General features: G+C 42.0%; 5 protein-coding genes and 1 pseudogene across 32 annotated transcripts in view; 2 read left to right on the forward strand and 4 right to left on the reverse strand.

The window, feature by feature from the left end:
- The window catches only part of Nmi (N-myc and STAT interactor), a 20,668-nt gene extending 14,640 nt beyond the window's left edge, over positions 1-6,028 (reverse strand). The window contains exon 1 of the mRNA XM_028878370.2: positions 5,754-6,028. The gene's annotated coding sequence lies outside the window, so the exon portion shown is untranslated. The remainder of the gene's footprint in view (positions 1-5,753) is intronic.
- A 72,825-nt stretch (positions 6,029-78,853) lies between these two features.
- On the forward strand, positions 78,854-97,642 carry Tnfaip6 (TNF alpha induced protein 6). Its single transcript, XM_028885944.2, has 6 exons — positions 78,854-79,038; positions 84,781-84,918; positions 88,955-89,116; positions 90,535-90,763; positions 94,301-94,341; positions 97,264-97,642. Exons 1-6 carry the CDS (start codon positions 78,945-78,947, stop codon positions 97,425-97,427), a joined length of 828 nt encoding a protein of 275 aa, XP_028741777.1. The 5' UTR covers positions 78,854-78,944; the 3' UTR covers positions 97,428-97,642.
- A 29,534-nt stretch (positions 97,643-127,176) lies between these two features.
- Positions 127,177-188,787, forward strand: Rif1 (replication timing regulatory factor 1). Of its 5 annotated transcripts, none has more exons than XM_028877982.2 (36): positions 127,177-127,252; positions 127,553-127,666; positions 128,796-128,874; positions 130,743-130,839; positions 132,126-132,253; positions 132,341-132,435; positions 133,706-133,895; positions 142,809-142,901; positions 144,019-144,157; positions 146,414-146,565; positions 149,967-150,084; positions 150,880-151,044; positions 151,260-151,370; positions 153,023-153,085; positions 153,309-153,409; positions 154,751-154,837; positions 156,087-156,160; positions 157,163-157,343; positions 159,451-159,558; positions 159,863-160,012; positions 165,044-165,143; positions 167,273-167,537; positions 169,076-169,118; positions 170,171-170,373; positions 171,902-172,001; positions 172,641-172,760; positions 173,423-173,577; positions 174,112-174,195; positions 174,274-174,325; positions 174,773-178,300; positions 181,987-182,133; positions 182,409-182,486; positions 182,576-182,694; positions 184,334-184,487; positions 186,677-186,785; positions 187,393-188,787. In XM_028877982.2, the coding sequence occupies exons 2-36, from the start codon at positions 127,563-127,565 to the stop codon at positions 187,602-187,604; spliced, it is 7,704 nt and encodes a 2,567-aa protein (XP_028733815.1). In that variant the 5' UTR covers positions 127,177-127,252; positions 127,553-127,562; the 3' UTR covers positions 187,605-188,787. The 5 variants fall into 5 exon arrangements, with proteins under 5 accessions (XP_028733815.1, XP_028734017.1, XP_028734099.1 ...); XM_028878184.2 differs by having other exon boundaries at positions 154,751-154,813; XM_028878035.2 differs by lacking the exon at positions 127,177-127,252 and adding an exon at positions 127,281-127,334.
- A 6,657-nt stretch (positions 188,788-195,444) lies between these two features.
- On the reverse strand, positions 195,445-391,925 carry Neb (nebulin). Of its 24 annotated transcripts, XM_028877884.2 has the most exons (165): positions 391,850-391,925; positions 391,202-391,283; positions 390,653-390,717; positions 386,982-387,023; positions 384,936-385,136; positions 383,093-383,200; positions 382,555-382,659; positions 381,800-381,904; positions 381,166-381,270; positions 377,492-377,596; positions 371,452-371,556; positions 370,776-370,883; positions 367,837-367,953; positions 365,848-365,952; positions 365,646-365,753; positions 365,438-365,542; positions 364,865-364,963; positions 363,711-363,815; positions 362,701-362,808; positions 362,511-362,624; positions 361,257-361,358; positions 361,056-361,163; positions 360,863-360,967; positions 359,705-359,803; positions 357,402-357,506; positions 356,569-356,676; positions 356,379-356,492; positions 353,512-353,709; positions 351,265-351,372; positions 349,087-349,185; positions 348,264-348,368; positions 348,071-348,178; positions 346,394-346,705; positions 346,105-346,311; positions 344,660-344,764; positions 343,796-343,903; positions 341,595-341,906; positions 340,456-340,662; positions 338,705-338,809; positions 336,921-337,028; positions 335,747-336,058; positions 334,912-335,118; positions 334,341-334,445; positions 334,080-334,187; positions 333,219-333,530; positions 332,584-332,790; positions 329,589-329,693; positions 327,922-328,029; positions 326,378-326,689; positions 326,047-326,253; positions 325,306-325,410; positions 324,266-324,373; positions 320,374-320,685; positions 319,983-320,186; positions 316,302-316,406; positions 315,013-315,120; positions 314,358-314,669; positions 313,767-313,970; positions 313,428-313,532; positions 313,236-313,343; positions 311,881-312,192; positions 311,389-311,592; positions 310,818-310,922; positions 307,977-308,084; positions 305,484-305,795; positions 302,971-303,174; positions 302,347-302,451; positions 300,689-300,796; positions 299,232-299,543; positions 298,596-298,799; positions 297,644-297,748; positions 293,912-294,019; positions 292,527-292,838; positions 291,134-291,337; positions 289,504-289,608; positions 288,163-288,270; positions 286,154-286,465; positions 284,481-284,684; positions 283,197-283,301; positions 282,947-283,054; positions 282,127-282,438; positions 281,300-281,503; positions 280,412-280,516; positions 279,369-279,476; positions 277,874-278,185; positions 276,944-277,147; positions 276,217-276,321; positions 275,481-275,588; positions 274,260-274,571; positions 272,073-272,276; positions 271,552-271,656; positions 270,628-270,732; positions 270,212-270,523; positions 269,298-269,402; positions 268,652-268,750; positions 268,372-268,473; positions 268,134-268,241; positions 267,151-267,462; positions 266,022-266,126; positions 265,804-265,908; positions 265,398-265,502; positions 264,830-264,937; positions 264,613-264,726; positions 264,018-264,215; positions 263,571-263,675; positions 262,765-262,869; positions 262,562-262,666; positions 262,175-262,282; positions 260,217-260,330; positions 259,514-259,711; positions 259,083-259,187; positions 258,378-258,482; positions 257,199-257,306; positions 255,694-255,798; positions 253,932-254,039; positions 253,233-253,337; positions 252,596-252,700; positions 251,571-251,669; positions 251,059-251,169; positions 250,134-250,238; positions 249,425-249,529; positions 248,890-248,994; positions 246,143-246,247; positions 245,888-245,992; positions 244,999-245,103; positions 243,495-243,599; positions 242,055-242,159; positions 241,338-241,442; positions 239,932-240,036; positions 239,410-239,517; positions 235,877-235,981; positions 234,042-234,146; positions 233,562-233,666; positions 232,832-232,936; positions 232,633-232,743; positions 231,901-232,011; positions 231,065-231,166; positions 230,852-230,956; positions 225,344-225,454; positions 224,679-224,783; positions 223,883-223,987; positions 222,335-222,439; positions 219,835-219,945; positions 219,267-219,377; positions 218,603-218,716; positions 217,297-217,401; positions 216,405-216,509; positions 215,728-215,832; positions 214,975-215,067; positions 213,695-213,787; positions 212,176-212,268; positions 211,636-211,728; positions 210,662-210,754; positions 208,874-208,966; positions 207,913-208,005; positions 207,308-207,400; positions 205,609-205,701; positions 205,215-205,307; positions 204,788-204,880; positions 203,829-203,936; positions 203,329-203,512; positions 202,970-203,062; positions 201,857-202,003; positions 201,339-201,445; positions 195,445-196,164 (listed from the first exon to the last, which is right to left on the reverse strand). In XM_028877884.2, exons 3-165 carry the CDS (start codon positions 390,686-390,688, stop codon positions 195,991-195,993), a joined length of 22,566 nt encoding a protein of 7,521 aa, XP_028733717.2. In that variant the 5' UTR covers positions 390,689-390,717; positions 391,202-391,283; positions 391,850-391,925; the 3' UTR covers positions 195,445-195,990. The 24 variants fall into 24 exon arrangements, with proteins under 24 accessions (XP_028733717.2, XP_037060657.1, XP_037060656.1 ...); XM_037204762.1 differs by lacking the exon at positions 242,055-242,159; XM_037204761.1 differs by lacking the exon at positions 241,338-241,442.
- Positions 391,926-415,328: 23,403 nt separating this feature from the next.
- LOC114702608 lies at positions 415,329-420,079 on the reverse strand (annotated as a pseudogene).
- Positions 420,080-457,904: 37,825 nt separating this feature from the next.
- Arl5a (ADP ribosylation factor like GTPase 5A) overlaps positions 457,905-465,000 on the reverse strand; it is a 27,652-nt gene continuing 20,556 nt past the window's right edge. The window contains exon 6 of the mRNA XM_028877650.2: positions 457,905-462,480. Coding sequence (XP_028733483.1) covers positions 462,432-462,480 — 49 coding nt within the window. The 3' untranslated portion in view covers positions 457,905-462,431. The remainder of the gene's footprint in view (positions 462,481-465,000) is intronic.

Consider the following 465,000-nt stretch of genomic DNA (forward strand, 5'->3'; position numbering starts at 1 on the left):
TTTCAAAGACTTTGAGAGGTTAAAGTCTCAGCATTCTTGTAAGAGAAACAAACAAAAACATCTATTTTCAACTAAAAATAAAAGACTGGGGAAAAGATTAGCCATGCCTTGGTTTACCCAAAAGGATGTCAGACAAACAGGGTCATGGCATATCCAGAGGATTCTAACTCTGTTCTCCAATAAAAAGAACGAAGAAGCAATGGCTGATTCTAAGTGTGGGACAGGAAATACATAAGATGAGCCTGGAATATCTTGAGGTGACCGGCAATTTTAAGCATCTTTAAAAATAGGACAAGGAAAAAAAAAAAAGCCCCAAGTGAAGAGCTCCTGGTTCCCGAAGCCCCATACAGGAAAATGATGAAGCAAGTATAATACATGGGGGATGCAAACAGGGATTTCCCCAAAACTGTGCTGCAGAAAAAGAAAAGGGGGGGCTAGGAATTACCAACTCATTCCATGAAGCCAGCATCACCCTGATACCAAAACTGGATAGGGGAACACAAAAATAAAAGAAAGAAATCTACAGATCAATGACTAATATCCCTAGTGAACATATATGCTAAAATTCTCAAAAAAGTACTTGCAAAGCAAATTCAAGAGCACATTAACATCCCATATCATGACAAGTTAGTTTCATTAGTTCAACATACATAAACCAATGAACGTGATACAGCATGTAAGTATGTACAGTCAGAAATCACATGACCATTTAATTCAATGTTAGCATAAAGGCCTAAAGAATCTGGTAACAGAAGGAACATGCCTCAGCATATAAAGGTTTTATGCAATAAACCTACAGCCAATGTTACATTAATTGGAGAAGAACTGAAGGTGTTTCCTCAAAAATCTGGAACAAAACAAGGATGCCCACTCTCTCTGTTCCTATTTGTGCTGGAACGTGCTACAGACGAAAGGGATGCAGATATGAAAGGCAGAAGTCAGAGTATCCTTAGCTGCACATAACATGATTCCTTATTAAACACACCCAGAAGACTCCACCGGAAAGCTCCTCCATCTGACTTTAGCAAAATCTCAGGATACAAACTTCAGTAGCTTGCCAGGAGTGTGTACCTTTAATCCCAGCACTCCAGAAGGAGAGGCAAGGAGGATCTCCGTGAGTTAGAGGCCAGCCTACTCTATATAGTAGGTTCTAGATTAGCCAGGGCTACACAGTAAGACCCTATCTTAAAACACACATTTTTTAAAATTCAGCTTTTCTGTATACCAATGACAAATTTGCTAAAGGGAGGAGGAGACAGCAGTTAAAAAATAAATACAAAATACCTAGAAATAAATCCAATTAAGTACAATGAAAACTTTGAAATACTGAATAAAAAGATGAGTGAGATATTTGAATATTGGAAAGACATCTCATGCTCATAGACTGGCAGAGCTAATATTGTGGAAATGATTATGCTATCCCCAGATTCAATGCAAATTTTTACCAGAATTCCACTGACATTCTTCACAGACCAAAAACAAAACAAAATTCCTAGCATTTATGCAAGCGTTAAAGGCCCCAAATAGCCAATGCAATGAAAGGAAAAAGCAGGAGACATCACGAGGCATGTGTGTGGTGGACAGACATGCACACAGGAGATGATTTTTAAAAAAATAGTCAAGGGACCATGAGAGAAGGAAGTGGTCTAAAGGGAGGGCAGATGAGGGCACAGAAAGAGGGCATGGAATATGTTTATATATAAAGAGAACATGTATGCGTGTGTGTGTGTGTGTGTGTGTGTGTGTGTGTGTGTGTGTGTGTTGTTATGAAATCAGAAGGGGGGAGTATTTGAGGAAGGGAGGAATCGGCAAGAGGGACCATGAGGACAGCCAAGGCAGTGAGAGAGCAAATAAAGATAAAGTTCAGTAGCAATGTACAGAAATGTCATCGGGAAACCCTTTTCTTTGCATGTGAAGCAAAAATACATTCAAAATAAATTTTAAAAAAGAGAAGTTTCACGGTGGAGAAACCTGGCAGAAGTGACCAAAATGATAATCAAAATAAATTATAGGCTAAATCAAAATCCTGTAGCTCCTGATAGGATAGGCCAAAAACCCAGCATGACCAAAACTACACAATCTGAATCTAAGCGAGAGGACGCAACAGACGAACTCAATGCCAGACGCAGTCTAGGCTATAATTTCCCTGTTTTCTTCTTCTCCTCCTCCTCCTCCTTCTTCTCCTTCTTCCATCTTCCTCTTCCTCTTCTTCTTCCATCTTCCTCTTCTTCTTCTTCTTCTTTTTTTTTTTTTTTTTTTTTTGGTTTTATGGAGACAGGGTTTCTCTGTGTAGGTTTGCGCCTTTCCTGGAACTCACTTGGTAGCCCAGGCTGGCCTCGAACTCACAAAGATCCGCCTGCTTCTGCCTCCCGAGTGCTGGGATTAAAGGCGTGGGCCACCACCGCCCGGCTCTTCTTCTTTTTTAAGTGAGTTTTTTTTTTTTTTCAAGAAAGATGGGGAAATTTCCAAATTAAAGGAAACTACAGAAACATAACTAAATGCAGTCTATGATTCTCATATTCAGATAAAAGTTAAAATGATTAGAAGGTAGTGAATATTACAATTAATTTCTTGGTTTTTCAGACTGTGCCGTGGTCAAACAGGAACTCCCACCCACCACCCTTTTAGTAAGAACTAGCCACGCAAGCATTCCAGGGTCACAGGTCATCAGGTTGAAGTTTTACTCTCAAATAATCCAGAGAAGGAAGATCATTTTATATTACTTACAACTTTTCTATAAATTTGAGTTTGTTTGAGATACACTGTGTAAAATTATACAGACATATACATGCATCCAAGATGTAGCAGTCTAACTAAAACTTGACACTGACCCTTATTTAAGCAGATCCTTAACTCAGTTCAAGGATCTCTTGAAGGGGCCTTCAGTGCCTCAAACTCCACCAAATGAAATCCTTCAGTTCTTCAAGAGTCACAGCAAACATCCCCAAGGTTCTTGAAGCTTTTTCTGACCTCCCCAGAGGACATTAGTTCTTTATCGCTTATGGGGCATTTTAATAATATGTGTCATTTTCTATGAGAAATCAGTTAATAACTGTATAAAGACTGGGTGCATGGGCATTCCTCCTTGTATCCATCCCAGAAACCTGTATAACCCAGAACTGTGCATGGTGCATTAGGTGTTTTATAGTGGGTGTTTTTTCCTCCCAGGCATATATATATATATATATTCCTCTTACTACATTTCTTAAGAGAGAAATTAACTACAGTTGTTTTTAATACTATTGTTAAAACAATATTCTTTTTTGAAAGATTTATTTATTTATTATGTATACAGTGTTCTGTCTGCATGTGTGCCTGCAGGCCAGAAGAGGGCACCAGATCTCATTACAGATGGTTGTGAGCCATCCTGTGCTTGCTGGGAATTGAACTCAGGACCTCTGAAGAACAGCCAGTGCCCTGAACTGCTGAACCATCTCTCCAGCCCCCAAAACAATATTCTTAAAGGCTCCGGCTGTAGGTGGTCTATTGTAAAACACCCCCAGAATATCTTTATCATCTGAATTTTTTTTCCCTTTCACGCTGTGAGGATCGTATGGTAATTTTTCCCTTTCAAGCAATCTTACAGTAAGCAGAAAAGTGACCCTCTCAAAGAAGTCCATGTTCTGGTTTCCTAAGGATTTGTGAAAACATTACATTATACTTCAGGGGAGACTTAAGGCTGAAAACTGAATTCAGGATGCTGATTATCTGTCTTTAAAATATAGAGAGGGGGAAAGTGCCTGCTGGATAAGCACTTGTACTTCCCATCTTCAGCTCCCACATAGAAAACAAGGTGTGATGTTGTCCTAAAACTCGCTGCTCAGTCAATCTGGCCAATCAGTGAGCTGCAGGTCCAGTGAGGGACCCTGACTCAGAAATTAAGGTGGAGTTAGCCGGGCGGTGGTGGCGCACGCCTTTAATCCCAGCACTCGGGAGGCAGAGGCAGGCGGATCTCTGTGAGTTCGAGGCCAGCCTGGTCTCCAAAGAGAGTTCCAGGAAAGGCGCAAAGCTACACAGAGAAACCCTGTCTCGAGAAAAAAAAAAATAGAAATTAAGGTGGAGCAAGGCAGAAGATGATACCAGACTACCACCTCCCACCTCCACAGGCACATGCTCAGGTATGTATACACACGCACACACACAAAAATTAATAAATAAATAAAATATGGACATCGTCCTGCATTGTGCATGAATACCCCACATAACCCAGAAGGTCCTTTAGAGTTACAGAGGGGACACCACAAGAGCTAGACTGAGATATGAGGCAGAAACATAATCAGAGGAACAGTGCTGGCGCTGACTTTGAAGATGAGGAAGGAATACTGAGCCAAGTAAAGGGGGCAGAGTCCAGAGATCAGTAGCGGGGTCCATCCCAAGAGCTTCCAGAAGACTGGCCATGAAGCTGGGAAAGCTGTTTCCTGGGTTGGTTTCTATGACCTTGTCCCTTGACAAGAAGACAGCGCTCTGCCAGCACCTCTGCTTTACCCAGAGAGACCTGCAGACTCCTATACCTGAAAAGTGTGGGGCTGGAGAGGCGGCTCTGTACTTAACTCTGTTCATCTAGCAGAAGACCCAGGCTCAGTTCCTAGCACCCAAATCAGGCAGCTCACGGGGGACCAGTCCCGACACACACAAGCTCATTGAATTTTTAAATGACACTAAAAATAAGTATTTTTAAACTGAAAAGTGTGTGCATGCATTCATGTGTGTATGAGCCACGGAGGTCATGTAATTTATTATGGCAGTAAATTAAAAAAAAAAAAAAAAAACTCTATTATCTCATCTTCCTAACTGTAGTTACATCACCATGGTGGGCCACACAGAGTGCCTGGCAGCATAAAGAAAGCAAGAAACATAATGTATCCGTGTTGTATAGACCAGAAACATGTCAAAAGCTGAGTAAAATTTCAAGAATTAAAAGATCTAAATTGCGTTTTTTTACAATTTTACAATCAGGTGACACTTTTGAATAAAATAGAATAAGTAGTCTATTTGGGTATAGTGGGACAGGCCTGTGACAGCACAATGTAAACCAAAAGCTGTGTGTGTATGTGTGTGTATGTGTATACATGAATATATGTATACGAATATGAATACACACACACACACACACACACACACACACACACACACACACACATTTTCATTGCTGGCAGCAGTTAAGAGTTTACAGACAGAAGAAAGCTGGGAAACAAGTCAGAACAGAACAGAAAGTGGACTGGTTCAAGGTTACATTCTTCGCAAAACGGCGCCAGGGAGATAGAAACAAACTGGCTGGTGACCGTCTAGGTGCTTTTTGTAGGGATTAAAGCAGAGGTGATTTCATTCTCTTGCCCAGTGGAACTGCTTTCCCTCCCTCTGGGTTGGTCAGGACACATGAAAAGTTCCCTTCAGGAGCACACAAGTTAGCCTGGTCACCTCCGGTGCAGGAGTCATCTTAGCTCAAACCAGTGGCTCCTATAATTTTTTTTTTTTTTAATATCCTTCCATTAACGTCTCCTTTCAAAACAAAAATCTTACATATTCTGAAAAAGTGAGGCATGACTACAGAGCTCAACGTCCACCAGGGAAAATAATCTTCTTAAGAAATCCATTTTCCTAAGAACACTCATTTTAAGTTTCCTTTTCCCGGGAGGGCAAAGCACTGCCAGGCCCGCGCAGCGCCCCCGGATCCGGAGCTCCGCGATGATGACGCCGCCCACCACGAGTGGAGCGTCCTGGACTGCGGGGTACCAAACAGGCTGAGCACTCACCTGCTCCACCGCGCAGCTCCGGGAAACCGGCGTTTAGAACCGAACCCCAACACGACCACACAACCCTGTCCTCTGCGCCCAGCAGCGCTCAGTCGCCGGCAGCTTTCGCTTTCGATTATTTTAAAAACAGGATGCTTCAGTTTCGAGTCCTGCGGACTTTGTTCCGGTCGCCATTGCTGATGTTGCTATATCGGCACGAATTCCAAGACATGCTTTGAAAAGCGTATTTCGGTGTGCATTACGCGGAACACACTGGTGAAAAACTGGATAGCAACTAAAGTCGAGACAGAGCTCTCTATCCAAAACCTAAAGCTCACCGTAATTTCCTAGAAGGCTGCAAAGTTTGACGCCAGCAGAAGACTGGCCATGAAGCTGGGAAAGCTGTTTCCTGGGTTGGTTTCTATGACCTTGTCCCTTGAAAGTTTTCTGCTAATCTTTGTTTATGTTGTCAAAATTTTGTAAACAAACCCTTCACTAGATGTGAACTTTCCCTTTGCCGGAAAAATATCTGGCTTCTATCAAGAACGGTAGTGTTTCCTGATCCTACACCAAGAATCAAACACTCTACAGCTGACCCGCTCATAAGTACAGAGTCGTGGAGGGCAGCAAAAAGATCTCATTGTCTTCTAGGCTGTGGCGTCCTATAGCTGTGCAGAGTAACCAATAACTCGGTCTAAAATAACACATTGGCAGAATGAAAATCCTTTCCATCAAGAGCTCTGATGGGACCCTGTTTACGGTGACACCAGAGCTACATAGTGAGACCCTGTCTTTAAGAAAGAAAGAAAAAATGAGGGATCAGGGTTTCTTTTATGTTGTCAGTCCAGTTAGGAGTTACAAAAGGTCTGTGTACTGCTTAGGTAATTTTAATTTCCCGCTGAATTTTAGCTGGAGCATGAATTTGTTCATGAGAACTTGTAAGAGGCCGTTGGATTGGACTGAGTTTGTGCATTAGGCCAACAAATCAGGGCAAAAGGGAAGTCACTCATGCTGAAATCCCAGGTCGTGGAGAAGAAAGTTATCCTTCCAATAAGTCAGATGAGAAATTATGCAAATCCCTAAACAAGCCAGTTTTACACGGCAGAATAATAGCTGTAACCTTTACAACACAAGAACTTCCAAATAGCCTTTTGGAGGCTGGAGAGATGGCTCAGTGGTTAAGGGCATTTATTTCTTTTACAGGGAAACTGGGTTCAAGTCACAGCCCCTACATGGCTGGTCCTGTACAACCTGCTGTCCCTCCAGTTCCAGAGGATGAACGCCCTCTTCTGGCCTCTGTGGACACACAAGTGATGCGGATACACACAGACAAAACACTCATACACATTAAATAAAAATAAACATAAAAGTGTGTTTTTTAACAGCCTACTTGTTTGTGTGTGAGGTTTACATTCTTCAGCTCCCCCCTCGTTTTTGACCTATAAAACTATTATCTACCCAATTCATCAGATTCTGATTCTAGAGTTACAATTAAAGAGTCAACTTGGTTATTTTTTTTTTTTTTTTTTTTTTCGACACAGGGTTTCTCTGTGTAGCTTTGCGCCTTTCCTGGGACTCACTTGGTAGCCCAGGCTGGCCTCGAACTCACAGAGATCCGCCTGGCTCTGCCTCCCGAGTGCTGGGATTAAAGGCGTGCGCCACCACCGCCCGGCTTCAACTTGGTTATTTTAAATTGGAATTTTCATCTTTTGCCAACCATGGGTTATTAGTTCAATACAATTTTCTTCTTGTTTAATTTTATTTTATTTTTGGAAGGAGATACTAGGAGACCTAACAATGACTGGAGATGAGCTGGTGTAGTATAGACTTAGAGAGAAGCAAAGGGAGGGGTAGAGAGGAAGGCTTTTCAGATACCAGCATCCTCTGTTGTAGTTGTTGTGGGGGGGGCGGGGCAGGTGCCCCTAGAGCTTCTGGATGATTCCCCTGTCATCCCTCCCATCTCACAGTAGGAGTACCAGAAGTACAGGTGTAAGTGGGTTACTGAATGGGGCTTTTCTATGTGGCTATTTTCTGGAAGGGAACTGGTCATCAAGCTTACCAGACAAACACTTTTACCTGCTTAGGGATCTCTCTGGCCTCCTAACATCCTTTGGTTATTGTTTTGTTTTCTTTTTATTAATTTTTAATGACATACAAAGAAATGGATTTCATTGTGACATTTTATATCTATATATAAAGGTAAATGTACACCTGTGCATTATGCTTTGATCTTATCCTCCCCCTTTCCTCGTCTCTATCCCCATCCCTCTTCCCCTCTTGCTGATCTCTTTCTTCTCCTGTAATAACTCCCCAACTGCTCTCATGATGCATATATTCTATTTTTCTATTTTGTTTTTGTTTAAGCTGGTCTAGAACTCACAACCTTCCTGCCTTGGCATCTCTAGTCCTGGGATTACAAGCCCACCACCAGGCCCACCTGGGATCCTGTCATTCTAAAACTGAATCATATGCTAGCACTTTGAATTCAGCTTGACATTTAGGCAGGCACTCTGCAAAGCACGGTCTATAAAGACAAATATTCAACCCTTGCACATTAATATTAGTTACTGTAATTGCTAAAATTACATTTTTTTTTTTTTTTTTGGTTTTTCGAGACAGGGTTTCTCTGTGTAGCTTTGCGCCTTTCCTGGAGCTCACTTGGTAGCCCAGGCTGGCCTCGAACTCACAGAGATCCGCCTGGCTCTGCCTCCCGAGTGCTGGGATTAAAGGCGTGCGCCACCAACGCCCGGCCTAAAATTACATATTTTAGCATTACCTATTTGTCTTAGTTAGGGTTACTATTGCTGTGAAGAGACACCACGACCACAGCAATTTTTAGAAAATATTTAATTGAGGTGGTGGCTTAAGGTTTAGCTCATTATCATCATGGCAGGGAGCATGGAGGCATGCAGGCAGACATGGTGCTGGAGAAGGAACTAAGAGTCCTACATCTTGCAGGTAACAGAAAGTCAACTGTGACACTGGGCTTGAGCCTCCCACAATGTCACACTCCTTCCAACAAAGCCACACCTCCTTATAGTGCCACTCCTTATGAGCTTATGGGGGCCAATTACATTCAAACTACCACAGTATTACATATTATAAAAATTCCTTGGAATTCCATGAATCTCTTTATTTTGCCAACAACTGTATAAGACTTAAGTCTTATCCCTACAGGTAAAGAAACCAAAGTATAAAGAGATGCTCTGAAATCAAGCGGCCACACAAAGTACCTCTGATAGCATGCTCTTCTCTCAACCACAGAACTATTGTCTACAAGTTGTATTCTCTGTTTAAAGGAGATTCTTTCTTTATATATGATTAGGAAATGCTACATGTTGGGTGGGCTTATAGACAGTCATTATGTCCACCAGCACAATGAGAATCTGAGAGGCACTACAGGGAAAAATTAAGTACATATTAAATTTTTTAACTTTAAGCTGGACATGGTGGTGCATACCTTTAACCCCAGGAAGCAGAAGCCGGCAGATCTCTGTAAGTTTTAGGCTAACCTGGTCTGCATAGTAAATTCTAGGGCAGCCAGGGATACTCGGTGAGACACTGTCTCAAAGATAATTATAACAATAAGTTTACTTTATTCAACCTGAAATTTGGCAGACTAATATAGTCAATCATTATTATCAAAAACCAGGCATTAAAAACTTAGATAACTTTTTATCAATTTCTTTTTGCAGTGCCAGAGATCAAACCCAGGGCCTTACAAGCACCAAACAAATTCTCTGCCACTGAACTACATCCATAGCCCCAAAATCTTGGGGGAATTTGTAATGGAGGATTTGAATAAGCCTTATCACATTCCACCAGCTAATGTACAAAGCTGTTGGTTTCTACCATGCACTCATTGAATACAATGGCTGTAGCTTGAGTATCACAGGAAAATCTCACAGACATAAGATGAACATTCTGCAACACCCTTTTGTCCCTCACCAAATAGAATAAACTCTATGTTACAGTCCTAGAGAAGTCCCACAAAAGACCACCAGACATGTATGCAATCAACAAGAGCATTTATTATCTCAAGAGTAAGAGTTCCAGCATGCTGGTGCCACACATCTGACACAAAGGCAAAGTGATGACCCTGAGAGAAGCTAGCAGGCTCCTTTTATACACAGCTTAAGGAATTCTAGAACCAGTTAGGTCTACGATTGGCTTAAGCAAGTGACAACTATGTTAATACATTTCTAATTGGCTAGTACTATAGATTTACCATCTTTGGGCAAGTTTGGTCAAGTTCCAAGGTAGGATAGAGGATTTGTCCATATTTGGTCATTGCCTTGAGATATTGTAGGGGATGACCCAGGCTTGGTACATGCTATCTCCCTCATCTCTGCTGTCAGGGGCATTGAAGATTAATTGTCCATTGTTGATGATTCTTTCAGAAATTGCTTGCTGCTCAATCTCAGGAAACTGAAACTGGGGCCTGATCTCTGACAGAAGACTGAGCATCTATTTTGCTTTCTCAGTCTCCCCATAACTACAGAGAGGGAGCGGGGTCCATACAGTGTAATGTGTGCTATGCAGAGGTGAGAGACCAGGAAGAGTAGAAGACAAGGCAGCAAGGAGGTCAGAGAGTTTCCCTTTCAGAAGAGATAAAAACCATATTGGACTGAAATAAATGATCAAGAGAAAAATCCTAAAAGCACATACAACGAACGGACTGAATATTTGCATAACCTGAAATTCATATCTTGAAATTCTAACTCCCAAGGTGGTAGGATTAGGTGTTAGGGTCCGAAGAACATCCTACAAAAGACCACCACTCACATATGCAAAAGCAAGAGCATTATTTCTCAAGAGAAGAATTCCTGCATGCAAGGGTCAGCCATAAAACAAAATGGCAATGACCCCCAGAGAAGCTTGCAGGCTCCTTTTATAGACAGCCAGGAAAGGATTAGGTCATCCTAAACATGATTGGCCAAGCAAGCAGCAGCCACACTAATATGTTTCTGATTGGCTGGGGCTGGAAATGCTGAATCATGCCTGGTGTGCAATAAATCACAGAAGTATAGAGAGAAATATTTATTTAATAATAATAATAAAGAAATGACAAGTTTCATCTTATTAAGTCCTTCCTGAGCCATGGATATATACTCACAAGCAGTCAGTCAGAAAATTCTCTGTTGTTAAAGTATATGGAGGATGAAGTATCGTTGTTGACTGTAAAGGGGAACAACTGAGTCTCACAAACTCAAGGCTCAAAATAAACAGCAGCTAATATCCAAGCTCATGTGATATCGGGTACTGTCTTAGAGTTTCTATTGCTGTGAAAAGACACCATGTCCATGGCAAATTATAGCAAGAATGCTAATTGGTCTTAATAATAAAAACCTGGAGTCAGATTGCAGGGTAAATGCTGAAAGATCAGAGAAGTAAAGCAGCAGCCGCCATCACCTCTTACCTCCCTGACTCCTCAGACCAAAAGGGGGCAAGCTTCTGTCTCTGCCCTCCTTATAGTCCTCTCTCCACCTAGCCATATCACTTCCTGTCTGTCTGTACAGACCTCCAGACCTCTTTGGTTAACTAATGGCTTAGAACACAAACAAAATATCACCACAGCAACTCTTAAAAAGAAAAACACTTAACTGAGGCTGGCTTACAGTTTCAGAGGTTTAGTCCATTATACTATCTTCATGGCAGGAGGCATGGCAACGTACAGGCAGACATGGCGCTGGAGAAGGAGCAGAGAGTTCTACATCTTAATCCATAGGCAACAGAAAATGAACTGTCTCACTGAATGTGGCTTGAACATATTATGAGACCTTAAAGCCCACCTCCGCAGTGACACATTTCCTCCAATAAAGCCACACCTACTCTAAGGAGGCCACTCCCCAATAGTGCTTGAGCATTCAAACACATGAGTCCATTGGGGCCGTTCCTATTCAGACCACCTCAGGTACTAAGCTTCATGTGATATCAAGTGCTAAGCCTCATATTATGTTTTTAAAACAACTCTAGGCTGGAAACTCAGCTTAGATGTAGAGTACTTTCCTAGTACATATAAGGTTTGATTCCCATGCCTGAAAAAAAACAAAACAAAAAACACCTATAAGAAGAAATCAAGGAGCCGGGCGGTGGTGGCACAAGCCTTTAATCCCAGCACTCAAGAGGCAGAGGCAGGCCAATCTCTATGAGTTTGAGGCCAGCCTGGGCTACAGAATGAGTTGCAGAAAAGGCACCAAAGCTACACAGAGAAACCCTGTCTTGAAAAACCAAAAAGAAAAAGAAAGAAAGAAATCAAGGGCATCTGTTGCTGAAGTTGTCCTGCTCTGCCGAGCATGCCCAGTGCCCTGAGTTTGATACACACACACCTACAATCTTAGCACTCAAAAGGTAGAAGCAAGAAGGTCTGAAGTTGGAGGTTCAGCCTGGGCTAACTGACACACTGGCTCCAAGAAACAGGGGAAAAATAAAAAGTATTAAGTTCTTATTTTTTTACTGCCAAAAAATCCCAAGTGAGAAACAATCAAATAAAACATTCAAATTAATCATTGCAGCTTTTCAATGAGTTGAAAAAAATAATGGTGATGGCGGCTAAAGAAATATTAGAGGAACTTGTTCTGTTGGACAGTCTTCAGTTTTCTTTTCTTTCTTTCTTTCTTTCTTTTTTTTTTTAAGATTTTGTCATTTGTTTTTGCCTAAGGGGCTGTATGAGGCATTCTAGAAATTGTCAAGAGACCTTATTTGGGTTGGTGTTAGAAAAATTGTTTCTGATTATTTCCCCATCTTGAACAGTACTTGCAAGAGATATTAAATGGTTTCAGCCAAGAAAGTCACTCATCAGTTCAGACTGTTAAAAACAGAAGAAAGAAATACCTCAACTTTATCACCTGAATTGGATTTGTTTTCTAGTTGGTCTCCATAAGCCTTCTTTGTATGTAAAAATGTTGTTTTTAATAATTCATACTTTAATATACTTATGTTTGTTTTCTTTCAAGTGTGTGTCGTGGTTTCAAGAAAAGGAAACAATGTATCTGTTTGCAAGAAGACATCTATCTGTACAGCATTCTTCTCTGACTTCAGTATCCAGACAACTGGAGACACTTGGTAAAGTATATATTGGGATCTTGGAGAGTCTTCAAGTCCAAGGTTCCCAGATAGTCTGGATAGTGCTGGATTTTGGACTGCCCGGAAACTGGCTATGTCTCACTGAAGCAAAGAACTAGAGGAAATAGCCCTTCCATGGGACAAGCGTAAGCTAGTGCTACAGCCTTGGAGGGAAAGGTATCCTGACTTATCTGAAGCCAGGCTATACCTAGAGCCACAATAGGACAGCTCTGGAGGCTGGAGCTGCAATAGAACAGCTCAACCCTGGAGGGAGAGGGATCCTGACTTGTCTGGAAGCCAGGCTATACCTGAAGCTGGGGTGTAGTGGGGGATGATCTCCCCACAAGATATAACAATCTTGCTCCTCTCCTAGGAGAAAGCCCTTACATCTGAGCTGTGCTCCACCTTCCTCCCCTTAAGGGGGCTTCCCAGCAGAGCTCTGCTTCTTCTCTCCAGCCCAAGATGTTGCTCACTCTGCTAAAGGGGAAATCCCTGCAGAAATGCAGCAATCTCCTCTGGCTTTGAGTAAAAGTTGTTACTTTTTTCTGCTCCATCTTGCTCAGGCCCCTAAGGAAACATGTCTGCAAGGTTTTTTCCTGCAGAGTTTCATAAGGGACATCTCAGCAAGATTCTCCTGTTCTGTGCCTGTGAATGAAGATCTTCACCCAAGACTCTTGAGAAAGAGATTTATTTGGGAAGGAGGAGCCCAGAAGAGTGGCTTCCTCTACCAGGGTGAGAAAGGATAGCCCACAACTGAACAGGCAAAGTGGTTTATATAGGGCTTCTTAGAGGCGGGGTTTCTCTAGGAAGATTTTCCGCTCAGGGATTCCTTAGTTTTCCTGCTCAGGGATTGGTTAGTTTTGTTGGTCAGGGAAAGAGATGGCTCTGATTTCAGCGCCAAACTGTGTTTCTTTCACTGGTCCTTTTTAGTCTTTTGGCTCTAATTTTAGTGCCAGGGCGTATTTCTTTTACTGGCTCTGATTTTAGGGACAAAATATGTGTCTTTGGCACTGGTTTCAGGGTCAGAGTACAGTTTCTTGGGTTCTGAGTTCAGAGATAAAACGATTATTTCCCTGGCTCAGGTCTCAGATGCAGGGTGGGTTTCTTTCACTAGCTCTGGTTTCAGGGCCAGGGTGGGTTTCTTTGGCTGGCTCCTTTTCCTTACAAAGAGTTTGTTTGAAGTCTGCCTTGTTTTGGTCAGGAAGCCCAGGGCTTTCTTCCTGTTGACCAGCCTGGAAGGTGGTGGATCCATCAGGGGGAAGTGGGGAATTTCTAGGAGCCTGTGATGCCCTTTTCCTGAGGAAAGAACAGCATCTACCCTCATTTCCTGTGGCCTCTCCTGCAGAGCACACCGGCTCCTTGACTGTGTTTGGGCTGACATTATGGCTACTCTGTGCCAGAAAGGAAGGAATAAACTATGGGGGTGAATGGGTCACAATGACAAAAGAGTTGAAAGAGGAAGTAGGGAGAAGCCAGGGAAAAATAGAACATGACTATGTGTCTTAGAACTTAAAAAGAATATTCTTTTCTCTTTGATTAATTATTCATTCCCATTGATTCTGAGCAGCTTGCCCTAGTGTGCAGTGTGACAGAATGAAATGATCTCACACACAGGGCTCGTTTTAATAACATGATATCTGCATGGGGCAGTTTGATGATGTTTGATATTAAAAACCAGTGTTAATTTATCCCTCTCGGGGCTTAAACTCCTCCAGGGAAATTATAAATAAAAACAAACTTCATCCCCAATGAAAATAAAACACAAAGGTACTCTTTCAGATATTATCTCTTGCTGACCGTATAAACTGAAATGAAAACAATATTGCCTTTGGGGACGTTTGACCTCCACTGTTTTTCAACCTTTTGAAGAATAAGAGCTCAGACTCTGGTGCCAGTACTTCGAGTTTTCTCAGGTGGATGACCAAACACACCCAGGAAGTTGGCTTGGCACAGAAATTGTGTCACCTTCAAATGCCAGGTGAACTGAGGTGGGTGAACTTGAACATGTGAAATGAGTTTGACATCCCACTGAAGCTCAACAGAGCTTGCACTGGCCACTGTATCCTTGCATCTTTCCGAAAGTCGGTTTTTCTGTGTCCTCAAACAGGAATGTCTTCATTTTATCACTGTGACAAAATACCTGAGAAAATCAGCTTCAGCAGGGACATGAGGTTGACGTTTCCTCATAGTTCAGAGGCTTCAGTCCACGGTCAATTGATCACATTGCCTTTTGGCCTCCTGCAAGGCAAGACTTCCTGGTGGAGAGCATGCAGCAAAGGGGACCACTTCCTCCAAGCTGATACTCACAGAGAAAGGAAGGGTCCTGGGTCCCAATGTAATAATGTTCATCTAACAAACATAGGGTGTTATGAAGACTTTATCTTATTTTATTATTTTCATCGTGTGTGTGTGTGTGTGTGTGTGTGTGTGTGTGTGTGTGTGTGTGTGTAGGAAGTGCAGGCGTGTGCCATGGCACTCATGTAGAAGTCAGAGGAGAACCATCAGGAATGGGTTCTTTCCAACCCTTAAACTGAGGGTTCTGGAGACTGAATTTGGGGCTCTAGTTTTGCAAGGCAAGCTCTTTTAGCCACAGAGCTGGCTCTGTTTCCTTAGGATTTGTGACCTAACATGGGGGCTGAAGAAGTCCCTCCATGAGGCAGCATCTGCCTGAGGGGCGGGTGCAGGGCAGTGAATCTGCACCCCAGCACAGCACAAAGCAGACACCCTGTGAACAGTGCAGAATTAGACACTCGCATGCTGTCTCTCCAGGTTGAAGCTGTGATTGGAAGAGCTGAAATGGGTGGATGGTGTCCCTGAGAAAATAACTAGATGACCTAATGTAGTTGGGGATCTGAGTCAGCTCCCACGGTGCACTGCACAGGCCTCCTGGTGTGCACTGTCCTTGTGCAATGTGGCTCGGGAAGGCTTCTCGGCTGCCAAGACCTGACTTGGTTAGCTGCTGGTCGGGAATTGAGTAAGCCAAATAACACATCTGAGATCCACTCCCTCCCCCACCGTGGATCACTGGAGCAGGTATTTTTCCAGTCTTGTCCATACATCCTGCCACCTTGTCATCACCTGGATCAGCAGTGCTATTTCCCTGCTTTCCGTGGAGCCTCTGCATGGCCACTAACCCAATCTGCCCTCCTCCCAAGAGCAATGTGACCTGATGGCCCAGCTTTCTTAAGAAACAGCCGGGGAGTCTCGCTCAATGTCATTTCATTGCTGGTGTCACAGGCAGCGCCCTTTGTCCCCACACCCTCTGACATCAAAATCCGTGGCTGATGGTTTCATCCCCACAGAGCTTTCCACGGTGGCTAATTTACATCTGGCATCTACCCTGCCGATGAGTCCCTTTTTCCCTTCATCCTGCCCACCCTGCCCCATTATTCTTGTACAAACGCTGCTTTCACCATGTCATTCCACATGCTAACCACTTACAGATGGCACCCAGTGTATGAAGTCCAAACCACAGAGTGTTCAGCATGTGCTTTCCCCAGTCCCAAGTACCTCTGTCACCATGGCTGGCTGGCTACATTTGTCCTTCTTGTATCATCCATCACTCCCTTTCTCCACATCCAACTGAGGTGGCTAGCTCCCAGCTCCAGAACGAACAAGGCCCCTTCTTCCTCACACCTTGTTTGAGGCACTCCCTCTGCCCTTTATGAACCTCAGCAAACACTCTCGGGCAAGTGAGCTCTCAACAGACATCCATAAAATGCTTTGTTTATAGTGGTGATGACCCAGCATCCCGTCAGCCCAGCAGGATGGTGCTATCTGGCCAGGCATGGTGGCTCATGCCTAGAATTTCTGATATAAGCAGGCAGAGGCAGGAGAATTTCTATGAGTTTGAAGCCCTCTTATGCTGCATCGTGACTTCTAGGCCTACCCAAACAATGCCTCAGTCAGTGAGCTAGAGCATGGCCTCAGAGAACACTTTCCAGACACTGGGCATGAGCCCATGTCAGACAATACACATTCACTTCACTCACTCCCTACACTATGTATTTTGCTTCCCCACCCCCCACCTTGGTTTTGGAAGGTGGTAGTGGTGGTGAGATCTCATTCTGTAATCGGTCTGACCTGAAACTCACCCTGTAGCCTATGCTTGCCTCAAGCTTGTAGTGATCCTCCTGCTTCAGCCTCCCAATGCTAGGATTAGAGGGGTGAACCACTACAGGAAGCCCTTATTCTTTACTTCTTAACCAAGATTAAGTAAATAACTAAAAGCTACAGCTGTCCCAGTGAGGTCATCCAGAATCACTGAGGAGATGCATGGATCACATCACTCATCGCTGAGACAAAACAGCAGAGCCCAGCAGCTTTCAGAGCAGAGGGCTTGTTATGACTTAGAGTTCAAGGACACGGTCCATTGTGAAGGGGAAGTCAGGGTGGCAAAGCATGACAGGTGGTGCCGGTGGTGGGTGGCCTCTGGATACCAAAGTCAGGAAGCAGAGAGTGATGAGGGCAGGCATCCTCCACACTTTCTCCTTTTCATTCACCTCAGGACTGCAGCCCATAGGGTGGGTTTTCCATGTTGAATTGCACCCTTGCTGACACACCAAGCCATGTGTTGCCATGGTGACTCTAAATCCTGTCAAGTGCACAATGAAGGTTTCCTATCCACAGAAGACAAGAATGTGGCATTCTTGAGACTCTGAAGCAAGCCATGGATTCCCTTCCTAGAAATAAGCCACAAATACACAAAACTGCCTGAAATACCAGATATCTTGCTTATCCCTGTGCCATCCACAGACTTTTGGAACCTAAGCTAAGAACCCTGGCTTGAGTAGCGTTTTGCAACACTAAAACACTTACTGGAGCTGACTTTAATATTAGTGTGGTTGCAGTAAGGGGACACTGTAGGAGAACGACCCCTCGGAGCAACTACTACATCTAAGTAGTTGTCTCTTGGCTTCACTTTAGAGACAGAAAAGCAGCAAGATCCAGGCACTGGCCATGGCCACTCTCTCCCCTAGAATGCCATGTTGCTATCTGAGGGTTCCAGCTCAGCAACTATTACCAGCTCTCCTCACAGATGCCAAATGACAAATGCCAGTAATGACCCAGAGCCAGCCCACCTTGGTCTGGTTGACCTAACTCATTTACACAGTAAAGTGCGGAGTGGTTGATGTCTAGGGGGAGGATTTATTAAAATGCAACAACAATTTTGTCTCAGACAGGAGGTGTTTCATCAGAGAAGGCAGCCTTACTATGTAAACTCAAGTTTTAGACCTCATACATAAAATAGTGAGATCATCACCACCGAAGTCTGTAGAATCGACTCACACTGAGTTACTCGGATGAGTCACAGAAATGGGACCTCCATCCACTCCCAGAGGCAGTCAAAAGGCTTCTTTGTAATTGACTTTGTTCTGGAAAAAAGGAGAGAACTTATTTACAGGGAAATTTCTCTTCCATGGTGCAAACATGAAAGAATAGAAAAATGACACTTTCTCAGATTTCATTCTGATTGGCTTCACTACTTGAGAAAATGGTTTATGTTTTTAATCTTTGGATTGGCATCCACGGTTTGAAACTTTTTGGAGCCTGCTACTATGATGAAGATGTTATTGAGGAGAACTCCAGAAGAAAACAAGAAAAATTAGCTCAATGTGTGCTTATGAAGATTACAGCCTATTTATGCTTTGGGGGGTATAAATCAAAGTAATATTACAAGGAGGCACACAAAAACGTCACTGTCTTCCAGAAAATCACCGAAGAGATTGCATCAGTCTGCTGACACGTAGGAGAGGGTGTATAAGTTGGGGCTGTGACTCAGAGGCAATCCCATTGTATCTATTGTGACAACAGTGATAACATACCCAAGTGTCTGGAAGGGAGAAAGTTCTCTCTACGTCACTATGCATGCTGTAGTGCCCATTCTTACACAAAGACAGATCTCACCAAAAATACTGTCATGGCTCAGGGGGCTCAGGTACAACAGGAAAAGAAGAAAGCTAAGAGAAGCATCTTCTCTGAGTCTTCCCTGCAGCTAATTGACACCATGCCCTCAGAAACAAGGTGCTGGCTGCAGAGATGGGCGAAGAAGGAAGGACAAGAAGGAGAGTTGAGGCACCATCTCTACCCATCACTGACTGTTTCCGGATGTGTAGTCACAGCTGTATGGGAGTGAAAAGCATAGCCTTCTCCAAGCCTCTGTCTTGGTTGTTGGGCACAGAATGTAAGCAGTGTCAAGCCCACTGTTCAGGCACTTACGTCTTCTCCCTCCACAAAACACAATCTGAGTAGCATGGATGGAGTGTTATCAGAGCCACCTTAAGGAGGTGTGCTCCTCACAGACTTGACCTCCAAATACCTGTTGAATGTGGTAACAGGAACTCATGTATAGCCTTAACTTCCCCCTTTTCCTGACTAACACTTGCTCTAGCCCTAAGATGTCTTACTCCTTGGGAGAATGAAAGCCATATCTGAGAATCAAAAATCTCTAAGAGCCAGAAGGATTGAGCATGCCTTTAATCCCAGCACTTGGGAGGCAGAAGCGAGCAGATCTCTGAGTTCAAGGCCAGCTTGGTTTACAAAGTGAGTTCCAGGACAACCAAGAGTATTACACAGAGAAACTCTGCTGTCTCAGAAAAAAAAAAATCTCTAAGAACTGTAGGCCACCAGATAAAATTTTTAAATGTTGGATAACTTTCAAGTTGAAAGGACTATTGGCTATAAGATTATGACGCAGGCAGATTCAGCTCAATGAATGATGCAGTCATGTGCTAGAGACTTACTCAGTGTTTATAGTATTCCAGAGAAGTAACCTTGGACAAAGGCTTTAAGATAACAGTGTACTGAGTGAATAAGTCATTCCCAAAAAGTTAGATATGCTATGTCTCTGTTTACAGGTGGTCCCTAGGGAAGTCAATTCTCAGATATGGAAAGCTCAGCTGTGGCTGCCAGGAGCTTGAGAAAGAGGTGAATGAACAGTTGCTTACTTCAGAGTTTCCATGTACAAAACAGAGTCCAGAGATGAACTGCGTAACCGTGAGGGTGTGTTGGGTACCACTGGACCGTTTTAAATGGTGGATGGTAGGGTGGAAGTCTAGCCCAGTGGCAGAACATTTGCCTGGTAGGCAGAAAGTGTGGGGTTCAAACTGCAGCACTCAACAGCCAAAAGTTGACAGTAAACTTGACTCTGTGTGTGTGTGTGTGTGTGTGTGTGTGTGTGTGTGTGTGTCCAGCTGATCAGTTCTTGTAGATGTAAAAGAAGAGCAGAAGGTGGAGGGGTCTGAGAGGAGATGGAAGGAAAGGAGGGAGAGAAAGGACTCCACCCACAGCTCATCACTCACAGAAATCAACTCCTTCTAGTTTCCCCAGAGCACACTTAACCCAGTTCCCAATCAAGGGCAGAAGCAACCAGGCTGCAGCTTTGACTTTTGAACGCAGCTCTTTGGCCTGCTTGGCATTCGTGACGGACCAGATTTGACTTTCTACTCTAATTTCTGAGAATTCCCTGTTAGTCATTTCAGTCCAATTAGTCTAATGCATTCCTATCTCCTGTCTTCATTCACAGAACCTCAGTACTAAAGAAATCAGAGCCCATCTTTTGCAACTGTCTATCAAGTGCCTCAGTCGACTTTTACAGTTGTTTGTTAAGATAGCCTGACTTTTTTAAAATAAGGTCTCACCTTGTAGCTCAGGCTAGCCTGAAACTCACTATGTAGCCCATGCTGGCCCGGTCAAACTTTTAGCAATCCCACTGCCTCGCCTCCCAAGAGCTAGAATCACCAGCACGAACCACTATGCCCAAGTTTAGACTCGATTTCTCTCTTAGGTGAACTTCCACTCATTTCCCTGTTAGAGTCAAAGAACTATTTCCTTAAATTTTTCTTTTCAAAGAGCTGAGCCATCTCAGCTTTTACACAAGCCTAATGACCTGAGTTCCATCCACAGGATCCACATGGCAAAAGAAGAGAACTCACCATAGAGTTGTCCTCTGACCTCCACATGCATACCATACCATGGCATACACACACACACACACACACACACACACACAAACAAAAAAAAAAAAAAAAAAAAAAAAAAAAACTTCAAGAATATTTTTTGCATATTAAAAATATGAATTTCTCTCTCTGTGTGTATGTGTGTGTGTGTATATGTGTTTGTGTGTGTGTGAGAGAGAGAGAGAGGAGAGAGAGAGGAGAGAGAGTACTCCCCTGGAAATGTGGCTCAGAGGTAGAATGCTTGCTTTGTGTGCATAATGAATAGCACACAATGAATAGCATTGCTGAAAAAAAAACTCTCAGAGGAAAAAAGTAAAAAGAAGAAATAAATCATACTAATTTAAACTCAAAATTAAGGTTCCTCAGTTATTAATTATATTAATTATACTTTAAAACAATATTTAAGTATAGTTACAAAACATTAAGTCCAGAGCAATTCCACCTTTGTTCCTGGTTCTGATATACCTATATACACAGGAAAGTTCCCAACATGAATATATATGGTTTAGTTGGAAGTAAAGTTGGGAAGTGACTTATTTTCTACCTTTATTTATGTTTTTCTAGTTTTCAGTCAATTAAGTTTCAGTGTTCCTTAATGAGGAAATAGAGGATAAAGTATGTTTATTTATACAAGTGAATAGACAGACTTAAGTTACTAAATAATTACCAAATTGATGTAGAATAATCCTCTTGTACATTGTAAAGATTTGTCACTTGAATTGGTTTAATAAAATGTTGGTTGGCCAGTAACCAGACTAGTAGTATAGGTTGGGTGACCAGACTAAGGATGATGGGAAGGAGCAGGGCAGAGTCAGGAGATGCCAGCCAGCCACCCAGGAAGCAAGACATGCCAGCGGACAAGCAAAGCCACGAGCCATGTGGCAATACACAGATTAATAGAAATGGGTAAATTTAAGTTGTAAGAGCCTGAGCTATCTGCCAAGCATTTATAATTAATATAAGCCCATGTGTAGTAATTTGGGAAGCAGTTGCCAGGTATTTGGGAACAGGCAGTTGGGACAGGAAATGTCCATTTACATATGGCGTTCCAACGTGTGGCCAAAATTTCCACATTAAACCTGACAAAGCTTTAAAAAGGATTCCAGACACACAAGTACAGAATCAAGGATGGCTTCTTGGCAACTGCCTTTTCTTTGGTGGGCTCTGTGTGCTGGCAGTGAGGAGAGGTGCAGCTCCTTTAAGAGACAGCTTTCTGGCTCGGTGCTAGGGCAAAAACTGTCAGCTCTTTTAAGAGATCCTACTACCAAACACTTATATGGTGTTTATGAACAGCAGGTGGCAAGGTGCTCCATGGCAGCATGGACCTAGAAACTTCCCAGAGTTGGGGTGATAACGTGGTTCCCAGAGCTGGCAGTAAACGTACCTACCTCTGCCATGAGACTAGACTCTCAGGGAACATGGGGGAGGAGCCAGCACCAGCACACCATGATCTAAGTTACACAGCAGGTTTTTGTTCACACAAACAGAAAAGGTTACAGATGCACGGTAAAGACCAATGGAGACCAAAAGGGCCTCTAAAGGGTAACAGTGTGTTTAAAAAATATGCATAGGCTTGAGAGAGAGCAGAAAAAAAAATATATCAATGATAACTTCTAAGAGACATTTGATTGTGAAAGCTGCTAGGTTAAAACAACCTATATATTCTAAAGATATCTTGATTTCAAAATTTAAGTCAAAAGATATGATACTTTGGGGGCAAAGTTATGCTTTCATTTCCACAGGAAATGAGAGGCTGTGGATTCATTCTGGGTTAAAGAAAATCAGGTTTGATCAATGAAGACCCCCTGAAATCCTGAATACAGACACACACACAAAAAAAAGAAAGAAAAAGAAAGAAAGGAAGGAAGGAAGGAAGAAAGAAAGAAAGAAAGAAAGAAAGAAAGAAAGAAAGAAAGAGAGAAAGAAAGACTATAAGACACATAACATATATTTTTACCTGCTCAAACATAAAACAAAAAAAAAATCATCTTTAGCTGATTTACTTAGAATGCACAGTCTATACTTGTATTAATGCAGATATATACGGTACCTTTAAAAGTTTGTGTATTTTCAGAACAAGGAGACCAGACATCAATCAAAAAGAACACATGATCCAACATTTCAGAATACCTTTGTTGCAGTTTCCTCAAAATTCTACATCCAAAATAGCTTTAAGACTGCTGGCTGAGATGATCCAGCCTCACAGAATACTCCAGTCAGGACTTCACCATAATCCTAAATGTTCACAGGGTCCCCCAAAGATTACCAGCATCCACAATCAGTAGTCTAGAAAACTATGCCCACATTCCTAAAAATAAATTGTGAATGTTTGTCATTGTTTGGGGGGTTGGTTACAAGTTGTTATGGATAATGGTCAGGAAAAAAGCTAAACAAAGGAGATTAGATTCAGGGATCTTGTTCTGAAAAGAAAAAAGGGGGATATAGAAATGATAGGATAAAAGGATAGATTATTTAATCTACTTTAATTTAAAAAACCAACTATTAATCTTAAATATTTTATATTAGTATGGATTTTGGTTTATTGATACAAATTTAAAGTTAAATTTTTATACTGTATGTCTATTTTTACTTTTGTTTAAGGTACTATGTTTATGCAACTCATTTAAAAATGTAATGTATAACTAAGAAATACAGATTAATAGTCATCTGTAACAGTCAAACTTATAATCATGTTAGGTAAGTTTTCAATGTCATACACAGATATATTTAGATACATGGTTTTCAAATACTTCAAGGACCTACAGAATATAGCATTTAATATGTTTAATAACCTGAGGCTTTTCATGACAGTGAGACATGTCTGCTCCTGGCAGTACCAATCTACTTCAGAGAAGATGATGGATAGCAAAGAAACTCTGTATGGAGTTAGTTTGCTTTATGGCAAAAGCTAGCCATATGGGCAAAAAAAAAAAAAAAAAAAAAAAACCAAAAAACTTCCATGGACACAGTTGCTGACAGTTATTGTCCAAACTGGACCAGCAGAACATAAAAAAAAAATAAAATAAAAAACTTTGCTAAGATGAGATAGGAACAGTCTTTCAGAATTCCCTGCGTCACAGGAGGAAAGTCTGTCAGACATGCTAGGCCTGTAGGCCAGAGTTGGATGCTTCAACATTGCAGAGGAACTTTGGTGACTGTCCATACAGCTTGAGGTCCCTGTCATTAGGTAACATTTCACCCTTCTGAAGTCTTTGATGGAGTTGAAGACTAGATAGTTATAGTTTTCTTAGTTATGATAAAAGATAAATTAGGTACAAAACTTTGGACTCACAAAGATAATATATTTTCTCTAATCTTACCAAATATAAATAAACTGGATATTGTAACTGTAATTCTTACTTGATAACTGTTTTGTTGTATATAATCTTACTAAGTTAAAATTAAAAACCTTCCTTTTTAATTAAACAAAAGGAGAAAATGCCATGGAATAATCCTCTTGTACACTGTAAAGATTTTTCACTCAAATTGGTTTAATACAACATTGAATGACCAGTAGCCAGGCAGGAATATAGGTGGGGCAACCAAACTAAGGATGATGGGAAGGATAAGGGAAGAGTCAGGAGTCACCAGTCAGATGCAGAGGAAGCAGGAGATGAACATGCCATGCTAGTAAAAGTACTGCCACATGGCAGAGCATAAATAAGGAATATGGACTAACTTAAAATGTAAGAGTTAGCTAGTAACAAATCTGAGCTATCAGTCAAGCATTTATAATTCATATTCAACCTCTAAGTGGTTATTTGGGAACTGGCAGGTGGGGAGAAACATCCATTTAAACCAAGTCACACACACAAACACACATACATATTCTAAAAGGAAATTCTGAGAGTTATATTAACAACATACAAAGGAGATTAGTGATGGAATGGGATACTTCACCTGTAATTTTTTTCTTTTCTATGGGTTTGGGTTTTTGAAATTATATATATATATATATAGCTGGTCTGGACTCACGATCCCCCATCTCTTTGTTGGGATTTCAGGTGTGTACCACCATACCTGGCCTTCACCTGCATGAACTCATCAAGTGTTTTAGAGAAGTGAGAAGAAAATAGTGTTGGAAAAGAATACAACCTTTCCAGACAAGGTAGAAAATATAGACTGATATTAACTCATGAAGTTTAAAACCTAATTCTGAAGGATTTTCAGAAAGTAGATGCCCAGGCACATGGGCATCTGAGAACCTGAGGGAAGAGGATCTACATTCAAGGACAGCCTAGGCTTCATAGAGAGGCCGTGTCGAAGGGAAGAAGGGAAGAGCAGGAGGAGGAGCTTCTGTTGTTGGTTGTTTTCACTCTTTTGGGGGCCCGCCACCCAGCTCCCAAATAAATCACACATATAGAGGCTTATTCTTACTTATAAATGTCCATCCTTAGTTTGGCTTATTTCTAGCCAGCTTGTCTTAACTTATTCTACCTTTTGCTTCTGGCCTTTTACCTTTCTCTTACTTCTATGTATCTTACTTTGTTTCTTACTCTGTGGCTTGCAGTGTAGCTGGGTGGCTGGCCCCTGATGTCCTCCTCCTTCCTCTCTCATTCTTTCTACCATCTTCTCCCAGGTTTCTCCTTCTATTAATTCTCTCTGCCTGCCAACCCTGCCTATCCTTTCTCCTGCCTCACTGTTGGCCGTTCAGCTCTTTGTTAGACCATCAGGTGTTTTAGACTAGCACAGTAACACAGCTTCACAGAGTTAAACAAATGCAACATAAACAAAAGTAACACACCTTAAAATAATATTCCCCAAGAAGCTTCATGTTGCTGAAAGATTTTAACAAGGAGCAGTACTCTCTGGCTTACATGGAGGAAGAACACCCTTATTGCAGAGTAATAAATGAAAGGAAGAAATGTTGTCATCAGAGGATGACAACGGGGCTGAGGGATCTGAGAAGGGAGGGTAGAGTCCAAGGATGGGTAGAGTAGGCTTGAGAGTTGATTCTGAAAGAATAGAGAACTGGTAGGTTGTCAGAGCATAAAGTACTTGAGCTAACGATTACTTGATGGATAAACGAATGAAAAAGAAGTGTCTAAGGCAGTTGATTGGCTTGATCAGTTTGGGAGGCAACTAGGCAGTGGGACCAAGTCCTTTGCTCATTGCATGAGTTGGCTGTTTGAAACCTGGAGCTTATGCAGGGACACTTGGCTCAGTCTGGGAGAAAGGGACTGGACCTGCCTGGACTGAGTCTACCAGGTTGATCGCAGTCCTCGGGGGAGGACTTGCCCTGGAGGAGGTGGGAATGGGGGGTAGGCTGGGGGGGAGGTAAGGGAGGGGGTGGGAGGGGGGAGAATAGGGGAACCCATGGCTGATATGTAGAACTGAATGGTATTGTAAAATTATATATATATATATATATATATATATATATATATATATATATATATATATAAAGAAGAAGTGTCTAAGGTCACTCTCAGTTCCTGGTGTTACTGGTACTACCAGTCATTGCATGCTGTTATAGAATATTATTTTAAGGTGTGTTACTTTTGTTTATGCTCTGGGACATTTGTTTAATGATGCAAAGATGTGTTTGATTAAATAAAATTCACCTGCGGTCAGGAGGCTGAGTTAGCAACCAGCTGACAGGAAGTGGTAGGGAGGAGCCAGGTGGAGAAGGATTTATAAGGAGGGCAAGGACTGGAGCAAGGAAAGGAGAGTAGGTACTTGCTATTCAGCCTCTCTGAAGAGCAGAGTTCCACCTTAACCTTCGAATCTTGAGTTGTTTAGAGGAACAGAGGTTTAGTTAAGTTCACTTCCTAGCTTTGCAAGAGTTGGAGCGGAGGGACCAGAATTCCCTCCAGCTGTGACCCTTGCAGCCTAACTGTTGGTAGCGGCAAAGTTGCAGTTGCAGACTGGGACAGCCGTGGCTTAAAAGGCAGCAGCAATTAAATAAAAAGGACAACAGAATGGGCTTAAGAAGAGAAGCAGGTTTGGGAAGAATGGATGTAGGGCTTGTGCTGGATAAACAAGTGAATGTGTCTAACAGGAAAGAATTAGGTGTCCAAGAACATGGAAAGAACTGCATACGGCTGAGCAGTAGCAGAGATGCAGTCGAAATAAAGACCAGAAACTGAGCTATTGCACGCTCACGAGTTAGTGAAAACAAGGAGAATAAGAACCTGGAACAGAGATGACTTTAAACCCAGCACCCAGGGAAGGAACCATCTCCATGAGACGTGACCAGAAAGGATAAGAGTACTCAGTCTGAGGCCAACCCAGGGCCTAGCTGCCGATCCTGCAAAACCCAACAACTTGGAAGTGTTGGTGAGATTACCCTACTAAATAATCTACACAGCTAAGATATATTCGGGAGAGGATTCAAAATCCTACAGTCTGCAGTCTGAGGAAACAAAATCAGCTGAGGAGTTGACAAATGAGCAAAACATGACCTGAGAACACAAAAGAAGGCGCTGACCAGTCACTGAACCAGATCACTAGAATCATAAGGCTACACTACACCGACTGGGAACAGCTGCTCCCAAAGAAACAGAGCCCAACAGCACTGATTTAACCAAGAACTCCTAGTGGACCAAGACTAACAATTAGAACAAGAGAGGCACCTTCAGACACAGACACCGCCTATACCAAGCAGAAGAAGAGATGAGTAGACGCCAGTGCAAACATACAGGCAACAACATAAAGACCTAAATGACAACATCAGAACCTCCCAATTCTACACCTGCAAGACCTGAACATACCAAGGCAGAAGAAACAGAAGAAATCAATCCTAAAAATGACTTTAAGAAGATGATAGAGATCCTTAAAGAGGAAATGAAAAACTCCATTAAAGAGGAAATAATAAATTCCCTTAAAGAAATGGAAGAAAAAACAAACAAAAATTTGGAAGAAATCAAAGAAAGCCAAGAAAAAGTAATTAAACAGATGAAGGAAACAATTCAAGATTTGAAAATTGAAACTGAGACAATAAAGAAAACACAAACTGAGGGAATGCTGAAAATAGAAATCCTGACTAAATGAACAGGAACTACAGATACAAGCATAACCAACCAAATACAAGAGATGGAACAGAGAATCTCTGACACTGAAGACACAATAGAGAAAATAGATTCATCAGTCAAAGAAAACACTAAAGCCAAGAAAGTCATAACATAAAACATCCAGGAAATTTGGGACACCATGAAAAGACCAAACCTGAGAATAATAGGGATATAAGGAGTAAAAGATTACCAACTCAAAGGCACAGAAAATATATTCAACAAAATCATAGAAGAAAACTTTCCTAAACTAAAGAAAGAAATACCGATGAAGATACAAGAAGCTTACAGACCACCAAATAGGCTGGATCCAAAAAAAAAAGTCCCCTTGCCATATAATAATCATAACGATAAACATACAGAACACAGAAAAAATATTAATAGCCACAAAGGAAAAAGACCAAGTAACATATAAAGGCAACCCATCAGAATAACACCAGACTTCTCAATAGAGACTATGAAAGCTAGAAGGTCCTGGACAAATGTTATGCAGACACTAAGAGACCACAGATGCCAACCCAGACTATTATACCCAGCAAAACTCTCAATCACCATAGGCGAAGTAAACAAAATATTCCAGGATAAAACCAGATTTAAACAATACCTATCCATAAATCCAGCCCTACAGAAAGCACTAGAAGGAAAAGTCCAACCTAAAGAAGTTAAACACACCCATGAAAACTCAGGCAATAGATAATCCCACACCAACAAACACCAAAAAAGAAAAATGCAACATGACCAGAAAAAAATAACAGGAATTAACAACCACTGGTCATTAATATCCATCAATATCAATGGTCTCAGTTCACCTATAAAAAGACACAGACTAACAGAATGGATAAGAAAACAGTATCCATCCTTCTGCTGCATACAAGAAACACACCTTAACTTCAAAGACAGACACTACACTACTCAGAGTAAAGGGCTGGGAAAAGGCTTTCCAAGGAAATGGACATAAGAAGCAAGCTGGTGTAGCTATCCTATTATCTAATAAAATGGACTTCAAACTAAAATCAATCGAAAAAGATCAGGATGGACATTACATGTTTATCACAGGAAAAATCCACCAAGATGAAGTCTCAATTCTGAACATTTATGCCCCAAATACAAAAGCACCCACATTCATAAAAGAAACACTACTAAAGCTTAAAATGCACATCAAGCCTCACACATTAGTAGTGGGAGATTTCAACACACCACTCTCACCAAAAGACAGATCTAACAGACTGAAATTTAACAAAGAAATAAAGAACCTAACAGATGTTATGACTCAAATGGACTTAATAGATACCTACAAAACATTCCATCCTAACACAAAAGAATATACTTTCTTCTCAGCACCCCATGGAACCTTCTCAAAATATGATCACATGCTTGGTCACAAAACAAATCTCAACAGATACAAAAACATTGTAATAACCTCCTGTATCTTATCAGACCACTGCTGTGGGATGGTCTGTATGTCAAATCTGTTGCTCTGATTGGTCAATAAATAAAACACTGATTGGCCAGTGGCCAGGCAGGAAGTAGGTGGGACAAGGAGAGAGGAGAATTCTGGGAAGCAGAGGCTGAGGCAGGGAGACACTGCAGCCACCGCCAGGACAAGCAGCATGTAAAGACTCTGGTAAGCCACCAGCCACGTGGCAAGGTATAGATTTATAAAAATGGGTTAATTTAAGATAAAAGAATAGTTAGCAAGAAGCCTGCCACAGCCATACAGTTTATAAGTGATATAAGCATCTGAGTGATTATTTTATAAGTGGATTGTGGGACTGCGGGGCTTGGGGAACCTGGAGAGAAGTCCTCCAGCAACAGACCACCATGCATTAAAGTTAGACTTCAACAACAACAAAAATTATAGAAAGCCTACAATCTCATGGAAACTGAATAATGCCCACCTGAAACATCAATGGGTCAAGGAAGAAATAAAGAAATTAAAGATTTCCTAGAATTCAATGAAAATGAAAGTACAACATACTCAAACTTATGGGACACTATGAAAGCAGTGCTAAGAGGAAAATTCATGGCCCTAAATGCACACATAAAGAAGATGGAGAACGCCGGGCGGTGGTGGCGCACGCCTTTAATCCCAGCACTCGGGAGGCAGAGCCAGGCGGATCTCTGTGAGTTCGAGGCCAGCCTTGGTTACCAAGTGAGTTCCAGGAAAGGTGCAAAGCTACACAGAGAAACCCTGTCTCGAAAAACCAAAAAAAAAGAAGAAGAAGAAGAAGGAGAAGAAGAAGAAGAAGAAGAAGAAGAAGAAGAAGAAGAAGAAGAAGAAGAAGAAGAAGAAGAAGAAGAAGGAGAAATCTCATACCAATGAATTAAAAGCACAACTGAAAGCTCTAGAACAAAAAGAAACAAACTCACCCAGGAGAAATAGACACCAGGAAATAATCAAATTGAGGGCTGAAATCAACAAAATAGAAATCAAGAGAACAATACAAAAAAAAAAAATGTAAGAGTTGGTTCTTTGAAAAAATCAACAAGATAGACAAATTCCTAGTCAAATTAACCAAAAGGCAAAGAGAAAGCACCCAAATTAACAAAATCAGAAATGAAAAGGGAGATATAACAACAGACAACAAGGAAATCCAGAGAATCATCATCAGGTCATACTTCAAAAAACCTATACTCCACAAAATTGGAAAATCTGGAAGAAATGGACAATTTTCTGGATAGATACCACATACCAAAGTTAAATCAAGACCAGATAAACTATTTAAATAGACCAATAACCCCTAAAGAAATAGAAACAGTCATCAAAAGTCTCCCAACCAAAAAAAGTCCAGGACCAAATGGTTTCAGTGCAGAATTCTACCAGATTTTCAAAGAAGAACTAATTCCAATACTCTTCAAATTGTTCCACACAATAGAAACAGAAGGAACATTACTAAACTCTTTCTATCAGGCTACAATTACCCTGATACCCAAACCACACAAAGACGCAACAAAGAAAGATAATTACAGACCAATCTCCCTCATGAACATTGATGCAAAAATACTCAACAAAATATTGGCAAACCGAATCCAAGAATACATCAAAAAAATTATCCACCGTGACCAAGTAGGTTTCATCCCAGGGGTGCAAGGATGGTTCAACATACAAAAATCTGTCAGTGTAATACACCATATGAACAAACTGAAAGAAAAAAACCACATGATTATCTCATTGGATACTGAAAAAGCCTTTGACAAAATCTAACACCCCTTCATGAAAAAAGTCTTAGAGAGATCAGGAATACAAAGAACATTCTTAAACAAAATAAAGGCAATTTACAGCAAGCCAACAGCCACCATCAAATTAAAGGGAGAGAAACTCAAAGCCATTCCACTAAAATCAGGAACAAGACAAGGCTGTCCACTCTCCCCATATTTATTCAATATAGAACTTGAAGTTCTAGCTAGAGCAGTAAGACAACAAAAGGAGATCAAAAGGATACAAATTGGAAAAGAAGAAGTCAAACTTTCACTATTTGCAGATGATATGATAGTATACATAACTGACGCCAAAAATTTTACCAGGGAACTCCTACACTTGATAAACTCCTTCAGTAAAATGGCAGGATACAAGATCAACTCAAAAAAATCAGTAGTCCTCCTATACACAGATGATAAAAGGGCTGAGAAAGAAGTCAGAGAAACATCACCCTTTACAATAGCCACAAATAATATAAAATACCTACAAATAACACTAACTAAACCAGTGAAGGACCTTTCTGATAAGAACTTTAAATCTCTAAAGAAAGAAATTGAAGAAGATATCAGAAAATGGAAGGATCTCCCATGCTCATGGATAGGTAGGATTAACATAGTAAAAATGGCAATCTTACCAAAAGCAATCTACAGATTCAATGCAATCCACATCAAAATCCCAACACAATTCTTCACAGACTTGGAAAGAAAAATACTCAACTTCATATGGAAAAACAAAAGACCCAGGATAGCTAAAAGAATCCTGTATAATAAAGCAACCTTTGGAGGCATCATTATCCCTGACCTAAAGCTCTACTATAAAGCTATAGTAATAAAAACAGCTTGGTACTGGTATAAAAACCGACATACAGACCAATGGAATCGAACTGAAGTCCCTGACATTAATCCACACACATATGAACACCTGGTATTTGACAAAGAAGCCAAAACTATACAATGGAAAAAAAGAAAGTATCTTCAACAAATGGTGCTGGCATAACTGGATGTCAATATGTAAAAGATTACAAATAGATCCATATCTGTCACTATGCACAAAACTCAAATCCAAGTGGATCAAAGACCTGAACATAAATCCAGTTACACTAAACTTAATAGAAAAGAAAATAGGAAGCACACTTAAACACATTGGCACAGGAGATCACTTCCTAAATATAACACCAGCAGCACAAACACTGAGAGCAACAATTAATAAACAGGACCTCTTCAAACTGAGAAGCTTTTGTAGGGCAAAAGACATGGTCAATAAGATCAAAAGACAGCCTACAGAATGGGAAAAGACCTTTACCAACCCCACATCTGACAGAGGACTGATCTCCAAAGTGTATAAAGAACTCAAGAAACTAGACATCAAAATACTGAACAATCCAATTAAAAAATAGGCTAGAGAGCTAAACAGAGAATTCACAAAACAAGAATCACAAATGGCTGAAAGACATTTAAAGAAATGCTCAACATCCTTAATCATCAGAGAAATGCAAATCAAAACAACTCTGAGATACCACCTTACACCTGTCAGAATGGCAAGGATCAAAAACACTAATGACAGTCTATGTTGGAGAGGATGTGGAGCAAAGGGAACACTCCTCCACTGTTGGTGGGAATGCAAACTTGTACAACCTCTGTGGAAATCAATATGGCAGTTTCTCAGAAAATTGGGAATCAATCTACCTCAAGACCCAGCCATCCCACTCTTGGGCATATACCCAAGGAATGCTGATTCATACCATAAAGATACATGCTCAGCTATGTTCATAGCAGCACTATTTGTAATAGCCAGAACCTGGAAACAACCTAGATGTCTGTCAACCAAAGAATGGATTAAGAAAATGTGGTACATATACACAATGGAGTACTACTCAGCAGAGAAAAACAATGACAGCATGAAATTTGCAGGCAAATGGATGGAACTAGAAAATATCATCCTGAGTGAGGTAACCCAAACCCAGAAGGACAAACATGGTATGTACTCACTCATAAGTGGAGTCTAGATATAAAGCAAAGAATAATCAGACTGCAACCCACAGAACCAGGGAGGCTACATGGCAGGGGTGACCCTAGGATGACTGTGGCTTAGGACAAGTTTTGGTTTTACTCAAAAATAAATAAATAAACAAACAAACAAAAAACAAAAAAGTAAAAATAAAAGAACTGCATACAAGTGGCGCTCAACATTCCACAGAAGAATGAGATTACAGAGAGCAAAGAAGCAAGAAAAGTTGGTCTGGACAAACACTCAGAGAATCTGAGTTCATTGTGTGACTAGAAAAGGCCTAAGAGGAAACTATGAAAAATTAAACAGGCAGAGAGAGAATCAGAGGCTACCACAGGAGTAGGCATGGCAGCAACTATAAAAATAGCAAAAACAGCCACCGTGACTGTAGCCACAATTCACCATGAATAACTACATGCCAGACAGGCATGATCAGCATTTGACCTCAAAGCCACTTAGATTAGATTTTCTTATCTTCATCTCATTTCGCAGAAGATAAATACGTGGCGTTGGGTCAGCCAGTGAATGGCGGAGCGGAGAATCCAGACCACCACTGCCAGTGACTACCCCATTACTGTGTCATTTACTGCTAAGGAACAGTGAATCATGGTTTGCCTTTCTTTCACAGAAGAAGTAGTATGAGCTATCTCTGAGTACTTTGAAGGTGAGAAGCCTGGATAAAAAATGGTAGTAAGCATTTTCACCCCTGGATAATTGGCTCATTTTCCTATTAGAAGATAAATCAAATATTAATGAAAATAGGGAATCTAACTTTCTGTGTTTTTATCAGAGCAAGTAGAGATAAAGTTTTAAGTAGGAAGAATATAAGGTGTTGTGACTTGCTGAAGTAAAATTAAAATGCAGAGAGTGGTCAGCAGACTTCAGATTCCTGTGGCAGATGCTGTGACCAGCAAAGAAGGGAGATACTTGGCTGTCTATCATTACACAGTGAGGAACTAGGAACTAGACACCAGCGGAAGGGAGTCAAGCAAGGAAGGGAAAGCTTTTTAGAGTTGAAGCCGCTTAGATGCATTTGTGAAGGAGATAAGGTAGCCAAGGATGATGGGCTCTCTCTCTGGAGCAAAGATGAAAGGTTAATTAGCCTTGGAGAAAAAGAGGAATAGATGAAAAGCACACACCCACACATGTGCTTATAAAATCAAAGACAAACTGGAAAATTGAAATCCACGTCAAATAGGCATCTCCAAATCCCCACAGTGTCCATCTGAGGTAGGTAGCAATGCATGGGAGCTAAGAGCTCTGCACAAGGTGGGGGCCTGCTGTCAAACTTGACTGTGCATCCATCACCTAGAGCCATCCATATAAAAAAATGTGTTTGTTTAAGATCAGTTGTGGCCCAGCACTTGGGAAGTAGAGGCAGGCCGATCTCTGAGAGTTCGAGGCCAGCCTCGTCTACAAAGTGAGTTCCAGAACAGCCAAGGCTACACAGAGAAACCCTGTCTCAAAAAACAAACAAACAAAAAAGACCAGTGGAGGCTGGTCTTAATCTTCAAGTGATTCTCCTGCCTCATCCTGCTGAATGGCTGAGATGAGAAATGCATACTATTGTGTCCGTTGTACCCATGATTCTCTTCTTCTTTTTCTTCTCCTCCTCCTCTCTGTCTGCTTCTTGGGCCCCTCATCTTCAAGTCTACTTTTGAAAGACCCTAACCCTTCAGGCTTACACCCCCTAAGTCCCAGGAAATGAGAAACTAAAAATCTAGTTCCAAGGGCAAGCTCACTCAGCCATTGTTCAACCACCCCTGCCACAATGTAACAATGGAAAAAGATTTCTGTTAAGAGATGTGCTCAACTGTGACTGGGATAGTTGCAGGTGTTCCAGGAAGGACCACCGTGACCTATTTGTAAACTCCACTCCCGCCCTGATACCCGCCTTGAGGTTTCAAGAAAAATGTGCACACTGACATGTAACTGTACTCCCCTCTGTGATCACTCTGTAACCAGACAATGATCTTATGAAATTAGCTTCTAGACATAAATCAATCGAAATGACATTATATGGAAATTGTAATCTTGTGGGTTTTGTGGGTTTTTCCTTTAAACAGCACTCATGGGGCTGCAGCAAGTTGCAGCTCTTGCTCTTAGGAGCAGAGTTTGCCCTTCTGTACAGAAGAAGCTTCAATAATAAATCCTCGTGCTGTTGCATCAACTGGACTGGAGTCTGGGTTCTTGGGGTGCCCACTTGAGACCCTAAACTTTGGGGTCCAACACTTTAAGCAAATATGTCACATTGTCAGGCATCAGTACTTGGCAGAATGAGTGCTTTAACTTTGAGACATGTACTCTGTGTGACTGAGATTAAGCGGCACAGCTGGCCATGGGATTGTGCTCAGTGGGAGCACTGAGCTATGATGCTAAACTCTTAAGCCTTCATGTATACACTCCCCAGACTTAGAGTTGAAGTGTGAGCAAGAACGTTTTAAGATTTTAGAAAGAGGGGGAATTGGTCAGAAGAGCATTGAAATTCACTTCTGAATAGTTTGATTTCATTTACTAGGATTTTTTAAATCTATTTTTCTTATGTAGGGGATCAGGAATTCTGCAAAATAGAAAGCTTGAGAGAAGGTTTGGAAAGCGCTGTGGAAATTTTAGTAAATGCAACTCAACAGTTGTGCTGCAGAATGCAGAACCAGAGTGTGATATTCTGAACAAATAAAATTTGCCTGAAGATCAGAGGACAGAACAAGCCACAGGATTAAACATAGAGGCCAGGCTGTGGTGGCACACACCTTTAATCCTAGCACTTGGGAAGCAGAGGCAGAGATCCATCTGGATTTCTGTGAGCAAGACCACACTGGGCTACAGAAAATTAATCCAGTCTAAAAGAGAAAGAGCCAGGCAGTGGTGGCACACACCTTTAATTCCAGCACTTGGGATCACACACCTTTAATCCCAGCACTAGGAAAGATTGAGACAGGAAGTGATATGGCTGAGCAGAGAAAGAAATAAAAGGGAGGAGGAGACAGGAATTCTGGCTTTCAGGCTGAGGAGTTGGTGAGGTAAGAGGTGGTGGCTGTGGCTTGCTCTGCTTCTCTGAACTTTCAGTTTTCACCCTGACATCTGACTCTGGGTTTTTAATAAGACCATAGAGGATTCGTGCAACACCAGAGGAAGGTCAGAAGTCCCAAATGTCTGGCTTTGGTTTCAGTTTGGTTTGGTTTGGGTTTTGGTGTTTTGAGACATGGTCTCACTCATGTACTTTAGGTTTCCGGAAAGCACTAGATAGCCCAAGCAGGTCTCAAACTGTGATGCTCCAGCTTTAGCCTCTTATATGCTAGAATGAAAGGTATCTGTGCCTAGCTCAGACACTTCTAATGGACCAAATATCATTCTGGTTTGTTTTGTTCAATAATGTTCAGGACCAAAGAAGGAATCTGTGCTTATATGGAGTTTTGGGTGTGGGCATAATGAAAGACTAAGAACTAACAGTCCAACCGTAAGTCAACTAGGATGGATAAAAGCAGCCATGGTGGCACGTGCCTGTAGTCCTAGTACTGGAACGATGGGGAGTTCAAGGCCAGTGTTCCTCTGTATTGAGTTTGAAGCCTGCCTGGGCTATAAGCCTTAAAATGTTTGAACAAACAAGCAGGGAGTCCATGAGGTAACTCTTGGGTAAAGTGCTTGCTGCCAGGCCTGATGAAGTGGATGCTAGCCTGAGGACTCACGTGGTGGAAGGTGGGGACGGACCCCCACAAGCTGTCCTCTCACCTTCACACGTGCACTGTGCTGCGGGCTTAGCACCCACACGCACACACAAGCGCACACACGCGCGCGCGCGCGCACACACACACGCACACGCACATACCTTGTTTGTTTGTTTGTTTGTTTGTTTTTAAAGACAGGGTCTCACTATGTGACCTTGATTGGCCTAGAACTAGCTATGTACCCCAGGCTGACCTCAATACACATAGATCCACCCATCTCTGTCCCCCAAATACTGGCATTAAAGGTATGTACCAACACACCTGACCAACACGATAAATACAATTTAAAAGTTTTAAATAAAGTTATTTATTTATTTATTAAGACAAATTAACAGAAAAGTAGATGAACGTTACTAAAACAAACAAAAAACAAATCACACAATGATACCCTCCTCTGGGTATTCCCACATAAGGGCAGGTTTGGTCTGTGAGATCAGCAGCAGCAGTGAGCAGATGTTACTTCTCAGATTACATCATAAAAGACTGACCTCCTTCTTGGTCTGTGTGTGTGTGTGTGTGTGTGTGTGTGTGTGTGTGTGTGTGTGTGTGTGTGTTTCACTGCATCTCCTCTGTCTCTGTCTGTCTGTCTGTCTCTCTCTCTGTGTCTCTCTCTGTGTCTCTGTCTCTGTCTGTCTCTGTCTGCCTCTCTCTCTTTCTCTCTCTCTCTCTCTCTCTCTCTCTCTCTCTCTCTCTCTCTCTCTCTCTCTCTCTCTCTCTCTCTCTCTCTCCCCTCATTCTAGGCAAGCCAGCTGTCTTGTGAGGATACTCAAGAATCCAAGGGAAAGTCCCACTGGCAAAGAACAGAGCCTCCTAAGCCATGGCCTATGAGGAATCCATGCCAGTCACTCACCATGTGCGTAAGCTTGGAAGTGGGTTGTCCAGGCCAACTTCTGCTCTGCGATGACTCCTACAATGTCATCAGAGACTGTGAGCCAGAACCACCCATTTTTACCACCCCTGCATTTCTGGCCTTCAAAATTGCATGAAATAATAAGCGTGTGTTGCTGAAAGCTATTATGTTTCAGAGAATGATTTTAAGATCTTGATAAATAACTAATGGAATTCCATTATCCAAAAATTGTACAAAAATTTTACAAGTCTTAATTTCCAAGATTCAATTGAATAGTTACAAGTATTTAAAATGTTATATGTGATTCAAAAAAAAAAAAAGAGGAAATACTTCTTATTGCAAAAATTGTTAGCCTAGGTTCCATAGAGAGAACAGAGTAGCTCCACATGAACTATCACTCACCCTGTCCATTACCTTTCCCAACTCACTGAAGGAACAGCCCTGCATATTATGAGAGGCAGGCAGGAAGATGATTTGTGTTCATGTCTGCTATGAGGCTACATACAGTACAAGGCTTAACAAACACAAGCACCTTCGAAATCATTTTGTCAGGCTATGGTTCTACCAGACACCACGTTCAAGTTCCGAGGGTCTTGATGTGGTTTTTACTGTTTGTTGCCTTGTTTTTTGTTTTGTTTTGTTTTTTCTTCTAGAGAACTGTCTTAGTTTTATGATTGCTGGTATAAAATGTCCAACAGACAACTAAAAGGAGAAAGGGTTCCTTTTGGCTCCCACATTCAGAATGTCAACCCATGGTGGCTTGGCCCCATGTACCCCAACAGGGATGCTGGCTGTGGGAGCATGTGTAGAAAGAGGCTCTCCACCTCAGGGCAGACCGGAAGCAAAGACAGGAAGGATCAGACATAAGGTGCCCCAAGGACCACCCCCCACACACACCAGACACTTCCAGCAGCTAAGCCACACCCCCTAAAGTTTCCACCTCCTCCCAAAATAGCACCCCCACAACCCCACTCCCTACCTCCCACCCCGCCCCCTCTTGTTCCCACAGCCCCAACCCCACTGGAGACCAAAGTTGACCATGAGCCTGGGGGACATTTCACCCTGAAACTTTAACAGGAGTCTAGGGATCAAAAACAAGAGTTCAGACTGGATGCTGGTGGCGCACGCCTTTAATCTCAGCACTCAGGAGGCAGAGGCAGGCAGATCTCTGGTTCGAGGCCATTCTGGCCTACAGAGAGAGTTCCAGGGCAGCCAGGATTACACAGAGAAATCTTGTCTCGAAGAAAAAGAAAAGGAAGAAAAAAAAGCCTTCACTGCTCTTGCAGAGAACCTGGATTCAGTTCCCAGTACCCATATGATGGCTCACAACTGTAACTCCACTTTCAGGAGCTCTAACTCCATCTTCTGACCTCCACAGGTACCAGGCACACATGTGGTACACCTACATGCATGCAGGCAAAACACTCTTAGACATAAATAAGTCTAAAATTTTAAATGTATGTATGTGTATTTATATATTAATATTTAATTTTAATATATGTTTACATATACATGTCTTTACATACCAATTTGGGCCAGCAAGGTGGTTGGCTCATCAGGTAACAGTGTTTGCTGCCAAGCCTGAGACCTATATGGTAACAGGAGAGCTACACAAATTTTCCTCTGATCTCTGCATGCACACTGTGGCACACACACACACACACACACACACACACACACAAATAAATAAATAAATAAGTTTTTAAAATACAAGATAAATCACTTCGATGGGTTTAACAGCAGTCCAAAACAAAGGAAAGGATCAATGAACTTGAATACAAGTCAAAATTCAAGATCACCCAGCACATGTAAGACCCTTAGTTCTATCCCAGTACCATAAAGGGAAAAAAAATAATAAACAAAACAGAACAGAGAATCCAAAAGTGGGTCTAATAAGTATGCACTTGGATCCTTGTCATTTCCTAGGAGAGAGGATGGAATAAAAGAAAATTATGAGATTAGTAGTCAGTAGTTGCCTAAAATTTACTGTAAAACCCTACATGTCCAGGGAGTTCAGTAAAGCTCAACAGAAAAAAAACATAAAGAAAATACACATAGCTGGGCATAATGACACACACGTATAATCTCAGCATTTTGGAAGCAGAGGCAGGAAGGTCAGGGTTTCAAGGCTAGACTGCACAAGTTTGAGGCCACCCTGTGCTGCATCAGACAGTCTCAAAAAAAAAAAACCTAAATAAATAAATACAAGCCTGGCTTAATGGCTCACACCAAAATTCCAGTGCCTCAGAGACAGAGGCAGGATGATTGTCCTAAGTCTAATGCCAACCTGGTCTACATATCCAGTTCTGCTTCCAGGCCAGCCACAGGTAGATGGAGACTGTCTCAAAAGCAAGCAAACAACACGAATCCCACATCCTAAGAACAGTACAGGCCAGCTACTGAAAACAAAATCTTCAAGCAAACTAGAAAACAATATAAAGAGGGGAACAAGAACTTGAATTACAACTGATTTTTTTTAATCCAAATAATACTACTACTAAAGGCTAAAAGCTAATGGAGTTGTCTTAGTTACGGTTTCTATTGCTGTGACAAAACACCATGACCAAAGGGAAAGTTCACGGGGGAAAGAGTTTATCTGGTTTACACTTCCATATCACCGTTCATCACTGAAGGCAGTCAGGACAGGAGCTCAGACAGGGAAGGATCCTGGACACAGGAGCTGATGCAGAGGCTGTGGATGGGCACTGCTTCCTGGCTTGATTCTCATGGCTTGCTCAACCTACCTTTTATAGAACCCAGGACCAGCAGTCCAGGGAAGGCACCACCCACCATGAGCTGGGCCCTCCCCTATTGATCACTGAATGAGAAAATGCCTCACACTGAATCTCAAGGAGGCATTTTTTCAGCTGAGGCTCCTTCCTCTGAGGACTCTTGACTTATGTCACGTTGACACACAAGAGCAGCCAGTTCAGGAGTAATATCTTTAAAGTGCAGGGGAACATTGCTCCAGGGAACATGACTCCCTGAGATATTGGCTGTACTTTCTTCAGTGGTGTGGCCACTGTTATGTCCACACTCCAGGAACTGATTCCCTACTCATGCGCATACAAGCAACCCTAACTCAATGGATCCTACACACAAGACATGAAAATCGGAGGGGCCTTGCTAGGGTTGAGAAGGGGTCATTGTGAGTGGGAGGAGATGAGAAAGACTGTGGAGGAGGGGTGAAAATAATAAGTTGTTTTAATACAAGGGGAAGGGTAACTTTCAGAAATGGGGAATTAAAAACACACATTGAATATGCATTTTGAAGGCAAAATGAAGATGTTTAAAAATACTTCCTATTTAATTGTGTGAGGGTGTGTGTGTGTGTGTGTGTGTGTGTGTGTGTGTATGTACATGATTGCAGGGGTCTCTGGAAACCAGAGGTGCAGGATCCCTGGAAACTGGAGCTACAGGAGGATGTTAGTAGCCTAACATAGGTACTGGAACTAAGTTTGGGACCTCTGTAAGAGCCATCTCTTAAGTTATGGGCCCTCTTAACTGCTGAGTATCTCTCCAGCCCCCAAACGAAGACATTTTTCAAGAAAACATAAAGAATGTGTCTCCAACATCCAAGAGAAATTCTTTAAGTTAAAAGCTGAGGAAATGCCAGGTGGTGGTGGCACATGCCTTTAGTCTCAGCACTCACAGAAGGCAGAAGCAGCAGAATCTCTGTGAGTTCAAGGCCAGCCTGGTCTACAGAGTAAATTTTAGGATAGCCAGGGCTACACAGAGAAACCCTGTCTCCAAAAAACAAAAACAAACAAACAAAGAGCTGAGGAAAACGTTACAACATGAAACAAGATAAACTGTAGAACACCTGAAAGTGAAAATAATTAGATAAATAAAATGTACATTGGTATTCTAAATCAACACATTACTTTTATATTTACTATAAATTTATATGCACCTCACAACGCATTATTATTTTTATTTAGATGTAATAATAGCAAACAAGAAATTAGCAATGTATTATAGAAGTAACATACATGTCAACCAGAGCACTAAAAACGAAAGTGATAACAGAGCTGTTGCCCAGTTACAAGATTGTAATATTGTTTTTATTTATTTATTTATTTATTTATTTATTATGTATACAGCATATATGACTGCAGACCAGAAGAGAGCACCAGATCTCATTACAGATGGTTGTGAGCCACCATGTGGTTGCTGGGAATTGAACTCAGGACCTCTGGAAGAGCAGTCAGTGCTCTTAACCTCTGAGCCATCTCTCCAGCCCTATAAAATTGTTTTAAAGAGCAAAATAGTATTTGTAGTCAGTGACAAATTAGAGATGGCTCTTATGGTCTCAGCAAGACTAAAAATTAGCACTTAAAAGGGATAGGTTAAAAAAATATGTCAGTAGAGAAACAGAAATGAAACTTTTTTCTTTTGTTTTCTTGTTTTTCAAGACAGAGTTTCTCTGTGTAGCCCTGGCTGTCCTGGATCTCACTCTGTAGACCAGGCTGGACTCAAAATCTGTCTCCTGAGTGCTGGGATCACAGGTGTGTGCCACCACTGAGCAGAGGAATGAAACATTTTAAGTTAGTTGATACCATCCAAGAGAAAGCAAGAAAAGAGAAACAGAGAGCAGGAAAAGACAATGACACTGTTGATTAAAACCTTACATATCAGAAAAGACATTTAACAGGAGTGGACTGAACAAGTGATTGACAGACAAAATAGACTTCAAGGCTGGCAGACGAGGGAAGATCCAACTAGGTGATATTTGCAAGATGGCAACTTGTGCCTGTGGGAGACTGAGTCAGGAGGACGGCTGCCTGTGAGGACAGAATGCACTGCAGAGGGAGACCATGTCTCAGAACAAAACACAACTTTCTTAAAGGACGCTTTGCCTGCAAGGATAGTGCTCTTTACCCCTGAGCCATCTCTCCAGCCCCAAATAGAACATCTGAAATAGCACATGTTCACTAAAGGACACAGAATGTTCCTAACAGTCCCACGTCTGGTAGCTGAGACTGCAAATGACCCACTGTGTACTGAAAGTTATCCACCCTTGCAGCACAAATCAGGCAAAACACTTAGTGAGCTAAGATATTTGTGATCTCACAATTTCTCTGCTTTAAGAATCATTTAAGCACCTCTTGTAGGTCACACTTCCTTTTTTGATGTATTTATGTATTAGTTCATGTTTATACTTAATGTATATTAAGTACACATATAAGTAATATATTTATATTATTAAAACTTGTTTTTGAAATTTTAGTATTATTTTAGGTATAGGTATTTCACCTCTGTGCACCACATGTATGCAGTGCCTTCAGAGGCCAGAAGAGGGCATCAGGTCTCCGGGAACTATTGTGAATCACCTGACATGGGTGCTGGGAACAAATGTAGGTCCTCTAGAAAAGCAGCCAGTGCTCTCAACTGCTCAGCCATTTCTTTAGCCCCATGAGCCTACTTCTTGACACATGACATTATTCATAATTCTTTTTTTTCTTTTTTTGAGACAGGGTTTCTCTGTGTAGCTTTGGAGCCTTTCCTGAAACTCTGTAGCCCAGGCTGGCCTCAAACTCACAGAGATCCTCCTGCCTCTGCCTCCCGAATGCTGGGATTAAAGGCGTGCACCACCACTGCCCAGCCATAATTAATACTTTTAATACTCACTACTATTGCAAGGGCAGCAAATTTCCATGTGGCTTTTGCAGAACAGACATTGAACCCACAGCAGAGTATATGCTGTCCAGGTCTGTGAGGAGGAAATCTCTCAGGTGGTAGAAATAGTGTCTTGATTTGTCAAAACTCATTGAACTGAGGTCCCGTTAGATGCTCAGCCAGTAAAGTTGTTCACTGCCAAGCCAGGCTGTGGACCAGGCTGCCCTCCAACTCACAGAGAGCTGCCTGCCTCTGTGTCCCAAGTGCTGGGATTAAAGGTGTGCACTACCACCGCCTGGAACTGATTGGATTTCTTAAAAATGGAAGTTGGACTTTCAGCGCTGAATTGCTTTCAGTCAATGTTAAAGAAGTAAGACATATTGGTCCTCCCCAGACACGGTGGGGAAAAAGTGAGGAGGAGGCTGAACCACAGAGAAAAGCTGTTCAAACTGTGGTGTACTGGATCTCTCCTTATAGGGCTCTTCCTGTGCTGGCACAGAGTGGGAACACCTCATAGTGTAGCTGTGGATCAGTGTTACTCACAGCGTGTTTTGTCAGATCTCTGGGAAGGAACCAGAAGACAACGTTAATAAAAGTATGAGAAACCTAATAATAATTTTTTACCTCAGAAGAAAATATAACAGATTCATATGACATCATGTCTGGCTAAAATATAGGAATGGGAAAAAGGAGACAGATTTTTTTACAAATGATGAATGGCACCAGTCAACTACCAAGTAGAATAAAATGTTATTTTCCTCCACCTTCTCGCTGTTATAAATAGAAAAGTCACGTGGGCACAGAAGCCTACCTGTACAGAAAGGATTGCAATGAGGACGGGTTCTGTTCCGTACATCTTAAAGGCATGGTATCTTATTTCACCAAAGTATAAGATCACTTCCAGAAATAAAATTCTTCTTAACAATTTTCCCTTTCCTTCCTCTTTGTCCCAATTCTCAACTTCCCCACTATTAAAGCATTGTTTTTTCCATATTCAAAATGGTAGTTTATTGTGGATAAAAATGAGGCTTTCTCTGTGTTAACATATAAATAACACATAACTAGAAAAAATCAATAAAATGCAATTCCAGTTTTGCTCAAGATAAAATCTAAAGTTAATTTCTGTCCTCAGTAACATCCAAGCATCAGGCTGAGATGATTCCAGACTCCGATTTCTGGCTGTGTTGCTCCCTAGTTCCCCGACTGTTGCTCTGCCATCTTCATCTAAACTGTCCATGTCTATACTCTAGACAGCAAGGTTGGCGCTCATCAGCGCCTTTTGTTCCATTGTGTAATATATATATTACATATATTACACCTTTTGTTCCATGTGTGTAATATATGTATATGTAATATATGTATATATATACATATATGCCCCTATATTGGCTCATGAAGTCTACCACCCACTAAGCCCTGCAACAGAAATCCAGCTTAATACCCACTTGAGAATCCCATTACTGACAAGGATGGCAGAATGGACAGTGAAGAGCAGTGAGCAGAGCTGTCTGCTGACCACTGAAAACACAGTCAACAGGGTCAGCTGACCTCCGTGAGCACAGCGATGTCATGACACTAATCCATGGATGGCACATGGCAAGAAGTCTGCACCGCCCTACCAATTGGCAAGGGAAAACTCCTGCTCGCTCTTGCTGTCACTCAGAATCTCACTGAAATGATGGGAAAGAAATGGAAAGCAAATCATCGAAACGGCCCACGCACAGAGAGGAAGAAGAGTCATGCATAACACGCAATGGGTGGCACAAACAGGCTGTGACTACCGACTCCCCACGAGAGAGGAAGCAGAAAGTCAATGTTGGCATGGAGCTGAGCGTCAAGATGCCAAGAAGCAGGCAGAAATGGTTGCCAAACCCTTCAAACACCCAGAAATTAGAGACACAAATTGTCTCTGAATGTGAGAAGCAGACGATGGTGACAACATGACTGGCTGGTGGCTTGACCTAAAAGTAAACTGTGCTCTTATGATTCATATTTTGATTTTTGTTGCTAGTTCCTGAATCGTGACTCTGACCAACTTGTCTCTCAGGTCATGTGACCCTCCTCATTCCTGGTGCTGTAGAGAGGAAAGGAAGACTCTCCATACACAGGCTTTGTTGTGCTTCTCTGCCAAGTCTTCCAGCAAAGTCCTTCACAGTAAAGTCCCCATAAAACCCCCAGAGACAGAGTTCAGGGAGCTTCCAGGCAGCCAAACTCACAGGAGATCTTAGAGGTTGGAAGGCAAGGGAGTTCTGAGCTCCTTTTCCCATACTCACCCTCTGCATCTCTCCATGAGTGTATTAGTGTCCTCGGGTGTCTCCTTTCCAATAAAACAGTAATCCTGATTCCCCTGTGTTCTGTGAGCCACTCATGCAAATTAGTTCAGTGCAGAGGGTGGTTCAACACTGCCCATCAGTGCCACTGTGTACAGGAATGCTTGTTCTGTGTGTCTTGAGATGCTTTTAAAAGATAAATACCTTGCTAAGATTGTAGATGTAGCTTGTATATTTAATTAATTTAAGAATTAGGAGCCGGGCGGTGGTGGCGCACGCCTTTAATCCCAGCACTCGGGAGGCAGAGCCAGGCGGATCTCTGTGAGTTCGAGGCCAGCCTGGGCTACCAAGTGAGTCCCAGGAAAGGCGCAAAGCTACACAGAGAAACCCTGTCTCGAAAAACCAAAAAAAAAAAAAGAATTAGGGTATTGTAGGCCTACACAAATTAGTTCTAAAATTGACATGAGCTGGCACTGATAGATTCCTTAGCAAGCAATGTAAAAGTCAAGTAAATGAAGCGTTTAACTAACTATTCATCATCAATAAAAAATCAGTAATCAGATATAGGGGTAAGAACCTGAAAGATCAGAGAAGCAGAGGAACAGCCACCAGTGACTTCCTACCTCTTCCTCCTTCCTCCACCTTACTCAGCCCCGCCTTACTACTTCCTGTCTCCTATCTGTCCACAGTCCTCAAAACCTCTATGGTTAATTTTGGTCAGCTAGTGGCTAGCTCCACCCTCTGACTCAAAATAAGCTTTATTTTCAGAATGAAATCAAAATATAACACAACAAGTAAACACTGCCTTTTTGTTATTTGGGGGTTTTGTTGGTTTGGTTTTTGTTGGATGGTTGGTTTTAGAAAGGATCTCACTTTATAAACTATTCTAGCCTCAGATCTATGATCCTTCTGCCTCAGTCTCCTGAGCACTAGATTATAAGCATCACTATCACATCCAGCCTGGCCATTCTATTCATATTCATTCTTCAAATGAATGGGGGTCAGGAAGTGAAATTGCTGTTTGTTCTACTGCATACCATGAAAGTGCTTTCCCTGAATACACTGTTCAAACAATAAGATGTGTTCTGCCTGATAATACAGGACAGGTGTCAGATCTGAACAAAGACACTCAGGCTCTCTAGTAAGGGAGGCTGGGAAGACAGGATCTTCAACATATTAAACATTCACAAACATTAGCCAACAATTCCACTTCTGAGAACAATTTTCCACTTAAGTAAGTGCATTTGACAATAGACAACATAGCATAGACATGTTTGCAGAGATAGGTTGTTTGTGGTTTGTTTGTTTGTTTGTTTGTTTCAAGACAAGAGTTCTCTGTGCAGCCCTGGCTTGCTGTGGAACAATCTTTTTCTACATTGTAAATATGTATTACTCACATTGGTTAATAAAGAGCTGACTGGCCAATAGCTAGGCAAGAGTTTAAGGACAAAGAGAACACTGGGAGGAAGAAGGGCGGAGTCATGGGAATCTGGGGAGTGGCCAAGAGAAGCAAGAGATGAACATGCCACACTGAAAGAAGGTACTGCCTCATGGCAAAGGGTGGATAAGAAATATGGGCTAATTTAAGTTGCAAGAGCAAGTTAGCAATAAGCATAAGCTATTGACTGATCATTTATAATTAATAAGTCTCTGTGTGGTTATTTGGGAGCTGGCTGGTGAGACAGAGCTGACTGATGATCCTGACAAAAAACTCCACCTATACTGGCTTTCCTGGAAACCATGCTGTCCTCAAACTCAGAGATCCTCCTGCCTCTGCCTCTGGCATGCTGGAATTAAAGGCATGTGCCACCACAGCCTGGCTGCTAGAGAAAAAAAAATGCCAACAACCTGAATTCTGTGTCCACTCTTTAAAATTGAAGGAGGTATTGATATGTATTGATATGAGAAGGTCCCCCAGCTATGGTAAATAAGTGAAAAGAGCATGTCACAGAATGTCCTGGATAAGACGAGTATGTAAAAATGCATGTTGATCAGTGTGTGAATAGCTACGTAGGAATAAAAAGTCACCACCAGATGTGAAAGGAAACACATCTAACCACAGGTGAGGTTAACTATGGAGAAGAAATGGGATGTGGGAGAGGGAGATTAGACAAGATCCCTGTCAGCTTTCACCTCATGTATGGCTATATTGTTGTTTAATTTTTTATTCCAATGCTGAGTGAGAAGCCAGGACTCTTCTCAAGCTAGGCAAGCACTCCACTACTGGACCTAACCTACAGCCCTTTCTGTTCTACTTTCTTGCTCTGTAGCCCAGGCTGGCCTCATACTGCAATACTCCTGTCTCAGATCCCCGAGTGCTAAAATTAAAAGCATGTGCCACTGTGCCCAGCTATGAAATTAGTTTTAAAAATAAGATCTGGGGTGTGGGAGGTTGTCGTCACAGAGTCTCACGTAGCCCAGACTGTCCTCACACTTGCTTGGTGGCTGATAATGACCTTACATTTCTGATTATCCTGCCTCCACCTCTCAGGCTGGGAGTACAGGTGTGCACCACCACACCTGGCTTATGTAGTGCTGGGGTCGAACCCAGGGCCTCCCGCATGCTAGACTAGTACTCCATCAACTGAACTACTCCAGCCCTCCTCATGCATTTCTTTAGTATAAATTCTCTTTTTTCCCGTGTGTGTGTGTGTGTGTGTGTGTGTGTGTGTGTGTGTGTGTGTGTGATGTACGGATATGTGTATACAAGTTCATATGTGTGCACACACCTGTAGGGGAGTGAACAAGCACATGTATGGGTGTGCCTGTGGGGTCATGAAAATGATGATGGGTGTCCTCTTTGATGGCTCTCCGCTGTTACCTTTTGAGGCAAGGTCTTTTCATTGAAACTAGAGCTCCCCGATCCCAACTAGTGTTGGACATCTTTTGTCTCCACCCCCAAGGGCCAGGATTACAGGCAACTACCACCCCTGCCTAGCTTTTATGTGGGCCCTGGGACTCTAGACTCAAGTCCTCATACTTGCACGGGAAAAATAAGCGCTCCACCCACTGAACCATCCCCAAGTCCTAGTACTTATATTTGAAGATCTTGAACCTACATATACTCTTGAGCATGGTGGGTATCTTTGCGTGTTATATTAGAATGCTGCCAACGTGCAATAACTCTTAATGTTCTCCATGTAAAACAGGGTCCTTGCTTCAAAGGGAACAAGAGTTTATTCTTGAGCCAAATATGTGTGACCACAGACCCCCTGGGAATACAGATTCAGTTTGCTCCAAATAACATGTTCCAGTGTAGAAATCATTTCATGGAGTTTGTATAGTTACAAAATAAAAGAAAGTCACAAACCAACGTGTTTTCCAAAGCATTGCAGGGGGTATCAGGTAGGCAGCTTACAGTAAAATGGAGACATCTCTACTACAGGTTTCAGACACTATCTGATGATGATCTTAGGTTGTGGGTTCATGGAAACCAGTGGTTTGTTAAAACATTGCAAAGGGTTCACCTGATAGTCACGAGGGTGTTAGAGGTAAGCAATGAATGCCTCTTAAGGGGACTAAACATAGCCAGAGAATTTTAGCTCTGGATCTGCAACATTCTGATACTCTACAATCACAAAGCTCCAAGCAGGCATTGGCCCTGTAGGATCTTTAACAAAGCCGTGGCTTTAAAAAAAAAAAAAAAAAAAGGAACGTCAGGTCACACTGTAAACCTAACTGAATTGTTTTGTTTAACTGATTCTATAGGAATGGTATAATATTGTTAGTCTGAAATCTGTATTTCTTGGCTAATTTATTGGACACTTTAGATTTGTGCTATGTTTTAGGGTTTGCTCTCAAATATTGCTAAACAATGGCCTTGGCATGTCAGACCAAGGGAAATCTGGGCCTCATTAGTGAGTCATTCCCTTTGGCCCTGGTAAGACAAATATGAGCTTCAGAGGAAGAGCAACGGGCCTTTGCCCTGCTCTTAGATTGTGAGTAGGAGTGGCTGTAAAGGCCACTATTATTTTCATAAGCAGAGAATGCTGGTGCTAATCTGCCCAAAATGGGGCATATGTTTTAGCTTTGTTTTTTAAAGAGTTGCTGGCTCTCCTCCTGATCCCAGGCTCCAGCCTCCTGTGTCACTTGCTAACTGCCTTACTAGTCTGCCAGGGCGATCTGTCTGGGACTTTGGCGGAGAGCAAAAGCAGGGCTATCCACAGCATGAGGGGGAAATTATTATTATTATTATTATTATTATTATTTGGTTACATTATGTCGTGGGAAGGGGGTCATTTCTCTCCTTCCACCCCACGGGACCCAGGTTGCCAGGCTTGGTGGCAGATACCTTTGCCCACTAAGGCATCCCGCTGACCCAAGTTGTTAGGTCATTAGAGCTGACTAAATCAATGAAGTCAGATGGACAGGCTTGAGATATGGGAAAATCTCAGGAAGAGCAGGTCACACAGCAGAAACCCAGGCATGGTGGTCCATCAAGGCAACAGGGGCTCTGTCTCTGATAAATTGACCTCCATCTGTTTTCTCCTTTCAACTCTTACAGGACAAGGTACCGAAGAAAGTGTCGAATAAATGAGTGCTCCAAGGCCGTCTGCAAGATGAATCTGAGATGTTAAGAGCCCGTGTTTTAGACATTCTTCAAGAGTCTGAGAGTAGGGAAACAAAATGCTGGTCTGCCTGATGGCGGTGGTCAAGGGCAACCCTTATGGGGATACAGTATTGATACTGACTTGGTGGGAGCATCGTTCTAAGTCACCCTCGCTTTTTTCATAAGATTCCTCATTCCTTTGTAAGAATCCTGTATCTTTCACAGCTCAGCAAGTTATCAAACGCTCCTGTTTTGTTAGCAACCAACAACCAAGCACTGGAGATGAGGGAGCATGCAAGTGTACGGGAGACCAGGAGACCGTGGGGCGGATGCCGGGTGCTCCGCCCAACCTGTGAAGTTAACGGCAGCTGTAAACCAGTGAAGGCCTTGGGTTTCCAAGCCCGTTAACATCCTCCCCCTGAAACCCACTCATGTCTCACAAGCTGCTTGTAGTTTTTAAAGCTCTGATAGGAAACTTCTGGAAGCTAGAAAGAAGACATGGATGGCAACCACCTTAGGAGAAAAGAAAGCAGAATGCTATCTCTGTAGCGAGTCTGAGAGAAATGCGTAGTTTCTTCCTGGAGAGAACAAAGAGGCTCAAGAGCAGACACTGAGGACCCAACAGCTCAAAGTTCCACGTGACCGCCAAAGATCCACGTGACCTCCCTGAACAGCGAGTCTCTCTTTTGTAAATTGAAGGGAGGATCACCACAAAACAGCTCTGAAACTGTTTCCCAGAGTGCAATGGGGGATGTTAGGTTCCAGTAAGCAGCAGTCTGCCTCAGTCACCAAAGCAATTATGTCATCCCTGTCGCCAGGCCAGGTGCTCTGCGACATGTGCACCTCTTAAAAGTGCCCGCCAGGCACAGCTCGCTGTCTTTGCCTCTTTCCTCTCTTACCCCTCTTGCTCCTCTCTTGCCTCTTCTTTCCTCTCTTGCTTCTCTTCTTCCTCTTGTTTCTTCTCTGTCTCTCTGTCTGTCTGTCCGTCTGCCTCTCTCATGTCGCCACTCCAACATGGCCTCTTTCACTCTCCCCCTCCTCCAGTAAATCTCTTGCACTAACTCTGTTGTGCACTTTTTGCTTAGTGACAGACCTTGGCCACTTGGTACCCACTTCGCCTTTCTTTTTAATTTACCACTGGGGGAGGGGGAGAGCAGGAAGCAGGAGGGATGCCTAATTCCAGCTGCTACCAGCTCCAGCAAAGAAAACTTGATTCCTGTGGGGGTGGGGGTGGGGGAGAGAAGCAAGATGGACAGTCCCTGGGCCCAGTTAGCCAACAGAAAGAGGAGACTCAATAAACAGGATCAGAGATGAACAGGTAAACAGTATGACGCCAGAGAAATTCAGACCATCGTGAGAGAATGTGACCATGCAAGAGGTCACACATGCAAGAACATGTGGGCTGCACAAATTGGGCTTGGTGGGTTTTAATGCAGGGGGAGCACAAACTTGGATGGGCAGGGAAAGCAGTGGATCTGGGTGGAGCTGGGGAGGGGTGAATATGATCAAGATAGAAGTCAACAACCTGAACAGACCCATAATAAATAAGGAGATGGAAACTGTAATAAAAACCCTCTGACTAGAAAAAGCGTAGGCCCAGTTGGATGCACAGCAGACTGCCAGAAGACCCAAATTCCACTTTCAAAGAACTACAACCAACACTTCTTAACTTATTGAAAGAAAGAAAGAAAAAGAAAGAAAGAAGGAAGGAAGGAAGGAAGGAAAGAAAGAAAGAAAGAAAGAAAGAAAGAAAGAAAGAAAGAAAGAAAGAAAGAAAGGAAGAAAGGAAGAAGGAAAGAAAGAAAGAGAAGGAGCACTCCCTAACTCCTCCTATGAAGCCAGTACTACTGTAATGCTAAAACCAGGTGAAGGCACAACACCAAAAAAAAAAAAAAGAAAAAGAAAAAGAAAAAGAAGGAAAGAAAGAAAGAAAGAAAGTGACAGGCCAATATCCCTACTGGATGCAGATGCAAATATTCTCCATTAAATACTTGCAAACTGAATACAAGCAAATATCAAAACTATCATCCATCATGATCAAGTTGGCTTTACCCCAGAGATGGTTCAATAGACACATATCAATAAGTACAATAAATCATATAGATGGGCTTAAAGACAAAAGTCACATCATCTCCTTAGATGTAGAAAAGGCCTTTGACAAAGTTCATTAAACCTTTTTGATAAAAGTCCTAGAGAGAGAAAATTGGAGGGAACATACTTAGGCAGAATCAAGGCTATGTATGAAAAACCCACAGTCGCCGGGCGGTGGTGGTTCACGCCTTTAATCCCAGCACTCGGGAGGCAGAGGCAGGAGGATCTCTGTGAGTTCAAGACCAGCCTGGTCTACAAAGTGAGTTCCAGGAAAGGCTCAAAGCTACAGAGAAACCCTGTCTCGAAAAACCAAAAGAGAGAGAGAGAGAGAGAGAGAGAGAGAGAGAGAGAGAGAGAGAGAGAGAGAAATCCACAGTCAACATCCCCTAAATGGAAAAACTTTGAAACAATCTCATTAGAATCAGGAATGAGACAGGGCTGTCTGCCAACACCACACCTTCTCAATATAGTGCTCAGGGCATTAGCTGGAGCATTTCGGAAAGAGAAGACATTTAAGGAACATGAGTAAGACAAGAAGAAATTAAACAATCCCTAGTTGCAGATGATATTATATGTAAGAATTCCACACTCCACCATGAAAAGTTATAGAAATGATCAACACTTTCAGTAAAGTGGCAGGATACAGAATCAGAAAAAAAAGAAAAAGAAAGAAATAGTAGCCTTTCTACATAGCAATAACAAGCATGTTAAGAAAGAAATCACAGAAACATTCCCATGCACAATAGCCTCAAAATAAAAATATAGGAATAAATCTAATCAAGGAGATGGAAGACCTCAACAATGAAAACTTTTAATCTCTGAAGAAAGAGATTGAGAAAAACACTAGAAAATGGGAAGAACTCCCATGCTCATAGATTGGTTCATTAATATTGTGAAAATTACTAAAAGCAATTTACAGTTTTATTGTAATCCCAATAAGAATCCCCATGACATTGTTCATAGAAATAAAAAAATATTCTATAAGTCATACAGAATTACAAAAGATCCCAGATAGCTTAAGCATTTCTGAGCAAAAAGCACAATGCTGGAGGATTGCCATTCAGATTTCAAGCTATATTACAGAGGTACCGTAGTAAACAGCATGGTTCTGCAGGCATGTGGATCAATGAAACAAAACAGAAGACCGAACCATGAGTTCACATAATTACAGCCTTGTCTCATATTTGACCAAATCATGGCAGAGTCAGGAATGGTGGTACATCTATAATCTGACCACTCAGCCAATTTCTTCCTTGATTACCTAGAAAATTCAAAGCCAGCCTAGGACTACAGGAGACCCTGATACAACTTGGAGAAGTTTCAGAACTCTATCAACAAAAAGAATATTTTAGAAGATTCTAGTGCTGACAGAGCAGAAATTCATGAATGGAACTATCAGAAGTCGCGGCAGCCAACAAGGCAGTGGCATTAGAGCTCTGAGGAAGACTATCTAATCTGAGGGTTCTGTCTTCATCCAAGTTAATAAGTACTTTAGCCGGGATACTGCTAGAAAAGGGACAATGCATTCCAGCAGGGTGATGTGGGCAGTTCCATAAAGGGACTCGATATGAAGGTTTGGGCAGAACCCTAAAACCACCTGCAGGCAGGGAGGCTTCTTCTGGGCTATGAGCACCCAGAGGGGAACTGCAAACAATGTCACAGCACCAGGTTCCACACTGTGAGAGAGGTAATTGACCATTGTCTCAAGCTGCGCAAGAAATTAACACCAGCACTCTTGCTGGTAGCACCCATAGGCCATTCATACCTGAAGATCAGACAACTGACCCTGGTGTTGCTGCAGAAGCCTTGGTCTCTCCAGAATTCAAGTCAGGTAGAGAGGATAGAGGAAGTCATAGAAACTAAAATCTTTAAAATGTTTGAGTATTTACAGTATGGTTTGTGACCTTTTAAACACCCAATGCACCTTAGCTGTTGCTGTGGTTTCAGCATTTATTGTTATTAATGAGGAATTGTATTAACAGTTCCATGAAACCAAACATTGCCAAACTTTCTAACCCTGCTTCTACCACTTTTCCCAGTAGTATCCTATAACGCAAATGTAGGAAAAATATTATACATTTGGATCAATGTATAAACAACTTTCCACTGACTCTCGGGGAGTTTTGAGATGTTCTCCAGATTTATTAGCAATATGTCATTTGGAATAAATTCGTTATGGGACTTCCTCGTGGTAATGTGTAATTCAGAAGTAGTAAGTAAGGCTGGGCAGACATAACCATTGGGAGCTGATTCAGTATTACCATTTTCCAGGAACATGTTATGACCGTAATAGTGTCTTCCCCTGAAATAACTTAACCAGATCAGCATAGTGCAATGCTTTCCAAAAGAGTCCCCAGAGATGCTGATCGGGCTTGAGTAATGGGTTGGAGTAGGTGTGGCAGAATGAAATAATAGAATGACACTGAAACACAAAAAAATAATTAATTCAAGGCACGAGTAGCCACTGCTATACAAATATAAGTTTAACAATTCCATCTCAAAATTAGTCTAACTTGATATCAAGGCCATGGCTACATACTGAATTCAAGGTTAGCCTGGGCTACCTGAGACCCTGTCTCAAAAAAAAAAAGAAAAAGAAAAAGAAAAGTAGGGACTGAAGAGAAGGCTCAGGGGTTAAAAGTATGTGCTGTTCTTGCAGAGGATGTGGATGTAGTTTTCAGAATCCTCATGGCAGCTCACAATCATCTGTAACCCTAGTTCTGGAGAATTCAGTACCTTTTTCTGGTCTCTTTGAGAACCAGGCACTCACATGGTCCACATGCATACCATACATACATACAAAATAAAAATAAATAATTTTTAAATGATGGAGGCTTAAAAAGAAGCTATCAAGCCGGGTGTCGGTGGTGCATGCCTTTAATCTCAGCACTCAGGAGGCAGAGCCAGGTGGATCTCTGTGAGTTTGAGGCCAGCCTGGTCTACAGAGTGAGTTTCAGAACAGCCAGAGCTACACAGAGGAAACCCTGTCTTGAAAAAAAAAAAAAAAAAAAAAAAAAGAAGCCATCAAATCACTACAAACTAAAATGGTGGAGATGGAGAGATAGGTCAGCAGGTAAGAGCACTGGCTGTTATTCCAGAGGACTTGGGTTGATTCCCAGCATCCACTGTACATAACGGAGACATATTCTGTGTGCTGAGGGAACATAGAGGACATTGCCTGAGTTATTGTCTTAGTTACTGTTCTGTTGCTGTGATGAGACACCATGCCCAAGGCAACTTATAAAAGAAAGCATGGAATTGGGGGCTTACTTACAGTTTCAGAGGTCTACTCTATTATGATCATGTTAGGGAGCTTGACCGCAGGCAAGCAGACAGGCATGGTGCTGGAGAAGTAGCTAAGAGTTTATATCTGATCTACAAGCATGTGGCAAAAAGAGGGGGTCGAGGAACTAAGTGGGAATGGTGTGGGCTTTTGAACTTCAAAACCCACTCACCCTCAGTGATACACCTAGTCCAACAAGGCTGCGCTTAATTCCTCCAAACAGTTCCATTAGTAGGGAACCAACATTCAAACATGTGAACCTATGGGAGCTGTTCTCGTTCAAACCAGCTCAACTTCTCAGAGGAGATGAGCTCCAGTAGGATTTGAGAGTAGTTCACCTGTCATAGGCATGTTCCTCCTAGGTAGCACCTTTACCAAAAAAGATCCAGAGGCACGAAGATGTTGGAGACAGTGCTTGAAGACAGAGACTTCATCTAAGAAAGGGCTGGACTGCTTTCTGTTGTTGTTGTTGCTGCTGCTGCTGGGCTAATCCTACTTTTAAAAATCATATTGTAGGTCTGGATCATTGTTGCAGTGGCTAAGAGCACTGGCTACTCTTCCTGAGGACCTGAGTTTGAGTCCCAGCACCTACATGGCAGCTCACAACCATCTAACTCCATTCCAGGGGATCTGATGCCTTCATGGGCACTGTATGCATGTGGTGCACAGAAACACTCAGACAAAACAGTAAAAGTAAAATAAAATAAAAATTGCTTAATCTAAAAATCATATTGTAGAGAAAAACTAAGCAATGCTCATTTGCAGCACTGTTTCCTCTAAATACCAAAAACCCTACTACAGCAAAGAAGATAAAACAATCCTGATATTCAGACAGAAGAATTAGGAAGGTCAAGAGGACTCTGTTCCATGAAAAAGGACAGTCAGTTTAGCAGGGAATGGCAAGAGTTGGCCATTGACAAGTAGATAGCAATGCCGCACCTGAATTTATCATTGTTGCCTGGTATATTAGTTAGGGTTTCTATTGTTGTGAGAGACACCATTACCATGGCAACTCTTATAAAGCAAAACATTTAACTGGGGCCTGGCTTACAGTTCAGAGGTTTCGTCAACTATCATCATGGTGGGACATGGAAGCCTGCAGGCAGACATGGTGCTGGAGAGGTAGCTGAGAGTTCTACATCTGGATCCACAGGCAGCAGGAAGTGACTGTCACACTAGACCTGACTTGAGCATTTGAGACCTCAAAGTCTGCCCCCTAGTTACACACTTCTACCAACAAAGCCACACCTACTCCAACAAGGCCACACCTCCTAATAGTGCCACTCCCCATGAGCCTATGGGGATCATTTTTATTCAAACCACCACACCTGGTATGTACAAAGATCTGGTTATGAGTCCCAGAATGTTATAAACCAGGTGTGGTGGCACACCCAGGTAGGGAGACAAGAGGCTCAGAAGTTCAAGGTCATTTTTCCCCACAAAGGCCAGTGTGGGGTACAAGAGACCCTATGTTTAAAAATAGACTATAGGAGTTTTATCGACAATATTGAGAAAAAATCAAATCTGACATAAAAGGTAGCATTTTCTACTTTTAAAGTAAACAGTCAGGCTGGAGAAATGGCTTAGTGGTTAAGAGCACTGACTGCTCTTCCAGAGATCCTGAGTTCAATTCCCAGCAACCACATGGTGGCTCACAACCACCCATAATGAAATCTGGTACTGTCTTCTGGCCTGCGAGAACACATGTAGGCAGAACACTGTATACATAATAAATAAATCTAAAAAAAAAATTTAAATGTTAAAATAAATAAATAAATAAACAGTCATTCACCCACAAGAACACCAAAGTGACAGATGACAGGACTCTGAGGGTGGGGTCTGTTTGTAAGGGTGAACTTTCTTTTTTTGGTGCTAGAGATTGAAGCCAGGACCTTGGTCTTGCCAGACAAGCATGCTACGGCTGTACTGTGCCCAGCCTGGGACGGTTCCTAATAAACAAGCAAACCAGCAGAAGGCATCTGTGCTCTGGCCCCTCTTGTTCCCTGGACTAGAGCAGCTCTCTGTCTCTCTCAGGCTCTTTCTCCATCTGGCCGCTTCTGCTTTGGGAAATCTCCTGGCAGAGAGCACACAGCACACCCCCACACTCTTGCATCCTGTCGGCAGGGTTTCCATCCGACGGAAGGGGAAAGTCAAGCACGAAAGAGAGACAGAGAGGAAATTCCCTTTGGAAAACCCTGAAGGTCTCCTTATGGCTTGGGTATTTTTCTTCTCTTTGTTTCCTAGCAGTGTGTGTGTGTGTGTGTGTGTGTGTGTGTGTACGAGAGAGAGAGAGAGAGAGAGAGAGAGAGAGAGAGAGAGAGAGAGAGAGAGAGAGAGCCCGCCCAATGGGCAGAAGAGGGAAGAGAGGCTGTTCTGCTGAAAATTATTCCTCTGCCCTTTGCTTTGCAATCTGCTGCCCAGCCCTGTTCTTTTGGAGAGATGGAAATGAATGAACATAATGACACCTTCAGTAGAAGCCCTCCTTTAAAAAAATGTTTTATTCTAAATCCTAAGTGAAAAAGAGCCAGCCAGTTACACTGTATTCATAACTGAATCTCCCAAACTAAGAATGTTATCTAGGAGCCAGGCAGTGGTGACGCACACCTTTAATCCCAGCACTCAGTGACAGAGGTGGGCAGGTCTCTGTGAGTTTGAGGCTAGCCTGGTCTACAAAGCAAGTTCCAGGGCAACCAGGGCTATATACAACACAAAGAAACCCTGTCTTGAGAAACAACAACAAAAACAAAGAATGCTATCTAGGTACTGGAGAGATGTTTCAGTGGTTAAGAGCTCTACTCATTCTTGCAGAGGATCTTGGTTCGATTCCCTACAGCCATGTGGTAGACTACAACTGTCCACAACTCCAGGTCCAGGGCATTTGATAACTTCTGAGCTCCGAGGGCATCAAACATGAATGTGGTGCACAGACATGCATGCAAGAAAAATACTCATGCACATAAATAAATCTCTTTTAAGAGGTGTTATCTACCGAAGTGTCTTAACCCACACCCGTAATCCCACCACTTAGAAATGGAAAGGGAAGATGGTGAGTTCAAGGCCAGCTTGGACCAAATGGCAAGACACTGTATCAAAACAAAGAAAAGGGAGTTCTCTGGCTTATGCTCCTGTGCCTTGGGTCTTTAGAAGTGCACTGTGGTGCCAAGGGAGTCAGTGCTCCTGAGTGTCTGCTGCTACTCCACCTTAACTCTCAAAGGAGCCCTGCAGGAGACGTTGATCCACATTTTAGAGACAAGTGAGGTGAAGTCCAGTGTAGGACAACAACACGATTAAGGTCAGAGCCTCGTCATTGTCGTCGTGGGAACTCAGACCCATGCGCCCACCACTGTCACTCTGCTTTCCTTTCCTAAGTGTGGTTCTCAGCGTGATTAGGGCTTCTGGGGCAGGAGGTGTTCACTGTTTTACACGAGAGTGTCGGCAGCTGGGTTTTCCCAGGATTGTTTCCACGCGTACATTTATTTACTCACTCAACAAATCATACTGCGCTAGGGAGTCTTTGTTGCTGTGACAGATGCGTCTGAGGCAAAGGAAGGAACAGTTTATGATTTCAGGGGGATTTGATCCCTTCAGCCCCATCCATTGCTGTGGGCTGGAGTGAGACCTGAGGACATCACAGGAAGACCATGTGGCAGAAATAAAATGCTCAACTCTTGGCAGCCAGGAAACAAAGCACGAGACAGGAGGGGGCCAGGTCAAACCTCTCCCTTCAAAGACCTGCCTGCAGTGAGCCGCTCCCTCCTCTGGGCCCCACAGACAGGAATGAAATTAGCACCCTAGCAATTACATCACCCATCCAGGGCACCACCAGCTGGGAAACAAGCCTTCAAGAGGTGAGACTTTAAAACACTTTATATCTAAATTACCACAGGCCAGGGACATGTTTTGAACTCTTTGTGATTCAGAAAGTATTATTATCTTAAGAATGAACTTTGCAGCCTGCAGTGGTGGCACACACCTTTAATCCCAGCACCCTGGAGGCAGAGGCAGGCAGGTCTGTAAATTCCAGGCCAGTATGGTCAACAGAGTGAGATCCAGGACAGCAGGGCTGTTTAGTAATAATAACAACAACAACAACACTTTTCTAACTTTTATTTTTTATTATTCTTGTGTGTACTTGGCGGGGGGAGGGGAGAGAGCCACAACTTGGGCATGGGAACAAAGGACAGCTCTGTAGGCTTGTTTCTCTTCATTCCCTCTTCATGTGCATTCCCAGGATTGAACTCAAATTGCCAGACTGGAGCAGCAAACACCTTTGCCCACCAAGACAGCTAGAAGCCCAAGAACAAACTTTTCTGAATAAAGGCGGAAATAAATTGGTTTTCCTTAGGGAGCATAAAAGAAAGTTTCTGAGTGGATCCAACAGAACAATCCAGTATCGTGGCCTTAAACAGCGCTTTCTTAGCATGGGGTAGAACAGTGGATACTGACGCCCTCACCCTTCATTCCCCTCCCTAAACCAAATTCCTGAAGACCTAGGCTTCTCTGACTACATTAGTAATGGCAGCCGAGATACCAAACGTTCCATGATTAAGACAAGAGGCATTTTTTTAATGGTTTTATAGTCAGTCAGATCTGCCCTTCCCAAAGTCGGCTAGCTTTAGTGGTTAATTACAGCATTAAGAAGTTCCATGCTGGGCTGGAGAGATGGCTCAGTGCTCTTGCAGAGAAACTGGTTCTTCCCAGCACCACATGGTGGTTCACAACCATTCATAACTCCAATTTCAGGGGGTCTGACTCCCTCTTCTGGACATCAGGCATACACATGGTGTACATACATACATGTAGGCAAAACACTCCCAAGTAAAATTAAATGAATAAACCTAGTTTAAAATTATTGTTGTTGTCACTATTATTATTATTATTATTATTATTATTATTATTATTATTATTATTATTTAGTTGTTCAAGACAAGGTCTCTCTGAGTAGCTCTGGCTGCCCTAAAACACAGTTTGTAGACCAGACTGGCCTCAAACTCAGAGATTTACCTGCCTCTGCCTCCCAAGTACTGGGATTCAAGGCACATGCCACCAAGGCCCAGCTTAAAATTAATTTTTAAAAAGAAGAAACTACAGGCCTGGCAAGATGGCTCAGCAGGTAGAGGCATGGCACACAGGGTGATGACCTGAGCAAGGTCCCCAGATCCCACAAAGTGACAGGAAAGAAAAATTCAAAGGATTGGGGATTTAGCTCAGTGGTAGAGCGCTTGCCTAGCAAGCGCAAGGCCCTGGGTTCAGTCCTCAGCTCCGCAAAAAAAAAAAAAAATTCCCGATAGTCATCCTACATATACCATCACACACACACACACACACACACACACACACACACACACACACACACACGCAAATAAATATTTTTTTAAGTAAAATAAATTCCAGAGTGGGAAAACAAGTGAACAGTAAACATTAGAAGACACATGAACTTGAGATCACGGCACCTCTGCCTGAATAAACGTGAAAGCTGCAGTATCATGAGCCTTCTGTCACACTTATCTGTCTCTCCTTCTGCTCTGAGGGTATCCTCCGCTTTAAATAGCTCAGCTGGTCTCACTATCCTAGTCATACGTAATAACAGGTTTCACTGTATCTTCATACACGTATGTAATGCATTTGGTTATAGCTCTCCTGTCCCACTCCTGCTGATCCTCTTCCCCTTCCCAACTAGTTCCCCTTCTGCTTTTGAGTAGTGTGTATGATGTTTGTGTGTGTACAGTATGTGTACCTGAGTGTCGGGTGTGTGTGTGTGTGTGTGTGTGTGTAGTGTGTGTGGTGTTTGTGTGTGTGTGATGTGTGTGTAACATGTGTGTAACCCAATATATTTTATTAGAATTGCTTACAGGAGAATGGGTAGAAAGTTACACATTTTGCCATCTTACCAGTAGTACACCACTAAAGAAAATGTCTCTCCATGGGCAATATTGTTTTGCAGGGCTGGAGAGTGAATCCTGGGCCTTCCATTTGGTAGCACTTTAGCCACATATAGCACACACAACCCTTTTGAGTCAGGGTCTCACTGTATGTCCCTGGCTGCCCTGAAACTCGCTATGTAGACTAAGCCGGCCTTGGATTCACAGAGATCCACCTGCCTCTGCCTCCCATGTGTTGGGCTTAAACCAGTCCCTGCTAATAACAGCTTTTCATTCTAGTTTTTAGTACTTTATAACTGTCCTTAAAATTGTTTTATCTATCATGGTTGTCTAAGCTCGTAAAATGGCACACTTTATAAAGGGTGAATTACTACATATATCCTTTTAAATTTTTTCATTATATAACCCATATATATATATGATCTTTCATCTGTCAGAGCTGTATCTATTATATCTATGTTATTCAGTATTTCCACATGGCAACTTCTATTGATAGAATTTCTATCAAAGCAGAGTTTTAAGGGCTACAATCTGTTTCAAAGGAAGAGATCTTTAAATCTAATAGTATGTGTGGGATGGTATTTAAAACACACAAAAATAACACTTAAATATATATGTATGCATTTGTATATATTTAGTTTACATATTTATTTTTATTTTAGTCTCAGCATGACACCTGATAGCAAGGAATACCAAATATACAGATATAACTATCAATTATTTGCCACTGAGTAAAAAAAAAAACAAAAACAAAAAACATTCCTTAAAACAAGCACTTATGGGCTAGAGAGATGGCTCAGGGGTTAAGAGCACTGGCTGCTCTTCCGAGGTCCTGAGTTCAATTCCCAGCAATCACATGGTGGCTCACAACCATCTATGATGAGATCTGGTGCCCTCTTCTGGCCTGCAAGCAGAACACTGAATACATAATAAATAAATAAATCCTTAAAAAAAAAAAAGTGTTTGCCATGATGAGTGGTCAGTCTTTTAAAAAAAAAGCACTTAAACTTGATAAATAAGTACATGCAGGTTGAGACGCCACTCAGTGATGCAGAGTATTCCCAGCACACTTGAGGGCCTGGGTTTGGTTCCTAACACAGTAGGTAATAAATAAATAACGCATTTAACTGCACACAGAGACAGAAAGACTCATGCGCAGGAGGACTTCTGAGAAGCGGGAGTGCAGGCAACTCAGGAAAGAAGCACGTCCAAGAACTGTGTGGGTCTTGGCAGGTGTCCTCCCCTTCAGTGCTTCCTGTCCGGCTGCCCCTTGTCCCCAGCTGTACTTGTGAAGACCGGCATTCACAGGAGATCTGTTTGGGTCTTCCAACTTCAGTGAGTATGTTTCCCTTTGCAGGGAACATTTTGGACCTGGCAGGTTTATCTCGCCAAGATACTAACTAATTCTTTGCTTAAAGATTACACTTCTTGCTGGCAGCTACCACATCTCAGTGTGGGCAACATTATCTCCTTCTCAAGGTTGCCTGCCAGCCACAGCAGTACTTTTCCTTCCAGCTAACCCTACTCCCCATCGGAAGGCCAGGGATCTCCCAGAACCTTGGCTATGCAGAGGCTCAGTGAGGATAAAGACGTCTTTCAGAAAACACCCAGTTTCTCCCTCAAGAAGACAACATTGCAACCTCATTAACGATGAGTGGACGCCAGTCAGCACGCTCTGCATCTTGGTCTAGTCTGATAAACATGACCTTGACTAGTCAGTTTAATGTCTCGAGACCCTCATTTTTATGTCTACCAAATGAGAATGTCAGAAAGACATGCCTTCTCCCAGATCTCAAATTATGTAACAAATCAAAACAATTTTTCACTTCAAAATTTAACCAATTATTCAATAACTACATTGCCACTTTCAATACTTAAATAATGTTGATAAACAAATGCTCTCTCATAAATTTTGGAATTCTTATTTTGTTTTTGAGACAGGGTTTCTCTGTGTATCTCTTGCTGTCCTGGAACTTGACCTATGGACCAGGCTGGCCTTGAACTCAGAGATCCAACTGCCTCTTCCTCTTGAGTGCTGGAATTAAAGGCATGCACCACCATGCCTTCGATCTTGGAATTCTTACCTCTTATTCACAGTGTTCATGATCTGGCCAAAGCTAACGTTTAATGGTTTCCCCGTCAGCTGGCACCATCAGGCTTCTGGTCTGTTTGAGTGGAACCATATCAGATCGACCGGCCTTCCATGTTGTCTATCTTCTAAGGTCAGTCTGCTCTAAGTACATCAGGAACTTTGTGTTATTGTCCTCACGATAGTTAGCTAAAAAGAAGGAAAAGAAGTCCCCAGTGGGTGCCAACATTCAGAAGTCCCCTTGAGATAAAGAATGCTGATGGTGTTAAATGTCACAGGAAATCAGAAACTTGCAGTCCATCGAAGTGAGCATCACCTGTGTAAGACACAGTCTCTCTGGAAAGGACACCAGGGCGGACAATACATGTGGGATGTCAATGTCTTTCAGGTTCAGATCAAGGGTTGGAAGGGAGTAAATCCTTGAGAATCAGGACTGTTGTGGAAAGATAAACTTTTCAGTTCCCTGAATCATCGAGGGCATAAAGACATGAAACAACATAGAAGCTCCCCTCTTGCTCCCTAACTTATGAGGTCACTGTCCACAGCAAGAAGGAGCCTGGAAATTTCTCTCTCTAAAGACTAAGGAAGCTACTGAGAGAGGTTAGTGACTACCCTGACTTAAAGAGTTGACACCAGTGAGAGAGAAGCCTTGGCCCAAGGAATGTAGATTTGTGGAATAAAATAGCAAAAGGAAAAATAAAACAAGTGGACTTAGGCTTGGGGTGTGGATCAGTCAATACTGTGCTTGCCTATCATGCTCAAAATCCTGCATTTGATCCTCGATACTGAATAAACCAGTTCTAGGCATATGCCAGAGATCCCAGCCCTGGAGCAGTGGAGACAGGAAGATCCAGAGCTACTGTTCTAGTTTCATGTCTGTGACTGTGATAAAGTTCCCTGATAAAATTATATTGGCTCACAATTCCAGGTTACAGTCCATCATAGCAGGGAAGTCAAGACAGTGGGGACTTAAAACAGCTAGTCATATCACATCCAGTCAAGAGTAGAGAGAATGAGTATAGCTTACTTGCTTGCCTGCTCAGGATTAGCTCAATTCCTCCCCTCTTAAAGAGTTCGTGACCCCCAGATAGGGAATGGCTCCACCCACAGTGGGCTGGGTATTCTCTTATCAGTTAACTTAAGACCGTCTCTCACAAGACACACCCTCAGGCCAACCCAAATCTCTCACTGAGATTCTCTTCCCAGGTGATTGTAAATTGTATCAAATTGATAAACAATGCTGACCATTACAGCTACACAGTATGTTCAAACTAGAATGAGAAAAAGCAGTCCTATAGAAAGTGGGTCCCGGAAGACTGATGAAGTGATGTCAGAAGCAACTACAGCTACATGAACCACACACTACTACATGCCAGGCATGATGCTAAGGGCTGCACTTCAGTGGCCTCACCAGCCTCTAAAGTGGGTTTTGTTACATATCCCCTTTGGGCAGATGAAGACAGAAAGCCCTTCCTTCCTCCTCCCTATGGCCCCTTTCCTTCTTTCTTTCCTTCTGTGGATTTTTTTTTTTTCTGAGACAGGATTTCTCTGTGTAGCCCTGGCTGTCCTGGAACTTGACTTGTAGACCAGGTTGGCCTTAAACTCAGAGATCCACCTGCCTCTGCCTCCTGTGAATTTTTGACAGTCTGGGATATAACAGACATATTCTTGACAATGTGGAATCACAGGTTAACCAGGGTAAACAAAACCCCTGCTTTTCTAGAAGTGGAACAGACATTTAGAAATTGTTGTTCTGAAAACCACCAAGTCTTGGGCCCTTAAGGTGAGTAAAAATGGGGTAACAGCCCGCCTTCCCTGCCTGCATTTTTATCTGTCTCCTTTAGGCATTGTACTGGCAGCTTCTGCACTGTCCTTCTTCCAAAACTCCAAACTGGACCTAAAGGTTTGTTGTCATTTTCCCAAAACCCACAATCCCCTTGTGTTCCAGGAAGAAATAATTGATCCATAAACATCTTGATGACAAAGAACCAAAGCTACCCTGGTGATATCAAGCCTCCAGATCTCCCTCCCAATGAGGCATTTATCTGTGTTGGAAAAGCTGAACCCTGGAGCAGCTAGGATCATCTTATGGGAACCAGACTGTCCAGTGACAATAGTCTTACAGCCTTGAGGAACTTTGTAGAACCCAAACTGAGATGACCATGATGGCCAGAGCATCTCTCACAATGTTTCTCGATTCTTCCCCTGTTTAAACACTAAGTTCATACCAATGCCCCAAATATGGGCTTGGGCTATCACTGACCCGCTTAACCTGTGTCTCTCCCCAATTTGTGCCACATTGCTTAACTCTCCTCTCTTTGCCTCTCACTACCAATTTTAATTGCTATTAGTCATTTAGTATTAGTATTAGTAATTGTAATTAGCTACCTCTGAATGGAGTTGTCTGAGATTATAAAATGCTACACCTTATAAAGGGTGATTCCTGCATGTAAATTTTGCTTCCATAAATTTGATGTTAAAAATAATAAAATCAGGGCTGGGCAGTGGTGGCACACTCAGGAAGCAGAAACATGTAGATCTCTGTGAGTTTGAAGCCAGCCTGGTCTACAAAGTGAGTTCCAGGACAGGCTCCAGAGCTGCACAGTGAAACCCTGTCTCGAAAAACCAAAAATATTAATATTAGTGTTAATATTAATAATAAAATCAAAATCCAGGGACAGTGTCACACACCTATAATCTCAGCACTTAGGAAACAGAGGCAGGAGTCAAGAATGCAGTCATCCTTAACTAAAGAATGAGTTTGAGACCAGCCTCCATTACATGAGATCCTGTCTATGAATAAATAAATAAATAAATTCCTATAGGAAAAAAATGACCCTGTTGTCAATTTATCTTCTGAATAGTCATGTTTAAATCCATAGATTAATGCCATGCTTATCCTTGGTCAGAGACGCTTCTTGTTGTAACTGGTATGGTTAATACAAATAGTCAAATATTGAGCATGGGCATCACTGTACTGCTTGGCCTTAAATGGGACAGCCATAACACCCTTTCCCAGGCTTTGGGAACATTGTGGAAGGGAGGTAGAAAGAATATAGACATCTTCTGGTCATGACATAGCTGCTGTGATCATGAAGTCACGGCAGCTGTGGTGAGTTGCACAAGATCTGAACAAGACTGGACTAGTCAACATTTCATCATGGACGAGGGAGAGGCCATGAGGTCCTACCCCTCCTGAAAGACAATGGCAGTTAATGGTTGCTGGGGAAGGAAGTGTCATTTTCCTTAGTGGTAAAGTCAATGATAAACTGCTCATGTTCCAGGAACTTCCCACACATGCTCAGGCAAGAAGTGCTAATCAAACTCAGTGGGCCACATGCAAGAAGACATGAAAATGGGAAAGGATCTTGTTAGCAAGAAGAGGAATTCAGTAGAAGAGGGTAGGGGGACCAGAGAGGGGAAGAGAGAACATGATAAAAATTCATTATGTATGTGTATGAAACATTAGAGAATTTTAAATTTGAAAGAGGAAAAATAAGGAAAAAATAACCAAAGGCTACATTTGATTGGACAAGGGCTTCCCTCACGAGATGAAATGAAGCTGAGATGGAATACAAGGAGGATGATGAAGGCATGATCATTTTGGTGCTTGAAAAATCTCTAAGGTGGGGATGAGCTTGTTGTGTGCAAGGTAATATTGGAGAAGTAAGAGCTGGAGAGGAGCTGGAAGCCAGCATCAAGAAATGGTATCCTGGAGCTGGAAAGATGGCTCAGTGGTTAAGAGCACTGGCTGTACTTCCAAGGACTGGGTTCAGTTCCCATCACCCACATGACAGCTCATGACTGTCTGGAAATCCAGTTCCAGGAGTCCTGATGCCCTCACATGGACATACATGAAGGCAAAACTCCAAAGCATATGAAATAAAATCATTTAAAAAAAAGAAAGAAAGAAGAAGAAATGATATCCTTGTTGCTATAAGAAAACTTGAGCTCTTAATCAGGAGACCTAGAGGGTTTGATTTGTGCTTTGGGGGGGGTGCAGTTGTTGGGGGGTCAAATCCAAGGCATGCACTCCACCACTGATGTACACCCCCAACCCCTATGTTTTCAAAGGAGCACCCAGGTTGCTCTACGAAGGAGTCTTAGGACCAAAGGGCAGTTGCCAGGAGATAGGAAGCTGTTGGAACAGTTATGATTTATTACAAGTGCAGGGAAACGTGCTGGGCAGATACAGCAGCAAGGTGGGCAGATGCATGCCATGCAGATGTGGCAGCAGCAGCGGCCAGTAATACACAATCCAGTCGCTGCACCCACGTGGAGATTTTGTTCTAATAGAGAGATAAAGAGGCAGAGAGACAGAAAGAGGGAGACAGAGAAAGAGTGGGGGAAGAAAGGGGGTGCACACCTCATGGGAGGAAAAGTGTAAGGATAGAGAGGAAGGGCTGGAGTTTTTCCTTAAAAAGGGACTTTTACGTCAGGACACGGCGGCACCAAGGGGCAGGTCAGAATATTAGCAACAGTGGACATATAAGACACAGTGTCACGGTAGCATAGAGACAGAAGACCAAGCTAGCTGGTGGCACTGTATTAGTCAGGGTACAGTAAATCTCCATCTCAGAGATTTAGTACACTAGAACGTTGTTGGAGGTTCCTGATTGGTGGGTTCCTCCATCTGTCCACAAACTTTCAACATTTGAATCTACTGTCTAGAGTTTCCAAAGTCCTCCTGGTTCAGCTACCAGCTAGATCTCAGCAGCCACCTAGTGCAGTTCCTAGAAGTCACAAAACATAGAAATAGATTCGATAGGACTGCTGGGAGAAAAAGGAGTCTCAAACGAAACTTAGGACTTCTCATACTGGTGATGCTTCTTAGAGATGAAGAAGAAAAGCCACAAAACATGCCTGATTCTTCTCCTCCTTGGCTCTGCCTGTTGTAACAAAAGAAGGCATGACGAGGCCATGCCTGGAGACACAGGCCTGTGATCTCAGCACTCAGGAGCCTGAGGCAATCACCAGTTCCAGGCCAGCCAGTCAGGGTCACATAGTGGACCTCTACTGCCAAACGTAAGGAAAAGGGGAGCATTACTCGTGTGTTGAAGAAGATACAAAGATCCTGCCCATAGCAACCAAGTTCCATCCGTTTTTCCTGCCGATGACATAATTTCATTCCTTTATGGCTGAAGAAAAGTCCATTGTGCATATATGCCACATTTTTTCCATTCATCTGACAATGGGCATCTAGGCTGATCCTGTAACTCAGCTATTATGAGCAGTGCTGAAAAAATCACAGGCAGACAAGTGACTCTGTGGCGTGCTGGCTTGGACCCACCTACCAATAGGACAGCTGGATCATACGGTAGTTCTATCTTCAGGTTTTGGAGGACCCATTATATTGATTTCAGTAGTATATATGTAATGTTTGATGGACATAGTGATTGGTTCTGGAGGCAGGAGATAAAAATTATTCTGCCATGGGCCAGGGGGGTGGGTCAGTGGGTAAAGGCTTTTGCTGAGGAAGCCTGATAACAAGAGCTCAGTTCCCAGAGTTCACATAAAGAAGGAGAGAATGTATTCCACAGAGTTGTCCTCGACCCCCACATGTGCCCCATGGCACACACACCTACCCCCAAATACGCTCGTACACATGCTATACACGTATATACAGAATTTACTTATTTGTTTGTTTGTTTATTTATTTTGGTTTTTCAAGTCAAGGTTTCTCTGTGTAGCTCTGGCTGTCCTGGACCTCACTCTGCAGACCAGGCTGGGCTCGAACTCACAGAGCTCCACCTGCCTCTGCCTCCCAAGTGCTGGGATTAAAGGCGTGTGCCACCACTGACAGACAATAACAAATTTTTATAGTATGTTTTAAAAGAAAGACATGCCCCTATCAGTGTTTTTAGTATGAAAAATGCTGAGACCCAGAAGCTTCCTAGAAGAGCATCCCTTCTCTATGGCAGCCATTCGATGAGCATTACAGTTAGTTACACTTCTTTCCAAACCTTCTACTAAAGAATCAAATCAACTTAGTAACTGGCCTGGTAGGAAAGAGTAAGCTATTTGAAATTGTAACCATAGTGTTAGGGTCAGAGCCTAGGTTGCGGTAGTCTCCCAAACCAAGCTGAGCCATCTATCATTAATAGACCAATTAAAAAGAGAAACTACTAGGGGAAAGAAGAAAAGTTGAATTTATTCAATGTGACTGAAGAACAAAGAGGTACACCACACACACACACACACACACACAGTCCACCATTGGGATTCCGTTGGGTTTTGATTTAAATAAAGGACGAGCAGTAAGCATAACTGTAAAGCCATGTGTTCCTGCCCACCATCATCTAGGCTCCACTCTCCCGTGCAAGGTTGCCTGACAAGTCATCCGAACTGTGTGAGATCTCTGGGGGAGGGGAGGGGACAGGTTCCTCCTCTGGCTGGCAGCTCAAAATCTGCCTCCTCCTTCTCCCAGCGTGAGACTTCTGGGAAATTTCAATGTCTGAGGGCTCATTGTTTAACAGTCTCCAGTGTCTTCTTTAGAATAGCTCGATTCTTTCCAGATGGGTACAAGATCGTACTTTATTGGCTTTTATATACAGCAAACTGCTGGATAGAAACTACTCTCAGAAAACATTTGCAAAGGAATCAGATCTCTGTGGAGAGCTGGAGTCATGCTTTCCAGCACCTTTCTTTCTGTTTTTAATAAACTTCAACTCTGCTAAAAATAAATAAATATTATTGTATTGATTGATTGATTTTTGGTTTTTTGAAACAGGGTTTCTCAGTGTAGTCCTGGCTGCCTAATAGCTCTGTAGATCAAGTTGGCCTTGAACTCAGAGATCTACCTGCCTCTGCCTCCTGAGTGCTGGGATTTAAGGTGTGCACCACCACTGCCTGGCTAAATAAATAATTTAAGGGGCTGGAGAAATGGTTCGGTGGTTAAGAGTTCTTGCGCCGGGCAGTGTTGGTGGTCGCCTTTAATCCCAGCACTCTGGAGGCAGAGGAAGGTGGATCTCTGTGAGTTCAAGGCCAGCCTGGTCTACAGAGCAAGATCCAGGACAGGCATCAAAACTACACGGAGAAACCCTGTCTCGAAAAACCAGAAAAAAAAAAAAAAAGAGTTCTTGCTGCTCTTGCAGAGGACCAGGGTTCAATTCTCAATTCTCAGCACCACATCAGACAACTCATAAGTGCCTATAACTCCAGTTCCAGGGGATCTGAGACCCTCTGATCTCCTTGGGTACCTACACAGATGTGGTCCTCATAAACTCACATAGACAGATACGCATACACATAAATAGTAACTAAATAAGTCTTAGGGGAATAAAAGGTATGCTTTTCAAATGCCATCTTAAAAGTGATTCAGAATTGCCATCTGTGCCGAGTGACTGCAGCACAGATTTGTGAATTATGATCTGGTTTTGATGCCATAATGATGAATCTCTCTTCCTTAGAAAAACTGTTAATCCTTTCCCGGACCACCCCGCTTAATTACTCATTTCATTAAGAGCTTACAAAACATGAATGATCTGTCTGGTCATCATGATTGTTAGATCACCATTGTCATGGAATTAAGTCAGTACCTTTAGACATATATATGTCAACAATAAGCTTATTCAGTCACTACACACATGACAGTGTGTGTTTATAACAAGGGTTCCCTGAAAGTTTTTCTTTGTTCTGTTCCTCTACTGTTTCCCCGCTTAATCCCTTTGCTGAGAAGCCCCACTCAGATGGAATCTTTAGGGACACATTGTCCTCCCCGCCGCACCCTTCACCAGAGTTGGGAAGGAGCTCAGTCGGAGGAAGGCTTGTCTGGCATGCACAAAGCTCTGTTTTCTAGTTCTAGCCTTACATTACCTAAAGCAGGTGAGATGGCCCATACCCGTAATCCCAGCACCGGAGAAGTTGGAAGCAAGAGGATCAGTTCAGGGTCATCCTTGTCTCCATAGCAAGTTCCAGGCCATCCTGAGCAGCAGAGTGAGAGTCTGTCTCCAAAAAACAAAACGGAAAGAAGGAAGAAAGCAGAAAGGAACAGCAAGAGACCAGAGAGATGTTCTCCCAGAGAACCCAAGTTCAGTGCCAGCAGCCACATGGCAGCTCACAATCAGTCCATGACACCAGTTCCAGGGATCTACTGCTCTCTTCTGGTCTCATAGGCATTAGGCATGCATACAATAAACTTACATACAAGCAAGCAAAATGTTGATACACATAAAATAAAATAAATATTTTTTTAAGAAAGGAAGAAAAATCCAAAATTTAACCTAAAGTAGTCCATAGCCTAACAGAGATTCATAACACAGCCAGCCAGGTAGCACATGCCTTTAATCTTAGCACTTAGGAGGCAGAGGCAAGAGGATCTCTGTGTGTTTGAGCCCAGCCTAATCTATACAGCAAGTCCAGGGCCAGCCAAGGCTATGTAGTGAGACTGTCTCAAAATGGAAGACAACACCAAAATCACAACACAGTCAGCATTTGAATCAATTAGTTCAAGTTCCCCAAATTGCAAGACAGAGTTGGGGAAAGGAAGGCAGGAGTTCTCAAGACTTCTCAGGTGACAGGTTGGAGAGACGGCTCAGTGGTTCAGAGTGCTGGCTGCTCTTTCGGGGGGCAGGGGTTCTATTCCCAGCACCCACACGCAAGTGCACAACTGTCTGTAACTCCAGTCCAAGGGGACCTGATACCCTCTTCTGGTCTCTATGGGTATTACACAAACATGGTGCACAGACAGGCAAACGGCTTAACAATAAAATGTAAAACAGAAAGACTTATCAGGTGATATAGAGAGCCATTGGGCTAAAGAATGCATAAAGAAGAGCACTGGTTAGTTATTGTGGAGAAACAAGCCACTTGGTTGAAGGTCTGTGTGTGAAGGCAGCTGGGAATTTGGGCAGATAGTAAATCTCTCAATCACAGTCTCATTTCCTTGTTCTCAGCTCTTCCCCTTTCTTCTTGAATTGATCTTTTTAGTAGGATGTCAGTAAGGTCCCATCCCCACCTTTCCTTCAGCACTAACACTGGCTCATTTCTTACAGGAACAACAGATTATGCTGATAGTAAAGAAAGACCCTGAAGTCCTGACGGCACACACCTTTAATCCCAGCACTCTGAAGGCAGAGGCAGGCTGATCTCTGTGAGTTTGAGGTCAGTCTGCTCTACAGAGTGAGTTTCAGGACAGCCAACACTACACACAGAGAAACTAAAAAGGAAGGAAGGAAGGAAGGAAGGAAGGAAGGAAGGAAGGAAGGAAGGAAGGAAGGAAGGAAGGAAGGAAAGAAGGAAGGAAAGAAGGAAGGAAGGGGAGAGGGAGAGGGAGAAAGAGAGAGAGAGAGAGAGAGAGAGAGAGAGAGAGAGAGAGAGAGAGAGAGAGAGATTAAATGCAAGGGCTGGAGACATGGCTCATAGGTTAGGAGCACTTTCTGCTCTTGCAGAGGATCCAAGTTCTGTTTCCAGCACCCACCCTGGATAAATCACAATCACTTTTAACTCCAGCCCCACAGGAATGTGATGTCTCTAGCCATTTGGGGCACCTGCACACAAGTATGCACACCTATACACAGACAATTAAAAATATTTTAATATAATTTAGAATATACTAAATAATTTTAAAAAACTACTTAATAACTTCACATATTTAGCCCATCTGTTAGCAGCCAAGCTCTAAAAACAGGAGCCCTTTGGGAAACATTTCAGATCCAAATCGTAAGTGTCCGTGACATTCTGCCCCACCCCTCAGGAATGACTACCGACTTGTTGAGTACTAAGCAATAGGATGGAACGTAAACCAGACCAAAAAGAAATCCTTGAGGAACTAAAATATTGAGTAATTCTATCTCCTAAAGCTTTTGGACAGCAAGTACGGAACTATGCACAACACTGAACAGAATAATGTGCTTTCAAGTTAATGGGAAAGCAGATGTTTGAATGAGATCTGAAGCAGATATTGGACTTCCCATAGTTCCGTGGTGTGCCATTAGTAACCTACAAACTTGCCATTTCTCAGCCTCATATGTGGCAATGTTGTACTCATGGCCAGGTTTGATGGGACTGCACAATTATTTCTGGCCAACGAGATGCACATGTCATCTCAGAATGAAGAATAAATTATTAGTGATCCAGAATGTTTTCTCCTTCTGGCATGACAGGAAACATCTGAGATAGTGGTTGTTCTGTTCCCATGGATTTGGATCCCTTGGATGTTATGGTACCAAAGACTACAGTATATCATGTCACTTATAGTAACATATGAACTATAAATCTTTGTTGTTTTAAGTCATTGAGACTTAGAGGTCTTTCTCTCCTCTCTTTCTTTTTCTTTTCTTTTCTCTCTTTTTTTCAGAGACAGGGTGTCTTAGAGTTTCTATTGTTGTGAAGAAACACCAAGACCATGGCAACTCTCATAAAGGAAAACATTTAATTGAGGCTGGCTTACAGGCTCAGAGGTTTAGTCCATTATCATCATGACAGGAAACATGCAGGCAGACATGGTGCTGGAGAAGGAGCTGAAAGTTCTACATCCACATCAGCCAGCAGCAGGAAGTGAACTGGTCTGAGCTTCTGAGATCTCAAAGTCTACCCTCTAGCTTCACACCTCCTCCAACAAGCCTAGACCTCCTAGTAGTGCCACTCCCTGTGGGCCACGTATTAAAACACATGAGTCTGTCAGCCATCCCTGTTCAAACCCCACACAGGGTTTCACCGCATAGCCCTGGCTGTCCTGGAACTCACTGTGTAGATCAGGCTGGTCTTGAACTCACAGAGATCAGCCTGCCTCGGCCTCCTGAGTGCTGTAACTAAAGGCATGCAATACTATGTCTGGCTTTTGGTTTTGCTGTTATTGTTTTGTTGTTTTGTTTTGTTTTTTAGCGTTTTTTTAACGTGGTCTCATGTAGCCTAGACTACGGTCTGGAACTTGCTGCATAGCCAAAGATAACCTTGAGCTCTTGAGACTCCAGTCTCTACTTCCCAAGTGAAGAGGGACAAGGTTGTCAAATGTGTTCAGAGGTAGGAGAGATAACTGTTCTATAGGCAAGCACTGCCGTGCCTGCTGCAATGGGATTTTTATATGCAAAGGATGCATCTGGCCAATGGGGGAGCTGTGTCAAAGTTAACCTGGTAGCTAAGTACAGAATGCTCAAGACACTGCCCAGCTGAGACTAACCAGGTGGGAAAAGGATTCAAAATATCTCCTTCTCACTTTCCAGTGACTGTCTGGATTCTGCCTTAGCATTATTATTATTATTATTATTATTATTATTATTATTATTACTTTCTCCTTCGGCTTTTTACAAGAATGATATCGTTAGGCCACTGCACCTGCTAGGAGATCTTGAGTGTTTGCTCCTCCCCAATTCAAATGTGTAGTGCTCCTCACTACCCTCTAGGCCTTTAAGTATCCAGTAACTACATGGGCTTATGAGTGTTGGACTCTTATAGAATAAAAGCCAGAAGAAGACAGTTTCTTATACAAAAGGCAGCCTTGCTGGGTTTTGCCGGTCTGTGGTAGGTGGAGAAGGGCGTGACTGGTAACATCTCTTGGCCTTGAGAGGGCCTTTTGCTATTGTGTTTTCTCTTAGCTCCCCCAAAGGCATCTCTGGGTAGTGTGTCCTGGGAGCTGAGCATTCCTTCGGCAGCTTCCATATTAAGTTCGTTGACAACACTCCTCCTCTACTCCCCTCCCTAGCCCCAATTATCCACCTACAGCTCTTCCATATATAACCGTATTCATCATTTCTTCCACTGTGGAACCGAGCACACTCTCAAAACCAGAGCCCACATCCTTAGGCATTGCTTGTCTGGTTGCTTGTTACAGAGTCTAGATACATTGCTCATGCTTGCCTTGAACTTGGGATCTCCCCGCCTCTTGCCTTCCAAATACTGGGATTCTATGTGTTACCATCATGCCAAACTTAGTTATTGTTTCCTATTTCCTTAATGACAGAAGAGGGACAAGGTTGTCAAATACTGTTCAGAAGTAAGAAAATATTTCTATCCTGTACGGCTGTTAGGAGAGGGAGGAAAGAAATCCTCTGTCTTAGATTGGGTTTATCCTTCAGAAAAATGTATGAAGTATTCATGTTAGAACACATGGTGTTCTTGAAGCATCTTGGAAACTCAGGCAGAGGGTTTGTGTTGCTAGTTACTTGCAGATGCTTTCCCGAGAGGAATTTTAGTAAATGGGAAGGTGAGATATTTGAGATGCTGAAACGGTGACCAGAGAAAGTGACAGTACGAAGGCAGAAGGCTGTGACACCCTGCTGCTGTACAGAAGTCAGGCTGTATTTGCTTCCTAAGCCACAGACTAAAAATACTCACGTAATTTCACCTTCCACAGACATCCAATCCTACTTATCCAGTTCTCATGGACCGTCTTTGCTCTCCATAGCTTCTCCTACACGGCCACCAAATTTAAACTCTAATCGGTGAACTTTTTCTCCATCTCTTATTAGCCACGGCAGAAAGTCCAGATTTTCAAAACTTGACCAGGTATAGAGTGCAGCAAATTCTATACCCCAGGACACCTTTGGAGGAAAGGATAAGCCTGTGATGCTCATTAAAAAAGATGTCTACAGGCTGGGTGTGGTGGCGCACGCCTTTAATCCCAGCACTCGGGAGGCAGAAGTAGGCAGCTCTCTGTGAGTTCCAGGACAGCCAGGGCTACACAGAGAAACCCTATCTTAAAAAAAAAAAAGTCTCCAGAATTTAAAGCTAACTTCAGACCAAAGCAAATCTAGAAAGTTACCCCACCCAAAAAAAGTCATTGAAGAGGCTAGAAAAAAGTCTGGTAGGAATGAGGACTGTGATACAGCAAATGAAAGCAGATTGGTTGGTACTAAGAATAGTAGGGAAGCTGGGATTGGAGAGGTGGAGCAGCCCGCTTGTGGCTCTTTTTTTTTTTTTTTTTTTTTTTTTTTTTTTTTCTTTTTTTCCTTGTTTGGTTTGGTTTGGTTTCATTTGGTTTGGTTTGATTTTTTGAGACAAGGTTTCTTTGTGTAACTGCGCTGACTGTCCTGAAACTTGCTCTGTAGACCAGGCTGGTCTTGAACTCACAGAGATCCACCTGCCTCTGCTTCTTAAGTGCTGGGATTAAAGGTGTGTGCCACCACAGTGGGTATCTTGTTGCTCTTGCAGAGACTGGAGTTCGGTTCCCAGCACCTACATGGTGGCTCACATCCATTTGTTATCCAAGTTCCAGGGGATCCGACACTCTCTTCTGACTTCTTCAGGCACTGCATATACATGGTGCACAGGAATCTATGAGTCAAAATACCCACATATATAAAATAAAGTAAATATAATCTAAAAATAATTTTTAAAAAATAGAGAATCTAAGTAACAAAGAATGGCCAACAATCGAGAACAAGAAAAACTACATAAACTGCCTATCAACCAACAGCAGGAATTGCCTTTAACAACAGCAGCAGTGAGAATGTTACCACACATGTCACCTAAATGTCTTGCATTTTGTGGGCAAGGAGAGTTTGAGAAGCTGGAAGGCATGGTGACTTTCCCAGATCATCACCTATTATTTTGACCATTTTCATCCAAGTTAGATTGATCTTGGGAAGTTGGGCCATATTTTGTTAACTTTATTATCATCTGCCTGCTACCAGGATCTTTTTCTGGTCTCCTCTGGTCCTTGTGAGTTCTGTCAAAAGAATTCAGGCAAAGCATCAGCATGTAGACAAAAGGGCAGGGTGCATTGGAGAATACAGAACACTCTCAAGAGTGAGAGGGAGCCTGCCATATGGCACACCAGCCATTGTGACACACCTTGAATCCCAGCACTTGGGAGGCAGAGGCAGGTGGATCTCTGTGAGTTTGCAGCAAACTTGGTTTACATAGCAAGTTCCAGGACAGCCAGGGGGACTTAGAGACCCTGTCTCAAACAAATGAACAACAACAACAAAAAGAAACAACAGACTGGGCTGGGCGGCGGTGGTGTATATCTTTAATCCCAGCACTTGAGAGGCCAAGGCAGGCGGATCTCCGTGAGTTTGAGGCCAGCCTGGTCTACAAAGCCAGGGCTGTTATACAGGGAAACCCTGTCTGGAAACCTCCCTGCCCCCCCCAAAAAGAGAGAGAGAGAGAGAGAGAGAGAGAGAGAGAGAGAGAGAGAGAGAGAGAGAAAAGAAGAAGAAGAAGAAGAAGAAGAAGAAGAAGAAGAAGAAGAAGAAGAAGAAGAAGAAGAAGAAGAAGAAGAAGAAGAAAATAAAAGGAAAGGAAAGAAAATAAAAGAAAAAGAAGTAGTGGACAGTAACCAGAGGGTCCAAACAGACTACTACCCCAGTCTACATGGTTTTGTCGTTGTTGTTTGTTTTGTTTTTACAGGCTTTATAGTGTTTTCTAAAATCTCTAGACAATAGTTCTTTTTCTGAAAGGCTTTATCCTACTCAAATGATTGACAAGCCTTTTGTGTTGATTCAGACTTGAAGGAGAGTGGTGCACCTTTGTGTCTGTACGGGGCTGCTGGTTGGACCTAGGATCTCACATGCTAGGCCAGCACTGTATCACTGGGTCTCTCTCTCTCTCTCTCACTCACTTTGACATAGGGTCTTCACTACATTGGCCAGGGTGACAGGCATGAGAACAGGTTGAGTGGGTAGGTGTATAAACATCTCTGATGAATGGATAGGTACAGATGCATCTCTGGAAGGAGAGACTTTATGGTCCAAGCATGCTGAGGTGACAACCTTTTGCCATCCGGCCTGACTGGTCCTTATCAGAAATCCTCTTGTTATATTGTAATCTTGTCAGGTTTAAGGTTCCCAGAATTAGGCTTAGACAGTTATCCATCAATGACTTTCTAAGTTCAGGATGCCAGGTCTCCTCCCAGGACCAGAAATATGACTCAGGTTCTATTCTTCTGACCAGTTGTGAAGCATTCCAGCTCACTGCATGGCAGGCTGTGGACTATAAGGGGGGGGGGGGGGGAGTGTCCAGCCCCAAAGTCCTCCAAGCCTGCTCTTATCTGCTTAAAATACTCCTTGTTAGAATATTCCAAGGCTACCTGAATATCCTAAGACTCTCTGAAATTGGACTCTTTTTCTCAAAGCTGAGGGAGTGGGCGAGGAAGGGAGGGAGGGAGAGAGAGAATGTTCTTCCGTGCTGGATTTGCCAAACTACATACACTTTTGTTTTAAATTTTCTACACAGACTGACTTGGCCACATTTAGGAAAAACTGTATGGTACTATCACAATCAAGTTAAAGACTAATGTTAAACTACAAGCCCCCAAATTAACAATGCAAACAAGGACCTTCAGGATTTCTCTGAGAATTCCTGCTGGAGTGCGGGTTTTTCTTTAATCGCTTCTGAATCGGCCCCAAACGACACAAACTTTCTAACAGAAAAGTGGTGGTGACCGACAGAATCAACGAACTTGTTTCTGAGAAAGTGAATTTAAAATGTGGATGCTCATCCTGCGCCCTCCGGTCTGGTTGCCAATGCAAATGAGTCAGAGGGCTTGCCTCAGACACAGACCCAATTGTGTAACTCTGCAACGGAAAGTGCCATTGGAGAGTGCGTGCTGACCTCACAGCCGAAAAAAACTATTTAAAAGATGTGGAAACCAGATGTTTCAGCCGCATTCCAGCCGCTACTCAGAGAATTTCTCGTGGGCAGCCCCGACACTGTAAAACTGCTGCAACTGAAGACATGGTCGTGCTCCTTTGCTTATGGGTCCTGCTGTGGGAAGAGGTTCACGGATGGGGATTCAAGAATGGAATCTTTCATAACTCCATATGGCTTGGTAAGAAACTTAACTCACGAGCTTTTTGTTGTGGATAACAATCCTTTGACATTGCAGAGGACTGACCCAAACGAGTAAAAATTTCTAGCATGTTCAAGGCTGATGTTTTCACAGAAAGTTCTTTAAAAAGAGAGACACTGACTGACATACCATTAAACAAAGGATGTTTGTGTTTAAAACTTAAGGCTATCCTTAAGTTTTGTTCAACAAAAAGCAGGGGTTGAGATGTGTCATTGTGAAACTATATTTTAGGATTTTCAAAGCAGACATGGTAGCTCACCGGTGAGTATTTCTTTATGAAACTAAACCACCAGTATAATAGATTTGGTTTATTATCATTATCATCATCATCATTATTATTCCAACTGTTTCCGCAGTAAGTGTTCAGGTAAGATGGGAGACGCAGAACTTCGACAGTAGTTCTGAACTTCATGTACTCTGAGCTGTAGGGTACATCTTAATTTTTCTAACCATCTTTCAACTATTTTAACAAAACTAGAATGTGACACAGGAAAGAAAATTACAATGCTCTGTACTTTCTGATGCATTCATCGGGCTTTGGTTCTTTTTGTCATGTAAGTACTTTTCTAGACCTTTGGTTAAATGAGGAAAGTTCTCTTTGTTGTCTTATTAAACATAAGGGATGATTTAGGTTAAACACGAAAGAGGAACAATAGACCATTAAAAAAATGAGTATCAACCAATTATAGCACTCAAAACAGTACGAGAACCCTTCTTATTCAAGTGGATGTTGTATTTTGTCCATTATTGTATTTAGTAGAGAAAAAATTTTTGGATTGCTTGCTAGAGGATCATCTTATTCTTGCACAGAATAAAGAAAGAAAGAAAAAGCAAAATTAACCTAGATCTTGGTTTTATGCTTGCTAGGCAACACGTAATTGTAGACTAGTTTTCCCTTTCAGCAGAGTTCTCCTTGATGGTAATCATAACCATGAGGATTTCATTAAAAAGCTGGATTTGAACAGCACAGCCTTGCCGCCTCTTTTTCCAGCCTGAGCCAGTAACTAGTTGCAGTGTGACCGTTTGGCCAAGATGGGCTCTGAAATGAATGTAGATGGGTGCACACAATCCAGCTGAGGAAATGCATACCCGATTGTCGGAGGTGGGGAAACACCATAGAGCTAGGCAGAATTAAAGGCGTGTGGGGATATTTTGAAACACTATCAAATTCTCCTGGGATCGAGTAACTTGAAGTCATTGTTTTTGTAATGAGTGTGGATGCTACAAAATTGTAAATGTGGATAAAAAGCGGTTCTGCCCCAGTGGTGGAGACGAGCAAGCCAAAGCTTTGTTAAGGGCACACTGTGGATCAGGAGCTTGAGACGCCATCAACTGCTTCAATCAGGCCAGCATAAATTGTTTACAGTTGGTTAGGTCAATATAATATTAGTAACTGTTTAGGGAGAAAAGAGAGTTTGATTTGAAGGGAGGGATCTGGTAGCAACTCTGAAGAACAGACATTTGAACTCTGTGACTTCTAATTTCTTAACAGCAACTTAACAAGAAAGAAATTGACAGACAAGAAATGTCAGTCAGTCAACATGGATCTTGAACACTGAAAACACAGAGAACAATTATTTTTAATCTTCCGTACTGAATCTGCCAAAGATGGGCAGGTTGCGTACCACGAGCTCCTAGTAGGGTGCAACAGCTATCATTATTCCCATTTTCTAGATGGGAAAACTAAGGCTCAAGTAGTGATGTCTACAAGCTTGCCTAACTCCTCCCAGAAGAACCAGCAGATACCAGAGCCCACAGGCCACTGCTGTCATTTGCCAAAAGGAGAAAAAAAAAATCAGTTTTACAAAGAAGTGGTAGAGTAGGAAAATTAATAAAATATCATTCTTTAGACATATGCTTCTTTTAGAAGCTAGAGTTTCATTGTACTAGTTTTTGTCTTAATAGCTTAAAATTCTAAACCCAGAAATATTTTAAGTAACAAATAGTACTTTAAAACAATAATGGTCCTGCTTTTGTATTCCAAGTACTTGGGGGACTGAGGTAGGAAGATTGGAAGTTCCAGGATAGCCTGGGATCCGTAGCAAAACTTTGCCTCAAAAACTGAATAAATAAACAAACAAATACACACACAAAATGCTTTGTTTATAATCATCCCTAGGCAGGATCAGGTGTAAGGGTGCATGCCTTTAATCCTGGAACTCGGGAGGCAGGCAGATCTCTATGAGTTTGAGACCAATCTGATCTACATAGTGAGTTCCAGGCCAGTCAGAGCTAGAAAATGACATTGTCTCAAAAAACGAGCAAACAAACAAGAAACCAAAATAACTTCATATAGAATTGTTACTGAGCAAGAAGTTCTGTAATCACCAAGACTCAAGAGGCTAAAGCAGGACAATAGAGATTCCAAGGGAAGCATAGGTTACATAGTGAGACCTTGTCATAATTGTTTCTTGACTTCCTTAGTTAAATAGTCAAATATCTACATCAAGAATTCTCAGTGTGTTTGCTCATAAGACAAAATGGAATAGAAATATTTAAGAAACTGAAATTATGTCACATGAAGTTTGTTGTTTCAGTTATAATAATCTTATTACCCAGACACATGCCATCAGTTACCAATAGTTTTTTGTTGTTGTTGTTTGTTTTTTTAATTACTGGTAAGAAAGTTTAAAATTCTTTTCTAAAAGTCTTTGTTGATCTCTCCCCAGACATGTACTTCATGTTAGGAGTAAAATATTTAAAAAAAAAAAAAAAACAGATTAGGGACCGGAGAGATGGCTCAGAGGTTAAGAGCACTGACTGCTCTTCCAGAGGTCCTGAGTTCAATTCCCAGCACCCACATGGTGGCTCACAACCATCTGTAATGAGATCTGGCACCCTCTTCTGTATACATAATAAATAAATCTTAAAAAATATTTTTAAAAAAGTGGGGGGCTGGAGAAATGGCTTAATGGCTTAGAGGTTAAGAGCACTGACTGCTCTTCCAGAGGTCCTGAGTTCAATTCCCAGCAACCACATGGTGGCTCACAACCATCTGTAATAAGGTCTGGTGCCCTCTTCTGGTCATACATGCTGTATACATAATAAATAAATAAATCTTAAAAAAAAAAAAAAACAGATTAGGAAGAGTTGTCATACATTAAAATAATTTATATAATTTTTTTCTAATTTTTATTTTACTCTATATTCTTGCAGTACAGATGGATTTTTCAATGTTTGAATTAACAATTTATTTATTTATTTTAATCTTATGTGCTTTGTTGTTCTGCCTGTGTGCATGTCTGTGTGAGGATGCTGGATCCCCTGGAACTGGAGTTACAGACGGCTGGGAGCTGCCATGTGGGTGCTGGGAATTGAACCTGGGCCCTGTGGAAGAGCAGCCAGTGCTCTTAACCACTGAGCCATCTCTCCAACCCCACCAACAATATTTATAATAATTTAATTAAACATGAATCTTTTTTCTCTACCAAAGGGCATAGTGTCTAAGATGAAGATACTTAGTTCAGTGTGATGGCACACATTTTAATTTTCACACTTAAATGACGGGGACAGGAGAATCACAAGTTCTGGGCCAGCCTGGGCTACATACCAAGACCCTATGTAAAAAACAAAAACCAAATAAAAAAAATAGGGCTGGAGAGATGGCTCAGTGGTTAACAACCAGATGATAGCTTACAACTATCTGTAACTCCAGTCCCAGGGGATTCAGTACCCACTTTTGGACTTCTCAAACACTAGGTACACATGTGGTGCACAGACATACATGCAGAAAATAACATATGTGTACATACAAATTTAAAAATTAATTTAAAAAATGATAAATAGACTTTAGTTGCCCATGCATGCATGTCAAAGTCCCTTGAGGGAACAGGGCTTGATCCACACGACCTGGGAAAATTCATCAAACTACATGCTTAAAAGAATAAAACTGAAATTTATTATAAGCCACAGTCGTCCTAGGGACCTCCATGGTATATATATAGCCTCCATGGTTCTATGGGTTGTGGTCTGAGACAGTTGATTGGCTTGATCAGTTTGGGAGGCAACTAGGCAGTGGGACCAAGTCCTGTGCTCATTGCATGAGTTGGCTGTTTGAAACCTGGAGCTTATGCAGGGACACTTGGCTCAGTCTGGGAGGAAGGGACTGGACCTGCCTGGACTGAGTCTACCAGGTTGATCGCAGTTCTCGGGGGAGGATTTGCCCTGGAGGAGGTGGGAATGGGGGGTGGGCTGGGAGTAAAGGGAGGGGGTGGGAGGGGGGAGAATAGGGGAACCCGTGGCTGATATGTAGAACTGAATGGTATTGTAAAATAAAATAAGAAAAAAAAAAAAAGAATAAAACTGGAAATTAATGAGTGTATTAGGGCTTTGGCACATGAAGGACACCTAAGTGGCAGGTATTTACAAAGCAAAAATCATCTCCACTGGTGACAATCTGATGTTGCTAGTATTTTCTGCTCCGTAATTGTGGAATATAAGCTCGGTTAGTAGAGTTCTTGCCTAGCACGCAAAAAACCCTGGCTGGATTACCCAGTACAACATAAAACCAAGAGTTACATGCCTGTAATCTCAGCAAACAGGAGGTAAAGGAAGGAAGATCAGAATTCAAGATCTTCCTCAACTGTATAGCTAGTTAGAGATCAGCCTGGGGCACATGAGAACTTGCATCAAAATAAACAAATAAATAAAACTATCCGATTGGCTGTTGTCTTCTCTAAGCGATGGGTCTTTACCATATAATTTATAAGAACAGGATCCTTGGAGTCTAGAAAAACATGAAGCACAATCAGCATCATTTCCCATCAAACTGTGGCAGAGTCAGTTTTAGCTTGGGGAAGAGAAATAGGAGTTGAATCAGGACATGTTTCTGGATTTGTGTCTTGGTGTGTGTGGAAGCATTCAAGAATTCACTGGGAACATCCCCACAGTGGTCGACTGGGCAGATCAGTATACAAAAGCTCAATAGTAATCTAGACAATGGGGAGGCACTACTACCGCTATCGGAGAGAGATAAACTTGTGACTATTGTCTGGGGAACCTCTTCACATTGTTTCTATGGAGACATCACTACAGTCCCCAAACAATTCATTGAAACAGAGGCGTACTGGAAGACAGTGCTTTGTCACGGCCTAAAATATGTTGGGGACAACATGTGAACAAACAAATCAGAAAAAGTGGTTAGAGACGTGCCAGTTCTCTCTCTGCTGCCTTCAAATCCCTTTTCTTTGGTGCTCAACTTGCTTGCTGAGGTATCCATCAGATTTCCCCACTGTTTTAAAGTTCTCCACGGAATTCTCAGTTATAACATCGTAATCATTCCCTCAATGGATATGTCTGCCTTCCTTGTGGGCTTCCGTAATGAAGTCATTTTCACTGATTTCTTTTGCCTTCTAAGTTTCCTTCATCTACTTCCTTCAGCTACCTTTCCAAGCTTTTATGACTTAAAGCCAAAAGATCATCAGAACTTTATTACTTGTATTTAATCTAGAAATATAATGTATTAAAAAAACTTTCTTTCATGCTATCAGAAGCAATCTAAACTCCAGTCTTTACATGGCCTCTGTTCCCCCCAAAAAATTCCCCCTTATTCTTTTTCTCCCCAAAGCTTTCTAACAATAAAAACTTAACTACCATGGCAGCTGACCTAGAAATTTTTTTGGCAAGAACATATATCTGATGCAATCTTCCTGCTGGGGGAAATTTTCCTTTGTTCTACAAGAATAGGGAATAGTGCACTGATGACATTTTGTCAATTCACAGAACAAGCAGCGGGTGTGTACCATCGAGAAGCTCGGGCTGGCAGATACAAGCTCACCTATGCAGAAGCCAAGACCGTATGTGAATTTGAAGGTGGCCGCCTTGCCACCTACAAGCAGCTAGAAGCAGCCAGAAAAATTGGTAACTAACTTGACTACAGTTTTTCTTCTTATTCATCCTTAGTGGGGAGATTCCACCTCTCCTATAACCCTTATTAAGACTTTTCTCTCTAGCCCTTTGGGATTGTTCTCTCTGTTGTGGGAATATCTTTGCTTTCTGGGATTCTCTCATTCCTTCTGCCCAGAGTCAGAATTTCCTGGTAACAACGACTCATGGGGGTGGGTACCATCCAGTGAGAACTAAGGAAATAAAAGTCATGGCAGAGATACAGAGAGTTTGGGTAAGGAACAGACATGAAATTACCACAACGAGCTTTATTAGGAGAGAGAGTCTCCCGACAACATCAGGGGTTACAGGGAGACATGACTGGGACTTGGAAAGTTGGGGAACAAGAAGAAGAGACAGAGCATCATGCCAGAGAGAGTAAGATGAGGCCTTAGAGGGAGAGAGAGAGAGAGAGAGAGAGAGAGAGAGAGAGAGAGAGAGAGAGAGAGAGAGAGAGAGAGAGAGAGAGAGAGAACCTTCCTTTAGAAGACCTGAAGAGAGCTTCAAGCAGAGAGTAGGCAAGATAGGCGCCATGGACACCTAGACAAGGATCTCAATGGAAAAGGCCTTCGAGTCCTCCAAATAGAGAGAGGTTTCAGATTTCCCTGGATTTCTAGGGGGACTCGGGAAGCTCCACTCCAGTGATTTAGCCTGCCTTAGTGTCTGTGACTCCGGGCACAGCAGGGAGCCGAGTGCTAGACAGGACCACAGCCTTACCTTGCAGCTGTGAGGGGGCGGGGCTACAAGGCCACAGCACGGCGCGGCTCCTCAGTTCTCTGTCCCCAAGATTTCTAGGAAAGAGAAAGAGGCAAGTCGAGGTTCTGCGGTCTATAAATAAGCCCCGAAGGAAACCTCTTTACCTTGGTCTCTTTGAAACACTGTGTATTAATGTTACTGTAATTGATATTCACTTAAAATATTGTTCTGTCTATCTTGACATGTGAATGTTGGTTTCCTCAGTCGTTAAATTATGCAATTTTACAAATATTTACCTAGTAGGGGCCTCTGTGACCACTACGGCCATTAGAGTAACGATCAGAGGGATGAGAAAAGGTAGTTCAGTTCAGCATGACTCAGTAGCTGGTGTTGGTTCAAATTTTGGGAGTCTGACCCTCAGTAGTTTATTTTAGGCATATTTAAGCACAGCACAATTGGTGATAATTAACCCATGTGCACAACAAAGCTTAAGATGTGACTACATGGAAACCCTCTGTAAAGCACATGTGACATCTTCCGTAAAGACAGGGTCTATAGATTGACAAGTTCACAATAAGGGTCTGGGGGAGGATCCACTGTGGTCTCAACCACATAGAGAGCACAAAAGTCACCAGGCTGTTAACCACTTCTGTTCCCAGCCTTCCCGCTGGAAAACAGCTTGTATATTGTTCTCTCTTTAAAGAGACAGCCCTGTGTGTTTAACATTCCTGGTTCCCCTAGTGTTTATCTGTGAGCACAAGGACCTCTGTAACCCTCACAATAGTAGAAATGTTATAATTTAAGGAACTTTTCTCTTAGTTTCGTTGTTTTGTTTTCAAGATAAGAATACCACAATATAGCCCAGGCTGGCCCCAAACTTGTAATCTTCCTCGTTCCTCTGCTAATCTCATGCTGGGATTATAGGTATATACCCCCATGCCCAGGTGTTTGTAAAAATATGTTTTGACAGGAAGCGAATGCATCTGTACTACTGTACCATAGGATTAAAAACTGTAAGGCAAGCCAGGCTATGGTGGTTCACATATTCAATCTCAGCACTCAGGAGGCAGAGGCAGGTAAATCACGAGTTCGAGGACAGCCTGGTCTACAAAGTAAGTTCCAGGACAGCCCCACACTGAGAAGCCCTGTCTTGAAAAAAAAAAAAAAAACTATAATCCTAGTAGCACTTCAGAGATAAAAGCAGGAGCATTAGATGTTCAAAGCTAATAAACTTTATTGTGCACACAGGTTAATTATCACGAATTGTGTGTGCTGTGCTTAAGATTTTTTTACAGTGGTAGGGGGAAAAAAAAACTTGGAGGATGATGCCAAAAGACCTCCTGAAAACTCCAGCAACTAATTGCTGCTATTATTTGGGTGTTTGGTCAGTTGGTTGGGATGTTTTGTTTTTTTTTTTGTTTTTGTGAATTTTGTTTGTTTGCTTTGAGACAGAATCCCACGTAGCCCGCATTGGTCTCAATTTCACTGCATAACTGAGGCTGGTGCGGAGCTAATCCTTCCTCAGCCCCCCAAATCTTGGGACTACAAGTGTAGTCTCACTCTATAGCCCCAGCCTGAAACTTGCTTGTAGACCAGGATAGCCTTGAACTCACAGTTATCCCATCGTTCTCTGCCTCCCAAGTGGGATTAAAGATGTGTACCACTGTGCCTGGCTACTACTACTTGCTTCTTCTACAAGAAAGCTGGCTCCCCTCTCCCTTGAGTCCCCCCTACAGGACTCTTTTCCTTATAGGCAAATACCTGGCAAAGCCCGTGCTGTTATTATACTTTATCCCAGACAAGCACACAGCTGTAAGTTATCCCACAGCATCAGTAAGCAAGTGCTTCCAAGATCCCCACTGCTAACCACAATCCAAGGATGCTCAAGTCCTGTGGCTCAAGCCCAGGGCCAGGCCCTGCTGCACAGGCTCAGGCACACCACCGCCAACCTACACCCACATCTCCTTTTTGTTTTAGTTGCTTGCTTGCTTGACATTTATTAGTGTAATTTTTTTTAAAGATTTATTTATTTATTATGTATACAGTATGTATGAATGCAGGCCAGAAGAGGGCACCAGATCTCGTTACAGATGGTTGTGAGCCACCATGTGGTTGCTGGGAATTGAACTCAGGACCTCTGGAAGAGTAGTCAGTGCTCTTAACCGCTTAGCCCTAGTGTGTTTTTTTTTTTTTTTTTTTTTTTTTTTTTTTTTTTGAGACAAGGTCTTGCTGATCTCAAACTTGTGATCCTCCTGCCTCAGCCTCCTAAATACTGATATTACAGACACGAATAACCTGTATATTTTAAATCAGAGATTATTTATAATATCTACCATACTGTAAGCACTGTGTAAATATAGTTCTGAGGAAATAATGACAAGAAAAATATTTTTACAAGTTTCAATGTGTTTTTTGTGGTTTTTTTCTGGTAGGGATTGAATTTAGGGCCTGATGCATGGGAAGCATGTGCTCTACCACTGAACCACAGCCCATCTCAGATGCAGATCTGTCAGGAAGTCATTTTGATTCCTAGTTGGTTGAATTCACAGATGGGTGCCTAAGGGATTTTGCTCACAGGCTCCCTCAGTGTCCTCAGAGGACAGCTCAATGATTGAAATCAGATGGTTCTCATACTCCCCATGGACTGAATCCTAGTCTACTGGCATTTGTTTCTGTTTTCAAATAGGACCACTAGCTAGTCGCAGTCAGAATTGACATTTTATAGCCAGGCATGGTGGTGCTGCACACCTTGTAATCCTAGCAGCAGTTCAGAGGTGAAGGTAGAAGCCTTGGGAGTTCGAGGTCAGCTTCAGCTACATAGAGAGTTTGAGGCCTGCCTGGGTTAGATGAGATCATGTCTTAAGAAGAAAAAAAAAAAAAAGTAAGCCAAACAGTGGCACATGCCTTTAATCCCAGCACTTGGGAGGCAGAGGCAGGTAGATCTCTGTGAGTTCGAGGACAGCCTGGTCTACAGAGTGAATTCCAGGACAGCCAGGCCTGTTACACAGAGAAACCCTGTCTCAAAAAACAAAACACAAAAATGAAGGGAAAAAAGGGTGTGTGTTTTATTTGTATTCAAACTTTGGTTTGGTTTGGTGTTTTGTTTGTTTGTGGTGCTAGGAACTTAGTCTAAGGCCCAATGCTTGGTACTCATGATGTAGCTTAGGCTGGCCTTGAACTGAAAATCCTTCTAATCTGTCTCCAGAGCACTACAACGCCAGGGGTTTCCCCATTCTACACAAAGTGGGTGGCTGCCTCCTCCTACCAGGTTGGGGACTTTTTTGGGTGAATCTATCAGCTTCTCTCCCTCTTTCAGGATTTCATGTCTGTGCTGCTGGATGGATGGCCAAGGGCAGAGTTGGATACCCCATTGTGAAACCCGGGCCCAACTGTGGATTTGGGAAAACTGGTATTATTGATTATGGAATCCGGCTGAACAGGAGTGAGCGGTGGGATGCCTATTGCTACAACCCACATGGTTTGTTCTTTGAAATGATAATTCTGGTTTTGCAAAAGCAGTTACACAAACAACAGCAACAAAGCAGTTACCTGCCAAGAGATTACTAACAGGAAACAGCTTTTCCTTCTAAAATTGAGTGAATGTGGTGAGGAGGAGGATAAAATTCTACCTGCCGTTCATAGGTCCTTCCTTGCTGTTCAGGGCCTTGAATTGTGTTCCCTCATTCATATTCTCACTAAAGGAGAGTTACTCTTCATTCATGCTCCTGGAGAAAAGAGCAGACTCTTCTTTTCAGGTCTGTTCTCCCAGACAACAGAACAAAGTGTCATTTATTATGTTCCAGAGCCCTTCCAGCATTTGGTAACACACTGATGTGATGAAGTGTTGGATCTACCTTAGGAGGAGTTCCGTATCACAGTAGGAGAGTGATAGCAACATTCTAGGCTCCTGTCACAGCATTGCTTAACGGTCCTGACCATCAGAGAACAGCCGTGCGTGCCCATGAGCAACTTATAGCTCAAAATGAAGTAGATTCCAAGCTGAAAACATTTTTCTTAGAGCTGGATACTACACTCATTCAAAACAAGTATGGGCATTTAGCACAGGGCTATGACCAACAAGTCACTTTGGTTCCTTGGTTTGTTTGTTTGGATGTTGTTTTTAATTACTGCTGTTGCTATTTGGGGGTTTTTGTTTATTGTTTGTTTGTTTTGCTTTGTTGTGTTTTTTTTTTTCTTTGCTTTTTTAGACAGGGTCTCATTGTTCGCCCCTGGCTGTTCTGAAACTCACTACATAGACCAGGCTGACCTCAGTCTCAGAGTGCTGACATTAAAGGTGTGTGCCACCACACCGGTCCCAAATCAACTTGTACATACTTTAAGCTTTTGGTTCTAGCCTGTGCTATACTACCATATATTTAGTCATTGTTAATAATCATTGCCAGAGTCTAGAATAAAGCCAAGTATGGTGGAGGCATAAGCAGGCAAATCTCTGGGAGTTCGAGGCCAACCTGGTCTGCATAGTGAGTCTCAGGCCAGCCAAAGCTACATAGTGAGACCCTGCCTCAGAAAAACACAAACAAATAACAAAGTCAAAGTATCGGAGAAATGAAGAGGTGTTAATGAAAGGGATCATTGTCCCCTGATAAGGATGCCATCTTAATTCATAAGTCTTTATAAATTGCTGCCTTTTCTCATGGCAGCTAAGTACTTCCTACTCTGGGAATATGTGCACAGGATCCTGGGAGAGTTGCTCTTTCCTACTTCTCAGGGCACTCAGCTTACTTTTTTAAATTTTTTAAGTTTAAAGAAAAATTTAGAAATTACTGTTAGCTATAAGCATACACACTATACTATGCATAATGTATTGTCATTTCTTTAGTATTTTATGTAAAAATAATAAATAATATCTAAGTAAACCTTCTTTTCCTATTTCAGCAAAGGAGTGTGGCGGTGTCTTTACAGATCCAAAGCGAATTTTTAAATCGCCAGGCTTCCCAAATGAGTATGACGACAACCAGGTTTGTTACTGGCACATCCGACTCAAGTACGGTCAGCGAATTCACCTGAGCTTTTTGAACTTTGACCTTGAACACGATCCAGGCTGCCTGGCTGACTATGTAGAAATATATGACAGCTACGATGATGTCCATGGCTTTGTAGGAAGGTGGGTAATGCTTCCCTGCCCAGGATGATCGGAGAACTTCCAATGTTTATCTGATGCTTCTTTAGTTTTCTCTCCCCTGTTCCTATGATATTGTTGATACTCAGTATTTCTACTCTCTCCAGCAGAAAGTAATGCTTTTCCTCTTCCTCCTCTTCTTCTTCCTTCTCCTCTTCTTTCTTTCCAACCTTCTTCATCTCTTCTTTATCAGGGGAGCTGGGATTGCAGGCTGGCCTTGAACTCCTGATCCTCCAGCCTCTACCTCCCAAGTGCTGGGATTACAGGCATGCTTCATCCCCCCCCCCATCCCCATCCCCCACTCCCCTGTTTCCATATAACTCACCTACAGAGATTTTTCTGAGTTGGCTGTGCCTATACCGATTACAATAGCCGTGAAGCTGCCTTTGATTGTTGACTTATAAAACCTCGTTGTCTAGTTAATCAAAACCTCACGTGACTAAAGACATGGGAAATGAAATTTCTGTTAAAATGTTCAAGTCAGCCTCTCCCTCTCTCACTCTCATTTTGTGTACATAGTGAGTTTTCTGTAGTCCAGGCTAGCCTCAAACTCACTATGTAAAAGAGAATGACTTTGAACCTGGTTCTTCTGCGCCCACCTCCCAAGTATTGGGGCCACAAGCATGTAATACCATGCCTGGTTTAATAGACGCTGGGGATGGAACCCAGGACCTTGGACATGCAAGATAACCACTCTACCAACTGAAATACATCCCCTGCCAACTTCCCTTATTTTTTAACATGCTTGGACATAGTCTTTTCGTGTTCCCACCCCAATTTGGGCAGGTGGGAAAGTAGGGATGTTGTGCTATAGCAGGCCGAATGAGTGCAGTGATATTCAGATCTGCCACTGGCACAGTATACTCAGTGTGGTCTGTGTATTCATCTGAGAGTTAAGGATTTTGACATTAAAGATGATCCAGATGCACTGGCTAACTTTAAACTCATGGAAATCTTCCTGTCTCAGCCTCCTGAGTGCTGAGATTACTGGTGTGATCCAAGATGCCCTGTGTCAATCCTGAGATTCGCTGGAGAAAAATCAGTTCCAACATTGTAGGCCAAATTTGAAACAAGCTTTACTAAAATATTAAGTACTGACCAAGATGGCCTTTGACCAGGACGACTCTTGGAAATACCCCAGCTGAGTGGCCCTAGACACGTGTTGTCGGGGCTTTTATGAACAAAGTTCAGAGGACACCGCACTTTACTATGAAGCTTTAGTGTGCTTTTTCCCAAGAACTACAACTCCCAGCAGCCCAGGAAGTTAGTTACCTGGTCCTTGGCAATGTGGAGTTTACAACTACAACTCCCAGCATTCCAGAAAGTTACCTGGTTCTTGGGCAGTTGGGGCTTACAGGTTAATTTTGGATCTTACACCTGATCCAATATCTTCATAGAGTTTAAAATTTGAATGCCTTACAAAACATTTCTAAACTGACGTATATAATCAGGTGTTTTATAATGCAAGTCCTATTTAATAACTTGTATTATTACTTATCAATGGATTATCACTTGCCAATTTCCTACCGTACGTGGCAGGAACTTAGTAGAACCCAGAAGAGGGAGCAGTTTAATATGGCAGGCTCATTTGTTTCACTCTGTCTATGATAGGGTCTCTGTATGGAGCCCAGGCTGACCAGGAGTTCACTGGGTAAGTCCAGGTCACCCTGAACCCTCAGTTCTCCTGCCAACTGGGATTGAGGTGTGCACACATACTCCACCCAGGCACAATCCCTTTTTATGTTATGTTGAAATGTGTAACTTAAAAACAATTAAAAATGGGGATTTCTTGCATAAACTATGGGAATTTTTGACTGAAAGTATGCATAACAAAAAATATAGGAGGCTGAGAGGTGAGAACTTTTTGGATCAGGAAATGCGGCCAACTTCATTTTTTTTTTTTTTAAGTATTCCTAGTATTCATGAAGCCCTGAATTTGATCCTTGGTACCCCAGCATGCAATTGAGCACATATACATAGACACACATAAAGCATCCCTTGAGCTTGGAATTAGATGATGTTTTTAATTCTAAAATCAATTACAGACCTAAATAAAATCATATCGTACTATTTTCAGGTTTTTTATAAGGCTTTTATTATTATTTATTGCATTTATACATGTAATTTTCCATTATAGTATACTCATCCTTTCTCTAGAATTGTCGTTTTAGAAAGCTATAAAACCTATATATTTTTAAATAATTCATAAAGGAATTATTTCAAGTCATGATTCAGAATAAAAACAAAATCTCATACCTATAGGGTCTATAGTTAGATATTTCATACCTATTATTTTTCTGCATTTTAATGGTTATCCTATAGCTTATAATAATATCATCAACTAAATACCCCCACCTCCCATCACTACCCAAATGCAGTGAGTAAAGACTGGGACCAAGAACAGGGTACCAGGCAAGTGCTCTGCCACTGACTCCACGCCTCTCCTTCACAAAATGCAGTGTTAAGAAGAAACTAGTGCTAGGGTTGGGATCCCATTGGTAGAGTGTCAAGTGCAGGAATCCCTGGGTTTGAGTCCCAGCACCCCACAAAACTGGACCCGGCAGTGCATGCCTGTGATCCCAGTATTTAGAAAGTAAAGGGCAGAGGCAGAAGTTCAAGGCTGTCCTCAGGTAGCACGGGAGTTTCTGTTTGTTTATTGAGACAGGTTCTCACTATTTAGCCCTGGCTGGCCAGAAACTCTGTGTAGACCAAGCTGGGCTGAACTCACAGGGATCTGTCTGCCCCTGCCTACTACCTATGGCTGGGCTTAAAGGTGTGCGCCATCATTCCTGGCACTAATTTGACTTTTCAAGCCAACCTGGATACGTGAGACCTTGCCTCAGATAAATAAATAAAACATGAAAAAAACTGCTAACCAGAAACAACTTTCTTTATCTTCCAAGTGAATTCACATTCTCTCCTGAGCAAGTAGTTTTACAACTTCTTAAAGGAGAAAGGTTACAAACATCTTACAAATCTAATTAAGACCGTGAGACTGGGTATTGTAACACACACGTTAAGTCCAGTACTCAAGTGGCAAAGGCAGGCAGATCCCTATGAGTCCAAGGCTGGTCTGGTCTACATAGTGAATCCCAGGGTGCCAGTATTATGTAGAGTGACCCTGTCTCAGAGGGAAAAAAAAGGAAAAAAAAGATTGTAAGATTAATTAAAACTACATCCTTTTCTATCCTTACACATCTATGCTTTAAAAAAAAAAAAAAAAAAAAAAAAAAAAAGAGTATCCCAACATTAGGAGGCAGCGACAAGCAGTCCTCTGTGAGTTCTAGGCCAGCCCAACCAGCCTTGTCTACATAATGAGTTAGTTCTAGGCCAGCCAGGGCTACATAAATGAGACCCTATCTCAAAAAAAAAAACAACAACAACAAAAAAAAAAAAAACATTTTTTTATTAGAGAAAATTTGTGGGGAATAAGTATTTTGTCATAAATAAGAGTCATATCAATAGTTGTGTGCTTCTTGTGTGAGTGTGTGTGACTTCTCTTTTCTAAAAATTCCCTTTCAGATACTGTGGTGATGAACTTCCAGAAGACATCATTAGCACAGGTAAAACCCAAACTGCAGCAAAATGTTCCTTTGCTTTTTCATAGTGCCCTCAAAGTCACTATCATACACCTTTTAAACCTGAAAGGGCTAAGCATAGAGCCAGGCCAGTTTTTATTCTAAAGATTTTGAGCAACTCTGTGATCAAAATGGTGTGTGTGTGTGTGTGTGTGTGTGTGTGTGTGTGTGTATGTGTGTGTGCGTATGCACAGTTCACATCAGCAGGCATCAGCTGGAAGCCACGAGTCCCTGAGAACTGCTGTTGGCATCCCCAGGGGTCTGGAGTGGTAATAAATGAGTGGGAACTGGCACTGAGCTCAATAGTAGAGTCCTCGTTTTTTTGCACATGCAGTGGCCCTAGATTTGATTCCCAGCACAGTAAATAATAATGATAACAATAACAACAACAACAATCATAGTAGCTGGAAATATTCACTGATAAAAGACTTAATGAATTATCAAGTAGTTAAACACAACGCCCACCATAGTAAACGACTGCATTGTTTGTATCCCATTTCTATCTCCGTACAACAGTCCTTACAGCTCCTTGTGGTACTTTCAGCAGCCATTGCATAAGAAAAGGAAAGTGCTGGGCTAGACGGCCTTAAGGTTTCTTTATTGGCAACCACAGGGAACTTTTAGTATTCTAATTTAATGTAAATCTCAAAAGGCTGGATATAATAGGCAATGCTTGCTAAATCACACACACACCCAGAGTTATTTTGTATGCTTATGTTCTAAGAAGTAACGCCAGTTAAAAATGTCCTCTTAGTAACATAAATTGATCACAATTGACAATATCACTCTTTAAGTAATTTTAAACTGCTTTTTAAAATTTTTGTTTTTGTTTCTTTGTTTTTGTTTTTTTTTTTTTTTTTTTTTTTCGAGACAGGATTTCTCTGTGTAGTTTTGGTGCCTGTCCTGGAACTCGCTTTGGAGACCAGGCCGGCCTCGAACTCCCAGAGATCCACCTGCCTCTGCCTCCCGAGTGCTGGGATTAAAGGCGTGCACCACCACCGCCTGGCTAAAATTTTTATTTTTAGCTAAAACCTTTGTTTTCTCGGAAGTCTCTGTTTTCTTTCTCTTTCCAGCGCCAGGACTTGGCATTCTGATAGGTTCTGTTTTCTCTCCAAGTCATAAAATTATCACGACGCTTCGCACCTAAGAACAGCAGTACTCCAGAGACTGGCGGTGCTGAGTCCTTTTTAATAGCCTTCCACACCCTGCCTCTCAGTTCTGAGGTGTCATTTTTACAAGCTGCGAAGCTCTCTACTCCATCCTTGAATGATGACTGTCTAAACCTTATTAATTTGTTATTGTTACAATCTTCCCAAGAAAGGAAACTCACTATAAAACTCTTATTTCTCTTATCTCAAGGACATATTTTATGTGAACAGAAAATTGGAACAAGGTTGGCTTTAGAGCTTTACAAGGGAGTTGGCGCATAAAAATTCTTCTTAAAAAAAAAAAAAAAAAAAAAAAAAAAAACAGCATTGGCCGGGCAGTGGTGGTGCACGCCTTTAATCCCAGCCCTCAGGAGGCAGAAGCAGGCAGATCTCTGTGAGTTCGAGGCCCTCCTGGGCTACAGAGTGAGTTCCAGGAAAGGCTCAAAACAACACAGAGAAACCCTGTCTTGAAAAACCAAGGGGAAAAAAAAAAAAAAAAAAAAACATAAAAAAAAAAAAAACCAACAGCAAAGCTGGGTGTGGAAGCAGAGGCAGGAGGATCACCCAAGCATTTGAGGCTAGCCTGGGGTACATAATGACTCGCAGGGGGCTACCTACTGAGATTCTGTCTCAAAAATAATGACAAAAAGCATGCATGGGAAGACAGTCTATTTGTCCCAAACAATTAACTTACAGCAAGGGCAATCAAACCGGCACTGGGGTTTTTAGAATACTTTATCTCCAGCAACTCTTTATTAGATTATTTGTATTTTGTTTATAAGATTGTTCTTTGTACATTAGAGACACTGTTTTCTCTTGTTTTGGCTTCCTCTACCACCTAGTAATTTTAAAACAGGTTCCCAAACTAGACTGGCCTTGAAATCCATGGTGGAGGCATGGGCCAGCACACCTGGCCCTAAGTTTACTTCTTAATAATGCAAGGCTTATTGCTCCCCATCAGTTAGTAAACAGCCCATCCACACTCATGGGCTTGAACGACTGTCATGCTCTTATGAGTCTGTGGATCAGCCCATAAGGAGAATTTATTTTTCCTGTGGTGCTAGGGATCAAATCCAGAGCCTCAGCATGCTAGGCAAGCACCCTATTTTAAAATTTTATTTATTTGTTTCATTTCTTTTTGTTTCAAGAGTCAGAACAGTGCAGGAGCACTGAGTCCTGGAGAATCTTCTAAAACAGAAAAGACATTTCCCACATGAGATTAGAGGCCCAGAGTCAAATATGAAAGTCACTCCATAGGCATTGGTGGCACACATCTTTAATCCCAGCACTCAGGAGGCAGAAGCAGGCGAATCTCTGTGAGTTCAAGGCCAGCCTGGGAGTTCCAGGACAGCCAGGACTACACAGAGAAACCTTGTCTCAAAAACCAAGTCCCCAAAGTGGCTTCACTGGACTGGGCAGCTACAGACTACAAAACTTGAGCATCGCCATCTAACTCTGTAGTCTTATTCACATCTTTTATGTATTCTTTTTTGTTGTTGTTTTGGTTCTGGTTTTTCCAGACAGGGTTTCTCTGTGTAGCTTTGCGCCTTTCTTGGAACTACTCTGTAGCCCAGACTGGCCTCGAACTCCCAGAGATCCACCTGCCTCAGCCTCCCGAGTGCTGGGATTAAAGGCGTGGGCCACCATCGCCCAGCTCTTTTATGTATTCTTTTGTGAGATGATAAGTCATTGAATTGTCAGACAAATCAAACCGGAGTAACCTCTTTGTTCCTATGTGTGCCTCTCCCCACCCCCACAGGAAATGTCATGACCTTGAAGTTTCTGAGCGATGCATCCGTCACTGCGGGAGGTTTCCAGATTAAATATGTCACCGTGGAGCCTGCATCCAAATTCAGCCAAGCCAAAAATACAAGTACTACTGGAAATAAAAAGTTCTTACCTGGAAGATTCAGCCACCTATAAAAATTTTTTAAGGAGCTGTTCAAAACATACAATATTTATGTTTGTAGCTTTTGGATCTCCTTTGTTCTCACTTTTGTATTTTTATTATTAACATGTATTTATTATTTTTCCAAATGTGAAAGCAATATGTAATTGTGGGGAAAATTTGAAAAATACAGAAAACAGGATCGAGAGATGACTCAGCAGTTAAGAGCACTGACTGCTCTTCCAGAGGACCTGGAGCTCAATTTCCAGTACCCACATGGGCAGCTTACAATTGTCTGCAATTCCAAGATCTGACACCCTCACACAGACATATATGCAGGCAAAACACCAGTGCATATAAAATAAAAATAAATAAATTATTTTTAAAGAAGAAAAATACAGAAAACTTCAAATGAGTAAAAAAAAAACCTCATAATTCTAGTATTAAGAAATAACTAGTATTAAGATTTTTCAATGTTTGTCTTTCATTTGTTTTTCTACTTGTAGCATATGTATATATGTAACTATATATATTTGTATTTGAATTTTGTCATTCTGCATTATGTACAATTTTATAACCTGATATTTTTAATGTTAACATTTATAGCTTGAGCAATTGCCAAGATCACTGAGTTTTCTACAAACTGGGACTTTGAGCAGCTGTAAATATCCCCTACTATGATTGTTTCCTGCTTTATTTAAGCCAAATCCATATTGGGATTTTAGATTGTTTTCATAAAAATTGCTGTAATAAATACTCTTGGACATAAATACCTTGCAGTTCTTTGATTTTATGGGGACATAGGTCTACATGTAGAAATATTAATCAGAAGCTAATAAAATAGAATCTTTCCTTTTTAAAGTTTAATTATTGAGTGGTGTGTGAATGTGTGTGTGTGTGCACATGCTCGAGCACATCATGTGCATGCAGGAGCCTGTGGAAGTCAGAAGAGGATATCAGATCCTATGAAACTAGAATTACAGTTAGTTGTGAGCTGCCATGTGGATTCTGGGACCTGAACACAGGTCCTCCAGAAGTGCAGCAAGTGCTCTTAACCACTGAGCCACCTCTCCAGGCCCAGAACTTCTCTCTTTTGATTAGGAAAAAAAAAAAAAAAAAAAGACACAACAGTGTAGTTTGGTTGGTAATTTGGCTTTTAGCTCTCTCTGGGTTCCTTGGAAGGTCGGACAAACAAGGCAGTCAGCCTGAGTGACTCATGTGGCCTGGTGTGCTAGGCCTAGCACAGGAGCTCAAGCCAAGCAGTAGCCTCCCGTGAGTCTCATTTAACATGCGACCATGCCCAGTAAGAGGTTAGATATTCCAGGGCTGGAGAGGTAGTTCAGAAGTTAGAGGCAGAGACTCCTCTTGCTGAGGACCCACGTTCGGTTCCCAGCATCTATGTTAGATGGCTCAGAACCACTTTGTAACTCCAGTTCCAGGGTATCCAGAGCTTCTGTAGGCACCCACACTTATGTGCATCTATCTACTTATAGACACAGGCATAATTTAAAACAATAAATATTTTTAAAAGTGATTAGGAGCTGGAAATATGGTTCAACAGTTAAGAACCCTGGCTGCTTCTCCAGAGGACCTGGCTTCAATTCCCTGTAACCACATGGCAGCTCACAATCATCTGCAGCCTTAGTCCCAGAGGGTCTGATGTCCTCCTTTGGCCTCTGAGGGCACCAGGTATACACAGACACCTGCAGGGATAAAAACTAACAAATATCACATAAGCAAAATAGAAGCCAGGTGTGGTGGCACACACCTTTAATCCCAGCATGCAGGAGGCAGAGGCAGGCAGATCTCAGAGTTCAAAGGACAGCCTGGTCTACAGAATGAGTTCCAGGACATCCAGGGCTACACAGAGAAACTCTGTCTTTAAAAAAAGAGAGGAATGAAGGAAGGAAGGAAAAAAGAAAGGAAGGAAGGAAGGAAGAAAGGAAGGAAGGAAGGGAGGGAGGGAGGAAGGAAGAGAAAAGAAAAGAAAAGAAAAGAGAAAAGAGAAAGAGACCATAACTCTAGTTCCAGGATGCACATGGGATACAGACGTACATGGGGGCAAAACTCTCATACACATAAAAAATAATTTATTTTTATTTTATGTGCATTGGTGTTTTGCCTGCATATATGTAAAGGTGTCAAATTCCCTGGAACTGGAGTTATAGACAGTTGTGAGCTGCCATGTGGGTTCTGGGAATTGAGCCTGGGTCCTCTGGAAGAGCAGTCAGTGCTCTTAACTACTTCAGCCCCAAATTTTAAAAAATTTTGAAGAGGACCGTGGAGTTGCTCAGTGGTTAAGAGGTTCCAGGTTCAATCCCCAGCAGCCACATGGTGTTTCACAACTGTCCGTCACTCCAGTCCCAAGATATACATGATACGTAGATATACAAGTGAGCAAAACATGCACATGCACACACAATAAATGAAATGAACCTAAAAACTGTTTTTAAAAGCTGGATGTAGTTGTGCATTCCTTTAATCTCAGCACCCAGTGGGCAGAGAGGCAAAGGAAAAAATGATCTCTATGACTTTGAGGCCAGCCTGGTCTACATAGTATGCACCAGGATATCTAGGGTTACATAGTGAGACCCTGTCCAACGGGGGTTAGGGTGGGGGACTGAGAGAGACAGAGACAGAGAGGAGATAAGTTCAGCTGGAAAGAAAGCTCTTTTTTTGTGACACCTGCTAGGCAACTAGTTGTGTCAAGATGAAGTTGGGTGTCTCCTTCCCAGCCGCCATCTGTGTGCACGGCCACAGAAGCAGCTGCTGATGCTCTGGCTGAGGAGTGGAAGGGCTGTGTGGCCTGAACCAATGGTGGGAACAACAAACAAAGTCTTCCCATGAAGCAGGGTGGCCGGAGGCCAGGAGAGCGCACCTGCCCTTGAGTAAAGGACATTCTTATAGATCAAGAGAGAGGAATCACAAGGGTATTGGAGGGTGCGGATGCCAATCAGAGTGTTCAGAACTTGGTTATTGTAAAAAAAAAAAAAAAAAAAAAAAAAAAAAAAAAAGGAAAGAAGATTCCTACTATGCTGACCTGACAGATGCTACTCTGCCTCTGCAGCTGGGTCCCCAGAGAGCTAACAGCGTCTGACAACTTCTCCATCTCTCTACAGACGAGGCCCAGCAGCATGTTATCAGGAAGCCCTTAAACAAGGAAGGTAAGAAGCTCAGGACCAAAGCCACAAAGATTCAGTATCTTGTTACCCAACGTGTCCTGCAACACAAATGCCCACGTATTGCTCTGGAGAAACAAATAACTAAGAAAAGTTTGGATGAGGCTGCAGAATTTGCTAAATTTGTGGCCAAGAAAATGAAGGGAGCCAAAGAAAAACACCAGGAAAAGATTGTCTAGAGACATAGGCTGTCCTTGTGAGAGCTTCTGTTGCTAAGTCTAAGTCTAGTCAAAAATAAGTCTTTAAGAGTAAAAAATAAATGATCATAGCTTGGGGGATGAAAGGAAAAAAAAATGATTAAATTTACAAATAAATGGTTGGCATTGGAAACAATCATTGTAAGTGAAGTAACCCAAACCCAGAAAGACAAATTGCCTGTGTTCTCTCTTATATGTGGATATTAGCTTTATATCTTTGGATATGTGTATTTAAATTGAAATACCCCATAGATGGCAATACACTAGTAAGGGGCCTTGGGCAGGGACGGGGGTCTTCAAGGGAAGGGTCATGCAATGTTGGTAATATAAAGGGTATGGAATGGAATGCCAGTGGCACACTAGTAAAGGGCCATGGTGGCAGGGGTGGCATTCAAGAGAAGGGGTGTAAAATGTTGGCAATATAGAGGGGTATGGAGTGCCGTGGTATCAAAGGGAGAAGGAGAATAATGGCACAGGGAGGGTTAAAGACAGTGGGGGGTAGGAGGGCAGGGTAGAAGAGGGGGTATGGGGGGAACAATCAACAGGAAAGGCATAGATTAGAAACTAGTCATGTAGCGTGGGGTTGAGAAAGGGAATGAATCAAAAGCCTACAAAACAAGTATAACAAGTTGGGAGAGAGTGGAAGAAGAGACCATGATTCATGACTATTTCCGTGATCAGAAGTAACACACGATCACCCTTCCAGCTGGGCAGAAAGGCTCGCAGGGTGTGCTGGTCACTTACTGCCTCTGCTGCAATTCACTTGAGGTGACCAATCCCGAGATTACTACAGTCCCCACTTGTTTTCCATCACAAGTCCCATAAAAGTCCTTCGTTTCAACACTTTCCCTGCAAAAGTGTATATCCCCTCCCCTACTTTCTTTAACCCTAGAACTGATCCCCATTTATCACTCAACACTTTTTTTTTCTTTCTCTCCCTCACTACAATGAAAGCTTCATTAAAAACAGTGACTTTCTTGCATGACTGCACCCACACACTGTCTCCATAAGAGCCTGCCATACAGAGGGTCAATGAAATGAAGCAAAGAATTAGCATTGTTCCCATGCCCCCAAATGAAGTATAATCAGCTTACAAATCGGTACAGTATGACAATGAAGGTCTGCCTTATTATAAGCAATCACAATCTATATTCCGAACACTGAGGACTGGAGCACACATGTTTTATGTCAAAGACAGCACAGTAACATGAATAGAAAAATATTCAGTATGGACCGTTATACAACCAACACGGAATAGTACTAATACAAGCAGAGTAGCAAGGAGCAGCCAAGATACAAGCAAGCCCAGTGAGATGGTGCCCATAATCCCAGCACTTTGGGGGCTCCAGTAGCAGCTCCCTCCCACACTGGCCTGCTTTCAGATTCTCAGGCAACTTCGGAAACCTCTTGAAGTCTGCTGCGGCTTCTTCAACTTATATTCATTTGTAAGGCACAGAAGCACATCCAGATATATACATAGATGTGCTGAGGGGTGTGCTCTGTGTGGTGTGAAAGTCATTGTCAGTGATTAAAACTGGAATCGAAGAGCCTACATTCCCCTCTGCCAGAACAGCAAGGAAGGCAGTGTTAGATGGCAAACTGCTGCCTCTGAAAGCAGTGATCCTTGGGACTTTACTGTTATCCAGTGAATTCTGACAGTATGGGAACATGCAGGTATACAGGTGTCCCACGTTTCTAGCATAACCTGCTTACATCAGGAGGCCTGCCTTGATGATCGAGCGGAAGACTGTCAGAAGCTCAAGTGTTACCAGGGGCTGCTATGGCTGCTGCCAGAGAGCCCAAGGAAGACAGATGCCAAAAGAGCAGTTTGGAGAGTACTTGGCTCCGTGTTGGAAGCCTAGAGACAGAGGCTCGTCTCTAAAGTAGGAATCCACTTCATGAATTGTAATAGCCACAAGTTGTCCATTACTATGAATGACTGACCTGTCTTGGCTACTTTTCTATTGCTGTAAAGCGACACCGTGAACTAGGCAGCTCCTAAAGAAAAGCATTTACCTGGGGACTTGCTTACAGTCTTGGAGAGTTAGCTCATTAATTGTCAAGGCAGGGACTATAGCAGCAGGCGGGCAGGCATGGCACTGGGGCAGCATGATAGTTTACATCCTGATCCACAAGTTAGAGGCAGAGAGAGAGAGAGGGGGGGGGGAGAGAGAGAGAGAGAGAGAGAGAGAGAGAGAGAGAGAGAGAGAGAGACTGAGAATGCTGTGGACTTTTGAAAGCCCACTCCCAATGACACACTTTCTCCAACAAGGCCACACCTCCGAATTCTTCCCAAACAGTTCCACCAACTGGGGACCAAGCATTCATATATATGACCCTATGGAGCTAGTCTCATTCAAACCATCACATGACACAGTTGACACAGCCCTGCACATTACTCCATTGACAATGGTGCTGAAAGAACCTCACAGACAAAAGATGTTGATCATACCATAGTTCATGGGACTCTGAAGCCAGACACTATCTTCCACAATGGCAAGCAGAAGAGCAAGCGAGAGTAGTAGACCACTATATGAGTTTTGGAAAACACATTTGTTGGCTCACCTTATTGTCCCCTGGACAAATGAGCTGTGTGTCCCACAATGAGAAACCAGACGTCTGATTGCTGTTATTTAATGTATGACTGTGTGTTTTATGGAACTAGATGGAAAAATCAAGACACAAATTCTGTCAAATTTCATACCACCACTCTGATGAATTGAAGGTCATTATGACAATGAAGTTAGTTTGAAGAAATCACCCACCTCAGTTGAAGAAATTCTTTTCTTAAATTTTTTTTTTGGGCTGAGCGGTGGTGGCACACGTCTTTAATCCCAGCACTCGGGAGGCAGAGGCAGGTGGATCTCTGTGAGTTCAAGGCCAGCCTGGTCTACAGAGCGAGATCCAGGACAGGCATCAAAACTACACAGAGAAACCCTGTCTCAAAAAAACAAAAACAACAAAATTTTTTTTTTAATTTTTTTATTTTATTTTATGTGTGTGTAAACCATACAGATGCCCAGTCCTGGAACTGGAGTTACAGATAGTTGTGAGCCATTGTGTGGGTGCTGGGAATGGAACCCAGATCCTCTTAGCTACTGAGTCATCTCTCCAGCCCTGAAGAAACTCTTGCGAACCCTGTTTTGCAGAAGAGTACATCTTGAGAGAGTAATGCTTATGAGTGCTTCCAGCGGTGAGTAAGCTGAAGCAGAAGGACATACAGTTGGAGGAGGAAGAAGGACAGTCCTCAGAGGTTATCCAGAAAGACTGCAGCAGAAGGAACTGAGCTCCATGTGGGAGGAAGACCAGCAATGACAGACAAACTGGGACAGAGAGGCTGGTGACAAACTTCCCAAAGGAGCGGAAATTCCTACCTCTGGAAAGTCACGGAACTTCCTGATCCGTCCTCAGTCATTAGGAGTAAGTTCATGCCGGTGGAGAAAGTAGAGAATAATAAAGAAGGAAAATGTGGCGTCAGCTCCCCTTCACATGCAAGGGCCTGAAGCAGAGGATCCATGCCACCTGGCTGTGGGTTCAATCCCTGTCTGACACTGAAGAAAACCGTCAACTGAAGAGCTGGCAGACAGACCCCGGACATGTGCTCGGCTAGGACAGACAGGGGCTGGTACAGTATTTGATACTGACACCACCACTGTTTGGTTTGCTTGTTTGAGACAGAATTTCAAGCTACCTCACACTTGCTAAGTGGCCGAGGAGAACCTTGAGTTCCTGATTCTCCTTCCTCTCTCTACCTCCCAAGTGCTGGGATTACAGGTGAGCACCACCATGCCTGGTTTTCTGTGGTGCTGGGAATGGAACCCAGAACTTCCTGTACACTAGGCAAGCTATCAGCCAACCTACACCCCCAGCCCTAAAGATGGGTATTCAGCTGCTGTAGCCTTATACACATGCTTCCATGAGCCACATCTTATTGGATAGTAAGTATATTTTGGAATTGTTTTTGCTGGGTTTTTTTTAAAGCAACATTTGTACAAGATGACCAAATATTTCATTTCTTTCTTCTAAGAAGGATTTATGAAAAAAAATGACACTCTCGGGGAGGGAAAAAAATGACTCTCTCCTAGTTGGTTGAGCCTTTAATCCTAAGTCTTATTACTACAGGGAAGCTCAGATGTGGCATTCTAGATCTCAAGAGAAAATAATGTTAGGGAAAGAGCATTTACTCAGAAGGAGTACAGTCTAAAGGTTTACATGACAGTGTGCTCTGCCTGTATTTGTAATCATGAAAGTAGCAAGCAGAGGAGCCATGGGCCCTGGCACCGAGGGACCATATTATGTCTATCCAAATGCAGCAGCGTCAGCAACACAGATGTTGTCTATCATGCTTCTTGCTACAGAGGTTGCAGCTGGTATGTGACTTCACTGTTGGTATAGAGTTTATGTGTAAATGATAGTAATGAATGGGCAAGTGTAAATTCCAGACAGAGGAGAAGCCATGGCAGGGGCCCTTTCATCCCGTCATAGGTCATAAAACAAAGGTGCAGTAGTTTTTACAGCATGTGCTATTTAAGGAGAGACAGGGTCCCCTTCTTGGCAACCCTATTAAAAGATTCCCAGTAGCATTCCAACTCCAATGTGGTCAGCCCTTACATTGGAAATATGGATAAAAGTGACTTACTTCAACTTCAGAACTGGACAAAGAAGTTGATTTAGAATCTGGTGGAGAGGTAAAAACGGGAGGTGAAGCTTTTGAATGAGATGTGGACTTACCTTCTGCCAAGACCTCTTCCAAGGTAGAAAAGGCATTCATTAACACAACTAAAGAAATTTATTTTAAAAAAAATCCAAGAAAGCTTGTAACATATTCATAACAAGAAATGTGGGGTTAAAACCGGCTCTCAGTGAGGGACTACTTACAAACGCCACAGGGGGAATCACAGGCCAGGGCAGACTGCCCTGGGGAGCTACTCAATCTGTTGCCCTTCCATCATGTTCAACTGGGGTATGAAGCTATTCAAAATGGACTTACATCACAGGAGACCTCAATCCTTCAAATTCTTGCATAACTTTTAGTAAGTGGTTACTAAAAGTTACATAAAGAGATAGGATTTGGAGATTATATTTATTTCCATCCTTGGTTGATTTCTAGGTAAAATGGTGGGATTATTTTTGTTAGACCTCGTCTAGTGTCCGCAATCTCCAAATGAATGGTTTGGATGGTTCTGTTGAGGCAGTGTCTCCTGTAGCCCAAGGTGGCCTCAAGGTTACTTTGTAGCCAAGCCTAACCTTCAATTCTTGATCTTGCTGCTCAGCTTTCCAAGTGCTAGAAGTATACGAATGCACCATATGCTTGAGAAGCCATCCTGGGTACTAAACCCAGGGCTTTGAGCATGCTGGGCAAGCTTGCTACTTGCCCACAATTTCCTTAAGACTTCCTCAGTAAAGGTTTTTATCAGCCTCAGTGAGTACTATTGGTAAAAACACCATGTAATGAGTGGGAAGAGCAGAAGCAATTTTAAAGCCATTTACTCATTGCTAATGTGAAGGATGTCTTGGACTTTTATATCCTGCATTATTGGCATTCTGTATATCTAATTTAATATCCTGTTTAGGTATACTTTGCCAAGCTTGAGTTCTTTAATGTATTTGCTTAAATTCTATACTATTAAAGCTTAAAGCTAGCCAGGTGGTGACTCATGCTTTTAATCCCAGAGGCAGACAGACAGACTTCTGACTTCAAGGCCAAACTGGTCTACAAAGTGAGTTCCAGGCCAGCCAAGACTACACAGAGAAGCCCCATTTCAAAAGACGAAAAAAATTTAATTCTTTTTTAAAAGCTTGAAGTTACAGAGTAATTATTAGGAATTGGTTGGACACTGAATTTTAAGCCTTCTGACATTGTTATGGAGCACGTTCATCTTTTCTTGCCAAAAGTCCAATAAAATATGCTTAAATGTCATTATAGGCCATATATGCGTAGTACGATAAATGCACAGGAGTTTTTTTAAGAAGTATTTTGAAAATTTATGAAGGTAAACTGAGGAAATACACTCATGAATACAGAATGGAGTAGACAGCTGAGATCGTTCTCTGATCTGACTGGAAGCAAATCCACCTTGCAGGCAGAAGCAGTGAGAAGGGGCACTGCCTCCTTTGGGCCACATTAACACAACTAAAGAACATATACCACTACATTTCCCCTTTTTGTCTAAATAAGAAGGCTCTAAACTTAATGCAAACTATATACAATAAGAATGATTATCAGGGGTTGGGGATTTAGCTCAGTGGTAGAGTGCTTGCCTAGCAAGTGCAAGGCCCTGGGTTCGGTCCTCAGCTCGGGAGTGGGGGTGGGAAAGATTATCAAGTTTTGACCAGGAAAAACAAAGGGTAACAACATGAACAAAAATGGAACTACAACCAACAAGAGTAACATCAAACAAGAAAGATATGCTAAATGTCCAGAAATGTCCAGAACATAGGTAAATGGCAAATTACCAAGATTACTCCAATAGCTGTCCTATCCTGAAGAATCTAACTTTAGTATCTAAAATTTTCTGAGCTAAGATGTGAGAGAATTATAATTGTAACTATCTAGTCTTCAACACAATCAAAGATCTGAATAGGAAAATAATAATACCTAAGAAAAACAGAAAATCCAAGCAAGCAATTTCCAAAATTTTTTTTGAGAATAGACAGAGACAGCTGGCAGTCTGGATAGTCACCTAAAGTTTCTCATCATCGTTGAGGCATTCAATTTGGCTACAGGTCTAGAATATCTGATGGGCCATTTTCAGAAGCAGGAATTTTGAAAGACCATCTTACCCTGTCTTGGTAGAGTTCAGTAGTTGCTTTTTTTTGTGTCCCACTCATCCAGAAAGGACAGCATTCATACTGTCAGCAGTCAAGGCAAGGGCAGTTCTTTGCCCAGCAGGCCATTTTGTGCAAAGAAGAAGAAAAATTTCCAAACAGAAATGTCTTAGAAGCCCAACATTCTCTCGGGATCAGATCAGTGCTGCCAGGAGCAATCATGTCTCATGTCAACAGAATTCTAAGTTATCAAAACATTTAAATGCCATATTCTCTAGGTCTATGAAGTGTTTGAAGATTACCTATCCATCTGACATATGTTTCTGTAAATATGGAGAACCTAACTAATATAACTATAGAAATGACAAGCATGGGTGACTATAAATCTGTAAGTCTTATCTATGTAAATAAGCTAAAAACTAAGGCTTCACATTAACAGGTAAACAGTCTGTAAACTGATGTACCATCTAAGGACAATGACCTCAAAATTGTGACAATACACAAAATATCTTGAAAGACCCTAGACCTTCAGGCTTACATCCCCAAGCCTCAGGAAAATAGAAACTTCAAGTACCAGGAAATAAGAAACTAAAAATCTAGTTCCAAGGGCAACCTGACTTAGCCATTGTTCAATCTCCCCTGCAACCATATAACAATGTAAATAGATTTCTGTTAAGAGATGTGCTCAACTGTGACTGGGATAGTTGCAGGTGTTCCAGGAAGGACCACTGTGACCTTTGTGTACCCCCTCTGTGATCACTCTGTACCCAGACCATGATCTTGTGAAACGAAATTGTATGGGAATTGTAATCTTATGACTTTTGTGGGTTTTTCCTTTAAAAACCTCCATGTGGCTGCAGTAAGATGTGGCTCTTGCTCTTAGGAGCAGAGTTTGCCCTTCTATATAGAAGCTTAATAAATCCTCCTGCTATTGCATCAACTGGACTGGAGTCTGGGTTCTTGGGGCGCCCACTTGAGACCCTAAATTTTGGGGTCCAATATTAGGATACACAATATTTTGGAGAATACAATACCACCACACTGTGATGTCCTGTAAGAAAGCTTAGATAGTTAGGTATCAATAGGGCTAGCTGTAGAGTCTGTAGCAAGTCTCAGAGTAATGGATAAGATTGTCTGAGATTCTGGCTAGAAATGTAGTATAATGGACCATCTCATCTCAGAACTGTCCTGAACAGTTTTCAGTCCAAAGTTGATCACTGAGTAATGTTCTTAGGTACCATGACATCTTTCTGACAGACCCATATAGGATCTGATGTGTGTTATATATATAGGATGTTCCCTATTTCTGATGATTTCCTGTAATTGTATAAATAGTGAAGTTTATTCTGTATTATCAGGAATAAACTCAGCAGTTTCAATATGTAAAACAACTTTCTCTGCATATTGAGAGTCAGTAATAATATTGAAAAGTTCCATGAAGTTCATTAGGACCATAAGAATGGCACACAGTTCTGCCTTTTGTACAGACCTGTAGGGGCTTTGAGCCACTTTACTTAAATCTTCTGATTTATATCCTGCCTTTCTTGATTTATTTGTATCAGTATAGAATGTGGGGACTCCAGAGATTGGTTTTTGCCATACAATGTGAGGAATGTCCCATTCAGTTCTCTTTATGAATTCTATTCTCTTGCTTTTGAGATAACAGTCATTAATTTCTTCCAAAAAGTTACTGCAGGCTCTTTGCCAGTATTCATTACCTTTCTATAAAGAGGAAATCTCCTCATTAGTTAAAGGTACTACAATTTCTGCTGGGTCCATTCCTGTCAACTGACAAAGTCTTAATTTTCCTTTTAGAATCAAATCAGAGATCTTTTCTATGTAAGTCTTAAACTTCTTACTTGGTTTACATGGTAGAAATATGCATTCCAATATGATATCTTCCCTCTGCATTAAAATCCCTGTGTGGGAGTGTCTGGAGGGGGTATGACTAGAATGCAGTTAAGTTCTAGATTTACCCAATCCACATGGGCCTCTCATATTTTCTTTTCTACTAGATCCAATTCCTTCTCAGCTTCAGCTGATAATTCTCTTGGACTATTTAAGTCCTAAAAAGTTAGGGTATTGGCCAAATTTACTAGTCCATTATAACACAAATCTTAAAAGGTTTTATTAATAAAAAACCCTGAGCCAGAGATTGAGGTAAATTCTGAAAGATCAGAGGAATAAAATAAGCCAAAGCAAACCTTACCTTATCAACCCTCAGTTTCCAAAGAGACCTACATCCTGTATACTCATGCCTATATTCCTTACTGTTGAGCTAACTCATTTCCTCTCTCCACCCAGCTACATTACTTCCTGACAGTCTGTACGGACCTCCAGACCTTTATGGTTAGTTAGTGGTGGAATTTAAGACGTGTACTACCACATCTGTATGTGTTCCCAGTGTAGTCTTGAATTCACAGAGATCCAGATGGATCTGTGCCTCCTGGGTGATAGGATTGAAGGCGTGTGCTACCATTGCCTGACTTCTATGTTTACTATAGTGGTTGGCTTTTTCCTCTTATCCTCAGATAAACTTTATTAGGGGACACAGATAAAATATCACCACAGTCCATCTTTAGGTATTCCAATGATGGTCTGTAAATTAGAAATGCTTCCTAACAATTTTTGAAGATCATTAAGAGTCTGCAATCAATCTCTCCTGAGATGTAGCTTTTGGGATCTAATTTTCTGTAGATCTATCTTATATACTAAGTAATTAATAGAATTTCCTCTTTGTATTTTTTCAGGAGCAATTTGTATTCCCTAGCAAAGCAAAACTTTACTTCTTCAAACATGCTTTCTAAGGCACCTAACTTTGGATTGGCTAATAAGGTATCATCCATATAATGGTAGATTATAGATTGTGGAAATTTTGCACAAATTATTCCCAACTGTTTTTGCACCAAATATTGGCACAGGGTAGGGCTATTTAACATTGCCTGTGGGAGGACCTTCCATTGATATCTCTATACTGGCTGGGAATTACTATAAGTAAGTAGTGTGAAGGCAAATTTTCCTCTATCCTTTTCTTGTAGAGGTATGGTAAAGAAACAGTCTTTTAAGTCAATAACTATAATAGGCCATTCTTATATAACAGAGAGGGCAAGGGCATCCCGTTCTGTAGGAAGCCCATAGGATGAATTACTTTATTTATGGCTCTCAGATCTGTCAGCATTTTCCATTTACCAGATTTCTTTTTAATGACAAATACAGGAGAATTCCAAGGGCTGGTAGAGTCTTCAATTTGTTGAGCATTTAACTACTCCTGGACCAGCTGTTCTAAAGCTTATAGTTTCTCTTATGTCATAGGCCATTGTCCAACTGAGACAAGTTTATACATTTGCCATTTTAATGGTAGGGACATTGTGTTTTATTTATGTACAGCCTGAATGGTTGGTGACTGTTTTTCATAGTATCTTTTTTTTAAGAAAAAATTTCCATTCATTTTACACACCAACAAAGATTCCCCTCTTCCCTCCTCCCAACGCCCCACCCCCAGCATCTCCCTCCCAACTCACCTCCCACTCCCCCTCACAAGAAAGCAAGCCTCCCATAAGGAGACACATCCAGTAGAGGCAAGTCCAGCCCCAACCCCCCGCCTCAATGAGGTGTCCTATCATAGGTAGTGGGCTCCAAAGAGCCCACTCATGCACCAGGGATTGATTCTGATTCTACCACCAGGTGGCTCCCCAAGCAGATCGAGCTACACAACTGTCTCACCATGCAGAGGGCCCAGCCCAGTCCCATGCAGGCTCCACAGCCATTGATCCAACTTTCATGAATTCCCACTACTTTGGTTTGGTCATCTCTGCAGATTTCCCCATCATGATCTTGATGCACTTGCTCATAGAATCCCTCTTCTCTCTCTTTGACTGGACTCCTGGAGCTCTGCCTGGTGCCTGGCTATAAATCTCTGCATCTGCTTCCATCCATCATTGGAGAAAAGCTCTGTGATGACAGTTACAGTATTCACTGGTCTGATCTCTGGGGCAAGCCAGTTCAGTTCAGACACCCTCTCCACTATTTCTAGTAGTCCAAGTTGGGGTCATCCCTGGGCATTCCTGGGAACTTCCCTAGCACCCAGTTTCTCTCTATCCCCATGATGTCCCCTTCTGTCATGGTATCTATTTCACTGCTTTCTCACTCCATCCCTGTTCCAGCTCAACCATCCAATTCCTTTATGTTTTCCTCCTCCATCCCCTACACTCCATTGCCTATCACTCATTCCCAGTTTTCTCATGGAGATCTCATCTATTTCCCCTTCCCAGGGTAAGCCATGCATTCCACTTTGGGTTTTCCTTGTTAGCTTGCTTCTCTGGAGCTGTAGGTTGTAGTCTGGTTATCCTTTGCTTTACATCTTGTATTCACTTATGAGTGAGTACATACCATGTTTGTCCTTATGAGTCTGGGTTACCTCACTCAGGATGATATTTTCTAGTTCCATCCACTTGCCTGCAAATTTCATGATGTTATTGTTTTTCTCTGCTGAGTAGCACTCCATTGTGTATATGTGCTACATTTTCTTAATCCATTCTTCAGTTGAGGGGCATCTAGGTTGTTTCTAGGTTCTGGCTATTACTAACAATGCTGCTATGAACATAGTTGAGCATGTGTCCCTGTGGTATGATTGAGCATTCCTTGGGTATATGCCCAAGAGTGGTATAGCTGGGTCTTGAGGAAGATAGATTCCCAATTTTCTGAGAAACCGCCACACTGATTTCCTAAGTGGCTGTATAAGTTTGTACTCCCACCAACAATGGAGGAGTATTCCCCTTGCTCCACATCCTCTCCAACATAAGCTGTCTTCAGTGTTTTTGATCTTAGCCATTTTGACAGGTGTAAGATGGTATCTAAGAGTCGTTTTGATTTATATTTCCCTGATGACTAAGGATGTTGAGCAATTCCTTAGATGTCTTTCAGCCATTTGAGATTCTTCCTTTGAGAATTCTTTGTTTAGCTCTGTAGCCCATTTTTTAATTGGATTGTTAGGTATTTTGATGTCTAGTTTCTTGAGTTTTTTTTTTATATATTTTGGAGATCAATCCTCTGTCAGATGCGGGGCTGGTGAAAATCTTTTCCAATTTTGTAGGCTGTCATTTTGTCTTATTTACTGTGTCCTTTGCCTTACAGAAGCTTCTCTGTTTCAAGAGGTCCCATTTATTCATTGTTGCTCTCAGTGCCTGTGCTACTGGTGTTATGTTTAGGAAGTAGTCTCCTGTGCCAATGTGTTCAAGACTACTTCCTACTTTCTCTTCTATCAGGTTCACTGTAACTAGATTTATGTTGAGGTCTTTGACCCACTTGGACTTGAGTTTTGTACATAATGATAGATATGGATCTATCTGTAATTTTCTACATGTTGACGTCCAGTTATGCCAGCACCATTTGTTGAAAATGCTTTCTTTTCTCCGTTGTATAGTTTTGGCTTCTTTGTCAAAAATCAGTGTTCATAGGTGTCTTTGTTAATTTCAGGGTCTTCAATTAGATTCCATTGGTCCACATGTCACTTTTTATTCCAATACCAAGCTATTTTTATTACTATAGCTCTATAGTAGAGCTTGAGGTCAGGGATGGTGATGCCTCCAGAGGTGGCTTTATTGTATAGGATTCTTTTAGCTACCCTGGGTTTTTTGTTTTTTCCAAATGAAGTTGAGTATTATTCTTTCCAAGTCTGTGAAGAATTGTGTTGGGATTTTTTTTGATGGGGATTGCATTGAATCTGTAGATTGCTTTTGGTAAGATTGCCATTTTTACTATGTTAGTCCTACCTATCCATGAGCATGGGAGATCTTTCCATTTTCTGATATCTTCCTCTATTTCTTTCTTCAGACACTTAAAGGTTCTTGTCATACAGGTCTTTCATTTGCTTAGTTAGAGTTACACCAAGGTATTTTATATTATTTTTGTCTACTGTAAAGGGTGATATTTCTCTGATTTCCTCAGCCCATTTATCATTTGTATATACAAGGGCTACTGATTTTTTTGAGTTAATCTTGTATCATGCCACATTACTGAAGGTGTTTATCAGCTGTAGGAGTTCCCTAGTAGAATTTTTGGGGTCACTTATCATATCATCTGCAAATAGTGAAAGTTTGACTTCTTTCTTTCCAATTTGTATCCCCTTGATCTCCTTTTGTTGTCTTATTGCTCTAGCTAGAACTTCAAGTACTATATTGAATAAATATGGGGAGAGTAGACAGCCTTGTCTTGTTCCTGGTTTTAGTGGAATTGCTTTGAGTTTCTCTCCATTTAATTTGATGGTGGCTGTTGGCTTGCTGTAAATTGTCTTTATTATGTTTAGGTATGTTCCTTGTATTCCTGATCTCCCCAAGACTTTTATCATGAAGGGGTGTTGGATTTTGTCAAAGGCCTTTTCAGCATCTAATGAAATGATCATGTGGTTTTTTTCTTTCAGTTTGTTTATATGATAGATTACATTGACAGATTTTCGTATGTTAAACCATCCTTGCATCTTTGAGAAAAAGCCTACTTGATCATGGTGGATAATTTTTTGATGTGTTCTTGGAGTGAGTTTGCCAATATTTTGTTGAGTATTTTTGCATCAATGTTCATGAGGGAGACTGGTCTGTAATTATCTTTCTTTGTTGCATTTCTGTGTGGTTTGAGAATCAGAGTAACTGTAGCCTCATAAAAGGAGTTTAGTAACATTTCTTCTGTTTCTATTGTCTGGAACAATTTGAAGAGTATTTGGTATTAGCTCTTCTTTGAAAATCTGGTAGAATTCTGTGTTGAAACCATCTGGTATTGGGCTTTTTTTTTTTTTTTTGGTTGGGATGCTTTTAATGACTGTTTCTATTTCCTTAGGGGTTATTGGTCTATTTAAATAGTTTATCTGGTCTTGATTTAACTTTGGTATGTGGTACCTATCCAGAAAATTGTCCATTTCTTTAGGATTTTCCAATTTTGTGGAGTACAGATTTTTGAAGTATGACCTGATGATTCTCTGGATTTCCTCATTATCTGTTGTTATGTCTTCCTTTTCATTTCTGATTTTGTTAATGTGGATGCTCTCTCTTTGCCTTTTGGTTAATTTGGATAAGGGCTTGTCTATCTTGTTGATTTTCTCAAAGAACCAGCTCTTTGTTTCATTGATTCTTTGTGTTGTTCTCTTTGTTTCTGTTTTATTGATTTCAGCTCTCAATTTGATTATTTCCTGGTGTCTATTCCTCCTGGGTGAGTTTGCTTCTTTCTGTTCTAGAGCTTTTAGGTGTGCTGTTAAGTCACTAGTGTGAGATTTCTCCAACCTCTTTATGTGGGCATTTAGTGCTGTGAATTTTCCTCTTAGAACCACTTTCATAGTGTCCCATAAGTTTGGGTATGTAGTACATCATTTTCATTGAATTCTAGGAAATCTTTAATTTCTTCATTTCTTCCTTGACCCATTAGTGATTCAGTTGAGCATTATTCAGTTTCCATGAGATTGTTGGCTTTCTGTAATTTTTGTTGTTGTTGAAATCTAACTTTAAGCCATGATGGTCCGATAGAATACGATAGTTATTCCAATTTTTTGTATATGTTGAGATTTGCTTTGTAACTAAGTATACAGTCAATTTTAGAGAAGGTTCCATGGGGTGCTAAGAAGAAGGTATATTCTTTTTTGTTAGGGTGTAATGTTCTGTAGATATCCATTAAGTCCATTTGAGTCATAACATCTGTTAGGTCCCTTATTTCTCTGTTAAGTTTCATCTGGCTGATCTGTCCAGTGATGGGAGTGGCATCACATCTGCACCTGTGTCCACTAATTCTTCAAGGACAATGCTATTAATTTGTACTTTAGGGTTTGTTCTTTGTTCACTTATGGAAGTCTGCCGATATATTCATTTTATGGTCTATTTTGGAATTTTTTATTCATCTATCAAAGTTGTTCTATCACCCAGTGCAATATGGTTCTTAACATTAGGCACTGAGTTATTTAATTGTCCTGAAAAGGAATTTCCTTTAAAGTGTATGGAAATGTTTGGACCAAGTTTGATTTGGGGGCCTGAGAGAGGTTCCCTGAGGCATTTTCCACTGGTAAAGGGTTGCCTCCTATGTCCCTTGTTGATCTGAATTCATTGGTCCAATGTCAGTCTTTTCCATACCTTCTGCATAATTCAGAATGTTGGGGTCTCCTGTTTTGGTTATTTCTAGAAGAAGCATTGCTTCTAGGAGCACCCCATGTACAGTTTCTTCTTATATGACCTGGTGTACTACCGTTAAAACATTTGTTACCTTAATACCTCCTTCTACCTTTGAAAATTGCCTCTCCTATCCGAGGCTCATTATCATAGTTAACCGACACAACACCGTTTATATATTGAATCCATTTTTCCAAAGGTGCTGACCTGACCTTTAAAGGTATAAGTATTCTTTTGCATTCTGTATTAGCATTATCAAAAGCCAAAGACTGACTTAATACTTGTTTTAATTATGGATCTGATATTGCCTTGTTTACAGTCATGATCAGCCTTTGTTAAAAAAAAAATCAGGCTGGGTGATGGTGGCAGCAGGCGGCGGAGGCGGAGGCGGTAGCAGAGGTAGTGGTGGCACACGCCTTTAATCCCAGCACTTGGGGGGCAGAGGCAGGCAGATCTCTGTGAATTCCAGGCCAGCCTGGTCTACAAAGCAAGTTCCAGGAAAGATGCAAAGCTACACAGAGAAACCCTGTCTCAAAAAATTTAAAAAAAAAAGTCAGTAAATGGTTCTTTTGACCCTTGGAAATCCTTCATATATATATCTCAGTTGGTTTCCCTGGTTCTGGAATCCCCCCCCCCCAACTATTTAAAGCTGCCATATGGCATAGAAATAATGTATGCTCATCCACAGTAGTTTGTACATTTAAATCAGCAAAATGACCCTCACCAAGAATTTGATCTTGGGAGGTCTCAAAATCTCTGATTTTACCTTGCTGTTCAAGGGCCTTAGCCTCTTCTCTAAACCAGCTTTTCCACTGTAACCTCTGGCTATATTCTAACACAGCTGAGATGAACTGATTCCAGTCATCTGGTATAATTCTATTTCTAAATGATCACATATTTAACATCTGTTTTATATATGTTGAATGTGTTCCATAGGTGACTACCACATCCTTAATATCTTTTAAATCTCTAATGTGAATAGGTTGCCAGATATATTCTATATGTTCTTCAGGATGTGTATAATCTGCTGGCTTCTCATGGATGGTAACAGAATAAGCCATTTTATAAGTGCTACCTGGCAATGTTATTACTTGTATGGCTCTGCCATTCTGCTTATTAGTTCCTTTATTATTCCTACTAAGAGACTCCTCCAGAGCTTGAAATTGAATAACTATCACTTTCTGTAGTGTTTGAACCTCCTCTGTTGTAGAGGATTCTAGAGATTTCATAGAATCATACAATTTTTTATATTCATCAGAAACATATGATTCCACAGACTTTAATCTATTAATTAGCAGTGATCTTTCCTCCTTAGAAATAATCTGAATGGCATTAATGAGCTGGAAGTATTCAGGCATGGTCATGCGACTGTGTAGCGGTAACGCCCGCATTACCCGATACCCGTTCACCATGTCCGAGCGAAGGGCTGCGGATTAAAAATAGAGACAAGAGACAGCAAGTCATTCATCACGACTGAATGCCGAATGCCGTTTATTGAAAGAGGGAAGAAGCCTTAAATACAGGCTTACAACACAAATGGAGGATCCCCGGAGGGCAGAAGTTCGCTACCAATGGTCTACATTCTAGACCCAATGTTCTACATTCTTGTATCTAAGTTTTTTACACCAAATACAGGATGCACCTAAGTTGTTTACACCAAACATGGGATGTAGGAACAAAGAACCTCCGGTAAGCTCTCCGGTGATCCTCAGGTGAGAAGGAGACCGGCAGGGAATCTGAATAGGGAGGAAATCTGTTCAAGGTCAGCAAGCAAGGCGGCAGCCGCTCACAGTCGGGGGCCAGGGCCCATGGCGCCCACACGACTGGCAGGAGCTTCTGCCTGGTTGGTGCTATTGGGCTAGTGGTGGTGGTCATGGGAAGGGACATGGCACCAGGACTGGGACTCAGCTGGAGTAGGGGGTCGTGCATGCTCTCAAGGGCTGCTGCTCAGGGTGTCCCAGAATTGACAGCAGCTACATTGAACAATTTCAAAAGTAAAGGAACAGTCTGCTGATAATCTATAACCAGGCAGGGAACTGTGACCTGATCTGGCTGCTAAAAGCGTGGAACTAGAGCTGGACAGTGGTGGCGCATGCCTTTAATCCCAGCACTCGGGAGGCAGAGGCAGGAGGATCTCTGTGAGTTAGAGGCCAGACTGATCTACAGAGCGAGCTCCAGGACAGGCACCAAAACTACCCTGTCTCTAAAAACAAACAAACAAACAAACAAACAAACAAACAAAACAAACAAACAACAACAACAAAAAAGCATGGAACTAGAAAGGCACCTAGTGTGGACACCTTTCTCTCTGAAGGGTGCTCTATCTGCTGCAGAATACACACGCTTCTGGCAGTGGTTACAAGAACCACTCCCTCATGAGCTGCCTGGTCTGGGAATTCCTGGCTCACATGCCTGGTGAGCTGCCTGGCCTATAGTCTCCCTGCAGGGCTGCATGGCTGCAGGGCTGCATGGCTGCAGGGCTCAGGCACTCCCTAGGTGTTTGCACTTCTCAAGGCCTCCGCAGTGTAGAGACACTCACCAGCCTGCTGCCAGTAGCCCTAGAAGGGGTGTGTGGGGTTCAGATCCATGTGGTTGGGTTCCAGATAATGCGATTAATCCATGAGAGTCTTTTAAAGAAGTATTAGGGAAATTTATTAAGGTAAACTCATGAGGAAATACACTCATGAATACAGAACAGAGTAGATAGCTGAAGTTTTCCTCTGATCTGACTGGGAACAAATTCACCTCGCAGGCAGGAGCAGGGAGAAGGGGCATGTGACCCTTCTCCCTCTCCTTATAAGAGGTCCTGGCTATCAGATTAACCATATCATATATTGGATGCTGATTCAAAGCATGTATTGACTTCTGGAGAACCCGGTCCCTGCCTTCCAGGATGCTGCCACCTAATTGGAACTGTAACTGTGTCTTCGAAAGGCCATTTTGTCTTTCTATCAGGTCAGCTGCTTCAGGATGATGGGGAACATGGTAGGACCAGTGGATTCCATGATTGTGGGCCCACTGTTGTATTTCTCTGGTTGTGAAATGAATTCCTTGGTTAGAAGCAATGCTTTGTCGAATACCATGATTGTGGATAAGGCATTCTATAAGTCCATGGATGGTGATGTTGGCAGAAGCATTATGTGCAGAAAATGCAAATCCATATCCAGAATAAATAATCTACTCCAGTATGGACAAAGTGTTGTCTTTTCCATGGAGGAAGTAGTCCAATGTAGTCAACCTGCCACCAGGTCATTGGCTGGTCACCCTGGGGAATAGTGCCATATCTGGGCCTCAGAGTTGGTCTCTGCTGTTGACAGATCTGACACTCAGCAGTAGCTATAGCCAGGTCAGTTTTGGTGAGTGGAAGTCCATGCATAACCCCCATCTCTGCCACCATGGCCACTTTGCTCGTGTGCCCATTGAGCAATGACAGGTATATCAAGGAAAGAGGTGGACTGTCCACAGAATGGGTCATCCTATTTACTTGATTATTGAACTTCTCCTCAGATGATGTCATCTTTTGGTGAACATTTACAGGGAACACAAGAATCTTCACATCCTTTGCCCATTTGCAGAGATCTCTCTACATACTTCTTCGCCAGGTGTCTTTCTCAACCATTTTCCAATTATGCTCTCTCCAAGTTCCTGACCACCAGCCAATCCATCGGCTACAGCCCATGAGTCATTGAACAACCATACTTCTGGCCATTCCTCTTTCCAAAAAAACTGTAATTCCATGTGTACTGCCAGAAGTTCTACCCACTGTGAAGACTTCCTTTTGCCAGTATCTTTCAGGGTTGCCCCAGAAAGGCACTGTAATACTGCAGCTGTCTATTTCTAGGTGGTACCTGCATAATGTGCAGAACTATCAATAAACCAGGTCCTAGTCTTTTCCTCAGTCAACAAATGTTGCTTGAATTTTGCTGTGTCCACCTGGCTCCTGCAGCTGCTCAGATCCAAGTAAACACACAGAGACTTATATTACTTATAAACTGTATGGCCATGGCAGGCTTCTTGCTATCTAGTTTGTAGATGTAACCAACTGTCTTATTAAATAAGAAACACAGAAACAATGTAAAAGCGAAAGCCAAGAGGTCAGAGCTCAGAGCTAAAACCTTACCCTTCCTGCAGTGCTCCTAGCTCTCCAAAAGAGACCTACTTCCTGTGTGTATGTCTTTACATAGTCTTTCTGTTCTGCCTTCTCATTGGTTGTAAATCCAAACACATGACTGCCTCGTCACTGCCTGTAAGTACAGCCCTCCAGGTCTTAAAGGCGTATGTCACCAATGCTGGCTGTATCCCTGAACACACAGAGATCTATGGGATTAAAGGCGTGTGCCACCACTGCCACTCTCTTTCTATGGCTCTAATAGCTCTGACCCCCGGGCAACTTTATTTATTAACATACAATCAAAATCACATTTCAGTACAATTAGAATACTACCACACTAGTTCTTATATCTTAAATTAACCCATTTCTATTAATCTGTAAGTTGTCACTGGCTTGTGGCTTACCGGTACTTTACATCTTGCTTCTCATGGCAGCAGCGGCTGGCAGCATCTCCTGACTCAGCCTTCCACTTCCCAGATTTCTCCTCTCTGCTTATCCTGCCTGTACTATACTTTCTGCCTAGCTACTAGGCAATCAGTGTTTTATTTATCAGTCAATCAGAACAACACATTCACAGCATATAGAAAGATATCCCCAGCAAACCAATCAATCATAGGTCACACACCATGAGACTACAGTTGCATGATTGGCAGCAGATGGCATTGGTTTTTGTTTGTTTTTTCAGTACTTAATTTTTCAATTTCCTATTCTTTTTTTAAACAAAAAATAAAATAACATGTAATAAGATAAAACAAAAACCATGACATTGAAGTTGGACAAGGAAAACCAAGAGAAGGAATAGCCCTTGGAGAAGGCACAAAAATCAGATACCCACTCATTCATACATTCATAAGTCCCATAAAATTACTAAACTGAAAGCTATAATATATACAGAGAGGACCTGGTGCAGACCCGAGGAGGCCCTGTGCTTGCTGCTTCAGTCTCTGTGAGTTCATATGAGCCTTGCTCAGTTGATTTAGAGGCCCTCTCCATTCCCTCTAGCTCTCACATTCCTTCTGTCTCCTCTTCTGCAGGGTTCTCTGAGCTATGAGTGGAGGAATTTGATGGAGACATCTCACTTAGAGCTGAGTGTTCCAAAGTCTATCTCTCTTCACAATGTCTGGCTATGGGTCTCTCTATTTGTTCCCATCTGCTGTAGGAGGAAGCCTCTGATGATGGCTGAATAAGGCTTTAGTCTATGAGTGTAGCAGAATACCTAATCAGGCGGTAATTTTATTGTTTTTTTTTTCCTGGTTCTTGATCATCCACCAGTGTCTGGTGTGAGTTCCATTTCATGGAGTAGGCCTTAAGTCAAATGTAGATATAACCAACCGTCTTATTAAATAAGAAACACAGAAACAATGTAAAAGAGAAAGCCGAGAGGTCAGAGCTCAGAGCTAAAATCTCACCCTTCCTCCTGCTGTCCCAGCTTCCCGAAAGAGAGCTATTTCCTGTCTGTAAGTCGATTTTCCAGTCATTCTGCCTTCTCATTGGTTGTAAACCCAAACACGTGACTGCCTCGTCACTGTCTGAATGTAAAGCCCCCTAGGTCTTAAAGGCATATGTCTCCAATGCTGGCTGCATCCCTGAACACACAGAGATCTGTGGGATTAAAGGCGTGTGCCACCACCGCCACACTCTGTCTATGGCTCTAATAGCTCTGACCCCTGGGCAACTTTATTTATTAACATACAATCAAAATCACATTTCAGTACAATTAGAATACCACCACAGTCAAATCAGACATTGGTCGGCTACTCCCCCAAGCTTTGTGTCGCCATTGTTCCAGCATATTTTACAGGCAAGACAGATTGTAGATCAAAGGTTTTGTGACTGGATTGATGTTTATGTTTCTCTTTTGGTAGCCTGCAGAGTACCTTCCTGTACCAAAAACACTAGAACATGGTGGTGGTGGGGGGGACATTCAATGCAGGCATTAGCATTAACTCTCCATGTTCAGTGAGTTGTGTGGGTGTTGTCTTTAGCAATGACAACTTGCTGTCATTGTGTGGAGAGCAACCTATTGTCTTGGCAACAGCCTGGTGTTCTTGGGGATTTCCATGGGACCCCTTTGGCCAACAACTCAATTGATTGTAACCCAGTCCTAGTACTAGGCTAATTTGTTGACAGGAAAGGGGCAGTTGGGGTTTCATCTCCCTCATTATTTGGCGATTTCATTAGGATTGTCTTCATATATTTTAGGAAGTTTCTACTGTACTACACTACGTTTCCTTACCATCCCTCAGATGCCCCTCAATTCTATCTCTCCAAATTCTGTCCCGCATCCCCATCTTTACCTGATCTTCCCATCCCCCACCCCACCCCATTCCCAGTCCACCCCATTCCCAGTCCACCCATAAAATCTATTCTATTTCTCCCTGATAGTGATATTATGTATTCCCTCTAGTCCCTTCCTCTATGCTTAACCTCTTTGGATTTATAGATTATAACTTGGTTATCATTTATTTAACAGCTAATATCTACATATAAGTGAATACATACCATATTTATCTTTCTGGGTCTGGGTTACTTCAATCAGGATGATTTTCTCTAGTTCCATCCATTTGCCTGCAAATTTCACGATGTCAATTTTTTTTAACAGCTGAGTAATACTCCATTGTGTAAATGCACCACATATTCTTTATCCATTCTTCTGTTGACAGAGCTAGGTTGATTCCAGTTTCTGGCTATTATGACTAAAGCAGCAATAAACATGGCTGAGCAAGTGTCCTAGTGGTGTGATGAATCGTACTTTGGGTATATTTCCAGGAGTGGTATAGCTGGGTCTTGAGGTAGGTTGAGTCCCAATTTTCTGAGGAACCACCATATTGATGTTCACAGTGGCTGTACAAGTTTGCATTCCCATCATCAATGGAGGAGTGTTCCCCTTGCTCCATAGTCTCATCAGCATGAGCTGTCACTTATTTTACTGATCTTTTTTTTCGGTTTTTTGAGACAGGGTTTCTCTGTGTAGCTTTGTGCCTTTCCTGGATCTTGCTCTGTAGACCAGGCTGGCCTCAAACTCACAGAGATCCATCTGCCTCTGCCTCCTAAGTGCTGCGATTAAAGGCATGTGCCACTACTGCCCGGTTATTTTACTGATCTTAGTGACACGTGTAACATGAAATCACTAGGCAAACACTATCATTGAGCTATGTCCTTAGCCCCCATAATTTAGCCATAAAGAAGAATGAAAGTATGTTTGCAGGAATATGTGCAGAACTAGAGACCTTCATGTTACATGAAGCCAGATTCAGAAAAACAAGTATCTTTTTCTTTTTCTTTCTTTCTTTCTTTCTTTTTTTTTTAATGAACAGAATCTAGATTTAAGGAGAGGAGAAACATTCATGAAACTAGAAAGGTACCTCTTCGGGAATAGTGGAAAGCAGGAAAGGGATAGGAAGAGGTAATGGGGCCTGGATATGATCAAAGTATATTACACACATGTATAAAATGACATGCTATTTTATATAATTACTATATACCAATAAACTTAAAACAATTACTCCGGGCCTGATTGCTCAAGTCTGGGATCTCAGCTGCTCAGGAGGCTGAGGTGGGAGGATCACAAGTTTAAGATCAGCTTGGGTTACCTACTGAGCAAAACCCTGCCTCAAAATAAAAAACGTTTAAACGAGAAGCATCAGGTCAGGTGGTGGCGGCGGCGGCGGCGGCGGCGGCGGCGGCGGCGGCGGCGGCGGCGGCGGCGCACACCTTTAATCCCAGCACTTGGGAGGTAGAGGAACGCAGATTATGTGAGTTTGAGGCCAGCCTGATCTACAAAATGAGTTCCAGGAAAGGTGCAAAGCTACACAGAGAAACCCTGTCTTGAAAAATCAAAAAAAAAAAAAAAAAGAGAGAGAGAGAGAGAAGCATCAAACACCTGCAATCCCAACAGCTTTTAGTTTGAGGAAGGAAAACTGATAGGAGTTCAAGGTCAGCCTGGGCTGCATAGTGAGTATGAGCCAGTCAGGGCTACATAGCAAGATCTGTGTCAAAAAACAAGCAAATGCAATACCATATGATGTTTATACTAACATGTGTTTGGCCTTTTCTTTCTGTGTATGTGTAGGGGGGCAGGGCAGACAGACAGAGAGACTGAGAGAAGGTCTCATGTGGCTCAGGCTGTTCTAGAACCAAGTGTGTACTCAAGGATGGCCTTGAACACTTGATTCTTCTGCCTTCACTTCCAACCACTAGAATGACAGACACAGATCATTCCTACCTCCACCCCACTGTGGTAATGCATATGTGCCACTACACCCAGATTTTGAATGATGCTGAGGATCTGAACTCAGGTCCTTAAGATTATAGAGAAAGCACTTTACCCATGGAGCTATCTGCCAGCCCAAGAAAAATACTCTTACTCTGACAATCTAAAAAGATCCATCCTCGACACCATGGCACAGCCCTGTAATTCTAGCACTCAGGAGATGGAGGCAAGAGTGTCAGGAGTCGGAGGCTAGCCCAGGATACATGATGAGACACTATCAAATCAATGTTTGATTGTGCACTCATCTCCTTAGTAATGAGAACTTTAGCTCATTCTCTTGTTTGTCATTCCTTCAGAAGAAGGCCCCACATGTAATGAAACACCATTTTCCCTCTTCTTAAGATAGCCAGTTTTAGGCTGGGCGGTGGTGGTTTTTTGAGACAAGGTTTCTCTGTGTAGATTTGCGCCTTTCTTGGAACTTGCTTTGGAGACCAGGCTGGCCTCAATCTCACAGAGATCCTCCTGCTTTTGCCTCCCAGTGCTGGGATTAAAGGTGTGCCCTACCACTGCCCAGCTCAGTTTTGATTATTTTTGTAGCTCTCGAGAATCTGAAAATTCCCCCCATGATATATTTAGGATACAGAAAAAGGGGCTGGTGAGTTGGCTCATCAAGTAAAAGTGTTTATTAGCAAGCCTAGCAATCTGGGTTTGAGCCCTGGAGCCCGCATGGTGGAGAGAAGTAACTCCCTCAAACTGTCCTCTGACTTCCGTTTCTTTTTAAACACACACACACACACACACACACACACACACACACACACACACGTTAAAAAGTTAAGAAAAGCTGAGTGTAGAGACACATGCTTTTAATCCCTGCATTTAGGAGGCAGAAGTAAACATATTGCTGAGTTTGGGGCCAGCCTGGTCTACACAGTGAACTCTAGGCCAGCCAAAGCTATACTGTGAAACCCAGTCTTAACTCTGCCTGCCACTGATAAAAGGCAAAAAAAAAAAAAGAAGAAGAAGAAGAAGAAGAAGAAGAAGAAGAAGAAGAAGAAGAAGAAAATAGATTTCTGCTATGCATAGGTGAATTCTTTCAGAGCAGACTGTGTAGCTGAGGAGGAATTCCTGATCCTTTTACCTCTACCTCCCAAGTGCTGGTACTCCAGGCAAGGCACTCCACTAGGCCTGACTCTTCCTGATATAAATATATCAGAGAAAAATATATTCTAATTTATATATATATACATATATATATATGTATATATATATATAAAATCTTTAGTTTTTTAACAGGGTCTTTCTATGTAGCTCTGGCTATGCTGGAACTTGCTATGTATATCAGGCTGGCCTTGAACTCAGAGATCCACCTGCCTCTGCCTCTCAAGTGCTAAGATTAAGACTGGCCTGGTATTCATTATGGAGCTCAGGTTGGTCTGGAACACACAGCAGTCCTAGTGCCTCAGATTTGCAAAGTATTAGGATTACAGATTTGTGTTTACTAGATTTTTCTAAAGAGATGCTTGAGGTAGCCAGCAGCTCTGAAGATGTGTGGAAGAGTCTGCGTTCGGAAGGGGGTTGGTTTTGTCTTTAATCGGTCAGCTTTTTAGATGAGACCAAAAATCAGAGTAGGTAACTCAAAAGACTGTAGCGGGATCTAACTCCATTCATACACTCAACACTTGTGCTGCAAGTGCCTGAGACCAAACAGCAGAAAATGAAGTCAATTTAGGAGGTCAAGAGCCAGGTGTGAAGGTCCCCGCCTTTAATCCCACCCAAAGCTGGGGAGGCAGAGGCTGGCGGATCTCTTGAGTTTAAGCTTGGGGCAGGAGAATTTAAATCTCTATGGAAGGAATGTGGGTGGTACAAGTGTAAATGAGGGAAGATTCCATCTGAGGGGTGGATTTCAAATCCTTCATTGGTTGAGGACTCGTCAATATTGTTTTTCCCTGTTGTGACAGGGTCCTGCAATCTAAGTCAGTTTGAGCTGGAAGTGGGGATCCTTCATACTTCAGCCTTCTGAGTGCCGGGATACAGGTGTGTGCCACTATGCTTAACTGACCATAATTCTTGAAAAGGGAATGCTTCTAAAAAATAAGGGATCTTCATAGGGAAAAGTCAGAGGTTCTGGTGGATTGTTCAGAAGCAGCAGCCATGTCGAGCTTGGAATCCCTGGTTTCAAGTGTGCTAGGCAAGCACGCTTACTGAACCTGGCACTGGGCCGACTTATTATTCTTTGTTGTTTTAACGGTTTTTTTGAGACTGGGTTTCATTATGTAGCTATAGTTGGCCTGGAACTCATCTGCCTGCCTCTGCATACTCCGGGTTGGGAGTAAAGGTGTGGGCCAAGGTCTTGCTTCCTGGACCTTGTGTGCTTAAAGTTGAGACAACTCCGCCGGCTGTGGAGCATGCTTAGAGGCACACGGAATGACTAATGAGACCCATTAGCTTCTTTAAGGGTTTACTGTCCTTTCCCCTCACCTGTGACACCCAGGACCACGCTCACTCTCAACACCTGGGGTCTAAGGAAAGAAAGCAGACTCTAGGCAGTGGCCGGAATCGGTGGAATCACAAGGCCAAAGGGCGGTATTTTAAAATCTGCACATCAATACCGCCCATTTCCAGGCCGTTGTTATGCACGCCTTTGGCCCTCTTCGAACTAACACTTTTTTCTTTGCAGCGCAATGTGCTGCAACTAGTCCTCATCTCAGAGGAAAACTGAGAGGGAATAAATTCGCTCAGGTCACAGACCAACGCTTCCAAGTAGGCATGCTGGAGATGCGCCCCTGACTTAACCACTGGGCTGGGGCATGTGGTGTTTTAGAGATAGAAAGCTCGGCTCGCAAGGCTCAAGGACCTCCAGGAAACAAAAACCCAGCAACAAAACCCAAGCCTTAACAGCCTGCCATTGACGCTCCGTCCAATGGCTTAGCTCATTTTAGAAGCCCTGGACTTGGGAGTTTGCAAACTTGGTCGGAGGAGCGCAGGCTTGAGTCAGGTGGAGTCGGGCGCCCCTCTACAAGCCCCCCAGTGTCTAGTCCCCGCCCGCGGCGACAGCCCCCCACCTGAAGGTGACCCGGGGGGCGGGGGCGGGGGCGGGGGCGGGGGCGGGCAGCAGGCCATCGAGCCGCCCGGCGCGCCGCCGCCCGTTGGATTGGCTCGAGCCTCTCCCGCCAGGCCTGCCCGGCTCCCGCGCGCCGCTGGGCCCCGCCCCCGCCGCCATCTTGGTCGTGGAGGAGCGGGCGGCACGCGTGAGTAAATAGCGCGAGCCGGGAGCGGACGGCGGGCCCCGGGGCGGAGAGCGGCGGAGCGGGCTTCCCGCGCGCGCGTGGGGTGAGGAGCGGGAGTCGGCGGCCGGCCGGCGCTGCCTCTGCCCCCTCGCGGCCGGCGCTGCCTGGGAAGCGGCGGCGGGAACCGGGTGGGCGAGCGGGCGAGCTGGGGAGCGGGCGGGCGGGCGGGCGGCCTGCGAGCGGGCGCGCGGCCCGGCGTGCAGGTGAGGGCGCCGCGCGGGCCGTGCCACCGGTCACCGGTGTCTTCCGGCCTCACCCCAGGGTGGCCGACATGACGGCCGCAGGTCGCAGCCCCCTGGAGCCGCTTCTGGAGACTTGGGAAGACCCCTCGGTCGCTCCCGGAGAGCAGACGGACGCCTACCTAACTCTGACCAGGTGAGGCCGCCCGGGGACGAGCCGGGGCGGGGTGGGGTGGGGGGGAGCGGTGGGGCCGCGGCGGCCGCGGGCAGCTTGGGGCGCACCGGGCTATGCCTGCAAAGTGACGTTGCGAGGCGCCGCGCCGGCGTCCGAAGGCTTCTTCGGGGAGGAGCGGCTTTTTTTTTTGTGTTTTGTGTTGTGTCTTTGCCGTGCAAACGGGAGCTTTGTCGAAAAGTTTCGAGCTGGAAGTAGTTGGGAGAGCAGCGGTTCTCACTGCAAACCTCCGACGTGGTGAGAAAGTTGGCGGCCCGGGATTGTTTGGTTTAGTTAGGGTCAAGTGGTCCCTGCTGGCCTCGAACTTAGGATCCTGGGGGAAGCCTTCTCGTGCTTGAGATTATAGATTACAGGTGCGCGAGCCATCACATCAGCCCTAGAATTGGCGCTCTCCCTCCCTCCGCCCCCCCCCCCACGAGACAGGGTTCTCTGTATAATAGCCTTGGCTCTCCCAGAATTCACGCCGCTGACCAGGCTGGTCTCGAACTCACAGAGATCCGCCTGCCTCTACCTCCTGAGTGCTGAGATTAAAGGCGTGCGCCACCACCGCCCGGCATTTTTTCCCCCTCCCTTTAAATAGAGACAGCAACTTGTTTTTTACATTATTTGAAAGATTTAATAAATTTTCTAAATTTTTGCAAATGACCATACAATTAATAACTATATGACTAGGGAAAGGGATTCCCATTTCCTTTTCTCAACTAAAAATTCAGAAATTGAATGCATTGTAGAGACAAAAAAGATTTTGTGCAAGTTATCGCTATTTCTGATGTTGTTTACAATATGTTTTCGATATACTCACGTATTTTTAAGGAATGGATTGATTTTTCAAGGGCTTGAAAGTAAGCTTTAGAAACTTGAAGCTCTGAGTATTGGGTACTAGTGTTTGATGGTTCTGGAACTTGAGCTGCAGGTGGTTGTGAGCCACCTGACAGGGGTACTGAGAATTGAACTCAGGTCCTCCGCCAGAGTGGTATGTGTTCTTAACCCCTGAATTGTCCCTTCAACCCTGAAAATAATCCTTAAAGAAAGTGATTACAGTACTTTCTTGTTTCTGCTTTTTGCCTAAGCTTATGTTCTATTCCTTTTAAAGTCGTATGACTGGACAAGAAGGAAAAGAAGTCATTACAGAAATTGAGAAAAATCTTCCTCGGCTGTACACAGTTTTAAAGGTCTGTGTGTGTTTTTTTTAATGACTCTAGACAGGGCCTCCTTCTGAAGCTATGGCTGGATCTCACTAGATTGAGTCCCTTGGAATCTTTACTTAGCCTCCCAAATGCTGAGAGGTTCCAGGTGCAACTCCTGACTAGCTGTCTAGTAAATGATTCTTTACTTTGTCTATAGCATTACCCAGTGCATTGTTAACACCCTGAATAACACAGTATTAGCAGTTATGTTGACAAGGTTGCTATATCTTTTCTTGATTACTATGGTTCATCAGGTACTCTTTAATTACCTTATGTGTTCTCTCACTTTAATTGTCTATACTCTAGGCCTCTGGCATGCTAGTAAAGTGCTCTGTATGTACCATGAAGCTATATCCACAGCCTGAGTTTGCTCTTTAAGCCCCACTTTTCAGGTTAGGAAATTGGTGTGTTTGCTAAAATGTTCAGGGCTTTCTGAATTCAAAGCAAAAAAACAATTGTCACAGATAAAATCTGTTTGCTTTTGGAAGTATACGAGTATGTTATCCTAAAATGGCAATTATTTTTGGTCTACTCTTGAGATAGATAGCATTCATATACTCATATACATACATATTTTTGTGGGGCAAGGGAGTTGGAGGCAGTTTCCCGTAAAGCCGTGGCTGGGAACCAGATAGCTAGCTATATGACGATCCTCCTGCCTCTGCCTCCCAGATGTTGGGACTACAGGCTGGCACTGGCAAACTCCACAGTACATGTTATTTGTTTTTATTCATATTCAATTTTTGATAATTATGCCTGGTTGGAAAATTTCTAACACTTTAGAAGAATAGAGTTGACTTGTTTTCTTTGTTTAGTGGTGATAGTTAATATCAGACAGTCTGTAGTCTTAGCCTCACTTGACCACTTAATGACTTCATGACATGCCATCGTTTTTTAATATTCTTGTTTTTAAAATGAAAAGATTGAACTCATATCCCAACCTTATTGAAATTATTACTATTTTTTTTGACAGGGTCTCTAGTCCAGGCTTGCCTTGGACTTCTATATAGCTGAGGATGACCTTGAACTTCTGATCCTCCTGCCTCCCAAGTGCTGGGATTACAGGCATGTGCCACCACTTTGCAATTATGCAGTGCTGGGGATTGAACCCAGGGCTTCATGCATGCTAGACAAGTACTATACCAACTGAAAAGTACATCCCCAGCCCCAAATTTCTTGAACATTTTTTTTAACTTTAAGATTGAGTTAAAATGCTTAATATGTAGTAGATACTTGGGAATTGCTCCATTGCAACTGCTTCCCTTTCTTAGTCCTCGAGGAAGAAGGCATTACTCATTCTAAAGCTAGGATGTCAACTTGCATTCGAGACTTCGATTGTTTATTGTAGAAGAACCATGCTCACGTTTGTTTCCTGTCTAATAACATCTTTCATTTGTTGGCCTTTTCTTTGTTTTTGCATGGATATGTGGGAGATGTCACTTATCTTTTCTTAAAAATGTTCTTTCAGTTGATTTAAATTTTTTTAAGTGTATGGATATTTACCTGCATGTATGTCTATGTACCACAAGTATGCAGTGACCATAGAAGCCAGAAGAGGGTGTCAGAGCCCCAGGAATTGGAGTTATAGACAGGTTGTGAGCTGCCATGTGGGTACTTGGAACCAAATGTAGATATTCTACAAGAGTAACTGCTGATCTTTCTTTCTAACTCCTGTCAATCTTTTTCTGGTTCCCTTCTCTTTTGCCAAACTTCCCTATCTGTTTTCATTTACTCCCAGAAAGTTGGCTGATTGATTGGATTAAAATGTATTGAATTTGGGTTGTAACTGGCTCTGATTCTAGAAATTGTTTCTCTGCTGTGAATGTGATTTTGATTTTTTTTTTTTTTTGTAGGCTCACATTTCCAGTCAGAACTCAGAATTGAGTAGTGCTGCTCTACAAGCCTTGGGATTTTGCTTATATAATCCCAAAATTACCTCGGGATTATCAGGTAGGTAAAATGATTAAAGCTATTAATATCTGTTGAGTTTAAAGTATAGTTTAATACAGTTAAAGTACTGTTTATGGATTAATTTCATAATTTGTAGTTTAGGACTTTCCCACTTCCTCCCATTTAGGAAAACATTTACTTAGTACATGTGCACCTACACCCAAGGTCAGAGGGCAACTTGCCGGTATCCTAGCTTCTAAGTGGGTTCTGGGATTGAATTTATCATAAGGCTTAATGGCAAGGGCCTTTGCTGGTTCAGTCTCTTATTGGTCCCAGGCCTTATTTAGTAGGACACACACACACACACACACACACACACACACACACCCTACTAAAAATTATATGTATAAAATTATATATCCTATAAAAATTGTACATATGTAATTTTATTTCCCTTCTGGTTTTTCTTTTTTTTTGGTTTTTCGAGACAGGGTTTCTCTGCATAGCTTTGCGCCTTTCCTGGGACTCACTTGGTAGCCCAGGCTGGCCTTGAACTCACAGAGATCTGCCTGCCTCTGCCTCCCAAGTGCTGGGATTAAAGGCGTGCGCCACCACCGCCCCGGCTTCCCTTCTGGTTTTTTAAGACAAGGTCTCCCTATGTACCTCTGGCTGTCCTACAACTTGCTTTGTAGACCAGGCTGTCTTCAAACTTAGAGATCCACCTGCCTCCACCTCCTGAGTGCTGGGATCAAAGTTGTGTGCCACTACCACCAGGCTAGAATGTATTTTTTAAATCTGAAGTTAACACTAATTTATCTGACAGGCATATTTTCTAAGGAACTTAATGAGATGATGAGGTCTTAGCAGTAGTCAATGTTAGTTTGGAAGTGGTATTTATTGAAAGTATAGAGCCCGATATTTTCCAAGTGTTAAGTAAATACTATTGCTTTATAGTTAGTAGTTTGCGATTGTAAAGGAAACCTACAAGATGACTATTAGGAACTGAGAGGTGGGTAATAAGGATATCTTAAAGTTGTTAAAGAGGTGCAGTGTTTTTTCTTTTGTGTAAGACTTGTTAGCATCCTAAGATGACAATAGTTAACTGAGTTATGTAAGATAAAAGGTTTGCAGTCTGCTATTGTCTGTTTTCTTTACTGGCTTTTGCTTTAGTCAGGATTTTGTATTTTGGCAAGAAGTGTGTGATACCAGTCAGCATCTCTACAGATTGATCATCTTCAATTTCTGACTCCCCCACCTGCCTTTATTTTTATTTTACTTTTATGTTTGAGATTTTAAAGATTTTAATTATGCTACATAATTGAAATTAAAACTTGCTTGTTTTTCAGAGGCAAATATTCAAGAACTGCTTTTAACCTTGAATGGTATCATTAAGAGTTCAGACAAAAATGTGTGTACCAGGGCACTGTGGGTAATATCCAAACAGACGTTTCCCACTGAACTTGTTAGCAAAATGGTGAGTATAATTCTGGGGTGTCTGAATTATGTGCCAATAAAACAGTTCTGGTTCATTTGATTTGTATGTGTGTGTTTTGTCATTTAGGTTTCCAGTATTATTGATTCATTGGAAGTGATACTAAGTAAAGGAGAGGTACATTCTGCTGTTGTTGATTTTGAAGCATTAAATGTTATTATAAGGTATGCAGTTGGTTCTTGTATAAATTAGAATAATTATGCTTTGGAGTTTGGGGTTTGTATATATGAAGATGAGATAGATACTAAACTGTGGGGCTGGCAATTTGCTACCAAGCCTGACAACCTGAGTTCAGTCTCTAGAACCCATGTGAAAGGAGAGACCATATTCCTGCAAGTTCTCTGACCTCCACACACTCTGGATGTGTAGACACATGAGCTGGTACATGCAGTACGTGTACATGCACACACAAAAAAACTAAAACGGAGTTTAAAAAAACAAGTGTATATCCTTTAGACCAAGTTAAGCAAGAGAAAGGTAACAAGATTTAAAAAAATCTGTAAGTTGGCTGTTTTATTTTTAGTGAAACACTTGGCTACATTCCTGTTGGTAATATATTTTGGTTCTGAAAATTTTATGTTAAGGCTTTCAGAATCCTTGTAAATGAGCTAGCCAGGAGCATACTTGTACCTTCCTCTTAGACATGCTGGCACATTTAGTAATGTTCAGTTTGATAGTATAGCTATTGTAATTACAATTGTTGGTTTGTGCATACTACTGTGCCTTTGTGGAGGTTAGAGGACAAATTGAGGGATTAAGTTCTTTTCCCCCACAGTGTGGGTTCCAGGGATCAAAACTCAGGTCATCAAGCTTACCAGCAAGCACTTACACCCACTGAATCATCTCATCAGCTTAGACTTGGAGAAAAAAGTTCAAATCTAAGATCAAGATTGTGCTTGCTTTAAACACTTTGTGGAAAGTTGAGGAGTGGAACTCCTGAGAGTCAGTGATCGAGTGCTTTTCAAGTGGAGGTGCTAGCTTTAACTGCTGGTGCTGCAAAAAATAAACCACATGTGCACTACAGATGTGTACAGGTACAATTTCATCTGTTTACTGTACATACAGTGATGTCTTTGTACAAATGCATACATTGGAGGATGTACACATTCTCAAATAATTGGCTCTGTCATGCATATTGCTGTGTGGTGCTCACTTGTCTGGTAATTTCTTTTGGAGTGTGAGGGAGCGATTTGAGCATACTAGGCAAATATTCTACCATTTAAGTTGCACCACAAACCAAATGTCTTTTTCTTTTCTTCCTTTTTTTTTTAATTCAAGACAGAGTCTCACCAAGTTGCCTAAGGCCTTGAACCTTGTGATCATAGCCACTTGAAAAGTTGGATTTATAGGCCTGCATCCCCTGGTCTTGCTTCTTGATAATTTAACTTGGCCTCACTTCTTAGTTTAAATTAGTTATCTGTTTCTCTGTTGTAGGCTAATTGAACAAACCCCAGTTCAAATGGGAGAAGAGTCTGTGAGGTGGGCTAAATTGGTCATACCATTAGTTGTTCACTCAGCTCAAAAGGTACATTTGCGGGGAGCCACTGCTCTGGAGATGGGGATGCCATTGCTGCTTCAGAAACAGCAAGAAATAGCCCTGATTACAGAGCACCTTATGACTACTGTAAGTATTACCCTTTGCTGAATTCCGCGTATAGTGGTTTCTACCTTGAGCTTACAATTTATCCTTAATTCGTTGGTACAGTTATACCATGACTGAGGAGTTTTGTTTTGAATCAAAAACAAAGATTTGAGCTCAATGAAGAGTGCTAGCTTAGCATGCACAATGCCTGTGAACAATCTTAGCCATCAGAAACAAAAGAAACAAATGTAGAAAAGTTGTTAGTTTATACAAATTACTCCTATAATAACAAGTGAATTGTTTTAGTTTTTACAAAAGTTTAAATATTTTAATCCCTTCTCTAGTGAATGATGAATAAAGCGGGATTATATTTCTGAAAAAGAGAGATTGTAATGGATTCAGTTAGTATAGCATCTCAGTAGATACACATCTAATGCTTATGAGGTCATGTACATGTAGTTTCCTAGTTACTGCTTCAGGTCTTAAGTTTACCAACGACTCTCTACTAGCAACATTTATTGAACATCTTTTTTTAAGTGAATTGTTTCTAAAGTCATTGTTACTGTGTAAACTGTGAGGTTTATTTTCTAGTATAAGAAAAAAGATGAGGCATAATAGTATAAAGAAAAGGTTAAAATTATTAAGATTATTGATTTTAAAAATCCAGTATAAGAATTGGCCATGTGTATAATAATAATAATAATAATAATAATAATAATAATAATAATAATAATAGTGTCAGCTCATTTTAGGTGAGAAAGTCGTGACTGCCAAGGGCACCTTTATATTTGTACACCCAGTTGGTTTTTAGGGAATGTTGTTTTGGGATGCTTTTCTTCAGTGGAAAGGAATGACAGATAAAGAGCAGGTAATCACATAGGAATAGGACTTGGAGACTATTGTATGTTGGTTTCTGTTGTTCTGAGATAGGTCTCATTCTTTAGTCCTGAGTGGCCTGGAGCTCTTTGCATTGAATTCAGAATTTCTGCCTCCTGAGTCTGATATTAAAGGCATGTGCCACCAAGCCTGGGTCATTATCAGGTCTTGATTTTTTAGTGGATGTGTGTGTTTGTGTGTGCATAGATACATGCATATAGAGAGGCCTGAGGACAATCTCTGATGTTCTTCAGGCACGCCCCCCCCCCCCCCATTTCACTGGCCTAGAACTTGATGACCAATGAGATCGAGGGGTCCCCTTTTCTCCATCTTTCCAGCTTTGAGATTTCAAACATGTACAGATTACTTTTAAACATAGGATCTGGGGATCAAGTCTGGGTCCTCATGCTTGCATAGCAAGCCCTTTACCAGCACATGAAGGGGTTTTTTGTTTTTTTGATATTTTTATTTCTCATAATGCTTTGTTTGGGCATTTTTTTTAAACTTTATTGCCTTTTTGCTTATATTTTATGGTTTCCGATTTTGTGTTTTTTTTTTATTTGAAACTGGAAAATTTCTCAGTAGAAAATAGTAAAAATGATAACATTTCCCAGTTAGCCCTTTTAAGCCAAATAATAGCTGAATTGTACATATTGATTAGATTTTGGGACACAGAAGAAACCTATTTTCATTTGTTCAGAGAGCTATGCTTTACTTAAATTGTGTAAGTGAGATTCCTATTCATCTTCCCCTTCACTGTTTCAATTTACATCAGACATTTTTCTATAGGCTAATCCATAATTAAAAAAGATTTTAGCCTCCCCTCCTGAAAGTACAGCCAGCATTTTCTTTCATCAGCTTGGTATGGTACAGATTCTTATCCTAATAGTGAAATGTTTCATTAAAGCTTGTCCAGTGATTGGACAAAATCAAAACTTATAGGCCACAGTCATCCCAGGGTCCTCCCTGCTAGGTAGCCTCCCTGCATCTGTGAGTTGCAGTCTGATTTGTCCTTTACTTTATATCTAGTATCCACTTTATGAATGAATTCATGCCATGTTTGTCCTTCTGAGTCTGGGTACCTCATTCAGGATTATATTTTCTAGTTCCATCCATTTGCCTGCAAATTTCATGCTGTCATTGTTTTTCTCTGCTGAGTAGTACTCCATTATGTATATGTAACACATTTTCTTTATCCATTCTTCAGTTGAAGGGCATCTAGGTTGTTTCCAGGTTTTGGCTATTACAAATAATGCTGCTATGAACATAGTTGATCATGTGTCCTTGTGGTATGATTGAACATTCCTTGGGTATATGTCCAAGAATAGTATAGCTGGGTCTTGAGGTCGTTCGATTCCTAATTTTCTGAGAAACCTCCATACTGATTTCCACAGTGGTTGTACAAGTTTACATTCCCACCAACAGTGGAGGAGTGTTCCCCTTGCTCCGCATCCTCTCCAACATAGACTGTCATTTGTGTTTCTGATCTTAGCCATTCTAACAGGTGTAAGGTGGTATCTCAGAGTCGTTTTGATTTGCATTTCTCTGATGACTAAGGATTGAGCATTTCCTTAAGTATCTTTCAGCCATTTGAGAGTCGTCTTTTGAGAATTCTCTGTTTAGCTTTATAGCCCATTTTTTAATTGGATTGTTGAGTATTTTGATGTCTAGTTTCTTGAGTTCTTTATATACTTTATAGATCAGTCCTCTGTCAGATGTGGGATCGTTGAAGATCTTTTCCCATTCTGTGGGCTCTTTTTGTCTTATTGACTGTGTCTTTTGCCCTACAAAAGCTTCTCAGTTTCAAGGTCCCATTTATTCATTGTTGCTCTCAGTGCCTGTGCTACTGGTGTTATATTTAAGAAGTGATCTCCTGTGCCAATGTGTTGAAGAGTACTCCTACTTTCTTTTCTGTCAGGTTCAGTGTAACGGGGTTTATGTTGAGGTCTTTGGTTGCTCCCAATGCTTTTAATGACTGTTTCTATTTCCTTAAGGGTTATATTTGTGTATTTAAATAGTTTATCTGGTCTTGATTTAACTTTGGTATGTGGTACCTATCCAGAAAATTGTCCATTTCTTTTAGATTTTCCAATTTTGTGGAGTACAGGTTTTTAAAGTATGGCCTCACGATTCTCTGAATTTCCTCATTGTCTGTTGTTATGTCTCCCTTTTCATTTCTGATTTTGTTAATTTGGGTGTTCTCTCTTTGTCTTTGTCTTTTGGTTAATTTGGCTAGGGGTTTGTCTATCTTGTTGATTTTTTTTTTTTTTTCAAAGAACCAACTCATTTGTTTCATTGATAATTTTTTTTTTTTGTATTCTCTCAATTTGATTATTTCCTGGTGTCTATTTCTCCTGGGTGAGTTTGTTTCTTTTTGTGCTAGAACTTTCGGTTGTGCTTTTAATTAATTGGTGTGAGATTTCTCCATCTTCTTTTTTTTTTTGGTTTTTGGAGACAGGGTTTCTTTGTGTAGCTTTGCACCTTTCTTGGATCTAGCTCTGTAGACCAGGCTGGCCTTGAACTCACAAAGAACTGCCTGGCTCTGCCTCCCAAGTGCTGGGATTAAAGGTGTTCGCCACCACTGCCCAGCAAAAAAAAAAAAAATTTAAGGAAAATTCTCCATCTTTTTCATGTGTGCATTTAGAGCCATGAATTTTCCTCTTAGTACTGCTTTCATAGTGTCCCATAAGTTTGGGTATATTGTACTTTCATTTTCATTGAATTCTAGGAAAATTTTAATTTTTCTTTATTTCTTCCTTGACCCATTGATGTTTCAGGTGGGCATTATTCAGTTTCCATGAGATTATAGGCTTTCTGTAATTTTTGTTGTTGTTGAAGTCTTAACTTTAATGCATGGTGGTCTGATAAGATACAGGAGGTTATTCCAATGTTGTATCTGTTGAGATTTGTTTTGTGACCAAGCATGTAGTCAATTTTTGAGAAGGTTCCATGGGGTGCTGAGAAGAAGGTATATTCTTTTGTGTTGGGGTGGAATGTTCTGTAGATATCTATTAAGTCCATTTGAGTCATAACATCTGTTAGGTCCTTACTTCTCTGTTAAGTTTCAGTCTGGTAGATCTGTCCTTTGGTGAGAGTGGTGTGTTAATCTCCCACTTCTAGTGTGTGGGGTTTGATGTGCGATTTCAGCTTTAGTAATGTTTCTTTTACAAATGTGGGTGCCTTTGTATTTGGGGCATAAATGTTCAGAATTAAGACTTCATCTTTCATCTTGGTGGATTTTCCCTGTGATAAATATGTAATGTCCTTCCCGACCTCTTTTTTATTTGTTTATTTATTTTGTTTTTTTTTTTTCAAGACAGGGTCCTCTCTCTCTCTCTCTCTCTCTCTCTCTCTCTCTCTCTCTCTCTCTCTCTCTCTCTCTCCCCTCTCTCCCCCTCCCCCCTCCCCCCTCTCTCCCCCCTCCCCCCCTCTCTCCCCCCCCTCCCCCCTCTCTCCCCCCCCTCCCCCCCTCTCTCCCCCCCTCCCCCCTCTCTCCCCCCCTCCCCCCCTCTCTCCCCCCTCTCTCCCCCCTCTCCCCCCCTCTCTCCTTTCCTGGATCTCACTCTGTAGACCAGGATGGCCTCGAACTCAGAGAGATCAGCCTGGCTCCACCTCCCGTGTGCCACCACTGCCTGCCCTATCTCTTTCGATTGATTTTAGTTTGAAGTCTATTTTATTAGATATTAGGATAGCTATACCAGCTTGCTTTTTAAGTCCATTTGATTGGAAAGCCTTTCCCAGCCTTTTACTCTGAGGTAGTATCTGTCTTGGAAGTTGAGGTGTGTTTCTTGTATGAAGAAGGATGGATTCTATTTTCGTATCCATTCTGTTAGCCTGTCTTTTTATAGGTGAGTTGAGACCATTGATATTGATGGATATTAATGACCAGTGATTGTTAATTCCTGTTATTTTTTGGTGGTAGCATTGTGTTTCCCTTCTTTGGTATTTGTTGGTGTGGGATTATCTATTGCCTAAGTTTTTATGGGTGTGTTTAATTCCTTTAGGTTGAATTTTTCCTTCTAGTGCTTTCTGCAGTGCTGGGTTTGTGGATAGGTATTGTTTAAATCTGGTTTTATCATGGAATATTTTGTTTATTCCATCTGTGGTGATTGAGAATTTTGCTGAGTATAATAGTCTGGGTTGGCATCTGTGGTCTCTTAGTGTCTGCATAACATTTGTCCAGGACCTTCTAGCTTTTATAGTCTCTATTGAGAAGTCTGGTGTTAACTTTGATGGGTCTGCCTTTATATGTTACTTGGTTTTTGTCCTTTGCAGCTCTTAATATTTTTCTTTGTTCTGTATGTTTAGTATTTTGATTATCATGTGGCAAGGGGACTTTTTTTTTTGGATCCAGCCTATTTGGTGTTCTGTTAGCTTCCTGTATCTTCATAGGTATTTCTTTCTTTAGGTTAGGAAAGTTTTCTTCTATGATTTTGTTGAATATATTTTCTGTGCCTTTGAGTTGGTAATCTTTTACTCCTTTTATCCCTATTATTCTTAGGTTTGGTCTTTTCATGGTATCCCAAATTTCCTGGATGTTTTGTGTTATGACTTTCTTGGCTTTAGTGTTTTCTTTGATTGAATCTATTTTCTCTATTGTGTCTTCAACGTCAGAGATTCTCTGTTCCATCTCTTGCATTCTGTAGGTTATGCTTCTATCTGTAGTTCCTGTTCGTTTAGTCAGATTTTCTATTTTCAGCATTCCGTCAGTTTGAGTCTTCTTTATTGTCTCAATTTCAATTTTCAAATCTTGAACTGTTTTCCTTCATCTGTTTAATTACTTTTTCTTGGCTTTCTTTGATTTTTTTTTTCCAATTTTTTGTTCTTTTTTTTTTTCCTTCCATTTCTTTAAAGGATATTTTTTATTTCTTCTTTAAGAGAGTTTTTCATTTCCTCTTTTAGGGACTCTATCATCTTCTTAAAGTCATTTTTAGGATTGATTCCTTCTGCTTCGTGTGTGTTGGTATGTTCAGGTCTTGCAGGTGTAGAATTACTAGGTTCTGATGGTGTCATATAGGTCTTTATGTTGTTGCTTATATTTTTGCACTGGCGTCTACTTAATCTCTTCCTCTGCTCGGTGCAGGCGGTGTCTGTGTGAGGGTGCTTCTTCTTGTTCTAATTGATAGTCTTCGTCCACTGGGAGTTCTTGGTCGAATCGGTGCTGTTGGGCTCTGTTTCTACGGGAACAGCTTAATCCAATCAGTGTTAGTGAGTTCTGTCTCAGGTAGCAGTTGTTCCCAATCTGTGCAGGGTGGGCTTATGGCTCCAGTGGTTGTTGGTGTCCCGTGGGATGATTTTTTTGGCCAGGGGGCAGTAAAAGAGGCCGCTGTCTGGTCCCTGGGGCTCCAGTGGTTGTTCCTGGTTGGTGTAGGGTGGCTTATGACTCTGGTGGTTGTTGAGCTCGCAGGGACTTTTTTTTGGCGAGGGAGCAGAGAAAGGTAGCTGCCTGGTCCCTGGGGCCTAGGGGCTAGAGACTTGGTCTGCTGGTCCGGAGATGGGGCCTTACCTCTTCCCAGTTTGTGTATGGGCTTATGACTCCGGTGATCTGGTTTGGTGGCTGGATGGCTCCTTCTCTTGCATTCTCGGGTCACGTTTTGCTGGCTCTCCAACTCCTCAGCTGATCTTGTTTCCTCAGACTGCAGGCTGTAGGCTTCTGAATCCCCTCTCAATGGATCTCAGCTAACAGGTTGATCAGCAGAGTAATCTCACCAACACCTCCAAGTTGTTGGGCTTCGCAGGATGGGCAGCTGGGCCTGGAGTTGGCTTCGGGCAGAATGTTTGGGTCTGTTATTTATGGTCATGTCCCACTGAGACAGCTCCTTCCCGGAGTGCTGGGATTAAAGGCGCTTGGTTTGTTTTTTAGATAGGGTCTCTCATGTATCCCAAGTTAGCCTCAAACATTCTCTCCCATGAAGTTTTTATTGGTACCATGATTTATATGGAAAGCCACATGTTAGTTACTTGTTGCTGTGATATAATACTTAGAAGAATAAGCATAGACTCTCTCCAAACACCAAGAAAAAGAATAAGCCTGAGGGATGGAGATTCTTTAGGGTGCACATTTAGTTGCTTGGTCCCATCATTTTTCTTCATGAACATGGTGGTAGGAGTGTGTGGCAGACTGTGTGCTGCTGCTACTCACAGGGGACGGCACACACCTGTAATCCCAGAACTTGAGAGACATAGATAAGGAGCTCTGTGAGTTGAAGGCTTGCCTGTCTTTATAACGTGTAGGCGGATTTTTCTGTCCTGCCAGCCAGCTCCCAAATCATGAGGCAGAGACTTACTGAGTATGAAAGCTCAGCTGATAGCTTAGGTTTATTTCTAACTAGCTCTTAGAACTTAAATTAACCCATTTCTGTTTATGTGCTGCCATGTTGGTCATGACTTTTACCTCTCATCCTGCATGTCTTGCTTCCTCTGCATCCGGCTCGCAATTCCCTTTCTTCCCAGCGTCTTCTCTGCCCCCAAAATCCTGCCTCGCTATTGATCATTCAGTTTTTTATTAAACCAATCCAAATGACACATCTTCACAGTGTACAAAAAGATTATTCCACAATGATAGTGAGTAGTAGATCATCCACAGCAGTACAGTGGGACTCCGTCTTGAAAAACAAATCAGAAGCTAAAAATCATAGTGTATTGGAAACAGAGAATTGGAAGGAGCCATGGCAAGCTACTCCCTTCAAAGACTTTCCCCTCACTAATAATATGCTTCCTCCAAATAGGTCAGTTTTTATTACTGATGTGCTTTCTCTCCATAGGCCAGTCTATACATTTGAGCTAAAATGTTGTTAGTTTTTTAAAATTTGCTTTTAAAATTCATATTGTATATATGATTGTGAGTGCTAGGATATACATGCTTTGCTGTACATGGGATCAGAGGACAGTTTATTTCTGGAGACAGTCTCAATATGGAATTCACTGTGTAGACCAAGTATACCTTGATTTACAGAGATCAGCTTGCTCATGCCTCCTGAGTAATGGGATTAAAGATGTTCACCACCATGCCCAGTAAGAGGGCAAACTGGGAGTCAGTACTTAATGTGGATTCTGGGTATCTCTTGTTAGGTTTGCAGAAGGTAAGACTTGAGCCATCCCATGGGCTCTTGGACTGTTAGATATCTGTTACTGTGAAGCTGTTAGTGAATGTTATTAGTATAAGAAGATTGCCACAGTATCATTTGAATTTTAGTTAATGGTGTGACTAATGAAGTTTTTAGGAAGAACTATGCTGGCAAGAAAAGTGGGAGCTGAATGGTGGCAGTAGGGTGGTCAGATGAGCATTAAGCTGTTACTGGTAGAAGGGGTGCTTTCTTTAAAGCTCTTCACATTGCTGTGTGCTGTGGTTTTTGCTTTCTTTGAAGGATGTATATATATTTTTTTAATTTTTATTAAAGTTTTTTTTTTCTCATTCTACATACCAACCCCGTCACCTCCCCCCCCCATCCCCATCTACTCAGAGAGGGTAAGGCCTCCCATGGGGAGTCAGCAAAGCCTGGCATATCAAGTTGAGGCAGGACCAAGCCCCTCCCTGCTGTATGAGGCTGAGCAAGGTATCCCTCCATAGAGAGTGAGCTCCACAAAGCCAGTTCGTGCACCAAGGATAAATCCTGGTCCCACTGCCAGTGGTTCCACAAACTGCCCAAGCCATACAACTGTCACCCAAATTCGAAGTTTGGTCCCATTCAGGCTCCCCAGCTGTCAGTCCAGAGTCAGTGAGCTCCTACTAGCTCTGGTCATCTGTCTCTGTGGAATTCCCCATCATGGTCTTGACGCCTTTGCTCATATAATCCCTCCTATTCTCTTTGACCCCATCCAGTGCTTAGCTGTGGATCTCTGCATCTGCTTCCATCAGGTACTGGATGAAGGTTCTATGATGACAATTACGGTAGTCTTCGATCTAAAGACAGGGGAAGGCCAGTTCAGGGACCCTCTGGGTTCTGGAGGATGTATGCTTTCACTATAGAAAAGGTTATTTGGCTCAAAAAATTAATGTTTGAAAATTTTTTAGACTTGGATAGTGGATTTTTTTTTTACCTTTTATAGTATTTGATAAATTTTTACTTTTGTTTACAGAAATTAATCTCAGAACTCCAAAAGCTATTTATGAATAAAAATGAGACTTATGTATTAAAATTATGGCCTTTGTTTGTCAAACTTCTTGGGAAGGTAAGTGCCAAAGATAATGAAGTAGGTGTTATTTTCATTATTTGAATGTCAGAATTTTTAAAGAGTGCCCCACACTCAAGCTGCTCTGGAGCTCACCACTCACCACATAGCTCAAGCCCGGGCCTGAAATTTGCAGTAATCCTCCTGTATCAGCCTACCAAGTTCTGTGATTATAGATATGAACCATTGTGTCCAGCTTATGTGTGAGTGTGCATGCTCATGTGTGCTGATACACATTAACGTGTACATCCTGTGGAGGTCAGAAGTCAACTTCAGGTGTTACTCATTAGGTACCATCCACCTTGTTTGTTTATTACATTTATTTATGTGAATGATTATGTGTGAGAAATGACACCCATCAGGACTACTTGGAGTTGTTGACTCCATCCACTATATGGGCTCCCAGCAAACTCAGGTTGCCAGATGTACCTGCCTCTCTATTTGGATTAAAAGTATCTGCCACTATCTGCCCAGCTTCTGTCTTTGAGGCAGGAGTCTCACATTCATGTAAATTCACAGAGTAGGCAGTCCTTTCTGCCTTGCTAGCACTGGGGTTCTAAGTGTTTGGCATCATGCCTACCCTTAAAACAACATATGTGTGTGTTGTGTGCACATGCATTCCCAGACGTGTGCTTAGAGGTCAGGGCAACTTTGTGGAGTTTTTCTTTGCTGCCACTGGGGATCAAACTCAGGTTTTCAGGCTTCTTACATGGCAGCCACATGTACTGCTGAGCCGACTCACTGGCCCTTTTGCTCTTACTCTTACTATGTAATGTCCTGGCTAGACTAAAGCTCTAGGTCAGACTGACGTTGAAAGCAGATTTGCCTGCCTCTGCCTCTGCCTCCTACGTGCAACCACATCCAGCTGCCTAGCTTTTGAACCTGGGCTCGGGCTGGATTGAACTTGGGTCCTGTCAGTGCACAGCAAGCACTTGATTGAACAAGTTAGCTGTTTCCCCATACCCTCAGCTTGTTTTCAATTGCTTGAAACATCCCAGTACTCAGGTTACAGGTTTTATGTTTGCAATGTGGCTTTTGTTTACTGATTATTAATTCCCAAGAACATATATTAAGTGATTAAATGAATTATTTTTTGATGAGTTTTCTCTTTTCTTAGACCTTGCACCGAAGTGGGAGTTTCATCAATTCTTTGCTACAGCTAGAAGAACTGGGCTTCCGTAGTGGAACGCCCATGATTAAAAAGATAGCTTTCATTGCTTGGAAGAGCTTAATAGATAATTTTGCTTTAAACCCAGGTATGTAAATAGCTTTAAATTCTTTCCCCCATTTATTCATTCATTCGTTTTAAGGCTTTTAGTTTATTTTCTTAGTAGATGTAATATTGTGTGTGCATGCATGTCTGTGTGTGACAAAGGCAGGGCATTTGGGCCATGGTGAGGATAGAGGACTACTTAGTGGAATCCATCTTTTGTCATTATTGCATGAGTTCTGGGAATTAAACTCAACATTAGCAAGCCGACTTATACAGCAAGCCTAAGACACCTTGCTGGCCTTTTTTTGAGGGGGGGGGGCATTCTAAGAATGTAGATGAGGCTGAAACTAATCAAATTTTTAATTTTGTATGAATTCATTTACTGTTAGGTAAAGATTAAGTGATGAAGCCTTTTCTGATTCTTTGGGCTTTATACTGAAATGTTCTTATTAACTTTACCTTAAGGGGATAGCAATAAATATGTAAATAGACTTTGAGAGACATTGAAATTACTAATAAATGATTTAGCCTAAGTTATTTTCAGAAGTTGAACAAAATGAAAACTTATTTATTTATTTATTTATTTATTTTTTTTGTTTTTCGAGACAGGGTTTCTCTGTGTAGCTTTGCGCCTTTCCTGGAGCTCACTTGGTAGCCCAGGCTGGCCTCGAACTCACAGAGATCCGCCTGGCTCTGCCTCCCGAGTGCTGGGATTAAAGGCGTGCACCACCACCGCCCCACAAAATGAAAACTTATTTGTGGCTTTTTAGCCTGAGTAAAACATCATGTGTGTTGTCTTTTTGAAATCACTATAGTAGGTCTGACTTTATGACTATTTTAGAAAATCTGATTTACCAGGAGCAATATAGACAACAGATGGCAAGACAAATGATAGCCATGGAATGAAGATATCAATAACTTAGTTTTTCACCTCATAGTTTTAGAACTGTGCTCCAAACTGGATTCTTTAGTCTTGTCTTCACCTTATTATAATGCTCAGTGGAGTATTTGTCATGTATATATGAGAAAAGTACCCCAAAACATCAGTATAAATATGTAACAGGATAGGTGTGGTGGCATACCCCTCTAATCCTAATTCTCAGGAGGTAGAATCAGGTGGATCGCTATAAAAATTTGAGGTCAGTCTGATCTACATAGTGAGTTCTAGGCTAGCCAAGACTACATAGTAAAAAAATCTGTCTCCAAACAAATAACATACCTTAGCTAGATGATAGTTTAATCCTAGATTTGATTGATAATATATGTTTATAATTTTTGTTGCATGTCTAGACCTTAAGAAGTGGTAATTAAAAATTAAAAAAAAATAAAAACAAAGAAGTGGTAATTGAATTAAATGATAAAGTAGTTGTAAGAAATACTAACAGGAGATTCACTTAAACTGTTTTTACTGATATTTCAAATCCTTCTGAAGTGTTTGTGATAAGATATATGTGAGCAAAGACTGTCATAATTTTCTATACCCAGGTCATGTACACATCTAGTAAAAATATTGTTCAAAGAATTGAGTTTCAGAGACTGGAGAGAGATGGGTTAGTAGTTAAGAGTGCTTGCTGTTGCTCTTCCACAGGACCCTCATCTTGGGAGGTTTACAGCTACCTGGATAATTCCAGCTCCCGGGGGTTTGACACCCTCTTCTGACCTCCAAGGACACCTGTGTACATGTGACATATACTACAAAAACATACATATACATGTAAAAATGAAAGAAACCTTAAGAATTAGCAAACAAACAAGAACCAACCCAACAAAATTGGGTTTCATTTGTATGTTGAATTCTATTAGTCATTAAAGTAGGGTAGAGCTGATCCTAAAGTAGGGTGTAGCTTTCTGAAAATTTGATGGCACTAGTGGTAATGGTGCTTGATGTAAGTTACTAGTTGATTTTTAAAATAATCTTTGTTGTTGTAGTAATGTAAAATTACGTTCACATTGGCCTGTACCTCCTGATCCTCTTGCCCTGGCCTCCTGCGGGCCTGGGATTGTATGCGTGAGCCACTATGGTTCTTTACCTCCATTTCTTTTAGGAAATTATATCCTTGGCTTCAGTCCACTAAATGCCAGTATCATCTCTTCAGTTTTAGCAACCTGAAATATTGTAGATATTGCCACAGGTTGGCATTCCTGGTGGGAGTAGTAACCCTGTTATGTTACACTGTATCTTATACTAAAATGTCTATTTTGTTTTTGGTCCAGCTGTATTAGAGTTTGTCCAATTGAGAAGTTTATTCTGACTTCTTTTGTTACAGTAATCTTTTACTTCTATTCATTTTTTTTTAAGATATACTTTGTAGTGCAAAAAGACTCAAGTTGTTAATGCAGCCTTTGAGTTCCATCCATGTGAGAACAGAAACATTAGCATTAACAAAACTAGAAGTCTGGTGGTATTTACTGATGAGACTTGGACCTCAGCTCCCTGGCAATTTTGAACAGGTAACATAATTATTAACTTAAAAAATCCATGTGTGTCTTTTTGTTGTAGTTTTTGTTTGTGATAGGGTCTAGCTGGGCTAGGATTCCTTACATAGATCAAACTGACCTCAAACTCAGATATACCTGCCTCTGTTTCCTGAGTGCTGCTGGCACGTGTCCTTAAGTTCTTACTATTCTAATCTCAGAGGTGTTTTGTTTTATTGTTATTTACCAGTATTTTAAGTCTTTTATCCTTTATAAAAACTTGAGTATGTTTCTTGTATTCTCCAATGGCCTAAAATGGTAATCAGCAAATGCCAGCATATCAGTGTAGATACTTTTTATTTTAAAAAAAATTTAAAAAATTATCTCATTTTTTATATGTATGGGTGTTTTGCCTGTGTGTAGTATGTTTGTACCCTTGATGCCAGAAGAGGCTTCAGATCCCTGAGAACTGGGGTTATGTGAGCACTATGGATGCTGGGAATCAAATCCTGGTCCTCTGTTAGAGCAACCAATCCAATACTGTTAATTGCCTAACCATCTCTCCGACACCCTTTAAAATGTTTCTTTTATGTATAGATGTTTTGCCTGCATGTATATCTGCACTTCTTTCATGCCTGGTGCCAGAGATGGCCAGAAAAGGGTGTTAGATCTACAGATAGTTGTGAGGTACTATGTGGGCACTGGGCATCTGACCCAGGTCCTCTGGAAGAACAGCAAGTGCTCTTAAAAGCTGAGCCATCTCCCCAGCACTTCTTTATTTATAAGATTAACTTTCTTAGTGTTTATCAGTCAGCTAATCAACATTCGTGAAATAGCAAGTGCTATACCCCAAGGTTAGTAGAAATACAAATTCCAAAGAAAAAAATTTCCCTCCTTTTTCTAGATGACATAGTTATAAGCAATCACTAGTTATAAGTGACACGAAACATTTAATTTGGTCTAAGCCTTTTGTGTGGCAATTCCATCGTTGTTTTTTTTTTTTTTTTTTTTTTATTTATTTATTACCCCTATACAGTGTTCTGCTGGCAGGCCAGAAGAGGGTGCCAGATCTCATTACAGATGGTTGTGAGCCACCATGTGGTTGCTGGGAATTGAACTCAGAACCTCTGGAAGAACAGCCAGTGCTCTTAATCACTGTGCCATCTCTCCAGTCCCCCATTGTTGGTTTATAATTAAAACATTAAAAGATAAATTTTACTTGTAGATCTGTAGTGTATTTCTTACATTCTAAGTAAACAGTGGTAAAGCAGGAATTGCTTTCTTGGAAGATGTGTTTGTACTTGAGCCTTTCCCCAGTGGTACCCTTTCATTTTTAAAGACATGTTCTCACACTATAAACCAGGTTGGTCTTGAGTCCATGTTTGTCTTCATCCTCTTGAGTTACATGGATATATGGATGTTATGTAGCCATGAGCCACCATGCTGTTTTTATTTGATTTTTTGGGACTGAGTTTCAAAGTTCAAGGCTAGAACTTGATTTGTAGCCATGACTAGCCTTCTGATCCTCCTGCCTTAAGTGTTGGGATTATGGGTGTGTGTACAGCTTTAGCACCAGGGATCAAACTCAGGGCTTTATACATGCAAGTTGAGCTACTTTCCCAGCCCAGTACTTTTGGCAGTCCTGGGTTGAACTGTGAATATACTAGAGAAGCTCTATCACTGAGCTTTATCACCAGCCTTAGTTCCTGAGTTTTAGATAGAAGCTTCCTAAGTTTGATATGACTTATTGAAAATCAGCATTAAACAAATATATTTTCCAAATCCTGCCATTATAAGATCCTAAGAGTCTAATTTAGTTGTACAACTTATTTACTGAAGAACATAGATGAGACTGGTAGTGGATGATTTTAGAAGTGAGCTTTAGCTGTCTTGATATTTTCTAACGTGACTTTTCACAGAGGCTTTGCTCACCATGGGTTTAATAGTCAACAACAAAGAATTAAAAAGCTTAAAACAAAGGTTGGGGATGTAGGTAAATTGACAGGGTGCTTGCTCAGCATGCTTGGTGCCCTAGGGTCAAACTTCTGGACCACAAAAATGGAGTGTGCTGGTGCATGTCTGTATCTCCAGCACTGGAGAAGTAGAGGCAAAAGAATTAAAGTTCAGTCATCTTGGCTATATGTTGAGTTCAAGGACAGCCTGGGCTGCAGGAGACCTTGTCTGGAGAAAAAAACTTGTAACACTACCACCACTAACTCAATTTATTTGCCAATTTATTTAATGTATGCAATTTTGTATGGAATTTAGAACTAACTGAAACAGATAATACCCCAGGCAAATACAAGTATAGAAAACTGGCCCTGTGCAAAGCTTGGTTGGCGCAAGCCTTTAATCCTAGCATTTGAGAGACATTCTAACCCTTGGGAGACAGAGGCAGGTGGATCTCTGTGCATTCGAGACCAGCCTGTCTACAGAGTGAGTTCTAGGACAGCTAGAGCTACTCAGAGAAACCCTGTCTCCAACAAAACAAAACCAAAGGAAAAGAAAAAAGCCGGGCAGTGGTGGCGCACACCTTTAATCCCATGTGTGTTTGAGGCCAGTCTGGTCTACAGAGTGAGTTCTAGGACAGGCTTCCAGAACTACACAGAGAAACCCTGTCTGAAGAAGAGAAAAGAAAACTTGTCTTGCATTTCAGTTTTCTTTGGTTTTTTGTTTGTTTGTTTGTTTGTTTGGGGGGGAGTTGAGACAGGGTCCTCTGTGTAGTTTTGGTACCTGTCCTGGATCTCGCTCTGTAGACCAGGCTGGCCTCAAACTCAACAGAGATCCGCATGGCTCTGCCTCCCAAGTGCTGTGTACCATTTTCTTACCTGGTGCCCATGGAGGTCAGAAGAGGGCATTAGATCCCCTGGAACTAGATGGTTGTAAGCTCCATGTGAGTTCTGGGAACTGAACCCAGATCTACAAGAGCAAAAAATGCTTTTAACTTCTGAGCTGTCTCTAACCCAAGGTCTTAGGATATTTAGACATCTATTAGGGAATGGGATCCAAGTTTAACCATGAAATTCGTTTATTTTAAATTACAGTGTATATAGAATTTTACATGGCAATTTTATTTTGTTACCTCTTCCATGAGACTGCTCACATTTAGAATTAAAAAGCTTTATGTTTAATACTTAGCAGATCTTAAGTTTTTAATTGGCCCAATCTACCTCTGTGTCAGAAGAATGAAGATTGCTTCTTTAAGAAATACTTATCTTGCTGGGTAGTGGTGGCTGCAGCGGCACACACCTTTGATTCCAGCACATGGGAGGCAGAGGCGGGTGGATCTTTCTCTGAGTTCAAGGATAGCCTGCTCTACAGAGTGAGATCCAGAATACCCAGGGCTACACAGAGAAACCCTGTCTCAAAAAAACACGAATTGTAAAATGTTTACAAACTTGACAATTACATTATTGTTGTTTTGCCTTACCTATTAGGTTTGTGTGCCTCTGATTCAGAGTACAATAAGTGTTGATAGTATTGCTTCACCTCAAGGCAGTTCATCTCGAGGGTCTACTTCTCCTGGCTTAAGTCCACTGACTCCTGGACATAAAGGTGAGAGAAAAAGATTTCCTTTTCTTTTGAAACATCTTTGAAGGAGTGGCCGTACTTTCCTCTGCAGACTAGGTTCTTTAAACAGAAAGTCCTTTTTATTTTTACTTTTTTTTAGAGACAGGATCTCATAACCTAGCCCTGTCTCAGGTCTTGCTGATCCTTTTGCCTCTGCTTTTCAAATATTGGGATTAGAGGCCATACTTCTATTACCTTTGTTACTGATAACATTTAATTGAATTATTTTGCTTTGTTGGTAGGTCTCACTATGTGTATAGCCCAGACAGTTTTTTTTTTTTTCCTGGTTTGTTTTTCCTGTTGTTTGAGACAGTGTTTCACTATGCAGCCTAGACTAACTTGAATTCTATTTTTTGAGATGTGCTCTCACTATGTACTTCTGGCTAGCCTGGAACCCACTGTGTTGACCAGGCTGGCTTTGAACTGACACAAGTCCTCCAGATGCTGTGATTGCAACTGTGTACCACCAATCCCAGCTCCTTTCATGCTGCATGAATTGATTGCCAATAAACAACACAGAATGACTAGGAAAGTAGCACAAACTTACATGGAAGATGAGTCTTAAAAGATACTTAAAATATGTAACAGCATTGGAAAGCAATTATTTGTCACTACTTTGTTAGCCTTTTTTAGCGTTTTAGATTTTTTTATTCAAGTTACAGAAAGGCTTGGATATTTCAGGGTATGTATTAATCTCTGAGAAATTTATATCCTGTTTTTAAAGGTATATTGTATTGATAGGAACCATAACTTGAATAATTTGGTCTTTCTCTTTTAAAGGTGCTTCTTATCCTGCAACTCCACGCATGAACCAGAGTTCAAATATAGGTGGAATGGCTTCAATCCCTTCCATTCAGCTTTTGGGACTGGAAATGATGCTTCACTTTTTATTGGGTCCAGAAGTCTTGAATTTTGCTAAGCAACACAAGCTTGTATTGAGCTTAGGTATTTGTTTTTGAAATAATTTCATGTGTTTGAAACAATCCAAAACTTAAACTGTTGGGTGATGGAGAGGCCTCTGTTTCACAGCAGCTCAATAATAGTGATAAACTTGTGTGTGAATGTGTTTAAATCTTTTAAGAAAACATTTAGATAAATTTTTTTTGGTAGAGATATGCTCCATAAATCTTTTGGCCTGCTTGTCTTGTTCTCCCCTACAGAGCCATTGGAGCACTCACTAATCAGCAGCCCTTCCTTCTTCTCCAAGCATGCGAATATACTTATCACTGCTGTTCATGATAGCTTTGTTGCAGTTGGAAGAGATGCTTCAGGTAAGTTTAGGAAATGTTTTAAATTCAAAAGTCCGTGACGTCATTTGTGTGTGTGCATGTGTGTGGCCATACATGTGCCACAGGACATAGGGATGTCAGAATGCAACTTTTTGGGACTCAAGTTCTTCACCTTGTGTGTCCTGGGAATTTAGGCTACCAGGGCTGAAAGCAGGCACCTTTACCCATTGAGCCATTGCACCAGCCCTTTAAAGGATGATGAGAAAGCAAATACTTCTGGGGTGGTGGTGGTGGTGGTGGTGGTGGTGGTGGTGGTGGTGGTGGTGGTGGTGGTGGTGGTGGTGGTGACGGCGGCGGCGGCGGCGGCAGCGCACAACTTTGATCCCTGCACTCAGGAGGCAGAGGCAAGTGGATGTCTGAGTTCACGGCCAACCTGGGCTACAGAGCTAGTTCCAGGGCAGCCACGGCTACACAGAGAAATCCTGTCTCATAAAATGAAAAGCAAATAATAATTTGGTGTTAACTCATTGACCAGATTGTGTACCAAAAAGTTTGCTGGTAGCATTGGGCAGGCAGAGGCAGGCCAGTCTCTGATAATTTGATGCTTGCATTGTCTATGTGGTATGTTCCAGACACCAAGGCTACGTCAGAAAAGAAACTAGTTGGATTGTACTAAGACATAAATACTGCATAAAATCATATAGTGACTAGTAGATCTCCGACTCAAGCCTAGGCTCTGTGGCTTCAGTATCTGCACTTAAATTTATGTTCATGGCCTAAGAGAAATGAGTACAAGAAATGTAAAGGCAGGTGTAGTGGTTTGCCTTTATAATCCCTGTATGAGAGGTTGTAAGGCAAGAGGATTGCCAAAAGTTCAGGAGGCCACCCGGACGGCAGAACGAGATCTTCCTTCAAAACAGACATGAGATGGTAGCAAAAACAATCTGAGCACTGCGGAAGCTGAGATAAGCCTCGTTCATTTAAGGCTGACCCAATTTCCAACATAGAGCCTGTCATCAACAAAGAAGTAGATAAAATACAAAAGCTTCTTAGTTGTTTGGAAAATGCTCGTGTGTGGAGGATGGAGGACAACTTTGGAAGTTCTTTCCTTCCACTATGGGGTCTTGGGATCAAACTCAGATTGCCAGATTGCCAGCCAGTGCCTGCTGAGACATTTTACTTGTTTCCTTTTTCCTTTTTAGTAAATAAAAGGGTATTACGTGTATGGGTGTGAGTGTGACCATGGAATCTAGACTGGGGGAATTTGCATTCTTTGGAGAAAGATTCTTGGTCTTTTGCAAAAGTGATGGGTATTCAACATAGACAATACAGATCAAAGTGAAAACATTTATTTTTTATTATAAGGCAGGCTCATTGCTTTTAAATTAAATTAAAAAGGTTTAATTTCTCTAAAGAAAGATTGAAGTGGTGGTTTTATAAATATAAGGAAATAGCAGTCAAATTAGTGCTCAGTTTGCTATTAGTATAAGGAAAGGCAGAAAGGCTTTGTTGTTTTCTTAGTTACTTTATATGTATGAGTATTTTGCCCGTATGTATGTATGTATGTATGTGTACTACGAGTATGCCTGGTGCTCAAGGAGGTTATAAGAGGACATCAGATTCCTTGGAACTGGAGTTAGAGATGGGGTACTAGGAACTGAACCCTGTCTTAAAAATTCTTGTGTCCTTGACAGATGCAGTCGTCAGTGCTATCTGGAAGGAGCTCATTAGCTTGGTGAAGTCAGTTACTGAATCAGGTAAGCACTATTCCATTGCTGAATGACCTTCATAGCACACAGTGTAGTGGTTATTGAAGCCAGTGTCAGCCTTATTTGTATTAAATATGTTTCTGAGTTATTCTTTAAACAAAGAAGTTATGTAACAAATGTTTAGTTAAATAAAATTTTCATAACTCTTAGTAGATATGCTCATCTAAAAAAACATGTTTGGAATTATACCCTTCCTTTTACTCTTTGATAGGAAATAAGAAAGAAAGATCAGGTTCTGAAGTTTTGACCCTCCTACTAAAATCTTTGGAAAACATAGTGAAGTCAGAAGTATTTCCTGTATCAAAAACACTGGTAAATATTTTGATAAATTGCCTCAAAGTCTAATTTTGAAATTGTTTATATTGACACTTGGTCAGATAATTTTTGGCATAGACCTTTATAATATATATATATATATATATATTGGTTTTTTCGAGACAGGGTTTCTCTGTGTAGCTTTGCGCCTTTCCTGGAGCTTACTTGGTAGCCCAGGCTGGCCTCGAACTCACAGAGATCCGCCTGGCTCTGCCTCCCGAGTGCTGGGATTAAAGGCGTGTGCCACCAACGCCCGCCCAGACCTTTATAATATTAACCAAATATTGACTAGTAATTTAGCTGTATTGTAAGTGCCTTTCAAATTTCATTTGAAACCTGTATAGTAAATAGCTGTAGCAGCAGCTACAAACATCTACAGTGTGGTTAAAGGGATCAGCTTCATACCAAAAATGGAATAAAGGACATGCAACTTGAACTGAACAAATTTTAGTGTTCACAGTGCTTGGTAACAGTAGCACATTGTCACTTTGCTTTTAATTATGCTTTAAACCTAAATAGTACAAATGGAAAAAGTAAGTTGTATATAATTTTTATATTAATGGAATAAATAATGTCCTTAAATACACTGTGCCTGATATAGCATAATAGATGGTATCAAGTGCTCTAGAGCAGATTAGGTTAATTCTTTGTCCAACTAAGGGAATTTGGGTAATTAATTGCCTTGCTTTCTTGGCCTATCAGTTATGAACTTGTATTTGTAAAGAGTATAGTTAGTAGTTTAAATAGTTAAATGTGTTTATGCTTGCAAAGCACTCTGGACAAGGCACAAATTAATACTGCTAGCTTTAGTGTATTTCCAAATCTTGCTAAAAACATGTTTCTACTAAGGTAACTGTTATGACACTTAATACTTTGTAGTTCATATTAATACAAGCACAGGAAGACTTGCAGAACAGTTTAGGAGACTCAAGCATCTCTGGATTTGTAATAAGAGCTTGCTACTTGTAGGTAGCAAGCTGTTGAAATATTTGCTTCTAGGTCTGTTTAGTATGTATGTTGTTGCAGTTTCTTTTAACAGAATAAAGAAAAATACTGTGAAGGAAACCAGTTAAATTATGGATATTTGTTCATATACTGGCTTTTTTTTATAGTAATGCAAAAACTTGTAACAAGGTAGAAGGTCTTCATTTTTTTCTCTCTGAACTTTTGAAATAATGTGTATAATATATATAATATATAAATACACACAAGTCAATGAATATACTGTAATGAATCATGAGTGACGGTTACTTAAAATTGTCAGAAACATAGAGAAACAAAATTTTTACTGAGTAACAGGTTTTGATGGCTAACTACTGTAAAATCTTTCTTTCTTAGGTCCTCATGGAAATTACTGTTAAAGGACTTCCTCAGAAAGTATTAGGTTCACCAGCATATCAGGTTGCTAATATGGATATTCTTAATGCAAGTATCTTAAATGTAGTGCAGTGATATGATAAAGGTTGTTAAAAAATAGAAATTCCTTTAGATTTCTTAAAAAATGACATTTAATTGGATTTGGTTGATTAGGTTAAAAAAACTTGTATGCAAAACAATAGATTACTCTGAAAAATTAAAGATGGTGCTGTGCCAGTAGATGATCTTCCCTGGATTGAATACTGGATTCAAGAAAGAACATTCTCTGTTGGTTTGTATGGAGTAATATTGCTGGCTACTGCTAAAATATTTGAAAGCTTAGTAATATTATCTTAATAATGTGAAATATACTTTGTTGTGTGAAACAGATATTGTGAGTCCAGCAAGTCTAGGTATTTGTGTGTTTGTTATCTGATACCTCACTATCTTTGATTTCTCACGGAAGAACTATGATCAGAGCATAGAGATGTTTTTTTTTTTTGAACATTTGTATTTACTGTTCATTTTATATTTAATTATGTCTTTGTGTGGATGTGTGTGTGTGCAGTACTTTGAGAGGCTAGGAGAAGGTAGTGTATTCTGAAGCTAGAGTTACAGATGGTTGTAATCCACCTGATATGGGTACTGAGAACTGAAGCCTGGTCCGTTGTAAGAGCAGAACACAACTCTTAACCACTGAGCCATCTCTTTAGCATTATTTTCAAAAGAAAAACTTTAGACCATGTCTTTTTGTAGCCCTAGTTGACTCCACTCTATAAACCAGGCTTGCTGCTGCTTTTTTTTTTTTTTTTTTTTTGTTTTGTTTTGTTTGTTTTTTGAGACAGGCTTTCTCTGTGTAGCTTTGGAGCCTGTCCTGGAACTCACTCTGAAGACCAGGCTGGCCTCAAACTCACAGAGAACCGCCTGCCTCTGCCTCCCAAGTGCTAGGATTAAAGGTGTGCGCCACCACCACCTGGCCGGGCTTGCTTCTAAATCTCAAATTCGTAAGATTCTTGCCTCCCTCCTAAGTGCTGTTGTCAAACCTGGCTTGTTTTGTTTTGAAGACAGGGTCTCATTAGGTATCCCACACTGGCCTTGAACTCAAGATCCTTCTACTTCAGCCTATGGCTGTTATGATTAAAAGTGTGTGCACCTGTGCCTGGCACTGCGGGTAGTTTTCAAATAAACTTGCTGCTGTTATACCCTAAATAATGTTAAAAGTTAGTTTTCATGCTAAAATAAATCATGTTAATGACTGTAGAAAACAAAAACTGTTCTCTTTACTTGGAATTGTGACTTTGTTTTCTTTTCTCTTCAGGGAACTCCAGCTTTGTTCTTAATCCAGTTAATTTTCAACAACAATCTTTTAGAATGTGGTGTAGCAGATGAAAAGTAAGTTTGTACCTTGTTCTTAAGTCCTGGCATGGTCTCATGAGTCTCAGGATGGCATGGAATTGCTGTGTCAAGAGAATGACTTGAATTGATTTCTACTCTCCACTTGCTAATTTCTAGAAGTGTATCACCATGGCCTCTTTGTTTGTTTGATTTTTGGTGTTTTATTTAGCCCTGTCTAGCCTGGTTGTGTAGAGCAGGCTTCCTTGAATTCAGATCTGCTTACCTCTGCTTGCATTAAAGTGTGTGCCAATAATCCAGTCAGTCCCATGCCTTATTTTTCCTGCTTTCCTTTTTCATGAAAGATGAGATTCTTTTTATTCTTCCGGTATTTCACAAATTTGGTTTTAAAATTAAAAAGTTTTTCCTATTTCAATATCCTGTGTCTATACAGCCCAGATTGGCCTCAGTCTTATGGCAGTTCTGTCTATCTAAGCCACCAAGCTCAGTTGGTCATTTTGTGTATTGTGATGTGACTTTGTAGCCAGGCCCATCTCATTCTAGATTTTTTTTTTGTATCAGATTCCCTAACATTGGGGTTTGCCAACAGGTCTTGTGCCACATTTTTTTTTTTTTTTTTAAGATTTTATGTTTGCGAGTATTTTGCCTGCAGGTATGTCTGCACCATGTTCATGCCTTAGTGCTGTGGAGGCCAGAAGAGGGTATCAAATCCCTTGGATGTGTGGAGACATGGATGGTGACAGTGTGGGGCCTGGGAACTGTAACCCAGACCCTGGAAAAACAGGTGTTTTAATTGTAGAGTTTCGCTCTCCAGTTTTTGCTATAATTCAGTATTTGGGGGAGGGGGTGGTTTTGGTACATAACTACTCCAGCACCTACAGACTTGAGATAAGAGGCTGGGAGTGGTGTTCGAGGCTAGGGGTGTAGATAATAAAATAGAAATTCATCATTTCTTGTGTTCAGCTGTTAAGTTTAGAATTTTGCTAATGCATAATGTCTTTCTGGATGAAATACTCATTCTGATCCATTCCTATTTTTTAGGTTTTTTCTCAATCTAGAAACACTTGTAGGATGTGTGCTTTCTGGTCCAACTTCACCATTGGCTTTTAGTGATTCTGTACTAAGTGTGATTAATCAGAATGCAAAGCAGTTGGCAAACAAGGAGCATCTCTGGAGAATGTGGAGTATTATAGTCATTCCACTGACTGATAGGATTCATCAGGTATGGCACGTCTGCTATGTCCCCTCACCGGGGTCTGGACTAATACTTAGAAAGCATGCTTAGAGATCAGGCTGGACTTCTTCTGCCTGGCAGTCTTCCTGCCTCTGCTCCCTCAGTGCTAGGAGGTTACAGGCTTTTGCCACCATGCTAGTCCCCTCCCCATCCCCCAGGTATGAGTTTAAATAAAAATAACACTTTTTGAAACTTTTTTTAAATGCAGTTTGGGATTGATCTGTGTATTTGTTTCCATTTTTCATAGTGTAACAGCTCCTTATCCTATAGTAGTGCTGATAACACTGGGTCCTTTTTCCTCATTTTTGGTTTGTGTCAGTATCTCCTGTGTAGCCTATGCTGGCCTTCCACCTACGACTTTCTGCCCCATCCTCCCAATATTTTAATCGTTTGAATACTTACATTGAAGTGTACCAGATAGGGAACAATGAAAAATGGTCTTTGTTTTCTTGTTGTCCTCTGGAAACAAACTTATCTGTATGTAGCCAAGCCAGCTTTATGTCCTGGCTTCCCAAAGCTGCCCTAAGGTTTGCTTATGACACCTGACCTGTGATTGCTTTCAATAGGTTATATGTATAGAGTCAAGGCGTAGTGCCTCCGCAACATTTAGCCTTCTCTTAAGTTTGGAATCTATTAAGAGTAGAAGAGTTTTTACATTTTATAAGTTTCAAGTATTATTAGTAAGATGAAGAACACAAGTTCACTTTTGTGTTTTTGTTGTTTTGGTATATTTTGTTTGCTTTGATGCATAAGTTCAATTTTTTTTTTTTTTTTTGAGTATTCTTTAGGTTGATTTTAAGTCACTCGAGGAATGAAAAAACTCCACAGGAGATTTTTACAAAAGTCTGCAGCTTTTTAAGCTAACACTCTCCTGGAAGGAAAATAGGTTATACTTCTAAGAATCTCACCTTGAATGGTAGCAGGGGTTCTTTCTGAGTCTATTCGTCTGGCTAATGTTTTAGGAATTATTTAAGGTTCTGTGTTTTTTGTTTTGAGATGGTGACTTTCTAGCAGCTTTCCCTAGAACTCAGAGTAGCCTAGGTTGGCCTAGACTCATGGCAGTCTTCCTTCCTTAGCCTTCTAATGCTGTGATTACATGTGTGAGTTATAAGTACTAGCTTGTTAGCTTAGGGTTGTTTCAGAAATTAAAATCAGTTTTTTAGTTAGGGTTTCTATTGCTGTGAAGAGACACCATGACCACGGCAACTCTTACAAAGGAAAACACTTAACTGGGGTGGCTTACATCTTCATAGGTGTAGTCTGTTATCATGGCAAGGAGCATGGTGGCACGTAGGCAGACATGTTACTGGTTACATCTTGATGAAAAGGCAACAGGAAGAGAACTGAGTGTCACATGGATTGAGGCTTGAGCAAAGGAGACCTCAAAGCCCACCCCTGCAGCGAAACTCTTCCTCCAACAAAGCCACAACTCCTACTAGTGCCATTCCGTTTGGGGGCCATTTTCTTTCAAACCACAATCAGTATACTTGGTTTATAGGGGACCTCAGGGTCTCCCTGTCCATGTCTCCACCCACCCCACCCCCAAGGTTTCTGAGAACACCAAATTCATATGAACAGGTGGTGAAAACAGGAGAATTAATTTGTTTTTTAAATCAATTGTTGTTTTATGTTGTTGAGTACTAGAGTCAAGACCAAAGGAAAAATTGTATCTCCAGATAATCACTGGGCTATACTTCTAGCTCTAATAATAAATAGGAACCTATGCTATCAGTTCTGAAGACTAGAAGTCGTTTTTCTGTTTTGGAGCCCTGAGAGAATCTGTTGCCTTCCTCTGTTAATAGTGGTAGCCGGCAGTCCGTGACCTTGAAGTGTATCCACATAATTTCCGGTGTCTCCCATGGTAGTCAGGTTGCCATTTGTTGGGTGTGACATCACCATATTTGAGTATGACCTCATCTTGAGTCTGCACAGGTCTTTAGTTCATCTCAGTAAGGTCATACTTGTATCTAAGGGTAGAAGTGTAACATCTCTAGAATGGGTTCTGGTAGAACAGTTTGTTCCATGTGAGTTATGTTACCAGGTAGGATTAAAATTAGATGGTAATTTAATTATGTATTTTTTTTGTTTGTTTCAGACCAATGAAGTGAATCAAGGTGATGCCTTAGAACATAATTTTAGTGCCATCTATGGTGCATTGACTTTACCAATAAACCATGTTTTTTCAGCTCAGACATTTCCCATGGTAAGAATGTATATTGTTTGTATAAGGGGTTTGTGCCTTTCTGGAAACTGCCTTTATATATGATTAGAACCAGCTCTAATTTTCCTTGCAATTAGAATTGTGGGGTGGACGAATATTTGTGGGGAGGCAGAGAAGACAGTGCAACGAGGCTTCTTTGATTTTTGACCTTTGGTAATTTCTGATACCCATCATATAGAACTTAATAGGGAGATAACAGCTTATAACAGATCCCTCTGACACTTAAATGTTAATCCTGTTATATTTGGTCAATTGGTGTCAGTTTACCCGGTGTCTTTTTTGTTAGGCTACCATGAAGACTTTACTTAAGACGTGGTCAGAGTTATATAGAGCATTTGCACGCTGTGCTGCTCTGGTGGCGACAGCAGAAGAGAACTTGTGCTGTGAGGAACTTTGTTCTAAGATACTGTGCAGCATGGAAGATGAAACCCTTTCGGTGAGTTTCCCTGTAGTGTACATGTGTAAAGTAGAGATAACACTCAACAGTGAACAGTGTCCAGCAGCTTCTGTGTAAGAGGTCCAGTTCATGTAGGAAACACAAGTCTCATTACCTTGGGTGCTTCTTTTTCTTAACCTCAGTCTAAGCTTTCCTTAATGTCTTTGTGCTACAGTTCACCTTCCTACTGATTAGTTCTGAAATTCTTCTCTACCTCAAAGCACGAATCTTGGTTATGCCCAAGTCAAAAATCCCTAAATGATAAGGAGAGCGAGCACAGTCTGCTAAGTTGTGGCTGCATGGAGCTGAGTGTCTTGTCTCCCTTTTTTTGCTACAGGCTGTGTGAGATCATCCTTTGTAGAACTTACTGGATGGAAGTAGTTGGCATGGAAAGGAAAGCACGTTGAACAGCTTTTTTCCTTCTGAATGGGTCAAAATTCTGGAGGGTAGGCTCAGTCAGCCCTTGCCTATTCTGATATGCAGAGAGAAAGTTCATGGCCTTTGGCTGTTAGAGATTGCTGAATCAGACTTTTTCTGCAGTACTTGGGCTGGCTATGTTCTCTTCTGCCATTTGGTTGATGTTTCTGACCTTTGACATTCTGGTGAAGAGGCCCGAACTCCTATATGACTTCCCCAGCCATGGACTTTTGACCAGGCTTTCTGGGCCAGGCATGAAATGACCTCAGATCCAACCAGAAAGCAATTAGTTATTGTAATAGCAATACATAACTGTTCTTTCTGTCCCCTTGCTGGGGTTGGGCATCCTCTACCCGACAGCTGACATTGGTCAGACTTGCTTATCATTTCAGAGCACCAGCTCTTCCTTTGTGTTGATGTTTTGGTGTCTGATTTTGATTATCCCTTCCTATTTACTGTTTGGGGTTTGGATTGTTCTGTTTTTCCTGAGTCTTTTGGTGTATCATGAAGTTATTGATGTGATCTCACATTGTGATATAGGTCCTTATACTGTAACTTTCCTCATGACTGTCCTTGATGTCCCTTAGATTTTGGTGTATTTTCATTTTCTTCCAATTCTAGGAATTTTAAAAATTTAATTTCTAATTTCTTCAGTGGTTGAATTGTCATTCAGTGGTGTGTTGTTTAGTCTCTTTTTTTTAATTTTTTTTTATAGTTTTGCTGTTGATACCTAGCTTTAGAATATAGTATGTTATTTTAATTTGTTACCTGTTGAGACTTCCTTTGTGTCCTACCTAATTAATTGGTGATCAATTTTGTAGGAAGTTCTATGAACACTGCTGAATAAAGTGTGTGTTTGTGTATTCCTCAATGTTTATGTCAATCTGTAGTGTTGAGTCCATTTGCTGTATGGTGTCATTAAACTGAAGTATTGTAGATGACAAAAACGATTGAAAGTGTATTGAAGTCACCTATTATCACTGTGTTGGGGTTATCTGTGGTTTTACATCTAAAATTTTTTTTTAAAATAGGTATGCTTGTGTTTGCATATGTTTAGGGTTGTAATGTCTCTTGGTGTGTTGTGTGAAGTGACCATATCTCATTTGAGTTGTTTGATTTGAAGTCTGTTTCGTCAGATCTTAGAATATGCTTGTTACCTAAATCCATTTGTTTGGAATACCTTTTTCCTTCCTTTTACCTTGAAGTGGTTTCATTTTCTTTCTGGTTTTTTTGAGACAGGGTTTCTCTGTGTAACAGTCCTGGTTGTCCTGGAACTCACTTTGTAGACCAGGCTAGCTTTGATCTCACTGAGATCTGCCAGCCTCTACCTCCCAAGGGCTGGGATTAAAGGCGTGTGCCGTTGTCGTCACTGCTGCCACCACCACCCAGCTAACGTGGTTCCTATCTTGGATGAATTGTTTCTTGGAGGCAGCAGAGATAGATCCTATTTTCTAACACCATGTGCTACTCGTTCGTCTCTTCAGACTAAAGTATTTTCCTTGTAGAATTCACTTGCTTAGAAATTCCTTTCATCTGTTTCTCATGAAAGGGTTTTATTTCTCCTTTCAGGGAGGGGTGATAGCAGTTTTACTCACAGAAATCCTCCTGCTTCTGTCTTCTCAGTGCTGGGATTAAAGGTGATGCCACCATGTCCAGCTTTTGATTTTGATACTTTTACTGAGTATGATAGGTTTTGTTGACAGTGAAGACTTTTCAGAACCTGGAAGGTGTCTTGCTGGCCACTTCTTGTTTTAGACGTCTCTGTTAAGTAATAGGTGTTAGTCTGAGACTTGGATTGTTTCACTTGCAGCTTGTCAGTGTGCTTTCTTTGTGCTCCTCTCCCTTCCCCCGAGACAGTTTCTCTGTAGCCTTGGCTGTCTTGGAACTAGCTTTTAGACCAGGCTGACCTCAAACTCGGATCCATCTGTCTGCCTCCCATGTGCTGGGATTAAATATGTGTGCCACTGGCACCTGGCTTAATGTTTTTAAAAACTGTATATTTTGGGGATTTTATTTATTTTTGATTCTTTTTGGAGTTCTATAGACTTTTACCTGATGGGCATCATTTTTTCTAGTTGTAGAAAATTTTCCTCTATACTTTTTGAAAATAGACTCTGTGACCTTGATAAGGTAGTCTTTAATGGCCATAATCTAAAAGTTAGGTCTTTCCATGGTGCCCCAAAGGACTAATATTAGTGGATTATTTTGTAAGTTTATCATTACCTTCACTAAGTCATCCAATGTTCTACCTTTTCTTTAGCCCTTACGCTGTTTTGCATATAGTTTATTCATTTAGTAAGGCTTTCCACTGAGGTTTTTATTGGCTTACAGAACTTGTCCCAGCATTATTTCAGATTGGCTTTTCTTCAGTAATTTACATCTTTTTATTGAATTCTGTTTCATGTCTTATATTGACATCCATATTTCATTCATCTTTGTTTTCATTCTCTGACAGTATAACCATTGTTTTAAATTTTTTGGAAGTCCTTCCAGGTTGTTATTTGGATCCATTAAAATGGGATTTATTTTTAGAGAACACATGCTATCTTGGACTTGTTTGTTTCTGTGCTGGTACTTAGCATCTGTAGTTAGTTGAATGGAAGTTTGGGTGTGGGGCTGAGGGTCTGAGGACCGGAGGATCAGGAACCGGAGATCCCTTTTCTGTGTGAACTTGGAACACTATGGAAGTTTGGGTTTGAACTTCTGATTTCCTCTCCCCACCTCCTGAGTGCTGGGGTTACAGCTGTGACCTACTGTTCCTGGCTTACTTGATCAGGCTTCATGCATGCTATGCAGGGACTCTACTGTACCAAGTAACTTCAATTACTCTCCCGTTGATTTTATTTTAAAATTTACTATTGGGGTGGGAACATGGGGACCTGTGATCTAACACTTGTAGAGGCCAGAGAACAACTTTTGGGAGTTGATCTTTCCCTTCCACAATAGGTTCTGGGGTTGAATTTAAGTTGTTCCCAAGCAGTCTTGAACCCCTCTCCTTGGTGGGTGTGATGATATATATGTGGGATGAGAGTGTGATGCTTACGTGCATGTAGAGGCCAGAGGAGGACATTGTCTGTCTTGGTCTATAATTCCACCTTATTTATTCCCTTAAGACAGGGTCTCTGGAGCCTTTGTTACTGTGCCTGGATGTATAACTTTGACACTTAGCAGACTAGATTTTTCTTTAATTATAACATACTGTGTGTGTGTGTGTGTGTGTGTGTACACACACGTACGTACGTACATATACATGCACACATGTTAGTGTACTTTTTGTATTAGTGTACCTTTTGAAGTCAGAAGGTAACTTGTGGGAGTCAGTTCTCCTTCTACCATATGGGTCCTAGGATTGAACTCAGATTGTTAACTTTGGTGGTAAGCGCTTTTACCCACTGAGTAATTTCACCAGCCTCCTCCTCCTTTCCTTCCTTCCTTCCTTCCTTCCTTCCTTCCTTCCTTCCTTCCTTCCTTCCTTCCTTCCTTCCTTCCTTCCTTCCTTCCTTCTCTTTCTCTCTCTTCTTTTCTTTTCTTTTTCTTTTTTTTGTGGAGACAGGGTTTCTTTTTGTATCCCTGGCTGTCCTGGAGCTCACTCTGTAGACCAAGCTGGCCTCAAAAACAGAGATCTGCCTGCTTCTGCCTCCCCTATGTTCTGGGATTAAAGGTGTGGGTCACCACTGCCTGGCTCTTTTTGGATTTTTTTAACATGGTAACAGGGACATCATTTAAGCATAGTGCTTATTTGGTGAATCCTTAACCCCGTAGTGTTTGGACAGACATTTGGATATGATGCTGAGTATTTCTAGATTCCTTTGACGTTGACTGCTTTGTTGAGCTTGGTATCAGTTCCCACTGTGGAATCCTGTCTCTGTCATAAAATAAGTTTGGATCTTTGAGAGTGCTTAAGAGGTACTCTCTGAATCCTGTAATTCCATGGAGGCCTTGTGAAGGTTGACAGTTCACCTCGTTGGTGGAGAATACCTTTCTTCTCTGTACCCTTCTTTGTTGGAGGCATTCTGCATGTCCCGAAAAGTAGTAGCTGTAGAGATTGTGGCAGGGGAAACCTTTTTTGTTCTTGTTTTCTACCAGCCTCTGCTCCACTTTTTCAGTTCTATTTTTATTTCTTTTGGGTTAGGAATGAGGAAGAAAGATAGAGGAGCTTATTTAGTGGTTGTTTTGTTGTATTTGTGTTCACGGGGCTTAATATAATTTTCAAGACTTACTTCATTTTTTAAAAATGTGAGTGCCCAGGGAGGGTGGAAGATCCTCTGGGACCTCATATAGGTGTGCATTTTCTGTACCAGCAAGTGCTTCCACAGCTGAGTTGTCACTCTAGTTTTGAGGGTGGGTTTTAGGTAAAGCTGTGGCAAAGACCTTGCACACATCCCAAGCAATAAATAAATGAATGGAATTTATTGGTGGATATGGCTTTCTTTGGATACTGTAAAGATCCATGATTTTCCCTGAGTGTTGAGAAGCACGGTGTTTGCCATAGAACATCTAACTGGGATGTATTTGTAGCATAAATAATGAAAAGTTTTTGTGCATATTCACTGTTACTTGAGTACTATTCCTGTAGTAAGATTTTTTGATTATGATACTTAAATTTTTTCCTAGGATTTGTTATTCTTGGACAGGATCTCTCAAATTATTATCGTAATGGTTGATTGTATCGACTTTTCACCGTATAATATTAAATATCAGCCCAAAATCAAATGTAAGTATTTTCTTTACCTTTATTTGTTTATACAATATTTTACAGCATTTCAGAGAAAGTTCTTTTTTTGTTCTGTTTTGTTTTTTGAGACAGGATTTCTCTGTGTAGCTTTGGAGCCTTTCCTGGAACTCTGTAGCCCAGGCTAGCCTCAAACTCAGAGATTTATTAGCTTGGGACTTTATAGCTCATAACGTTCTGGAATTTATTTGTTGGTGAGTCTTCTGTGATTACAGTCATGATCTTCCTTGGTTGCCAATCACTATGATTTCTGAAATGATCACAGTGTTTTCATTTGATTACTTTAATTAGTTTGTATCAGAAGTCAATTTCTTACCAATTACATCATGAAATCCCTATTTTAAATCGTCGTTCTCATAATATTTATTTCACAATTATTGAATTATAGTTTGAATTCTAGAGGTATGGATAATATGTTCTAATATAACAGCTCAAGCTATCAGTGTGGACTTCTGGATTTTTTTTTATGTTTGGAGGTCACCACAACATGAGGAATGGTATTAAAGGGTCACAGCATTAGGAAGGTTGAGAACCACTGTTCTATTTCTTACTATTAAATTTTTTGAGACAGTATTTCACTAATTGACTAGACTGGCCAGCAAAATCCCAACCTTCATATTCCTGTTTCCTCCTTTCAGCCTTATATAACATGATATTCAGCCTCCTGCACTTTTTTGTTTTGTTCCCTCTTTTGTAGATACCATTTGCCTGCTAAAAGTTCTTTTTTTGTTTGTTTGTTTTTTCTGGAGCTGAGGACCGAACTCAGGGCATTGTGCTTGCTAGGCAAGCACTCTACCACTGAGCTAAATTCCCGACCCCCCCCCCCCCCCAATAAGTTCTTTTCTTCTCTGTACTGGGAGATCAAACCCCAGAACCTTTGTTTGTTAGAAAAGCACTTTATTACTGAATGACATCTTTTTCTTATAGTATTTTGACAAATTTCCACTGTATGAGTTTGCAGAATATTCAGCTATGTCTTGTACTTTTCTTATAGCCTGGGATTATTTCCCCCAGAAACATAATTCTTTTTATCTGAGACTGGGATGTAAAAATCCATACCAACTCATTGCTACTAAGGTACCATTGTTTCTGAGTCCTTTTACTGAGGAAAGCTAGGGCATGGATAGGTATGTGGTCTGTGTTACCTGTTTCTGTGGATATGCTTCTGGCTGCCATGATTCTGCATGGTTCTTGCTGCATTGTACCTAACCAATTTAAATGAGAACCTTGCTGCCGGTATTCTAAGTATATAGACAGGTAAAATTTGGTCAGGCAATTTTTATGAGTTCCTGAAATCTCCTGGCACCTCAGGCTTGACATTTGTATGGAAATTTCTGAGTTGTATTTAAACATGCTTGTGTTGAAGAAACTGATCCTAGAAAGAATGATTGACATTTTTAGTAGCAACCCTGGTTTTAATTCACCTTGAAAAGCTAGTAAGGTATGAGTTAAATAAACTTCCCCCTCCCTTAAATATGGGCTTTCCTAGGACTCGATTGTCTTACAAAAAGAAACAAGTAATTTTGGAATAAGAATGACTTTCAGGGCAAGAGAAACATGAGGTTTGTTTTGTACCTGGAATCTGGAGAGAAATGATTGAGGAGGGACCATAAAGGAAAATGTGTGCTTTTAAGTAAATGTTAGAGTCTATAAAATCTATAACTAGAGTTTCTTTGAATTCTCTATTTCCAGGGATCAATGAATTGTATGTAGATGATCCAGGAATATTAATTTCTATTGAAATCATTTAATATTGAAAACCCATGGTGATTTAGCTTTGTTGCTTCAGTCATGTGGTTTAGTATTTATAAACTCATTGAAATTTTGAGGAAAACAGAAATTGAAAAGTATTTTATAATACCCTAGGAATTCTTTTTTTCTGGGATTATTTGAGATCTGCTAGTTCTTTTCTGTTGTATTTGGTTTTCATTTCTAAAGCTACTCTATTGATATTTATTCAATAATGCTTTAACCATTTGAAGGTTTATCTGAGGTGTTAGTTAACAAGAACGTGTATATTTGATGTATTTAACATTTGAATGCAAAACGTAAAAGTGATATTGATACATATCAAAGTACTTAAGTTTTTAATCAACCCAATTGTGTCTTAGCACCACAGAGATCCTCAGATTGGTCCAGAAAGAAGAAGGAACCCCTTGGGAAATTGGCTTCTTTATTTAAGCTAATTGTGAGAGTGATCCATTCTTTCCACACTCTGACCTTCAAGGAAACATATTCTGACACACTGCTTACTATTGGTAACTCTGTCATCAGCATGCTGTCCAGTATATTTGGACATATTTCCTTGCCGTCTATGATCCGAGAAATATTTGCCACTTTTACAAGACCTCTGGCTTTACTGTATGAAAATGCAAAGTAAGTATTTTCATCTTATTCATGTTGAATTAAGTAGATATGATTCTTTTTGTGTATTTTGCATGTGTACATGTTCATGTAGATCTCATACATGTAGAGATCACAGACTGCCTTCTATTAACTCTCTACCTTGCTTTTTGAGACAGGGTCTCTCACTAACTTTGAGCTCCCAAATTCCAGCTGCAGACTCTAGGAAGCACCAGGATATCCTCTTTAGGGCTGGGGTTGCAAGTCTGTGTGTCCTCATATCTGGCTTTGTATTCAGGTTCTGGGGATCCAGACTCATGAACTCATGTTTGTGTGACAAGCACTTAACCAAAAAAGCCTATCTTCTCAGCCCTAAAATGTGTAATTTAAATATAATTAGTAACTTTTGCTTTCCTCTCAGCTTTATTGTCCTGGATGGTGTTCTAGAATAGATCTGTATGTATTCTAGAATGTAGAAGTTGGAGATGGGACTTAGAACTACTACTATTCCATTTGACTTTTTTTTCCTTCCCTTGCACTTTTCAGTTTTGCACGTGATTTTTGTAATTGTTTATACAAAGAAGCATGCTTATTAAATGTATTATAATACAGATCTATTTGATTTGATATTATGCAATTGAAAACACTGTATGTAATTATATACATGGAAATCTCATTTTCTTAAACTCTTAACCCAGTTTCTGACCAGTGAATTCCTGTGGTTCTCTATCCAGCTTTTTTTGTCAAGATACATTGACATATGTCATTGTTTGTATTGATCATGTCTGTTGAGCAAGGTTCTTTGTTTATTTTGTTTGATTTGTTTTTTGTTTTTGAGGCAAAGTCTCAAAAACAAAAAACAAATCAAACAAAATAAACAAAGCTCTGACTGTCCTGGAATTCACTGTAGACAGGCTGGCCTCGAACTCACAGATATTTGCCTGCCTCTGCCTCCAGAGTGCTGAGAGTAAAGGTGTGTGTCACCACCGCCTGGCCACAGATTTTTTTTTAAAAGTCATTATTTTATTAAAAATGGACAGGAAGAAGCCAGAGCGACGGCTGAGAGTGTTTGCTGCTCTTATAGAGGGCTAGAGTTTAGCTCTCAGCCTCCACCTTGGGGAGGCTTAAACTGCTTGTACCCCCAGCTTCAAGTGATCCTTTCCTCTTCTGATCTCTGCCTCTTCCCTGGCCTCCACAGGCACCTGCCTACACTTTAAAAAAAATGTGTAGGGGTCTGGTGAAATAGTAAGCACTAGCTAACATACACAAAGGCCCCGGTGCCATTCCTACCCCTGCACAAAGAAAAGACAGGAGATGGACAGTAGATACCATGAGCACTTGAAGTCTGTTCTAGGCGTTTGTAAAGATTCATTTGAATGTTTATATGATTACTTCTTGCTTGACATTTGGCAGTCTTTTCTTATTCTTGCGATATTTTACATTACTGTGAATGTTTTACCTTTTGTTTGTATGGCTCTGTTCTTCTCTTTGAGGCTTAGCTTGATAACTAACTAGTGCAGTGATGGTATCTTAAAATATAAATGGTAACGGTTTTACATCTGTCTTCCCAGGCTTGATGAAGTTCCTAAAGTGTATAATAGTTTGAACAACAAGGTAAGTAGATAGTGTCCATAAAATATACTTAATGAGGACAGCATATGGTTTATGCAGTTATCTTTCTTAAACATAATTGATTTTAAGTGGTTATTATTAGTATTTTCCATTTATATATACATTTGGTATGTGTGAATGCATGCCGTGGAGGTCAGAGGACATGTGCAGGAGTTGATTTTCTCCTACACTGTAGGTTCCAGGGACTGAAATCATGCCCATCAGCCTTAATGGCAAGTGCCTTCATTCCTTGTTATCTTACTGCATTACAAAATTTTTAAAATTTATGTGCATTTGTGAATGATTATGTATAAACTATGCTACCTTGGAATTCTGAAAGAGGTCAGATTCCCCTGGAGCTAGTCACGGGCAGTTCGGGTGCTGGGAACTGAACTAACTGACCTTGAAGAGCAGCAGGTGCTGTTAGCCACTGATCCCCCAGCCCCATTGCTTCATTTGTAATGATCATAAAACAGTAAGGGATGGATGGATTCTTGGGTAGCTGAGTTTTTTCTTTAGAGTTTACTATTATTTTAAATTCATGTAATTCTTGGGTCTTATCCCTTTTTATATGAGGATTATTGGCTATAATATTTTATTGATAAATTGTGTAGGGTTATTAATTATCATTACAACTAATAAAACATTTTTCCTGTTAACAAGAAATAACTTCAAATTAAATTACAATATTAGTACTCAAAGTAAATTTATCTGATAGTTTGTTCATTTATAAAGAGGAGTGTATAGTTATGGTAACTATGGTGTTGCTTAAAGATGGTTCAGATTTGGGGCTAGAGAGATGGCTCAGAGCTTGAGAGCACTGATTGCTCTTCCAGAAGACCCAGGTTCAACTCCCACATGGCAACTCACAACTGTCTGTTCTCTAAGATCTGATACTCTCACACAGACATACATACAGGCAAAACACCACCGCACATTAAATAAATGCATACATACATGCATACTAAGATGGTCCAGATTTTTAAAATTGAAATAGTAACGTGTTCTATAAATTTGTGTTTAGTATACTTTTTGCTTCTCCTGCTCTTTCCTAGTTAGAAAAGCTATTAGGAGAAATCATTGCTTGTCTACAGTACAACTACCCTGGAGCCTACGACAGTGAACTTCTTGGACAACTTTCTCCACTTCTGTGCATAGTATTTCTTCACAAGAATAAACAGATTCGGAAACAGAGTGCTCTGTTGTGGAATGCTACATTTGCTAAAGCGACAGCTCTGGTTTATCCCGAGGAATTAAAGTAAGTTAGCATCACAACTTCCTATAGTTGCTTGCTCCATTATGATCATGTAAACCTGTATTTGGGTTCTAGCAGAAACTTCACATAGAGTTTAATTTTATCATCAGGCTATGTAGTAGCCATTAGACTTGGGTTGACTTCTATTAGACTTCACATTTTGGGGAACCAGTTTATGCACCGGAAAAAATACTTACACCAAGGGCAGAGGATTGAAGTTTATTAATAAAGCCAGACATGGGTAGTAATATTTAACTCTTTTCTTTTTCTTTTTCTTTTTTAAATTTTTTTTTTTTTTTTTTTTTTTTTTTTTTTTTTTTTTGAGAAACGATCTCTACATAACCCTGGATGTCCTGAAACTCATTGTGTAGATGGGTCTGGTCTCAAACTCAGAGATTCACTTGCCTGTGCCTCCTGAGTGCTGGGATTAAAGGCATATACCACAACATCTAGCATATCATAAAAACAAATTGAGAAAAAATTATTTATATGAATAAGTGGTTTCCTTATACGTGGGTTTGTGCACCACTTCAAAGTCTGGTCCTTGTGGAGGCCAGAGGTCATTCATTGTCTTTAAAGAACTGGATTAGACTGAGCTGCCAGGTCCTTTGGAAGAGCAGTCAGGGATCTTAACTTCTGAGCCACCTCACTAATTCCTAATAATGTTTGAAAAAATAATAACAATGTTTTTAAAAATGTGTATGAGTATTTTACCTACATGTATATCTGTATACCATGTGCATACCTGGTGGTAGTTTTGGAGGCCAGAAGAGGTTCCTGGATCCCCTGGAACTGGAGCTAGGGCTGGTTGTGAGACACCATGTGGGTGCTGGGGATTGAACGTGGGTTTTCTGGAAGAGTACCAGGGTTTCTCTGTGGCTCTGGGTGTCCTGGAACTCACTCAGTAGACCAGGCTGGCCTCGAACTCACAGAGATCCACCTGCCTCTGCCTCCCAAGTGCTGGGATTAAAGGGGTGCGTCATTAAGCCATCACTTCACTCCCCACCCCCATGAGTGTTTGGTTTTTTTTAAAATAGGTTTTGAGTTTGTTTATTTTGAGGCAAGTTCACACTTATAGCATAGTTTGACCTTGAACACTTGGTAATGTGTCTCACTTTCCCCTGTGCTGGAATTACAGGCACAAAGCCTATCATGCCTTGCTTAAAAGTTAGGAAGTTTGGGGATGCTGTGAAAAGTATAGAGAAAAAGTCCTGATGTTTTCTATTTTCCCCAGTGTTGTATTTGTGTAAGTAAGAAACATAAATCAGGTATACTTGCTACATAACAATTATAAATAGGACTAGTGCCATAATTAGTAGAATGTTAACTTAGCATACCTGAAACCCTGGGCTTTATTGCCATTATAGCATAAACTAGTTGTGATGGCCGCAGAAGTTCCAGGTCATAGAGCTAAATCACAAGTTCAAGGCCAGGCTGGGATTCATGAGAACCTGTCTCATAATTACAGTAATATTGTTAACATTTACTATTATAATTTACTCATTATCTATGTACTTTTTTTTTTTTAAAGACCAATATTAAGACAAGCCAAACAAAAAATTTTGCTTCTGTTGCCTGGTTTGGAAAATGTTGAAATGATGGATGAATCCAGTGGGCCATATTCTGATACAGTAAGTTGTTTTTTTAACTTAAATCTGAGTAGTTTGGTATAAGTGAGCAGCAATAATCAGAACTTGAACAAGAAAGAATGCAATAATACCACCTTTTCCTCATCCCACATGAAGCTTTCCATTCATGAACAAGTGTGAACTTTTGTTTAGAGTCAGAAGAAAAAATACAGTGGCTTACTATGGGTTTTGTTGTTACTGTTGTTTGTTTGTTTTGTCTAAAAGATTCTCAGCAGAGAAAACAGCTTATTACTATTTGTTCAGCTTAATTTAACATCAAAATTGTACATCCTGGCGTAAGAGAAAAATGTTGGATACATTTATATTCTCCATTCTACATGGGGTTTATTTATTAACCTTTATTCTGGAATGTTGGAAATTTTGTATTTTCTAAATTTTAAAACTGATATGTATTTGAGTCTAGTAATTTGATACACTTTGTAAGTTTTGTTTTCAGAATTAACAAAAGTAAAGGCTGTAAATCTGACTGTAGAGGGAGATAAGTATCTTTTCACAGTATCTTTACTTTCCTTTGTTTTCAGTAGATTTGAATAGTCAGAAACTGTATAACATTTAAAATGAATAATCATAAAGAAGCAAATAGTAGACATATAGTTAATGTGTTCAATTTTATCTTAATAGACAGAAAATTCACAATTAAATGTCAAGATAAGTGGCATGGAAAGGAAATCAAGTGGAAAAAGAGATTCATTTTTGGCACAGACAAAGGATAAAAAAGAAAATATGAAGCTGTCGACCAAAGTATGTTTTCAAAAGTATATTTGCTGGGATTTTACATAATGCTAGCTAGCTAGCTTAAGGACACAAAACACTTATTTGGAGGAAAGAACTATGGAAGTCCAAACAAATTTGGGGTTTGTGGTGGAATGATAGTGAAGAGAAGGACAGCTATGATAGTGTGTAGAGCCTGGAGTGATTTCTTCTTAGTAATAGCAGATTCTCAGTATTACATATAGTTATTCTGGGCAGCTTTCCTGAGAGCTGAAAGGATGGACAATCAACACAGTCTACTGCATGGCAGTAATTTAGATGCTTTGATTAGAACTTTGTGTTGCCTAGGTAGAACATGTATGTATCTTAACTCCATAGACTTGCCCCCTGAAAGGCTTACTACTATTTATCTTAATATTAGAGGTAGGAGAAAGTGAAGGCCATTTAATTTCTGACTGTGAATGTTACATTGTTTTATTTATATGCTTGTAATCTTAACAGTTAGTAGGTTGAGGCAGAATTATAAGTTCAGTCCAACATGAAATAGACCTTATTTATCTTCAGTTGAGAAGGGTGTGTGTGTATCAGTTTCAAACTTCCTAATCAGTTTTGAAAAATAATAGCAGAATGTTAGAAAACATAGGAGAATTAGAAATAATTTGGAAACTCATTTACTTTTTAAAAACCTACAGCTGAAAGTAGGATCTTCGTCTCCAAAATTAAAGAGTGGTAATAAGCTTTTGGAAGAGGAAAAATCTACTGACTTTGTGTTCATACCTCCACAAGGAAAAGAGGGAAAGGCAAGAATTCTGACTGAGCACCAGAAAGAAGTACTCAAGACAAAACGGTTTGTGGGCTTTTAATCTTGAGCTCTATGTAGCTTTGTTGTGAGAACTTTGATAATGTGTCATCATGCCTGGCCTTGAAAATCTTACTGGGGACATTGGTTATGGGAGGCAAGTGCTCTACCACTGGGCTACAGCTGGCCTGGGTATCCTAAATTTTAATGACAGATGATGGGACTATACAAGATAGCATTTAATAATATTTTAATCTACCCAGTAATATGCCCAGTGTTTCTAAGCTTTCTTTTATTGGGGTATGTGTTTATTGGAGGAGAAGGTAATTTCATAGAAAACACTATAAGCTTTTATATGATTCATGAAATACACTTTCATAGAATTCTAACTTTAATTTTTTTTTTCTCGAGACAGGGTTTCTCTGTGTAGCTTTGTAGCCTTTCCTGGAACTCACTTAATAGACTCACAGAGAACTGCCTGGCTCTGCCTCCCGAGAGCTGGGATTAAAGGCACCCTGCAGGCTTTTGATGGTGGGACTATCACTAAGTTTTTGGAATTATATATAAGATTTTTTTTTCTAGGTGTGATATTCCTGCCTTGTATAATAATCTGGATGTTTCACAAGACACCTTATTTTCTGCTCAGTTTAGTCAAGAAGAATCTATGTAAGTACAATACTTTTATGACTAGTTTCTTATTTATATAAATAAAAATAATCTAATCTGTACAATTTTTTATCTTAGGGAAAGCCTCACTTTAACTGAAAAACCAAAAGAAGATGCCAAGATAATTAAGGTATAAGCAGTATTGATACTTGAGTGTTTCTAAGTTATAGTAAATGTAAATTGTAAGGTTGTTTTATATTTATTACTAAGATGTATAACAATCTTCTAACTGAATTGTACATAAATGTGTATTTAAAATACATCGTAAATGACTTCTGAAGTAAGGGATTAAGATAGTGTTTGTTTAGTTCAGGATGGCCTCAATCTCCTGAGGAGCTGTGCTTCCTCTTAGTCTCCTGCTTCTTCCTCCCACCAGTCTTGGCCTCAGGCATGGCTTTAACTGAACACCATCAGTTTAAAGCACATTGACAGTTCTTTGCTGATCCTTTTGGAATATTTGCAATAATTTGAAAGTTAGTGTCTTGAATTACCAGAGTTTATCTTGATTACCACAGTATTATTTTTAGATTTCCTAGCAAAATAATGTTTTACTCTGTAATTTGTATGTTTTGTGTAGGAGGAACAAATGGAGAGTGCCATTTTCATCTCTCAAGATGCCATGGAAAACTGTGGTGTGGATGAACATCCTGGAAAGGCTTCTTTACCAAATGACTCTGGTTCTGTTGCTGAAACCAATTCAGAAACACTGAGCGCTGGTATTGATGCTACAAAAAACATGCTAATTTCATCAAAGATAATGTCAGCTGAATATTCATCTGGTACAGAAACTTCACTGGTGGTCAGCAATAGTTCGGTTTCTAATGCCACTGTTTCTGGAACTCCTTCACAGCCTACAAGTCGGAGACAAACCTTTATTACTTTGGAGAAATATGATGGTTCAGAAAATAGACCTTTTAGCCCATCCCCTTTGAATAGCATGTCATCCACTGTTACAGTGAGAAATAACCAGGAAAACACAACTAAAACTGATATGCTACCAAAAGCAAGGAAAAGAGAAGTGACTCACTCAAAATCTGACTCAGAAAAACTAGTGAACGGAGGTAAAAAGTCAGGACGTAGATGGAGTAAAGTTGAGCAGTCAACTAATAAAAAGTCTAAGCCTTCACTGAGATCTGAACAGGAGGAACATGCATTAGAAAATAACCCTCCTGATTTGCTCAGTCAAACAGACTGTCTGTCAAATCATGATCATCCTTCTGGAGCTACCCTAGAGCATGAAGATAAAAATCCTAAACCAACAGTAGAAAATGCTTCATTGGAAGACTTAGCTACAGAAGAAAAAAACGTAGGCATTAATATGGAATCTAAAGAAAATACACCTCCGGTCGCAGCACCAGCAGATCAAATAGTAAATGAAGAAAGTCAAGCTGTAGTAGCTCCAAATCCAAAAATCCTCAGACGGTCTTCAAGGCGACGTCCAGAAATGATGGAGTCTTCCAATGACAGCCAAGATAAGGATAATGGTCAACCAAAAAAGGAAAGACGGAAGGAAGAAGAAAAAACAGTTGCAAAGAGTCCATTGCATATAAAAGATGACAAGTTGCCCAAGCAAAAACTAACTGCTGAGTCATCTCTGCAGGAAAATTTAACCGAAAAAGGAAATAGTTTACATGAGAAAACTTTAGAGGAATCCAGTGCTAATGCTGAAATTGACCAAAATAAAAGAAAACCAGACCATGAGAACATTAGTTCTGAGGGAGGTAGTACCCAGGACAATGTAGATAAGTCATCTGAGAAACCTTTGAGAGGACGTACACGTTACCAAACAAGAAGAGCATCTCAGGGGTTACTATCAGAACTATCAGAACCTGATAGTTCTGAGTCAAAGGAAGAAGTTTCCAGAAAGAAACGATCTGGGAAATGGAAAAATAAAAGCAGTGATAGTGTTGACATTGAAGAACAAGAAGACAAAATGGTCGAAGAGGAATGTATAAAAACTGCACATGAGATACATGATGGTCAGGCAGTTCCTGAAGCTCATGTAGATGCAGTGGCTCAGATTTGTGAAGAAAGTGCCAATAGGGTAATCCTTCAGGAGTCTGCTGGGTCTTCAGATTCACTGCCAGTTACTGATACACCAGTTGCAGGTGAGGACACAAGTAAGACTAGCAAATGTGTAGATTACTCATTTGCAAGTCCACCTGTGCCTGAATCCAATCTCAGGACTAGGAATGCCACTAAAAGGTTATATAAACGAGATACTGATAGTAGTGCGGGAGAATGCTCCAAAATGGAGACAGCAGACATTTCTGTACCTTCTGAGAAATGGGCCCAAGCAGTTGAATGCCAACACAAGAGAAGCAGGAGAGTCAGGAGATCGAAGAGTTGTGACTGCTGTGGGGAAAAATCACAATCCCAGGAAAAGTCATATACTGGGTTAAAGAACACAGAGAGTTTTGCTATAAAGAGCATGGAGACAAAGACAACCCAGATGCAAGCACCTGAGGCTACACCTGCAACTTGTGAAGCTAATGAACACGCCAAAACAAAGCTGGTAGATGAACATCCTAGTATGAATTTTCATGTGGGTCTTAAAGAAGAGAATGGTGCTGCTGGTGACTTAGTTAAGTCTGAAACTGGATTGGCAGAAGATCGAAAAAAAGTCCCATCTGAAATAGGAAATATGAAAGAAAAATCTCATGATACAGACTCTAGTGAAATAGTATCTGAAATCCAAGAGCCAAGCAATGAAAAATTCACTGCTGAAGACCCATGCTTATGTGATTCCAAGGACATTTCACAGAGATCTTCTTTAGATAACAAAGTAGAAAGTCCAGACGCTGTTCTGAAAAGAGAATCTGACATTGGCGATGTCGGGAAGGCATGCAAAGTCATAACCGGATCCAGCTCAGAGGGCGGTGAAGCTATGGAATTAGATGGAGGAAATGACTCGCTTATGGAATTAGATGGAGGAAATGACTCGCTTGGAGCTGCCTTCTCTGAAAAGAGTGTCCACATGGATATTCCTGTAGATGTAGCAGCAGAGGAAGATAATAAAAAGGATGAATTTGAAGCAGTCACAGCTGAAGTGAATGCTGAAGGAGCAGCCACCGAGGGCTTTAATTCTGTTCTGAGTCTCTGTGATCATGCCACACCTGTAAGCAAGAGTGTCGAGAGTGAGCATTCAGCAAGAGTGGACCTGGAGGATGGTGTTCAGTGTGATTCCGCAAGAGCAGACCTGGAGGATGGTATTCGATCTGGTTCCGCAAGAGCAGACCTGGAGGATGGTGTTCAGTCTGGTTCCGCAAGAGAGGATCTGGAGGATGGTGTTCAATCTGATTCCACAAGAGCGGATCCGGAGGATGGTGTTCAATCTGATTCCACAAAAGCGGATCCGGAGGATGGTGTTCAATCTGATTCCACAAAAGCGGACCTAGAGGATGGTGTTCAATCTGATTCCACAAAAGCGGACCTAGTGGATGGTGTTCAATCTGGTTCCGCAAGAGTGGACCTAGAGGATGGTGTTCAGTCTGGTTCCACACGAGTGGACCTGGAGCATGGTGTTCAATCTGATTGCGGCTCCTGTGAGGAAATGAACACAGAAACGGAAAGTTCCAAAGCAGCAGTGGTAGCCCAGTTGAAGATGGAAGTTGGCGACACTGGAGAAGAGGATAGGGGCATGATTGTTAGCACCTCTATGTCTGAGGAAACTCCAGGTGGAAGACGAGGAGTCAAAACTGAGAGCTTTGTTTGCGACACACTTGAAATGAGTTCTGAAGAAGGAACTGTTTGTTACAAAACTGAAACAAACATTGAACTTAAATTGGATGAGACAAAATTGAGTGACAACCAAAACGTAGTGGATAATAATGTTCTGCAGGAAGTATGCCTCACTTCAGAGAAAGTGGAGGAATTACCACAGTCTCTGACATCTGAAGTGGCTTCTGAACTGGTAGCAGAAAGCAGTAATGCTTCTCCTGAAAAATTAAGAGAGCTGGACCCTTCACTTGGATCAGCAAATGAAAGTCCTAGCGGTATGCAAGCACGCTGTGTCTGGTCACCGTTGGCTTCTCCATCCACAAGCATTTTAAAGAGAGGACTTAAAAGAGCCCACGAAGATGAGATCTCATCACCAGTTAACAAGGTAGGAATGATGATGACTAATGAATCTAATGTTTGCTTGGAATATGGGTGAAACCTAGTAAAGGATAGGGAATTAGGGTCATTTGCCATGGTTGCTCTGAGAAGGACAGGAGGCCTTTCATGTAATGTAGTATTGCCTCTCACACTCAAGAACTTGATGCGGGCATAATGGGTGGGTCCTATTAGGGCCTTTCTTCTGTAATACAATATGTGGAACCAGATTTAAGAAGCCATGCAGCACTAGCCATGCAGGCTATAAGTTCTTGGACATGATGCCTTAGGTCACTCTAATCCATCCAGTTAAAGACACTGACTCCTGGGCCCCATATATATACTTTACCACTGAGCTACCTCCCCTGGTCCTTAGTTTTTTGAGTGCTAGGGTTAACTGAGGAGCATGCTGCCAACTGGCTTCTCCCCTGTCCCTTTTCATTTTGTTCATTTTGGATATTGGGAGGAGAGCCAGTGCACAGCATTGAATATGTTTGGCACATGGCACACACTCTGTCACTGAGAGATTCCCAGGCTTTCATGAAGTTTCATAAAAATTGGATTATCAAGGTAATTTTTACATTAGCTCTTTCTTGGGCCTTTCTCTTAGAGTGTATTGAATGAATAGTTAAGAAAGATACAACCCTCTGCTTAACATAAAACATACCCTCAGCTTAGTGAAACATGTTCTAAAAAGATGTCATGTTGATCTTCACAACCTAATTTTGAAATTAGATCTGATATTGTACAATGTATATACATATGTATGTATATAAACACAGTGCTTTGATCTTTGCCTTCAGCAAGGATGCACTTACTTTTACCTTTTCTTGGGTATGAGAACCTTTCTATGTTGCCCAGGCTGACCCTACAGTGAACTGTCTGTCATGCCTCAGCTAACTAGGGTTATAGTCTTGTAGCATTATAGTCTTGTGATTGGCTGGCAAGTACATTTTTTTTTTAAGATTTATTTTTACACTTGTAGTTATATATATGTATTAGGGTGTGTGCACAGGTATGCAGGTGCCTATAAAAACCAGAGGCATTGAGTTATGGGGAGTTGTAAGCTGCTTGATGTGGGTGCTGGGACCTTGGAAGGACAGTGATTGCTTTTCATCTTTTTTTTTTTTTTTAAGTTTATCAAACTTTGTGTAGTCCTGGCTATTCTGGAACTCGCTTTATAGACCAGGCTGACCTTGAACTCAGATCCACTTGCCTTTGCCTTCTGTGCCTTCTGAGTGCTGGGATTAAAGGCTTGTGCCACCGCCCACCAGTTAAGGTGAACTCTTAACTGTTTGAGTCCTCCCTCTAGCCCTAGTTTGACCACCTGGGAAGATGCATTGAAAACTGCTTCTGAGGGGTTGGTCCTCAGCTCCAGTGGGGAAGAACTGCTTCTGAGATTTAAGAGATGAAATCATTTAGGAAGATAGGAATTCTTAATTGTTTTTCTTTTTGTTTTTGGACAAAGGTTTTCACTATGCAGCCCTGGCCAGCCTGGAGTTCACATCTTTTGTAGCCTTTCTTCTATTTCTGTTTTTTAGAAAAATGTGTTTATTATGGACTGCAAAGGGTAGTGAGGTAGTAACAAGATGAGACATACTTGGAATTTATGATTTGCTGCAGAATTCTTCAGATGGTTTAACTTACTATTGCCACTGTTAGATCATGTGTCTTGTTTTGGGCTTTTTTGAGACAGGGTCTCGATGTAGTCCTGGCTATCCTGGAACTTGAGAGATCCTTCTTCCTCTGCCTCCGAGTGCTGGGATTAAAGTTTTATTATATACCACTCAGGGCAGATTTATTGTCTGTCTAAGACAAAACAGGATAAACATTTTTATGGCAAATACTTATATGTTGCCTATTCTTGAAAATCAATCCTAGGTGATATAGAATCATATCTCTGCTATATATTTATAGTTAATAACTCAATGTGGACATATTATAGACCTTTAGAAGAAACCAAATTAGCCACAGTGAGGTTAAAATAGTTAAAATTGCTACATTATGGCCCTGATACTTTTGTTGCCTTCAAAGAGTTTAAGAGCAGGGGCCGGGAAAGTAGCATAGTTGTTAAAGTGCTCACAAAGCAAGCATGAGGACCTCCGTTCAATTCCCAGAGCCCACACTTAAGATGAAAGGCCTGGGCTTGGTGGCATGTGCTAAGAGTTCCAGTGTTGGGGAGATAGGGACAAGCATATCCCTGGGGTCTGTGGCTCAGAAAGCTTAGTCTGTTTAGGGATTTCCAGGCCAATGAGACACGCCATTTCACAAAAGCAAGTTGTACAACACCTGAGGAACAACCCCCTTCCCTTTAAAGTTGTCCTTTGACTTCCACATGCACACATGTCTGTATGTGCGTGTGTGCGCGCGCACACACACACACACACACACACACACACACACACACAAATTTAGGACAATGATTAATAAGATATGCCAGAAACCAGTATTACTGTCTATAGTCTATATAAACCCATTGGCTAACCGAAATCAAATTATACAAGATTCTTATTAATTTTATTTTTATTGGTGTGTATGTGTGTGCTACACGTGCACACACTCAGACTGACTTCTTTTTGGGCTGTCAGCTCACAAAAGATAACATGGAGGCTTATTAATGAAAGCTTGGCCTTAGTTTAGGCTTGTTTCAAAACTTAGATTAATCCTTTTTTTTTTTTTTTTTTTTTTTTTTTTGGTTTTTGGTTTTTCGAGACAGGGTTTCTCTGTGTAGCTTTGCGCTTTTCCTGGAACTCACTTGGTAGCCCAGGCTGGCCTCGAACTCACAGAGATCCGCCTGCCTCTGCCTCCCGAGTGCTGGGATTAAAGGCGTGCGCCACCACCGCCCGGCAATCCATATTTTTAAATCTGTTCTTCCATGTGCTCATTACCTCATCTCCATTACACTCATCCTGATTATTCTGCATCTGACTGGTAACTCTCCTTTCTTCTTCCTAGAGCTCTCCTTGTCCAGAAGTCCCGCCTATACCTCCTGGCTAGCTATTGGCCATTTAGCTTTTAATTAAACCAATCACAGTGGCACCTCTTCATGCAGTGTAAAGGAATATTCCACAACGTGTGTATGTTAGTGGATGCACAAGCCAGTGCTCCTGGTTAGGCCAGAAGAGGGTGAAGCTGGAGTTACAGGCTTTTGTAAAACTGGCTTGTTAATGTTGGTGCCAGGATTTGAACTCTAGCTGTCATGATTATGCAGCTAGTACTTTTAATCACTAATCTGTCTCTTTAGCCCTTATTTTGGGTTTTTGAGGCAGAGGTCTCACTATGTAGCCCCAGACAAGCTTCAATTTGGAGATCTCCTGCCTCAGTCTCATGATTACTGGGATTACATGAGTACCCACACTATTCCTATATTTTGTTTTTTAGACAGGCTCTCACAGGTAGACAAGGTTGACCTCAGACTCAAGAAATCTACCTGCCTTTGCCTCCTGGGTACTGGGATTATACATCACACTCTGCATATTGAATATTGTTAACTTTGTTTAAAGTTTCTATTACTGCAGAGATACTGGAGGGTATAATTAGAATGAGCTATAGTATTAAGCAGTAGCTGAAAGATGGAACAACTGTGCAGGAGGCTGCTAGTGAAATAAGTTTGGGAACACTGTCTTGCTTTTGCACAAAGTCAACACATTAGGTAGGGTATTGTCTTCTTAATGAAAACTTGTCCTGTACTTTCAGGTTAGACGTGTCTCGTTTGCAGACCCAATATACCAAGCAGGATTGGCAGATGACATTGATAGGCGCTGCTCAGTTGTTAGGTCACATTCTTCAAATAGCTCTCCCATAATAAAAAGTGTTAAAACTTCACCTACTTCACACTCTAAGGTAAGCTATGGACTTTAAAATATACTTTAAAATATTTGAAGATTAAGGAACAGACTTCTTTTGCTTCTTTTGCAAATGTATTGCTTTTCATAGAGAGGGCTAAGGCCAATCAGCTATCCCACAGGTAAATCATTAATTTATCCTGTTCATTTTCATTTCCTAAAATTTTACAGAGGTGAGCACAATTTTAGTTGTACAATTTAAATTGTAACATTGTAGTTGTCTGGGGTTCTGAGTTTTGTTTTGTTTTTTTTTCTCCACTTTCTTCTATCTAGCATAATACCACTTCAGCCAAAGGATTTCTGTCCCCAGGACCACAGAGCTCTAAGTTTAAGAGCTCAAAGAAGTGTTTAGTAAGAAGTGCTTTAGTTTTTATGTAACTTTATACTTTAATGTTCAGTTCTACAACCTCTACTTAATGGCTTTTGAAATTTATTTTAAGATTACAGAAATGGCCAAAGAATCCATGCTATCCCCAACAACAGAGAGTGTTTACCCAGCTTTGGTAAACTGTGCAGCATCAGTCGACATCATTTTACCTCAAATTACATCAAACATGTGGTAAGTGGTTAAGTTATAATCATAATTCATACTCTGAGGTGCAGGGATTTTGTTTGTTTGTATTTCAACTTTATTTTGTGGCATAGTTTTGCTAACATTTCCCAGTTTTGAGGAGGGTATCCAGCTCCTAAGAAAACTGAGGCTGGGGGCTCACCAGTTCATGGCCTGCTTAAGTTGAAGTTTTAGTTTTCAGGAGTAATGATGGGAGTAATAGGGGTTAGGGTCGAATGTCCATTGGTATAGAGTGCTTGCTTAGCATTAATGAAAATACAGGGTCTGTCCTCAGTACTGTATAAGCCAGAAGTGCTGGTGCAGGAACTTTAGGGCCAGTTCAAGAGCATTCTTGCATACGCAGTGAGCTTGAGGTGATCTGAGCTGTGTGTGTGATCCTTAAGGACCGGCTCAAGGGCATCTTCTGCTACACAGCAAGATGAGGTCAGCCAGAGCTGTTTGTCACCCTGTGGATTGTTGACGTGAAGGATTAAATTTCCAAGACTTACAATGTGGAGGGACACAAAAATAAGCTTGACCTGTAGGAACTCCATGCTTCACACATGGGTTCTGTGTCTCAGTGTCCTTGAATTTTGGATCCTCTTGACCCCTTTATCCACACTAGCTGGTATTTCGGGGTTGAATTACCAGGCCTGGCTTAGGAGGATGTTGTAATGGTCAAGCTTTTCAGGTGTTTGCATCTTTTTAAATCCATATCTTGTTTTGTCCTATTGCAAACCCTCTGAGGAATAGAAGTAAAGTAGAATCCTGGGAAGATTATTAGTTCATGGACATTGCATAGCTTAAATAAGTTATCATGTAGATTCACATAGAGAGACCTCATTGAGGGTCTTTTCTTTGTGCTTCAATTAAATCTTGTTATAAATCTTAGAAATGTAATTTATGTATTTTTGAATTTATGTATATGAGTGTTTTGCCTGCATGTATGTCTATACACTATGTGATCCTGGTACCCCCAGAGGCTTGAAGAGGGTATTCCATCCCTTGGAACTAGATTCAGTCCAGTAAGCTGCTACATGGGTAATGGAAATTTAATATGGGTCCTGTGGAAGTGCAACAAGTACTCTTAACCATTGAGCGCTCTCTCCATCTTCAGACTGCCGAATCTTAAGAGAATTGTTGCATATAACATGCTTGTGAAACGAGATAATTTCTTTAATTAATAGCCTGATGAACCATGGCATAATTCCCTAGTAATACATTCTCTATATTCCTCTTAAGAATTGTCAGACATGCACATAGAATTTAGAAGGAAGTCATATTAAAAAGGGTCTAGGATAGGATAGGTTTTTAAAAAAAAAAAAAAAAAAAAAGAGGAGGACCTGAGCCATAGACAGAAAGAAAGCTTGATGCGAAAATGAGTTTCCCATCCCTGTTGTGCCTGTCTTTGTATAAATGCAACATCTATGCTGTTACTAAAGTGTAGAAAATAGAATTATAGATTTCCATGATTTCTTAAGCTAGGTACACATAGGATTCAAATTTAAGTTCCCCAGATAGTTAGTTGCCCATCACATTGTGTGGGCTAGGTAGACTATATAAATAAACTCTTTTGAGTTGAAGTGGATAAGTGCTCACGGATGGTTAGTTAGCAATAAAAGCATAATTATGTTTCTCTCTTCAAAAGGGCAAGAGGTCTAGGACAACTTATCAGAGCCAAGAACATAAAGACAATTGGTGATTTGAGTACTCTTACAGCATCAGAAATAAAAACTCTTCCTATTCGCTCTCCAAAGGTGTTTAATGTAAAAAAGGCTCTCAGAGTGTACCATGAGCAACAGGTAAAATCTTGTTATTTGAATGTTTTGTCTGAGTGTCTATGTGCCATATGTGTGCAGTGCTTATAGAAGCCAGAAGAGGCATCAAATCCCTTGGAACTGGAGTTACAGATGTTTAGATGTTTGTGAGCAGCCCTGTGGGTGCTGAGAAACAAACCCAGGTTCTCTAGAAAAGCAGCCAGTGCTCTTAACTGCTGAGCTATCTCTCCAGCCCAAGAGTCGTATTTTAATAAGTGATCCAGCTGGGAGTGGTGTCATGCCTCTCTAATCTCAGTATTTAGGAAGTAGAGACATTTGGATCGACACTTCATAAGCAAGACCTTGCCTTAAAAAAAGAAAGGGGGGCAAAAACCAGCAACAAGTGTTCTACCAACAGTAATAAAAGCTTGCATTTAGACTTGTTTAAAACCCCTTCTGTATCTCACTGGAAAGTTTGTTCCTTTACTTAGTTCTGTTTTTATGTACTATACTCTAGATTCACTTTTAAATTTTATTTTTCGAAATCTGTTATCTTTTCTCCTTTTTCATTTCTACCAGCTGGTTGTTTCATGGCTATTTAGGTATTCCTGAAACCTAGATTCTCAAATCTAAACGTGTCTAAGACTATTGCAGATTTATACATAAGTTTTTTTTTTAATGTATATATATAGCTTAGGACAGATTTTAGATTCTAACCCCCCAGCCCCACCCCCCACGAAAATTTTACTTGGCAGAAAGTATTTATACGTAATATGAGGGGTCGTGACTTATTCATTGATAATATTAGAATTGTGGATAAATTAAAACTAGACTATTTAAGGGTAAAAACCACTGTCTTAGGTTTCCTTAAAGTGTGGTTTACTACCTCTTTGGGGGTGTGTTCTATGTGTACTGTATTCTTGAAACTACTTGATTTTTTTTTTTCAAATTTCTGATACTGTAGAACATTTTGTTGACATGTTAATTGTATAAAAGCAACCAAAACCCAGAATCTATACTATTAATTTGCAGTCTCACAGGTAGAATTTTTGAAATATTTTCTCTTTCCAAAAGGTTTTTTTTTTTTTTAAATTTGTGTGTATGTGTATGTGGGCATGTGCCCATATGTACCACGTGCCTGCAGAACCCTATAGAGGTCAGAAGGGAGTGAACTTATTATCTGTCATGCTTCGTTTCCATCCCTTGTTCCTAGGCACCCACAGCATATGGTTTTTCTATAGGCTTACCTACTCTGGACATACTTAAATATTGGAACACCACAAGCTATGGTTGTTAATTAACTTCTTTGCTTAAACTTAGGTTTCTAGTTTTATAATTATTACTAATATGTTAGGATCTAACTCTATGGCTGAACAGTATTCCATGGATATACCACATTTTTTTTTTTAAATCTATTACTCAACTGATGAGCTTATGGTTTGCTTTTCTCCTTTGGTTTTCTTAAGAAACCCTTTTACAGTTTTTGGTTTTTCGAGACAGGGTTTCTCTGTGTAGCTTTGCGCCTTTCCTGGAACTCGCTTTGTAGACCAGGATGGCCTCGAACTCACAGAGATCCGCCTGCCTCTGCCTCCCGAGTGCTGGGATTAAAGGCATGTGCTACTGCCGCCCGGCCCTTCTACAGTTTTTATGTGACAGTTTTCGTTTTGTTTGTGCCATTGAATGGGATTGTTGTTATGACAACTTTTTAAACAGTAATTTCTGTGAGCAGTGGTCCATGAAACCTGGGAATACCTTATGAGTTTATTCTGGATTTGGCCCTTGACCAGGACCTCATTCATGCTGGACAGTGCTCTGCCAGTGAGCTGTTTGTAGCTTTGAAAATAAAAGATAACCATTGTGCTAAGAGTAGCCTTTTCTACATTTCAGAACTTGGGTAATTAATTTTATCAGCTACTGTTACTATGTTTCCTAAGAAATTATGTATTATAAATTTTTATGCTCTTTGAGGAAACACTTTGGGTCAAGGCTCACTGTATATCCCTGGTTAGCCTCTTAACTTACCGTAGATCCACCTGCATTTGTTTCCAGAGTGCTGGGATGACAGAATTGCTCCACCATACCTACTGTGATACTATTTTTGTGTAGTTAGTAGTAGTGGGTTTTTTAAACAGTATTAACTGAGTTGATTATAGACTGTGGGCATTTCGTGTCATTCCAGTTAAAAATAAGTTTTGTTATTTCTCTTTGTTACTGTTTGTAAATTTATAATCAAGATGAAATCTCGTGGACTTGAAGAGATTCCAGTTTTTGATATTTCTGAGAAGGCAGTAAATGGAGTAGAAAGCAAGCCCCTCTCAACTGATGAAGAAAAGCTTGCCTCAGGTATGCTAGCCAAGCATGATAGGTTTTTTTGGAAGACAAACTTTCTTGAAAAAAACTTAACTTTCTTTACACCTTTACAGTTAAGAAAAATTTTAATGTTTATTTTTAGAATATACACATTTTGCCTTGCATGTATTTATATGCTTTGGATCCCCTGGAACTAGAATTAGAGACAATTGTAATTTGCCATGTGGATGCGGGAAGAATCCTGGTCTTCTGGAAGAACAGGCTTTTAAGCTCTGAGACATCTCTTCAGCCCAATACTTTGTTTTACTTTGACTATGACTGTTAATTCACCAAATTGTGCCTTATCCCCCATTCTAAGTACGTGGGGGGAAAACCTATTTAATTTTAGTGTGTCTAGTTGGTTTTCTCTAATTATTGTGTCAGTTTTCTAGTCCATCAAGATGTAGATAAGGATGTTGAAATTTTGTTCAGTTATATCATATACAGAATAATAAGATGTGGTAGATTTTTTTTTCTGGCATTTTCTTGAGCAAGTGTATCTTAGCCTATTTTCTCTCCTTTTCATTTTGATTGGAGATACATACAAATTATTTTTTAAAAATTGGTGGCAATTTAATGTGGCGTTTTGTTTTTCTCCTAGATTTGATTGATCCTGTAACCGTGGATACCCCATTGTCTAAAAATCTTGTGGCACAAATTAGTGCTCTTGCTCTTCAACTGGATTCAGAAGATCTGTACAGTTACTCTGGAAGCCAGCTATTTGAAATGCATGAGAAACTTGGTACCATGGCAAACTCTATAATAAGAAATCTACAGTCACGTTGGAGATCACCAGTCCATGAAAATTCTTAGTATTTTAAGAAAATGGAAAGTTTTTTCACCACCAGATTTTATTTTTTGGCTTTTAGAAATATCTGCACCATTTAAAGAGGAAAATTTGCAGAGTTGATAAGATATCAAATCCTGAAAGACAATGAATTATTAGGTCAGTTTTATAAATTCATTAGTAAAGATATTCCCTACTGTATTTTCTTGGCCAGTATACATAGTTTTTTTAAAAGAAATTTAAATGTTACTGAAACTTGAAAGCAAACGAGATATACATACTTTTTTTTTCATACATTAACTCATGCATATTTTGGTGTAGCTCATACAAATATTTTAAGTAAGATAGAAAAGTTTTATTTACACTTGAACTGATAAAGGTGTTTATACTTTTTCAAAAATATTTATATTTGTTGTGCTTGGTGAAACACCTGTACTGAGATGCAAAAGAATGAGAGCATTTCTTTCATATAACACCTGTAGAAAACCTTTGAGAGAAATACCAATTTTCAATTTGTTAGTTAAAATTAACACTTAATTGCTAACATTCCATTCATTTGGCATTGGCAAATATTTGTGCAGCAGCATTTGCCTGTGAAAATGTGCTCTTATGAGGTATAGTGTTCACTCTTACATGCATGACTTTGTACATTATGTATAAAAGACAGTGTTTTTTTAATTTATAAAGTTCAGCCTTCGTTAATTGCACGAGTTTCTGCAGCTTCATGTGAATACCATTGTTTTGTTTAATAGAAACTTTTGTATATATTTAATATCAAAATATCCATATGGATATTAAAAATACTTCATGACGTACTGTGGATATTTGTAGGAGTCTGTATCTACAAATAAAGCAACAGATAGTTTTGTATTTAGTTAAAACATGAGTTTATTTTCTAAAGTGTCCAGAATAATTAAAATTATTAGAACCAAAAAATATTACATGCCACTACTTTTTTTTTTTCTTTTTCTTTTGGTTTTGGAAGAGGATCCCAAGCCACTAGAAAATGTGCCTATGTTTCTTCTTAATGGAGAGTTAGCCTGGATATTTTCATTGCAGATTGTACTATAAGACATAGAGATACCTGGTTTAATCACATATGTTGAAAACTAAACTTGGAAGAAATTTGAAACTGCCCTTTTTATATGTATGTTTTGTCTAGTTAAAAAAAAAATAGGATATATATAATTAAACCGTTTGTAAATTTTACCAGATAGTTAGTGCCTAACTTCATATATTTGTTGCATCTGTGGGTTGTGGGTTTTTGTTTTTGTTTTTGTTTGTTTGTTTGTTTTTTGGAGATGTGGTCTTTCTGTGTAGCCCAGGCTAGCCTTGAACTTCTATGATCCTCCTGCCTCTGCCTCCAGAGTTCTGGGATTACAGGTGTTTGTTACCATGCCTGGCTGTGTTGTATGCTTTCCAAAGGATATATCTTGCTTGTTTTTTTGAATAAAATCAATGGGTGATCTTAGTTTCAAATTCAGTTCAATCTCTGCTTAGACATTCCAACTGTTTGTAGTTTAAGGTCTGGACCTTTTTTTTTTTTTTTTTTTTTTTCCAACAGAGATACCTCTCCCTCCCCTGCTGCCCCTAGTAAATAAAGTTAGTATCATTTTTCATTCATAAGTAACTACAGATATTTTTAGATCTAAGTATATTTACCTACAAAGATCATCTTAAGAATTCTGGAACTATTGGACTTTTAAGGACTTAGAAGTCAATAACTAATGAGGAGAAGACTATCTTTTAAAAACATTGATAATGGTGGATTGCATTGTCAGTTGCTACATTAAGCATTAAGAGGTGTGCATGAACATTCAGTGAGTAGTATCGATTAGCCCAGAGTTTGTGGGGAGTGGTTGGAGTGCTCATTTCACAAACTACATTCCTTAACCCTTGTCTACTCACTCGTAGGCACAGCAGAGCTTAGGGAGCTCAAAGTGTAGCAGGAAATGTGACCAAAATGATTTGCTTAAATTTCTGAATTTAATAAAAGCGCAGATCTGAGTTGTAGTTCAAGGAAATTGTGTTTTAAAATATTGGTTGGTACCATTGGTCAGTTTATGGAAAATATAAAGTTGAGTCAGTTTACTTTCAGTATTCTTGGCTTAACTTTTTTTGAGCAGATTTCCACATTAATTCCTAAAATAGCAAAAAGCATTAATATTTCTCAATTGACTCCAATGTATTGCTTTACTTTTACATGAAACCCCTTCTTCAGACTTTTTCTAATGTTTAATTAAAAAAACAAACAAATATTAACATTCCAGTGTGATGCCCTAATTGTTATATGTATTGAAACAAATCAAAGGGCTGGCTAGGTGGCCCAGAAGATACAATGTGCTTTCCACCAAATCTGATTATGACTTGAGTTCAGTCCCTGAGATCTGCATGGTAGAAGAGTGGTCCTTTGGCCTCTATATGTGCAGTGCACACACAAATAAAATTAATTAAAAAATTTTGTTCTTATTTCCTGTGCATAAGTGTTTTGCCTGCATGTGTACTATGTACATACCTGGTGCCCATGACAGCCAGAAGAAGGCATCTGATCCCTGGGAAAACCAGAATTATAGACAGGTGTGAGCTAGCCTGTGGAATCAAACCCATGTCTTCTGAAAGGGCAACAAATGCTGTTGTTAACTGCTGAACCATCTTAATTTTTTAAAAGAATCTAGTGGTATGAAAAGCATCTAATTTTTCATGTCTGAACATAGTGGATTTTGATGTTCAAACTGAGTTTATTACTGAAGATGTTGCTCTGTTTCAGCAAGTTAAACTACTGCTGAATACTGCAGGGTCTTTGCATTTCAAATAGTGAGCAATGAGCTCACTTAATCAGGTTAATACAGTTTTTAAATAGAATTTAAATCCAAAGATTAAAAGCACAGTTGTTGAATGACAGACATTGCCTTTGGATTCTTGTTTTTTTCAGTACAATTTGAAAGTAGCTAAGAATCCACTTACATATTTAAGGGTCATTAGAATGTCACTAATTTAAAATGTTAATAGTTGGACACTGGATGTGGTGGCTTGTGCTTGTAATTGCAATACTTGGGAGGCTGAGGCAGATAATTGCTTTGTGCTAAGTCCAACCTAGTGTACAGAATAAGAACCTGTTTTAAAACCCATAAAACAGGGAAATTAGGGTCTTAAAATATATAAGTCAAGATTATGTTTTATAAATATTAATTGGAGGGTTTTGTTTGGTTTAAGGTAAAAATTTGAAAATAAAGTGCTGGTTCTGAAGTCAATGGAAGTTATTAGATAACACTGCCCCTTATTGGCCTTGCTTTCAGCTTTGACTAAGGCTCCGGGTTCATTTCATTATTAAGGTTGACTTCAGCCAGTTGGTCAGCCACGTCAGCAGGCTATAGAACTGCAATTGTGGGCATTTTGGGGGTGACACTTGGTTGGGGGCAGAAGCCTGCATTTATTATCGTAACTAATTTAGGCTGGCCTGGAACTCACTGTGTAGACCAATTAGTCTCAAACCCATAGCAACACTTGCTTCAGCCTCCCAAATGTTTTGATTATAGGCATATTAATTCATTTTGCAGTTTCTGATCACTCAGTTAATGGTTCTGTTATGCTCCTGGCTTTATATTTGCTCTTTGGAAGCATCCATTAAAGTCTATGTCTTACAAATTTCAGATCTGTAGTTATTTTGTTAAAGTGCTCCTACAGAATCTAAGTTCTTGGAATAGATGGGAAATGGTACAATTTTGTTACATTTTTTTCTTTATATACTAAAACCTTCAATTAAATGCTGACATAACCTATGTTGTAGATGTTTACATTCCTGGAAAGTACCAGTGGTATAAAATATGAGCCCTTAATGTGATTTGAAAATCCAGGCAACATTTTAAACTGCTGATGTCAAAAAGAACAACCTCTCCCATGTAACTTTTATGCTTCGGTTGTAGCAGAAGAAATGTTGTCTTTGCTGGTTTACAATTGAGTATAAAACCAACTTTTAAACATCAAATATATGCTTATTAATGCACAGGAAGTGATGCAGTGAGGAGAGGAAAACAGGTGAATTTGTTTTTGAGATAGTTTTACTTAAGTGCCAGGGCTGGCCTCAAACTCAGGGCAATCCTCTAACCTCAACCAAAAAACCATTTGAGACAGTGTTTTGTTGTAGACTTGGCTCCTTGGGTAGACCACACTGGCCTCCGACTTCTCAGTGTAGGCTTTAACTGTGTATCATACTCAGCCAAAAGTTTGATGTTAAAGCCATTTTGTATAAGGACAAACAGTCCTGTATTTTGAAAATAGCCATTGGTTCCTGAGAGCTTTTCATTAAAACAGTACTGGAGTTGGTTTGCAGGAGCAACTTGAGTGACTATTTTAAAATACATAATCAAGAGGGTGTGGTGGCTTGTGTCTATAATTTTAGCCTTGGAAGGAAGAGATGGGAGGAGCGAGAGTTCAAGGACACGAAAGACCCTGTTTTCAACAAATGTTAACAGAACATTCATTCAGTACTTTGCCTACACTCCCAGCTGTAAATGTCTGGCTAAAAGGAAGCCTTGGTTCTTCAAAGATACATACCTAGGATGTTCAATATAATGTCATGAAACAAATAGATCATTAAAATTACCTCTGCGAATAATTGAATAAGAAGTCTAAAACATTTTCTTTATAGACTAAGGATTTTCTAAGAAACGAATTGATAGAAACCAAAGTACAGCAGGGTATTCTAGTCATAGCACAGAGCAAACTGTCTTACCTCCAGTTTTTGTTTTGTTTTGAACTATTTTTGTATGTTGGTGTTTTGCCTGCATTCATGTCTGCACCATCTGCATGTAGTATCTACAGAGGCCAGAAGAGGGGCCATCAGATCTTCTAGATGGTTCTGAGCTGCCATGTGGGTGCTGGAAATCAAACCTGGATCCTCTAGAAGAGCAGCCAGTGCTCTTAGCCACTGAGCCATCTTCCCAGCCCCACTTCCTGTTCTTTGTTTTAAAATCATTGAGAAGAATTTTTTTCAAAAATACTTTGATGCAGATGAAAAATAGGACAGCCTATCTTATCCAGAAATAGTTGTGTTGTGGCAGTCAGGCTGTGTTTGGCTGCTTTCCTATTTTGATGATTGTTAAATTTATGAGACAGGCCTACATACAGTCCTCAAATATTTGCCTATTTCTGGTTTTTTGGCTTTTCGAGACGGTTTCTCTTAACAGCCCTGGCTGTTCTGAACCCACCTTTGTAGATTCTGTAGACCAGTCTGGCCTTGAATTCACAGAGATCTGCCCTTCTCCTCTCGGAGTGCTGGGATTAAAGGTGTGCACCTCCACTGCCCGGCAATGTTTGCCTCTTCATGTAAGAGTTTGTCATTTCTTGTTACAGAGAACAGTTTTATTCATATTTGGTATGTGGTAAGTTGGACAACTTTTCTCTGAACCACAATAGTTTTCATTTCTAAGAGTCTGATTGCGATTGCTTTACTGCTGTTCATAGTATACGCATGTGCTATGAAACAGCTAGTTCCTCAGTATACTCTTCTCGAGTTCTGAGTACACTGTTCTTGAACCATTAAGCATGTCATGTGCTTGCCCCGCTATCAGGGAACTTTGGTCCGAGGCAGGAGCAGGTGACACTAAGTTCTACCTATGAAATAATGTGCAATTTGGCAGCTTGCTTCCTCTGTTGGTATGTTAGCAGTTGCTTTCAGTCCATTGTAAACACTCTTTCTGTGGATAGCCCTAACAGAATTCAAGCCAGTCAGTTGTTGATATTTTGCTGCTCTTGGTGAAAGTTCAGTTTTACGTTCGAAGTACATTTGATGAATTTTTCTAATTTTAAATTAAAATTTAACGAATACCTGTTAATTACATTTTTAACTACACTAGCAGATGAGAAATAAGGGCACTGTTGTGTGAGGTTGGGGTGTTATTCACAGTCTTGGAAGTAGCAGGCAGCCCTGCTTACTGTTGAGTCTTTGTTTCATATAGTAAAACTTCTCATGAGTCATTGAGAGTTGACTGTAATATTTTGCCATTTGAGACTGGTTATTAAAATGTACTTTTATTTAAAATAAAAGTATAAAAACTAATTTCTAGTGTTTACTTTTGTTTCTTGATTTTAACATCTGTGGTTTGAGATCTGAGTAAGGATAATATGATCCTCTCTTGCCCCTCCCCCATTTCTCAGGATTGCCTTATGAAGTTTCTGGTTTATTCTGTTTTATGGGTTCCATGGACTTCTAAATCTGTAGTTATTAAATAGTGAGAGAAGGTGTTGTGTAATACTGCATTCATTTATGTGCCAGTTTGGACAGTGGTAAAATACTCATATCAGTTTACCCTGCAGGCAAGTCAGTGGGGGGCATTTTCTTGGTTAATGATTGAGGTGGGAGGCCCAGCCTACTTTGGGTGGTACCACCCTTGGGCACGTGGTCCCTAGTCACATGAAAGACAGGCAGATCAAACTATGGGGAGCAGGCCAATAAGTAGAGTTCTTCATGGTGGTCTCTGCTCCAGTTCCTGCTTGCAAGTTCTGCTTGAGTTCCTCCCTTGGTTTTCTTCAGTGATGGACTCATCACGGCATGTGTATCAGTTACTTTTCTGTTGCTATGATAAAATATTATAAACAAGGCAACTTAAAGAGGCTTAAGTGGAGTTTACAATTGTAGAGGCATTGATGTCCATCACCACCATCGTGGAGAACATAGCGGCAAGCAGGCATGGTTGAGAACTCACATCCTGATCCATAAACAGGAAGCAAAGTGCACTGGTGTTGCTCGAATCCTAAATGGTCTTATAATAAAAACCCAGAGCCAGAAAGCAGGGTGAAAGTTGAAAGATCAGAGAAGCAGGCAGAATAAGCCACAGCCACCACCTCTCACCTCATCAACTCCTCAGCCTGTAAGGGCCTCAGCAAGAGAGTTAGTTCCTGTCTCAACCTTCCCAGTGCTGGGATTAAAGGTGTGTGCCACCACTACCTAGCTCAGCTCTTTTTTTTAAAGGCTAGATTAGTCTGTATCCCAGTGTGGCCTTAAATTTATAGAGATGATGGATCTCTGCCTCCTGAGTGCTAGGATTAAAGGTATGTGCCACCACTGCCTGACCTTGGCGGGCTCTGTCCTCTGATCTTCAGGCAAGCTTTCTTAGATTACAAATATATCATCACACACTGGGAATGGAGGGAGGTCTTTGAAACCGTAGGCGAGCCTCTAGTGACACACCTCCAATAAGACAACACGTTCTAATCCTTACCAACAGCTGCCAGACTGTTCAAATGCCCAAGCTTTATTGGGAACATCTTATTCAAACCACCATTGTGTATAAGCCAAATAAATCCTTTCCTTCCCAAGTTGCTTGTAGTCATGTGTTCACAAGTGTGTGATTTGTGCTGAAGTACTCAACCCCTTGTCTCTGATGCATATGTTAAGAAACTTGAGGGGAAAGGGGGTACTTGCTTAGCACGCCCAAGACCCATGATTTGATCTCCAGCACTGCCAAAAACAAAAAGCAACTAAAAGAACCTGCTTCCGACAGCTGTATTACTGTAGCTATCATGTTATAGGGACAGTCTTTGAATCTTCCAGAAGGATGTTTTGTAAACAAAACAAGTGGTCAGGTAGTCATTACTGGTTCTTTCTACCTCTTGTTCCTTCACAACAAGTGTTTGCCCATATTGTCATTCCGCTACATTCAGGCAGCAGGAGACCCTCAAGTTAATATTGCATCCCACAGGTCTGTCTGAAGAGCTCTTAAGGGAAGTTTGCTGAAATCGTATGGATTAATACCAACCCCAAAAGTTGGCTCAGCCAGTGCTGCTTAGCCACCAATCCACTGCTGCAGCCCCAAATGTAGGTAACTTTTCAAATCGGACTTTATATCAGAGTTTAGCCCAGGAGCAGTTTGTTGCAGAACTATAGATTTTATTAGTTTCCAGTTTATGTTGACATCTTTATAACTTACAGAAACAAGTTTAGAAGCACAAGCATTAGCACTTAGTAAACAAGAGAAAGGTGATTCTTCTGTTTTTCTGATATTGCTTGGCATGTCCAGAATAATGTTGAAACATTTTTATAATTAGGAAAGACTTGGTTACATAGCACTACAGAAGCTTTTAAAAATTCTATTGTGAATGTCAACATACTTTAAAACAGAAGAGTTGATAGTGGTAATTTTCAAAATGAGCGTTTACATGTTTACTGTCTTTAGTTTCATGTGTAAATCTAGAAAAGAATGAATCTAAGTCTAGCTTAAGAATTGAACAGATGAATTAATGTTTGGTTTCATGGAGAATAACTCAGGTTTCTACAGAAGAGATGATAATACATTAAGTGATATTGATATAAGTGAAAACATTAGGCAGCTTGAGAGCATGGACACACTGAAGTCTCCTGAAATGTTGCCTGTAAGATGCAGACACTGCAAACTGATGGAGATCTTGAAGTACTTAAACAGCTTCCACGTAATTGGCTGGGAGCATGCCGGTCCTGCCGGTCCTCTGCACAGTGCCATACATCCAGCCTTCATCAATCGCCTGAGCATTCACTATAGCATCTCCATCTTTGAAGGACACTTCATCTGCATCTGCAGCCATATAGTCATACATGGCACGGAAGATTTTCTATTCATGGGAAGGAAAATAGCATATATTGGTAAGAGCATATGACCTTTTTGATAAATTTAATGACAAAAGATTGTGCAGCTACCACCAAACAAAAACCAATAACAAAGCCGGGTGTTGGTGGTACACTCCTTTAATCCTAGCACTCAAGAGGCAGAGGCAGGCGGATCTTTGTGAGTTCGAGGCCAGCCTGGGCTACAGAGAGTTCCAGGAAAGGCGCAAAGCTACACAGAGAAACCCTGTCTTGGAAAACAAAAAAACAAACAAAAAAACAAAACAAAAGAACAAAAAAACCAATAACAAAACAAAAACCTTATAAAATATTTGCAGATCATATGCTGATGAGTTTATGCCTGGAACCAGAAGTATTATCTAAGATGCTAAGGTTATGAATAAACACCTGCCCAAAGGAGGTGTATGAGTGAACAGGGAAACAGGAAAAGATGGGTCACTTTTTTTTTCTCCCAAAAACAAGGTTTCTCTGTGTAACAGCCCTAGCTGTTCTGGAACTTGCTCTGTAGACCAGGCTGCCCTCAAATGCGCTGAGATCTGCCTATCTCTGCCTCCTGAGTACTGGGGTTAAAAGCATGTACCTCACCGCCAGGCAAGATGTTTCATTCTTCCTTACGCTCTCAAGCTACCTAATGATTTTTCTTGCTGAAGAGGGCTCAGTGTTGAAACTGCTCTTTTGGAGGATCTGGGTTCAGTTCCTGGTACCTAAGTAGTGGTTCACAACTGTCTGTAACTCCAGTTCCAAGAGATCCAGTGGCCATTTTGACCTCTGCATTCGTGTGCACATAAGTAAGTATGGGAGAAATGCTTACATACGTACAAATCAATGATGAAAGTATAATGAAGAAAAAAGGCTTGTAGGGAGCAGAGGACGTCCTACTAGAGTAAGTCCTGAGTGAAGGTATTGTTGACATGGCGTGGTCATACCAATGACTCCAAGACAAAGCCAGTCCCCACATGGGCTAGGCTGAGACTGATGGCCAAGCTTTCCTCAGGTATCCTACCGAGGTTTATGGACAACTGATCAGCTTGTACAAAACAAAATCCACCTCCCGGATGTTTACAGCCAGAGACTGCTCAGTGACCGCCTACTGACTCATCAAGCCAACCTGATGGACACTATCAGAAGCAATATTTTGGTGTGAAGAATAAGAACAGGCAAGAGGCTACAGGGGCAGAACGAACGAAGTGCAAATTAGGACCAAGACACAGACAGCAAGCAACTCCACCCCCAAAGTTGGTACGAATGGCTTCAATTCTCTAATCAAGAGAACTGGGTGAGCTGGAAGGATTAAGAAACAAAATACATATTTCTGTGGTCTACAAGAAGCTTTAAAAAATAGGTACCACCTTAAAGTAAAATGATGGAAAAGAGTATTTCAACAAATAAGGTAGGAGACAAGCAGGTGGAACTATCCTAGTATCTGACAAAATAGACTTCAAACTTCATTCTAATCAAGGGAACAATTAACCAAGAAGACATCATGTTTCTAAACATATATTGTGCCAAACTCTGGCACACCCAATTTCATAAAAAGTGTACTTCTGGAATTAAAGACAAGATTAACTCCCAACTCAGTAATAACAGGTGACTTCACTACTCTACTTTCTCCAAGAGGCAGGTTATCTGGATAAAAACAAACAAGTCTGAATTGAATGCCCTTATACATCAAATAGGCCTGATATCAACAGAATATTCCAACTGACACTAAAAAAATACACATTCTACCCAGCAGCCCATGGATGGTTCTCTAAAATAGACCACATCCTGAGACAAATCAATTCTTACAAACCAAATTCAGACCAATTAAAATAATTTCATTTATCTGTTCTGACCACAGTGTAATGAAGCTTAAAATCATCAGTAAATTTCTAGTAATTATAAAAAATCTAGAACTCATGGAGATTAAATAGCACATTAGTGAAATACACACACACACACACACACATGAAAGAGAAGGGCACTTCCACATTCCTTCCATGAAACGAGTATCACTGTAATACAAAAACTAGGTAAAGATACAACAATGTAATACAAACTACAGGCCAATAGAGTATGGAGGCAGACATCTTTAATACAATACCTACAGGTATTGGCACATATCAAAAAGATGACCATGATCAAGTTGACTTATCTCAGAGATGCAGGGGTAATTCAATATATGTAAGTCAATAAATATATAATAAGTCACATGAATGGACTTTTAAGACAAAAATTACATGCTTATTTTAATAGATATAGAAAGTCTTTTTGACAAAATTCAGTGCCGGTTGGGGGGGGGCACATGCCTTTAATCCCAGCACTCAGGAGGCAGAGGCAGGTGGATCTCTGTGAGTTTGAGGCCAGCCTGGTCTACAGATTGAGTTCCAGGACAGCCAGGGCTGCTGTTACCCAGAGAAACCCTGTCTCGAAAAAACAAAAAACAAACAAACAAAAAACAACAACAACAACAAAAAATCCAACATGTCTTCCCAATAAAAGCTTTAGGGAGTGTGACTGGAGGCAATATACCTCAAAAAGGCTGTAGTTGGCAAATCCAGCCTTGAAGCACTAGCTACATTTGTAAGATGAGAAGGAAATTAAAGGATGCAAGTTGGAAAAGGAGTCAATGTTTATTTGCAGATACTACATTTTGATCCCAAAAATTCTACCAGAAAACCTGTAGAAATGATCAACACTTTTAGCAAAGTGCCAGGATACACAATCAACTCAGAAACCTCGGTAGCCAACAGCAGCAGGCAGGTTGAGAAAGAGATCACAGAAGTATTCCTATTCACAAGCCTAAAAAAATATCTTGGTGTAAACCTAGCCAAGGGGGTGAAAAACCTCTACTATACAAACTTGAATCACTGAAGAAAGATTGAGGAAGACACCAGAAAACAGAAAGACCTCCCATGTTCATGGATTGGTAGGATTATTACTGTGAAAATGGTCATCCTACCAAAAGCTGTTTACAGCTTCAATGCAGTCCTAATCAACGCCCCCCCTGGGGGGGGGGAACCTTAAAATTTCATATGAAACCACAAAAGACCCCCAGATAGCCAAAGCAATCCTGAGTATAAAGAATAAGTTTGGAGGGACTACCATTAGGTTTTAAGATCTATTACAGAGCTATAGTGATAAACATAGAATGGTACTGGAACAAAAATAGACGTATGGCTCAATGAAACAAAAACAATATCAGACCATGAGTCCACATAACTCCAGCCATTTGATATCTGAACAAAGAACCAAAAACCACATTGGAGAAAACACATTTTCAACAAATGGGGCTGGGAAAACTGAATGTCCCCATGTAGAAGAATAAAATTAGACCTGTCTCTATCACCCTGCAGAAAAGTAAACTCCAGATGGATCAAAGACCTCAATATGAAATATGAATGTTGAAACTGCTAGAATAAACTGTAGACAGTGCCCTTCAAAATGTAGATAAAGGAAGGACTTTCTGAGTAAGATCCATTTACCTGGGAATAAAGGCCAACAATGGACAAGTGGGACCTCATCAAACTGCAAAGTTTCTGCGTGGCAAATGAAATGTTCAAGCCCACAGAGTGGAAGAGAATCTTAGCCAGCTATACATTTTATAGAAGATTAATATCCAGAATACATGGACACTCTGGAAATCTGTGTGGAGAATCCTCAAAATAGATTTAAAAAAATAGATCTACCTTATGAGCCATCTCCATCACTCCTTGGCATGTGCCCAAAGTATCTATCTGATGATCCTGTGCTGCAGATGCTTGCTCATCCACTTTCACTGCTGCTCTACTCAACAATAGCCTGGAACTGCAAATTCTTAAACATTCTTCAGCTGATGCGTGGATAATGAAAATGTACATATACACAATGGAATACTATTCAGCTAAAAAAATCATGAAATTTGCAGGTAAATGGATGGACTACATATTATCCTGAGTAAGGTAACCCACAGCCAGAAAGATACATGCCACATATTTTCTTTTATTTATGGATCCTAGTTCCGTGTGTGTGTGTGTGTGTGTGTGTGTGTGTGTGTGTGTGTGTGTGTGTACCCTGGAATAACTGCAGAAACCAGGGAAGTGGAGACAAAGGGCTCTAGAGAGGGGAACAGCAGGACACAGGTGCTGACTGGGGGAATGGGAAAAATGAGGGGAGGGCTTTAGCTGGGGAGAGGGGAGGCGGGATAAAGAAAACCACGGGAATCATTTTATGTTTACCTATAATGACATATATAGAATATAATAAATACAATATTACATATATTATTGTATTTCTTTAATGAAGTGATGTCAGTGGAATGGTAATGCTATCCCAAAGAGCCATAGACTAACAAAAACTCTAGTGCTAGGCATGAAAACCTCCTTTGGAGTTTTTGATAGAGGAGTCCAAGAGGTCCCCAAAACCATATGGGCTATTCTTATTGCCCTTCATTGCTCCCCATAATTGGAAAATAAGTGCCTATTGCTGAAGACACCACCCACTTCAAACACAGGACTTGCGGAAATCCAGCTGGACGTGACCTCCAAGCCTCCTCCTTAAAGGACTAGCTCTCAATATCTGAAGGTGCTATGCAAGCTGCCAAAGGAGGAGATCAACAGACCTACCCAGCTGTGATGTTTATGAACTACAAAACTGACCAGGACCGTGAGGTATTCCTAAAAGGCAATAACGACACTTATATCTTGACCATAACCAACAGCTGTCTACCTGGACTGCAGGCAGTCTTAAACCAGTACAATCTCTTAACTGCATTCTACTTATCCTTATACCTGCAGATGAGTATACCTCTTATCCCACATCAAAGAGGCTCGAGGACCAGGATGTCTGCTGCAGGATTGTACCTAATATAAAGGTGAGGGAAGGCGCAGCCATGAAACCTCAACAATATGGCTGCCTAAACAAGACTTCAACCACTGGGAGAAATCTTACAAGGCCATACCCCTACCTGAAGAGCTGTAGGCAATTAATGATTGAGCAGAATCAGTCTGGAAAGAGCCCTGTAATTGGTTATCTAATACTAATTGGTCAGCCCTAAATGCATATACATATAAGCAACCTTTCACGACCCAGCAGGATGTATTTATGTATTTATATGCATTTATACATGTTATAATCAGAATGAAAAAGAAAACAAAAACAAATACACAAATGTAGTCATTTGTGTCCGTTCCTCTTTACTTACTCCGGCTGTGGATGGGTGGGATGGGACAGAAGACAGTGTCGTCTGCTGGGTGGCAACTGAGGATGACCGTTGCTGTGGGAGCTCGGTGGTTTTCACATGTTTGTACGCTGCAAAGAAGAAAAGAAACAGCTTGTAAAGGCATGTGGTAGACAGCTCATCTGTGGTTACCAACCAAGCACTGTTGTATTTACTCCAATTAATGACTCCTGTGAAGAGAAGAGCTAGTAAAATTATGAAAATTAAACATGTAGTTTCATGTAACTCCACAATCCTAATCTTTTCTCAGAAAAGTAATGAACTTTTAAATTAAAAACATTGCTTAGTAAGCATCAGTGAGCTGACCTCATGGCTGTCAGTCCACAGCATCCATTGTTTTTGTTGGTGTTGCGTTTGTTTGATTGAGACAAAGGCTCTATGTAGCCCAGGCTGCCCCAGGTTTGCAATCCCACACCAAAGCCTCCCAGACGCGGGGATTACTGTTGTGCCCGACCACGCCCATCTTGACCGTCCACTTGTACCTGTCGAGGTTGCCGAGAAGAAGGCGCCTCCGTCACTGTACGTGGAAAGGTGCTGGTCCGCAGAGTGCTCGGACTTCTCCTCACCCCCACTGACACTCAGTGCACTGGCAGATCGAGACTGCTCCCGGCTCCGGCGCTGAGCTTGGGCTAGGAGACAGGCAACAGAGATAAGGTTTCTACAGCAGTGATGCCTCCATCCTGCTGTTCGTTTTTGTCAAACGTAGTTCTGAGTGGTTTTCTGTGGCTTACACACGATTCTTTTAGTGTATAGCTGCTGTTCTCCTTTTCAGAGAAGAGATGAAATGGCCAAGGGCAGCAGAAGGAAGTGTCAGACTCGGGTCTGTCTTTAACTACTGGGCCTTCCCACCACCCCATTCCTCCTGGCTTGCTTCAGTGAATAGAGGGTGATCACAGTCACTTTTCAGTTTCTCCAGAAATGCCTCCCTCACTTCCAGATGGATTGAGGTGTCTTTCCTGTGTCCCACGGTATTGCGAGTACAACCTTAAAACTGTATGTCAGGGTAGGTCCCTCTTTATCCACAGACTACAGCATAAACCCTTAAAGAACAGCACAGCAGACTTTACTTTAAGAAAGCCCAAGCAAACAGAAAGTAGGGTCTCCCCATGGAGCCCTGGCTGGCCTGGAACTCAATGTGCAGAACAAGTTAGGTTTGAACTCAAACAGATCTGCTTCCCTCTGCCTCCCGATTATGGGGGTTAAAGGAATACACAGCAATGTCTGACCCAGTGGTTTGTCTTCTCTATGAACACACAGTATGAGTATGTGCCACTACCCTTGTGAATATCCCCCTAACACAAATAGTTCAAAATGTTCCTGATGAACATGTGTTTGTCTATGTATTTTATTATCACCTTTTCTTTAACTTACTAACTTTTCTCTTTAGGAAAATACAGAAATGATAATAATGGCATCTGAGGAAGCCATGAAGTGAGACAGTTTGTCAAAATCTTTCCCTAAACTGAGCATGCTTAGTTTGGCCCACCAGTCTGTGAGCAAGCTCAGAAGATGAAAAGGGAAGGGAAGGATCGCTCCTTGACTCTAGTCCGCTAGAAGGTGGTGTTTCTGGCACGAATCTCTGGGAGTGTGCATACCATTAATCATGTGTAGACTTCGGGACTGGATGTTGTCTTCTGCTGGGTCGTAGTCAAAAACTGAACCCGGGTTAGTACGCCAGACACGCAGACCTGAAAGGCAAGCCAGCAGTCAGGGAAAAAAAAAAAAAAAAAAAAAAGCTCTCACACTTGTCTGTAACTTGAGAACCAAGCAGGGGTGCTGGCAGTCACAGGAGGGCTAGGCTTCCTGCTTAGCACAGGTTCTGGCCTAAGGACAAAGATGGCAGGCAGCCGGTGCCTCTGAGGCCTCAGCTTTGCAGACTGGCTAAAGGGCCTTTCTTTCACAGACGTGGTCCTTGCCTTCCATTTGGAACAGCTGTGGCTTTGCTCTCGGTTACCTGTAATGGTGTCCTGATCCTGGTCATTCCGTTTTGGCTCCATTTCTACCACTTTCCTCTGAATGCCTCGGTAGTTAATGTCGCTGAAGTCCTGTGTGTTTTTCTTTACTCGCTCAGTGATAGGGTCTGTCACCACTGGTGTGAAGCAGCCCTTGTGCTTCTCAAAGTCTTCGTGATATTTCACCTGAAAGAGGAATTTACTTTATGGAAATATGACAGTGTGACCGATCTCTGTTTGAACATGTTCCAGCAGGCTGGCCAGCTGATCAAAAAGAATTCTTGTGGCTGGAGGGATGGCTCAGCAGGTAAGAGCATGTGTTGTTCTCACAGGGGACCTGGGTTCGGTTCCCAGCACACATGAGGCAGTTCACAAACAAATGTAACTCCAGTTCCAGGAGATCTGATACCCTCCTTCTGGCCTCTGCAGGCATTGTAGTAAACACACAGACGGGCAGACACATACATATAAAAATATATTTAAAAAACAATTCCCGACTTACTGTTGAGATGTGCCGTTGGGTTTCCCTTACTCGCCTCATCTCTGGTGTATCTAGCACGTAGGCAGCTTTGCCTTGTATTTGTTTCCGGAAGCTATCAGAATAAAGAACCTGTGGAGGAGACACCATGCGTGAGCACAGGGTATGGCTTTCTTCTAATTCAAAGACGTCAACAGACTCGAATGGAAGGGACTGGTGAGGGAAGTCTGAGTCAACAGACGGTGGCCAGACATTGGACTAGTAGTTTACCAGGTCAGAACAAGGACAGGCAAGGCTTACATCAGAGGTCACAAGACTTGTTTTGACTTTGAAAATGAAACATTTTCATTTTCAAAGGAGAAGGGGCACAGGGTAAGTCTGAAAAAGAGGAAGAAAGTGGCCTCTTGAATTGAATAGGAATTGCAATACCAGTGCCAGAATAGTAGATGGTATTTTGCATTAACTCTGATATTGACTGGACTTTGAAAGATCTGGCCTTTGAAGCATGTAACCATTAGGTAGTGCCCAGATTACATAAACCAATATGCCCAAACCAAAGTCAGAGTCTTCCAGACAAAAAACACAAGAAGATCACAGTGAAGATAGTAATTTCTGGGTATTACCTATTTAATAAAATACCTTAGAAATAACAGCAGGAGGTAGAAGATGTTAGGGGTCAATTTGTTATAGCTGGTTATGAAAAACTACCTCAGAGTCATGTGTAAGAGGAGGAAAACCAGAGGCAATCATTATATGTTTAGTATGATCATTTGGAATGGGAAAACACGGCTGTGTTAATCTCAGTGTAAATTTTCAGTGAAAGAAGTGCACATTTTTATGATGTTAAAACATTTTCCAAGATGTTGCATTATCTGTTGTTTTAAATTTTAGTGTCATTTTCAGTTGAATAACAAAGGCCTGTATTCAGGGTGTTAAAATGTTAATTCCAACTTGTCCCACTGCTCTGTTTAGTCGGGAAATACCGAGCTAATATTTTCTTGGTTGCGCTTAGCTCTCTCCATCTCTGGAGTGACAGGGGTTGGAGTTGCTTTTCTCATATTCTCTTTGTACAGTACCTAGAGGAGCCAAGAGAGTATCCCGACATCAGAAAGCAAAAGGAGAAACAGTTTTGAAAAGTCATCAATCTAGCTGGTATTATGGCTCAGTAACGTCACACAGTGTGAGAAACACCTCAGGAGGAGAAAGCCATTAACATGTTACAGTAGAAAGCAAGAGATAAAAGGCTTGAACTCAGTGTCAACCAGCAAGGTTGGATTGTTGGATTTAAGTGGCCAAGGAAGAATTTTAAAAAGGTATCAAGTCTTGGAAACACCGTGAGAAGAATTAGTGGTATTGCCATGATGGTCAGACTTGTTAGAATTTTAATGGTTTATTTTTCCCCTCAAATACCGAGCTAAAGTTTTCTTGATTGCGTTTGACTCTCTCCATCTCAGGAGTGAAGGGTGTGGGGGTTGCTTTCCCCATGTTCTCTTTGTATAGCACCTATGAGAAACAAAGTTGTACCTAAAAGTCACTCACCAGGAGACAATATTCACTATTAAACATAAATCCAGTTGGGGAGCGGAACGAAACATTAGGCGTAACCTGTTGCTATTAGTGAGAATAGCTCCCCAGAAAACCAGCAAAAACAGTTAATGGCCATGACAAATGTGTGTGATATTTAAAGGAGATAAAGCGTAACTGGCATTTCATTTGATTTTAACCTTGGATGGGATTAGGAGCAGATCAAATTGCAAGAGTTACTTTGTAAAATTAGAAGCATTTCCATTTCTCAAGACAATACCGAGCTAATGTTCTCTTGATTGCGTTTGACTCGCTGCATCTCCGGTGTGACAGGGGTCGGGGTGGCTTTCCCCACATTTTCTTTGTACAAAACCTACAGGAGTCCAGTGGATCCAAAAAATCCAAAGGGAGACACAACAACAACAACAAGAAGAGATTACAATTACCAGAAGAAGCAGCGGAATGCTACAGTAACTTTCGATCAGGCCCTGGGCACCAAATCATTTAGGCCCTGAGGTTAGATTAGCAGCCTGTGTTTGCAAGGGAGAAGGTGACTGCAGTTAGAGCAAGACACACGATTCTACGGTACAAGCTTGCCCTGAAACTTGCAGATTCCAAGTGAGAATGTTCCAGAAAGGACGCAGCCCTACCATCATTTGATCTAGTATGTGACTGTCAGTCCCGATACATCATCTAAAGGCCAGTTACCATGAGTTACAGAGGTTGAAGTGGCCCCAATACCACAGCTGTTTAATGGGTCTTTTTGCAGCACAGGCTTTCATACAGAGTAAAACTGTAGACCCCGGGCAAGTGTTTCTCTTACTCTTCCATCTTCGTAGTCTGCTTATTTAATTCACTAAGTATTTCGCACTTATCAGCCATGAGAAATGTTTTCAACAATTACATTACCAGCATGGAAAAGCAACAGACACGTGTCCTGACAAATCCTCAACCTCAGTGTCTTCCCTGGTGTCTTTCTAGGTGACCTGGGAGATTTAGGATACGGCACGTCACTAGGGAGGGATTCTCTTCTAGCAGTTCTCCACGCCTGTGAATAGCTGGTCAGTGTCAGCTGAGGACTTATTAAAATGCCTGTTCTCTACTCCATACGGACAAAATGAAGGGAACATGGGTCAGACCCAGAAACCTGGTTTAATCAGCTTCCAAGTAATTCTGATGGAGAAACCTTCAGGTGGTGTAAAATGCTGAACAAGAACTTCTCTACTGAAAACTAACGTCCCCACAAACCTTATACCCCAGTTATTGACAGATTACTACCAGAGAGCACAAGCTTGAAGGAAATAGATCATTATAGTTAGCACTAATGATCAGAATAAAGACAATAAAGTCCAAATGAAGATCACTAAGACAAAAAGCCTTTTCTGTGACATTTTCCTCTTTAGCGACTTATTCAAATGTGAAAAGCACCACTGGATCGAGTTTACATCTTTATCTATGGAAGAGGATGAGGAGCTACTTTCCCAAGGTCTATCTCTCCGCCCATGTCTATCATCGTAGGGCTGGGGACATGGCTCCTCAGTGTAAGAGCCTGTCTTAGCCTGTAGAAGGCCCTGCCAACTGATCCTCTGTACCACAAAAGATTCAAATCTGGTGGTGTGAACCCCAAACCATCAAATACTTCAATATTTAATAAATAGTCCCTTTATACCTCCTATTCCACCCATCAAGGTTCCCCCAAGTTTGTCAAGCACACAAAGAGACCATGGGTAGAGCAGGAGTAAGTCTGGGGAGAGGCGAGCAGAATAATGTTCTGTAGGAAAATGTGTTACCTCGGTATTAGAATTTTAAATGGAATAAAGCAATTTTGTTATGAAGTTAAGGCTAGGAACGAAGGATAAATATAGTCAAGAAATGGACCAGACTTAAGGTGCCTTTTAAAAGGATTAATAGGAATTATTTTGTCATTGAAGTAGTTTTACAATCACTAAAGGATTAATATTTCTTTTTTGTCAGAGTACCGAGCTAATATTTTCTTGATTGTGTTTGACTCTCTCCATCTCTGGAGTGATGGGTAAAGGGGTCCCCTTGCCCATGTTTTCTTTGTATAGCACCTGTACGATGAGAAATTATCAGAGAAAACAATGGTAAATGACATTTCATTGAAAGGCAAGATCAACTTCTTTGGTACAAATTAACAGGAGCCAGGAGTTATATGCTGACAAGTTGCCGTGTGCTGTTTAAGGACGCGGTTACTGGGCTGGGAGGCTGCGTGTCGCAGAAGCAAGGACATAAACTGCTAGCTAGGAAAGGCTATTAGAGTCATCCACACTGTTCTTTTCCCCCCTCATCTTTGTGAGCTTGGTACCTCCTAAGCAAATGCGGGGATTTGAGATGGTTAGAACTTGGTTTTGTTATCCAAAAAACTAAAATATTTACTTCCTTTTGTTAAAAAAAAAAAGTTTAAAAGTATCAGGTAAAGTAAAAAAAGTCAAACAAACAGATGGGAAAGGAAATCCTTTTACAAAGATACATCAGAAGCAAAGGAAGGGAAGAGCGCTTAATGATGAGCTTGGTTCTGGAGTTAAGTGGCATCTCCCTGCCCCCCTGCTTCTTTCCAAAATACCGAGCTAAGGTTCTCTTGATTCTGTTTCACTCGCTCCATCTCGGGAGTGATGGGGATTGGAGTTCCTGTCCCCAGGTTTTCTTTGTATAGCACCTGTATGATAAGAGGCATGCAGAACAAAAGGCCATCAGTCACTTTCCCTCCCTGGTGGAGCAGCCGGCTGTGGGAGGGCAAAGAGGAAGAGGAGCTAGAGATGGGGGGGATGCCAAAAGCTTCACCCTGGAGGAGGAGAGGATTGCAGGAAGGAGCTGCGGAGATGAAGACAGTCAAGGGGGTTGGTTATTTTTGTTGTTTGAGCTCACTTCTGTAGCACAAGCAATAAAGAGTACCACGAAAGGCAGAAATTAGTTGTCATCATTGTGAGAGAAAAACGGGAGGTAGAAACCAAACCAAGAAAGTTATTTCCATAAATCATGTAAAGGATGTTTGAGTTTTAGAAGTACCATCTATGGGAAGATTCATACATACATTCATTGACTTTCCAATGAAGTCAACGTATTTAATTTTTAGTCTGGGTAAACATATTGGGAATAATTATGTTTAAGGTAACTAGAGTAATGATAAGATGCTAAAAAGGGAACTTGGAAAGGACTATGCAGGTGCCAGGGAGGGTGAGGTTAGGATAGGAAATGAGCCGGAGGCCAGATCTTCACAGAATGGTGCTTTTGAAGCTGTGTGTTCACGTCACATTTGCCAAAGCAAGGTAAACACGGATGCCGAGACATCGAGGGTGTTATTATTATTATTATTTTTTAAAGCTGGAATACTTTTAATGATCAGGTTAATGTTTAACCAAGGAAACTGGCTCATGGGAAATGGCAGCATTAAGTTGGATACAAAACAGGTCATGTTTTAGAAACTGGGATGAGTTAATTAGATTTTAAAATTCTAGACATTAATGTCTTAAAAAGCATTTTAAAAATAGTTAAAGGGATTTTTTTTGTTTTTTGTTTTTAAATACCGAACTAAAGTTTTCTTGATTGTGTTTCACTCGCTCCATCTCTGGAGTGATGGGGATCGGAATCCCTTTCCCAAGGTTCTCTTTGTACAACACCTGTGGGACACAAGAAAGCATGGGGGGTGGGGAGGGGACACGAGCAGTCAGACTATGAGATATGACATCCAGCAGGAAAGACCACGCCCACTGCCCTGGTGCTGCGTGATGCCTACAGCTCGTCTGTTCAACTCTCTAACCCACAGGATTAGGGAGAAATACAGTTCTGTGAGAGCATAGAAATGCTCACTATGCAAAAGAGACACGTCTTGACCGAGTCAGCAAACAGTTCTTTTTTCTACATAAAACATTTGTCTTAGCGCATAATAGACATTTACAACTACAGACTGAATCTCAGACTAAACTGGTCTTTGTTAAGGTTAGAGAAATAATCAAACCCAAAAGTCCACGTTTAATATACAGTCTTTCCCATAGTATCTAAAAGGCCTGGGTACCAATGGACAATGCTGTCTAATATAACCAATAAAAATTAACACAAATCATACTTTAACAAAGAAAAAGTTGTCCAGGGCCATTAGAATTATTAGTTTCAAATAGATATACATAGTAATACACTGTAATATAGAAATAACTAAGCTATCATTTTGAAAAGTGATATCTTTCCCCAAAAAGAAATAATGAACCCGTAGGAAAAACAGTAAGTGAAACACCCCCAAGACATATCAGCACACCATGAAAACTTGCTGGAATTGAGAAATTGTTAGTGAGCAGTAATTAGGAACAAAACAGATTGGAGTCAAAGGAACTTACTGACCTAACTGTGTGAAAGGGGAATTGTTTCACAGAAAATCAAACTGCTAGGAAGGACTTGAACCACATTCAGATCAACCCTCCTCCCCAAAGTGGGTCCAGTTAAATTTTCAGAGGATATGAGAATCTCCCTCCATTTCAGGCCCAGAAGTTCCTTACATGGAAGGATCACAGCTTAATTATTATTATAGTTTTTCAGGAATATCAGTTAATAAAAAAATAATGTAAATAAATGTTCTGATTTAATTGGCATGTTTTTCTTAGCACCAGGGAGGCTCAGGCAGGAGGATGGCACATTTAAAGCCACCCTGGACTACATAGTAAGATCCTGTCCTAAAAAAAAAAAAGAAAAATTGGAAAGCATAAATTTCTAGTCATAAAATGGCTTGTCCAGGACAACTGTCAAAGTAAGCTTTTGGTCTAGTGCGGAGCGTTTATCTTTGCTCTTTACCCAGGTAAGGACCCCACTTTTTCCAAGCAAAGATGCTGTTCCCGCACACAGCCTTGGGGCAGTGTCTTTGCTTGTTGCACGAACCCAGAACCATGAGATTCAAAGATTTCCACGTAAATACAAGCTCCCAGGTTTGTGTTGTTCGGAAATCAGTTAGTTTTGAAAGTACCAGTACTAACGATGTGGGAAAGGAGAGAGACTAACACTAAGCGTTAAGCGGGAGCCCAAGTGGTAGAGAGCACTTGCCTGGACTGGGCAAGGCCATGAGTCCAATCCCAACACCACGTACAGACGCTAAGTTAATAGAGATGTACCTACACATCTAACATAAAGACGTTTTACAGGGGGATTTCAGAAAGTACAGAGCATTGAGATTAAATGGTAAGTAAAATATCCAGGACAGAGGGATTCAGTTGGTAAGTGTGTTTTTCAAGGAATTTGTTAAATTATTATAAAGGGATAACTAGTAAGAATTTTGTTTTATCGAAATTATTCTTTTTAATATGGAGTTAAAGGAACTTTCTCGCAAATACCGAGCTAAAGTTTTCTTGATTGCGCTTGACTCTCTCCATCTCAGGAGTGACAGGCAGGGGGGTCCCCTTGCTCAGGTTCTCTTTGTACAATATCTGCGTGCACAGAACCAACAATCACATCAGCCTGTAGGTAGATTTGAACTTAAATCTCCAAGAGTACTTGTTCTTTCAGAGACGCAAAGTAAAACTAAGAAACGGAGCAACTGTGGGGCACTTTGTGCATTTAGTTGCACACCACATAACGGCTGGTCCCTCCGTGATATCGATGCACACTCAGGCTTGCTTCGCTTACACATTCCTTCTCAAATACACAGGATTCGGCTTTATCAAACAGTGTGTAGCTAATTAAGGTTACTATCTATAATGAGGTAGGGACAGCACTGAATCAGAAAAACAGAGGGCTTGGGGAGATGAATAAATATCCATAAACATTGAGACGGCATACATTATCAACTTAGCAGTGATCCTGAATACATCCCTCAAAGGGAAGTTCACTTGCATCACAAACACAACTCACTGACATCAGTAAATTTGTATTTCCGAGTTACTGCGAATTGGTCTGTTGTTTTCAAGTGAAGATGTTTAAGAATCATGGCCATGAAGGAAAAGCTACCAAAAAAAAAATTCAAGCAACAATAAATACAGTTCTGATTAGTGCTGTCCTTTTGGGAGGGGGATGTTAGATTTTATTTTTGACCCGTACCACACTAGTTAGAACCGGAGGAAGGAAACTGAGAATTTAAGGTTTTGAAGGAAAGTGAGGCATAGCTGTGTTTTTTTTAAAAAAAAAAAAGTTAAAATTTCATACCAGTATTAAAAGTTACATTAGATTTGGGTTCAAATCTTAAGTAATATTGGCATCATTCTTTCATTGTACGAATTTAGTAATTTTACATTTGTGTGTTAAAGACATCAGTGTGACCGTTATTTTTTTAATAAGAATTAGGGTTGAGATGTTTGCCCCTGAGAAATACCGAGCTAAAGTTCTCTTGATTGCGTTTGACTCTCTCCATCTCTGGAGTGACAGCTGTAGGGGTCCCTTTCCCCAAACTTTCTTTGTACAAAACCTGTGAGATACAAGAAAGTACCCAGAAGACATTCAAAACAAGCCGGAGACAGCGGAAGGAGGGGGTGGGTGGGGTGGGCGGGGAGATTTTAGACAGTGGTATTTAGTCAGGGCAATGCTTTCGCACGTTGCAATTTTAAAGATGAACTCTACATCTTAGAACAGAAAGATAGAGTAGGAAGCACTGGGTTCTGGGGTGCCAGCACCCCGAGGAAGCTTGTTAATGCTGCTGACTGTATTTCAGATCTAGCTCACACCAGTCAGTTGCAGAACGTGTTAAGGAGCATTGAGAAGAGTGGCCATTCTGGAGAGGGTCAGGTGACTTTCCAGGGAGGGGGATACACAAGCACACGGGGTCGTTAAAGGTTACTGTGAAAAGTAGACTGCTAGGTTATTCTGGTAGTCTTTTTACGGGAAAGAATTTCTTATTTCATAGATCTGTAAATACCGAGCTAAAGTTCTCTTGATTGCGTTTGACTCTCTCAATCTCTGGGGTGACAGTGGTTGGAATGCCTGTTCCCAAGTTTTCTTTGTACATAACCTGCAGAATAATTAGAATACCCAGAAAGCAAAGTGACCACAAATGTTTTAGCTGACAGCGACTTGAGGGTGTTTTGGTGAGTGTCCATAGCAACAAGCTACCTTTGCAATATGCACTCAGGGACAAAGCAAGACAAAGTCCATAAAGATTTGCAGAAATTTTGCTATCTTGAAAACTGGATCCTAAATTTTGCATTTTCCACAGTCAATACTTAGTATATTCTTGAAATGCATTAAACTATGACAACAAATTTAATTAACGAGAAACATTTTTGACTAGCATGTGCAAAGCCTTGGGTTTAGTTGCCAGTAACCAGCCCCTCAAAAAACAAAATACAAAAAAACAACCCCAAACTAACTATTTCCTTGTATCCAGGCTTAATATCCTGTGCATACTAGGTCTACATACCTGTACTCAAAGCACATGTTGTCTGTTTTATAATTTTCTAACCATGTGGTATTCTAATCCCTCCTCCTTCAGAGTCATTGAGAATTTTATGTATTTCTTACTGTTTTACCATATATATATACATACACACACACACACATATATACATACATACATACACACACACACACACACACACACACACATATATAAAATTGTGGCAGACTCTTTTGCTACTTAGCCCTGACTGGTGTGAAACTCCCCGGATCCCTCCTGCTTCAGCCTCCTGAGTGCTGGGATGACAGGCATGCATACACCTCCAGCTTTAAGGAAACCTTAGGTGGTCCCTAGTTGGACACTTGATATGAGCAGGCATAATTTGTATTCAGGAACAGCATCTTTCTCTGAAATTTTTGCCATGATTTTGGGATCAAGTAAGCTAGTGCTTGTTGGTTGGTCTTTTTTTCACTGTGTTTAGTTATGTTTTATTTGTTGCATTGGTATTGAACCCAGGGTCTCATGTATGATAGGCAAGTGTTCCATCACTGAGCTATGTCCTCAGTCTCTGCACTAATCTATGGGTTTTTGTTTGTTGTTTATTTTTTAACGAGCACTATCAAAGGACTGTAAATTTTAACAAAAAGAATAAGGGATCCCCATTTTCTAATTCTTATCTCCTCTTAGTAAGTTGCAGCCTAAACTCAGCATGGTGGTGCATGCGTGAATCCCATCACACGGAGGCAGAGGCAGGTGGACCACCAGAACAGAACAAAACTACAGAAAGGCAAGAAGTTACAACCCAAAGCAACACAGAACCCCTGGGCTTGTTTTCTCTTCAGGTTAGTGGACAGGAAATTCAAAATAAAGTTTACTATACAGCGAAGATGTAAGGAGTAATAGGGAATGAACTGCAACTGAGGTCTCTTGGTTACTTCTGTAATCTGAGGGGGACTAGGGAGGAGGCACAGGATGGAACTAGGGTACCAGTTGAGGGGTGGCCCATCATACAAATGTATGCCGGGTAAGAGTCTGTCCGTACCGAGCTAATGTGCTTCTGGGTCTCCTTGACGCGTTTCACTTCAGGCAGGTCAGGGATCGGAGTTCCTTGACCAATTGCTTCTTTATACTTGACCTATGTGGAAAGGGGGACACAAAGGTCTAAGTGCATGCTGAAATCTTCCCACCACATGTGGATGGTTGATTAGTACACTTTCTACTACCCAGCTCTCATTTAGTTATATTTGTATTGTCTTGAGACAAGGCCTCACTCTGTAGACCAGGCTCACCTCAGACTCACCGAGATCTACCTTCTTCTGCCTCCTGAGTGGTAGTGTGAAGGTGTGTGCCATTACACCCAGATTGCCTTTTTTTTAGTTAAGTGCTCACCATGCACCGTGGATTTCTGTTTTTGCAGTTTTGAGGCAGGACGGCAAACAAGCATGGGTTTCTCTCCCTCTTTTCCAAGTTCACAGATATAAAAGTCATTATACTGTATCTCTTAGCAACCTTAGCAGATGGCATTTTTACTTTTTTTTGTTTGTTTGTTTGTTTTGTTTTGTTTTTTGAGACAGGGTTTCTCTGTGTAGCTTTGCACCTTTCCTGGAACTCGCTTCGGAGACCAGGCTGGCCTCGAACTCCATTTTTACTTCTTATGTGGAACATCTGCACTTTTTACAGAGGAAACACAGCAAGCTCTTTTGTTTATCTGCATGGCCAGCATTGCTCCTCTTGCTTTTTGGGGGTCATCACTAAGAAAACAAGGGCTCCCTGAACACAAACACTGCATACTAAAATCTGGCAATGCAGACAGCCAGGGAGAACGGGTAGCGTGCACTTTGGTATGGACTGAATGAAGGGATAATTCGTGCCCCAGGTCGGATGGGACAGGAAGCCACAAATGTTATAATATCAGAAAGAATAATTATTCTGGGTTTTTCCATTTAACATTTTGGGACCAAGATTGCTTGAGAGGCAACTGAAATCAGAGAATGCAAAAGCAGGAAGAGGCCTCCTGACCGCCAGCGTCTTCACACCCAGCAGTCCATTTGATTAGGACATATGTAGCCACACATGTGTCTCCAGAAAGTCCATTCTTTGATGCTGATATGTCCCATTTTCTCCTAAGCCTCTGCTTTCCACATCTACCCTCATTCTCCTGAGAACCTCCACCAGCACACAGCATGTGATGGCAGCAATGTCCGGACACCTGCTTTTAGGTCGGATGCTGTTTCCGGTGACAGCTATAGAGTGTGACTCAGAAGTTACAGATTTATCAAAGTCAGGTTCCGAATAGGACAAGTGACTCAGACGTGTCCTTACCGAGCTGATGTGGTCCTGCGTTTGCTTCACTCTTAGCATCTCAGGGGTCTTTCCAATTGCTGTTCCCGGCGAGACATCCTCTTTATACAGAACCTGGGCGTGCAGAATCAGGAGAGTGTTACACAGGAAGAAGAAAAGCTGGGCAGTGCCTGGTGAAAGACCAGCCCACGTGGCTTCTGTGAAAACAAAGACTCTCCACAGTGTCTCCAGGCAAGGGCTGAAGCATCGCATTTGAAGTCCTGTCAGAATCAATACCCAGAACCATATAGGCAAGGCCTGCCGCCTGCCAGCTGGAGAGTTCTCTTTAGAATACCACAGTATATTAATACAGAATGAGAAAAAAAACAACAACAACCCAGAAAACGTTGATGAAAAACCACAGAACTCATTAAAGAAATGCAAAGTCAGTCAGTCAGTCAGTCAGTTATTTTGTAGAGGGCTAATAAGAGAAAATCACATCACAAAGAAATCCACCTTCTTGGAACAAGACAACACGTGTTATTGTCTGAGTTACTATAGGAGATTAAAAAAAACTACAAAGAGAAGAGTTATTTTGTTAGATTTCAGTTATTTCAAATGTTCTCAGGAGTGATGATTTGGGAACACAGTTTGGGGCATTTTACCAAGGACCCACTAGCATCAACTGGGCAAGTTAGAGGTTAATTGCCTGTGTGAGTGTGGGGCCTATGTGCCTTCTTCAAGAGAACGGCACTGTTAGGTTAGCATTAGACAGGGAGTAAACAGGAAATGTACCGAGCTGAAATTCTTTTGGTTTTCTTTGACACGCAGTATTTCTGGCGTGTCTTGAACAACTGTAATTTTCCCTTTACTGTTTTTAAGGTCACACTGGTATTGGAGCTATGGAGAAAGAGTAAATATCTTGTTATGATTCCAACATTGTCGGACACATTTTATAATTGTTTTACATTGTGGATAGGAAGCTAAAATTTTACATGGCACAATAATCGCAATGCAATAGCCCAAAGTCAGTTCCTTACTAAGAATTTAGGAGAGAAACTATTTTTAGTGATGGGGTGTTGCTGGAGATTTGTCGGGGATTGAACCCAGAGTCTCATACCACAGGAAGCACGTGTTTTAACACCAAGCTACATGTACTCCCAGACATAGAGCTAATTTTTGAAAACCTAAAATGTACAAAAAAATTTAAGGTATTTCTTGCTTAGATTTAGTTGGAGGAGGACATATCACCAGTTTAAAAAAAAGATGGTAACAGTTTGTATTCAGTGACACGAAGCCACCTATTGATCGGCTGAGACTTTCATGTTCATCTGTGATTAAAATACAGGGTGAGCCCAGAGAAGATTCACGTGTGCTCCTCTGTCCTCATGGGTGCCAAGTGTGTGTCCTCCAAGCCACCACCCTTAGCCTGCTGTCCTCCCACCAGTGGGCTGGGCCTTAGTGGAACTTACAAGGCTGAAATTCTTCTGGTTCTCACGGACTCTTTGCATCTCTGGAGTGTCCAGGACAGTCTCATAATACGACATGGACTTCTCTGCATCCTCCTTGTACTTTTTCTGGGAAAAGGTTCCAAGAAACAGGGAGCATGAGCCCCATGGTGACATAGGCTGCTAACCTAAAATGGTCCTTCCACTTCAGCACAGGGAAGGTTCTTTGCATCCTGCCCACGCAGGCACATCCTGATCATCACTGAACAGTACTAACCCAGGATGAAATCCTGTTAATTTTTATTTTGTTTTTATATGTGCTTAATTTGGTTTCTGAGACAGGATCTTGGATTACAGTCTATGCTGGCCTCCCGCACCATCCTCCCCAAGTGCTGAGATGACAAGGACTTGTGCCCACAGACAGCTTTCCTCCTTTTTCTCACAGGATTTGCAGGATCCAGAAGCTAGCCAGCCTGGATGCTCCAGGTTGTATGGTTCACGTTGATGACTCAGTCTCAGCCACAGGTCTACGTTGTGTCTTCCACATGCACTCACACACCTTAAGCCCACATTAGAGCAGATGCTAAAATATTCGTTAACTGTGAGCTGTACCTCAGAAGTGCTCGGAACTCCCCTCCTGACCGTTTGAGTTTGAGTTTTTCCTTTCAGTGTTTTGGCTAGATCCCAAGGTGTCACACTTGACTACTGAGGTGCCCACACTCCAACCCTTCTTACAATCTGTCTTTAAATCCAATTCAGAAACCTCAATTCTGACTCAAATCTGCACTGTCAACGAAGGCCCTCTGTTCTGGCATTGGGGGCGGGGTAAGAGGGAGGGGGAACAGCAGGAAACTGTGGTCTGAGAAAGCAATTCATTAGGAATTAACAGGAAAACCTTGCCCTAAAGCAATCTTACCTGGCTGGAAAGGTTCTTGACCTGCTGAGCGTGAATGATCTCTGGGGTATCAACAACAGAAGTGAAATTGGCCTTTTCCATTTCTGCTGATTGCTTGTATTTAATCTGTGAAAGGACGTCCAAACAGTCTGGTGAATGTTTCCAATATGCGTAGCACTTACAGGCTTGGTTGAATTAAGAGCTGATTATATTTTTTCCTTTCTTCTTTCGTTTTTATCCTGGCATTCAATGACATTTTTTTTTTTCCTGTTGTGTTTATAGTTTTCAAAGTTTTAGAATTTTATGTGTATGGGCACTGTGCCTGTAGGGTATGTCTGTGCATCACATGCATGCCTGGTGCCTGCAGAGGCCAGGCGAGGATGTTGGGGCTCCTGGAACATGAGGTATAGAAGGTGGTGAGCTGCCACGTGGGTGCTAGGAATCTAACCCAGGTCTTCCAAAGAGAAGCCAGTGCTCTTAACCACTGAGCCGTGTTAACCTCCTGCCCATGCTTATAGTTTTATATTAAAGAGTGAGATTCGGAAAGGTCTTGGCTGTTAGATTTTTGGTTGTGAGCCTAGCCTTTAACGCCAGGCGGTGGTGGCACACGCCTTTAATCCCAGCACTCGGGAGGCAGAGGCAGGTGGATCTCTGTGAGTTCGAGGCCAACCTGGTCTCCAAAGCGAGTTCCAGGAAAGGCGCAAAGCTACCCAGAGAAACCCAGTCTGGAAAAACCAAAAAAAAAAAAAGGTCTTGGTTGTTAAAGAGTTGCTATCCATTTAGATGTAGGCTGAGTATGAGTATGTAAAGCAGGGGTTGTTTGCATAAGACCCGACACCAGGGAGCCTTACACAACACTGAATGCCTCAAAAGATGTGTTTTAAATTTAGGTCGAGAAGCAGGGGAAAAGAACTCCCCAAACAATCTAATGAAGATTCTTAGTGCCAAATAAAGAGTGATTTGGCTAAGGAAGAAGGATGTCAGAAACTGCCCCAGTTCCATGCAGTAATTTGGTCCCCTAGCTTCTGTACTTTGTTTTGAACATCCCCTGTGGTTCTAAACTCAGGAAGGCAGACAGGAGCAGCCTGGCAACGGGTCCCTGGGCCTTACATTGCACTTCACCAAGCAGACGCTTGTTTAAGGATGCTAAACATTTAATGTTACTGCCAAACAAGTAAAATGACGAGCAGGGATAGAGCTGACCTGGCTGGTCATGTTATTATAGCATGCAGGGATAGAGCTGACCTGGCTGGCCATCTCTGTAGCATGCAGGGATAGAGCTGACCTGGCTGGCCATGTCTGTAGCATGCAGGGATACAGCACTGACCTGGCTGGCGATGTCTGTAGCGTTCTTGGCCCGCATAAAATCTGGAGTCTCATTGGCCATGGCATTCAAGCCTCTTCCTTTAACTTCTAGCTCCAGGTCTCGCTTATATTCTTTCTATAGAAGAATTGTTTTTAAAAGAAAAAGGTCACCTGCCTTCTCTTAGCAGGTGGTAACAGTACTGCATGAATAGAAATCCACATAACATGCCCCTGCAGGAATCACAGGTGGTGTCCTTGCCAGCTGCCTTCCCAGGGCAGGATGACATGCTTATTTATCCTGCTCTATGTATGGTGACATTAAGCAAGCGAAGTCTGTTAACACAGAGAGTAAATTTTAAATCTGGGTTGGTACATTAGTAGGATTACATTTAGGTGCACACCATCCCAGTGTAGTATGATTTCATTTAAATGAGCATTGTGAATACATCAAAACTAAATCAAGTAATATTAGATACTAATTGGTTATGACAACTGCTAGAGACACATACTGTTTTCATATCTACTTATCAGAAATGGACATGCATTTTATTTAGCAGTTAATCATTATTCTGGATATAAAATCTGAAACGTGAAAATGATTTTTTTCTCTCTCTCTCTTGGTCTACCTTGGGTAGGATGCAGATCCATATTAATTATGTGTGTGCAGTAGTTGACTCTGGTCTTACCTCATTGAGGATTTGAGTGGCGTTCTTCGCTCTCAGCATGTCAGGAGTGTCTTCCATTTCAGTGAGACCTCTCCCACGAATGCTTTCTTCTAGATCTTTCCTATACTCTTTCTATATCACAAGATAAAAGCAACAAAAACTGACAAGAAAGCCTGGATTGTTCTCTTAGCTGAAGAGCCAAAGAAACAAACCAAAATAAATTAATGAATCAATAAATAAAACGATTATTCCAAATTTTAACAGTTCCTGGTTGAGTCAGTAAATACATGAGTAAATTCAGGGTGTATGGTTCACAGTGGATGTTAATTATTAAATACAAGACTAGAAATTAATAGAATGCAAAGGTAGGCATGTTTTATTAGGTTGTCTACAGAATACTAAGCTATGCAGGTTTTATTAGAGATTCCATTTTAAAAATTATTAGAATTAAAAGGGTCATAGATTAGATGGTAGTACCAAACACGGGACCTCCACCTAAAATCCCGAGTGGGACCCGGGCAGGGCACAGTGAGGAATCATTAGTGTGATTATTGGGTGAAGAGGGAAGGGAAGACCAAGTAGCTACTACCTCGCTTGCTATTTTGGTTGCATGTCTGACATGTAACAAGGCTGGCGTGACCTCCAGGCCTGTCAGGTTTCTGCCTTTAATGGACTCTTCATAATCTTTCCTATATTCTTTCTAATATGAGTGGGAAGGAAAAACAAGAGAGACCATTAGAATCCACATTTCAGTCCTACGAAGAAAAATCCTATTTTCTTTCCGGGTTTGGCCTCTTAGTCACAGTTCTGACAAGGGTCTCACATTTGGAAGTGTCTTGTCATTCTGGAAATACTTGGCTGGCAGTCAGTGGCTCCAAAGAAACTCTGAAGCTCTCCGATGACTCCCCAAAGTCTGTCTAAGGTTACGATGGAGCTGACCCCAACCATGGTGGGAGGATGGCTGAGCCATCAACTTAGACCCTACTCTCTTCCTGAGACTGTCCCATTTCATGGTTTTATAATTATTTCCATTATTGGGGGTGATGCATGAGTGAAAGCATGGGCACACACGCACCACAGTGCTTATGCCATGTGTGGAGGACAGGGACACTCGCAGGAGTCAGTTCCCTCTTTGGGTTTTGTGGGTCTTCAGGATGGGACTCCACTTGTCAGGCCTGCGCTGCGAGTGATTTGCACACTGAGTCATCATGCTGGTCCCATCCCACTTTCCATTGGATTTGATTGGATTTTTATGTGTATGGGGCTTTTGCCTGCTTAGGCCAGAAGGGGTGTTGGATTTCCCAGGAACTGGAGTTACAGTTGGGAGCTGCCCTGTAGGTGCTGGGAATCAAACCTGGGTCTTCTGGAAGAGCAGCCTGTGCTCTAAACCACGGAGCCATCTCAACAGCTCAACAGCTCAACAGCTCCTCCACCACTAGTTTTCCTTTCTTTCTTTTTTAAGTGGACAAAATTTCAGAATTTACAGCAGTTCCAGGGATAAACTTAGAAAGAAGAGCCCAAAGGACTGAATCTTCATTGGCACTTCTCATCATCATGACTTCTTATTTTTGAGCTGTGACAGGCTGGCTTTGGACTCATGATCCTCCTGCATCAGCCTCCTGAGTGCTGAGATTACAGGTGTGAGTCACCACCCTTGTTGTATCCTTCTTTTCCACCTCTTCATGTAACAGTCAACATCTACCCTGTGCCAGCCCTTTGTTAGGCTCTGGCATCCCAGTGCCAGGCAGCCATGTCTGCATCCCAGTGCCAGGCACAGTCACGTCCTCTTGGGCTTCCAGGAAGCAGCAAGGGGCTCGTGGCCTGTCACTTTAATCTCTGAATAGACTAGGTGAACAGTGGGACAGGAGCATAGGAATCTGTGGTTTCGGCCATGGTGGAGAGAACGGGTTATCCCCCTCTTCCCAGATCTCTTCAACACATAACATCACTCTCACAGAGAACAGGAATAGATGTGAGAAGCATGCTTTTGTGACTTATCTTCATGGAGTTTTAAATGCCCAGAAAAGTTTCAAGAGCACTACAAAGCACTCCTTTAGTGCTTACTTCAGATTCACCAATGATTTGAACCTGTTTTAAACCTTCCATGGCCTGCATTCCATATACCAGGAAAGTCCACAAACTGCTTTTCTTAAAAAAACAAAACATCACCTGTTGTTATAGTTGGAGATGGGCCTCATGGAGAAGAGGCAAACAAGATCCCCAAAGGCCCATTTCCCTGTAAAATTCCCTTCTCCACTTACAGTTCAAAGTGAAAAACATAGTTTAAAAATATCTCCACTTTTCATGATAAAGAATATGGCATTTTGACTCAATATTTTTCATGTATGTATATAATATACTTGGATCATATCTGTATCCCCACCACATCTCTATCTCTGTCTCTTTATCCTTCTTTTCTCCCCTTCTCCCCTCCTGGTCTTTACACATAATTCCCTCTGTGCATTCATGTCCTTAAAAATAAAATCTGGGTTCTGTAAACATAGGACATTTGTCCAAGTTTGGCTTATTTAACTTAACATGATGAACTCCAGTTCCATCCATTTGCCTACAAGTTACATGACTCCCTTCTGTATGGGTCAGTAGAACTCCACTGTGTATAAATAACATGACTTTTTCCATATCTATTCATCTGTTGATGGGCAAGCAGGCCAATTGCCTGACTTGGCTGTAGTTAATACTGCCACAGTAAACATGGACGTGCAGGAATGGATCCCCACTTGTTTGGCTTGGGGCATCCCACTAAGTGGAGAGCATGGCAAAGCAGCGATGCACTTGTGAAGTGGGAACTTTTCACCCAGCAAAGAAATATTCAAATTGTATTCCATATCATCTCTTCATGTTTAGGGATAATTGTTTTCTAATTTTATGAAAATGTTTGTTGGAACAAAACAGGTATGCCAAATACTACTCAAAACATCTTAAAGAAAATAAGTATAGAATTTCTGCAGTGAGCAAGATTTTAGTAATCATGGGTTACAAAGCTGTACCTCCTACCACTTGCAGGTAATTGGAGCCAGTGTTCTTTGTTTCATGGTGTGGTCCTTGCGTGAAGTTTCTGCAGGACTTACCCCACTCTGCATCTGCTGAGACTCTTTGGCGGTAATATAGGTTGGAGTCTCAAAGTCGAGCATGGGCTTTCCTCGTTCCTTTTCATATTTTTCTTTGTATTTTACCTAGTGATGAGAAGGTCTGTTAATATCTCTCTGCTTGTCACTTCCTAGACAAAGACTTTATTTGTGGACAGAAATTTATTACTTTATTTAATATTATCTGAGACAGGTTCTCACAATGTATCACAGACTAGCCTTGAACTCACAGTCCTCTTGCCTCAAGTACTGGGATTACAGGAATGAACCACTCCTAAGCTAGGGAAAGGACCTTCAGTTGACAAATGATGTCCAGTTGACTCATCTCATTGCTACTCAAAAGACTTCCCTGTTGTAGTACAGATCTAGGACCTTTGAGTTGATGCCTGGGGATGGGGTAAGGGTAGGGAAGAGAACCAATGTTGCCAGAGACATACACTCTACAATGTTTAGATTTAATTCAGAGACACAAAAGAATCAGCAGCAACAATCAGCCGACAGAAATACTAATGTATGGAAATGATGCTCGGAGAAAAGTACCCTTATATGAGGTTGGCCAAGATTTGATAGAGATATATGAGTGCTTTGAGAATAAATAGCATCTGTTGATATTTCTGATAAAACCCCCAGTCCTTTTACAAGAACTATCATCAGAGATCTGTGGGCTCAACTGGATGGAGAACACGTGAATGTAGGCTTTATAAGCAAATAACTTCCCCTGGGCCAACACTCTCCCTCTCTGTTTAGCTACTTACTATAAACTGGCATTGAAAGGAAAACCAGTTTACAGCTGGGTTGAATCACGAATAAACTTGACATTATCAAATAAAATTATCTCCTCCTTACAACATGCTATTAATGATCGGGGAGTCACATAGAATATCTCACAGAGAAGAAACAGAAAAAGACCCTTCTACACATAGCCTTAATGGCCTTGCTCAGCTCAGCTCTCTGAGTTATGATGGGACACTGAAGAGGACACACACTGCTTTGCATGGGATGTGTGAGCACCTACAGTCCCTCAGCCCCCCGGCCAATACCTGATGGGGCCCCAAAACAGTGATTTTGTGGTATCAAGGCCATGTTAATAGTAAGTTCTTTTCTATGAAAAAAATTACAACACCCAGAGACTCTTCCAGAGCTAGAGCTGATCATGTCACTTGTCTAGTAAAACCCGCCCCTTGGATTCCCTGTCATCTACTGGTGTCTCCTGACTTGGGACACAGACTGCATCAGGGGGCACATCAGGGTTGCTATAAGGGGTTTGTCTCTCTGGGAAATTAACTGTCATGCTTCCAGCCATGTCACAACCTAAACAAACAGTCCAGCATGTATATTTTTCTACTGCATACAAATACTATTGATACAATAATCTCAAAAATGTTACTAAATTCAAAGCCCCGGTACCCATGAGTATTTTCTCAAATAATGTCTATTAAAAGCCTCATTCCTGGAGAGGACTTGATGCTGGTTTTCGATACCGTGGGTGAGTTGGAGCTGGGTGAAGGCAAGCCATCTTGATGGACTTACTATGCTCTGCAGCTCAGTGGCTTCCTTGAGGTGCAGCTGCTCCAGGTTATCGGGTATCGTGTGGTAGTGGCCTTTGCTCTTCTCATAGTTCTTCTTATACTGGTACTGAAGGGAAGCGGCAGAAAACACGTCAGTGGAAAGGCTCCACAATGCCTCAGTTTTCCTCTTTAGATTTGGTGGTGAAGGGCCAGGTGTGTAGCACACACCTTTAATCCCTGTACTCAGAGGCAGAGGTGACAGAGGTCTACATCCAGAGCCAGTCTGGTTTACATAGCAACCTCCAGGTCAGCCAGGTCCATAGAGAGAGACCCCTCTCTCCGCCCCATCACCCTTCCTTGCCAAGAAAAAAGAAGAAAGAAAAACAAAAGGTAGATAGCTGGAGCTCCAAATGCAGCACTGTTACTAATGCCAGACGCAAATGCTGCCTTGGTGTGGTTGCTCCTGAATAGGCATCACTGAAGTGAGAGGCTGTTTTAGAGGATTCTTTTACATCCTTACAAGGACCAGAGCTATTTGGTTTGGTTTGGTTTTTTTCTCCTGGGCATCAAACCCATGGGTAAACATTATGGAGCTACATCCCCAACCCGAATAGAAGCAATTTTACATTTTAAGAGGTATTGCAGGTAGTTGATGCAGGATGGGTAGGTTAACGTCATTTGCAGGAATATCGTCAAATGGGGATTCTGTGATAAATGTAATGTTATCAGTAGCAGAGAGGAGACCATAGGAGCCCAGAGGGGAAAACAAGCTGAAAATGGCCAAAGGGAGTTGTTTCCAGAGCAATGAATGAACTTACAGAACTGGCAAGCTGGCTGGTATTCAGGACGTGATGCATTATCAGAGACTCCTTCATGTCAGTCACCGGCTTGTGGAGTTTCTTCAGGTCAGCCTTATATTTAACCTAGTGGTGAGGGAGGAAAACTGGAAGTCACACAAATAGAAACTAGAAACTAGAAACAGCACTAAGGAAAACGACAGGAAGATGCCCCTTCATGAAATGAATGCTGGGGATGGCTATGAAGGAAAGCACTCTGTGTACAGTTGCCAGAGAGCCAAAACGACCCAAGTCTATCACTAGGTAAATGGAAATCACCAACAAAAGTGTGATATACTGGAATATTGGAACACTGAAATGTTTCTCCACCATAAAATGGGATGCAGGGCTAATTAATTTGGCACTGTGGTGAGAACCTTAAAATGCTATACTAAATAAGATACAAAAATAGATGTTTTGGATTCCACTTATATGACATTTGTAAATTAGGCAAAATCATACAGACAGAGAGGTTACCAGCAGCTAAGGGAAGTAAGGGTTGCTTAGTGGTTTTGTTTGGGGTAATTAAAAGGCTTTGGGAATAGTGGAGGTGATTGGAGAACGCTGTGAAAGTGATTAATGCTCCTGAAGTATGGTCAAAATGGCCAACAGTATGTTATACAACTCACCACAATTAAAGAACATACCTCGCTTGCAAGATTGTTAGCATCTTTCATAGTTTTGTAGAGCTGGCTGTCTTTTGGGTTGTATTTTGGTGTCTTGCCCTTCTCTTTGTCGAAATTTTCTCGGTATTTAACCTAACAACAAATGCAAACATCCAGATTATCCCTAGGCATCCGACAGGGAAATGTGAACAGTAGTGAATAGGCCCATGTTATAAATGATCACACAATTTGTTACCCTGTGGGGCAGTTTTAAGAGTTTAAGGGTCAACAATCAGGAATGGTATCAAGGGATGCAGGACAGTGTTGACTTTGCTCATCATATTATCCAGAGGCATCAGTGGCTTCCTCTTGCTAATGTAAGTCAATACTAAGCAGCAAAGGCTTTAGGCTGATTTCAGAGAGGCTGTCTACAATACCAGGATCATTTTAGCTTTCCTACCTGGGCACCTCAAACATCTTAGAGCTGTTGTAAGGAATGGAGAGGGGGTTGTAAATGTCAAATGTTGAGAAGTGAGAATTGGTTAAGCTAGGAGAATTTATTATTACCTTAAAATAGGACTTTGATTATATCATCATCATCATTATCATCATTATTACTATGTTTAACTCACAGGGGCCAGCCTGATGGCTCAGCAGGTAATGGCTTCGAGTATCAGATTTAAAATGAAGAAAAAGTGAGATATTTTAGAATAATGAGGAATGTAAGATTCATTGTATTCATTGCACATAAGAGTAAGGACATGCAAAGGAGTGAATGTAAGGAAGAGATGGTCACTATGCCCAAGAAGACACATAAAGAGATGGCTACTCACTGGAGAATTCAATCAAATAACTTTCCTTATTGACAAACAAACCGATGCCTTCATCACGAACCTCAGTGGATCAGGCCTAGAAGTTCACAAGCGTCCCCCTCTTACCACAGGTTAAACCAATTAAAAGGCAGCATTGGCTCTTAGGGCTGGAAGATTCTCTCTGTGTTGCAGCCATTGCCCCAGGAAGCATAGAGGAGATAAACAAAAGGTCACTGGAGTGTTGGGGGGGGGATGGACCTGGGAAGAGTCTCGAGGGTCCCTACCAACAGTATAAAAGGGATAACAGTGGGTGGAGGTGGAGGCCAGGCAGCCAAACACAGAAAGAAAGAACACTGTTCAGCCCGGGGTTGCCTGCAAGCTGGGTGAGAGCCCCAGGGCTTCAGCTGCCATGTTGCAGTAGGCTTTCTGGGTTGCTCTACCCCCCACCCCCAAAACCAAAACAAAAACCTCAATGGTTCACCCAATTGGACTTTGTTGCAATCATTACTTTGGTCTGTTGTGAGCTGCCTTCCTGGGGTGAGTGGATATGTGAGTTGCCTCTAGCCAGGAAAAGTGTCTCCCAACCCAGGGAAGCTCATCAATTCAAACTTCTCTCAGCCTTTGTCAGAGCCGTCTGCTGATTCTCCTTGCAATAGACGGCTTAACACAGAGACTCTCAATGAGAAAAGGAAAACACAAAATCCACGGCAGAAGTATCACTCACCCACATACCAGGATACCTCCCTCTGCCAGATTTAAAACCAGTGCCCTTCAGGCTTCATCACGGTGCTTCCCTGATTGCCTGATGTGCCCCGCAGAACAGAGACTGTGAAGTCTAAAACCAACAGAGCCTGCCAGACGGGAGAAGACGCCACCACAGCGCTAGGACTGGCACACTCTGTCTGCATCCACTGTGGGGAGCCGAGGGGACGATGCATGGGGATGGGAGGGTACTGCAGGCACAAAGACAGAACAGGGGGTGGAAAGCAAAGCCGCATCCCAGGAACAAAATGTAGGCACTGCTACAGGGCTCTGCTCTGAAAACAACTCACTCCCAAATGAGAGGGAAGCCTGGGAACGAAGTGGGAAGAACTGGTGTCCAGACCAGAAGGCAGAAGCTTATGTTTAGAAACCCAGAAGACGAGGGATGGCCACCACAGTTATGACACCAAGAGAAAGTGCACCAGTCCACATGGGGACGGGAAGAAACAGACCCTCATGCTGAGTAAGAACAAAACCTAGAAGCATGCAGGCCATCTGCTCTCCGTCTTTGAGACTGTAACTTCTTTCGGAAGCAGTATTTGTTCTGAGGAACGGCCATTCCATTGGCCTCATCTGAGTTTCTTTATTCAATCTCAAGTTTATTTAAATTTCCAACTTTTTTTAAAAAAGATTTATTTATTTATTATGTATACAGTTTTCTGCCTGCATATATCCCTGCAGGCCAGAAGAGGGCACCAGATCGAATTATAGATGGTTGTGAGCCACCATGTGGTTGTTGGGAATTGAACTCAGGACTTCTGGAAGAGCAGCCAGTGCACTTAACCTCTGAGCCATCTCTCCAGCCCTAAATTTCCAACTTTTAAAATTAACACAACAACCCCAAACACCTTTCCTCTCTAAAAGAGAGCTGCCAGGCAAATGCAGCCTAGCATAATGGTTAACATGATTTGAGCACCTTGGGCTTTCGTTTAACCAACCATATCTTCAAAGATGTGTCCTTACATAAGACTCTGCCACTTCAGCAATGGGGAGGGTGGCGTTGGACTGGGTGGAGAGGGCAGTGACAACACATACCCTTGGCATTCGGGACCATCAAGCCTACTTTTGTTCACTAACCATGGAAGCCTCTGGGGTAGCTGTTTGGCTATGGCCCAATGAGAGGCAGCACCCAGGCCCTGTTAATCCACAAGGCTCAGTTATGGGTCTGCTGCACACACAGTGCTGAAAGAGGTTATAAATTAGCTTTCTTCCCAATACTTATTTTTAACTGTTTAACATCTATTTAAATGGCTAATGTCTAATTGTTTAATGTCTATTTAATGGTCTAATGTCTAATTGTTTAGCTGGTTTTCAGGGCATTGTATGAGATATTGGTATTTATAAAGACTGAAAAAACAATCCCTAAATAGAAAATTATTCACATGAAGACTTGTTTTTACAAAGGATGAAGGTACTATGAGGAAAATATTTGAGCATCTTCTTGCTCCAAGTGTGTTTCAGAAGAAAAGTTTTGAGAAGAAAAAGAGACCGTAAGAGAAGTGTGTTTGTTTGAAAGAAAATGGCCCCCAAAGGGAGTGGCACTATTAGGAGGTGTGGCCTTGTTGGAGGAAATGTATCACTGTGGGGGTGGGCTTTGAGGTCTCCTTTGCTCAAGCTTCCCTCAGTGTGACAGTCAGTCGACTTCCTATTGCCTGAAAGATGCAGCACTCTCAGCTCCAGCACTGTGTCTGCCTGCATGCCGCCATGCTACCCATTCTGATAATGGACTGAACCTCTGAAACTGGAAGTGAGCCACCCCAAATAAATGTTTTCTTCATAAGAGTTGCTGTAGTCATGGTGTCTCTTCACAGCGATAGAAACCCTAACTAAGACAGTAAGTATTCTCCTCAACAATTCCCCACAGCATTATACATGTTCCAACACAAAGTTTACAGGAAAAAAGGACAGGACCTTTTTTAACAGGACTAGCAGGACCTGGTCAGTCCTCTGACCAAGGCCAAGGAAATGAGAAAGCCAGAGAAGCTGCCTTGCTGGCAGCATTCTTACATTACTGATGAGAATCTTAAGTTGCCTCATCATGGCTGCATGTGTTATGTTCCACATACATGTCATTGACATGGTATTCTGCTTAGGTACATAGCAAGACAGCAAGTCAGCATGGGGAGACCACCCAACACTGAGGTCCTTGGCCAGGGGCTACAGAGGACACTATCAAACACTATCAAAAGAGCAAGCCTTTCATATAATGTGAGTCAGGGAGATGAGCTCATGAAGAGTTCAGGTGAGATGCATTCTTCATGACAAAGGATTTACTTAGGATTTAAATTTACATAGGATTTACGGGCCTCTCAATGTTCGAAACCTTAAGTTTTCAAAGTTTTAATATTAAAATATTTGATAACTGTATAACTTTGGAAATTTAAAAACATTAAGAATGTTTTATGTTTGTAAGTTCTTGTTATTTTTTACTACAAGATGATAGTTTTTTAAAAAGTTAGTCATATTATATTTTGGTCTCAAGTGGTCATATGATTCCATTAATTTATGATAAAATATTGAATAGAAAATTTGCATATAAGTATGAGATATCATGGAGTTGGTCTGTTCTAGATTCCTTGAGAGGAATGCATCAGGTTTTTCAGGTGAGGGTCCATGGCTCCTGAGGCAGTGTGCCTTTTAGTTCCTGAAAAACTGAGGCACTCCCTGAGGCAGTGAATGCCACCTGTGTGTCTCTGTGTTCCTTAGAAGTCAAGGAGGCATACAGAAGCTTGGCTGGACAATTAGTCTTAGAAATTGATCTTGTGTACCCTATATAGCTTGCAAACATCACTTTATCCTGGCAACTACAAGTGCATTGATCCTAAAAACCTCCATTGCTTCTGATAAATGTACAAAAAAAATCTGATGGCTTGCAATAAACCTGTCATAGTCTCAGTCTTGCTATGACCCCTCCAACCGATACCCAATTAAGATTCATTTCCTATTGGCCCTGTCAGGTAACCTTGGCCCAGTAAGTTAAGTATTGGCACTTACTAAAAAAATCACATTTATTTGTTTGCAGTCACCTGACCTTTTGTCTCAATAATTCCAACTTGTTTTCCTATTTTGTAACTTGATATCATTGGTTTATAATATCATGTTTGGTATTTCTGGAGGTCGGTACATACAACAATCACATGAATCCCAAAGCTATTTCTTCAAACAAGTAGTTGAAGATAATGGACAGTGAAGAAGGCAAAGACAGGATTTTCAAACTGGAGGAGAAAGAAGATATTCTTGACCTGAAGTCAGATAAGCCAAAGACTGTCCTCCAAGAGAGCTAGTGTTAGACTACAGCTCTCTGAGCTGAACTCGGAAAACTTGTGTAAATTGGAGGCATTGTAGAGAAAGGAGGAAATATGTGGCAGCTGGTTTTGGGCAGCACATTTCTGAGTCTGTCTTCTCGATAATATAAAGCCTACTGAAATGAGGCATTCTCCCCAACACCCTGTGTATACCTTGATCTAACATTCATCATACTAGATTGTAATTATTTAACTGCAGAGACAAGAATCTGAAGACATTTGCTCACCCCTAGTCAGCGATGGCCTAGCTGGGGCACTCAATAGCAGTGTGTTAAATGAAAGAATAAGGGTTCTTTTACACAGTTGGGTTTTGTAAGTTAGAGATTCATGACTGCTACACAGTACCAAGTCTCTCAGAGGTGCCCAGGTATAAGCAGACTTGGATATAAATCTTACTGCCTGGGAAGAAGTCCCCTTTGTCACATGAGAGCAGTTAAATGCACAGGCAGCCAGATGCATACCTATCAATGGAGATGTGGAAGACTGGAAGGTCTAGCTAGCGTGGCAAGCAGGAAATGAGTCAAGGTCCTCAGGACTTTTCAAAGTGCTATATGTGCAACTTAAGAGCCCATGTCCTTCTAGTTGGGGGAACTGCTCTTTCTGGGAACCACTTCTTGCTGTACGGTTTTTAAAATCTCACACTGGAGTCACTGCTTGCCATTCCCCATTACCTGGCTGCTCAGCTTGGCTGCCTTCTTGGCCATCTCAATGTCTGGGCGGCCGAGCATACTTAACCCATGGCTGCCTTCTTTGCGGTGCTTGGCTCTGTACTCCACCTGGATCAGAGAAAACCGAAGTGGGCAGTGTGGTTGTGGTGGCACACACCTGTTCTTCCTGTTCACAGTAGACACTGGGTGCCGGGGACACTTTGATCACACTCTTACCTCACTGGCCTGTTTGGCTGCCTGGGTGGCCTTCTTGATGTCTGGCCGATCAGCCACTGTGGTGTAGTGCAGGTTCTCTTTGGCATCTTTTTTATAAGCAACCTTTATTTGGGGGAAGGAAATGGTTACTTGAGGTACACAGAATCTTGAAACGTTCTCATTCAATACAAACATTTGTGTAAGTAAAAGCAAGCCAGTATCCACCACTGTATTTCTAAAATCATCAGCTAGAGAAATCACTAGAGTAGGAACATGCATTCATTAAGGGTCCACAGTCCCAAGTGATCCTCTGGGATGAATCGAGATGAAACCTAATTAGTCTTAACAATAAAAACCCAGAGTCAATATCAAGGGTGAAAACTGAAAGATCAGAGAAGCAGAGCAGCAGCCACTGGAAACTCCTTACCTCTACGAATCCTTAGACTGAATGGGGGTGAGATCCTGTCTCCACCTCCCTAGTGCTGGGATTAAAGGCACGCACCACCACCACAGCCAGGCTCTGTTTCTCTTTTAGTCTGGTTCAAGGGTGGCCTTAAACTCCTGATCTTTTTTTTTTTTTTTTTTTTTTTTTTTTTTTTTGGTTTTTCAAGACAGGGTTTCTCTGCGTAGCTTTGCGCCTTTCCTGGAGCTCACTTGGTAGCCCAGGCTGGCCTGGAACTCACAGAGATTCGCCTGGCTCTGCCTCCCGAGTGCTGGGATTAAAGGTGTGTCCCACCATTGTCTGGCCTCCGTGGTTAACTAGTGGCTAGCTCCACCCTCTGATCTCCCGGCAAGCATTATTTGTCAGAACACAAACACAATATCACACAACACTGGGATGCTGAGAAGGAATTTACATCACTCTGCTTCTTGGCCACTTCCATGGCATGCTTCACTTCCGGAGGCTCTTGCATGATGGAGTAGTTGGACTTCCCTTTCTCTTTGACAAACTTCTTTTTGTAATTTGTCTAAACAGCATCAGAATTACTCATGTGAGCAGAGGAAGGTGAGGGAAAGATTTATTTGAAGAATCTGAGAAATCTCCAGGAAAATCCATGGCTCCCCATCATGGTATCAGTTGGAACTTTGATCTCTGGGTCATATCTACTTCCTCCCTGTCTTTTCTCTATTGGAACCAACACCAGAACCACCCAGCAAGCTTTGGAGAACTGAATTCAATCATATTAGGTGCTTACTCCTTTTTCTTACCTTTGAAATATATGACTCATAGGCTCTAAGAGCAGGATGCAGCGGGCAGAGATTACTGAGGTGCACAAGGAGATTTTAGCTCTCAAACTGTACAGCTGTTTAACGGTAGCAGAGGCCTTCTTGATTGGCATTGCTCCTGCCCATTATTAACATTAGTTACGCCTTACACTGCTTGATGTGCTAGGAAGCAAAGCCTCCATCTGCCACAACTACCACGACTGGAATACCAATACATTTTTAAAAACTGGAGCTTAGGATTCATATACGGGTACTCAGGTTAAGGGTGCGGATACATGAAAGAAGGCATTTGTAAGCAAGAAGGTGCCAGTCTTTGATCTGATTCAAGGTTGCCACTGAGAGCTCTGTGGCTGGCCACTTACATCACTGACGTGCTTGGTCACGGCCTTGACATGCACTGTGTCCCTGGTCTCTGGCAGCGTTGTGTATGAGCCCTGGGCCAGGTGCTTCTTAACATGGTCCTTGTACTTGTTCTGGGGGAATCCACAAAGAGCTTGTTAAGGACTGCATGGGGCTTCAGCCTGAGACGGAAGTGAAGCATATGGGCTGTGGGTGGGTTACCTCAGACACCAGATTGCTGACAGTCTTTGCCAGGAGGATCTGTGGGGTGTCAGGCACAGCATGACATGTTCCTCTTTCCTTAACATGTTTCTCTTTGTATTTCAGCTGTGGGAGTAGAAAGCGGGGAGGCATTTCTTTACTTTCTCTGAGGATCTTGCACATTTTCAATCGGCCCCCAAATCCCTCAACAATATCTGAGAGAATAATACCGACTAGGCACACAATAAAGGATTTGATGCTCGTTGAAAATATGTTTTTTTTTTTCCTGACAACTTTCAAGTTGAGGTTTTAATAAGTATGAAAATTTCTCAGTAAATCTTTGCCCTTAGTCCAAAGCATTCTCAAATATGTCATTTGACACCCATCAGCCCTGGAAACACGATCTTTCTTCCTTTACAGATGTGGAAAGTGCATGGTAGGAAGAACAGGATTCCTACAGAGAAGAAACTTAAGGTCTGGGACAGAATCCTGCCATATCTTCCGAGTCTTAGTCTGTGCCGTGTGAACTGCCGACTGTAGTATAAGCCAAGAACAATCCTGGGCTCATCAGCACTTTTACAGGTTCCCCCTGCCCCACCCCAGCTTATCACTGATGCCACTGAGGGCAGGACCACAAGCAAGTTCCTACAGAGAGGAATTCTACCCTGTCCTGGATATGTCTGGGGACTATTGCTGCAAAAGATGGCCTTGAGTCAGGATAGATAGACACTGTAGAAGGCTGGATACTTACATCACTTTCTATTAAGGAGTTCCTGAGGGCGAGCACCATGTCCTTATCATCAGTGACAGAAAGCTTGCAGCCCTTGAGAAACTCTCGGTCCAGCTTATATTCAAACTGTGATAGAAGAAAGCAGAGGCAGCAGGTCATTTGAGTAGACCAGAGAGGAGTCGGTAGAGGGAATAATCATTCCCAGAGTAAAGGGAGGGGCTTCCTGGCCTTTCACTGCTCCCATATGCTGGATTCATCTCTTCCAGCCCAGGGCCAGGACCAGGACCAGCATTCAGCTCTCCCAGCCAACCCCTCTCAGGCTTCAGGACCCTGAGTCCTCGGTGCCTGGGCCCAGTCGTCAGAGAACAGGCTCAACAGCCAGGTTTGGTTCCTGAACTCGCTCCTCCCCTCAAACGTCCTTCCACTTGCACCTCCAACCAGCTGGGGCAGGTGCCCTGACGGTGCATATTTGAAACAACCACATGCTGCCCCCGCTCTTACATCACTTTGCTGTAGGGATGACTTGGCAGCCTGGATGAAGTCAGGCCTGTCAGGCGTCCACTTCCAGTAGGCTTTGTTGGCTTCATATTGCTTCTTATAGTCCAGCTGTTTGCAGTGTGACAGGGAGACAACACTCAGCCCGAGTTTACAAATACATGCAGTGCACAGGTGGACACTTGCAGTTTAACATTCCACAAATCACAGCTCATAGGACCCCCGCGAAATTGTCTGTGCTCTATACAGCTTGTCAGCCACTCAGGTCATCCATTGACACCCTTTGCCCCCAGATGAGTGCTAAAGCATTGAAATACCTCCAGGTGAAATGATTCTATAATCTACCTTGACTGCCAGCCACCCTCAGCACTTTCAGAGTCAGGTGCTTATTAACTTGTGAGTAAATTACAGGTATTTCTGTAAAGGTGGCCAGGAGATGACAGAGACTACATAAACCACCACCCAGATTCCACAGTGTCTCTTTTACTATATTTCCTTTCCACATCTATTTCCCTATTTGTGGCCCACTAACTCATTGTCGTGGTTTGAAAGAAAATGGTTCCAAAGAGAATGGCACTATTAGGAGGTGTGGCCTCGTTGGAGGAAGTGTGTCACTGTGGAGGCAGGTCTGAGGTCTCATATATGCTCAAACTATGCCCAGTGAGGCAGTTCACTTCCTGTTGACTTTGGATCAAATTGTAAGGACTCTCAGTTACAGTACCATGTCTGCCTGCATGCTGCCTTGCTTCCGGCCATGATGATAATGGACTAAACCTCTAAACCATAAGCCAGCCACCCCAATTAAATGTTTTCCTTTATAAGAGTGGCCGTGGTCATGGTGTCTCTTCACAGCAATAGGAACCCTAACTAAGACAGTCATCCTTAAGACACCTGCCAGCTCCTATGACACCTTAGTTTACTGGCCCCAAAAAATGGATGCTTCTGGAATGGATGAGAGTAAGATGGATTGCTAATGTTTCATGACACTCTTTTATATATTTTTAAGAGTTGGTGCCCATCTAATTCATGGAGCTCTATCTGCGGGTGAGCCTTCAGGGTGTGCCAGCTAAAGCAATGTATCAATGCAGGGAAGAGCTAAGCAAGTAGAGGATCCAGACAGTGACCTGACAGCAGCTAGGAACTCTGTTTCCTCCTCCAGAAGCAGATACCAGAGCTCAGGCAGGAGGAGAGCACGGGGCAAAGAATGAAAGATGCTGAAGCATGTTGCAGAACGCAGCCTTCACTTTAGAATTAACTGCCAGGTTTTGGCTGCTCACAAAGGCTATGTAGAGGTAACATGTGACCTAGGTGAGGCCCCCTTGCTCTTCTTCAGGCTCCTTCATGAAGAGTCATTCATGACTCGTTTTCCTGGAGCAGAGCTTTTCATCTGGACAGGCAGAGGTTCGTCTCATGAAGAGACGCGAAAGGCCACGCACTTGCTGAAGTGGATAAATCCCTATGGCGCTTGCCATGGTTCAAATGGCCAGCTGCAGCAATCTCCAACACTCGTGTTGAGGCTGTATTACCACTGTGAGGGTAGGAGGAGCTGAGACCTTCAGCCGGCCATGTGGTCACGAAGGCAGAGCCTCCAGGAGTGCTGCTGCTCACGCTGCAGGAGTGTGCAGGTCATCTCTCCGTCTTTCCCCCTGCTCTCCTGCCCTTCTGCTTCCCGCCATCAGCTAATGCAGCGAGAGGACGCCATGCCAGATACTCCCATCACACTTTGGACCTCTCTATCTCTAGAACTTAAATCAGCTTCTGTAAGTTACCCAGTCACAGGTATTCTAGGACAGCAGCAGAAAGAGACTAAGGTTGGCTTGTGGGGGAACTCTTGAACTTACATTGGTGTTGACTTTGTAGGCATCTTTGGCTGCTTTGATATGAACAGCATCTGGCTTGATGGTGCAGTTAGATTTATTTCTTTGGTAAACTTCCTTATATTTCAGCTATGAGAGGAAACAGTGACATGGTTAATGTTTTCCCTAGGGAGTTAATTAAACATTTTAAAAACGAAGAAACTAGAACCGTGATGGTGGCACATGATGCTCCCTATGAGAGTCTTGCGTCAAACTCTGCTCTGGAGAGAATATGCAGCTATGAAGAGATGGGTCTTCTTACTCAGACATGTCAGAACAGACTAAGTGTGGTCAGCAGTGTGGCCACAGGATTTCCTCCTGCTGCTAGGGGCCGGAACTGTGAGCTGGCAGCTCTCCGGGTGCACTTTACCTTCCTGCATCAGGAAAGCCTGGTGCAGACATGCTGAAAACTGCCCTCTAGGAGGCGTTTAGGCCTGCCCTCCTCCTGTGTTCCCACAATCCTTCCTGCTCTCTGGTAACAGCATAGCTGTTTACCTGTCTAGCTCTTTCTTACGCTGAACTCTTCAAAGCAAAGGTTCTGTACCAGTTACTGTCTCCTACTCAGTGAGCAGCACATAAACACCCAAGGGGCAAATGGACTGAAAGGTCCTTTCATCACAGTTGGGGGTCTAGAACCATACCTCGTGAGTTTTGGTAACTGGGTTGAATGGCAGAGGCCTAACAAGTAGTTCCTCTGTCTAGAACCTGGGATTTCTAGCTTCATCTATCTACTTTGGTTTTTCCTAAATTCAATGGGCCTAGGATGCAATCTGGTCATTTTCACTCATTGTCGGGGAAGGATCCCAGGTGCAATATGATCATGGTAGCATGAACTTCTCCAAGGCAAGGAACCGTAGTAGGGCTTACTATATTTACCACAAGAACCATTGCATTATGGTCTTGTCTATGGACCTACTGCATTAATTAAGACTTTAGGAGGAAATCCTAGAAATGAGTACTTTTCTTTTTTCTTTTTTTAAAAATTTATTTATTTATTATGTATACAGTGTTCTGCTTGCGTATATCCCTTCAGGCCAGAAGAGGAAGCCAGATCTCATTACAGATGGTTGTGAGCCACCATGTGGTTGCTGGGAATTGAACTCAGGACCTCTGGAAGAACAGCCAGTGCTCTTAACCTCTGAGCCATCTCTCCAGCCCGAAATGAGTGCCCAACCCCAGCATATTCTAACAAGCATTTGAAGAAATAGATGCAGAAATGTCTCAATTTTCTGCAGGGAGCAAGCTACTCCCATATGGGTTCAACCTGACAGATACTTATGATCATCTATGTTTGTGTTTGTAACATCTAAACTTATTTGAACAGATTTCACATTGCAAAGATGCTCTTTACAAATTTCCACCTTCTCAACCAATGTATTGAATATTCAAGTGTTTTTCATGGTGACTCATAGTCAACAGTATGGCAAATTTATTCATCTATCAATGCACCCCTGAGCACAGCAATAATCAAGGTTTTGGGGTGTGGATTAGACACAGAACAGTTGCCTCAGCTTATATATGTATACACACACATACATACATCTATGTATATATGTGTGCATATATATGTATATGCATACACATATATGCATGTATATACGTATATATATATGTATGTGTGTGTATGTGTATGTGTGTATGTGTCCAGAAGTGTACATAGCCAGAGTTATTTAAAACACTGAATCTATGTGAGGCATGTTGGTTCATGCCACTTGGGAGGCTGAGGCAGGGAAGTCACTGTGAGTTCAAGACCAGGCTGGGCTAGAAAGTGAGCTTCAGGCCAGTCTGAGCTTTAGAAAATTAAACATTTTAAAAATAATAAATAGTGAATCTTTTTTCAACAAGAATGACAGTGGTTTCCAACTACAAAAGCAAAGCAAATCTCTGGTTTGGGTTTGGTTTACATTTTTGAAACAGATCTTGTTCTGTAGCCCTGCCTGGCCTTAAAGTAGCAACGCTCCTGTCCAGCCTCCCAAATGCTAGCATACCCTACAGCCAAGTATCTCCTGACATCCAGAGTATGAGAACCGAAGGACGAGTTCATCTTTCTCAGGGCAGATGAGGCTGCTAGAGTGGTCTGGGCACTTGGGCCGTGCTGCAGTCTATCTTTACACTGGCCTCAGGGAGAGCCCTTCCACACGCTGGCCTGCAGTGTGGCTTTGCTATTTGCTCAGCCAGAGCTGGTGACCATTGCTTTATCACTTGCCACAGTTTGAATCTAGAATGTGCCCAAAGTCTCATATGCTAACGTCTTGGTCCCCAGCCGCAGGTGTTTCTGGGAGGTAGTAAAAGGTGGCCTCACCTCCTGTAGTTTCTACTGCCTCCACCAGCACTGTCTTCTGGCCATTGTAGCTGGTCCTCAGAGGGGACAGAGACCCCAGCTCCTTTCTCTTCCTCTTTTGTATCTCAAGCATGAAGAGGTCAGCAATTTTGCCCTGCTGTGCACCTCTGCCATGGGGTATGCCTTCACCCAGGCTCAAGGAAAGGGGCCAATCAATCATAGAGTGGAAAGGCCCAATCATGAGTCAAAATAAAACTTTCTTTTACTAAGGGAATTTATCTCAGTGACAGCAAGTGAACACATCTCTTGAATGTGTGTAAAAAGATAAGGAGAAAATGATATCTGAGTTCTAGGAATGACTTCTGACTGACCTTGAAGCTTCAGCTTTCTGCCTCCTGGAGCCCAGGGAGCACACTGCTAGATGCCAGGCCATGGGGAGAAGGTGCACAGAAGGGGCCTCGTTTACCCAGAAGCCAAATGACCATCAGCTGTCAGTTGTTGCGAGTGTGGCTCTTTGGGGACTCAGCTTCACATGGCTGTGCCCATCTCCATCCTAACTGCCATGACTGTCCCAGGGTCACCCAGATCAGTTTTGCCTGCACTGTTTCCCAGCAAAAATCATTGACCCGTGGACACTGCTGTTTGTTGCTATTGTCTGCTTTTGTTTTCGAGACAGGGGCTTCACTATGCAGTTCTGGCTGGTGTAGAACTCACAGAGACCTGCCTACCTCTGCTTCGGGAGTGCTGGGGTCAAAGATGTGTGCCACCATGCCCCCACAGACATTATCTCAAGATGAGCAGGCATATTCCTGGCTCTGGTGGAGTTGCCTTTGATCTTTGACCTGACCAATATACACATCTCTCTCTGACCCAGACTGCAGGGATCTGCTTTGTCTTGCTGCCCCGGGCTAAGCTCGGTCACTAAGTTCCCTCTAACTGCACTTTGTCCCTCTGGATCTGCGTGCACTTTTCCTTCACATTGATATGGTTCTCACACACTGGGACTGGGTCCTTAAGTTCTTGGCCCAGCTGTGCCCCAGATGTCTGCCTATAGCATTTGGAACAGACCTACTTTACTGTGTCCAGCCAACTCACGGAATCATAAGGAAAAATGGAGGACTGTTATTTCAGGCCATTAGGTTGCCGAGTGGTTTTTCCACAGACAGAGCTCACCACCTGGAGTTTGCTACATCATCTGGAAAGCCCCAGACAGCAGGGCTAAAAAAAAGATACTCACATCACTGACTTCATCTTTCACTTTGCGGACATGCAGCAGCATGGGCGTGTCGTGGATGGTGGTGTAGCCTCTAGGTCTGGCCTTGTTGTATTCCAGTTTATAAAGTATCTGAAGCAGATGGAAAAGCAGGAAGGTACAACGTTATGTTTCTCCATTTACAATTTAAAATACAAAGGAAAGTGAATAGGAAGGAAAGACCATTCTATAAACTCAATAGGTGTTTTCAGCTGCTTCCTGGGGCCTCTGCTTTTCCACTGGCATGCTCGCCGATTTGCATGACAAGTCTTCAGTGTGAAAGACAGCCCTGTGTATGGCAGACATGCAGCACCTTTGCCTCCCTCCCTGAGCGCAGTCTCTCAGACACTTGACAGTCTGCAATGACAGGCCAATGCTCCCGACCCGGAGAATGCAGGCGCTCTGCTTCTGTACTTATATCGCTAATGCTCCTGACCTTCTGCTTCTGCACTTACATCGCTAATGCTCCCGACCCCAAGAATGCAGGTGCTCTGCTTCTGTACTTACATCGCTGATTTGCTTGTTGACTTTGGTGGTGCGTAGGTGCTCTGGAGTGTCCACAACTGAGGTGAATTTGTCCTTGGACTTTTCATACTTTTTCCTGTATTTGATCTACATTGTGGAAGAATGGATCTGTTACTTTCAAGAACAAAGGTCTTAAAGAAATCTTGTGAAACACCAGAGTGCGTGCTGGCATCATGGTGGCTTTTGCTTTAAATCCTAGCTGGAGATGTTTAATAAAGTTTGTATTTGATAGCAGTAGTGTAGTAGAGTGGACAGATGTTTTCCAATCTATTTCCCACACACGGAAGCAAACAGGCTCTCAGAAGTTAGGAGACTGAGCCCAAGGGCATGTGTGGAGTAAATCTCAGAGGAGGGCTAGACCCTTCTCTGGACTGACAAGCACAGCTTCACTCAAGCATTCTTTATTGCATTTGTATCCTTCCATGCCCAAGTGAAACAGATATTCGTTAAGATGAGTGTATATGATTTTTAAAGTACTTCAGATTTATTTATTTATTCTTCTCTCATATAATACATCCCAGCCACAGCCTCCCCTCCCTCCACTCATCCCATTCTCCTCCACCTCCCCTCTCCCCAAGATCCCAATTTCCAAGTCACCGTTTTCTGTTTGTTTGTCATGCACATAGCTGTTTTAAGCCAGACAGAGACAGAGAACAGTGGACTTTCATGCACGTGATGCTGATGATCTATCAAGGCCAAGGATGTTTAGGGTGGGAACGTATCCTCTTTTTCTAATATGTTGATTTGATCAGCAAACTAAAACAACAAAGCAAGGTGATAATATAAAAGATTGGCTAAAGCCTTTTTGGTTTGGGCCCAAAGACTGGCATTTCATTAATGTTCTCACTGGAACTCAACAATGCCACCTTCCCCTTCCAGCCTCGGATGGAAAGGTGGCAGCATGCTCAGCGGACCTTGTGGGATGGCAATATGATCAACACAAAGATGGACAAGGTCCAGAGGCAGCATGCTAGCCTCAGCTCTCGGAAACAACCCAGTTGCAGCGAGAACTTAGCAACGGTCACTAGATGAAAACATTAAACAGCTAGACCTTTAAAGGCTGTTAATCTACTAAACCCCTCAGTTTCTAAGGAGACTGTCTCTTGAAGCAAACACTAAAAAATATAAGTTCATGTTGTACCAATTTGAAAGGAAAATGTGTGAAGGAGACTCAGCCGATCTGGAGGATTTCTATGCATTAGCTGTGCACGCGATGGCTGCCCAGGACATCTGGTCATGGTCAGATTTCATTTCTAAGGAACGAGTATTCATATGATTTACCATGAGAAAGCAGCACAGGCAGGGGTCAGGAGAGGAAGCCAAAGAAAGCAGGAAAAGGGATGCACTGAAGGTCTCAACCTGCTTCTTCACACCCTGTTGGACATTACCTGGCTCCACATGTGTGTATTGTAGAGGGCAGTCAACATATCTGGACGCAGAATTTCATTACATCCTTGTTTCAGAAGCATCTTGGCACTAGATTTATATTTCCTCTGTCCATGCAAAGAGCAGGGAAGCACAAAAGAGACTTATGGAGACAGAAAGGACGTGGCTCTATATCCCAGTCACCTCTGAGTGAAGAGATGTAGGCTTAACACGCTTTGTGTCCTCACAGAGCTGTGCAATGAAGACCCCAGGTGCTATGCAAGGAGAGTGGCTGAAATGTTTATCCTTGACCATCCATAGTCCTTGTGAGTGGGGAGGACAAAGGTAGCAACGTGGATGTTACCACCCAGACTGCCTTAAGGGGATGATATCATCAGAACGGTAAAATATAGTGGGGATTTCTGTCTTTTTGTTTTTACAGCTCAATTTGCAGTTTGCCGCAGCTGTTTACAAACAGGCTCTGCAGGAGAATAAAATGGGGAGAGGGGTCCCGGCTTCTGTTTTCCCCTTCTCCACAGCACAAGTGAGGACACAGAGCATTGACTGGCACACTCAAACAGCTCTCAGGCTCTTTGGGTGGCTAGACAGATATTTTGAAACAGAACAGTCCAATATCATAGGCAGAACCTATGACATCCTTGCAGCAGACAGGACGACACCTTGTAAGAATTCCGAGCACAGTTCTGCCTGGGCTGCGCTGCCAGCCTCAGTCACAGTACCTGGCTGATCTGGTCGCCTGCGGTCTTAGCCAGCAGATGTCTAGGCTCATCGACTACCAGGTGGTATTTATCTTTCCGCTGCTCATAATCAGCTCTGTATTTTTTCTGCTCAAACATCATATTAAATTATAGCAAGAATATAACATCAAGGGTACACAGTAATATCTCAATCTAAGCACTCCAGAGAGGTAGAAACCTGTCATTTTAAGCACTGAGTCGCTCTGTCTCCAACGACAATGTTTAACTGTTCATACAGGGAGTAAGAAAGACCGGGGAAGATAGATTGCCCAGAGAGAGGCTGGAGCCTGGGAGAGAGCAACCTCTGAAACAAACTAGGGTACCTTATGCCCGAAGGTCTCCATCTTTTCATATGACACATTATTAACATCAGGCTTTCTGACATCTTACATTACATTATATTTAAAATGAGGTGCTGATAATTTGAGTTTAACATATAAGGGAGTGAATTCAAAAGAATTCAAAAGTGTAACTAACACTATACAAAAGTATCACTAACTATACTAACCCAAAAGTATAACTAAGTACAAATACTCAAGCCCAGTTGCCATCATTCTGTAGTACTAATTTACTTGATGATTTGAAAGACCTGGAAATTCTTTATGAAACAGAAAAACAACATATATCAAGACTGCCCTAGGAAGCTGCTGATAGTACAGAGTTGTCCAGCCTGGAAATGTGTTGAAATGAAAAAAAAAAATTAAACAAAAATAATTGAAATCAAAGATCATTCATGTAAATGTACCACTGGCTACATTCTTATTATTAGCTCTTTTACTAATTTTCTAACATGTTTGAACTTATGCAAATCTATGGATTATCTGAAAGCAGAAAAGTATAATTTTAGTCATGAAAACATCTAAACATTATAATATTCCCCAAATAAAATTCACAGCTTGCTTATTTCAACTTGCTAAAATTATACTCAGATTACATCACTGCAAAAATGACTATAGGGAAGAATGAGTGGCATGTGGAGGGGGGTGTAAATAGTACCCTTGTGCATTCAGTTCTATGGGAGTAACAATAATACATTTGAATGCGTGATTCTCACAACTATTCCCATTGCGGAGGTCAGGGGTTCTAACCACCTCCATTTTGGTGCCTTTGTGGGACTACTGAATCTACCTGGAACTTCTAGGTCTCCTAGCTCTCCACAGTTTAAAGGCATTTAGTTGATAGTCCACAAAATCCTCCCTCCTTTCTCTGGCACCACAGGACTGTGCTGAAGAGATGAGGCTAGTCATAGGCCTAGTCAGGGCCTATGCAGAACCTACCAGATAGTGACATTTTATAGTCGTATAGGGAATGAACATTTAGGACAGATTTCCTGTCATGCTATATATTAGATTTTAATGAAATAGCCCTGAAGATTTCTCAAGAGAACTGAATAGGCTTATTAATCCACTTAGCAGTACGTACCTCATTCATCAACTGAGTTGCATACTTGAAATGCCTGTTAATTGGACAGTCAGCAACATACTTGAAATTTGACTTTGTTCTTTCAAATACTTCTTTATACTTATACTGGGGGAAAAGAACATAATTATTTGATTGTATATCCAATCTTAAGGATGAGTAATGATCTTCATCTTATAATATAATGATGTACTCATGGAGCTAACAGGTCTTTATGGAGTTTTTTCTTACCTCCTGAAGTAGTGAAAAGTAGAAGGGACTGACATCTTGAAAATAGTCCAAAATACATAGTATAAACCACCCATTAGACCAGTGGCTCTCAACCTTCCCAATGCTGCGACCCTTTAATACAGCTCCTCATGCTGTGGTGATCCCCAACCATAAAATTATTTTTGTTGCTGCTTCATAACTCTAAGTTTGCTACTGTGATGAATCACAACATAAATTACTGTGTTTTTCTATGGTCTTAGGTGACCACGGTGAAAGGGTCGTTTGACCCCCCCAAAGGTGTCACAACTCACAGGTTCAGAACCACTGCTTTGGATGGTTACCAAACACAAATTCAGTGCTGATCCAAGATCTAAAGCCTTTCTTCTCTGTTTTGGTATATTATGATGATTGTACTTTAATGTATTTTGATGTGACACGTGAAAGCAGTTTTTAGTCCATTAGGTAGACTATAGTTTTCTAGTAACTAATCAGATAATTACAATCTTATAGAGCAGGATTGAGTGGTGACTTAGTTACCCTGCGATCTGTTTTTAAACAGTTCTACAAATTAAGAATAGCTTTAACAATTTTAAATAATTACAACAGAGAAAATATGTGTTATTGTAAATGTGACCCCCCAAGTCTATTTTAAAATATCTACTGTCTGGCATGTATCAGAAGTCGGCTGATTCTTATTTTATATTAAAAGCAAACTCAACTGCTGTACTTCGTAAATAGGAAAATGAGGCTCTAAAAACTTGATTTATGTCATATATCACATTGTTTATAGGCTAAAATAACCACACTTGATATTTGCTGCAGAATTATGCTTTAGTTGGGTGAATCATCCACATACATTAATGAGAGGGAACTCAGGAATATTGATGTGCAGCTGTACTAGATAATTTTTCATCCAATTCAAATAAGCTACAATTAGTGAGGTCAGTACTAAAGAAATCTCTAGCCAGACATGAGTGTATATTCCTTTAATACTAGCCCTGGGGGAGGCAGAGGCAACCAGAACTCTGTGAGTTCAAGGCCAACCTAATCTACATATAATGAGTTCTAGGCCAGTCCCGCTACATAGTAAGACCCTGTCAAAAAACAAAACAAAACAAAAATTTGAAAATCTCTAAAGAGAGTGAAGAGTTCAGCATGGGGTTTAGCTTCAGGGTCTAGAAGTAAGAACAGGGATGAAGCTACAAAAGCCGGTTCCCCAATCTTCTTCTCCGTGAGCTGGGTTTATAGTTAACGGCTGAAGCCGTTCTCCTTGAGAAGACAGAGAACACAGGCATACCTTGCTGTAGAGAGTCTTGTTCTGTCCAGCTAGTGTCAGGTCAGGGGTGTCGTAGGCATAGCAACCAATGCCTTTGAGCCAGGTCAGATCTTCTTTATATTTTACCTGACAGAAGAGGAACACCCAAGAGTTTGAATAATTCATCTCCAAGTAGTTATAGGTTAGGAGCCATCCAAGTGAACAAATTGGAAACTCTGATCCCCAAGGTATGTCAACTAACGAAGATTTAAAAGAGTCTATATTATTTAAATAAATTTTTAGAATTCTTGATTTCTTCTTGTGATTTATGATATTTAGAAAGTTTCACTTTTACTATTAATTCAAATCAACTGTAGCCACTGTATCTTTCTATAGGGAATATCATGGGCTTGGTAGCTGCACTTTCACACAGACAGGTGAAGCCTCTCTCTAAATGGGCACTGCTTTCTCTCACAACCTCTTCAAAGGATCCCAGATAGGCGTGGACTCTACTGCTTTGAGTCATAGAGGAAAACGGAGGGTCACAAATTTGAATATACTTTTTCCTCTTCCAAGCTCGGACTTACTCACTTGGTAATTGAATTTTATGACTTGAATAACCATACACAAGATCTAAAATCTATGGAAGTGGGTAGATGGCTCAGTAGGTAAAGGTACATGCCACTAAGTTTGATCTTCAGAAGCCTAATGGGTAGAGTGAGAGAACCAAGTCCCACAAGCTGTTCTTTGGCCACAACACAGTCACCATACCTCATGCACCATGGCATGTGATACCTACTCCCCACCCCTGAAATAAAATGGGATTGTAATCTAGACCAGTGTTTCACCAGTTTTTATGCTATGCAATGGTTGACCTCACAGCTCACGTGGGAATATGAGTTTCTATGGGAAAAGTGAAGGTGATACTCACATCACTGACAGCATCAGTGACTGCCCGGTGGTGGAAGTGTTCAGGCCGATCAGGAATGGAGCTCCAGATTCCCAGCTGGCTCATGTAGTTCTCCTTGTATTTCACCTGTTGTAAAATGTGAGGGCAGCTATAAAGTCAGCTCAAAGTTAATGTAAAGCACATCTTTCTGGAGTTTTCAGAAAAGGGAGACTGCTTTAAAAAAAAATGGTGGTAGGTTACAGAGCTCATTTGAAGTAGTCCTATCCAGGGACATACTTTACTGATGTCGTCTGTGACTTTGCGATGATACACAATGTCCAGGGCATCTTTCACGGTGTGGTATTTCCCTTTAGTCTTTTGAAATGTCTCTTTGTAGCGAAGCTGTTAAGAGAGAATACAACACCGATCATGAAGATTGAATTCAAATTGAATTCAGTTCTGCTACGCTCTAACTCTCTTGAGTTTCTCTCTTAGATTTTCCCCATGAATCAATTTAGGAAAAAGTTTGAAAGGTCATTCCAGATGTTGGAAGAGAAAAAGACACAAAGGAAAACTTCAGAATCCAAAAAATATATGGATTGATAAAATAATAATGGTTCATTGGTTGCGGCAAATGTCTGACAGCAGTCGTTAGTGATGGGGAAACCATGTGGGCCATGTCAGAATTCTCTGTATGCATGGTCTTTGCTGTTTTTCTTTAAATCTAATACTACTTAACATAAGAAAGAAATGCATGTAAACGTTAAAGAATTCTGTTTTGGGGGAAAGATGAAAACAACAAAGATCACAGCCTTGCTAAGACATACTAATGTACATGGGTGGGGGAGAGATTCGGCTCCCACCTCCTGCTATTAAAAATGACTTTTGCACTAAGCAATCTTGGAATATCATTTGATTATGACTGTTGTCTTTGCGGCACGATCACTCTACTCATTACATTGCCGTAAGACATATGCTTCTCTGTCTGCTTTCAACCCTGGGCAGGTATTTTCCTTTTGGATAACGGACCAAGCACATAGTAAAAGACATCTTTTCTGAAATACTTTGTACTTTACATGGGTGATGTTAGAAAATCACTTGTGGGGGCAGCCATGGCTGATACATTAAAATTAACACCAGATAACACCCTTGTTGCACTGGATGATTTTTAAAGATTAAGGAATTGGTGCTGTTTCAAAGGTAAAGAATTTGAAAATTGGCATAGGGGAAGCTCTGGGGCATAGTCAGACCCTGGGAATAATTTCAGTGTGTGGCCATCCCCATACAAAGAAAATTAAATTTGACACAAATGAATATTGAGCAGTATTGGTTAGAGTGGCTCCAACAGATACTCCTAGTACTCTGGAGGGACTGTTGAGTTTGAGGCCAACCTGGGCTACATAGTGAGTGGTAGGCCATCCTCAGTTACAAAGTAAAAGCCTATTTCCAAAACAAAACAAAACAAAACAAAACAAAACAAAACAAAATGGGGGCCAGGTGGTGGTGGTGCATGCCTTTAATCCCAGCACTGGGGAGGCAGAGGCAGGCGGATCTCTGTGAGTTCGAGGCCAGCCTGGGGTACAGAGTGAGTTCCAGGAAAGGTGTCAAAGCTACACAGAGAAACTCTGTCTCAAAAAACCAAAAAACCAAAAAACACAAAACAAAAACAAAATAAAACAACCCCCCCCACCAAAAAAACCAAAACAAAACAAAAAATGGGGAAAATTCAGCAGTAACCTTGAATGATAAAGACAGGGGATGTCACACAAAGGCTGAAATGGTCCTGAAGGATAGATTTTGAGGAGAGTCTATGGTTTTCTCATCTTGTATTTTAGATGTGTGGTGATATATTGTGTACCCTAATGAACTTGCCTGAGGATCAGGGGACAGAGCCAGCCACTAGATTAAACATAGAGGTCAGGCAGTGGTGGCACATAACTTTAATCCCAGCACTTGAGATCTCATGCCTTTGCTTGGGAAGCATACACACCTTTAATCCCAGGAAGTAATATGGCAGGGCAGAGAAAGGTATATAAGGCATGAGGAAACAGGAACTCACTCTTTATAGGCTGAGGATTTCGTAGAGGTAAGAACCAGTGGCTTGCTCTGCTTCTCTGTTCATTCAGCTTTCACCCTGATATCTAGCTCTGGGATTTTTATTAAAAGACCAACTAGATTTGAACAACATAAATGCTAACTAGAATTGTCTCTTTGCTACTAATTCCCTTATGTGGCCATGAACTCCAGAGTTATACTGTGGACACGTGGTGCTAGCCGGGGCTTTTGGCTGAGTGTAAGTCTTAAGTTGTCCAACCCACTAAGGGGTGTTAGATATAGCAATATGCAGTTGAGTTCTAAGACACAAAGCCAGGAGGAGCTGGCCACTTTCCTCAAGTGGACAAGGTATACTTGTTACCAGTTAAAGGCAGACTTGTCCCTGAACAAGTGATGTGGACAAGGAAAGTCACTCTCTGATTCTTGCTTCTGTGTTCACATGTCCTGGCACTCATACACTATATTAGGTAATTAAGAGACAGAAGAGAACACTTTCTAAGCTTTGACAAGTAGTGTAATAGACACATTATTCACATTTTCTTGTGTAGTCTTACTTCATTACACATTTCTCATCCCATTTCACATATAAGAAAAATTAGGCAAATTATATAGAATTGAAGTTGAGTTGAATATATGTTTGAGTTGAATATATGTTTGTCTGCAATTGAGTTGAATATATGTTTGTCTGCATCCAAGACCATGATTTTATGTCTAAGTAAATCAGTTATCAAGTATCTCTAGGATGCCACCCAAGAACTACAAAGAAGGGTCATATTGTTGCCCTTATGCCCATAATGAATAGCTTGCAGCACTCAACACAGTTCTTAGCTACTTGGCTGAATTGGTACTGTGTGAGTGTGTGTTCTTTCCTGATCCATGCTGTGGGCAATGGCTTTGAGCTATGGCTATGACAGAACAGTTTGTGTTGCTTAGATAACCACAGCTGTCCCTGTCACAACAGGAGAAAGAGAGAGAGAAGGGATGCTCACATCACTGGCGTTCCAGTAAGCCCTCTTGGCTCTGATGAGGATCGGCGTATCTGCCACTGGTGTATACTTGTCCTTCATCTTCTCATATTGAATCTTGTACTTTTTCTAAGGTATAAAGATAGAAGAGAAAGACAAACAAGTTCCAATTTTATTATAATTACTGGTGTGTGTGTGTGTGTGTGTGTGTGTGTGTGTGTGTGTGTCTGGAGGTTTGAGGATAACTTTGTCAAGTTGGTTCTCTATCCAGTTTCATGTGGGTTCTGGACATTGAACTCAGGCTGTTTGTACTGCAAGTGCTTTACCTGCAGAGCTATGGGACCAGCCCAAGTTTGTGTTTTAACCCTCCCCAGTTTACACCCAAATCACAGATCTAAGGGAAAGGCACAGCATATCTCATTCTTAGAGTACAACTTCTGTGTTTGAGTGATGCTGAGCACACTTTGTAGTGATAAAATTCCCACCGGAAATAGCAGGTGAAGGTTTTGGAAGCATTTCTTAGCAAAGAGGTATGTTGGTGTGGAATCCCCCATCTTACCTCACTGACCATGTCCTTCACATCTTTAGCGTGTTGCAAAGCTGTGGTCTGGTTTCCAGCATGGTGATGGGGTCTCTCTTTAGTGGCAAGCTCAACATAGAGATACTGGGTAATAAGAGAGCAGGGAAGGGTCAGAGATGAAGCTTCATCTGTCCTCTTAATTTTGAGTCTTTATTTATGTGCGTTTGGTTGCTTGAGGTTGTTTTTGGGGTATGTGTTTGTTTCTCTGTATGTGACATTTGAAAATGCACATCCACAAACCAGTTGTCTACTAGTCCTTCTGTTGGGTATGGTCCAGTATAAAGCCATGTGATAAAGAATGCTGAGAGAAAACTAGGAAGATTCTGAAAGATCGATCCTTCAGCATGCTTTCTGCCTAGCTTTGCATGTGTGACATAGAGCTTCATTTGTCTGTGGATAACAGACACATTCTCCAAGTGATCAAACAATCACTATTTACTACTTAGAGCCCACGACTACTCATTGAGGACAAAATTAGACAGCCCTTAGCAAAGACAACATGACATCCTTTGCCTGTGAATACGTGAGTGTAATTATGATGGTCTTGAAGAACACTGCAATGTTAGTGAACACAGGCTGCACTGAGGACAACTAACTATGTCAGCTACCAGCCCAGGAAGGTCAAAGGTCAAGTAGACATCACTGATGCATGGCAGGCTAATCAACTTTCATTTACAGCAGGCAGTACCTGACTCTGAAGTTTCTGTCCTCGCTTGGCTCTTAGGAGGTCAGGGGTATCAGGAACTGACGTGAAGATGGATTTCTGCTTCTTGCCTGCAGCTCTGTACACCAGCTAGATGCAAAACAAGTCATCACTGTCACGTCTGCTTTGCTGGCATGGCCAGTGCTCTGTAGCTGCCCTGACTGCTTACTCATGGGTAAGGCAGGCGACCCACTACTACTACTGCACCAGGCTAAATTTCTTCCTTCTAAAGCAGTGGTTCTCAACCTTCCGAATGATTCGACCCTTTGATACAGTTCCTCATGTTGTGGTGACCCCCAACCAGAAAATTGTTTTCATTGCTGCCTCATAACTGTAATTTTGCTGCTCTTATGAATTGTAATGTAAATATCTGTGTTTTCCAATGGTCTTAGGTGACCCTTGTGAAAGGGTCATTGGAAGTTAAGACCCACTGCTCTAAACTGATGGTTTATGGTTATTTGTCTCCAGAACCTTGCTTCCCTTATCCCCACTGCATCAACACAGCAGATGTTATCGAGCCTTCCAAGAGTCAATTATCCTGCTGCTATCGTCTTGGTCCCACACTCAAGACAGAAAAACTTGAGTTAACTTCAGTTTGCAGACAATTGTTAAGGACAAAGACCGTCTAGACTATGAAATCATGCCAACTCTCTCCTTTGCCTTAGTTGTAGAAGGGCAAATATTAATGCCCTTTCTACAAAAAGAGAAAAATAAATAAATAAATTGAGCCAACGGGAGGCCAACTGATTTACAGAGACACTGGACCACTCTGCAGTCACGGGCAGAAGGGACATCTTTTCCTGTCATCGTTGAATAGCAACCATCATAGACAAGAACTAAGACTCTTCTGAGTAGCTCAGTCCAGCTGGCCTGTTTGCCTCTCATGTAGTGACAGGTGATGCATCCTCACCTCACTCAGATGGGTCTTCAGCTCCTGTACTTTTCTGTATTCTGGAGTGTCAAGCACCACCTTGTACTTGTCCCGCATCTTCCTGGCATTATCAGTGTACAGGTAATTCGACTTAGAAGAAGAAAACCAGAAACACAAATTGATTAGTTATTTAAGGGACTGCATGTCATGTCTTTCAAATGGCTGGCATATGCAAACTGAGCAGGCTGTGAATGTGTCCTGGGATACTAAGAATCCCAATTATGTCTACCCTGTGTATCCCCCCTCATCCCCCACCTTGGTCTTCCTAGGCAAGAACAAAAACAACTATCAAATAACTAAGTCCATTACCTTTATAACAGGAATGAATCACCTTAAGTAAATCATGACCTACTTAAGTGGATTGATGGCAAACTTCTCTTAAAAGTAGATGTAGGCTAAGATTCTGTCTGCTCTTCCCTCCACTGAAAACTAGCAATGGGAAGCATGATAGTTGTGTGGGGAAGCTGTGTAGTGTGAAGGTGTGTCCTCACCCAGAGTTTCCTTAGGTGCCGGGAGCGGACCATGTCAGGAGTGTCATACAGGAAGCAGCCAAGTCCCTTCAAGATCTGCAAGTCCTCTTTGTATTTAATCTGCGGGGCAAACATAGACAGCTGGTTGTGAGTCAATGTAAATACAGGACAGAAACACAGGACAGCCCTACTTCTTTATCAGTACATAGTAGCTCTCCTTGTCACAGTTTTGCTTTCTGTGATTTCAGTTTTCCATTGTTAACTGTAATGAAAAAATGTGAAATGGAATATTCCAGAAAAAAAGCAGTTTTTACACTTTAAATATCTTTTATCTTAGCATATATTGTTATGATAATTCTACTGTATTATTAGTTGCTAAGCTTAATGTCTTGTGCCTGATTCACAAATTAAACTTTATCCAGAGTGTGTATTAATGACAGTATAGCCATGGTTTGGTACTGTCCATGGTCTGATGCATCCACTGCGGGGCAGGGTGGGGAGGGGGTCTGACTCAACTTGTATACCTTGTGATCTTACTCTGTCTGTATTCAAACCATAGTTAAGTCTCTAACCCCGAACTGAGGGGAGGGTACTAGCACTGTGTTATCCTGTCAAGGGAAAAACTCACACATTCAAGGGGTAGGCCCACCAGGGAAAGGCGATATCCAAGGAGTTCTTCTTCTTTTAATGGTAGTAGGAAGATGCTAAGAGGGAGTACCACCAGGACCAGGAAGAGATAGAAACCTAATATGACCTGGGATGCAGGGCACTTGAACGGTAGGAATTGGTGAAGATCTTATGCTGATGTAGAATGGTGGTCACTGAGTGAGCAAGCATGGTGGCATCCCTCTTCCTCTACTGGTTTTCTCATGACTTTTCCTGTGGCTGGAGTAGGAGTTCCCTCACAATTTTACCTCCAAACTGTACATTCAATTAAGAAATAAGCAATGGAAAAGGCTTTTCAAAGCCCTCTGAGTGACTTAAATGCTGAAAGCAAGGCTACTTCTTGGTAGGACTACTTTAGAGAGAGCCTACAAGATGCTTACATCGCTGGTGATGTCTCCGACGTAGCGACAGTGCAACACTTGGGGTGTGTATGGCAGCGAGATCATGTGGCCCTGCATCTTGAAGAAGTCTGATTTGTAGATCAACTAAAGGAAGAAAAGAAATAACAGAATCTCACATTAGAGAGCAAATCACCAGCATTTCTCCCCGACTGATGGCCTGTCTGCTCCCCAGTATTCTCCCCCGGTGATGGCCTGTCGGCCCCCCCAGTATTCTCTCCGGGTGACCCCCAGTATTCTCCCCGGGTGATGGCCTGTCTGCTCCCCAGTATTTCTCCCTGGGTGATGGCCTGTCTGCTCCCCAGCATTTCTCCCCCGGTGATGGCCTGTCGGCACCCCAGTATTCTCCCCGGGTGATGGCCTGTCGGCTCCCCAGTATTCTCCCCCGGTGATGGCCTGTCGGCCCCCCAGTATTCTCCCCGGGTGATGGCCTGTCGGCTCCCCAGTATTTCTCCCCGGGTGATGGCCTGTCTGCTCCCCAGCATTTCTCCCCGGGTGATGGCCTGTCGGCTCCCCAGTATTCTCCCCGGGTTACCCCCAGTATTCTCCCCGGGTGATGGCCTGTCGGCACCCCAGTATTCTCCCCGGGTGATGGCCTGTCTGCTCCCATCATTCTCACCTCACTGACAGCCTCTTGTGTCTTCTTGACTTGGCGGATTTCGGGTGTGTCTGGAGTTGTGTGTATCTTGTCTTTTAGTTTATGGTACAATTCTCGATAGAGTCTCTGAAGCAAAGGAGAAACCATTCTAGGTGTTTAGGGCAGGAACACAAGGGCATCTACTGACTAACAAACAATTGAATATTTTACACAAAGAACCAAGAGAGGAAATTCTGGGACTATAAAATGATTTAAGGTTAGAATAAGAGAAAATGCTTATTTCATTTTGGTGAAGAATCCTAATTGCAAAGTGGTTGACATTCCACAAAATGGTTGCCTGGTAGGGCAGATGTACAAATACACCTGACAGAAATCAGTCAGGGTTGTAAGTCAGACAAAAGTATAATTTAATGGAAGATTTGGCACAAATATAAAAACAAATTATTTCTCTAGAAAAAAAAATTCATCATAGTCTATGGAACCAAGTCTGTATGACAGGAGCACAAATATCAAAACAAATTATTTCTTTAAATAAAAGATTTCATTATAGTCTATGGAACCAAGTCTCTATGATGAGGGACACAAGAATCAAAACAGAGTCTTCATACTGTCTTCTAGTCTGTAAGCTTACAGATGAAACACAAAAAGTTCTTAGTGCATTTCAAATAAAGACATGATTTTGAACTCAGTATTTTCCCAGAGAATGAGAGTTCACGATACCTCACTCGTAACGTTGTTAACTCTCCGGACATGGACAAACGGGACATCCTTGGGTCCGAGTGTGTACCCATTCGCCTTGATGTGTTCATAGGCTTCTTTGTATTTGAACTGAGAAAACAAAATCAGACTGAGATCAGTGATGGCTACACAAAGAATTGTACTGTGTTTCTCAATTAGAAAAGAGATTGTGCCTTGATTTGAAATTCATTCTCTAAGCATCAAGAGTAAGAACTAGTCATAATTTAAATAAAAGTGACATAAAGTAGATGTTATTTCTTTATCATTTCTGTGTGTGTATGTGCATGATGTGTGCCTGTGGGCACATGTACAGGTGTATGGCATGCATGTGGAGGTCAGAGGGCCACTTCTGGAACCTGTTCCCTCCTTCCGCCATGGGCTTTGGGGGTCAAATCTGGTGTCAGGTTTGCATGGCATACTTTTTACCCTCTGAGCTAGCTCACTGGCCTCAATGACACAATTTTAATGTTGTCTTAAGCTTTGAAAGTTATTAGTTGAATGATAAAGACATGTCTGGAAAGGTTAAAAAATTCCCTTTACCAGGTGAAATCTATTTGTAGGAAGTGAGGCAAAACACAAGAAAAATTTATTATTTTAGTCTCAAAGAGGCTTAAAAATTGGGCAATATAAAACAGACCAAGATGATAATTTTAATATTGATATTGATGAATGTCCTATAGATTGATCTATAAAAATATCAGGTTTGATTCTTAAATCTGTTAATGTCTGCTTTGGAAGTGGATTAATGGGCCATGTTGGCACTATGTCATCACCACGGTTGAATTCAGGACTCTGAAGATGAGCATCAATGAGAGAGAGAGAGAGAGAGAGAGAGAGAGAGAGAGAGAGAGAGAGAGAGAGAGAGAGAAAGAGAGAGAGAGAGAGAGAGAGAGAGAGAGAGAGAGAGAGAGAGAGAGAGAGAGAGGGAGATGAGTCTTGGTCTCCAGCTAATGGCTGGCTCATGGTACAACTTTTCTAAGAACTGCCCCTGGAGTATATGTCTCAGGTCCTACGCTGGCACTTACAAAACCCAGGAAAGGGAAGTGCCAGAGCTAACCTGTGGCAAGTTATGAGTAGCGGAGTCTAGATAGCCCTTGATTGCCCATGAATTAGCACAGAGTTAAAAAACAAGGTAAGTGTCAGGGTTACTAGCTTGGTAAGAAGTCTTGGGGCTGAAGAGATGGCATGGGGCTGGACAGATGGCTCAATGGTTAAGAGCACTGATTGTTCTTCTGGAGGACCTGGGTTCAATTCCCAGCACCCACATGGCAGTTCACAACTGTCCAGTTCCTGGGAACCCAACACCCATGGCAAAACACCAATGCACATAAAATAAAAATTAATAAATTAAAAAAAGAAGTCGTCTCAAAGGGACACACTGTGACGTCTCCTACATTTATATCCACAGCACACAGCACATATTGAAGCTGCATTTACAGTAAATGTCGTGGGGAGAGTTTGGGATGCTTCTAGTCTAGGGCCAGCTGGAACAGAGGCATCTTGACAGCACTGAACACCGAGCCAAGGTGCCCAGGAGATCCTGTTGTAACCCACTGTCCTTGGCAGGCACTACCAAACTGTAGAGGTACTAGTGCCCTCATATTCCCAGTGCCCATCTGTCTGCCCCTGCCCTTTCCATCATCGTGTTGAACATTCTGGGCATAATTTGAGCATGAGAATAGATTACTAATATTAGTTTCTTCACATTCAAATTTCAGACCCCGACAGAATGAAGAATACTCACATAGCTGCTCATGTAGCGGGTGTCCTTGGTGTGGTTGAAGTGAGGGGTATCAACTGGCAGCCTGTACCCAGTGGGCAGGTAGCGCAGGCCTTTCTTGTACAAATTCTGCCCAAATGAAAAAGAGCAAGTAAAATGTCTTCTAGCATCAAACAACATCTAGTTAAACATATCACATGCAGTTTGTGAGATTTTTGGTCAGAGAGTTGATCTATTTCTTTTCTCTGAATTGATTTCAAGAACTTCAGTTGTGAGTGTCATGGATCATCCAGTCAGGACTTATAGGGGTTGGTACTGTCACCTCTACGGGACTTCCTAGGAGACATGCCTCTAAGCATATCTGTGAGGGATTACATTGGGTTGGCCCCTGGACCTATGCAGGAGGGATTATCTTGATTGAGTTTCCTGGAATGGGAAGGCGTACCCTGAAGGAGAGCAACACCACACCTCGTGTTTGGGTCCTAGACTCTATAGAAAGGAGGATGCTAGCTAAGCAGGAATATTCATCTCCCTCTGCTTCCAGACTGTGAGCAGATGCGGCCAGCTGCTTCAAGCTCTTGCCTCCGTGACTTCCCTGCCTTAGACCCTTGAATTGTGAACTAAAATACACCTTTTCTCCCTTAAGTTATGTTTGCCAGGGTAGTTCATCAAAGCAACAGGAAAAGTTAAGGCAAGGGCAAAAGAGGGAAATGGTTTATAGAGTGCTTCCAAATGTGTACCTGTGACCTCATGGCATCTAGCAAGAATTCGGGACACACAGACAAGATGGGCAGTCAAGCACCACCTCCATCATTAGCCCCACCCTCAGGAGATACTCAAGCCATCCATGGTCTCTGAGACAGTCATAATTCTGAGGCACATCTGATATTGACCTCCTGTATCTCGCACAAGCACAGGTGACAAGGAATGAGGTCAAGATGCATATATTGGTGGAGAAGGAGTGTAGAGAAAAGGTCTGTGTGTGGTCTTAATTATTCCGTCTCTCAGGGGGAGCTGTGAGCTTAAGAACAGTGTTTAAAGTAGAAAAAAGATCAACTGACATCTCATATTCAAAACAGGAAATAGCAGCAAAAACTGAAGCCAAAGCAGCTTCCTGAGGTAGCATAGGAAAGGGAGGTGAAGGTAGGCCCAGGCTCTTCCTCTTACAATTGGGTGATTTCCACCTTCATCTCTTAACTGTGAGTAAACTTTTATAATCACGCGCCTTAACTCTGTCATTGTGGTTTTAAGTTTTTAAGAGTGGTGATTGCCATACCAGCTCTCTTCTTTCTGACTTGCAAATACTGGTCAACAACATGCCCATGTATTACCTGTTTGACTGCTTGATGGGGGAGTCCATTAGTCAAGAGGGAAGGCAAGGCATGCTGTTTATTGTTTCCAACTCACTGAGTGGAACAGTGTCTATATACCTTACAAGACCAGTCAATGAGGATACCTACACAAGCCAACACGCCTCTAGGGGCTCTGTGGCCCGGGTTTCCTCCAATATTCTATTTCCCAACACCCACCTCACTCTGAAGCTTGTATGCATGGAGGGCCCGGTCCAGATCCACGGTTTTTGTAGTTGGGGCCACTTTGCCTCTGACGCTGTGCACATAGTCATAGTGGTAGACAGCCTGGGTGTAGAGAGGTAAGGTGAGTTGTTGGTTCAGACTGTGGGAGCATTGTTCAAAAGAAACAGAGCAAATGGAAATCCATTATCTATTTAAAGACCCTGAAAAGGGCGAAGCCGACTTCCTCGGTTCAGTGTTAAAGATATGAGCCCCTGCCCCGCCATCACTACTTGGACCCTACCTGGTGGCACTATTTTGGAAGTTGAGACTTAGCTGGAGGAAGTCAGTCAGTGGGGACAGATTCTTGTCATAGCCCTGCTTCCCCACCCCTTCTCTCCTCTCTGTCTACCACAAGGCAGAGAACTTGCCTTCACTACATGCTCCTACCACTATGGTATCTGCCCAAGTAAGTATACAGGGTCAAGAAACCAAAGAAAAGGAATGAATGCACTCTGCTATGTCACTGTGTCTTTTTATACAGTAGAATCGGAACCGAGGCTACAGATATCCCTGAAAAGTGGATGGATGGCACCTCTCAGGTGTCAGAGACAGGGGTGGACATTTCTCCTCCAAAGCTCAGGATAACAGGTATGACCCTTCTTCCTCCCTGGTGGGACCTAATATTTACTTGTTACCTGTGCATTTAATTGATCAAGGACAGCTTGGTGGCTCTCTGCCTACTCCCAGGCATGACAGGGAATGTGTACACAATTCATTTTACACATGAAGATGCTGAGCCTCAGTGGAGTTATATGCTTTTCCCAGGCTTGGATTATGTGGCAGAAGCGGGACTCCAACCCACATCCTTAACATCAGAGCTCACTTCCTTCTAGTTCTACCAGTGGGCTCTAATTATTAGACAGGGAGACACAAATGCCTCTCATGACACACAGTGTAGCATGAAAAGCACCATAGGATGCTCTAGCAACAACACACTTCACAAACTCAGCTCACTCATAGCTTTACCCATGCAAACTCCCGACACTTCGGATGTTAGGGCAAGCAGGCTTTGCAAGCACTTTCTAAGGCACTAAGTCTAGTCCCTAGTTAGGAAAGGCTGGTGCTGCCCAGTCTTCGGTTGAGCCTTGCCCATCTCCATTGCTACCCACAAGCACTTCCCCAGGGAGGGCTTACATCACTGAGCTGCTTCCCACTCTTGACGGCCTGGACGTAGACCGGTGTGTCAGTCACCAGCTTGTAGTCATTCCTGGTCTTCTGCACGTGAGCTTTATACTTGATCTGCCAAGAAGAATCGAGCAAGCCTATGCTGGGGCATCTACTGCACCAGATAGTGCAAGATTTTACAGAGGGCTTGAGAGCCACACCCATCAATATGCAGAGAATGGATATGAATTTTATAACAACCCACACTACCAGTGTTTGCAATCACAGGGGCCTTTAGAGTTATCTAGAAGGTGTGATGGCTGCTCTCCTCAGAAAGCTCTGGCTGAAATCCTCACTGTCGTATTACTGTGTGTGGCAAATTTCCCTGTACCTTATAAATAAATCCAATTGATTATCCTAACAGATGAGTTTTTCCTATAATAAAAATTATGTGCTCATAAATATGTTCAAAATAGTTTAACAGATGGAGAGGAGAGCTTGGAGTTATTTCTCCACAAAGGAGCATGGCAGAGCTGCATCAGGTTGTTTGATAGAAATGCTAAATGTGTTGCTGAGAAACAACCACTCTGTTTTTAGCCTCTTTCTCCAGCTCAGCCATTTTCAACAAGGCTTCATTCACAACTGGGCCATGGCACTGTTCTCATCTGAAACATTGTTTCCTTGACCCTAGATTGTGTAGAGGTGTGCATATATCAACAAACCAAAGACACTCACGTCATTGCGTAGATCATAAGCATGTTTTGCATGGAGAATTTCAGGAGTGTCCCAGACGTAGCATCCGATACCCTTCAGCCAGGTGAGGTCATCCTTGTACACAATCTAGGGGGTTTCAGTAGATGCACAGGATCAGAAAAAAAAAAAAAAATCTGACCATTCCTTGACTACCCAAGAATAGGTGTGCCCTAGACCCAGCTGACACTGGGGAGGGAATGAAGAGCAAAAGCTATTGGGCAGCGAGGCTGAGAGGCTAGAGAGAGCTGCTCAACCCTGCTCCCAGGGATCGCTCCCAAAGCCCTCAGACTCATGGACAGGAAGGCAAGAGGGACAAAGGCCAATGCGGATACACAGGTGGGCCCGCTTCTTATCAGGGTGGGAGGGTGAGGATGGTGGGGCAACTATGGGGTCCTTCTAAGCAATGGGCTTACATCGCTGATCTGGTCTGTCACTTTTCTGACGTGACTGTTGACTTGTAAGTCGGGGTGGCAAATCCATTCATGGAGGTGCAGGCGGTAGTCGACCTCGCTGACTTTCTTCTGCGAATCCTTGGCAGTGACCATCTCCACCATGTCGGGCACGATGTGGATTTTCATCTTGTTCTTTTCGTACACTGATCTGTACAGGCGCTGTGAAAGCCAAGTTACAACCCAGTCACCAGGAAGACTGCGGCAACATCATGGAATGTCTGTCTTCTCGAGCTCAGAGCAAGTAATGGGGGGTGGGGTGGAGGCTGGGATTTTCTTGCATTTTGTGTAGATTAATACCAGGATATTTTTAAAAGATCTATTTTTATTTGTATGTATGTGCTTGTGTGAGTGTATGAGTGAGCCTATGTCACATGCATGTGGGGTCCCTGGAGCTAGAGTTCCAGGCAGTTGTGAGTTGCCTGACATGGGATCTGAGAACTCAACTTGGGTCCTCATAAGAGCAGCAAGTATTCTTATCTCAGAACCATCTTCTCTCTCCAAGCTCCAGACCTATGTTCTAAAGCATGGGCTGAGATAATACTTAGCTCCTGTCTATATGTCCAACCAGTGCCACATGCCAGGTTCCATAGAAAGCACTCTGATTGATAACACATGACCATTTGATTCAGCTTCTGTTTCCATAAAAGCCTTCTCGGGTACTTACATCAATGTTAAGCTTGCCCACTCGGAGACATCGTGCTGTGTTTGGATCATCTTCAACACTTTTTGGTAATGTGTAAAGAGCTTTGAATTTTTCATATTCTTCTCGGTATTTGATCTACAGAGAACAAGTAGAAAAGCTAAAACATGAAGAGTAAAGACTTACTGTTTGAAAAGAAAAGCATGAGACAATGGAAGGGTCCTGCCTCCAAGATTAAGAGAATGTAGGGTGGGGCTGGGGGCTGGACCACTTCCCAGGGCTCACTTCTGTACTCACACAAAGACACCAGAGCCAGCACAGGATCATTGTGAGGCTACAATCGGACCACATCTGAAAGTACTTTTATACTGGACAATGCTATAAAATTGTATTGTTTTTAAATGCCTACATCAAATACTGCTGCTACTTATTTTTAGGATTTAACCAACTTTAGTTGGTTAAAATGTTTGTAATGATGAGGATAAAACCCAGGGCCTTGAACATGCTAGGTAAACAGTCTACCACTGAGCCACACCCCCAGCTTGTGGTAAGCAATTGTTAAATAATCTCTTAGTGATGTGGCTTTATCTTTCTTGCTCTCCTGTAGGAAGGGTTCAGACTATGCTTAGAATCTTTGTTGTTAAGAAGTGTAATGGGCTGGGTGGTGGTGGCACACGCCTTTAACCCCGGCACTTGGGAGGCAGAGGCAGGCAGATCTCTGTGAGTTCAAGGCCAGCCTGGACTACAGACTTCCTCCAGCTAAGTCTCAGCTTCCAAAATAGTGCCACCAGTTCCAGGACAGGCTCCAAAGCTACAGAGAGAAACCCTGTCTCGAAAAACAAAAGACAAAATAAATCAAAAAAACCCAAAACAAACAAAAAATAATGGCCTGTGGTTGAGAGTGATACTTCCTGAATTTCAGTTTCTCAAAGTATCTCAGAAGGTAGCACAGCCAGCCTTCAGTTTTTAGTTTGCACCACCCATCCATCAACACTCTGCAGCTTCCCAAGCTAGGAATGAGGCAAAGGTAAGAGACAACCTCCCGGTGCACAGGAGCAGCACCCATGTCCTCAGGACCCGGAAAGCCACTCTCAAAGAGGAAATGAGGAGCTGCTTCATCAACTAGAAGCCAAATAGAACTCCCACAAGAATCTTCCAGAACAGAATATTCCAGGCTCTTTGAGCTGATCTATCCCTCAACTATGAAAAGTTAGCATTCAAAGAAACTCTTTTCCCCTTAAAATTATTTTCAGCAAATGTTGGGATCCTTAATTTTCCTATGCCCCTCACCCCTCATTCCAACAATATTTTGCCAAGCCTCTGCAACAGAAAAACAGGGGCCTCTACTGGGCTCTGTAAAGTGTATTCACAAATCCAAAAGAGAGGCATGCTCCTCAGCCACATCTGCCTATTTGGTAATGGTGGGATAACCAGTTACAGTTACCACACTCACCAGCTTGGCTTTGTACCATTCTCGCCTAATTCTATGAAAACAGCTTATTTGGGGTTTTGTTTTCTGAGGCAGGGTATTACTCTGTAGTCCAGTCGAGACTGAAACCCACTATAGAGGCTAGACTGGCCTTGACCTCACAGCAGTCTTCTTGCTTCAGTCTCCCCCAGGCTGGACGCATAGTGAGCCACCAGGCCTGGCTGAAAGCTCCCCATGCTCATGGCGTTTTGGGTCTGCTCTCTCTCTGCACTTCTGGCTGAAGCAGAGGCCCTCTATCCATGTTATCTGTACACAGGGAGCCTGAAAGACTATCTGTGTCCTCCTGGCTGGCATGTGCGACTCTCCAGGGACTGCAGGCCCCTGGGAGGAGGCAGTGAGGATAGACTCTGATGCCCAGCTACTGGAAGTATCTGCCAGACACCCCTGGGGGTGGTGAGATGCTTCTGGGTAACACTGGAAAAGCCTGGAGGAATTCTCAGTATGTGGAGAGCAGAGAGGGGAGGGGAAGCTATGATACTTGCACTTGACTTACGTGGCTGGCCAGGTGCTTCTGGTTCTTGGCATGTGTCAGGGACAAGGTGCTGGTTGGCAGGTTATAGCTGGTGGCTTTCACCTTATCCCAGGCCTCCTTGTATATGTTCTAAAAAGGTTAAATGAAATATGGTGAACACAGGCACTGTGTTCCGGTTGGCTCCTACATCTTGTTTTCCTGTGTCTCACGTGGGCGTTGCCAACCCCAGGGCATCTCTTCAATTCGAGGTATAATTGTATAGTGAGAGTTTATAGGTCAAGTGGGAACTTGGAAGTCCAGGGAAAAGTGGGCAAACCTTTACAGAAAGGTTTTTATCCTCACTTATTTTTTCAGAACCGTCTCTGAAGGGCAAGGACAGTGTCTAAGTAGGAGGAGATGACAACTCACACTGCTGTACAGACTCTTCAGGTTCTTGGTTCTGTCGTAATCCGCAGTCTCTAGCACCGTGGTATACTTGTCCTTAATCTGATGATAATTCTCTTTGTATTTCACCTGCAGACAAAACAGAATGACTTCTGCACCCCTGCGGCTGCAAGACCTCTAAAGACAAGAAGGGGCTTGCCCTAACAGAGAGGACGAGGACATCATACCTCACTGGCATTGATACCGCTCTGAAGAGCAGTCACATAAACTGGCGTGTCTGTGACCAGGTTATAGTTCTGGAGATTGTCTTTACTTGCTGCTGTATATTGTAGCTATGAAGAGAGACAAAAAAGTCACCCAAGATGGTAAAGAACAGAGTCAGCTGTCTGTGGCGACTGAGCCGTCTCTTTACTTCTGGGTTTCTGCTTTAATGTAAGAAGCAGGCTGCCGCCACTCTGCAGTTCACAGACTTGGTGGAGCAGCCAAACTGAGCAGCAGTAATCCTTGGCTGAGACGGAGGTCTCAATCTTTGTGAGGTTGTCTTCCCTCATTTTGAGACCTCCTCTGTGCCATCTTCCAGCCCTCACAGTAGCAGCCTAGAGTGCCAATAGTCCATCAGACCTGCCCAATCGCAGCTCAGCCACATGCTGGGACATACCCCAGATAACGAGTTTTCCCTTCAAAACGTATGCACCTGCTGTCAAAGCACACCTTACTTCCTATATTCTGCAAGTTAATCTGGCCAAGATGGAGATGCCTATGAGTAGTTCACCACTCAACAACTGCCTTCTCTGTAACCTCCTGTTATAAATGTGCATGGCCTTCAGTCTTATGACAGACTCATACCAGAGCAGATCACCACAAGAGGTTTTATTGTGGCCAGTTACCTTAGATTATTAGTTACCTTAGAGCATATGCCTTTACAGCAAGCTCTCAATCAGAGCTTAGATACAGCCTGGCCCTCAGCCTACTGATGCTACCGTGGACTATGATGACATCTTGATGGTTGGTCCTTCTAGGGAGACTGGCTTACCTGACTCTGGAGGTCATATGACTTCTTGGCATGGAGGATCTGGGGTGTATCCCAAACATAGCAGCCAATGCCTTTCAGCCAATTCAAGTCATCTTTATATACATTCTGCAATGAAGAAGAAACATGAAATGTGGCCGGTATTCAGAATTTACCATTGGTCACTTGGATGGTTTCTTACTCCTCCTTGACCTTCAACCAGCTGAAAGCTACTTCCTGGAAAGATGTCTCAGAGGGGAGCAGTGTCTAAGTCCGAGTCTAGTGCTGAACAGATTTAATATTCAACACAGGAGCCCTACAGCTCAAAGGGGATTCTTACATGAAGAGAGGTTACCCCAATGCCACTTAGTGTTGAACGTCTCTGGGTCTATGAACAGTTGCCCCACAGAAGGTTAAGCAGGGACAGGTGAAGTCTGTAAGCTAGGTCAAAGCACAGAAAGGGCATCATACATCACTTAAGATCTCCTGGGCATTGCGGGCGCGGATAACGTTGGGCTCCTCCGGAAGCGATGTCCACTGGTGAAAATAGTTCCGGTACTCCAGGTCGCTGAGGATGTACTGGCACCGTTTCGCCAGCACGTGGTTCATCATGTCATTGGGGATATGCACGTTTGCTTTTGTGTCCTCGTAATCTCTTCTGTAGTTCAGCTAAGGATGGTTTTAAAGACAAGAATTCTTAAGGGATTAAAACTTAAATTACCCAGACCAATTATTCTTTAGTCTTATTTCCAATGTAGATCAGTCCACATAGAATAATGTTTAAAATAATATTCAAAATTTTGAAAATGTTCTTACTGTCCCTCTAAAATGCAATGTCAATAGGAAATTTGTTTTCCTCTTTTGCCAATTCAAAGCCCTTATTGAATGCTTGGTGAAAAGAAGTGGGGGGCAATGTCCACAGCCAAGGTCCACAGGCGAGGGTGAAGAAATCTGAAAGATGATCCTCCCCCACTCTCTCCCCCAGCTAATCCTGAGTCACAGGAAGGCTATAAACGGCAGACCCACTGAAGCTGTACACATCACAGGGAAGCAAGCGCTGACTTACCGCACTCCGCATCTGCTGGAAATCCAGGCAGTGGACCACCCCGGGGAACTCACTGATTTCTTTTCCAGCCAGGTAGTGACCCTTCTGCTTCTCATAGGTTTCCTTGTATTTCAGCTGAAAAAGTGGGTTCAACATTGAGAATTGCTGGAGTTTTCTAACCAGCTTCTTGTTCCCCGGTAAAGACTTTAGCTCTAGGAGAGGAAACAGTCCCACTGACCTCACTGTTCACCAGGTCGGCATGCTTGGCTCCGACAATGGGAATGTACCGCTCATCCAGGGTGTAGCCATAGGCCTTGGTTCCCTCCCATGCTCCCTTGTATAGTATCTGGAACAAAGATATGTTATGTGTTAACAGAATTACATTCAACTATATTCAGATAGCACCCGAACAGTCACTAAAGTTGAGGTAGAACATTTATGTTCAAGGCCAGGATGAAACCTTTATTTGCCGTCATTAGAGTGCCTAACCTAGAAATGAGAAGTTATTTGATTAAATCTACAAACGGAAGCCCCTTATAACAGTTGACTATGTTTATACTTCTTGAAAAAAATGATGAGAAATTTGCACATAAGGAAAGATTCACCAAACATTGTTCTATATTGGCACACACACACACACACACACACACACACACACACACACACACACACACACACTCCTACTTCTTTGAATTAGTTGAATTAAATTAGGAAGTTCATCAGTTTACAAAACTAGTCAAGAATATGAATACTGACAAGACAAGATCATAATTAGGAAACAAATTATTACATAAAATAGGACTCACAGTACTATAGAGTTTCCCCATGTCTTTCGAGTGGGAGATGTGTGGTGTGTCTGGAGAGAATATGTACTTGCCCTTTGCTTTATTAAATGTTTCTTTATATTTCACCTAAAAAGAGGAAAAAGAAACCTTTGGTTAGTCTAAACATATATCTAAAATTTCCTAATACATACCTGAAGACATAATAACCTACATTTATATGAAAAAACTAACCAATTGATTGAATTTCAGTTCTTTTTAGCTAACTGGTCAAGATATCTAAAAGTGGATGCAGTATGTACCAATACCAAAGATTATCTTACAATTTAGCCCCCTCTCAATTTTTAATTATCAATTATCTAGAGGTAAGGCAACCGATAACACTTAGCTTCTCGGTCCAAGCACTTCAACATGTACAACAGGAACTTACATCACTTTGATTGACTGAGTTAATCTTGGCTAAAACAATCTCTGGAGGGTCCACCACGCTTGTAAAGTTGGGATAGTTGTTAAGAGCATCTTTCTTATATTTTATCTGAAATGAATAGAGATAAATTAAGATAGCTCTGTCCCCTCAGGGCACCCCATCCCTATGTGGCAGGTAAGGAAAGTAGGCATTAGGTAAAAAACCCAACAGGCTCTTCATACCTGATTCACCATTTCCTGGTTCTTTGTAACCCTCACATGTTCTACAGAATCCAGAGGGATCCAGCCAATACCTCGGAGCCATTCCAGATCAGCTTTGTAGACATTCTGAGGGGAGAGGTGGGATGGAAGAGACTGTAAGTGACACAGGATAACCACAGAGCATTCTAGACAATCTTTCAGAAGATTACGACGGATTTCTCTTTAGCAGCTATTTCTCATCCATTCAGCCATGGCCTGGCTGGTAATATTTCTTGAACCTGTGACTGCACAAGGCCCTGAGTTCAGTGCCTTAAAGGGATCAGTTTCAGGTGAAGTGCTGTGAGAGCGAGATCACTGGAGTGCTACTGGAGTTAAGAATAAGTTGTTGCCCTAAAGAAAGGTTTACCGAAGAGGCTGCAGTTTCAGATAGACAGGGTATCTCACACTAACTACCTGGACTAAATGAAGGGAAGTGTACATGTCAATGCTCATGAAAGTCTAGGGAATGGGGAGGCATCTCCTCCAATCTGGACAAGGCTATCTGTTCCATCACTACCTTCGCTCCAACCCTAGCTCTTAGATTTGTCAGTCCTCTTCAGACAAAATGAAGAAGAATGGTTGATTAAAGTTGGGCATCTGTCACTTTGTAGCAACCAATGAGGCAGTCTCTCTTCACATCTGGTAATGATGAAAAGACTATGTTGAGTTACTCTTCTGAATCTGAGATAGGACTCAAAGCATGTTCTGGTCCTCCACTACAGAAGGCTGGGGGTGTGCAGAGTGCTCACCTCAGGCTTCAATGTGAGGTGGCCTGTGTTGTATTATCTTCCTGAGGGAAACCAGGTTCATGCAGCTTACAGTTCTCTCTCTCTCTCTCTCTCTCTCTCTCTCTCTCTCTCTCTCTCTCTCTCTCTCTCTCTCAACTTTGATTCCCTTATAAGTAGCTACTTAAGTCTCTTGAGGAGTAAGGAGGCTTTCCTTGGTCTTTGTCTATTATCATGATTTCTAAAATTTCAGCTCAGTCTCCAGCATTACTACTTTCTAGAGACAAACTAAATGCTTATGGTCTAAAGCGTCAAAGATGGAATGCTGCCTATTATTCTCACAGTGTGTGGCATAGTCTAGGTAACAGGAAATGACAGTCACTTACATCACTCTGAAGGTCATAGGCAATTCTTGCTTGAATAACATCATTCTGGTCAGGATGGCATGTCCACTGGCGTAGGTAATGACGGTAATCAACATCACTAACAAGGTTCTGCCCCTCCTTGGCGGCCACAACTGACACCATGTCAGCAGGTATATTGATTTTGGCCTTGGACTTGTGGTAGTCCTCCTTGTAGAGCCTGTCATTCTGAATCTGGCCTGCATGCTCAAACCAAACCAGCTTGGGATCGTCTCTCATTGTGGGAACACCAACATAGTGTCCTTTCTGCTTCACATGTTCAGCTTTGTATTTCAGCTGGGGAGAGGTGGAATACAGAACCCATCAGCTTTGACAAGCACACAGCATAATGCAGGGTTGACCAAAGCACAGCAACGGCTTCGGCCCCTCGCTTTTTGTTGGACACTTCTGTTCTGAGATAACAAAACCCACTGAAATAAAAATAACTACCACTGAAATAAATAGATGTGAAGAAATAGCTAGTGTAGTCTTGCTATTGTTGTTTCTGCCAGTTTCTTAGCTCACCAAGTGGAGGCTGGCCTTCATACATAGTTGAAGTTGGCCTTGAACTCCTGATCCTCCTGCCTCCACCTCTTACGTTCTGTAATATAGACTTGTGCAGTAAACACCTGACTGAGATAGCCATTCTAAATAGAAAAAAAAAAACAACCCATATCCTTGTTCTCTAATTGTGGCAATTTATTTATTTGGGAGCCTCTGTAGAGCCTCTTTATAGAGGTCAGAAAATACAAGGAAAAACAAAACAAACAGAGAAACAAACCAAAACCAAGCCCCCAAACCAAGTAAAAAGACCCAAAAGGGAGGGAGTATTTCAGCCCTCAGCAAGCACAGCCAGGTCTAGCAAGCTGAGATGGAGCATCCTCAAGATGGCATCTGTATTTCACAACCCTCCTCCCTTCTAGGCAAGGTCCAGTTTCTGCAGGGTACAGTCATACTGGGGTAATTACCTCGCTCTGAACATCACTGGAATGATGGGCGTGAACAAAGGGTACAGCATCTGGTGGCAGTATGTAACCGGTGGCCTTCTGTTTCTCCCAGCCTTCCTTGTAGAGGTACTAAAGACAAAGAACCACAATAAGGTTAAAAGAGCGATCGGAGGAAGATGAGGTCACGTATGTAACTCTCCTACAGACCCATTATGGTTTGTCCATCTCCAAGCACTAGGCATGTGCAAAAAATCCATACCTGGTCCAGGATCCGGGCAGCCTCCTGGGCGGTGTGCAGCAGCGGGGTTTCTGTAAGCGTATACTTTGATTTGATGGCATTCCAATCTTTCCGATATTTAATCTAAAAGTGAGAGGCATTGGGGAGAATTACTTGGTGTTCAGAAATCTCTCTGTTGTCTGAGCATGGCTAGCATCAATAATTCTGGCAATGAAATTCAGTTCAATGATGGCAGGAGGCAGGAAAGTTCTGGCGACAGTCTTCACACGGCTGTCTGATTTTACAGCCCCTGCACACTTACATCGTCTCGGATCTCAGTGCTTTGTTTCGCTGTCACATAGTCCACTCTGTCGTCCACGGGGGTAAAGTTGAGGCTTTCTATTTTTGTGCGGTATTTTTTCTACGGGAAAAAGAGAGACATGTCAGCCATAGGCCCTGGATGTGTGAGCTGAGAGACCCTAAATTAAGGATTCTTCTCTGTTAGAGGAATAAAGCACTGTCAGTGAACGGTACTTTCTTGGAAATTTAGCACTATGTTTTTTAAACAACCAGTTTGTCTTATTACACTACCTGCAATTTTTAATATGGGGGTTTTAATTCAGGGCCTCACAGATTTTAAAGTAGCAGGTTGTTCACCTCCCAACGTCTTATCATTACTTATAATATTCCGTTTTTCCAATTGGACAAACTTCTTCCAGTTTATTGAAATTGTTCACAAAAGAAAACTTCTATTTGTGCTATCCCATGTATCAGTGTATATGTTGGATGCTGTTAGGGACGTGGTCCCAAAGCATGATAGCAGTAGTTCATTTTGGAAAATGTCTGGCTTAAATCTCAGCAATCAAAACCACTTAAAATGCTGACCTAAGGTGATTGCATTTTGGCTCATGTCTTTTGCTCATTTTCTAAGGAAATGTGTAGCATGGCTGGGCAAAGTCTTGGAGTACCTCACTGAAGATATCTGCAGCATGTTTGGCATGATTGACAGAGACAGAATCATTTGGCATCCACCCAATTCCACGTAACCATTCCAAGTCAGCCTTGTAAACAGCCTGTGAAAAGAAGGCCAGAAGTAATTTAATAAGTCTAATTCTTGGAGCCCATTGGTCTGATGAGGAAACACAATGTGAACAGTGTAAAAGCAAGGGGGAGATATCCTCAAGCAATCAGGCAGGGGATGTAGTAAAAGCAGCCAGGCCAGATAGTTGCTGCTGGAGGATATTCTTTTTCTATTTAATATGAATTAACCTCAATTCAGCTGCAGGTTACAGTGGCCAAGTGGCAGTGTCTTTATAGAGCTGCATGTTCAGAATTTTCAAGAGAAACAGGAAATCTTAGACTTGCAAAAAGTCTCCTGATTTGAAATTTTGACAACTTAATTCAAGATCTCTAAATAATTGTGTCAGTTGAAAATATGTATATATCAATGCTACAGACAATAATTTTCCATAGTAATTCATTGTCCTTTTCTTCCTCCCCTCCGCAGGATCTAACTATGTAGCCATTGTACTGGCCTGGATCTCTCTATTTAGGCCATGCTGGCCTTGAATTCGCAGCAATCTTCTTGCCTCTGACACCCAACTGGTGGGATTACAGATGTGTGCTACCACATACCTGATTTCCCAAAGTCGGTTTTTTTTTTTTTTGTGACCTTCCATCAAGACCTACACTCATTTACACCGCAATTTATTTATTCACATGAAGTTGGGAGTCTTCCTGGCATTGCTGATTCTGATACATACTGAAAGGCCTAATATCAAACTCTTGGCCACGTAAAGATATGTTAATTGCGACAAAGGCGTGTAATGTCATGAACTTTCTGGGCGTCATAGGGAAATGATGCAGGAGGCAGCCCACTCACATCGCTCTGCAGCTCATAGGCTTTCTTGGCCTGGATGACATCGTTCTGGTCAGGCATGCACGTCCACTCATGTAGATAATTGCGATAATCAATGTCGCTGACCAGCGTCTGGCATTTTTTAGAATGCAGGATGGAAAGCATGTCCACAGGGCTTTGGAACTTGGTCTTCCACTTGGCCCACTGAAGCCTGTACTCCCGTTCGTTCTGGATCTTGCCAGCTATGAGGGCCCACCGGATCTTGTTGTCATCCCTGGCTGTGAGGGTGCCCACGTAGTGTCCCTTCTGCTTCTCGTGGTCAAGCTTGTACTTGTACTGGAGAGAAAAGAGCAGGGCAGATGGGTCACAGTGGGGCCTCTGAGGCACACAGAGAATCTGCTGGAAAAAAAAAACCCTGAAGGCACAAAAGGCCCACTTACATCACTAGCAATCTCCCTGGAGGCCTTGGCAGCCTGGATAGGGATGGCATCCAGCCGGACATCACAGCTCATCTTGACTTCATCCCAGCCCTCACGGTAGAGTTTCTGAAGAGGAGAAAAGGTACAAGAGGTAAAAATAATTTTTTATCTACATCATTGTTCTAGAGTCAAAAACCTGGAGTCAAAGGTGCTTCTTTCTTGTTCACTCAAATCACAGCCTCCACTGGGTTGTCCAGGGCCTGTTTCAATGTCCCTTTCTTAGTGCCAGCACATAGACAGCATTGGGACAAGGTAGATGCTAATAGACTGTTATCAAGTCTCTTCAGCTCAATTTTGCTAGTTTAACCATTACAGACGTTTTACGTGTTTGAGTTTTTCTTTCCAGGATAGCCTTTTCACTCGTCTAGGACTGATAGTGCATATTGTTCAATGTGAAAACTATCTTCTTGTTGTTAGAAACAAGTGAAATAAAGTAGTAATTTGTCACCCCTCCAAGGTCTTCATTTTCTATTTTAAAGTCAGATGGACGGAACTATCAGAAAAGATTATAGCAAAGGACGATTCAGAGTCATCATGTGCACCTCTGCATTGCTAGAGAATGTTACATGTCAAAAACGGTGGCGCCAGGCTAGTAAGTGCCTGAGACATATATGTATCACGTATATTTTAATGGCTACATTCTGTATTGATTGTGGTAGAAAGACTCAGAAATAACAGTAATTTATTCTCTCTCCCTTTTGTCCCGTGGCTACTGGCTCACTAGTAACTAACTGGCTTGGTTCCTAGGCCTCGGGGCCAGGGATCTGCTCTGCTCCTCACTGCTGGCCAAGTGCTCGCAGCGAGGGGTTCTCTCCCCCCTTGTCTACATGGGCACTTCCCTGGTCCTGGAGATGGACCAGCTGGGTGACTGAGTGTGATACTTACATTGCTCACATTAAGAGCGTTTGCTCGAGCGAGGTTAATTTCAGGTGTGTCTGGCATTATATGGATGGAAGTTTTATCTTTGTCCCAAACTTCTCTGTATTTTGGCTATGGAAGGAACAAAAATAGATAGATAGATAGATAGATAGATAGATAGATAGATAGATAGATAAACAGATATCGTTTGACAGTTTTTTTTTTTTTTTTGCTAGTTTCAGTGAACAACTTGTAACTATTTTTTTGGTTCTGATCCAGAATCTTTTCATATTAAGATAAAGATTTTTTTATAACCTTTACATATAGGTTACTCAAATTTGGTAAGAAAATTATATTAGTACTCTTAATTAATATTTTAGGTCTTAAAAATAGCCCAAACCAAAACAATGCTATTAATGCTGCTTACATTTATCAATATTTTCCCTAAAAACAGATGGCCAAGGTAACTTATTATTTCATATTTTTTGTTGATCATCATTTGTAGCTTGAATTTAATTTCAATGCATAGAAAAACAACAGTGACTCACAATACTAATATTTTCAGCATTGGACTTGGCAAGGACAACTTCAGGTGTATCCACAATGCTTGTGTACTTCAGTTTCACCACGGGGGTCCGGTAGATACTGTCACACAGGATCTCCTGGGCATTTTTGACTCTCAGCACTTCAGGAGACCCTTCTGGCATCCAGCCAATGCCACGCAGCCATTCCAAGTCAGCTTTGTAGATGGCCTGGGGGAGAAGACACAGTTAAGTAGATACAGCACTGTCTCTTTCTGATGGAGACAATAAAATAAGGGAGCCATTTTCTTTATGTTGTATTTCCTTTTTCACAAGCAATGGTGTAAAGGAGCACTAGCCTGTCATAGTCCCCGTACACAGAAGTGTTCCATTTCAGTGTTTCTGTGTCAGGGGTCTGCACTATGTGTACGTGTGGAAGCAGCCCTCCACTCGGGCATATACGTGGATGACTTATGACCGATACTTAGCTAATCATCCCTCTAGCCAATGTGGAGTTTCAAAGCAATAAGAACAGCTCTCTACTTGACCAGAATGACCTTTTCTGAGTTCTCAGTTCAAAGTCGGAGCCACTGAATCCCCCTCATATAGCTAGCTCCTATAGGTCTCAAGACGAAGACCAAAGACTTCAGCATGGACTCTGGATTGGTACTAGTCGCTACCTTCTCTTCCAACCTCCTCCCAATCATTCTCTCTGTGGCCTGACTACACTGGCTGTCCCCGAGTCTCTGTGTGCCCCCGTCACCTTCATAAGCCTGCTAAATCAGCATTTCTTCCAAGCAATGTCCCACTTCTCCTTCGCAGTGCCACAGGGGACGCTTCCTCAGCATTCCCTTGCCACGGGCACTCCCCCGTTAGCAGTCTTTCCGCACCACTGTGGACTCCCTCAAGCCAAGGGCCACGTCTTGCTTTTTCTTCATTACCTTTTGTGCTACTACAATGCATGGCACATGGCATATTTAATAAGTATTTTGAGAGGGATAATTAAGAATTCAAAAACCAACCGCACAATTTTGGCATTAATTGAGTTTTCTTTATCTAAGATAGTCCCTCTCTTCCAACTGGGATCTGGCATATTCTTGATTATCATACCACATATAAAAGATAAGCAGATAAAATTGTTCTATTGTTAAAACACCAGCAATTAATATAAAGAGCCATTGCTTAGAAATGATATTTTAATAACTAGTTATGGAACACAAATGTCAAGCTAAAATGGGAATAAGAGAATGAAAACACTAGAAAAATTTCAAAAGAAAAATCTTAAAATAAGTCAGCTTCAAAATTCACATTTCTGTGTCTCATTTTTAAATAATGTGATTTAAATGCATGCCTCAATATACTAATGCAGTTTATTCTAACACTAGCCTGCATCTGCCACTAGGCAACTTAAGTCATTTTATAGGCATACTACCTTTAACAAGTCATTCAATATTTAATAAGCATCTCTTGAAGAATAAGGAAACCAGCTGGGCAGTGGTGGTACACGCCTCTAATCCCAGCACTAGGAAGGCAGAGGCAGGCAAATCTCTGGAAGTTCGAGGCCAACCTGGGCTACAGAGTGAATTCCAGGACAGGCATCAAAATTACACAGAGAAACCCTGTCTCAAAAAAACAACAAAACAAAACAAAAAAGGAAACCAAGTCCAGAAAATTAAAAGAAGGCATCCATTCTACACCAATAATATATAACCTTGGACTGGAAAGAGGGGGCAGTGGTTAAGAGCACTGGCTGATCTTCTAGAGGACACAAGTTCCATTCCAGCACCCACATGGAAGCCATAAAGTATGAATAAATTTTAAAAATGTCTTGGCTAAGATAAACACCCTGATGCCAAGAACATTTTATTCAGGGAAATAGATGCATTTAGAGCATGTCTCTAATCTTTGAAATTAATCCCAAGGAAGACATCTCTATTGTTCTTCAATATACAGCTGAAGGACCATGGATATTCTTACACTGAACAAGCCATAAATGTTAAATAAGCTAGTAAATCTTTAGAAAAATTCTGTTAGCACCTTACCAATGAAAATTAGAACCTCCTGAACAAATATAGCCATAACAGAGTCGATCAAAATATCTGTCAAAAGAGTAAAGGGGTGTGCTTACATGGGGGGAGTTAGTCAGGCTTTCTAGAGCACTGTCGGGAGTTAGCATGCCGAGCTGTGGAAGGCTTTCTTCCCAGGAAAACTTACATCACTCTGCAGGTCATAGGCCTTCCTGGCCTGGATCACATCGTTCTGGTCAGGGAAGCAAGACCACTGATGCAGGTACTGCCGATAATCCACATTGCTTGCTAATGCCTGGCCCTCCTTGGCAGCGTTGATGGACACCATGTCCACCGGGATGGAGATCTTGGCCTTGTGGTCATTGTAGGCTTTTTTGTACAGCCTGTCATTTTGCATCTTCAACACGTTTGCTGCCCAAACCAATTTCGGGTCTTCCTTGGCACTGGGACATCCGATGTAGTGGCCTTTCTGCTTCTCATAAGCAGTCTTGTACAGATACTGGGAAAGGTGGGCACAAGAAGAAAGGTAAGTTTTTTTCAAGCTCGCTTTTCATGAAGACAACATTTTTTCACTGACAACAATTCCCACCTCCTTTGGGTCAGTTTTATTTTGGACACTATTTTTCTCTAACTTCATGCTATAATTTTTTTTGCACCTTCTGCTACATCAATTTTCTTTCTAAAAGTATATGTCTGTGGGCACTCTGAAGATAAGAACTGTCGCCTGGACATCTCTCCCTTCAAGCCTCGTCAGTGTCTCCCAGACTACAGTCACTGTTTGTTACCTGCGGATGTTTTATCATAAATGGCCACAAACCTAAGCTCTTCTCTATTATGTTACATGAAATTAATTGCTTAGAGTTATTTTTAAATTGTAAACTTATTTTAAAACTAATTTTTAAATGTATAACATATAAATACAGGAGAATCAGCATCTCTGTTACATTAAAAATGAATTTCAGTTCATTTTAAATTAAAATTACTTTTAAAATTAAATTTACATTTTTAATTAAAATTAAAATTTTATAATAAAAAATACTTGTCTCTGTACTGCCTACAATTATCTCAGGAACCACAAATAGTATATGTGTCACTCTTTGTGGTAATAACAACATTTTCTATGTTCATTAACCCAACAAAACTGTGTTCTTGTGAATCAACTGATGTTGAAAAGATATGGGGGGGGGGAGAAATTTTGTACATAAATATAGGAATTATAGAACTAAGAGCAGGCAAAAAATCTTCTTAAATCACCATACAAGTTGTTCTGGAATTTGGAATTTTAAAATAACACACTAGGCAAAATTACTGGCATTCTACTCTAATAGAATCCCTGAGGAATTAAGTCAAATTCCCCATGTGTCTAGGAGTCAGTGTGTGTTGAACCTGGACAAGGAAGAGCTCTTACATCACTGGCAATATCCCGAGAAGCCTTGGCATGCTGGATCCCAATGGCATCTGCACGGATGTCATAACCCGTCATCTTGACATCTTCCCAAGCCTTCTGATAGTGTTTCTGCAAACGGGGATTGCAATGCCACAGTAAGTCTGAAGAGGGAGCTGCTGAGTCGGCATTCTGAGCAAGAACCGCTGTTAGCAGTACATGGCATTTGACAGTGACAATAAAATACTACGTGTGTACTGATGGTAAAGAAATGAACTGCTGCTAACAATTCTGCTGAACATAAGTCATCTCAAGATTTATAGGACAGGCCAGTTTCACACTGAATTTGACTTTCAGCACATTTTCAATGGTTTGTAGTAAAGGGATCTCCAATATATATATATATATATTGTGACAGAAATTTTAGAGACAGACATATTAAAAAAAAATCACACAACTAAACATTGGTTGGCTTTTAAAGGAAAAGATAATGATGGTTTACTTAAAAGGGAAAACCAAGCATTACGCTACAAATGTTTACACTATACTTTGCTTTCTTTTTGAGAAAACATTGCCTTTTCCTTTACAACAAAAATGTATCTCTACACTATAAAAAGCAGAGGGAGACATACAAATTCCTAGTGTCTTAAAGACTAGAAATAGTAGGGCTGTGCTTTTTGCACAACTTTTGTTGAATACACTAAGGAAAGCTGTGGCAGATAGAGAGCGCTCTGTGAAGCAACTCCTGCAAGCATCTTACATTGCTAATCTGGATGGCATTGAGTTTGGACTGCAACATCACTGGTGTGTCAGCCGGCACATTCACGTTCGCCTTCTCTTTGTCCCAGGCATCGCGATATAATGGCTGGTAAATGTGAAGAGAAACAGTATGGCAGGTTAGAAAGTCATTTACCACATGAATGTGTGTGTGTGTGTGTGTGTGTGTGTGTGTGTGTGTGTGTGTGTGTTTATTTACAAATACCAAACAACTTCATGAACAACATGAATAATGCATGCGTAATACAATCTAAGTTTAAATATGACAGTAAACATTCTTGTCCAATTCTACATGTAATTATGTGACCCTTAAGTCTATATTACAGGCAATTTCTGATAAGAAACAATGCTAATTAGGACTAGGCTTTCTTAGTCAAAATAACCATCATGACGTGTAAAGATGAGACTGCCCCTGGACTTCTCAGCCAATGTCATCATTGAACAGCCGTAAATAAGTGACCATTCTGTGGTTATAGTATTAAGTAGTATTTTAGTTTGCAACTTCAAATGCAATTAAAATGTGTGTCAGAGTTTGGACCCAGTTGTTTTGACCCAAGATGTAACAAATACAGGGACAGCTAACTGACTCTGAAGATCTGGACTCAGCTGTGCCCCAGATCTTACTTCCTGTGATATTGGCAATCTGAAGTTCACAGTCTGAATTCCCCTTGACTGAGATTTATCCTGGAAACATAACCACACCAGCTTACCTGACTGATCTGCAGGGCATTGGTCTTCGCCAGGACCACTTCCGGAGTGTCGACAATGCTGGTGAATTTGTAGGCCTCGGGCCTTATACGATACAACCTTTCATTCAAAAGATTCTGAGCATTCTTCACTCTCATCACTTCCACAGAACCCTCTGTCAACCATCCGATGCCCTTCATCCATTCCAGGTCTGACTTGTACACATTCTGTGTGGAGGAGAGAAACACACAGCAGGAAGACTCAAGTTAGCCAGTAGCATTTGATACTAGAAGACCACACATAACCCCTACTTACATCAGCCAAACGGCATTGAGATTCAACTTGAATCTTTGCATGCATGTTCTATCTCTGGCACTCATCTCTAGGAGAGGTTCGCGGTCTCCTGTGGGAACTGGAGCATAGCTCACAGGTGGCACTTGGCGGGGTGACTGACAGCAGTGGGTGGAGCAATAGATGGCAATGGCACATAGCTTTGTTTTTATATTGGGGTGAGTTTTTGTGCTCACTACTTCAAGTCTGTCTCCCATGAACCACTGGGGATAAAAGCTGTGGGAATATTAGGGAAGGAGCCCTTTAGGAAATACCTCTATATTATTTTCTGCATGTGTCAATTAAGTTAAACCAATGTCTCCTTACGCTTCTACCTGTTTCTGAAATTTAGACATCTGGTCATGCAAAGGTCTGAACAGCGGGACCAGAATTTTCCTACTTAATTACACAGAATAAGAATAATTTTTTTTTATCTTGGTGAATAGGATCCTGCTACAAGAATCCTTCACAAGATAGAAAATGTCAGGACAGCTTCTGTTGTTACCCTGGGCTGTCCAGAAGGCCTTAGGTCTTAGACGAGTGCTGTCTAAATGACGCCTCTGGACCATACACTACACTTAAACGCACACACTCCGTCTCCCCGGAGGCTGTGACATACGCACATCGCTCTGCAGCTCGTAGGCTTTCTTAGCCTGAATCACGTCATTCTGATCAGGCAGGCACGTCCACTGGTGTAGGTAATTGCGATAATCAATGTCGCTGACCAGGACTTGGCATTTCTTGGCTTGAACAATTGACATCATGTCCAAGGGTGTGTTGTAAATCCCTTTAGACTTCTCATAGGCTTTCTTGTATTCTCTGTCACTCTGGATCTTGGCAGCATGTATAGACCATACCAACTTGGGGTCATCTTGCAGGCTGCGGAAACCCACATGGTGGCCTAGCTGCTTTCTGTAACCTTCTTTGTATTTGTACTAAGATCATGGAAAAAAAAAAACAGAGAAAAAGACATTTCTTTTAAGTTATTTCAGAATCTTAATCTTAATGCAAATTGGCTCAACACTGGAATTCATTATATATTTCAGTCTAAAGAAATCAGGACTAGTTTAGGCAGATGGATAAAACAGGAAGAAAATAATATGGTGAATTAGAATAATGTAAAAAGCTAAAATTTCTGAGCAATCACTACTTAGACCTACTACAAGAGCTTCAGATTTGTGAGGTTCATCCATACCAAACTGACAAGTTTTTTAAAAATAGCTGAACAGTGGCAGTTACAATCACAGTAAATTCTCACAGTGTTGCGGTGAGGTAGGTCCTACCCTATCCTATAATTCAGAAGAAGATGGCACAGTGTGTGTAATAAGGGTGCTGGGTAGGTGAAGGGCTCAGTCAGACAGACCTCAGGGCGCTGCAGGGACCTCAGGTAGGCAAGAGTCGTAGGCATGGTTTTAGAGACTGGAAAAAATATACATTCTTCATAAAGCAAGATCACTGGTTTTAAACAGGAAATGACAATAGACCCATGGACAAGAGCTTCTGTCTGATAATCTCTGGTAGAGGGGGGAGATGGTGCCCTTTTCTTTCTTGTGTTTGGACAACCTGGAAATATTTGGATCAAATGAAGAGAATTGGGATTAAGGTGTAGGTACTGGTGGCTAAGAGGTGAACAGGAGGCCTGGGGAGGAGAAAGCAGCTATGTGTACAGATAAGGTGAAGCGAGGAGCCAGAGAAAGGAAGCCGTGTTTAAGGTTTGGAGCTGGGAGAAGGGGACAGCTTGGAGGATAATCATGTTACTGCTAGTGAACTTCAAATTAGCAGGAAGTGAACTTGAAAATGGTACTAAAATATTATACATAAGCCTTTAGCACAAAATATTTTATATAAAATATGATTTCAGTCTTAAGTGTTGTACAGAATGATCATCATTCATACTGTGGAGAATGCCAGAAATATTTGGAGATAAAATGACACGGTATTAGTTCCTGAATTTTTGCCCCCAAATTTAAAAGCATCTTCATGTTGCCGTTACCAATAAACAATGTACAGGACAGAATGCAACTGTTTGCATGGATTAAAAAAAAAAAAAACGGGATTATTGAGACAGTCTATTTGTTTATGGAGGAGAAAACCCCAAAGCAGACAGAAGGAACTTACCTCACTGGCAATTTCTCTGGAGGCTTTGGCATGCTTGATTTCAATGGCATCTGCTCTTAGGTCATAGCCTTTTTGCTTGGCTTCATCCCAGTCCTTTTGGTAGAGTTTCTGGTGAGCCAGAGCACAGGTTTGTTTAGAAAATGAAAACAGACTCGTAGTAAGCATAACAGACATCATAATCCATAATGTAAAGGCAGTGTAGGAAAAACATGCATGGCTGAGTTGCTTTGCTGTTGGATGCTTGCTCTGTAGCAGAGAATACCTCTGATGTAAAACTTAAAGCTAAGCATCTAGCGGTACCAAGGACTGAACATTTATTTTCATTACAACTTGGTGTGCATTTGAAAATGTCCCCCTTCCCCAGTACATAGAGACTTCAGATTGAATGGTGAAACCAGGGATGCTTCATTAAGGTCCAGGAAGACCTGCTAAGCTTTACCTTTAATTTTGCCCTTTAACTCAGAGTTTTCTGTTGAAGGAATATGACATTATCTCATGCTCTTTGAATCTAATTACAGTTTTTTCTTTGCCTATCACTTGACTTTGGAATGTCAAACAAGAAGGTCTCATCTGAAGACCTATGATGACAGTTGACACTGTTGAGCATGGAGGCGCTTGGCCAAGGTTTAATTGTTTCCAGGAACACATAAGGAATTAAGCCACAGTCATTGGCTATGGGGAGATGGTTTCAAGGCTGAGGACAGAACACCTACAGTCTAGACAATCAGCCATGCATCTACGCAATGTTTTTGTTTTGTTTTGTTTTGTTTTGTTTGTTTTTCAAGACAGGGTTTCTTGTAGCTTTGGCTGTCCTGGAAGTTACTCTGTAGACCAGGCTGGGCTCGAACTCAGAGATCTGCCTGACTCTGCCTCCCAAGTGCTGGGATTAAAGGTGTGATATGATAACCTGGCTATGATAACCTCTTAAAAGACAGAACTTCCATCCATGGATACTAAAGAAAAAAAATCCAGCACCAATATCCTGGGCATTACTCATTAGCTAGAAGACAGAGGCTTTTGCACTCCATGCTTATCCCTCTTACGTTGCTAATCTGCAAAGCATTGATCTGGGCCTGCAGCATGGCTGGAGTGTCCAAGGGAATGCTGATGTTGGTTTTATCTTTATTCCAGGCTTCCTGATACAGTCTCTGTGGACAAAAGGAAACATAACTTTAACTCAGCAGCAGAGAATGGACAGCTGAAACATTAAGCCTCAGCAACAATTTTAATCTAAAAGCAAATGTTTCTCTATGTGCTTGTAATGGCTGATTTGATGCTTTAGTGAGCAGACAGTGGTATGCAGACATATTGCCTGACATTATTCAGTAGACTTCAAATGACACAATGTGCTCTCCACTGTGTGGACGGCCCTCACCCACCAGTTGAAGGCTATGCTACCCTCACCTCCCCCATTCAGAAGGACTTCTGTAAGCAGACCACCCATAACATTGAGCTGTCACTCTTCCCCAGGTCTCCAACCTTCTAATCTATCTTGCTGATTCTGGAACTGCCAACCTGTGTAATCGCATGAGCCAATTTCTTAAGATTGTGATCTCTTTCTACATATACATTTATAGAAAGATCACACTGGATCTGTTTCTCTGCAGAATCTTAATTCAATGCTACGCTGTTACATAGCATTATGTCCCATGCCTTGGTACTAATAAGAGTTCAATATTTATGTCCTTGAATTGCTATAGAGTGACATCTTCCACATTAGTGCTTCAAAGTCCCCGTGGGAAGGGAAAGCCACCTTTCCCCTATAAGAGTTCTACTTCCAACATGACTGAGTTAAACTAGTTAAGAGACCCTCAGACCTGCCCCCTCATTGGAGTTCTTTGAAGCAAACAGTCTGTTCCCTCAGCTCTTCTTGTCTTTTTCTGAGCACTGAATCCAGAAACACAAAAGCTTAGTAGTTGGATGGTTCTTACCTCACTCATTTGCAAAGAGTTGGCTTTTGCCAGGACAACTTCTGGAGTGTCAACAATGGAGGTGAACTTCAAGGCTTCCGGCCGTGTCCTGTACAGCCTTTCATTCACAAGGTCTTGAGCGCCCTTCACTCTGGTCATTTCTACGGAGCCTTCTGGCATCCAGCCAATGCCACGCAGCCACTCCAGATCCGCTTTGTACACACTCTGCCAAGATGTCAGACCACAGTGTTCTGATGTTAGATATGCCCTCTACTGGCTGAAAACCCAAGGGTTTGAGGAGAGGGGCAGAGAAGCATGGGGGATGTTGGTACCACACAAGGAAGAACTATGTTCTTACAGGGTCCAGGGTTTTTAATACTGATGACAAAAGTAATTTGTGAAAGCATAGCTCTTTCTACTATCCATTAATATAATAGTATTTATGAATTCTACAATATAATGTTTGAAACATTAACAGTTACATAACTGGGGAAAATGTAAAGGGAACTCTGGTTGAACCTCATTCCATTTTAATCCTGTGAAAAATGACTCACATGCTGCTCAGTGTCTTGGAACTGGTGATAACCATTTTAAAATGTTCAGATTTACCGTATCTGTTTGACTTGCCAGAAATTACAAATGGCATGAAAAAATAGTTTGGAAATAAAAGATTCGACCTCAGTAGAGCGGTTCATCTCTGTACTTTGCTTGCCATGGTTTTTCTATTAAACAGTGTGAATGATACTCTCCCTGGCCTGGGTTACTCGCAGCCCACAGAGGCCCCAAGGAACAACTAATAAATATTCCTGCCTCCTTATTCCCCCTCTCCCTGAGCTCATGTTACATACGTCACTCTGCAGTTCATAGGCCTTCTTGGCTTGAATGATGTCATTCTGATCAGGCAGGCAAGTCCAGTTGTGCAGGAAGTTGCGGTAGTCCACATCGCTGACCAGAGTCTGGCACTTCTTGGCCAGCACCAAGCCCAGCATGTCCACTGGGCTGCTAAACTTGGTCTTCCATTTCTGGAATTCCTTCTTGTACTCCCTGTCACTGTGAATCTTCCCTGCGTGCATGGCACACATGATCCTGGGATCATCTTCAACGCTCTGGGCTCCAATGTGGTGGCCTTTCTGTTTCTCATAGGCTTCCTTGTATTTGTACTAAAATGTCAGAAACCAGTTGAGAAAGCCAGGTTAAGATCACATGACATGCACAAGAATTTCAAACCTCAACTTTCTAATATTCTAGTATAATTTTTATGCTTTTCTACGATCATGAAAATAACTGGGCTGGAGAGTTGGCTCAGTGGTTAGGAGTACTGACTGCTCCTTCAGAGGACAAGGTGCTATTCCCAGCTCACAACCTGTGTAGTTCTAGGGGATCAGATGCCCTCTTCTGGCTTCCTTGAGCCATTCACATGGCACACACACATACACGCAGACAAACACACACATAATATAGAATAAATTAAATTTAAAAGAATGTAATGATTGGTATATCTTCATTCTTGAGAATTTTCCTTGAAGCAACTTTAATTCCCAAATGTATTCTCTACAAAATGAGGAGGAGAGATCTGGGGAAATGCATGCAGAAGTAATTGCCAAGTGGTTCAATAACCAGCATGCTCGGCACTATAGAAAGTGCAGGGTCTGAAGGGAAGGAACTCACGTCACTGGCAATGTCCCTGGAGGCTTTGGCACTTTTGATGGAAATGGCGTCCTCTCTCAGGTCATAGTCCTTCATCTTTGATTCATCCCATCCTTTGGTGTACAGTTTCTAGGTAGGAAGTACAACACAACAGAAAACGAAACTGTTTTAGAATCCCAACAGGCCACACCCAGGGAAGACATTGTTCAGGTGGAAAGACATTTTAATGGCTTCTATGGAAACTTAAACGCCACCCGAGGGCCTCTCTTACCTGGCTGATATTGGCAGAATTGCTCTTGGCCAGTAGGATTTCAGGAGTGTCTGGCATGACATGGATGGAGGCTTTGTCGGCATCCCAAGCTTCTGTGTATAGATGCTGTGGAGAAGGAGAGATCAAACCTTCTGCTGAACCCAGTCATGTTAGTTATTATCAACTACAGTGTATTTTACTACAAATAGAGCCTTTTTAAGGTAGTAAACAGGAAACCATGGTGACATTGAAACAACTAGAGTGTGGCCTGAGAGCTCTCATGAACCAATATGACGGCCTAATTGTGAATCCTTTTCACCCAGTGAACCATGAGCTTCCTCTTAGAACTTCTGGATTGGTTACACAGGCATGATATAGCAGAGGTGGTACATAGAGAAGTCAGCCTCTGGAGGAAGCTCAACCCAACTTCCTGTAAGAAGAGAGCTCCTGGGAAGGGTGTGTACACTTCACACTCCTGTTTAAAGGTGGTTCACAGTGTCTTTAAATAGTTGGTTATTTAAAGGATTATAATATGTAAAATGCCTTGAGTCATAGTAGATTCTCTCTGTCTCTATTTCTCTCTGTGTGTGTTTTTCTTTGTAGTGTTCTTGATGGGTATGGTGCAGTGTAAACAAGTTTCTGGAGTTTCATTCTGCAAACTCTAGAGTTTCATTCTGCAAACTGTCTCTGAGAGGCAATTTCTAATTTCTTCTGAGAGCTCACTCTCACTATCAGAATGACTGAAAGACATCCAGGCAGGGTTAGGAGAACTTATGTAAGTTCCACTCAACCTAAAATGTGAATGCACCTATCAGGGTCTACTGATTTGGTAAAGGATGAGCAGATAGATGGGACTCTGCAGAAAACAGTCTTCTATCTCGTGCGATAATAGTGCAAGCGATGATTCTGGCTCAGTTTCAAAAGTGGATTTTCATAGCCTAAGTCGGCAGAATCAAAGAGGCAACTATGCTGTTGTATAAAACACGGACCAAGAAAACCAGGGACCTCTGTCTGCTCCACTTGGGCCAGTGTTCCACGCAGAGGCAGGTCACAGCTGAGCAGGGCTCGTGCAGTGGTGTAGGGAGATCACCCCACACTCAGCTTTCACATGCACACAGGATTAGAGGGCACAGTTGGAGAAACGCGGAGGAGGCTAGCTAGAATCCCTGCAGTCATTCTGCGGGAGGCTGCAGAAAGGGGCACCTTCCCAATGGTTGCTCCCTGGCTCATCTGGCCTTTTCCCACCTCGCAGGCCAAGCCCATGGGAGGTCTGACTCTGGTGGCAGAAACCCACTTAGGACTCACCTTGCTCATTGTGATGGCATTATTCTTTGCCAGGACAATTTCTGGGGTGTCTGTGATACAAGTGAACTTGAGCTGGTCTGCAGGCTGGCGATACTTCCTGTCACTCAGGATTTCGCCCGCTCTCTTCACCTTCTCAACCTCGACAGAGCCAATGGGAACCCATCCAATGCCTCTCAGCCACTCAAGATCAGCCTTGTAAACAGCCTAAAGACAGAAGTGTTAAGCAATCAGGATTACCAAGTCATCCTGGCATTTGACTTTGAACACATACAAATAACTACTGAATTGTATTTGTGTACAATGTTAGGAAGATCCATCTTTGTTTAAAACAGCTTATCAAATACCTTGTCCCTGAAGTTGGCTGATGTTTGCTGTTTTTCTAGGACCCATAAAATGTCTTCAACATTTGATTTCAGTGGAACATAACAGCATTAGGGACACTACTGCCTGACTTCTGGAAGAAAGGTGCTTGCTGTCTAATGTGGTACTCACACCTCTTCATGTGGGAATCATCCTCTTGGAACACAGTGGGCCTATCCTGTCCCGTAGCAGCCTTCACAGATGGTTACATGGCAGACACAGTTATGTGGTGAATACTACCGACCAACCACTTGTGAATAAATACGCTTTCTTGTGCAAATAGAAGTAGTATTTTCACATGATTTTATATATATATATATATATATATATATATATATATATATATATGCTTCTAAATCATACTTTTTCTTGCATTTATTCTAAGTCTTTTTTACTTGTCTTGGTATTCATTTTTTTCATTGACTTTAAATAATCAGCTACAAGAGAACTCTTCTTATAAGTAAGGGCAACATTTTCTTTTGATGGTTTTTTTGAAGACCATTTTCCCCCTGTATTTTTACAATACCATTACTTTTACAATTCTTCCAAAAGCAACTATTTAGTCAGAGCCCAATCAAAACAAGAAGCTACTAAACCAATAAGGAAGTGTCCCTTGTGTGTTTTAGGTCACTGTAACATTTCAGTTTCCTAGAAATTAGTTAAACTGTGCATGACTCATTCCTAAGCATTCATTCACAATTGTTATTACTGATGCTTCATATAAGAAAAGTGAGTCAGTAAAAGGATGATGCAATCAATCTAACTGGAAAATTGGTTTGCTTTAAATTAGGAATTCTTAGTCTGTCATCAGTGAACCTGGACATAACTAAATCTAACATCCATATTTTTATTAACATTTAACTGAAACCTAGCATTCAAGCAAGTAAAAGTATGAGTAACAGATTACAGTACTATTAATACTACATGTGTGTTAGTTAGCAATAGGTGTTAAGGATACTGTTATATTACTGCAGATGTTACAGACTTCTTAAAAAATTTATGCCCTTCACATGTCTTGGGAATTAGGTATTATACCCAGAACTAGATATTGTATGTATGGCTGTAACTATTTAATGTGTTAATAAATATGCATATTATCAAATCTCAGATTTGGTTTAATATTTTCATAAACATTCTCAATATGATTGGTTTCCTTTGAGCCCAATGCTTACTTTGTATATTTCATAACACTGTCTTGCAAAGAGGCTCATGGGTTTTTATCAGACTTCCCAAAGATTGCATGACACTGAGAATTTAAGATTTCCCCACTAAACTGTTTGAACACACAGCTGAAGAATATTAGACCCACTCACATCACTTTGCAGGTCATAGGCCTTCCGTGCCTGAATGACATCATTCTGATCAGGCAGACATGTCCATTCGTGTAGAGGATGCTTGTAGTCTATGTCGCTTACAAGGATCTGGCACTTCTTGGCCAGCACCACCCCCAGCATGTCCACCGGGCTGCTGTACTTGGTCTTCCACTTCTCAAAGTCCTTCTTGTACTCCCTGTCACTCTGGATCTTGGCCACATGTATGGACCACATCATTTTGGGGTCATCTTTGATGTTCCGAGCCCCAATGTGGTGGCCCAGCTGCTTGCGGTAGCCTTCCTTGTACTTGTACTGAAGAAAGAAGAGGTATGTAAATCTGATGAAAAGAACACACACTACTTCTGTCTATATTCCCCATTATTATCACGTAGAACAAAGACATCTATCACCTACCCCATTTATAAAACAGGGTCCTGATGGTCATAGTCCATCACAGTTTGTAGCAGGACTGAGCCTAGACTGCAGGGCTCCCTGTATTTTGTATCCTGCCTTCTCTAAACTACACTACCAAGTATACACTGAATTCCTTAGCAAGCAAACATATAGTGTTTTTTTTAAACCATTAACACTAAAAATATTTTAGAATATCTCTCTTGTTGTTAGACCTTAGAATGAATTCCTTGGTCAAGGACATGCATTACATCTAGGCAGAGTTTATGTGTCATGGAACTATTCTCTTTATTAGCCCATCAACATCACCAATATTTTGCCAGGAGAATCATTCCTTGGGGTTTAGAATCTTTCAACTTTTAAAGTTCAAAAACAACATATCATGGCCCACTTTACCATGAGAGGCAGAGAGTGGGCGTTCCCAGCTTAGCAGCTGAGACTACTGTGATAATTGAAGGAAGGGTCAGCTCAAGGTCTGGGACTGGGGCAGGGGAAGAGCTTGTGTATCAAGGAGGTGGCTGGGTGCAGAGGACAGAGACACTCTCTGAAGGTGTTTCTTATTCATAGAAAAGGAGAGAAGGGAGGGATGAACGCTGAGAAGTCCCACTTGCTTCCCAGTTTGTCAGTTCCTAACATGGACTTCTTACAAGAGAAGTTCAGAGAGAGTTACAAAGGATGAAAACTCTAAACCATGCCCACCATCCAGCCATGGCCTCCATCCAGCCTTCTTCCATGCCCCAGTAAATACATGGAAACAACAGGGAAAAGATCATACCCACATTGGTAGAGTTTATCTGTAGTGCCAGTCATTGGAATTTCATAAATACCTGGATTAACTAGTGCCCAATTTCTGAGGTTCAAAAATAAAATATGGACTGGGACACAGCTGGGTGGCAGAGTCGTCACCTGGGTTCCATCCCCAGTACCAGAAAACAAAATGAAACAAATCAGCAGGTCTTTAAAAACAATTACTGCTTTAGAGACTGAACCAGCAACCAGGGAACCTGCCCAAGACTGACCTAGGCCCTCTGCATGTATGTGACAGTTGTGTAGTTCGGTCTTCTTGTGGGGCATCTAACAGTGGGAGCAGGGGCTGTCTCTGACTCTGTTGTCTGCTTTTGGGATCCTTTCCTCTTACCAGATTGCCTAGTCCAGCCTTAGTAGGAGAGGAGATGCCTAGAATCACCTCTACTGGATATACCACGGCTGGTTGATATCCATGGGAGTCCTGCCCTTTTCTGCACAGAAAAGGAGGAGTGGATGGGGGTGGGGCAGTGGTAGGAGGAACTGAGAGGAGAGGAGAGAGGGGAAACTGTGGTTGGGATGTAAGAATAAATAAATACAAAACAAACAAAAACCCAAACAAAAAAATTGCTGTTTTAAAGAAACAGATGGTCTTTATCTGACTGACAAGCATAACGGGCAGGGGTCAGTTCCTTCCTGCCCTTCACACTTTAACTCTGTGTAGGAGGGGAGCCCCTAGAGGAGGGTGAAACTTGGAAGTGCAAGCAAGTTCTGGAGAGAAACGCCCTGCAAGCTCCCATGTGACAACATTTTTTACAAAAGAAATGCTTCTTCAGAAACAAAAATCAACTTACGTCACTAGCGATCTCTCTGGAAGCCTTGGCTGCTCGGATGGGGATGGCATCCAGGCGCAGGTCATAGCCTTGCTTCCTGGCCTCCTCCAGCGCCACTTTGTAGAGTTTCTGTGGAAAGAGTCCTTAGTCACCACTCTCTTCAGAAGAAATGAAGCTGATTCCTGCTAATTTTTTTTGTCCTCATTTCAGTTAAAATGAATCCCCTAAATGTTCTTTCTGGTGGCTTCAAAGGTAATTACGTTTCACAGGCCACAGATGCTCAGGCATATGTTTGAAACATCAGGTTTTCCTGACTGATAAATCTGAAAACAGTTTGGGGGTGCATCAACACGTGGTTGCAAAAAATTTATTTTCCCAAATGAGTGCATATCAAAATCCAATGCTTACTAGTGCCTCAGAATCTTAAAAAATGCCATCTTACTATGGAAGGAGAAAGAGTAAGGAAGTGTTTTAAAATAGAATATATTTGATTTTATGAAAAGCCCAGTGCATACGGACTACTACAGTGGCCCATGATTGATTTGGAATCACGGCCATTATGAAAATATTTCTACAGACAGAGACGAACAGATGAATATGTGTAGTAATATCAAATGAAAAACAGTGAGAGAGCAGAGGAACTCAGCTTTAGATCAGGGTCTGAGAAGACTTTGTTCTAAGAACTTCCTCCCCATACCAAGTCCTTTGACATTCAAGTCCCTTATGTGAATGGGGTTCAGTAGCTTATACGCATCCTTCTGTATGTATCTCCCTTTTCAAGTCTTGAACAAGCTCAGGCGGGTCTGGACCCAGAGCATGCTCAACCTCACGAGCCTCCTGCCTCAGCCTTTCTTCTGAGTGCTGGGATTTACAAACATGACCTGCTTTGCCTGACCATCCTAGATATGTTGTAAATCGTCTCCAGGCTACTTATGATACACACTATAACATAAATATGTAAATAGTTACATGCTATATGATTCAGGGAACAACGACAATAAAAATCTACATTCACTTTCAGAATGGGTCCGGTGTTCTCGAGTATCTTGAAGCTGGGTGCAAATCCGTAGGCGCAGGGCTGCACTTGTGGCGGCTGACTACGGAGACCTTGTACCCACAGCTGACCCAAGGGAACATTCTAGAGGAGTGGCACTCTCAGGACATTGCCCTATAGGCACTCCACTTCCTGACTGGTCACCAAAGCCTGGCCTTCCTTGTGGACCCACAACACAGCCCAAGGTTAAATCAAGGGTGGCTGTTTCTCTTGCCAACAATGTCGGTTATAGGGCAGGCAATCAATTAGCCAGAGCATTTAACCAAGGGAAACAGTGTGAACCCCCATTTGCCTCTCGGGACACTCGCCTCACTGTAGTTGATCCTGTTGAGTTTGGCCAGCATGATTTCCGGTGTGTCGGGCATGACGTGGATGGTTTTCTTGTCATTGTCCCAGGCTTCAGTGTACAAGCGCTATTAAAAAAAAAAAAAAAGGAGACAATTGTTTTGGTGTCCACAGAAGCTGTCATTTCTTTGATACAAAGTAGAACTAAATTTATTAAGGCTACATCCCTTACTAAAAATTTTTATAAATAAATACTTTCACTATTGAAGAATTCAACAGTTCTGCAAAGCATAGTTGGGTTGTGGTATTTAAAAATCTGCCTGAGAAGGAATTATTGTCTCATAGTATTTGCTGTTTCTTTCTTGAGGCGGGGTTTCCTACAGCTCACTTTAGCTTCAAAATCATTACATATAACCTTCAACTCTGGATCCTCCTGTCTCTACCTCCCAAGTACTGGGATTGCAAGCATGGACCATCATGCCAGGCTTTATATGTAGAATGTATGAATTTTAGGTAATATTTCAAATTTATTCTTTGAAAATGTTGTAAGTGTACATGTGCTGGCTAGTTTTATGCCAAACTTGACACAGGTTAGAGCCATCTGATAGAAGGGAACTTCAATTGATAATATGCTTCCGTAAGATCAGGCTATAGGCAAGCCTGTAGGGCATTTTCTTAATTAGTGATTGGTGGGGGAGGGCTCAGCCCATTGTGGGTGGTGCCACCCCTGGGCTGGTGGTCCTGGGTTCTATCAAAAAGGCAGAGCAAGCCACAAGGAGCAAGCCAGTGAGCAGCACCCCTCCATGGCCTCTGCATCAGCTCCTGCCTCCGGGTTCCCGCCCTGTGTGAGTTCCTGTCCTGACTTCCTTCAGTGATGGACTGTGATGTGCAAGTGTAAGCCAAACAAACCCTCCCCTCCCCAAGCTGCTTTGCTCATGGTGTTTCATCACGGCAATAGTAACCTAACACAGCATACAATGTATCTTGATCAAATCTTCTCCTCCAACTTCTTCTGGGCTCCCCTAAAACACCCCTCTCAACTTCACTCCTCTTTTTCATAGTACTTTTAACAAGAGTTTAATATTTTGATGTATCACCAAGTAATAAATATATCTCAATAGAAAAACATTTATGTTAAGACAGGTAATCTAAGCTCAGAAAGCAAAACCACTTGTAATATGGAGACCCTAGTTTGTACTGTGTATACACAAACACACATGTCATCTAACCTCCACACGCATGCTACGGCACACATGTGTATACACAAACACACACACAACATAGGTAAGTAAAGAAATAAGTAAAATGTAATAGAGAATGTCAATGAGTGTAAATGTAGTGTAAAGCTTTCAAAAACTAGAAAGAAGGTCAAGAAAAAGCTAAAGAATCTGGAGTCGAGGGGAAGAAAAAGCAATGCACAGCCCACAAAAGCAGAAGAGAGACTGGGTGGGTAATAATACAAAAGGGGCTGTGGGCAAGGGGTGAGAGAGATGAGGGGGGAGAGCTTCCAAGACACACTTCATATGCCTGTTCAAGTCATTTTAGAAGGTCTGAGAAGCCTTAGCGGAACCGTTGAGACATAACAGCGTGTCACAGTCTTCGTCCTGCCCTGTGGTAACTGTCGAGGCTTCCTGGTGGAGAGGGAAGACTCACCTTGTTCATGTTTATCTTGTTATTCTTTGCCAGCACCTGCTCCAGTGAGTCAGTTATGCTGGTAAATTTCAACGTGTCTGGACGCTGGCGGTAGATATTATCACTTAGTATCTCTGTGGCCCTCTTGGCTTTAACAACCTCCAAGGAACCAATGGGAACCCAGCCAATGCCTTTCATCCATTCAAGGTCGGCCTTGTACAGATTCTGAAGACCAACAGGTAAGAAAGCTGCATTAACTATTCTTTTTTGATTCAACTTAAAACATATCACACTCAAGAAACAGGAATACTGAAGGTAGGCAGGTGTTTGTAGAAATATGCTCAACATATAATATACATATGTCCAAAACCCTTTAGAAATTAATTAATGAAAAAAGGAATAGAATTCCCGCTGAACAGTCAAAGTTGTCAGCATACTCAGACCCCCATCACTGACTAACCCTTGAATTCTCTAAAGATTTTTTTCTTAAGCTTTTTAAAAAAGGACATTATTCTGTCCTTAAAATTTTTACAAGATCTTTCACAGAGGACCAGTGCTCCTTAAGCCTTGGAAAATGTGTTCTAATCATTTCAAATTAAACCACGTGCATGAGCAGACCAATGGCACAAAGTATGGCAATCACAAAACCCCTGCCTTAATTTCCATCTCTAAAAATCCCCAAATATCAAGTAAGTAAAGGAAATGTGAAGATGTAAAGATATTAGGTATTTATCCAGTATATTCTTGAGAAGATGAGCTAACTGCTAATATAAGATAATTTACTTTGAAAAAGCAAGGATGTCTTCTTATTTCCCGGTAAATTTAAAGTATAAACAGTTATTAAAGTACTGTCAAACAATACACTTTCATTCCCACTCTCCATTAGCCTCTGCCAACATGTATTCTCTCTCACTTCTACTTTGTTGTCCACAAAGTCACCAGTAATACTTCATTTCTTTTTTTTCTTTTCCTTCCTTCCTCCCTCCCTTCCTCCCTCCCTCCCTCCCTCCCTCCCTCCCTCCCTCCCTCCCTCCCTCCCTCCCTTCCTTCCTTCCTTCCTTGATAGGGTCTTATAGCTAAGGCTGGCTTTGAACTCCCAATCTCCCTGCCTCCACTTCTGGGATTTACAGGTGTGAGCCACAGTGGCTGGGTCGGCAGTGCTATTTTGAGGCCTAAGCTTTAGCCCATTCAGTCAAAAGAGGCCTGGATCACCAGGAAACTAAATCTTGTATAATGTTGATAGTATTTCTTTCCTTTTTACCCATAACTTTTGGGGGATTGGTTTCCAATGAGAAATCCTTTCAGACCTTTATTGCATACTTCTAGGGGCATATGGATTCCAGGCCCTTGACACTAATCAGAATCTCACAGATTTTCCTCTTATCTGTTTTTATCCTTTATCAGGGATACTTACGTCACTCTGGAGGTCATATGCTTTCCGAGCCTGTATGACATCATTCTGGTCTGGCAGGCACGTCCATTCATGCAGGGGGTGTTTGTAGTCCACATCACTGACCAAAGTCTGACATTTCTTGGCCAAAACAATACCAAGCATGTCCACTGGGCTGCTGTATCTTGTCTTGTATTTCTCAAATTCTTTCTTATATTCACGGTCACTCTGCACTTTGGCAATGTGGAGGGACCACATCATCTTGGGATCATCGTGTATTGCTCGGGCACCAATGTGGTGACCCAACTGCTTCCGGTAGGCTTCTTTATATTTGTACTGAAAGAGACACAACCCAGAGCATAAGGAAGGAGGAGGAGATGGAGAGAACCACTGCCTACTGCCCCAGTGAGGGTGCCCTCTGTGAAATCAGAAGACAGCGGGGTTCTCCCAGCAAGATGCGTGATGCCTTGGGGCAAGAAGAGCCTCCTTGTTCTTTCTGTAAATCCCAGGGAACCATGCTGGCAAAAACTGGCCAAAAGTGAACACTGAAAGAGGCTGTCCAATCGTAGCCACAAGCCAATCCAGTGCCCCAGAAGCCCTACCAGTCTCTACCCTGGTAGAGACCACCCCAGGGTGTGTGCCTACATGGCACCCAGGCATCTTCTCCTTGGAAAGGCAGAGAAATATAGCACATATGTTATTCAAACTACATATAGCCTATAGGAGCGTACATACAAGCCAGGAGGCACAGTTTTGAAAATGACGGTTTGTGTTATTTAGTTAGGTGTGGAGTTTTGGTTTCATGAAATGAGAAAGATATGGAGACGTTTTACCTGACAATGGGAAAAGAGGAGTACTATTTAATCACACCCTTACAAAACAGTTACTGCAGTTAGTTCCACCTTTTCTGACCATAACTAGAAAGGTTCACAAGCCATGAAGATGGACACTGCTTCTGCTTTTGATAACTTTAAACATGTCCGGGAAACTTCATTTTTAGAGTACAGAAATCATGACTTTATAAACCTCAGAACAAAGGGACCCTCAGCCTTTGGCTATCCTCCACCTCCCTTCCTGTGTGGGCAAACTCGGATACGCCTATTTCATTTTTGGTGTCATTGTCCCGAGTGTATCATGAGGTTCCATGAGCTGCTCAACCAAGTCCATAGGACTGCAAGACACCTGCTCTGTTTAACCAAGAAAAAGCAAGGTCAACGGAGCACAGTGCAGTGTAGACTATGAGGGGGGGCGGGGGGACATGAGTGGGTTACCCACTGTCCCAGTTCTACTCAGTGGGGGGTGGTGAGGTGCATGATGACCAACGAGAAGTTCTACAAAATTACACAAATACAGAAATGTGATCCCCTGTGCCAGTGGCTGGCCTGACCGGTTACAGAGTCAGCACTTACATCACTAGCAATGTCTCGGGAAGCCTTGGCAGCCACGATGGGGATGGCATCACTTCTCAAGTCGTAGCCTTCCTTCTTAGCTTCTTCCATGGCCTGGCGATAGAGGCTCTGGGGAAAGAAGAAAGTTACTTTTAGTTGTAGAACTCACATCTGCTTGAAAAGCCACATTTTTTTTTTTTTTTTTTTTTTTTTTTTGCCAAAAGAGGACAACCCTTGGATGTAGAACTATGCAGTCTTAACCAAAGTAAAACAACATAACAACATCAACATAAAAGAATTTTTCCAAGCTATTAAGTTAATGGAAATTTCGCATTCAGTAAATCATAACATCACACCTTCTTGTACAAATCCTTGTAGGTTTAGACACTAAGTCAGCAGTTCTCGGTTATGTTTAAGCCAGTAAGCACCTTCTCCTTTCATAAAACAGCCAAGAAGTATGCTAGAACTCCAGATTTGAAATAGGAATAATTTTACCTGGCAGCCAGCATCACTGTATAATAATATATAATAAATCACTATAAGCATGTGTTCATAATCAGAAGTATGCTGCAATAAGACTGGGCGAATGCATCTAAAATCTGTTAATAGTTAATTGCTCACTAGTAACTGGTCTCAACTGCTGGAAATTGGCAGCAGATACAGGGACAGCAGATACCAAAGACTTATGAGTCAAAAAAGAAGATTCTATTTTTTTTCTTAGAACTGAGAAAACATCATCACTGTTCAATTTTTGTGACAAAAGACTTCTTAAAAATTTCTTTGTTCACAAAAATTTTGACCAATTTTGTATCCTTCTAAAATAGTGTACTTTATAATCACTGTTAATACTGCTCATCAACAAATCGAAACCAACACTCTGTCTGACTTCATGACAGTGTCTCACTGTGCAGCCCAGGCTGGCCTGGAACTTACAATCAATCCTCTGGCCTCATGTTCCTCGGTGCTGAGAAAAGTTGAATGGTGTGTGCACCATGCTTGGCAAAATATTTACTTTAATGAACAAATTTTAATTGTAAAAGGTTACTAGATCTCTTAATGTGATGTGTTACTTAGAGAGGCACACTGAGCTTTGAGTGGAAAAGATTCTGATGGGCACTAACGAGTTAAATGGTCTGTCTGCACGGTTTTGCTTGAATACCCTCCGTCCGATCTACGGTGCCGAACTAGCGACACAGGGGTGCCCTTTGCTTTTTAAAAAGTAAGGCCTTTATGTAATCACACTTGGGCAAATATTTTTATAGATGTTTTGACGCTTCAGAATGGGCATTTTCCTCTTTGGAAAACCTATAGAAAGTTTCAAGACAAAGTCCACATCAGTGGACACCCAGCTTCTCCCCGTGTTTGTGTTTCTCTCCTGCCCTCTTTCTTTGTGCTGAATGTATCTCTTTTTTATTTGCTACATGTATTTCTCTATCAATAAAGACCACTTTGATGATAGAGGTTAAACCAAATGCAGTGCTCTGCAGCCTTTTCAATTTATTTTAAATTATTCAACCAGTTAAGAGAAAATTATAGACACCACAAACTTCACTCCCAAATGTTATTTTACAGAAGATTTATTTCATTTTTACTTATGGGTATGTCTATGTGTTCTGTGTGAACATACGCCAAGTGTGTGTGGGCTCTAGAGGACGGCAGAAGAGGGCATCTGATCCCCTGGAGACAGAGTTACAGGTGGTTGAAAGCTAATCTATGTGGAATACTGGGACCTGGGTCCTCTGGAAGAGCCAGGAGTTCTCTTAACTGCTCAGTCACCTCCACAGCCCTAGAATATTTCTTTTATAACTGTCAAGTCATGTAATCCATTTATTATGTCTTTGCACTCCAGAACAAATGTTTAAGTATGTCCTCATGTACAAGTGGGGAAAATGGTCTGAAACCATCTCCTCACCTCAGGTCAAATTTCTTTAATTTTCCCAATCTTTGAAAGAGGCATGGTGTTTTGAGGCAGACAGCACTTTTCATGATCTCCAAGGCTGTGTTTTAAAGCTTGTTTTGGGAAGTCACACATGCAAGGGGACTGGAATAGATGGATGAGCATACAAGAGAAAAGGCTGAGGTGTGTTCGTCTCATGGACACTCAAGGAGTGAACTGTGGGGTGAAGGCACTTGGTAATGGCTTTCAAAGTCATTTAAGAGGGCCATTCTTAAACCTCATCCTCAGAAAACAGAGGTTGGTGAATTAGTCTTGGCATTTTAAAGAAAGAAAACCAAGTTGGAAATTTTAGAATTAAAAAATATCCCAATATAGTCTTAGTAGTCTAAAAGGAAATCTTACTTCATTTCTCCTCAGGTATAACCTGGGACAGAAGTTAGCTGCATCTGCCTTAGGTTCAGCGAGGCCAAGCTCAACAGCGAAACCCTCCCTAATGTGGCTGAGCCAGGGCAGGAGCTTCCCTAATGTGGCTGAGCCAGGGCAGGAGCTTCCCTAATGTGGCTGAGCTGGGTCAGGAGCCTGCCCTAACGTGACTGAGCCGGAGCACGAGCCTGCCCTAATGTGGCTGAGCCAGGGCAGGAGCCTCCCTAATGTGGATGAGCTAGGGCAGCATTGCCTCTAATGCGGCTGAGCCAAGGTAGGAGCCTGTCCTCCACTTGGACAAGAACATTGAGTAAGAAACTACTTATGTAGTAGTAATTCTGCACTGCAAAGACAATTGTTTTTCCCTTAGATCCTAATGTATCTAATAAACTTCAACGACAGAAATTGGTTTCATTGCCCTTAGGCAATTTTGAAAAGGATGAATTAAAAAAAAAAAACCACTATCATTTGGATCGTATTAATAAACTTTGTTATTTTGAATATATTAAATACATTTAATTTTCTCCTATTTCCCCTTCTCAGGGAAATGCATGCATCCCTCTTTGGGTCCTCATATTAATTTTCATGGTGACTTGAGGGCAAAAGAAGGAAATTAAAATTTATTAATCCACCATTACATCAGTTCCCATCCTACCCATGATATAGATTTTACCTCATTTTGTTACCACAGAAGTTTCTAGAGATTTTAAGGATGGTGTAACTAAGGAAAACAAACATGAAGAATACACTTTAAAACAAGTTCTAATTTGATGGACAACACAATTCCTGTGGATCCTTGTGTGTGTGCATCTCTCTCTCCTTGCGCCTCCCCCCCGTACATGCTTGTGTGTGTGTGTGTGTGTGTGTGTGTGTGTGTGTGCGCGCGCATGTGCGTGTGTCCAGGCACACACATGCCACAGTGCACTTGTGGAGCCAGAGGACAATCTTGAGCATCAGTTTTCACTTTCTATCCTGTTTGACACAGCCTCTCCCATGTGTGCCTGGCTCGCCAGCCTGGGGATTTTCAGGAATTCTGTCTCTACCCCTACCTTTCATTAGTTCTGGAGTTAAGATGCTCACTAGCACATCTGACATCACACGGTTTCATGGGCTCTGAACCAGGCCAAAATGTTCCCACAGCAAGTACTTCACCCACTGACTCACTTTTCTAGCTCCAGCAATAACTACTTTTAATTGAAATTATTGTTTATTTGTTATTGATTGATTGTAAGGGCTGTTAGTTCTGTGTTTGTCTTTCTATTTAATTATTTTTGATTCAATTATATCTCAATTCAAAGTAAGATAGTGAGTATAAAAAACAAAACTAAGTATAGTGGACTACATCATGACTGTGATGAACGGAAGTCTGATGTTCCTACATTAGCAAAAATCAGTGTGAACAGATGAAGGAAATAAAGAGCTGACTGCCTTACCTCACTGTAGTTTATTTTATTTTGTCTGGCCAACATAATCTCGGGTGTATCAGGCATAATGTGGATTTGGGTCTTGTCTTTGTCCCAGGCTTCTGTGTACAAGCGCTGTGAAGAGAAAACAATAGAAGATTCAGAAAAGCCATGTTTTAAACAGGAGCTTTAGTGGAGAGACCACGAGCAAATTGAAAAGCAGCCTCTGCCTACTGTGCTGTGGATTTGCTTCACACTCGTCTCAATCCCTTTGATTTCTACTGGGTGTCTACGATAGCTAAATATATGCATACATTAACATGAGAAAATATACAGAGAAGCAAACACACACACACTACCAGGCCACTCAAAACCCAATTAAAATTTCAAAATCAAGTGTTTCCCCAGCATGTTTATGTATCCACATGTTTACTCTGACTATATTAAAACTCTTTTCATAAGTTTAAAGAAGATTCAATACCAACAATATACTACTCTAACAGACTTAAAAGATGTTGAGCCCCAAAGCCATTCGATTTTGATATTTTTTAACTTTTAATCATGTGCATGCATGTGGGTCTGTGTGTGGGTATGTGCACATGAGTGCAAGTGCCCGCAGAAGCCAGAGAGGTCAGATCCCTTGAAGCTGTACTTACAGACAATGGTTAGCTGCCCTGCATGGCTGCTAGGCACTGACTTGGTTCCTGGGCAAGGGCAGTAGGCACTTTTAACCTCTGAACCATATTTCAAGCCCCAAAGAATCCTATTTGCAACACTGACCATTTCACAAAGAGACAGCAAAGCAGAAACTCCCATCTGTATTTGAAATTCTTATATAAGGGTACATAGAGCTCAAATAAACCATTCTGCTTTGGGTAAGAATTTAACTGGATAAAATAAAAAAGACTAACTTACAGACCGTAGCTATTTGTTCTAAATGATCCATACTCCTGCTTTGTTTCTCCTTAGACTGGGCTCTCACCTTGTTCATGTTGAGGGCGTTGCTCTTGGCCAGCACCTGCTCTAGAGAATCAGTTATACTGGTGAACTTGAACTTATTTGGAGGCTGGCGGTAGATGTTGTCACTCAGGATCTCTGCGGCTCTCTTGCACTTGACCACATCCAGAGACCCAATAGGGACCCAGCCAATGCCTCTCATCCACTGGAGATCTGCCTTGTACACATTCTGGGAAGAAGAGAAGGGTAGATGTTATCACCAAGAATCTCTTGTGTTGATCTAACACTTGACCACACCCAGAGACCCAATGGGAGTCCAGTCATTTCCACTTATCCACTAAAAGATTACAAATGTTCTAATGAGATCCAAAAGCAAGTGCTACTGAACTTGTTATGACACCTGGTCTCAAAAAAACGAAGAACAAGGACTAGAAACTTTGGGAAATGAAGCTTTGTATATGTCTTTAAAAACATGAAGGCAAGATTGTATTTTATCTTGTGGCATCATGTTCTCCTTTAAAAAAATAAATAAAAGGTATCTTAAAAAATGAGCAGTTGAAGTAAGATGCATCAGCTCTCTGAGGGTTCTAGCTAATCTTAAACATAAATGTTATTATGAATTACTACCATGAGTGCAACTCCCATAGATCTCAGCACTCACATCGCTCTGGAGGTCGTAGGCCTGCCGAGCATGGATGACGTCATTCTGGTCAGGCAGGCACGTCCACTGGTGCAGGTAGTTCCTGTAGTCCACGTCGCTGACCAAGGTCTGGCACTTCTTGGCCAGCACCACGCCCAGCATGTCCACCGGGCTGCTGTACTTGGTCTTCCACTTCTCAAAGTCCTTCTTGTACTCCCTGTCACTCTGGATCTTGGCCACATGCATGGACCACACCATTTTGGGGTCATCTTCGATGTTCCGAGCTCCAATGTGGTGGCCCAGCTGTTTGCGGTAGCCATCTTTGTATTTGTACTGAAATGAAAAGGGTTATTTTTTTTTCCAAAAGTTATTTTTTTCCCAAAAGTTAATGGAATGGGTTAAGAGTTTAATTAGTTTAAAATCTTGCTGTTTTTCAGTTCTTGCTGAGAAATAAAGTTACCTGGTTATTTCCCTATCTCTATTCTAAATGGTGGTTTAAAGGCCCAGCAACACTCTGGTGGGAAACAGGCCAAGCTTAATTATGCTATTTCATGCAGACATCAAGTCTCTGGATTGAAAGGCAGTAATATTTTTCAAAAGATGAATCAGAAATGTGTACCAACTTTCTCGTTATCTTTTGGCCAGTAAAACCACTAACTAAAAATCTTTTGTGTGATTCCAAGAATATTATTCTTCAGTTGGTAGATGTGATTTCTTCTCCCACAACCCCCACTGCCATTCAAAGTCTGGCTCTGGTGACTTTCACTGAGTCTCTTGACTCCCTGGAATGGGCAGGACTGGACCTCCATGCTGCTCGTCCTGTGCCAAATGTGGCTGAGGTGAGACTTCCACAAGTGAGAAAGTGACTTGTATATAAGCAGGTTAATATTTTGGTGGTGATGGGAACAGCAACCATTGTGTTCTCTGGCACCAGGGTCACTGAAATTCTTATGTAGATCTACTGTAGTCTCTATTCTACCAAGGACCTTCATCAGAAAGAGCAGGAGTATTTACACTCATTCTCAGTTTTATTCCTCTGTGTCCTTTTATTTTCACTAAATGTGAAGAGTGCACTTCAGGAAATTTTCAAAGGAAGTTCAATAATACAGAACAAGTTTGGGGAAAAGTAGAGTTTCCTGTCACATACCAGGTCTTTATCTGTTGGACAATAATACAATCAAGTTATCTTCTAGTATTCTTATGCCTATGAAAGCTACATGATCAAATATAAAGATGAATTTTCCATAATTATAAACCTGAAATACTGTAGATTATGATTCAATTTTAAACCAATGGTGCCTGGGTATTAACCTTTTGGAATTAAAAATGAGTTTTTTCAAGTAAGAAATGTTTGTGTGATTTAAAATAAGTCAATAGATGTGTTCTAACTGGCACTTCAAATGCATCCTGTCACTGTGTTACTGAGCCTGCCTCCCCAGCCTGTCTATCCACATAAATATCTGTGTGTCACTACTCACGTCACTGGCGATGTCTCTGGAGGCCTTGGCTGCCACAATGGGGATGGCATCAACACGCAGGTCATAGCCTTTCTTCTTTGCTTCTTCATTGGCGAGTTTATACAGACTCTGCAGAAAGAGAAAAAGGTTAACAGCAACAATTTAGAGTATCAAGTGACTTCCACCACGTGATTTGTAAAGGCTGTAACTGGTCATGACCTGGTGATGGGGGAAAGCAAGTGAATTCTGTCCTATTCTTCAAAAAAGCACTGAGCTAGGCATGGTGGTGCACACCTTTAATCTCAGCACTCAGGAGGCAGAGGTAGGTGGATCTCTGAGTTTACCTGGTCTACAGAGCAAGTTCCAGGACAGCCAAGGCTATACAGAAAAAAACCTGTCTTGAAAAACAACAACAAAATGCCCCCAAAATCAAAAAACTATTTAGTGTCAGAAATGAATTAGACACAGCAATGGGTATTAAAATCAATATAATAATCTATTAGATATTTTATCATTATAGACTTATATATTTCACTTATAAATTAATGATAAAACTATTGATATAGACTCATAAATTAGTAATTAGATAAAATATAACCTATGTATGCTGCTAAGTAAAAAAGAAATGGGAGAGCAATATGCTCAATATTACTCAATTTACTTATTATATGACATGCACTTTTACTCATTTTCTTCACTACTTAACTTTTATTGCAACAGGTAATATCTTACAGTGTTTAAAGACAAATAAAAAATTAAGATAGAACTTGGAATATAGTTGACTGTAATCTCAACTTGAAGACTGGATTTCGGTTATATATTAGTAAAACACGTCTATAAAACTGCACTTTCCTGGGACTGACCCAGCACTCGGCATTGTTGGTGGAGTGCACTTCTCTAACGGATCTTCAGTTCCTTTGCCTTTGGTTTCCTTTTCTGACCTTTCTGCACCTTGCTCCCCTCTCTGCCCTGGATGGTGCAGTGATGTATCTGGCTGCTGAGGATGGATCTCCGGCAGGTACAGCCCAGCTCTCCTCTTTGGGTAACGAGTCTCCTACCCTTGCAGAAGGGCATCATCTCTGAAGCCCAGTGTGGGCAGACCACCTGCTCTGGCGCAGCCTGTACCTGGCCAGAGGAACTTCACTCTGCTGTTCAGTGAGCAGGCTCACTTAGCTCTCTCTCACACACACTATATCGTTTAACCGAATTTTAGCAGATTTTTTTTAAAAAGTGGTATTTTGACTATAGTTTCTGCTCCTTTGTTTCATATCTCAGTTTTAATTCAAGACCAGTGTGGGGAAGAGGTGTGCATTAGTAAAGGCTCCTTGCTAGGGCTATGAGATGCTGCCAATTAAAATGTAGCACATCAGTTGAACTTGAATTCCAGGTAAATAAATATTATTTATTGATGTTAACAATAAGCCAGTGTTTTATCTGGCAAACTGACCCCTTACAAGTACCAAAAAATACTCCGTGGTCTATTTGTTCACTTTAGGAATAACTTCAATGTGTAAGAAACAGTGTGAGTTCACTTTGCCTGTAGAATCTTATGAAATGTAGTATTCAACCCCGAAATAAAAGGGGATGGGCCAATGTTGACATGAAAGAGCACACTATCGAGTGTCCACACCTCCCAGCAGCCTATACGAGCATCTGTACGTGACTTCCGAAGCCCCTACCTCACTGTAGTTGATCCTGTTCTGTCGTGCCAGCACGATCTCCGGTGTATCAGGCATTACATGGATTTGAGTCTTGTCTTTGTCCCAGGCCTCTGTGTATAATCGCTATAAAAATCAGGTCAGATGTTGAAAGAAAACCATTTAAGATAGGCACTCCAAAAAGTCAAATTAAGACAGGATTATTGTTTAGGAAAAATAAGCTACATTTGATACAAGGCATTAGACTAGAGCAGTGGTTCTCAATCTGTGGGTTGTGACCCCTTTGAGGATCAAATGACCCTTTCACAGGGGTCACATATCAGATATCCTGCATATCAGATTACATTATGATTCATAAGAGTAGCAAAATTACAGTTACGAAGCAGCAACAAAATAATTTTATGCTTGGGGGTCACCACAATATGAGGAACTGTATTAAAGGGTCGCAGCATTAGGAAGGTTGAGAACCATTCTACTAGAGGTTTGGATTACTGCTTGCTACCAAGACTAAACCTGGAAACAATGAGACTTACTAGATTTCAAGAACAATTTAAAAGTTAACTGTGACTCTGTCCCTTAAGGGGAGCGTTGACTCCATTAGTCATTGAAGGGTAAAGGTGTGGAGTCTGAGGTGGCTGGACTCACCTTGTTCATGTTGAGGGCGTTGCTCTTGGCCAGCACCTGCTCCAGAGAATCAGTCACACTGGTGAATTTGAACTTGTCTGGAGGCTGGCGGTAGATGTTGTCACTCAGGATCTCTGCGGCTCTCTTGCACTTGACCACATCCAGAGACCCGATGGGGACCCAGCCAATGCCTCTCATCCACTGGAGATCTGCCTTGTACACATTCTGGGAAGAGGCAAGGAAGGCAGAAGCTCTTCATCCAGGGAAAAGTGTGCAATGTAAGGTTCATTTATTGTAAAGGTGCAAATGACATCCGTAAGAAAGTGAGATTCTATTGTTTTCATAGAAAGCAAGCCTAATGTAGGCAGATGGCAAGAACAACCATGTTCAAAATGACCCAGAAATGTTTTCTTAATCTCAATAAAAATAGGCCAAATATTTGAACTGTTAGGAAAGGAATGATCCTAACTAACGTCTGTCAGTCATGGTAATGACTTTTTATCAATAATGTGCACGGGACAGAATGAAAACCCAGAGTGAGAGGAATCATGGATGGCCTACAACAAGCCACCAGTGAATCCATACATGGCCTTAGCCTCAGGAAACATTCTGCAGCTATCAAAGCGTTCACTTTCTAAGGATACTGGCAACATGGAGAAATGTTATTAATGTATATTTTAATGAAAATTGGCATGTGGAGCAATGTGGGTGGGGAGACTATGTGTGCAGGGGTTGGGGGGATTGTATTGAACTAGATTGTTGCCTTCAGTGCCTTTTTTCTTATATTTCAAATTATCTTCTTAAAAAAAGAGTGATTGTAAAGCGACAAGCGACATAGCATAATGAGGAACCCTTGATGCCCCCAGAATGTGGACAGTTGTCATGCTGCCCAAGACTGGGGACAACAAGTTGGGCTAGGGTCTCAGTCACCTTCCCACCAAGTTCTCAGGGTGGGAGGCTCAGGCTAGTTTCCAGAGACATCCATCTTGCCATGTGTTTTTTAGTTCATTTTAAGCCATTTTTTTTCTGCTAATTTTTTTTTAATATCTTATAAGTATTTCCCAACAATGTTACTGGACCCCCTGGTCATCTATCCAGGGGAATTTTAGCTGCCTTGGAAACTGAATGGAAAAATAAATGTGAATTTTTTTTTCTGAGATCAACAATTTTTTTTAAATTTTATTTTACAATACCATTCAGTTCTACATATCAGCCATGGGTTCCCCTATTCTCCCCCCTCCCACCCCCCCCCCTTACCCCCAGTCCACCCCTCATTCCCACCTCCTCCAGGGCAAATCCTCCCCCGAGGACTGTGATCAACCTGGTAGACTCAGTCCAGGGAGGTCCAGTCCCTTCCTCCTAGACTGAGCCAAGTGTCCCTGCATAAGTCCCAGGTTTCAAACAGCCAACTCATGTAATGAGCACAGGACTTGGTCCCACTGCATAGTTGCCTCCCAAACTGATCAAGCCAATCAACTGTCTCACCCATTCAGAGGGCCTGATCCAGCTGGGGGCCCCTCAGCCTTTGGTTCATAGTTCATGTGTTTCCATTCATTTGGCTATTTTTTTTCAATAATTGAGTGTGAATTTTATAGACAAAGCCTTCTGACACTGCCCTGTGCCGACTGCTTATCATGACTGAGGAGCCACAGCAAGGCTGGCTAGTATAGGACTTGCTGTATCTGCAGTGGACATCTCCTGCAGCACCGAGACCAACCATGGTGCGGGGAAGGCAGTCCAGAACCAACTCTTCACAAGCCCACAAAGCACAGAGCAGATGTAGGAGCCTTGAAGGTGGCTGTCCAGTTCTGAGGAACAGCCATTAATGTGTAATTATTGTGGCTTTATCTCACTCTCCAAAGCTATCTCATGCTTTGTAATTGCCTCAAATGTTGAGCAAGCACCCAGGATTGGAAATGTGCTCCTCATACCCAGATCTGAGACAGCATATCCACTGCCAATAGATGCTTGGCTTAGTTGTGAGCATCTGACACCCCACACAAATGGAGCAAATGTCAGCGAAACTGTCCAACAGCTTGCGAACACAGCAGCGTCATCATCCTCTGAGGACAGCATGAGTGCTGCTCTGTCATTAGCAATCTAGTGACTAGAACCACCAAGGAAAACAAAAGCAAATTCTAGAGTAGTGTGTGTGTGTGTGTGTGTGTGTGTGTGTGTGTGTGTGTGTTGCTGGGATTAGATCCAGGCCTTATCCACACTAGACAAGCACTCTACCACTGAATTACATCTCCAGCCTTACAGAGTAATTTTTTAAAATAAAAACTTGCCTTTTCAAAAACAGTTAACTTCCTAAAGAATATAAGAAAATATTTTCTTTTTGTAGACCACTGAATCACAACATTCCTTATTTCAGTTTTGTCTTTATAAAAATCAAGTCCAGCTAGGAAATAGTGTTTCCTAATAAAGTTGCCATTTACCAACCAATAAATCTTGGCTTGAAAAGGTCAAGGGTTGTGTATAAGGGATAACCTTTTTGTATAACTTGGAGACTCTTTTACAGATACCACACTCACATCACTCTGGAGGTCATAGGCCTGCCGAGCATGGATGACGTCATTCTGGTCAGGCAGGCACGTCCACTGGTGCAGGTAGTTCCTGTAGTCCACGTCGCTGACCAAGGTCTGGCACTTCTTGGCCAGCACCACCCCCAGCATGTCTACCGGGCTGCTGTACTTGGTCTTCCACTTCTCAAAGTCCTTCTTGTACTCCCTATCACTCTGGATCTTGGCCACGTGCATGGACCACACCATTTTGGGGTCATCTTCGATGTTCCGAGCACCAATGTGGTGGCCCAGCTGCTTGCGGTAGCCATCTTTGTATTTGTACTGAAGTGAAAATTCACAAATCAGGCTTATATTGTAGACACTTTGGTACAAAATCATCACAGTTTAACTGACTTTTGCTGATGAGCACCAACTTCAGTGAACACCCTGGCCTTTACCCTTATGGTAAAGTAGATAGATTTCACACACCATGCATAGGTTACCTCAAGTCACCTATGGCCTGGCACTAAGACACAGTCCTGAAGGCAGGAAGCACACACACACACACACACACACACACACACACACACACTGGGGAAGGCCACTCAGAGGAGTCAGAATGAGGCCATTTGAACAGGGGGAACCTGAACAACTGGATCTTACACACTGAAAGTATGGCATGAAAGGAATGCAATGGGGAGCACTGTGTGTTTAATAAACTGTAAGTAGCTTAAAGTGGCTGGCTTGTGTAACAAAGAAGGTATTCCACACCTGAGCCACACAGTCAGTGTCAGTGGCAAATTTCTATCATCATCATCATCATCATCATCATCATCATCATAAAGACTGATTATATTGGTAAAGTTGCCATAGCAATTTATCTGGTTAAAAGTGTTCTTAGCCAGGCCATTGTGTTCTATTTTCACATAGATCAGCAGTGTTTTATTATTGTTGTTGTTGTTGTTATTATTATTATTATTATTATTACAAGTTCAGTGACTTCAGTGTGGAACCTAAGCCAGTCATCTCTAGTACATGCTTCCAATTTTAAAGACAACTGAGTTAGAAAGTGTAGATGATTCAATGGGAAGGGGTATGGCATAGTGGGAAGGAATGAGTTTGTTTAGTTTAAACTTCACCATCTATTAATACTGATTCCCAGAAAGCTGTTTGAATAATTCATAAAATGGAGATAATGACAGCGTGTACCATTTGAGTAAAATACGAAGATAATGCATAGAGAGCTCTTCGTAGATTTCTTAAAATTTATTATTTAATTATTTATAACTGTTGGCACAGATTCTTTTGCTGAGGCAGGGAGGGGGCTGATATACAAAAAATAAAGTGAGCCAATAACATTCTAGTATAACATACAGTCTATTACCATATTTGTTAACAGTGAGCTTGGGTATTTACAGCAGGTGTCCATTCCTCAAGGACTGGGGAGGCACCAGGTGAGCAGGATGGCTTTTTCATGGGATGGGGCAAGGATAGCAGGTACTACCCTACAGAGCCGGGAGAGAGTAAGGTGCGAGCCTGGGCTCGAACCCCCATCTGGTACTGATAAATGCTTTCCCTTCATAATCTGACCAGGGTGAGTCGTGACAGCAAGTGTCACCTGTAGTTTTCAATACTGTTCATTAAAACACCACACAAAGCTAGACCGGAATCCTCAACAGACTGCAGGCCTGGGAACCTATTGGTTGTTCTTCCATAAACATCTCCGAGCCTGCAGCTCTTCTCTAGCATTCTCTCCAGGTATGTCCTCAGGAAGTGATTTCTTTTCTTCTGAGAACACAAACCCTTTTCACAAATACCATGTTTCCCATTCCCTCCAAAGCAAGGTTTCTGAAAATTTTCATACAAAGGAGATAATTTTTTCTATTTTTTTTTTTTTTTTGAGGCATACTTTGTGTCCTGGATAGTTTTATGTCAACTTGACATAAGTTAGAGTTATCGGAAAGGAGGGAACCTGAATTGAGAAAATGCCTATCTGGAGGGCATTTTCTCAGTGACTGATGTGGGAAAGCCCAGCCCGTTGGAGGGGGTACCATCCCTGGGCTGGTGGTCCTGGGCTCTATCAGAAAGCAGGCTGAGTAAGCCATGAAGAACAAGTCAGTAAGTACTTTTCCTTCATGGCCTCTGCATCAGCCCCTGCCTCCAGGTTCCTGCCCTGTTTGAGTTCCTATCCTGACTTTCTCTGATGATGAACAGCAATAAAGAAGTGTAAGCCAAACAAATTCTTTCCTCCCCAACTTGCTTTTTCTTCATGGTGTTTCATCACAGCAATAGAAACTCCAACTAAGACATGTTGCCATAAAGCTCTGGCTAGCCTACTAATCACTACAAAGTGGAATGGAGTGGCTGGCCTCAAACACAAGACAGTCCTTTTACCTCAGCCTCTTAAGTGCTGGGCTCACAAGCACACACCACCACACACAGCCTATGGAAAGTACTTTGTAGAACCCAGTGAAAATGCCACACCACACCGCTCACGGAATGGGAAGAGAACTGTTAACTTACGTCACTGGCGATGTCTCTGGAGGCCTTGGCTGCCACAATGGGGATGGCATCACTTCGTAAATCATAGCCTTTTTTCTTTGCTTCTTCATTGGCGAGTTTATACAGACTCTAAATGTGGGCCACCACCCAAAAAGAAAGAAATTGGTTAGATGTTGATGTTCATATCTAAGAAAAACTAATAGAGGGTTTAAATAATTCATAAAATTCCCCATATAGTTCTTATTAGAATGCAATTTCTGAGTTCCAAGCCTTTTTCTTTTGCAACAAAGAAAATTACCTATGAAGATTATTACAACTGATCATTCTCAATTTTTACAATGAATTAAATAAGTGAATATATATGTAAAACGTTTCCAGAGAAATTAAACTAAAGCCTGTGGAGACATATAGATGAACTGTTGTTTATTGAAATTAATTCGTTCTATGTGGCCTGACTTCTTGCCTGTGACTATGCTGGGTACTTGACAACCAAGGATGAAGACGAGGACTCCCTCAGCCTCTGGGTTTCTGGGAGAAGTCATGAGAGCCTGGTAATTTGGAGGGCTAGCTGCTGAGAAGCCAAACCACACAGGACAATTGAACCACAGAGTTCAACCAGAGAGACGACAGGGTTGCAGGAAGCAGTCGTTTACTGTGAGCTAAGAATGAAGGAAGTTCCCGCACAGGGCTGCCTGTGGGTTACACCTCCCATGATAAACCAGGTTCCCACAGACTAAGCTGGTCATCAGGGGAAGCGAGGTCCTGTGAAGGAGTGGGGTGAGCTACCACGGAGGAATGCCAGACATGGACTGGAAAGATTCTGGAGTTGGAGCATGACGCCTGCAGCTGAGAAAGGAATGTAGCATTTGGGCCAGGGCTACGACTCCACAGTAAGGTTCTGGCCAGCACACCTGAGGATCTGAGTTCAACCTCCAGTACCAGTAGGGGTGGGGCGGACTTTGTTCCTTACTTCGATAGAAACCAAGAAAAATCTTACAAGGGTGAATGGCATGATAAATTCTACACTGTGTTGTCCCATCTTAAATAAGATGAAAACAGAAAAGAATCGAAGTGATTGGATAGATAAAATGTTGGGAAGGAGACTGGGTGGCTTAGACACTCAAGCAGGAGGGTTCTTCCTGGTCCATAGTTGACCAGCAACATTGTCCTACTATGGTGTCTCTGGAAGTTTCCAGCAAGACAGATTCAAACATTCCAGGGTAGCTGGAGGACTTGATATTTTTAGTCTGGGTGACAGCTAAGTGCTGGTTATACAGGAACCACAGCTAAAGCCTGCCTTCCCCAAATAACATGACTTTAAATCTCTAAATTCTGTCTGAAGTCTTTTGTCGGGCAGACGGTTAGTATTCTATTGATTGGTCCTGTCGGAGAAATGGCGTTCGACTTTGCTGGAGGCATGAATCTCAGAGGAAAAGGAAATGTGCCTCTGTCAGAATCTGAGACTCACAAAGATCTTAAACCCATAGCCTCAATCTAACAGGAAGAAATTACATAGGGATGAATGTCAGTCTTGAGCTAGATTTAAATTACAAATGCACAAGGCAGCCAGCGAAAACCTAGCTTAACGTTAGCCCTTGTGAGAGGTCTCAGAGTGTAAGAGGGTTCAAGGTCACATACACCAGGATTGACATAGCAGCTAGTGTGCTCCAGTGAGGTACGGGGATGTGGGGTACAGGTCAGAAAGATGACAACCACAAGTTGGGGGGGGGGTTGGCCCTGATCATCACTTACTAACAGTATTTTGTTTAGCTCTGAGTCACATTTGACCAGCTCAAGGGATGTCCAGGAACGTGGAGATGTAAAGATTGCAAAGAGAACCTGGGATGGAGCTGGCAGGGGAGGACACTGTGCAGATTGGTACTGCCAGCTTCTGAGGACTTTGTGGGTTTTCAGAGAGAAATACAAGAGGAATACTTTTTAGTGGAAATTTCCAGGAGACTGACTCACGAAATAAGTTTCTTGTCACTGGGAATTATTAAGCAAAGGTGGCTCAGTCCTATGAGTGGGGGTGTCTCTCCTGGAGAGAGGCTGACCTCTCTCTCTACCTAAGACACGGGTTCTAAAATGGGGACACATGGCTCCATGCTCACCAGACAAGTAAAGAAACTGGCTCATTCCTGTATAATCCTGGCGGAGTTTCCTTCATAGTCTCTCTGTGTATTGTTTGATGGTTCTGGGATTTTAGACTTTGGCTTTACTCTTAGACTTTAGGAATCATAAGTTTTGACACTACACCATAACTTAAGAGCAATATATTAGATATGGGAAATACATTTAGGAGGCCTAGCCCCAACACTCAGGGGACACATGTGTACATTCAGTTTTTAATTTCCTCACTTCAAAAGTTAATAAAAGGGGGGCTAGAGAGATGGCTCAGAAGTTAAGAACACTGACTGCTCTCCCAAAGGTCTGGGGTTCAATTCCCAGCAGTAGCCCTCTGTAACATCAGTTCCAGGGGATCTAACACCCTCTTTGGCCTCTGTGAGCACTAGCCATGAACATGGTGCAGACATACGTGCAGACAAAACTCCATTACACATAAAATAAAATGCTTTAAAAAAGGAAGAAAAGTTGAATAAAATAAAACGTACTTCATCTTATGATTGTTGCTGAAATCATTAATTTCTGCAATTAATGCAAAAATTGCATTGCCCTAAATGGTAGCTCATCTTACTTAAAGTTTACCCTTTATAACAGTGATTGAGAAATGCAAAAGTTGCTTTTCTCATGAATTGAGAAAACATAATTCTTCACGAAGCTGCCATTTAGCATTATGTCACCATGGAATGATCGTTTGAAGTGAAACAGTACAGGTGTCTAAGAGTTGGTAACTACTCCTACCTCGCTGTAGTTGACTTTATTCATTCTTGCCAACATGATTTCTGGTGTGTCTGGCATTATGTGGATCTGGGTCTTGTCTTTGTCCCAGGCTTCTGTGTACAAACGCTGTCGAAGGAGATACACATTCATCAGGAAACACAACAATGTCTAATCAACAGGAGTCTCAAGACCATAGAAAACTTATAAAAAAAGAAGGTAAGGCTATGGCATTTTATATAAATAATGTATTATATACATGTCTCCAACAATTTGGTTCATATTGGAATGTATACTTAAAAATGCCTTTTGGTAATCTGAAAATACAAAATAAATGGAAAGTAAGAATAAGTATGTTATGCAATGATTATTTTCCATAAAAGATGTCATTTTATCAAAACCAAGAAATAATAACTGAAGTTAACAGTAAAATATGAATAACACATTAGATTGATAATAGATTAGAGAAATAGGAAGATAATGAAAGATAGATATAAATGTCTTAGGGTATAAAACTCTTCTCTCAATCGTGTTTCTGCTTCTTGGATTCAGCTTCAGCAACCCCATGTGGCTTCCCTGAACTCTAACCACTTACCTTGTTCATAGTGATGGCATTATTCTTGGCCAACACTTGCTCCAGAGAATCAGTCACACTGGTGAACTTGAACTTGTCTGGGGGCTGACGGTAGATCTTGTCACTCAGGATTTCTGTGGCCCGTTTGCATTTTTCCACATCCAGAGAGCCAATGGGCACCCAGCCAATGCCTCTCATCCACTGGAGATCAGACTTGTACGCATTCTGTTGACACAAATAGTCAATAAATATTTATCTCCACATTGGGAATACATTTTTTTAGCCAAAGGACATAAAATCAAGTATGAACACTTTAAAAAATATAATTTTGTAGGTAGCAGGTTCAGGCACGACTTCATTTTGTATGAATGCTAAAGGTTAGCATTCAAAGGGAAAGTAGGCGTACTGCCCCTCACACACTTGCAGGCCCAGGTGAGCTTTGTGCAACCTATTGAAACCTTCTTCTGTGGAGTAAACTCATTGTTTCCCATCTTTATGAGTATCAGCACTCACATCGCTCTGGAGGTCGTAGGCCTGCCGAGCATGGATGACGTCATTCTGGTCAGGCAGGCACGTCCACTGGTGCAGGTAGTTCCTGTAGTCCACGTCACTGACCAAGGTCTGGCACTTCTTGGCCAGCACCACCCCCAGCATGTCCACCGGGCTGCTGTACTTGGTCTTCCACTTCTCAAAGTCCTTCTTGTACTCCCTGTCACTCTGGATCTTGGCCACGTGCATGGACCACATCATCTTGGGGTCATCATGTATAGCACGGGCACCAATGTGGTGGCCCAGCTGCTTACGGTAGCCTTCCTTGTACTTGAACTACAAGAAGAGAAAGACTGCTAGTAATCTGTTTTGACCTTTAGAAAAATACATTTACTAGGACAGAATTATCCTATCACTAAACATAATGATTTCCTTTGAATATATAATATATATATCTTTTATAATGTAGAAAACAAGCAAAATACTAAAAAGAAAAGGAAAACAAATATATTATTTTACTACACAGAGCTATTTGTGGTGCATGAGTATGAAAGAATATAATTAAAATATGAGTCATATGTTAATGGTTTTTGCCTGATTTTTGCAGTTATTATATAAGCATTTTTCTATGTCATTAAAAATTCTTTATGAACATACATTTTAATTATAGTAGGCATGTCATATGGTTATACATTAATATTAAACTCCTCTGTGTTGATCATTTTTTTTAAATGTGATAATTATTTCCTATATTTTGGAAACAAAAAAGCATACTTTTGATTCAAAGACAAAAAATGAATAAAAAGTTTTAGCAATGTGAGCAAACCCATCTTTTAAAGGACACAAAGCATCAAAGAGGGGACAGCAGCAGGGTATGGGTACATGACCAAAGCATACATGTACGCTTCCTTAAAAATGGCCACATGCAAACCACTATAATATAATAAAGTGAGCAAATGTCTGCAGCCGGATACTGGAGTCTGACACAAACACATGGCCATGCAGATGGCAGGGCTTTGAGTGATGTGTCTTCTTTGTTTAAATTCATCAGTTCATACAGCATGGATAAGGTTTAGACAGAATCCTCCAAAAAGTGTGACTGTAAAGATAAGACATGTATCATATAGAAAAGTAAAAAACAATCACAACTTCTGTTAAGTATGCATTGCTTTGGATCCTCAGACAGAGGACTCACTCTGAAGGCTCATTCTCACAGCTGAAGTTTAGCTTGAAGTCATGAGTTTCAGTATCATTTTAAGCTACTTGCTGACATAATAAACTATTAGCAACAATTTTAACTTCATAGCTTGGCCCACTGTAAATCTAAGAGAAACAAGGCGATCCTGGGGTCAAAGCTCAGGTGAAAATCGTATACTTACGTCACTCGCAATGTCTCTGGAGGCCTTGGCTGTCTTGATAGGGATGGCATCAAGCCGCATGTCATAGCCTTTCCTCTTGGCTTCTTCCAGGCCAAGTTTATATAATTTCTATCACAGGCATAAATAATTATGTTTGATTAATGAAGTGCAATATAAGGAAAACATATCCCATATCATAAATACATTGCTTACCTCACTATAATTTATTTTGTTTTGTTTAGCCAGTATAACTTCAGGGGTATCTGGCATAATATGGATGGTGGTTTTATCTTTATTCCAAGCTTCTGTATAGAGGTGCTAAAAACAATAAGAAGATAGGTCAATAATGAACACTTTGAAACAACGCTCTGTGAGTCAACTCTGTGACGTGTTCAGGTTTCGATGTCTCTGTCAGTTAGTAGCACATGTCCTCTAGAGACACCTTAATGTCATGAAGAAGAATTGAATGTGGTTTTTTTTTTCTACAAGAACAGTGTCCCCCATTCCTGTCAGAAGTATTTAATCCCTCCCTCACAACAAGAAAGGACTTACATGGTTCATGGTTATAGCATTATTTTTTGCCAAGACCATGGGCATGGAGTCCATGAGGCTGGAAAACTTGAATTTATCCGGGTGCTGACGGTAAACATGGTCACTCAGAATCTGAGTGGCTCTTTTGTTTTTCTCATCCTCGAGAGACCCAGAAGTTATCCAGCCAATGCCTTTCATCCACTGAAGATCAGCCTTGTACAAATTCTGAAATTTCAAGTGACAAGTCACAAATGTAAATATATATCCACAGACAGATAGGAGTTTATGTTCTGTTACATGATCAGACATGTCTGTAATATTTAACATTTGGCTTCCTGGACAATTTTAGAAATTCAATGAAATACTCAGATTAGAAGCATGTTTTGCAAAGTAAGAGAAATATGTCAACAATGGCTTAATTCTTTGTTGCCTAGATCAGCTTCCCAGAATATTCTACTGCCGATTCTTCCTTTGAGGAATACTGCTGCTTAGATCACTAGGTGGAGTTTGGGCATTAGTGTATAAATTCAACATTCCTTACTTTATGGGAATTTGGATACTTAGGAAAAGAGACAGAATGTTTCATTGAACAAAGGAAAACCTTAGACTCACATCGCTCTGGAGGTCGTAGGCCTGCCGAGCATGGATGACGTCATTCTGGTCAGGCAGGCATGTCCACTGGTGCAGGTAGTTCCTGTAGTCTGCATCACTGACCAAGGTCTGGCACTTCTTGGCCAGCACCACCCCCAGCATGTCCACCGGGCTGCTGTACTTGGTCTTCCACTTCTCAAAGTCCTTTTTGTACTCCCTGTCACTCTGGATCTTGGCCACATGCATGGACCACATCATTTTGGGGTCATCTTTAATATTCCGAGCACCAATGTGGTGGCCAAGTTGCTTTCGGAAGCCTTCTTTGTATTTGTACTAAAGGGAAAAAAAGTATAGCTCATTCCTTTAAAAATTAACTTTTGTTGCCATCTTTGTGGCAATTTTCAAAACCCATTAATTCTAAATTTCTTGCTAAGCCTATAGAGCTACAGATTTCAGTTTCTTGATAGGAAAGATTAAAGGCTAAATTCAGCCACAAATCCCATACACAATAAACTGACCCTTGGTCTTATCTTTATCCTACACTGCATGTCTGGAGTTATCACCTTGTTTTAATTTGCTATTAGATGATTTTGTTCAATTTAAAATAGGCCCATTGCAATCAAATCGCTATCGACAGGGCACATCTACACCAACCAATCATTATCCAACATCTTACTTCACTGGCAATTTCCCGGGAAGCTTTGGCTGCTTTGATTGGAATGGCATCGACAGGAAGATCGTAACCTTTTTTCCTCAGTTCCTCATAACCCATTCTGTAGATTTTCTGTTGAGAGACAAAGATAATCACATTGGGCAAACCATTCTCCATAAGTAGTGTAACGAATAAGAAGTGTGCTGCTTATTTCAAGAGTCCATGAGAAGAGTCTCTGTGCTCCAGACCACGCCAATGGAACTGGACAGTATGTCTATGGATTGCTAATGACCCTGTTCTAAATTTTAAAGCTCTTTGATTAGCAAATGCACAAAATGAAATGCCAGCTCTTCCCAAGTACTTTAGAGAACGCAGCAGAAGCTAACTGGCAGAGACATGAATTACCGTTTTGGTGATATCTTCCAGTTTATGTTATGTTCCATGAGAAGTTGCTGCAGAGAGGGGAAAGCCTTTCAATCTTACTCCTCCCATAGAAAAAATAGTCAGTGAGAGGATATCACTTCTGTGTAGCTAGTGTACCCACCTCATGACACAGGACCATCAAAAAAAGTGTCATCTGGAGGTAATATGGTCCTTCATCATCAAAAAATACTTTAAAGTTTAAATATTGAATGTTAAAACTTATGTGTTTATAATTTTCCCATTCAGATTGTGACATAACTGAATAATTGAGAATATATTTAACTGTATTTCTACCCAGAAGCCAGGAGGTTTTAAGTGGCTATTGTCTATTTATTGTTAGACTTCTGTTCGTATTTTAGTCATTGGAGTATTACACCCATATATTCTTCAACATTAAAATCACCTTATTGAGGCTCAGAATTTGTGTTTTAAATGTTTACTTTTTACATCCATACATTTTGAGGACTAACATTTGCTAGCAAAGTAATTGATAAAAATGAAAATTTCCTCCAATGAATTGTTTTTACTTGTTCAAAATTTCACCTAGAATCTATCTGTCAAGCACAAAACATTGTAAGCAATACAAAGCCAATAAGAATTGCTTCTGCCCACACAGGAGAGAGTGAGGATGGTATAAACATTTCATTCTGATAATACATGTAATAAGGAAATGCAAAAATAGAGAGATGTGTTCTAATGCTGCTTGAAATAGTGAGTGCCAACATTGGACATTCAACCTCCCCGTCCCCCTGCCAAATAAGGAATCTGAGTCATTCATAGTCTGCTAATTAAAATGGCCTGGGAATTCAAAAGAACTTTCAGACAACTTCACCGACTTAGACACGATTAATAGAGCTTATTGAAAAGACACACTGAACTTGGAAACTCACATCACTTGTATTGATTAAGTTTGCCTTAGCCAGAACGATGTCAGGAGTGTCAGGCATGATGTGGATTTGAGTCTTATCCTTGTCCCAAGCTTCTCGATAAAGTCTCTAGAATGAGAAACAACAATTTTATCAGTGGTATTATCAGGGTCCAATATGATGGTTGGCTTCAGGTGGGATTATTAGGTTCATGTGCATTATAATTGATAATAAGTCAACAATATAAGCAGAAAGTAGATGCAGTTTTCTTAGCTGAAATACAACTACCTTTCAAATTTAGATTATGGATCACCTTTTTGAAGTTACAGACACTGCTACCTATAGGAATCAGTACATGTAATAAAAACTTTGTTGACACTTTCAAATAGCATAACACTTTCCAATTTTTTTGGCCCTCAAAATCCCCCATAGTGTTTAACTGTCTTACCAGAAAATGACCTATCCAAGTTATGTCTAGGAACTAGGGAATCTTAGTCCTCAGTTGGTTTACTATTTATAGTTACTACATACAGTTATTTGGGAGCATAAGAAAATTTGACAGAGATTTGGGGATTTCAAAAAAGGACAGTTTTAAAATTTATCAAAATCTCTTGAATGTCCTAAAATCATCTTCATGTCTATCTTCAACAGAAGACCAATGGAATCCAAATAACTTACTAAAAGTAAACGTTTGAAAAATAGGATATTTACATACTATCAAACTTTATCAACAAGATATTTATCAATTACAAGTTTTGAACCCCACTTCTGGTCCATGCAATGGTATTTTGCCAAATATGGTAGTGCATGCCTTTATCCCAGCACTTGAGAGGCAGAGGCTGGCATTTCTATGAGTTTGAGGCCAGCCTGCACTACATATATATAGTGAGTTCCAGGTCACCCGGAGATACAGAGTGAGACTGTCTTTAAGTTTTTTTCTCCAAGGGATAAAATGGTTATCTTAACAGTAGAAGAACCTGGCAATATCACTTTAAGGAAGTGATAAAGGTTCAAATGATCAGCAACAGGACAACTTGATGTCCTGGGTCCTCCTGTCATGGGACCTGAGGAGGACACAGGGTGGGGCTTCCTCTTGAAATGACATGATCTGAACCACGAGGACACCCTGGAAAACCCCACAGTGAAGGGGACTTTGCACCTGTCACAAACAAAAAAGACTTGAGAGACAGAGACAATAAGGAAATGGTCCAGAGCATGGATAAAGACAAATAAATGCAATGTGTGACCTTGGATTTCATCATCAGCCAGGGGAAATAGTTTTCTTTTACTATAAAGGGCATTAGTAGTAAAACTGAATAGATTATTTTTATGTTTTAACATTGAGAGAGAGGGAGAGAGAGAGAGAGAGATTCCATAGCACATGTGTGGACATCACAGGGTAATATACAGGTATTGGTTCTCTCCTTTCACCACGTGGGTCCTAGGGATTGACCTCTGGCCATCAGGTTTAGTGGCTTGTGCCTCACCCACAGAGCCCCGCTTCTGGCCCCATAAAAGTGAATAAATTCTGTAGACAGTACTGTGTCAACGTTGATTCCATGACTTTGATAATTCCAAAGTGCTTTTGTAAGACACTATTTTTATTTTCACACACAAACCAAACATTAGGGGTAGCAAGGTGTCAGGAAACAGTGTAGTTTCTCATAGCGATGAGAAGAAAAGGAAGAAGGATAAAGAGACAGAATACAAATGTGTTCAGATGTGAATGGTTTTGGAATCCGGGTGAAAAATATGTAACTTACAGTTTTTTTTAACTTCTATGTATGCCTAAAATTATTCAAATACAAATTTAATTTTTTTCCACTGGGTGTGATAATGTATGCCTTTAATCCTAGTATTTGCCTGCAGAGGCAGGCAGACCTCCAAGTTTGAGGCCAGCCAGGGCTACATAATGAGACCCTGTCTTAAACATTTTTTCTCATGATATTTATTTATTAAGTGCGTGTATGGGGTGTGTGTGGGTGGGTGGGTGGGGCTTCAGATGCCATGGCTTGAACGTGGAAGCAAGAGGGTGACCTGGAGGAGCGGGTTCTTGTTTACCACGTGGGCTCCCGGGATCATACACAAGTCTTCAAGCCTGGCAGCAGGTGCCTTTATCTGCTGATCTTCCTCACCAGCCTTCCAGGATCAACATTTTCAAGGTTTCATCAGTTTCTTAGACTTGCCAAGTTCCCTTTGAGATGTACGACATGGGGCATTCAAAGGGTTGCTACTTTTCTCTGTATGAATATGCTTTCTATCATGCAGGTGGCCCAGAGAAGTTAACTAGGCCTTCAGGACCAAAATGGAACAAGGCTCATTAATATTACTATATGTTTACTCAAGTTCTTTACCAACCTTTCTGCTAAGAATGCCAGTGCTTTTTAGCCTTATAATCGCTGGTTGCACACTGGGTAACTCTTGATTGTAGGGGGACAGCCTTGTGTCTCTTGGGCTTTTTAGTAGCATCCCCTCTTTCTATCCACTAGAGGCCAGTAGCACGCCGTCTCCAAGTTGAGACAAGCAAAGGGAAAAGTTTCTAGAGACTGTCAAATTTCTTTCAGCATCCCTGCAACTATGGCACACTGTTCAGCATGGACTGGTCAGCTCTGTGCTCTGCTCTCCTCCCTTGCTTATCTTCTTAGTTCAGAGCTTTTTCCCTCCTTTCTCAAATAAATTAAAATTCTAAGAAAGAAGCAACATTCAGGGAAGAAACAAAAGCAAACCAAAAATGTGCTTGTTGGTCCAACTTTTGTATTCAAAGTGTGTCACAAAGACCCAAAGAGAAGGGATGGAGATGGAGGCAGAGAGAGGCCTGCAGGCTTGCATCTTCTACAGCTTTTGGAAAACATAACTGTTGAGTGTCTGTGAGCGGTTGGTTAGGATGAGGAGCTATCAGTTATAAAATATGGCCTTATGCATCAGGTCAGAACTAATACATGCATTCAAAATGGAAAGTATATTGAACACAGTGTCCAGAGAGCTTCTTAAGACCTACACAGTTACCATTGTATCTATTTATACTTCCTTGCATGTTCCAGAATCCCACTGTACTTAGTTCAGCTTCTTGTAATGTTCAAGCTTAGGCTGAGTAGCAACAGTGTGGACCTAAAAACATTCTACACAGCTACTTTTGTTTATCTCATTGGGTCAGTACTTACTAAGCACCCATTCTATGCCAAGTGCTGGTGTCCCTGCTGGAAAGGAACTTTTTTGTGGTACTGAGAATTGAACCTAGGACTTCACGCATGCTAGGCAAATATCCTTAGAAAATATATCTTTTAAGGGTTGGGAGATATGGCTCTGTGGTTAAAAACAAAACAAAACACCACAAACCTAAACTCATTTCTTCATAACATTTCCACTGTGTAAGTCTCCCAGGATCCCCCCACCCCCCATTTCCATGCTCTGCCACAACCAAAAATACCTAGGTGTTTCTCCAAAAAAGAAACATATTCAACATATTTATTTTATCACATTTTATCTAAATAAGGAAAGTTGGTTGAACTATGATGACAATAAACTGTATTTAAATTATTTGGTGTAAAGTGGTTAACAATTCAAGTAGATCAAACCAACATAAAACATGATGCTGTATCAAATGTGACAAGGCTTTGCTGTTCTATAATTTACTAAGCAAATGCTCCTAACTGCCAGGTAGCAAGCACTCTAACCTATTCCGACAATTTCTAAAGAAATACTCACATCACTTCTGTTTTTGGCGTTTGTTTTTGCCAGCACTATGTCCATGGCGTCAGGGATGCTGGTGAACTTATTTCTGTCTGGAGGTTGACGGTATTTCTTCTCACTGATGATTTCTGAAGCCCGCTTGTTCTTTTCTGCTTCCAAAGAACCCAAAGGACTCCATCCTATCCCTTTCAGCCACTCAAGATCAGACTTATACATGTTCTGGGAAAGGACAAAACAAGCCATCAAAATCCCATCTTCATCTTCGCCATGAATAGGAGAGTCTAGTCATTTACACAGGTATGTTCTAGGTGGTCAATGATAATTCCCCTTTCCAGTCTGTTTTATCACATTAATGGCTATTAATATGTGGAGTAATTTTAAGCTACCAAATTTGATAGACACTGACCTCACTTTGCAGCTCATAGACTTTTTTAGCTTGGATGACATCATTTTGATCTGGCAGGCATGTCCACTGATGTAAATAGTTCCTGTAGTCCACGTCGCTGACCAAGGCCTGGCATTTCTTGGCCAACACCACACCCAGCATGTCCACAGGGCTGGTGTATTTAGTCTTCCACTTCTCAAAGTCTTTCTTGTATTCTCTTTCACTCTGCATTTTGGCCACATTCATAGATAGCACAAGCTTCGGGTCATCTTGCACACTCAGGAATCCAATATGGTGTCCCAGTTGTTTCCGGTAGCCTTGTTTATATTTAAACTGAAATCAGGAAACACAGTCTTTTTAATAACATAAATAAAAGCTAAGTTAAACTCAACTTGCTTTGTTGTTATATTTCTTTTTCCCTAAATGGATGTGAAAGAATGATTTCTGAGCTAGCCTACAGGAAATGTTTTCTTCCTTAAGTAAGTCCTGTTTAATTATATCTATCCAAAGAACAAATGCAGTTGAATATCAGGAAAGATTATCATGAGAGATTAGTTCTATCCCAAGGCAGAAATATGTGCTACACATTGAGTGGCTGAATTTAGGATAACATTTAGCAAAATCTTTGTCACATGCTTATAAGAAAAATAAGGGCTGAATGACAGAAAAATTATGAAGATGTATGAGCTGGTGAGCAAGCTAAAATGTAGATTAGAGAATTTTCACATGATTGTATCATATAGCTTTGTCCAGATTAGAATCTATGTTGCATAGGCACAATTTGGGATATTTTGATATTTTAGTTAGAAAAAAAATTACATAAGAGCTCAACATCTTGTCAAGTAGGTGAAAATAAACTATATAAATTTAAGATGACAAAAGTAAAATCTAGTACTTACATTTAGTCGAGAAAATTGCATTACTACTAATTGACAACAATATTGCTAATAAGCGCAATGACAGTAACCTAATGTTGGGTTCTGAACACATAATAGGCCTCACAGACACTCCCTCAGAACACATACATTTCAACTACTCTGGACTTTCAGTTGACTATGCCCTTGTGATGGTTAATCTGCATTCTCAACTTGGTGTGTCTGTATGGGCATTTCCAGAAAAGGAAAGACCCATTCTGCGTATGGGTCACAGAGTCCCATGGACCAGGGGCCTGGACCGAATGAAAAAGAAAAAGGAGGAAGCTAGATGAGTGTCAGCTCTCCCATCTCCAGCTTTCTGGTTTACAGTGACGCAAAACAAGGTGCTCATCATGGCTTCTTTGCCATGATGGAAACTGTGAGTCAAAATCCTACGTCTTTCCTTTCTTGTCTCTGTGAGGTGTTCTGATCACAGTGATACATAGCCTACCTAACACAGCTCTTGATATGGGCAGCCTGGAAAAACTGCTTATAAAAAAGTAGAGTTGTCACTGCATGGAGCACCAGAAGCACATCCCAGAAGCTCGTTTAAGCTGGCCTGAGCTCCCATATCAACAAAACACTAAAACGACACACTATTTTCAAGATGACAAAATAAAACAAATCACATATAGAATGAACTGCTAATAGAAGGTCAATGTAGTTACAAAACTAAAACCAAAGGAGAATAAGGAAGCTGGAATGTTTGAAGATGTCAAGTAGAAGAAGAAATAAGCTACTTTGTACTACTCTAGAACACAGACTTGGCGCTGCCTGGTAAAATACCTCACACAAACAATAAGAAGTCTGATAACAACTCCGCACAGCTCAATGGAGAAAATACCTGCCCTGAAGGACCATGGGAGTCCTCTGTGTGTGAGTATCCATGGATCCAAGCACTTCATCCTCTCTCCACGCCACACATGAAGAGAAGGCAGGATGTTGGCAGGGGGGTGAACTGTTTCATCTTCCAATTCTAACTTCTATTAGTTTAACTTATTAAATTACACACTTAAAGCCTGCCTCTAACTTTATGAAATGTTACAGATATATGGACCATTGGACGCTGAGAGGGAGTACAATTTCTCTCGTCGTGGCAAAGTTCACACATAGCTAATTTAACTGTGAGATTTCAAGTGGGTTTGCCAGAAAAGGAATGAAGAACTATTGGCCGCTGGGTTGCTCAGAAATTGTTGATGGCCTTTCGATTGCTAGGCTCTCATTAGCATATAGTTCTAAATGAAAATGAGTTTGCTTTATCATGTAGGTTCATCATTATTTCAGTTCAATTTAATGAGGTCTTGATCTGAAAGCCAGAGAGTCCAAATTATTTTCTAGTAATTTGGAGTGCCACAGTTGAATTATATAGAATTCCCACTTAGTCTTGGAATTTCTTGTCAGATTCTGTGTTTGGGCTTTTTTCTCCCCTATGTGCGGAAGCAAATCACCTTTGCTGTTGGGTTGTTGTTGTTGTTGTTTTTGTTTTGTTTGTTTGTTTTTGAGACAGGATCTCACTATGTAGCTCTGTCTTTCCTGAAATTCACTACATAGACCAGGCTGGCCTCACAGATCTGAGTGCTGGGATTGAAGGCCTGCGCCAATATACCTGGCTTGCAAATCATTGTTGCTTTTAAAGGTTTTATGAAATTTTGGTAATTCATTTTCATTTTCTTTCTTTTTTTTTTTTTTTTTTTTTTTTTGGTTTTTCGAGACAGGGTTTCTCTGTGTAGCTTTGAGCCTTTCCTGGAGCTCACTTGGTAGCCCAGGCTGGCCTCGAACTCACAGAGATCCGCCTGGCTCTGCCTCCCGAGTGCTGGGATTAAAGGCGTGCGCCACCAACGCCCGGCCAGTAATTCATTTTCTAAAAGCAAGACTTTTAGAAGTTTAAAAAAATTAAAACACACACACACACACACACACACACACACACACAGAAAGTGAGAGAGAGAGCACATGTGTCTGCCACAGTGTGCATGTAGAGAGGTCAGAGGATAATTTATGCTGGTATTTTTCTTCCTTCTGTCACGTGAATCTCTACGATCAAACCCAGGTTTTCAGGTTTGGCAGCAGTCATTGTTACTATAAAGCAGGCGCCATAAATTAATTTTACTACGTTTATTTATTTACTTGTGTGCACATGTACATGTGTGGGTACACACATGACCCAGTATATATGTGGAGGTCAGAAGACAACCTGTGGGAGTCAATTCTCTCCTCCTTCTATAATGTTCAGTCCAGGGATTGAACTCAGATTGTCAGACTTGCTGGCAAGCTCCTTTACTCACAGAGCTAACTTGCCCACCCAAGACGATTTGATTGCTTTCCAGTTAGTTTTTGGAATTAGCAAAATGAAATATTTATTTATATGCAAATGAAGTATATTTTATACAAAATTTAATGAATATGGGGACCATATGTAGTGTGCTCACCAAAAGTTACAACTTTTCCAGCCATAGGAGGCATCTGCCCTTTGCAGCACAAACGGCATTTTCCTATGAACCAGATCTCTGGCTAGCCAACAGAATGTAAAGTGAGCTAATTTACCATAAATAATTTGCTAAAACACTTACAAGTGCAAGGAAGGGCTAAATTAAAATGACTGATGGCTAATTTTCAGACATATGCAGGTAAAAACCATCACCATCAGATTGCTAATGTTGATTTATTATCTGGCCTGAATTTGTCTAAAATAGACCGATAGAAAACAGGAATACTAATTTTAGGCAAAGCATGAAAAACCCACAAAGTCTAGTTTATCTAGTTTGTAATATCTGGAATAGCACTCACTGTAATGGGTCTTAGAGGATTCTGGCCCACTTGGTGACTAGGAGAGCCCCTTTGACATTTGAGGAGAGGGACGGGGTTGTGGGGGTGGGGAAGACCATTCTGGGTAAATAGGACAGGAAGAGGTGAAGGAACAGAAGCACTTTTCAGAAGTAACCAACACTACATGGCCCACCCAGCTGAAAGCACATCCTTCTACCCACACCAGGACCTACGTCACTAGCGATGTCCCTCGATGTCTTGGCCAGCTGGACAGAAATTGCATCAACAGGGAGATCATAGCCTTTCTTCAGAGCCTCTTCCCAACCATGTCTATAGAATTTCTGAAAAGTGAAGAGACTCTTTAGCACTATTCTTTCCGTATTAAAATTGCAGACTATTCAGTTAGGTAGAGAGTGAATCCAGAACCTTAAAACCATCTACTCTGATGCTAAACACAGAGAAAATCACACAGGTGACAAGTAGACTCAGTACTAACGGAGTGTCATGTGATCTAGCTTTGGTTTTCATTTCATTTTAGGGTGATGGTGTGTTTGAACACAGCCTCTACTGTTTAGCAACAATCTGGCCCTACTGGGTTTATATTCTTCCAGCAGTTAACAACAGTCTGGGACCACTGTTTTAAACATTAGTGTTAAAATAATTAAAAAAGAAAATCGGATCACACCATTTCAACTACATACATGATAAAAGTAATAAATGCCTTCTGTAAGTTTCAATAAATGAGCTAGCTGATCTCATCAAATTTGTGGGAGGTATCTTAAAATTGCCATAGCAAACTAGTCATCAAGGACTTCCTGCATGCTGGGTACTGTGCTTTGTGCCTTACAGAGTTTCTCATGTGTTCCTCGTGGCAATCTGATGTCTCAGGCACTTTTATGGTCCTAATTTTAGTAGTGAAGGAACCAAACTTTAGAGTAAGGTGGTTCTTCTAGTATTAAGGAAGTCATAGATACCAAAGCCATAACTTGTATCAGGTCTGTTTGACATAACTTCATGTTTCAGTAATTATTTATGGCAACTCTCCTTTGCACCAAGCACAGTGAGCATGGAGATTGGACAGATGTAGCCCCCGTCTCCTTGGAGCACACAGCCAGGGCCTTGTTCCTAACAATGTTGTGTAAGCCCTCTAGAAGGAAGAGTCTGATTCACTTCCATTGCCTCAGTATTTACATCAGTTATTTCCTATTACATCAGTTTTTAAGTTAGGAAGTTTTGAGGCGAAACTTGTCATCCACATGCATGCTTTCCTTACCTGACTGTACAGTGTCTGATTCTGCTTGGCTTGCAAAATATCTGGTGTATCAGGCATCACATGAATCTTGGTTTTATCTTTATTCCAGTCAATGGTGTATAAATGCTAGGAAGTGGGAGAAGAGATATTTTAAGTGTGAATAATGGTTAAGGGTAAATGGGAAAGAAGATAAAGAGACTATTCGAATGCACTTAGTTTGAACTAGAAAACAGCGAGGGAAAATAGGATTCAGAAGAGACATTAAGAATAAATTCGTATTCTTTTCCTAAAAAAAAGACTTGATATACTATATATATAATATATCTCTCTATCTATTATATATATGTATATATATACATATATATGGAGAGAGAGACAGACAGAGAGAGAGAGAGAGAGAGAGAGAGAGAGAGAGAGAGAGAGAGACTGAGCCTTCCAATTGCTAGGATTACAGGTGTGTCCTATAACCTGGCTTTAGTGTCAGATTTGGAAAAATAATATTTTGCATCTTTTCCATCTTTAGAATGGAGTGAAAGTACTTAGGATACATGTATTTAAAAAAATCTAAGCAATTTCTGACCCAATTAGAAAGATAAGAGAAGGCACTGCAAGAGATGGGCATTGAAACGTGTACAGGATAATGATCTGTAATCATTTGCTACTTTCTAGAAATGCAGGACCTGAGTTCAATTGCCTAAATAAGGGCCAGAGCCTGTTGACCTCTTCTTGATCAGGAGGAAGGAAGAGCGCTGCTCTCTCTACCTTATTCATGGTATGAGCATTCTGTTTGGCCAGCACCATGTCCATGGAGTCAGTCAACTTTTTAAACTGGAAGCTGCTGGGATGCTGGCGGTACTTCTGATCACTGGCATACTCAGTTGCCTTCTTGGCCTTCTCCACCTCTAGGGAACCAGCTGGGCTCCAGCCAAGGCCTTTGTACCACTCATTGTAGTCTTGTTTATACGCATTCTATAACAAAAAGAGACAAACTTGACTTCACTTTTCCAGTTAAGACACAAAACTATGGTATATAAGACCGGTGTCTCTGTTCGTGCTGGGGACCTAGCCACACCCCGCTGGAAGCTTCTCTTACATCACTCTGAATGTGATTCATATTCCTGGTCAGCTCGATGTTCATGGCATCTGGGAGAAGGATGTACTTGTGGATGAGGCGCTTGTAGTTAGTGTTGGTGATGTTGGCTTGGGCGTCCTTGGCAGCTGTGACGCTCAGCATGTCGGCAGGAGTGTGGTAGCTGGTCTTCGTCTTCTCATAGTTCTTCTTGTACTCTCGATCAGATTGCATCTTAGCCACTTGCATGGAATGGACTAATTTGGGATCATCCTCCAGGCTTCGGAAGCCAACCATTTTCCCCTTTTCCTTTTCATAATTGTGCTTGTATTTATACTGTGAAGAAAATATGAATTAACATGAAGAACAACTCTAGTGTCAATATTCTATATTTCCATAAAATTGGTAGTTGCATATGGCTCCGCTGTTGACGAAACACATTTTGATATTTGCTTATGAACCTGGTCCCCATTTTATATGAGAGTACACACTGAGTGACTTCCTGGGGTGACTGAGGACTGGGGTGCATGCCATCCTGTGCTACCCTGACTTGTTCTCACACTCTGGCTACAGGAAGATCACAACAAATGAGAGAAAAAGGAAGCTCTGTGTGAGCAGTCCGGGGCTGCCAGGGAAATAAACCATCCAGTCATCTAGTGCTGAAAAACCGGTTCATGTATGGAACACAAAGCACAATTTTAGAGCAGCTTCATCGTCTGGATTTCCTTTCTCTCCAAACGGACAAAACTAAGGAGAAATGTTGCTATTCCCACTCAGCCTCCACAGAGGAGAGACAGTGAACTGTACCATGCTTCTTAGCCTGCCTCTCCTCAGGAGGTTGAGTGTGAGGGTTAGAGGGGCGGAGCCAGGAAAGACAGGACTCCAGAGGAAGAACTAGGGGTTCTCAGCGATGGGAGGGAGTGGAAAGAGCTATACAGGAAGGGAGGATGCAGGATGGGAGGGAAGAGGAGAAAGGACAGCCTGGAAAAACACGGAGAGCTCAGCACCGTGCTCCTCATCGCTCCACGCCATTGAACACTTCTGACAGCAGATTTTTGGGGTACAGATCAAGTTTCATATGACAGTGTTGTGTTGGCACACCAGTTTCCTCAGGCTGTGGGGATCCTAGTTCATAGTGTTCATACATCTCTGTGGCATGAGTTCACCCACCACAGCTGACGCCAAGCCACCCATGTTTTAACAACTACATTGCAGGTTTCCTTATTATTTAAAGGGCAGCCATCATCAGCATCAATGATCAAAGCCCCAGTTACATTATATGAAGTATCCTGCTTGGGATTCAGATGCCAAGAAGCAGAGAGTTCATCTAGACCTCCTGAGGTGGGAAGCTGGGACCTGTGAGGTACCAGCATGACTAGCATTCTGTTGTGTCTTTGTATGTTTCCCCAGAAATGCCAGAGAAGACACAGGCATCATCAAGAAGCATCTGTGGAGCACAGCGAGTCTACTGTTCTCAGGCACGGGATCATATCTGCTTTCATATTTCATGCACTCTGTGTTTACGGTTCTGCTGCTCTGCTTGGTGGCTGGCCACCGTTCACACTTACGTCACTTGCAATGTCTCTCGATGCTTTGGCAGCTTGGATAGGAATTGCATCCGTTCTGAGGTCATAGCCTTTCTTTTTAGATTCTTCCAGAGACAGTTTGTAGAGTTTCTGTGAAGAGAAGAAAGGCATCAGGAAAACCTGGCTTTATTCTAGAAGACCGACTAGTTGTATAGCCAGACTTTCTGGCCAGAAGATATGTTATTATAGGTGGTTGATGGTTGAAATGTTCCAAGAAACATCATTATGTATGGGAGAAAAAACCAAAGTAAAACAATTATTTGAGCTCAAATTATATATATATATATATATATATATATATATATATATATATATATATAATTATAAAAAGGAAGGCCCTGGTCGCTGTGAGCTTAAAAATAGACTGTGAAGACAACAAAGTCCAGCCGACTCCTACTCACTTATTTTGATCAAATAAGAGGCAAGTAAGGACTACAAAACAGCCATCGTCACAGGCCAGAAGAGCACCCCAGTTTTACAATGGTCTCTTTCACTTATAAAAATAGTTGCGTGAATTCCATAGTCCAATAAAAAACATCAGCAATTCCAAATCTCTGTGGAATTCAAACAAAAAAAAAAAAAAAAAAAAGGAAAAAAGCGTGTCCATCTTGGAGGAATCCCAGCCACCAGAGACTGGAAAAGAAGGAAGTAAGTGAGTTAAGCAGCAAACACGTTTTCTACCGGAAGCTTCACATTCCTTATTGTAGGGCTTGTCCCAGTTTGTTCAAGACACTCAATCTCTTTCTTTCTATCGCTTTAACCCTTTTTAGGAGCACCTCCACAGCTTGGTAGACGGGTTCCAAAGGCTGGGGTTCTCTTCTGGCCCTGCGCCTCTTCCTTCCTGCCAGATCTTAGCTCAAAGGACTGTGTCCCCCCAAATTGAATTCCAATAGTTCTTCAAAGCCCTAACTGCTGTCCCAGCCTCCATTAACAGCCCTGCTCCAAATTTTAGTGTTGTAGAATATTATTTTAAGGTGTTTTACTTTTGTTTATGTTGCATTTGTTTGACCCTGTGAAGCTGTGTTACTGTGCCTGTCTAAAACACCTGATGGTCTAATAAAGAACTGGCCAATGGCAAGGCAGGAGGAAGGATAGGTGGAGTTGACAGGCAGAGAGGATATATAAAAGGAGAAAACTGGGAGGAAGAGAGAGAGAGAGAGAGAGAGAGAGAGAGAGAGAGAGAGAGAGAGAGAGAGCGAGCTAGGAGCCAGAGAAGGAGGAGGACTCCAGGGGCCAGCCACCCAGCTACACAGCAAGCCACAGAGTAAGAGTAAGATTACAAAAGAAAGAGAATGGGGAAAAGCCCAGAGGCAAAAGGTAGACAGGATAATTTAAGATAAGGAAAGCTGGCTAGAAACTAAGCCAAGCTAAGGCTGGGCATTCATGAATAAAGGTAAGCCTCCATATGTAAATTTATTTGGGAGCTGGGTGACGCCCTGCCCCCCAAAAAGGGAAAAAACAACTAACAACATTTTTAGCAGAACAAAGATTAGAGAGGAAAAGACGCCAACTTATCTTTAATAAAATATAGTAGTCTATTAGTTTTTAAATGTTCTCTCTCATAAATTAAGAGACATCAGTGAGTTAATTTTCTATTCCTGGTGGGAACAGGCTATAAAGAAAGACGGCAACAGGGGGATTATACTTACATTACTCATGTTAATTGCATTTGCTTTTGCCAAAACAATCTCGGGGATATCAGGCATGATGTGGATTTTGGTCTTGTCCGCTTCCCACGCTTGTTTATAGAGATGCTGGGGGAAAAGTGCAAGGTAGTATTTAAAACTCATAAAATGATCTCACTATGCACACGCAGATTATCACGTGTATACAGGTGTCAATATTTTGTGCAAGTCAAAAAATGTAAGTGTCTGATTCCTTTGTCTTAAGCCTAGAGGTGGACTCCCCCTCCTAGGCCTTTCTAAGCATGCTGTTTCAAAATAAAAGTGAAGCCGGGTGATGGTGGCACACGCCTTTAATCCCAGCACTCGGGAGGTAGAGCCAGGCAGATCTCTGTGAGTTTGAGGCCAGCCTGGTCTACAGAGCAAGATCAAGAACAGGCACCAAAACTACAAAAAGAAACCCTGTCTTGAAAAAATAAAACAAAAAGTGAAATCATATGACACATAAATGTTTACAGTTTGCTTTTTTACTTCAAAATATGGGTTAGACATCCTGGAACCTTCTGAAAATAATTACTCCATCTAAGAAGCCTCAGAGGCATGAGCCAACTGATTTAAACTCCATTGATAGACATTAATCTGTGGTTTCTAGTCTGTTTCTACCGCAGTAACAATGCTTGGACACATACCACTCAGGTTTCCAGTCCAGGAAGGACCAGCTCTTGGCTGGTGGATACTTGGTTATCTGCTCTTGGTCATTGGCCAAGGCTCTGTTGAACCTGCATTACAGTTCAATTTCTCCCTCTGACCAGACCTCTTTCCTACAGGTACGTCACACTTATGTCACTTGTAAATATCTAAAATCTTTTTTTTTTTTTTTTTTTTTTTGGTTTTTTAGGCAGGGTTTCTCTGGGTAGCTTTGCACCTTTCCTGGAGTTTGCTTTGGAGACCAGACTGGCCTTGAACTCACAGAGATACAGAGATCCACCTGCCTCTGCCTCCCGAGTGCTGGGATTAAAGGCATGCGCCACCACCACCCAGCCTAAAATCTTTTTTAAGATACTACCTTAAAAAAAAAAAAAACTGCAAGCTTCAAATTCCATATTGGTATCTCTTTTCAGAAACTCTAACCTGCAAGAAACACATGTGTGTGTCTCTGTATACACAGAGATTTTTGGAGTATAAGGAACATGTTCATTTTTTTTCACAAATATTGCTTAAAACTTTACATTCATATAAACTTGCTCATTGATACCTTGAATGGCACAGCTCTGGCATGCTGTCTGTGGCTGGTCTTTGTTTTGGCCCAGTGTTACCCAGTATAATTTTCTATAATGAAGAAATGTTTTGCATAAACCAGTATGGTAGCCCCAAGCTTGACAGGGCCACTGAACATGTGGCACTGTTAAAGAGGACTAGGTTGTTTATTTTAAATTGAGCTGTAACACACTACACACATGCGGCTTGTGACTTATAGGCCTGATGGAGCTTCAGTGGAAAGGCAGTGGCTAGTCATTCGAACCCTGTTCTCATCCAGGCCAGCCACTGGTTGATTGTGTGTCCAGCTCTAAGTGCCCTGCCTCTCTGGGGCTCAATTTCCTCAACTCTGCAACAGGGAAATCGAATTTGATAATCAATAAGTTCTCTCAACATCAGCATTCATTATTTTACGATCCTCACCTTGATATTATTCTGACATTCTCATCACTAATACTGGAAGAGGAAAATAATCTAATTTTTATTTCCTTGGTTTTGGCTTTTAAAATAGGATCATGCTATGTAGACCAGGATAGGCTCCAGTCTCCAGATCCTCCTGCCTTAGATTCTTGGATGCTACCAGACTGAAAATACCTCATTTAATAATATTTTAAAAGATAATACATCTTTGTGACAGTTTAGCTTCTAAATAATAAAAAGGGACAGTGAGATCCATGCTTTGTCTTTTGGGAAAGGTCCCTTTCGAGGGTCAGCTGCACAAACCAGCCTCCAGGAGAGACAAGGCTCATTATTCAGCTCTCTGTCCAGCTCAATTAGAACTGTCATTTTCCATAGCTGTGGAGTGTTAAGGTCCAAGACTTCTTACTTACAGGTATTTCTAATTGTGATCCACATGATAAAGCTAGGACTATATCATATATATATATATATATATACATATATATATATATATATAATTTATGTATTTTATTTTAAAGTTTTATATATAAGCATATATAAAAAGCATAAATACATATATAAAAACGAATGATATGCTTGATGGTCTTGACACTATTTTATGGATATTTCCATTGTATAGAAAAACAAACCAGTAAGGCTTTTCTAAATAATTAATGACACCAGGAAGCAATGAAGTGGGGCAATTACTATCAGGACTGCCCAGAGGAAGCCCTGGTTCCAAAGCTGCAGCCATGGGATGGAATTCTCGGTGATTATATTAGAATAGTGGAGTTCAGCTACAGCTCTTGACAGGCACTCTGCTAGCCCAGCAACCATGGCCTCACCCAAGATAAGCAGGACTCATCCTCGTATTGCATAGTCAAAGGAAGTACTCCAGGCTGGGCATGTAGCTCAGTTAGTAGAGCCCAGCATGCACTGGTTTGATCTCCAGTACTGCATAAACCAGGTGTGGTGACCCATACTGTAAATCCGGCATTTGGGAGGTAGAAGCAGGAGGGTCAGAAATTCAACGTCATCCTTGGTTACATGGAAAATTCGAAACCATCCTCAAATTTTAGAGCTGCCAATTTTCTACAGTTGTTGAGTGTTAAGGAGGCTCCATGAGATCCTATCTCAAAACCAAACAACAACAACAAAAGGGGGAACCATTCATTTTGTTATGATGGTGAGGTGGACGGTTTATTAAATATTTGGGGACTACTAATTAAGAATAATTTCTATCTTTTTATAGCCTCTGGGGCAAGGAAAACCTGAAGGATGGTCTCTCCTGCTAGCAAAGTCTATAGATTAAATGTAATGGATTCGCTTTGATGCATATGGAGCACTACATTACTGCAAGACTTACTTCATTCATAATTTTTGCATTATTCTGAGCCAAAACCATGTTCATTGAGTCCATCAACGTGGAATACTTCAAAGTGTCTGGGTGTTGCCGGTACTTCTTTTCACTAATAATCTCCATGGCTTTCTTGTTTTTCTCAGCTTCCAGGGAGCCCAGGGGGAGCCATCCAATGCCCTTCATGAAGTCGGCATAGTCTGCCTTGTATTGATTCTACCGGAGAGGAGAATAAATCAGTGATCAGAAGTAATCAAGCTTTCTATGAATCACGAATGTGTGTTTGACAGGCCATCATTTCCACTCATTTTCAACTTGCATCATTATTAAATGCCAACCATCTCACCCTAACCCTTTGTCTTTTTACATTTTTTCACACAAGAAATTAAAAATAAATAAATATCTTAGTGATTTGTTTTTCTCGATGTCTTCGTAAAGAAAATGTGTTAAGAACCACTAAATGGATTCATCTTCCAAGTGTTTACAATCTCCTGACACATAATTAGTAAAGCTCCCTTCATTGACAGGTTAATTCTGAGAATCAGATTTCTTTCAGGAATTTTGAAATGCCATTACATCTGGTCACTCCTGAGCTGCTTATGATATGGGTGACCACTCTACAAATGTGCATCGTTTTCACGTACATCACTTTGAATCTGCATCATGTTCTTGGCCAACTCAAAGCTCATGGCATCAGGAAGCATGTTGTAGGTGTGGATTATGTTTCTGTAGTTGGCATTGGTAGCCACTTCCTGAGACTTCTTGGCTGCCACAACACTGAACATGTCCACTGGGGTGTGGAAGGATGTCTTGGATTTCTCATAGCCCTTCTTGTATTCCCGGTCTGATTGCATCTTGGCCACCTGCATGAAGTGCACCAACTTGGGGTCGTCTTCCAGGCTGCGGAAGCCAATGTGCTTCCCTTTGGCTTGTTCGTAGGCTTGCTTGTATTTGTACTGTGGACAGACAAGAAACATGGCAATGAGCTAAATGGTGCAGGTGAGAGAATAAAATGTGATTCACTGGGTGCTCCTGGCTTTGGTGTAGGTAAAGAAAGTTAGAGCTTCCTATAATGAGGCAACAGAGCCAGGAAGTGATGGCTCTGTACTCCAAATGTTGGAGAGTGATCTCCGAGGCAGTGTCTTCCCTCCTCACTCCCTCAGTGTGTAAGCACAGAAAAGGCTGCAAGTGCAATTCCTTAGTGTGTCTTCAGGGTGAGAGCTGGCTATGGATCTCATAAGTAAAGCGCATAGATCGCACCCTTAAATTTGCTTAAAATTGTCTTTCATAATTCAAATTCTCTTAACATAACTTATTTTAATATGACCTTATAATTTTTACATTGAACAACAAGCAAAATGATTAGAGGGTAGCTGGCCTGTGTGAAGGGAAATGTCTTGGGATAGTGTGTCCAGCTGGTGAGCTGACCCCACTTCATGACCAGGCATAAGCCTGCTTGTCTGCACCTTCACTCATCCCAAGGGCATTCCAATGGAAGCACTTACATCACTGGCAATGTCTCTGGAGGCCTTGGCAGCCTTTATTGAGATGGCATCAGGCTTCAAGTCATAGCCTTTCTTCTTCTCTTCTTCCCAGCCCGCTTTGTATAGTTTCTATACCAGGAGCCAGAGAAACAACAGCGAGTTGTTACTTCAGTTACACCAGACCTCCTGATTCCAACATGGCGGGCATGTAAAGACAGACACCCCACAAGTATTAGCTCCCTTCAGCGTTTCCCCCCACTTCTTTGCTGTGGATATACTTACATCACTCATGGTGATCTGGTTTACTCTGGAGAGCAAGATGTCTGGAGTATCAGGCATGACGTGAATGGTGGTCTTGTCTTTGTTCCACTTTTCAGTGTACAGTCTCTGCAATGAGAAAGTCAGCCCGTGACTACAGTGGAGCAGGTTTGTAATAATGGGAGCAAGAGGAGGGATGCATCTACGTGGTGGAAGAGGCTAAGTCTGATGGTGAGAAAAATCATTAGAAAACGGAGCCCTGTTCCTGGTGCCATCTTGCTCCACTTTAAAGTCATGTGGAGCCTTGCTAGTTCTGTCTCGTCAAAGTGTCGACAGAGAAGAGCTCTCTAGAAACTGTGAAATCCATAATATTCTTTTAAAAGTTTATGCATATATATATGTGTGTGTGTGTGTACACATACACAAAACAAAAACAAACAAACAACCCCCCCCCCCAAAAAAAAACAAAAAAAACTACAGATCCCTACCCTCTAACCATGAGACAAAAGTGCTAAAGACTCATGATGGTCACTTTAGGCTCCACGGTACAATCATCTCAGGCTTCTGAGGCTAAGGCTAGCCCCTGGGCTCTTACCTTATCCATAGTCAGCTTATTGCTTTTGTTAAGTGCCTGTTCCATGGTGTCCATGGCATAAGTGAACTTCAGCTTCTCGGGATGCTGGCGATACTTCCTCTCACTCAGAATCTCGCTAGCTTTCTTTGCCTTCTCCACCTCCAGGGAGTCTATGGGGACCCAGCCGATACCTTTCATCCAGTTGGTGAAGTCGGATTTGTACAGATTCTTTATCAGGAAGAAAGAAAATTTTATTTCAGAAAGCTGACCTTGGGTTTCTTTGACTACAAGACTTAGTGTCAAAAAAAAAAGAGGGTGGTACCGAGGAGAGAGAGAATGCCCAGTGTTTACTCTTTACATTCTTTTAGAAAATAGTAGTAATAAAAGTGATTGTATTCATGGTGATTTCAAACCGGAAATCCTAATGTATCAATTTGTTTTAAAAACTAACGTTCTTAGCCAGGCATGATGATACAAGTCTATAATTCTAGCATTCATAAGGCTAAGTCAAGATTGTGGATTCAAGGTCAGCCTGTACTATACAGTGAGCTTCAGGTAAGGCTAAATTGAAAAAACAAAACAAAACAAAACAAAGAACAACAAAACAGGATGAAGTTTTCAAAATTGCATTGTGAAGAATATTATATATCTTAATTCTTTCACAGAATACACCATATGTAGACTAACACACAATGTGTGTGTAACAATGGGTCACATATCGTTACATAAATGAAATACTTTCACTCTGCAAATCCCTGGGTCAGTGCAAGAAGATGATGTCTCTGGTGACGCTGGTTCTTCCCTCTCACCCATGGAAATGGGAAACCAAACACCCCAGCTTTGGACTGGTACATACATCACTCTGAATTTGCATGGCATTCCTGGAGTGTTCCACGTTCAAGGCATCAGGCAGGAGGGTGTAGTTGTGGTAGGGCTGTCTGTAGTTGGTGTTGGTGGCAACTTCCTGAGACTTCTTGGCAGCAGTCACACTGAACATATCCAGAGGTGTGTGGTACCGGGTCTTGCTGGCCTCATATCCCTTCTTATACTCACGATCTGACTGTATTTTGGCCACATTCATGTAGTGAACCAGTTTAGGGTCGTCCTGAAGACTGAGAAAGCCAATTTGCTTGCCTTTGGCTTTTTCATAGGCCTCTTTGTATTTGCACTATTTGGAAGAGAGGGCCAGACAGAAGTTTGATATAAATTAAATTTATTTAACAATCTATACAAAGGCCAAGTTCAGTCTGAATCTAGATAATAGCTAAGATATTTTTAGCATTTTAATATACAACTTGCAAAATATTTCTAACGGATGACTATAACATTAGTTCTGAGAATAATACATAATATAATGATTTGCAATTTATATCTAGATTGTTCATTAGCAGATTCTTTGAATGTACTCAAAGTTTCCTGAAAAGTTTATTAAGCAGTTGTATATTTCTATCTCATTTCCATTAATAATTTACACTACTTTAAAAAAATATTTATGTAATCATGATTCCATTTCAGCAAAGTCCTACTCCAAATTAAAATATTGAATTTAAAATGAATGAATTCATACTCTATTATGATAATTATATGAACTCATCTAGAATATATAATTAAAAAAACAATTAAAACATTGTTATTTAACCTATAATGCTTCCCAGTTTCTCTTGTCTCACTAGATTTGTTTCTTATATAAATAAATTGTGAAATTAAAACAGTATACTCTTTTAAAATGTTTGGAGACTTTATTTAATCATATTTTAGTATAATGAGATGTTTTCTTGACAAAATCTAAGTTAAAAAATTAAGTTCACAGTGAAAACTGTGATTTCCAAACTTTGCACAACTAAAAAGAAAATGTATCTGTAAAATTTTAATGAAGTTTTAAAATATATTTTCAGTGAAGTAATAAGAAAATATCGTTGGCATGTAGGAAATAAGAAAACACTTCTATATTGTAATCTTTTCATGTGCTTCCCTCTAGAGATCATGCTTTCAATATGCAGATTATATAAAACACACATAGTTTGCCTTACGTCACTAGCGATGTTCCTTGAACTTTTGGCGGCAACAATGGGAATAGCATCTGGTCTCAAGTCGTAACCCTTGGCAAGGGTCTTCTTCCAGTCCGCTTTGTAATGAGCCTGTGAGAAACAAGGGTCGCTTTATCCTTTGACGTTAGTAGAAGAGAACCTGCAGCTAAGTGATTAGCTCATCACCCGTGTGTCTGTTACATTCTTTTAGGTAAACTATAATAGGGGCTGCAGATAGAGGCCAGTAGTCCTACCACTGAGGAGGCTGAAAGGAGGATTATGGGTTCGAGGCCCTTCAGTATTATACAGGGAGACCCTGTTTTGAAAAACAAAACAAAAATCGAATTCAACAAGAACAACACAAAACCAGTAAGCGATGCATGGTGTAATCTCAACTAATGACAAAATGTCTAAGTTTGAGTGACATGCAAAGGAAAGAGGATGCTTTGAATGTAGGATAACAGAACGTTTTCATAAACTTCTGTATTTTCAATCACTCCTTTAAGAATGTCATATTTGTGACAAACCTTTCATACTAAAGCATTTCAAAGTTAGAGAAATTCATTGTTATCAAAATTTTAAGATAAAGATCCAGTGCTGCTCCTATATGTTTTGTTGTTAAAATGCTTTGAATGCTGTGCTACAAGAGAAAAATTTAAGGGTCCCAAAGCATAGGAATGATTACCAAAACCCCCTGCACATCTAGAAGACAAAACAGTACCTAAAATATTAAAAATAATAACTAAGCTATCTTTTTTAAATTAAGTTATCATTAAGAATGAGCAGTTGCTGGGTGTGGTGACAGAGGCAGGCAGGTCTCTATGAGTTCCAGGCCTTCTTGGTCTCCATAGGAAATTCTAGGCTAGTGAAAGCTACACAGTGAGATCCTGCCCAAAAATATATAAAATAAATGAACAGATTTTTTCAAGTTTAATTACATTTTAAATTAGAATCCAAATGTTGAATTTATTTGTTTTATTTTAACTTTGAGATGAGTCCTACTATGTTGCCTGGGCTGGGCTCAAACTCTTGATTCTTCAGCCTCAGTGTCAATGACCAGTGTCCCAAGCTCCTGACATCACAGGCACATGCTATAATTCCTGTCTTTATTATTCTGGGTTTAAACATGGTAACCAATTACATGCCCAGACTACCTAATAACTAGTTTCTTTAAAACGTACCAACATTCACAGAAGGAAACTGAACTCTTACAGAAGTTTTAATAAATAGTTGAAACAAAATTGTACAGAGCAGACTATGTACCTGAGCTTTCCAGTCTTGTCCATACTGTGTGTGTGTGTGTGTGTGTGTGTGTGTGTGTGTGTGTGTGTGTGTAAATGGAATACTATTTTCTAAACTGGTTTTACCATCTACTAGTGAGTCACAGCTCGCAATTAGAAAGGATATACATTAAGGATACATACATATATATTTTACAGTGACCTATAGTCCCCTGCTGTCTGTGTATGGGTCCCCTCTGAGTGCTCAAATGGTCTACATTTGGTTTGCTCTCCTTGAATAGCTCAGTACAAGAGTTATCCAGAAGGCAGGGTGGTGGTGGCACATGCCTTTACTCCCAGCACTCGGGAGGCAGAGGCAGGCAGATCTCTGTGAGTTAGAGGCCAGCCTGGACTACAGAGTGGGTGGGTTCCAGGAAAGGTGCAAAGCTACACAGAGAAACCCTGTTTTGAAAAACCGGAAAAAAAAAAAAAAAAAAGAGTTATCCAGAATTGGGAAAGGGATATCCACATAAGCAATATTAGGCTGACACCAGGTCAGATACTCACATCACTCATATTGATGGCATTAACCTTGGCTTGGATAAACTGAGGCAATTCAGGGTCCATTGTGTACTTATGCTTCATTTTCTCTCCCTCTACCTTGTAGTTCAACTGCAAAGAAAGAAGCATGCAATGTTATGAGCTGACACAGTATGAGCTTGATCAGGCAGCCATGCCTTTAAAAGGGAAGGCTACCATTTGTGTTTTCCATATACAAGACAAGTGCATACACCATAATAGGCAGGGAGCTGGGGTAGGTATATTTGTGTCTTCATCCCACCAGGTAGGGTGGTGGGTTCTGTGTTTAAAGGGGGAAAAAAAGGCAGATCTCTTTTCTTGGAGTTTTTAGTATGAAGGTATGTTTTTGCATAAACATGCAAACTGTAAACTACAGCTGAATTTGTAATATGTTGAAAAATACAGCAACCATACAAAAAAACCTGGACAACCATGGAGGCAGAGGTAACATGTGCTCAGACTCAGGTGAAAGGGAGCGTTCTAAGTAGAAGAGCAGCATTTAGGGTCCCAAGGCCAGAAATGGGGGGGCCACATGGGAGAGCTCAGGGCAACCCGACATCCAAGACTGGAAGTGGGATTACATAGGCAGGAGAGCAATCCACGGAACAGAGGTCCCTTCACCCAAGGTAACGAGTTTGAATTTTAATTTCAAGGAGAAATCCCCAAGAGAGTTTAAATCCAAGAGGATGGGTTTCATTTGTTGGAGAGCCCAGACTGAATCCAAGTCATTGCAGTCATTCCCGTGAGGGACAAGGAACTCTGCCTGGTGGCAGATCAAAGACAAGTCCTGGAGCATACTGATGACTTAGGACACAGGCTTGGCGGAGGTACAGGATGTGGCGAGGGTACTCGGGGGATGGGGGGGCGGGATTTAGATCAAAAGTTACCACCACATTTCTGGCTTGAGTATCTAGGTTCATGCTGATGGGATTTATTCAGCTGGAGCAGACAGTACAGTGAGGGCCATTTTCCTAGCTCACTCAAACACATCCAGAAGTGACACCTTCCTCAGTATAGAAGAATCCCCAGCATTTATGAACACTAAAGTACAATATAGCCTTAAGCACTGCAATAACATAAGAGCAGAGGTTGTCCCGAAGGGATGAAACCCATAGACCATCTGCAGGTCCAAGGCAAGTAAAAACGTCCCCTACTTTACAACATCTGAGGCTAAAACAAATGTAGTCTTTGTTTTACGGTTGGTTTCTCCTTCTGGGGGGACACTGTAAACCAGCTCTGAAAGTACTCGGTGAAGTGAAGCAATGGGTATTGTAATTAGCCTCTGATGGGGAGAAGAGGGACTTGGCCTCAGAAATGATGGCAACGGATAAACCTCTGGCCTCTTCCCCAGAGGCCTCATTTTAAGAGCGCCACAGTGAACGAGCCATTATACAAGAGGGCTAGGACATTGTGCCATTCCTCTATGCATCTATTGCAACTCAGAGCAATCAACAGCTTTTGCAATCCAGACCAAGTTGAAGATGAGAATAGGAACATTCATCTCCTATGTATAATGTGCAGGTCCTATGAATAGCACAGACTTTCTGTGTTGGAAAGACCCCATTTTCCCTCTCTTCAAGTTTAACATTGTTTCCAAAGTAGAATCTGTACCTGAACCTCTGAGAACAGTGTACGGGTTAACATAGCTGCCTCCTCACATGCTGAATGAAGGAGCATAGTGGAGTGGTTTGGACATGGGGTTTACTCATGGACTTAACCTTTAAAGAGAAACCTCTTACATCACTTAGCTGCTTTGTGTTCTGCTGAGCCAAAACCATGCCCATGGAGTCAGGCACACTTGTGAACTTGATGGTGTCCGGGTGTTGTCGGTATTTCCTCTCATTGAGGGCATCACCTGCTTTCTTGGCCTTCTCCACCTCCAGCGAGCCAATGGGAATCCACCCAATGCCCTTGAAGAAGCTGTTATATTCATCTTTGTATACATTCTGCAAAAAGAGGATGCTCGTATGAGAAGGTAGCCTCGGGAATAGTCAGCTAAGCTTCTGGGAGCTGCAGTTCTGCCCAAAAGAAATGAAAGCAATTATTTTCCCTGTGCTTGCATCTAGTCGGCCATTCAGCTTATTACCAGGAGCTGGGAATAAGAAAAAGCAGGTCTGCTGTTAGAGTGCATTATATAATGCATAGGGGAATCTAGGCCATGCATTTCCACAGATGTTGTGATTTTTTTGGTCTCTTTTGGCAATAAATTGGGCTTTCTTTTTGATTTCACTAAAAACTTTGCAAGTTTGAGTTTCACCCACACTGTCCACCCAGGTTATTTCTGACCTTAGCTGGGTAGAGAGATTTTCACAGACTGCTCAATAACTGAATACCATTTCTTCCCCTGACAGAGGAAGTCTTACAAGTCTTACAGAGATCTGCAGAAAGAAATGCCCTGAATGCTAAGCAGCTCCCTGTGTGGCTCTATGAATCATGCTGCAAACAGAGCCTCCCTAGTTCACTGGATATGACTCATTACATAGACTTACATGGATGACGGTGTGACCTTGAGTTTAAGAAAAGAAAAAAAAACTTCCCTGAATTCCGAAAGCATTGGGATTGAATTTTGCATCATCCAGCTATTACCACTGAAGCAGGCCCATGAGGGCACCTCTGACTGAGAAGCAAAGTGCTCATGTCGTTAGAAGAACATGGTCCAATCTCCATCCATAAGCTAACAGAGATGATGCCAGTGCTTATAACATAAACATGGAAAGTCAGGAAAAAATGTAGCTTTGGAAGTTTTTGAACGGATGTTGCTTATTCTAACATGTATTCTTCAAGTATCTTATTGTGTTTTGAAGCCAAATAAAATGGACTGAAATGACCATCCTTTAAGAGCAAATGTCTTTGGGTCTGTTATGTAACATATACTTACATCACTCTGAATTTGATTAGCATTCCTCGTGTGCTCGAGACTCAGGGCATCGGGCAGGTATGTATAGTGATGTAATGGTTGTTTGTAGTTGACGTTGGTGGCCACATCCTGGGCCATCTTTGCAGCAGTGATGCTAACCATGTCCCCAGGGGTATGGTAGCTGGTTTTGGTGTTTTCATAGTTCTTCTTGTACTCTCGGTCTGACTGCAACTTCGCCACGTTCATATAATGGACCAACTTGGGGTCATCCTGCAGGCTTCTGAAACCAACATGTTTTCCCTTTGACTTCTCATAAGCTTCCTTGTATTTATACTGTGGAGACAGAACTTGGTTAGCCAAGGGCCACGACTGGTAGCGTTTGGTACAACTCTTTTCACACACAAAAGTAAACAGAGCATTGTGGCTTTCCAGATGAGTGTCCACCAAACACAACCCACACTTCTTCCAGAATATCATAGCGGAACCCCTTTAAACTCTGCTGCGACTTCAAGGGAGTCCCATGATCAAATTTAACAACGCCCCCTCCCTTTGCTTGACTTCTACAGATAATTCGTATCCAGACCTATTTTTAAAATCTACCGGAATATGAACACACCACCTTCCAACCTTCTAAATATAAGACCAATGTCTTTTAGCTTCATGGGGATGTGGCCTTTTCTAGTCCAGTTTGTGATTTCTGATTGTGGATGTGAATCACATGATCATATCAGCTGTGCAAGCAGCTGGGCCTTCACCCACTCACTCTATCAGGGGCTCCCTCTGTAAGCTCTGAAGTGACTGCAAATGAATTAAGGAACTCCAACAAAGCCAAGAACTGCTATGGGGTTTTCTCATTAATAAAAACCCAACCCAAAGCTAATCTGCTCAAACCCAACCCAAGGCAAATCTGTTTGAGGTCTTTCACTGCTGGGACCATCACTAAAATACAGAGTAAGCTACCTGGTAATAGGTCAGACCCTCAATTTTTATTGAAGAGAATCCAAATCTACCAAACCCTATAAACACTGAACACTGGCAGTGTAAACAGGAATTCATAAGCAAGGACTTAGCAGGTGAAAGGGTTGCCAAGTAATCACCCGATATATTAGAGGAAGTGTTGCGGACCTGCTGGAGTGGGGGAAGGGACAGAGTGCCACTTCAGACTTTCAATTAAATCAGGAGTGTATTTCAGAGTGATGTGTACTGTGTGCAAAGCTTTGAGGAAGGCATTTTCAGTCCATCTCTGCAAGGAAAGCTGTAGTGACTTTATCCTGCAAGACATGAATGCCTAAAAAATGTGTTTTTAAAGATAAGAACTCTCTCTCTCTCTCTCTCTCTCTCTCTCTCTCTCTCTCTCTCTCTCTCCCTTTCTCTCTCTCTCTCTCTCTCTCTCTCTCTGTGTGTGTGTGTGTGTGTGTGTGTGTGTGTGTGTGTGTGTGTGCATTATCATAGATTGTGGTGGTTTGAAAGAATATGGCCCCAAAGGGAGTGGCATTATTAGGAGGTGTGGCCTTGTTGGAGGAAGTGTGTCACTGTGCGGGCAGGTCTTGAGGTCTCTTTTGCTCAAGCTTCCCTCAGTGTGACAGTCAGTCAACTTCCTGTTGCCTGCAAGATGTAACACTCTCAGCTCTAGCACCCATGTCTGCCTGCACACCACCATGCTCTCACCATAATGATAATGGACTGAACCTCTGAAATGGTAAGCAAGCCACCCCAATGAAATGTTTTCTTTGTAAGATTTGCTGTGATCATGGTGTTTCTTCACAGCAATAAAAGCCTAAGACATAGATGAAATGACATGAATTGACTGAAATTATTACAGTTATATCCTAAAAGAGGCAGGGGTCCTAATTGGCTTATGGAATATCTCTAGATATGTAACATTCTCCATTCCTTTTAATGCAATTGTAATGCAGGAAGTCATCTGAATTTAACATGTTACTGTCATCCATTCCATGTTCTCACTGAAAATAAATACGAGCTGTCAGGGAAATGTGTCTGTGAAGGTAATTTTCATCATGAGTCAGGAGAGAAAGCCACTGCCAGACTTATGCTACTACATGGAGTCATTTGGAAAAAAAAATCACAATGTTGAAATGGTGGCAGGTTTTCAAAACACTATTTTGTGGAGAGTTTGCGCACCATTAATTGTATATGTATACCCAAGCAAGTATGTATCCGATTTCTTTTGAAACAGGCAGTCACCTAAAACTTTTACTCACATCACTGGCAATGTTTCTTGATGACTTGGCCGCTGTGATGGGGATCGCATCAGCCAGGACATTGTTGCCTTTGGCTATTAAATCGTGCCAGTCCCGTTTGTAACAGACCTGGGGTAGAAAAGCAAAAGTGAGTCAGCGCACTATTTACCAATGGGCTCAGGAATTTAAAAACCACTATTTACCAGTGGCTGGCTTCTTCCATTCTCGCTCATGTGTAAGTTAAGGAAGTAGATCCCTATCACATGTACTCTTCTATGAAGCCACATCAGCAAGGGCCACACTTAGTCTCTAGCACTAAATCACAGGTCTCTCAGTGGTTATTCACATAAATCTGGCCTTGGCACACACAGAAGAGGGATGTTGAAAAACTAGAGTGGATGCATGGAGGGGTAGTAAAGGCTATAGGAACTGTGGTACATGAGGGCCATTGAGAGAAAATGAAGCTGTCCAGTCTTATGAAGAAGGATGGCCAAGAGGACACCATGCAGCCGGCTTTACAAATTTTAAGGCTATTGTTTTTTTTTTTAAATGAAATCAATAAATAGGGATTTCATTAATTTTCATTTGTCTTCTGGAGAATTAAAATTCCTCTCCCATATGCCAACTGGAAAGCTAAGCAGAAGTTTTAGGGGAATATGCAATGTCCTCTATGTAAGGAAGAGCACTAACATCCCATGAAGGGGTTTTCCCTTGCCAAGAGCCAACTCGAGTCAAGAGACAACCGTCCTGAGACATGCTCTGCTGGGGACTAAGAGTGGGAAGCTGTCTCAAACAATCATCCAGATGCTTCCCTACTCCAAAGTACTGGAGTATCTTATTGCCACATCAAGTTTTCACATCACATCAGAGACCCATGCTACTTACATCACTTATATTGTAAGCATTGCACTTGGCTTGGAGAAACTCTGGGAGATCAGGACTCAAGGTGTATTTATGCTTTACGTCTTCACCTTTAGCTTTGTATAAGATCTGCAACACAGAGACACAACAATAAAATGCCTTCTACACCAGGCTGAAGGGGAAGCCATTCACCACACACTTACAGGAGTTGCTCTTATAGAAGCCCTCCTCCCGTGGTTTCCCCGCCCCTTTTGTCTCCCCCTCTTTCCTGTATGGATCTTGCTATGTAGCTTAGGCTGGTTAAATCTTTAGACTCTCAAGGTCTGGGATGAAAGGTGTATGTCACCATACGTGCCCTGGAATAAAACTTTTTGTACCTGTCAAATGTATCCAATAAGGGGTGGGGGGCAAGAAAGGAGGAATTGTAGGAAAGGGATTGGGAGGTGTAGGTTGGTTCTAAACACCTTATATCCATGAATGGATAGTAAATAGAGCATTTTTAAATGCATCCAGTAAGACAGTCTTTTAATGGCAGTTGAAAAGGAAGATTTTATAAAAGGCAGTTTTAAAAAAGTTAGTCCTGGGTAATAAAAAAAAATGCCTAAGCTAAATTTTTAATTTTCTTTTTTATTTAATGATTTAACTTTTATTTTGTGTGTGTACATGTCTTGTTTACATGTATGTTTGTGCACTTCATGCATGGTGCCTGTGGAGGTCAGAAGTGGGCACTGGAGTTATGGATAGTTGTGAAACATCATGTGGGTGCTGGGAACCCAACCAGGGTCTGCTTGCAGGAGCAGTCAGTGCTCTTACACACTGAGCTGTCTCTCCAGCCCCCACAGTCTTAACAATGAATGAACAGAATACTAAATTAGAAATGAAAAGACATCGGCATAAGAGTAATCACACCGAGTAGGCATTTACCCCTTAAAGAGCATCCCCCATAACACACACACACACCATCTGTCCCGCTGTAAACACACACACACACACACACACACACACACACACACACACCATCTGTCCCGCTGTACATACACACACACACACACACATCTGTCCCGCTGTACACACACACATACACACACACACATCTGTCCCGCTGTACACACACACACCATCTGTCCCGCTGTACTCACACACACACACACACACACACACACACACACATCATCTGTCCCGCTGTACTCACACACACACACACACACACACATCCACATCTGTCCCGCTGTACACACACACACACACACACACACACACACATCATCTGTCCCGCTGTACTCACACACACATACACACACACACACACACACACACACACACACACCATCTGTCCCGCTGTACACACACACACACACACACATACACCATGTGTCCCGCTGTACACACACACACACACACACACACACACACACACCATCTCTCCCACTGTACACACACACACACACCATCTCTCCCACTGTACTCACATCGCTGACTTGCTGCGTGTTCTGCTTTGCTTGCACCATCACTGGGGAGTCCACAATGCTGGTGAACTTGAGTGTGTCTGGGTGCTGCCTGTATTTCTTTTCGCTCAGGGCATCGCCTGCCTTTTTAACTTTTTCTTGGTCGAGACTGCCGATCGGTATCCAGCCAATGCCCTTCATCCAGGTGTTATAGTCTTCCTTGTAGGCATTCTACAGCGGGAGGGAAGAAGAGTGAGAGCCTGGCCTGAGCTGGGAACTGAGGGGATGCTCCCCTGGGATCCACGGCACTTACGTCACTCTGTATGTGCATCATGTTCTTGGACAGCTCCAGGTCCATGGCATCCGGCAGGTAGGTGTAGTGGTGGAGAGAGTGCTTGTAGTTGGTGTTGCTGATCACATCCTGTGCCTTCTTAGCCGCCACCACATCGAACATATCGTGGGGTGTGTTGTACTTGGTCTTTGTCTTCTCATAGTCCTTTTTATACTCCCGGTCTGACTGTAGCTTGGCCACATTCATGTAATGAACCAGCTTAGGATCATCTTGGAGGCTTTGGAATCCAACCATTTTCCCTTTAGCTTTTTCATAATCTTTTTTGTAATGAATCTATTGGGAATGAAAGTGGGGACATTGTGAAATGCACCTTGGAAGATACTGAACAGTGAGGTCGTAATCTGAAAGTTTTTGAACTTCCTAGACATGTCTATATGCCCATAACAAGGGGATTGGTTCCAGCATTCCCCACCCCATGCAGACACAAAGTTCCACCCATACTCAAGTCCCTTATATGAGCCATGGTACTTGCCTATAACCTATGTACACTTTCTCACGTAACTTCAAATCATCTCTATATTACTTATAATAGCTACTAAATTTTAAATGCTATATAAATGGTTTTGTGTAATTTTAAAGATAATGACAAGAAAAAAGTCTCTAAGTGTTTAGAATAAATGTATTTTAAAAGTCTTTTGGGCCCACAGTTAGATATCTGTGGATATGAAATCTGAGGATATGAAGGGTCAGCTTCCTATGTAGTATGATAAAATAAAACATCCCTTAGGATCCACTTGAGTATCTATAGCTACTTATGCCCACCCAAAGGAGGTTGGGTCCAGTTTGTCATTGATATGAGCCATAAACAGTGACATAGTGATATAAATTACGATTCATATCAGTGACAAACTAATTCTCCACACTGTTTCTTCCCCCATAGACATTGGTAAACATCATGAAAAGAAAGCATTTCCCATTCTTTACCAACTACACTCTGCAGCCAGAGCCCTGGAACAGCTGAGGATTTGACAACTGAAAACTCTTAACTAGACATTTTCTGAGTCCTTGATTATTGCAAAGGAAACCCAGAGCCAGTCATGGTGAACAGAGGATTGATTGCAGAGGATCCTGGGAAACCCAGACCAGATAGGCGAGAGCTCTGAGAGCTATGGGGGATGGGGTGGATGGAGGATCCACCCGCGAGAAAGGTGGTCAGTGAGAAATTTCAGGAGGGAGGGCTTTTCAGAACAAGGACATCTGGGTTTTGTACTTTTTTTTTTTTAAAAAAGCTGTATTGAAATTACATTGGTGCAATCAATACTTCAATCAGATATTGTACTTGAATTTCCTAGAAAAATAGATGTAATGCATGAAAAGGAAAGAGAGAGAAAGAGGAAATCATATAAATTAATGAAAATTAGAGACAAAATTATTCCATCCAGAAGCTATTGCAACTTGAATTTCTTCTTGGTTTCTTATTAAAGTAATGTGAATTTATGTAGAAATCTGAACACTGATTTGAAGTCTTATTGGTAACTCACGAGTGGAGAGTTATGCCAATTCTGACCTCCAAGAATACTAAGGTCTGTTGATGGTACTTTCTGTACAGAATTGTTTCTAGTCAGGGACACCATACATGGTGACTTCTGGATATTCCGTTAGATCCCATGTTACACACATGACCATGACTGAACTTACATCACTTGCAGCCTGCCGGGCAGCTTTGGCAGCTTTGATGGGAATTGCATCAATTCTCAGGTCATATCCTTTCTTGCTTAAGTCTTTCAAGTCGGCTTTGTACAGATTCTGTAAGTGAAATAAATACCCCATTGAGTAGGACTGCAAGGCAATGTTAGCGAAGGCTGAGCATGCAGGACAGTGATGTGCGTACCTCACTGATGTTGTAGGCATTCACTTTAGCCTGAATGAACTGCGGCAGGTCTGCTGGCAGGCTGTACTTATGCAGAATTTCCTCCCCCTTGGCTTTGTAAGCAATCTAGGAGAGGAGAAACCATGCACAAACCAAGTATGGAGAGACAGTTAGCAGCACTGGAGAATAATTCGAGGGTGATGCTAAGAAAGACTCTTGCTGTACTGTCCCTACACGCATCTGTAAAGGTATATGTATATTCTAGGACACTCATGTCATGGCATGAAGTCCTGTCTCATTGTGTGCCCACTGTTGGACAAGATTTCTGAGCATGGACTAGGAATCTCTGGCTCTAGGCAGGGGTACCTGGAAGACTTCAACCCAGGGAGGTGATCTGGTGGAAATGCTAATCTGCAGGCACTTCCCTGAGCCAGAGCAGGCTAGCAGGGCAGGACACATCAATAATCTATTTTAGACTTCATGGGAGTCTAAAGGGACTTATTGTGATTATATATATTTTCTCCTAGCCCTGACTTTAGATACTATCTCCACCTGACCCAGCAGCTATATTCACTCTTTCTGGTCTTCCTAGAGATACCTTATAATCGCCATTACCTTTCCCTCAGGGAGCCTTCTCTTAGTGGTGGCAGGACAGCTGGTATGGTATATGCAGTGCCCTGAAGATATGATTAGGTGGGTGTGGCATCACTGGACAGCAGGAATTTACAAACGCCCACAAGAGGCTCTTCAGATGGTAAGACGGTTCCAGGTAACCAGTGCATTTGAGAGCAGGTACCTTCATGTTAGTAAACAGTCACTAAAACACGACAGGATGGACACTTACATCACTCCTCTGGGCCTGGTTAATTTTAGACTGCACTGTAATGGGAGCATCTTCAATGGAGGTAAACTTGAGCGTATCTGGATGCTGGCGGTATTTTTTCTTGGAGAATAAAAAAAAAAAAAAAAGATTAAAAATTACTCTTCACTACAGGCCCTGTATTGAAAAATCCTTGAGAGTTACTTTGGAAAGACACAGAGGGGTTTTCTCAGTTTAAAAATACTGGAGTCAGTCCTGATCACCTTGGATGAGGAATGAATACAATACCGAACTGAATGTTTTAAAATTGGTGTCATCATGGGCAGTCTGTGGAGGAGAGGCTCAGCTCCCTGGAAGCATGCTTGCACTCCTCCAGTTCCTTGCTTATGGCATGAAAGAAGGCCTTTCTGTTATGCTGAGCCAGAAACACCCCAGAGGTCTCTGGAGGCTTGGCAGAAAAGCAAGCAAGAATATTTGGGTTGTCTTTGTGTTTATTTAACAGGGTCTTAATGTGGCATAGGGCTGGCTTCAAGCTCAGTGACTATCCAAGGATGGTCCTGAACTCCCGACCCTCTTGCTTCTGCCTCCTGAATACTAGAGTGACTCTACATGACCCTAACAACTTCATCAGCAACTGCAGCAAAAGGGGAGTTTTCTGGTTGAGGGATACATTGCTAATGTAGAGCAACAGCTAACAATTAGTGGGGCAGAGAACATATTCACTTTGCAGCCTTCTGGCTTCTTACGTATGCACCACTGATGTGCGGAAGAAGGAAGAAGGAGGGGCTTTGGGAAGGTAGCCCAATGGGGGAACTGAAAACTCGTCACTACTTTTAGGCGTGTCTTCTCTACTAATATGCTCAGTCGCCACCCTCGGGGCACTCTGTACACGCCACTTTTACATATATTTTAACACTGCTTTTTTTTAACACTCTGAACTTCTGAAAGCTACCAACATAGGAAGATATTTTCTAAAAGATCTTTGAGAAGGCAAAATTGCTTTCAGTAAGACCAAAGAATAGTGGACAGAAACCAGCATACTTCCAGCTTGAGCGTGGTAGACACGCCTCACTTCGCACCACTGTCCTTCACACCCTTTCCTGTCCTTGGTGATACAATCACGTGACAACAATGTAGTTTCAGCTCTTGCTGGAGAAGAGACAGATACTGTGGCCATATTAAGAATCTCAGGATGACCACTGCCTTTTCCCTAAAACCAAGTGGCCATTTGTAAACTACTCCAGAGTCATCAAGACTGTAATCAAGGGCACAATTTTTAAAGAAGAACCTTTGACAGCTACATTACTCAGAATTACCCCCAGACTAGAAAGAAACCCCATGTCTACCAACAGGTCAAGAGGCCACTAATATGTGATGTACATTTGCAAAGGAAGACCATGCAATTAAAAAATAAAGAAAAGGAATGAATTTTAGGTATAGAAAAAAGTATCAAAAGTATCAAAAGAAGCCAGATGTCAAAGGAAGTTTTATAAAAGGTAAAACTATAGAGACCAGAAGCAGCTCAATAATGGCCCAGGGCTGAAGACAGGCAGGGGTTCTCAAGGAAACTCCATGAAGTATTAGTAGCATTTTAAAATTAATTTTTAAGGTGGGTATTCGGGTTCATGCCTGGAATCCTCATACTCAGAGGCTGAGGCAAGATTACCACCACATGTTCAAGGCCAGCCTGGGTGACAATGAATTCTAGGCCAGTCTGGGTTACAGAGTGAAGCCTTGTCTTAAAATAAAAACAAAGCACTCGGGAGGCAGAGGCAGGCGGATCTCTGTGAGTTCGAGGCCAGCCTGGGCTACCAAGTGAGTCCCAGGAAAGGCGCAAAGCTACACAGAGAAACCCTGTCTCAAAAAAACAAAAAACAAAAAACAAACAAACAAACAAAAAAAAACAAATACAAAATAAAAACAAAAGTAGAAAAAACTATCCTGGTAGCAAAGTGCACAACGGCATGAACTCTGTTGAAAGGATGTCATGTCACATGGTGTGAATAAAGTTGTCCAGCTATATTCGAATGTTTCACACAAGCACTTTAGAAGCTATAAAGGGACAGGAATATATTTCTGGATTATTTATGCTTTAATTTTTTTTTTCAGAAGCAATAGCCAGAAAGTGAAGTAGAGAACGTGCTCCCTGTGGCTTGGCGTTTGAACGGGACCTAGTCTTTTCTAGCACGGCGGTGGCCATACCTCGTTAAGAATGTCCGAGGCTCGCTTGGCCTTCTCCATCTCCAAGGACCCAAAGGGCACCCAGCCACAGCCCTTCATCCAGCTGTTGTAGTCAGATTTGTATTCCACCTACAACAAGAGAGGCATCACGTTTGTCTTCATTGTTACTGTCACACCAACCACGGGCGTTTCACTCAGTGCTGACAGATTTCTGAGCACACACACAGTTAGTTCTTTGGCGACAGTTTGGAACACTTGGAGTACTGCTTCCTAATCTCCATGTCCTCCGTTCCCCCGTTATGTTTAACTTAACGGAAGTGTGTAGAATTCTGATACTAATCCAGAGAACACTCAATTCCAGGCTCTATTTCAAAGACTAAATGGAACGGTAACATTGGGACCATTGGCTATAGAGGTTTGCGCCCTGGAATGCTAGCTGTTGTGTCTCTGTGGCCAAACAAGGCCTGAATTGATGGTCCCACCGAAGGTGAAGAATCTTGGTCATTTTCTAATAAGGTTGGAGGGTAGTTATTTGTCAAAGCCTTGGCACACAGTGTCCTTCGTGTACAGTGACCGTCTTAGAAGGGTTTCTGCATCGGCCAACAAAACACTTGGAAACAGTTCCCCTTGTTCATTTGCTTAAGGAGAGAGTTATTATGTGGAACTGATACTATGTGGGGACAATCACCAGATGCCATTAAGACAGCAAGCTCTTCTCGTCATCTGACCACAGACGACACCTGAAATTTAACTCCAGAAACAAACTTAAAATTGTTGTTCTTTAGAATGGATTTTTAAAAACTGGAATAGGAAAAAAAAAACCAAGAAATCAACCTTGCCTCTGAGGAACTTCTAATAGAGTTGTGTTGAAGATATATGGAAAAATTAAATAATTACAAAATACGATCATACATACAGTGAAACTGCCATTGGTAGTGAAGGTAGTACCCTTATTTATGTACCTAACAAAATCAAACTATTACTCTGTATTTTGATAGTCTAATTGAAATTCCCGCCTGGAAACTGTAGGATTGCTTAGAAAACAGAATGAGTTAAAGTTTTACTCAAGTGTGCCGAGTTCATCCTGCTATCACATTAAAGCCCTCTCTCTTGTCTTGGGAAGGCAGACACTGGCATAAACTGCCTTAAGAAATGATTACAATTGCTATCAAAGATCGTATTGCAGGTCCTGTTTACCAAGGAAGGAATGCTTAATTTGCTATCTGCAAACATCTGTGTGTTTCAATTTCTACCTGCAAATGTTTGTTCCTGCAGATCTGTCTAACTGTGATGGAAATTCCCTTTGGTGAGCACGGGGCTCAGAGAGCAGCCTTGGATGTCACACTGTTACCTGACCTATAAAAGCTGAACTTTACAAAGCATGAGCTCGGGTTTGTGTCTGGGTGAAATCAAACTAAGTTTCCCTGGTCTCTCTGACTGCTTGCTTGGTCCTGTGCTGGTTAATATTTTCATGACAGTAGGGACATAAATTATTCAGTCACTGGAAAAATAGTTTCTCAGAAAACTAAAAGTAAGACTGTCATATGACCTAATGATTTGACTTCTGAGGTATATACCCAAAAGAACTGAAATAAGATGTTGAAAGGGAAATTGATTACTCGTGGTCATCTAAACAATTCACAGTAGCTAAAAGGTGGGGGCAATCCAAGCAATCACCAACAGAAGAATGGATACACAAGTTATGGCATGCATTTATAAAGGAATAGTACTCAGCTTTAAACAAGAAAATTCGGACAAAAACTATAACAAGGGTAAACCTTGAGGGCATTATGCTAAGTGAAATAAATCAGTTTCCAAAGACAAATACTATATAACTCTACACATGTGAGGTGTTTACAATAGCAAAACGTAGAGCAGCAGTTGGTTTCCGGGGGCAGAAGAGGAGAGACTGGGGAAGTTATTGCTTAAGAGACAGAGCACTTTTGCCTTTGAGACCTCGCACTGGCCCTCGGCATCCACTTAAATACTCAAAACAACTTTTGTTTTGCTTCAGTTTAATAGCGGAGGACTCTTGGCTCAGCAGGGTTGGCAACTTTCCCAGAAGGAAATAGTAACAGCACACACCAGACACTGGTGTCCTGTCCTGAGGACATAGGCTCCTAAGAACCACCCGCTGGGGCCATTTCCCAGCACCTCCATGCTTCCTCACAGACAGGCAGATGCTTCAGAGAGGACTAACAACCAGGCTTGGGCTAGATCCTGTCCTGGCTCACCTTCCAAAGAGGGGAAGAGAAGGCCGATACTCACGTCGCTCTGCAGTGCGTAAGCCTTCTTGGCGAGGTCCACGTTGATACTGTCAGGTGGGTAGTTGTAGTTGTGCAAGACGTGCTTATAGTCCACATCACTGACAATGGCCTGAGATTTCTTAGCTTGGGTGACTTGGAGCATATCAAGTGGGGCGGTGTAGATCGTTTTGGATTTTTCATAGTCTTTACGGTATTCACGCTGTAAGAAGGGACCGTTTAGTACCACCCATCCTTAATGAATTCTCAGAAAAGCAGAGTATGACTTAGAGAAACAGATGGCAACATTTGAGCAATTATTTTGCCCTAAATTTGTCCCTATGAATTATTTCATCAAATTCCTCTAGAAAAATCATACATGGGCAGATCTCCCCAAATTTATTTTACTTTTTATCTTCTGATATTTTAGACAGGGTCTTGCTTGTGTGGCTCTGGCTGGTCTGGTCCTATCTATGCAGCCCAGGCTGAAAACAACTTATGGCAATCCCCCTGCCTCAGCCTCCCGAGTGCTGAGATTATAAGCCTGAGCTACCACACCAGCTTCCAAAGCTCTTCAGTCAGAGAATGGCTACCGGTAAGCTTAGGGAACTTTGTCTGCCTTCCTTATATTTTGTGGGTTGTTATTTTCAGGGAAGGGGTTTATCAGTTATAAAATCCAAGCCCTGAATGATGAATGGAAAACTTGGAAACTTACTGTGGCAAGTGCAGGTTGAAAGCCTGTCCCATGGAAAGGAACTCAAAAGGGAATGCTGTGACAGTAGTTGAGGGGGGGGGCATGATTTGCTGAATTGTTTAGACACTTGTGTTTATGTTCTCGGCAGCTGACACATATCAGTGTTTATGAAACGCTGTCAAAACACACCACAGAAATGCTTGCGCATTTGTGTTTATTGCTGAACTATTCACAATAGCCAGGAAATGCAGTCGCCCTAGCTGCCCATCGGTAGACAAACAGACACATAAAATGTGGTTCCTCGACACAACGGTATTTTACGTAGCCATTAATAAAAGTGAAATCAAGACATCTGAAGAAAAATGGCTACAAATGGGAATCCATGTTTGGTCTTCTAAGATGCCTAAATTTAGACTTGTGTATATATGTGCGTGAGTGTGTTTATATATGTGTTGGTGTCCAGGTCACAAACTACAAAGGGGTGAGAAAGAGGAAGAGCCCCTAAGATAGATGGGAAACGGAGAGGGTAATGGAATACAGATGATGAGAAAGCAGAGGGAGTGTGGTGATTTGAAAGAAAACGGCCCCCCTAGGCCCACAGGAAGTGGCACTGTTAGGAGGTGTGGCCTTGTTGGAGGAAGTGTGTCACTAGACAGTAGGCTTTGAGGTCTCATAAGCTCAAGTTCATTTCCTGCTGCCTGCCAATCTAGACAGAGAACTCTCAGCTCCTCTAGCACCATGTCTGCCTGCATGCCACCATGAAGATAATGGGCTGAACCTCTGAACTGTAAACCAACCCTAATCAAATGTTTTCTAAGAGTTGTCATGGTCATGGTGTCTCTTCACAGCAATAAAATCCTAACTAAGACAGGGAGACTAACCAGAAGAAGGAAGGGAGCAGGTGTGTGTGTGTGTGTGTGTGTGTGTGTGTGTGTGTCCATCCGTCTGTGGGGTGGGGAGTGGGGGTGGGCAAACATGAAGGAAGGCAGTAGTGAGGTGACTTAAGGAGAACAAGTCTAATGCCATAAGTCATGTGTGTGAAGATGCCATGATGGACATGGCCAAATTGCTTTGTACGCTAACCTAAAAAAAAAATCAATTTTAAAAGGTTATGAGAGATGTAAATGGCCTTTTAAGAAAAAGGTTTCTTGCTATATAGATCTTAACATTAGCCTGGACATTGTGTGAGAACGACTCACTTATGATGTCTTTCAGTTACCAATGTCAGCCAATTGAAAAGAATTCATCGGTTTATTTTGTGCCTAGCAATCTAATACTTTCAAGAGCAGGATGAAAAACAAACAAACAAACAAACAAACAAACAAACAAACGAAGACTGCTATAGGTTTCCGGGCATCATGTAGAGTTGTAGCTTCTCAACCTGAGAAGGCACACAGAACGGTGGAAAGGCAGTGGCTGTGCATGAGCACTGTGTGATGCTCACAATAATGATAAAGAAAGCACACCCAGATCATTGTGTGCACACATGGTTGAAACAAGCAAATGATACCCACGTCTTCCTTCTTCACCATGGAAACCAGTGTTTGAAAGCTGTGCCAAACACTGTAGCCACTCTTAAAATATCTTCTAAGCAGTATGTACTGTAATTGGCAAGAGCAGATGTTTGCCTTTCTATAGTAAAAATCATAACTAGAAAAGGACAAATTCACCTTTAGGGAATCCATGAATCTCTGAAATTCAGGAAATAGGTGTGATAAAGAAAATGCTTTACAGAAGTGGTCTATATTTTAAAAATCACATTTTTAAAAAGGGCAATCATCAATGGAATGTATTTGTTAGATAGAGGCCACTACCAATTATTAAAGTCAATAGAAATCATTGATAGTGTTTTTATATTGGAAGTTCATTAGTTTCTTCTAAAGACAGTTTCAAAAATCAATTTAAAAGCTATTTCTCAATTAGATTAAAACATCTAGTCGTCTTTTATAGGAGGTTCTGAGAACAAAAACTGATGCTCTGTTAAATATTAATGCAGAGTCTTCCAACTGGAACGCATGTCAAATACTGCCAATAATTTCTTTTTGGCACACAAGAGCCAGGGTACTTGATACCGCTAAAGCTCTCAGCAGGTTCTTATGAACTTGAGAGCCCATGGGCACAAAACCCTTCAACTGAGATCCTTCTACACCCTGGCATGTGGTCAGAGAAACCACCTTGAAAACAGGGCAGACACTCACGTCGCTCTGGTTTTTGGCTGTCTTCAGGGAGTGCAGCATCTTGGGGTCATCATTGATGCTGAGGGCACCAATCATCTTGCCTTTGCTCTTCTCATAGTCCTTCTTGTACATCACCTGCAAGGACACCGCACATGCTAACTGATCAGCAGGGACATCCCAGGCCAGCTGCCCAGCCCAGGGCCACACTCACATCGCTGGCATTCTTGCTGTTGGCTTTGGCTGCCAGCAGGGGGATGGCATCCACCTTGATGTCAAACTTCTTAGCTTTGCTCTTCTCCCAGTCTTGCTTGTAGACGTTCTGGGAAAGTTTCAAAAAAGAAATTATTTTAAAGAAGACATTGATAACAGGTTAATCCAATGAATATAAAAAAAGTTGAGAGTTTTATCTGTAAACTTATTTCATCTATGAGTAATTGGTTAGCCAAACAGTAGTATAATTATTGATCTATTATATAGTTTCTTTTTCTACACCACTAAAATATTAATAGCATATTCTTTTTTTAATTGTTTAAGAACCTTCTAAAGGGGCTGGAGAGATGGATCAGACGTTGAGAGCACTGACTGCTCTTCCAGAGGTCCTGGGTTCAATTCCCAGCAACCACATGGTGGCTCACAACCATCTGTAATGAGATCTGGTGCTCTCTTCTGGCCTGCAGTCATACATGCTGTATATATAATAAATAAATAAATCTTAAAAAAAGAGAACCTTCTAAAGACCACAAATAATTATATAACAGACAACAACTTAGAAAAGGTAAAATGAGAAATTTGTATGGGAGAATTCTCAAAAACTCTAGAGATTATCAAACGGATAAATGAAAGAATGCTTGTGATAATAACAGAGGCCATGGAAATGACGTCTGATAATGAAGTAGATCTCCAGAGCATGCAAGACCTAAAGTCCCCATTTCCACTCATAACGGTCTCTACAGCTAACCACACTGAGTCTAGCTCTATGTCTTCAGGCAGACTCATACTTTCTCTCTTTCCACACATGACACAAGCATGTGGTATCTTACTCACATCACTCAGGTTATAAGCATTGACTCTGTGCTGGATGAACTCTGGTGCATCTGCTGGCACGTGGCACTTGAACTTCTCACCTTCATGCTTTGCTTTGTAATTCAGCTGAGAGAGATGGGGAGAGGAGGGAAAAAGGGTGAATAGATGTTGCTGTGGGCTGACTGTGTGCTCCAAGCTTCATGCAGTTGAAACTTAATCCCTTAAAGTCACGTGGGTGGTATTTGACAGGAGGCCTCTTTTGTCAGAGGTGATTGGTTCACGAGAGCTCTGCCCTCATGGACTAATGATTCATCTGCAGGAGTGGCTTCATTGTACAAGTGAGCTCTGAGGAGGGCGTGATGCTTGATCTCTGCCTCCCTGAGCGATACCTGTACCATGCCATGATTCAACAGGAAGCCCTTGCCTGAGCCAGCACAAAGACCTAGATCCCCCAGCCTTTGGAACTCTGCACTAAGTACACCTCTTTTTGAAGGATGAGGAGGTGGTTTTAGAAATAGCATCTTACCATGTAGCCCAGGCTGTCCTCAAACTCAAGATTCCCCTGCTTCCCAAGTGCCAGGGTTTCACTCAAGGGCCACATGTCTGCTAAACTTCTATTTTTTATAAATTACTTGGTCCCAGGTATTTTTTTTTTATAGCACAGATAATGGACACAGCAGATATTCAAACAGTTGAAAGTAGGAATTTCCTTGAATTTATGTAAGACAGTACTGGTATCCTTTATAAGAAAAATGCTTCAGAGAGCTACTCAATCTTGTCAATGTCTCATTCCCTCTCTCAGAAGGATTACAAACAACTGGACTTCACTTTGACATTTCATAACTGCTACTGTGCTATAGACATGTTAATACACTTCGTCAACACCACCGGAATGAGCCTGGAGGCCATGAAAACGCAGTTATGCAATTCTGTAATGAAAGCAGGAACAGAACCAGCAATAACTCCCAGTAACGTCTTACTGCAGTGAGATAAAGTCCTGGCCATGCCATCCTTGCAGTAGGCTTTCTCAACTACCCATCCACAGTGCTCTTCCAGCCATTCTTCTCACTGCCACCCTTGCTTAGTTTTTGATTGAAGTCTTATTACATCATTTCCCCACCATTCCTTTTCCTTCCTCCAACTCCTCCCACGCCCCCTTACTCCCTCTCAAATCCCTGGCCTCCTTTTCTTCAATTATTGCTTTACATACACACATGCATACATGAGCACATGCTCGCATGCATGCATGCATAAATATATAAATACTACCTGTTGAGTCCATTCAGTGCCACTTGTATGTACATGGTTATTTCAGGGCTGGCCACTGGTACTGGATAACCAACTAAAGGGCCCCTCCCTGTGGGAAGACTCTCTCTCCCGCTCAGCATCCCTTAGTTGCCTGTAGTTCTTGGTCTAGGGCTGGGGCTCCCTGAGACTCTCCCTACACATTAGCATATCTGTTGGTATCACTGGTCAGGTCTTGTTGAGGTAGCCATACTGTTGAGGTATCATGAGTGAAACTTGCCCATCATTTCTAGGAGACATAATCTCACAGCACAGTTCACGGTCCTCTGGCTCTTAACATCTTTCCATGGACTTCTTCCTTGACGTTTCCTGAGCCTTAGGTACAGTTGTTGTGTAGGAGAGATATCTATTGGGCTATTTTTAATTTAAAAATGTTTTAAATTACATTTAAAAAAGTGTGTGTGTGTGTGTGTGTGTGTGTGTGTGTGTGTGTGTGTGTATACGCAACAAGTTTGACAAGTGACAGGAGGTCAGAGGACTACTTTTGGAAGTCAGTTCTTTACTTCTACTATGTAGAAGGAGATCAGGGACGATGAAACTCAGGTCATCAGAATTGGCGGCAGGCACCCACTGAGCCATCTCAGGGGCCCCCAAATTTGAACTCTGTCTCCTGATTACTACCTGGAGTAACGCTTTGTCCTAAGTGTGCCTTTTCTTTTTGTCAAGTCTTTGTGACCTTACCAGAACAGGAATGCTTCCCTTTTTGCCTGTCAAACAATACCTCTGCTGCTACTGCTTTCTTAAGCAGCACCAAGTTCTCGTGTGCACGGGACACATTTTAATAAGAAAGGCAATCCTATGAAAAGAATGGGTGAATTATTTTAAAAATATTAGTTACTGCGGTGCTGTGTAACAACCTGCTGGGGGCTACAACTCGATCTAGCAGCTTCATTTACATTTTATTAAAGCAAAATCTGAAATGTGGCGTGAATGGCTTGACAGATGAATCCTTGAAGACACCGAGACTTTCAGTAAGCCGCCCCTGGGTCACCTCCTCCCACGTGAGTTAGGACACTTACGTCACTGAGCTGTTTGGTGTTGAGCTGGGCTTGTAACAGCACAGGAGTATCCGTGACCGCTGTGAATTTGGTCTTATCGGGGTGCACTTTGTATGTATGCTGGAAGAGAAGATAGCTTCGCTGATATTTTACACTGTAATTTTCTATTCCTGTTCATCCCGCACCCGTGCAGGGGAAGTTTACATCCTGAACTTTGCTCTCTGTGGTTCTGAAAAACTCCTTCCATGCTAGGCCCTCTTCTTCTCTGTTTCTCTTGTCCTTCTTTCATCTCTCACCCCCTTCCAGTGTTCTGCTGTAGATGAGTAGGGTTTTTTTTCTTTTACTAAAATATAATTACATTATTTTCCTCCATTTCTTTCCCCTCCCCCACCTTTTTCTCCTCTACCGGTTTTTCTACACTTGATATTAGCCAAAAGGCTGAGAAATCATCAAGTTTTCTGCTGCATCTATGCTCAGTCTTCTAAGCACTGGTATGCTGCTGTCCTGAAACTGTGTTCAGTCAGGGCTGTACTTTGACTATGAGTTCTGCACATCCCACCCACCCTTCCTCTTTGTATTCTCCTCCTCCCCCCAGCACATCCCAGTCATGTCTTCTCTCAGTTTCCCTTTCTTTCTGGAGACTGTTCTTTCTGCTTCTCTGACCCGATCTTGGCATGGCAGAACAGCCTTGACCACCCCCTTCCAGCCCCCTCACCCCCCATTCTCATCACATCATCCCCTTATATTAGATGATCTCTTCCTTGCTCCTGAGTTCTCCTTGTTCACTGCCTGTCTCTTCCACTCCAGTGGAACTTCCTGGAGAGCAGGTCACCTTGATTCCCTAGTCCCCAGCACCAAGGACAGTGTCTGGCTCATGCTAGCCCCTGGTGTGACTTTGTTGGGCAATAAACACCCTGATTATGACAAACTTAGATAGTCTCCTTTTGCCCTGAATTTATAGCTGTATGACCTAATAAAAATAAAGACATAAAACCTGAAAGAATCTCATAGCCAATGGACTTCTTCCTTGTGTTCTCCAATCCCACCCTCAAAGCCAAATTTCAATAAAATATTGCATCCTGACCACTAGGGGATAGCATTTAAACTCCTGCTCAGTATACCACTAGATGTCACAAGCATCCCACACCCAATCTGAAAAACTTAGGGCAGCTGACTTACATCTTTACACTGGTCCAACTTCTTGATAGCTTCATATTCTTGAGTTATCGTCTGAGGGAAATAGCATTTCCCTTTATCTTCTTCATATTCTGCTTTGTAACTCTTCTAAAATGCACAAGAATAAAATAAATCAGGATCGCTGTTGCTCCCAAACAATGTCACTGAAGGCCAGAGTAACTGGATCCAAACTTACATCACTGTTTTGAGCTGAAACTTTCATGCAGTGTGTTTGGTACGGGTCCTCATAGCTGCCTACATAGTGACCCAAAATATTCTTTACGTATGAATCTTTGTATTTAGCCTAATAAAGAAAACACAATACTTCGTGTTAACAGTGATTTTTCAATGGGCAAGAAAGCCTTCCCACCCAAGAGGTGGGCGTGGCCTTCCAAACCTCACTGAAGTTCTTCAGAAGGGTGTCGAGTTGATACTTAGGGGTCTCACAGTAATTCATACTCTTGGCCTTTGTCTTCTCATAGTTTTCCCTGTACAGTCTCTGTCAAAGGAAAAAAGAAGATTGAGCAAAGGAAAAAAAATGTATCTCACACACTAACTGCCAGACTTGAAACAATGGGATGGGATTGTTGTTTTCTCCACCTTTTTCCACCATGAAGAAAGAGTACCCTTGAGGCTCACGTCTTGTATGATATCAGATGCTAATAATGGCAAGGGTTCCTAATACCCATCTCAGTATTGCTCAGATTGAAAAAGAAAGCACGTGAATGCTGCCACTCAAGAGAGGGTCTGCCTTGAAATAACTGCCCCATCTGCATGTGCTTGAAGAACACGGATTACCTAAAAAGTTGGAGTAAAATAAGCCCCGAGGCCTAAGAAGGGCCTGAGGACACAAGCAGTCCAACAAAGGCCCCCAGCTCACCACTTGATGCAAACACATTTCATCATACCCCTGGAGTTCCGCTTTCCCAGCTAACCTTCCATTTCCTTTAAAGCGCCTGTCCTCAAATGATGGCTTTTTAAGGCTTTTAGCTCTTTAATGCGTGTGTCTGTCATATGTTTCTTTACACTCCCCTTTAATTCTCTCATATAGAAACCTCAAAATATACTCAGTAAAAGCAGGGGTACTTGTAAATGACATGAAATGCAAGAAGAATTTCTTTCTTATTAGGAATTATGAAGGCAGTTTCGGTAGATTTTTTTTTTAAGTAAGGATTAAAGTCTTCAAAATGAAACCAACATTTTATAAAATTCTGAAACTAAAATATCTTGCTTTTACATTCACACTTCATCTGGGTTTTCTGTTTGGTCTCTCAGTTGGTTTCTCACTTCCTGCTTTTTGTTTTCTGCATATCTTTGCAAACACCTTAGTTCAGGGCATTGAGTGAGTGCACACCCACACTGATGCTATAGGAACACTATGTATACCAATACATTTAGCCCACTTCTGGGAAAAAAGCAGTGTTCTAGGGTTTGTTTTCTCCTTGTGAAACAAAGGCATGGAGGAGATCAAAGAAGCAGCCATCAATAGAAGAAAGACTTCACAAACGGTGCATCTCAGCTAACCAGAGCCTTTCCACATTTAATTTGCCATGTGAATCTGAGATTTGAGTGGAGGCTGACATTCAACTCCAGGTTATATTAATTAGTGGGGTACCCACATCAAAAAGAGTGGTTTTGCAGAGACACTCACATCACTCTGGTTTTTGGCTGTCTTCAGGGAGTGCAGCATCTTGGGGTCATCATTGATGCTGAGGGCACCAATCATCTTGCCTTTGCTCTTCTCATAGTCCTTCTTGTACATCACCTGCAAAGACACCGCACATGCTAACTGATCAGCAGGGACATCCCAGGCCAGCTGCCCAGCCCAGGGCCACACTCACATCACTGGCATTCTTGCTGTTGGCTTTGGCTGCCAGTAGGGGGATGGCATCCACCTTGATGTCAAACTTCTTAGCTTTGCTCTTCTCCCAGTCCTGCTTGTAGACATTCTGGGAAAGGAATTAGCAAAAGTGAAGACCCAGGCTAACTCATCATTTTATTCTCAACAGAAAACAAATGGACCCTGCCCATGGTCTAGGAAATTGTGCATATTTAAGATAATTCTCTTTAAGATGGAGCTTCTGATTCTGAGGTTTCTTGTTCTGCATCAGAATCTCTCATTCAATTATCTCAATTCCAGGGGTCACGCTAATATCTGAGTCCTGAACTAAATAGTAGAGAGTGGTACAACATTCTGCAGTGAGCCTATGCTTGGTGGCTTTAGGCATCACTTTCCTTTGTCCTTTAGACCCACTGAGAGGTCATTTTCTGAATCACTCTACTGCCCACTGATGCTGGATAATCACAGTACTTGTTTTGGGAATCGTTGAAGAAGAGGGCAATTTAACTTTTCTATAAAATTTAATTTGGAAAAATTAAAGCTGGCAATGGCCTTTTGCCCTTTAGATGCTCTGTGTTATCATTAGCATAAACTTTCTTACATATAGAAATAACTCTATATAAAAAGGCACACCATAGGCCTGTGGAATAAAGGATAAAAAGATCATATACTAGAAAAATTGAATTATGGCATAGTATACATAAATGCTGCTAACAGATCTACCATTAAGATTTACAATGAAATCCACATGCATGGTGACTTCTTAGAGGCTGGTTAGAAAATATTAGGGTTACTAACAACTGAATGACGCTACTTACAAAATGACTACACAGAGGCAGTAGGGATCTACAAGGCCAGCTTAAAGGTACAGAGGTAGAAACACCACACAATGTTAAGGGTTCTTCCTATCTTCAACACTGAAGCAGTCATTGAATTACAATGAAACAACTCAAAACTAGGTGCATGGCTGTCGCTGTGCCACCCACGTGCTGCAGTCCACGAGGCACTTACGTCACTCAGGTTATAGGCATTGACTCTGTGCTGGATGAAGGCAGGAGCATCTGGAGGTATATGACACTTAAATTTCTCACTCTCGTGTTTGGCTTTGTAGTTTAGCTGAAGAGCAGCAAGTGGGGTAAGGGGCAGAGAGGATCATTAGGTCCAGAGGAAAAAGATTCACCAAATACTCCTTCAGACATTTTGCGAAATAACTGACGAAGATCATGTGAGCAAGAGCATAGGAAAGTCACTCCACAGTGCTGAACCTGTGTCCTGGGCCCTTGTAGCTGTCACCATGTCCATCATGGTCCACCATGTCCTCCACGACCGTAGGTGACAGAATGAGGTGGCTCTTCATACGCATTCCTCTCCACACCTTTCACAACTGGCCCCTTTGGTTCAGACACCCTGGCCTGGCTTCCTTATCCTTGCTGATGTCACTTACTGGAGATCCCTTCCTCAGTGTCACCTTTCATATATCATGCTTACTGACACTGTAGTCCAACTGCCATTTTGGGCCATAAATACACTAGGACCATTTTTATTTTTGTTTTTCTAGACCAATACAAGCTTGGAGGTCCATACTGAAAGCTCATACAATAATGCTTATCTCCAGGTTTCCATTTTTAGAAAGTTATTTGGCAGAGAGAAGCCCGTGTTACATATCTGGTTTGGGCCACAGACTGTATACCCTATCACGTTAATTTTCAGACATCTACAAATTATGTAAGAGAAAGAGGCCCAGAAAGATTAAGTCATTTGAATACCTTCTCACAAGAAGCTGGGATGTGAATCTAGTTTTGTCTAAATTTAGAATTTGTGTTCTTTTCAATACTTTAAGCCACACTGGTTTCCTTGGATGAACAATTTTTTTACTAAGTGTTGTCTACTCAAAAAGATTTGGTCCATTCATATAGGAAAATATTTTAACTGATTACAAATATATAAACATCTACTAAAATGTAATGGTTTTCTAATAAATGCAATCAAATAAGAAGTTGTATTTTATGCACCGAGAAGGTAGGGGTAGAGCATTATTCCCAGCATGAACAAGGCTTGGGTTGATCCCAGAACTACAAAATGGAACAAGTTGAACTTCTGCATAGATTTATGAAATGTCTCCCCACCCCCATAACTGCTTCCCCAGATAACTTAGAAGAACTTACATCACTCAGCTGTTTGGAATTGACCTGAGCTTGCAACAGAACAGGGGAGTCCGTAACTTGAGTGAACTTGGTCTTATCTGGGTGGGCTTTGTAGGTGTGCTGTGAGGAAACAAAGGAGTCTGGTTTAGTGGTGTCTGTGAGGTCCAAGGGGGTCTATGAACCAGGAAAGAAGAACCTGCTCCACCCCACCCCAAAGAAACTGGTGGTTAAGCAAACATTCCTTGTGCTTGTTTTTAGCTGGATTGCAGTTTGTTTGAGAGATGCTCTTCTATGAATAGGACGAGGGACCCCATGTCTTCAGATTCCTGACAGCTCGTCACAGTAACAAGCTAGAATTAGCTCCTGAGACACTGGATGCCAGCAGGAACATAAGAATATCTTCTACGAACTAGATGCTGTTTCATACGAGTGCCTCGCTTAAACATATTTGTAAAGTGGTCAACGTTTTAAAAGGACCTTGACCTCCAGATGCCACAAAGGACAGCAACATCTGGATTAAATGTCCTTGAAGTAGGAAGGATCTGGTGTTAGGAGGAGGGACAGCTTTGTCACAAGTTCACTCTGTGAACGTACATCTTTACACTGATCCAGTTTCTTGATTGCTTCATATTCCTGGGTGATGGTCTGGGGGAAGAAACCTTTGCCTCTGTCCTCTTCATACTCTGCCTTGTAGTTTTTCTAGGAGGGGAAAATAACCAGATGTAAGGCTCCAATCATTGTTTTATGCCTTCAACCTACAACAGCATATTTAGAAAGCAAAGACAATAGCCTTGGGACTTACGTCACTATTCTGGGCCGTCACTTTCATACAATGTGTGTGATACGGGTCCTCAAAGCTGCCTACGTAGTGTCCCAAAATATTCTTTAGGTAAGAATCTTTATATTTAGTCTGAAAGACAAAATGTACCTCATTTATTAATTGATCCTTGGCTTATTAAATAAGAGAGGCTTTAAACAGAATGGGTGACAGTCTGGTCACTTACATCACTACTGAAGTTCTGCAGTATGGAATCAAGCTGGAACTTGGGGGTCTCACAGTAATTTATGCTCTTGGCCTTTGTCTTCTCATAATTTTCCTTGTATAGTTTCTGCCAAAGGGGGGGGGGATCAGTTAAAATAGATCCTGTCACTCCCACACTGATTATAATGCTCAGATTTTCCAACACCAAACAAAAGAAGAAGGAAAGACGCGACCTGTCAACTACCTCAGAAACTGACAGTCAAACATGCGGTGTCATGGTATTATTAGCAATGATTGTAAAAGCCGAGTTTTTAACATTTCAAAAACTTCAGAAGCCAACATGCTACCTCTAGCTGAGCCTTGGTGGCAGGTCCATGTCTCTGAGCTGGTCTCTCCCCTCTCCCTCTACTCCCCCTCCCCCTCCCCCCTCCCCTCCTCCTCCTCCTCCTCCTTCTTCTTCTTCTCTCTCTCTCTCTCTCTCTCTCTCTCTCTCTCTCTCTCTCTCCACACTTCAACTCTCACTGACTGTGCTCCAAGTACACAGAGGCTATGATAATGGCAGGCTATTTAGCTTTGTAATTTTTCAAATAAACTTTCATAAAAAGGTAAGTTGAAAAATACACAATTATGCTTAAAAAATAAGACCTATATGAGAATTTGAATTAGAACTAGAATAAGACCCATATGAGCACACACAGATCATCACTAGCTCTCCTTCACTACTAGCATTTATATTTAGCCCTAAAACAACAACAAAAAAATCAATCAATGATTATTTCAACTGCATGGCTGAGAAAGCAGACTGTCGCCAATTTTTCATGTTGGGTTTTCAAAATGTCAATAATCCTATTCCTTTGTAAGACATTTCTGGTTCTGGCAACAGTAGATTTGAGTCTGAGATGGTTTGTTTGATAAACGTACCCTTCATTGGGAAAACAGAAGCATTTAGTGTTGAGGTTACAGCAGAGCGATTTGGAGAGATGAATTAACCCCTCTCCCTTGCCGTTCCACTCCCTAGAAACATGCACACATTCCCCACCAAGCTGACGTGGTTCAGGGGTAGGGAAGCATTAACTAACCTAGTCAGAGAGCTATGTAAAATCTTTGACTCATGGAAAAAGTTTCATATAATCTGTCCATATGAAACCTCAAATTATCACACATTTAACCTGTGTGTTTGTTGTGTATTTCCTGTGTTTGTTGTACATGTATGTATGTATATATATAGTGTGTGTGTATGTGTGTGTATTTAGTCGAATTGGTAAATTGATCTTGGACCTTTAGTTTTTTGATACAAAGCTCTGACTTACTTTATCTATTTCAATTCCAATAGCTTACTTGGGTTTTTTTTTTTTTTTTTTTTTTTTTTTTTGTAAGCATCAAGTGCTTTATTTTTTTTTTTAAAGATTTATTTATTATGTATACAATGTTCTGCCTGCATGTACGCCTGCACACCAGAAGAGGGCACCAGATCTCATTACAGATGGTGTGAGCCACCACCATGTGGTTGCTGGGAATTGAACTCAGGATCTCTGGAAGAGAAGCCAGTGCTCTTAACCTTTGAGCCACCTCTCCAGTCCCTTACTTGGGTTCTTAACAATTCTCCGGGTAGAAGCAGGCAGGGAACACGTCAGGAGGCATTTTCTGAGTTCAGTGTCTGCAGGTGATAGTTTCCGGTGGTAGCTCTGTTTTTGAAAGTCTCCTTTTACGTACGTGTTCAGAAACCCAGCACAATGTGTTCCATGCCCACAAGGAGGCCCAGATTCTGGAATCTTCTAAGCAGATGAGGACGTCCCTGCCCTTTGAACTCACTCCACTGGCTGCAGCCAGTAAGGCATGCTATGTTTAGAGACACTAAGCCTTCTATGGCTAGTCAACTCTGAGTGACTCCTCCGCCATAACACTAAGACCTTAGCAAAGCTACATGGAAACGCAGGTATCGCACAAGGAGGAAGACTCCATCTCTCGCACGGTTAAGCTTTAAGAACACGTGTGAAGAGAGTTGACTTACATCACTGAGGATGTTTCCTGCTGCCTTCAGCTGCCTGAGCAGTGGGTTCTCGGAAGCAGGAAGTACATTATAGTCAGCTTTTGCTTTATTCTTCTCATAGTCCTCTTTGTATTTTACCTGTGGGATGAAATAAAATAACAAAGTAACTCCACGGGTTATTTTTGTCCTCTTCCCCATTGTAGCGATTATGACATGACTCCACAAATCAATTTCCTCTTTAGAAAAATGGCAGCTTGACATTTTGTAACCACAATACCCATAGTAAGTCCCAGCAGCAGCACAGAAACTGCATGAATTTCCAGGAACCTTTTTCTTTTCATTCATTTTATTCATTCAAAAAATATCAGAGGGAGTTGATTATGTGCCTGGCGTTGGGAAAGACACAAAAAAGAACAACATATGGTCTCTGTCCTCGGAAGGAGAAAGACACATAAATATTGGGGGAACGAGAGAGACACAAATTGTGACAGCGCTTCGTGCCCCAGATGTCTGCTCCTGTGGAGGCTTCACTCAGCTTCTCACTTCCAGCTGCCATCTGCCTGTACATCCGGAAGACCAGACACTAGGAGCATCACCAACTCCGCGTTTATGGCTTTTCTATGGCCATGTTTGAGCGAGCACATATTTCATATACAGGCAGGAGAAAAATGAGCCCGTGGGATGAATGGCGGAAACCTCAGCTTTCCTCTCTCTTCCCACCTGTACTTTAAATTCCAACCACAGCAGGAGCTATAAGTTTGGGGCTGGGGAAATTAAAAACTCTGATAAGGAATATGTCCACAGTGAGCAGAATGCATGGTCCTGAGTCAGACCATGATCTCTAGTCTGACTTGTATTTGGTAAGTGTAACCACTGAAGTCTGAGGGATCCTAAATAATTCACTACCTCTACAAACTTTACAAAACAAGGCCAATCCACTTAGTCGACAATGACAGGTGACACCGCACAACTGAAACCCAGATGCGCCAACCTGTTGCTGGAGGGCTTCTCTCCAGGTTCCACCAAGCCCCACAGTCCCACAATCCACATATAAAATAATCACTCAGACACTTATATCACTTATAAACTGTATGGCCGTGGAAGGCTTCTTGCTAACTGTTCTTTTATCTTAAATTAACCCATTTCTATAAATCTATACCTTGCCATGTGGCTGGTGGCTTACTGGCGTCTTTACATGTTGCTTGTCCTGGCAGTGGCTGCAGTGTCTCTCTCCCTTCTTCCTGTTTCCCCAATTCTCCTCTCTCCTTGTCCCGCCTATACTTCCTGTCTGGTCACTGGCCATCAGTGTTTTATTTATATAGAGTGATATCCACAGCACCAACCCTACTGCCTACCCAGATACCACAGGGGCTACTCCACAGGCTCTATAGGCATGGGAGACCTGCACAACTTTTCTACCTCATGGAATTATAAACTCCCTCGAAAAACAGAACTGAGCAGAAAAGGACAGTCCCAAATCCTGCCATGCTACCTGCCTCTGTCATATGGAAGAACTGTTAGGGCTTGGGACAATGTCATCCCTCCTCTTACAGACCAGATCTCCCCTCCTTCAAGGGCATCAACCCAGCAGTTTTCTCTCAGCCTCAGCTCAGTGTTACCTCTCTATTGGATTTTCCCATATGTATGGCAGCACAGCATTGTGTGTTCTATCTTAAAACATTCCTTATCACAGTCTTTCCCACCAGCTACCATCTCTTTTCTTTTGGGAAAATTATTGAAAGAGCTTAACATGCTCTGACCTCCAGTGGTTTCTTCTCTATTATTCAGTCTCAAGCCCCCTCTAAGCAAACTCAACCAACGTGTTCTCTGGGCTGCCAGTGACTCTCCAGGTAGAAACACTAGTGACAAATGATAATGCCATTCTCCCCTTTCACCTGCTGTACACACTCCTGCTACCTCTCAACTGGGCTCCTAACTCACCTGGGAGTTAGGGTCAGGGTTCAGTCGGTGGAGCTGTCCACCCACTCTACCTTTGTGTTGTCCAGTCTCATGACATTACTTCCCACACACTTATGTCCCCCAGTTTTATATAAAATTCCCGCAGACATTTTTTGAACCTCCAGACTCATAAATCAACCCACCAACTTGATATTTCCACCTGAGCATCTAAAAAGTATCCGAAACCTAACATGTTTGAAGACGAACTCCTGTTTCAGCCCCTAGGAATCACTTTCTCGGTAACCTTCCCTGTATCCTTCAAGGGAAATCCTATCCAACTATCTGCTTAGAGTGAAAGCTTTCTCTCATATTTCATATCCAATCCTTCACCAAATTGAGTGTGCTCCACTTCCTAAATATTTCTCATTCCTTGCCCTGCTGGTAACCTGGTCCAAAACACCGCTGTCTTACACTTTCTAAGTGATGGAGTCCTGTTTCCTCTCCTCTGGCAGAACCAGGGCTCTGGGAAAGGCCAGGATTCAACAAGTTTACTTGACCTTGAAGTTTATGCTTTTTATAAAAATCATACCACTTTGAAATGTCAAAGCATAACCCGCTCATCAAAGTCACTCTACAGAGCATATGAAGATGTCCATGGACTTCTGGCCTTATTTGTGACTAGGTTTTTCACCCATCAGTAAGAACACAAGACTAGTGAGTGACAGTGTTGAGTGTGAAGCATGCGGCTTCATATAAAGCTGCCAATTATTTTATTTCCGATGGAAGTTCTGCTAGCTGAGATGATTACTGTCATGCTTCTGGCCAGCAAACAGCCCTTCACTCCATGAAATAATGAAAATGGTGATTAGGTGCTCCTATTGTAATTCCAACATAATTTTTTAAAACTGTTTTTAGGCATTCTACTTCCCACTGGTCTCAACGTCAGTAATTTCCCTAAGAATCTACCCACCACCTTTTTTTCATTAGATATGAGAGCCAGAATTAGGAGAAGTTCACCCCACTACAGACATGAAGAAATTGGAAAATGTCTTCATTTATACCTTGCTAGCTGCAACTCCAGCCTGTTTATTCATTTTATACTCAGGTGTTTCCGTCTGCATGAAGTAGATCTGGTCTTTCATGTTCTCGAAGTCTTCCTGATACTTCCTCTGTGAGATAGTAAAGACACCAGAGAACAGCTGTGGAGACAAGCTTCCAGGACAGAGGGGACTGGGCAGAACTCCACACATCTACACCCCACCCCTTGGTTGAGGCCGGTCAGGTTGCAATTGGAGAATGTGGTGGCATTGCCAAAATGCTTATCAGCTTAACAGAGATCTGGACACTTAGAACAGGCCCAGAGAACAACCAGAAAGGTACAGCCTTTCAGGCCACCGAGAAAGAGCTCTGGAGAGCCATAGCAGAAGAATGGAGAAGAATTCGATTTCTGTTTCCCAGTGAAAAGAAATTAAATCAATCAATGCTATAAATGTACAATTTTGTTCAGCAGGCAAAGAATACAACTAAAAAGAGCCTCTTAAAACTCACGCTAATCGCACTTTGTAATTAGTAAGAGGGTCTCACCAGGTTATTCCTATGAAAATTGAGGTAGAAATCATGGAACTCAGTCAAAACAGTATCTAGCATTCTAGAATTCCTTGAGATGTTGCAAGCAGGTGGGAGTTGTCAAAGAAAGGGGTCCCCTCCCAGGACATCTGGCCCTTGCCCCCTACTTACTGAGCTGAGATTATCAGCGTTCATTCTGGCTGTGGCAATTTCAAAGCAGGGTGTCTCACTCCATTTTCCTTTGACTTTCTTTTCATAGTCGTCTTTATATTTTTGCTGGGGGCAGAAAGAAAAGAAATTAAACGAGAACAAAATTCAAGAGTTGACAAATAGGAATTGAGCAATAGTATGATATTAAATATCTTCACCAGGTTCATGTTAGGTCCTCAATAAATTATCTCCAAGAAATCTTACAGTGTATTTACCTTACCCAGCAAAAAAAGCTGACTTAAGGGGAATAGAGAAAGACAAGGAGAAGACTATCTCTCCTTGCTAACTTTAGGGACTCAGAATCTAACCCAAAATGTGTGTAGAAGTTACCTCATAACTACCCAAGGTATGTTGTTGTGAACTATCTTGGCCCGTGTGTTCTTGGAACAGAATTAACCTAGCCTATCCCAGATCTGGGCCCATGCGGCAAAGCCAGAGCAGGGTTAGGGCAATTCTCCTCCTTGGCTCATAGCGCTATGCTAAAGACATCATCACTGACTCCAGTGGCCTGTACGCACCTCTACCTTCGCCACACCCTTCATGGCAATGTAAAAGCCTTCTCTGTTCTACCATCAGCACAAGCTCTCATGTATAGAACTGAAGTGGCAGAGTAAAAGGAAGCACAGCTTCCCCTAATGTCCTATTTTCTGTCTTCACAATGGTTAATGTGCTAATTACTAGCAGCAGTTTTTATAGCTGTCCATTTTAGATCTCTGGATCTTTAGTGCCCATGATTGGACACTGTCATTACCAAAGGTTTGACAGTGCATCAACACTTCAAGTCCCTCAACCCCAAGGGATGCAGTATTCTGTACAGAACACTGCTAGAAAGATGGAGCAACATCAGATGCTAAAGATGCTTTGTGTATCTACAGCACTAAATAAATGTATGGTGTAGTAATTATAATAATAACAACTATTATCATAAATAAACTAGAGAAAAATTGTATGTGTAATAAGAGAGAGGCAGATAGAAGGAGAAACTGAATTCTGCTGAGACTCAGATCTGCCTTGTATACTGAGAAGGCAGATGCAGGAGGATTTTGAGATTGAGCCATCCTGGGCTACATGGAAAGATCTTACCTCAACAGACAAAAAAGAACAACAAAATCTGAATTGGACTACTAATTTAGCTACCCTCCTGTGGTGGTTTTCAATGAAAATGCCCCCCCATAGGCTCATAGGGAGTGACACTATTAGGAGATGTGGCCTTGTTGGAGGAATTGTGTCACTGGGGTGGGCTTTGAGGTTTTAGATGCTCAAGCCAGGCCCAGTGTCACTCTCTCTTCCAGCTGCCTGCCAATCCAGATGTAGAACTTACAGCTACCTCTCCAGCACCATATCTGCCTGCATGTCACCATGCTTCCCATCATGATGATAATGGACTAAATCTCTGAAACTGTAAGCCAGCCCCAATTAAATGTCTTCTTTATTAAGAATTGCCATGGTAATGGTATCCCTTCACAGCAATAGAAATCCTAACTAAGACACATCCTCTGTTGAATACCTCCCCAATACAAAACTGAAATGAATTGACTTGGGTACTGTGGAATGATCCTCTTTATACTATAAAGATTTGTCACTTGGATTGGGTTAATAAAAAGCTGGCTGGTCAATAGCCAGGCAGGAAGTGTAGGCAGGGTGACCAAACTAAGGATTCTGGGATGAAAAAGGGCAGAATCAGAGGAGTTACCAACAGACACCAAGAGAGCAAGATGGGCATGCCATACTGGGAAAAGGTAACAAGCCACGTGGCAAAGCATAGATAAGAAATATGGGTTAATTTAAGTGTAAGAGCTAGCTAGTAACAAGCCTGAGCTAGCTACTAAGCATTTATAATTAATATTTAATCTTTTTGTCAGTTACTTGGGAGCAGCTTGTAGGACAAAAACTTCCACTTCCACTCGTAGACTTGCCAAGATTGCCTGTAGAAGTACTTCTAATCTTTTGGGGAATAGGCGAGTTTGATAAGTGAATAAAGTACCCATAAACATTAAAGCTTCAGAAGTTCGTTCAATTTGGACATGGTGGTAGATAGCTTGTAAAAAAGGCACTTTGGAAGTCTGAGGCAAGGGAACCTTGTCAAAACCAGCCTGGGTTTCATAGTAAGATTCTGTCTCAAAAAAACCAAACCAAACCAAATAAAACAATAAAAATATGTAAAAATAAAAAGCAAAGAACAAAGCAGTGTGTCAGAATTTTTTGATGCGCCCTCATCTCAGCTTTGTCTTCTAGCATCTAAGTCTTCATGGAGTTCTGTGCCTCCATGCAAAAAACCCAGGGAGCTCCAGACTTGGGGCAAAGGAATTAGACTTGGCGCATCTCAAAGCCAAGATACAGAGATCTTTGTAACATCAAGTTGAAAAGCATCAGATACTCTCACTGGCCAACCCTTGGCTGTTACAGAGAAATAGGTACTGTGTGTGTGTGTGCCTTTACTAAGGAGACTGGGTAAGGGTATAAGTCTCATAATAATGGTAGACATGGGTTTTCAGGAAGATAGTTAAAGAAAAAGAGCAGAGTACAGAACCACCCAGATGCCTCATCCCAAGTCCTTCCTCCCTTCTGACCCTCCAGGAATAAAAGTTTGCTATTTCCTCCTGCAACAGGTCTGGCTGGGGACTGATCACTCACAGTCTACTCCTAAGTTTCCTATGTTGGTAAGGGGTCCCACTGCATGGGAGGAGAGGTGGCAGGCTAACTGCTGAGGAGGATACTCTTGCTCCCCTTTATGTGCAGGTAGCAAGGGCGTTAAAGGGACACGCTTCTAACTAGAAGAGTGGAGGAAAAGGCAGGCAGTGTCCATGTGGGAAGACTCCCCCATATCAAGAGTTCAACATCCAACTTTCTGTCTGATCCTGAAGCTTTCTCCTTAAACTTCCCCCCTACTCTGCTGCACCCGGAGTTGATCAATGACAGCCTGGAGGAAAGATCTGACGTAACTTTCCCTGGAACTTTCATTTAACAGAGAAAAGGATATTGGGTCAGGTCCAAGCTCTGGATAGACTTTGTCGGGGGAGGTGACCACATGCCAGTAGGCACAGTGGTTGCTTCCCTGAACCGTAGGCCCTCCTAATCACCCATCAGCTGAGGGTACTGGGCTACAAATTAGGCTCCCTGGTGTCTTGCTTAAACTCGTGGCTTCATTTTCCACTTTCTAGATTGGCACCTGCGGTTTATATGTGGTTATCAAATGGGAAGAAAATGAACTGAGGTAATCACATCTCTTCTTTTCTAAGTAGCTCAACATGGAGCCACCTGCTAGTTCCGTTCACAGAGAAGTTATCTTTCAGAGTGTGTGGGGCATCGTGACTGGGGTTTTTATTGGCCATAATTGGTCTAGAGTTGCTTTCAGGACTTGATGAAATGCCTCACGGTGAAATCCACAGGACTTTCCCTAATTCAATGCAAGAGAAGATTTCCGAAGATCAGGGCTCCATGCTCTCTAACAATGTGTCACTGCAAGACATACTTTTTTTTTAAGCATTCTAGATTCCACTGGAAATTACTGGAGGGAAGCAAAAAGGCACAGAGAAGCCAAAGGGACTTTCCAGTGTGTGTGCAGAATCCACTTTCGGATCATGGTGAGCCTGTTCCCTCACCTAGAATATCTGTTAGGAGAACAACTCTCCTAGTCCATCTCAGTTAGAGCCACAGAGCACACCTGAGTCTGGATGCTGACACAAAGTTCAGGACTTTGGCAAAGACAAAGGCAAGAAAATGTACTCTGAAAAGGCTAGTATGAGAATGTAATGTCAACACAACCATTGCCAAACATGTGATCTTTACCAGACGAACAGGAAGCTGTAAGACAAACACCGGACATGGAAGACACAGTTGGCAAGGATATGTCAAGAGTTTAAATGTCTGAAAGTGAGACAATGAAGGAGATATTTTTAACCTCTTTGGGGTGGGGAAAAGAGGATATGGTGATGCTGATGGATGATGTGGATCTAAGTAGCTTGACGTGGGACTGGGCTGGGGTGGGGGAAAAGCACCACAGAGAAGTCCTTGACTGTCTGGGCCTCTGTGGTTGGATGCCTGGTTGCTGGATGGATTGGCTACCATGCACAATACTTCTCTCCAGATAGGCTGGTATTTTTGATGCACAATAGACACTGAGAACTTGGAATCTGGGTAAGACTAGGATAACTTATGTCATCATGGCCAAATCCAGTGACCTTCAACTACAGCCACTCTCCCTCAGCTCATATTATTATACAAGGTCAAAAACAGGTTGGCAACTCTTTCCACATATCCAACAGTGTGTTACCCTAGCTAACCAGTGTGCAGTCCAACATACCTAACATGAAAACTATTCCAGAAGCCATATTTCTTAGGGTGCAAAGGGACAGGTGGGAAGTTAACTTGAATATATTTTACTTAACCCGCTAGACCCAAAGCACTACCATTCTAACATGCAATTGGCATAAAAATGATGAGCTATTTTATATTCTTCTTCATTGCATAGTAAGCATTTACAATCCACTCTATACTTCTCATGTGTAAGACTCTCAGGCTTTGGGAAATGGATACATGTATGTCCCCCTTCCAATTCATATGTGGAATCCTTAGCTCCTAAAGTGATGGCACTTCATTCTGACTTTCCATTTCCTGGGACTTTGAGAAGCCAAAGCCTTCTGTTTAAGATACTCTACATATGATATCTTATTGTAGGAGTCCAAATTCACTAAGACTCTCGGCGTTTTCAAGTCACATTTGAAGTGCTTGGCTGTCAGGTTTGTCTAAGGGATACCACGCCGAGAAGCACAACTTGAGTTTCACCTTCAAGCCTAAATCGTTGGGAGGAGTAACCACAGAGAGGTTTGGTATTTAAAAATCACTTTCAACTCTCCACACTGCAGGCTCAAATGAGAGAAAAAAGAGCTCTACCTGAATTGAGACATTCTTTAAATAAAAATCAAAAATAGATTCATTTTAAATGACCCCTTAAAAACAACAACTTCTCTCAGAGTTAAACTATCTTTCTGTTTCATCTTCCCTGCTCCCCCCCCCCCCAACACACCCAGCAGCCATTCCATTATGCACAGTCCTCAGTTGATCGCTGCCCAGCCCTGGGGGAAAGAGTACGTTGCTAGTATTCTCATTAATTTTACTATTCTTATCCAGCCCCTGGGTTTTACATGCAGAATGAGAAGTGGGAAACACTGCAGAAAAGATCTCATCATTTATATCTTTCCTTCCTTCTCCTGTATTAAAGAGCCTAACTCTACTAAAAAAACAAAAACAAAAACAAAAAAAACCCCAAAAAAATAAGAACGCTGAAGTTCAGTCAAAATTGAAGCATTTGACCAAACTGCGGCAGGGGTGGGGGGGGGGGGGGAGAAGCAGCCGGTCCCAGAGAAAGCTCCCTGACTGGACTGATTTACACAGGACTTAGCTCGCCCTGCATACCAGTCAAACACTTGTCTCTCTGCATTCCTTGCCACAGCTGCATCCTTCTGAGCTACTTTGTTTGGCTAAATATAGGCAAAATAAGCAGCTTGTTGGGGCTTCAAAGCTCCGAAGTGCTGGCCCCACGGCTGGCCTGTCTGTGTCTGAGGGCACACTCACAGAGTCTCATGCGTTCACAACTGACTGAGAGAGTGAGGGCAGAAACTGCACAGGGCCTCTCCCCACCCCACGAGTTCAACCGCAGCCTCCACAGAAGGGTAGACTTAGTCCTAAGTGACCTGAGACTCTGTCTCAGAAATTAAAATGTCAAGTGGCACTAAGCCATAAGCTCTCTTATCAAGAGGTGACTGTGACATTTAAAACTCATTGAGTCATCAAGTTGCCTGACCACTGACATCATTATGCTGTTGGTACATGAGCTGTTTTTGGTATAAAAGGTTTTTTTTTTTTTTTAGGGGAGGGGGCATATGCAAAAATACTGCTAGTGTTTGAGTTTCTTTTTCAAGTTCACCATCAGTTTCTCTCCCAAATGGCTGAAAAAAAACACAAAAAAACAAAACCAGAGTAGTTTCCTCTGTGTACGTACCTTGCTCACTTGGTTGGTTACTTTCTTGGCAAATTCTACATCTGGAGGATCAGGCAAAGATGTGAACTGAGTTTGCTGTTCAGTGAGTCCTTTTTTGTAGGCAATCTGATAAAAATAAAAGGCAGGAATGTCCATAAGCATTTGGAAAAAAAAAAAAAGCATTTTTCATGTTCCATTCATTTGTCGGCACTTTTAACAATGGCGGTGTTTTCTTTCCCAGTCTTTAATGGTCCTGCACTGTCTATCCACGACTGTCTTTGGTTTGTGTGCCCTGCCTCTTGGTCGTAGACATGTTTCTTTGCATCTGTCTTCACACCATCCTTGCTAATGTCAAGTTTTCCTTTCTCTAGCATCCTCAACTCTCAACCTTGTCTTTCCCTCATATCTACTTAACAAGCTCCACTTCCGGACCAACTTAACTTCATATTATTTTATTCCTTTGCCTGGGGTGCTGAGTGACTCAGAGGAAGAGCACACACACTCACTGATGGGACAATGCTGACCTTGTCAGTGGGGTTAAGAAGGACATATGAACGAGGTACATGGGAGGAAGTCTTCAAGCCCAAACACCTAGCTGGAACTCTGTAGGTCATCTACCCAGTTTTCTGCTCTGTGAACTGTAACCTGCCTGGGGCTGTGTGTCTAACACTCTATGACTTTTTGATGTCCAATGGCCACTTTGTTTTCAGTGAAACTTGAACGTCCTATGATGTGTCCCGGTTCCCGGAAGCAGGTCTCAACTCCAACACTCCTGTAAGTCCTCAGTCAACTCTATCCTACTCTGATTTTCTCTTTTGTAGAGAGAAGAGGGGGCGTTCCACTTAAAGTGTATCTGTCCTTCTGCTCTGGCTCCAGGAGGCAGCAGCACTCACAGGGCGCGGCTCCTGAGCTCTCCGCCGCTCCCTCATTTACCTTTCGAGCCAAGCTCCAGCCCTTGTCCCTGCTCTGTGTCCCAGCTTCAATCTCTCCCCCTTTATCACCTCCTTCCTTCCAGCCTGTAAGAGCTTCCACCATCTTAAAAGAAGTCTGGTATGCAGGAATCACGGACCCCCCCTTCACCCCTCTTTCCTGCCTTCCTGAATCTTCTAACTAGGGGAGGGGGTCGGTGACTGACTCCAGCAGAAATCTGGACTAGAAATATTCCCAACTCTTCTATCACAAAATACCTTTCCTTCAACAGGACAGCATTCTTCTTTATAGTAAAAAGGAATTGGCTCATTTCAAGACCACAGTCATGTCATACTTAACCAGGTCTAAGTATGTCTGTAATAATATTGATCTAATGTGTGTAACGAAAGCTTTCATGAAAATGATCAAATTAACTGGGATATGAAAGACTTTTTTAAAAAAAAGCATATAATGTATATGAATTCCCCTGCTTAATTTGAGTGCATAAAATCTTTATTTTAGGTAAAGGGCAAGTGGAATTTTCCATGCTTTAGGGAAAGTCCTTAGGGAGAAAGTTGCACTCAAATAGGAGAAATGCTTATTAAGTATGACAATCCGTCAAAAAGTTTCTGAGAAATCAGATCACCAAGTCCTTGTTTTTTAGGAACCATGCTCAGAGTTCTGTCTAGTTAGAATTCTGTACTCCAGATCAGTTTAAAGACATTGTTAGTCTCTGCAAACTGTTTGTCTGTATTTAAATAACAGGAAAACATGGTAAATAGTATTTAGAGAGATGCAGAAATAAGGTACAGAGAGAACGGGTGACTCTAACAGAAGCCCCTGGCTTGAAGGCTATGTGCCCACACCGTGGCATGTTCTGTGGACAACAGCTTGTCCTGGTCTCTGAACTACTGACTGTAAAAGCTCATGTTGCTAACAATAGTATTAATAGCCACAGTAGTAACGTGATACTCGTGCATACTTGGTCAGAAGCAAAAATAAAAGTTCTTCCCTAACTGCCAAGCTTTGCGGAGTTAAGAGTGGAGATTTTACCTCTTTGTTGTAAGTTTCCTTGTGTTTATTATTGTGATATCTTAAAGGCATAGCCAACTTTAAGTGGCATGGAGACAATTCTTACTCCTTGTTTATGGGTAGAGGGAGGTGTGTCTTCTTGGACACCTCTCCCTCAGCCAACATGACATGGCATTTCCAGATTCCGTTTCAGCTTCTCTGTTCCCTCATCTGTGCTGGCTCCTTTCAGCTGAGTGTCCTCCAGGACTCTGCCCTTGACCACACACTCTTCCCTTTCCCTCAGTTCTTGTCTTCAGCTATCACATTTATTAGGATGACTTTTAAACATTACATTCCATCCTTATCACACAACCATGTGGCTCTCATACCCTCAATCTCTACTTTATCCATCGAATATCTTGGTCCAAATGTTTTCCCTGTTATTTCAAGTCTTTTTCTTTTTTCATGACACATACGTTTAAGCCCCCAGACCACCTGTGTGTGTGGTAATAAATGCTATCACTCTGTTCTTTCCTTTGTCTTCCGTGTTCAACGTCATTAACACTTAATGTTCACTACCATGAGATTCCTTTCTTTTCTTTGCTTCATCTATGCTGCTAAATTAGACTCTATGAATATTCACAATTTCTAATTTTTCCTTGATCCAATTCACCATATTGAGTTTCCCCAGATTGTCTTTCATGTGCATCTCGTGCTGACTTATTGCACAAACTTTTATGTCAGGTTGATTCTTAAGACCCTGCTTCTAGCAATTTAATAAGCACCCTGGAAATGAAGCCCCCACTTTCATTGTTCCCTAACACCCCAGACTCATGTCACCCCTTCCTTTTCATCAGGTGGTTCCTGCAGCGGAAATGTGGTCTTTCATCACGGCCTAACTTTCTATCATTTCTTTCTTTCTTTTTTTTTTTTCCAAGACAGGGTTTCTCTGAGTAGCTTTGATGCCTTTCCTGGAATGCACTCTGTAGCCCAGGCTGGCCTCGAACTCACAGAGATCCACCTGCCTCTGCCTCCTGAGTGCTGGGATTAAAGGCGTGCGCCACCACTGCTCAACTTCTATCATTTCTTATATGTGTCTTTTCTCATAGCAATAGCTAGACAATTCTGTTTCTTTTTAATTTTGTTTGACATATAATACTTTCATCCTGCCAGTATGATAATATATTTTCAAGGGAAAAGATGAAACTTTCATATCCTGCTAGATATTCATATATAATGAACTTTCAATTAGTAGCTATTTATTACTTGGCCTCTTCATAAGGTACCACCAGGCTCTCTTAGGTTTACATAGTCCCCAAGCAGAGGAGAGAAACATCCATTCAGACTTGACTTGGACTGTGGGACAGAGCTAAATAACACTAAGTGACATTTGATTAGTGAATTTGCAAAGGGAGGGATGTGATTCCAATGGCTGTTTTTAAAAAATGCCACTCCATCACCACAACCCAACTTTAGCACTAGAGCCAAGGAGGAAAATGATACATGGTTTGGTGGGAAGAACATCAGTCTGGGAATTTACGTCTAGATTCTGCCATTACTGACGCAAACTTAGGTTCCTTATACAAAGGAGGAAGGGATCGGGCTAAATGCTGTCTAATACAAAGTGTAAGCTATAGCTAACATAAGCACATACAATAGATTTTGGCTCTGGATGTAGTCTCCGTAATAATATTGGATCATTTTTAAGGACCAAATGACCTGCTCCAGGCTTTCCTGACCCCACATCCAGATGGTATCAAGTGTATTCCACTTACATCACTAAGTGCTTTCTGGGCCTGGGCGACCCTCCTCAGTTCCGGACTGTCATTGTAGGGATAAAACAACCCTTTGTCTGCTTCCCAGTCTTCAGTGTACAGTTTCTAAATCAGAAAAGAGAAAAAAACACAGTGAGAAAACAAGCGATACTCATCATAAGTACATAATTTGAGCTTTTTTGATGACACGAGGCGCCAAGGGCAAGGTGCAAACCATTGTCAGTGAAATTCACAACCTCCCCTTTTCCATCCAATCCATGTTAGTTTTGTATTTTCCCCAATTTCTGTCATAAAACAAACTTCTGATTAGAGTGACAGCTGGGGGTGTCCAAAGCATAACTGACATTTAAAAAAATATACAGCTTTATCAATGTCCTCCTCCGTTCTCTCGTGTGTCTAATTCTCTCCATGTTATGCTCCCATCCATGGGTTGCTCAGGTTCTCCAGGGACTTCCAGCCTTTCTGCCTAAGAATGCTCCTCAACAGGATCTGAGGGGCCTCCTGGTCAAGTCCTAGCCCTGTACAATCCCATGGCTACATTCCCCAAAACACCAAGAAACTGTTCCGAGTTGCCAAGTGTTCAGCAGATACAGCTCTAAGTGTGCGGTGGGACATTAGGAAGTGATGGACTCACCTTACTGAACATGGCTGTGTTCTTAATGGCTTGGACAAGTTCAGGGGCATCAGGGGGAAGCAGGTACTTATCCTTGGTGTCTTCCCAGTTCTGCTTGTATAAAACCTACAGAGAAAACAGATGAACTGTGGCTTGATGTGTCACCCCAGGCAGGAGGACTTGGAGGGTAGATGGGACAGAAGCTTCGTGTGGCCTCACACAAAGGCTGCTGAAGGGTTACCAGGAAAATGCTGACCATGCCAACATCCTAGGACACCTTCTTAGCATTAGGGAGCCTTCACAACAAACAAACAAAAACAACAAAACAAACAAACAAAACCACCAAAAACCTAAATTTGAAAAATACTTTGATTCTGAATTTCAATCGATTTCTTTCAAAGGTTGCAATCAGCCAATTAATTCAATTTTCTTTTGTCTCACATGATATTCTAGAACTCTATTAATTAGCTGCCCACGTTTGAAATTTGGAAATTTTTCATAAAAATTATGCTTTCTAAATTGCTTAAAAAAATAAACAAGACATCAAGACTGCACTCTTTGTGGCAGCCCCCTCCTGTACCCCCACTCCCCGGCACCATTAGAGTGGAAATGCTTCTTCAGGCAAGTCAAGAAATCTTCATTCCACCCCTAGCCATCTACAGGCCACTTCAGGCCTCTGTGAGCAGGCTCGTGGCCGTCAGTCCACCTCTAAGACACGGCAAAGGGTGCGGCATATGCTCTTGAATATCCCGGGGCCACCCATAACATGGCTGTACCTTGCTGACTTGCTGCGACACTTTCTTTGCATGTTCAATATCTTTTGCTTTTTCATCCACGTGACAGATAGTTTTGGCAACATCTCCATCCATTCGATACTTAACCTGCAGAAACAGCACATGCCTGAAGTTCATGAGAAGCCTGGACACTTATCTAAGCCTGTTATAGCCCAATGGCTGTATGTCAGTATCACAAAGCCTTTTAGCTAGGAAGATCCACAGAGCATCTGCACTACTGCTTGCCTGCTCTGCTGGCTGAATTTCCAGCCTGAGGCTTCTCAGCCTCACTGTACTCCATGTGGAGGACCACCACGAGTCGGAAAATAGTCAGAAAAAAGTCTCCTCTTTGATTGCTAAGCCAAGCTTTTTTCTGGGTTCATTTGCAGCAAACAGGGTTCATGGCTAATGCCCTCTCTAGATGTCTGGACTTGCTCAGAGTAATGTGACTCCTTATTCCCCGTACATTTAGAGCCCCAGGACCCCAGAGTTGGGCATAGTCTCATAGTACCTCCCTCCTTTACTTTAGAATGAAGCCCACCTCACTGAGTTGATCCTGTACTTTCTTGATTCTGCGAAGTTCTGGAGTATCACTTGTGATGGCATATGGCTGTCCCTTTGCTTTCTCATAGTTCTCTTTGTATTTATTCTGAAAAGAATACCAGATATTATTCTGGAACGTGACCAGACAGCAGCGGAAAGTTCAGGCAACACATACATCCCCATCTGATTTTTCTTTAAATCCTCCAAGTAATAACAATTATCAGCTGCGACAGCTTTCATTCTATCACATACCCTCTCAGCAAAAACTAAAATAGATTTGTTAATTGTTCCTCCTAAACATGCTAGGATCCTGGAGACTTGTTACAGACAATTGTCTGGGATATGCCCTAAAATAATTCTCTTGATTTTTTTTGGTTGCACACATATACAAAAGCCCGAAATATCAATTATTCTAGAAGATGAATTGATTCTGAAAAGATGTAATTGCTAATACAATGCAAAAATACTCAGTTCAGAAGCTGCAGCTGAGCTGCAGTGGTTACACAGCTGTGATGCCAGCTGAATTAATGGAAAGCTGAATTATGGAATATTTTATAATGATATGCAAATTTATTACTTCTGCCAGCTCCCCAACGGATCCTTGCTTTGGTAATAGTATGCATCACTTATAACTATCAAGGCCTCAAAGAATATTCGTGAGTAGTCAACAATCTAAATTAAACTGCTGATCCAGACACTAACCACTGGCTAACAGGAGGAGGAGGGGTGCCAACATTCCACTCAGAATATCAGAAATTCTAGGTTCATAGTGACTGAATTAATGAGATTATATGGCAATAAATTAATGAGATAATTTTGCCTTATTTTGAACACTGCAGTGAAAAGGAAGTCCTGTTTAGAATCCTACATGTTAGATCATTCAAGGATCCAAATTAGAAATTTATTCCATAACCTCCAGGAGTTAACATGATCTTCAGAGTCAACCAACATGGAAGCTTCAGACAACAGTTTTGATCCTGAATAATGCAATGCCTCCCCCCCACACCCCGAACTATAACAATTCATCTCTTCAAGCCTCTGAAACACATGCAATCAAGCTACCTGGAGAGACTTTGGCCCATTGTGGAAATCAACAAATCAGATCTACTGAAATAAATGTGGCTTTCTGGCAGTCACTGTCGGTCCCACTCTCGGGGGACTGTAAGAAGCAGAGACCATTGACTCTTCAATCATTCTCTGTCTGGGGTCTGTGTGAGAACATCTATGCAGCTTTAAAAGCCTCTTTTGCACAGGCCTGAGCCTTGAACCGGTTAAACAAGAAGGCCCCAAGCACTAGTCAGTTAAAATATTGTGGGAGATTCTACTGTGTAGCAATGCTTAAAGCCCTGGCTCTGAGCTAACCTCAAATGCTCTGTTCCTCAGTTTCAAAGGGGTTAAGCCTGAGCTTGGTTTTCTGAATTATAAGTCCTTCACTCGTCACCACTTAGTAATCTTTTATAGTGCTGGCTACTCTAAGAGGTTGCTCCCCTCAGGCACAGTTTAACCATGTGACTTAGCTTCTATGAACAGACTTTCAGTAAATAAATGAGGAAATAAAATATTCATGTTCGTGTTTTCATTGCTCTGGATTGGCTATGCAACAGTGTTTTATAATCAGACTTATGCATATCTTTCAGTAACAACAAAGGTTTATCCCAATGCTGTAATGACATAGATGAATTACTCAAAAATTCCACAGTCACACACAAAAGACACATTTCTACAAAATATTTGTGTTCTTACAAGATTGAGAAACAAAATTAGCCAGCATCTCAGAGCTGGCTAAGATCAGTAACTTCTCAATCATCTAACCAGCACGGGAGGTGGCGCTCAGTACTTACTGGGCTGAAAAGATCCTGCATTTTCTGACTGTGTTCAATGTAGGGGGTCATGAACTTGGAAGAGTCCACCTTCTTCCGGATGACCTTCTTCCGCTCCATCGGTTTTGCTGGTTGTGGCTGTACCAGCGCTGGTGTGGAAGTTTCTGATTGGCCATAGTCAGATGTCCTTGTCGTCGTAGTTTCATAGACTTCTGTAATTGTCTGAAAATGAAAAGTGGTTATGAAGTTAACACTAATACCATGACTTCGGTGAACACTGTTGTAACTTCAGTCACATCGACCTTCCTGATGTTCCTTTTCCATTTACAAAGCCAGCCAAAGCATGAAGATATATGTATGTATGTATGTATGTATGTATGTATGTATGTATCTATCTATCTATCTATTTATCTATCTATCTATCTATCTACCTATCTAGATATCTGTACATCCATATGACGGCATGTAACACACATCAGCCTGGATAATGATTGTGACATCATCTGTAAACTGTATTTTCAGAGAGCTAGTCAAATACCTCAATGGAGTATAAACAAAATCATAAGTAAAATAGTCTTAATCATGTCTTTTTAAGTGACGTCACGCTGTAGCTCAGGGGTAGAGCACTTGCTTAGCATGTACAAGGCCCTATGTCCAACCACCAGCGCCATTATAAAGTAAAACAAAACAATAAGAATCTTTCCAAGAAAAAGCAAATGAGACTGAGTAATAAAATACTATTAAAAATAAAGCTTAGCCGGGCGGTGGTGGCGCACGCCTTTAATCCCAGCACTCGGGAGGTAGAGGCAGGCGGATCTCTGTGAGTTCGAGGGCAGCCTGGGCTACCAAGTGAGTTCCAGGAAAGGCGCAAAGCTACACAGAGAAACCCTGTCTCGGAAAAACCAAAACAAAAAAAAGCTTAAATTCTTGATTTTCTTTTAAGTGAATAAGACCAGCTGCATTTTCTATAGGCATTAGTCATCTTATATAATATGAGGCAAAAAAAAAAAAGAAAACCCTCATCACATCAGTATTGTAAGTATTAGTCTTTTGAATTAGTCCATTACTGCCATTTACAGCACACACTGGACTGCCCTTTACACTGGGGACCAGAACAGTGGTGACAGCATAGTGAACGATTGTCCTCTCAACAGTCTTGTCTATGCAGTAGGCAGGGACCATTGTTTCCTACAGTGGGCTATCACGAAAAAACTGAGATTCAAAGTTTGGATGTAGTCCATGGTTAGAAATATGGTAGGTCCACAAGGACAGAGAACAAGAGGCAGAGGCTCCGATGTACTGTGTAAGATCTCGTCCTTCAAGGCAAAGACCTCCGGTCCCAAAGGCAGAACTCTAGCGTCAATGTGGGGAAGAGAAACCCGCTAAGACAACCGTAGACCTGACAAGCCCCACTGGAATTGACGGCACTCTGCCTACCATTACTAAAGCCTGACTGACTATGAGAACCCAGTCAAACCACCAGTGCCAGCTTTTAATCCGGCCATGGGCTCTTTAAGCCAACTTCACAGTCTGCCACTTTTATCAGTATTTGTCAGGCTCAAGGAGAAACAGCTCCACACAGAAAATAAAGTGTGAGGCTGGGGGATTCCAAAACTGGAACTGTTACAAAAATGCCTTCTCTTGGGATTCCTAAAGTGGCTTGTCATTAAGTCACTGGGGACAATGTCTCAGGAGCGGCACCCCTGGTGGCAGAGACCTTACCCTACAAGCTATAATTCTATGCAATTAAACGGCTAGACTGTGCCACTCAGACGTCACCTGAGGCAGCCACTGTTACGACCTTCCTTCATACCATCTATACAAAAAAATGCCACAATGTGCATCAAGGAACCATTCCTTGCCCTCTTGCATAAGCAGAGCATAAAAAAAAGTGAATTATCCTGTCAAGTGCAGGGTCTGTTCTTTTACCACCAGCTTCTGGGCACAGGCAAGCGAGTGAGCTTCCTAAGTGAGTTTCGCTTTCTTCATCTTTCTAGCGCCAGGAGTATGAGAGAGTAAAGAGGCTCTGATGAGAATCAGAACATGCTCGGGTGGGCTGAGTCTTACCTCTCCCGGCACCTCCTCGTAAACTGTCTCCTCCGTGTAGTACTGTAAACAGAGCACAGGAGTGTCAATGTGACTAGGAGAGCAGCCAGCAGCCAGCCCTCCCCTGCCTCTGCTGAACCTGTGAGCTGGCTTCCCGGGCTGAGTTGGCATTGGAATATCTGCAGGGAGGAAGGAGTGAGGGCCTGTTCACATTCTGGGGCTATTGTCACTTAGGAAGGTGGAGGAAAGCTACAGTGGACGTGTCAGAGCTAAGAAAAAGATGCAAGGTGTCCAGCAAGGTGAGGCAAGGTCTGAGGTACCTCTTGGCACTGGAAGCTGTTTTCTTGGGGCAAGAAACATTCGCCCCTTATAATTTCCGTCCTGGTTATCTTTCTGTTGCCGGATAAACTCCATTACTAAAAGCAACCGAGGGAGCAAAGGAAGCATTTGGTTTACATGTCTCATAACAGTCCATCCTCAGGGGAGGGCAGAGCAGGAAGTCCAGCAGGAGCAGAGGGCTGAACCATGGAGGAGCGCTACTTACTGGTGTGCTCCCCCAGAACTCTCAGACTGCTTTTTTTTTTTTTTACAACTCAGGACCACCTTCCCAGGGCTGGCTCTGCCTGCAGTGGGCTAGGCCCTTGCCCATCAATCATTAATCAAGAAAACACCCCCACCGACTTGCCTACCAGACAGTCTCATGGAGGCAATTCCTCAATTGAGGTTCCCTCTTTCCAGGCGGCTCTACTTTGTAGACAAAAACTAACCAGCACAGTATTTGAGAGAATCTTAGTATTTCTAAGAATACTTAGAAAAGAACCCAATAATACCATCTCGAGGATGCTCTATGTGCAGAGAAACTATTTATAGGACTCACTGTTTACTAATTATAAGACAAAAGGGAAGCATAGCGTGAGGAAAATTTTAATAACAGTCACGTCTCAGTCATTCCCATCTCCCTCGGACTACTTAGAGTCCTCTGGAGTGATGGCTGCCCCTTTTCTACAAAGGCTAGCCTGCATCCAGTTCGGCACTTGCCTGCCTGCCTCCACCGAAGCACCAGGTGATTTCGCTAGCTAGCTTCGCTGGGGAGGCCTATCTGTGGGAAGGGGGGAGGCGGGGTGCTAAGGTGACAGTTGGTGAAGGTCTGGGAAGGAAGGGGACAGGGCACGGCTCCCCAGAGACGGCAGGGGAGTGAGTTTGCTGCTGGTCCTGCAGCCGGGATCTGAAACCCACTCTCCTGTTGTTCTCTGACATCACGAGCAATAAATAGATACAGAGAGGAACTGGCTGACATTTTGTCTCTGATGCCTCAGGAGAGTGGAATCCGGCCCCAGCTCTTCTGCTGGGCACACAGCGGGAGTGGCTCCTGCAGGCCAGCGCACAGAAGAGAGGGGTAAAAAGGAAGTTCTTGGCTCATTTTTCTCAGTTGGAGAAAAGCATAGAATTTTATGCTTCTCTTCTTTTACGCCGACACCGAAGTTTTGGGGGCAGGGAGCGGTACACCGATGCAAAATTCTCCTCAGTGCCCTACTTCCTTTCGCCCTTGGTTCAGTACGCTCTCATTGCCACGGGCCATCTAGTCTCTTCACCGTGGTTATAACTATATAAAGCTCACTTAATGCCCCTTCAGCTTGCGCTTACTTTCCATTTAAAATTTAACTTTTGTGTGTATGTATCTTTCCATATAGCAAAAGGCACCACATGCGCTCTCAGGACAGAGGAGGGCTCTTTTACCCCTGTGACTTCAGCACAGGACAAAGGCCATTTAGACACTTTAAGAAATATTGTTTGACACTGAGGGCAAACGGAGCCATTCCCCTGGTCACACAGAGCCTGAGTAGCCTGCAAAGAAATATTAAACTACAATGAATGATCCCCATTGATTTCAGATTTTCTTAGCATCCCAGGAGAAGCAGCTTTTGGCAGGCAATGTGGTTTCACCTTTACTGGATCTCACAATTGGGAAATCGATCTTGGAAATAAGCTCACACACACACAAAAGAATGCAACATTGTCCAAGTGCTTGGCATTAACTTGAATGCTAAATCTTATTTTTTTTAGAGTTATACTGCTAATTAGGCTGTGTGTTATTGCTCCTTTCTCCTTCTACATTTCAGTCTGTATAGACGGTGCCAGTATAATTGTATTTCAGGTATCTGAGATGTGCATTTGAGGCTGGATATGGTTTTTAAGGCACTTCTCTTGAACTTGTCACCGTCCCATTCTTGTGATCTTTTCTGAGACCAAAGAGACTTGGGTTCAACTCTCCCTGAAAGGCCCCTGCTGGTCAGACCCGAAGCAGTAATGGGAACAAAATGGCAAGGAGGGACTGCCTAAAATAGACCCTTCCATTTTTGTGACTAGTGGACTCCATCAAGGCTAACACTAAGCACAGTGGCCAAGATCACACGAACACTTAGAAAAAGCCAGGGGTAGTTTAACTGGAGGCTTGAAAGTGTTCCTTTTATTATTACCATAGAAAAGAAATTAATCATAATTATAACTTAATTTATAGTGTGTTTAATAGGGATAGTTCTGACTTTTAGGAACTTACATTAAAATGTTCATTAGTGATGGCGCTATCCATGAGAAGATGTAGCCATCAGCATATAAGCCAGAGAGGTTAAATACTACATCTGTCAGAAACATTCTAGCTTTTATATGCTTCAGCAATAAAGGTAATTTTATTTCTAGAATAAATTTTTTTTCATTGCCTATATAAAGACTGATTAGCAAGGGTAAATTTTGGCACATTCATCTGAAGTTTTGTTTGGAGCAGTCATTAAAAATGAACACAGATTTTTATCCATTTAGGTTAATTGGAACTTTCTAGGCATTTTCAGTTTCATAGCAATGTATTCCCATGGATTAGCTGCAAGCCTTTGGGTTTCTGCTCTAGAACATAAAGCTAAAGGCAAGAGCTGATAAGGAAAAGTAATACTGCGATTGTAACTATGTGATACTAATGTGAGGCACACAATTAATTCTGTAAAACTGCCAGGTAGCCATCACTGATCTGGGCGGATACTGTCAAGACAGCCGCTGTGGTCCTAGTTCTCAGTCAAGATTCAAAAGCTAGTCTTGTTTATTTGCTTAAATACGATGGAGTCGGTGGCAAAGTGGCTCCAGCTGTTGCTGTGACCTTCATGAGTCCACACATGTGTCTATTAGATTGTGGACACACACACACACACACTCACATGCACGCACGCCTAGCTCACAGATGGCTGTTCCTGTGTGTAACACACACTCGCTATGCAATTCACCTAACTGAAGCAGAAGGAGAAGCTGCCCATTCCCTCTCTCTTCGTACGGATGATGGGAAGCATGCACAGGGCCCTTTGATCATTGAGGTTGGGAGGTGGGAAAGACATCAGTTTTAAAAACAAAACCTACCTGCACCCACACCTTGGTTTTGTTTGTTGCTGTTTGTTTATGAGGGTTTTTTTTTTTTTTTTTTTTGATCGTTTGAGAATGAGTAAAACTGGGAAGTAGTGATATGCCCTTTCATTTCCAGGTCTCACATACTTACTGTGAAACTGAACATGAAATATGCCTTTCTCACACTTTGATGGTGACCCTTTGGGAAGTTATAGCAGATGGTGCGTTTTTTTCAAATGACTGATTCCCCCATTGGCTCCGGCTGTCACTACCTAAGAACTCTGCTGCCAAATGGGCTTTCTTCTTACCTCTATCACCTCCTCATATTCTTCATCATCCGCCATTTTTCCAGAGTAGTAGTGGTACCTACAGACTTTCCATATTCCATACAAACAAAAATATATTAGTATTTTATTATAACACCATAAAAAATTTAAAATCAAGACAGTCAAAGTGATTATATATTTTTGTGGGTTAAGGGGCATTTAAACAGATTATAAAAGAAATGACTTCCCTCTCCTGGCTCCCTCAGTGATACGCTGAGCGATGCTACCCATACACCCATACAGGGGTCCTCCAGCTCTAGTTTTAAAGGGAAGTGAGGCAGTTTGGACTCAAGAGATAGAATTTAAATGACCAAACATTTAGAGAGAAAATATTTTCAAGCAAAAATTTTTTTTAGCAAAAGGAGCATTAGTGTGGCTTTCAGCAGCTGGAATTGTGCCTCAGAAACCCCAAATCCTAGAAAGGCTAACTTAGTATTCTGCCTTGATCTAGAATGCTATATGCAATATCGCTTATATTATTAGAACATGTAGACTAAATCTGTCCATAAATTTTAAAATAAAAGTAGAAACCTCAAGGCAATGGGGTTATTTTCTCCGGAAAACCATCGGTTTCCGTGGGTATTTTTTCCCCTTCTGTAGCTCGTGTTCAAGCCTGAAAAACACGAAAAAAATTAAAGCATTGGTTGAAGTACACGTCTGCTTGCCCGTCTTTGGCCTACATTTCTAATTCAGGAACTGGGGGAAGGCTGAAGGCCTTTCGGCCTGGTGCCAGAGAGTGGCTGCGCCGTACAAGCCGGGTGATGTCTGGGAGCAGCTGTCCCCCTCCGAGGGACGCTCCACTGTAAACCAATACCCTGGGTGGCTGGTTTTGTTAAGCTAGCGAAACTGCTGGTCCTTCTGAGGCAAAGGAAGCTCTACAGGGCGAGATAAATATAGGAACACTGACCATAGAGCCTTCTTCATAGGAATATATTTAGGACAAAAATGAAAAAGAAAATTGGTGTTAGATAGCCACCTTGGTCCAACAATAATTGGCGAGGGCAACACTGAGTTGAATCTCCACGCTCCGTGACAGAGACGACTAATGGGGTCTTCCTAACCGCGTCCCATTGCTGTTTCCCTAGTTAGGTACTCAGAACTTTGGAAAGTAGTTCAAGGGGAGTCATGGAACCTACTCTCAGGAGAACAATCCAGAAGAAGACAATAAATAGGCCTTACCTTCGAGCTATTCGAATAACCCTGGCCAGCAGCAAATCCTCTCCCCTCTCTCCCCTCCTGAGAAGCCCAGGCAAAAGCCACCCGGGTGCCGGCGCTCCCAACTTATCATGTGGAGGGAGCAGCCAATCAGATCTTGAGTTGCTCAAATTTCAGAAGCTAAATATACTGGGTGATCTTCTGCAAACCACCTGTTCACCAATTCCGCTAAAGGATAAAGGGTAACAAATTGCTAGCTTAGAACTATTCAAATGTGATGGAATTTTTACCTAACTGTCAACCCAAGAGTCAAGTTCAGGCTTAATTTACCATTTTTTGAAGCCTTGTTCCATATCCACTTGTGCAAAATGATTGAGACCAGGAACTAAGAGGGGCTGGGAGGCTTTGACTCTCCTGTTTCTGCCTTTACACCATCTGATCTTCCCAGAGGGCCACAGGATTCCTTTGGAATGCTTACTTGGGAGGGACAAGCATATCACCGTTTTGGCTGTGTGAGAGACTAAGGAATACAATCCAGAAATCACTGTCAGGCTGTCAGAAGCAGGGTTTTTTTTTGTTTTGTTTTGTTTTTTTTTTTTAAATGCAATGCAATTACAGGTGACAATATTTGGTTGTAACCCTGGATGAGATATCCACAAATGTAATCAGAGTTTGAGCTCATTGATTTCCTGGTTCTAAGGCAGGGAGCGCGGCCAGTGGTGTCCAACTTCTCCTTCTCCCAGTTGCCCAGCTGCTGGGAATACAAGGCTTCACACCTCTCCATGGTAATGCAGTCACTGATTTCCCATTGACTGTCATCTCCTAGAAGCAAAGCATGGATGCTGGCCCCATAGGCTACAGTCATGAACAGCGAACTCGAATCAGCTGGAAACCAGGAAATTACTACCACAGCAGGAGAAAATGATGTCCTGCCAGGCAAGTCACAGTGTAAGACATCTGCTTTGTACAGAATCGTCTGACAGCTGGCCACGGTGGCCCAAGTCTTCCATCTAAATACTTGGGAAGGAGATCAAGGCTAGCCTAGACAACATGAGACCATGTCTCAAAAACAAACGACAAAACCAACATCAGAAATAGATCAAAACAACAACAATATCATCCAACAACTTCCTTAAAGCTTGCCTGTGCCCCTCATTCTTCTTCTGTCTTTGATGTTAATCCACTGTTTAAGGTTACAATCTGCCTCTGACTGTTCATAGAATGCACATAAACTATAAATTCACGTGGAACTAGAATGTATCTTTCTCTGGCCTGCTTCTGAATCGAGGCTTAAACCCCAGTGGTCTCCTTGTTGACACTTATCTTACTGCAACAGTTTTTGGAGTGAAATATTACAAAGCCATCTTGTGCTTCGAGGCTATTTACCTCTCCATCTTCCTTGCTGCAGGATTTTTGGGACAGTTAGTCATATTTAACCTCTTTATCATCTTCCCTAAGTGTATCAGTTCATCTCACGTGGCCTCATGCATCTTATGAGCAAGCGTTTATCTGTGTAACATGAGATCATTCACTTGGTGGCTGTAGACTGGAAACATAGCTTCTTATCCAATATATACTATAGAAAAAACATGTTAAGTCTATGAGTTCCAGCTCAACATGGGCTACTTTTTGTCTATTTACAAAAAAAAGCAAAAATTAGAAACATTCTTTCTTTTTTTTCTTTTTCTTTTTTTCCTTTTATTTTACTTTACAATACCATTCAGTTCTACATATCAGCCATGGGTTCCCCTATTCTCCCCCCTCCCACTCCCCCTCCCCTTACCCCCAGCCAACGCCCCCATTCTCACCTCCTCCAGGGCAAAGCCTCCCCCAAGGATTGAGATCAACCTGGTAGACTCAGTCCAGGCAGGTCCAGTCCCCTCTTCCCAGACTGAGCCAAGTGTCCCTGCATTAGCTCCAGGTTTCAAACAGCCAACTCATGCAATGAGCACAGGACTCAGTCCCACTGCCTAGTTGCCTCCCAAACAGATCAAACCAATCAACTGTCTCACCTATTCAGAGGGCCTGATCCAGCTTGGGGCCTCTCAGCCTTTGGTTCATAGTTCATGTGTTTCCATTCGTTTGGCTATATTTTTTTTCAATAATTGAGTAAAACCAAAATTTATTATAAGCCACAGTCGTCTTAGGGACCTCCATGCTATATATATATAGCCTTCATGGTTCTATGGGTTGTGGTCTGATTGTTCTTTATTTTATATCTAGAATCCACTTATGAGTGAGTACATACCATGACTGTCTTTCTGGGTTTGGGTTACCTCACTCAGGATGATTTTTTTCTAGTTCCATCCATTTGCCTGCAAATTTCATGCTTTCATTGTTTTTCTCTGTTGAGTAGTACTCCATTGTCTATATGTACCACATTTTTTTCATTCATTCTTCCGTTGACGGGCATCTAGGTTGTTTCCAGGTTCCGGTTATTACAAATAGTGCTGCTATGAACATAGCTGAGCATGTATCTTTATGGTATGAATCAGCATTCCTTGGGTATATGCCCAAGAGTGGGATGGCTTAGAAACATTATTTCTACAAAATAAAAAGATAGTATAAAACTCCAAAAAATGAAACATAGACTTTGTCAAAGGCAGTCAGTGGTAAATTCCAGAAATTTCTAAAAGAGTTACTAACAAATTTACATATAAAAACTGCAATAACCTTTTAAATAAAATCACACCAATGCATCTTACTTTATTTTGCACAAATAATTCTATGGAATGGATAGAGTATAGTTTGTTTAATCATTGCTTCATTCACTAACATTTATGTTGTCTTGTTTTTGTTTATTTGTTTTGTTTTGACCCAGTTCTTATTACGTAGCTGAGGCTGGGGTCATACTCAGGGCCTCCAGTCCTCGAAGACTACTAGCCTCCAGAGTAGAAGGTTTACAGGTCTGTACAAGCAGGCATGGCTTATTTTATGTTTTTATTTCCTATAACAAAATAGAACAATACAGCACTAAAGAAAGTATAAGGCACAGTAAGACCCCTACACATTATGTTTGCCTAGCTGTAGGAAATGTTTCTGCGGGATAAATTTCTAGAAGCAAAATTACCAAGCCCCAGGTTATAGGCACATTTTGAACACTGATAATCTTTGCCAAGTTGCCACCTAAAATAGTTCTGCTCATTTGTTGTGCACGAATCTTGGCTACCTTTGGGTTATCAGCCTTGTAAACTGTACAGTCTACTGGGGAAATATTCACTTTTCTGTTGTAGGGTGAATATGTATGTATTCCAGAAACTAATACATTGAAATCTTGTTCCCTAAGATGATTGTACTAGAAGGTGAGGCTTTGGGTGGTCTCACATGAGGGTGGGGCCCTTGGGGGAGGGGTTGCTGCCTTGCCCCCTTTCCACTCTGTGAGGACACCAGAAGCAGTGTGCCTCCAAAGACCCCAACCCTGCTGGCAGCCTGGCCCAGACGTCCAGTTGCAGAGCTCCATGAGCAGGTCGTTTCTGCTGTTTACAAGTCACCCAATTTATGGTTTTTTGTTTTAGCAGACTTGATGGGCTCAGACACACTATATTATTTTAAAAGCTCCATGGCAGTCAACAGGGACTCCAGAGGAGTAGAACCCCAAACTCCATGTATGTACAGAATATCCAGAAGGCAGTAAACTCATATGAAAATACCTTGCCTTAGACTTCTTGAGTTCACTCCTTCCTAAGTAATAAAAGCCCCAAATTCCCAGCTAAATTTGTCTGCTCTATGCTGTTTCAACAATGTGCAAAGCTCATAAGAAATAAGAGTCCCGGGTGAGTCTGTCATGTTCTCATCATGGTCACCCAGGAACAAATGTACCAGCGGGCAGTATGTATTTCCCTGCTCATTACCCCAAACTCAAACACTGCCCTGCTGTTAGTGAGCTCTGTCGAGGCTAACATGAGCTCTGCCCTCTCACAATGGGAGCAGCTCTATTTTCCTGGCCTCTCTATGGCCTCTTATGCAGAACAAGAATAAAACAAAATCTGGCTTAGTAATAGGTTCTTATTGCATGACTTGAGTTGTGGTGGCCCATAGAGACTTCCTAGTAAGAAATTACTCAGGGTTGGGGATTTAGCTCAGTGGGGTTGGGGATTTAGATCAGTGGTAGAGTGCTTGCCTAGCAAGCTCAAGGCCCTGGGTTCGAGCCTCAGCTCCAAAAAAAAAAAAAAGTAAGAAATTACTCAGGGTCAGAGAATCTGAACTTGCTTTACCCAGCAGAGCTGCATAAGGAGATGATTTAGCCATGGGTGTGTTTACCAGGTGTTTGGAAGGGTCTACATTTGGCTGAACAGTATGCTTTGATCTTGCGAGGGGGGGGGTCTTGTGCCCCTCCCCTTGGCATATTCTAAAAAGCCCTTTTGAATAAAGCTCTGGGCACCCAGGTATTGACCAGGGCCCTCCCGAAGCTATTCTGTGTCTCTGTCTTTTTGTCATCTTCTTTCTACCTAATATTTTCTCATTCCTCTCTCCTCCACCCAAGAACCCTTCAAAAGGTGGAAGCTGGATTTCCACATTGAGTATAGAGTATTCAATGAACATTTACTATTACTTTTAAATTTTCCCATCGTTTTGAACCTTCTTTTGGAGTTTTCATTTTTTAACTCCATATTTAGCTGAAATGCCAAAATACCACGAGGCTTCTGAAGCCAGCCAGTGGTTAGTCTAAGAATTAAAGAACTGTCAGGGGTTGCCCCCAAAATGTAGAAGAGTTGAGCGAGGCCCTGCAGGTGAACTTCAGGGGCCACTTCCTAAACAGTGGTGTCGCGTGTGAAGATGAGGTGTGACAGGATGCTGTTACAGGGGCTTTCTGGCAGCAATCTCTTCAGTTTTCCACATCTTTCAATAAATTGCATGTGCACAGGTTGGTAATCATAGTGTTCTATAAGGCTGGCAGGCAGATGGTGGTGCTGTTTGGGATGGTTATGGAGGGGGCCTTCCTGGGAGAAATGCGTCACTGGGGGCAGAGTTTGAGGTTTTATTGCTTCTCTCTCTCTCTCTCTCTCTCTCTCTCTCTCTCTCTCTCTCTCTCTCTCTCTCTCTCTCTCTCTCTGTGTGTGTGTCCCCTTCCTGTGTGCAGATGAAATGTGATCATTTGCTTTCCTGTGTGCCAGGGTGGCTTCTTGCTCCTTCGCTCTGCCTTCCCCGCTATGACTACGTGACACTGCAGCCCCTCAGCAATGGAAGCCGAAACGAACCCTTTCTCCCCTAGCTTGCTTTTTTTGTTAGAGTATTTTATCACAGCAATAGAAAAGCAACTACCATAGCTGGTTAATTCATTCAGCATCCATTCCCACTGCCTCACAGTCACTACTTAAACCCATCCCACTGAATCTTTTGTTACATGCCCCTACACGTTTAACAAAATGCCTGTATTGCTCCTCGATGACCTCTCAGGCACACACATCATCGGTTCAGCCTCGGCACAGGAAGATGATGCTTTGGCTGACTTTCATGCAACCCCCAACCCCATAGGACACACCCACATGCTCACCACCACCTCCACCCCACATCCAACTCTGTGTGTGATTCAGAGTGGTAGCCCCACATCAGCATGACCACCAAAAGGCTATTCCCAGCTGATTCCTTCTTCTTCTTCTTCTTCTTCTTCTTCTTCTTCTTCTTCTTCTTCTTCTTCTTCTTCTTCTTCTTCTTCTTTTTTCCTGCACGAAGGTTTGTTTCTCTGCTAAGCTTTTTCCCCCTGACCTCGTATACCAGATAAGCACTAGCCGAGACAATGTTTTGTAGGGTTAGAAATGTTCTGTGGCCGATATCATTACAACAAAGAACAGTAGATTTTGGAGAGACGTGGCAGGACAAAGGAAAGCTGTCAGCTGGGGCAGTCAACTGGGGCGAAGTGACAGGCTGTAGATGGGAGAAGCCAAAAGAAGATGGGGTTATTCTGGTGGGTTGGTTTGTGCACATTCATCGCAGCATTGGCTCTCCCATATCTGGGTGAAGGGTGTTCTTTCCTTTGTACAGGGAAGACACTTTCCCAGTGAAGAATGTAGGCTCTACCTTTAGTTGGAAAGGATTGATAGAGCCTCTGCATACTTTTCCCCAATTACCTTCAGCTCAAAAGACTCAGTGTGCCAGAGTGACATGTTTGGGGACGGCCTGTTCTGGTGTTCTTCAGGCCTGTAGATCACAGACTCACCAGAGCATACAAGTGGACATAGAACTTAACAGTTGTTGAGTGTGCTTGTCTTTAATTTTCTCAGTCATTTATTTTTCAAAGTGTCGGCACCACTTTACATCTGCCTCAGCCGAGCACACTTTTCACCTGCCTCTACTTAAAATTGTCTTCCCAAAGTTCAGCGTCCTGATGGATGGGCAATAGTAAACCCTCCCATTTTAACTATACTTCTATGAAATCTCATGAGATTGAATAATTGAACCCCCTTCTCTCTCTCTTCCTCTTCCATATATACGACAGTGCAGGGTTGAACCCAGAACTTCATGCCTGCTAGGCTAGTGCCCTGCCACTGATCACCCCAGTCCACCCTCTCGGTTGCTTTCTTAGTCGTTGAGGTATTTTGTTTCTGTGGTTAGACATGTGTCAGCTTAAGACTCTTGCCCGTGTTCCTGCTGAATTGTTGAGCCTTTTTCTGTTGATCTGTAAGTCTCTCCTGGATGCTAAATTGTCTGTTACATATGTGGTTCACAGCTTCCTCCACCTTTGCCTGCTCATTATTTTCACATCAACGTCTGAGTTCTTCATTCCGTAGAGTCAATGTCTCCAGTGTTTTCTTTGTGACCAGTGCTTTTAGTAAGAATACTCTGTATCTGCAATCATGAAAATGGTTTCATATCCTCTTCCAAAAGGCTTAGAGTTTCACCTTCCACACTGAAATCCTTCACTCACCTGTAAATTAACGTTATGTGGCATGAGGTATATGTTAATCTTATTTTCTCCACTGATGGACCCTGTGTTGTGTTTTGAGCATCTTCCTTCCCCGCTGGCTGAGGTTTCCCCGGCCATCAGTCTTGCCCTTAGCTCCATAAGCTTCTTCTGGGCTTGCTGTCCTCCCGCCAGCCCATCTGTCCACCTCGGCACTGACGCCATGAGGTGTGGTGATATACTGTGTACCCTCATAACCTTGCCCGAGGATCAGAGGACAGAGCCAGTTACTAGATTAGACATAGAGGTCAGGCAGTGGTGGCACACACCTTTAATCCTAGCACTTGAGATCTCAAGCCTTTGCTTGGAGAGCACACCACCTTTAATCCCAGGAAGTAATATGGCAGGGCAGAGAAAGGTAGATAAGGTGTGAGGAAACAGAAACTCTCTTTAGGCTGAGGATTTCATAGAAGTAAGAACTAGTGGCTGGCTGTCCTGCTTCTCTGATCTTTCAGCTTTCATTCTGTGGCTTGGCAATGTCTTTCTGCAACAGCAAATCCTTCCATTTATCAACTCCCATGGAAAGCACGTGTTCTTGCCCCCAGTTGCCCCCTCCTCCTGGTGGTGCCGCAGTAGGCTGGTATGTGCTGTGATAGTGCAGGGCAGGAGCTCTCAGATACTTGCATCTAAAAAATAACAGTATAGAGTCTACCCGTTATTTTTTGGAGAGCAGGAACTACTTTTAAACTAATCTCCCACCCAGATCCCTTTTACACCCATCATCAGTTTTAATTTCTTCACATACATCTTACGTGTTAATACGAGTACAATTCTAGCTCTTTCTTTCAATTACTTTTCCTTTCTGTTTTTATTACTTGAGAGTCTCACTCTATATCTCAGGTTGTCCTAGAATCCACTATGTAGGGCAGGTTGACCTTAAATTGGTGGCAATCCTCCTGCCTCAGCCCTGCAAGTGCTGAAATTACAGCTGTGAGTCACTCACTAGACTCAACTTGCCAGGTATTATAGCACATTCGTTGTCTTTGTGAATGAGATTTTGTGTGGAATTTCTTATAAGTACTATTTATCAAGTTTCTTGTTTTATTTACAGATACTGATTTTCTATTTATTGCTATTATTAACTGTCATGTGATTTTTTTTTTCTTCAGATAATAAGTTTCCCAGATGATGCAGTAAGCTGGATCAAGCCAAATTACAAGTATAACAACAGGCCTACTGAGAACAAAGCAACTTCTGGGCAGGTTTACTGCTCTCAAAGAGAACAAGGCCAGAGTAGTCACACCCTGAGCTAAGGTAGGAGGCTTTATAGATCTTAGTCGAGGGGTGATGATGTACCAACCAGGAGTTGGGACTGTCCCCAAGTATGGTCAAAGGCTAAGGCCCTGGGTGGGCAGCTGGGTGGGCTGGTCATGTCAGGAAGGGTTGGACTGACTGCCAGAAATGTGGACCGGGGCTTTTGGTTCTATTCCTTTGTTCAGAGTTTTATTTTTAAGTGTGGGCAGGGTTGGGGGAAGTAAGGCAGACCGGGCTTTCCAGCTTGTGCAGGGGCAAGCCGGAAGCTCCAACCAGATATCATGATCTTCAGAAATGTCAAACACTGGTACTATGAGGAGCGTCCAAGTTGAATCCACAGCAAAGAACTAGATTCTAAGGGAATTTTAGGTAGGACTCTGACAGCTGGAAATGAGATGGGGAAGGACATTCTGGGATGATGGACAGTGGTGGCATTAATAGTGTTGGGGTGGAAGGTGTGTGTGGCATGCTTGGGGAAGGGAGGTTAATGTGATTTACGTTTTGCAAACAGCTGCTGTGAAGTACCACACTAGAGAAGCCGCCCACTCAGGCAAGCCGCAGGAGGCTGCATCTGACACAGGCAGATTGCTATTGTAGTCTACGGCATATAAGCTGTGAGTCAGCCAGACATTAGCAAAGTGAAAATCCATCCAAACTCCATTATACAGCACGCATTTACACACGTTCACTCATGAGATCCACAGAGTAAACGGCACAGCAGGGAGACAGGTAGGAACACACAGCTCTGTCAGCAGCCAAGAGAGCTTTCTCTGAGTCAATCCTATGCTCTTCGAAGGCTGTGTTGAACACAGTCTGTTTCCCAGTACAACCTACTCTTCCTTCTAAGCATTTCTACCCCCTCCTTCTGGAGCTCATGTCTAGTTTCCTTTTCTCCTGTGTCCAGTCGTTATGAGATTTGAACATTATCTAGTAAGTGAGCACTTTCATTATGTTTTATTATTTACAGAGCCCTGACTTTTAAGTTCCATGTCCCTTGATCTCTATCCTGACATCAGAATAGCCAAGGGACATCTTGTTCATGTTTATTCTTTCCCACTCAATCAAGTCCCAAATCGCTTTCCACCCACTTGCTTTCAATCCACAGTATTTGCGTTTATTACCCTTATTTATTTTATACGCATGTGTATTCTGTGGCATGTATGTGATACGGTGTACATGTAGAGGTCAGAGGACGACTTGGGGAGATGGTTCTCTCCATCCATTCTGTGAGTCCTGAGGGTCAAATTCGGGGTGCCAGTCAGTGTGAGGGCAAGTGCCGTTACCCTCTGCTGAGCTGTCTCACCGGGCCCCACAGTATCTCATTGTTACAGTAAGACCAGAACATTTTAAATGTTCACATTTTAAAGATGTGTGTGTGTGTGTGTGTGTGTGTGTGTGTGTGTGTGTGCCTTGTATGTGTAGGTGCCCCCAGAGACCAGAAGAGAGTCTTGAGTACCCTGGAGCCTGAGTTACAGGCAGTTATGGGCTTCCTAACATGGGTGCCAGGATTCAAACCCCGGTCTCCTAAATGCCTAGCTGTCTCTCTAGCCCTCCAACCAGATTTTGCAGATGATGTTTAGGACCTTAAAGTGACAACTCCTAGTGAGTTTCCATTATGAGATGTAAATATAAATCAGAAAAGCCCATTTTCTTGTATGGCTTGTGAACTAACCGCATAGGCAGTACCTCTAACCTTTGTTCCTCACACACAAATTAAATGCATATATATGCATTTAATATGTACACACACATGTGCACACATACACACGCACACACATGCACACTTGTATGAATGAGTCTGTCGGACAGTGATTTTCCCAGGTATTAGTTTGAATATATCAAAACTTACATTGTCATCAAAAGTGAATCTTAGTGTTTGAAAGTTAAACATGTATCTTGGTAAATATAAAGACAGGCAGCCACTGAATTTGTAATATATAAGATGCCTCTAACTGAGATGAAAAACGTTGAGACAAACTTTTATATAGTCAAGGCTAGCCTCAAACTTCCTATGTAATCGAGGATGACTTAAACTCCTGATCCTCGTCTCCACCTCTTGAGTGCTGGGATTAAAGGCATGTACCCCTATGCTCAACTTTTTATGTACTTGAGACAGGATTTGCCTCTGTAGACTAAGCTGGACTGGAATGTACTATGTAGTCCAGGATGGCCTTGAACTCAAGGCAATTTTCCTGTCTTAACCTCTCAAGTGCTGGAATTACAGATGTGAGCTACCATGCCTGGCTATCAATTATATATGCATGCATGTTTAAAATTCATTCGAGCTGTTATTAGAGCCAGAAGCTGTCATACTACTTATAATGAACAGGAGAAGCCTGTGTGGAGGAGGTGGAATTTTATAAGATCTTTTTACAATGCCAGAGTAAATTTTGTTAGACAAAATAATTTTAGTAGTGAGAACTGAGGAAGAATAACTCTTTTTAAGTTTTTCAACACATATACTCATTGTACAACTCTGTGTCACATAAGGACATTTTCATACAAGTAGATATTGTATATTGGCAATATGCATTGCCCCCATACTACCTTTTCTCTTCCCTCTTGCTCACTATTAGTCCTCTTTGTAACCCTAGAAAATGTCATTCTACTTTCATGTCGCATGCACATATATGTTATGTCTCTATATAAAATTCAGGAACCACACATGAGAGAAAACATACATTGTGTTTCTGATGTAATATGTTGATTATATCCAGTTGCATCCATTTCCCCACAAATGATAGAATGTCGGTCTTCTTACAGATGCCAAGATTTCATCACACACATCCACCACACATTCCTTATCCATCTCTCTGTTGCTGGGCACCCGGGTTGGCTCCATAGCTTAGGACTTGTCCATAGTGCTGCATGTGGCACTAATGTGCAGGTGTCCCTGTGGTGTGCTGCTCGGAGTCCTATGGTAAACAGCAAGGCAAGGTACCGCTGGGTCATATATAGGTCTAGTTCTAGTTTTCTGAAGGATCTCTATTCTTGTTTTTACAATGGCTGGCCCAGTTTCTGTCCTCAGCACCAGGGTGGAAAGGTTCCCTTTTGTCCACATTTTCACCAACATATGCAATTTGTTCTCTTACTCACTCCCATAGTTGGGGAGATTGAATCTCAATGATGTCATAATTGAACATTTTTCATACCTTTATTGGCCATTAGCATTTGATCTTTTGTTATCTTTCTGTTCACTTCGTTAGTCCATTTATTAATTTGGTTCTTTGACTTCTTATTGTTTAGTTGGCATCTGTGTGTGTGTGTTTGTGTGTGTGTTATTCCAGATACTAACCCTATATCAGATATACAGCTAGCAAACATCTTCTCCAATTCTATAGTCCATCTCTTTACTTACTTAACTGTTTCCCAGTGTGCAGAAGCTTTCTAATTTCAAAGGATACCCATTGTCAATCTCTGGCATTATTTCCTACATGATTAGAGTTATATTCAGAGTCCTTGTCTGTGCTTATATTTTGAAGTGTCTTTTCATATATTTTTCCTAACAGTTTCAGAGTTTTCAGTCTTACAAGAAGGCCTTCGATCAATTTGGAGTTGATTTTTGTACAGGTGAGAGTCAGGAACCTAGTTACAGTCACCTACCTATGGATTTATGGCTTTCCTGGACCCATTTATTGAAGAAGCTGCCTATCCTCCAGTGTGTCTGTAAAAAAAAAAATCACATGGCTGTAGCTGTGTAGATTTGTTTCTGAATCCCTTATTCTATTCTATTCAATTGGCCCACAGCTGGTTGTGCACCCTCACCATGTTAAAAGTGTTACTGTGTCTCTATAGCATAACTTCAAGCCAAGTTTGGTCATGCGTCTGACATCATTCTTTTAACTCAGGATCAGTTTGGCTATCCAGTTTCTTTGGGCTTCTGTAAAATTTTTAGATCATTCTTCCATTTCTATGACAAATGGCATTGGGATTTGGCTGGGGACTGCAGCGCACGTATAGTTTGCTTTTGGAACAGCAGCCACTTCACAATCCTAACTGTTCTGATCCACGTGCCTGGGAGGTCGTCCCATCTTTCTGTGTTCTTAACTTTCTTTCTTTGATGTTTCACAGTTTTCATTATAGGGGGTTTTCGCTTCCTTGTTAGGTTTATTCCAAGGTATTTTTTAGGCGATTGTACATAGGAGTCCATCTCTGATTTCTGAAAAGCATGTCTGTCATCAGTCTACAGGAACGGTGCTGACTTCTGTATCCTGAGTCTGTCTCCTGTCATATTGCAGAAACAGATCTATGAGTGTTCTGATCTAGTCTCTATGGTCATTTATGTATAGAAATATACTTCTGGTTTATTCTCTAAAGTTGTTTATGTATAAAATTATACCTTCCAGTATATCTGCTATGGTCATTTATGTATAGAATTATAACTCCTGGTGTAGTCTCTATGGTCATTTATGTATAGAATTATACTTCTATGAAAAGAGATGTTTGCCTTCTTCCTTGATGATTTGCAATCCTTTTATTCACTTCATTTGTCAACATGCTCCAGCCAAGACTTCCAGAACTACATTAAGACTGGAGAAAGTGGAAACCATTATCTTTTTTCTGATTTTGCTCAAAATGCTTTGAGTTCTCCCACTTAGTATAATGATGGCTATAGGTTTGCTATATATAGCTTTTATTATGTTGAGCTATGCACTTTCTATTTCTTGTGTCTTTGGGGATTTTATCATGAAAAGATATTGGATTTTGTCAAAAAAAATTTTTCGGCATTGAAGAAGCTGCCCTTTTCTCCAGTGTATTTTTGGTATCTTTGCAAAGATGACCATGTGATTTCTGTCCTTGAGTCTGTTTGTGTGATGTAGTACATTGATTTTTATATGCTGAACCATCTATGCATTTCTGGAATGGAGCAAATGTAATCATTATGAGTGATTTTTAATGTATACTTGAATTCAATTTGCAAGTATTTTATTAAGAAGTTTTACATCTATTTTCATCAGGGAGATTGGTCTATAATTTATTGTCTCCCCTCTCTCTCCCTTTCCCTTCATCTCTCTTTTTTACTTTATTTGGCTTTGGTCTGTGGCAATACTGACTTTGTGAGAGAATTTGTCAGAATCCCTTCCTTTTCTATGTTATGAAATAGTTTGAAAAGCATCATTAGTTCTTCACTGAGGGTTAGGTAGAATTCAGAGTGAATTCATCAGGGTCTGGAGGGTTTTTCAATCTTACTTATACTTTCAAAAAACCAACTCTTTTTTCATTGATTCTTGTATGTATTATTTCCAGGTCAGTAATTCCTATATTCATCTTTAATATTTCTTTCCTTCTACTGATTTAAGGTTTGTTTGGCTTGTTGCCGTCTAACTGAATCCTAAGGTGCTAAGCAATTTATTTGCCATCTCTCTAATACTTTGAATTTGATTTAATTTGAAAATAATTCCATACATTCATACAATGTATTATGACTACCCCATTGCCTTCTTTAGCCCCATGCTAGTCATGACGACCCCTTACTTTCATGTCCTGTATGTACCTTCATCTGTGAGTGTGCAGGTCTGTGCAGTAGCCACCACTGCTGAGTATTCATGATTGTCATACCATAACCAGAAGACAGCGTTTCATGGCATTACCTCCCAGCCTCTGCCTCTTAGGTGCTTTTACCTCCTCTTCTGTGATGTTCCCTGGGCCTTGGACAGGGTGATGTAGATATGCCATTCAGGAATGAGCACTGAACTCAGTGGTCACTTTGACCAGTCGACAGTTTCTGCATTGAACCATTGCTCACTTCAAAAAGAAGCTTCTTGGAGCAAGGCTGAGAGCAATACTAGTCTAAGGGTATAAACATAACTATTTGAATGGCAGTTTGGCTACACATTTGTTTAGCAAAACATCAGTAGTAAGTTCCCCTCTAGGTCCTATGATTTCCCCAACCATAGGCTTTTGACCAGATACGCAGTACCAAGTACGTATTGCCTCCTAGAGAGTGAACCTCAAATGCAACCAGAAAGCAGTTGGTTACAACCCACCTCCTCATACAGACATGCCACTCTTGCACCAATGGGCACATCCTGTCTGGCAGGTCAGAGTTACAGCGCACAGTCTACAGCTAGGTAAGAATGTTTATGACTTCTTTCCCCCAGCAGTCTGCATCACACCGTCCAGTGCTACTCAGTGGGAAGGAAGCTTCTGGCTCTGTCCTAGCAGTATGGTCTTACCATCTGGTTCTAGGTAAGCAAGAGCAATAGAAAAGGCCTCTCTTGTTTTGGGAGTCCCTGGAGGCTCCCTCTCTCTAATTTTTTTAATGTAGACATCTACAGCTATGAACTTTCTCTTAGGACTGCTTTCATTGTATTCCAAAATGAATAGAAGGTTTTGCTATGTTGTGTTTATTTTAATTCTATTCTGGGGCTTCTTATTTCCTTTTTAATTTTTTTGATCACTCATTCATTATTCAATAGTGTGTCCAATCTCCATAATTTTGTGTATTTTTTTGTAGTTACTTTTTATAGGTGGATTTTTTTCTGTCTCTGTCTGCCACTCAGCTCTGTAATTGTGACACAGAGACAATAATTATGAAAGCTTGGACGATAGCTTAGATTTGTTCCTAACTAGCTCTTACAACTTAAATTAACCCGTATTTTTATTAATCTTGGTCTACCATGTGGCTTTTACCTCTATCCCAATTTGTGTGTCCAACTTATTCTGCATCTGTCTGCTCTCTCTGCCCTTCTTCCAAGCATTCTTTCTGCCCTGAAACTCCTGCCTAGCTATTGGACTTTTAGCTTTTTATTAAACCGATCATAGTGACATATCTTCACACAGTGTAAATGAATATTCTACAACAACTTTTGCTATTGATTTCTGGTTTTGTTTCATTTCAGTCAGAATGTAAGTCATTCAATATTCCTGTATTTGTTGAGACTTACTCTGTCTGTATCTTATTGTAATATCTATTTAAGGGAAAATTCTATACTAAGAAGAATTTATATAGAATCATATTCTATAGTGATTAGGAAGAATGTTACCATTTGATCTGTGGTGTAATTTAATTCAGATGCTTCTCTAGTTTTTGTTCAGAAGGCTTGCTGAGAGTAGAGGATCAATATCACCTATTATTAATGTGGTGGGGTTAATGTGCACCAACATTTGGTGTATATATATTTTAAATGGAAATACCCTGTCGATAGGTTGTTTTAATAAACAGTAAGAAGTAGCCTTCTTTGTCTCATCTAAGCAATGCTGGTTTCAATTAGATTTTTCAGATATTAGAATGGCGACACTTGCTTATTTCCTTTGTCCTTTCCCCAACACCTCTTTCTTTACAAAATGCCTTTGTAGGCAACAGGTAGATAGTTCCTGCTTTGTTAGTTTGCTTTCAACCCAATCTGTTAGCCTGTAGCTTTTGGTTGAAGAATTTAGACATTAATGTTTAGAGTTATTATTGAAAAGTGTCTATTAATTCCTGTCATGTTACTGCTTTTTGTGGCATTTGAGGTTTTCCCATTTCTCAGTTGCTTAACTACTGTTCTAATGCCAGTGTTCTTTATTTCTGTAGCCTTGTGGTTATGTTTATCCATCTGTTCACCCCCAAGAGATTCTTTCATTTATCTCCCATAGGACTAGGAATTCTTTTAGTTTGTTTTTTATCACAGAATGTTTTTCGTTTTCCTTCAGTCATGATGGATGTTTTGCTGGATATAGGAGTATGGGTTGACAGTCGGGGCTTGAAATATATCATTCCAGGATCTGCTGATTTTTTAAGTTTCTTTAAGAAATATTTTGTTATCCTAATATGCCTGTCTTTACATATATCTTGGTGTTTATTTTAGCTTTCAAAATATATTATTTGTTCTTTATATTTAGTGTGCTGACTATAATATGGTGTGGGGAGGCTCTTTTTTGTTCTTGTCTGTTTTGTGTTTTAAGTGCCACCTGTACCTGGATGGGCATTTCTTTCTCTAGATTTGGCTAATTTTTACTATGGTTTTATTAAAAATATTTTCTACAATGTTGGCACATTTTTTTCTTTCTTTCTTTTTTTGCCTATGGTTCTAGTTTTTGTTTCTTCATGGTCTTCTTTATTTCTTGCAAGTTAGTCTGTTTGTACACCTCACTAATCTATCTTTGCCATTGACTGAACATTCACATTTCTCTTCCTTGTCTTTAAGTTCCAATATTCTGCATAGTTGGCTGTTTTTCTACTCTTTGCTCTTTGGGGGCCTGAAACCCGGGTCCCAAATAAATCACATGTAGGCTTATTCTTACTTATATATACCCAGCCTTAGCTTGGCTTATTTCTAACCAGCTTTTCTTAAATTATCTCATCTACCTTTTGCCTCTGGGCTTTTACATTTCTCTCTTTCTGTATACCTTTCTTTACTTCATACTCTGTGGCTTGCTGTATAGCTGGGTGGCTGGCCCCTAGAGTCTTCCTCCTTATCCTGCTCCTAGATCCTTTACTCCCAGGTTTCTTTTCCTCTTTATTCTCTCTGCCTGCCAGCCATCCTATCCTTTCTCCGGCTGGGCCATTCAGCTCTTTATTAGATCAATCAGGTGTTTTAGACAGGCAAAGTAACACAGCTTCACAGAGTTAAACAGATGCAACATAAAAGAATGCAACATGTCTTCGCATCATTAAACAAATGTTCCACAGCATAAACAAACGTAACACATCATGAAATTAATTTTCCACAACAATTCTGACTTTCCTGTGATGCATTCTATTAGTGAGGCTTTTCACGTAGCTCTTTGGCATTCTGAATTTTTCAGTTTGTCTCTGTTTCAGTATTTCTCTTATTGAAGTTCATTTCTGTATTCAGTACTGACTTCATTACTTCACACAGTTGTTTGTGTTCTCTCAGAATTTCCTTAGGGGTTTACTTTTGCTTTCTTTTATTTCTTTGAACACAGTTATAAACTTTTTTGAGTTCTTTGGGATTTTCATTGAACTCATTCTTGTTGGAGATCATTACTGGGGGAATTAGTCATTTTGGAGGAGTCATGTTGCCTGGCGTTTTGTGTTTCCTCTTTTGCATGTCAAGACTTGTCCATCCAGGGTTATGTTGTCTAATCACCCTTATTCCTGCAGTATAAGTGTTTGTAATCTTCAGGAAGGGCTGAGTTCTCGGTATGGTTCATCTAGACTGGTATTCAGGGCATCAGACTTAGCTCCCCAAATTCCCCTAAGAATAAAATACTGTCTGAAAAACAATCACTATTAAAGGATGCCACGAAAACATACAGCAATGGTCAAATAGCAAACACGTTACTCTTCAAATTCCAGTATTCAAATTATGGGAAGCAAAGGGACACCAAGAACACGGTGTGTACTAAGACAATAGGTTCTGTGGATGTAGAAAAAGAGCAAGGCCAGTTGTTAGTATTTGGGTGATGGAGAAAACAGTAAAAGGAGGGGAAATGCAAATATAAGTGGTGGACAGTAAAGACAGGGAGAGGTGAGCAAGGCAGTTTTGGCTAAAGGTGGAATGGAAGAGAGGTAAGGAAATTCAATAGACTAACTCATCAGGTCTCAGGAGGCAGAGACAGAGATGCTCTATACCAGGTGTCTTGGTTAGGGTTTCTATTGCTGTGAAGAGACACCGTGACCACAGCAACTCTTGCAAGGAAAATATTTAGTTGGGGTGGATCACTTGCAGTTTCACAGGTTTAGCCTATTATCATCATGGTGGGGAGCATGGGAGCATGTAGGTAGACGCAGTGCTGGAGCTGAGAGTTTTACATCTTGCAGGTAACACCATACTGGTATCCTGAGCATAGGAAACTTCAAAGTCAGCCCCTACAGTGACACACTTCCTCCAACAAGGCCACACCTCCTAATAGTGCCACTTCCTATGAGATTATGAGGGTTAATTACATTCAAACTACCACATCAGGTTGCCTTATGTTCTTCAGAATGTCCACCAAAAGGAAGCTAAAAAAGGAAAGAATAGAGAGAAAAGGAAGGGGAGAGAGAGAGGATGAGAAGTGAGCAGGACAGACCTTGTCTGCTAAACTGACACCGGGAATTAAGGGAGGGGTAGCTGGGAAGGTCAGAGGTGGGTGGCGGTGCAGAGTCTGAATGCAGCATCACCTGACTCCTTGCTGCAGTCTCCTCTCTCAACAGCCCTATCCAGGGTTCCAGACGCCTGCCCCTTCTCTGCGCTGTTACTTCAAGGGTCAAGTCACGGATGGAGGTCACACTTCTGAGAGGTCCTTCTGGAGTCCAGTTGCTAGTGTCGCCAGCTGTGTGCCACTTGGAACTGTCTGTGTTCCCCTGCAGACTCCTGCAGACTCCAACCCGGTCTCCACCTCACGGCGGAGTGCCACACGGGTCTGATCCAGGTTCTCCCCCCATAAACTGTCTACTCTCCAAGTTTCAGCACATAACCCAGTGACCCTCACTCTGAACTTCCTGGGAGTATGACTCATGGAGGGTCTGGCCCCACAAAGCTGCTGACGCTCGCAGCTGGGGTCTTTTAAAGATGAACTCTTGCTGCTTTCTCTGGTTGAACACTGAGCAGACAGGGTCTTCCCGGAGTCTCTCCACCACTTTTATCTCTCTCCCACTTCCTGCTTCTATTCTGTCTTGAAAATGTCTGTTACCGAGGTGACAGTTCTCATGTTCTGAAGCCATCTTAAGTGTGGCTTCAGTCCCTCACTCTCACTGGGGTCTAAGAAGCTCCCAGACCTGTCAATCTCTCTTTGACCATCTCTTTTTCTTGTTAAGACTTTAAAGTTTCCTGTTTCACATTACTATTGTACTACAGAGTTTGGGCCATTACTGACCTGGTAGCAGTTATCCAGCTTCCCTTGCTGTCTTCCAGGAGATTCTAGAAGACCATGTCTGTGTGTTGTCAGCCATCTTGGATCCAAATAATTCTTTTAAAAAATACTTATGAATGCTCTTTGTGGAGTAATGTGTAGATGAAATTCTAATTAGTCTTAGTAAGGAAGAAACACAGAGCCAAATACAGGGGTAATAGCCAAAGACATCAGAGAATTAGCAAAGAGCCACTGACTACCCTTTAGTTTACCACCAAGTCATAATTTTCCACACGAGAGAGCTTCTTCCTGCCTGTCCTGAACTTTTATTGCTTTACTGTTCTGCCTTCCCATTGGCTCTAAGCCCAGCCACATGACTTCCTCATCACTGCCTGTCTATACAGACCTCCAGGTCTCTATGGTTGGTGCTAGGATTAAAGGCTCATGTCACCACACTTGGCTGTGTCCTTGACCACAAAGAGACTCTGCCTGCCATGTGATTGGATTAAGGGTGTGGGCTGCCTGACTTCTGTTCCTGGCTTGCTATGACCTCTGATCTCCAGGCAAACTTTATTTATTAACATACAAGTAAGAATCACATTTCAGCACAATTAAAATATCACCACAGTAATGAACAGTATGGAGATACCTAAGTCTCTTGTAAGAGTTTGAATATCTAACTCATTTCCCCACCACTGTTACTAAAAGCATTTGGGACCAAAAATAGGTTGTTTTCTCAAGGAAGAAAACAAAGAGGAACACATTTGTTTACATTAACTTTTCATCATTCAATATCTGAGGTTGAAAGTTTAATGATAACAAATATTGGCAGATAAATGGTGGACAGTTATTCCATTGATTTCTAGAGCCAGTTGAGAACTGCACTGCAAGTCTTATCCTGAAACCCAGTTCATCACAGAGTGTTTGGCTGGATCACTAAACACAAGGAGCTTAGAGGTCACTGAAAAACTGGGTCAGTTCTTTCATCTGCAGTGGTCTAAAATGTGCTTTGGGGGAGGGGATCAAGATTGTACCCTGGGCAATGAGTGAACCAGACCATCTGAGAGCCAAACTGAAACCCCACATGATGCTCCCTTGAGGTTATCTCAGTAGACATCTGTCCAGAGTGAGCATGATATAAGTCTTGGTGAAACATGAGAATAAATATCATTTTCCAAAATGGAAGTCAGTCTGGTCCCATAAACCCATAGCTTCCTTTCCTCTGAAGTAAGCAAGGGAACTAAGATGGGTCTTCTTGGCATGAGCTCTTCAGGACCTTAGTGTCATCGGTTGTCTGACAGGAAGGTACCATTGTCGGCAACTTTGGGAAAGTTGAAGGCTGAAACTCGTCGAGCATTTGTAGGCACATTGTTTGTAATGACTCCAAAGAAGCCGAGACTCGCTGCCAAAGAAACCTACTGGCTCAGTGTCACCTTCAGGGTCTGAACATTGGTCTAGCATGGAATAACCCCGTCAAGTAATGTCAGCAAGGCTTGTCCTATAGCACACGCTTGGTGAGTTTCTCTCTACCTTGATTCTTATTCAGATTGGTAACTTCAAAGTATCCCTGGTCTGAACTCAAATCCTTGGGGCTCCATAGAACAGAGAAGGCATCCGAGGCCGGGAAGGAAGCTCAAATTCCTGCTCTCCGAGCTCTGAGCCACAAGCCATTTACTCTACAACTAACGGTGTTTCTTTTGGAAGTCGCTGCCCTGCTCTGAGACTCATTCTCAAGTGTAAAATGAGTGAGTGAGCTGCACGAACCTTGGCTCTGCCATTGCATGAATTATCTTCCTGGGAGGGAGGCTCGCTTCAGAACTTGGCCTCACCACTGCCTGAGGCTGATGAGTGACAGGCACCACGGCTAATCCTCCATAAATAGATGTTCCATAGCTCAAGTCTCAGGATGAATTTATAGCTGGGACTGACATTTAGTAACTTTCAAACAAGACCAATTTGACCTCTAAGAAGAAAATAGCTTTTACTGTCTTTAAACCATTATATTACACTTTGCAAGGCAGTAGTATATATTTTATTTGAGAAACATAGAGCTCTCATTTTTACTTTAGCTGTAATACGTTAAATATTTATAGCTAATTAATACTTGGTGAAATTTTCTCAGGACAGGAAAATATCTAAAAAAATGTCAGTGGACCTGAGAGTTGCAATTGGAGTCACTGAGGCTAATAATGAGTGAGTTTTTAACCTGAAAATCTTCTGTTTCTGTTTCTTTTTTACTGTCTCCAAAAGGCCTTTGCATATGATTAGTACATTTCTTGACGAGTTATATGTGAGTCATTCAATCATCATAAGAGTTTAGTAAGTGGCAGGAGCATTTGGTATCCATCATTTTCTTAAACTCTCCATGGTTGCAAATGACTGTCATTGCAGTTGATCTAAAAGTGAGTCTGAGGCTGTAGAGGCTGGGGAGCCAAGAGTAGAATGCAAATCCAACTTAGCTGTCCAAGAGAACCTAATTCTCAGGGAAGAAGATCTACTATTGCCTGCATATTTCTGTGCCTCCCTGTGTTTGCTAATTTTCTCAGTCTTATTACCTAAGACCTGACACGAAGCAGGTATTTAGAAAGAAAGAGGTGTATTGGAGAGGAAGAAATGAAGAGTACTAGCTGATCTTCCAAAGAACCTGGGTTCAATTCCTAGAACATGGCAGCTAACAACCATCTATAACTCAAGTTCCATGGGGAACTAGCCCTGTTTTCTGGTCTCTGCAGGCACTGCACATACATGGTGCACAGACATAAATGCAGGCAAAACACATGTACACATAAATTTAAAAAATTCTTAAGACAAGCTTTATAGAAAAAGGTTAATTATGGCTCGCAGTTCTAGTGTTCATCACGGCTCACAGTTTTAGTGTTATTCATCACGGCTCACAGTTCTAGTGTTCATCATGGCTCACAGTTCTAGTGTTCATCATGGTTCACAGTTCTAGTGTTCATCATGGTTCACAGTTCTAGTGTTCATCATGGTTCACAGTTCTAGGGTTCATCACAGCTCACACAGTTCTAGAGGATACAGCCTATTACAGCAGAGAAGATAGGTGACAGGAGTGAGGGACAACTGGCCATACTGTCACAGCCAGAAAAGAGAGAGCTATGACTGCCAGTGTTCAGCTTTCTTTCTCTTTTTTATTTAGTCTAGAACCCTAGCCCATGCCTTGGTGCCACCCACACTCAGGGTAGACCTTCCCTGGCTAATTTAAACCTTTCTGAAACACCTTCATAGACACACGCAAATGTATGTTTCCATAGTGATTCTAGGTCCATCAAGGAAATGGTGAAAATTAACTATCACTCTCCCAGCTCATATTTTGAAGCCCCAACCCTTAATGGGATATCAGGAAATGGGGTTTTGAGAGGTGGTTGAATTTAGATGAGCTAGTGAGAGCGCTGAGTTCTCAGGACAAGATTACAGTATTTAGAAGAAGAAAGAGCCTAGAAACTATTTGCTCTGTTATGTAAGGACACAGTGGGAAGATGGCCACCTGCAAACCAGGAGGAGGCTCTTGACCAACATTGGACCCACTGACAGATCCTAGACTCCTACCTCTTGAACTAGAAGAAATACATTGCTATTGTTTGAGCCACTGAGTCTATAGTGTCTCAGAATAGTAAGCCATGTTGACTAAGACAGTACTTAACTTTCCAAGGAAAGATACCTATTGAGAAAAAGCAATAGGAAGAAGCTATGAGACTGAATCACCATAGACATGTGCTCATCTAAAATGAAGAGCTAAAGCAAATCCTGGAACCCTGCTCAGTATAAACCATTCTTCTGCTTCTTAGAACAAATAGCAACAATAGCAAATAAAATCAAGCAAACAAAAATCCTTCTCATATGCAGGGATAGGTAACTCTATACTGATGCCCTATTTCCAGAGGCAAAATACATCCTCTGAATACAAAGTCCTTCCTCTTACCCCACCTCAACTCACTTGATTGGTTTTCTCTTTCTCTAGACTCCCAAATGGGAAGGATCATGGAATCTCATGCCCTTTGCCACTTTACGTCTGCTACCCATGGGCCCAGATCAGGATCCTTATCAGACAGTATTATTGGCAAGTCCTGCTTTACTTGCACAGAGTCTCTTTGGATCTTTGATCATATCCAATCCATCTAAGAGATTCCACCCATCCAAAGCCAATACCTGCATCTCGGTGTCGAGGCAAAGATCGCCCACGTGGGTTAAAAGTCAGCATTTTCCACAGCAGCTGTGCTTCAGAGTCCTTGTGGGAGTTTGAATGTAACTGGCCCCATTAGCTCATAGGAACTGGCACTATTAGGAGGTGTGGCATTGTTGGAGTGGGTGTGGCCTTGTTGGAGGAAGTGTGTCACTGTGGGGGTGGGCTTTGAGTCTTCTTTGCTCAAGCAAAGAAGTTCAGTGTTACACTCAGACTCCTTCCTGTTGCCTGCTCCTTCTCCAACACTATGGCTGCCTGCATGCTACCATGTCCCACCATGATGACAATGGACTAAACTTGTGAAACTGTAAGCCACCCCAATTAAATGTTTTCCTTTATAAGAGTTGCTGTGGTCATGGTCTCTCTTCACAGCAATAGAAACCTTAAGACAATCTTCCCACCACTGACTGCACTGACAAGTGAAGCTATCTGGGGGAAAGTAAAAGGACATTTGGAGGCCAGTCATCCTCTGGATGCAGTCTAATCAGACCAAAGACTGCCTAATGGTCAGCTTCAGAGTTTCCACAAAAGAAGCAAAGGTACAGCCTACACAGAACTTCAATGGCATGGTAACAGCATGTGAACCACATGTGTAAGGGCCGTCTGGCAGCTGTAGATTCTGATTAGGCCAAATTCAGTGAACTCGACTGTCCCACTACTTTTCACTAGAACATTCTTTGGGTTCAGGTCTCAGTAAATGATGCAATTCATGTGAAAGAAATGCACATCAGATCCTTAGTGATCTCAAGTGGTGGGGTGCTTTGTCCAGATATGTCCATAGGTCCTGGTCTATATGTTCAAACACTGGGGTCACCTTGATCTCTCAGTCACACTGGAAAGTGGCACAGACCTCCATCAGCTGGACAATATTGGAATACTCAAAAACCTCCAGGCTCCTCAGAAAGGCTACTGAATGAACTGTGCAGATGGGAAGGCCTCTTCCAGGCTTCTGTCATTGAGGAATGTCACAATCATGAAGGCCACAAAGTAGCCACTCTAGGGAATCATAATCCTTGTACCCTGTCCCATAAGCACTTATAGCAACTTCAGCTACTGGCTCATCTGTAGAGAGAGCTGTTTGGGGATTGGGGAATGCCTTTGCCACTGGCCAAGAGATGCGGGGTAGACGGTACCCCTGGCTTGGTCCTGATATAGGTGAGGCACAGGTTGCTATAACAGTCCCTTCACCTGGACTCTACCATGTGACTAGCCACCACAGAGGTAGGCAAACCTAGAAGGGATTTTTTTTTTTTAATTTTTCTTTTGACAATCTGGGATCTAGTCAAGTGCTCTGTGCATGACAAGCAAGTATACCCCACCACTGAGCTACAGCCTCAGGTGTGCGAGACAGGCAAGTGTGCCCCTCCACTGAGCTACAGCCTCAGGTGTGCGTGACAGGCAAGTGTGCCCCTCCACTGAGCTACAGCCTCAGGTGTGCGTGACAGGCAAGTGTGCCCCTCCACTGAGCTATAGCCTCAGGCCTGCCCTTTTTTGTATTTTGAAACATTGCACTTGTTTGTATATGTGGGTCTGTATATAAGCACACCTGTGTGCCATGATGACTTGAAGGAGTCAGTTTTCTCCTTCTACTATCGGATTCCTGAGGGTCAAGGTCAGGGGACCAGGCTGGGTTAACGTGCACCTTTAATCACTGGACCATCTTGCCAGCTCTGTGCTATATAAATGCTATGTTTACCTCCACTCCTCTCTCATCTAGATAAACCTACTCTAAGACAGTGTCTCTCCCAGAGCCAAAACACAGTCTCAAAGCCAGAGAGTACTGCATGGAGACATGGCTATAACCCAACATCTCATCTCCACCAAGATCTGTCTTTCAAAAGGCCGGGTCATTGTCTTTTTATTAGTGCACTGCCCACTCTATTTAACCCACCTACAATGCTTTCCTCCATCTTCAAAACCAACCCCTATCTAAATACTTCCTAGAAGTCATACCCAAACCTACATGTACTATTCTGTATTCCCTATGATTGTGGCTTTCAACTGTGGTCTCAAGTTCAGCAGTGTTTGGGTGTTTTTTGTTTGTTTGTTTGTTTTGTTTTGATTTGTTGAGACAGGTTTCCCTTCGTAGCTCAGGCTGGCCTTGAACCCTTGCCTCAGCCTCTTTGAGTGCTAAGATGAATGTACCACCAGGCCCAGGCAGCAATCTATCTTTGACAATGTTCTAATCGGCTCTGATACATGCGCTGGCTTGGGACTTTACAAAGTTACTTCTCTCCAAACTCACCCTGCCTGTGCAAATCCCCTCCACTTGCCATATTCATATGGTCACTGTTACTGGCAGATTTGGCAAAAACCTAGGTGCTACCTAGTGCTAGGACTTTCTCACATCACCTCTTTCCTTCTTCCTTCCTTCATCCCTCCTCCTCCTTCTATGTCACAGTTTTTATTTAGACCAGTCAGGGTGTCTCACCTGGATTACCAATGTGGCTTCCCAGCCAGTATCTCTGAATCCAAGCTTCCTGTCTATTCCTATCTATCATCTGTGAGAATTATCTACCTAAAATGCTAATTGTGTCCCTCTTGTGCTTCTCAGAGTTCCTGCCACATCTCTGTAACAGTTCATCTGGTGCTTCACAAGCAATGGGCATGTGCAGGGCAACCTTTGAAGGTAGCATCAAACTTTCAACAGTCAGAGCCCAGAGCCATCTGGGGTGTCTCATGAAGAGAGAGTGAGGGGAACAGGCCTTTTTCTGGGTCTGTCTGTCAGGCCACCTGGCTTTTAACTCTCTCTAGCTACCATCCTAGCTTAAGGGTTTATTAGGCTCTTAAACTCAGAGATATATTGTTATGGTCTGAGAGTTATGTATTCCCCAAACTGATAGCTTGAAATCCAGTTCACTTTGAGATGATTTGGAGATGGGAAGTTAAGGTCTTCACACGTAGGATCAGTGCTCAAACAGGAGAGGCCTGAGAGGGTCTTTGCCTTGTGACATTACATAAAAAAGATGGCCGTCTATTAATCAGGAATGGGCCTCAAGCAGCCACTGAATCTGCTGGCAGCTTGATGGCGGACAGCCCAGCCCTCAAAAGTATGAGAAATAAATTTGTTTACAAGTTTCCCATCCTGTGGTAATTGGTTGCAGCAGGTCAAAAGAGCCAAGGCAGAACCCCAGTGGTCAAAGGTCTCATCACAGGGGTCGGATTGCCTATCTGTCTGGTTACTTCTCTACTGCTGTGATAGAACACCATGACCAAGGCAATTTATGAAAGAGATCATTTAATCTGGGGCTTACAGTTTCAGAGGGCCATGACCTCTGGAGCAGGAAGTATGACAACAGGAAGGTAGGCATAATGCTGGAGCAGTAGCTCAGAGCTTACATCTTGAGGCACAACCCGGAGGCAGAGAGCTAATTGGGAATGGTGTGGGCTCTGGAAACCTTAAAGCTCACTCCCCAGTGACACACCTCCTCTAACAAGGCCGTACCTCCTAATCCTTCCCAAACAGTTCTAACAATTGGAGACCAACCATTGAAATTAATGAGCCTGAGGGAGCCATTCCCATTCAAACCGCCATGGGGGTGGCCTGGCTCTGCAGAGATGCCAACTTGGTTAAGTCCGCCAGCTTTGTGCTTTGGATTTCAGCCTTAGGAGGAGAGTTGTACCTGCCCCATAAGGATGCTCAGGGAATGTTTCTGTTCTCATCTCTCTCTGTCTCACGTGGAAAATAGAGCATGGCAGCCACCACAATGACAGAACACTTGCAGCAGTCAGAAAGCCATTCTGGCTAGAGCCCTCCTGAGTCATGGGACAAGAGCACACAGGCGTAGGGCCTGACTGGAGCTCAGTGCTGTAAATGGCAGCCACCTTTGGCTATACAGCAGCATGGCCACCCTCTAAGACAGAGCAAGCAGGGCACAGAGGAGAGAGGCAAGGGGATGGGAGGGTGCTGGTCTGCGTCAGGAGTGGGACAACCAAGCTGGGGTGAAGGCAGTGTGGGGAGGCTCAGCAGGTAGAGGAAAGAACCAGCACATTGCATTGTAAGTGGCTTCAGAGGGAGGGCCATGCCCCGCCTCCAAGGCACAAAGAGCCTTGAGGGTAGGTGTCTGGAGCTGTGACTAATGAGGCTCACAGTAGCTGACTGACACAAGCCAAGGAGAATCAAATCATCATTCATCTGAAATTTAAAGTTCAGATCCCACTTTGGAGAGTACACTATCAATCATTACGTTTAAGTTGACTCTACCTGCCTTTGTGAATCACATACTTGTATTACGCTCTGTGTTTATGTTACAGGTTAATTTGTTTACTAAGCCATTCAAAGTATTTCAGCGGTGCTTAAAACCCTCCCAGTCCTGTAGGAGCAGTTTTAAAATATATATATTAGCAAGTCAATGATGTATTTATTTACAGCATCTCACTACCTAGACCAGGGTGGCTTTAAACTCTTGACGCTCCCACCCCAGCTTTCCGAGTGCTGGGAATACAGTTATGAGCCACCATACTCAGCAAAGTGAGAGACTTTGAAAATGGAAGCAGAACAAAAACAAGTCAAGAGATGAATCTCCCAAACCTTTAGTTTTACAAACTAGACCACGGAGCATTGTGTCCCCCCAGATATATAGGTTCCAGTCTTAGCTCCCAGGAACTAAGATTATAATCGTATTTGGAAATCATCTTGTTAAAGGTGTAATTGGTTAAGATGAAGTCGTGCTGGCATAGGGTGGGCCTTAACCTAGTGTGGTTTCTGTTCTTTCAAGAAGAGAGACTTGGAGTGAACACCATGTAGAAACCTGGAAAAGCCAGGGGACACCACAGATGGCCAGCAGATCTCAGAAGCCAGAAGGAAGAAAGGAAGGGAGCCTGGCCTTGTTAACACCCCCATTTTAGCTTTTATTTTCCAGAACTCTGAAATAATACATTTCTGTGTGGTTAACCCACTCTGAGGCAGTTTGCTACGGCACTTCAAGGAACTGAATGTCCAGGTGACTTGTCCCGTCTCCCCAGCTTCTATTGGTGGTCTGGACATCTGTTCGAAGAGGCTCCCTGCCTTGACTGCGTTGGTCTCCACTAGGCTGCGTGCAGGACTGAAGCTGTGCATCTGTAGCTCAGCACATAGAGCTTGCTCTTCAATGTAGGCGTGAGCAAAGGGATGGGTTGCTAAGAATGTTAGGGATTCACCATGGCTGCGTCCACTCTTGACCTTTAGCCCTTCCATGTTGAACTGCTTCCTCACTAAGTAGGTATGTGAATGTGCAACTCGAGAAAGCAGGGCGGTAATAAACGGGCCTGGAGGACATTGTGGAACCTGAGAATGTTGGCCACACTGCTCTGGCCTCAGGGAAGACGTCAGCTGCACACTTGACCTTTGCCGTTTGGGGTGTTGTATTGTTTAGTTGTGGTACTGGGTATTGGACCTGAGGCCTTGGACACACTAGGCAAGCACTGTACCAGCTCTATCCAGCCCTGGTTTTACTTTTTAGATAAATTTATCTTACCGTGTGTGTGTGTGTGTGTGTGTGTGTGTGTGTGTGTGTGTGTGTGCAAGTGAGCGCAGGTGCCCATAGAGGTCAGAGGCATTGCATGGCCTTGGAGATGGCATTATAGGCAGTTGAGTGATGCCTGACATGGGGGCTGGTAACCAAACTAGCCTTTGGAAGAAATAGTGTGTGCTCTTACCTGCTGAGGCATCTGTCCAGCCTGTTTTTACTTTTTATTTTGATACAGGTCCTATTAAATTGCCAAAGCTAGCCTTGAATTTTCTGTGTAGTCCAGGTTAGTTTTGAGCTTTCAGTTCTCCTGCCTCAGCCTCCTTGGATTACAAGTCTGTGTCAAAGGCTCAGTTTCTTTGGAGATTTTTTTTAAAAAAGACCAGTTACAGACTTTCCTTACTGCTTTCCCTACAAAACTAATCCTTGTAGTTAAAAATATGAGTCACTTCAACGTTGTGGTCGCATTTGAGTTTATGGAAGCTGTAGTCCAGCTTCCTCCTTTTCCAAACCCTGGGCAGGTGCATGCACACACACACACACACACACACACACACACACACACACACACAAATGTGTGGTAGGTGTGATGTTGCCAGCATCATTTGATTTGATATATTGTACCATTTACAATTACTGTGATGCAACTTTTATACATATGCAGCCATTTGACTGAAAATAGTCATGTTACCGTTAAACACATCCATTATGGAAAGGTGACGAACATAACCAAAGAAGAAAGGCTGGTAAATCAAAAGGCAAGCCACTGAAGTCAATGTCTTTTCAGAAGTTTTAGACATGTTAAAGTTTTCAAACTGTGTGACCTTGGAGGTATCCAGTCTATGTCTCTCTAGAAGCTGCATTTTCTAACTCATTTTTAAATCCAAATGAAGTTCTTTCTAACAGAATGAGCGTGACTTGAACTTGGAGCTGTCCGGTCAGCCACAGATGGAAACACGGTGACTAGGCACGTACCATCTGAGAAAAAGATTCCACAAAATCAAGTTCACAGGACAGCTAGCAGGAATCAGTCACTGAAGGAGAAGAGTGTCCTGCTACACCGGACAGGCCTCTTGCTCAGTGGTCAGAATCCCTGCCTGCTGTGGTTTAGACAATATGATGTGGCAAATCTAGCCAACTTTGACCCTTCAAGGTACACACTTGCAGGCACAAGGGTCTCTGATGTGTTACTTGGTTCCTCTTTCTTTGATTGATCACTCAGGACCATCTACTTACCATGCACTATGAATTTCAGTAGCTTGCCTCTTGGTTAGCCAGAGTATGGTTTAAATTGATAGTCAGTTTAATAACTTCAGCTTTGAACACTTTTTTTTTTCTTAACATTTAAAAATACTCTTGCTGGGCGTTGGTGGCGCACGCCTTTAATCCCAGCACTCGGGAGGCAGAGCCAGGCGGATCTCTGTGAATTCGAGGTCAGCCTGGGCTACCAAGTGAGCTCCAAGAAAGGCGCAAAGCTACACAGAGAAACCCTGTCTCGAAAAACCAAAAAAAAAAAAAAAAAAAACTCTGTTCAGGGGCTGTGTGACCCTAGTCTTTGGAGCCCTGATGATTGCAAGGGGTTCCCTTGGGATTACCCCAGTAGAAGCTAACCAGAGAAACACACCATCCCCTTGGAAAAAGCAAGGCAGAATCTGATGTTTTTGGGAATCAAGCATGTTATAGCATACATTAAGATTCAAAATATATGTGCTCAGTGAATTTGGGATTAGCAGGTGTGTATAAATATAAGTCAAGCCAAAAGAACCATCTTAACATAAGCTGCTATGGTGACATCGAGGAGCTGGCACTCCTTGTGACTTTAGGAATTCCAAAATGCAGAGGCCGTTTCTCCTGGGGGGAAAAGAGAAGGCTGTGTAAGAGAATGCAGAGGCTCCTAGGACTCTCCATGACCTTTAATTACCGCACGTAAACACGAACTCCAAACATGTCAGCAAACAAATCTCCAACCCCACGTTCTCAGCCAGGGGCCCAGGGGCTGTGTGGGAGGCATGAGATCCAAGGGCCTTGGGTTATATGGCTCCTGTTACCACCCACTCTGGTGACGCTCCTGGTGCAGACCCACCACCAGCATTGCGGAGGCCAGTGCATCCTGGTAGCATGTTCCCTCTGTGCTGGGCAGGCTGTGACTACAGGAGGCAGCCAGTTGCCGCCCTGAGCACTAGGATCCCCCTGCAAGGCTGCAGTCTCCTTTTTCTCTATTTGCTGGCTGGAAAGATCCCTGCAGACATGGATGCTTTTGTATTCTCAGGAATCAAATAAAGTAGCACTTTTATTGTTATTCTGAACACAGGCAAATGCATCCATAGGCATGTGTTCAGGCACACACTTCCGGCACAACCGGGAGGTAGCACCAATGCAGAAGAGGCCTGTGGTGTACACACCAAGCCTATGCCAGAGCTGTGGGCATCTCAGCAAGTAGGCCTCTGCACACAAACCAAAGCATCGTTCTGGAAAATATTTTTACAACGCCTGCAGCTGTGTGCTAGGAGCAGGACTAAGCATGGAGACGACCAAGCAGAGTGACTTCCTGCCCTTCCATGCTTACATTCTAGAGGAAGGACAATCGGCATTTTAAGGGGGGTCTAGAAGTACCAGGGACACTCTGATGGGGCAGAGCTGTAGCGCTGTTGGATAAAGGAAGAGGGGGCGCATGCATCTGAGGGAGCCCATCCCAGGCAGAGGAACCAGGAGTAGTAGGCATGTGCTTGCCTTATTCAAGCAAGAAACACACACACACACACACACACACACACACACACACACACACACACACACACGAAGAAGCAGGAGGGTCAGGCTGCCCTGGGGAGGTTTGGAGTCAGGGAGTGTTAGGAGCAGCGTGTTCTACGTGGACATACTCTGGAAGAGGAATTCCCTCAGAAGTCTGGGCCATGTCTGCTGAAGAATTTTCCGGGTGACCAACGATCCACCATCACCTCTCCACCCTGTGCCCCATTGTCTGGGAATGTCCCTCCTTTCTGGGCCTCCAGGGAAGGTGATCTCGGAGAGAGATGGGACAGTCGGTGCCAGAGCTCCCACTTGGCACAAGTTCAGGTGAAAGAGAAGCTTAGGTCCCTGCTGGTCCCAGGTCCGGAACATGGCTGCGTGTGGCTGACTGCTTGCGTCTGCCCTTTGCTTTGGAGTCACCTCGCCAGCCCCGCTTGTCTTCCTTTCTTATCAATCAAAATATCAGTTCTGGTATCCCCCACCCCCACCCCCGCACTGCCACTGGACATCCCCTCCTGGAAAGGACCTGTTCACTGACGTCAGCCCTCACTGCCTAAGCCACACCAGCACGTGGGGGAGGGGGGCAGATTGTGAGTAACGACTTGACTTCCTAATATTGTGTTGAGAGAACGACTTTGGGGTGGGGATAACATGGTGGTAGTTTCTCATAGTTTGGAAGTTGTAAGACAAATCCCAGGCATTGGCATGGGTTCTCTCTCCATCTTACCTCCACAGGAAGGAAAAGAGGGAGGACACAGGGCTCTCCTCCTACTCTGTGAATGTGAGAACATGAGTTCCTGTCTGTTCTTCTTCCTCTGTCACCAACCTGACAAGGTCTCCAGGGGACCCGCTCTGCCCATCTGCTCCTCGCCCCACCAGACAGGGGAAGACAGGACAGAGATTTTATTCTCCTGTTACCCACAGGCTATCCTGAAGTTTAATTCTGAGAACCAGACTAAGGCTCACACTTCCAATGGATTCCATTTTTTCTGCCCATCAGCCCAGCCCTTCAGGTTCATCTTCCCCGTGACTGTGTCCCAATGTCCTTGACTGGCTTGTTGGGAGCTCTGGGCTGTGGGCTTGCTCTCCAGCTGGCCTGGATACTCTTCCGCCCAGACTCACTGTCCTTTGTCTGTCCTGGAGTTCCGTTCCAACCACACCAACCAACCACGCCATCTGTTGTCCTGCTCGGGTTCCCCCTGTGGCTCTCACCAACTATGACCTTTTGGCCATGGATTTATATCTTGGTTTATGACCTGTCTCCCTCCCAGTGACACAGGCAGCTGAAATGGGGGTCAGAGTATTGCTTCTTGTGGTGACAGAGTTCCTGGGATGGGAAGGATCCGCAATAAACTCAAATGGGGGAAAACAGGATCAAGTTTGTAGTAGTAACACAGCTATGACTCACTCTCTCTCTCCATATATGTATATATGTACACACACACACACAGAGAGAGAGAGAGAGAGAGAGAGAGAGAGAGAGAGAGAGAGAGAAAATATGAGGGAAAGATGTTTAGGAAATTAGAGTGGTTTTCCAAGGCCTCAAAGTCAACAGCAGAACTTAGAGCTAGAAGCTCAGGTCCTGATACCCTGGACCAATGCTCACCATCAGCCCTCCCATCCCCAGTTGCTTTGGGGAGTTGAGTCTCTCTCTCTCTCTCTCTCTCTCTCTCTCTCTCTCTCTCTTCTGTTACTTCTGCCAAAGCTGGCTAGGTGAGGGGATCTTGACCAAACTGGACAAGGACTTGGACCATCAAAGGGCAAGATCTTGAAGAACCTTGCAAGGTGATCCGGCTAATCAGGAGCAATGATGACAGCAGTCCCTTTCTCCTAGATGTACTCCCAACCCGAGGCTCCGGGACCCTCTCTGAGTGTCAGCATCACGGGCTGATGCCTCTGGCATGCAGTGATGTGTTTCCTGCAGATTCTTAACAAGCTGCTTTGTTGGGCCTCTTCATCTTTGCGTTAATGCTGAGAGTATATCTGCTGGGCCCTAGGGAGATGTGGTGGGGTGCTCCCTGGGATAATAGCTCACCTGCATGACTACCCTCTGAGGCTTCCACAGACTGGGCTGAACTTAAGGGCACACACCTTCTCTTCTGCACTAACTCAGAGATGATCATCGGGGTAGCTGGAGGCTCCAGTAGAGATCACGAAGGCCAAACCACCTCAAAAGCAAGCAGTTCAGTCAGCACTTAGTAAAGATGGAGCAACACATGCTCCATCCAGTACCACAGCATAAAGCCAGCCCTGGGCTTCCAGGCTGTTCTGTGTCCTCCCTTCTCCAAACATGCACTCACACAGGCCTCACCCACACACGCCCTTGTATTATTTGGTCAGCAGCAGGCAGCCGCAGACTTGGAACAAAGAAACAGAGACATATGTCTAGTGATCTGTAGATGGTAAATTAGACAGACTCTGAGCTGTTCCCACGGGCAGAATGAGGTTCCGAGGGAGGCACAGAGTCACGAGAAGTCAACAGACAGAGACTTACTCGAGGTTTGGGGAAGGAGTGGCTTGGTTGGCTAGACAGCTCCAAGAGCAGAAAAAGGACTGAACCTGGGCACACACCTTCCCTGGTTAGCCTCCGGTTGGCAGTGTGCCGGGGCCACAAATGTCCCCGTGGCCCTCCACCCTGAGGTCATCAGACATCTTAAAATCACCTTTCTCCTAAAGTCACTGTGGCCTTGTGGCTGGTGAGGCCAGCTTTTATCTCTGCATCCCAAATGCACCTACTTTGATTTTTTTTAAATATAGTACCGTAAACATGGAGTTTACATTTGTTTTTCATTTTGTCTTTGCTGTGATTTAGTCTAGAGAGCGCTCTGCCACAGGTAGCGTGCTTAGAGAGGCTCTGTCAAAATGGTCTCAAAACCCATGCAGCTGATATTGTGAGACTGCTGTGTGTGCCCCTCAGAATGTTAGCGTCTCTGATCCTGCTTTCTCAAGTGAAATACGGATAATAAAACAGCGCCTCCTGTACTGAGCTCCTGTCAGCATCCAAACATGTAACATAACACACCGAACATTCTTGCCAAGTTACTGACACACAGAGACTACTCAAAAGATGCTGAGGTTGCTATTATTATCCTCAACATCATCTTTATAATCTGTACAAGAAATTGCTCCTGGCAAGGGAGTCCTTAGGAATGTAATGGACTCTCCATTCTGGAAGGGACCCATCTGTTGCATTTGAATAATAAACATCCCCCAAGTTAACGTGTGTGCAGGCTGTAGACAGTATTCATTGTGGCGTTCATGAGAAGGTAAATGAAGAAACATTTTAGGACAGCCAACAATTCCTGCTCCTCAAAGTGTGCTTTGGGAGGTCTCCTGAGCTTTGGTGCACACTTCTAGTACTTGTGGCAGAGGCATGACAGGGAGTTATATCTAGTGTAGGTGTGGTGGAGGGAAGTTATATTCTGGTGCACATGTCCTGGAGAGAAGTTATATCTGGTACACGTGTGTTAGAGGGAAGATATTGTCTGATACACATGTGTTAGAGGGAAGAGATAGTCTGATACACATGTGTTAGAGGGAAGATAAAGTCTGATACACATGTGTTAGAGGGAAGAGATAGTCTGATACACATGTGTTAGAGGGAAGAGATAGTCTGATACACATGTGTTAGAGGGAAGAGATAGTCTGATACACATGTGTTAGAGGGAAGAGATAGTCTGATACACATGTGGTGGAGGGAAGTTACATTTGGTCCCAAGATTTTCATTTTTTGTTCGCTTGTTTTTTGAGACAAGGTCTCACACTGTAGTCTAGGCTAGTCTCAAACTCATCCACAGAGCACTTGCCCTCACTGCCTAAGAGGTACCAATTCTGTGTGTTTTACTTTCCGGAAATTCATCTTCACAGTCACAGCACACACCTGTCAGGCTCAGAGCAGATTATATTTTTACCTAGGTTCCTGACACAGAAGGCTCCCTCCTTACTGAGGAGATGCCATATCTATTCAGCTTCGTTACTGATGGTAGCGATAGAGAAGAGCTCCGTGTTGAGTTTAAAAGCTTGGTTCAATATTTCAGTTTGTTCCATTTCCTCTGCTCCTGTCCTAGTTTACACTCTCCCGCTGTCATAAAACAGTTACCAGAAGCAATTTGGAAAGAAAGGAGTTCTTCAGCTCACATTTTACAATCAAAGGAAGCCAGGGCAACAGCTCAAGGCAGGAACCTGGAGGCAGGAACTGCAGCAGAGGCCATGGAGAAATGCTGCTGTCTGGCTGGCTCCCCATGGCTTGCTCAGGCCGCTTTCTTATCAATCCAGGACCGCTGCCCAGTGAGTTTTGCCCGACCACATCAATCAATAATCAAAAAGAAAATGTCCCAGAGACATGCTCACAGGCCAATCTGATGAAGGCAATTCCCCATCTGACAACTGTCCTCTTCCCAGGTGACACTCGTTTGTGTCAAGTTGTCTGGAACTAACTAGCACGGCTCCTATGAAGAGAACTGTGACATTTTTGCAAACTCCCCAAGCTTCTATGGGGGTATAAATAGGCCAAGGCACGGTAAGCTCATTTCAAAGGAATATGGACAAAATTTGGGAAGTGGAAAAATTTGTACAAATTTCACAGAAGACATTTAGAAAATGTTCAGAAGTCCCATTTTGTGGACAAAGCCAGTGTCTCCTGGGAAGTTTTAGTCTCAAGTCCACAAGGGTTCTTAGCATCAGTGGCCTCCTCCCATTACAGAGGGGTGCAAACTGAGATAAACAGCCTAGAAGTAAAATGGCCGTATCAGTTCAGATGCAGACTATCATCAGGAGGCTGCTCTCCAAATACACTCCAGGCTCATCACCACACCATGTCGCACCTTGGGTGATCTTTGTTTCCCTCTCTGAGGACATATTATCCCTCCACTGGGCTACTCTGTTCCCCTTTCCTGGCTTCCCTCCCTGTGGTCAGCCCAAGCACGGCTCTCCAAAAGAGCAAGGCTGCACAGGAAGGATGTACACACCAACCTCACCAGACCTCTACAGCCTTGATTGACAGATGCAGACCCTAAGTCTCAGCCCAGCCTCCCTTTTCTGCCTACCGCTTGGTGCCATGGCACAGTCTCAGTAGTTAAACCAACAGGCCATTTTCATTGCCAGATCATATTTACATTTGAAGTTTGCCACTGTTTTGTTTTTCTCTTCTCAGATATGCCCATGAACTAAATAGAGACGTGACATCAAACAGTTGGGCAAACAGCTGTCCAGAGCCACCCCTGTGCACTCTGGGAAAGCAGTTTGTTCAGTTCCAAGAACTCCGAGGAGCTAGTTCACACTGAAAGGTCATTGGCTACCAATTAACAATCTCACTAGGAGGTGTCTGAGACATGACAGCTGTTTAGAGTCCATGAATCCTAGTTTTAGTTAAGAGTTTGCTTGTTTCTTGACGTGACTACAATCATTATGACTGTCAGTATATTTATTAAGATCTTACGGCATAAACAGATAAGAACATGGTGGGTGTGTGTGTGTGTGTGTGTGTGTGTGTGTGTGTGTGTGTGTGTGCTGGAAGGGGATGCACTTTAGTTTCAGGTGATCAATAGATCTCCCACTATAACCTATGGAAGTCTTACATGTCACATAAACTTACTCTCCACCTGGCAGAGAGAGGGGTGGTACCTTCAGGAGGTTCTGAGGATGTCATATTGGACACAGCCCTTGTGCCATGTCTCCAACCTCTTCTCTCCAGAGGACCTGATGGACAGAAAGCTCAACTGAAGAGAAACTCCCTACAGAAAATGGACTTTGCTACAGGAGACTGTGGGGGCTCAGAACTGCTCACCATCACTGAACCCTCTCCAATCTGACTCTTCCTAGCACTGTGATGTTTATTGAAAAGTGGGAGGAACTCTCAAGTCTTCTAATCCAGTCTCCCTGCTCCAACATTCCTGTGACCTAATATCTTAGTGTCTGTAAGCAACATTGCAGAGACTGGGATTCCTCAGTTCTGTGCAGCTGATTTGTTGTCAATGCCCTCTGTTGGCTCTGTAATCATTGAAGAACTCTTGGGGTGAAGGAGACTCAGGCTGAAGTAGGAAGAGAAATGAGGAAGGGTGAAGAGGCTTCTAAAACAAGGAGGCCCTATAAGGCTCTTGAGCAGGAGAGTCCTCTGGTTCTGTCCTGGGCAGCTCCTTAGGATCTGCCTGGTAGCCTGGTTAATCATCTTGCTATTAGGAGAGGAAGCATGTGCTGCTAAATACAGCAGAAGTGGCCGCATGGTCCAAGAATGGAGCACAAGTGCGTCTGTGGTACCAAGGAGGGTCACGTTCTTAGTCTTCAAGGAAGCTCCACAGCAGAAGCCCTCTCTGCGGGGCCTCTGCCTTTTCTTACCCGTTCTCTCCTCTTTACTCACCCACCACATGGCCTCCAAATGCTTTCTACAGTAACAGGCCCCCAGACCTTGGCACAATTGTCGCCCTGTTAGAGGAACCATTCTGACCTTGAGGCCAGCACGTGGGCTCCCATCCCACATTGCCAAAATGAGAACATAGACCTAATCCATCAAAGACGTAGTCCATAGTTCCAGGATCCAGAGAAGTCACAAAACGTACTAACTAACCTTGGTTTTTGGCTTCTGACGTTTCACTTCTTGCTAATTGTTCTTGCTAACCAAAGTGTGTCAACCAGAATGTGGGTTTTGTGCATAAAAGGCAAAGAATGGTGAGGATCAGGGCTGCATGTTGCAGGCAAGTTCCCTATGTAGCCGCTGGCTGGCAACACAGACTTTCTGTTCTGCCTTAAGGGTACCCATGTGTTCTCTGGAGGAATTACCTTGCAACATTCTGGAGGTGCCAGGATCTTACACCCACCAGTTGACATGGTATGACTATCAACAGCTCCTAGTGAGCCTTTACATGGCCAAGGAGCCGAGCAGAGCAGGACAGCCACCCTTGGGCTAGGCAGGGGATTACTGATAGACAGTGCAGCTCAGATAGAACATATTTCCCCCTCTGCCTGGTCTGATTGGAACCCTAACACTGACCAAGGTAAGGAGGCTATGGAAAAATGTTTGCTAGGTCCTTTGAGAAGGACTGAAGGCAGCTGCTAGAAAACCTACCAATCTGTCTAAGGTGAGTGAGGTAGTGCCAGAGCCCCAAGAACCTCCCACTGGGTTCCTAGAACACCTCTGAGGCTTACCAGGTTTTACCTCCATAGACCCGGGTGTGCTAGGAAACCAGCAAATACCCAATATTGCTTTTATTATGCAATCGGCTCCAGGTATTAGAAAGAAAATCCAGAAACTAGAAGGGTTGGAGGGTATGAAAAGGTCCCGATTATTGGAGACTGATCAGAAGGTGTATAACTCTGCAGAAGAAAAGCAGAACAACGGATTTACCTGGGCAGCAGTGGTAGTACTCAGGGAGACCAATAAGTGAGATCCTTGAGGGGAAGCCCAAAAAGCCAGGGAAAAAAAGAGGACAGAGAACAACCAAAGCCCTTGTTGCAAGCAAAAGGGACACTGGAAAAATGAATGCTCAAACTGGAAGAGAGAATAAGGATATCTATCCTTCATTTGGATGAGAAATGACAGGGTCCAGAGGCCCTGAGCCCCCAGGATCCCAGGGTAACATTAAAGGTAGAAGCAAATCTGTGAAATTCCTGGTCAACATGGAAAAAGCCCATTCAGTTCTGACAGAGCCACTTGGGCCAGTGACATCTCAATGGATGGCATTCAGGGGGCTACCTGACAGACTGCCCCCTTTCCCTGAATGACTTCCGAGACCATAGACTTGGGACAAGGTTCTTGTCTTAGTTGTGTTTTTATTGCTATGAAGAGACACCATGAACATGGCAACTCTTATAAAGAAAACATTTAACTGGGGTGGCTCGTTTACAGTTTCAGAGGTTCAGTCCATTATCATCAGGATACAGAACATGGCAGAATATAGGAAGACATGGTGCTGGCTGCATCTTGACCAGGAGGCTGCAGGAAGTCAACTGACTGTCTTCATATGAAGTGAAACTTGAGAAAAAGACCTCAAAGCCCATCCCCACAGTGACATATTTCCTCCAACAAGACCACACTTACTCCAACAATAGTGCCATTCCTTTTGGGGGCCATTTTCTTTCAAACAAGCAAAGTACTATAACCTACTCCTTCTTAGTCATGCCAATCTGCCCCTATTTCCTAATTGGGAGAGACTTATTACTAAATCTGAGGGCAACTCTCTCCTTTGAGGAAGCCACCACCCTTCTTACTTTGAATCCTATTCCCCCACACTCCATATTCTTTTGGCTTACCCCTTGTTGGAGAAATACCTATTCCAACCAAGTCCAGCACCTGAAAATGTTGCTCAAACTTTGGGATATCTGCAGGATTTGCAACAGCAGTACCCTGGGGTCTGGACTGAGAATAACCCACCAGGATGAACCACCCACTAAGCATCAGTGATCATCTAGGTACTAAGTACTGCTACCCTAGGATGGGCCAAACAGTATCCTATGAGTTGAGAAGTCGAGCAGAGGATTGCTAAACACATTAACTGACTGTGGAAATCAGTGATCCTTATCCCTTGGCATTCCCCTTAGAATACCTCCCTGCTCCTGGTCCTAAAACTGGCACCCGGGACTACTGACCCATGCAGGATCTCAAGGAAATCACCAAAAGGGTAGGAACCATTCACTCCATGGTTTCTAACTCCTACACCCTCCCAAGTCTTCTGCTACCAGAGAAACAAGTACACACAGTTCTAGACTTGAAAGATGTCTTCTTTTCCTCCCATTGTCACCTATAAGGCAACCCATTTTTGCCTTTGAATGGGCAGATCCTGAGGGAGGATTTATGGGCCAACTGACCTGGGTTAGGTTGCCACAGGGATTCAAAAGCTCTCCCACACTGTTTTATGAGGTCTTGAGTGCTGACCCCCTGACTTTCTGGCTAATGTATCTGGAGAGCACCTCATTACAATACCCTCACTGTTTCAGAAACGGGATGAATATGCAAAGGCCACTGAGTATGGGGAGTCTCTGCAAACACTATGGCCATCAGAGTGTTGATCCAAGCAAGGCAAGAAGGAAGTCCAGTTCAACACAACTCAGTAGCTGGTATTGGTTCAAATTTCGAGAGTCTGAGACTGGGTAGCCTATTTCAGGCATATTTAAGCACAGCACAATTTGGAAGACAGTTTCTTGGTAATAATGAACTTAATCCCACATGTACAACAAAGCTTAAGACATAATTATAGCAAAACTCTTTTTTTCGAGACAGGGTTTCTCTGTGTAGCTTTGCGCCTTTCCTGGAACTCGCTTTGGAGACCAGGCTGGCCTCGAACTCACAGAGATCCGCCTGCCTCTGCCTCCCGAGTGCTGGGATTAAAGGCGTGCGCCACCACCGCCCGGCTAGCAAAACTCTTATAAAGTACAAGTGCCATCTTCCATAAAGATCTGTTCTATAGATTAACCGAGAAAGCAGGCTCAAGGTAAACAGTGCTGACAAGGGTCTTGGAGGGCAGTGCTACGGATTGACTGAGATGAGCCGAAGAGTCTGGGGGAGCCTGGTGTGGCCCGGCCACCCAGAGAGTGCAGAGCTCACGAGGCTGTCAACCACATACACTCCCAGCCTTCTGGGTGGAACACAGGTTATATTTCTATCTCTCTTTGAAAAGATGACCCTATGTGTTTAACATTCCTGGTTCCCTTAGTGTTTATCTGTGTGTTGGGGGATATTTTGATCAAATTCTGACAAATTCTGATACTTCCAAAACTAAACTAAAATAAACTAAAATAAAGTTTACCTTGAATCAGAGGGCAGAGATAGCTCCTAGCTGACCAAAACTAGCCATAGATGTTTTGAAGAACCCAGGACATAGAGAGAGAGACACAGAAGTAGTTGGGGGAGGGGGGGTTAGAAAGAGGCTCCGCCCTTTTGGATCAAGGAAGAAGAGAGAGAGGAGGTCACTGGTGACTTCTCCGCCACTTCTCTGATCAATCAGGTTCTTACTTCTATATCTGACTCCCAAGTTTTTGTTGATAAAGAATAATTAGATAAATGTTGCTTGTTAAAGGAAAATCCAAAATTTCTGTCTCATGTCAGAAGAGCTACCTGGTATGAGACAGAAGAAAAACCAAAATTAAGGAACTCCTCTATTGCCACTAATCTCATAATCTTTTGGTTTTATTTTGATTCTTTAAAACTTTTCTTAAGGTATAAATATTACCTCAAAATTTGTAAGATATATAAGTATATATATTTAAACTTTCTGTCATGATATTAATGGTCATATAGAGTACTAACTAATTCTAGAAATAGGCTTCATCTATCTTCTTCATTTCAGGCTTGAGTCTTAAGCAGGTAAGTATGAATTAAGCTGTGTACCCCAGATATATTTCATAGATTGTGGTCCCTTAACCTCTCCAAGATTTGCTGCATATGACATTTAAAATGTTAGTCAGGTGGTGCCGGCACACGCCTTTAATCCCAGCACTCAGGAGGCAGAGGCAGGTGGATCTCTGTGAGTTTGAGGCCAGCCTGGTCTACAGAATGAGTTCCAGGACAACCAGGACTGTTTCACAGAGAAATCCTGTCTCAAAAAGTTTTCTGCCGTGACCTGTGTGACCATTCCTGGCAGTAAACTTTGAGGTCTCTAAGAAGATAATGGGGCTCTACAATGACGAATCCACGTGGACTGTGGTAATGCCACTAAGCTGACAAACACAACTCAAAGATCAACTTCAGACTACAAACTGCTCAGGAAAATTTCAAGACTGTTCATTGAGATGGTCCAACCTCACAGACTACTCCAGCCATGACTTCAGATAAGCTCCAAACTTCCTCAACATATAAAGACTAAACAAAAAATAATGCAGCTAGCTCTCCCAGGACTTGACCCTTATCCCAATTTTCTCAGGGTCCCCTAGAGATGCTGTCACCCCCAGGCAACTGGAAGCAGTCTAGAGAACATGATACCCACATTCCTTAGAGGTGGGGTGGGTGGCTTTTGGTCGTTCAATGGATTATGGATATTTGTCATCATTTAGGGGGTTGGTTGCAAGTTGTTACTGGTCATAATCAGGGAAAAAACTAAGCAAAGGAGGTTAGATTCAGGGATCTCTTTCTGAAAAGAAAATTGGGGGGGAGATAAGATAGGCTAAAAGGGTAGATTACTGAATCTACTTTTAAACTAAAAAGGCACTACTAGTCTTAAATATTTTACATTGGTATGGATTTTTCTATATTGGTATAAATTTAAGGTTAATTTATTATACTGTATATATGTTTCTACTCATTTAAGGTATTGTACCTATGTAGCTCATTTAACAGTGTAGTATAAACTTCTTGTCCTTGAAAGTTATTATTATAAACTATTTAGGATAATTAAGAAATACAGGCCGGGTGGTGGTGGCACACACTTTTAATCCCAGCACTCTGGAGGCAGAGCCAGGCGGATCTCTGTGAGTTCAAGGCCAGCCTGGACTACAGAGTGAGTTCCAGGAAAGGCACAAAGCTACATAGAGAAACCCTGTCTCAAAAAACCAAAAAAAAAAAAAAAAGAAGAAGAAGAAGAAGAAGAAGAAGAAGAAGAAGAAGAAGAAAGAAAGAAAGAAAGAAAGAAAGAAAGAAAGAAAGAAAGAAAGAAAGAAAGAAAGAAAAAAGAAAAAGAAATACAAGTTAGTAGCTAGTCATCTAAAAATCAGATTTGTGGCCATGTTAGGCATGTTTTTAATATCAAAAATGTATTTTAGATAGATAGATGGTCTCCAAAACACTTCAGAGATTTATAGAATATGGCATTTAAGATGTTTTAATACCATAAGGCTTTTCATGACAGTGAGACATGTCTGCTCCTGGCAGCACCAATCTACTTGAAAAAAAGATTATGGACATTGAAGAACCTCCATATGGAGTTTGCTTTCATTGTGGCAAAGTTATCCACCTGGCAAGAAAAGGCCCTTGCCTTGACTACTGACAGTATGCTGTCCAAATTGGACATGCAGGACACAAAAGAAAGTGACTGTCAAACTTTGCCAAGACAAGGTCCTTCAAAATTCCTGCTTCAAAGAAAAGTCTGTCTGATATTCTAGGCCTACAGGCCAAAGATGGATGCCTTGGGTGACTGTCCAGGCATCCAGGTGTCATTGTCTTTTCTATTGTTTTGGTAATTGTTTGCTCTACACTTTCTGTTTACTCAGGTAATATTTTATCTTTCTTGAGTTTCTGATGGGGGCTAAAGACTAGATAGTTATACCACCTTCTTTGTTACCAAATTCAAAAAAGAAACAAGAGAGATGTAAAGTGTATAAGATTGAGAGACATAAAAGCTTAAGTTGTTTATCTAAGAAAAGTTTTTAGGTCTAAAAGATATTTTTAGGATAAAATATATAATACAAGTTATGATAAAAAGTGGTTTAAGTATAAAACTTAATTGGACTAATATAGGATAGATAATACAGTGCTTTCTCCAAATCTGCCAAATACAAATATAAATGGACTGGCAAAGGTCCTAAATGTTGATAGTAAACTGTAGGCTGCAGAACTCAGGATGCATAGGGAGGGTGAATACTACCTTCCAGGAAGCTTTAATTAAATATGTCCTTGAGACCAGTGAAATTGGGCCAATTTCCTATCATTTGCCCTCCTGAGGGCCAGGTGCACCCCATACCGAGAGGGTTTTACCCCATTTGAAATTATGTTTGGGAGGCTTCTCTCTCTCTTCCCTAAGCTCAGAGATGTCCATACAGCAGAAATTACTAACCACTCCCTGCCCAAATCCACACAGTCCCAGTAACAAGCTCAGAGAGCGATTCATCAGAAGATTTGAGAGGCCATGCCCTTACCAGTGTCTGAGCCTGCCCAGAAGTTCCAGCCTCGGACCTTGTGTGTATTGAGAGAATCCTAACCTGGAGCCTGGAGTCAACATGGAAAGGCCCTCATCCTGTGGTCTTTACCACCCCTACAACACTGGAGGTTGCTGGTGTCGCCCCATAAGTTCCCCAAACTCAGTTGAAGAGGGCTACCAAGGACAGTGACAGATGGGTCATCATCAGGTCATTTGACCCACTAAGGATGAGAGCCACTAAGGATGGGCCCTATAAGTACAGTTGTCCTATTCTGCCTTCTTTGTCTCCCCGTGGGAAAGGCCCATAACCCCCATAAGTCAAGACACTGGGCATGAAAATTTAAAAAGGATCCAAATCAGGGAGTTCATAGCTAATCTTTCCACTGAGACCCAGGAGGACCTCTGTAAAATATTACATCTATGGGCTACTGTGAGAGGAGGCCCCAAAGGAACATGTTCTTGGGATTGTGGGTCCAGTAAATTATAGGGCTCCAATCTACCCAACACTATATTTGCCCTGCCGGCGCCTGTCCCCCCGCAACTGCCAAGAGCCAGTTGAATATCACTGTGTTCAGTGGGTAGTGAAACCAATTCCTCCTGGAGGCACATTGTTCCCTTCATAGTCCTAGAGAGAAAAGCATCACAATCTATCTTTCTTTCACTAGTTTTGCACAATGTATTCCCATATCTACAAAGGTTAGAGCCTGGCAGGAAACTGAAGGTCACTGGGAGACTGGAAGAACCTGGGGAGTCAGGTTGTGTGTGAACGGTCTGTTGAATGTGCATCAGTTCATGAACCATTCTTAACCAGACATAGGTAAAGACTGCTGTCTATCCCTGGACCCCAAGCTCCCATATTATCTTAGGACCCTAATGGCTTCACCAAGCGCATATCTTCTGAATTGTTTCCACTGGAGGAGACCTCAGTCCTCTGTGTTCTCCTGTGTGTTGTACCGTGTTCATCTATAGTGGAGAAAGGAAAGGACCCACCTAAATCTAGCTCTGGGCTTCCTTGTGCATGGCAAGCTGTTCCCATTCTCGTTTCTCTGTTTGTAGGGTCAGGCATCATGAGCTCTGCTGCAGTAGACACTCCAGTCCTAATTGTGGGGGATAAAAACATCAAGGAACTCAATGCTCAAGGAGACATAAACCTAGACCATCTGGAACATTGAATTTCCTCTCTGGAAGCCCACAGAGACCCCCTCGCAGAGACTGTCCGTCAGAATTGAGAGGTCACGACCTCTCCTTTAGGAAACAAGGATGTCTGTGTACATATTAGAAGAAACTTGTTGCTTCTGTGCAAGCAGTAATTAGAGAAAGTTTAGCCATGGCAGAAATAACTTTAAGAAAAGAGAAAAGAGACACCAAGAATCCAATAATTGACACCAATCCTTGTTCTCCTGGTGTCCTGGTTAACCTCTCTACTTATGGCCCTTACATTGCCTTTTGGCTTCTGTGGTTTCACGTCTCACTAACTGTTCTTGCTTATCCAGGATGTGTGTTTTTGTGGATATCAACAAAACATGGCATATCAAGTTGCAGTAAGACTAAATACCTCTCCATGTATTAAGGCTGGGCAAGGTGACCCAGTATGAAGAGTAGGGTCCTGAAAGCCAGCAAAAGGGTCAGAGACAGCCCCTACTCCCACTATTAGGAGTCCCACAAGAGCACCATGCTACACAACTGTCTTTCTTATATATGCAGAGGACCTAGGTCAGACCCAAGCAGGCTCCCTGGTTGTTGGTTCAGTCTCTGTGAGCCCCTATGAGCTCAGATTAGTTGATTCTGTGGATTTTCTTGTGTCCTTGACCCCTCTGGCTCCTACAATCCTTCCCCCCCTCTTCATCAGGATTCCCCAAGCTCAACCTAATATGCGGCTGTGGGTCTGCCTCTGTTTCCATCAGTTGCTGGATGACGCCTCTCTGATGACAATTGGGCCAGGTAACAATCTGAGTACAGCAGAATATCCTTAGGCACCACTGCATTGACATTTTTGTTTTCTCCAATACTGTTTGGTTCTATCCAAGGTCTCTGGTGGATAAAGAAAATGTGGTACATTTACCCAATGGAATATCACTCAGCTGTTAAAAAAATGACATCGGGAGATTTGCAGGCAAATGGATGGAACTAGAAAAAAATTATTCTGAGTGAGGGAACCCAGATGCAGAAAGATAAACATGGCACTCATAAGTGTCTATTAACTGTAAAATAAAGGATAACTATCCTATAATCCACACATCCAGAGAGACTAGGTAACAAGTAAGGTTCAAGGGGGGAAAATAGAAGGGATTTCATGAGTGGACTGCAGGCGGGTGGGGATGAGAACATGAGTGATCAGGTTGGGGGTGGTGGAGGGGGAGAGTACTGAAGGAGACTACTGGAAGGCGAGGGGTATTTCAGGGTCGGGTAGAAACCTGCCACAAGGGAATCTACAAGGATGACCCCAGCTAAGACTCCTAGCAATATTGGATATGTAGTCTGAATTGGTCGTCCCCTGTGACCAGGCAAGACTTCAAGTGGAGAGATTAGGACACCAGCCCAGCCATATAACCTTTGACCTACAGTCTATGCTGCCTATGGGATATGCTGGGGTAAGGTGGCCTAGAAATTGAGGGAGTGGCGAACCAATGACTGGTCTAGCCTAAAACCCATGCCAGGAGAGTAAGCCCGCCCCTGACACTTCCTGGAGCACCAGGACCCTGCTGTTCTATTTAGAATGCACAGAGAGGTCACCAGCAAAATTTGTAACAAAGATTGGTTGTTATAGGGGAATAAAGAATTTAGGTGATCATCAGTAAGAAATTGGGATATAAGGCAAGGCCCATCTAGCAGAGAATATATACAGATGCAAAAATGAATGAGGTAAGCTGGACACACCTTTAATCCCAGCCAGCACTCAGAATACAGAGACAGGGTGAGTTTGAGACCAGCCTGGTCTGATTCTGAGACCCTGTCTAACAACAACAACAACAAAAAGGTTAGCTCATGAATATAAAGGAATTGTAAGATACAGTAGTCAAAAGCATAAGTAGAAAAGTATATGTAATATGAATTCATTTATGTAAAAATGTGTGTTTGTATATTCATAGACTGTATGGAAGAAGACCACTATTAGCCATAGTCGCCATTTATTTACATCTTAAACTATGCAAAGGCAATGCTTGCTTTACCTATGGCTTCATACCTATATATGCAAGTAAAAAAATATGTTCATGAACCTAGGACAAATTAGTACTTTAGATCTAGAGGTAAAGCCCAGAGGGAGCACATAAGAATCTTTAAATGTATTTAGTATTTTATTTCAGTAAAATAGCTCTGCAATATTCTTTACAAATATTTAAACATAGAACAGTTAAAAAGGGAAACTAACTCTAATAACCATCAGCACTAGAAAATCCCTTAGCATAATCAGTACAATGATGCCTCACTGCCTCTTTACTGTGAAAACCTGTGGCGAGTGGGAACTAGTATTTCAGAAGAGACACTGATCTACTTGACAGAACATTCTCGTTCATCCATCCCTCTACAGCCTGAAGGAGATAGCTGTGCTCTTGGGTGCAGGTCTGTCTGTCCTCAAGCAGCAGCTGAGGTTGTATACAGTTAGGGGTATTCTCATGCTGAGCTGAGAAAGAATACCCTTTCTCTCCTCACTTGCCTTGCAAATTACCAGATCTCTTGTAAGTCACAGGTCTCCAACAAAACACTACCTGCAGATCCCATTTGAAAGCTGGGACTGAGACAGAAATCAAAATGTTAGAAATTGCCCGGTGAGCAGCAGGCTGGGTTCCTGCAGCTGCATGTAGAATGAGACACCCCCTTACCCACCTACAAACCCCTGAAGGTTTTTGGAAACTGTCTATACAAAGATTAGCCAGGATCTACCACCTAGATGGCTTCCTGTCTTGGTTAGGGTTTCTATTGCTATGACTGTGGGAGTCTGTTAGAGTCCAGCTCTGACATACCAAAGGGTTCTTAGGGGAAGGAGAGAGGAATCAGAAAGTATTACATAGAAAGATAGAAGGAGACGATAAAGACAGAGACACGGGATAGCTTAGGGAGGGCCTTGGGTCAATACCCAGCCGCCTTGAAATTTATTCCAAAGGGCTTTTTATACAATGCCAAGGGGCGAGGCAAAAAGACCTCCCCCTTTCAAGATCAAAGCATACCATACAGGCAAGTATAGAACCCTTCAAAATACCTGGTAACCATGCCCATGGCCAAATCATCCCATTATGCAGCCCTGCTGGGTAAAGCAAGCTCAGATTCTCTGACCTTGAGTAAGGTCTCACTAGGAAGCTTCTGTGGGCTTCCACATACGACAAAACACCATGACCAAAGAGCAAGTTGGGGAGGAAAGGGTTTATTTAGTGTATACTTCTGTATTGAAGGACCATCATTGAAGGAAGTCAGGACAGGAACAAAGCAGGAGTTGATTCACAGGCCATGGAAGGGTGCTGCCTACCAGTTTGCTTCCCATGGCTTACTCAGTCTGCTTTCTTATAGAACCTAGGACCACCAGCCCAGGGATGGCACCATCCACAGGGTTGGTTCCTCCCCAATCAATAACTAATTAAGAAAATGCCTTCCAGCTGGGTCATATAGAGTCTTAGCTGCTCTACATGATCCCTTCATGCCTTCAAAACCAGTACCACCTGGGTGATTCTCATACTAGCAAATTTGACTGCCAGTACAAGATAAAACCTCAGCCAGTTTGGAACACAGCTTATATGTGCTGATCTTGAGGAAACACTGTTCAAAAGGTTTCACCTCAGTGATGCTGGTCTCTTCTTAATCACTTCTAACATCTTAGCTCTAGCTGACCAGCATCATTGTCCCAGCAAAGCAAAAGTTTTGCTTTCATGGTACTGGTCTCTTGTTAATCACAGTCGACTCTTTAGCCTTAGCTAACCAGGATGACAGACTCTTAAATCAAAAGAGCAAACAGCCCTGATAGAGTCTTTAAATTTCCCTTTGAATCCCACAAGCCAGGCCTCCATTCTACTGCTCTCTACATTCTTACCTTCCAAACTCCCACTGAACAAGCCCTGAGCTCTTAGCATGCAATGGCTTTGCTAGCCCAAAGTCCTCCCACAATCCTCCTTAAATCCAACCCATTATCAGGTCTGTCACAGCAATACCCCACTACACTGGTACCAACTTGTCTTAGTTAGGGTTTCTATTGCTGCAATAAAACACTATGACCAAAAAGCAAGCTGGGAAGGCAAAGGTGTATTTGGCTTGCACGTCCATTATCACTGTTCATCATTGAAGGAAGTCAGGACATAAGTCAGGACAGGAACTCAAACAAGACAGGAACCTGGAGACAGGAGCAGATACAGAGGCCCTGGAGTGCTGCTTACTGGCTTGCTTCCCATGGCTTGCTCAGTCTGCATTTCTCTCTCTCTCTCTCTCTCTCTCTCTCTCTCTCTCTCTCTCTCCCTCTCCCTCTCCCTCTCCTCTCCCTCTCCCTCTCTCTCTCTCTCTCCCTCTCCCTCTCCCTCTCCCTCTCTCCCTCTTTCCTCTCTTTTTGGTATGAGTACTTTGTTTGCATGTATGCCTGTATGCCAAAAGAGGGTATCAGATCCCATTATAGATAGTTGTAAGCCATCATGTGGTTGCTGGGAATTGAACTCAGAGCTTCTGGAAGAGCAGCCAGTGCTCTTAACCACAGAGCTATCTCTCCAGCTCCCTCAGTCTGCTTTCTTCTAGAACCCAGGACCACCAGTCCAAAGATGACACCATCCACAATAAACTGGGCCCTCCCCCATCAATAACCAATTTAAAAATGCCTTACAGTTGCATCTTATAGAGGCATTTTCCCAATTAAGGTACCCTTCATTCAGATAATTCTAGTTTGTGTGCCAAGTTGACATAAGACCAGCTAGCCCACATCCTTAGAGTAAAGGAGAGGGCTTGATGACTGTTTTAGATAGGGGTTTTAATTGTCGTGAAGAGACATTATGACCACAGCAACTCTTATAAAGGAAAATATTTAATTGGGGCTGCTTACAGGTTCAGAAGTTTAGTCCATTATCATCATGGTGGGAAGTACGGCAGCCTGCAGGTAGACATGGTGCTAGAGAGGTAGCTGAGAGTTCTATATCTTGATTGTCAGGCAGCAGGAAGAGAGAAAGCCATTGGGCTTGGCTTGGGCTTCTGAAGCCCTAAAACCCACCTCCAGTGACAAACTTCCTCCAATAAGGCCACCCCCCACTCCAACAAAGCTAATGTCACTCTCTAAGCATTCAAATATGAGTCTATGAGGGCCATTCTTATTAAATCCACCACAGTGACTGCTTATGAATTGCCCCTTTTGTCCTGATTCAGAAACCTAGGAAAGTTTAAAATAGAAATATCCCAAAAGTAGTGCTTGCTTTGGGTGTGACCCTTGTCTTTCTTTATGTATGAAACTAACTCACTAGTGTGCTCCAGACCTGCACTGTCTAGTACAGGAGTTATTAGACACATGTGATCAAGGAGCCCTTGAAATGTGACTCATTCAAACTGAAACAGGCTCTAAATGTAACATACATAAGAAAGCTTAATAATGAGTATAAAAATGTAAAGTACCTTACTAATAGTTATATGTTGATGTTCTGGCTAGTTTTATGTCAACTTGACACAAGTTGGAGTCATTAGAGAGAAGGAGCCTCAATTGAGAAAATGCCTCTATAAGATTGGGCTGTAGGCAAGCCTGTGGGGCATTTTCTTAATTAGTTATTGATGTGGGAAGGATCAGCCCATTGTGGATGGGGTCACCCCCAAGCTGGTGGGTCTGGCTTCTATAAGAAAGCAGGCTGAGAAGAAGCAATGCTTTCACGAGCTCTAGCAGGTCCTAGATGGGAGAGATGTTAGGGTGGGCCAAACCAAGGCCCAGCTATAGACCTGGGTGGTAGTTGAGCTGGTCAGTCCAGCCCCCACCCCTTTTTAGACATTTAAGTCAGATGAACTGAACAGACATTGTAATAGTTGGTTTGATGCAGGAAGACCTGCCCACAGGCGGTGACACCATTCCCTGGGCAGGGGATCTTGGGTTGTATGAGTGGAATAAGTGAGCTGAGCACTACTATGCATGAATTAATCCATAGTTCTCTGCTCTTGACTGTAGCTGTAATATGACTACTTGCTTCAAGCTCCTGCCACTTGGATTTTCCTGAAATGATGGGTTGTAACCTCAGATTATGAGCCTAATAAATGTTCTCCCTTAATGTGCTTAAATTGGGCTACAGGAAACTCAACAAAGACAAACCTGTGGGAAGATCAGATCCAAAGCCACCCCCAGGTGACAGAACATCTACAAAAGATAATATCACTTAAGTGTTATTGAGAGTGGGCGCATGAATCAGATGCCACTGTCACACCTACTGATAATGTAATTAAGGTAAACGTTAAGTCATGTTTGGTTGCACACACCACTTACTCATAGAATGTTTATTCAGTGTGTTACAGTTGAATGACTTCAAATGATCCGTGTTTCACCACTTCCTGCTGAACTGACTAGTGGTGGTAACAGGATGCTCTGAGGAACCAGAGATCCAAGGGACCCTAAGGAGCTTGGTCACAGCATGGGAGATGGTTAAGGGGACATGTCTGCCTCCATGCCTTCCCAGGTCTAGAGTCTCTGAGGAAAGTGAAGGCAACTGAAGGGGCCCTCCTGTACTGACTGACACATTCTCAGCGCAAGGAAAGACTCCTGGACCACAGATGTGTGACCTTCACCTTGCTTCTCAGACTTTCTGCTCCTACTCTACTTTCTCCCCTTGCAAATTTAAGAGAAGCTCCTTCTCTCTTATGCAACAGGAAACCAGGGTGAACGGATGCCTGAGGCATGAGATGGAGCTACAAACTCAAAGAGTAGGTGGCTCCAAGACCAGAGAAAGGAACAAAAGAAGGGAAGAGCCATCCAGGAAGAGAGAGGGGCCTCTACAATATTTCCTTTCCAGAAAAATAACATTATCCAGCCTACCAAATAAGCATTACTTATTTGGGTAGCATTGAATTTATGGTATTAAAGAGTTGTTTTGTAACTGCATTTTTATTTTGAACATATAAGCAACCATTTGATTTAAAATATTTATATATTTGGTTTTATATATGTGCTACTCTGTAGAAATTAATTTTAAAAATTCTGGTGTTTGCAGAATTATTTGCTCATCTTTTCCATTTTAAAAATTAAGCTATGATTTATAATAACAATGAAACTCACACTCTCTAGCATAAATTCCTGTGAACTTTGACAAATATATAGACATAAGCTACTGCAATAATTATATGTGGATGATCCCACCACCAGAAATGTCTACCATTCCACTTTGTAATTAACTCACAGATCATCCACAGCTCCTGGAAAACACTGATATGTTTTCTATGCCCTCGCAAAAAAACCCAAAAATGTTATATTAATGTCATTAAACATTATGGAGACTTCTAACAAATTAGCAAACCAAGCACTGAGGGAGAGTAACTGATACACAGCAAGTTGTACAATTTGCTAAATTTTGAGTTGGCATTCATGTGTGACACCATCATCGCAATAAAAATAATGAATATGCCTCTCATCTTCAAAGGGTTCCTTTGTCCCTTTATAATTTCAGCAGCCTTACCTCCCCAGGCTCCATCCCCTGGCAACCTCTAACCTGCTCTCTTTCCTTATAGATAGCTTGGCCTTTTCTAGAAGTTTCCATAAATTCTGTCCTCTTTGGTTTATACTCAGCATAGTAATTTTGGTATCCATGTGTACCTGGGAGTTGAGGCTGCCTTATGTGGGTTCTTTGTCTCCTTAATAAAAGAATCTAATGACAGATTCAGAAGACAACTCGAGGATCATTTTATTAGAGTTTTCAAGAAAAACAACAGGCCAGGCAAGCTGTAAATCTAGGTGGCTGCTGGGAGGAAGAAGAGGGATAAAGAAAAAGAACCTTTCACAGGCCAGCCCAACAAAGGAAGGCTGCAGCCGGGTGAGGAAGAGAGTGAGTCCATTGTCCTGAAAAACATGCTTGACTCTGAAAGAGAAAGGAGGAACAGGACAGTCAGACCTGTGACTCCAGGGGGCAAACAACAGCAAACCCTTTGGGAAATGGCTTCTTCCTTTACTATCCTCAAGGTTGCATTTCACTCTTGGCCAATTAGTCCTTCTTCCCTCTCCAGGTCACCAAGCCTTGGGGCCAGCCTGACCCAGCAAGGGGTAGGGTAGGGAGGACACTTGATAGAAACAAGCTTGAGTCTGGCATAGGGGAGGGCTCCTTGTTCCCAGAGTCTGCTGTCAATGTGTTCAAACGGCACCTAACGGTTCTGAATAAGGACTGCTTTTAGGAATGCCCTCCGTACCCTTTGATGTAGGCAAATATGTCAAGGCTTGCTCTTTTAATTTGCAGATTTCCAGATCATCTTGTCCCAGATTCTTATTGGGAAGTGGGTTTTTACTTATTTATTTGTGTCTGTGGCATGTTCTAGTGTTGTGCATGTGTGCTCAAATGTATGTGAAGACCACAGTATCTTGGTCTCTCTCTAACTTAATATTTTTCAAGACAGGGTCTGTCACTGAATCCAGAGCTCACTGGCTGGACTGACAGGCCAATGAGCTCTGGGATCCTCTTATAATTGACCCCCATCCTCCATGCCAGGATTACAGATGTATGCCACCACACTCTTCTTCTAACTCAGGTTATAATGCAGGTACTTCACTGACTGACTGTATCCTCAGCCTGAGGATTTTCCCCTCTCCTCCCCTTCCCTCTCCTCCCCTCCCCTCCTCTCTCCTCTCCTCCCTTCCCCTCCCCTCTCCTCTCCTCTCCTCCCTTCCCCTCCCCTCTCCTCCTCTCCCCTCCCCTCCCCTCCTCTCTCCTCCCCTTCTCTCCTCTCCTCCTCTTTCCTCCTCTTCCCTCCCCTCTCCTCCTCTCTCCTCCCTTCCCCTCCCTCTCCTCCTCTCTCCTCTCCCCTCCCCCTCCTCCTCCCTCCCCCCTCCCCTCCCCCCTTCTCCTCTCCTCTCTTACTCTTCTCTCTTTTCCTGCTTCCCCTCCTCTTGCCCCTCCTCTCTCTTTTTCTCTCTGTTCACACACATGACCATGTGTCACTATTTACATGTATGCAAGTGTGTGCTTTTGCATTTGGAGCCAGAGGACAACCTGGGGTGTCATTCCAGGGGCTCCATCTGTTCTAGTCTGCTTTCTGTTGTTGTGATAAACATCATGACCAAAGGCAACTTGGGAAGGAAAGGGTTTATTTCACCTTACAGTTGCAGTCTATCATCAGAGAAATCCAAGGCAAGAACCCAAGGCAGATGCTTGAAGCAGAGATGATGAAGGATGCTGTCACTGGCTTGCTCTCGCTGACTCAGGTTCAGCCTGCTTTCTTACACCGGCCTTCCCAGGGGCAGCACTACCCACAGTAGGGTTGGGCTGCCCATATCAACTAGCAATCAAAAAAATTTTCGACAGACATGCCACAGATTCATTCTGGTAGAGGTAACTCATCAATTGAGGGTCTCTATTCCCAGTTGAGTCTAGTTTGTGGCAAGTGGGCGATAAAAACTAATCAACATGCTGTGGGATGTTCTGTATGTCGTGTGGGAGCCTGTTCTTGGGTTTCTCTTGGCTTTACCCAGCAGGTCCGCATAGAGGATGATTAGGACCACGGGCCTGAGTGCAGGTGTCTGAGATGGGCTGCACTTGACTGTGCTGGGGGATGGTCTTTATGGCAAATTGCTCTGATTGGTCAATGAATAAAACCTGATTGGCCATGTCTAGGCATGAAGTATAGGCGGGACTAACAGGAGAAAAGAAAGAACAGGAAGGCAGAAGGGGTCACTGCCTGCAGCAGCCGCCAGGACAAGGAAGATGTAAAGTACCCATAAGCCACGAGCCACGTGGCAAGGTATAGATTTGTGGAAATGGATTAATTTAAGATATAAGAACAGTTAGCAAGAAGCCTGCCACACCATACAGTTTGTAAGCAATATAAGTCTCTGTGTTTACTTGGTTGGGTCTGAGCGGCTGTGGGACTGGCGGGTGACAGAGATTTGTCCTGACTGTGGGCAAGGCAGGAAAACTTAAGCTGCAATCCACCCTGCCTTTTGAGACAGGGTCTCTCAGTGGAACTTGCTGATTGGGTTGGTCTGGCTGGCCACTGAGCTCTTTTCCCCAGTAATGGGGTTGACGTGTGCACCAACCCCATGCCTGGATTTTTTTGTGGCACTGGGGGATCTGAACTCAGGTCCTCAGACTTGCCTGGGAAGCACTTTACCTAACCAGTCCATCTTGCCCTAGAAACAGCTTTTTCTCAGTTGCAATTCTTCTGAACGTCTCTTGACCATTTCCCAGAATCCTCTGCTTGCAGCTGTTGTTGGCCATCACCTGTCATCGACTCTGAGGGTAGCGGGCACAGCCTTTCAGAGAATGACGAGATTATCTTACACAAGAAGGACATTTCAGAGTCTTGGTTTGGCTTACGCAAAACAGCATTGAAAATGTCTCACTTTCAAGAACTTAGATCTCCTCCTTTGCCCATGCCTGTTTCTTTGTTGGTTTTGTTTATCTACTCCTGTTGCATTGGAGCACTTTGCACGGGCTGTTCTCTCAGCCTGGGGTCGGCATCCCCAGAGCCTCTCTGAGCCAGCTGTTTCCCATGTTCAGCTCATGTCTTCCTCTGAGACAGCAAGGCCTACATTGTAAACATTTCTCAAATATATTCTCTGGGAGCCTAGCACGGCTTAACCACATAGTTAGTCTTGCTTTACAGCTCCACAGTGCTGTGTACTTACATTGTCTAACGTTCTTTGAATAGACTGGCTTATTTCATAGTTTCTTGTCTTTATATTTTTTTTCTACCAAAAAATATATATCTCCTCTCCTTTTAACCTTATTAATTTATTATGATTCCAATGTTACCTCTTTCTAAGGACTTTTCTTGATCTGTCTCCTCTTTGAATTAACCGTATATCCTGTCATGATTATTATAATTGTTTTCCTTTTCCATGTATACATACATACATACATGCACATGTCTATGAATGTTAGCAGGAGCATGCATGTGTGTGCCTGTGGAGACCTAAGGTTGAGATGCTTAGTCTTATTTGAGGCTCTTCTTCGACGACTCTCCATCTTATTCATTGAGAAAGGGTATCTCACTTGAACACTGTGTGCCAGTACAGGTTGTCTGGGTGGCCAGCTTGCACCAGGGATCCTCTATATCAGTGGTTCTCAATCTTCCTAATGCTGTGACCCTTTAATAGAGCTGTGGTGACCCCCAACCAGAACATGATTGCACTGCTATTTCATTGCTGTAATTTTGCTACTGTTACAAATCACAATGTAAATATCGGATATGTCACCCCAAAGGGGTCACAGCCCCTCACAGAGAGGATCACTGCTCTATATCCTCCTTCTGAGCCCTAGGATCCAGGTGAGCTGCCATAACCACATGGCATTTATGTTGGTAATCACATTGGCTGTATGGGTCGAAAAGCCAAGGAAAAGAAGGGAGCTCAGTAACCCCCGAATGGTGGCAGTGGGTGACACTGTAGGCATTTCACACGGCCTGCCCAGGACACAGGAGTGAAGTCAGGAGGCACAAGGAAGAGCCAAAGGCCCCGCCTGCTCCTGACTCCCAGTAAAGCAGGGAGAGAGCCCATCCCACGAGGACTGAAGCCTGGAGTCACTTGAGGATGTTAGGCAGAAGTTTCCATCACCAGAGGAACTACTTACATCCCCTGATGCATTAACACCACGTACACTCTTTGTTTCTGAGTCTGGTCCACCACATCAAGCAGCCTGAGAGATAAGTGTTGTCATTTTCTAGATCCCAGACCCTAGGGTGGGGCTGGGGCTGAATTATGGAATACATACTTAGTGTGCACAGGGTCCTGGAGTTGAACCCTAGCATTTCCCCAATCCAAACCCTGGAGTGGGGGTGAGTACCCAAATACCTGCTAAATTTTACTTTGGCATAATTAAAACATTGTGTCTATCTATGTGATCTCCAAAGGATACATTTTTGGATACTAGGCAAAGGGAAAGAGTATGTGAGAAGACAGAATCCTATCAATAACTATTTGCAATTAAAATGCTGCCCTAAGAGATGCACACTGACTTCTGTCCAGGTTTCTGGTCCCTTGATGTGGTACCCTCATTCCAGCCGATGAGGGTAGGGAGTTTGACTCCTGATTTCAGGCCCTCAAGGCTCAAACATTTATATATATATAGGATGACCACACACCGAGGAACTAACAACTAAAAAGTAATGCTTCTGAAACACAGTTCTTCATTGTCTTCAGTGAAATTAACAAAGCAGGCTTCAATTCTAGACATCAACTCCCCACCCCACCCCTCCCAACAGTTCTAGCTGCAAAGACTTTCTTCTGAGGCAACCTTCTAACCCTTGCACCCTCTCTTGAATTCCTAGTGTAGCGTATGCAAACCGCTCTAGTTCTATGCTGTGACGGCTATTCTTGGCTATCAACTTGACTACATTTGGAGTTAACGAAAACCCAAGCAATTGGCTACACCTGTGAGGGATTCTTCTTAATTAAACCATTTGAAGCGTGAAGAGCCACATTAAGTCTGGGCCACACCTTCTGGAGGGCAGGCTATATAAAGGTCATGGAAGAAGGAAGCTCTTTGTCGACTTGCCTTGGCTCTTGCTGGCAGGTCCGTTTCTTTCCTGGCATCACAGTCTACTTATTCGGGATTGCAGCATATACTGAAGACCAGCTGAGACATCCAGCCTCGTGGACTGAACAACTAGGGCTATTGGGTTCTTGGACTTTGCGTTGGCGGATAGCCATTGTTGGACTAGCTGGACCACAGCCTGTAAGTCACTCTAATAAATCCCCTTCCATACACCAAGGAAACAAAACTCCCTTTCCCTGTCCCTCCCTTCCTCCTTCCATCCCTCCTCTTCCCTCTCCCTCTCTCTGTCTCTCTCTTTGTCTGTCTGTCTGTCTGTCTGTCTGTCTGTCTCTCTCTCTCTCTCTCTCTCTCTCTCTCTCTCTCTCTCTGTGTGTGTGTGTGTGTGTGTGTGTGTGTGTGTGTGTGTGTGTGTGTGTATAAGATGTGGGCAGGCATAAGCTTTTGTCTGACTTTAATCAGTAGACTATAAGCTCATCTCCCTTAAAAACACAGCCCCTGAACTGCAAATTACTTCATGGTCTTTTTTTAAGTGAGCCTCTTCTTAGATTGACAGAGCCAGCTGCCGAGACATACTGTCTGTGGCAAGGGCATCATCAGTGCTCAACTCTTGAGTAAGACTATGGTCCTCACACTTTGGCTTCTTTCACACAGCCAGAGCACAGCCCACATTTATTTACAGCACTCAGAATGCTACTGTTACATGTCCCTAGAACTTAATAGGCCCACAGGCCTTAGCACCACTGACGCCATGATGAACATACCATTCAGGCCTTGGAACTCAGCATGTAGGCAGCACCACCTGCGCCCCCCCCCCCACCCCATGAGAACAAATACCTACTCCATCAAAATCCATAGATCTGAGAACGTGCCTAGATGTACTAGCCTTGCTTTTTGGCTACTGTGTAGTTCTGCTTCTGGCATACTGTTCTTGCTGAGGTGTGCTTTTTGTGCTTAAAATCTCACCCCAAGAAAGAAGAGGGACTGCACTTGGGTCCTAAATTCCCAGTCTAATTGCTGGTTGGCTAGTAAAAGCTTTCTATTGGTTTGAGCCCATGTCTGAGTGGTCTTTTCTCATGGAGACCTCTCAACACTGTTTTCCTGTACTCCAGCAGTTAACAAAGCAGAATCAGAGGTTAGCACAAAAATAGCTTCATTCTTCCGTGACCTTTATATAGCCTGCCCTCCAGAAGGTGTGGCCCAGATTTAATGTGGCTCTTCGCGCTTCAAATGGTTTAACTAAGAATAATCCCTCACAGGTGTAGCCAATTGCTTGGGTTTTAGTTAATTCTAAATGTAGTCAAGTTGACAGACGTCCTCTTTTAAAGTGAGTCATTTTAGTTTAAAACCATTTATTACTAATAGCTAAACTGTTGGCCTCTCTGGTAGTCAGAACATATTCATTTTAATTAGTGATGTGAAATCTGAACGGAAAATTATAAGAAGCATATTGCAGGCAGAGACAGGAGGATCTCTGAGTTCAAGGTCAGTGTGGTCTACATAGCCAATTCCAAGACAGCTGGAACCACAGAAAGCCTGTCTCAATGCACCCCACAACCCCAATACCCCAATGCACCCCCAGAACCCCACATACAGCATCTGACCTATGCTCCTGTTCATTATACGCTTTTCATTCTTACGGCTTTTTGGTTCTAATTTTATACCAAATTCATAGTGAATGTTTAAATAAAATTATTTTCTATAGACTTGCTTAAAATAAATTATAAAATAAATTATGAAATAAAATGACTTAATACTATAATTTCTTTTGAAGACAGTCTCACTATGTAACAGAGTATAGCGTTGGACTCACAGTTCCTCTGTTTTAGCCTCCTGAGTGCAGGATCACCCAGCCCAGCAGACCAAAGGGAGCCTTGCCCCACCCCAGAGAAGCCACTGCCATCTAGTGACACCCTGTACGAGCCCTTGTTTACACACCAACTTCAGTTTTACTTTATGAGGCAAACATTACAATGTCTCAATGAAATAACTGGTATAAACATATATATATTAACATTTTAATGGAACTGTCACAGACTTCATGTTGACAGCTAGATTAAAATAAGACAAAGCTCCTTCATTCTCCTTCATTACCGAGGTGATTTTACTTGCATCCCGAGAGGCCAAAAGTCAAACTGTTTCCCTTAAAATAGAAACCACATACAATAAAAAAACTAACATGTAATGTTGATCAGCTTATGATTTAAAACCAATTAAAATGTTTAATTAACTTAATTAAAATATCTTTAAAAATAGCTTTTAGTATACAGACCGTTGGTTTAGTGAGCCCCATTTGCTACTTATTAGTGACATGATCAAAAGTATGTCAAGGTATCTGTTTTAATATCTTTTTCTTTTGACACAGGGTCTTGTGTATCCCAGGCTGTCCTTGAACTCATCAGGTAGCCTAGGATAGCCTTGAAAACTTAATCCTCTTACTTCCACCTCCTGAGTGCTGGGATTGCAAGGGTGTGCCATCATGCCCTACTTGTGCTGTGCTGAGGATTGAACCCACAGTTTTCTGCAAGCTAGACAAGCACCCTACCAACTGAGCTATGTGCCCAGCTTCCTGTGCTATTTTGTCAAATGTCAGATTTGACATATATCCTAAGACAAGACAAGTATAAATGCTACAGTGCAGAAATGGAACACTTTAGCAGATACACAGACCCAGCTCTTAACCAAGAACCAGGGAGCTTCAAAGACGCCACTAAGGTGCCCCATGAATTCTTTCCTAAGGCAAGTCTAGGCATACAGTGCTTATAGCACTTTCTAATAATCACATGCTAAGTAGCACTTAAAGTGGTCAAACTCTGCAAGCGTGGGCTCATTCACAGCCCTGGAAAATGTCATGCTGGCTGAGTTGATGTGAAACAATGGAATAGAACTCCTGACCTCAAAGGCGGTCTACAGCATTCTGCTAAAACATACTGGAATCTTGCTGGGCATGGGGCAGCTACCTGTAATCTAATCATTTAGGAGGTAGCGGCAGGAAGATTATGAGTTCACATCAAGTTCACACTGAGTTCTAGGCCATCCTGGGTTGCACAAGAACCTGTCAAAAAGTGGGGAAGGAATCTTGTGATATGGCACTAGAAGGAGGTACTGAATGGTCTCCCAATGTGACTGTCAGGGTTGGTGTTCAAAGATATAGCAAAGGTTGCCATTTGTGACTAGGAGGAGAGGGCCCTCCAGGTGGAGGGAACATGGTTTCAGACCCTGTGCATAAGTCGAATCCATTTTGAAATATTATTGTAACTGATGGGAAGGATCTACTTTTATTCTTCTGCACATGGACAGAAGGGAATGCTCCCCCAACACCCTTTCCCACCATTGTTGAAGATCCTTTGGCTGGGTCTCCATCTGAGCTCAGTTTTGTTCCGTGAATGTTCTGCATTATGGCAATGCCAAGCTGGTTGAGGCTACTCTAGGCTTGCAGCACATTTCAAACCAGACAGTGAAATGCCTCCTACTTCATTCCTTATGCTCAAGATTGCTTTGTCTTGATGGGATTTTTAAAATTACCTTTGATATAAAAGCCACCCATAACCTTAAACAGCCTTTATGACGGTTGGTCAGCAAGAAAAGCTTTAGTATTTATAAAAGCTAGTCAACTTCTGCTTCTGAATCTCATTTTAGGGCGACAGAACTGTCAACCAGGTTGACAATGCTGCTTTCCACTGCCATCACTGACAAACCTGTCACCTGCCAGGTCGGGTCTCTCACTGCTTAGCACAATGCTGAATCTCCCTGGACCTGTCCTGGGATAATTCTTAAACTAATTTTTTTAGGTTAGTGTCAGGTTAGCATACATATTCATTCTTATTGTCAACTTGACAGGCTCTAGACCAGTGATTCTCAGCCTTCTTAATGATGTGACCCTTTAATACAATTCCTCATGGTGTGGTGACCCCAACCATAAAATTTTCATTACTATTTCATAACTGTAGTTTTGCTACTGTTATGAATGTAAATGTAAATACCTGCGTTTTCTGATCATCTTGGGTGACCCCTGTGAAAGGGACATTCGACCCCAAATTGGTCACGACTCACAGGTTGGGAACCCCTGCACCAGTCACCTAGGAGGCAGGCTCCTAGTCACAGCTATCAGAGATTAGTCTCTAGGTATACATGGGAGGGCTTGTGCTGATTAAGTTAACTGAAGCAGGAAGACTCACACGGAAAGTGGACTGGGCTTGGGTCTTGCACTGCCTAAAAAGAAGAACGCTGGAGGAATACAAGCATGGCAGTGACCAGCTGCCTCAAGCACCTGCAATGTAGTACCTTCCCTGCATTCACCTACAGAACCTCAACTGGAAGCCGAAATAATGCCCCCCCCTTGGTCAGAGTATTTTGTCACAGCAACTGGAAAAGTGCTAAGACAGTGTAGAAAGTGGAGTCTTTTTTAAAAAATCAAATTTTAATCAATGGATTTTTCTACACTTAAAATTTTTAATTGACAAATCATTGTTGTATCTCATCCTCGACCCTAACACCAGTGCAGAGAACTGGTTCAGGACTTCATTTGGATCCCTTATATAAAAATGGCATGGCATTTGCCTAGAATTTATGTCCATCTGCACAAAAGCCTTCTATCATTTGCATACTCTTTTAAAAAATTATTTGTATGTGTGTGGATGTTTTGTTTGCATGTATGTCTGTGTACTAGGTGCATGCCTGGGTCCACCGAGGCCAGCAGAAGGCATTGGATGCTCTGGAATTGGAGTTACAGATGGTTGTGAGCTACCATGTTGGTGCTGTGATTAGAATCAGGTCCTCTGGAAGAGCAGACAGTGCTCTTAACCACTGAGCCACCTCACCAGGCTCCAAAAATAGATATTTTTAATACCTCATCTAGGAAAAAGCTAAGCACGCAGTTCTTATCCTGTATTGTTTGCGGAGTGACACTGGAGAAACCTGTCCTGTGAGCAGTTACTTGATGGCAATACTCTCACCCCTAGAGAACCTGTCCCAAAGCAGCCAACTTAGAGCCACCCATGTCAACCGAATTGAGAACTTGGTATGTATGTTCTGCACACCCAATTTAACAATTCTTACATTCATTAAAATGCCATTTTCACAACATAAATGCCAAATTATAAAATATGCATATGACTAAAAGGTCAATCTGACGTGCTTTCTTTCTGTAGGATTTCACAAAAGATGAGTTATGGAAAAACTTTCCATTTCCATTTGTTGATAGCAACAAAGCTGAAGCCTCCCAGCTTTGGAACTGTGCTTGAGGCTAGGCACACACATGTAGAGCTTTTGGAATATAAATCAGTTGGCTCTGCTGGCCTGCTTCAGTCAGCTGCTTCCCATTCACTGCATTTTGCTTGTTTTTTAATTTTTTAAATAACCTTCAGAATGGAGGCAGCTGGCTCAAATATTCTTCGAAAGCAATCAAATAAGGCAATAAGTGAAACAGGTAATCTCTTTATATATGCAATAACTGACAAGATTCTGTCAAAATGCTTCCAATTTCAAGCTTCCACTGGAGGATGCAGATGGCTCTGTGCCCACAAATTAATGTCTACTAGTCACCCAGACCTCTAAATGGAGGAGCATCTCATTTACTTACAAACTGAAATAAAAACTTTTCGATAGTCTTTTCCATTCCTGTTACTATAACTTCTTTGTTGTTGTTGTTTTTCAGAGTCTCACGTAGCCTAGATTCATCTTGAACTCATTATGTAGCCAAGAATACCTTGGACTTCTGATCCTCCTGCCTCTACTTCTCAAGTTCTAGGACTGGAGGTATGTACTGCCATGCCTACTTTTATGCAGTGCTGGGGATAGAACCCAGGGCTTCCTGCATGCTAGGCAAGCACTGGGCCAACTGAGCCCTAACCAGATTCTCTCAAAGTAACAAACATGATCCAGCGCTGCTTTCAAATCCACACGTATTGTGCTCAATATGGAAGTCAGTACGTTCAAAAGCAGCATCGGAAAAACAGTAAGCATGATGCTGTTGCCTATGATAAATTTGTTACTTCTTAAGTCTTCTCTGCACTTCACGGATAACTGGGACCATCTTGACTCAGGTTACACTGCCTTATTTCCATATCACACTCATCTATTTCCACATCACACTCATTACACTCATTTCCCATACACCATCACGTAATTTAACTAATCCATTTATGTTGGCATTGAAGGCAGTGACAGGTGACAGTTAATGTTCTTTAACAGAAATTTCACAGCCAGTAACAAAAAGTGCACGAGGTAGAACATTTCTACAACTCATAAAAAGATGCTCCAACTCAGAGTAACCAAAGAAATCTAAAACAAAAGGAGGTATCATTTTTGTCCCAAGACTGGTTGAGCCTAAAAGAACCAAATAAAGACATCTCCCTGCACTTAGGAGCTTATTTGACCAATACAGTGTTCTCAGAAGACTTGATGTTAAAACAGGAATTGCAGTCTCACTTGAGATCATGTACAGTTTATAGTACTGAAATGAATGGAAATCTTCAATAAAACCAGCAAGCTCCACTAGAAAGTCAAAGGACCGATCAGGACTGACAGCTGTAAGCCACGTGGGCGGCTGGAGGCTGAGGACTTGGTCACTGTGTTAGAAGACGAAAGGCATTGGGCTTTATTCTCCTCAAACACTAGAGGGTCAGTCTACATTTTTTTGTTTGTTTCTTCTTCAGCCCTCTCAAAGTTAAGTGAACGTACAGTGCCGGTTTGAAACATTGTGAATGAATTAATAAGCTTTGGCTGGAGGTGAAGCGTGATGGTAGAAGACTTGCCTACCAAGTATGAGGCTCAAGGTTCAATTCTGGAACTACAAAAACACCGAGAGCCAAAAGGCTACAGATCCCGACATGCCAGTTGGTCTTGTGGGGAGGAGCTCCGTGTTGTCTGTCATTCTATTGGTGGATATCCAGTCTTCTAGCATCGTTCATTGAAGCGGCCGTCTTTATTCAGTGTGTTTTGACATCTCTTCTGAACAAGAGATTATTGTAGATGTTTGGTGTTTTTCGGGCCTGCTATACAATTCCTGGATAGAGAGATCTATTCAGCAGGAAAAAGTTTCAGAAAGCAGATTTTCAGCCACCATTGATCCTTAAGATTAAGGGGTTTATATCTCAGAGTAGGAGATGGAAGCAAAATAGGGAAAATTCAGGGACACAGGAAGGGGAAAGGAGTCTCCTCACCACGGAGTTGGGCTGGACTGTAAAGACTATACACACTGAAACAATACTCCTTTTCGGGTAAGAAGAGTGAAACAGCAAGGAACCATGTGTGAGGCCTAAGAAAATATGATCTATGTGAGCTCACCTTTACTGCTTTGCCAGCTCTGAAATGTAACTTCTGAGACTCTTACAAACAAGGTTACAAACGTGCTTTCCTGTAACCTAGCACTGCAAGGAAGCCTGTGACTGCTGCCTCTCAGTCTCAAATCCTGGCCCTGCTCCTTCTATCACCCCATGACCCCACTTCCTAAACCAAGAATGCTTTGAGCACTGTTAACTTCAGAAGCCACCACACTTCATGTAGCTTTGTTAGAACACTCCACATACCTGCCACCCTATCTTTTGATAAGCAAACAGCCACACTTGGGAGTTTACTGTCTGTAGATGTAACCAACTGTCTTATTAAATAAGAAACACAGAACCAATGCAAAGAAGAAAGCCAAGAGGTCAGAGCTAAGAGCTAAAACCTTACCCTTCCTCCTGCGGTGGTCCTACCTCTCCGAAAGAGTTACTTCCTGTGTTAAAGTCTTTATATAGACTTTCTGTTCTGCCTTCTCATTGGTTGTAAACCTAACCACATGACCACCTCGTCACTGCCTGTCTGTATATACCTCCAGGTCTTCTATGGTTGGTATTGAGATTAAAGGCGTTTGTATCCAATGCTGGCTGTATCCCTGAACACACAGAGACTTACCTAGCTCTGCCTACCAAGTGTTGGGATTACAAGTGTACGCCACCACCACCCTGCTTTCCTATGGCTTGCTAATAGCTCTGACCCCCGGGCAACTTTATTAACATACAAATAACATTTTAATACAAATAAAATATCACCATAACTGCCCTTTCCCCAAAAACCACTCTCTTACCCAATGCATAAATCTGTTACAACTCCTTTGGGGTAGGGGCAAACTAATTTTATTCATGTTTCCTTACACATGGTTTGGTATTTTCAACTTTGTGTTTTCATTTAAATCAAACGTAAATTGTAACTTAGGACCCCTGTGGCTTGTATCATCAATAAGACAAGAATATATAATATTAGCCAGGAGTAGGGGCACCTGCCTTTAGTCCCAGCACTCAGGAGGCAGAGGTAAGCAGATCCCATGTGAGTTGGAGATCAACCTGGTCTGTACAGTGAGTTTCAGAACAGCCATAGCTACATAGTGAAACCCTGCCTCAACAAAACCAAACAGAACAAGAACATATGATACCATAGAAAACACGTTATCATTTATTACATGGACTTAGAAATCAACACAAATCAATGTCAGGCACTTCTTAAGTATACACTATGAGAAATGTCTACCAAAGATCCATACATTGAGCAGGCAACACCAAAGAGACTCACTCTTCCATTTTAGGAACAGTACAGAGTTCAGAGAATTGAAAAGATGAAATATTGCATAATTAGCCCAATTGTATCCTGTTACATTTCTTCCCAATTTCAAACAATTTTAGGGTTAAATACAAGCACTCACTTAAGCATCCAGAGTGCTAAATTCTGCTCTTCCCTTTACTCCACCATCATGGTCTTCAATGACTGCACCTGCTGAGGAACGTGGCACAGAAGTTGTATTTTAAGTAGCATCCTGAATCTTTATTTTCTATAAGATCTGATTCCACAGAAACACATGATGGTTGACTGCTGGCTGTTTTTCTTCCTTCCTTCCTTTTTGTGATAGTCTTTTGCTATGTAGTCTTGGTGGCTGATCCTATTCAGCCCAGGTTGACCTTGTACTCCCAGCAATTCTCCTGTCTCACATTTTGAATGCTGGAATTAGACTTACACCACCACGTATTGCATATTTTGCTGTCTTTTAACGCTTGTTTCAGCAAGTTTGTTTTGTAATACCAGGTCTCAAGTTACAAATTCCTTTAGACATTTAATGCTGATCTTTGCTATTTAAGCAAACACGAAGAAAAATGGAATGTGGGAAATCAACTTAGGCTGTCTTCACGTTCAACCCTATATAGAGTCTTGTTTTGTCAACCTTCCCCATATTAAGCCAACTGAACCGGTATTCTCCAAAACATCACCAATCTTGTTTATATGAGGATAATGTGAACATAGCAATGGCCTTTGGTCCTAAATCATAGCTCAAGGACCTGAAATAGTCTATGTATTTTTCTTCTCTTTCTGAATCTAGCTGTCAGCGTAAGAAGTTAATATTAAGTAAAATTAAGGGGCTAAATATAGTATAACATGAGTCTTCTACTGGTATCTCTATACCACAACCTGAATCTAGTCTCCTGATAAGACTCAGAATCTCTGGTGATGCAAAGGTCCCCAGCATTGGGTCAAGTCACGGTAGGTGGACAAACAGAATTAATGTTGTTACTGAAAACCCAGTGGTCTGGGAACAATGGTTCCCGGTAGTTTAGGATCCCGTTAGATGAAAACGAGCAACCTTCATTGGTGGTGAGGAAACATCTAGGACAGTAAGGGCTAGCTGAGCTCTGAAAGGTGCTCCTGAACAAGAAATTCCACGTTGTGTTTGGACAACGAAGTAGTCAAATCTGCTGTATAAAGAAACCCTCTCTACCCTGCCTTGAAAATGAGAATGATACCAGGATACCAAGGGCAATTAGAAGATTTCCAAAGTTCACATAAGATCTAGGATGTGCTGTTATCCCCTATTAACAAAGTAGAACAGACTATAGATGCATTCCCAAAAATGCCTGCAGAAAAAACTAGACAGCTGGCTATGATTTTTTTATTTATTTACACTAATATAAACAGATTTTGAGGTTGTCTGTACTGTATGTGATTGCTGCAGTTACAGCAAGAAATATAAAGTGCCTGTAAGAGAGGACCAATACTGTCTCTCTTCTCGGCTTCTTAATACTATACACTCAGACAAAAGGAAAAGACACCTTAGGGACCTCTTGCCTGTCCTCACACTCCCCACACTTACCTGCGACTTCCTGTGACTACCTACGAGGCACTTCTTCAAGGCCAGGAAACAAACTCTTATTCCTTCCACCTCATGCTATGCTTACGTAAGACTAGGTTTACCACCTGCATTCAAAATGCCAACCAGCAGTGCTAATGCACCTTTTTATTCTTAAGGCAAAATGTCACAAGACAATGAATACTCACCCCCACTGCCCAGCCCACTTGTCTTCTCTGTATTCTGTCTACTATGATGGCCAAGGTGTGCTAGAAGTATAAGGGAAACTGAATTTTTAAAATAAAACTCTCAATGTAATGGGAAACATACACTTTATAAATGTTATGACAAAATCAAATATATCCAAATGATTTATCTTATGGCCACTTTTACCAAGATATCAAGAGAAGTTAAACAACTTTCAAAATTAGTATCAAAACGGGACACTTAAATCTATTCACATGTACAGAGGTATAAATCTTTGTTCTTTTCAGAGCTGAGCACAGTGAGGTTAAATGAGATGTTTGTTTACACCCAGAAGTCGCATATTAACATCTGAAACCACAGGGCTTGCTGAGTTCTGCCCCATGACATGTAAACTGCCAGCATGACGTCAAGGGGTACTCCGCCACAGTTAGGCCTAATACTGTTTGACAGTTTTGATATTTTCATATATTAAATCTTTTTACTCAGTTATAATTTTGTTTTTATGTACAAGTACACAAGAATCATATTTTTTGATGCTTAGCTTAAAAGGGTTAAAAAACCAAAAACCTCATCTTTTGTAAAAGTGGTAAAGTTTCATGCTTTCTTATGACATGTCAATAACTGACTATACTATGCCAACCTTAACAATGGAGCAAACACTTTAAACATCCAACTAAGAAATAAATTTTAGCCAATACCCTGGCAACATCAGAATGTGCTGGTATGTGTTGAACTGATGTAACAGTGATCCAAGCAACTATGCACATGATTGTTCAAATTAAAAAATAAAAATTTAGCTTTTTAGCCAGCTGTAGGTCTGGGCTCTGGAGGGATGGGAAGGGCTCCATTAGAGGCTGTTTGTCTTTAACAATACTACGGAGGAGATGTGAGTCTTTAAGGGGATTTTCTAATACACCAGAGGAAACTTTTCATCGTGATTTGAAGTATGAGAACGTATGACTAGAACTTAGCACTACAAAGCCCAGTGATTGAGGGCTGATTTTCTCAGAGCAGGTGGGCAAACATTAAATGCTGAGAGTGTACTGGGAGGCTTACAGCAGATCTCAAACACAAAGCATCCCTGTTAACACTCATCTGCACCCGATGGGTTTAGACAGTTAAGTGTCTCACATTTAATGAAAGATTTTTCAAAGCTCCATTAATGCTTGTAATGTGGACTTCTATTTCTTATCAAAATCTTTAGGAAATTTTAAAGTCTGATATTAAAACTAGTTAATTTTTTTTTTAATATCCTAAATCTTAACAGTTTTGACTAACCTTCAAATTTCCAGGGCACAAAAGGCATATAGAATCACCAAGAATATGTTAAAACACATGGTAATTTTGTTTATAGTTATGACAGAAATACCTTCAACTTTTAGATAAATTAAAAAAAACCCAGCAAATATAAAAGGTGTTTTGGATCAAATTACTTCTAGTACAAATAATGTAACATGTCAAATTTTCAATCAAATTCTCGAAAGCATTCAGAGTATTTGGATTTCCTAACTATTAAACAAGGTATTTTATGCAGTAGAAGAACATGTTAAGAAAACCTACAGAAATAAATAAATCTGCAAATTGAGAAATTATCAATGTTCACTGAAAACTATGCCTTATGCTTACTCTCAAATTCATTTTTAGCTGTTTGTCATGTTATACCTAAAAAGCTGCAGCTAAATTAATTACTACTATTTATAGAATGTTTCCTCTTTGGGCATATATATTTCACACCATGATTTTCAATTAAAAATGACCTGGTAGTTTTAATCACAACTTATGACTGATTAGTAGCTGAGTTGGCATAGGATCAACAGAAGGGGAAGTCTGGTAACTGCTCTCTCTGTAATTCTGCCCAGTCACTCCTGGCCAGGAGTCTAGCAGACACTCTACTCACTTGTGTTACATTTGTCCATCTCAATTACTGAGCAAGAAAAATTGGTATACAATGTCAAGCTTTTTTCTGTTTTGTTTTTAAGGAGCAGCTCAACAATTCTAGGTCAGGGCTGGCTTGTTAGAACAATACAGAGAACAGAAGGGAAACTACAAAAATGACCCTTAACACTAACGTTGGTACTGAATAACATTAGGGTAATAACTAAGGTTATTATTGTACTATCTGCTTTTCTTTAGAACACAAAGCCATTAACCTGAACTTGAGGTATATACACAATACATATTCAACTTTAAGCAAAATACTTTCCATAATATTACATTTTTAAAAACTGGGAACGGTATCTGTGCTGATTTGTATTTGATTCAACGTAATGAGAAGGGAACATTCAACTTGGGGTGGGGTGGGAAGGGCAAAGCACTCGGACAATAAAGCTCTACAGTTCAAATGTCTTCCTCTCCCTTCGTACTCGCCACAGCTCTACCACATCCCACATCCGGAGAGGATTCATCGTGAGAAACGTCAGTCACAGCTTCGACGCACTTCGGCAGGAATGAGAGCAAACTGGGCGGTGACGTTCATCTTTGCTTTCAAATGAGTGGTCTTCATTTCCTTCTTGTAGAAAAACACTTAAATCAGTTTATTATAAATATATCTCAACCGTTTTTTTTTTTGCAGCTTGCAGGTAAAGTCCAGCACTTTGTTGATACAGAGTCTGTGAGAAGAGGTCAGTAGAGATCATCTGATCTTCAGCCGTGACATCATCCACTCGAGTCCTTGGCATAACCTGTGTGACGACAACAAAAATCATGTGAAACTCAAAAGCTACAGGCTATACACTAGCAAACAGCAGTTTTCATTAATCTGAAGAATAAAACTGAGAGCAGTAGCAATCAGTTCAGGTGCTGCTGAGTTAAAGACATACTACTCTAGGCCACACAAGCTTTCGGTTCATTTTTATCTTAATTTTTAGAACAGTGCCTAACATGTATGCCCATAGAACGAACAGGTTTTATATATATTATACACACACATATATAAATAATAAATATGTATAAGTAAATTTTATATATATAAATAATATATATATATATATAAAACCTGTTCGTTCTATGGGCATTGGTCATGTGAGTTCCCTATACATGTTAGGCACTGTCTAAATGTGTGTGTGTGTGTGTGTGTGTGTGTGTGTTTAGAAAAACAAGCACAGAGTGGCAAAGTATTCTAAAAATAAAAATCAGGAGGTAGGCAGATTTTTGTGTAAGATTACTCAATGAAGCATTTTTTAATAGGAAAGTGAAATTTGAATGTCTAGAATCAGCAAAAACCATAATATTTTAGAACATTCATATTATATAATGGTAAAACCTTCCCTTTCAAAAAATACTCTTGACATAAATGAAGTAAAAATAATGGAATTTTATATTAAACATAACAAAGTTCTTAACACAAAGTATATATATATATATATATATATATATATATATATATATATATATAAAACTATGTAAGATATCTGAGGCAATAAAGTATATCATTATTATTACTTTTTATTGACCAACAAGTAACTGCACTAATTCAAAATACAGAAAAGGATTATTCTGTGACAAGAGAAACCAGATGCTGAGAGAGAAGGAAACAGTGATCAGTGATTCTACAGTAAGCTCCAAACCTGTCCATTATTTATGATAAGCTTTGTAGATATGAATGTAAAAGTATAAAAGAATACACAGATGGCAACAAAGCAAACAGAAGATTTTGGGGAGTGGCTACTTGTCTCCATAAGTAGACTCCTACTTTTAAACTAACTGAAAACAGTGTAAAACAACAAATGGCTTCCAACTGTTAAAGGAAGAGCAGCTGAAATACTAGAAGTACACTACAGGCTGCATTAAGTACCTAACAGCCATCTGAGTCTTCTCAACAATTAGTCTGCAATCCTTCCCATGGCAGACAAGATATCCTCGCAAGGTTAGCAAATGGCAGAACTGGGGTCACGCAGGGCCATGCTCCATAGCCCATGATCTTCAACTGAGTCAAATGGCACCCAAATGAAAACCAAGATTTGGTCTATTTCACAGTAATTTGATTTGAATAACTCATATTCATTCACCGTTCATTAAGATTTCAAAGGGAAAGAAATCCTGTCACTTTACCCAATTCATTCATTGGGTGTAGAGACCCACAGAGGTTTCCTAGTGAGAACTTACTCAGGTCTGAGAATCTGAGCTTACTTTACCCAGCAGGGATGCATAAAGGGATGATCTGACCACAGGCATGGTTACCAGGTGTTTGGAAGGGTCTACACTTGGCTGTGCAGTGTGCTTTGATCCAGCAAGGGGGGAGGTCTTTTGTCCTGCCCCTTGGCATTGTTATAAAAAGCCCTTTTGAATAAATGGAAAAGGGCCATTGGGTATTGACCCAGGTCTTCCCAAAGCTATCCTGTGTTCCCATCTTTCTCCTCTCCGCTATCTTTCTAATTTTTGTGTTTGTTTTGTTTTTTTCAAGACAGGGTTTCTCTTTGTAGTTTTGGTGCCTGTCCTGGGTCTCGCTCTGTAGAACAGGCTGGCCTTGAACTCACAGAGATTCACCTGGCTCTGCCTCCCCAGTGCTGGGATTAAAGGTGTGCGCCACCACCGCCGGCTTCTAGTATTTTCTTATTACATTCTCCTCCTCAGAAGAACCCTTGAAAAGGTGGGAGCTGGCCTCCCACAGTGGGGACTCTAGGTTTCTGACCCTACTGAATACATCAAGAGCCTCAGCCCAACACTCAAGACCTCTTTTATAATCTCAAGTTCCTTTCTACTGCTTTTGAATAGATACAGATCCCCAGACCTTTGAAAAGTAGCAAAACAGTTACTCTTCCTTTAGGCTTTCACCCTATACCCAACTTCCTCTATTTCATCTTTCCTTTCTTTCCTTGCCACACTCAAGAGTTTCTAGCTGGGCTAAAGAGGTGACTCAGCAGTTCAGGGCTTTTTTTATGCTTGCAAGGACCCAGGTTTATTGTTGAAGGTTTTTACTCTTTTGGGGGCCCCGCCACCCAGCTACCAAATAATCACACATGGAGGCTTATTCTTACTTATGAATGCCTCGTCTTAGCTTGGCTTAGTTTTTAGCCAGTTTTCCTTAAAACTTATTCATCTATCTTTTGCCTCGGGCTTTTCCCGTTCTCTTACTTCTATAAATCTTACTCTTATTCAGTGGTTTACTGTGTAGCTGAGTGGCTGGCCCCTGGAGTCCCCCTCCTCTGGCTGCTAGCTCTTTGATCCCTCCTCCCAGTTTTCTCCTTCTTAATATATTCTCT

The sequence above is a fragment of the Peromyscus leucopus genome, chromosome 4 (genome assembly GCF_004664715.2).
Source record: "Peromyscus leucopus breed LL Stock chromosome 4, UCI_PerLeu_2.1, whole genome shotgun sequence".
Classification (NCBI taxonomy): Eukaryota; Metazoa; Chordata; class Mammalia; order Rodentia; family Cricetidae; genus Peromyscus; species Peromyscus leucopus.

Excerpts from the sequence above, each read along its gene's own strand:
- Tnfaip6 (XM_028885944.2), top strand. The coding sequence starts at position 78,945 with ATGGTCGTGCTCCTTTGCTTATGGGTCCTGCTGTGGGAAGAGGTTCAC. Across the intron at positions 84,919-88,954 it reads AGAAGCAGCCAGAAAAATTG|GATTTCATGTCTGTGCTGCT; the intron begins GTAACTAACTTG and ends TCCCTCTTTCAG. Across the intron at positions 90,764-94,300 it reads GTCCATGGCTTTGTAGGAAG|ATACTGTGGTGATGAACTTC; the intron begins GTGGGTAATGCT and ends ATTCCCTTTCAG.
- Rif1 (XM_028877982.2), top strand. The coding sequence starts at position 127,563 with ATGACGGCCGCAGGTCGCAGCCCCCTGGAGCCGCTTCTGGAGACTTGG. Across the intron at positions 151,371-153,022 it reads AGTTGGAAGAGATGCTTCAG|ATGCAGTCGTCAGTGCTATC; the intron begins GTAAGTTTAGGA and ends TGTCCTTGACAG. Across the intron at positions 173,578-174,111 it reads GAAGTACTCAAGACAAAACG|GTGTGATATTCCTGCCTTGT; the intron begins GTTTGTGGGCTT and ends TTTTTTTTCTAG.
- Neb (XM_028877884.2), bottom strand. The coding sequence starts at position 390,688 with ATGGCGGATGATGAAGAATATGAGGAGGTGATAGAG. Across the intron at positions 362,809-363,710 it reads ATGCCTATAACCTGAGTGAC|AATGTCTACAAGCAGGACTG; the intron begins GTAAGTGCCTCG and ends TTCCTTTCCCAG. Across the intron at positions 264,938-265,397 it reads TGGGGAAACTCTATAGTACT|ATACTATACAAGGGAGCATG; the intron begins GTGAGTCCTATT and ends TCTTTGTTCCAG.